The sequence below is a fragment of the Staurois parvus genome, unplaced genomic scaffold, assembly GCF_062004578.1.
Source record: "Staurois parvus isolate SC_StPar_1 unplaced genomic scaffold, SC_StPar_1.0 ptg001481l, whole genome shotgun sequence".
In the NCBI taxonomy this organism is placed as follows: Eukaryota; Metazoa; Chordata; class Amphibia; order Anura; family Ranidae; genus Staurois; species Staurois parvus.
In genome coordinates this window covers 189,996-766,711 of record NW_028319277.1, presented here as the reverse complement: position 1 = coordinate 766,711, position 576,716 = coordinate 189,996, and the positions used below count along the sequence as shown (strand labels likewise).

At 44.9% G+C, this 576,716-nt stretch overlaps 2 protein-coding genes and 3 long non-coding RNA genes across 6 annotated transcripts; 4 read left to right on the top strand and 1 right to left on the bottom strand.

Moving 5' to 3' along the window:
- Nucleotides 1–32,384: 32,384 nt before the first annotated feature.
- LOC149435694 (uncharacterized) lies at nucleotides 32,385–52,088 on the top strand. Its single transcript, XR_016308375.1, has 2 exons — nucleotides 32,385–32,770; nucleotides 51,989–52,088. It is a non-coding gene; the product is annotated as an uncharacterized LOC149435694 (long non-coding RNA).
- Nucleotides 52,089–108,255: 56,167 nt separating this feature from the next.
- LOC149435693 (transient receptor potential cation channel subfamily M member 2-like) lies at nucleotides 108,256–430,571 on the top strand. 2 transcript variants are annotated; one of them, XM_089662482.1, is made up of 34 exons: nucleotides 108,256–108,475; nucleotides 145,611–145,777; nucleotides 162,198–162,280; nucleotides 165,662–165,827; nucleotides 165,964–166,144; nucleotides 167,572–167,729; nucleotides 189,357–189,534; nucleotides 190,771–190,826; nucleotides 193,356–193,556; nucleotides 198,257–198,359; nucleotides 198,767–198,888; nucleotides 199,304–199,615; nucleotides 201,130–201,249; nucleotides 237,818–237,947; nucleotides 246,613–246,758; nucleotides 281,107–281,219; nucleotides 282,285–282,380; nucleotides 285,452–285,641; nucleotides 293,916–294,034; nucleotides 296,632–296,767; nucleotides 299,137–299,308; nucleotides 299,399–299,576; nucleotides 305,565–305,746; nucleotides 313,149–313,248; nucleotides 328,347–328,401; nucleotides 357,637–357,700; nucleotides 357,774–357,931; nucleotides 373,223–373,299; nucleotides 393,448–393,543; nucleotides 395,541–395,627; nucleotides 404,452–404,557; nucleotides 417,535–417,636; nucleotides 417,722–417,832; nucleotides 428,873–430,571. In XM_089662482.1, the coding sequence occupies exons 2-34, from the start codon at nucleotides 145,649–145,651 to the stop codon at nucleotides 428,996–428,998; spliced, it is 4,353 nt and encodes a 1,450-aa protein (XP_089518608.1). In that variant the 5' UTR covers nucleotides 108,256–108,475; nucleotides 145,611–145,648; the 3' UTR covers nucleotides 428,999–430,571. The 2 variants fall into 2 exon arrangements, with proteins under 2 accessions (XP_089518608.1, XP_089518609.1); XM_089662483.1 differs by lacking the exons at nucleotides 108,256–108,475; nucleotides 145,611–145,777 and adding an exon at nucleotides 161,890–161,978.
- LOC149435690 (uncharacterized) lies at nucleotides 295,543–558,322 on the bottom strand. The gene is made up of 3 exons (XR_016308374.1): nucleotides 558,224–558,322; nucleotides 295,730–295,838; nucleotides 295,543–295,628 (listed from the first exon to the last, which is right to left on the bottom strand). It is a non-coding gene; the product is annotated as an uncharacterized LOC149435690 (long non-coding RNA).
- Nucleotides 455,168–517,565, top strand: LOC149435692 (transient receptor potential cation channel subfamily M member 2-like). Its single transcript, XM_089662484.1, has 11 exons — nucleotides 455,168–455,461; nucleotides 474,805–474,893; nucleotides 475,113–475,195; nucleotides 478,504–478,669; nucleotides 478,806–478,986; nucleotides 481,532–481,689; nucleotides 486,030–486,210; nucleotides 487,435–487,490; nucleotides 489,304–489,504; nucleotides 494,769–494,871; nucleotides 515,959–517,565. Exons 2-11 carry the CDS (start codon nucleotides 474,864–474,866, stop codon nucleotides 515,976–515,978), a joined length of 1,179 nt encoding a protein of 392 aa, XP_089518610.1. The 5' UTR covers nucleotides 455,168–455,461; nucleotides 474,805–474,863; the 3' UTR covers nucleotides 515,979–517,565.
- On the top strand, nucleotides 455,462–537,572 carry LOC149435691 (uncharacterized). The gene is made up of 2 exons (XR_016308376.1): nucleotides 455,462–455,558; nucleotides 537,400–537,572. It is a non-coding gene; the product is annotated as an uncharacterized LOC149435691 (long non-coding RNA).
- Nucleotides 558,323–576,716: the final 18,394 nt, after the last annotated feature.

Below are 576,716 nucleotides of genomic sequence, written 5' to 3'. Positions count from 1 at the left end.
TTCAGAATGGGCTAAGGGCTGTGATAGTGTAAAATAGGGATCAACGCTCAGTCCATTCCTTATGAATCTATTTATTAATAATCTGGTACAGATATCGCCAGTTTTATCAGATGACACAAGTTGTGTTGAGTCATTAACCAGTTCAGCTCTCACCCCTGTACATCACTATGGAACTGAACAATTTTGACATTTCTACTACAGGCCTGTTTGTTTGGCGATACGTTTTTCATTACTTAAGATAACAATGTAATACATATATTGATTTTTTTCTAGGCTTTCTAGGCTAGGTGGATTATACTGCATTTTTTCAGGACAAATTGGGCTTTCTTTTGGTGGTAAATGGTAATGGATATTTCCTGATTGTTATTATTATCAAAGGGAAACTGTCCAAAAATAGTAAAAAAAATATATTTTTTAAGTTTAGCTGTATATTTGTTGTATATTGCCATAACTTTTTACTAAAGAACAACCCAAAATAAATTTTCCTGCTCCTGCCAATCACAGCAATGCCACATGCACTATATTGGCAAAAGTATTGGTCGGCCTGCCTTTACACACACATGAACTTTAATGGCCCCCAGCCTTAGTCCGTAGGGTTCAATATTGAGTTGGCCCCGCCCTTTGCAGCTATAACAGCTTCAACTCTTCTGGGAAGGCCACCCACAAGGTTTAGGAGGGTGTCTATGGGAAGGTTGGACCATTCTTCCAGAAGCACATTTGTCAGATCAGGCACTGATGTCGGGGGAGGAGGCCTGGCTCGCAGTCTCCGCTCTAATTCATCCCAAAGGTGTTCTATGGGGTTGAGGTCAGGTCTCTGTGCAGGCCAGTCAAGTTCCTCCACCCCAAACTTGTTCATCCATGTCTTTATGGACCTTGCTTTGTGCACTGGTGCTCAGTCATGGTGGAACAGGAAGGGGCCATCCCCAAACTCTTCCCACAAAGTTGGGAGCATGAAATTGTCCAAAATGTCTTGGTATGCTGACGCCTTAAGAATTCCCTTCACTGAAAGTAAGGGGCCAAGCCCAACCTCTGAAAAACAACCCCACACCATAATCCCCCCTCCACCAAACTTTACACTTGGCACAATGCAGTCAGGCAAGTACCGTTCTCCTAGCAACCACCAAACCCAGACACGTCCATCGGATTGCCAAACAGAGAAGCGCGATTGGTCACTCCAGAGAACACGTTTCCACTGCTCTAGAGTCCAGCGGCGGCGTGCTTTACACCATTGCATCTGCCGCTTTGCATTGCACTTGGTGATGTAAGGCTTGGATGCAGCTGCTTGCCCATGGAAACCCATTCCATGAAGCTCTCTACACACTGTTGTTGGGCTCTGAAGGCCACACCAAGTTTGGAGGTCTCTAGCTATTGACTCTGCAGACAGTTGGCGACTTCTGCGCACTGTGCCCTTCAGCATGCGCTGACCCAGCTCTGTCATGTGCCGTGGCCTACCACTTGGTGGCTGAGTTGCTGTTGTTCCCAGTTGCTTCCACTTTGTTATAATCCCACTAACAGTTGACCGTGGAATATTTAGTAGCCAGGAAATGTCACAGATGGACTTATTGCACAGGTGGCAACCTATCACGGGACCACGCTTGGAGTCACTGAGCTCCTGAGAGCGACCCATTCTTTCACAAATTTGTAGAAGCAGTCTGCATGCCTAGGGGCTTGACTGTATACACCTGTGGCCATGGAGGGGATTGGAACACCTGAATCCAATGATTTGGTGGGCTAGCCCTATACGTTTGGCAATGTAGTGTATGTGTATGCTATGTGTAATTTGCACCCATAGTAGGACCCAGAAACAATGATGTGCATTTTGCTTTTTTTTTCAATCCTACATAATACCCACTGACACTAACTGATGCTGACTCTAACGTAAAAATATTTGTTTTTTTTTTAAATCCTATCCAAAATATAATGACCCTGACCTTTGACCCTTACTTTGACCCTAACACTAACCCTGGCTCTGACCTAGATCAAACCTTCATCACCCTATTTTTTTCTTAATTTAAAATTTTTTTACACACTTTTGTTTATTGACATTTTTCTCCCCTGTGAGGAGAGAAAGATACAATGTATTATATAATGTCACCTGTATGTATACAATGTTGTATGTGAACACACTGCAAATTATATTCCCACAGACAACAAGTTTAAAAGTCTAAAAACCAAACCTATGTGGCCAGAGTTAAAAAAAGCTATAAATAATAAGAAAAGAGCTTTTACTAAATATAAAAATGAAGGAACGCGATCATCGTTTACACATTACAAAGAATATGACAGAATATTTAATAAGGAAATAAAGGCCGCAGAAATTGAAAACGAATGACAGATTGCAATAAGATAGCAGGACCAACCCCAAAAATTCTTCAAATATATTAAGAGTAGAAAGGACCGGTCCGAGCATGTAGGTGCTTTACAAAATAATCTAAAGTGGGTGACTGGGGACAAAGAGAAGGCACATTTATTTAATCCCTTCTTCAGCTCTGTGTATACAAAGTGGCATGGGGGGCTCTTGTCCATAATAGGCATGGTACTGACACAGCTCCAGATGATCCACATTGGCTCACAATTAATATGATCCAAAAATATTTAGACAGAATAAAGGTGAATAAAGCACCCCGACCGGATGGCACACACCCACGGGGCCTTATAGAATTAAGCTCTGTCATTTCAAAGCCATTGTTTCTAATTTTTAGGGACTCTTTAATGACTGGAATAGTACCACTGGATTGGTGTAAGGCCAATGTGGTGCCAATATTTAAAAAGGGGTCAAAATATTTACCAAGTAATTACAGACCTGTTAGTTTAACTTCTATAGTTGGGAAGATACTGGAGAGTTTAATAAAAGACCACATAGATGAGTTCTTGCTGGAAAAAAACATTTTAAGCAACAGACAGCATGGATTCATGAAAGACAGAAGTTGTCAAACAAATCTGATTTCTGTTTATGAGGAGGTGAGCAAAACCTTGGACAGAGGGGTGTTGGTGGACGTGGTATACTTGGACAGAGGGGTGGTGGTGGACATGGTATACTTGGACAGAGGGGTGGTGGTGGATGTGGTATACTTGGACAGAGGGGTGTTGGTGGACGTGGTATACTTGGACAGAGGGGTGGTGGTGGACGTGGTATACTTGGACAGAGGGATGGAGGTGGATGTGGTATACATGGATAGAGGGGTGGTGGTGGACGTGGTATACTTGGACAGAGGGGTGGTGGTGGACGTGGTATACTTGGACAGAGGGGTGGTGGTGGATGTGGTATACTTGGACAGAGGGGTGTTGGTGGATGAGGTATACTTGGACAGAGGGGTGGTGGTAGACGTGGTATACTTGGACAGAGGGATGGAGGTGGATGTGGTATACTTGGATAGAGGGGTGGTGGTGGACGTGGTATACTTGGACAGAGGGGTGGTGGTGGACGTGGTATACTTGGACAGAGGGGTGGTGGTGGATGTGGTATACTTGGACAGAGGGGTGTTGGTGGACGTGGTATACTTGGAAAGAGGGGTGGTGGTGGACGTGGTATACTTGAACAGAGGGATGGAGGTGGATGTGGTATATTTGGATAGAGGGGTGGTGGTGGATGTGGTATACTTGGACAGAGGGGTGGTGATGGACGTGGTATACTTGGACAGAGGAATGGAGGTGGATGTGGTATACTTGGACAGAGGGGTGTTGGTGGACATGGTATACTTGGAAAGAGGGGTGGTGGTGGACGTGGTATACTTGGACAGAGGGATGGAGGTGGATGTGGTATATTTGGATAGAGGGGTGGTGGTGGATGTGGTATACTTGGACAGAGGGGTGGTGGTGGACGTGGTATACTTGGAAAGAGGGATGGAGGTGGATGTGGTATACTTGGACAGAGGGGTGGTGATGGACGTGGTATACTTGGAAAGAGGGATGGAGGTGGATGTGGTATACTTGGACAGAGGGGTGGTGGTGGACGTGGTATACTTGGACAGAGGGATGGAGGTGGATGTAATATACTTGGACAGAGGGGTGGTGGTGGACGTGGTATACTTGGACAGAGGGGTGGTGGTGGACATGGTATACTTGGACAGAGGGGTAGCGGTGGACGTGGTATACTTGGATAGAGGGGTGGCAGTGGACGTGGTATACTTGGACAGAGGGGTGGTGGTGGATGTGTTATACTTGGATTTTGCAAAAGTGTTTGACACAGTTCCCCACACACGGCTAATGTGTAAGGTAAAGTCTACAGGCTTGGAAAAATCCGTATGTAAATGGATAGAAAACTGGATAAAAGATCGTATTCAGAGAGTAGTGGTTAATGATTAATACTCTGAATGGTCTAGGGTTGTCAGTGGTACCCCAGGGTTCAGTGTTGGGACCCTTACTTTTTAATATATTTATAAACAATATCGGGACTGGGATTAAATATACCATTTCAGTCTTTGCAGATGACACCAAGCTGTGCCGTGGAATAACGTCCTTACAGGATGTCTTCAACTTACAAGCCGACCTCAATGATCTGTGTAATTGGGCAACTATGTGGCAAATGAGGTTTAATGTTGATAAATGTAAGGTTATGCACTTGGGGGCTAAGAATATGCATCATACATACTAGGGGGGGTACAACTGGGGGAATCAATGCTGGAGAAGGATCTGGGAGTTATGGTAGATCACAAAATTAATAATGGCAGCAATGCCAAGCTGCGGCAGTTCAATTTTGGGCACCAATTCACAAAAAGAACATTGGGGAACTGAAGAAAGTACAGAGAAGGGCAACCAAACTGATAGGAGGCATGGAGGAGATCAGCTATGAGGAAAGATTAGAGGAACTGAATTTATTCTCTCTTGAGAAGAGGAGATTAAGGGGGGATATGATCTCCATGTATTATACATAAAGGGGGATATGATCTCCATGTATAATATATAAGGGGGATATGATCTCCATGTTTAATACATAAGGGGGGATCTGATCAACATGTATAATACATAAGGGGGGGATATGATCTCCATGTATAATACATAAGGGGGATATGATCTCCATGTATAATACATAAGGGGGGATCTGATCAACATGTATAAAACATAAGGGGGGATATGATCAACATGTATAATACATAAGGGGGGATCTGATCAACATGTATAATACATAAGGGGGGATATAATCAAAATGTATAATACATAAGGGGGGATATGATCTCCATGTATAATACATAAGAGGGGATATGATCTCCATGTATAATACATAAGGGGGGATATGATCTCCAAGTATAATACATAATGGAGATATGATCGCCATGTATAATACATAAGGGGGGGATATGATCTCCATGTATAATACATAAGGGGGGATATGATCTCCATGTATAATACATAAGGGGGGATATGATCTCCATGTATAATACATAAGGGAGGATATGATCTCCATGTGTAATACATAAGGGGGGATATGATCTCCATGTATAATACATAAGGGGGGATATGATCTCCATGTATAATACATAAGGGGGGATATGATCTCCATGTATAATACATAAGGGGGGATATGATCTCCATGTATAATACATAAGGGAGGATATGATCTCCATGTGTAATACATAAGGGGGGATATGATCTCCATGTATAATACATAAGGGGGGATATGATCTCCATGTATAATACATAAGGGGGGATATGATCTCCATGTATAATACATAAGGGAGGATATGATCTCCATGTGTAATACATAAGAGGGGATATGATCTCCATGTATAATACATAAGGGGGGATATGATCTCCATGTATAATACATAAGAGGGGATATGATCTCCATGTATAATACGTAAGGGGGATATGATCTCCATTTATAATACGTAAGGGGGATATGATCTCCATTTATAATACGTAAGGGGGGATATGATCACCATGTATAATACATAAGGGAGGATATGATCTCCATGTGTAATACATAAGGGGGGATATGATCTCCATGTATAATACATAAGGGGGATATGATCTCCATGTATAATACATAAGGGGGGATATGATCACCATGTATAATACATAAGGGGGGTATGATCTCCATGTATAATACATAAGGGGGGGATATGATCTCCATGTATAATACATAAGGGGGGATATGATCTCCATGTATAATACATAAGGGGGATATGATCTCTATGTATAAAACATAAGGGGGTATGATCTCCTTGTTTGATACATAAGGGGGGATATTATCTCCATGTATAATATATAAGAGGGGATATTATCTCCATGTATAATATATAAGGGGGGATATAATATCCATGTATAATACATAAGGGGTGATATGATCGCAATGTATAATACATAAGTGGGGATATGATCTCCATGTATAATACATAAGGGGGGATATGATCTCCATGTATAATACATAAGGGGGGATAAGATCTCCATGTATAATACATAAGGGAGATATGATCGCCACGTATAATACATAAGGGGGGATATGATCACCATGTACAATACATAAGGGGGGATATGATCTCCATGTATAATACATAAGGGGGGATATGATCACCATGTACAATACATAAGGGGGGATATGATCTCCACGTATAATACACAAGGGGATATGACCTCCATGCATTAAACATAAGGGGGGATATGATCAACATGTATAATGCATAAAGGGGATATGATCTCCATGTATAATATTAAGAGGGATATGATCTCCATGTATAATACATAAGGGGGATATGACCTCCATGTATAATACATACGGGGGGATATGATCTCCATGTATAATACATAAGGGGGGATATGATCTCCATGTATAATAAATAAGGGGGGGGGATATGATCAACATGTATAAATACATAAGGGGGGATATGATCTCCATGTATAATACTTAAGAGGGATATGATAACCGTGTATAATAAATAAGGGGGGGGGATATGATCAACATGTATAAATACATAAGGGGGGATATGATCTCCATGTATAATACTTAAGGGGGGATATGATCTCCATGTATAATACTTAAGGGGGGATATGATCTCCATGTATAATACATAAGGGGGATGTGACCTCCATGTATAATACATAAGGGGGGATATGATCTCCATGTATAATACATAAGGGGAATATGATCTCCATTTATAATACATAAGGGGGGATATGATCTCCATGTATAATACATAAGGGGGGGGGGGTGTATGATCACCATGTATAATACATAAGGGGGGATATGATCAACATGTATAAATACATAAGGGGGGATATGATCTCCATGTATAATTCATTAGGGGGGATAAGATCACCATGTATAATACATAGGGGGAATATGATCTCCATGTATAATACATAAGGGGGGGATATGATCTTCATGTATAATACATAAAGGGGGATATGATCACCATGTATAAATACATAAGGGGGGATATGATCTCCATGTATAATACATAAGGGAGGATATGATCACCATGTATAATACATAAGGGGGGATATGATCACCATATATAATACATAAGGGGCGATATGATCTCCATGTATAATACATAAGGGGGGATATGATCACCATGTATAATACATAAGGGGGATATGATCATCATGTATAATACATAAGGGGGATATGATCACCACGTATACTACATAAGGGGGGATATGATCTCTATGTATAACACATAAGGGGGGTATGATCTCCTTGTATAATACATAAGGGGGGATATTATCTCCATGTATAATACATAAGGGGTGATATGATCTCCAAGTATACTACTTAAGGTGGGATAAAATCTCCACGTAAAATACACAAGGGGGATATGACCTCCATGCATAATACATAAGGGGGGATATGATCTCCATGTATAATACATAAGGGGAATATGATCTCCATTTATAATACATAAGGGGGGATATGATCTCCATGTATAATACATAAGGGGGGGGGGGGGTATGATCACCATGTATAATACATAAGGGGGGATATGATCAACATGTATAAATACATAAGGGGGGATATGATCTCCATGTATAATTCATTAGGGGGGATAAGATCACCATGTATAATACATAGGGGGAATATGATCTCCATGTATAATACATAAGGGGGGGATATGATCTTCATGTATAATACATAAAGGGGGATATGATCACCATGTATAAATACATAAGGGGGGATATGATCTCCATGTATAATACATAAGGGAGGATATGATCACCATGTATAATACATAAGGGGGGATATGATCACCATATATAATACATAAGGGGCGATATGATCTCCATGTATAATACATAAGGGGGGATATGATCACCATGTATAATACATAAGGGGGATATGATCATCATGTATAATACATAAGGGGGATATGATCACCACGTATACTACATAAGGGGGGATATGATCTCTATGTATAACACATAAGGGGGGTATGATCTCCTTGTATAATACATAAGGGGGGATATTATCTCCATGTATAATACATAAGGGGTGATATGATCTCCAAGTATACTACTTAAGGTGGGATAAAATCTCCACGTAAAATACACAAGGGGGATATGACCTCCATGCATAATACATAAGGGGGGATATGATCACCATGTATAATGCATAAGGGGGGATATGATCTCCATGTATAATACATAAGGGGGGATATGATCTCCATGTATAATACTTAGAGGGGATATGACCTCCATGTATAATACATAAGGGGGATATGATCACCGTGTATAATATTAAGGGGGATATGATCTCCATGTATAATACATAAGGGGGATATGATCTTCATGTATGATACATAAGAGGGGACATGATCAACATGTATAAAGACATAACGGGGTTTATGATCACCATGTATAATACCTAAGGGGGGGATATCATCACCACGTATAATACATAAGGGAGGATATGATCTCCATGTATAATACATAAGGGGGATATGATCTCCATGTATGATACATAAGGGGGATATGATCTCCATTTATAATACATAAGGAGGGATATGATCACCATGTATAATACATAAGGGGGGATAAGATCTACATGTATAATACATAAGGGGGATATGATCAACATGTATAAATACATAAGGGGGGATATGATCTCCATGTATAATACATAAGGGGGGATATGATCTCCATGTATAATACATGAGGGGGGATATGATCTCTATGTATAATACATAAGGGGGATATGATCACCATGTATAATACATAAGGGGGATATGATCTCCATGTATAACACATAAGGGGGGATATGATCTCCATGTATAATACATAAGGGGGGATATGATCTCCATGTATAATACATGAGGGGGGATATGATCTCTATGTATAATACATAAGGGGGATATGATCACCATGTATAATACATAAGGGGGATATGATCACCATGTATAATACATAAGGGGGGATATGATCTCCATGTATAATATATAAGGCGGATGTGATCTCCATGTATAATACATAAGGGGGGATATGATCTCCATGTATAATACATAAGGGGGATATGATCTCCATGTATAACACATAAGGGGGGATATGATCACCATGTATATTACATAAGGGTGATGTGATCTCCATGTATAATACATAAGGGGGATATGATCAACATGTATAAATACATAAGGGGGGATATGATCTCCATGTATAATACATAAGGGGGGATATGATCTCCATGTATAATACATAAGGGGGATATGATCACCATGTATAATACATAAGGGGGATATGATCTCCATGTATAACACATAAGGGGGGATATGATCTCCATGTATAATATATAAGGGGGATGTGATCTCCATGTATAATACATAAGGGGGGATATGATCTCCATGTATAATACATAAGGGGGATATGATCTCCATGTATAACACATAAGGGGGGATATGATCTCCATGTATAATACATAAGGGTGATGTGATCTCCATGTATAATACATAAGGGGGATATGATCTCCATGTATAATACATGAGGGGGGATATGATCTCTATGTATAATACATAAGGGGGATATGATCACCATGTATAATACATAAGGGGGATATGATCTCCATGTATAACACATAAGGGGGGATATGATCTCCATGTATAATATATAAGGGGGATGTGATCTCCATGTATTATACATAAGGGGGGATATGATCTCCATGTATAATACATAAGGGGGGATGTGATCTCCATGTATAATACATAAGGGGCGATATGATCTCCATGTATAATACATAAGGGGGATATGATCTCCATATATAATACATAAGGAGGGATATGATCACCATTTATAATACATAAGGGGGATATGATCTACATGTATAATACATAAGGGGGATATGCTCAACATGTATAAATACATAAGGAGTGATATGATCTACATGTATAATACATAAGGGGGGATATGATCACCATGTATAATACATAAGGGGGGATATGATCATCATGTATAATACATAAGGGGGATATGATCACCAAGTATACTACATAAGGGGGGATATGATCTCTATGTATAATACATAAGGGGGGTATGATCTCCTTGTATAATACATAAGGGGGAATATTATCTCCATGTATAATACATAAGGGGTGATATGATCGCCATGTATACTACTTAAGGTGGGATATGATCTCCACGTATAATACACAAGGGGGATATGACCTCCATGCATAATAAATAAAGGGGATATGATCTCCATGTATAATACATAAAACGGGATATGATCTCCATGTATAATACATAAGGGAGGATATGATCTCCATGTATAATACATAGAGGGGATATGACCTCCATGTATAATACATAAGGGGGATATGATCACCATGTATAATAAATAAGGGGGATATGATCTCCATGTATAAGACATAAGGGGGGGATATGATCTCTATGAATAATACATAAGTGGGATATGATTTCCATGTATAATGCATAAGGCGGGGGTATGATCACCATTTATAGTACATAAGGGGGGATATGGCCTCCATGTATAATACATAAGGGGGATATGATCTTCATGTATAATACATGAAGGGGGGATATGATCTTCATGTATGATACATAAGAGGGGATATGATCAACATGTATAAATATATAAGGGGGATATCATCACCATGTATAATCCATTAGGGGGGATATGATCTCCATGTATAATACAGAAGGGGGATATGATCTCCATGTATAATACATAAGGGGGGATATGATCTCCATGTATAATACATAAGGGCGGATATGATCTCCATGTATAATACATAAGGGGGATTTGGTCTCCATGTATAATACATAAGGGGGGATGTGATCACTATGTATAATACATAAGGGGGGGATATGACCTCCATGTATAGTACATAAGGGGGGATATGATCACCATGTATAATACATAAGGGGGGATATGATCTCCATGTATAATACATAAGGGCGGATATGATCTCCATGTATAATACATAAGGGGGATTTGGTCTCCATGTATAATACATAAGGGGGGATATGATCACTATGTATAATACATAAGGGGGGATATGATCTCCATGTATAATACATAAGGGGGGATATGATCACCATGTATAATACATAAGGGGGGATATGATCTCCATTTATAATACATAAGGAGGGATATGATCACCATGTATAATAAATAAGAGGGGAAATGATCTATATGTATAATACATAAGGGGGATATGATCAACATGTATAAATACATAAGGGGTGATATGATCTCCATGTATAATACATAAGGGGGGATATGATATCCATGTATAATACGTAGGGGGGATATGATCTCTATGTATAATACATAAGGGGGATATGATCACCATGTATAATACATACGGGGGGATATGATCTCCATGTATAATACATAAAGTGGGATATGATCTCCATGTATAACACAAAAGTGGAGATATGATCTCCATGTATAATACATAAGGGGGATGTGAGCTCCATGTATAATACATAAGGGGGTATATGATCTCTATGTATAACAGATAAGGGTGGATATGATCTCCATGTATATTACATAGGGGGTGTGTGATCTCCATGTATAATACATAAGGGGGGATATGATGTCCATGTATAACACATAAGGGGGATGTGATCTCCATGTATAATACATAAGGGGGGATATGATCTCTATGTATAACAGATAAGGGGGGATATGATCTCCATGTATAATACACACGGGGGATATGATCTCCATTTATAATATATAAGGGGGCTATGATCACCATGAATAATACATAAGGGGGGTATGATCACCATGTATAATACATAAAGATGGATATGATCTCCATGTATAATACATAAGGGGGATATGATCTCCATGTATAATATATAAGGGGGGATATGATCTCCATGTATAATACATAAAGGGGATATGATCTCCATGTATAATATATAAGGGTGGATATGATCTCTTGTATAATACATAAGGGGGGATATGGCCTCCATGTATAATACATAAGGGCAATATGATCTCCATGTATAATACATAAGGGGGGATATGATCAACATGTATAAATACATAAGGGGGAATATGATCAACATGCACAAACACTTAAGGGGGGATATGATCACCATGTATAATACATAAGGGGGATATGATCAACATGTATAATACATGAGGGGGGATGTGATCAACATGTATAAATACATAAGGGGCGAAATGATCTCCTTGTATAATACTTAAGAGGGATATGATATCCATGTTTAATACATAAGGGGTATATGACCTCCATGTATAATACATAAGGGGTTATATGACCTCCATGTATAATACATACGGGGGGAAATGATCTCCATGTATATTACATAAGGGGGATATGATATCCATGTATAATACATAAGGGGGATATGATCTCCATGTATAATACATAAGGGGGGGATATGATCTCCTTGTATAATACATAAGGGGGGCTATGATCTCCATGTATAATACATAAGGGGGATATGATCTCCATGCATAATACATAAGGGGGGATATGATCTCCATGTATAATACATAAGGGGGATATGATCTCCATGTGTAATACATAAGGGGGATATGATCTCCATGTATAATACATAAGGGGGATATGATCTCCATGTATAATACATAAGGGGGGGATATGATCTCCATGTATAATACATAAGGGGGATATGATCTCCATGTGTAATACATAAGGGGGATATGATCTCCATGTATAATACATAAGGGGGATATGATCTCCATGTATAATACATAAGGGGGGGATATGATCAATGTGTATAATACATAAGGGGGGATATGATCTCCATGTATAATACATAAGGGGGATAGGATCACCTTGTATAATACATAAGGGGGGATATGATCTCCATTTATAATACATAAGGGGGATATGATCTCCATGTGTAATACATAAGGGGGGATAAGATCAACATGTATAAATACATAAGGGGGGATATGATCACCATGTATAATACATAAGGGGGATATGATCACCATGTATAATACATAAGGAGGGATATGATCTCCATGTATAATACATAAGGGGGGGATATGACCTCCATGTATAGTACATAAGGGGGGATATGATCTCCATTTATAATACATAAGGGGGGATATGATCTCCATGTTTATTACATAAGAGGATATGACCTCTATGTTTAATACATAAGGGGGGATATGATCAACATGTATAAATACATAAGGGGGGATATGATCACTATGTGTAATACAAAAGGGTGGATATGATCACCATGTATAATACATAAGGGGGAATATGATCTCCATGTATAATACATAAGGGGGGATATGATCTCCATGTATTATACATAAGGGGGAATATGATCACGATGTATAATACATAAGGGGGGGGGTATGATCACCATGTATAATACATAAGGGGGGATATGGAATCCATGTATATTACATAAGGGGGGTATGATCTCCATGTATAATATATAAGGGGGGATATGAACTCCATGTATAATACACATGGGGGATATGATCCCCATGTATAATACACAAGGGGGATATGATCTCCATTCATAAAATATAAGGGGGGTATGATCACCATGAATAATACATAAGGGCGGGTATGATCACCATGTATAATACATAAGGATGGATATGATCTCCATGTATAATACATAAGGGGGATATGATCTCCATGTATATTATATAAGGGGGGATATGATCTCCTTGTAAAATACATAAGGGGGGATATGATCACCATGTATAATACATAAGGGGGGGTATGATCACCATGTATAATACATAAGAGGGATATGATCACCATGTAAAATACATAAGGGGGGATATGATCACCATGTATAATGCATAAGGGGGGATATGATCTCCATGTATAATACATAAAGTGGGATATGATCTCCATGTATAACACAAAAGTGGAGATATGATCTCCATGTTTAATACATAAGGGGGATGTGATCTCCATGTATAATACATAAGGGGGTATATGATCTCTATGTATAACAGATAAGGGGGGATATGATCTCCATATATATTACATAGGGGGTGTGTGATCTCCATGTATAATACATAAGGGGGGATATGATGTCCATGTATAATACGTAAGGGGGATGTGATCTCCATGTATAATACATAAGGGGGGATATGATCTCTATGTATAACAGATAAGGGGGGATATGATCTCTATGTATAATACACATGGGGGATATGATCTCCATGTATAATACATAAGGGGGGATGTGATCACCATGTATAATACATAAGGGGGGATATGATCTCCATTTATAATACATAAGGAGGGATATGATCACCATGTATAATAAATATGAGGGGAAATGATCTATATGTATAATACATAAGGGGGATATGATCAACATGTATAAATACATAAGGGGTGATATGATCTCCATGTATAATACATAAGGGGGGATATGATATCCATGTATAATACGTAGGGGGGATATGATCTCTATGTATAATACATAAGGGGGATATGATCACCATGTATAATACATAAGGGGGGATATGATCTCCATGTATAATACATAAAGTGGGATATGATCTCCATGTATAACACAAAAGTGGAGATATGATCTCCATGTATAATACATAAGGGGGATGTGAGCTCCATGTATAATACATAAGGGGGTATATGATCTCTATGTATAACAGATAAGGGGGGATATGATCTCCATGTATATTACTTAGGGGGTGTGTGATCTCCATGTATAATACATAAGGGGGGATATGATGTCCATGTATAACACATAAGGGGGATGTGATCTCCATGTATAATACATAAGGGGGGATATGATCTCTATGTATAACAGATAAGGGGGGATATGATCTCTATGTATAATACACATGGGGGATATGATCTCCATTTATAATATATAAGGGGGCTATGATCACCATGAATAATACATAAGGGGGGTATGATCACCATGTATAATACATAAAGATGGATATGATCTCCATGTATAATACATAAGGGGGATATGATCTCCATGTATAATATATAAGGGGGGATATGATCTCCATGTATAATATAAGGGGGATATGATCTCCATGTATAATATATAAGGGTGGATATGATCTCTTGTATAATACATAAGGGGGGATATGGCCTCCATGTATAATACATAAGGGCAATATGATCTCCATGTATAATACATAAGGGGGGATATGATCAACATGTATAAATACATAAGGGGGAATATGATCAACATGCACAAACACTTAAGGGGGGATATGATCACCATGTATAATACATAAGGGGGATATGATCAACATGTATAATACATGAGGGGGGATGTGATCAACATGTATAAATACATAAGGGGCGAAATGATCTCCTTGTATAATACTTAAGAGGGATATGATATCCATGTTTAATACATAAGGGGTATATGACCTCCATGTATAATACATAAGGGGTTATATGACCTCCATGTATAATACATACGGGGGGAAATGATCTCCATGTATATTACATAAGGGGGATATTATATCCATGTATAATAATTAAGGGGGATATGATCTCCATGTATAATACATAAGGGGGGGATATGATCTCCTTGTATAATACATAAGGGGGGCTATGATCTCCATGTATAATACATAAGGGGGATATGATCTCCATGTATAATACATATGGGGGTATATGATCTCTATGTATAACAGATAAGGGGGGATATGATCTCCATGTATATTACATAGGGGGTGTGTGATCTCCATGTATAATACATAAGGGGGGATATGATGTCCATGTATAACACATAAGGGGGATGTGATCTCCATGTATAATACATAAGGGGGGATATGATCTCTATGTATAACAGATAAGGGGGGATATGATCTCTATGTATAATACACATGGGGGATATGATCTCCATGTATAATACACACGGGGGATATGATCTCCATTTATAATATATAAGGGGGCTATGATCACCATGAATAATACATAAGGGGGGTATGATCACCATGTATAATACATAAAGATGGATATGATCTCCATGTATAATACATAAGGGGGATATGATCTCCATGTATAATATATAAGGGGGGATATGATCTCCATGTATAATACATAAGGGGGATATGATCTCCATGTATAATATATAAGGGTGGATATGATCTCTTGTATAATACATAAGGGGGGATATGGCCTCCATGTATAATACATAAGGGCAATATGATCTCCATGTATAATACATAAGGGGGGATATGATCAACATGTATAAATACATAAGGGGGAATATGATCAACATGCACAAACACTTAAGGGGGGATATGATCACCATGTATAATACATAAGGGGGATATGATCAACATGTATAATACATGAGGGGGGATGTGATCAACATGTATAAATACATAAGGGGCGAAATGATCTCCTTGTATAATACTTAAGAGGGATATGATATCCATGTTTAATACATTAGGGGTATATGACCTCCATGTATAATACATAAGGGGTTATATGACCTCCATGTATAATACATACGGGGGGAAATGATCTCCATGTTTATTACATAAGGGGGATATGATATCCATGTATAATACATAAGGGGGATATGATCTCCATGTATAATACATAAGGGGGGGATATGATCTCCTTGTATAAAACATAAGGGGGGCTATGATCTCCATGTATAATACATAAGGGGGATATGATCTCCATGTATAATACATAAGGGGGGATATGATCTCCATGTATAATACATAAGGGGGATATGATCTCCATGTGTAATACATAAGGGGGATATGATCTCCATGTATAATACATAAGGGGGATATGATCTCCATGTATAATACATAAGGGGGGGATATGATCTCCATGTATAATACATAAGGGGGATATGATCTCCATGTGTAATACATAAGGGGGATATGATCTCCATGTATAATACATAAGGGGGATATGATCTCCATGTATAATACATAAGGGGGGGATATGATCAATGTGTATAATACATAAGGGGGGATATGATCTCCATGTATAATACATAAGGGGGATAGGATCACCTTGTATAATACATAAGGGGGGATATGATCTCCATTTATAATACATAAGGGGGATATGATCTCCATGTGTAATACATAAGGGGGGATAAGATCAACATGTATAAATACATAAGGGGGGATATGATCACCATGTATAATACATAAGGGGGATATGATCACCATGTATAATACATAAGGAGGGATATGATCTCCATGTATAATACATAAGGGGGGGATATGACCTCCATGTATAGTACATAAGGGGGGATATGATCTCCATTTATAATACATAAGGGGGGATATGATCTCCATGTTTATTACATAAGAGGATATGACCTCTATGTTTAATACATAAGGGGGGATATGATCAACATGTATAAATACATAAGGGGGGATATGATCACTATGTGTAATACAAAAGGGTGGATATGATCACCATGTATAATACATAAGGGGGAATATGATCTCCATGTATAATACATAAGGGGGGATATGATCTCCATGTATTATACATAAGGGGGAATATGATCACGATGTATAATACATAAGGGGGGGGTATGATCAGCATGTATAATACATAAGGGGGGATATGGCATCCATGTATATTACATAAGGGGGGTATGATCTCCATGTATAATATATAAGGGGGGATATGAACTCCATGTATAATACACATGGGGGATATGATCCCCATGTATAATACACAAGGGGGATATGATCTCCATTCATAAAATATAAGGGGTGTATGATCACCATGAATAATACATAAGGGCGGGTATGATCACCATGTATAATACATAAGGATGGATATGATCTCCATGTATAATACATAAGGGGGATATGATCTCTATGTATAACAGATAAGGGGGGATATGATCTCCATGTATATTACATAGGGGGTGTGTGATCTCCATGTATAATACATAAGGGGGGATATGATGTCCATGTATAATACATAAGGGGGATGTGATCTCCATGTAAAATACATAAGGGGGGATATGATCTCTATGTATAACAGATAAGGGGGGATATGATCTCTATGTATAATACACATGGGGGATATGATCTCCATGTATAATACACACGGGGGATATGATCTCCATTTATAATATATAAGGGGGCTATGATCACCATGAATAATACATAAGGGGGGTATGATCACCATGTATAATACATAAAGATGGATATGATCTCCATGTATAATACATAAGGGGGATATGATCTCCATGTATAATATATAAGGGGGGATATGATCTCCATGTATAATACATAAGGGGAATATGATCTCCATGTATAATATATAAGGGTGGATATGATCTCTTGTATAATACATAAGGGGGGATATGGCCTCCATGTATAATACATAAGGGCAATATGATCTCCATGTATAATACATAAGGGGGGATATGATCAACATGTATAAATACATAAGGGGGAATATGATCAACATGCACAAACACTTAAGGGGGGATATTATCACCATGTATAATACATAAGGGGGATATGATCAACATGTATAAATACATAGGGGGGGAAATGATCTCCTTGTATAATACTTAAGAGGGTTATGATATCCATGTTTAATACATAAGGGGTATATGACCTCCATGTATAATACATAAGGGGTTATATAACCTCCATGTATAATACATACGGGGGGAAATGATCTCCATGTATATTACATAAGGGGGATATGATATCCATGTATAATACATAAGGGGGATATGATCTCCATGTATAATACATAAGGGGGGATATAATCTCCTTGGATAATACATAAGGGGGGCTATGATCTCCATGTATAATACATAAGGGGGATATGATCTCCATGTATAATACATAAGGGGGGATATGATCTCCATGTATAATACATAAGGGGGATATGATCTCCATGTGTAATACATAAGGGGGATATGATCTCCATGTATAATACATAAGGGGGATATGATCTCCATGTATAATACATAAGGGGGGATATGATCTCCATGTATAATACATAAGGGGGATAGGATCACCTTGTATAATACATAGGGGGGGATATGATCTCCATTTATAATATATAAGGGGGATATGATCTCCATGTGTAATACATAAGGGGGATATGATCTCCATATATAATACATAAGGGGGATATGATCTCCATGTGTAATACATAAGGGGGGATAAGATCAACATGTATAAATACATAAGGGGGGATATGATCACCATGTATAATACATAAGGGGGATATGATCACCATGTATAATACATAAGGAGGGATATGATCTCCATGTATAATACATAAGGGGGGGATATGACCTCCATGTATAGTACATAAGGGGGGATATGATCTCCATTTATAATACATAAGGGGGGATATGATCTCCATGTTTATTACATAAGAGGATATGATCTCTATGTTTAATACATAAGGGGGGATATGATCAACATGTATAAATACATAAGGGGGGATATGATCACTATGTATAATACAAAAGGGTGGATATGATCACCATGTATAATACATAAGGGGGAATATGATCTCCATGTATAATACATAAGGGGGGATATGATCTCCATGTATTATACATAAGGGGGATATGATCTCCATGTATAATATATAAGGGGGGATATGAACTCCATGTATAATACACATGGGGGATATGATCTCCATGTATAATACACAGGGGGATATGATCTCCATTTATAAAATATAAGGGGGGTATGATCACCATGAATAATACATAAGGGCGGGTATGATCACCATGTATAATACATAAGGATGGATATGATCTCCATGTATAATACATAAGGGGGATATGATCTCCATGTATATTATATAAGGGGGGATATGATCTCCTTGTAAAATACATAAGGGGGGATATGATCACCATGTATAATACATAAGGGGGGATATGATCACCATGTATAATACATAAGAGGGATATGATCACCATGTAAAATACATAAGGGGGGATATGATCTCCATGTATAATACATAAGGGGGGATATGATCTCCATGTATAATACATAAGGGGGATATGACCTCCATGTATAATACATAAGGGGGATATGATCACCATGTATAATACATAAGGGGGATATGATCACCATGTATAATACATAAAGGGGGGATATGATCACCATGTATGAAACTTAAGGGGGGATATGATCTCAATGTATAATACATAAGGGCAATATGATCTCCATGTATAATACATAAGGGGGGATATGGCCTCCATGTATAATACATAAGGACAATATGATCTCCATGTATAAAACATAAGGGGGGAAATGATCAACATGTATAAATACATAAGGGGGGATATGATCACCATGTATAATACATAAGAGGGATATGATCAAGATGTATAATGCATAAGGGGGGATATGATCAACATGTATAATGCATAAGGGCGATATGATCTCCATGTATAATACATGAGGGGGGATATGATCAACATGTATATATACATAAGGGGGGAAATGATCTCCTTGTATAATACTTAAGAGGGATATCATATCCATGTATAATACATAAGGGGGATATGACCTCCATGTATAATACATAAGGGGGTATATGACCTCCATGTATAATACATACGCGGGGAAATGATCTCCATGTATAATACATAGGGTGGGAAATGATCTCCATGTATAATACATAAGGGGGATATGATCTCCATGTATAATACATAAGGGGGGGATATGATCAATGTGAATAATACATAAGGGGGGATATGATCTCCATGTATAATACATAAGGGGGATATGATCACCATGTATAATACATAAGTGGGGATATGATCTCCATGTATAATACATAAGGGGGATATGACCTCCATGTGTAATACATAACGGGGGAAATGATCTCAATATATAATACATAAGGGGGATATGATCTCCATGTGTAATACATAAGGGGGGATAAAATCAACATGTATAAATACATAAGGGGGGATATGATCACCATGTATAATACATAAGGGGGATATGATCACCATATATAATACATAAGGGGGGATATGATCTCCATGTATAATACATTAGGGGGGGATATGACCTCCATGTATAATACATAAGGGGGGATATGATCTCCATGTATAATACATAAGGGGAGATATGATCTCCATGTGTATTACATAAGAGGATATGACCTCTATGTATAATACATAAGGGGGGATATGATTCACATGTATAAATACATAAGGGGGATATGATCACCATGTATAATACATAAGGGTGGATATGATCACCATGCATAATACATAAGGGGGAATATGATCTCCATGTATAATACATAAGGGGGGTATGATCTCCATGTATTATACATAAGGGGGAATATGATCACGATGTATAATACATAAAGGGGGGTATGATCACCATGTATAATACATAAGGGGGGATATGGCCTCCATGTATAATACATAAGGGGGATATGATTTCCATGTATAATACATAAGGGGATATGATCAACATGCATAAATACATAAGGGGGGATATAATCACCATGTATAATACATAAGGGGGGATATTATCAACATGTATAATGCATAAGGGAGATATGATCTCCATGTATAATACATAAGGGGGATATGACCTCCATGTATAATACATAAGGGGGGTATGATCTCCATGTATTATACATAAGGGGGAATATGATCACGATGTATAATACATAAAGGGGGGTATGATCACCATGTATAATACATAAGGGGGGATATGGCCTCCATGTATAATACATAAGGGGGATATGATTTCCATGTATAATACATAAGGGGGATATGATCAACATGCATAAATACATAAGGGGGGATATAATCACCATGTATAATACATAAGGGGGGATATTATCAACATGTATAATGCATAAGGGAGATATGATCTCCATGTATAATACATAAGGGGGATATGACCTCCATGTATAATACATATGGGGGGATATATATCCATGTATAATACATACGGGGGGGATATGATCTTCATGTATAATACGTAAGGGGGGATATGATCAACATGTACAAATACATAAGGGGGATATGATCTCCATGTATAATACATAAGGGGGGATATGATCACCTTGCATAATACATAAGGGGGATATCATCTCCATGTATAATACATAAGGGGGGATATGATCAACATGTATAAATACAAAAGGGGGGATATGATCTCCATGTATAATACATAAAGGGGGATATGATCATCATGTATAATACATAAGGGGGGATATGATCACCATGTATAATACATAAGGGGGGATATGATCACCATGTATGATACATAAGGGGCGATATGATCTCCATGTATAATACATAAGGGGGGATATGATCTCCATGTATAATACATAAGGGGGGATATGATCATCATGTATAATACATAAGGGGGATATGATCACCACGTATAATACATAAGGGGGGATATGATATCTATGTATAAAACATAAGGGGGTATGATCTCCTTGTGTGATACATAAGGGGGGATATTATCTCCATGTATAATTTCTAAGAGGGGATATTATCTCCATGTATAATACATAAGGGGGGATATGATCTCCATGTATAATACATAAGGGGGGATATGATCTACATGTATAAATACATAAGGGGGATATGATCAACATGTATAAATACATAAGGGGGGATATAATCTCCATGTATAATACATAAGGGGGGATATGATCTCTACGTATAATACATAAGGGGGGATATGATCTCCATGTATAATACATAAGGGAGATATGATCACCATGTATAATACATAAGGGGGGATATGATCACCATGTATAATACTTAATGGGTGGGCTATGATCTCCATGCATAATACATAAGGGGGGATATGATCTCCATGTATAATGCATAAGGGGGATATGATCTCCATGTATAATATTAAGAGGGATATGATCTCCATGTATAATACATAAGGGTAATATGACCTCCATGTATAATACATACGGGGGGGATATGATCTCCATGTATAATACTTAAGGGGGGATATGATCTCCATGTATAATACATAAGGGCGGGATATGATCAACATGTATAAATACATAAGGGGGGATATGATCTCCTTGTATAATACTTAAGAGGGATATGATCTTCATGTATAATACATAAGGGGGATATGACCTCCATGTATAATACATACGGGGGGATATGATCTCCATTTATAATACATAAGGGGGGATATGATCTCCATGTATAATTCATATGGGGTGGTATGATCTCCATGTATAATACATAAGGGGGGGTATGATCACCATGTATAATACATAAGGGGGATATTATCTCCATGTATAATACATTAGGGGGGGATATGATCTTCATGTATAATACATAAGGGGGGATATGATCAACATGTATAAATACATAAGGGGGGATATGATCTTCATGTATAATACATTAGGGGGGATATGATCACCATGTATAATACATAAGGGGGGATATCATCTCCATGTATAATACATAAGGGGGATATGATCTTAATGTATAATACATAAAGGGGGGATATGATCAACATGTATAAATACATAAGGGGGGATATGATCTCCATGTATAATACATAAGGGGGGATATGATCTCCATGTATAATACATAAGATGGGATATGATCTCCATGTATAATACATAAGGGAGATATGATCACCATGTATAATACATAAGGGGGGATATGATCTCCATGTATAATACATAAGGAAGGATATGATCACCATGTATAATACTTAAGGTGGGCTATGATCTCCATGCATAATACATAAGGGGGGATATCATCTCCATGTATAATACATTAGGGGGGATATGATCACCATGTATAATACATAAGGGGGGATATCATCTCCATGTATAATACATAAGGGGGGGATATGATCTTCATGTATAATACATACGGGGGGATATGATCTCCATGTATAATACATAAGGGGAGATATGATCTCCATGTATAATACAAAAGGGGGGGATATGATCAACATGTATAAATACATAAGGGGGATATGATCTCCATGTATAATATTAAGAGGGATATGATCTCCATGTATAATACATAAGGGGGATATGGCCTCCATGTATAATACATACGGGGGGATATGATCTCCATGTATAATACATAAGGGGGGATATGATCAACATGTATAAATACATAAGGGGGGATATGATCTCCTTGTATAATACTTAAGAGGGATATGATCTTCATGTATAATACATAAGGGGGATATGGCCTCCATGTATAATACATACGGGGGGATATGATCTCCATTTATAATACATACGGGGGGATATGATCTCCATTTATAATACATACGGGGGGATATGATCTCCATGTATAATACATAAGGGGGGATATGATCTCCATGTATAATACATAAGGGGGGCTATGATCACCATGTATAATACATAAGGGGGATATTATCTCCATGTATAATACATGAGGGGGGGATATGATCTTCATGTATAATACATAAGGGGGGATATTTTCAACATGTATAAATACATAAGGGGGGATATGATCTCCATGTATAACACATTAGGGGGGATATGATCACCATGTATAATACATAAGGGGGGATATGATCTCCATGTATAATACATAAGGGTGGATATGATCTTCATGTATAATACATAAGGGGGATATGATCAACATGTATAAATACATAAGGGGGGATATGATCTCCATGTATAATACATAAGGGGGGGATATGATCACCTTGTATAATACATAAGGGGGGATATGATCTCCATGTATAATACATAAGGGGGGATATGATCTCCATGTATAATACATAAGGGGGGATATGATCACCTTGTATAATACATAAGGGAGATATGATCACCATGTATAATACATAAGGGGGGATATGATCACCATGTATAATACTTAAGGTGGGCTATGATCTCCATGCATAATACATAAGGGGGGATATGATCTCCATGTATAATACATTAGGGGGGATATGATCACCATGTATAATACATAAGGGGGGATATCATCTCCATGTATAATACATAAGGGGGGGATATGATCTTCATGTATAATACATACGGGGGGATATGATCTCCATGTATAATACATAAGGGGGGATATGATCTCCATGTATAATACATAAGGGGGGCATATGTTCAACATGTATAAATACATAAGGGGGATATGATCTCCATGTATAATATTAAGAGGGATTTGATCTCCATGTATAATACATAAGGGGATATGACCTCCATGTATAATACATATGGGGGGATATGATCTCCATGTATAATACATAAGGGGAGATATGATCTCCATGTATAATACATAAGGGGGGGATATGATCAACATGTATAAATACATAAGGGGGGATATGATCTCCTTGTATAATACATTAGGGGGGATATGATCACCATGTATAATACATAAGGGGGGATATCATCTCCATGAATAATTCATAAGGGGGGGATATGATCTTCATGTATAATACATACGGGGGGATATGATCTCCATGTATAATACATAAGGGGGGATATGATCTCCATGTATAATACATAAGGGGGGGATATGATCAACATGTATAAATACATAAGGGGGGATATGATCTCCTTGTATAATACTTAAGAGGGATATGATCTTCATGTATAATACATAAGGGGGATATGGCCTCCATGTATAATACATACGGGGGGATATGATCTCCATTTATAATACATACGGGGGGATATAATCTCCATGTATAATACATAAGGGGGGATATGATCTCCATGTATAATACATAAGGGGGGGGGGGTATGATCACCATGTATAATACATAAGGGGGATATTATCTCCATGTATAATACTTGAGGGGGGGATATGATCTTCATGTATAATACATAAGGGCGGGATATGATCAACATGTATAAATACATAAGGGGGGATATGATCTCCTTGTATAATACTTAAGAGGGATATGATCTTCATGTATAATACATAAGGGGGATATGACCTCCATGTATAATACATACGGGGGGATATGATCTCAATTTATAATACATACGGGGGGATATGATCTCCATGTATAATTCATAAGGGGTGGTATGATCTCCATGTATAATACATAAGGGGGGGTATGATCACCATGTATAATACATAAGGGGGATATTATCTCCATGTATAATACATTAGGGGGGGATATGATCTTCATGTATAATACATAAGGGGGGATATGATCAACATGTATAAATACATAAGGGGGGATATGATCTCCATGTATAATACATTAGGGGGGATATGATCACCATGTATAATACATAAGGGGGGATATCATCTCCATGTATAATACATAAGGGGGGATATGATCTTCATGTATAATACATAAAGTGGGGATATGATCAACATGTATAAATACATAAGGGGGGATATGATCTCCATGTATAATACATAAGGGGGGGATATGATCACCATGTATAATACATAAGGGGGGATATGATCTCCATGTATAATACATAAGATGGGATATGATCTCCATGTATAATACATAAGGGAGATATGATCACCATGTATAATACATAAGGAAGGATATTATCACCATGTATAATACTTAAGGTGGGCTATGATCTCCATGCATAATACATAAGGGGGGATATCATCTACATGTATAATACATTAGGGGGATATGATCACCATGTATAATACATAAGGGGGGATATCATCTCCATGTATAATACATAAGGGGGGGATATGATCTTCATGTATAATACATACGGGGGGATATGATCTCCATGTATAATACATAAGGGGAGATATGATCTCCATGTATAATACAAAAGGGGGGGATATGATCAACATGTATAAATACATAAGGGGGATATGATCTCCATGTATAATATTAAGAGGGATATGATCTCCATGTATAATACATAAGGGGGATATGGCCTCCATGTATAATACATACGGGGGGATATGATCTCCATGTATAATACATAAGGGGGGATATGATCTCCATGTATAATACATAAAGGGGGGATATGATCAACATGTATAAATACATAAGGGGGGATATGATCTCCTTGTATAATACTTAAGAGGGATATGATCTTCATGTATAATACATAAGGGGGATATGGCCTCCATGTATAATACATACGGGGGGATATGATCTCCATTTATAATACATACGGGAGGATATGATCTCCATGTATAATACATAAGGGGGATATGATCTCCATGTATAATACATAAGGGGGGCTATGATCACCATGTATAATACATAAGGGGGATATTATCTCCATGTATAATACATGAGGGGGGGATATGATCTTCATGTATAATACATAAGGGGGGATATTTTCAACATGTATAAATACATAAGGGGGGATATGATCTCCATGTATAACACATTAGGGGGGATATGATCACCATGTATAATACATAAGGGGGGATATGATCTCCATGTATAATACATAAGGGTGGATATGATCTTCATGTATAATACATAAGGGGGATATGATCAACATGTATAAATACATAAGGCGGGATATGATCTCCATGTATAATACATAAGGGGGGGATATGATCACCTTGTATAATACATAAGGGGGATATGACCTCCATGTATAATACATACGGGGGGATATGATCTCAATTTATAATTCATAAGGGGGGGATATGATCTTCATGTATAATACATACGGGGGGATATGATCTCCATGTATAATACATAAGGGGGGATATGATCTCCATGTATAATACATAAGGGGGGGATATGATCAACATGTATAATACATAAGGGGGGATATGATCTCCTTGTATAATACTTAAGAGGGATATGATCTTCATGTATAATACATAAGGGGGATATGGCCTCCATGTATAATACATACGGGGGGATATGATCTCCATTTATAATACATACGGGGGGATATAATCTCCATGTATAATACATAAGGGGGGATATGATCTCCATGTATAATACATAAGGGGGGGGGGGTATGATCACCATGTATAATACATAAGGGGGATATTATCTCCATGTATAATACTTGAGGGGGGGATATGATCTTCATGTATAATACATAAGGGCGGGATATGATCAACATGTATAAATACATATGGGGGGATATGATCTCCTTGTATAATACTTAAGAGGGATATGATCTTCATGTATAATACATAAGGGGGATATGACCTCCATGTATAATACATACGGGGGGATATGATCTCAATTTATAATACATACGGGGGGATATGATCTCCATGTATAATTCATAAGGGGTGGTATTTTCTCCATGTATAATACATAAGGGGGGGTATGATCACCATGTATAATACATAAGGGGGATATTATCTCCATGTATAATACATTAGGGGGGATATGATCTTCATGTATAATACATAAGGGGGGATATGATCAACATGTATAAATACATAAGGGGGGATATGATCTCCATGTATAATACATTAGGGGGGATATGATCACCATGTATAATACATAAGGGGGGATATCATCTCCATGTATAATACATAAGGGGGGATATGATCTTCATGTATAATACATAAAGTGGGGATATGATCAACATGTATAAATACATAAGGGGGGATATGATCTCCATGTATAATACATAAGGGGGGGATATGATCACCATGTATAATACATAAGGGGGGATATGATCTCCATGTATAATACATAAGATGGGATATGATCTCCATGTATAATACATAAGGGAGATATGATCACCATGTATAATACATAAGGAAGGATATGATCACCATGTATAATACTTAAGGTGGGCTATGATCTCCATGCATAATACATAAGGGGGGATATCATCTACATGTATAATACATTAGGGGGGATATGATCACCATGTATAATACATAAGGGGGGATATCATCTCCATGTATAATACATAAGGGGGGGATATGATCTTCATGTATAATACATACGGGGGGATATGATCTCCATGTATAATACATAAGGGGATATATGATCTCCATGTATAATACAAAAGGGGGGGATATGATCAACATGTATAAATACATAAGGGGGATATGATCTCCAGGTATAATCTTAAGAGGGATATGATCTCCATGTATAATACATAAGGGGGATATGGCCTCCATGTATAATACATACGGGGGGATATGATCTCCATGTATAATACATAAGGGGGGATATGATCTCCATGTATAATACATAAAGGGGGGATATGATCAACATGTATAAATACATAAGGGGGGATATGATCTCCTTGTATAATACTTAAGAGGGATATGATCTTCATGTATAATACATAAGGGGGATATGGCCTCCATGTATAATACATACGGGGGGATATGATCTCCATTTATAATACATACGGGGGGATATGATCTCCATGTATAATACATAAGGGGGATATGATCTCCATGTATAATACATAAGGGGGGCTATGATCACCATGTATAATACATAAGGGGGATATTATCTCCATGTTTAATACATGAGGGGGGGATATGATCTTCATGTATAATACATAAGGGGGGATATTTTCAACATGTATAAATACATAAGGGGGGATATGATCTCCATGTATAACACATTAGGGGGGATATGATCACCATGTATAATACATAAGGGGGGATATGATCTTCATGTATAATACATAAGGGGGATATGATCAACATGTATAAATACATAAGGGGGGATATGATCTCCATGTATAATACATAAGGGGGGGATATGATCACCTTGTATAATACATAAGGGGGGATATGATCTCCATGTATAATACATAAGGGGGGATATGATCTCCATGTATAATACATAAGGGAGATATAATCACCATGTATAATACATAAGGGGGGATATGATCACCATGTATAATACTTAAGGTGGGCTATGATCTCCATGCATAATACATAAGGGGGGATATGATCTCCATGTATAATACATTAGGGGGGATATGATCACCATGTATAATTCATAAGGGGGGATATCATCTCCATGAATAATTCATAAGGGGGGCATATGATCTTCATGTATAATACATACGGGGGGATATGATCTCCATGTATAATACATAAGGGGGGATATGATCTCCATGTATAATACATAAGGGGGGGATATGATCAACATGTATAAATACATAAGGGGGGATATGATCTCCTTGTATATTACTTAAGAGGGATATGATCTTCATGTATAATACATAAGGGGGATATGGCCTCCATGTATAATACATACGGGGGGATATTATCTCCATTTATAATACATACGGGGGGATATAATGTCCATGTATAATACATAAGGGGGGATATGATCTCCATGTATAATACATAAGGGGGGGGGGGGGTATGATCACCATGTATAATACATAAGGGGGATATTATCTCCATGTATAATACTTGAGGGGGGGATATGATCTTCATGTATAATACATAAGGGGGGATATGATCAACATGTATAAATACATAAGGGGGGATATGATCTCAATTTATAATACATTAGGGGGGATATGATCACCATGTATAATACATAAGGGGGATATGATCTCCATGTATAATACATAAGGGGGGATATGATCTTCATGTATAATACATAAGGGGGGATATGATCACCATGTATAATACATAAGGGGGGATATGATCTCCATGTATAATACATAAGGGGAGATATGATCTCCATGTATAATACATAAGGGGGATATGATCTCCATGTATAATACATAACGGGGGATATGATCTTCATGTATAACACATAAGGGGGGATATGATCTCCATGTATAATACATAAGGGGGGATTTGATCTCCATGTATAATACATAAGGGGGGATATGATCTCCATGTATAATACATAAGGGGGGATATGATCTCCATGTATAATACATAAGGGGGGGATATATTCTCCATGTATAATACATAAGGGGGATCTGATCTCCATGTATAATACATAAGGTGGATATGATCTCCATGTATAAATACATCAGTGGTTCATATATTGAACTCGGTGTAGAGTTATTCACCCTGAGGTCATCACAGAGGATAAGGGGGCGCTCATTACGTCTGGAGGAAAAGAAATTAAATCTCCAAACACGGAAAGGTTTCTTCACAGTGAGAGCTGTGAAAATGTGGAATAGTCTTCCTCAAGAGTTGTTTGTGTCCAGCTCAGTGAATTGCTTCATAAGTCCTTGATTCTTTCTTGGATACACAGAATATAACTGGATATAACATTTATAGGTAATGTTGATTCAGGGAATATCCGATTGCCTGTCGGGGGATCAGGAAGGAATTTTTTTCCCTGCAGGAGCAAATTGGATCATGCTTTGCTGTTTTTTTTGCCTTCCACTAGATCAACTGTGGGTGTAGATTCTATGCAATAGTGGTGTTAACCTCCTGTGCTATAAATCTCAGAAAATGTAACCTACCAAGAGAAGCTGTTAACATTAAATCATATATCTATGAGCTGTATATATAAATACATAAATCACAATGTAGCGCTACTCACAAAAATTAATGAATAAATATAAACATCCACAAATACATAGTGACACACTGTAAAAAATCCATGAAATAAACCAATAATGCTCACTTGGTGCCACAATATAAATATAACATCAGTGAAAATGATAATCATGCATATGATATTTCATATAATACCACAATATAATCTGATTTAAAACCCCCAAAAATGTGATGGTGAATGATAGTAGTAACATATGTTTCTATTACTACAAATACATAAAAACATGCAAAAAACTATTGCATATACATGCAGTAGATACCTAAAATACCACACAACATATACCAAGGAACATATACCTCTTGCAAGGTAAAAAAATAAAAAATCCCAATCAGTGAGACATAAAATATATAAAATCAGTGTACAATATTTGTGAAAAAATCTGTGCAACAACATAAATATATAAATAGGATCAAACTGCAACGTCTGATCTGTGCTCCTAAAGTCCAATATGATGTGGATAATATCACTTTATCCAATTAGAGATGTCCCTCGTGCGGATAGTGTGTGATGAGTGCACAGAGTCCCCTTCCCCAGAAATAGCACAGCATTGCAGTCAGGGTGGGGTGAGGTATACAGTCTTGCGGAGTCTCCCCACCCTGACTGCAATGCTGTGCTTTTCCTGGGGAAGGGGACTCTGTGCACTCATCTAATTGGACCCTGCACGCTGACAGACGTGTTTTGTGTTTTAAGTGAGATATTGGCGTTGTATCTTACCCTATCTGCAGAGCAGCCATTATCAGATTGCTGACCTTGTAGATGGAGATTTTTGTGTGGTGGGAGCAGATCAGTGGAGTGGCTGCATACTTGAAGGATCTGAGAGTGGGATCTTACAAAACGCTTTGACCCGTACGTTTCAAAGTTTTAAGGTGAGAGGCTTACCTAGCCGGTGGTCGGGTTGTCTTGTGTCAGCAGTTACCCACTGTCACACCCTATCAGCACGAGTGTCATCTCTAATTGGATAAGGTGATATTATCCACATCTTATTGGACTTTATGAGCACAGATCAGATGTTGCAGTTTGATCCTATTTATAAATCTGTGTTGTTGCCAGGAGCGAACTGACAACTCATGGGGCCCCCGGGCAATAGGGGATCATGGGGCCCCTGTGTCCTTGCCCAAACTCAAAAAAACCTATGAAAAAGGTACCAGGGGCATCTCATGGGGCCCCCTACTGACCCCGGGACCTCAGGCACTGCCCGAGTTTCCAAATGGTCAGTCCGCCCCTGATTGTTGCACAGATTTTTTCACAAATATTGTGCACTGATTTTATATATTTTTTGTCTCACTGATTGGGATTTTTATTTTTTACCTTGCAAGAGGTATATGTTCCTTGGTATATGTTGTGTGGTATTTTAGGTATCTACTGCATGTATATGTAATAGTTTTTTGCATGTTTTTATGTATTTGTAGTAGTAGAAACATATGTTTCTACTATCATTCACCATCACATTTTTGGGGTTTTTAAATCAGATTATATTGTGGTATTATATGAAGTATCATATGCATGATTATCATTTCACTGATGTTTATATTTATATTGTGGCACCAATTGAGCATTATTGGTTTATTTCATGAATTTTGTACAGTGTGTCACTATGTATTTGTGGATGTTTATATTTTTTCATTTATTTTTGTGAGTAGTGCTACATTGTGATGTATTTATTTAACTGTGGGTATAGGATTATAACTTTTTTTTTTTTCTATGGTTGAACTGGATGGACTTTTGTCTTTTTTCATCCAGACTAACTATGTAACTATGTGAAAAAGGAAGCTGTGGATACATGGTTCATAAAAATTCTGTTGTTGTTACATTTATAACAACACTTATAAATGACTGCATTTATAGAATGTTGGAATGCTGGAGGTGTTTATACAATTATTATGTTGTACAATGTGCCGAGACCAGATTGAGAACCCAGATCTCCAGCAAACCTTCACATATGCAGTTACTAGGGTTGCCACCTCATCCCTTTAAAACCGAACACATATTAATTATACAGGTGCGGAGGCTAATTTATTTTAATGCAGATATGGCACTAAGTGAGTTTAATTACCAACTTAATCAGCCACAGAAGCTGTGTAATTAATATGTGTTCGGGTGAGGTGGCAACCCTAGCAGTGACACAGGTAATGGTTCTTCTCTTTGTTATTCCTATCTATATTTAGAGTCATATTTATATATCTATATCAGTATATCTTCCTATATGAAGAGAAAAAATACCAGGCTTGAACCTGCCACCCAGTTCTGTATATCTGTCATCAGGTCCTGATGGAGACAGTATGATTTTGCCTATAGCCAGCAGAGGAGAATAGTTGGCATTTCCTTGTATGGCCACACTATTAATAAGTAGTAATACAAACATCTAAGTATATATACATTGTCACTAAATTCTTTGGTTTAGGACCTGTAAGGCAAGATTTACACTGCTGGATTGTGGTTATGGGCAGCAAAAAGCGTGTTGTTGTCCAATACACCCATTTTGAGCCTCCAACGCACATCTCCAATTAATATTTCCAATGCACATCACCAACAAACCACAATAGTCCTGCGTTTTAGAGCACCATCTCTCTTTAGAACCATCTTGGCCATGTGGAGTGTCCAGCAAAAGGATTTGTTTTGGTGTGTTGGCTCTCCCATTCAATATGATTGGGCTTCCTTAATGTAAGGGTTGGTTGGTTTGACTGGCAGGGGTGTTAGATGGATCTGAAGTCTCGCTGATCATTGAATATGTATTTAATTTTTTTTTAAATCTCTTTGCCTGAAATTCTGCTTTAAATATTTTCTAATAATGGGAAGTGTTTCAGAGTTAGCTATTTATGCTGAGTATAATTTTTATCCTGCGGTCAGACAGTGCCACTCCTCCCAATATGAATAAAACCCTCCTGAGGGACCTGAAGGCCACCCACAAAGTTCATCTGACTGGAGTGGGAGACTCGCTGGTTCACTTCCTGGCTATTGTAGATGGAATCCCCCCCCCCAAAAAAAATGAGGTCTTGTCAACCCCTGAGTGGATAGGTGGAGGAAGGGAGTTCTTAGTTTTTATATTACAAAACGGTAATCCTGGTAGACTATGGAAGATAGGTGTCAAGCACCATTCCAAAACATTGAGCTCCTAGATGTCTCTCTCACTCTCCCCTCTATCTCCCACCTATGTATATCTGCAAATACAATGTTCCTGACCACCACACTGGCCAAACACTCCTTAGAGAAACTTGCATGGCAGAAGCAGTGTTTATAGAGCTTTAAAATATCTAAATATCTGAAGGCTCCTTAGTATTATGCCACAATATATGAATCCTCCAACCATGCTAAGTGTTCTGAGGTGACAGTTCTGCTTTTTTACCTAAATTCACCAAAACAGTGTAGGTTGTCAGTCAATAATAGTTTACAGTTAGAGCAAACACAAGTATCTTTACCTATTTAAATGAATAGGGTATTGCTTGGAGAACACTTATATGTAGATACACAGTAACTATACAAATATATATATATAAAAACTAAGAACAACATATAATAAAGTAACCTATGTTAGAATATAGCTGTTAAATTCTTTTTTCTGTAAAAGAGTAGATGATAAACATAGTGTTAATAGAAGTGTGGGAAGATGAGATGGTGAGTTGGTGTGATGATGAGTCATTGCAGCAATGGGTTGGCGTGATAATGTCTCAGTCGAATGGATGGTTGGTGGTGTAACAAGCATGCACACAGTGAAGGACGCAGCCTCCATTTTGTTAAGAATCTCCATTTTCTCCCCTTATTCTTTCTCCTTCTCTCTCTGAGAGGCACAGTGACGTATGGCAGTGTGTGTTAAAAGTGTCACAGGCCAGAGCCCAGCAGGGGGGCCATGAGCTGTAGGACCCCCAAGGGAGCTGGGGCCTCACTGTCCAAAGAACCTGTAAAATGTAGCACCTCGTAAAAGCTACAGCAAGCCTTCCCAGGAGTTCAAAGACATTTCAAGGAAGGCGGGACCAGCTAACACTTTTAAAAATCCATTTTTCCCCTATGTCTCATATCTTGGAATATGAGAGACTTACATAAAAAACAGACATATCACCAGATTGGCCAAGAGGAGACGAACATTTTGGTAGGTCACTCTTCTTGTCTCGAATACATACTAAAGCTGAAACGTTGATCTCGTGAACCGTTCAGTGTATAATTTCCTATTTCATATCGAATCAATCCTCAGACGTGTCTGCATTATAATCTACCCGCGGGTGGAGTGTCACTTGTGCACAGGAAAAGTTATGAGCCAAAATATGAACTACACAAGATTTTGGCTCTAGTTTAGGTCTGCACCCAGACCTCCACGCCCTAAACGGGGTATTGGTCCTTGACTTCAGAGACACCCCCTGCTGGGAAACTACAAATTGGGCTGTCAGGCGTAAGAGAGTTAAGTTGAAGAATTCTCCCATTTTAACATCAGTACCACCTGGGGAGATCCGTGCCCTTTCGCTCTGAAACTTGATCTGCAAACCCAAGGCTGTTTGGCAAGTACTTTAATCCTTTAACCTCCTTTCTGTTACCTCTTAGCTGTGCTGTTGTTCTCTGTATATTTATATATATATTGGTTACATCTGTAAGAGAGTTTCTGCAAGAAGAATCACGATCGGGAACGCGCATGCGCGAAAGAGATCCCACAGAAGAATTGCCAGTTGTACGCAGGCGCGCAGGAACGCGCGATAGCGCACATGCACGCACACGCACGGTGAAGATTGGCGCCAGACGGGCTATTTAAGGTGTGCCTCTGCCCAGATTCAGTGCTGACTGGTCTTCAGCTCCCCCCGTGTCCTGGTTGCTCCTGTTCATTTCCTTTTTGCTGACCCGGCTTGTTTCTGACCCGACTCTGAGTACTCTTCTGCCCCCGGTTCCTGATTCGGCTCTGATCCTGACTTTGGCTTTTCCTCCTCCAGTCCTGTGTCCTGGCTACAAACCTAGCTCTGCTGTGCATCTGGCAATCCACTATACCTGCCTGGTCTATTGCTACAGTACCCAAATCAGAGGATATCCTGCCTACCAAGGTCATCATCCGCTAGAGCTGCAAGCAAACCTCTGGTGCTCTTGTCCCCCTGGTCCCTAGATTCCCTCTTTTCCAACTTCAGCGGGGTCAGGGCTAGTGACACAAGTGAGGCTGACCTTGTCAATTTAGTCTCCCATCAGGTACGTGACAACAACATTATTCTGTAAATATTTTTATTGCACCCCTTTTTGACTTTTCAGTAATAAATCTTTCCTTCTGAAAGTGTTGAACTGTTTGTATAGCTCTTAATTGCAATTTACAAATTCCTGCCTCTAAAAAGAACGCTTCTGTGTTTGTTTAACCCTCTGAATAACCGGCCTGCGGTGACCGTGTTATACAGATGATTACATCAACCATTATAGTGTTATTGCGGATATCGCCGAGTTTCCCCTTTCTCTGTACAAAAAGGAGGTGGTGGCAGTGTGAAGGGTTAATTGCGTAGTTAACCTGACCCAGTAACAATCGCTCAGGCTGCCGCTACATTGAATGTGGTCCATTAGCTGGAAGATCATTTTGCAGGGTGCGGCTAGGTGTGGCATTGTTACACACATGACATCGCGGCTTCAGATCAGCTAGTCCTTCGGTCACAAGTCAGGGGTCTGACGCCGTGTCCATCACATATTGGTGACAGCGATCGTGGTATCGTCACATATTGGTGGCAACGATCCCGCGTTCGTCACAGGTGGTATATTGGGTCAGTAGAATAGTGGTTCAGTAAGATGGTGGGTTGGTTGGATGTTGGGTTGGTTGGATGTTGGGTTGGTGGGATAGTGGATTGGTTGGATGTTGGGTTAGTGGTTTGGAAAACTGGTGAGTTAGGAGATTGTTGTGTCTCTTGCTTAATGATATAAAGGTTTGGTCAAAAAAAATTTTGAGTGATTGGTTGGGGGTCATACAGTAAGATGGTGGGTTGGTTGGATGCTGGGTCAGTGAGTTAATGTCAAGGTCCTACCTTTCCTCAGAGCTTGTGCTGCTCCATGTGCTGGCATCCATCTTAGGTGTCTGCAAAGCATTGTGGGATCCTTTATGCTTTCAGCCCTCTGTGTCTCCTCCTCCAGGAGGTGGCTGCTTATCACATATAAGTCTGCTGTTTGTAGCTGTCCATTGCATTTGTGTCCTGTCTGTTGCACAGCAGCAAGTTCCTGTTTAGTTTCTCATTGCTCTCCTGGATACCGACTCGGCTTTGGCAAGACTCCTTCCTGGCTTCTGACCCGGGCTCTGGCGACCATCCTTCCTGGCTTCTGACCCCGGCTCTGTCAACCATCCTTCCTGGTTTCTGACCCGGCTCTGGCAACCATCCTTCCTGGCTTCTGACCCCGTCTCTGGTGATCATCCTTTCTGGCTTCTGACCCCGGCTCTGGCGACCATCCTTCCTGGCTACTGTCCTATCAAGTCATCTGCTGTTGCTGTTTGACTTGCATAGACGCTGTCTTATTTTTTATAATAAACCTACCTTTAATTGCACCTCCTTGTGTGTCTGGCTCCTCGCTCCCTGACAGTTAAGCTGGCAACACAGTCTAAGATATCTCTGTGGTTGGGGGAGATGGAGAATCAATGGGATAGTGGGTTGTTGGGTTGGTGGGATGATGATTTGGTGGGCTGGAGAAATAGAGGATTGGTAGGTTGATAAGTTGGCGAATTGGCATAGGCAGCGGGTTGGTGTTATAAGTATGTGGATGCTGTGTACTACCCTTTGGTCAGCAGGTTGATGTTAGAGATGTGCAGGCACTGCATACTCTCTGGCCAGCAGGAGGCAACAGGCTTCTTTTGGAGGTATGAAAAAGTGGTAAGAAATTCCTCTGTGGTAATGCTGGTGTTACTCTGTGGTAATGCTGGTGTTTCTCTGTGGTGATGCTGTTTTAAAGCAGCTGAGTGAAGACTTTATGAATCAAGCTGTAATCCTGTAGTAAACCTGTTACACAGTCTTATAGAGATATGATATCCAGCACAGGGTGATTGCTGTGAGGGTATGTATGACACTCCCAAGTGCCACATCCTATTCAAACTATTGGAGAAGAAAAGGGGCCATTTGGTGGACTTTATAGGCATGGCCCCTTTTCTTCTCTGTTGTGACCGACGCTTGAGTTCGATTTTGTGCGCAAGCACAGGGGCACTTTTTTTTTTTATAAATGATTTTTTTAATCACTTTTATTGTGATTGTGCTTGAATGCTTTTATTTTTCTTAAATGATGCCATGTATTTCTGAGTAAACCGGAAGTGATGTCAGGTCGTTGCTTCCGGTTTACTATATAACGGAGTCAAACAAAACCGAGATGTTCTCAGTTGGTCCCTGTGACCAGCCGGCGGCAGTGCTGGCTGGTTAGGACTCCCGGTGGGATGGGAGATCCCATGAAAGAGGCAGCTGCAGGCATTACCCCGGTACAACCACTTGAAGTCCAGGGACCTACCACATATAGCACCAACAGTTTGCGCAGCACTTTACAATATAAAGGGAGACCATTACAATCACAATACATTTCCATATAGAAGGAATAGGAGGGCCCTGCTCATGGAGCTTACAATCTAAAGGGAGGGGGAGGTGGTAAAAACGGTAATAGCTGCAGGGAATGATCTGATGGAGGTGGCCCAAGTACAGTTCTTAGGTGAAGGGACAGGCTTTCCTGAATGAGTTTTCAAGGATCTCCTAAAGGCGGACAGGGTAGGACCTGACTAGACATACTTGGGTAGGGAGTTCAAGAGGATGGGAGAGGTTCTGCAAAAAGTCCTGGAGGCCAGTGTGGGAGGTGATAGTAAGGGAGCTAGAGAGCAAGATGTCTTGGAAGGAGTGGAGAGGACAATTTGGGCAGTATCTACCAGGGGCGGACTGACAACACGTGGGGCCCCCGGGCAATAGGGGATCATGGGGCCCCTGTGTCCTTGTCCAAACTCAAAAAAGCCTATGAAAAAGGTACTGGGGCATCTCATGGGGCCCTTACTGACCCCGGGTCCTCGGGCAGTGCATGAGTTTCCAAATGGTCAGTCCGCCCCTGTTATCTACAGATACCTATGGCCAGCTATGAGCTAATCAGTGATCACATGCAGAGTAGTAAGCAAGATGTCACTTGTGACATCATTGCTTACTACTAGTGAAATCTGTGAATGATCACAGAGATCACATGGTACAGGGCTATTCACAAAAGCCTTGTACCATGTGACAAGCTATGACCAATCACAGCTCACACAGTATTTCTCAATGGCTGCAAGAATGCAGCCAGAGGGAAGGAGAGGTGAATGCTTTTACAGCGTTAATGGGTGTAAAAGCAATCAGTGTACCAAAAAAAAAAAGTTCAATACCCCCCACAAGTAGTACAGTGTCACCATGGTGACACTGTACTGCTCGGGTGACAGTATGTAAACAAAAAAACATAAATAATAATATTAAAAAATAAAATAAAAATGTAAAAAAAAATTTGAAATTATAATCTTTGGTTATAAACTAATTTGGGTTATTGTTTTTTTACTAAAAAGATAACTGAATACATTTTGGCCAAGATTTATGAAGAAAGATTATTTATTTGCAACATTCTTTAAGAAAAACACATTTTTTCAACATTTTTGTACATTTTCATTTATATAGCAAAAAAAATAATAATCCCAGTGGTGAAAAAATACCAACAAAATAAAGCTTTATCTGTCTCAAAAAAATGCTGAAAAATTAATATGGGTACAGTGTTGCATGACCGCGCAATTGTCATTCAAAGTGTGATAGCACTGAAAGCTGAAAATTGGCCTGGACTGGAAGGGGGTAAAAGTGTCCGGACTGGAAGTGGTTAAAAGAGGTATAGACTCCAGAGAGAGATATCATTTCCCCCAGTACAAATCATTAGTAAGACCTCATCTGGAATATGCAGTTCAGTTTTGGGCACCAATTCACAAAAAGAACATTGGGGAACTGGAGAAAGTACAGAGAAGGGTAACCAAACTGATAAGAGGCATGGAGGAGCTCAGCTATGAGGAAAGATCAGAGGAACTGAATTTATTCTCTCTTGGGAAGAGGAGATTAGGGGGATATGATCAACATGTATAATACATAAGGGGGGATATGATCACCATGTATAATACATAAGGGGGATATGATCTCCATGTATAATACATAAGGGGGAATATGATCTCCATGTATAATACATAAGGGGGATATGATCTCCATGTATAATACATAAGGGGGGATATGATCTCCATGTATAATACATAAGGGGGATATGATCTCCATGTATAATACATAAGGGGGGATATGATCTTCATGTATAATACATAAGGGTGGATATGATCTACATGTATAAATACATAAGGGGGGATATGATCTCCATGTATAATACATAAGGGGGGATATGATCTCCATGTATAATATATAAGGGGGGATATGATCAACATGTATAATATATAAGGGGGGATATTATCAACATGTATAATACATAAGGGGGGATATGATCAACATGTATAAATACATAAGGGGAGATATGATCACCATGTATAATACATAACGGGGGATATGATCTCCATGCATAATACATAAGGGGGGATATGATCTCTATGTATAATACATAAGGAGGGGGATGTGATCTCCATGTATAATACATAAGGGGGAATATGATCACCATGTATAATACATAAGGAGGGGGATTTGATCTCCATGTATAATACATAAGGGGGGATATGATCTCCATGTATAATACATAAGGAGGGGGATGTGATCTCCATGTATAATACATAAAGGGGGATATGATCTCCATGTATAATACATAAGGGGGGATATGATCTCCATGTATAATACATAAGGGGGATATGATCTCCATGTAAAATACATAAGGGGAATATAATCAACATGTATAAATACATAAGGGGGATATGATTTCCATGTATAATACATAAGGGGGGGTATGATCTCCATATATAATACATAAGGGGGGATATGATCAACATGTATAAACACATAAGGGGGATATGATTGAAAGGAATGATTTTCCTTTCCCCTCAGAGACCCCCGGTCTGTGGAGAGATTCCTGGTTTATCAGCAGAATTCTGGGAACACCCCTTGAACACGGAAATAACGGCAGCTTATGTTCAGAGATGTTCAAAGTTTATTAGGCATTAAAAAGATTATATAGACTACAGATACAATAAGGGAGGGGGGAGCGAGTTTCAAAACTGTAACTTGTAAATTTCCATCATGAGCTGACTACATGAAACATGACATATACATTTCTTGGTACAAATTGTTTTGGCTAACTTTCTGAGAAACAACCAGACAAAGACATTGTCAGGGTCATGTTAGCTTCTGTTGATACATCCTTGAACAACTAAAACAGTTTCATTAAACTTCTAATATATCTGCAAAAAGCTAACTTAATACTTAAAATGGCGTACATTAAAAATGGAGGTTCTCTAGATCCTTTCAATCCCCTCTGAGATCATGAACATGATCTCAATTCTTTACCTCATTCATCTTTTTGTACATAGCCAGATAACCTTCATTTGTATTTTGCGGCTTGGTAGCTCTAGCAATGCAATATAATGAGCATTTAAAACATAGATATAAAGATAAAACAAAAAACAATATCATGACTATGCTTACAGCGATACCTTTCATCCATGAAAAGACGGAACCAAATCCTGATCCTAGCCAATCAAAAGGACTCCATCCATCTTTTCCTATAGCTCTAGCTTCTTCCATCAAACCATCTACCTGTTCCCTGTGTTGCTTTATTATTTCATAATAATCTTGGTATTATATATCCAAGTACAACATTCAGAATCCTCTGTCATCTCACACAGACCTGTCAGAGCAGCACTCATGCTTTCAATAGCTAATTCTTGCATCTCCAGCTGTTTTCTAATAGCTCTGGTCTCAGTATTTAGCAACCCTATGTCCTTAGAGTTCCTCTCCAGTATATCATCAATAATGTTTGTGTAATTATTTATTTTGTTCATGAGTGTTATTCCCCATCCCGTGTAGGTAGGGAACCATGACCAAACCTTATCGCCTGCAGAGAATAGATCTACCTTTTCTTGTTTGGTTTCCCTTCTCTGTCTCAGAGTTAGTTGGTATTTTGGGTATGTACTGGCTTTTACCTGGTGTTCCTTTTGGTCTATAGCTGCCATGATTGGCACTAATTGGGCTACATAGCACCAGCCCTGGACATTACTCGGTATCCAAGGGTAACAGATCTTACCACAACAGATATAGGTATTGTTTCCCAAGGAAATTGGCAATTTTTGTATTGCAGAATGGAATTCAGGGGTGACAACAAGAGTAAAATAAAAAAGAAGTTTTCCAAACATAGTTTTCCCCACATTATCTTGTATCCCTTCTAAACTTTCATTCAGGGTTTTACCATTTACTTGCCAGAGTTTCACAGAAGAAGTTCCATCCTTCCTTCCAGGATCAGATATGTTTAATATGGACTGAGAGCACATTCCCTTTCCCTTGTGGGAAGTATTCCCCAATCTAAAACACCAATCGGGGAGTTGAGTGACTCCCAGAGTTGGAAAAGATATGGTGGCATTAGAAGTAATATTGGTCAAACCAATACTTACATTCCCTTTTATTAACAAAAATATTTTGACTGGAGCGGCCAGAAGAGGAATTTCATATGTGCTAGGATGTAACTTACTACATATCCAACATTTATCAGAACCTGACTTTTGAGCATAAGCATATTTAAACTGCATCATCAACATTTTTCCTGAAAAAGGATTGTTCTCTTCAAAACTGCTTTTTGACTTTCTTTCACTTTTGGTTATCTGGGTCTCATTTAAAACTAGTCCTTGACCACAGATACCTTTTATTAGACCCAAGTCCTCAGGGTGATAAATACAGTTAGTTAGGATCCATACTGGCAGGAAAAAGAGCAGTCGGTGTGCCTAATAGGACCCAGAGCTTCAAAGCACCATGAGGGGCAGTAAGGAATGTCATCTTCAGGGTCTTTCTCACCAACTTCACCTGCTCTTCGAGGATTTTCTACTTGTCCTTCACCTCCTTTTTCCGTTTCATGTTTCTCAGGTGTTTGGTTCACCTTCTTCACTCGACTAGCATGGATCCAGGACTTGGCATTCTCCACCAGAACAGCCGTTCTGGTAAACGCTATCACCGTAGTAGGTGGTCCAAAGGGGTAGCCTTGCTTCTTGTCTTAGCGAGTTGGCAGACCACTACGACATCTCCCACTTGGAAAAGGTGTGTTGGTTCCTGAAAAGATAAAGGAGAGGTGCGAGCAACATTTCTTTCAACCTTATCTAAAGTCTGAATCAATTTTCTCACATATTCTTGTTGTACCAGGTCAAGGTCCCTCTTTCTAACATAAGTGGCTGTCTAGCCCAAGGAGTGGGGAACGGTCTTCCCATTAATAATTCAAAAGGAGATAACCCTGTAGTCTTATTAGGTGTCATTCTTACCTCTGCTAGAATTGCAGGTAACATCTTCTTCCAGTGGGTATAGGTTCCTCCAGTGGCCTTCCTCAGCTTATCCTTAATTGTCCTGTTCATCCTTTCTACTATACCCGAACTTTGAGGATGATAGGGAATATGAAATTTCCAATCTATCTTAAGTACTTTTACCAAGTCTTGGCATACCTTGGCCACAAAGGCTGGTCCGTTATCAGAATTTATCTGCAGCGGACATCCCCATCTGGGTATTATCTCCTGTGTAAGAATTCTGACTCCAGTCTGCGCGTCTTCTTTATTAGTGACAAATGCTTCCACCCATCTGCTGAACATATCCACCATTACCAACAAAAACTCTTGCCTCTGTCCTGTTTTTGGCATGTGGGTAAAATCTATTTGTAAATGGGTGAAAGGTGTAGTTGGGTACACTAGATGCTGGTGTTGTGATTTCTTTGGGTTCTGTGGATTGTTCCTTATACATGTAATGCACCTAGAAACATATTCTTTCACCAACCTAGATAAGCCTGTAATGTAAAAATCCTGCAATAATGTTTCACATGTCGTTTTCCATCCTCTATGTCCTAGACCGTGGTACTGTGCAATGAACAATGGGGCACTTGACATGGGAATGCATGGTTTCCCCTCTAAGCACACTAGACCAGAAGCTGGATCTAGTTGTGCTCCAGGACCATTCCAGTCTGCTAAATCGATTTTGTAGCAAATTTTTGTAAATCTGCATACATCTGGTCATGTGGGGTAGCTGTGATGCCTGAAGTGAGCAAAGGCATCTGCTCACTGGCCACCTGTTGTAATGCAGCTTCCTTTGCTACCTTATCTGCTAATGCATTTCCTTTGGCAATATGATCTCTGCGATTTGTATGTGCCCTGCAATGAAGAATGGCTAATGTTTTTGGTAACTGTATGGCTTTGAGTAGATCAGATATCAAGGAAGAGTGAGATATGGTTTTGCCATCAGCAGCAATGAATCCTCTTCTCTCCCAAATGACCCCAAAATCGTGTACAGCACCATGGGCGTACTTGGAGTCTGTAAATGTTGACATCCTGTCCTGCAAATAATTGACATGCTCTTGTAAGGGCAATCAGTTCGGCTGCTTGGGCTGACTGATATGGGATTGGCTTTGCCTCGAGCATTTTGTCAGGAAGTTGCACAATGGCATATCCTGCATGGTAAGTGCTGAGGGGGTGGTAAGTATTATCAATTGGCCCAGAGCATGAGCCATCTACAAACACATCTGGGGCCCCATCAAGAGCCACAGCTGACATGTCGGACCTAGGGGAAGTGTCTTGCTGTATGTGGGCTATACAATTATGTTCTGGTGCCACTTCATCCTGTTCCCCCTTTAGCCCCAATAGGGCATTCAAAATTGGAGCAGGACCTGAATTTGCTGAAGAATATTTAATAATCAAGTTGGGATCAGATAGAAGAATCACTTCATATCCGCTCAACCTTTGTGTAGACATGTGTTGAGTGTGTATGTTTTTCAGTAGTAAGGACACTTGATGTGTGGTGTGTAGGGTAGTTTCATGTCCCAATGTGAAAGAAATAGCCATCTCCACCAGAATCACGCAGGATGCAACAGCTCTCAGACAAGCAGGCATGCCCTGAACCTGAGTTGGCACTACTTTGGAAAAAAAAAGCTACAGGGCGGAGCTTGCCTCCATGTTCCTGAGCCAGGACCCCCGCCATGGTTGTACAATTTTCCCTAGCATACAGATGAAACATTTTCTTATAGTCAGGTAGTCCAAGACCAGGGGCCGTTACCATAGCATTCTTCAGGTACACAAAGGCATCAACCATTTTATTTGACCATGTGAGAATGTCAGGTGATTCTGAAAGTGTGGCAGACCTCAGAGTGTGATCATAGAATGAACAATCAGGTATCCATTGGCGGCAGTAACCAATCATACCAAGGAAAGTTAGCATGTCCTTTTTTGTTTGTTGGCGGGGCAGACCCACGAGAGCCGCAGCTCTTTTGTGACTGACATTCCTCTCACCATGACTTAGAATAAAACCAAGGTATTCAACCTGTTTTTGGCACCATTGCAATTTCTTTTTAGATGCTTTGTGACCATTCCCTGACAACCATTCTAACAGAGACCTACTATCCTCCTGACTGGCCGCCTGACTTGAACTACAAATCAATAGGTCATCCACATATATAATGAGGACCGAACCATTGGGAGAGGTCCAGGACCTCAGTGTGGTCTGGAGGGCAAGTGAGTAGACTGCAGGCAAATCTTCATAGCCCTGGGGCATTCTACACCAGGTCATCTGGCGATTACGGAACGTAAATGCAAATAGCGTCCTCATCTGGTGGTTCACAGGAACTGAAAAAAATGCATTTGTTAAATCAATCACTGTAAAATATTCTGCATCGGACGGAATGGAGGTGAGGAGTGATGGCACATCAGGCACTATTGGGGCTAATGGAACCACCAAATTATTTATGGCCCTCAGATCTTGTACAAACCTGTAAGAGCCATCCGGCTTCTTAACAGGATTGATAGGTGTGTTGTAAGGAGAAACAATTTCTTCTAAAATACCTGTTTCTAAAAATCTTTCCACTAGAGGAGCAATCCCTTCCTCCTTCTCTGGTGACAATTTGTATTGCCTCTGTTTGTAGGGCAATGGCCCTTCCTTGAGTGTGACTGTGTATGGTGTACATGAAATTAATCCTACATCCATAGAATTTGTGGCCCAAACTGGATGTGTATCAGGAGGGGGTGTAATGTGTGAGGGATGACTCTCATCATTGAAATAGGTGGGTATAATGGGTACTTTGGAGGATCTGGCAACAATACCTCCTTCTGATGTTACTCTCAGAGAAATCCCTAAAATTCCCATAAGATCTCTTCCCAACAAATTTACAGGGCAATTTGGAATGATTCTGAAACTGTGACAAGTGATGGCCTCATCCCATGTGAGGGCTGAAACGGGCAAGGGGGGAGTTTTGAGGGTTTTTGTTAGTATCCCATTTATTCCTATAGAAGGTTCAGCATTTGTAGTTTCTCCATGATACATTTCCTCACTCAGACTGCTGCATGTCGCTGAGTCAATTAAAAATGGAACTTCAGCTCCCCCTACTTGTAAAGAAATGAGGGGCTGCTGCCTGTATGATGAAGAAACCAAGGGAAATGCCGGGACACCACCTTCCGGGCATCCCTATTGTCTCTGGTTCTGCTGTGGCCCCCACTGAATTGGATATTTAATATCTTGGGGTTGTGCTTGTGCCTGTGGTGTTTGGGGGGTGGTGGTGGCATTAGGTGGTTGGTGTCTCTGTTTGCGCTGTTGTGGCTGTCCCTGGGAGGAGGAAGGTTCATATGGACAGTTATATCTCCAGTGATCCTGTCCTCCACAGTTAAAACATCCAGTTCTTCCAGGGATTTGGCGGGGTTCAGAGTTACTTCTTCCCCTGCCAAATCCTCCCTTACCTCTGCCTCTATACCACCCTCTTCCTCTTTGTCCTTGCCCTTGATTTCCCTGTTGTGAGTCACTTTGGAAATTACTACTATTAACTTTCTCTTTTCTTACAATATCTAAACATCCCGCTGCCTCCTTCTCGTGAAGAGAGGTCTGAAACTCAACAACAGTTTTAGTTGCCCAGTCAGAGACCTGCTGCTTCACGGCTAATCCTGCTTCTGGCTTAAGACCTGTTATGAATGTCTGAATCATCAATGGACTTAACTCTCCATTTAGAGCCAGTCCTGCTTCTTGTGTCCAGACATCCTTGAACCTTTTCCAAAATTCTAATACAGTTTCTCCTGCCTTCTGTTTACATGCTGTAGCAATAGGGAGGGAAGCCTTATTCTTGAAAACCCTTTTTAATTCTGTGTCAAGCTCCTCCCACATAGTTTCTCTCCCTTCTATAGTATTTAGTTTATAGGCAGTAGCCTGTGTATTACTTGGTTCTATGTGACTAATTCTTTTTACATTTATCCAATCCCAAGCTGGATTATTTCCCAGAATACCATCAATGATTAATCTCATATCTTCCTGCGTGTAATTTCTTCCCAAACATGCCTTTTTTAAATAAGCAAGTGTACCTCCAGGAGATACTGTAGGCTTGGGACAATGTTTAACAATCTTATTAATATCTTCTAATTCTATGGTTTTTTTTTAGAATTAGTTCTCCTGCTGTGAGAAAAGGTAGTGTCAATATAGCCAACTCCTTTCCTCCTATGGCCCCCTCATCTTTTCTTTTTCCCTCTTGTTTCTTATCCATGGATCTAAGCTGCATTCTAAATTCCTCCACATCTCTGCCCTTTCTATGACTGGTGTCACTTCTTCTCCATTGACCATCCTTTTTCTGTAATTTTATTATATTTACCTGTCCCTGTTCTTCGTATTCCAACTCTCCTTCGTTGTCATTATTTTCCGTAAGGATGCCTTGAACCTGGCTACCCTCTTTGTCTGGTGATTTTATACTAATAATCTGTTTGGGTCTAGTGGAGGGGCCTGGCTGTATTGGTTGTAGATCCGGGATGGGAAGTGGCGCAGGGGCAGGGGCAGGGACAGGGGCAGGGGCAGGAGCAGGGGCTGGAGGGGCATTAGGCTGGGGAGTAGTCATCCCCAAACTGATCAAAAAATCATCATTAGCAGCATTTTTAAAACCACTTAATGAAGGATATATATTATACGGAGGGGGTGGGATTGGTGTCTGAACTGTTTTCAGTCCAATCTTGGGTCTGCATGTCTTTTCAGATTGATGCTTTTCCTGGCATATTTTTAATGTATCCAATTTCAACTTCCTCTTTTGTTTTAAAGAGAAAATCAAATTGAACTTTCCCTTGCTATTATCAACCCAATACGGTGACCATTTCAACCAGTTTTCTCCCCCTTTCTTCATATATACTTGGTCCCATTGTGGGTCCCCCTCATACCAAGGAAAGGCTTGTTTGTCCCCCAAACATAATCCCTTAACCATGTCTGTATGAAAAGGATCATTTGCCCCCTTTCTTGGGAATGGTTCTGTACTCCCCATAGCTTCTGTCCAGCCTGCCATACAATCCACCCAGGGATTTATTAAATAATAGTCCGTTCCACAAACTCTAGCAACATAATCCTTACAATTTTCTCTCTTTTCTGGGGGACCTGGTGGGTAACTACCTCCTTGACCCATATTTAGACAGTGGATAAGACAATTTTACCTTCAAATCTTATTTTGTTCCACACAACAAATTATCTTATACTTCTACGCAACAGAAAGAAAAAGCAAAAGACAGATAAACCAGAATCTGCTCCACAGACTTATTAACCTTTTGATAACTTCCCAAAAGTTATCTCTTCACTGTTTTACCAAAAAACAGTGTGTTCTACCAGAGAACAATCTGTGTTTACCAAAAACACTCCTTTTTTTTTTATAGTGCACCATTTTATAACTCTACCAAAGAGTTAAGTCTGCTTACCAAAAGCAGCTACAGGTTATCACGGGTCTATATAGACAATACAGAATGATTCAAGACCTTCCCTCAACACAGGGCAAGAAAGAGCTTTTAGCCATAAAAAAACAAAAGATTTACTTACCAAGTGAGGTGGGTGGTCATCCCGGACGAGCCCCCAGCTGAAAGGAATGATTTTCTTTTCCCCTCAGAGACCCCCGGTCTGTGGAGAGATTCCTGGTTTATCAGCAGAATTCTGGGAACACCCCTTGAACATGGAAATAACGGCAGCTTATGTTCAGAGATGTTCAAAGTTTATTAGGCATTAAAAAGATTATATAGACTACAGATACAATAAGGGAGGGGGGAGCGAGTTTCAAAACTGTAACTTGTAAATTTCCATCATGAGCTAACTACATGAAACATAACATATATTTCTTGGTACAAATTGTTTTGGCTAACTTTCTGAGAAACAACCAGACAAAGACATTGTCAGGGTCATGTTAGCTTCTGTTGATACATCCTTGAACAACTAAAACAGTTTCATTAAACTTCTAATATATCTGCAAAAAGCTAACTTAATACTTAAAATGGCGTACATTAAAAATGGAGGTTATCTAGATCCTTTCAATGATCTCCATGTATATACATAAGGGGGAATATGATCACCATGTATAATACATAAGGGGGGATATGATCAACATGTATAAATACATAAGGGGGGATATGATCACCATGTATAATACATAAAGGGGGATATGATCTCCATGTATAATACATAAGGGGGGATGTGATCTCCATGTGTAATACATACGGGGGGATAAGATCTCCATGTATAATACATAAGGGGGATATGATCTCCATGTATAATACATAAGGGGGATATGATCTCCATTTATAATACATAAGGGGGGATATGATCTCCATGTATAATACATAAAGGGGGATATGATCTCTATGTATAAATACATAAGGGGAGATATGATCTCCATGTATAACACATAAGAGGGGATATGATCTCCATGTATAATAAATAAGGGGAGATATGACCTCCATGTATAATACATAAAGGGGATATGATCTCCATGTATAATACATAAGGGGGATATGATCTCCATGTATAATACATAAGGGGGGAAATGATCTCCATGTATAATAGATAAGGAGGGGGATGTGATCTCCATGTATAATACATAAGTGGGGATATGATCACCATGTATAATACATAAGGGGGATGTGATCTCCATATATAATACATAAGGGGGGATGTGATCACCGTTTATAATACATAAGGGGGGATATGATCAACATGTATAAATGCATAAGGGGGGAAATGATCTCCATGTATAATACATAAGGGGGATATGATCAACGTGTATAATACATAAGAGGGGATATGATCTACATTTATAATACATAAGGGGGATATGACCTCCATGTATAATACATAAGGCGGATATGATCTCCATGTATAATACATAAGGGGGGGGATATGATCAACATGTATAAATACATAAGGGGGGATATGATCACCATGTATAATACATAAGGTGGATATGACCTCCATGTATAATACATAAGGGGGGTTATGCTCTCCATGTATAATACATAAGGGGGGATATGACCTCCATGTAAAATATATAAGGGGGTATATGATCTCCATGTATAATACATAAGGGGGGGATATGATCACCATATATAATACATAAGGGGGGTATATGATCAACATGTATAATACATAAGGGGGGATATGATCTCCATGTATAATACATAAGGGGGGATATGACCTCCATGTAAAATACACAAGGGGGGGATATGATCAACATGCATAAATACATAAGGGGGGATATGTTCTCCATGTATAATACATAAGGGGGGATATGATCTCCATGTATAATACATAAGGGGGGATATGTTCTCCATGTATAATACATAAGGGGGATATGATCTCCATGTATAATACATAAGGGGGATATGATCACCATGTATAATACATAAGGGGGGATATGATCTCCATGTATAATACATAAGGGGGGATATGATCACCATGTATAATACATAAGGGGGATATGATCACCATGTATAATACATAAGGGGGGATATGAGTGTGATGGATATGGTAAAATGCCTACTTGGTTTCCTATTGAATATGTATATATATACGTTTTTCTACACATTTTTATACATATTTACTTTTATACTTTAATACTATTTCTTTCTTCATATTTATAAATGTTTAGTATGAATACATATGTTGTGTCAATATATTCTGCCTGCTGGGCTTTGTGGTACTTTAAGAATTTCTTGCTTAAGAAATGTTTGCTCACACGCACCGACCCCCTCCCATCATGCCAACTTGAGACAAAGGAATGTTTTTCTTTCTATAGATAAGACCTGGAAGAAGATCACACCTATACCATGACGGAGATTGTTTTCGTGTGGAAATGACCAATCAAAGACTAATAAAATGCTTATGCAGTTCTCACATGACTCTTGCATCATTTTGCATATATAAGCTCACTTTCTCATTATAATAAACTAGAAGTGTTCATAGACTGAACTTGTGTGTCAGCGTGAGTCTCTTCCAGTGTGTGCACATTCCAAAGCTGGAATGATTAATTTGGACAGGAGCAGATAAGCAATGGACAATTTAGTCCTCAACTAAATCAGCTGGTGCCGAAACCCAGGAACTCTGGGTCGTGAACCTGCGGACAGCCGACCTGAAAGGGTGTTAGGTGTCAATCAATACAGACGGGAAAATTCTGATCAACTCTCATAGCATGGTAAGATATATTTTTCTATCTTACCAGTGCTTATCCTGTCTTTGTTGTTGATTCATTCCTGTGCCTGGTGTGGCTGCTAAAAGGTCACTAAAAGGAAGGTAACATTGCTTGCCCAGAGTTTATTTGAACCTACCTGCATGTGCTTATCTGTTACCTGGTTTTATGATTTTTTTGTGTTTGTTTTTATGTATCTGTCTTGAGGTGGAAGAGGAGTGGACCTACTGAGGGTTTTGACACATAATTTCTCTTGGGTGTGGTAACGTTATGATCAACATGTATAAATACATAAGGGGGGAATATGATCAACATGTATAAATACATAAGGGGGGATATGATCCCCATGTATAATACATAAGGGGGAATATGATCTCCATGTGTAATACATAAGGGGGGATATGATCTCCATGTATAATACATAAGGGGGAATATGATCAACATGTATAAATACATAAGGGGGGATATGATCCCCATGTATAATACATAAGGGGGGATATGATCTCCATGTATAATACATAAGGGGGATATGATCTCCATGTATAATACATAAGGGGGGATATGATCACCATGTATAATACATAAGGGGGGATATGATCTCCATGTATAATACATAAGAGGGGATATGATCTCCATGTATAATACATAAGGGGGGATATGATCACCATGTATAATACATAAGGGGGGATATGATCTCCATGTATATTACATAAGGGGGATATGATCTCCATGTATAATACATAAGGGGGATATGATCTCCATGTATAACACATAAGGGGGGATATGATCTCCATGTATAATACATAAGGGGGGATATGATCTCCATGTATAATACATAAGGGGGGATATGATCACCATGTATAATACATAAGGGGGGAATATGATCAACATGTATAAATACATAAGGGGGGAATATAATCAACATGTATAAATACATAAGGGGGATATGATCTCCATGTATAATACATAAAAGGGGGATATGATCACCATGTATAATACATAAGGGGTGATATGATCACCATGTATAATACATAAGGGGGGATATGGCCTCCATGTATAATACATAAGGGGGATATGATCTCCATGTAAAATACATAAGGGGGGACATGATCAACATGTATAAATACATAAGGGGGGATATGATCACCATGTATAATACATAAGGGGGGATATGATCAACATGTATAATGCATAAGGGGGGATATGATCTCCATGTATAATACATAAGGGGGGATATGATCTCCATATATAATACATAAGGGGGGATATGATCTCCATGTATAATACGTAAGGGTGGGATATGATCAATGTTGGATTTTTGACACATATAATACTTCTTCTAGTGTCTTGAGGCGATTATGAATGAAAGAGCCATTGAAATAAAAAATGAAGTGTGATTTTATTCTATCACACACTGGTGTCAAATAACAATGTAAAGCGTATTATGAACAGTTCCATGTAGATAAAATTACTGTAAAAATAACAACAAGCAAAAGTTTAACGATAAGTCAACATTATTCGTCATGGCTGTCCAGGTCATGTGCGAACATATCCTTATTGCTGTCCTTCTAGACTTTGTAAAGAAGCCAGACGTAGACGGAAATGATGATCTAGCAGCTAGCACCTGTTGCAGCTTCTCAGTCCTGTATGTATGGGTGTGTTATGTATGAAAGAGTGTCAGTATTTAGCGTGTGAGTGAGAGTCTCCTTGTCCGATGTCTCATGGTCTTTTATGAGGCAAATGTACGTCATAGTTAGTGATCTTATTACCTTCTATGGAAATTATTACTGCTTAGCAAAGCCATTTCATGTAAGGAAAGGATGCTATACATATGATGTTTGATGGACAGGAACATATGTATGCTGATGAACCCTCAGCTATATATTGAAAGAATAGTATAGCTTAAGAACATATCAATGTATAATCACTAAACTATATATGTATCAATGTTAGAGACGTATACTAAATACACACAGATACTATTAAAATACATAATGTAATAATAAGTCACTTCTAATAACCTTGACATAACTACCAGATACTTAATGCCTAAATATAATATACTCAGCCTTATTTTACTGTCTCAGCTTAACTCATTCATATCTTTTTCAGTCTCAGTTTAATTGAAGAATACTAATACTACCATTTGTCAATAGATCACTTACACATATTAATATTAATTATGACTAATCATAAAAACCAAATATTTTGCAAGCTTGCCATCAATATAAGTGCCGAATTATAATTTAGATTTATTACAATCAACATGTATAAATACATAAGAGGGATATGATCTCCTTGTATAATACTTAAGGGGGGATATGATCACCATGTATAATACATAAGGGGGGATATGATCTCCATGTATAATACATAAGGGGGGATATGATCTCCATGTATAATACATAAGGGGGAATATGATCTCCATGTATAATACATAAGGGAGGATATGATCTCCATGTATAATACATAAGGGGGATATGATCACCATGTATAATACATAAGGGGGGATATGATCACCATGTATAATACATAAGGGGGATATGATCTCCATGTATAATACATAAGGGGGGATATGATCACCATGTATAATACTTAAGGGGGGATATGATCACCATGTATAATACATAAGGGGGGATATGATCACCATGTATAATACATAAGGGGGGATATGATCTCCATGTATAATACATAAGGGGGGATATGATCACCATGTATAATACATAAGGGGGATATGATCTCCATGTATAATACATAAGGATAATATGACCTCCATGTATAATACATAAAGGGGTATATGACCTCCATGTATAATACATAAGGGGGGATATGATCTCCATGTACAACACATAAGGGGGATATGATCTCCATGTATAATACATAAGGGGGGATATGATCTCCATGTATAATACATTCGGGGGATATGATCTCCATGTATAATATATAAAGGGGTATATGACCTCCATGTATAATACATTCGGGGGATATGATCTCCATGTATAATACATAAGGGGGGATATGATCTCTATGTATAATACATAAGGGGGGATATGATCTCCATGTATAATACATAAGGGGGGATATGATCTCCATGTATAATACATAAGGGGGATATGATCGCTATGTATAATACATAAGGGGGATATGATCTCCATGTATAATACATAAGGGGGGGATATGATCACCGTGTATAATACATAAGGTGAATATGACCTCCATGTATAATACATAAGGGGGGGATATGATCTCCATGTATAATACATAAGGGGGGATATGATCTCCATGTATAATACATAAGGGGGATATGATCTCCATGTGTAATACTTAAGGGCGGATATGATTTCCATGTATAATACATAAGGGGGATATGATTTCCATGTGTAATACATAAGGGGGGGGGGATATGTTCAACATGTATAAATACATAAGGGGGGATATGATCACCATGTATAATATATAAGGGGTATATGATCACCATGTATTATACATAAGGGGGATATGATCACAATGTATAATACATAAGGGGGGATATGAACCCCATGTATAATACATAAGGGGGGATATGATCTCCATGTATATTACATAAGGGGATATGACCTCTATGTATAATACATAAGGGGGGATATGATGAACATGTATAAATACATAAGGGGGGGATATGATCACCATGTATAATACATAAGGGGGGATATGATCACTATGTATAATACATAAGGATGGATATGACCTCCATGTATAATACATAAGGGGGGGATATGATCTCCATGTATAATACATAAGGGGGGATATGATCAACATGTTTAAATGCATAAGGGGGGATATGTTCAACATGTATAAATACATAAGGGGGGATATGTTCAACATGTATAAATACATAAGGGGGGATATGATCACCATGTATAATATATAAGGGGTATATGATCACCATGTATTATACATAAGGGGGATATGATCACAATGTATAATACATAAGGGGGGATATGATCCCCATGTATAATACATAAGGGGGGATATGATCTCCATGTATATTACATAAGGGGAAATGACCTCTATGTATAATACATAAGGGGGGATATGATGAACATGTATAAATACATAAGGGGGGGATATGATCACCATGTATAATACATAAGGGGGGATATGATCACTATGTATAATACATAAGGGTGGATATGACCTCCATGTATAATACATAAGGGGGGGATATGATCTCCATGTATAAATACATAAGGGGGGGGGATATGATCACCATGTATAATACATAAGGGTGGATATGACCTCCATGTATAATACATAAGGGGGGGGATATGATCTCCATGTATAATACATAAGGGGGGATATGATCAACATGTTTAAATGCATAAGGGGGGATATGATCAACATGTTTAAATGCATAAGGGGGGATATGATCAACATGTTTAAATGCATAAGGGGGATAGGATCTCCATGTATAATACATAAGGGGGGATATGATCTCCATGTATAACACATAAGGGAGGATATGATCACCATGTATAATATATAAGGGGGATATGATCACTATGTATAATACATAAGGGTGGATATGACCTCCATGTATAATACATAAGGGGGGATATGATATCCATGTATAATACATAAGGGGGGGATATGATCTCCATGTATAATACATAAGGGGGGATATGATCTCCATGTATAATACATAAGGGGGGATATGATCATTGTGTATAATACATAAGGGGGGATATGATCTCCATGTATAACACATAAGGGGGGATATGATTTCCATGTGTAATACATAAGGGGGGGATATGTTCAACATGTATAAATACATAAGGGGGGATATGATCACCATGTATAATATATAGGGGTTTATGATCACCATGTATTATACATAAGGGGGGATATGATCACAATGTATAATACATAAGGGGGGATATGATCCCCTTGTATAATACATAAGGGGGGATATGACCTCCATGTATATTACATAAGGGGATATGACCTCTATGTATAATACATAAGGGGGGATATGATGAACATGTATAAATACATAAGGGGGGGATATGATAACCATGTATAATACATAAGGGGGGATATGATCACTATGTATAATACATAAGGGTGGATATGACCTCCATGTATAATACATAAGGGGGGATATGATCTCCATGTGTAATACATAAGGGGGATATGATCAACATGTTTAAATGCATAAGGGGGGATATGATCTCCATGTATAACACATAAGGGGGATATGATCTCCATGTATAATACATAAGGGGGATATGATCTCCATGTGTAATACATAAGGGCGGATATGATCTCCATGTATAATACATAAGGGGGATATGTTCAACATGTATAAATACATAAGGGGGGATATGATCACCATGTATAATATATAAGGGGTATTTGATCACCATGTATTAAACATAAGGGGGGATATGATCACAATGTATAATACATAAGGGGGGATATGATCCCCATGTATAACACATAAGGGGGATATGATCTCCATGTATATTACATAATGGGATATGATCTCCATGTATAATACATAAGGAGGGATATGATGTACATGTATAAATACATAAGGGGGGATATGATCACCATGTATAATACATAAGGGGGGATATGATCACTATGTATAATACATAAGGGGGTATATGACCTCCTTGTATAAAACATACGGGGGGATATGATCTCCATGTATAAAACATACGGGGGGGTATGATCTCCATGTATAATACATAAGGGGGGATATGATCTCCATGTGTAATACATAAGGGGGGATATGATCTCCATGTATAATACATAAGGGGGGGGATATGATCACCATGAATAATACATAAGGGGGGGATATGATCTCCATGTATATTACATAAGGGGGGATATGCTCTCCATGAATAATACATAAGGGGGGATATGATATCCATGTATAATACATAAGGGGGGATATGATCTCCATGTATAATACATAAGGGGGATATGATCTCCATGTGTAATACATAAGGGAGGATATGATCTCCATGTATAATACATAAGGGGGATTTGATCTTCATGTGTAATTCATAAGGGGGGATATGATCTCCATGTATAATACATAAGGGGGGGATATGATCACCATGTATAATACATAAAGTGGATATGACCTCCATGTATAATACATAAGGGGGGGGGGGGTATGATCAACATGTAAAAATGCATAAGGGGGGATATGATCTCCATGTATAATACATAAGAGGGGGATATGGTCTCCATGTATAATACATAAGGGGGGATATGATCTCCATGTATAATACATAAGAGGGGATATGATCAACGTGTATAATACTTAAGGGGGAATATGAGCTCCATGTATAATACATAAGGGTGATATGATCTCCATGTGTAATACATAAGGGGGGATATGATCTCCATGTATAATACATAACCGGGATATGATCATAATGTATAATACATAAGGGAGGATATGATCACCATGTATAATACATAAGGGGGGATATGATCTCCATGTATAATACATAAGGGGCGATATGATCTCCATGTATAATACATAAGGGGGATATGATCACCATGTATAATACATAAGGGGGGATATGATCTCCATGTATAATACATAAGGGGGATATGATCACCATGTATAAAATATAAGGGGGGATATGATCACTATGTATAATACATAAGGGTGGATATGACCTCCATGTATAATACATAAGGGGGGGATATGATCTCCATGTATAATACATAAGGGGGGATATGATCAACATGTTTAAATGCATAAGGGGGGATATGTTCAACATGTATAAATACATAAGGGGGGATATGTTCAACATGTATAAATACATAAGGGGGGATATGATCACCATGTATAATATATAAGGGGTATATGATCACCATGTATTATACATAAGGGGGATATGATCACAATGTATAATACATAAGGGGGGATATGATCCCCATGTATAATACATAAGGGGGGATATGATCTCCATGTATATTACATAAGGGGATATGACCTCTATGTATAATACATAAGGGGGGATATGATGAACATGTATAAATACATAAGGGGGGGATATGATCACCATGTATAATACATAAGGGGGGATATGATCACTATGTATAATACATAAGGGTCGATATGACCTCCATGTATCATACATAAGGGGGGGATATGATCTCCATATATAAATACATAAGGGGGGGATATGATCTCCATGTATAATACATAAGGGGGGATATGATCAACATGTTTAAATGCATAAGGGGGGATATGATCAACATGTTTAAATGCATAAGGGGGGATATGATCAACATGTTTAAATGCATAAGGGGGATATGATCTCCATGTATATTACATAAGGGGGGATATGCTCTCCATGAATAATACATAAGGGGGGATATGATATCCATGTATAATACATAAGGGGGGATATGATCTCCATGTATAATACATAAGGGGGATATGATCTCCATGTGTAATACATAAGGGAGGATATGATCTCCATGTATAATACATAAGGGGGATTTGATCTTCATGTGTAATTCATAAGGGGGGATATGATCTCCATGTATAATACATAAGGGGGGGATATGATCACCATGTATAATACATAAAGTGGATATGACCTCCATGTATAATACATAAGGGGGGGGGGGTATGATCAACATGTAAAAATGCATAAGGGGGGATATGATCTCCATGTATAATACATAAGAGGGGGATATGGTCTCCATGTATAATACATAAGGGGGGATATGATCTCCATGTATAATACATAAGAGGGGATATGATCAACGTGTATAATACTTAAGGGGGAATATGAGCTCCATGTATAATACATAAGGGGGATATGATCTCCATGTGTAATACATAAGGGGGGATATGATCTCCATGTATAATACATAACCGGGATATGATCATAATGTATAATACATAAGGGAGGATATGATCACCATGTATAATACATAAGGGGGGATATGATCTCAATGTATAATACATAAGGGGCGATATGATCTCCATGTATAATACATAAGGGGGATATGATCACCATGTATAATACATAAGGGGGGATATGATCTCCATGTATAATACATAAGGGGGATATGATCACCATGTATAAAATATAAGGGGGGATATGATCACTATGTATAATACATAAGGGTGGATATGACCTCCATGTATAATACATAAGGGGGGGATATGATCTCCATGTATAATACATAAGGGGGGATATGATCAACATGTTTAAATGCATAAGGGGGGATATGTTCAACATGTATAAATACATAAGGGGGGATATGTTCAACATGTATAAATACATAAGGGGGGATATGATCACCATGTATAATATATAAGGGGTATATGATCACCATGTATTATACATAAGGGGGATATGATCACAATGTATAATACATAAGGGGGGATATGATCCCCATGTATAATACATAAGGGGGGATATGATCTCCATGTATATTACATAAGGGGATATGACCTCTATGTATAATACATAAGGGGGGATATGATGAACATGTATAAATACATAAGGGGGGGATATGATCACCATGTATAATACATAAGGGGGGATATGATCACTATGTATAATACATAAGGGTCGATATGACCTCCATGTATAATACATAAGGGGGGGATATGATCTCCATATATAAATACATAAGGGGGGGATATGATCTCCATGTATAATACATAAGGGGGGATATGATCAACATGTTTAAATGCATAAGGGGGGATATGATCAACATGTTTAAATGCATAAGGGGGGATATGATCAACATGTTTAAATGCATAAGGGGGATATGATCTCCATGTATAATACATAAGGGGGGATATGATCTCCATGTATAACACATAAGGGAGGATATGATCACCATGTATAATATATAAGGGGGATATGATCACTATGTATAATACATAAGGGTGGATATGACCTCCATGTATAATACATAAGGGGGGATATGATCTCCATGTATAATACATAAGGGGGGATATGATCTCCATGTATAATACATAAGGGGGGATATGATCATTGTGTATAATACATAAGGGGGGATATGATCTCCATGTATAACACATAAGGGGGATATGATTTCCATGTGTAATACATAAGGGGGGGGGGATATGTTCAACATGTATAAATACATAAGGGGGGATATGATCACCATGTATAATATATAGGGGTTTATGATCACCATGTATTATACATAAGGGGGGATATGATCACAATGTATAATACATAAGGGGGGATATGATCCCCTTGTATAATACATAAGGGGGGATATGATCCCCATGTATAATACATAAGGGGGGATATGACCTCCATGTATATTACATAAGGGGATATGACCTCTATGTATAATACATAAGGGGGGATATGATGAACATGTATAAATACATAAGGGGGGAATATGATAACCATGTATAATAAATAAGGGGGGATATGATCACTATGTATAATACATAAGGGTGGATATGACCTCCATGTATAATACATAAGGGGGGATATGATCTCCATGTGTAATACATAAGGGGGATATGATCAACATGTTTAATTGCATAAGGGGGGATACGATCTCCATGTATAATACATAAGGGGGATATGATCAACGTGTATAATACATAAGGGGGGATATGATCTCCATGTATAACACATAAGGGGGATATGATCTCCATGTATAATACATAAGGTGGATATGATCTCCATGTGTAATACATAAGGGCGGATATGATCTCCATGTATAATACATAAGGGGGATATGTTCAACATGTATAAATACATAAGGGGGGATATGATCACCATGTATAATATATAAGGGGTATTTGATCACCATATATTAAACATAAGGGGGGATATGATCACAATGTATAATACATAAGGGGGGATATGATCCCCATGTATAATACATAAGGGGGATATGATCTCCATGTATATTACATAATGGGATATGATCTCCATGTATAATACATAAGGAGGGATATGATGAACATGTATAAATACATAAGGGGGGATATGATCACCATGTATAATACTTAAGGGGGGATATGATCACTATGTATAATACATAAGGGGGTATATGACCTCCATGTATAAAACATACGGGGGGATATGATCTCCATGTATAAAACATACGGGGGGGTATGATCTCCATGTATAATACATAAGGGGGGATATGATCTCCATGTGTAATACATAAGGGGGATATGATCTCCATGTGTAATACATAAGGGGGGATATGATCTCCATGTATAATAAATAAGGGGGGGGGATATGATCACCATGAATAATACATAAGGGGGGGATATGGTCTCCATGTATATTACATAAGGGGGGATATGCTCTCCATGAATAATACATAAGGGGGGATATGATGAACGTGTATAATACATAAGGGGGGATATGATATCCATGTATAATACATAAGGGGGGATATGATATCCATGTATAATACATAAGGGGGGATATGATCTCCATGTATAATACATAAGGGGGATATGATCTCCATGTGTAATACATAAGGGAGGATATGATCTCCATGTATAATACATAAGGGGGATATGATCTCCATGTGTAATACATAAGGGGGGATATGATGAACATGTATAAATACATAAGGCGGGATATGATCACCATATATAATACATAAGGGGGATATAATCACCATGTATTATACATAAGGGGGGATATGATCACCATGTATAATGCATAAGGGGGATATGATCTCCATGTATAATACATAAGGGGGGGATATGATCAACATGTATAAATACATAAGGAGGGATATGATCTCCTTGTATAATACTTAAGAGGGATATGATCTCCATGTATAATACATAAGGGGGTATATGATCTCCAGGTATAATACATAAGTGGGGGGGTATGATGATCATGTATAATACATTAGTGGGGATATGGCCTCAATTTATAATACATAAAGGGGATACGATCTCTATGTATAATACATAAGGGGGGATATGATGAACATGTATAATACATAAGATGGGTATGATGTCCATGTATAATACATAAGGGGGGATATGACCTCCATGTATAATACATACAGGGGGAAATGATATCCATGTATAATACATAAGGGGGATATGATCTTCATGTGTAATTCATAAGGGGGGATATGATCTCCATGTATAATACATAAGGGGGGGATATGATCACCATGTATAATACATAAAGTGGATATGATCTCCATGTATAATACATAAGGGGGATATGATTTCCATGTGTAATACATAAGGGGGGGGGATATGTTCAACATGTATAAATACATAAGGGGGGATATGATCACCATGTATAATATATAAGGGGTATATGATCACCATGTATTATACATAAGGGGGATATGATCACAATGTATAATACATAAGAGGGGATATGATCCCCATGTATAATACATAAGGGGGGATATGATCTCCATGTATATTACATAAGGGGATATGACCTCTATGTATAATACATAATGGGGGATATGATGAACATGTATAAATACATAAGGGGGGGATATGATCACCATGTATAATACATAAGGGGGGATATGATCACTATGTATAATACATAAGGGTGGATATGACCTCCATGTATAATACATAAGGGGGGGATATGATCTCCATGTATAAATACATAAGGGGGGGGGATATGATCACCATGTATAATACATAAGGGTGGATATGACCTCCATGTATAATACATAAGGGGGGTATATGATCTCCATGTATAATACATAAGGGGGGATATGATCAACATGTTTAAATGCATAAGGGGGGATATGATCAACATGTTTAAATGCATAAGGGGGGATATGATCAACATGTTTAAATGCATAAGGGGGATATGATCTCCATGTATAATACATAAGGGGGGATATGATCTCCATGTATAACACATAAGGGAGGATATGATCACCATGTATAATATATAAGGGGGATATGATCACTATGTATAATACATAAGGGTGGATATGACCTCCATGTATAATACATAAGGGGGGATATGATATCCATGTATAATACATAAGGGGGGATATGATCTCCATATATAATACATAAGGGGGGATATGATCTCCATGTATAATACGTAAGGGTGGGATATGATCAATGTTGGATTTTTGACACATATAATACTTCTTCTAGTGTCTTGAGGCGATTATGAATGAAAGAGCCATTGAAATAAAAAATGAAGTGTGATTTTATTCTATCACACACTGGTGTCAAATAACAATGTAAAGCGTATTATGAACAGTTCCATGTAGATAAAATTACTGTAAAAATAACAACAAGCAAAAGTTTAACGATAAGTCAACATTATTCGTCATGGCTGTCCAGGTCATGTGCGAACATATCCTTATTGCTGTCCTTCTAGACTTTGTAAAGAAGCCAGACGTAGACGGAAATGATGATCTAGCAGCTAGCACCTGTTGCAGCTTCTCAGTCCTGTATGTATGGGTGTGTTATGTATGAAAGAATGTCAGTATTTAGCGTGTGAGTGAGAGTCTCCTTGTCCGATGTCTCATGGTCTTTTATGAGGCAAATGTACGTCATAGTTAGTGATCTTATTACCTTCTATGGAAATTATTACTGCTTAGCAAAGCCATTTCATGTAAGGAAAGGATGCTATACATATGATGTTTGATGGACAGGAACATATGTATGCTGATGAACCCTCAGCTATATATTGAAAGAATAGTATAGCTTAAGAACATATCAATGTATAATCACTAAACTATATATGTATCAATGTTAGAGACGTATACTAAATACACACAGATACTATTAAAATACATAATGTAATAATAAGTCACTTCTAATAACCTTGACATAACTACCAGATACTTAATGCCTAAATATAATATACTCAGCCTTATTTTACTGTCTCAGCTTAACTCATTCATATCTTTTTCAGTCTCAGTTTAATTGAAGAATACTAATACTACCATTTGTCAATAGATCACTTACACATATTAATATTAATTATGACTAATCATAAAAACCAAATATTTTGCAAGCTTGCCATCAATATAAGTGCCGAATTATAATTTAGATTTATTACAATCAACATGTATAAATACATAAGAGGGATATGATCTCCTTGTATAATACTTAAGGGGGGATATGATCACCATGTATAATACATAAGGGGGGATATGATCTCCATGTATAATACATAAGGGGGGATATGATCTCCATGTATAATACATAAGGGGGAATATGATCTCCATGTATAATACATAAGGGAGGATATGATCTCCATGTATAATACATAAGGGGGATATGATCACCATGTATAATACATAAGGGGGGATATGATCACCATGTATAATACATAAGGGGGGATATGATCACCATGTATAATACATAAGGGGGGATATGATCACCATGTATAATACATAAGGGGGGATATGATCTCCATGTATAATACATAAGGGGGGATATGATCACCATGTATAATACATAAGGGGGATATGATCTCCATGTATAATACATAAGGATAATATGACCTCCATGTATAATACATAAAGGGGTATATGACCTCCATGTATAATACATAAGGGGGGATATGATCTCCATGTACAACACATAAGGGGGATATGATCTCCATGTATAATACATAAGGGGGGATATGATCTCCATGTATAATACATTCGGGGGATATGATCTCCATGTATAATATATAAAGGGGTATATGACCACCATGTATAATACATTCGGGGGATATGATCTCCATGTATAATACATAAGGGGGGATATGATCTCTATGTATAATACATAAGGGGGATATGATCTCCATGTATAATACATAAGGGGGGGATATGATCACCGTGTATAATACATAAGGTGAATATGACCTCCATGTATAATACATAAGGGGGGGATATGATCTCCATGTATAATACATAAGGGGGGATATGATCTCCATGTATAATACATAAGGGGGATATGATCTCCATGTGTAATACTTAAGGGCGGATATGATTTCCATGTATAATACATAAGGGGGATATGATTTCCATGTGTAATACATAAGGGGGGGGGGATATGTTCAACATGTATAAATACATAAGGGGGGATATGATCACCATGTATAATATATAAGGGGTATATGATCACCATGTATTATACATAAGGGGGATATGATCACAATGTATAATACATAAGGGGGGATATGAACCCCATGTATAATACATAAGGGGGGATATGATCTCCATGTATATTACATAAGGGGATATGACCTCTATGTATAATACATAAGGGGGGATATGATGAACATGTATAAATACATAAGGGGGGGATATGATCACCATGTATAATACATAAGGGGGAATATGATCACTATGTATAATACATAAGGATGGATATGACCTCCATGTATAATACATAAGGGGGGGATATGATCTCCATGTATAATACATAAGGGGGAATATGATCAACATGTTTAAATGCATAAGGGGGGATATGTTCAACATGTATAAATACATAAGGGGGGATATGATCACCATGTATAATATATAAGGGGTATATGATCACCATGTATTATACATAAGGGGGATATGATCACAATGTATAATACATAAGGGGGGATATGATCCCCATGTATAATACATAAGGGGGGATATGATCTCCATGTATATTACATAAGGGGAAATGACCTCTATGTATAATACATAAGGGGGGATATGATGAACATGTATAAATACATAAGGGGGGGATATGATCACCATGTATAATACATAAGGGGGGATATGATCACTATGTATAATACATAAGGGTGGATATGACCTCCATGTATAATACATAAGGGGGGGATATGATCTCCATGTATAAATACATAAGGGGGGGGGGATATGATCACCATGTATAATACATAAGGGTGGATATGACCTCCATGTATAATACATAAGGGGGGGATATGATCTCCATGTATAATACATAAGGGGGGATATGATCAACATGTTTAAATGCATAAGGGGGGATATGATCAACATGTTTAAATGCATAAGGGGGGATATGATCAACATGTTTAAATGCATAAGGGGGATATGATCTCCATGTATAATACATAAGGGGGGATATGATCTCCATGTATAACACATAAGGGAGGATATGATCACCATGTATAATATATAAGGGGGATATGATCACTATGTATAATACATAAGGGTGGATATGACCTCCATGTATAATACATAAGGGGGGATATGATATCCATGTATAATACATAAGGGGGGGATATGATCTCCATGTATAATACATAAGGGGGGATATGATCTCCATGTATAATACATAAGGGGGGATTTGATCATTGTGTATAATACATAAGGGGGGATATGATCTCCATGTATAACACATAAGGGGGGATATGATTTCCATGTGTAATACATAAGGGGGGGATATGTTCAACATGTATAAATACATAAGGGGGGATATGATCACCATGTATAATATATAGGGGTTTATGATCACCATGTATTATACATAAGGGGGGATATGATCACAATGTATAATACATAAGGGGGGATATGATCCCCTTGTATAATACATAAGGGGGGATATGACCTCCATGTATATTACATAAGGGGATATGACCTCTAATACATAAGGGGGGATATGATGAACATGTATAAATACATAAGGGGGGGATATGATAACCATGTATAATACATAAGGGGGGATATGATCACTATGTATAATACATAAGGGTGGATATGACCTCCATGTATAATACATAAGGGGAGATATGATCTCCATGTGTAATACATAAGGGGGATATGATCAACATGTTTAAATGCATAAGGGGGGATATGATCTCCATGTATAACACATAAGGGGGATATGATCTCCATGTATAATACATAAGGGGGATATGATCTCCATGTGTAATACATAAGGGCGGATATGATCTCCATGTATAATACATAAGGGGGATATGTTCAACATGTATAAATACATAAGGGGGGATATGATCACCATGTATAATATATAAGGGGTATTTGATCACCATGTATTAAACATAAGGGGGGATATGATCACAATGTATAATACATAAGGGGGGATATGATCCCCATGTATAACACATAAGGGGGATATGATCTCCATGTATATTACATAATGGGATATGATCTCCATGTATAATACATAAGGAGGGATATGATGTACATGTATAAATACATAAGGGGGGATATGATCACCATGTATAATACATAAGGGGGGATATGATCACTATGTATAATACATAAGGGGGTATATGACGTCCTTGTATAAAACATACGGGGGGATATGATCTCCATGTATAAAACATACGGGGTGGTATGATCTCCATGTATAATACATAAGGGGGGATATGATCTCCATGTGTAATACATAAGGGGGATATGATCAATGTTGGATTTTTGACACATATAATACTTCTTCTAGTGTCTTGAGGCGATTATGAATGAAAGAGCCATTGAAATAAAAAATGAAGTGTGATTTTATTCTATCACACACTGGTGTCAAATAACAATGTAAAGCGTATTATGAACAGTTCCATGTAGATAAAATTACTGTAAAAATAACAACAAGCAAAAGTTTAACGATAAGTCAACATTATTCGTCATGGCTGTCCAGGTCATGTGCGAACATATCCTTATTGCTGTCCTTCTAGACTTTGTAAAGAAGCCAGACGTAGACGGAAATGATGATCTAGCAGCTAGCACCTGTTGCAGCTTCTCAGTCCTGTATGTATGGGTGTGTTATGTATGAAAGAATGTCAGTATTTAGCGTGTGAGTGAGAGTCTCCTTGTCCGATGTCTCATGGTCTTTTATGAGGCAAATGTACGTCATAGTTAGTGATCTTATTACCTTCTATGGAAATTATTACTGCTTAGCAAAGCCATTTCATGTAAGGAAAGGATGCTATACATATGATGTTTGATGGACAGGAACATATGTATGCTGATGAACCCTCAGCTATATATTGAAAGAATAGTATAGCTTAAGAACATATCAATGTATAATCACTAAACTATATATGTATCAATGTTAGAGACGTATACTAAATACACACAGATACTATTAAAATACATAATGTAATAATAAGTCACTTCTAATAACCTTGACATAACTACCAGATACTTAATGCCTAAATATAATATACTCAGCCTTATTTTACTGTCTCAGCTTAACTCATTCATATCTTTTTCAGTCTCAGTTTAATTGAAGAATACTAATACTACCATTTGTCAATAGATCACTTACACATATTAATATTAATTATGACTAATCATAAAAACCAAATATTTTGCAAGCTTGCCATCAATATAAGTGCCGAATTATAATTTAGATTTATTACAATCAACATGTATAAATACATAAGAGGGATATGATCTCCTTGTATAATACTTAAGGGGGGATATGATCACCATGTATAATACATAAGGGGGGATATGATCTCCATGTATAATACATAAGGGGGGATATGATCTCCATGTATAATACATAAGGGGGAATATGATCTCCATGTATAATACATAAGGGAGGATATGATCTCCATGTATAATACATAAGGGGGATATGATCACCATGTATAATACATAAGGGGGGATATGATCACCATGTATAATACATAAGGGGGATATGATCTCCATGTATAATACATAAGGGGGGATATGATCACCATGTATAATACTTAAGGGGGGATATGATCACCATGTATAATACATAAGGGGGGATATGATCACCATGTATAATACATAAGGGGGGATATGATCTCCATGTATAATACATAAGGGGGGATATGATCACCATGTATAATACATAAGGGGGATATGATCTCCATGTATAATACATAAGGATAATATGACCTCCATGTATAATACATAAAGGGGTATATGACCTCCATGTATAATACATAAGGGGGGATATGATCTCCATGTACAACACATAAGGGGGATATGATCTCCATGTATAATACATAAGGGGGGATATGATCTCCATGTATAATACATTCGGGGGATATGATCTCCATGTATAATATATAAAGGGGTATATGACCACCATGTATAATACATTCGGGGGATATGATCTCCATGTATAATACATAAGGGGGGATATGATCTCTATGTATAATACATAAGGGGATATGATCTCCATGTATAATACATAAGGGGGGGATATGATCACCGTGTATAATACATAAGGTGAATATGACCTCCATGTATAATACATAAGGGGGGGATATGATCTCCATGTATAATACATAAGGGGGATATGATCTCCATGTATAATACATAAGGGGGATATGATCTCCATGTGTAATACTTAAGGGCGGATATGATTTCCATGTATAATACATAAGGGGGATATGATTTCCATGTGTAATACATAAGGGGGGGGGATATGTTCAACATGTATAAATACATAAGGGGGGATATGATCACCATGTATAATATATAAGGGGTATATGATCACCATGTATTATACATAAGGGGGATATGATCACAATGTATAATACATAAGGGGGGATATGAACCCCATGTATAATACATAAGGGGGGATATGATCTCCATGTATATTACATAAGGGGATATGACCTCTATGTATAATACATAAGGGGGGATATGATGAACATGTATAAATACATAAGGGGGGGATATGATCACCATGTATAATACATAAGGGGGAATATGATCACTATGTATAATACATAAGGATGGATATGACCTCCATGTATAATACATAAGGGGGGGATATGATCTCCATGTATAATACATAAGGGGGAATATGATCAACATGTTTAATGCATAAGGGGGGATATGTTCAACATGTATAAATACATAAGGGGGGATATGATCACCATGTATAATATATAAGGGGTATATGATCACCATGTATTATACATAAGGGGGATATGATCACAATGTATAATACATAAGGGGGGATATGATCCCCATGTATAATACATAAGGGGGGATATGATCTCCATGTATATTACATAAGGGGAAATGACCTCTATGTATAATACATAAGGGGGGATATGATGAACATGTATAAATACATAAGGGGGGGATATGATCACCATGTATAATACATAAGGGGGATATGATCACTATGTATAATACATAAGGGTGGATATGACCTCCATGTATAATACATAAGGGGGGGATATGATCTCCATGTATAAATACATAAGGGGGGGGGGATATGATCACCATGTATAATACATAAGGGTGGATATGACCTCCATGTATAATACATAAGGGGGGGGATATGATCTCCATGTATAATACATAAGGGGGGATATGATCAACATGTTTAAATGCATAAGGGGGGATATGATCAACATGTTTAAATGCATAAGGGGGGATATGATCAACATGTTTAAATGCATAAGGGGGATATGATCTCCATGTATAATACATAAGGGGGGATATGATCTCCATGTATAACACATAAGGAGGATATGATCACCATGTATAATATATAAGGGGGATATGATCACTATGTATAATACATAAGGGTGGATATGACCTCCATGTATAATACATAAGGGGGGATATGATATCCATGTATAATACATAAGGGGGGGATATGATCTCCATGTATAATACATAAGGGGGGATATGATCTCCATGTATAATACATAAGGGGGGATTTTGATCATTGTGTATAATACATAAGGGGGGATATGATCTCCATGTATAACACATAAGGGGGGATATGATTTCCATGTGTAATACATAAGGGGGGGATATGTTCAACATGTATAAATACATAAGGGGGGATATGATCACCATGTATAATATATAGGGGTTTATGATCACCATGTATTATACATAAGGGGGGATATGATCACAATGTATAATACATAAGGGGGGATATGATCCCCTTGTATAATACATAAGGGGGGATATGACCTCCATGTATATTACATAAGGGGATATGACCTCTAATACATAAGGGGGGATATGATGAACATGTATAAATACATAAGGGGGGGATATGATAACCATGTATAATACATAAGGGGGGATATGATCACTATGTATAATACATAAGGGTGGATATGACCTCCATGTATAATACATAAGGGGAGATATGATCTCCATGTGTAATACATAAGGGGGATATGATCAACATGTTTAAATGCATAAGGGGGGATATGATCTCCATGTATAACACATAAGGGGGATATGATCTCCATGTATAATACATAAGGGGGATATGATCTCCATGTGTAATACATAAGGGCGGATATGATCTCCATGTATAATACATAAGGGGGATATGTTCAACATGTATAAATACATAAGGGGGGATATGATCACCATGTATAATATATAAGGGGTATTTGATCACCATGTATTAAACATAAGGGGGGATATGATCACAATGTATAATACATAAGGGGGGATATGATCCCCATGTATAACACATAAGGGGGATATGATCTCCATGTATATTACATAATGGGATATGATCTCCATGTATAATACATAAGGAGGGATATGATGTACATGTATAAATACATAAGGGGGGATATGATCACCATGTATAATACATAAGGGGGGATATGATCACTATGTATAATACATAAGGGGGTATATGACGTCCTTGTATAAAACATACGGGGGGATATGATCTCCATGTATAAAACATACGGGGTGGTATGATCTCCATGTATAATACATAAGGGGGGATATGATCTCCATGTGTAATACATAAGGGGGATATGATCTCCATGTGTAATACATAAGGGGGGATATGATCTCCATGTATAATACATAAGGGGGGGGGGGGGATATGATCACCATGAATAATACATAAGGGGGGGATATGATCTCCATGTATATTACATAAGGGGGGATATGCTCTCCATGAATAATACATAAGGGGGGATATGATATCCATGTATAATACATAAGGGGGGATATGATCTCCATGTATAATACATAAGGGGGATATGATCTCCATGTGTAATACATAAGGGAGGATATGATCTCCATGTATAATACATAAGGGGGATATGATCTCCATGTGTAATACATAAGGGGGGATATGATGAACATGTATAAATACATAAGGCGGGATATGATCACCATATAAAATACATAAGGGGGATATAATCACCATGTATTATACATAAGGGGGGATATGATCTCCATGTGTAATACATAAGGGGGATATGATCTCCATGTGTAATACATAAGGGGGGATATGATCTCCATGTATAATACATAAGGGGGGGGGGATATGATCACCATGAATAATACATAAGGGGGGGATATGGTCACCATGTATATTACATAAGGGGGGATATGCTCTCCATGAATAATACATAAGGGGGGATATGATATCCATGTATAATACATAAGGGGGGATATGATCTCCATTTATAATACATAAGGGGGATATGATCTCCATGTGTAATACATAAGGGAGGATATGATCTCCATGTATAATACATAAGGGGGACATGATCTCCATGTGTAATACATAAGGGGGGATATGATCACCATGTATAATGCATAAGGGGGATATGATCTCCATGTATAATACATAAGGGGGGGATATGATCAACATGTAAAAATACATAAGGAGGGATATGATCTCCTTGTATAATACTTAAGAGGGATATGATCTCCATGTATAATACATAAGGGGGATATGACTCCCATGTATAATACATACGGGGGGATATGATCTCCATGTATAATACATAAGGGGGTATATGATCTCCATGTATAATACATAAGTGGGGGGGTATGATCATCATGTATAATACATAAGTGGGGATATGGCCTCAATTTATAATACATAAAGGGGATACGATCTCTATGTATAATACATAAGGGGGGATATGATGAACATGTATAATACATAAGATGGGTATGATGTCCATGTATAATACATAAGGGGGGATATGTCCTCCATGTATAATACATACAGGGGGAAATGATCTCCATGTATAATACATAAGGGGGATTTGATCTTCATGTGTAATTCATAAGGGGGGATATGATCTCCATGTATAATACATAAGGGGGGGATATGATCACCATGTATAATACATAAAGTGGATATGACCTCCATGTATAATACATAAGGGGGGGGGTATGATCAACATGTAAAAATGCATAAGGGGGGATATGATCTCCATGTATAATACATAAGAGGGGTATATGGTCTCCATGTATAATACATAAGGGGGGATATGATCTCCATGTATAATACATAAGAGGGGATATGATCAACGTGTATAATACATAAGGGGGAATATGAGCTCCATGTATAATACATAAGGGGGATATGAACTCCATGTGTAATACATAAGGGGGGATATGATCTCCATGTATAATACATAACCGGGATATGATCATAATGTATAATACATAAGGGAGGATATGATCACCATGTATAATACATAAGGGGGGATATGATCTCCATGTATAATACATAAGGGGCGATATGATCTCCATGTATAATACATAAGGGGGATATGATCACCATGTATAATACATAAGGGGGGATATGATCTCCATGTATAATACATAAGGGGGATATGATCACCATGTATAAAATATAAGGGGGGATATGATCACTATGTATAATACATAAGGGTGGATATGACCTCCATGTATAATACATAAGGGGGGGATATGATCTCCATGTATAATACATAAGGGGGGATATGATCAACATGTTTAAATGCATAAGGGGGGATATGTTCAACATGTATAAATACATAAGGGGGGATATGTTCAACATGTATAAATACATAAGGGGGGATATGATCACCATGTATAATATATAAGGGGTATATGATCACCATGTATTATACATAAGGGGGATATGATCACAATGTATAATACATAAGGGGGATATGATCCCCATGTATAATACATAAGGGGGGATATGATCTCCATGTATATTACATAAGGGGATATGACCTCTATGTATAATACATAAGGGGGGATATGATGAACATGTATAAATACATAAGGGGGGGATATGATCACCATGTATAATACATAAGGGGGGATATGATCACTATGTATAATACATAAGGGTCGATATGACCTCCATGTATAATACATAAGGGGGGGATATGATCTCCATATATAAATACATAAGGGGGGGATATGATCTCCATGTATAATACATAAGGGGGGATATGATCAACATGTTTAAATGCATAAGGGGGGATATGATCAACATGTTTAAATGCATAAGGGGGGATATGATCAACATGTTTAAATGCATAAGGGGGATATGATCTCCATGTATAATACATAAGGGGGGATATGATCTCCATGTATAACACATAAGGGAGGATATGATCACCATGTATAATATATAAAGGGGATATGATCACTATGTATAATACATAAGGGTGGATATGACCTCCATGTATAATACATAAGGGGGGATATGATATCCATGTATAATACATAAGGGGGGGATATGATCTCCATGTATAATACATAAGGGGGGATATGATCTCCATGTATAATACATAAGGGGGGATATGATCATTGTGTATAATACATAAGGGGGGATATGATCTCCATGTATAACACATAAGGGGGATATGATTTCCATGTGTAATACATAAGGGGGGGGGATATGTTCAACATGTATAAATACATAAGGGGGATATGATCACCATGTATAATATATAGGGGTTTATGATCACCATGTATTATACATAAGGGGGGATATGATCACAATGTATAATACATAAGGGGGGATATGATCCCCTTGTATAATACATAAGGGGGGATATGATCCCCATGTATAATACATAAGGGGGGATATGACCTCCATGTATATTACATAAGGGGATATGACCTCTATGTATAATACATAAGGGGGGATATGATGAACATGTATAAATACATAAGGGGGGAATATGATAACCATGTATAATAAATAAGGGGGGATATGATCACTATGTATAATACATAAGGGTGGATATGACCTCCATGTATAATACATAAGGGGGGATATGATCTCCATGTGTAATACATAAGGGGGATATGATCAACATGTTTAATTGCATAAGGGGGGATACGATCTCCATGTATAATACATAAGGGGGATATGATCAACGTGTATAATACATAAGGGGGGATATGATCTCCATGTATAACACATAAGGGGGATATGATCTCCATGTATAATACATAAGGGGGATATGATCTCCATGTGTAATACATAAGGGCGGATATGATCTCCATGTATAATACATAAGGGGGATATGTTCAACATGTATAAATACATAAGGGGGGATATGATCACCATGTATAATATAAAAGGGGTATTTGATCACCATATATTAAACATAAGGGGGGATATGATCACAATGTATAATACATAAGGGGGGATATGATCCCCATGTATAATACATAAGGGGGATATGATCTCCATGTATATTACATAATGGGATATGATCTCCATGTATAATACATAAGGAGGGATATGATGAACATGTATAAATACATAAGGGGGGATATGATCACCATGTATAATACTTAAGGGGGGATATGATCACTATGTATAATACATAAGGGGGTATATGACCTCCATGTATAAATCATATGGGGGGATATGATCTCCATGTATAAAACATACGGGGGGGTATGATCTCCATGTATAATACATAAGGGGGGATATGATCTCCATGTGTAATACATAAGGGGGATATGATCTCCATGTGTAATACATAAGGGGGGATATGATCTCCATGTATAATAAATAAGGGGGGGGGATATGATCACCATGAATAATACATAAGGGGGGGATATGGTCTCCATGTATATTACATAAGGGGGGATATGCTCTCCATGAATAATACATAAGGGGGGATATGATGAACGTGTATAATACATAAGGGGGGATATGATATCCATGTATAATACATAAGGGGGGATATGATATCCATGTATAATACATAAGGGGGGATATGATCTCCATGTATAATACATAAGGGGGATATGATCTCCATGTGTAATACATAAGGGAGGATATGATCTCCATGTATAATACATAAGGGGGATATGATCTCCATGTGTAATACATAAGGGGGGATATGATGAACATGTATAAATACATAAGGCGGGATATGATCACCATATATAATACATAAGGGGGATATAAACACCATGTATTATACATAAGGGGGGATATGATCACCATGTATAATGCATAAGGGGGATATGATCTCCATGTATAATACATAAGGGGGGGATATGATCAACATGTATAAATACATAAGGAGGGATATGATCTCCTTGTATAATACTTAAGAGGGATATGATCTCCATGTATAATACATAAGGGGGTATATGATCTCCATGTATAATACATAAGTGGGGGGGTATGATGATCATGTATAATACATTAGTGGGGATATGGCCTCAATTTATAATACATAAAGGGTATACGATCTCTATGTATAATACATAAGGGGGGATATGATGAACATGTATAATACATAAGATGGGTATGATGTCCATGTATAATACATAAGGGGGGATATGACCTCCATGTATAATACATACAGGGGGAAATGATCTCCATGTATAATACATAAGGGGGATATGATCTTCATGTGTAATTCATAAGGGGGGATATGATCTCCATGTATAATACATAAGGGGGGGATATGATCACCATGTATAATACATAAAGTGGATATGATCTCCATGTATAATACATAAGGGGGATATGATTTCCATGTGTAATACATAAGGGGGGGGGATATGTTCAACATGTATAAATACATAAGGGGGGATATGATCACCATGTATAATATATAAGGGGTATATGATCACCATGTATTATACATAAGGGGGATATGATCACAATGTATAATACATAAGGGGGGATATGATGAACATGTATAAATACATAAGGGGGGATATGATCACTATGTATAATACATAAGGGTGGATATGACCTCCATGTATAATACATAAGGGGGGGATATGATCTCCATGTATAATACATAAGGGGGGATATGATCAACATGTTTAAATGCATAAGGGGGGATATGTTCAACATGTATAAATACATAAGGGGGGATATGTTCAACATGTATAAATACATAAGGGGGGATATGATCACCATGTATAATATATAAGGGGTATATGATCACCATGTATTATACATAAGGGGGATATGATCACAATGTATAATACATAAGAGGGGATATGATCCCCATGTATAATACATAAGGGGAGATATGATCTCCATGTATATTACATAAGGGGATATGACCTCTATGTATAATACATAATGGGGGATATGATGAACATGTATAAATACATAAGGGGGGGATATGATCACCATGTATAATACATAAGGGGGGATATGATCACTATGTATAATACATAAGGGTGGATATGACCTCCATGTATAATACATAAGGGGGGGATATGATCTCCATGTATAAATACATAAGGGGGTGGGGGATATGATCACCATGTATAATACATAAGGGTGGATATGACCTCCATGTATAATACATAAGGGGGGGATATGATCTCCATGTATAATACATAAGGGGGGATATGATCAACATGTTTAAATGCATAAGGGGGGATATGATCAACATGTTTAAATGCATAAGGGGGGATATGATCAACATGTTTAAATGCATAAGGGGGATATGATCTCCATGTATAATACATAAGGGGGGATATGATCTCCATGTATAACACATAAGGGAGGATATGATCACCATGTATAATATATAAGGGGGATATGATCACTATGTATAATACATAAGGGTGGATATGACCTCCATGTATAATACATAAGGGGGGATATGATATCCATGTATAATACATAAGGGGGGATATGATCTCCATGTATAATACATAAGGGGGGATATGATCTCCATGTATAATACATAAGGGGGGATATGATCTCCATGTATAACACATAAGGGGGGATATGATTTCCATGTGTAATACATAAGGGGGGGGATATGTTCAACATGTATAAATACATAAGGGGGGATATGATCACCATGTATAAAATATAGGGGTTTATGATCACCATGTATTATACATAAGGGGGGATATGATCACAATGTACAATACATAAGGGGGGATATGATCCCCTTGTATAATACATAAGGGGGGATATGACCTCCATGTATATTACATAAGGGGATATGACCTCTATGTATAATACATAAGGGGGGATATGATGAACATGTATAAATACATAAGGGGGGGATATGATAACCATGTATAATACATAAGGGGGGATATGATCACTATGTATAATACATAAGGGTGGATATGACCTCCATGTATAATACATAAGGGGGGATATGATCTCCATGTGTAATACATAAGGGGGATATGATCAACATGTTTAAATGCATAAGGGGGGATACAATCTCCATGTATAATACATAAGGGGGATATGATCAACGTGTATAATACATAAGGGGGGATATGATCTCCATGTATAACACATAAGGGGGATATGATCTCCATGTATAATACATAAGGGGGATATGATCTCCATGTGTAATACATAAGGGCGGATATGATCTCCATGTATAATACATAAGGGGGATATGTTCAACATGTATAAATACATAAGGGGGGATATGATCACCATGTATAATATATAAGGGGTATTTGATCACCATGTATTAAACATAAGGGGGGATATGATCACAATGTATAATACATAAGGGGGGATATGATCCCCATGTATAACACATAAGGGGGATATGATCTCCATGTATATTACATAATGGGATATGATCTCCATGTATAATACATAAGGAGGGATATGATGTACATGTATAAATACATAAGGGGGGATATGATCACCATGTATAATACATAAGGGGGGATATGATCACTATGTATAATACATAAGGGGGTATATGACCTCCTTGTATAAAACATACGGGGGGATATGATCTCCATGTATAAAACATACGGGGGGGTATGATCTCCATGTATAATACATAAGGGGGGATATGATCTCCATGTGTAATACATAAGGGGGATATGATCTCCATGTGTAATACATAAGGGGGGATATGATCTCCATGTATAATACATAAGAGGGGGGGGATATGATCACCATGAATAATACATAAGGGGGGGATATGGTCTCCATGTATATTACATAAGGGGGGATATGCTCTCCATGAATAATACATAAGGGGGGATATGATCTCCATGTATAATACATAAGGGGGGGGGATATGATCACCATGAATAATACATAAGGGGAGGATATGGTCTCCATGTATATTACATAAGGGGGGATATGCTCTCCATGAATAATACATAAGGGGGGATATGATATCCATGTATAATACATAAGGGGGGATATGATCTCCATGTATAATACATAAGGGGGATATGATCTCCATGTGTAATACATAAGGGAGGATATGATCTCCATGTATAATACATAAGGGGGATATGATCTCCATGTGTAATACATAAGGGGGGATATGATGAACATGTATAAATACATAAGGCGGGATATGATCACCATATATAATACATAAGGGGGATATAATCACCATGTATTATACATAAGGGGGGATATGATCACCATGTATAATGCATAAGGGGGATATGATCTCCATGTATAATACATAAGGGGGGGATATGATCAACATGTATAAATACATAAGGAGGGATATGATCTCCTTGTATAATACTTAAGAGGGATATGATCTCCATGTATAATACATAAGGGGGATATGACTCCCATGTATAATACATAAGTGGGGGGATATGATCTCCATGTATAATACATAAGGGGGTATATGATCTCCATGTATAATACATAAGTGGGGGGGTATGATCATCATGTATAATACATAAGTGGGGATATGGCCTCAATTTATAATACATAAAGGGGATACGATCTCTATGTATAATACATAAGGGGGGATATGATGAACATGTATAATACATAAGATGGGTATGATGTCCATGTATAATACATAAGGGGGGATATGACCTCAATGTATAATACATACAGGGGGAAATGATCTCCATGTATAATACATAAGGGGGATATGATCTTCATGTGTAATTCATAAGGGGGGATATGATCTCCATGTATAATACATAAGGGGGGGATATGATCACCATGTATAATACATAAAGTGGATATGACCTCCATGTATAATACATAAGGGGGGGGGTATGATCAACATGTAAAAATGCATAAGGGGGGATATGATCTCCATGTATAATACATAAGAGGGGGATATGGTCTCCATGTATAATACATAAGGGGGGATATGATCTCCATGTATAATACATAAGAGGGGATATGATCAACGTGTATAATACATAAGGGGGAATATGAGCTCCATGTATAATACATAAGGGGGGATATGATCTCCATGTATAATACATAAGCGGGGATATGATCATAATGTATAATACATAAGGGAGGATATGATCACCATGTATAATACATAAGGGGGGATATGATCTCCATGTATAATACATAAGGGGCGATATGATCTCCATGTATAATACATAAGGGGGATATGATCACCATGTATAATACATAAGGGGGGATATGATCTCCATGTATAATACATAAGGGGGATATGATCACCATGTATAATACATAAGGGGGGGATATGATCACTATGTATAATACATAAGGGGGGATATGATCACTATGTATAATCCATAAGGGTGGATATGACCTCCATGTATAATACATAAGGGGGGGATATGATCTCCATGTATAATACAAAAGGGGGGATATGATCAACATGTTTAAATGCATAAGGGGGGATATGTTCAACATGTATAAATACATAAGGGGGGATATGTTCAACATTTATAAATACATAAGGGGGGATATGATCACCATGTTTAATATATAAGGGGTATATGATCACCATGTATTATACATAAGGGGGATATGATCACAATGTATAATACATAAGGGGGGATATGATCCCCATGTATAATACATAAGGGGGGATATGATCTCCATGTATATTACATAAGGGGATATGACCTCTATGTATAATACATAAGGGGGGATATGATGAACATGTATAAATACATAAGGGGGGGATATGATCACCATGTATAATACATAAGGGGGGATATGATCACTATGTATAATACATAAGGGTGGATATGACCTCCATGTATAATACATAAGGGGGGGATATGATCTCCATGTATAAATACATAAGGGGGGGGGATATGATCACCATGTATAATACATAAGGGTGGATATGACCTCCATGTATAATACATAAGGGGGGGATATGATCTCCATGTATAATACATAAGGGGGGATATGATCAACATGTTTAAATGCATAAGGGGGGATATGATCAACATGTTTAAATGCATAAGGGGGATATGATCTCCATGTATAATACATAAGGGGGGATATGATCTCCATGTATAACACATAAGGGAGGATATGATCACCATGTATAATATATAAGGGGGATATGATCACTATGTATAATACATAAGGGTGGATATGACCTCCATGTATAATACATAAGGGGGGATATGATATCCATGTATAATACATAAGGGGGGGATATGATCTCCATGTATAATACATAAGGGGGGATATGATCTCCATGTATAATACATAAGGGGGGATAAGATCATTGTGTATAATACATAAGGGGGGATATGATCTCCATGTATAACACATAAGGGGGATATGATTTATATGTGTAATACAGAAGGGGGGGGGATATGTTCAACATGTATAAATACATAAGGGGGGATATGATCACCATGTATAATATATAGGGGTTTATGATCACCATGTATTATACATAAGGGGGGATATGATCACAATGTATAATACATAAGGGGGGATATGATCCCCTTGTATAATACATAAGGGGGGATATGACCTCCATGTATATTACATAAGGGGATATGACCTCTATGTATAATACATAAGGGGGGATATGATGAACATGTATAAATACATAAGGTGGGAATATGATAACCATGTATAATACATAAAGGGGGATATGATCACTATGTATAATACATAAGGGTGGATATGACCTCCATGTATAATACATAAGGGGGGATATGATCTCCATGTGTAATACATAAGGGGGATATGATCAACATGTTTAATTGCATAAGGGGGGATACGATCTCCATGTATAATACATAAGGGGGATATGATCAACGTGTATAATACATAAGGGGGGATATGATCTCCGTGTATAACACATAAGGGGGATATGATCTCCATGTATAATACATAAGGGGGATATGATCTCCATGTGTAATACATAAGGGCGGATATGATCTCCATGTATAATACATAAGGGGGGGATATGATCACCATGTATAATACATAAAGTGGATATGATCTCCATGTATAATACATAAGGGGGGATATGATCTCCATGAGTAATACTTAAGGGCGGATATGATTTCCATGTATAATACATAAGGGGGATATGATTTCCATGTGTAATACATAAGGGGGGGGGATATGTTCAACATGTATAAATACATAAGGGGGGATATGATCACCATGTATAATATATAAGGGGTATATGATCACCATGTATTATACATAAGGGGGATATGATCACAATGTATAATACATAAGGGGGGATATGAACCCCATGTATAATACATAAGGGGGGATATGATCTCCATGTATATTACATAAGGGGATATGACCTCTATGTATAATACATAAGGGGGGATATGATGAACATGTATAAATACATAAGGGGGGATATGATCACCATGTATAATACATAAGGGGGGATATGATCACTATGTATAATACATAAGGGTGGATATGACCTCCATGTATAATACATAAGGGGGGGATATGATCTCCATGTATAATACATAAGGGGGGATATGATCAACATGTTTAAATGCATAAGGGGGGATATGTTCAACATGTATAAATACATAAGGGGGGATATGTTCAACATGTATAAATACATAAGGGGGGATATGTTCAACATGTATAAATACATAAGGAGGGATATGATCTCCTTGTATAATACTTAAGAGGGATATGATCTCCATGTATAATACATAAGGGGGATATGACTCCCATGTATAATACATACGGGGGGATATGATCTCCATGTAAAATACATAAGGGGGTATATGATCTCCATGTATAATACATAAGTGGGGGGGTATGATCATCATGTATAATACATAAGTGGGGATATGGCCTCAATTTATAATACATAAAGGGGATACGATCTCTATGTATAATACATAAGGGGGGATATGATGAACATGTATAATACATAAGATGGGTATGATGTCCATGTATAATACATAAGGGGGGATATGACCTCCATGTATAATACATACAGGGGGAAATGATCTCCATGTATAATACATAAGGGGGATATGATCTTCATGTGTAATTCATAAGGGGGGATATGATCTCCATGTATAATACATAAGGGGGGGTTATGATCACCATGTATAATACATAAAGTGGATATGATCTCCATGTATAATACATAAGGGGGATATGATCTCCATGAGTAATACTTAAGGGCGGATATGATTTCCATGTATAATACATAAGGGGGATATGATTTCCATGTGTAATACATAAGGGGGGGGGATATGTTCAACATGTATAAATACATAAGGGGGGATATGATCACCATGTATAATATATAAGGGGTATATGATCATCATGTATTATACATAAGGGGGATATGATCACAATGTATAATACATAAGGGGGGATATGAACCCCATGTATAATACATAAGGGGGGATATGATCTCCATGTATATTACATAAGGGGATATGACCTCTATGTATAATACATAAGGGGGGATATGATGAACATGTATAAATACATAAGGGGGGATATGATCACCATGTATAATACATAAGGGGGGATATGATCACTATGTATAATACATAAGGGTGGATATGACCTCCATGTATAATACATAAGGGGGGGATATGATCTCCATGTATAATACATAAGGGGGGATATGATCAACATGTTTAAATGCATAAGGGGGGATATGTTCAACATGTATAAATACATAAGGGGGGATATGATCACCATGTATAATATATAAGGGGGATATGATCACAATGTATAATACATAAGGGGGGATATGATCCCCATGTATAATACATAAGGGGGGATATGATCTCCATGTATATTACATAAGGGGATATGACCTCTATGTATAATACATAAGGGGGGATATGATGAACATGTATAAATACATAAGGGGGGGATATGATCACCATGTATAATACATAAGGGGGGATATGATCACTATGTATAATACATAAGGGTGGATATGACCTCCATGTATAATACATAAGGAGGGGATATGATCTCCATGTATAATACATAAGGGGGGATATGATCAACATGTTTAAATGCATAAGGGGGGATATGATCAACATGTTTAAATGCATAAGGGGGGATATGATCAACATGTTTAAATGCATAAGGGGGATATGATCTCCATGTATAATACATAAGGGGGGATATGATCTCCATGTATAACACATAAGGGAGGATATGATCACCATGTATAATATATAAGGGGGATATGATCACTATGTATAATACATAAGGGTGGATATGACCTCCATGTATAATACATAAGGGGGGATATGATATCCATGTATAATACATAAGGGGGGGATATGATCTCCATGTATAATACATAAGGGGGGATATGATCTCCATGTATAATACATAAGGGGGATATGATCATTGTGTATAATACATAAGGGGGGATATGATCTCCATGTATAACACATAAGGGGGGATATGATTTCCATGTGTAATACATAAGGGGGGGATATGTTCAACATGTATAAATACATAAGGGGGGATATGATCACCATGTATAATATATAGGGGTTTATGATCACCATGTATTATACATAAGGGGGGATATGATCACAATGTATAATACATAAGGGGGGATATGATCCCCTTGTATAATACATAAGGGGGGATATGACCTCCATGTATATTACATAAGGGGATATGACCTCTATGTATAATACATAAGGGGGGATATGATGAACATGTATAAATACATAAGGGGTGGATATGATAACCATGTATAATACATAAGGGGGGATATGATCACTATGTATAATACATAAGGGTGGATATGACCTCCATGTATAATACATAAGGGGGGATATGATCTCCATGTGTAATACAAAAGGGGGATATGATCAACATGTTTAAATGCATAAGGGGGGATACGATCTCCATGTATAATACATAAGGGGGGATATGAACTCCATGTATAACACATAAGGGGGATATGATCTCCATGTATAATACATAAGGGGGATATGATCTCCATGTGTAATACATAAGGGCGGATATGATCTCCATGTATAATACATAAGGGGGATATGTTCAACATGTATAAATACATAAGGGGGGATATGATCACCATGTATAATATATAAGGGGTATTTGATCACCATGTATTAAACATAAGGGGGGATATGATCACAATGTATAATACATAAGGGGGGATATGATCCCCATGTATAATACATAAGGGGGATATGATCTCCATGTATATTACATAATGGGATATGATCTCCATGTATAATACATAAGGAGGGATATGATGAACATGTATAAATACATAAGGGGGGATATGATCACCATGTATAATACATAAGGGGGGATATGATCACTATGTATAATACATAAGGGGGTATATGACCTCCATGTATAAAACATACGGGGGGATATGATCTCCATGTATAAAACATACGGGGGGGTATGATCTCCATGTATAATACATAAGGGGGGATATGATCTCCATGTGTAATACATAAGGGGGATATGATCTCCATGTGTAATACATAAGGGGGGATATGATCTCCATGTATAATACATAAGGGGGGGGGATATGATCACCATGAATAATACATAAGGGGGGGATATGGTCTCCATGTATATTACATAAGGGGGGATATGCTCTCCATGAATAATACATAAGGGGGGATATGATGAACGTGTATAATACATAAGGGGGGATATGATATCCATGTATAATACATAAGGGGGGATATGATATCCATGTATAATACATAAGGGGGGATATGATCTCCATGTATAATACATAAGGGGGATATGATCTCCATGTGTAATACATAAGGGAGGATATGATCTCCATGTATAATACATAAGGGGGATATGATCTTCATGTGTAATACATAAGGGAGGATATGATGAACATGTATAAATACATAAGGCGGGATATAATCACCATATATAATACATAAGGGGGATATAATCACCATGTATTATACATAAGGGGGGATATGATCACCATGTATAATGCATAAGGGGGATATGATCTCCATGTGTAATACAAAAGGGGGATATGATCAACATGTTTAAATGCATAAGGGGGGATACGATCTCCATGTATAATACATAAGGGGGGATATGAACTCCATGTATAACACATAAGGGGGATATGATCTCCATGTATAATACATAAGGGGGATATGATCTCCATGTGTAATACATAAGGGCGGATATGATCTCCATGTATAATACATAAGGGGGATATGTTCAACATGTATAAATACATAAGGGGGGATATGATCACCATGTATAATATATAAGGGGTATTTGATCACCATGTATTAAACATAAGGGGGGATATGATCACAATGTATAATACATAAGGGGGGATATGATCCCCATGTATAATACATAAGGGGGATATGATCTCCAAGTATATTACATAATGGGATATGATCTCCATGCATAATACATAAGGAGGGATATGATGAACATGTATAAATACATAAGGGGGGATATGATCACCATGTATAATACATAAGGGGGGATATGATCACTATGTATAATACATAAGGGGGTATATGACCTCCATGTATAAAACATACGGGGGGATATGATCTCCATGTATAAAACATACGGGGGGGTATGATCTCCATGTATAATACATAAGGGGGGATATGATCTCCATGTGTAATACATAAGGGGGATATGATCTCCATGTGTAATACATAAGGGGGGATATGATCTCCATGTATAATACATAAGGGGGGGGGATATGATCACCATGAATAATACATAAGGGGGGGATATGGTCTCCATGTATATTACATAAGGGGGGATATGCTCTCCATGAATAATACATAAGGGGGGATATGATGAACGTGTATAATACATAAGGGGGGATATGATATCCATGTATAATACATAAGGGGGGATATGATATCCATGTATAATACATAAGGGGGGATATGATCTCCATGTATAATACATAAGGGGGATATGATCTCCATGTGTAATACATAAGGGAGGATATGATCTCCATGTATAATACATAAGGGGGATATGATCTTCATGTGTAATACATAAGGGGGGATATGATGAACATGTATAAATACATAAGGCGGGATATAATCACCATATATAATACATAAGGGGGATATAATCACCATGTATTATACATAAGGGGGGATATGATCACCATGTATAATGCATAAGGGGTATATGATCTCCATGCATAATACATAAGTGGGGGGGGTATGATCATCATGTATAATACATAAGTGGGGATATGGCCTCAATTTATAATACATAAAGGGGATACGATCTCTATGTATAATACATAAGGGGGGATATGATGAACATGTATAATACATAAGATGGGTATGATGTCCATGTATAATACATAAGGGGGGATATGACCTCCATGTATAATACATACAGGGGGAAATGATCTCCATGTATAATACATAAGGGGGATATGATCTTCATGTGTAATTCATAAGGGGGGATAGGATCTCCATGTATAATACATAAGGGGGGGATATGATCACCATGTATAATACATAAAGTGGATATGATCTCCATGTATAATACATAAGGGGGATATGATCTCCATGTGTAATACTTAAGGGCGGATATGATTTCCATGTATAATACATAAGGGGGATATGATTTCCATGTGTAATACATAAGGGGGGGGGGGATATGTTCAACATGTATAAATAAATAAGGGGGGATATGATAACCATGTATAATATATAAGGGGTATATGATCACCATGTATTATACATAAGGGGGATATGATCACAATGTATAATACATAAGGGGGGATATGAACCCCATGTATAATACATGAGGGGGGATATGATCTCCATGTATATTACATAAGGGGATATGACCTCTATGTATAATACATAAGGGGGGATATGATGAACATGTATAAATAAATAAGGGGGGATATGATCACCATGTATAATACATAAGGGGGGATATGATCACTATGTATAATACATAAGGGTGGATATGACCTCCATGTATAATACATAAGGGGGGATATGATCTCCATGTATAAATACATAAGGGGGGGGGATATGATCACCATGTTTAATACATAAGGGTGGATATGACCTCCATGTATAATACATAAGGAGGGGATATGATCTCCATGTATAATACATAAGGGGGGATATGATCAACATGTTTAAATGCATAAGGGGGGATATGATCAACATGTTTAAATGCATAAGGGGGGATATGATCAACATGTTTAAATGCATAAGGGGGATATGATCTCCATGTATAATACATAAGGGGGGATATGATCTCCATGTATAACACATAAGGGAGGATAAGATCACCATGTATAATATATAAGGGGGATATGATCACTATGTATAATACATAAGGGTGGATATGACCTCCATGTATAATACATAAGGGGGGATATGATATCCATGTATAATACATAAGGGGGGGATATGATCTCCATGTATAATACATAAGGGGGGATATGATCTCCATGTATAATACATAAGGGGGGATATGATCATTGTGTATAATACATTACATTACATTACATTGAGTTTATATAGCGCCAAAGGGTTTGCTCAGCGCTGTACAATAGAGGGGGGGACAATACATGAAACATTACAGCAACAACAAACAGCACACGAGGGGTTATAGGGCCCTACTCTTTCGAGCTTACAATCTAGGAGGGAGGGGGACAATCTAGGAGGGAGGGGGGATATGAGGGGGGATACATAATACATAAGGGGGGATATGATCACTATGTATAATACATAAGGGTGGATATGACCTCCATGTATAATACATAAGGGGGGATATGATCACTATGTATAATACATAAGGGGGTATATGACCTCCATGTATAAAACATACGGGGGGATATGATCTCCATGTATAAAACATACGGGGGGGGGGGGTATGATCTCCATGTATAATACATAAGGGGGGATATGATCTCCATGTGTAATACATAAGGGGGGATATGATCTCCATGTATAATACATAAGGGGGGGGGATATGATCACCATGAATAATACATAAGGGGGGGATATGGTCTCCATGTATATTACATAAGGGGGGATATGCTCTCCATGAATAATACATTAGGGGGGATATGATGAACGTGTATAATACATAAGGGGGGATATGATATCCATGTATAATACATAAGGGGGGATATGATATCCATGTATAATACATAAGGGGGGATATGATCTCCATGTATAATACATAAGGGGGATATGATCTCCATGTGTAATACATAAGGGAGGATATGATCTCCATGTATAATACATAAGGGGGATATGATCTCCATGTGTAATACATAAGGGGGGATATGATGAACATGTATAAATACATAAGGCGGGATATGATCACCATATATAATACATAAGGGGGATATAATCACCATGTATTATACATAAGGGGGGATATGATCACCATGTATAATGCATAAGGGGGGATATGATCACCATGTATAATACATAAGGGGGGATATGATCTCCATGTATAATACATAAGGGGGGGATATGATCAACATGTATAAATACATAAGGAGGGATATGATCTCCTTGTATAAAACTTAAGAGGGATATGATCTCCATGTATAATACATACGGGGGGATATGATCTCCATGTATAATACATAAGGGGGTATATGATCTCCATGTATAATACATAAGTGGGGGGGTATGATCATCATGTATAATACATAAGTGGGGATATGGCCTCAATTTATAATACATAAAGGGGATACGATCTCTATGTATAATACATAAGGGGGGATATGATGAACATGTATAATACATAAGATGGGTATGATGTCCATGTATAATACATAAGGGGGATATGACCTCCATGTATAATACATACAGGGGGAAATGATCTCCATGTATAATACATAAGGGGGATATGATCTTCATGTGTAATTCATAAGGGGGGATATGATCTCCATGTATAATACATAAGGGGGGGATATGATCACCATGTATAATACATAAAGTGGATATGACCTCCATGTATAATACATAAGGGGGGGGTATGATCAACATGTATAAATGCATAAGGGGGGATATGATCTCCATGTATAATACATAAGAGGGGGATATGGTCTCCATGTATAATACATAAGGGGGGATATGATCTCCATGTATAATACATAAGAGGGGATATGATCAACGTGTATAATACATAAGGAGGAATATGAGCTCCATGTATAATACATAAGGGGGATATGATCTCCATGTGTAATACATAAGGGGAGATATGATCTCCATGTATAATACATAAGCGGGGATATGATCATAATGTATAATACATAAGGGAGGATATGATCACCATGTATAATACATAAGGGGCGATATGATCTCCATGTTTAATACATAAGGGGGATATGATCACCATGTATAATACATAAGGGGGGATATGATCTCCATGTATAATACATAAGGGGGATATGATCACCATGTATAATACATAAGGGGAGATATGATCTCCATGTATAATACATAAGGGGGGATATGATCTCCATGTATATTACATAAGGGGGGATATGATCTCCATGTATAATACATATGGGGGGATATGATCAACATGTATAATGCATAAGGGGGATATGATCTCCATCTATAATACATAAGGCGGGGATATGATCAACATGTATAATACATAAGGAGGGTATGTTGTCCATGTATAATACATAAGGGAGGATATGACCTCCATGTATAATACATACGGGGGGAAATGATCTCCATGTATAATACATAAGGGAGGATATGATCTCCAGGTATAATACATAAGGGGGATATGATCTCCTTGTGTAATACATAAGGGGGGGATATGATCACCATGTATAATACATAAAGTGGATATGACCTCCATGTATAATACATTAGGGGGGGATATGATCTCCATGTATAATACATAAAGGGGGATATGATCAACATGTATAAATGCATAAGGGGGGATATGATCTCCATGTATAATACATGAGGGGGGATATGGTCTCCATGTATGATACATAAGGGGGGATATGATCTCCATGTATAATACATAAGGGGGGATATGATCAACGTTTATAATACATAAGGGGGGGATATGATCTCCATGTGTAATACATAAGGGGGAATATGATCTCCATGTATAATACATAAGGGGGATATGATCTCCATGTATAATACATAAGGGGGGGATATGATCAACATGTATAAATACATAAGGGGGGATATGATCATCATGTATAATACATAAGGGGGGATATTATCACCATGTATAATACATAAGGGGGGATATGATCACAATGTATAATACATAAGGAAGGATATTATCTCCATGTATATTACATAAGGGGGATATGATCAACATGTATAAATACATAAGAGGGATATGATCTCCATGTATAATACATAAGGGGGGATATGATCTCCATGTATTATACATAAGGGGGAATATTATCACCATGTATAATACATAAGAGGGGATATGATCTCTATGTATAATACACAAGGGGGATATGACCTCCATGCATAATACATAAGGGGGGATATGATCTCCATGTATAATACATAGGGGGGATATGATCACCATGTATAATACATAAAGTGGATATGACCTCCATGTATAATACATAAGGGGGGGATATGATATCAATGTATAATACATAAGGGGGGATATGATCAACATGTATAAATGCATAAGGGGGGATATGAGCTCTATGTATAATACATAAGGGGGAATATGAGCTCCATGTATAATACATAAGGGGGATATGATCTCCATGTGTAATACATAAGGGAGGATATGATCTCCATGTATAATACATAAGGGGGATGAGCTGCCTTGTATTACACAAGGCATTCTTTAGCATTCAGCAGTGTCTGTCCCCTTTAAGGCCAGGGACTTCCTGTTTGCTAACTTGGGAGGATGTGACCTCATCTCTTCAGACTGAAGAAATTCTACTATGAGAGTAGATGTGGGATGCTGTTCCCTCTTCATATATGGGCTTGATTAGACCGCCAAAGTCTGTAAGTACCCTTCCTATGTACTGTGGAATGTTATGCACATAGCTAGGAAGTTAGATATGTACTCATGTCTTTTTATTCTGTTTGTATTTCAGTTTTACCATTCATTCATTCTCGTATCCACATTCATATTCACACTTCATGTACTATGGTCACATGTTATCAGTAAAAGATCATCGGTTATCAATCATCAACTTGTTACTGTGTGGTTATCAAAGGTTATACTGCCTGTTACCCTCTGTAACCCTTTCATAACTGCAGAGAAGGCAGGACAGTAAAAAGACTTACAGGGTTACTTCAGAGCACATTGTGTGGAAACACTACAGCAAGCCCCACAACACAGAAAAGACTCTTAACTGTTAATACAGCAGCACGTGTGTGTGAAATCCCCACAGCACAGCCAGTCTAGGCATAGCAAAGTGAAACTAACTCAGCTTCGTGTACACGCTGTGTACTCCACTCAAGCAAAATGCAGCACGCAGACACAGAGAAAGATATGAAAGATATCACTAAATTAACCCTTCCTAAAATCTTGTGCGAACAGGAAGAAAATATGCACAGTACGCTGGAAACTAGGTCACAATGCAGCACACCGAGAACTTATAATAAATCGGATCTGTCGACATCCAAAGCAGAAACCGCCAGATCTAAGCGTTCAAGTTCCAGGCATTCAAACGTCACAGACCTGTCATCAGTAAGTGCTGGGGCAGCCAGGAGTAAGCATACAAGTTCCAGACATTCTAGTGTCACAAACTTGTCTTCAGTCAGCGCTATCGCCGCCAGGGCACAAGCCAAGGCCGAGGCCGCATGCGCCATGGCCTCCTATGCCATATAGGAAACAGAGCTTATGAAAGAGCAAGGCTACCTAGATGAAGAGCAGCAGAAGAGTCAAGCTGAAATAAAAAGGAGAGAAGCAGAAACGCTTAGGAGAAAAGCAGAAACGCTTAGGAGAAAGGCAGAAGTACAAGCCTCTTTACACATACTTCAGCAACAGAAAATAGCTGCAGCAGCCATAGCTGAAGCCGAAGTTCTCGCGAGAGCTGCAGATATTCAGTTTGTAGAGAGCGATGTACTGGAAACCCCGATAACACCTTTCAGTACATTCCAACGCATCCGTGAGTTCGAGCAATCACAAGCAACCCTGTACCCTGATAAACAGCCTAGTGACGCACCGAAACCATCAAGGACCCAGTTGGGAGCAGATAGCTTTGACGTTACGCATCACTACAAGACTGAACCTGAACCGCCACGTGATAAGTCAACCAATCACGGGCTCAGATACCAAACCGCCCACACACGCTAAAAAACCAAGTAGATGGCGATATAACCTCTCCTCGTGCAAGACCAGATCTAGACTACAATAGAGGAGAGCAACCATCTGACCAAAATAGACTTAGTCAAATACCTCAACGAACCCATCAGTCACTATCAGCCAGTAGTCCCGCGTTTGTACCCAGAACAAACGCACCTGACACAGCAAGGGTTACAGACGTGTCGAAATACCTGATGCGCCGTGAGATGGTGAGCACTGGTCTCTTGAAGTTTGATGATCATCCTGAAAACTACTGGGCCTGGAGGTCATCCTTCCTAAGCAGCACCCAAAGCTTAGAGCTGACAGACAGAGAGAAGCTCGACCTACTCGCCAAATACCTAGGACCAGAGTCCTCAGAGCAGGCCAAAAGAATCAGGTCAGTGCATGTCCATGATGCAACAGCAGGACTTGTGATGGTCTGGCAGAGAATGGAAGACTGCTATGGGTCACCTGAAGTAATTGAAGAAGCACTTTTAAAGAAAATTGAAACTTGCCCGAAAATGACAAACAAAGACAATCAGAAGCTGAGAGAGCTCGGAGACCTACTCCTAGAGATAGAAGCAGCAAAGTCTAGTGGAACTCTGCCAGGTCTCTTATACTTAGACACAGCACGTGGAGTAGAGCCCATAATCGAGAAGCTCCCTTTCAACCTGCAAGAAAGGTGGGTCTCTCAAGCATCCAGATACAAGAAAGACTATCGAGTTGCATTTCCACCGTTTGTCTTCCTCGCTGAATTCGTTTTAGACCAAGCTAAGACACGCAATGACCCAAGCTTCGCCTTCCTGAACAAGAGAGTTGCAAGCTCCCCAAGGACAGAGAAGCAGCCGTCAGTACACTACAAAGAACGCAGAGCAACAGTTTCTGTGCGGAAGACAGAAGTCCCGCCTGAGGCTGTAGCCAATCAGGAAGACAACACAAGCAAGGAAGTTGAGGATCCAGACAAACAGTGCCCAATACACAACAAGCCTCATCCACTAAGAAAATATTGCAGTTTCAGAAGTAAGACATTAGAGGAGCGCAAGGCTTTTGTTTCAGATGCTGCGCCTCAATGCAACATCTTGCAAAAGACTGTAAGAGAGAAATACGGTGCACAGAATGCAACAATGACCGACATCTGTCAGCACTGCACCCAGGACCACCACCATGGAGATCAGAAGTTCCAGCGGCTCAAGAAGATCATGGTGGGGTGCAAAAAGAAAGTACAACACCAGCGATAACTTCAAAGTGCACTGAGATCTGTACAGAACCAGGACTCTCTAGATCATGCTCTAAGATATGCTTAGTCAAAGTGTATCCCAATGGTCTCAGAGAAAAGGCAGTGAAGATGTATACAGTCCTAGACGAACAAAGCAACAGGTCTCTAGCAAAGACAGAGTTCTTTGACCTCTTGGGTGACAAAGGAAGTTCAACTCCATACACCTTGAAGGCATGTTCTGGAGTTATAGAGACATCAGGGAGAAGAGCAAACAACTACACTATCGAGTCATTAGATGGAAAGACGCAGCTGACTCTTCCTACCCTCATAGAATGTGACATGATACCAGATGACAGGTCAGAGATTCCCACACCTGAAGTGGCACGTCACTACCCTCATCTCATGCGAATAGCAGACAAGATCCCAACACTCAACCCAGATGCTGCAATCGTCCTTCTACTAGGAAGAGACATACTGAGTGTGAGGGACCGCCGAGCGGCACCACTAGCACTCCACTGGTCAGGCGTGCCCAGAGCGCGGAGTCTAAGCCCCGGGGTACTTGTTCACCAGGGCCCCTGATGGTGGGGATGGACTTGTAGTACCCCGAGACCAGGTCGCCTCTACTGAGCACACCTGTCAGTGGTAGGGGTGTTCGCCAGGGGTTCCAACCAGGGAGAGCCAGATGTGAGGAGGTCGGGTGAGCCCGATGGGATGGATGGATGGCTGAGCAGGTGCGTAGTCAGACAGGCCGAGTCGGTAATGTAGAGGACGGTAAGGTACAAGGGAGCAGGCAGAGAATCGTCGGGTCACACGCCAGGTCAGTAACAGGAGGTCAGATCTAATAAGGGGCATCCAGGGAGAGAGGTCAGGCAAGCAGGGGTCTGGGCAGGAGAAATCAGCAAGGTCAAAGGCAATCCGGGTCAATAACTTACTAGGCACAGGTACAGGATCACAGGAAGCAGGTAAGACCAGAAGGCAACGAAATGACAGCTCAGGGACCTTTAAATATCCCGCCCTGCGCTGCCATTGGTGCCCAGCGGGCGGCTGCGGCTTCTACTGCGCATGCGCGAACTCGAACGCCGCGGCCGGCCCGGACCCAGTGCCTGTGCACTGGGTGGAGCAGTGCGCCTGCGCCGGGACCATCGCGGCAGGGATCGCGGAGATCCCTGACATTGCCCCCCCCCTACGAGCAACCTCCGGATGCCCACCCGATCTCTCCACCACGGGTGATCACAAAGAAACCTCCGGACCAGCCTAGGTGCATGGACATTATGGGCTGGTTCCCACGAATTGTCCTCAGGGCCGTAGCCCTTCCACTTGATGAGAAATTGGGTCTGGCCCCCCCTTCGTCGGCACTTCAAGATTGCCTCCACCTCGAATTCTTCTTCCTCTTCGACCGTTATGGCCTCCGGGGGCCTGGATTCCCGTTCCGGGAAGGCATCAGGGACTACTGGTTTCAACAGGGACACGTGGAAGACAGGGTGGATCTTGAGTGTCTCAGGGAGAACAAGTTCATAGGCCACTTCATTGACCATCCGTTTGATGCAGAAAGGGCCTATAAATTTAGGTCCCAACTTTTTTGACGGGCAGAGCATCCTCAAGTTAGACGTAGCCAGCCAAACCTTCTCTCCGGGCTGCAACACCAGATCCCCTCTTCGCTTCCTATTAAAAGCCCTCTTGTAGTCTTCTTGGGCTTGACGGATGGCTTCCTGTAGTTTCTTATTGTTGGAGGTGAAGAAGGTCAGTGCGTCCTGTGTCGCTGGAATCGGGCATTCCGGGACCAAGTCCGGGAGGAAGACCGGATGAAACCCATAGTTGGCGAAGAACGGGGACTGCCCAGTTGCTGAATGGCAAGCGTTGTTGTACGCAAATTCTGCCAAAGGGAGGAGTGGCACCCAGTCGTCCTGAGAGAATGATGTGTAGCATCGCAGGTACTGCTCCAGGGTCTGATTGGTCCTTTCGGTCTGGCCATTGGTCTGAGGGTGAAATGCCGAGGAAAGGGACAGCTTGATATCCAGGGCTTTGCACAACGCCCTCCAAAATCGCGAGGTAAACTGCACCCCTCGGTCCGAGACGATGTCTTCGGGAACCCCATGCAGTCTAACGATCTCTCGAATAAAGACTTGCGCCGTCTCAGCTGCTGATGGAGTCTTCCGTAATGGGATGAAATGGGCCATCTTGGATAAGCGGTCCACGACCACGAGAATTGCTGTGTGGTCCAGTGAAGGTGGAAGCTTGACTATGAAGTCCATAGAGGTTTTCTGCCAGGGCCGTTCAGGGATGGGCAATGGACGTAGCAAGCCCCACGCCTTATTTCTTGAAGGCTTGCTCCGCTGGCAGATGGCACAGGAGCCCACGTAGTTCTTACAATCCTGGGCCATGTCCGGCCACCAGAAGGAACGTCGGAGAAGTTCCAGGGTCTTGACCGGCCCAAAATGTAATGCCAGTGGATGGTCATGGCAGTGTCCCAAGACTAAGGTTCGGGCATCCTCCGGCACCACAATCCGGTCCTCCCTCCATAGGAGTCCCTCCTTGTTCTGGAGGGGGGCCCCATCGGAGGTAGACATCGTTGTGGACGCTCTCAGGATCTCGGAGCGAAGGTTTGTCTGAAGGGCCAAGAAATTTCCTGCAGGCAGAATAGTGTCTGGTACTGGGGTCTCCTTGGTGTCCTCGTACATGCGCGACAACGCGTCAGGCTTCGTGTTTTTCGAGCCGGGCCTGTATGTGATGTGGAACTGGAACCTCGAGAAAAACAATGCCCATCTTGCTTGTCGTGGGCGTAGACGCTTGGCCGTCCTCAGATATTCCAGGTTCTTGTGGTCCGTGAATATCAGGATGGGATGGGAGGCACCTTCCAGCAGGTACCTCCATTCTTCTAAAGCGGTCTTGATAGCCAGTAGCTCGCGATCCCCAATGTCGTAATTCCTCTCCGCAGGGGTAAGTTTCCGTGAGAAAAATGCTACTGGGTGAAGTAATTCCTTGGCGCCCTTCCGCTGGGAAAGGATGGAGCCAACCGCGTTTTCTGATGCATCTACTTCTAAGATGTAGGGCAGGGAGGCGTCGGGATGACCCAGAATGGGTGCCGTGGTAAATAACCTTTTTAGTGCTTCAAAAGCTTCCTGTGCCTCGGGCGTCCATCTGAACCGCGTCCCAAGCTTAGTTAACTGAGTGATGGGGGAGACCAGACCCGAGAAGTTCTTGATGAACTTCCGGTAGAAATTTGTGAACCCAATGAAACATTGGACACTTTTCCTGTCCGTGGGTTCAGGCCAATCTAGGATCGCTGAGACCTTCTGAGGGTCCATTGCGACTCCCGTGGTGGAGATAATCACACCCAGAAATGTAACGCTAGCCTGTTCAAAGCAGCATTTCTCTGCCTTAGCGTACAACCCGTGCTGCCGCAACCGCCCCAACACCTTTGTTACATGTACCCTGTGCTCCCCCAGGGAGGATGAGAAAATCAAAATGTCGTCTAAGTAGACGATGACAAAGATGTCCAGGAAGTCCCTAAAGATATCATTTACAAAGTGCTGGAAGGTGGCTGGCGCATTGCACAACCCGAACGGCATGACCAGGTATTCAAAATGGCCGAAACGGGTGCGGAAGGCCGTCTTCCACTCATCCCCCTCCCTTATGCGAACCAAATTGTAGGCTCCCCTTAAGTCCAGCTTGGTAAATACTACTGCAGCTTTTAAGCTCTGGAATAATTCAGGTACCAGAGGTAATGGGTAACGATTTTTAATGGTGACCCTATTCAATTCCCGATAGTCAATGCATGGCCTCAAAGTCTTGTCCTTCTTTTCTACAAAGAAGATCCCTGCACCTGCTGGGGAAGTGGAGGGACGGATGAATCCCTTTCGGAGGCTGTCCTCAATATAGTCCTTCAGGGCCCCTAATTCTAGCTCAGAAAGGGGGAAAATTCGCCCGAACGGAATTTCAGAACCGGGCAACAGATCGATAGGACAGTCATATGGGCGGTGGGGGGGTAGAGCATCTGCTCCCCGTTCACTGAACACATCAAGAAACTTGTGATAGGCTGCAGGAATCACTTGTTTTAGGCTGTCATCCCCTTCAGAGCACAGGAGGACCTGGGGGACCTCCGGGCCCGAAGTTCGACACAGTTCCCGACAATATGGGGAAGGGAACGAGACAACCCCAGTCTCCCAGTCAATTTGGGGGTTATGGGCCCGCAACCAAGGGAGCCCCAGAATGACTGGGAAAAGGGGTGATGCAATAGCATCCAGTCGGAGGAGTTCCTGGTGCTGACCGGCAATGGAAGTCATAATGGAAAGGGTCTCCTGGTTAACTACTCCTGACTTTATCCGGGAACCATCAGCCAAAAAGATGTGAAACCCCTTCTCCTTTGGGCGGAGGGGGATACCCTGCTGGTGAGCAAAATTGATATCCACAAAACAGCTGCATGCCCCCGAATCAACTATGGCCGTCACCTCCACGGTCCTTTCTGAAAGCTGAAAGGAGAGGGGAACAACTAAGTACTGGGACGGATTCGTATTGCCAACAGATAAAGAAGATGAGGTGAACTTACTCAGTTTCTGCGGGCAGGAACGCACCATGTGACCAGCTTCGCCGCAATACAGGCACAGATTCTGGGAGCGTCTGCGCTGGCGTTCCTCTGGCGATAGTTTAGGCCGAGCCAGGCCTAGCTGCATGGGTTCGGGAGCATCTTCAAACGGCAGGTTCTGGATGCTTGGCCTAGCATGTTGACTGGATCCCTGAAATGACCCCCAGGGATTTCCGCGACCCTGACCAGACCTCTCCAATCTGCGCTCCCGTAGCCTACGGTCAATTTTAATGGTGAGTGCAATCAAGTCCTCTAATGTCTCGGGCACCTCCACCCGGGCGAGCTCGTCTTTCAGAGCCTCAGAAAGGCCCATACGGAACTGGTGCAAAAGTGCGAATTCGTTCCAACGGGTGTCACCCATCCAGCGCCTAAAGTCAGAGGCGTATTCCTCAGCCGCACGCCGACCTTGTCGGAGTGCGTATAGTGTGGCCTCGGCCGCTCGTTGTGGGTCATCATATAAGATGGCCATGGCATTAAAGAAGCTGTCGACCGTAACCAGGTGAGGGTCATTGTTTCCCCTTAGTCGGTGGGCCCAGTCTTGGGGTTCACCCTGCAACAGGGAGACAACAAACCCCACTTTCACCGATTCTGTCAAAAAGGTCCGTGGCTGCAGTTAAAAATAGAGCAGACAGGAGTCACGGAATGACCGAAAGCGTGTGCGATCCCCATGGAAGCGTTCGGGTAAGGGTACTCGGGGTTCCGCCATAGGGAGTGATGTGGGAGGCCCAGGAGCCGGCTCGTGGGCTGCTGCGACCGGTGGTGCAGGAACCGGGGCCTGTGAAACAGGAACAGATATGGTGCAGGCCTGAAACCGATTCTCAATCTGCAGACATCTGTCCTGTAATGTGTTTACTGCTTGTGTCAGGGTGGCCAGGTGCCTGCAAACCTCGTCCAACGGGGAGAGTCCTCCTCGAGGCTCAGTCATGGCCTTCTGGTACTGTGAGGGACCGCCGAGCGGCACCACTAGCACTCCACTGGTCAGGCGTGCCCAGAGCGCGGAGTCTAAGCCCCGGGGTACTTGTTCACCAGGGCCCCTGATGGTGGGGATGGACTTGTAGTACCCCGAGACCAGGTCGCCTCTACTGAGCACACCTGTCAGTGGTAGGGGTGTTCGCCAGGGGTTCCAACCAGGGAGAGCCAGATGTGAGGAGGTCGGGTGAGCCCGATGGGATAGATGGATGGATGGCTGAGCAGGTGCGTAGTCAGACAGGCCGAGTCGGTAATGTAGAGGACGGTAAGGTACAAGGGAGCAGGCAGAGAATCGTCGGGTCACACGCCAGGTCAGTAACAGGAGGTCAGATCTAATAAGGGGCATCCAGGGAGAGAGGTCAGGCAAGCAGGGGTCTGGGCAGGAGAAATCAGCAAGGTCAAAGGCAATCCGGGTCAATAACTTACTAGGCACAGGTACAGGATCACAGGAAGCAGGTAAGACCAGAAGGCAACGAAATGACAGCTCAGGGACCTTTAAATATCCCGCCCTGCGCTGCCATTGGTGCCCAGCGGGCGGCCGCGGCTTCTACTGCGCATGCGCGAACTCGAACGCCGCGGCCGGCCCGGACCCAGTGCCCGTGCACTGGGTGGAGCAGTGCTCCTGCGCCGGGACCATCGCGGCAGGGATCGCGGAGATCCCTGACACTGAGAGTGCACAAGGTCAGAGAACAATACAATGGGCCGCACAATGCACCATTTGCTCAACGTCTTGATCTTGGATGGGTTATCGTTGGAGATGTATGTCTGGACGGACTTCACAAACCCGCAAAGGTGAATGTCTACAGAACAAATCTGCTGCAGAACGGTCGCACATCATGTCTTTGCCCATGTAACAACAGCATGCAGATTAAAGAGAAACTATTTAACCCAACACATCCCCAGAACACCCAGAGGTTCCTGGAAGATACAGCCTCAGCTGAAGATTCAGATCAGCTAGTCCACAAAGTGTTTGAGAGAACTCAAGATGATGACAAACTAACACCATCTGTTGAAGATAACCTTTTCCTTGAGATCATGGACAGAGAAGTCTTCAAAGACAAAGTAGGCAGTTGGGTAGCCCCACTACCATTCCGTACACCATGGCATCATCTTCCCAACAACAGAGTGCAAGCAGAGAAACGCCTTGCGCTATTGCAGCGCACTCTTGAAAGAAAGCCATACATGAAAGAACACTTCCAAGAATTCATGCGGAAAATCTTTGACAAAGATCAAGCTGAAAAAGCACCAGCACTGCATGAAACACAAGAACGCTGGTACTTGCCAATATTCGGAGTGTACTATCCTCAAAAACCAGGTCAGATACATGTAGTATTTGATTCCAGTGCAAAGCATGAAGGTATTTCCCTTAATGATGTACTTCTCAGCGGACCAGACCTGAACAACACACTTCTTGGAGTCCATATCAGATTCCGAAGAGAACTTGTTGCAGTAACAGCAGATGTACAGCAGATGTTCTACTGCTTCCTTGTCCGTGAAGACCACAGAGACTACCTGAGGTTCCTATGGTATGAAGACAACGACCTCAACAAAGGTATCATAGAGTATAGAATGAAAGTACATGTGTTTGGGAACAGTCCCTCACCAGCTGTCGCTATCTACAGCTTGAGACGAGCAGCGCAGCAAGGTGACAGACACAACCCTGAAGCCAAACAATTTGTTATGAAAAACTTTTATGTAGACGATGGACTTGCTTCCTTCTCCAGTAGTGGAGAAGCCATTGACATTTTGAAAAGCACTAGAGACTTGCTAGCAGAATCTAACATAAGACTGCACAAAGTGGCTTCCAACAACAGCAAAGTCATGGAAGCATTCCCAGCAGAAGACCGTGCAAAAGACCTCAAAGACTTAGATCTAGGTACAGATTCACTACCCCTTCAAAGAAGCTTAGGGCTTAGCTGGGACTTGAAGACTGACAGCTTCACCTTCCGAGTATCCAGGGAAGAGAAGCCTTTCACAAAGCGAGGTGTCTTGTCTACGGTCAACAGTCTTTACGATCCCTTGGGGTTCGCAGCACCCATCACCATGCAAGGCAAAGCTCTTTTGAGAGAGATTACAACTGAGCTAGAACAAAGTGATTGGGACACACCTCTACCTTAAAAGAAAGAAATGCAGTGGAAGTTGTGGAAAGACTCTTTGCTGGAGCTTGAGCGATTTAGCATCCAAAGACCATACGTCTCTGTTTCTTTGTCTGTTACAAAACGAAGAGAGATACACGTGTTTTCAGATGCATCCACCGTGGCTATAGCAGCTGTAGCCTACCTTAGAGTCATAGACACTCAGGGACAAAGCCATGCAGGATTCATCTTGGGAAAGTCCAAACTGGCTCCAAGACCTGCTCACACAGTCCCACGCTTAGAACTTTGTGCTGCTGTCCTAGCTGTGGAGATAGCAGACTTACTCATTGCAGAACTGGACATTGAGATCCATGCAGTGAACTTCTACACAGACAGCAAGATTGTTTTAGGTTATATCCACAACGCTTCAAGAAGATTCTACACATACGTGTCAAACAGAGTAACACGTATCAGAAGGTGTACAAGTCCAGAACAGTGGCATCACATCAGTACAGACAAGAACCCTGCTTACCATGGGACTAGACTGGTACCAGCTGCTATCCTCAAACAGACTAACTGGTTCACAGGTCCATCCTTCTTGACTGGATCAGAAACTGAAGAGACTAATCAGAAAAGAACTTTTCAGCTTGTAGAACCAGACCAAGACAAAGAGATAAGACCTCTAGTTGCAGTTTACAAGACTCTAACCAACAGAGAAGGTCTTGGCTCATGTAAGTTCGAAAGGTTTTCCAGCTGGAGGTCACTCATCCGTGCCATAGGGAAACTCATCTGCTTGGCCAGATCCTTCAGCAAAACAGCCAGTGTTGACCAGGGTAACAATGACTATCTTGAGCGAGCCAATGTCACCATTATCAGATGTGTTCAGCAGGAAGCCTTCAAGGAAGAAATTCAATGTCTTCTCAAGAAAGAAGACCTTTCTAAACACAGACCGCTCAAAAAGTTGAACCCTGTCCTTGATGAAGATGGAGTGATGAGACTTGGAGGTCGTCTACCCACAGCTGATACGACTATTCTAGAAAAACATCCCATTGTCATACCCAAGAATCATCACGTTGCCGTTCTTCTGACAAGACACCACCACGAGCAAGTTGCACATCAAGGTCGCCACCTCACTGAAGGAGCAGTCCGCTCAGCTGGATTGTGGATCCTAGGAGGTAAAAGACTAGTCTCTAGTGTGATTAACAAATGTGTAACTTGCAAGAAAATCAGAGGAAAACTTGAAGTCCAGAAGATGTCATATTTACCTCCAGACAGGCTGGCTTCAGATCCTCCATTCACAAATGTGGGCCTAGACGTTTTTGGTCCTTGGAACATATCTTCTCGCAAGACCAGAGGAGGCAGTGCAGAGAACAAACACTGGGCTGTTATTTTCTCGTGTATGAGTACCAGAGCAGTTCACATTGAGGTAATTGAGTCTCTATCTACCTCAAGCTTCATCAATGCCTTGAGAAGATTTTTCTCCATTCGAGGACCAGCAAAACAGATTTGTTCTGACTGTGGCACAAACTTTATTGGAGCCTGCAAGGAATTGAAGATCGTTGCAACAGACTCAGAGACAAGTAACTATCTTCAAAACCAAAGATGCACTTGGAACTTCAATCCTCCTCATGCCTCACATATGGGAGGAGCTTGGGAGAGGATGATTGGAGTAGCTCGTTGCATTCTAGATGCAATGCTTCTAAAGATTGGATCTACTCGTCTCACACACGAAGTCTTAACCACGCTGATGGCTGAAGTCATGGCTATCATGAACGCCAGACCTTTGGTCCCAGTGTCTACTGACCCAGAGATGCCAACCGTCTTGACACCGGCAACGTTGCTGACCCAGAAGATGGAGATGGTGACAGCTCCCAACGGGGACTTTGATCTTAAAGACTTGTACACCAAGCAATGGAAACAAGTTCAAAGCCTTGCCGATATCTTCTGGAAGAGATGGAGGCAGGAGTACTTGATGACCCTCCAGCCACGCAACAAATGGCAAGCCGACAAGCCTAACTTACAAGTTGGAGATGTTATTCTACTAAAAGACTCTCAGGCCCACAGGAACGAGTGGCCAATTGGACTCATTGTGGGGATTGATGCTAGTAGTGATAGCAGAGTCAGGAAAATAGAGGTCAGAGTAGTAAAACGGGGCACCCCTAAGGTGTACCTTAGACCCATCACGGAAGTCGTTTTACTCCTTCCAAGAGTTTAATAGTGGCATATCATTATTATGCCAAGTGAGGAGTGTGCTGCCTTGTATTACACAAGGCATTCTTTAGCATTCAGCAGTGTCTGTCCCCTTTAAGGCCAGGGACTTCCTGTTTGCTAACTTGGGAGGAAGTGACCTCATCTCTTCAGACTGAAGAAATTCTACTATGAGAGTAGATGTGGGATGCTGTTCCCTCTTCATATATGGGCTTGATTAGACCCCCAAAGTCTGTAAGTACCCTTCCTATGTACTGTGGAATGTTATGCACATAGCTAGGAAGTTAGATATGTACTCATGTCTGTTTATTCTGTTTGTATTTCAGTTTTACCATTCATTCATTCTCGTATCCACATTCATATTCACACTTCATGTACTATGGTCACATGTTATCAGTAAAAGATCATCGGTTATCAATCATCGACTCGTTACTGTGTGGATATCAAAGGTTATACTGCCTGTTACCCTCTGAAACCCTTTCATAACTGCAGAGAAGGCAGGACAGGGGATATGATCTCCATGTGTAATACATAAGGGGGGATATGATCAACATGTATAAATACATAAGGGGGGAAATGATCACCGTGTATAATACATAAGGGGGGATATGATCACCATGTATAATACATAAGGGGGGATATGATCACCATGTATAATACATAAGGGGGATATGATCTCCATGTATATTACATAAGGGGGATATGATCTTCATGTATAATACATAAGGGGGGATATGATCTCCATGTATAATACATAAGGGGGTATGATCTCCATGTATAATACATAAGGGGGGATATGATCTCCATGTACAATACATAAGGGGGATATGATCTCCAGGTCTAATACATAAGGGGGGGTATGATCTTCATGTATAATACATAAGGGGGGATATGATCACCATGTATAATACATAAGGGGGAATATGATCTCCATGTATAATACATAAGGGGGATGTGATCTCCATGTATAAATACATCAGTGGTTCATATAGTGAACTCGGTGTAGAGCTATTCACCCTGAGGTCTTCACAGAGGACAAGGAGGCGCTCATTACGTCTGGAGGAAAATAAATTTTATCTCCAAACACGGAAAGATTTCTTCACAGTGAGAGCTGTGAGAATGTGGAATAGACTCCCTCAAGAGATGGTTCTGGCCAGCTCAGTGGATTGCTGTAGGAAAGTCCTGGCTTCTTTCTTGGATACACAGAATATAACTGGATATAACATTTATAGGTAAAGTTGATCCAGGGAAAATCCGATTGCCTCTCGGGGGATCAGGAAGGAATTTGTTTCTCTGCAGGAGCAAATTGGATCATGCTTTGCTGGTGTTTTTGCCTTCCACTAGATCAACTGTGGGTATAGATTCTATGCAATAGTGGTGTTAACCTCCTGTGCTATAAATCTCAGAAAATGTAACCTACCAAGAGAAGCTGTTAACATTAAATCATATATCTATGAGCTGTATATATAAATACATAAATCACAGTGTAGCGCTACTCTCAAAAATTAATGAATAAATATAAACATCCTCAAATACATAGTGACACACTGTAAAATATCCATGAAATAAACCAATAATGCTCACTTGGTGCCACAATATAAATATAACATCAGTGAAAATGATAATCATGCATATGATACTTCATATAATACCACAATATAATGTGATTTAAACCCCCCAAAAATGTGATGGTGAATGATAGTAGAAACATATGTTTCTATTACTACAAATACATAAAAACATGCAAAAAACTATTGCATATACATGCAGTAGATACCTAAAATGCCACACAACATATACCAAGGAACATATACCTCTTGCAAGGTAAAAAAATAAAAATCCCAATCAGTGAGACATAAAATATATAAAATCAGTGCACAATATTTGTGAAAAAATCTGTGCAACAACATAAATATATAAATAGGATCAAACTGCAACGTCTGATCTGTGCTCATAAAGTCCAATATGATGTGGATAATATCACTTTATCCAATTAGAGATGTCCCTCGTGCGGATAGTGTGTGATGAGTGCACAGAGTCCCCTTCCCCAGAAATAGCACAGCATTGCAGTCAGGGTGGGGTGAGGCATACAGGCTTGCGGAGTCTCCCCACCCTGACTGCAATGTTGTGCTTTTTCTGGGGAAGGGGACTCTGTGCACTCATCTAATTGGACCCTGCACGCTGACAGACGTGTTTTGTGTTTTAAGTGAGATATTGGCGTTGTATCTTACCCTATCTGCAGAGCAGCCATTATCAGATTGCTGACCTTGTAGATGGAGATTTGTGTGTGGTGGGAGCAGATCAGTGGAGTGGCTGCATACTTAAAGGATCTGAGAGTGGGATCTTACAAAACGCTTTGACCCGTACGTTTCAAAGTTTTAAGGTGAGAGGCTTACCTAGCCGGTGGTCGGATTGTCTTGTGTCAGCAGTTACCCACTGTCACACCCTATCAGCACGAGTGTCATCTCTAATTGGATAAGGTGATATTATCCACATCTTATTGGACTTTATGAGCACAGATCAGACGTTGCAGTTTGATCCTATTTATATATTTACTTGTTGTTGCCAGGAGCGTACTGACAACTCATGGGGCCCCCGGGCAATAGGGGATCATGGGGCCCCTGTGTCCTTGCCCAAACTCAAAAAAGCCTATGAAAAAGGTACCAGGGGCATCTCATGGGGCCCCCTACTGACCCCCGGACCTTGGGCACTGCCCGAGTTTCCAAATGGTCAGTCCGCCCCTGGTTGTTGCACAGATTTTTTCACAAATATTGTGCACTGATTTTATATATTTTATGTCTCACTGATTGGGATTTTTATTTTTTACCTTGCAAGAGGTATATGTTCCTTGGTATATGTTGTGTGGTATTTTAGGTATCTACTGCATGTATATGCAATAGGTTTTTGCATGTTTTTATGTATTTGTAGTAGTAGAAACATATGTTTCTACTATCATTCACCATCACATTTTTGGGGTTTTTAAATCAGATTATATTGTGGTAATATATGAAGTATCATATGCATGATTATCATTTTCACTGATGTTTATATTTATATTGTGGCACCGAGTGAGCATTATTGGTTTATTTCATGGATTTTGTACAGTGTGTCACTATGTATTTGTGGATGTTTATATTTATTCATTTATTTTTGTGAGTAGTGCTACATTGTGATGTATTTATTTAACTGTGGGTATAGGATTATAACTTTTTTTTTTCTATGGTTGAACTGGATGGACTTTTGTCTTTTTTCATCCAGACTAACTATGTAACTATGTGAAAAAGGAAGCTGTGGATACATGGTTCATAAAAATTCTGTTGTTGTTACATTTATAACAACACTTATAAATGACTGCATTTATAGAATGTTGGAATGCTGGAGGTGTTTATACAATTATTATGTGGTACAATGTGCCGAGACCAGATTGAGAACCCAGATCTCCAGCAAACCTTCACATATGCAGTTACTAGGGTTGCCACCTCATCCCTTTAAAACCGAACACATATTAATTATACAGGTGCGGAGGATAATTTAATTTAATGCAGATATGGCACTAAGTGAGTTTAATTACCAACTTAATCAGCCACAGGACCTGTGTAATTAATATGTGTTTGGGTGAGGTGGCAACCCTAGCAGTGACACAGGTAATGGTTCTTCTCTTTGTTATTCCTATCTATATTTAGAGCCATATTTATATATCTATATCAGTATATCTTCCTATATGAAGAGAAAAAATACCAGGCTTGAACCTGCCACCCAGCTCTGTATATCTGTCATCAGGTCCTGATGGAGACAGTATGATTTTGCCTATAGCCAGCAGAGGAGAATAGTTGGCATTTCCTTGTATGGCCACACTGTAAATAAGTAATAATACAAACATCTAAGTATATTTATACATTGTCACTAAATTCTTTGGTTTAGGACCTGTAAGGCAAGATTTACCCTGCTGAATTGTGGTTATGGGCAGCAAAAAGCTTGTTGTTGTCCAATACACCCATTTTGAGCCTCCAACGCACATCTCCAATGAATATTTCCAATGCACATCACCAACAAACCACAATAGTCCTGCGTTTTAGAGCACCATCTCTCTTTAGAACCATCTCGGCCTTGTGGAGTGTCCAGTAAACGATTTGTTTTGGTGTGTTGGCTCTCCCATTCAATATGATTGGGCTTCCTTAATGTTAGGGTTGGTTGGTTTGACTGGCAGGGGTGTTAGATGGATCTGAAGTCTCGCTGATCATTGAATATGTATTTCATTTTTTTTTAAATCTCTTTGCCTGAAATTCTGCTTTAAATTCCACTGTCAGGAACAATTGTACATTTCTAATAACGGGAAGTGTTTCGGCGTTAGCTATTTATGCTGAGTATAATTTTTATCCTGTGGTCAGACAGTGCCACTCCTCCCAATATGAATAAAACCATCCTGAGGGACCTGAAGGCCACCCACAAAGTTCATCTGACTGGGGTGGGAGACTCGCTGGTTCACTTCCTGGCTATTGTAGATGGAAACCCCCCCCCCAAAAAATGTAGTCTTGTCAACCCCTAAGTGGATAGGTGGAGGAAGGGAGTTCTTAGATTTTATATTACAAAATGGTAATCCTGGTAGACTATGGAAGATAGGTGTCAAGCACCATTCCAAAACATTGAGCTCCTAGATGTCTCTCTCACTCTCCCCTCTATCTCCCACCTATGTATATCTGCAAATACAATGTTCCTGACCACCACACTGGCCAAACACTCCTTAGAGAAACTTGCATGGCAGAAGCAGTGTTTATAGAGCTTTAAAATATCTAAATATCTGAAGGCTCTTTAGTAGTATGCAACAATACATGGATCCTCCAACCATGCTAAGTGTTCTGAGGTGACAGTTCTGCTTTTTTACCTAAATTCACCAAAACTGTGTAGGTTGTCAGTCAATAATACTTTACAGTTAGAACAAACACAAGTATCTTTACCTATTTAAATGAATAGGGTATTGCTTGGAGAATACGTATATGCAGATACACAGTAACTATAACAAATATATATATATATAAACTAAGAATAACATATAATAAAGTAACCTGTGTTAGAATATAGCTGTTAAATTATTTCTTCTGTAAAAGAGTAGATGATAAACATAATGTTAATAGAAGTGTGGGAAGATGAGATGGTGAGTTGGTGTGATGATGAGTCATTGCAGCAATGGGTTGGCGTGATAATGTCTCAGTCGAATGGATGGTTGGTGGTGTAACAAGCGTGCACACAGTGAAGGACGCAGCCTCCATTTTGTTAAGAATCTCCATTTTCTCCCCTTATTCTTTCCCCCTCCCTCTCTGAGAGGCACAGTGACATATGGCAGTGTGTGTGTGTGTGTTAAAAGTGTCACAGGCCAGAGCCCAGCAGGGGGGCCATGAGCTGTAGGACCCCCAAGGGAGCTGGGGCCTCACTGTCCAAAGAACCTGTAAAATGTAGCACCTCGTAAAAGCTACAGCAAGCCTTCCCAGGAGTTCAAAGACATTTCAAGGAAGGCGGGACCAGCTAACACTTTTAAAAATCCATTTTTCCCCTATGTCTCATATCTTGGAATATGAGAGACGTACATAAAAAACAGACATATCACCAGATTGGCCAAGAGGAGACGAACATTTTGGTAGGTCACTCTTCTTGTCTCGAATACATACTAAAGCCGAAACGTTGATCTTGTGAACCATTCAGTGTATAATTTCCTATTTCATATCGAATCAATCCTCAGATGTGTCTGCATAATAATCTACCTGCGGGTGGAGTGTCACTTGTGCACAGGAAAAGTTATGAGCCAAAACACGTGATTTTGGCTCTAGTTTAGGTCTGCACCCAGACCTCCACGCTCTAAATGGGGTATTGGTCCTTGACTTCAGAGACACCCCCTGCTGGGAAACTACAGATTGGGCTGTCAGGCCTAAGAGAGTTAAGTTAAAGAATTCTCCCATTTTAACATCAGTACCACCTGGGGAGATCCATGCCCTTTCGCTCTGAAACTTGATCTGCAAACCCAAGGCTGTTTGGCAAGTACTTTAACCCTTTAACCTCCTTTCTGTTACCTCTGAGCTGTGCTGTTGTTCTCTGTATATTTATATATATATATATATTGGTTACATCTGTAAGAGAGTTCCTGCAAGAAGAATCTCAATCGGGAACGTGCATGAGCGAAAGAGATCCCGCAGAAGAATTGCCTGTTGTGCGCAGGCGCGCAGGAATGCGCGATCGCGCACATGCACGCAGACGTGCACACGCACGGCAAAGATTGGCACCAGATGGGCTATTTAAGGTGCGCCTCTGCCCAGATTCAGTGCTGACTGGTCTTCAGCTATTCCCCGTGTCCTGCTTGCTCCTGTTCGTTTCCTTGTTGCTGACCCGGCTTGTTCCTGACCCGACTCTTTACAATTTACGAATTTACAAATTCCTGCCTCTAAAAAGAATGCTTCTGTGTTTGTTTAACCCTCTGAATAACTAGCCTGCGGTGACCGTGTTATACAGATGATTACCTCAACCATTATAGTGTTATTGCGGATATCGCTGCGTTTTCTCTTTCTCTGTACAAAGAGGAGGTGGTGGCAGTGTGAAGGGTTAATTGCGTAGTTAACCTGACCCAGTAACAATCGCTCAGGCTGCCGGTACATCGATTGTGGTCCATTAACTGGAAGATCGTTGTGCAGGGTGCTGCTGCGTGTGGCATTGTTACACACGTGACATCGCGGCTTCAGATCAGCCAGTCCTTTGGTCACGAGTTTGGTGAGAAGGTCAGGGGTCTGACACCACGTCCATCACATATTGGTGACAGCGATCATGGGATCGTCACATATTGGTGGCAGCGATCCCGCGTTCGTCACAGGTGGTATATTGGGTCAGTGGAATAGTGGTTCAGTGAGATGGTGGGTTGGTTGGATGTTGGGTTGGTGGGATAGTGGATTGGTTGGATGTTGGGTTAGTGGTTTGGAAAACTGGTGGGTTAGGAGATTGTTGTGTCTCTTGCTTAATGATATAAAGGTTTGGTCAAATAAAATTTTGAGTGATTGGATGGGTGTCATACAGTAAGATGGTGGGTTGGTTGGATGCTGGGTCGGTGAGTTAATGTCAAGGTCCTAACTTTCCTCAGAGCTTGTGCTGCTCCATGTGCTGGCATCCATCTTAGGTGTCTGCAAAGCATTGTGGGAACCTTTATGCTTTCAGCCCTCTGTGGCTCCTCCTCCAGGAGGTGGCGGCTTATCACATATAAGTCTGCTGTTTGTAACTATCCATTGCATTTGTGTCCTGTCTGTTGCACAGCAGCAAGCTCCTGTTTAGTTTCTCATTGCTCTCCTGGATACCGACTCGGCTTTGGCGACCATCCTTCCTGGCTTCTGACCCCGGCTCTGGCGACCATGCTTCCTGGCTTCTGACCCCGGCTCTGGCGATCATCCTTCCTGGCTTCTGACCCCGGCTCTGGCGACCATCCTTCCTGGCTACTGTCCTATCAAGTCATCCGCTGTTGCTGTCGGACTTGCACAGATGCTGTCTTGTTTTGTATAATAAACCTACCTTTAATTGCACCTCCTTGTGTGTCTGGCTCCTCACTCCCTGATAGTTAAGCTGGCCACACAGTCTACGATATCTCTGTGGTTGGGGGAGATGGAGAATCAATGGGATAGTGGGTTGTTGGGTTGGTGGGATGATGATTTGGTGGGCTGGAGAAATAGAGGATCGATAGGTTGATAAGTTGGCGAATTGGCATAGGCAGTGGGTTGGTGTTATAAGTATGTGGATGCTATGTACTACCCTTTGGTCAGCAGGTTGATGTTAGAGATGTGCAGACACTGCATACTCTCTGGCCAGCAGGAGGCAACAGGCTTCTTTTGGAGGTATGAAAAAGTGGTAATAAATTCCTCTGTGGTAATGCTGGTGTTACTCTGTGGTAATGCTGGTGTTACTCTGTGGTAATGCTGGTGTTACTCTGTGGTAATGCTGGTGTTTCTCTGTGGTGATGCTGTTTTAAAGCAGCTGAGTGAAGACTTTATGAATCAAGCTGTAATCCTGTAGTAAACCTGTTACACAGTCTTATAGAGATATGATATCCAGCACAGGGTGATTGCTGTGAGGGTATGTATGACACTCCCAAGTGCCACATCCTATTCAAACTATTGGAGAAGAAAAGGGGCCATTTGGTGGACTTTATAGGCATGGCCCCTTTTCTTCTCTGTTGCACAGTCTACCTGGTTAACATTGCCTTGCTGTGTGACAGATTTGATAAATTCAGGTGTGTGGGTGCTGTACACTCACTCTGGTCACCAACGGGAGACAACCTGGTATTAGCCCTGATTCACACAAGATCCGACTTTGAATTTGTGCGACTTGACTTGAAGTCGCACGATTTCAAAGCCACATATCAGTGCGACTTCAGGTGTGACTTGGCAGACATCTGTACACCTTCATGCACAGATATCTATGAAAGGCACACCTGAAATCACGAAGAATAGTGCAGAAACCTTTTTCTCAAATTGGTGCTGCACCATAAAATTGAAGTTGCACTGATTTAAACTGTTCCATTGCCAACAATAGGATGTGATTTTAAACTGTCAAATCACATGACAAGTCGCACCGGCGTGAATACGGTCACAGTGGTGGATAGATGTTATACTCTCCTCTGGCCAGCAGGTGGCAGCAACTAGTATTAACCTCCCTGGCGGTATTCCCGAGTGTAGCTCGGGGTAACATTTCAGTACCAAAAGCGGTAACCCCGAGCTACACTCGGGAATACCATGCGGCACTGCTCCGGCATGTGTTCTTCACTTACCTTACCCTGCACTCCCACGATGTGTCCCCTGCAGCGTCCCCGGCCATCTCCTCCGGCCGATGCCGGCATCCGGCTTCTGTGTCCTGTCCCTGCGACGTCGGGACGTACCGGCGCCGCCGCCGCCGGCGGCGGGAAATTTAAAAATTTTAAAAAATGTCATTTTTTTTTTTTTACATTTTACATAGTAAAACATTGCTGTCTCAACCAATTTCACATACATATTGTCCCTAGTGCTTTGTCCTGTGCCCTGCCTGCATTTTGTCTGTTCTTTCTGCCTGGAAACTGAGAAATGTCCATGGCGTCCAAAAAGTGTCCCTTTAGGTCAAAAGCGGTTTAGATCAGCTAGAGAACAGCGATAGTAAATCAGAACCACTTGCAGAATTGAGTGATAATGATTCGTGGGGAAATTCCTCATCAGACACTGAAAACGATTTTGCGACTGAGCTCAGCAATGTGCAAACTTGGCGCTCTATTTCACATTTCAGTGTTTTTGGTTTGATTATATTATTGAATTAAATTTTTTATTATTTTTATATTATTTTTATGATTATTTATTAAATTATAATTTATGATTTTGTGTTTCAAATTTTATCATACCCGGGATGTTTACTAGACTCTTGTTCGGACAGATTTCAGTGAGTTTTTCCTAAAAATTACAGCCTACAATAAAAAAAATACATATTTCCATGCAAAAAAATGGTACCGCTTTCAGCACCAAAAATATGAAATAATCATACCGCCAGGGAGGTTAAAGATGTGTGGGTGCTATATACTCTGCTCTGGCCACTGGTAGTAGGTGACATCATGCTGATGTTAGAGTCCATCAAGTGGCAGTAGACATATGTCATGTGTCTGTATATTCCTCTCTGGGCGGCAGGTGCTGGTAGGCTGGTGTTATGTGAGTGGGTACTGTGTATACTCTCCTATGGCTAGCTGTGAACTGTTGTAGGTGGGGTCCTGTAGGCTGCTGGATGTGAAGTCTCCCACACATAGACAGGCTGTAGATAAATGGTGGTCAGATTTCCTGATATAGGGGCCTAAAGTGTGACCTTCAGCATCATCAAAGGCCCACACATAAATTTCAGCAAATATTCAGTGTCAGAGATAGCAGACACATAACAGGATATAGTCAAATACTATGGGTATGACACAAGAGATGGTCAGAGGCAGCAGACATAATACAGGAGTTGGTCAGAGACTGCAGACGTGATACAAGAGATGGTCAGAGACTGCAGATATAATACAAGAAATGTTCATAGACTGCTCACATAGTACAGGAAATTTTTGGAGAATGTGGAAACAATACAGGAAATGGTAAGAGACTACAAACACAATATAAGAGATGATCATACACTGCAGACATACTACAAGAGATGGTCAGAGACTGTGGACATGATAAAAGAGATGGTCAGAGACCGCAGACATAATACAAGAGATGGTCAGAGACTGTGGACACGGTATAGGAGATGGTCAGAGACTGCAGATATGATAAAAGAGATGGTCAGAGACCACAGACATAATACACGGGATGGTCAGAGACTGCAGACATAATACACAAGATGATCAGAGACTGCAGACATGTTACAGGAGATGGTCAGAGATTGCAGACATGGTACACAAGATGGTCAGAGACTGCAGACATATTACAGGAGATGATCAGAGATTGTAGATATGAAACAAGAGATGCTCAGAGACTGCAGTCATAGTACAGGAGATGTTCAGATACTGCATATGTGATACAATAGATAGTGGACATGCAATAGGAGTTTTTGGAGACTAGGGACATGTTGCAGGAGACAGTCACAGACTAGAGACATATTACATGAGACTGTCTGGAGATTACTGCTCTGACAAGGCATTAGGTAAACACAGTTTAGTGCCTACAGGGACCGCAAGGGCTTCATAAAAAGCACCAAAAGGCAGCATGCAGCCCTTGGGCTGTAGATCCGAAATCATAAACGTTGTTTACTCTTCTCTGGCCAGCAGGTGACAGCAAGTTAGTGTTAGTGGTCTGTGGACACGCTATTCTCTCCTTTGGCCAGAAGGTTTTAGCAATCTGAATTTGCAGGTTTTGGCACCACTATATACTCCACTGTGGCCAGCAGGTGGCAGTATACTATTGTTAGTCGTGGGTGGTTTATTCTGTGTTCTGGCCAGTAGGTGGCAGGAGGCTGGTGTTGGAGGTGTGTGGATGCTGCATTCCTTTCTATGGTCAGCTGGTGGCAGCATAAAGCCTGAAGAAGGGTCTACCGAATCCTGAAAGCTTGCATCTTTCATAACTTATTTAACCATCACAGAGTATCACTTATACTCCTAACTTACTGTATGTAACGGAACCAGAACCCAACCACTCTTGGGTATCTTCCATTATACTGCAGCTTCCCCGTCCGAACACAAAATCCAAGGACCACACCCTGGAAATCCCTCAGGAAATAGACAGCACCCAGCTCTTCTTAAAACAGGAAGGGAACTCTTTTATTTTTTCACAAACACAGGATATATACAGAGGGTGGGGAAACACAACCAGGAACAGGAAACACATCATCAGCCCGCCCCATTGGTGGGAAGGGCTGCAGGGAATACATCATCAGCCAGCCCCATCAGTGGGAAGAGCTACAGGGAACCACCCCAACCAACCCAAGACACAGAACAATGGGATAGCACATGGCAAGAACAATAGACAGCCATGTGGCCGAGACAAAGGAATAGCCACATGGCAGTAGACAATAGGCAACCACATGGCCGAGAACAAAGGAACATACACTATACACAAGACTGGGACATTCACACCCTGTACCCCTTCACAGGCACAGGGTCACTTAAACATTATGGGGAGAACATGAGCTGACACAGAGGTCCCCCCACCCCCAAAAGTCACTCCAGTCACACTGTAGTGATCAATGACTAAGAAGAAGACCATAGAAATATATCGGTATAATGCTTCACAATATGTTGCCAATATATAAAAAGGGGGATAAACTATTATACGTTGCCCACTGTAACTGACATTATTAATGGATAATCTGTATTGCAAGTATGATGTTCTACCTATTTCTAGTATGTTTGGCAACCATTTATCTATTTTTCTCCACAATTCTGCCAATTCCAGTCACATGATTGTTATATCTGTGGACCCTATGGAGAGGTATTTTGGCTAATGGCTTACACAACCGCTGAGATCAAGCCAGGGTTGGCAGTCCCCACACTAACTACTGACTGAGTGGTGGGATCGTTCAACCTCCACCCTATATCTATGGCGGTCCAAAAACAATCGGTGGACCACTTTCTATGGACAAGCAGAGAAGACACCCTCCCCCCCATGTTCAGTATATGTGTCGTTGCATACATCTAGAGGAGATGAAAGAGGAAGCTGAGGACACATGGTTCTCAGAATGTCCATTCTGTTATAACAGTCTGTATTTATACAATGTTAGAATGCTGGAGATGTTTAAACAGTTATTGTGGTTGGATGATGAGCTGATCACAGGGTGAGAACGGATCCTAAACACATCCCATGTGCAATGACACAGGTAAGGTTTCTGCTCTGTGTTATTCCTGTCGATATGTAGATTTATATTTTTACTGTATATTAGCATATCTACCTATATAAAGGGAAAAATGCCAGGCTTAAACCTCCCACCCAGCTCCATCAATCTGCCATCAGGTTTTGACACACTGTTGGGCACAGCAGACGTTTGCCAATAGGCAAAGGAAAAGAGTCAACTTTTCTTTTTGTGTAGCCACTGACCACACTATTTTATTCATAAATAATAATACAAACATCTAACATAAGTATATTTATACATTTTCATTAGAGATGAGCGAATTATTCAAAAATTCGATTCGGCTGATTCGGCGAATTCGTGGAAAAAAATTGATTCGAGTCGAATATATTCGCTGCAAATTTAACTTATAAAAGGGTGTTTCTAGGCTTCAGAGAGCCTTTATATTAGTGCAGAACACTGTACCTTTAATTTAAATGCCCTTGGAGTCTGCTGGGGAAGAGAAATAATACTGTCAGTCAGTATGACATGCAGATGAGTGCCGTCCATCTTAGAATAACCGCACACTTCACTCATTTGGGCAGTCACGGGGCCAAAACCAGAGTGTGGAGCCACAGTGTGGCGGTGGAGGCAGCAGCAATGGGAGGCCATACAGCACCCTATGACAAATATGGAACCCACCAGCAGTGTGAGGAGACCTGAAAGTGGCACATGGCAGAGTGTGGCGATGGAGACAGCAGCAATGGGAGGCGGTACAAGGACCCATGACACACTGTGGACCTGGCAGCAGCATGAGGAGGCGGTACAGGGGCCCATGGCAGATTAGGGGCCTGGCAGCAGCAATGGGAGGCCCGTAATCTGCCAGCACCCTATCACAAAACGGAACCCAGCAGCAGTGTGAGGAGACCTGAAAGTGGCACATGGCAGAGTGTGGCGATGGAGACAGCAGCAATGGGAGGCCGTACAAGGACCCATGACACACTGTGGACCTGGCAGCAGCATGAGGAGGCGGTACAGGGGCCCATGGCAGATTAGGGGCCTGGCAGCAGCAATGGGAGGCCCGTAATCTGCCAGCACCCTATCACAAAATGGAACCCAGCAGCAGTGTGAGGAGACCTGAAAGTGGCACATGGCAGAGTGTGGCGATGGAGACAGCAGCAATGGGAGGCCGTACAGGGACCCATGAGACACTCTGTACCTGGCAGCAGCATGAGGAGGCGGTACAGGGGTCCATGGCAGATTAGAGGCCTGGCAACAGCAATGGGAGGCACGTAATCTGCCAGCACCCTATGACAAAATGGAACCCAGCAGCAGTGTGAGGAGACCTGAAAGTGGCACATGTTTGGGACATGATTCATGGCGGATTTAGTCAGTTGTGTCAGGAACTGGTGGTTTGAAATCCAGACTAATCCACGCCTGATTCATTTTCACAAACGTGAGTCTCTCCACACTTTGGGTGGACAGTCGTGTCCTCCGCGGAGTTACAATACCTCCTGCCGCACTAAACACGCGCTCTGATGCCACGCTACTGGCCGGGCATGACAGCCTTTCAAGGGCAAATTCAGCTAGTTGGGGCCAAAGGTCAAGTTTCGTTGACCAGTAGTCAAGGGGATTGTCTACCTCGGTTGGCAGGGTGCTGTCCAAGTAGGCCCAAGCCTGTTGTTTGAGGTCCTGCTCCAGGTCCACCTGATGCTGCTGCTGCTGCGGCTGGTTAGTAGTTTCCTCACTGCGCTGGTAAAGAAAGCTACTCATCATCGACTGCAGACTGAGGCAGCCGCTGCTGGTGGAGCTGCCACTGCTCCTACCACCCCACCCCTCCCCTGCTGCCATGGCAGCGGAACGCGAGCGCACAGGGCCCACAGTGTCTGAGGATGGACGTTGGCGCAGAAAGGCAGAGACCAACTGACTACATAGGTGGTTTTTATAGTACGTTATTTTGGCCTCCCTCTCAGCTGGTGTGAAAAAGGCCACCATTTTTGAACGGTAGCGAGGGTCCAACAAGGTGGACAGCCAAAAGTCATCCCTCTGTCTGATGGTTATTATTCGGTTGTCGCTACGCAAGCAACCGAGCATGCTATGGGCCATTTGTGCCAAGGAATGCGAGGGACTCCCTGCCTCCATCTCCACAGCATACTGCCACGGTGCGTCTGGGTCCTCTGTCTCCTCCTCCTCCTCTACCAGATGCTCCTGCTCCTCCACTCCTGTCCGCTGAGTGGAAAAACCACCCATTTCACTCAATAATTCCTGAGCACCAATGTCCTCCTCTACCTCCTCCTCTTCTTCCTGTCCTGCCCCCACAGGGGTCATGTGGCGTTGAGATCTGTGCGCCACGTCTACCGCACCCTGACCAGCCATTGTTAACAGCATTTGTTCCAGGACGTGCAACAGAGGAATGACGTCGTTCACCCCATAGTCCTGCCGACTCACGAATAGCGTGGCCTCCTCAAAGGGCCTGAGCAAGCGGCAGGTGTCACGCATGAGCTGCCAATGGCTGACATCGAAGTTACACAGGGGAGTACCTTTATCCGCTTGTAACATCAGGAAATTGGTGATGGCCTTTCGCTGTTCGTAAAGGCGGTCTAACATGTGTAGGGTTGAATTCCACCTTGTTGCAACGTCGCAGATCAGGCGATGCTGTGGAATTCCGTTTTGCCGCTGCAGCTCAAGGAGGGTGTGCTTTGCGGTGTAGGAATGGCTGAAATGCATGCAAAGTTTACGTGACATTTTAAGGATGTCTTGCAGTGGGATGGTGGATTTTAGGAACCGCTTGACAACCAGATTGAACACGTGAGCCATGCATGGCGCATGGCACAACCTTCCTTGACGCAGAGCAGACACCATGTTCTTTCCGTTGTCGGTCAACATGGTTCCGATTTTCAGTTTGCGCGGAGACAGCCATCTGTCGATTTCTCTGTTCATTACACTGAGAAGTTCCTCCCCTGTGTGACTACGTTCGCCAAGGCATACCAGGTGCAGCACAGCGTGACACCGTTGCGCCCTGCACATGTGATATGCCGGTCGGGTAATGGGACTTGGCACGGGGGTGGCGGCTGAGGACACGGCGGAAGAAGAGGTGGTAGAGGCGGACATCTTTGCTGGACCAAGGACGTGCAAACGTGGAGGCAAAATCGGCGTGACCTGTCCAAGTTGCTGGTGCGGCTGTGCCGGCACCACGTTCACCCAGTGGGCCGTAAATGGCATGTACTGTCCCTGACTGTAGTTACAGCTCCACACGTCGGCGCTGCCGTGCACTTTGGCAGAGACCGACATGCTCAAAGACTGGCCCACCATCTCTTCTACATGTGAATGCAGGGCTGGCACTGCCTTTTTGGCAAAGTAATGCCGGCTTGGCACTCTCCACCGCGGCGCGGCACAAGCCATCATTTCTCGGAAAGGTGCTGAGTCCACCACTTGGAAAGGGAGGGACTGCAGCATCAGCAACTTGGACAGGAGGACGTTCAGCTTCTGCACCGTCGGGTGCGTGCTCGCAAACTGTTGTCTCTTGGAAACGGATTCCAAGAAAGACTGCTGACGGAATCCGTGAAGAGGAGTAGCAGGAGAAGGAGCATCTGAACGAGCGGAAGATGCCAATAAGCGACAACTCCCCTCAGCAGAGGTGTTGGAGCCTTGACTGGCTGATAGAGGGCGATTGACGTCGGGTGACGGAGCAAGTAACGGAGCGGGTGATGGAGCGGGGGCTGGGGCAGGCAGAACCGCCGTATCTTTATCACGGTTTTCCCAGGCCACCAAATGGCGACGCTGCATATGCTGACGCAACACTGTAGTCCCAACATGGGCCCCCTGGCCACGCTTGACTTTCTGGCCACATAGTCGACATACGGCTACGTTTTCTTCCTCGGGCGGCTTGACGAAAAATTGCCACACCACCGAGTAGGAAACTTTGCCCCCGCTACTCCTCACTGGCTGACTGCTACTTCCTCCGTGCACACCGGCACCACTACTGGCCGTGGTGGTAGGCTGCAGTGGAGCTGGTGCTGTACTCCGTGGCCATTTGCCTCCACTGACACTGCTGCGACCCTGCTGCCTCCTGGGCAACCCACCGACTGTTTTGCTCGCTGCCAAGCTGGCACCCTCTTCTCCTGATGATGCGGAAGAAATAGCCTGATGACGACGAGGCTGCCAAGTGCGATCAGCCTCCTCATCATCAATTAGGGTCTCCGCCTCACTACTAGCCCCCTCGGCTGCGTGTGGGTCAGGAGACAGACCTGTCTCTAGACCGGCTACCGAGCCACTCTCCTCGCCAGTACTTCTTCGCCTGGCTGCTGAAGAGGCGGATGTCTCCCCCGTTCCTGACCGCCCTCTGTTAGCTCTTCCTCACTGTACAGTGGGGCTGAGCCCACAGCATGCGATACTTCACTTGGTGAGGGAACAGCAAAGGACAGGGGCAGGTAGAGGACACGTGATTTCAGTGGGCTTGCTCCCGGGCCATGCCAACTAACGGTTGTGTCTGACGTACACACCGACCGTTGGCTGTAGGTGTCAGAGGTGACCTGGGAAGAGGAAGACGACCGAGCCAACCAATCGATGACGGCAGGGTTGTCGGTGGAGACACGACCGCTGGATGACACCGGGAGCACTGGCCTCTGGCTGCGACTAGTGCTGCCTCAACCCCTTCCTCTGCTGCCACGTCTGCTCGCTCCTAAAACATTGCCTCCTCTGCCACTCCTCTGCGTGTTGTCTGACATACTCTTTAATTCAACGATTCTGTGTCCCTGAGTAACAATTCTGTGTCCCTCAGTAACAATTCTGTGTCTCTCAGTAACAATTCTGTGTCCCTCAGTAACAATTCTGTGTCTGTCCCTGAGTAACAATTCTGTGTCCCTGAGTAACAATTCTGTGTCCCTGAGTAACAATTCTGTGTCCCTCAGTAACAATTCTGTGTCCCTCAGTAACAATTCTGTGTCCCTCAGTAACAATTCTGTGTCTGTCCCTGAGTAACAATTCTGTGTCCCTCAGTAACAATTCTGTGTCCCTCAGTAACAGTTCTGTGTCTGTCCCTGAGTAACAATTCTGTGTCCCTGAGTAACAATTCTGTGTCCCTGAGTAACAATTCTGTGTCCCTCAGTAACAATTCTGTGTCCCTTAGTAACAATTCTGTGTCTGTCCCTGTGTAACAATTCTGTGTCTGTCCCTGAGTAACAATTCTGTGTCCCTGAGTAACAATTCTGTGTCCCTGAGTAACAATTCTGTGTCTGTCCCTGAGTAACAATTCTGTGTCTGTCCCTGAGTAACAATTCTGTGTCTGTCCCTGAGGAACAATTCTGTGTCCCTCAGTAACAATTTTGTGTCCCTCAGTAACAATTCTGTGTCTGTCCCTGAGTAACAATTCTGTGTCCCTCAGTAACAATTCTGTGTCCCTCAGTAACAATTCTGTGTCCCTCAGTAACAATTGTGTGTCCCTGAGTAACAATTCTGTGTCTGTCCCTGAGTAACAATTCTGTGTCCCTGAGTAACAATTCTGTGTCCCTGAGTAACAATTCTGTGTCCCTGAGTAACAATTCTGTGTCCCTGAGTAACAATTCTGTGTCCCTCAGTAACAATTCTGTGTCTGTCCTTGAGTAACAATTATGTGTCTGTCCCTGAGTAACAATTCTGTGTCTGTCCCCGAGTAACAATTCTGTGTCCCTGAGTAACAATTCTGTGTCCCTGAGTAACAATTCTGTGTCCCTCAGTAACAATTCTGTGTCTGTCCCTGAGTAACAATTCTGTGTCCCTCAGTAACAATTCTGTGTCCCTCAGTAACAATTCTGTGTCCCTCAGTAACAATTTTGTGTCCCTGAGTAACAATTCTGTGTCTGTCCCTGAGTAACAATTCTGTGTCCCTGAGTAACAATTCTGTGTCCCTGAGTAACAATTCTGTGTCCCTGAGTAACAATTCTGTGTCCCTCAGTAACAATTTTGTGTCCCTCAGTAACAATTATGTGTCCCTCAGTAACAATTCTGTGTCTGTCCCTGAGTAACAATTCTGTGTCTGTCCCTGAGTAACAATTCTGTGTCTGTCCCTGAGTAACAATTCTGTGTCCCTCAGTAACAATTCTGTGTCCCTCAGTAACAATTCTGTGTCCCTCAGTAACAATTCTGTGTCCCTGAGTAACAATTCTGTGTCTGTCCCTGAGTAACAATTCTGTGTCTGTCCCTGAGTAACAATTCTGTGTCCCTAAGTAACGGTTCTGTGTCCCTAAGTAACGGTTCTGTGTCCCTAAGTAACGGTTCTGTGTCCCTAAGTAACGATTGTGTGTCCCTAAGTAACGGTTCTGTGTCCCTAAGTAACGGTTCTGTGGCCCTAAGTAACGGTTCTGTGTCCCTAAGTAACGGTTCTGTGTCCCTAAGTAACGATTCTGTGGCCCTAAGTAACGGTTCTGTGTTCCTAAGTAACAGTTCTGTGTCCCTACGTAACGGTTCTGTGTCCCTAAGTAACGGTTCTGTGTCCCTAAGTAACGATTCTGTGGCCCTAACTTTGTCCCTCAATACAGACAGGTCTGCCTCTCTTGAATGACTGGAGGCTAATGGAGAATTCTAAAATGGCCGCAATTTTTAGCTCGACCATTACACAGTGCTGGCTGGCTGGCTGCTGATTGGCTAATGCGATCACATGTCATGAATGAATGCATTATGGGTCAGCGCGCCTTGTCTGCGCGCCTTCCCAGAGATCCCTTCTCCGTCGCCACACATGTCGCCGCCATTTTAGGAAAAATTTTGATTCGCATCCGAAGTCTGCTAATTTTCGGATTTGGCGCGAATCGAAATTTTCCTAATATTCGAAAATAATTCCACTTCGCCAAGTTCGATTCGCTCATCTCTAATTGTCATCAAATTCTTAGTCGTGTTAGGACCAGTAAGGCCAGATTTACACCATTGAATTGTGGTAATGGCAGTAAAAAGCATGTTGCTGTCCATTGGATTAATTTCGAACCCCCAACACACACCTCCAAGGCATATATCCAATTCACATCTCCAACTCACCACAGTGGACCTGCATTTTAGACCACAATCTTTCTTTATAACCATCTCTGCCTTGTGTAAGGTTTAATGAAAGGCTTGTTTTGGTGCCTTGGCACCCCCTTCAGTATTCATGGGCTTTCTTCATGTCGAGGTTGGTTTGACTGACAGGAGTATTTGGATCTGATGACTTGCTGATGATGGAATATGTATTACATCTTTTTAAATCTCAGTCTCAATTGTACACTTCTGATCATTGGAACTGTTTAGGTGTCAGCTATGTATGCTGAGTCTAATTTTTATCCTGTGTTCCTACAGTTTCACTTTGTTCCATGTGAATAAAACCCTAGTAAGGGACATACTTTTCCCTTGAACGCTACCCACAAAGTTCTTCCAGCTGGGGCAGGAGGTTCTCCGTTCACTGCCTGGTCATAGATCAGAGAGAGAGGCAGAGTGACGATAGATGAGGAACCTAGAGCACCATAATCTTAAATCAACAAATGACTACAAAAAATGGTCAAAGCCAGGGACTTTCTGAGGTGGCACCCAGGAATATAGATTCAAAACATAGGTATATATTTCAAAACATTTCCATCACATCATGCAAAAGCTTATGAGAATCACATATGGTGCTTAGTACGGTGTTTCTTCTTTTTTGACCAATTACAAAGACCATGTAGTACGTTTGCTCTATATTGAGTGTCACATTTCACAGATACAGGTTGCGGTCAATGCGGTTCATAGATACCTTTGTGGGCTTATTCCTTCACTGTGGATCGGTAAGTGAGGAGGCCTCCTCCAATATTACCACCTTGTGACAGGACAACATTGAGCCATGGACCTCTCTGTCTTTTATTCCCATACACAGTAGGTGTACTTACTAGCTGCCCTTGTGGAGATGAGTGTAGCTTTAGATTGATGCAACCATATTATTATTATTATTATTTATTATACAGGATTTATATAGTGCCAACAGTTTATGCAACACTTTACAATATAAAGGGGGACAGTACAATTACAATACAGTTCAATACAGAAGGAATAGGAGGTCCCTGCTCATGGAGCTTACACCAATTGTGACCTGTCACAAATCCACACCACACGCACACCCCCATCGACTAGCTAACCGAGGCGTGCACGTCCGGCCGTGACTTGGGGTAAGAGGGAATGAGGGGGACTTAATCTGAATATATATAAGACCAGCCGTGATATACTTTCACAGCCTGTGCTACCTCTGGCCACCACTAGAGGGAGACTCCAATCCAGCTGGCTGACCACACACACAGGCATATACAAATCTTTTATACAATCTGGTGCACACTAAGGGTTGAGGAGCAGCCTAGCAATTGGCACACCCTTCTAGGATCCCTCCAGCTATCCTACAGCTGGGCCTCGTTAGGAGGAAGTAGGTGTGGCTGCTACACAGACTGCTGGAGGAGCAGCGTTTGTGTCTCTGCAGGCAATTTAGGCCAAACTTGAAGCCTGGGCCTTTATTTTACTGCTAGGCCCAAGGCTGGATGGCCGAGCCCGGCCGTGACCCCCCCCCCAGGGTGAGCCTAGTACCGGTCCCATGGAAGTGAAGGACCTGGGAAGTGCCCCTAAAGAGGGGGAAAGCTACGCTACATATCGTGGGCGAGTGACTGCTCATGTGGCCAGAATCAAGAAGGAAGAGGAGAAGCTGAATAAGATGCGGCTGGATCTGAAACAGAAAAGATCTGGGTATGAGCGGGTGTGGAGCACCAAGAGGCAGCTGTTGAGGCCCGAGATGGACGCCATGGAGCAGGCTGTCCGTCGGCAGGCCAGCCTCGTGTCATCCCTGAAGCAAGCCAGCGGGGTCCTGAGGGAGAAATTCTCCAATGAGGAGCGCTTCAGACAAGCCAGGGAACGATCGATGGCAGCGGTGAGAAGTCGACCTATGGAGGAAGTCTCATCTGGGGACCTATCAGAGCCAACCAGAGCGCCAGTGTCGTCGGATGGGCTTTCCCCAACCGGAGGGAGCGCACCAATGGTGGTGGAGGTGGTTCTGGAGGCCGGAGCGGAGCAGACACCAGGAACTATCCCTGCCCAACAGCAGCCGCAACTGGAGTGGGGGTCACAGGAGACTCCCGGTGACGGTGCAGCGGGGCTACGCTTCATAACGGAGTTGGAGTCTCTGCTACATGGCCGGCACTTTGCCTTCACGTCTGAGGAGTCTTGTGATGAGGGGTGTAGACGGCAGAAGCCGGTGAAGCAGCGGGGGAGGGAGAAGGCTGTGTATGTGCAGCTGGAACTAATCCCCAGTGAGCTGCTGCCAAAGGAGCAGAGCGGGAGGGTGAGTAATGCTGCAGGGGAGCAGGTTGCTGTGCAGAACATTGCTCCAGTGGGGGAGGTGTCAGCTGCTGTGCAGAGTATTGCTCCCACGGGTAATGTGTCAGCTGCTGTGCAGAGTATTGCTCCAGTGGGGGAGGTGTCAGCTGCTGTGCAGAGTATTGCTCCAGTGGGGGTGCTGTCAGCTGCTGTGCAGAGTATTGCTCCAGTGGGGGTAGTGTCAGCTGCTGTGCAGAGTATTGCTCCAGTGGGGGTGGTGTCAGCTGCTGTGCAGAGTATTGCTCCAGTGGGGGTGGTGTCAGCTGCTGTGCAGAGTATTGCTCCAGTGGGGGAGGTGTCAGCTGCTGTGCAGAGTATTGCTCCCGTGGGGGAGGTGTCAGCTGCTGTGCAGAGTATTGCTCCCGTGGGGGAGGTGTCAGCTGCTGTGCAGAGTATTGCTCCCACGGGTAATGTGTCATCTTATGTGCAGAGTATTGCTCCCACGGGTAATGTGTCATCTTATGTGCAGAGTATTGCTCCCACGGGTAATGTGTCATCTTATGTGCAGAGTATTGCTCCCACGGGTAATGTATCAGCTGCTGTGCAGAGTATTGCTCCCACGGGTAATGTGTCATCTTATGTGCAGAGTATTGCTCCCACGGGTAATGTATCAGCTGCTGTGCAGAGTATTGCTCCCACGGGTAATGTGTCATCTTATGTGCAGAGTATTGCTCCCACGGGTAATGTGTCAAGTGCTGTGCAGAGTATTGCTCCCATGGGTAATGCTCCTTCTATGTCAAGTGTTGTGAAGGGGGTGTCTGCCTCCTCTCCCCCCCCTGTACTGGATTATTCTGCTGCCCTAAGAAGGGGGCAGGCTGGGGTGCATCCGCCTGTAGTAAGCATGGGGGGGCGTGCAGCACAAAGAAGGAACGTTGTGCAGATACGATGGGAAGGGAAAGCCTCGCCCCCAATCAGAAGGGAAGTGGTGGATCGCATCATTGAGATGGGCTTTAGGGCTCATGACATATTTGCCTTCATAGCCCCATTGGGGTCTGGCGAATATGACATTTCTTTTCAGAGTCCGGAAGGTCTAGAAACATTCTGGATAAAGTTTGAGAACCAGTGTAAAGGGACCCCAAGGTGGGAGGGCCTAAAGTGGTGTCGCGTCAATCGCTAACCAAGAATATAACCATCTTGGTGAGGAATGAAACCATCCCGGCAGCTGACATTACTATCTGGTTGGGGAAATATGGGGATGTCTTGGCCCCCATAAGGAAGATTACAGATGATAGGGGGATATGGACAGGTGGGTGGACAGCAACAGTCAGACTACATACGGAGGATAATAAGATCAAGCATGTGCCCACTTCAGCATTCCTAGGGAGAGACAGGCTGACCATTTTTTACGCTGGCCAGCCTAAAGTCTGCCACCGGTGTGGAAACAAGGGGCACTTTGCAGCAAAATGTGAAATCTTGAAATGTTCTCTGTGTCAGGGGATGGGGCATACAGCCAGAGAGTGTAATTTAATAAGGTGTAATCTTTGCCAACAGCTGGGGCACTCATACAGTAAGTGCCCAGAGGCACTCCACAATTTATCCGGGCTCATGGAGGAGCTGGACCGGATGGATGCTGAGGAGAGGGGTGAGGAGCCATCCCCCCCCTGCCCCCTTCCTCGGACAGATCTGACACCGAGGGTTCTTTGGCGCTGTCGGTGCCTGTTGTGACACCTAATGTGTCTGTACCCTCTCCCTCTGGAGAGTCTCCCACTGTCTCTGTGTCCCCCCAAATATCTTTCCCAGTGTTGTCTACCCCTTCCCCCAGTGTTCCTATCCCCCCTGTTAGGAAAAACCGAGGCGTTGGAGCCAAGAAGGCATCTGGAGCACCTTCGGTGATGCCTCCCCCCGTACTTCTCCCACGGCGCCGCCGAAAATCTGGTGGTGATGTGGTGGCGTCTGAGGTGGTTGGGAAGGAGGCAGGATTGGTATCTGTCCCTAAGGAAGGTGGGTTAAGTAAAGTGACCAAGGGGGAGCGGTGGTCTGTGGTTGGGAAGGAAGGGAGCAGGGTAGGGTTGTCCCCTGCATCGTCTGTTTCCTCTTTGGAAGTAGAGATTATATCTGGCAACAAGTTTGAGGTCCTCTCCGGGGAGGAAGGGGATTCTGGAGGTACCCTCTCCCCTATGGATGATGGGGTTGGAAAGGGAACCCAAAAGAAACTCAGGTCCTCTGCAAAGCAGAGGAAGACAAAGGCTAAGAAACGACCATCTCAATTACCTTGATGGCAGTTCCCACTCCGATAAATGTGGCAACCATTAATGTTGCCAGCATAAAATCTGTAGGTGCTAGAAGTGTGGCCTTATTTTTGCTCAGCAGTATTTGTGCTGATGTTTTGTTTTTGCAAGAGACCAGGCTCAGCAGTCTGGCTGATGTCCATCTGGCAAAGAGGGAGTGGGGGTGTGGTCCCTCCTTCTGGTCTCTTGCGGCCGAGCCTTACAGCGGAGTTGCGGTACTTTTTTCCGGCATGGTAACGTGTCGGCGGGTCATTGAGGTGGAGATTGGAAGATGTATGGTCCTGGACGTCCTTGTGCAGGGGCAAGAGCTAAGGCTCATTAATATCTATGGTCCCCAGTCTACGTGGGGTAGGAAATGCCTCTTTACAAAGATTAAGCCTTTCCTTTTTACATCCCGGCAAGTTGTCTTTGGAGGAGACTTTAATACTGTCACTAGGCTTAAGAACAAAAAGGGCTCCAATGACAGGCTGGAGTATGATAGCGTTTTTTTAAATGCGATAGTTAGGGAACCAGGTCTGGAGGATGCCTTAATTAAGCGCAGCCCAGACAGCACAGGATTCACTTTTAGGCGAGGTAGAAGTGAGAGTAGAATAGATAGGTTTTTTTTAAAGGGGGACTCCGCCTTCTCGGCACCTGTGTGTCAGGCGGTGGAGTTTTCTGACCACCTTTTGCTGACTGTGTCTTTGAATGTTTCAGATACGCCACCTAAGGGGAAGGGTGTCTGGAGATTGAATTCAACTCTGCTGGACGATGAGGAGGTGAGACGATCCTTTGAGGATTTTTTTTCAAGCTCAGGAGACCATCCTGGATTTCTGCAGCAGTAAGTCGGAGTGGTGGGAGCTTATCAAAGTGCGGATTGGCAGGTTTTTCAAGGCCCTAGGTAAGAAAAAACAATTTGATAAGTATGTTGCCTACCAACAGCTGCGGAGGAAGCTTGATCGCCTTGTCTCTGAGGGTGGAGATTCTGGGGCAATCTCAGAGGTTAAGCTTCTCCTGAAGAAGTATCAGTATGACCGGCATACCTCTTTGGTATGGGAAATACCATTCGCCTGACCCTTACCAGAACTGCAAGCAAGGTATAGCGATTAAAACGGTCACCGGTCTGAGAGATAGTACGGGATCTCTGACGAAATCCAGGTCAGGGATCTTGGAGGTCTCAAGGGCATTCTTTGAAGATCTCTTGGGGGAGAAGCACCTTGACCAGGCAAGGATGTCGAGCTTTTTGGAGTCTTCGCCAGGTCTGGAAAACAACATTCCACCCACAAGTTTGACAGGTGAGATCACAGTTGAAGAGGTAGTCAAAGCCATAGATAATCTGGCCATCAGGAAGACGCCTGGGCCAGATGGCTTGACAGCAGAATTCTTTAAGATTTTTAAGTCCAGCTTGGCACCTCGCCTTGCGGAAGTCTTTAATAGCTGTCTGGATGAGGGTTCGCTCCCTCCCTCCATGAGGAAATCGGCTGTGATCTTGCTGTCAAAAGGTAAGGACCCTTCGATGATTGAGAATTGGCGCCCCATCAGCCTTCTCAATGTCGATAGGAAGATTCTGGCCAAGATCCTTTTCTGGCGCTTGTCGTCAGTGGCAGACGGGTTACTTTCGCAGCATCAGCACTGCTCGGTCCAGGGCAGAAGTACGTTTACAGCGGTGTTAGCTGTCCGGGAGGTTCTGGAGCGATGCAGGGCTGATGGCAGTGGGAAGTATTTGCTGGCGCTGGATCAGGCCAAGGCCTTTGATCGGGTAGATCATAAGTACCTCTGGCATCTCCTTGACCGGTATGGCCTGGAAGGGAGGTTTATTGGCTGGATGAAAACATTGTACAGAAGGGCAGAGAGCTTCATGTTGATCAATGGTTGGGTTGGGCGACCCTTTGAGGTTGGCTCTGGGGTGCGCCAGGGGTGTCCGCTGAGTCCCTTGCTCTATGCCTTTGCCATTGACCCCTTCATCAGGAGGCTAGATGGCGGGGCTTTGGGTGGGGTGCCGGTGGGTGCTACTGGTGAGCCGCCTTTGAGAGTCGTGGCCTATGCCGATGACGTGTCTGTTTTCATCTCTGGGACTGAAGAGGCGCAGGAGGTGGTCTCAGAGATGGAACAGTATGCGGAGGCATCAGGCTCCAAGATCAATCGTGAGAAAAGTGAAGTTTTCTGGATGGGTAGGGAAGGTGAGAACTTCTCGCTTCCGGATACCTTCCTGGAGCCCCAGCCGAAGATCAAAGTGTTAGGCATCACATTTGGCCCTGATGATTATGGTAAATCGAATTGGGAATCCAGGTTGTCTGATGCCGAGGTTAAAGTGAGATGCTGGAAGGGGTGGCGACTCTCCTTAAGGGAAAGGGTCGATCTAATCAAGACCTACCTGATACCAGTCTTTTTGTACGTCAGTTACGTTTGTCTCTTGCCAGAGTCTCTCTATACGAGGGTCTACAGCTGTTTCTTCCAGCTATTATGGGGAAACAGACTGAACCTAGTGAAGCGGAATGTGACCTACCGGTGCAGGCAGGAGGGTGGCCTAGGGATGGTAAACCCAATTGTTTTCTTCTCTGTTATGTTTGTAAAACATAATTTTGGTAATATGCTGAAAGAGAAGCCGCCTGCATGGGTGGGTTTATTTCGGGCTTGGTTTAAACCCTTTCTGAGCTGTTGGGAGAGTGGCGGGCCAGTGAGAAGCCTGAGAGTCAAGCACATTAAGCTCCCGGCTTATGTTGCCCTTAGCTTGAAAATACTTAGGCGGTGGTGTGTGACGGCAGAGGAGGTCAGATCTGTTCCTGGGAAATTCCTCAGGGAGAGGGTCGTGGCCACTGCTTTTCATGCACCGCTGGCCTTGAAGGATTGCCCAGGCCATAGTCTGCGGGAGAGCTTAAGATTGATAAATATGGAAAGGATTCCCTTGAAGTTTAGGGACCAGGCCTGGCTCGCGTTCCATGGCAGGCTATATGTGAGAGGGAACTTGAAGTGCCGTTCTCAGGACAACCGTGGTTGTCCTAGGACGGAGTGTGGGGGTGAAGTGGAGACTGGACCACTTCTTGCTTCAGTGCCCTTTCAATATAGAGGTATACAAAGAGGTGGGGAGGGCTCTAGACATCCCCTTCCTGCACTGCATGTCTTATGCAGAGTGGGTATATGGGGCATTTGAAAGACATGTGGATTTTGATTTTGACACTCTTTTTCTAGTTTGTCTAGTGGTCCGATATTTCACTTGGAATGCACGGTGTCAGGTTTCCATTCGGCAGAAAATCCTTCCTGTCTCGGTGGTGGTATATGACATTCTTGGTGAGGTTGGGAAAATTCGGGGTCTTGAGAAAGACAGACTGCGGCGAAGGGCCTGGATAGAGGCGTGGAGGAATATCAGGTCTGTAGCCGCTGTCTGTTGATCTCTGGGTGAGGATGCTGTTCTTTTTTTTTTTTCTTTCTCTGAGTGTTCCACTCCCTTAGATTTTGGATGAAGAATTTTTGAAGAGAGGCTACGTACATTTGAAGACCTGCGTTTCTCAGCCTTTGTTCTGCATTTTTTGTTGTTTTGTGTGTTAAATATATTTATGATTATGATATGGCCAAAAGGGCCTAAGTATGTGTATAGGTGGATGAGGCATAAAAGCCTCTTTTTTGTCTGACAGGCCGAAAGGGCTTTTGTCAAAGCCTGATAGACTGAATAAGCTGCTGTTAAGATTTTTCCTCCCCGAATCTTAGACAGGCCAAATGCCTCGTCATGAGTGATATGGGCCATAATGGCACCGCCCCTACCTTATTGGCCGAAAGGACCTTTGTGTGAAAACTTATCCGCATAGCGGAAGACTCCCATACAGGCCAGTGCTGTGATATAGGCCATAAAGGCCCTGACATTTTTATATTATGCTTTCCTATTTTTTGCTATAAAGGCGTATATCGGTGTGTTATAATTTTGATTATGCTTTGTGAATTATTACTGTATTTAGTTGATCTTTGTTTAGACCAGTCGTATGGTATTTTGTATTTATTTATTTATTTGTATATATCAACTTTATATTTTTGTAAGAAAATGTTTTTTGTTGCTGGTGGCAAGACCTTTTAATAAAAAAATTTCCAGCTATCCTACAAGCTAGAACCCCAGTGTTAATCTCTCTTCCACTGACACACCACAAACAGTAGCTTGCCACCACCCAACAGTTTGTCCGCAGACTGGTCTTCTCGGCCACCACACACACACAGATCTCCGTCTGGCAGATCTGTTACCTTTACAATCTGCATGCAATCGGCCAACACACACGAGCTTAAGTACCCAGATGTCACTTATTAATTTTATGATTTAATATCCCGAAAGTGGGCAGTGCATAAAATATGTACAAAGTATAAAGAGTTACAAATAATACAGAAAATACAAAAAGACACACAATTGGCTATTGACTATAAAATAAAAGGAAATAAAACAGAAATAAAACTTTTACCAAGAGTTATCCTGCGACTGGAGCAAGTCAGGGAAAGTCCGCGATCCGCCAGTCAATAGAACTGGCTCCGTACAAATCACACTGTCCATATCTCAGGTCCTCAATTTATGGGAATATGGATGTAGGCTGGACATTAGCCCTTGGCCAATCAACTCTGGGGGGTGTTCCTGAACCAGCCCCCAGGACATTCTGGGCACTGAAATGCCCAAAGTCGATTGGACCAAGAATGGTTTGAATCACCAAGTCAGGGATTGAATTTCTGACACCAGTGCATCAGTCCAATCACGACAGTACCAATCACTGTTCAGCTGTCGCAATCAGGCGTCATATAACCGCTTTCTGTGTTTCTCTGGGATACTACATAGGCTACAAATACAGTTTTACATGCAGATGTAGCCTACAGTGTTTCCAATCAGAAGGAAGTATTTTCATCTCTCTGAAACTAATATGTTAGCTTTTATGAGAGATGAAATATATTCCTTTGATCTGCTGATATACCCTACATCAGAGCTCCCAGACACACCGGAGCCCTCTCTTGGTCTCCTGCTGCCTCAAAAGCCGAAATGTCTAGAGTTCTTCTTCTTAGATTTTTAGAAGGCGACAAAGTCTGACTATGTAGGTGACAAGTCTTATTGGCATCTAGGTGTCATCTCCAGCCTAGAGGATGCTCTGTCCTTTCACATGCTAATTGGTGACCATATGTCTCTGACTGAATCCTGAACCATCTTATTATTAACATGGAATGAAGCTAAATCTACAATGTCATATTTCTACAGATCACATCTCAGCTACTCAAATCTTACGTTTATGTCACATGACCACTGCACTGTAATTAATGGAATTGCATGGATGTCCTGTAATCCTTTCAACGGTCATGATGAAGTGGAGCCATCTGCAAAATGCATTGACCGCAGCCTGCTACCTGTGAAATGGGGCACTCGGTATAGTGCAAATATATAACTGGTCTTTGTAAAAGTGTAGGGTCTAGGAGAAGGGAGGGGGTAAGCAGGCCAAGAAACATGTGCCTAAAGCATCCTGATGGCAGTTAAATGTCTAAACATTTCTTAGCCTGGATTGTGTTTCAGTTGAGGGTTTTGTAGTCTTTTATATTAGTATTTTGTTTGGTAATAAAACTGTTTCTTTCTAGGTTATTTTGGCAAAAACTGTTCTCTTTACCTGTTGAAGTAAGCTTGCTTATTTTCCTTTATTTATATATATATTTATTTTGCTTATTTTATCTATATGTAAACATATTTTATTAATCTCACTGCCCTTGAGATTGCCAATCACTTCAAAAACAAAATTGACACAATTCGCAAGGACATTGCCGCAACTCACACGCCCTCTCAACCTGTCCCCTCTCACACAGCTACCCCCTTATCCCCACTCCCCCTCGACTTAACCCGCAGGGATTTCGTCGCTGCTCAAACTCTCTCCAACCCCCTTCACCCTCACTCAGCTACCCCCTCATCACCCCTCTCCCACGGCCCCACCACTGCTCTGACCTCCTCTTCCACCCCACCCTACATTCCTCATACTGAAGCTCCCCCAACACTCCGCACCTTTGACCTTACTACCATCGAGGAAGTCTCCAAGATCCTCTCTGATGCCCGCCTCACCACCTGCCCCTTCGACCCTATCCCCTCACAACTCCTACGACCTTCCTCCTCCTCCATCCTACGCTCCCTCACCCACATCTTCAATCTCTCCCTCTCCTCAGGCACTTTCCCCTCCCCTCTGAAACATGCACACATCACCCCCATACTTAAAAAGCCCTCCCTGGACCCCAATGACCCGAACAACCTCAGACCCATCTCCCTGCTCCCATTTACATCTAAACTCCTCGAGCGCCTAGTCTACACCCGCCTATGCTCTCACCTCAACGACAACAACCTCCTCGATCCCCTACAGTCCGGCTTCCGTCCCCTACACTCCACCGAAACTGCCTTACTCAAAATCTCCAACGACCTGCTAACCGCCAAAGCTAATGGCCACTATTCAGTGCTCCTACTCCTTGACCTCTCTGCGGCCTTCGACACAGTCGACCACCCCCTCCTCCTCAAAAAACTACACTCCCTCGGCCTCAGAGATTCTGCTCTCTCCTGGCTCTCATCCTATCTGTCACAACGCTCCTTCAGCGTTACCTATAATGCTACCACCTCCCCCTCACTCCCCCTCTCTGTTGGGGTCCCTCAAGGCTCTGTCCTCGGGCCCCTTCTCTTCTCCATCTATACCTCCTCCCTTGGCCAACTCATACACTCTCACGGCTTCAACTACCACCTCTATGCCGACGACACACAAATCTATCTCTCAACCCCCCACCTCACCCCCTTGGTCTCAGCCCGAATCACACACCTACTGAGCGACATATCAGACTGGATGTCGCTCCACTTCCTTAAATTGAACCTCTCCAAAACCGAGTTTCTTGTCTTCCCCCCAGCCCGGACACCACCCCCCATTGATTTCTCCATCACATCCAACAACGCTACCATCAAACCCGCCCCGCAGGCCAGAGTACTGGGTGTCATTCTGGACTCCAACCTATCCTTCCAGCCCCAAGTCCAATCTTTAACAAACTCGTGCAGACTCCACCTCCGCAACATCGCCAAAATCCGCACGTTCCTAACCCCAGAAACCACTAAACAGCTCATCCACTCCCTCATCATATCACGACTCGACTACTGCAACTCCCTCCTCACTGGCCTGCCTCGCCGCTGGCTATCCCCTCTTCAGTCCATCCTGAACACGGCTGCCAGACTCATTCACCTTTCCAACCGCTCTGTCTCCGCCACCCCCCTCTGCCAATCCCTCCACTGGCTTCCGATTGCGCAACGGATCAAATTCAAAATCCTAACGCTGACGTACAAAGCTGTCCACCATACTGCCCCGTACTACATCTCTGACCTAATATCCAAGTACCGCCCAACACGCACACTCCGCTCCTCACAAGACCTCCTTTTCTCTAGTTCCCTGGTCTCCTCCTCCCATGCCCGCCTCCAGGACTTCTCCAGGGTGTCACCCATCCTCTGGAACTCCCTGCCCCAACCCATCAGATTATCACCTACTCTTCTCTCCTTTAGGCGCACCCTGAAAACCCATCTCTTCAGGGAAGCCTACCCCACCCCCTGCTAACTTGCCGACCTCCTCCACTCTTCCTACCACTCCATCCCCCACAGCTATCTCCTCCTGTGCCACCACCCCCTCCCTCCTAGATTGTAAGCTCGAAAGAGCAGGGCCCTCGATCCCCTCATGTTTTGCATTGTATTGGTATTGTTCTGTCACATGTTCTGTCTCCCTTTGTAATGTACAGCGCTGAGCGAACTATTGGCGCTTTATAAATACTGTATAATAATAATAATAATAATAATAATATTTTAATAAAACATTTAGACTCAATAGTATAATACTATTATTATACATATACAGTCAGGTCCATAAATATTGGGACATTGACACAATTCTAACATTTTTGGCTCTATACACCACCACAATGGATTTGAAATGAAACAAACAAGATGTGCTTTAACTGCAGACTGTCAACTTTAATTTGAGGGTATTTACATCCAAATCAGGTGAACGGTGTAGGAATTACAACAGTTTGCATATGTGCCTCCCACTTGTTAAGGGACCAAAAGTAGTGGGACAATTGGCTTCTCAGCTGTTACATGGCCAGGTGTGTGTTATTCCCTCATTATCCCAATTACAATGAGAAGATAAAAGGTCCAGAGTTCATTTCAAGTGTGCTATTTGCATTTGGAATCTGTTGCTGTCAACTCTCAAGATGAGATCCAAAGAGCTGTCACTATCAGTGAAGCAAGCCATCATTAGGCTGAAAAAACAAAACAAACCCATCAGAGAGATAGCAAAATCATTAGGCGTGGCCAAAACAACTGTTTGGAACATTCTTAAAAAGAAGGAACACACCGGTGAGCTCAGCAACACCAAAAGACCCAGAAGACCACGGAAAACAACTGTGGTGGATGACCGAAGAATTATTTCCCTGGTGAAGAAAACACCCTTCACAACAGTTGGCCAGATCAAGAACACTCTCCAGGAGATAGGTGTATGTGTGTCAAAGTCAACAATCAAGAGAAGACTTCACCGGAGTGAATACAGAGGGTTCACCACAAGATGTAAACCATCGGTGAGCCTCAAAAACAGGAAGGCCAGATTAGAGTTTGCCAAACAACATCTAAAAAAGCCTTCACAGTTCTGGAACAACATTCTATGTACAGATGAGACCAAGATCAACTTGTACCAGAGTGATGGGAAGAGAAGAGTATGGAGAAGGAAAGGAATTGCTCATGATCCTAAGCATACCACCTCATCAGTGAAGCATGGTGGTGGTAGTGTCATGGCGTGGGCATGTATGGCTGCCAATGGAACTGGTTCTCTTGTATTTATTGATAATGTGACTGCTGACAAAAGCAGCAGGATGAATTCTGAAGTGTTTGGGGCAATATTATCTGCTCATATTCAGCCAAATGCTTCAGAACTCATTGGACGCCGCTTCACAGTGCAGATGGACAATGACCCAAAGCATACTGCAAAAGCAACCAAAGAGTTTTTTAAGGGAAAGAAGTGGAATGTTATGCAATGGCCAAGTCAATCACCTGACCTGAATCCGACTGAGCATGCATTTCACTTGCTGAAGACAAAACTGAAGGGAAAATGCCCCAAGAACAAGCAGGAACTGAAGACACTTGCAGTAGAGGCCTGGCAGAGCATCACCAGGGATGAAACCCAGAGTCTGGTGATGTCTATGCGTTCCACACTTCAGGCTGTAATTGACTGCAAAGGATTTGCAACCAAATATTAAAAAGTGAAAGTTTGATTTATGATTATTATTCTGTCCCATTACTTTTGGTCCCTTAAAAAGTGGGAGGCACATATGTAAACTGTTGTAATTCCTACACCGTTCACCTAAATTTGGATGTAAATACCCTCAAATTAAAGCTGACAGTCTGCAGTTAAAGCGCATCTTGTTTGTTTCATTTCAAATCCATTGTGGTGGTGTATAGAGCCCAAAATGTTAGAATTGTGTCGATGTCCCAATATTTATGGACCTGACTGTATATACAGTATCTCACAGAAGTGGGTCCACCCCTCACATTTGTGTCAATATTTGATTTTATATTTTCATGTGACAACACTGAAGAAATGACACTTTGCTACAATGTGACGTAGTCAGTGTTCAGCTTGTATAACATGGAAATTTTCTGTCCCCTCAAAATAACTCAACACACCGCCATTAATGTCTAAACCACTGGCAACAAAAGTGAGTCCACACCTAAGTGACAATGTCCAAATTGGGCCCAATTAGCCATTTCCTCTCCCTGATGTCATGTGACTTGTTAGTGTTACAAGGTCTCAGGTGTGAATGGGGAGCAGGTGTGTTAAATTTGGTGTTATCGCTCTCACTCTCTCATACTGGTCACTGGAAGTCCAACATGGCACCTCATGGCAAAGAACTCTCTGAGGATCTGAAAAAAAGAATTGTTGCTCTACATAAAGAAGGCCTAGGCCAGGGGTGGGACACTGTGGCCCTCCAGCTGTTGGTAAACTACAAGTCCCATCATGCCTCTGCCATTGGAAGTCATGCTTGTAACTGTCAGTTTTGTAATACCTCATGGGACTTGTAGTTCTACAACAGCTGGAAGGCCACAGTTGCCCACTCCTGTCCTAGGCTATTAGAAGATTGCCAAGACCCTGTGCTGCAGCACAGTGGCCAAGACCATACAGCGGTTTAACAGGACAGGTTCCACTCAGAACAGGCCTCGCCATGGTCCACCAAAGAAGTTAAGTGCACGTGCTCAGCGTCATATCCAGAGGTTGTCTTTGGGAAATAGACATATGAGTGCTGCCAGCATTGCCTGGGGACTGATCATCAGTGCCCTGATGATCAGTGTAGCCCCATCAGTGCCACCTGTCAGTGCCCATAATTGCCACCTGTCAGTGCCCATCAATGCCAGATGCCAGTGCCTATCAGTGCACATCAATGCCACATATCAGTGCACATCAATGCCTAATATCAGTGCCAATCAAAGCTGCTTTTCAGTGCCAACTATCAGTACCAGTCAGTGCCCATCATTGCTGCCCATCAGTGCCAGTCAGTCCCACTTGGCAGTGCTTCTCTGTGCCACCTAACAGTTCCAATCAGTGTTGCCTATTAGTGCCCATCAGTGCAGCCTATCAGTGCCCATCACTGCAGCCTCATTAGCATCAGTGAAGGAGAAAAATTACTTATTTACAAAATTTTATAACAAAATCTAAGAAAAACCTTTTTTTTGGTAAAAATTTTCAGTATTTTTTAGTTTGTTTAGCAAAAAAAAAAAACAGTGGTGATTAAATACCACCAAAATAAAGCTCTCTTTGTCTAAAAAAAAGTATAAAAATCCCAACCACAGTACCACCTGCCTGGTGTTTGCATGTTCTCCCTGTGCCTGCGTGGGTTTCCGCCAGGTATTCCGGTTTCCTCCTACACTCCAAAGACATGCTGGTAGGTTAATTGGCTCCTGTCTAAAGTGGCCCTAGTATGTGTATGTATGAATGCAAGTTAGGGACCTTAGATTGTACACCCCTTGAGGGTTAGGGACTGATGTGAATATATAATATATGTGTAAAGCGCTGCATAAATTGACTGCGCTATATAAGTATCTGTAATAAATGATAAATAATAAATAAAAATGTAGTTTGTGTACAGTGTTGCATGGCCACGCAATTGTCATTCAAAGTGCGACAGCGCTGAAAGCTGAAAATTGCCCTGGGCAGGAAGGGGGTAAAAGTGCCCTGTAGACAAGGGGTTAAATTATAGCAAATGTTAAAAGATTGTAATTTTTTTCTATGATGATCAGTGTGAGTTTTTTTTTAATTGTACAGTAGTTTTGGATGAAATGTATGCATTCTATTCTATAACTTGTCCTGCTAAAAATGATACTAAAATTCTGATTCTTGTAAAAGCAGGACGGGTTTACTTTAGGATCCATCTGCTCATGAATTGATTAAACTGACCTCTCGTATTTAACCATTTCCAGGACTTTACCCACAATAGTTTCTTTTTATTCCTGATAACATTGTAGCTGTTGGTTGCTGTTTACATTGTATTACTATTTACTGGAAAGCAGCGCAATGTCTATTCTTCTACAGGTAAGCCCAGAGGAATGTTGGTAGGTGGGTGTAGAATGTTCTTCTGTTGTCTTGTAGCCTAGGAGTAACTGTTGACAAGACATCCAAGCTGAGTTGACAAGGCAGCCGGATCATTTCTGTACTCTGCTGGACGGGTTGCTGAGACATCACACAGAGAGAGAAAATCTGAGATGTGCTCCTGCTAAATCCAATCAGTCCAGAGTTTATTTAAAGAGTACATCTCCTGTGGGACGCATGTTCTGCCCCTGATGACTTTCACCCGTCATTGTGCTTAGTTGTGTAGAAGAACTACTACTAAGCCCAATTAGAGGTGAAATGCACTGCGGAGGATGCCTGCATCTGGCAGGTGATGTACTCATTCTCCGAACTAACGATGGATCAAGCTGAATTTCGTCTCTGTTCTTCTCTATTCTTGCTATGTTAGAAAATGAAAGTGTCTTAGCAACGTCCTAGCAACAAGGCAGGATGGTATGATGACATTTTTTTCGGCCAGGCTTTGGGAGGTTCGTATATGGTCTACACCTACAGCACAGGCATTATCAAACTTTAGTCAAAGTCAGGACTGGGACAAGGGGTGGGCAGGAGGGACAGCTGCCCAGGGCGCCACTTCTCCACTCACAATTCCTAAATCAGTGGCTAGCATCCAGTAGGGTGCACATTTTTCTACTCTGACAGATTTAGCTACTGATGCCACACATGCTCCAACCACCTGTTCTCATCCCCATTCTATTTTCTACAAAGCAAGCAATTGTGGGCTAAATGGTTAGCACTTCCACCTGGCAGTACTAGGGTCATTGGTTCAAATCCCATCCACGGCACCACCTGCATGTTCTCCCTGTGCCTGTGTGGGTTTCCTCTGGGTACCTTGGTTTCCTCCCACACTCCAAAGACATGCTGGTAGGTGAATTGGCTCCTGTCTAAATTGTCCCTAGTATATGAATGTGAGTTAGGGACCATAGATTGTACACTCCTTGAGTGTTAGTATTATTATTAATATACAGGATTTATATAGCACCAACAGTTTACTCAGCGCTTTACAATATAAAGGGAGACAATGCAGCAACAATACAGTTCAATACAAGAGGGATAGGAGGCCCTGCTCCTTGGAGCTTACAATCTAACAGGGAGGGGGAGGTGGTAAAAAAGGTAATAGCTGCATGGGATGATCTGATGGAGGTGGCCCAAGTAAGTCCTTAGGTGGAAGAGGGACAGATTTCCCTGAATAAATGAGTTTTCAAGAATCTCCTAAAGATGGGGGATGAACTGATAGTAGCTGAAGGCGGGATAGGCTTCCCTGAAGAGATAGGTTTTCAGAGATCACCTAAAAGTGGGCAGAGTAGGTGATGGTTGGATTGATTGGGGTAGAGAGTTCCAGAGGATGGGGGAGGCTCTGGAGAAGTCCTGGAGATGAGCATGGGAGGAGGAGACAAGGGAGCTAGAGAGCAGGAGGTCGTAGGAGGAGCAGAGAGGACAGTTTGGGTGATATTTGGAGACAAGATCGGTGATGTAATTTGGGGCAGAGTTATAAATGGCTTTATATGTTATTGTTAATGTTTTGAATTATATTCATTGGGCAATGGGAAGCCAGTGGAGGGATTGGTGGAGAGGGGTGGAGGACACTAAATGGGGGCCAGTGGAGGGATTGGCGGAGAGGGGTGGCAGATACAGGACGGTTAGTAAGGTGGATGAGTCTGGCAACAGCATTCATGATAGACTGAAGAGGGGATAGCCTGCGATGAGGTAGGCCAATGAGGAGGGAGTTACAATAGTCGAGGCGTGATATGACAAGGGAGTGAATAAGTTGCTTAACGGTGTCCGGGGTTAGGAACGGGCGTATCTTGGAGATGTTGCGGAGGTGAAGTCTACAAGATTTGGACAGTGATTGGATTTGGGGCTGAAAGGAAAGATGGGAGTCTAGGATTAAACCTAGTACCCTGGCATGAGGGGATGGACTGATGGTTGTGTTATTGATCTTGATGGAGAAGTCGTCGGAGGGGGCACGGGCTGGAGGGAATAGGGTTAGGGACTGATGTGAATGTACAATATATATATGTAAAGCGCTGCGTAAATTGATGGCGCTATACAAGTACCTGTAATATTAAATAGATTGGCCAAAACGTGTAGTGAACACTCCAGGGCAACCATGGACATCTGGCACAAAGGGAGCGCAGAATGGGCACAGTATGGTACACCCAATCTATGTATTAAGAGTATGGGAGGAGGTGCAGTTCTGCATCCTTGCCCCGGGGACGTTGAACAAATCTGTCCCGGTACTGGTCAAAATTGCATAGTTTGTGTTTAATTTACAGGTGCCCCTTGCTGACATAGACAGTTTTTTGGTTAAGTTGATCTCAGGGGTGGACTGACAACTCATGGGGCCCCCGGGGCAATAGGGGATCATGGGGCCCCTGTGTCCTTGCCCACACTCAAAGCACACCCAAAAAAGCCTATAAAAAGGTACCAGGGGCATTTCATGGGGCCCCCTACTGACCTGGGCTCCAATGGTCAGTCCGCCCCTGGTTGATCTAACCCTTTAATCATGCAACACAGGCTCAAAAAAAAAAAAAATCAACAAAATAAATGAAATAAAACAAAAAAGTTTATAAAAAATATAAATACAAAAACATAATAGGAGAAATCAGGAAAACAATAACTGAGGTAAGAAGAGAAAGAAGCAGTTAATTAAGGATGATTAGGGTAAACTAAGGGTTATTAAGGGGTAAATGTTTTTTTTTTAATTTTTGTAATTTTGGGCTCTGTTCACACTGCTGCAATTCCATTCTCGTGTGATTTTCAGTGCAACTTTGCAGTGCAACATTCATGCGAATTTGAGGCAACATTAGAGTCCATGGGATTCTAAGTTGCACTGAAGTCACGTCAAACAAGTGCAGGAACCTTTTTGTCAAACTAGTGCAGGAACCTTTTTGTCAAACTAATGCAGTCGCTGTGACTTGAGTCGCATTGATTGGAATGGCTACAATTGAAATAAATGTGCTTTGACTTCTCATGGGACTTTATGTGTTTCAAGTCACATGACAAGTCATAGCAGTGTGAACCAGGGCTGAGCTCGGGTTCACACTGGAATTCGCACCAGTCTCTGTGCGATTTGCACACTGCATCATGATTTCATGTGAACCTCTACGGGTGCATATGTTAACAATGCCCCAAAATTAATTTGCAAAACACGGTGCAATGTGCAGAATTGGACAGCAAGGGTGTGAAGACCCATGCATTCTGATTCTGGTGTGGACAAATAAGGATCCTGCACTCTTTTGGTGCAGATGCAGTGCAATCTAAGCCATACGAAATGTACGGCTCTAATTGCAGCGCACAGAAATCGCATGTGATTTGCACAGGAATGCGGTGTGGTTCCTGTGAGAATCACATGCAATGTGCCGAACCGCATCAGTATGAACCCGGGCTGAAGGTTGTTTTAACTGGCATCCTATGCATATGAAAGTATACTCCTTTATCTGCAGATGATTAGAACAGAGTAAATAAAATGAAACCAAAATGTTACTTTCTATCCCTCTGTCTCACTTCTGAGCACTGTTTATAAAGGTAGTTTGGAAGGTCTGTTTTTTGATAGAAGTGACTGTAAAGTTGGTGATAGACTGTGAAGTAGACGGATAAAAATGTCATTTTTGGAAATTCGGATGTATCTTTTTGCATCTTTTTCTGTGATCCAAGTTGTCTGAGTGTGGCATGAAACAGATTTCAGGCTAGCAGCTCCAGAATCCTAGTTCAAGCTCAACACTGCATCCAGACCGTGGAGCCAGCTCCCAGCTCCAGAGTGTTGCCAGCCCTGTTACTCATCAATGTTGCTGTAACTTATGTACAAAGGAGCTTAATGGAATTATGAATGGCTTTAGGAATGAATTTAATTCCATGGTATGGGGTCTTTGTTTAGACTCCATTGATGTTTTGCCCGTCTGGTGCCTCTAAAGCCAAGCACACATGTGCCGAACCAGCATCAGCCGATTCAATATAAACTGGCCAAATTTGGCCCATGTGTATGACACCAACACTGAAGAAGCGGGCTGATTGGCCGCCTTCTGTCTAAGGTCATGACCGAAAAACCTGGTAGTGTGTACCAGGCTTAACTCTCTTATCTTTTTCCTTTCAGGATAACATGTCTAGGTGAGATTCACAGAAACACATATAATGGAAAATACAAAACGTAAATCCAAAAGTCAGGTTCAAGTGGATGGCATAGAGCTTCAACCCACCATTGCTAATTCCAAGAAGAAAAAGAAGAAGAAGACTACTTCACCTATCCAGTATGGAGCCAAGGTTTGAAATACCATGATAAAAATACTCAAAAACTATAACTCTCACCTAAAGAATATATATACAGTTATGTTCAAAATAATAGCAGTGTGTTGAAAAAAAGTGAATAAAGCTGAAAATCCTTCTAATAGCTTTTATTTCCATCCACACAAATGCATTGGGAACACGACACATTCTATTCCAAATCAAAACACGAAGAAAAATACATCAAATTTGTGTTGTTCCTCCAAAAAAATTGAAGAAAAGTGAATATTAGACGGTTCAAAAAAATAGCAGTGTTTGTATTCTTCTTTACAAACTCAAACATTCACTATATAAACTGAAAAATATTTTGAAGATTTTGCTTTCCTTTGAATGACTTCATGAATATTTGGTTGTAGTCGCACTGTTTCTGAGAACTGCTGTACATCTGTGTTGCATGGAGTCACCCAACTTCTGGCCCCTGTGATCAGGTATTCCAGCCCAGGATGATTGGACCACATTCCACAGTTCTTCTCTATTTCTTGGTTTTGCCTCAGAAACGGTATTTTTGATGTCACCCCACACGTTTTCTATTGGATGAAGATCCGGGGATTGGGCGGGCCACTCCATAACGTCCATCTTGTTGGTCTGGAACCAAGATGTTGCACGTTTACTGGTGTGTTTGGGGTCGTTGTCTTGTTGGAACACCCATCTCAAGGGCATTTCCTCTTCAGCATAAGGCAGCATGACCTCTTCAGGTATTCTGATGTATTCAAACTGATCCATGATCCCTGGTATGCCATAAATAGGCCCAACACCGTAGTATGAGAAACATCCCCATATCATGATGCTTGCACCACCATGCTTCACTGTCTTCACAGTGTACTGTGGCTTGAATTCAGTGTTTGGGGGTCGTCTGACAAACTGTCTCTGCCCACTAGACTTAAAAAGAACAATCTTACTTTCATCAGTCCACAAAATGTTGCGCCATTTCTCTTTAGGCCAGTCAATGTGCTCTTTGGCAAATTGTAACCTCTTCAGCACATCTTTTTTTCAACAGTGGGACTTTGCGGGGGCTTCTTGCAGATAGCTTGGCTTCACATACACGTCTTCTCGTTGTAACAGTACTCACAGGGAACGTCACACCTTCTTTCATCTTCCTGGAGCTGATTGTTAGCTGAGTCCACACCATTTTGGCTATTCTTCTATCCATTAGAATGGTAGTTTTTCTTTTCTTCCACGTCTTTCAGGTTTTGGTTGCAATTTTAAAGCATTTGCGATCATTTTAGCTGAGCAGCTATTATCACACTGCTATTATTTTGAACATGCCCCTTTCAATGAGTGATTCAATTACACAGAATCAGCAGCATGCATGTCATAACTGTTGGGTCTGTTGGATTTCTATTACTCTACTACACCTGCTAGTAAATTATTTGCCATGTAGAAGTATCATTTCTACCAAAAACAGTGATTGATCCGGTTAGTGATGTCTGACTGCTATTATTTTGAACACAACTGTATATATATGTATACCCCTCCAAATGTCACACTACTACCAGCCGTAACCTCCGCAACCTTAACCCTGCCCCCCTCCACTCTGCAGCTGATCAACTCCATGACCGCATCCTCCCCCTGTCCTGCCCCGACTTGGCTATGACCGCCTACAACAACGCGCTCTCAACAGCCCTTGACTCACTAGCTCCTTTAACTACACGCAACATCAGACCCCGACCGCTCCAGCCCTGGCAGACTGATCACACCAAAACCCTCAAACGACACAGTCGTGCCCTGGAGTGACTATGGCGCAAAACAAAATCCCAACAAGCCTTCACCCGCTACAAATCTGCCTTCCACACCTACACCTCCTCCCTCCACGCAGCCAAACAAGCCAACTTCCTGACCCTCATCAAGGCCCTCTCCTCCAATCCTCGCCGACTCTTCTCCACCTTCAACTCTCTACTCTCTCCACCCCCACCTCCACCCAGCACCTCACTCACCGCCCTTGAGATTGCCAATCACTTCAAAAACAAGATTGACACAATTCGCAAGGACATTGCCGCAACTCACACGCCCTCTCAACCCGTCCCCTCTCACACAGCTACCCCCTCATCCCCCCTCCCCCTCGACATAACCCGCAGGGACTTTGTCGCTGCTCAAACTCCCTCCAACCCCGTTCCTCCTCACTCAGCTACCCCCTCATCACCCCTCTCCCATGGCCCCACCACTGCTCTGACCTCCACTTCCACCCCACCCTACATTCCTCATACTGAAGCTCCCCCAACACTCCGCACCTTTGACCTTACTACAATCGAGGAAGTCTCCAAGATCCTCTCTGATGCCCGCCTCACCACCTGCCCCTTCGACCCTATCCCCTCACAACTCCTACGACCTCCCTCCCCCTCCATCCTACGCTCCCTCACCCACATCTTCAATCTCTCCCTCTCCTCCGGCACTTTCCCCTCCCCTCTGAAACATGCATACATCACCCCCATACTTAAAAAGCCCTCCCTGGACCCCAATGACCCGAACAATCTCAGACCCATCTCCCTGCTCCCATTTACATCTAAACTCCTCGAGCGCCTAGTCTACACCCGCCTATGCTCTCACCTCAACGACAACAACCTCCTCGATCCCCTACAGTCCGGCTTCCGTCCCCTACACTTCACCGAAACTGCCTTACTCAAACTCTCCAATGACCTGCTAACCGCCAAAGCTAATGGGCACTATTCAGTGCTCCTACTCCTTGACCTCTCTGCGGCCTTCAGCACAGTCGACCACCCCCTCCTCCTCAAAAAACTGCACTCCCTCGGCCTCAGAGATTCCGCTCTCTCCTGGCTCTCATCCTACCTGTCACAACGCTCTTTCAGCGTTACCTATAATGCTACCACCTGTCCTCGGGCCCCTTCTCTTCTCCATCTACACCTCCTCCCTTGGCCAACTCATACACTCTCACGGCTTCAACTACCACCTCTATGCCGACGACACACAAATCTATCTCTCAACCCCCCACCTCACCCCCTCGGTCTCCTCCCGAATCACACACCTGCTGAGCGACATATCAGACTGGATGTCGCTCCACTTCCTTAAACTGAACCTCTCCAAAACTGAGTTTCTTGTCTTCCCCCCAGCCCGGACACCACCCCCCATTGACTTCTCTATCACATCCAACAACGCTACCATCAAACCCGCCCCACATGCCAGAGTACTTGGTGTCATTCTGGACTCCAACCTATCCTTCCAGCCCCAAGTCCAATCTTTAACAAACTCGTGCAGACTCCACCTCCGCAACATTGCCAAAATCCGCACGTTCCTAACCCCAGAAACCACTAAACAGCTCATCCACTCCCTCATCATATCACGACTCGACTACTGCAACTCCCTCCTCACTGGCCTGCCTCGCCGCTGGCTATCCCCGCTTCAGTCGATCCTGAATACGGCTGCCAGACTCATTCACCTTTCCAACTGCTCCGTCTCCGCCACCCCCCTCTGCCAATCCCTCCACTGGCTTCCGATTGCGCAACGGATCAAATTCAAAATCCTAACGCTGACATACAAAGCTGTCCACCATACTTCCCTATACTACATCACTGACCTAATATCCAAGTACCGCCCAGCACGCACACTCCACTCCTCACAAGACCTCCTCTCTAGTTCCCTAGTCTTCTCCTCCCATGCCAGCCTCCTGGACTTCTCCAGGGTGTCACCCATCCTCTGGAACTCCCTGCCCCAACCCATCAGATTATCACCTACTCTCCTCTCCTTTAGGCGCACCCTGAAAACCCATCTCTTCAGGGAAGCCTACCCCACCCCCTGCTAACTTGACCGACCTCCTCCACTCTTCCTACCACTCCATCCCCCACAGCTATCTCCTCCTGTGCCACCATCCCCTCCCTCTTAGATTGTAAGCTCGAAAGAGCAGGGCCCTCAATCCCCTCATGTTTTGCATTGTATTGGTATTGTTCTGTCACATGTTCTGTCCCCCTCTGTAATGTACAGCGCTGAGCGAACCATTGGCGCTTTATAAATACTGTATAATTATAATAATAATATATATTGCTCAGCATAAATTAGTACACCCCAATAGAAGAGAAGAGGCTACCATCACTCCAAGCCCTTGGTTGTCATGTACTTTTCCAGCATGACAATGATCCAAAACACAAATCTAAGGCCAATGTTGCATTTCTGAAGAAGAACCGAGTGAAAGTGTTTCAGTGGTATAGTATATCTCCTGATCTGAACCCAATCTATGGGGAATTCTGAAGAGGCAAGTTGAACATCACTCTCCATCCAGCATCCAGGCTCTAAAAGAGGTCATGCTTAAAGAATGGAAAAAGATTGATGTTGCAATATGTCACCAACTTGTTCATTCCATGCCTAGAAGACTCGGTGCTGTCCTTACAAATCATGGAGGTCATACAAATACTAGATATAGTAGATTTTGTTGTGGGGTGTATTCATTTTTTTCTTCAACTAATTTGAGTAAAACTGAAGATTTTGTAATCTAAATTACATTATTAACCTATAAAACTCAGTTTTGTCGAAATTTTGGAAATAGTTTTTGTGTTCAGTGAGATATTGATTAAAATCTTACATTTCAAAAGGGGTGTACTCATTTATGCTGAGCAGTGTATATATGTACTGTATACACACACTATATTGTATCATATTTATATCCCAACTCTAGGCTAATTTATATTACGTTTTGCAAGCAGCAGGGAAAGATTAGCATCTCCACCAAATTTTTGCCCTCTGATTATAACTAGAGATGAGCGAATCGAAGTAGGCGAAGTGGAATTCGAGTCGAATATTGGAAAATTTCGAAATTTTTCCTAAAATGGCGGCGGACATGTGCGGCGACGGAGCGGGGATGTCTGGGAAGGCGCGCAGACAAGGCGCGCTGACCCATAATGCATTCCTTAATGACATGTGATCGCATTAGCCAATCAGCAGCCAGGCAGCCAGCACTGTGTAATGGTCGAGCTATAAATAGCGGCCATTTTAGAATTCTTCATTTGCCTCCAGTCATTCAAGAGAGGCAGACCGCTCAGTATTAGGGACAGAGTTAGGGCCACAGAAACGTTACTTGGGGACAGAGAAACGTTACTTAGGGACAGAGAAGCATTACTCAGGGACACAGAATTGTTAATGAGGGCCACAGAATCGTTACTTAGGGCCAAAGAAACGCTAGTTAGGGCCACAGAAATGTTACTCAGGGACAGACAGAATTGTTACTGAGTGCCAGAAAATTGTTACTTAGGGCCACAGAAACGTTAGTTAGGGCCACAGAATTGTTACTCAGGGACAGACACAGAATTGTTACTGAGGGCCACAGAACTGTTACTTAGGGCCACAGAAACGTTATTAGGGCCACAGAATTGTTACTCAGGGACAGACAGAATTGTTACTGAGTGCCAGAGAATTGTTACTTAGGGCCACAGAAACGTTAGTTAGGGCCACAGAATTGTTACTCAGGGACAGACACAGAATTGTTACTGAGGGCCACAGAACTGTTACTTAGGGCCACAGAAACGTTAGTTAGGGCCACAGAATTGTTACTCAGGGACAGACAGAATTGTTACTGAGTGCCAGAGAATTGTTACTTAGGGCCACAGAAACGTTAGTTAGGGCAACAGAATTGTTACTCAGGGACAGACAGAATTGTTACTGAGGGCCACAGAACTGTTACTTAGGGCCACAGAAACGTTAGTTAGGGCCACAGAATTGTTACTCAGGGACAGACACAGAATTGTTACTGAGGGCCACAGAATTGTTACTTAGGGCCACAGAAACGTTACTCAGGGACACAGAATTGTTACTGAGGGCCACAGAACTGTTACTTAGGGCCACAGAAACGTTAGTTAGGGCCACAGAATTGTTACTCGGACAGACACAGAATTGTTACTGAGGGCCACAGAATTGTTACTGAGGGCCACAGAACCGTTACTTAGGGCCACAGAATTGTTACTCAGGGACAGACAGAATTGTTACTGGGGGCCACAGAACCGTTACTTAGGGCCACAGAATTGTTACTCAGGGACAGACACAGAATTGTTACTCAGGGACAAAGAATTGTTACTGAGGGCCACAGAACCGTTACATAGGGCCACAGAATTGTTACTCAGGGACACAGAATTGTTACTGAGGGCCACAGAACCGTTACTTAGGGCCACAGAATTGTTACTCAGGGACACAGAATTGTTACTTAGGGCCACAGAAACGTTAGTTAGGGCCACAGAATTGTTACTCAGGGACAGACACAGAATTGTTACTGAGGGCCACAGAACTGTTACTTAGGGCCACAGAAACGTTAGTTAGGGCCACAGAATTGTTACTCAGGGACAGACAGAATTGTTACTGAGTGCCAGAGAATTGTTACTTAGGGCCACAGAAACGTTAGTTAGGGCCACAGAATTGTTACTCAGGGACAGACACAGAATTGTTACTGAGGGCCACAGAACTGTTACTTAGGGCCACAGAAACGTTAGTTAGGGCCACAGAATTGTTACTCAGGGACAGACACAGAATTGTTACTGAGGGCCACAGAATTGTTACTTAGGGCCACAGAAACGTTACTCAGGGACACAGAATTGTTACTGAGGGCCACAGAACTGTTATTTAGGGCCACAGAAACGTTAGTTAGGGCCACAGAATTGTTACTCGGACAAACACAGAATTGTTACTGAGGGCCACAGAATTGTTACTGAGGGCCACAGAACCGTTACTTAGGGCCACAGAATTGTTACTCAGGGACACAGAATTGTTACTGAGGGCCACAGAACCATTACTTAGGGCCACAGAATTGTTACTCAGGGACAGACACAGAATTGTTACTCAGGGACACAGAATTGTTACTGAGGGCCACAGAACCGTTACTTAGGGCCACAGAATTGTTACTCAGGGACACAGAATTGTTACTGAGGGCCACAGAACCGTTACTTAGGGCCACAGAATTGTTACTCAGGGACACAGAATTGTTACTTAGGGCCACAGAAACGTTAGTTAGGGCCACAGAATTGTTACTCAGGGACAGACACAGAATTGTTACTGAGGGCCACAGAATTGTTACTTAGGGCCACAGAAACGTTACTCAGGGACACAGAATTGTTACTGAGGGCCACAGAACTGTTACTTAGGGCCACAGAAACGTTAGTTAGGGCCACAGAATTGTTACTCGGACAGACACAGAATTGTTACTGAGGGCCACAGAATTGTTACTGAGGGCCACAGAACCGTTACTTAGGGCCACAGAATTGTTACTCAGGGACACAGAATTGTTACTGAGGGCCACAGAACCGTTACTTAGGGCCGCAGAATTGTTACTCAGGGACAGACACAGAATTGTTACTGAGGGCCACAGAATTGTTACTGAGGGCCACAGAACCGTTACTTAGGGCCACAGAATTGTTACTCAGGGACACAGAATTGTTACTGAGGGCCACAGAACCGTTACTTAGGGCCACAGAATTGTTACTCAGGGACACAGAATTGTTACTTAGGGCCACAGAAACGTTACTCAGGGACACAGAATTGTTACTGAGGGACACAGAACTGTTACTTAGGGCCACAGAAACGTTAGTTAGGGACACAGAATTGTTACTCAGGGACAGACACAGAATTGTTACTGAGGGCCACAGAATTGTTACTTAGGGCCACAGAAACGTTACTGAGGGCCACAGAATTGTTACTGAGGGCCACAGAACCGTTACTTAGGGCCACAGAATTGTTACTCAGGGACAGACACAGAATTGTTACTCAGGAACACAGAATTGTTACTGAGGGCTACAGAACCGTTACTTAGGGCCACAGAAAGTTACTCAGGGACACAGAATTGTTACTGAGGGCCACAGAACTGTTACTTAGGGCCACAGAATTGTTACTCAGGGACAGACACAGAATTGTTACTGAGGGACACAGAATTGTTACTGAGGGCCACAGAACCGTTACTTAGGGCCACAGAAACGTTAATCAGGGACACAGAATTGTTACTGAGGGCCACAGAACCGTTACTTAGGTCCACATAAACGTTATTCAGGGACACAGAATTGTTACTGAGGGCCCCAGAACTGTTACTTAGGGCCACAGAAACGTTAGTTAGGGCCACAGAATTGTTACTCAGGGACAGACACAGAATTGTTACTGAGGGACACAGAATTGTTACTGAGGGACACAGAACTGTTACTTAGGGCCACATAATTGTTACTCAGGGACACAGAATTGTTACTGAGGGCCACAGAACCGTTACTTAGGGCCACAGAATTGTTACTCAGGGACACAGAATTGTTACTGAGGGCCACAGAACCGTTACTTAGGGCCACAGAATTGTTACTCAGGGACAGACACAGAATTGTTACTGAGGGCCACAGAATTGTTACTGAGGGACACAGAATTGTTACTGAGGGCCACAGAACCGTTACTTAGGGCCACAGAATTGTTACTCAGGGACAGACACAGAATTGTTACTGAGGGCCACAGAATTGTTACTTAGGGCCACATAAACGTTACTCAGGGACACAGAATTGTTACTCAGGGACAGACACAGAATTGTTACTCAGGGACAGACACAGAATTGTTACTGAGGGCCACAGAATTGTTACTTAGGGCCACAGAAACGTTACTCAGGGACACAGAATTGTTACTCAGGGACAGACACAGAATTGTTACTCAGGGACAGACACATAATTGTTACTGAGGGCCACAGAATTGTTACTTAGGGCCACATAAACGTTACTCAGGGACACAGAATTGTTACTCAGGGACAGACACAGAATTGTTACTCAGGGACAGACACAGAATTGTTACTGAGGGCCACAGAATTGTTACTTAGGGCCACAGAAACGTTACTCAGGGACACATAATTGTTACTCAGGGACAGACACAGAATTGTTACTCAGGGACAGACACAGAATTGTTACTGAGGGACACAGAATTGTTACTGAGGGCCACAGAACCGTTACTTAGGGCCACAGAAACGTTACTCAGGGACAGACACAGGATTGTTACTCAGGGACAGACACAGAATTGTTACTGAGGATCACAGAATTGTTACTGAGGGACACAGAATTGTTACTGAGGGACACAGAATTGTTACTCAGGGACACAGAATTGTTACTGAGGGCCACAGAACCGTTACTTAGGGCCACAGAATTGTTACTCAGGGACAGACACAGAATTGTTACTCAGGGACACAGAATTGTTACTGAGGGCCACAGAACCTTTACTTAGGGCCACAGAAAGTTACTCAGGGACAGACACAGAATTCTTACTCAGGACAGACACAGAATTGTTACTCAGGGACACAGAATTGTTACTGAGGGACACAGAATTGTTACTGAGGGCCACAGAATTGTTACTCAGGGACACAGAATTGGGACTGAGGGACACAGAATTGTTACTGAGGGACACAGAATTGTTACTCAGGGACAGACACAGAATTGTTACTGAGGGCCACAGAACTGTTACTTAGGGCCACAGAACTGTTACTTAGGGCCACAGAAATGTTACTCAGGGACACAGAATTGTTACTCAGGGACACAGAATCGTTTAATTAAAGAGTATGTCAGACAACATGCAGAGGAGTGGCAGAGGAGGCAATGTTTTAGGAGCGAGCAGACGTGGCAGCAGAGGAAGGGGTCGAGGCAGCACTATTCGCAGCCAGAGGCTAGTGCTCCCGGTGTCATCCAGTACAGTGAGGAAGAGCTAACAGAGGGCGGTCAGGAACGGGGGGAGACATCCGCCTCTTCAGCAGCCAGGCGAAGAAGTAGTGGCGAGGAGAGTGGCTCGGTAGCCGGTCTAGAGACAGGTCTGTCTCCTGACCCACACGCAGCCGAGGGGGCTAGTAGTGAGGCGGAGACCCTAATTGATGATGATGAGGCTGATCGCACTTGGCAGCCTCGTCGTCATCAGGCTATTGCTTCCGCATCATCAGGAGAAGAGGGTGGCAGCTTGGCAGCGAGCAAAACAGTCGGTGGGTTGTCTCCATCGCCACACTCTGCCATGTGCCACTTTCAGGTCTCCTCACACACTGCTGGTGTGTTGAATTTTTTGACATAGGGTGCTGGCAGATTACGGGCCTCCCATAGCTGCTGCCAGGCCCCTAATCTGCCATGGGCCCCTATATACCGCCTCCTCATGCTGCTGCCAAGTCCAGAGTCTCTCATGGGTCCCTGTACGGCCTCCCATTGCTGCTGTCTCCATCGCCACACTCTGCCATGTGCCACTTTCAGGTCTCCTCACACACTGCTGGTGTGTTCAATTTTTTGACATAGGGTGCTGGCAGATTACGGGCCTCCCATAGCTGCTGCCAGGCCCCTAATCTGCCATGGGCCCCTATACCACCTCCTCATGCTGCTGCCAGGTCCAGAGTCTCTCATGGGTCCCTGTACGGCCTCCCATTGCTGCTGTCTCCATCGCCACACTCTGCCATGTGCCACTTTCAGGTCTCCTCACACACTGCTGGTGTGTTCAATTTTTTGACATAGGGTGCTGGCAGATTACGGGCCTCCCATAGCTGCTGCCAGGCCCCTAATCTGCCATAGGCCCCTATATACCGCCTCCTCATGCTGCTGCCAAGTCCAGAGTCTGTCATGGGTCCCTGTACGGCCTCCCATTGCTGCTGTCTCCATCGCCACACTCTGCCATGTGCGACTTTCAGGTCTCCTCACACTGCTGGTGTGTTGAATTTTTTGACATAGGGTGCTGGCAGATTACGGGCCTCCCATAGCTGCTGCCAGGCCCCTAATCTGCCATAGGCCCCTATATACCGCCTCCTCATGCTGCTGCCAAGTCCAGAGTCTGTCATGGGTCCCTGTACGGCCTCCCATTGCTGCTGTCTCCATCGCCACACTCTGCCATGTGCCACTTTCAGGTCTCTTCACACTGCTGGTGTGTTGAATTTTTTGACATAGGGTGCTGGCAGATTACGGGCCTCCTATAGCTGCTGCCAGGCCCCTAATCTGCCATAGGCCCCTATATACCGCCTCCTCATGCTGCTGCCAGGTCCAGAGTCTCTCATGGGTCCTTGTACGGCCTCCCATTGCTGCTGTCTCCATCGCCACACTCTGCCATGTGCCACTTTCAGGTCTCCTCACACACTGCTGGTGTGTTGAATTTTTTGACATAGGGTGCTGGCAGATTACGTGCCTCCCATTGCTGCTGCCAGGCCCGTAATCTGCCATGGGCCCCCGTACCGACTCCTCATGCTGTGACGTTGCAACAAGGTGGAATTCAACCCTACATATGTTAGACCGCCTTTACGAACAGCAAAAGGCCATCACAGATTTCCTGATGTTAAAAGCGGATAAAGGTACTCCCTGTGTAACTTAGATGTCAGCCATTGGCAGCTCATGCGTGACACCTGCGCTTGCTCAGGCCCTTTGAGGAGGCCACGCTATTCGTGAGTCGGCAGGACTATGGGATGAACGACGTCATTCCTCTGTTGCACGTCCTGGAACAAATGCTGTTAACAATGGCTGGTCAGGGTGCGGTAGACGTGGCGCACAGATCTCAACGCCACATGACCCCTGTGGGGGCAGGACAGGAAGAAGAGGAGGAGGTAGAGGAGGACATTGGTGCTCAGGAATTATTGAGTGAAATGGGTGGTTTTTCCACTCAGCGGACAGGAGTGGAGGAGCAGGAGCATCTGGTAGAGGAGGAGGAGGAGGAGACAGAGGACCCAGACGCACCGTGGCAGTATGCTGTGGAGATGGAGGCAGGAAGTCCCTCGCATTCCTTGGCACAAATGGCCCATAGCATGCTCGCTTGCTTGCGTACCGACAGCCGAATAATAACCATCAGACAGAGGGATGACTTTTGGCTGTCCACCTTGTTGGACCCTCGCTACCGTTCAAAAATGGTGGCCTTTTTCACACCTGCTGAGAGGGAGGCCAAAATAACGTACTATAAAAACCACCTATGTAGTCAGCTGGTCTCTGCCTGTCTGCGCCAACGTCCATCCTCAGACACTGTGGGCCCTGTGCGCTCGCGTTCCGCTGCCATGGCAGCAGGGGAGGGGTGGGGTGGTAGGAGCAGTGGCAGCTCCACCAGCAGCAGCTGCCTCAGTCTGCAGTCGATGATGAGTAGCTTTCTTCACCAGCGCAGTGAGGAAACTACTAACCAGCCGCAGCAGCAGCAGCAGCAGCAGCAGCATCAGGTGGACCTGGAGCAGGACCTCAAACAACAGGCTTAGGCCTACTTGGACAGCACCCTGCCAACCGAGGTAGACAATCCCCTTGACTACTGGGCAACGAAACTTGACCTTTGGCCCCAACTAGCTGAATTTGCCCTTGAAAGGCTGTCATGCCCGGCCAGTAGCGTGGCATCGGAGCGCGTGTTTAGTGCGGCAGGAGGTATTGCAACTCCGCGGAGGACACGACTGTCCACCCAAAGTGTGGAGAGACTGACGTTTGTGAAAATGAATCAGGCGTGGATTAGTCTGGATTTCAAACCACCAGTTCCTGACACAACTGACTAAATCCGCCATGAATCATGCCCCAAACATGTGCCACTTTCAGGTCTCCTCACACTGCTGGTGTGTTCCATTTTTTGTCATAGGGTGCTGGCAGATTACGGGCCTCCCATAGCTGCTGCCAGGCCCCTAATCTGCCATGGGCCCCTATACCGCCTCCTCATGCTGCTGCCAAGTCCAGAGTCTCTCATGGGTCCCTTTACGGCCTCCCATTGCTGCTGTCTCCATCGCCACACTCTGCCATGTGCCACTTTCAGGTCTCCTCACACTGCTGGTGTGTTCCATTTTTTGTCATAGGGTGCTGGCAGATTACGGGCCTCCCATAGCTGCTGCCAGGCCCCTAATCTGCCATGGGCCCCTATACCGCCTCCTCATGCTGCTGCCAGGTCCAGAGTCTCTCATGGGTCCCTGTACGGCCTCCCATTGCTGCTGTCTCCATCGCCACACTCTGCCATGTGCCACTTTCAGGTCTCCTCACACTGCTGGTGGGTTCCATTTTTTGTCATAGGGTGCTGGCAGATTACGGGCCTCCCATAGCTGCTGCCAGGCCCCTAATCTGCCATGGGCCCCCGTACCGACTCCTCATGCTGCTGCCAGGCCCGTAATCTGTCATGGGCCCCTGTTGTCGCTTGTTGGCATATTCCGCTTGTTCAGTTGCTCCTTCTCCTGCTACTCCTCTTCACGGATTCTGTCAGCAGTCTTTCTTGGAATCCGTTTCCAAGAGACAACAGTTTGCGAGCACGCACCCGACGGTGCAGAAGCTGAACGTCCTCCTGTCCAAGTTGCTGCTACCAGGCTCGTAATCTGTCATGCTCCCCTGTACCGCCTCCTCATGCTGCTGCCAGGTCCAGAGTGTGTCATGGGCCCCCGTACCGACTCCTCATGCTGCTGCCAGGCCCGTAATCTGTCATGGGCCCCTGTACCGCCTCCCCATGCTGCTGCCAGGTCCAGAGTGTGTCATGGGTCCCTGTACGGCCTCCCATTGCTGCTGCCAGGCCCGTAATCTGCCATGGGCCCCCGTACCGACTCCTCATGCTGCTGCCAGGCCCGTAATCTGTCATGGGCCCCTGTACCGCCTCCTCATGCTGCTGCCAGGTCCAGAGTGTGTCATGGGTCCCTGTACGGCCTCCCATTGCTGCTGTCTCTATCGCCACACTCTGCCATGTGCCACTTTCAGGTCTCCTCACACTGCTGGTGGTTTCCATTTTTGTCATAGGGTGCTGTATGGCCTCCCATTGCTGCTGCCTCCACCGCCACACTGTGGCTCCACACTCTGGTTTTGGCCCCGTGACTGCCCAAATGAGTGAAGTGTGCGGTGATTCTAAGATCGACGGCACTCATCTGCATGTCATACTGACTGACAGTATTATTTCTCTTCCCCAGCAGACTCCAAGGGCATTTAAATTAAAGGTACAGTGTTCTGCACTAATATTAAGTCTCTCTGAAGCCTAGAAACACCCTTTTTTAAGTTAAATTCACAGCGAATATATTCGACTCAAATCGAAATTTTTCCACGAATTCGCCGAATCAGTCGAATCGAATTTTTGAATACTTCGCTCATCTCTAATTATAACTTCCTACAATACTTTCATTGCCAACTGAGAATGCCTTCCCCACAGCTGCATTTCTTCTACTGGTGTCATAGGAAATTATATTCTTTTTTGGATAAGCATGATAGAAGTTCCCACTACAGTGCAGCTAATCTTCTGTCATCTGGTCTTGAAGGCCAAACTTTAGAATGAAGTGTAATGGACATTGATTCATGGGTTTCCAGAGGGAAGGAGCTCACATCTTAATAGATAATAGTATAATCTAGTGAAAAGATTTACTCAGTGACATTAATTCCAAAATTTCCAAAATTAGCAATATCAATTGTTCTAGATTTCTTCTTCCAAGTCCCCATGTCTCTGTTCCTCCTTGAGGTTATGCGTCTCCTCACCCCTAGCCCTCTTTGAGGTGATGTATCATCTCTCTGGCCCTCTTTAAGATAGTGTCCCCTTACTCTCTTTGGTCCCCTTTGAGCTGGGGTGTCTTCTCTTCCCTGGCCCTCTTCAAGCTGAAGTACGTATTAGCTCCGTTCCCTCCCTTGATTTGTGCGCTGTCTCCACCTCTTGTCCTCCTTTGAGCTTCATTGTCTCCTCCATTTATAGGACTATTTCAATTGTTGTTTAATTTTCCATCTACCCGCCACCCAAACTATTGTTTACCTTTCTGTCTGACTGTCCTTCAGATAGTGTGTCTTATTCTCTCTGTCTCTTCTTGAGATGTTGTGCCTCCTCTCTTTGCCCTCCCCAAATAGGTGTTTTTCTCCTCTCAGGTCCCCCTTTGAATTTGAACTTGTCTGTTTTTTCCTCACTAGCCCTCCCTCCTGTCTTTGGCCCTCCTTGAGATGCTGTGTTCTCTTCTCTCTGTCCCTTCTTGAGATAGTGTGCCTCTTCTCGTTTGCCCCTTCAAAATGATGTTTTTCTTCCTCTCAGGGCCTCTTTTGTAATTAATGTTTTTGTCAGGAGTGTGCAAATTGTCTTGTTCTTTGACAGCTGTTGGTCTTATTGCAGAATCCTGGTTTTGGCTATGATGCATCCCTGTTTGTCTGTCCACCTGCAAGGTGATTGATATGGCCAGCCTCTGGGTGGAGACCAAAGTTGATTTAAGCCAGCCAAGCCTGCAGTCTCATGCTTGTGATGGCGTGTGTAATACGTGTTCCAAACTCCCTGTTTTTCTGCCCTGCTCTGCCATTTGGATTCAATTGTTGATGACCTCAGACTGGATATTGCACTATTCTCTGAACTCTGCCTGCCTTTTGACCTGGACTGTTATTGAATCACTCTGTTTGTCTGACAACAACTAGTACCTGTTTTCTTTGCTATGTTTGCCCCTGCCCTGGTGTGGTGGCCAGGCACTATAGCATTGTGTATAAGTCCTGGGGGCAACCGAGTACTGCTAGGTCTGTTTGCCTTATGGGAAAGGCGGATGTTATAGGTGAAGAACACAGAAGCTAGCAATGGTGCCTGACCACCTGTGTGACAGGTTTTCCCTCATCTCTATCCCTCATTGAAAGCCCGTCCTCCTTCATGTCTTAAACCTGTACGTTGTCTCCTCTCTTTATCTTTGACACATTTTAGTCTTCTGTGTCTTTTCCTTTTTGTCCTCTTTGAATTGTTGTTTCCTTTCTTCTCCTTTAGCTGGTGATTCTCCCTCTCTCTTACTCCTCTTGTAGTGATTTCCTCTCTTTGGCCCTCTTTGAGCTGGTGTGTCTTCCCCTCTCTGGCCCTCTGTGATTTGATGTGTTACCTCTTTACTGTCCCTTCTTAAAGCGGAGCTCCACCCAAAAGGGGAAATTCCACTTTAAGCCTTTGTCCCTCACTCCCCATTAAGGATTGGCACCTTTGGGTAGCGGGTACCCAAATTTGATAGGTTGTCCTCTCCCCTCCCTCCCCATAGTCTTCTGGAACACATGACAAGTCCCAGAAGACTATGGAGCCATTCACAAAGTGTAGCACTTCTCGCGCATGCGCAGTGGGCACCCAGCTGTGAAGCCCACATTGAAGATGCCGGCGCCAGGGAGAGAAGATGGATGGTGAAACCAGTGGTGGTGAGGACACTGCTGGACCATGGGACAGGTAAGTGCCTGTATTGTAAAAGTCAGCAGCTACAGTTTTTGTAGCTGCTGACGTTTATTTTCTCTTTTTAGGTGGAACTCCGCTTTAAGCTGATGTTTCTCCTCCCCTCTGGCCTCTATTGAATTGATAAATGTCTTTCTCTCTGGCCCCTCTTGAACCGGTGAGTCTCCTACTGTGTCATCACTTTAAAACTGTTTTAAGTTCTTTATTCTGGCCCTGGTTTATCTGCTCTCTGCTCCTTCTCCATTAAATGTCTTCTTTGGCTCTCCCTCGATCTTGTGTGCCTCCTCTGCTTTATCCATTCTGAGTTTGTCTTTTTTCTATTTTCTTTTCTTTCAATCAGAATGTCGCTTTCAAATTTACTATCATTCATTTACAGATTGCTGACCTTAATTCTTGGGTTTCAACGCATATTAAGAAAAAAGAATGCGTTGCTTTCATCCCACAAAAGTCTAGTGATGGGTAAGTACGTCATCTGCAACAGAGTTCTGTGGAATATTTTGGCCCACAATGATAAAAGATATTAATCAATGTGTTTAATTGCAAGCAACAGGAGGCCCGTTTTTAGAAGCTTCATTGCTGCAGATTAACTGATCTACTATGATCTATTACCTGATCTACTATGATCTATTACCTGATCTACTATGATCTATTACCTGATCTACTATGATCTATTACCTGATCTACTATGATCTATTACCTGATCTACTATGATCTATTACCTGATCTACTATGCTATGTCACTGATGTTCTGTCCCTTTAAGGCACAGTTCAGATCTGGGCACCCATTCATTTCAATAGCCTGCCTCACCCAGAGAAATGAAGGAAAAAAAAATCCCCAACCCTTTTTTTTTTAAATTGTGCGGCACCAAACTGCATGGTGCTGTGGTAACATGCGGTTTTGCATGTGTGAAAATGCACCACAAGTGCAGATGTGTGGGAGTGCCATTAACAATGGCACCCCCATATGTATGCTAAATTGCAGTGCGTTTACTTTGTGGTTTGGGAATGTGCGTGATTTTACACGTGGTCCCCGATTTTACATTTCGCATTCCCCAGCTGCAGAGATGTGAAGATTAACTGGAACATCAAAATCCTTCCAGTCTCCACAACAATAATGCATTTCTTCTGCTGTGGCCTACACATCATGCCATAAATGTGTCTATAGGATCCTATACGTTCATTGTTTGTTGTGTATGGTGGAATAGGTCATCAGTGCTGGCAGAGGCGTAGCTAGGGGGGGGCAGGGGGTACATATGTACCCGGGCGCCAAGGTACAGGGGCGCCAAAATGAGGCTTACAACCAAGGGCGTATTTGCCGTGAGGCAAACAAGGCTTTTGCATAGGGCGGCACATTTTAGGGGGGCAGCGCGGTGCCACCGCCTCCCTTTCAATGGAAGGGACACTTAGTACAGGGGCGGGCAGCGGGCTGCTGTGTCTTACCTGGCTACGTGTCCCAGTCCCACAACGATCCAGTCCAGGAGGCGCTGCTGGAGGAGGGGTTGAGAGGTCTGCAGGTCCGGTGTCTTCTTTTCCCTGAATGCGATGTGTGGGCAGGATGGCATGCCGCCCCTGTCATTTGGCCACACCCTCGGGAAAACTGGACAGCCTATGGCAGCTTGTACTTCCCTCTACAAGCTCCGCCAGAACTGTAGCTCAGGAAAGGCACACAGGCAGCCAATCACCTGCGAGAAGGCGGAGCTTGGAAAGGAGGAGCCGAGCGGCAGCGCGAAGATCGAGTGAGGGAGCGGCCGGAGCAAGTGAAGAAGACAGCTGACCGGTAAGTGTGCCGTGCGGATGGTGCTGCTGCAACCAGGTATGCTGGCTGTGGATGGGAGAGGGAAGGAGCCTAGGCTGGAGCAGGGATCAGCAAGGTAAGTGTCATTGGTGTCAGTGGGAGGAATAGTGCCCCATAATTGGTGTCAGTGGGAGGAATAGTGTCCCATCATTGGTATCAGTGGGCGGAATAGTGCCCCATCATTGGTATCAGTGGGAGGAATAGTGCCCCATCACTGGTGTCAGTGGGAGGAATAGTGCCCCATCACTGGTGTCAGTGGGAGGAATAGTGCCCCATCACTGGTGTCAGTGGGAGGAATAGTGCCCCATAATTGGTATCAGTGGGAGGAATAGTGCCCCATCACTGGTGTCAGTGGGAGGAATAGTGCCCCATCATTGGTGTCAGTGGGAGGAATAGTGCTCCATCACTGGTGTCAGTGGGAGGAATAGTGCCCCATCATTGGTGTCAGTGGGAGGAATAGTGCTCCATCATTGGTGGCAGTGGGAGGAATAGTGCCCCATCATTGGTGTCAGTGAGAGGAATAGTGCCCCATCACTGGCGTCAGTGGGAGGAATAGTGCCCCATCATTGGTGTCAGTGGGAGGAATAGTGCCCCATCATTGGTGTCAGTGGGAGGAATAGTGCCCCATCATTGGTGTCAGTGGGAGGAATAGTGCCCCATCATTGGTGTCAGTGGGGGGAATAGTGCTCCATCATTGGTATCAGGGGGAGGAATAGTGCCCCATCATTGGTATCATTGGGAGGAATAGTGCCCCATCATTGGTATCAGTGGGAGGAATAGTGCCCCATCATTGGTGTCAGTGGGAGGAATAGTGCCCCATCATTGGTATCAGTGGGAGGAATAGTGTCCCATCATTGGTATCAGTGGGAGGAATAGTGCCCCATCATTGGTATCAGTGGGAGGAATAGTGCCCCATCATTAGTATCAGTGGGAGGAATAGTGCCCCATCATTGGTGTCAGTGGGAGGAACAGTGCCCCATCATTGGTGTCACTGATGTGATTAAATGGGGAGGGGGGCTTGGGCGCCAATTTTATAGATCGTCCCCGGGTGCAAAATATCCTAGCTACGCCTCTGAGTGTTGGGTTCAATTTATCAGACTATGCTGCAAATATTTTATAGATGCTAAAAAAGTGCAGAGTGAAAAAATTTGTTTTGTTTTTGGATCAATTTGTTAAGTTACTAATTTTGTTTCCTTACATTCTTTTAGTTTAGTTTCATTTATTCGTCTTCGACTGGATTAGAATTTTTACAATGGATTTGAAGTATTCAAATCGAATTCAAATTGAAAATATCAAATCGATGCAAATTCATTGTGAAGAATAGCCGGTTCTTTTCGAAATTCAAATTTTGGAAGATGGTTACGTACTTTCTATTTTATTCTATTCTATTTTTTCAATTCTATTCTATTTTATTCTATTTTCTATTCTGTTTTACTGTATTCTTTTCTATTCGGTTCTATTCTATTCATTTTGAAATTCAAGTTTCGGAATATGGCTATATTCTTTCTATTTTACTCTATTTTATGCTATTCTACTTTTTTCTATTATTTTCCTTTATTTTCTATTGTTTTCTTTTCCATTTTATTCCATTCTTTTTGAAATTCAAATTTCGGAATATGGCTATATTTTTTTCTATTCTATTCTATTTAAATCTATGCTACTTTCTTCTATTTTATTCTTTTCTTTTATTTTCTATTCTTTTCTATTCTGTTTTATTCTATTTTATGCTTTTTGAAATTCAAATTTCTGAAGTCAGCTATATTCTAACACCAGTACACATAGTCTTTGAAGGAAATCCGCAATAGTCATCAATATGATTTCATTCAAATATGTTTTCAAATTTGATTTCATTTTCAAATTTAATTCAGATTCAATTAGAATTTGGACAAAAATTTGTATCGGTAATTCAAAATCGTTTAAATTCATTGCTATTGTAATTTGGAAATTTAGATACGTCCGAATCTCCAAATGAGTAAAATTTTGGCCAAATTTCAATTGGAATGAAATGAATCGCATGTCTAATAGATGCTCTATTGCTCTCTTAGGGAGACCTGTGGATGTGGTTACACCAAAAAATCCCATTTTCATGACACCTCACATCCCAATAGGCCACCTGAAATCAATTGGGATCCTCAGAAGCATGTCAAAGAAGACCCCAGTGATGCATATGGGGACATGACATTTACAGGAACCACCAGGATCTGGGCCAAGGTATGGTTGTTGGGTGTTGAAGGACATTACTGTATGCTGTGGAAGCCTAGACTGCTGTTGGCCACATTTTATCATTTTAATAGTTGGGGTTAAACATCTTGCTGTATAAGTTACTTTAGGCTCTGTTTCTCAACAGTATGTGCGAGCATCCTCCGACACTCCTCCCAGCATATTATATGAACTGATGACAGAGCAGTGGGGGCTTCGTGTACCAAGTCTCCTCATATCTGTGACAGGAGGTGCCAAAAATTTCAACATCAGTCCAAGGCTGAAGACCCAGTTCAGCAGGGGCCTTGTGAAGGCTGCACGAAGCACAGGTAATGGGGCTTCTACAATGAGCACATCATCCTTGTGCTTCACTGTCACTGCTGTCCTCACTTGTAATGCTTGGCCGAAACACTTTAATGATCATGATTTTCAGTGGCTATTGAGGAAAGTAGGTAATGTTTATTTTTGTTAGATAAAATGGCCACTAGCAGAGCTAAAACTTGACGCTTAAAGTCAGCCATAGACAGTTTGAGTTTTGGCTGGTTCAGCAGAAACCGGCTGAGGTTCGAAGCATGTATGGGAAGGCTGAATGCACCCAAGTTGATTGATTGATGACATTGGGTACAACCAGTCTGCCGAATTTTACATGCAATTATTGCTAGCGGCTGGTATATTCACTAGTAATCAGGGGTGGACTGACCATTCGGGAACTTGGGCACTGCCCGAGGGCCCAGGGTCAGTAGGGGGCCCCATGAGATGCCCCTGGTACCTTTCATAGGCTTTTTTGGGTGTGGTTTGAGTGTGGACGTGGACACAGGGGCCCCATGATCCTCTATTGCCCAGGGGCCTCATGAGTTGTCAGTCCACCCCTGCTAGTAATAGTCACTGTCTTCTCCCAGCAGGGGCTGACAGCACAATGACTCGGCTGGAGGGATCCCTCGGTCAACACTGTCTGCCTTAAGTAGACCCCCTCTAAGTACCTTTCAAGTCTAAAAGAATAAATTCCTGCCGTTTCACAATAAACAGCAATAGTTTCCTCTTATTAGAAACACTCCATTTATATTATTAAAATACCATTTTGCCAACTTACTTCAGTCGTTCATTCATCCAGGAATTTTTCTCTTTTGTTGTTTGACATGCGTTGCCCCTCCATGTGCGCCTTGCTGTGAAGCCCAGTTATAGACTGGGGCAGTGGCCATTTTTGTACTGTTGAGTTGTTGGTGAGGAGGCGTACTGGACACCTTAGCTGCCATTGTGCTACATGCTGGGTGTCCAGTGCTCTCCGGTACCTTTAAGGAGGGGTGGGCTCCCTCAGGTCCACCTGCCCTTGGTCTATCCATTAAATACATGTGCCTCTACTATGGGGGCTCTCAAAATTTGTATAGTTAGGACTATAGAATATTGGGGTGCCCTGAAGAGGCTCTGTAGCTTACGCATATGTTAGCAAAATTGTAATAAATAAACCCCTGTTTTTAATGCATTCTGTTAGGTTAATTTGGCTTATTTGCAGGCTGGTTGGCAAGCTGAGCCAAGAATTTGTCTCTTTTGTTGTTTGACATGCGTTGTCCTTCCATGTGCTCCTTGCTGTGAAGGCCAGTTATAGACTGGGGCAGGGGCCATTTTTTGTACTTTTCATATACTGTTTGTACTTTAAGTAAGGAGGAGGATGTTGAAATGGCTAACCAGAGAGGGTTACAGTACAGACAGTGCAGCCATATTTTGTATAGCCAATCTCTCCTCCCTTTCTTACATACAGGGGCCTGGATCATCACTGGAGGTTCTCATGCTGGGGTCATGAAGCACGTAGGTGAAGCCATACGGAATTTCAGTGCAGGCAAAGGCTCTGAGATTGTCCTGATAGGCATTGCTACCTGGGGCATCGTCCACAACCGAAAATTACTGATCAGTAAGGCGGTAAGAAGTAGACATAGTCTACATCATATAGAACATAACTTTCATAGAAATATCTTGTACTAAATGCCAGCATTTTTTGTTACCTTTCTTTTAAGGAACACAAGGCACAAGACTTAGGAATTAGGAGAAAGCTATGGATCTGTTATTCAGCCTAGAAGATCATTTTCCATTAAAGTCTGGCTTTTAAGAGAGAGTTAATCTTGTGACAATGCTGCTCGTGTATGGCAGCTACTAGCCTTTACACACAGTGCAGTATATATATGAATAAGCTCCGGAAGGAATGAATGGCGTTGGGGATTGCAGCAAAGGGTGGAACAGTGTGTGCATCAGGCTTGTAATCTAGTATACAAGGGACTTCAAATGGAGTGTGGCTTCCTTCTTTTTCTTTATTTAACGGTTTATTTATTACAGATACTTATTGTCACGGAGCTGGTCCTTCCTTCCCCATCCTCCAGGTTTGCTGGCTGCCACCCTTCTGTCCCATCCATGCTGGGACTTCTAGTCCTCTTTGTCCCTGACACAGGCAGACCTCAGCAGCCCCTCACCCCCCTGGCTTGCAGCCTGGCCTCCTGCTGGAGGAATCCACAAACAGGCCGTCTCCTCCCTTCCCCCTCATGCATGAATTCCTGGGCAGGTCTGGAGACCTGAGAGACAGGGCCCGTCGCCATGGTAACCCGATAGGAAGTATCCGGTTACCAGCTCTATTCTTAAGGGTGAGCAGGAAAACCCCCATTGTGTTCTTCTGGCTGCGTGTGTGAAGGAAGGCTGGCTGAGGGCCAGCTCCTCTCATCCCCCGTCCTCCTCCTCAGCTCCTGGACTGTCTGTGCTGCCTCGAATCCCTGCACTGTGGAGGGATCTTCTGCTGTCCCCGTGAACCTGCCTGGATCTATCACCTACCTGGACTTAACCCCTCGTCCTCCGTGAACCTACCTGGACTTAACCCCTTTGTTCTCCGTGAACCTGCCTGGACGTAACCCATCCCTGCCTGGAGCCTCCTGTGTGGACTAACCCTGTGGATTACAATACCCCTGTTGTTCCATATTGCCTTCCAGAGAACTGTACTGTGTTGCTGTGTCTGGTGTGGATCTGTGGACTAAAGGAACTGTTGTCTGTGCCCCAAAAACCTCCCCAATAAAAGCACGTTGGGTTCTGTGCAATCTGTCTCTGTGTGCTCTCTGGTTCTCTTGACACCTATAAAGCACTAGCAACTTATGCAGTGCTTTCCATATACTGTATATTACATAGTTAGCCTGGCTGAAAAAAGACAAAAGTCCATCTAGGTCATCCCCTAAGAGGCAATCGGATATTCACTGGATCAACTTTACTTATAAATGTTATATCCAGTTATATTCTGTGTATCCAAGAAAGAATCCAGGACTTTTTTAAAGCAATCCAATGAGCTGGTCAGAATCAACTCTTGAGGGAGTCTATTCCACATTTTCACAGCTCTCACTGTGGAGAAACCTTTCCGTGTTTGGATATTAAAATTCTTTTCCTCCACACGTAATGAGCACCCCCTTGTCCTCTGTGATGACCTTAGGGTGAATAATTCTACACCGAGTTCACTATATGAACTGATATATTTATACATGGAGATCATATCCCCCCTTATGTATTATACATGGAGATCATATCCCTCTTATGTATTATACATGGAGATCATATCCCCCGTTCTGTATTATACATGGAGATCATATCCCCCCTTCTGTATTATACATGGACATCATATCCCCCCTTATGTATTATACATGGAGATCATATCCCCCCTTATGTATTATACATGGTGATCATATCCCCCCTTATGAATTATACATGGAGATCATAATCCCCCTTATGAATTATACATGAAGGTCATATCCAACCTTATGTATTATACATGGAGATCATATCCCCCCTTATGTATTATACATGGAGATCATATCCACCCTTATGTATTATACATGGAGATCATATCCCCCCTTATGTATTGTACATGGTGATCATATCCCCCCTTATGTATTATACATGATGATCATATCCCCCCTTATGTATTATACACGGAGATCATATCCCCCCTTATGTATTAAACATGGAGATCATATCCCCCTTATGTATTATACATGGTGATCATATCTCCCTTATGTATTATAAATGGAGATCATATCCCCCCTTATTTATTATACATGGTGATCATATCCCCCTTATGTATTATACATGGAGATCATATCCCCCTTATGTATTATACATGGTGATTATATCCCCCCTTTTGTATTATACATGGAGATCATATCCCCCCTTATGTATTATACATGGAGATCATAATCCCCCTTATGAATTATACATGAAGGTCATATCCCCCCTTATGTATTATACATGGAGATCATATCCCCCCTTATGTATTATACATGGCGATCATATCCCCCCTTATGTATTATACATGGAGATCATATCCCCCTTATGTATTATACATGGTGATCATATCCCCCTTTTGTATTATACATGATGATCATATCCCCCTTATGTATTATACACGGAGATCATATCCCCCCATATGTATTATACATGGAGATCATATCCCCCCTTATGTATTATACATGGAGATCATATCCCCCCTTATGTATTATACATGGAGATCATATCCCCCCTTATGTATTATACATGGAGATTATATCCCCCCTTATGTATTATACATGGATATCATATCCCCCCTTATGTATTATACATGGAGATCATATCCCCCCTTATGTATTATACGCGGAGATCATATCCCAATTATGTATTATACACGGAGATCATATCCCTCCTTATGTATTATACATGGAGATCATATCCCCCCTTATGTATTATACATGGTGATCATATCTCCATTATGTATTATACATGGAGATCATATCCATCCTTATGTATTATACATGGAGATCATATCCCCCCTTATATATTATACATTGTGATTAGAGATGAGCGAAGTATTCAAAAATTCGATTCGACTGATTCGGCGAATTCGTGGAAAAATTTCGATTCGAGTCGAATATATTCGCTGCGAATTTAACTTATAAAAGGGTGTTTCTAGGCTTCAGAGAGACTTTATATTAGTGCAGAACACTGTACCTTTAATTTAAATTCCATTGGAGTCTGCTGGGGAAGAGAAATAATACTGACAGTCAGTATGACATGCAGATGAGTGCCGTCGATCTTAGAATCACCGCACACTTCACTCATTTGGGCAGTCACGGGGCCAAAACCAGAGTGTGGAGCCACAGTGTGGCGGTGGAGGCAGCAGCAATGGGAGGCCATACAGCACCCTATGACAAAAATGGAAACCACCAGCAGTGTGAGGAGACCTGAAAGTGGCACATGGCAGAGTGTGGCGATGGAGACAGCAGCAATGGGAGGCCGTACAGGGACCCATGACACACTCTGGACCTGGCAGCAGCATGAGGAGGCGGTACAGGGGCCCATGACAGATTACGGGCCTGGCAGCAGCATGAGGAGTTGTTACGGGGGCCCATGGCAGATTACGGGCCTGGCAGCAGCATGAGGAGTTGGTACGGGGGCCCATGACACACTCTGGACCTGGCAGCAGCATGACAGATTACGAGCCTGGCAGCAGAAACTTGGACAGGAGGACGTTCCGCTTCTGCACCGTCGGGTGCGTGCTCGCAAACTGTTGTCTCTTGGAAACGGATTCCAAGAAAGACTGCTGACGGAATCCGTGAAGAGGAGTAGCAGGAGAAGGAGCATCTGAACGAGCGGAATATGCCAACAAGCGACAACAGGGGCCCATGACAGATTACGGGCCTGGCAACAGCATGAGGAGTCGGTACGGGGGCCCATGGCAGATTAGGGGCCTGGCAGCAGCTATGGGAGGCCCGTAATCTGCCAGCACCCTATGACAAAAAATGGAACCCACCAGCAGTGTGAGGAGACCTGAAAGTGGCACATGGCAGAGTGTGGCGATGGAGACAGCAGCAATGGGAGGCCGTACAGGGACCCATGAGAGACTCTGGACCTGGCAGCAGCATGAGGAGGCGGTATAGGGGCCCATGGCAGATTAGGGGCCTGGCAGCAGCTATGGGAGGCCCGTAATCTGCCAGCACCCTATGACAAAAAATGGAACCCACCAGCAGTGTGAGGAGACCTGAAAGTGGCACATGGCAGAGTGTGGCGATGGAGACAGCAGCAATGGGAGGCCGTACAGGGACCCATGAGAGACTCTGGACTTGGCAGCAGCATGAGGAGGCGGTATAGGGGCCCATGGCAGATTAGGGGCCTGGCAGCAGCTATGGGAGGCCCGTAATCTGCCAGCACCCTATGACAAAAAATGGAACACACCAGCAGTGTGAGGAGACCTGAAAGTGGCACATGTTTGGGGCATGATTCATGGCGGATTTAGTCAGTTGTGTCAGGAACTGGTGGTTTGAAATCCAGACTAATCCACGCCTGATTCATTTTCACAAACGTGAGTCTCTCCACACTTTGGGTGGACAGTCGTGTCCTCCGCGGAGTTGCAATACTTCCTGCCGCACTAAACACGCGCTCCGATGCCACGCTACTGGCCGGGCATGACAGCCTTTCAAGGGCAAATTCAGCTAGTTGGGGCCAAAGGTCAAGTTTCGTTGCCCAGTAGTCAAGGGGATTGTCTACCTCGGTTGGCAGGGTGCTGTCCAAGTAGGCCTAAGCCTGTTGTTTGAGGTCCTGCTCCAGGTCCACCTGATGCTGCTGCTGCTGCTGTGGCTGGTTAGTAGTTTCCTCACTGCGCTGGTGAAGAAAGTTACTCATCATCGACTGCAGACTGAGGCAGCTGCTGCTGGTGGAGCTGCCACTGCTCCTACCACCCCACCCCTCCCCTGCTGCCATGGCAGCGGAACGCGAGCGCACAGGGCCCACAGTGTCTGAGGATGGACGTTGGCGCAGACAGGCAGAGACCAGCTGACTACATAGGTGGTTTTTATAGTACGTTATTTTGGCCTCCCTCTCAGCAGGTGTGAAAAAGGCCACCATTTTTGAACGGTAGCGAGGGTCCAACAAGGTGGACAGCCAAAAGTCATCCCTCTGTCTGATGGTTATTATTCGGCTGTCGGTACGCAAGCAAGCGAGCATGCTATGGGCCATTTGTGCCAAGGAATGCGAGGGACTCCCTGCCTCCATCTCCACAGCATACTGCCACGGTGCGTCTGGGTCCTCTGTCTCCTCCTCCTCCTCCTCTACCAGATGCTCCTGCTCCTCCACTCCTGTCCGCTGAGTGGAAAAACCACCCATTTCACTCAATAATTCCTGAGCACCAATGTCCTCCTCTACCTCCTCCTCTTCTTCCTGTCCTGCCCCCACAGGGGTCATGTGGCGTTGAGATCTGTGCGCCACGTCTACCGCACCCTGACCAGCCATTGTTAACAGCATTTGTTCCAGGACGTGCAACAGAGGAATGACGTCGTTCATCCCATAGTCCTGCCGACTCACGAATAGCGTGGCCTCCTCAAAGGGCCTGAGCAAGCGCAGGTGTCACGCATGAGCTGCCAATGGCTGACATCTAAGTTACACAGGGAATACCTTTATCCGCTTTTAACATCAGGAAATCTGTGATGGCCTTTTGCTGTTCGTAAAGGCGGTCTAACATATGTAGGGTTGAATTCCACCTTGTTGCAACGTCACAGCATGAGGAGTCGGTATAGGGGCCCATGGCAGATTAGGGGCCTGGCAGCAGCTATGGGAGGCCCGTAATCTGCCAGCACCCTATGTCAAAAAATTATACACACCAGCAGTGTGTGAGGAGACCTGAAAGTGGCACATGGCAGAGTGTGGCGATGGAGACAGCAGCAATGGGAGGCCGTACAGGGACCCATGACAGACTCTGGACCTGGCAGCAGCATGAGGAGGCGGTATATAGGGGCCTATGGCAGATTAGGGGCCTGGCAGCAGCTATAGGAGGCCCATAATCTGCCAGCACCCTATGTCAAAAAAATTCTACACACCAGCAGTGTGAGGAGACCTGAAAGTGGCACATGGCATGAGAGACTCTGGACCTGGCAGCAGCATGAGGAAGCGGTATATAGGGGCCTATGGCAGATTAGGGGCCTGGCAGCAGCTATAGGAGGCCCATAATCTGCCAGCACCCTATGTCAAAAAATTCAACACACCAGCAGTGTGAGGAGACCTGAAAGTGGCACATGGCATGAGAGACTCTGGACCTGGCAGCAGCATGAGGAAGCGGTATATAGGGGCCTATGGCAGATTAGGGGCCTGGCAGCAGCTATAGGAGGCCCATAATCTGCCAGCACCCTATGTCAAAAAATTCAACACACCAGCAGTGTGAGGAGACCTGAAAGTGGCACATGGCAGAGTGTGGCGATGGAGACAGCAGCAATGGGAGGCCGTACAGGGACCCATGAGAGACTCTGGACCTGGCAGCAGCATGAGGAGGCGGTATAGGGGCCCATGGCAGATTAGGGGCCTGGCAGCAGCTATGGGAGGCCCGTAATCTGCCAGCACCCTATGACAAAAAATGGAACCCACCAGCAGTGTGAGGAGACCTGAAAGTGGCACATGGCAGAGTGTGGCGATGGAGACAGCAGCAATGGGAGGCCGTACAGGGACCCATGAGAGACTCTGGACTTGGCAGCAGCATGAGGAGGCGGTATAGGGGCCCATGGCAGATTAGGGGCCTGGCAGCAGCTATGGGAGGCCCGTAATCTGCCAGCACCCTATGACAAAAAATGGAACACACCAGCAGTGTGAGGAGACCTGAAAGTGGCACATGTTTGGGGCATGATTCATGGCGGATTTAGTCAGTTGTGTCAGGAACTGGTGGTTTGAAATCCAGACTAATCCACGCCTGATTCATTTTCACAAACGTGAGTCTCTCCACACTTTGGGTGGACAGTCGTGTCCTCCGCGGAGTTGCAATACTTCCTGCCGCACTAAACACGCGCTCCGATGCCACGCTACTGGCCGGGCATGACAGCCTTTCAAGGGCAAATTCAGCTAGTTGGGGCCAAAGGTCAAGTTTCGTTGCCCAGTAGTCAAGGGGATTGTCTACCTCGGTTGGCAGGGTGCTGTCCAAGTAGGCCTAAGCCTGTTGTTTGAGGTCCTGCTCCAGGTCCACCTGATGCTGCTGCTGCTGCTGCGGCTGGTTAGTAGTTTCCTCACTGCGCTGGTGAAGAAAGCTACTCATCATCGACTGCAGACTGAGGCAGCTGCTGCTGGTGGAGCTGCCACTGCTCCTACCACCCCACCCCTCCCCTGCTGCCATGGCAGCGGAACGCGAGCGCACAGGGCCCACAGTGTCTGAGGATGGACGTTGGCGCAGACAGGCAGAGACCAGCTGACTACATAGGTGGTTTTTATAGTACGTTATTTTGGCCTCCCTCTCAGCAGGTGTGAAAAAGGCCACCATTTTTGAACGGTAGCGAGGGTCCAACAAGGTGGACAGCCAAAAGTCATCCCTCTGTCTGATGGTTATTATTCGGCTGTCGGTACGCAAGCAAGCGAGCATGCTATGGGCCATTTGTGCCAAGGAATGCGAGGGACTCCCTGCCTCCATCTCCACAGCATACTGCCACGGTGCGTCTGGGTCCTCTGTCTCCTCTTCCTCCTCCTCTACCAGATGCTCCTGCTCCTCCACTCCTGTCCGCTGAGTGGAAAAACCACCCATTTCACTCAATAATTCCTGAGCACCAATGTCCTCCTCTACCTCCTCCTCTTCTTCCTGTCCTGCCCCCACAGGGGTCATGTGGCGTTGAGATCTGTGCGCCACGTCTACCGCACCCTGACCAGCCATTGTTAACAGCATTTGTTCCAGGACGTGCAACAGAGGAATGACGTCGTTCATCCCATAGTCCTGCCGACTCACGAATAGCGTGGCCTCCTCAAAGGGCCTGAGCAAGTGCAGGTGTCACGCATGAGCTGCCAATGGCTGACATCTAAGTTACACAGGGAGTACCTTTATCCGCTTTTAACATCAGGAAATCTGTGATGGCCTTTTGCTGTTCGTAAAGGCGGTCTAACATATGTAGGGTTGAATTCCACCATGTTGCAACGTCACAGCATGAGGAGTCAGTACGGGGGCCCATGGCAGATTACGGGCCTGGCAGCAGCAATGGGAGGCCCGTAATCTGCCAGCACCCTATGTCAAAAAATTGAACACACCAGCAGTGTGTGAGGAGACCTGAAAGTGGCACATGGCAGAGTGTGGCGATGGAGACAGCAGCAATGGGAGGCCGTACAGGGACCCATGAGAGACTCTGGACCTGGCAGCAGCATGAGGAGGCGGTATAGGGGCCCATGGCAGAATAGAGGCCTGGCAGCAGCTATAGGAGGCCCGTAATCTGCCAGCACCCTATGTCAAAAAATTGAACACACCAGCAGTGTGAGGAGACCTGAAAGTGGCACATGGCATGAGACACTGTGGACCTGGCAGCAGCATGAGGAGGCGGTACAGGGGCCCATGGCAGATTAGGGGCCTGGCAGCAGCTATGGGAGGCCCGTAATCTGCCAGCACCCTATGTCAAAAAATTCAACACACCAGCAGTGTGAGGAGACCTGAAAGTGGCACATGGCAGAGTGTGGCGATGGAGACAGCAGCAATGGGAGGCCGTACAGGGACCCATGACAGACTCTGGACTTGGCAGCAGCATGAGGAGGGGGTATAGGGGCCCATGGCAGATTAGGGGCCTGGCAGCAGCTATGGGAGGCCCGTAATCTGCCAGCACCCTATGTCAAAAAATTCAACACACCAGCAGTGTGAGGAGACCTGAAAGTGGCACACGGCATGAGACACTGTGGACCTGGCAGCAGCATGAGGAGGCGGTACAGGGGCCCATGGCAGATTAGGGGCCAGGCAGCAGCTATAGGAGGCCCGTAATCTGCCAGCACCCTATGACAAAAAATGGAACACACCAGCAGTGTGAAGAGACCTGAAAGTGGCACATGGCAGAGTGTGGCGATGGAGACAGCAGCAATGGGAGGCCGTACAGGGACCCATGAGAGACTCTGGACCTCGCAGCAGCATGAGGAGGCTGTATAGGGGCCCATGGCAGATTAGGGGCCTGGCAGCAGCTATGGGAGGCCCCTAATCTGCCAGCACCCTATGTCAAAAAATTCAACACACCAGCAGTGTGAGGAGACCTGAAAGTGGCACATGGCATGAGACACTGTGGACCTGGCAGCAGCATGAGGAGGCGGTACAGGGGCCCATGGCAGATTAGGGGCCTGGCAGCAGCTATGGGAGGCCCGTAATCTGCCAGCACCCTATGACAAAAAATGGAACACACCAGCAGTGTGAGGAGACCTGAAAGTGGCACATGGCAGAGTGTGGCGATGGAGACAGCAGCAATGGGAGGCCGTACAGGGACCCATGAGAGACTCTGGACCTGGCAGCAGCATGAGGAGGCGGTATAGGGGCCCATGGCAGATTAGGGGCCTGGCAGCAGCTATGGGAGGCCCGTAATCTGCCAGCACCCTATGACAAAAAATGGAACACACCAGCAGTGTGAGGAGACCTGAAAGTGGCACATGGCATGAGACACTGTGGACCTGGCAGCAGCATGAGGAGGTGGTACAGGGGCCCATGGCAGATTAGAGGCCTGGCAGCAGCTATGGGAGGCCCGTAATCTGCCAGCACTCTATGACAAAAAATGGAACACACCAGCAGTGTGTGAGGAGACCTGAAAGTGGCACATGGCAGAGTGTGGCCATGGAGACAACCCACCGACTGTGAGGCGGTCTCCGCCTCACTACTAGCCCCCTCGGCTGCGTGTGGGTCAGGAGACAGACCTGTCTCTAGACCGGCTACCGAGCCACTCTCCTCGCCACTACTTCTTCGCCTGGCTGCTGAAGAGGCGGATGTCTCCCCCCGTTCCTGACCGCCCTCTGTTAGCTCTTCCTCACTGTACTGGATGACACCGGGAGCACTGGCCTCTGGCTGCGAATAGTGCTGCCTCGACCCCTTCCTCTGCTGCCACGTCTGCTCGCTCCTAAAACATTGCCTCCTCTGCCACTCCTCTGCATGTTGTCTGACAAACTCTTTAATTCAACGATTCTGTGTCCCTGAGTAACAATTCTGTGTCTGTCCCTGAGAAACAATTCTGTGTCCCTGAGTAACGTTTCTGTGGCCCTAAGTAACAGTTCTGTGGCCCTCAGTAACAATTCTGTGTCCCTCAGTAACAATTCTGTGTCCCTCAGTAATAATTCTGTGTCCCTCAGTAACAATTCTGTGTCTGTCCCTGAGTAACAATTCTGTGTCCCTGAGTAACAATTCTGTGTCCCTGAGTAACAATTCTGTGTCCCTCAGTAACAATTCTGTGTCCCTCAGTAACAATTCTGTGTCCCTGAGTAACAATTCTGTGTCCCTGAGTAACAATTCTGTGTCTGTCCCTGAGTAAGAATTCTGTGTCTGTCCCTGAGTAACAATTCTGTGTCCCTAAGTAACGTTTCTGTTGCCCTAAGTAACGTTTCTGTGGCCCTAAGTAACGATTCTGTGGCCCTCAGTAACAATTCTGTGTCCCTCAGTAACAATTCTGTGTCCCTGAGTAACAATTCTGTGTCTGTCCCTGAGTAAGAATTCTGTGTATTTCCCTGATTAACAATTCTGTGTCCCTGAGTAACGTTTCTGTGGCCCTAAGTAACAGTTCTGTGTCCCTCAGTAACAATTCTGTGTCCCTCAGTAACAATTCTGTGTCCCTCAGTAACAATTCTTTGTCTGTCCCTGAGTAACAATTCAGTGTCTGTCCCTGAGTAACAATTCTGTGTCCCTGAGTAACGTTTCTGTGGCCCTAAGTAACAGTTCTGTGGCCCTCAGTAACAATTCTGTGTCCCTCAGTAACAATTCTGTGTCTGTCCCTGAGTAACAATTCTGTGTCTGTCCCTGAGTAACAATTCTGTGTCCCTCAGTAACAATTCTGTGTCCCTCAGTAACAATTCTGTGTCCCTGAGTAACAATTCTGTGTCTGTCCCTGAGTAAGAATTCTGTGTATGTCCCTGATTAACAATTCTGTGTCCCTGAGTAACGTTTCTGTGGCCCTAAGTAACAGTTCTGTGTCCCTCAGTAACAATTCTGTGTCCCTCAGTAACAATTCTGTGTCCCTCAGTAACAATTCTGTGTCTGTCCCTGAGTAACAATTCTGTGTCTGTCCCTGAGTAACAATTCTGTGTCCCTGAGTAACGTTTCTGTGGCCCTAAGTAACAGTTCTGTGGCCCTCAGTAACAATTCTGTGTCCCTCAGTAACAATTCTGTGTCTGTCCCTGAGTAACAATTCTGTGTCCCTAAGTAACGTTTCTGTTGCCCTAAGTAACGGTTCTGTGGCCCTAAGTAACGATTCTGTGGCCCTCAGTAACAATTCTGTGTCCCTCAGTAACAAGTCTGTGTCCCTGAGTAACAATTCTGTGTCTGTCCCTGAGTAAGAATTCTGTGTCTGTCCCTGATTAACAATTCTGTGTCCCTGAGTAACGTTTCTGTGGCCCTAAGTAACAGTTCTGTGGCCCTCAGTAACAATTCTGTGTCCCTCAGTAAAAATTCTGTGTCCCTCAGTAACAATTCTGTGTCCCTCAGTAACAATTCTGTGTCTGTCCCTGAGTAACAATTCTGTGTCTGTCCCTGAGTAACAATTCTGTGTCCCTGAGTAACATTTCTGTGGCCCTAAGTAACAGTTCTGTGGCCCTCAGTAACAATTCTGTGTCCCTCAGTAACAATTCTGTGTCTGTTCCTGAGTAACAATTCTGTGTCTGTCCCTGAGTAACAATTCTGTGTCCCTCAGTAACAATTCTGTGTCCCTGAGTAACAATTCTGTGTCCCTGAGTAACAATTCTGTGTCTGTCCCTGAGTAACAATTCTGTGTCTGTCCCTGAGTAACAATTCTGTGGCCCTAAGTAACGTTTCTGTGGCCCTAAGTAACGTTTCTGTGGCCCTAAGTAACGATTCTGTGGCCCTAAGTAATGTTTCTGTGGCCCTAAGTAACGTTTCTGTGGCCCTCAGTAACAATTCTGTGGCCCTTAGTAACAATTCTGTGTCTGTCCCTAAGTAACAATTCTGTGGCCCTAAGTAAAGTTTCTGTGGCCCTAAGTAACGTTTCTGTGTCCCTAAGTAACGATTCTGTGTCCCTAAGTAACGATTCTGTGGCCCTAAGTAACATTTCTGTAGCCCTAAGTAACGTTTCTGTGGCCCTAAGTAACGTTTCTGTGGCCCTCAGTAACAATTCTATGGCCCTCAGTAACAATTCTGTGTCTGTCCCTAAGTAACAATTCTGTGGCCCTAAGTAACGTTTCTGTGGCCCTAAGTAACGATTCTGTGGCCCTAAGTAACGTTTCTGTGGCCCTCAGTAACAAATCTGTGTCCCTCAGTAACAATTCTGTGTCTGTCCCTAAGTAACGTTTCTGTGGCCCTAAGTAACAGTTCTGTGGCCCTCAGTAACAATTCTGTGTCCCTCAGTAACAATTCTGTGTCTGTCCCTAAGTAACAATTCTGTGGCCCTAAGTAATGTTTCTGTGGCCCTAAGTAACGATTCTGTGGCCCTAAGTAACGTTTCTGTGGCCCTCAGTAACATATCTGTGTCCCTCAGTAACAATTCTGTGTCTGTCCTTAAGTAACGTTTCTGTGGCCCTAAGTAACGGTTCTGTGGCCCTAAGTAATGGTTCTGTGGCCCTCAGTAACAATTCTGTGTCCCTCAATAACAATTCTGTGTCTGTCCCTAAGTAACAATTCTGTGGCCCTAAGTAACGTTTCTCTGGCCCTAAGTAACGATTCTGTGGCCCTAAGTAACGTTTCTGTGGCCCTAAGTAACGTTTCTGTGGCCCTCAGTAACAATTCTGTGTCCCTCAATAACAATTCTGTGTCTGTCCCTAAGTAACAATTCTGTGGCCCTAAGTAACGTTTCTGTGTCCCTAAGTAACGATTCTGTGGCCCTCAGTAACAAATCTGTGTCCCTCAGTAACAATTCTGTGTCTGTCCCTAAGTAACAATTCTGTGGCCCTAAGTAACGTTTCTGTGGCCCTAAGTAACGATTCTGTGGCCCTCAGTAACAATTCTGTATCCCTCAGTAACAATTCTGTATGTCCCTGAGTAACAATTCTGTGTCCCTAAGTAACGTTTCTGTGGCCCTAAGTAACGATTCTGTGGCCCTAAGTAACGTTTCTGTGGCCCTAAGTAACGTTTCTGTGGCCCTTAGTAACAATTCTGTGTCCCTCAATAACAATTCTGTGTCTGTCCCTAAGTAACAATTCTGTGGCCCTAAGTAACGTTTCTGTGGCCCTAAGTAACGATTCTGTGGCCCTAAGTAACGTTTCTGTGGCCCTAAGTAACGTTTCTGTGGCCCTCAGTAACAAATCTGTGTCCCTCAGTAACAATTCTGTGTCTGTCCCTAAGTAACGTTTCTGTGGCCCTAAGTAACGGTTCTGTGGCCCTAAGTAACGGTTCTGTGGCCCTCAGTAACAATTCTGTGTCCCTCAATAACAATTCTGTGTCTGTCCCTAAGTAACAATTCTGTGGCCCTAAGTAACGTTTCTGTGGCCCTAAGTAACGATTCTGTGGCCCTAAGTAACGTTTCTGTGGCCCTAAGTAACGTTTCTGTGGCCCTCAGTAACAATTCTGTGTCCCTCAATAACAATTCTGTGTCTGTCCCTAAGTAACAATTCTGTGGCCCTAAGTAACGTTTCTGTGGCCCTAAGTAACAATTCTGTGGCCCTCAGTAACAAATCTGTGTCCCTCAGTAACAATTCTGTGTCTGTCCCTAAGTAACAATTCTGTGGCCCTAAGTAACGATTCTGTGGCCCTCAGTAACAAATCTGTGTCCCTCAGTAACAATTCTGTGTCTGTCCCTAAGTAACAATTCTGTGGCCCTAAGTAACGTTTCTGTGGCCCTAAGTAACGATTCTGTGGCCCTCAGTAACAATTCTGTATCCCTCAGTAACAATTCTGTCTGTCCCTGAGTAACAATTCTGTGTCCCTAAGTAACGATTCTGTGGCCCTAACTAACGATTCTGTGGCCCTAAGTAAACGTTTCTATGGCCCTAAGTAACGATTCTGTGGCCCTAACTAACGTTTCTCTGTCCCTAACTCTCTCCCTGCATACAGTCAGGTCTGCCTCTGTTGAATGACTGGAGGCAAATGGAAAATTTTAAAATGGCCGCCATTTATAGCTCGACCATTACACTGTGCTGGCTGGCTGGCTGCTGATTGGCTAATGCGATTACATGTCATAAATGAATGCATTATGGGTCAGCGCGCCTTGTCTGCGCGCCTTCCCAGACATCCCCGCTCCGACGCCGCACATGTCGCCGCCATTTTAGGAAAAATTTTGATTCGCGCATCCGAAGTCTGCTTATTTTCGGATTCGACGCGAATCGAAATTTTCCTAATATTCGAAACGAATTCCACTTCGCCTACTACGATTCGCTCATCTCTAATTGTGATCATATCTCCCCTTTTGTATTATACATGGTGATCATATCCCCCCTTATGTATTATACATGGAGATCATATCCCCCCTTATGTATTATACATGGAGATCATATCCCCCCTTATGTATTATACATGGAGATCATATCCCCCCTTATGTATTATACATGGAGATCATATCCCCCATATGTATTTATACATGGAGATCATATCCCCCCTTATGTATTATACGTGGAGATCATATCCCCCTTATGTATTATACATGGAGATCATATCACCCCTTATGTATTATACATGGAGGTCATATCCCCCCTTATGTATTATACATGGAGGTCATATCCCCCCTTATGTATTATACATAGAGATCATATCCCCCTTATGTATTATACATGGAGATCATATCCCCCTTATGTATTATACATGGAGGTCATATCCCACTTATGTATTATACATGGAGATCATATCCCCCCTTATGTATTATACATGGAGATCATATCCCCCTTATATATTATACATGGCGATCATATCCCCCTTATGTATTATACATGGAGATCATATCCCCCCTTATGTATTATACATGGAGATCATATCCCTCCTTATGTATTATACATGGAGATCATATCCCCCCTTATGTATTATACATGGAGATTGTATCCCCTCTTATGTATTATACATGGAGATTGTATTCCCCCTTATGTATTATACATGGTGATCATATCCCCCCTTATGTATTGTACATGGTGATCATATCCCCCCTTATGTATTATACATGATGATCATATCCCCCCCTATATATTATACACGGAGATCATATCCCCCTTATGTATTATATATGGAGATCATTTCCCCCCTTATGTATTATACATGGTGATCATATCCCCCTTATGTATTATACATGGAGATCATATCCCTCCTTATGTATTATACATGGAGATCATATCTCCCCCTTATGTATTATACATGGAGATCATATCCCTCCTTATGTATTATACATGGTGATCATATCCCCCCTTATATATTATACATTGTGGTCATATCCCCCCTTTTGTATTATACATGGTGATCAAATCTCCCTTATGTATTATACATGGAGATCATATCCCCCCCTTATGTATTATACATGGTGATCATATCTCCCTTATGTATTATACATGGAGATCATATCCCCCCTTATGTATTTATACATGGAGATCATATCCCCCCTTATGTATTATACATGGAGATCATATCCCCCCTTATGTATTATACATGGAGATCATATCCCCCCTTATGTATTATACATGGAGATCATATCCCCCCTTATGTATTATACATGGAGATCATATCCCCCCTTATGTATTATACACGGAGATCATATCCCAATTATGTATTATACATGGAGATCATATCCCCCATATGTATTATACATGGAGATCATATCCCCCTTATGTATTATACATGGAGATCATATTCCCCTTATGTATTATACATGGTGATCATATACCCCTTATGTTTTATACATGGAGATCATATCCCTCCTTATGTATTATACATGGAGATCATATCCCCCCTTATGTATTATACATGGAGATCATATCCCCCTTATGTATTATACATGGTGATCATATCCCCCTTATGTATTATACATGGAGATCATATCCCCCCTTATGTATTATACATGGAGATCATATCCCCCCTTATGTAATATACATGGAGATCATATCCCCCCTTATGTATTATACATGGAGATCATATCCCCCCTTATGTATTATACATGGAGATCATATCCCCTCTTATGTATTATACATGGAGATTGTATTCCCCCTTATGTATTATACATGGTGATCATATCCCCCCTTATGTGTTGTACATGGTGATCATATCCCCCCTTATGTATTATACATGATGATCATATCCCCCCTTATGTATTATACACGGAGATCATATCCCCCTTATGTATTATACATGGAGATCATATCCCCCCTTATGTATTATACATGGAGATTATATCCCCCCTTATGTTTTATACATGGTGATCATATCTCCCTTATGTTTTATACATGGAGATCATATCCCCCCCTTATGTATTATACATGGAGATCATATCTCCCTTATGTATTATACATGGAGATCATATCCCCCCCTTATGTATTATACATGGTGATCATATCCCTCCTTATGTATTATACATGGTGATCATATCCCCCTTATATATTATACATTGTGGTCATATCCCCCCTTTTGTATTATACATGGTGATCAAATCTCCCTTATGTATTATACATGGAGATCATATCCCCCCCTTATGTATTATACATGGTGATCATATCTCCCTTATGTATTATACATGGAGATCATATCCCCCCTTATGTATTTATACATGGAGATCATATCCCCCCTTATGTATTATACATGGAGATCATATCCCCCCTTATGTATTATACATGGAGATCATATCCCCCCTTATGTATTATACACGGAGATCATATCCCAATTATGTATTATACATGGAGATCATATCCCCCATATGTATTATACATGGAGATCATATCCCCCTTATGTATTATACATGGTGATCATATACCCCTTATGTATTATACATAGAGATCATATTCCCCTTATGTATTATACATGGAGATCCTATCCTCCCTTATGTTTTATACATGGAGATCATATCCCTCCTTATGTATTATACATGGAGATCATATCCCCCCTTATGTATTATACATGGAGATCATATCCCCCTTATGTATTATACATGGTGATCATATCCCCCTTATGTATTATACATGGAGATCATATCCCCCCTTATGTATTATACATGGAGATCATATCCCCCCTTATGTAATATACATGGAGATAATATCCCCCCTTATGTATTATACATGGAGATCATATCCCCTCTTATGTATTATACATGGAGATTGTATTCCCCCTTATGTATTATACATGGTGATCATATCCCCCCTTATGTGTTGTACATGGTGATCATATCCCCCCTTATGTATTATACATGATGATCATATCCCCCCTTATGTATTATACACGGAGATCATATCCCCCTTATGTATTATACATGGAGATCATATCCCCCCTTATGTATTATACATGGAGATTATATCCCCCCTTATGTTTTATACATGGTGATCATATCTCCCTTATGTATTATACATGGAGATCATATCCCCCCCTTATGTATTATACATGGAGATCATATCTCCCTTATGTATTATACATGGAGATCATATCCCCCTTATGTATTATACATGGGAATCATATCTCTACTTATGTATTATACATGGAGATTATATCCCTCCTTATGTATTATACATGGAGATCATATCCCCCCCTTATGTATTATACATGGAGATCATATCCCCCCCTTTTGTATTATACATGGAGATCATATCCCTCCTTATGTATTATACATGGAGATCATATCCCCCCCTTATGTATTATACATGGAGATCATATCTCCCTTATGTATTATACATGGAGATCATATCCCCCTTATGTATTATTCATGGGAATCATATCTCTACTTATGTATTATACATGGAGATTATATCCCTCCTTATGTATTATACATGGAGATCATATCCCCCCCTTATGTATTATACATGGAGATCATATCCCCCCCTTTTGTATTATACATGGAGATCATATCCCTCCTTATGTATTATACATGGAGATCATATCCCCCCCTTATGTATTATACATGGTGATCATATCTCCCTTATGTATTATACATGGAGATCATATCCCCCCTTATGTATTTATACATGAAGATCATATCCCCCCTTATGTATTATACATGGAGATCATATCCCCCCTTATGTATTATACATGGAGATCATATCCCCCCTTATGTATTATACATGGAGATCATATCCCCCCTTATGTATTATACACGGAGATCATATCCCAATTATGTATTATACATGGAGATCATATCCCCCTTATGTATTTATACATGGTGATCATATCCCCCTTATGTATTATATATTGAGATCATATCCCCCTTATGTATTATACATGGAGATCATATTCCCCTTATGTATTATACATGGAGATCATATCCCCCCTTATGTTTTATACATGGAGATCATATCCCCCCTTATGTATTATACATGGTGATCATATCCCCCCTTATATATTATACATGAAGGTCATATCCCCCCTTATGTATTATACATGGAGATCATATCCCCCCTTTTGTATTATACATGGAGATCATATCCCCCCTTATGTATTATACATGGAGATCATATCCCCCCTTATGTATTATACATGGAGATCATATCCCCCCTTATGTATTATACATGGAGATCATATCCCCCCTTATGTATTATACATGGAGATCATATCCCCCCTTATGTATTATACATGGAGATCATATCCCAATTATGTATTATACATGGAGATCATATACCCTTATGTATTTATACATGGTGATCATATCCCCCTTATGTATTATACATGGAGATCATATCCCCCTTATGTATTATACATGGAAATCATATCCCCTTATGTATTATACATGGTGATCATATCCCCCTTATGTACTATACATGGTGATCATATCCCCCTTATGTATTATACATGGAGATCATATCCCCCCCTTATGTATTATACGTGGTGATCATACCCCCCTTATGTATTATACATGGTGATCATATCCCCCTTATGTATTATACATGGTGATCATATCCCCCTTATGTATTATACATGGTGATCATATCCCTCCTTATGTATTATACATGGAGATCATATCCCCCCTTATGTATTATACATGGAGATCATATCCCCCCCTTATGTATTATACATGTAGATCATATCCCCCCTTATGTATTATACATGGAGATCATATCCCCCCCTTATGTATTATACATGTAGATCATATCCCCCCTTATTTATTATACATGGAGATCATATCCCCCCTTATGTATTATACATGGTGATCATATCCCCCCCTTATGTATTATACATGGAGATCATATCCCCCCTTATGTACTATACATGGAGATCATATCCCCCTTTAATATCTTCTTCTCAGGAGAGTATAAATTCAGTTCCTCTAATCTTTCCTCATAGCTGATCTCCTCCATGTCTCTTATCAGTTTGGTTGCCCTTCTCTGTACTTTCTCCAGTTCCCCAATGTTCTTTTTGTGAATTGGTGCCCAAAACTGAACTGCATATTCCAGATGAGGTATTACTAATGATTTATACCGGGGGAAATGATATCTCTCTCTGGAGTCTATACCTCTTATAATACAAGAGAGGATTTTGCTCGCTTTAGAACCTGCAGCTTGGCATTGCATGCCATTATTAAGCTTGTGATCTACCAGAACCCCCAGATCCTTCTCCACCATTGATTCCCCCAGGTTTACCCCCCTAGTATGTATGATGCATATTCTTAGCCCCCAAGTGCAGAACCTTACATTTATCAACATTAAACCTCATTTGCCACATAGTTGCCCAATTAAACAGTGCATTGAGGTCGGCTTGTAAGTTGAAGACATCCTGTAAGGACATTCACATCAGTCCCTGCCCACAAGGAACTTAAAATCTAAGGTCTCTAACTCACATTCATACACATAGGACCAATTTAGATTGGAGACAACCTACCATTATGTCTTTGGTGGTGGGAGGAAACCCACGCAGACACAGGGAGAGCATGCAAACTCCAGGAAGGTAGCACCATGGTTGGCACCATGGCACCAAACTGACAACCCTAATACTGCTAGACAGAAGTGCTAATCACTTAGCCACTGTGCTGCCCCCAGTTCTCCAGTTACCCCAGCACCAGCTACTGCTAACAAACAAAATCCTGAAAGGAGTTCACTTTTAACTGTTCTAAAGCTGGAGTGCAGTAACCCTTGCCACATGATATTTGTGTCCGGAACCCCAACAAATCCTATGCTCTGCACAGTCCTGTTTCACATTGCACATTGAACCATCATTTGGCAGCCAGCAGATTCTGCACATTGTACTACCCTAAGCCAGTGGACGTTTAATATATTTATACTTAGTGGGCTGCTATGCCCTCCCCTGAAATCCCTAATAAGCTGCTCAGCTATGAATTTTGCTGTCTGACCTGTTCTGCAATGCACAACCTCTTCTTGAAAATCCTTGTGCCAGCTCTGGCTCCTCTCAGGATTTTTGCTTTCTATCAGGGCCATCTTAATGCATGGGCACCCCCAGATGCATGGGGGCCCATAATAATCGTGCATTGAATCATACTTGCCAGTTGTTCCAGATTTGCCAGGACAGTCACGATTTTTACTAAGCTATCCCAGAATGACTGTGTTCCAGGCAGCATCCCAGTACCTGTACTTTGCCCTCCTGATCCCAGTATTGTGCCCTCCTGATCACCCCTGTAATGTGCCCGTCATGTTGATCAGTCTTTGATTTGTGTCACGTTTCTTATTATTTAAAATTGATTTTATTGAAAGTACTAATAAATATATGTTTATTCTATCAACTAGTTTTACTGTAATTCTTGAGAGTAGGTGCACAAATTTGGGCTGGCTGGTAGGGGCCCCAGTGCATAACTTTGCCCACGGGCACATGATGCTATTAAGACGGCCCTGCTTTCTATTCAATCCAATGAAAATTTCATAGTTCATTTGTTCCAGCAGAGCACTGGGGTCCACCAGGAGTAAGTGAACTTTGAGTTAAGATCCTTATAGCTATAGCCCCCAGACCTGCACTAACACCAAATCCAGCCATAGCTGCCAATAATTCCTACCAGTCCTTAGATATGGTGGCTGCATTAGTTTTATTTTTTCAGGCTAAGAACTTTTTCAGCATGTACAGAAAACATTCAGACTGCAGCATGGTATGTCTTCCACAATGTCCTCACCACATATACTTCAAACTTGGGATCAGACCTTCCTTTTCTTTCCTGTAGTCACAGAGCCAATCTGTAAAACAGGCTCAGTATTTCCTCGAAATACATTCCTCACAAGTCTCAGTTCCTCCAAGCAAGCCCTTGTTATTCCAAAATGCAAAACACTCCATATCCCCTTCATCTGTGCCCTCTATCCGCCAATCACCATCTGGCCAGCATACATAATATACTCAAAATGGCAGCCCCCAATGTGGAGAGGAAACTCTATAGATGAACATTGTTTATAGCCTTCCCTAAACGTATCACTGCTGCTCAGCATTGCAGGCAATTCATTAACCCTCCTTGTGTCACATGTAAGGAACAAAGCTTCTAAACAGAAAAAAATATGTGTAACCGCATTAATATACTTCTTTTTATGTTAATTTGTCTGTAGGGGGGAGCTCCTGCCTTGTACCCCATGGATGTAGGATCGCAGGGGGCACTGTGTTGTTTGGACAACAACCACACACACTTCATACTGGTGGATGATGGGACACATGGACGCTATGGGGTGGAAATCCCACTGAGAACTCGTCTTGAGAAATTTATCTCTGAAAAGAAATTGCTCGATGGTGAGGGGAAGATGGCATGCAAGTTTAGCTGGCAAAACAGGAAGATGTAGTGACACAAGAATGAGAAATGGAAGAGATTGGATGGATTGGTGCCTTGAAGACAGGGGCGGACTGACCATTTGGAAACTCGGGCACTGCCCGAGGGCCCGGGGTCAGTAGGGGGCCCCATGAGATGCCCCTGGTACCTTTTTCATAGGCTTTTATGAGTTTGGGCAAGGACACAGGGGCCCCATGATCCCCTAATGCCCGGGGGCCCCATGAGTTGTCAGTCCGCCCCTGCTTGAAGGTCAGCTAGTCAGAATTATCCAGTCTTACCATTGTATTGTAGAGGGACATATCATGAGGGCCTTCCAGAAGAGACCTTACTCCCAGTATTAAAGTGTTAGTCTACTAGCAAAACTAAACTAAATTTTATTGATAGGTAGAATCTAATGACCCCATGGCTTCTTTTCTACTGAACGGTCACAGAGTGAGGCCTTCCTCAAAGTTCCTTGTTCTGTTCCTACCTTCCTGATTGTGTTTTTTATCCTGTTGAAATCTCCAGGCAGAAAGGAGAGGGCTGCCATTCATGATAGCACACCTTGGCAAGTCTGCAGATTCCTCTCTCAGCCACATAAATCTCAGCTATATTGCCCCTGATGGATATAAGAAGCCATTAGTTGGCTTAAAGTGTATCCAAAGCCCAACTGTTTTTTTTAGTAGGGGCTGGTTAGGTCCTTTTTTTGCACTCTGTGTCCTTGCTGGGGAGATTCACCACCTTTGTTGTTATACTGATCATTGTCTCAGAACAGAAAGTGATAGGAAATTAAGAATTTTACAGCCGTAAATAGGGGTTGGACAGGCAGAACAGGGATTGAGAGGAAATTTTGAATGGAGACACTGGTATTATTGCCAGCTAAATGGGCAATCCCCCTCCCTGGCAAACACAAGACAGTGGTCATCTATACCTGTTGTGTCTCTGGTACAGGAATTGAAGGAAAATGAGACACAGAAAAAAAAATAAGTTTAATTTCAAACATTCCCTATCCACTAAAAAAGAAAGAAAGAAAGAAACGTTTTGGCATTAGATATATTTTAACTCTCTAGCATCCACCAGATATTGAAATGTTGAAAGCTCAGAACACATTTATATACAATGTGCTCACAGACTATCTAATTGTGAAAGCAGCAGTAGGATGTATCCATCCCACAATCAACTGAGATGTATTTGTATCTTATTTTCTTTCTTTATCTCAGAAACAGCCATTAAAACAGTGTGTGTGGTGCTGGAAGGAGGTCCCGGAACATTGGATGTGAGTTCACGAATGCCCAGTCAGGTCTATAATTGCCATATAGTAGATATAAATGCACTTTGTGAGCACCGTGTGCCTTTATTTATTTCCCTGTAAAAAGAGCATCAAGGTTCAAGTAGGAATATACTGTACATACCTCTTGTAGATAGACAACAACTGCTTATTGGGGGGATAAGAATAGAAAACTAGTCTTATGGTTCCTAGCTGGAGAATACGTTTCTAGTATCAGATTGGTGTCGGGAATTGTCTTGAGGTTTGCATGCATGCATTGGAAGCATCTGTAATACAGGCCATACTATTGATATTGTTTCTCTGAACACATAAGTGTTTATACTACATAGTTCTAAAAATGATATCGTTACATAGTTGGTAAAGTTGAATAAAGACACCAGCCTATCCAGTTCAACTTATGTCTGTGTTGTATGTGTTTATGTCACTGCCATTTCCCATATCATTGTGTATTGCATTTGTTAGGATACCTACACCACACTGACACCACCAACTGTGGAAGGGTAATTCAGGAAAAAGTAGGAATTATATTTTATAAAATTTATCATTAACTTTACTTACTAATTGTAGTTGATTCTGAACACAATTGTTTCCTAAATCTGGCCATAGACTGTTCAAAATGAAACATGTATGGCTAGGCTGAATGTACCCAAGTTGATCGATCAATCAACTTAGGTACAAGCAGTCTGTTGGATTTATTTATTATTGATTATTGTAAGTGGCTATTATAGGTGCTAGCAGTAGTCACTGTGCTCTCCCAGCATGGATGGCTCCCTTTGTTCCCCCATCGGGAGGACACAATGGCTCAACGGGCGAAATTCCCCCATCAACACTGACTGTGTTGATGGGGGAATTGAAAATTGCTCAGTCTGTGGCTTGCTGTACTGTTTTGGAGCTCACTGATCACACCGCCACCGGCATCCTCTCTTCCTGCTCCGACTCACTGATCACATAGCCTCCAGCATCCTCTCCTCCTGCTCCCGCTCACTGATCACATAGCCTCCAGCATCATCTCTTCCTGCTCCCGCTCACTGATCACATAGCCTCCAGCATCCTCTCTTCCTACACCCGCTCACTGATCACATAGCCTCCAGCATCCTCTCCTCCCGCTCACTGATCACATAGCCTCCAGCATCCTCTCCTCCTGCTCCCGCTCACTGATCACATAGCCTCCAGCATCCTCTCCTCCTGCTCCCGCTCACTGATCACATAGCCTCCAGCATCCTCTCTTCCTGCTCCCGCTCACTGATCACATAGCCTCCAGCATCCTCTCTTCCTCCACCCGCTCACTGATCACATAGCCTCCAGCATCCTCTCCTATTGTTCCCGCTCACTGATCACATAGCCTACAGCATCCACTCCTCCTGCTCCCGCTCACTGATCACATAGCCTCCAGCATCCTCTCCTCCTGCTCCCGCTCACTGATCACATAGCCTCCAGCATCCTCTCCTCCTGCTCCCCCTCACTGATCACATAGCCTCCAGCATCCTCTCCTCCTGCTCCCGCTCACTGATCACTTAGCCTCCAGCATCCTCTTCACCTGCTCCCGCTCACTGATCACATAGCCTCCAGCATCCTCTCCTCCTGCTCCCGCTCACTGATCACATAGCCTACAGCATCCTCTCCTCCTGCTCCTGCTCACTGATCACATAGCCTCCAGCATCCTCTGCTCCTGCTCCCCCTCACTGATCACATAGCCTCCAGCATCCTCTTCACCTGCTCCCCCTCACTGATCACATAGCCTCCAGCATCCTCTTCACCTGCTCCCCCTCACTGATCACATAGCCTCTAGCATCCTCTCCTCCTGCTCCCTCTCACTGATCACATAGCCTCCAGCATCCTCTCCTCCTGCTCCCGCTCATTGATCACATAGCCTCCAGCATCCTCTCCTCCTGCTCCCGCTCTCTGATCACATAGCCTCCAGCATTCTCTTCACCTGCTCCCGCTCACTGATCACATATCCTCCAGCATCCTCTCCTCCTGCTCCCTCTCACTGATCACATAGCCTTCAGCATCCTCTCCTCCTGCTCCTGCTCACTGATCACATAGCCTCCAGCATTCTCTTCACCTGCTCCCGCTCACTGATCACATATCCTCCAACATCCTCTCCTCCTGCTCCCTCTCACTGATCACATAGCCTCCAGCATCCACTCCTCCTGCTCCCTCTCACTGATCACATAGCCTTCAGCATCCTCTCCTCCTGCTCCTGCTCACTGATCACATAGCCTCCAGCATTCTCTTCACCTGCTCCCGCTCACTGATCACATATCCTCCAGCATCCTCTCCTCCTGCTCCCGCTCACTGATCACACAACCCTCAGCATCCTCTCCTCCTACTCCCGCTCACTGATCACATAGCCTCCAGCATCCACTCCTCCTGCTCCCGCTCTGATGACTTGGCCCCCAGCATCCTCTCCTCTTTCTATTTGAGACAGCCATTTAGCATGAGTGTTCCAAAACCTATTTCCACTGTAGAGTGTATGTAACCTTCTCTCCAGTGTTCTAACCATCCCTCTTACAGACCATCTACAATTCAATATGTAACAACACCCCTTGTGTCATCGTGGAGGGTTCTGGGCGAGTTGCTGACATCATAGCACAGGTAGCGAATATTAATTCCTCCAGGATTACTGTCAGCCTCATTAAGGAGAAACTGAAAAATCTTTTCTCGGAGTCGTATGACAATTTCACAGAAGTTCAAATCATCATGTGGACCAAAAAAGTGAGTGATTAGTCACACAACTGAACATAAATAATCCAGTGGCGCTGTGACCAACTAATGAGCAAAACACATTCTCTAGTGATAAAATATAATAAAATGAAATAAAATAAAACAATCATGTGATATAAATCAATCAACTAATGTGAAAATAAAGTCCATCATAACATGTAGATGTCTCTTTCAGTGTTGGAATCTTATTCCCAAACCAAAATCACCACGTGCTCATGAAACCGCCTTCCCTTTTGGGTATGTACTCACCAGACCCACATGCCTTCCACTCTCATGGTCGGCATGTATTGCTTGTAAAATCTCCAATTGTGGTATCACCATGTAAATTTCACAAATAAATAAATAAATAAATGTATCGGTGTGCTACTAAGTGCTAACACAATAAATAATAAACCCCAGACGCCAAATTATACTTTTTCCCCCAAAAGTCCAAAACACATAGTCCAACTCTTAGTCAGCGTCTCCGTGTCAAGAAAACACAATAGTGCTGATGTCTTCTATTAGATAGATATAAAATAATACAGCAAACTTGATTTAAATGAATAAACACATCAATAATATCAATACAACCCAAAGTCCAAATAAAGTCCAAAATAAAGTCCAAAAAACACACTTGCAGGTGATTTCACAATAATTCAGATCCTAGGGCAACTTTGATGATGAACTCCAGAAAATCTTCTTATACCTCAAAGATAAAATCTAAACATAGTGTATTATCCTAGGTCTTTATAATAGTGCCACACGTGTCACATGCAAAAACTGAAGTGCCACAGCAATCGTGAAATGTTCAAACTCCAACAATTTAATGAATAAACCCACTGCACACAATATAGTAAAAGTGCATAATTACCCTAAGATAGATAAAACCAGCATAGGATCCATAGTAAGGATGGGATTGCCTCCAAACAGTATATAAATCATCTTCTCCAGACACCTCCCATAGACCTCATAAACAGACCAGGGGTCAGTGTTTGTATTTAATAACAGACAGATTTTATTGTAGCAACTTACATTAAAAAACGATGAGATCAGCTTCCATATGGTGAAACAATCAAGACAACATCACTCCTCAGCGGTAGCTTCAAACTAATGGCCATACAACTCTGAAGGAGATCCAGATGGTAGATGGAAGTCCCAAGGGTATGCACAGCCTCGTGTTCCAGAACCCAAGATGGCCACCACGGCACTTCCGGAAACGTCAATACGTCACTACATCACGTGCCACGGGCGCGTTTCGTCACATCTGGACTTTTTCAACAGGGATCACCTACCACCTGGCTCTCCTTCAGAGTTGTATGGCCATTAGTTTGAAGCTACCGCTGAGGAGTGATGTTGCCTTGATTGTTTCACCACATGGAAGCTGATCTCATCGTTTTTTAATGTAAGTTGCTACAATAAAATCTGTGTGTTATTAAATACAAACACTGACCCCTGGTCTGTTTATGAGGTCTATGGGAGGTGTCTGGAGAAGATGATTTATATACTGTTTGGAGGCAATTCCATCCTTACTATGGATCCTATGCTGGTTTTATCTATCTTAGGGTAATTATGCACTTTTACTATATTGTGTGCAGTGGGTCTATTCATTAAATTGTTGGAGTTTGAACATTTCACGATTGCTGTGACACTTCAGTTTTTGCATGTGACACGTGTGGCACTATTATAAAGACCTAGGATAATACAATATGTTTAGATTTTATCTTTGAGGTATATGAAGATTTTCTGGAGTTCATCATCAAAGTTGCCCTAGGATCTGAATTATTGTGAAATCACCTGCAAGTGTGTTTTTTGGACTTTATTTGGACTTTGGGTTGTATTGATATTATTGATGTGTTTATTCATTTAAATCAAGTTTTCTGTATTATTTTATATCTATTTTTATGTACTTCAGGGGAAGGATTGCTAAGTGACTTGATTGGGTTTTTGGTTTGGGGTTTGGTGGGTGTGTGCTCTCTTTTTGTCATATCTTCTATTAGATCATTCTTCTTTCTTTCACAAGTGATAAACTCCTATTCCTCCACTTAATACCCTCAAAGAAATATAAATGGCATATAGTGCATTATCCAAAACACATGATATCCAACACAAAAAAAACGCACTTACAAAATTAGTGCCAATAAGTGAAAAATCACTCCACTCCACCTTGTGTCCACTTCTAACCTTCTGTCATCCTTAGTCTTACCCTCTTAAAAATTTAGAAAAGCGACCACAAAATCCACCTTCCTTCATGGTTGAGCTCTTAAATCCATCCACGTTCGTATGAAAAATGTACCTCCGAAGGAATTACATATAGTGTCATATCTTCAAAACAGTATACATGCTCCCCTCACATCAAACAATGTTTTCCCAGTGCTGGTGAACACACTGACCTCCACCTCATATCTCATGCACCTTATCAAATGATAAAGTCCGTTTGCATAAAATGGGGGGCTCCTCTCACTCCACAATGTATCCGATTCATAACATCATAACATGTAACAAAGTATACCCAAAATAGTGTAGTAGGCAATAATTGGGATATCTCTCTTTAATGATAAATTGTTCTTACAAGCAAATAAGGTGTCTCAGCATAAATTCCAATGGTAAACATTTTCCAAAATGGCCGCTCCGTAACTTCTGGTTTACGTCTGATGTCACATCCTGACGCATTTTGTCACCTCCAATTTCTTTTGAGGCTGTGCACGTCGGAATCGCGCCCACTTAAATAGCCCTGTATCCTATCTTCAAACTGCGACCCTCAAGGGGTCACAAAGTGTAAATGCAAGGAGATAATCACTGATTGCTGTGGATGCCATGGAGAGGAGCTTTCGTGTGTTTCATCACTGAGATCCATCTGGCTGAGGATTATCTACTTGCATTAAGCTTTGTGACCCCTTGAGGGGATATCATGCATTTTGGATAATGCACTATATGTGATTTATATTTCTTTGAGGGTATTAAGTGGAGGAAGAGGAGGAAAGAAAGAAAGAAAGAAAGAAAGAAAGAAAGGACATTTCTAATAGAAGACATCAGCACTATTGGGTTTTCTTGACAAGGAGACGCTAAGAGTTGGACTATATGTTAACTTTATAGACTTCATAAATCTCCTTACTCTACACGAGATATCATGGTCATGTATATTTTATTTTATTATATTTTATTTTATCACTGGAGAATGTGTTTCACGCATTAGTTGGCCACAGCACCACTGGATTATTTATGTTCACTTAAGTATAGTTATTTCATTTAAGGTGGCAGCAGTGGTCATTATTTGTTTATTATCACTTTAATGAGATTATTTAGACCTTTTATTTGAGTACGCATTCAGCGCAAGGGTTTTTGGTTGTGTTAGATGGTCGCTCAATACCTAGATATCTCCAGTTTTTTTTACATCTTCTATATATACTGTCTAACACCTTTTACAAAGGTCAGCCATGTGCAATACCATGGTCACCTCTAGTCTAGTGTGTACTTCAAAATAAATATTAAGCTACATTTTCTAGGGAGGAGATTATAGGAAAATGGTTTAAGAAGGAGGATGTCCAGTTGAGAGATATAATGGTGGGTGGGGGGGATTGAGATCACTTAAGGATTTCGAAAAGGAAAAAGGAGACATTTTCACTAAGATAGATGAGTGGAGGTATCACCAATTAAAACATTTTGTTGGTAATCTTCCGAAACCTTTGAGATCTAGGAAGGATTGGAATTTGTTTGAGAGGTTGTTGGAGTCATGGGGAGATGAGAAACACGTCACTGCTAAAATATATAGATTCTCACTGAACTAGACACAAAGCCAATGTATATAGCAAAATGGGAAAGAGATTTGGGGGTTGTGATAGGAGAGGATAAACAGAAGGAAATATATAGATTAATTCACGAGAATATAAGTATGCGAGAGGTGGAAATAAATTACAAGTGTTTGATAAGATGGCACATTACACCGATTGTTGAACATAAGATGAGTGGGGAGAACTCACCGGGGTGTTGGTGGAGATGTGGAGAAATAAGCACATCATATCACATATGGTGGGAGTGTCCAAAAATTCAAGTATTTTGGAAGACAATAGTTAATTTAATTGGGATGATTACTGAGATGAATATGGGATTGGATCCAGAGATTTGTCTGTTACATAGCACAGCGTTATCAGTAAACAAATCCAAGGAATCGGGTATATGGTATTATCTAAACCCAGCAAAAGGTTTGATACCCAAGTTTTGCCGTAAGACAGAGGTGCCGAAGGAAGAGGATTGGGTAGATAGAGTGAACCAGATTTGTAGGATGGAGAAAGTGTATCATATGCAGGAAGACAAGATGGGGTTATACTATGTGAAATGGAAAAAAATGGGAAAAATTTGTACTGAAGGAGAAATATATGAAGCTTTAGGGTGTGAGGGTATGATATGTGAAAGTGCCTCTTACTTTTGTAGGGTAGACGTGGAGAAATGCAGGGTGGGTAGTATGGGGGGGGGGGAATAGTTATAGAAAGGGATATAAATAATGGTTTTGTATGTCTTATGAGAAAACGATGGAATATGTATTTTATCTGAAAACGTAGTAAATATTTAAATTTAAAAAAAAAAGCTACATTTCCTACAGGTTCTAGTTTTATGCCTTTAGTAGTTCTCAGTGACTAAAAGAGTGACAGTCTTTGCTAAAACATATGCTTAATCCCACTGCAGATATTCATAGGTGTCTCCAAATTTCTCCATAGATTCAAGATATTGTCCGCATGGAGTCTCTGCTCACCATCCTCCGGGAGGAGAAGGTTGGAGATCAAGGGATGGATGTGGCAATCCTGCAAGCTTTGCTGAAAGGTCAGAGATTGACACCAGCAGGCAAAACATTTCTCTGAGGCTTGGTTACAGAGAGAATTTCCTCTTTACATTAGATATTTTGCAGACACCGGACTTGCACATTAAAGTGTATCTTTTCCCAGTTTTTTTTTCATTTTAGTTATTTATTTATTTATTTCAGGTACTTATATAGCGCCATCAATTTTACGTAAAGTACCCCTAGGGGGACAACAAACTGACTGGAAACCTTTGCCAGGGAGGTCATGAGATACTGATTCATTCCCTACCCAACCAGTGTTACTAGTTAAGGTGTAGAGAAGCTGGAAAATAAACAAAGTGACACAGAAATATTATGATAATCCGATAAATAAAGTCTTCATAGAAGTAAGAAAACAACATAATAATGACCACTGATATCTGTCTTTCAGCCTCTCACAATGCTGATCCCAATAGCCAGGAGAACTGGAACCATCAGCTGAAGCTTGCCGTGTCCTGGAACCGGCCAGAGATTGCTGAGACTCAGATCTTCACTGAAGGCTGGACCTGGAAGGTCGTTTATTCTTTGTTGTCACTTAATCCCTGTTCATTGCCCTCTTTCCCTCATTTTGAATATGGTGACATATTATGTTGTAGTTTGTCAGCTCTGCATTATATTCTGATATGAGAGGTGTGAACCTATATTTTAACTTGGTTAGGTTTTACATTTAGTATGCTGCAACAGAATCTGTGAAGCAGGGGCAGACTGACCGAGGGCCCAGAGTCAGTAGGGGGTCCCATGAGATGCCCCTAGAACCTTTAATAGGCTTTTTTGGGTGTGGTTTGAATGTGGGTGAGGGCTCAGGGGCCCCATGATCCCCTATTGCCTGGGGGCCCCATGAGTTGTCAGTACGCCCCTGCTGTGAAGTATTGCTGTCTTATTTGCTGGTGTTAATTTTTCAATTTAAAGCTTCTTTCTTGTCTTCTAGCCATCTGATCTGTATCCCAGCTTGACACTGTCACTTACTAAAGACAAACCGTCATTTGTTCGCCTGTTCCTGGAGCGTGGAGTCAGTCTGGCGGAGTACCTCACCAGGGACACTCTCACCTACTTGTACAACAATACAGAACCATCCAGTTTGATTCACAGCAAACTTAAGAGGGAAGCCACATCAAAGGATGCATCTGATATAGAACTTCATCATGTCTCCCATGTCCTACAGGATCTTCTGGGAGACCTAACAGAACCCTTGTACCCAGAAGCCAAGCATAAACAGAGTCTGCGAGAAGTCAACATCGAGGTGAGCAATGTGGCCTTTCCCACATGGAAGAAAAATATATTTGAAATATATGTTAACCGTCTCCCGCCCACCATATAAGGAAATGACGGGCGCAAGGTGGTTCTCTCGTTCTGGGAGGACGTCATGACGTCCTCCCATTCTAAACGCACATGCGTGGCTCCAGGGGTGCACAGCGCGGCGATTGGTGGTGCGCTGTGTCCCTCAGACACAACGGATCACCAATCAATGGAAAGAGCCAAAGATGTTGCCGCGGTCATGTGATCAGCTGTGTCCAATCACAGCTGATCGCATGTAAATAGGGAAATGCCAGTTATCGGCATTTCTCTGCTCACGTGCTGTCACTCTGACAGAGAAGAGGAGAGCCGGTAATTGGATTTACTCAGAGGGAACATGTACACTGATCATCAGGGCACTGATGATCGGTGTGCACTGATGATCAGTGTAACCCCAGCAGTGCCACCTGTCAGTGTCCATCAATGCCAGCTGTCAGTGCTCATCATTGCCACTTGCCAGTGCCTACCAGTGCACATTAATGCCACATATCAGTGCCCATCTGAGCTGCCTTTCAGTGTCACCCATCAGTGCCAGTCAGTGCCACCTATCAGGAATGGCAGATATGGAACAGTTAGTAAGGTGGATGAGTCTGGCAGCAGCATTCATGATAGACTGAAGAGGGGATAGCCTGAGATGAGGTCGGCCAATTAGGAGGGAGTTACAATAGTCAAGGCGAGATATAACAAGGGAGTGAATAAGTTGCTTAGTGGTTTCCGAGGTTAGGAATGGGGCGTATCTTGGAGATGTTGAGGAGGTGAAGTCACAAGATTTGGACAGTGATTGGATTTGGGACTGAAAGGACAGATGGAAGTCTAGGATTACACCTAGTATCCTGGCGTGGGGGAAGGGACTGATGATTTTATTATTGATCTTGATGGAGAAGTCAGGGGAGGGGGCACGGGCTGGGGGGAATACTAAGAGCTCAGTTTTGGAAAGATTGAGTTTGAGGAAGTGGAGAGACATCCATGCCAATATGTCACTTAGTAGGTTAGTAATGCGAGAGGAGACTGAAGGGGTGAGGTGAGGGGTAGAAAGATAGATTTGTGTGTCATCAGCATAGAGATGGTACTTAAAGCCATGAAAACTCTCCATTTCTTGTATCCATTTGTTGTATTCCTCTCAAACTTGTCTAACTTTTGTTTCTTTGTAGCTTTAAGTTCTAAAACAGGCCATCCGTCATGAAGGGGGTACAAACAGCCAACTGGCAGAATTAGAATCTTTAATTTGTGTATTATCTTTTGCCATTTTCTCTGTTTCATCTCCTCCTAATATTCTTACTTCTTGAGATTGGTTGGAGTTGATTGGATGAAAGTAAATAGAACAGGAAGGTGACATGATATTGACCACTTTTGTTGAGTGCTAGAAGTAACTTATGACAATCTTTACTCTTGATGACCTGCAATGGTGTAAAAAAGGAAAAGAGCAACAATACAAGTCTGATATGAATTTTGTATCCTCAGGTGACTGCGAAAATTATGAAATCCAAAAATGAGCAGCAGTTGGACCACCTTGTGAGTGATCTTCTCATCTGGTGCATCGTGCAGAACCGAGCAGAGATGGCAGACATTTTCTGGAATCTGGTAGAGAAATGCTGTTCCCTCTTAGCCAATCATTGCCTTCTTTTCCCGAATTGCTGTTGTTTTGTACCTATCCTCAGTTATCAGAAAATTACAAAGAGCCTAAAAGTTGAACTAGGATTACTGAGGGCTTTGACACTCAAGAAAAATATAAATGTGCATCAACAAAAATGATTTTGTTGTGTCCCTAAACTGTTGTCCTGTCCATAATTCCTATAGCACTGATGTGGGTGATGTGACTGTAGGCCAGGGTTTTTGTATTCTATACAGAGAGCCAAATTCTAAATATAAACATAATACTGAATATTGCTGACTTCCTTTGTGTATTAGTGTTAGAATATAGCCTTCTTCTAAAATCGAATTTCGAAAAGAATAGACTAGAACAAAACAGAGTAGAAAATAAAGGAATAGAATAGAAAAGAACAGAAAAAATAGAATAGATTGGAATAGAATAGAAAAGAAAGGAGCATTATGACATAGAAAAGAATAGACTAGAACAGAATAGAAAATAAAATAATAATAGTAAGGAATACAGTAAAACAGAACAGAATAGAATACAAAAAGTCATAGCAAACAAACAAACAACAGAATAAAAGAGAATAGAGTAGAAAATAAAGGAATATGATAGAAAATAACAGAAAAAATTGAATAGATTGGAATAGAAATGAATAGAAAATAAAGGAACATTATGGAATATAAAAGAATAGAAAATCAAATAATAATAGAAAAGAATACAGTAAAACAGAACAGAATACAATAGAAAATACAAGAATAGAATAAAATAGAATATAAAATAAAGGAATAGAATAGTAAAGAATAGAATAGCATCTAAAAATAAAATAAAATAATGGAAAAAATTTAAATAGAATAAAACAGAATATAGTCATCTTCTGAAATTCAAATCTGGAAAAGAATAGAAAAAGATAAAATAGAATTGAAAATAATAGAGTAAAACAGAACAGAATAGAATATAAAAGAATAGAATAGAAAAAGAAAAGAGAAGAATGGAAAAAAAATAAAATAGAAAGAATATAGCTATCTTCTGAAATTCAAATTTCAAAAAGAATAGAACAGAATAAAACAGAATAGAATAGAAAAGGATAGAGTAAAATAGAACAGAATAGAAAATAAAAGAATAGAATAGTAAATAATAGAATATACAAATAAAATAAAAGAATGGAAAAATATAAAATAGAATAAAACATAATATAGTCGTGTTCTGAAATTGAAATCTGAATGAATAGAATATAAAATAATAAAATAGAAAAAGAAAAGAGAAGAATGGAAAAAAAATAAAATAGAAAGAATATAGCCATCTTCTGAAATTAAAATTTCAAAAAGAATGGAATACAATAAAACAGAATAGAATAGAATAGAAAATAATAGAGTAAAACAGAACAGAATAGAAAATAAAAGAATAGACTAAAATAGAATAGAAAATGAGGGAATGGAACAGTAAAGAATAGAATAGAAAGAAAAGAATATAGAAAAAAATAAAATAAAAAGAATATAGCCATCTTCTAAAATTCAATTTAAAAAAGAATAGAATAGAATGAAACAGAACAGAATAGAAAAGAATAGAGTAAAACAGAATAGAATATAAAATAAAAGAATAGAATATAAAATAAAGGAATAGAATAGTAAAAAATAGAACAGAATATAAAAAAATAGATTATAAAAATAAAATAAAAGAATGGAAAAAAATTAAATGGAATAAAAAAGAAATAATAGTCATGTTCTGAAATTCAAATCTGGAAAAGAATATAACAAAACAGAACAGAATAGAATAGAAAATAAAAGAATAGAATAAGATAGAAAATAAAGGAATGGAATAGTGAAGAATGGAATAGAAGAGAAAAAGAAATGAATGGAAAAAATAGAATGGAAAAAAATAGAATAGAAAGAATATAGCCATCTTCTGAAATTCAAATTTCAAAAAGAATAGAATAAAATAAAACAGAACAGAATAGAATATACAATAAAAGAATAGAAAAAAATAGAATAGAAAATAAAGGAAAGGAATATAAAATAATAGAATAGAATAAAATAGAATAGAAAATAAAGGAATGGAATAGTAAAGAATATAATAGAAATAATAGAAAATAATATAAAAGAATAGACTTGAAAAAGAAAAGAATGGAAAAAAAATTAAATATAAAGAATATAGCCATCTTCTGAAATTCAAATTTCAAAAAGAATAGAATGAAACAGAACAGAATAGAAAAGAACAGAGTAAAACAGAACATAATAGAAGAGAAAAAAATAGCAGAGAAAATAAAGGAACGGAATAGAAAATAATAGAATAGCTGCTAAATCTTTGATTCCCAAATCTTGGAAGTCCTCCAATACCCCTTCGATTAAGTACTGGATTTGAACTATAGACAATATTTATGAGATGGAAGAGACAGCAGCCATAGCACAGGAACGAACAAAGAAATTCCATAAAACTGGACTGCCTGGTCCTTATTCCAACTCTCAGGATGACTTGACATCTAATTGAATACGTATCAATAATGGAACATTCTAAACAACTGTCTTACTTATGTCCCTATTTACCTTAATTGTAATTTTGCGCTTTATTTGTATTGATTCCCCGCTTCCTGGTCTCTTTATTTGTATTGATTCCCCCCTTCCTGGTCTCTTTATTTGTATTGATTCCCCGCTTCCTATTCTCTCTTTATTTGTATTAATTCCCCCCTTCCTGGTCTCTTTATTTGTATTGATTCCCCGCTTCCTGGTCTCTTTATTTACAACCTATGACCCTCTATGTTCTATGAAGATCTCTAACCACCTTAGACCTTTATTATTTGCTTCATTGGCACACATACCTTGAAGTTTTTTTTTTCGTTTTGATACCTTGCTCTATAACCAGTTGGGGACCGGCCTATGGAAGATGGACTGCTACAGGTCGGCCGCTCTGTGCAAAATCACATATATGTGATTTTGCAATTCCTGGTTGAGGGGGTGCGTGCGCTCCCAGCGCACCGCTTCTGCTGTGATAAGTCAGAGCAGAAGCTGATCAGTGTTGGCCAATGGATGACCGGCGGTACGTGCTGATCGGCGAGGAGAGAGGCAGGACACAGCTCTGCCTATGTAATAAAGGCAGAGCTGTGTCCTATCAGCAGCGATGTGCTGGATTTTGTTTCCCTGCAAAGCAGGAAATAAAATCCAGCACATTACCTAGTAAAAGCATCATATAGTAATCACAAACATTTTGTTTTCCTGCAAAGCAGGAAATAAAATCCAGCACATTACCTAGTAAAAGCACCATATAGTAAACACAAACATTTTGTTTCTCTGCAAAGCAGGAAATAAAATCCAGCACATTACTTAAAAAAACACCATATAGTAATCACAAACATTTTGTTTCCCTGCAAAGCAGGAAATAAAATCCAGCACATTACCTAGTAAAAGCACCATATAGTAAACACAAACATTTTGTTTCCCTGCAAAGCAGGAAATAAAATCCAGCACATTACCAAGTAAAAGCACCATATAGTAAACACAAACACACGGGTTAGGCACACAGTTAACCCCCATCCCAGCCAGTGTCATTAGTATAGTGATAGTGTATATTATTAGCCCTGATTACTGTATTGGTGTCACTGGTTCCCACAAAGTGTCATTTAGTGTTAGTGTCAGATTGTCAATGCAATATCGCAGTCCCACTATAAGTCGCTGATCGCAGTCATTACTAATATTAAAAAAAAACAATTAAATTCCAGTATATATCCCATAGTTTGTAGACTCTATGAAAAAAAACAAATAACCTGCGCTTGGGTAAATACACTAATCATGTGACTACAAAACATGAAAAAAAAATCGGAGAAAAAATTCCAGGGTAGAGCTGCAGCGTGTGACGTCATCATGTTTTTTGGAGGGACGGTGGCCATTTTCCTGGTTGGAAACTTGATTCAAATGCTGGTAACCATCCAATACAATGTACGAGTAACTTGTAATAGACAGGGTGACTTTATTGTCTAACTACTACACTGTGAGTGGTCTTCTTTTTTTATTCCTTATCTAAATATTGGATGGGAGTCTACTTTTAGGACCATTTGAGATCCTTGAGAGGAGGATTGAAATCTATCTGGATGAGGATTGCTGGTTCCATGATCTGCACATACAGTGAGGAACAGAAGTATTTGAACCCCCTGCGATTTTGCAAGTTCTCCCACTTAGAAATCATGGAGGGGTCTGAAATTCACATTGTAGGTGCATTCCCACTCTGAGAGACAGAATTAAAAAAAATTTGGGAAATCACATTGTATGATTTGTAAAGAATGTATTTGTCTTGCACTGCTGAACATAAGTATTTGAACACCTAAGAAACAGCAAGAATTCTGGCTCTCAAAGACCTGTTACTGTGTCTTAAAAAGTCCACCTCTACTCCACTCATTAATCTAACTTAGTAGCACCTGTCTGAGCTCTTTAAAGACACCTGTCCACCCCACAGTCAGTCAGACACCAACTACTACCATGGGCAAGACTAAAGAGCTGTCAAAAGACACCAGAGACAAAATTGTGGACCTCCACAAGGCTGGAAAGGGCTACGGGGCAATTGCCAAGCAGCTTGGTGAAAATAGATCAACTGTTGGAGCAATTGTTAGAAAATGGAAGAGGCTAAAGACGGCTGTCAGTCTCCCTCGGACTGGGGCTCCATGCAAGATCTCACCTTGTGGGGTATCACTGATGATAAGAAAGGTGAGGAATCAGCCCAGAACTACAAGGGAGGAGCTGGTCAATGACATGAAGACAGCTGGGACCACAGTTTCAAAGGTCACTGTCGGTAGAACACTACGCCGTCATGGTTTCAAATCATGCAATGCACGGAAGGTTCCCCTGCTCAAGTCATCACATGTCCAGGCCTGTCTGAAGTTTGCCAATGACCATCTGGATGATCCAGAGGAGGCATGGGAGAAAGTCATGTGGTCAGAGGAGACCAAAGTAGAACTTTTTGGTCTAAACTTCACTCGTCGTGTTTGGAGGAAAAAGAAAGATGAGTTGCATCCCAAGAACACCATCCCTACTGTGAAGCATGGGGGTGGTAACAACATGCTTTGGGGGTGCTTTTCTGTGAAGGGGAGAGGACGACTGCACTGTATTAAGGAGAGGGTGAATGGGGCCATTTATTGTGAGATTTTGAGCAACAACCTCCTTCCCTCAGTCAGAGCATTGAAGATGGGTCGTGGCTGGGTCTTCCAACATGACAACGACCCGAAGCACACAGCCAGGATAACCAAGGAGTGGCTCCGTAAGAAGCATATCAAGGTTCTGGAGTGGCCTAGCCAGTCTCCAGACCTAAATCCAATAGAACATCTTTGGAGGGAGCTGAAACTCCGTGTTGCTCAGCGACAGCCCCGAAACCTGATAGATCTAGAGGAGATCTGTGTGGAGGAGTGGGCCACAATCCCTGTTGCAGTGCAAACCTGGTCAGGAACTACAGGAAACGTCTGACCTCTGTAATTGCAAACAAAGGCTTCTGTACCAAATATTAACACTGATTTTCTCAGGTGTTCAAATACTTATGTTCAGCAGTGCAAGACAAATACATTCTTTACAAATCATACAATGTGATTTCCTGAATTTTTTTTTTAATTCTGTCTCTCAGAGTGGGAATGCACCTACAATGTGAATGTCAGACCCCTCCATGATTTCTAAGTGGGAGAACTTACAAAATTGCAGGGGGTTCAAATACTTCTGTTCCTCACTGTATTCATCTCCCATTTGAGTTGCCTATATTGACCGGTGTGTTTCGGTCAGAATTTCTGGCATGAGGCTGAACGAACCATTTGGGTGTCCTGGTGATGGTGGATCGTGGGAACTGCATTTGGGACTTTTTAAACTGGATTTTTTTTTTATTAATTGGACTTTATGTTTGTGATTAGCACTGCAATTCTGATTTATTTTCTATTATGTAGACTCTATAACTTTTGCACAAAAAAAATCAATATAGACTTATTTGAATGTTTTTTTTTTTAACAAAAAATATGTAGTCAGAGCCGTAGCTAGGGGGGGCAGGGGGTACATAGGGTACCGGGGCGCCAAAATGAGGCTTACAACGTTACATTATAATAAGTGAACAAGGGTAATAAATCGGTCAGAAGATCACTGCAGCGGCTGCAGCAGACGTGTCATCTGATACGTCTGCCATTCACAGTGATGATGCTGCCTTCCAGCCACTGCAGCCAGCCGAGACATGGATTTTGCGTACAGCCAGTTCCGTCTGCACGTCTTCAATGACACATGACAATCGTCTCAGCGATCTTGCTCTTCTTAGCGTTGAAAGAGAAACATTGGAAAAAACAATCGCTAAGGCCCAGAGGAGAGTGATTTAATTGCTGCCCCCTACCACAGCCCACAACTTGGAAACACCTTTAGAGGCATCAGTCTACTGCCCATTTGTAACTGAAAGTCCACCCACTGCGAACTGCACCTTTCCAGGACAGAGGGGACCTCTGGTTTTTGTTACTGTGCTTATTAATTGTGCATCTGGTGAATGCGCAATTTTATCATTTCCTGCACAACACCATTTTTGTGCCTTATTGGGAATATTAGAGTCACCTTCTTCATTACAATTTCGTAAAGAGCACTATAGAACTTTTATTTACAATTTCATACTGCTACTGGACTTTATAATTTATACAGGAGATGACCAGAGACTGCGGACATACTACAGGAGATAAGCAGAGACTGCGGACACAGTACAGGAGATGACCAGAGACTGCAGACATAGTACAGGAGATGACCAGAGACTGCGGACATAGTACAGGAGATGACCAGAGACTGCGGACATAGTACAGGAGATGACCAGAGACTGCGGACATAGTACAGGAGATGACCAGAGACTGCGGACATAGTACAGGAGATGACCAGAGACTGCAGACATAGTACAGGAGATGACCAGAGACTGCAAACATAGTACAGGAGATGACCAGAGACTGCGGACAGTACAGGGATGACCAGAGACTGCAGACAGTACAGGAGATGAGCAGAGACTGCGGACATACTACAGGAGATGAGCAGAGACTGCGGACACAGTACAGGAGATGACCAGAGACTGCGGACACAGTACAGGAGATGACCATGGACTGCGGACACAGTACAGGAGATGACCAGAGACTGCGGACACAGTACAGGAGATGACCAGAGACTGCGGACACAGTACAGGAGATGACCAGAGACTGCGGACACAGTACAGGAGATGACCAGATACTGCGGACATAGTACAGGAGATGACCAGAGACTGTGGACATAGTACAGGAGATGACCAGAGACTGCGGACAGTACAGGGATGACCAGAGACTGCGGACAGTACAGGGATGACCAGAGACTGCGGACAGTACAGGAGATGACCAGAGACTGTGGACATAGTACAGGAGATGACCAGAGACTGCGGACATAGTACAGGAGATGACCAGAGACTGTGGACATAGTACAGGAGATGACCAGAGACTGTGGACAGTACAGGGATGACCAGAGACTGCGGACAGTACAGGGATGACCAGAGACTGCGGACAGTACAGGAGATGACCAGAGACTGCGGACACAGTACAGGGATGACCAGAGACTGCGGACATAGTACAGGAGATGACCAGAGACTGCGGACACAGTACAGGAGATGACCGGAGACTGCGGACACAGTACAGGAGATGACCGGAGACTGCGGACACAGTACAGGAGATGACCAGAGACTGTGGACACAGTACAGGAGATGACCAGAGACTGTGGACATAGTACAGGAGATGACCAGAGACTGCGGACACAGTACAGGAGATGACCAGAGACTGTGGACACAGTACAGGAGATGACCAGAGACTGTGGACAGTACAGAGATGACTGCTGACCTTTGGGGAGGGGGGGGACAGGTACCTGAATCTGACAGGTACCCGCTCTTACTTCTGCGGAGTTGTTCTTTGATCTTACCTGTTCCTCGATCCAGCCGCGCGCTGTCTTCCCGGCTTCTGTAATGGCGCTCGGCATGACAGCCGGGTGCCCAGTGCACATGAGCGAGAAGCACTTGCGCTTTGTGATTGGTCCGGCGGCTTCTGGGATCTGTCATGTGTCCCAGGTACCGCTTTACCATTCACAAAGCGCACCGTTTCTCATGCATGTGCACTTGGCACCCGGCTGTCAAGTCCAGCGCCCACACTACAGAAGCCGGGAAGACAGCGCGCCGCTGGATAGAGGAACAGGTAAGGTCCCGCTGCAGAGCTGAGCGGCCGGCCCGGTATTCTGACACGGCGGCGGTGGAAATACCTGACCGGCCGCTGCATATTCGCTCCATAAGACGCACTGACATTTCCCCCCCTTTTTTTGGGGGAAAAAAGAGCGTCTTATGGAGCGAAAAATACGGTAAATTGTAATAGAAAAATGTGATTAAACGGGGAGGGGGCTGGGGTGCCAATTTTATAGTTCGTCCCCGGGAGCAAAATACCCTAGCTACGCCTCTGTATGTAGTAGAATACATATTGCCCTAAATTTATGAAGAAATTAGATTTTTTTTTTTAATTGGGATCAACTGTGGGTATAGGATTATAACTTTTTTTTTTTCTATGGTTGAACTGGATGGACTTTTGTCTTTTTTCAGCCAGACTAACTGTAACTGTGATATCTTTTGTAGCAGAAAGCAAAAAATGACAATTTTTTTTGTTTATAGCGCAAAAGCAAAGAAAGCTCTATTTGTGGGGAAAAAAATATTTAATTTATGTACAGAGTTACATGACCACGCAATTGTCAGTTAAAGTAACGTAGTGCGGTATAGCAAAAAATGGCCTGGTCAAGAAGGAGGTAAATCTTCCAGAGGTCAAGTGGATAAATACCTATTGTGTATGACTTCAGGCTACCGTGCCTATCTTTTTCAAGCCATATCATTGACATAGAATGCAAAAGAAAAACAAAAAGAGGGTGCACCGGCCTTGTGCATTATCGTTTAACCCCTTGGCGCCTCCTGGCCCTTTAAGGGTTTTAGAAGCCGGGAGGCGGGGCGGGGTTTTAGGGTCATGTGACCGATGTGAATCGCCGTCACGGCGGTCACATGATCAGGAAAGGTCCCGATCGAAAGAGGAGATCAAGGCCTTTCCGTGAGTACCGGACGTGTGCTGGGAGCGTGCGCTCTCAGCACATATGTTTTTCTTAATTGCACACAAATGTGCAGCCGCTCGGCGTCTAGGCCCAGACACCGGGAGGCCGCACATTTGTGTGCTTCCGGCATGAAGAGGTTAAAATATTTATTGAAAGAACAAAAAAGTAGGTATCATACTCACAATAGACATATAAAACACAGGCACATCACAATGAACAAAGCTGGCTGACGCGTATCGAGGACTCAGCCTCTTCCTCTGGTGGTTCGAAACGCGTCAGTCAGCTGGTCATCCAGGGTTCCATCGTTGTGGACTCAGATGCTATATGGATTGAACACCTTTGCTCATTGTGATGTGCCTGTGTTTTATATGTCCATTGTGAGTATGATACCTACTTTTTTATTCTTTCAATAAATATTTTAAACGATAATGCACTAGGTCAGTGCTCCCTCTTTTCAGTGACTTTGTTCTACCCCGGTCCATTGAGGGCAGCAATCAGTGCATATTCCAGAACATTTACATTGTCATCCTAGTCTCTGCTGAGTCCATCCCCAGTGCAGGAGCAAAGTATTTGCTGTCATATACTACTGAACCAACGCCACATAGAACATGCATTTAGGATACTTGTTATATTTTACCCTTCTTTGATTTCTTCTGTATCCATAATTTGTCTTCGTCTGCTTGTGAGATGCTTATTTTTCAATAAAAATTTATTGAAAAAAACAATAATAGAATAGAATAGAAAAGGGACAGAAAAGGATAGAATAGAAAAGAAAAGAACAAATAACAGAAGAAAATAGAAAGAATATAACTGTCTTCCAAAATTGTAATTTTGAATAGAATAGAACCACCTATTCTTTTCAATATTTTCACATTCGATACAAACAGGGGCGGACTGACCATTTGGGAGCTCGGGCACTGCCCGAGGGCCCGGGGTCAGTAGGGGGCCCCATGAGATGCCCCTGGTACCTTTCATAGGCTTTTTTGGGTGTGATTTGAGTGTGGGCGAGGACACAGGGGCCCCATGATCCCCTATTGCTCGGGGGCCCCATGAATTGTCAGTCCGCCCCTGGATACAAATATTTCTAATCCATTAGAAAAATTAGAATCTGGACAAAAACATAAAAAGGAAACAAAATGAAATGAAACTAAACAAATTTCTTTACGAATGCAACAAAACTAAATGAATCGGTCCGAAACAAAATAATTTTTTTTTAGTTCTGCTCATGTCTAATCAATATTATTTCTTATTGTGACATCAGCTTTCCTTCCCAATACACATCACCTGTCATTCTGTGCCAACTTCACTAGAAGTCCAAAGTAATACATTTAACCACTTCCTGTGCGGCACATGTACATAAACGGCCAGACGGGAGCAGTGCAGGAGCTGGTAGCCATTCATAAACGTTGCCCACATTTTCAAGCTGTGTACGCTCCCTGGGAGCGCACAGCACCGCGATCTGGTGCTCATTGTGACTGATCGCTGTACGGGACCTCTGTGTGAGGTCCCGATCATGTGATCACTGATTGGCCAATCAGTGATCACATGAATAGTAGTAAGCAAAATGTCACTTCTGACATCATTGCTTACTACTAGTGAAATCTGTGAATGATCACAGAGGTCACATGGTACAAGGCTATTCACAACAGCCTTGTACCATGTGACAAGCTGTGACCAATCACAGCTCACACAGTATTTCTCAATGGCTGCACGAATGGAGCCAGAGAGAAGGAGAAATGATTGCTTTTACAGCCATTATGGGTGTAAAAGTAATCAGTGTAAAAAAAAAAATCTTCATCACCCCCCACAAGTAGTACAGTGTTACTATGGTGACACTGTACTGCTAGGGTGACAGTATGTTATCCATTTCCATACCAGGCATTTTTACCCCTTCCTGCCCAGGCCATTTTTCAGGTTTCAGCTCTCTCACACTTTGAATGACAATTGCGCGGTCATACAACATTGTACCCAAACTAAAATTTTACCATTTTCTTCACACAACTAGAGCTTTCTTTTGGTGGTATTTAATCACCACTGGGGTTTTTATTTTTTGCTAAATTAACAAAAAAGACCAAAAAGTTTGAAAAAAAAACACGTTTTTCTTTGTTTCTGTTATAAAAGTTTGCAAATAAATAATTGCTCTTCATAAATTTAGGCCGAGATGTATTCTGCTACATGTCTTTGGTGAAAATAACCCAAATTAGGATGTATTTTTTAGTCTGTAGGAAAGTTATAGAGTTCACAAACTATGGGATATATCTGAATATTGATCAATCCTGAAGTACGGACAGCCAATCTAATTTCTTGAGGTCCAAGAATGTCAGAACAGTGCAGATATCCCCCAAATGTCAGGACAGTACAGATATCCCCCAAATGTCAGGACAGTGCAGATATCCCCCAAATGTCAGAACAGTACAGATATCCCCCAAATGTCAGGATGGTACAGATATCCCCCAAATGTCAGGACAGTACAGATACCCCCCAAATGTCAGAAAGGTACAGATATCCCCCAAATGTCAGAACGGTACAGATATCCCGCAAATGTCAGGACAGTACAGATATCCCCCAAATGTCAGGACGGTACAGATATCCCCCAAATGTCAGGACAGTACAGATATCCCCCAAATGTCAGGACGGTACAGATATCCCCCAAATGTCAGGACAGTACAGATATCCCCCAAATGTCAGAACGGTACAGATATCCCCCAAATGTCAGAACGGTACAGATATCCCCCAAATGTCAGAACAGTACAGATATCTCCCAAATGTCAGAACAGTACAGATATCCCCCAAACGACCCCTTATTGCAAAGTAGACAGTCCGCTGTACTTCATAAGAGGAATGGCAAGTTTTTTGAAGTTGTATTTTTTTTGTCAGAATTTTTCGAAAAATGAAAAACATAATTTTCACTATTTGTTTTACATACTGTCACCAGTGCAGTACAGCGTCATCATACAATTGGCATGGCAGTGATCAGGGACACTGACTGGTGACAGTATGAAAAAACAAAAAAAATATTTTTTTATTTTATTTTTTTTATTAATTTTAATTTTTTATTACATTTTCTCTCTTTTTTAAGACTTTTTTTCATATTTCACTATGACCAAAGTAGTACAATGTTACCATAGTAACATTGTACTACTTTGGGGAAGTGATCAGTATTTTTTTTTTTTTTTTTACACAATTTGCTTATAGCAAAGAATTACTTTGCTATAAGCAAGCATTTACCTGAATGACATCGATTAATTCAGGGCTTTTTTTTTTTTTGTGTGTGCTTAGTTGTGATTTGGCCACGGATAATCACATGACACAGCTGGGCTGTGATTGGCCCAGCTTGTGCATGTGATCGCTGTGACCATTCACAGCTAGGCACACTAGTATACAATGGATGGCATGAATGAAGCCATCCATTGTATACAACTGTCATGTGACCTGCTGTGATTGGTCTCAGCAGGTCACATGGTACCGGCAACGGGGCCGGCACTCAGATCTGTCATCAGCCGTGTACGAGGTACACGGCCGGTGACAGATCGCGCTCCTGCGCGGCTCTGCAGGCGCGCAAACTGCTGAAGGATTTTGCCGGCCGCCATCTGGCCATAGGCCGGGAGGGAACTGGTTAAAAAAACCCCAAATAATAATATAAAAAAAATTTAAACAAAATGTACATTTTTTTTTGAAACATTAGAATTTTTGGTTATAAACTAATTTGGGTTTTTTTTTTCTTGTTCAAACATTTTTATTAACAAAAGAGAAAACTTTAACAACACAATCAAGGAGACAATGTAGATATACAGTGGACATTGAAGAGGCAGTAGGACATTGAAGAAAAATGAATGAGGATCACATTACAAATGTCTATACAATTCAAGCAAAAGCAAGAACATAAGAGTCGGCAATAGATGACATTATCGTCCCAGCCAATCCAAGTAACGTCTCCTAAGTGCATTTAAGAAGTAGGGGGAAGTTTGGAGGGGGATCAGACGGGGGAGGAAGGGAGGGTATGGGAAAAAGAACAATAACGATGACTCCATGAACAATCAACTAGTTTACAGCAGACTCCACGAGTTGCCCACGAAGGACTATTGACAGTATCCTGGGCGCACAGTATAGAAATCAAGGGAGAAGGAGTGATTCAGTTAGGCGGGAGGAAGCGCTCTACCCAGGGGTTCCATATGTGCAAAAATTTAGGGATCGTGTCAAGAATTGTGGCTTCTACCTTTGCATGTATCATGGCTTGTGTTATTCTGGTTTTGAGGGCAGCAACACTAAGGGTGGGGGATTCCCAGGATTTCGCTATAACCTGCTTAGCCGCTGTTGTAACTTGCATAAGGAGCTTGAATTGCGAGTTGGAGACGCCAGGGGGGCATTGATTGAATAGGTCTGTTGTTGGATCAGGTCGTAGGGTGATAGCGCTAAGTGTAGATAGCATGGTGAAAATTTCATCCCAAAAGACCCGGGCCACTGGGCAATCCCACCACATATGGTAGTGCGTCCCTAATTCTGTACAGCCTCTAAAACAGTTGGGCGAGTAATTAGGGGTAAATTTTGCGATTCTCGCTGGGACCAAGTACCAGCGGGTTAAAACTTTACAATTCGTTTCCAATGCTACAATGTTCTGCGAAGATGATTTTGTGTTAGCCCAAATGTGATCCCAGTCAGATGGGTCGAGTTTCCTGCCCAAATCCACTTTCCACTTATGGGTATACAAAGGGAGGGACGTGGTAATCGAAGTAGTGAAGAGTGAATATAAGCAAGAAATAAGCCCACGTCTATGGGGGTCTTTGTAGCACGCTCGTTCGAAGAAAGACATAGCATCTGGCCGATTTGTTGTTGTAGCGTATGGAGCATAAAAGTGTTGTAGCTGTAAGTATCGGAATATCTCGGAAGCTGGGAGGCCATGTGTTTCCCGCAGCGAGGCAAAGGATTTAAACTTATTCCTCTGCAAGAAATGATGCGTGTGGAGCAAATTAGAAGAGGACCAGGCTTTGAATAAAAGGGGCGTCTGCCAGGCCGGGGGAAAAGCTGGGTTTCGTAAAAACGAGAGCAGAGGATTATGTAGTGATTGGAGGGGATATCGGGTTTTCAGTTTATCCCTAAGGGATAAAAAGTGAGAAGTGATGGGGTTGGTTATAGAACAGCGGTCTATAGGCCTCAACCAGAGTAAGTTAGCTGTAGGTAAGGGGTCACATTCTATCGATTCAAGTGCAACCCATTGAGGGATTTCAAAGGTTGCATGGTACTTAGGTAATTGGGCTAAATGCGCTGCTTGATAGTATTTGCTGACGTCAGGTAGGCCTAGACCACCTTTGAGCTTAGGACGGTATAGGGTGGAGCGAGGTATACGAGGACGAGTATTACCCCATACATAGGAAAAAATGCGACGCTGTAGTGTGCGGAGGTAGTGAGGGGGGACTGGGACTGGAAGGACTCTAAATAGATATAGAATTTTTGGGAGGATTGACATCTTGATAACTGCTATTCTGCCTAGCCATGCGAGGGGTAAGGAAGACCATTTGGTCAAAAGGGTAGAAAGATGGTTTAGCATCGGAAGATAGTTAGCTGCGTAAAGGTCTGATAACTTAGGGGTCAGTTTAATACCCAAGAACGGGATATGACAGAGCGACCAAGGGAATGGTAGAATCTGCTTTAGGTGCGTCAACTCTAAAGGGGGGAGAGAGATGTTGAGTGCTGTTGATTTATTAGGGTTTATTAGTAAACCAGAGAGCGAGCCAAACGCCTCGAGAAGCCGGAGTAGAGAAGGAGTGGAAGTCAATGGGGATGAGAGAGAGCAAGACGTCATCCGCGAAGAGACATAACTTATGATGCGTGCCTCCTATCTCAAGTCCCCTGATATCCAGGTTAGCTCTAATTAAGAGGGCCAGAGGCTCTATAGCCAGGGCAAAGAGCAAAGGGGATAGAGGGCAGCCTTGTCTCGTACCTCTGGAGATCGGGAACTGAGACGACCTGTGTCCCAGATACCTAATTCTGGCTGAGGGCTCTCGATATAACGAGAAGATCCAGGTTAAGAAATGTGGGCCAAAACCCCAACGACGCAATATATAGCTGAGATATAGCCATGAGACTGTATCAAATGCTTTCCGGATATCTAGGGACAGGAAACAGGCAGGAATATTGTGAGTTAAATCAAGGAATGTGCTAAAACCACAAACTATTCCTAATTTAGTGTAGAAACATTAGTGCAAAAGATATATATATCTATTATCAATTAATATCAAAAAATATCAAAATTATGTGCAAAACATAAGTAATTTAAATAATTAAATTTGTGAATATAAAAAAAACAAAAATGTCCAATTCTGAATTTCTTCAAATGTCCAAATAAATCCTTTCCAAATTCAGGTGCTCTCAAAGAAATTGTGCCAAAATCCACCACCAAAAGTAAAGTTGGGTAACTCACCAGAGCTCCATGCTGATCAATCTCTAGATCAGCAAAAAACGCTTTTTGCTCTGGGAGCAGATGCAATGAATCAACTTCTCAGGTGTGATGATCAATAGCTACACATTCATCCATAAGGTAGGTATCCACCACTCAATATAATGGTTCCAGGAGCATTATATCACTCTCTCTTTTTATATCTCTCCACCGAGGTCATGTTTGGGAATGAAAGAGAAAAATCATGGTGCAGCCAGTTTTTTTATAAAAGTATCCAACAATTTAATAAAGATTTACACTCACAAAAAGGGTGTCTTCACCGACACCAGTATAACAGCATAAAACAGCAAATGGTATAACAGTCTCCTGTTCCCCGTACACTCACTACAGCGCTCGTGACTTAATTTTCTCCACAAACGTCAGCATCCAGTAAGCCCTACTAGTTTCGTCATGAATGACGTCTTCAAGGGGCGGTCTGGATGCAGACGTCGGCTCCTCTCTAATATACCACCCGCACTCTGCATTGCTGAGCAGCTTAACCAATCACATTAACAACTCCATGAATATGCATCTCCAATTACAGAATGTTAAGGCGAAGCAGCACAATCTCCAAACAAGCTTCCAACCTCGTCTTACACCCTGCAATTTCTTTTTTACAAAACATCCACAAATATCACAGGCCATATAACAGCATCAAAATACTAAAAAAGCAGCATAAAATGTTAACATCGTCCATTTAAAGGGCCATACCCACATTAAAGAAGAACTCTACAATCAAAATTTATATATATAAAAAAATACATATATAAATGTGTAAAAAAATACATAAAATATCTCTAAAAAATACAAACCAAAAACTATACATAAAATGAAACAAGTAATCCTCCTTTATATATCAAAAAATTCCTTCACAATCCCCATATATCACAAATTCCGTTTTTTTTCTTTTTTCTTAACCCAAAGCATGTAGAATATCCAAGAAGTATTCTTTCAAAAGTTTGTCAAAAAACAGTTAAGATCAATATCTATATTCATACCTTTTGGTTTTAAACAGTCCAATTCATATATCCAATATGTTTCCTTCTTTGATATTTCTTTAATCATATCAGACCCCTTCCAATGCTCATTATTTTTTCAATGCCATAAAAAATTGCTAAACTTGGGTCACTATTATGCTTTAATTTAAAATGCTTCGACACACTATGTTTTTCAAAACCTTTTTTTATATTATTTAAATGTTCTGCAATCCTCGTCTTCAAATGTCTCCCTGTTCTTCCTACGTATTGGAGGCGACACGGGCACTCCAAAACATAGATCACATGTGTTGAATTACATGAGATAAACGAGTCGATATTATATTCTTTGTTAGTTGTACTTGAGCAGAACTTTTTCTTACTTTTACTCAAAGCCTTATTCGCTTTTTTGCTGATCTAGAGATTGATCAGCATGGAGCTCTGGTGAGTTACCCAACTTTACTTTTGGTGGTGGATTTTGGCACAATTTCTTTGAGAGCACCTGAATTTGGAAAGGATTTATTTGGACATTTGAAGAAATTCAGAATTGGACATTTTTGTTTTTTTTATATTCACAAATTTAATTATTTAAATTACTTATGTTTTGCACATAATTTTGATATTTTTTGATATTAATTGATAATAGATATATATATCTTTTGCACTAATGTTTCTACACTAAATTAGGAATAGTTTGTGGTTTTAGCGCATTCCTTGATTTAAGTTATAGCACTAAGAAATTTATTTGGTTTCTTTGAGGTGGAATTGCTGCTTTAAAGTATTAAGGGTGTGGCGCTTTTATTACACTTGTGATATTGTTAGGAATATTGTGATACCTAGCTAAGTTGGCCAAAAGAGATGCACGTCTGATGTTATCTCCCGCTTGCCTAGTTGGGATAAAGCCCACTTGGTCGTTAAGAATTAGAGAGCCAATACATAGGTTAAGACGTGAAGAGAGGATTTTAGCTAACAGTTTAACGTCAATGTTGAGGAGAGAGATTGGCCTATAATTGGACCACTGCGTATCGTCAGAATTCGGCTTTGGGATCATTGAAATGTTCGCTTGTACTGTATCATGGTTAAAAATGTGGCCAGACAGTAGAGCGTTAAAGGCATTAGTGAGGATAGGTGTAAGGAGGTGAGCAAATTTTTTGTAATACGTGGCTGAGAAGCCATCTGGTCCTGGGCGCTTACGTAGTTTTAAATTTTTAATAGCATCTAAGGTTTCGGCTAGGCAGATGGGTCGCTCAAGTGCCTCCAACTGGCACTCTGAAAGTTTCGGGAAGGAAATGGGGGTTAGAAGGGCATCTGCTTGCGTGGGGTCAAAAGGTGTAGAAGAGGAATAAAGCTGTGACAGGTGTTTATGGAAAATCTGTAGAATGTGTTCTGGGTTACTAGTGAGGTTGCCAGAAGAGGTGCGTATCCGGATAGGTCTAGTGAGTTGGTCAAGCCTACGAAGTGAGAGGGCCAGGAATGTATTGGGTTTATTCGCCTTGGTGTAATATTTGTGTCTAGATCTACGGAGCGAGAGTTCAGCTTGATCTGTGAGAAAAAGATCTAGAGCCAATCTAGAACGCTCCAGGGTCTCACGATTGGCAGGCGGAGGAGCCGCCTGGAAGGCTTGATGGGAACGATCATAGGTTTTCTCTAGTGTGAGACGTTGCTGCCTTTTGCTTTTATTTAAGAAGGATGCTTTGCTAATGCAAAACCCTCGCAGAACCGGTTTATGCGCTTCCCATAACAGGAGAGGAGAAATATCAGGTGATTGGTTAAGAGAAAAGTAGTCTTTAAGGGCTGCTTCGATTTCTAGACAGTGAGCTGGGTTTGCAAGCAGGTTATCGTTAATAATCCAAGAGGGTTCAGCGGGGGATGGGGCCAAGGAGGTCATAGCCGTGAATACAGCACAATGATCAGACCAAGGTATTGGAATTATTTCAGAAGTCAGGAGCCGGGGGGTAGAGGCGGTGGTAAGGAAAATATGATCTATCCTGGAGAATGACTGGTGGGGGTGAGAATAAAAGGTGTATTGGCGTTTAGCCGGGTTGAGTTCTCGCCATGTATCTATCAAGGAGTAACGGTGTAGAATGGCTTGGAAAGTTTGTTTATAGGCAGGGGTAGGAGATGGTTGAGGGGATTTATCGAGGAAGGGATATACTACACTATTAGAGTCTCCGCTAACAATTAAAGTTCCGTGCTTATGGTGGTCTATAATCGAGAGTATGTGGGAAAGGAATGGTAAAGGGTCTTGGTTTGGGGCATAGTATGCAGCAATGGTGACATCTATGTCCAAAAGTTGCTCAACTAACAGGAGGTAACGACCCTCCGGGTCTTTAATTTCGGTGCCTAGCGTGAAGGGTGTTGTGCGATGAAAGGCTATCAGTACCCCCCTGCGTTTGGTGGCGGCAGAGGCTGTATAGACCTGAGGATATCGGGGGCCAAAAAACTTAGGAGTGGAGTTGGGAGTGAAGTGTGTTTCCTGTAGACAAACCACGTGAGCTTTAAGCGTAGCAAATGTTCGGAAGGCCTTAGTACGTTTCTGCGGAATATTGAGGCCCTGCACGTTCAGGGTAAGGATATTTAATGAACCCATGAGGAAAGCGCATAATGGTTAGGATAGCCTGTCACTACTTCCCAAGTTGGAGCCTGACGGGGGATGAGGGCATTGTGGAGTGCGTTGTGCAGAGTCTTGAAGTCATGTTGGAGGGAGGGAGGAGGGGTACGATACGGGAGAGGAAACAGGAAAGAAGGGGTGTAAGAGGCCATTTAAGGCCTAAAAGATGGGTTCCCAAGGACACCCTGAGTCAGGGTGGGCTAGGGAACAAAGAACCAGCAAACACAAATGCTCCTGCGCTTGGGGATGGACTCGATGCAGGCTACAACCACATTAAGAATGTCCTGGAACATGCACACCTTGCTGCCCTCAAATGGACCGGGGAAATCCAAATATACTGAATGGGGAAAGAACAAAAAGAGGGCGCACAGGCCTAGTGCATTACCATAAAAAATGTTTAATAAAAAATAAAGTAGGTGTTGTACTCACAAACGACAATATAGTCAAGGCACATCATAAAAGAACAGCTGGATCAACACCGCGCTGAGTAACAGTCCGCAATAAGGAGTTTAGACATCCAAAAGGCTGACGCGTTTCGAGGACTTGCCTCTTCCTCAGAGCCAACTGACCAAATGTCTGCTCCCTCTTTTATATGCTCACTACTAGTTAAACCAAAGGTCACATGGGCCGTCCTGGACACTCCCCTGTGCAGATGGAGGAGTCACAGGGGCAATCGAAATAGTGTAAGTAAACACGAAAGGTCTATAAAAATATATATATATATATATATATGTATATATATATGTATAAATAAAACCATTGAAACTAGTGACAATCATAAAATCATATGAACCATAAGAAGTGTGCACAGTGAAAAATAAATAAATAAATGGAAAGTTACACATATATAAAAAATAATAAAAATCCTTCCCTGGTGATGCACTGCACTGCTCGCCTTTAAATAAATGGATGGATGGATGAGCAACGCTACAAAGCTGCCTACTGCTCTGCTTGCCATGACAACCATGGGACATGGATTTAATATAGAGAGTAGATCTGAAACCCAGCAGAGACACTTATTAATTCATAGAGATGCAGCCTACAGGGTGTGTGCCTCTCATTCTAGTATAGTCATATGATGAGACGTAGGCATGTGTGGCAATGTAGTGCACCATGGATGGATATGCATATGCAATACTATATACAAGAACAAAGGAGATAAATCACTAGTAAAACATAAATGTTGATATAAAACGTTACAAAAAACTTCTTAATATGGCTCACAAAGTTTAAATAAAATAAAATTAAATTAAATAAGTATTGTTACAATATAGTATAATATCTGGTAAAATTGGTATAGTGTATGGTATATGTGTGTATGCATAGACATGGAAGCATAAGAAATATAAATATATAGGAAAAGAACAAAACAAAAAAACAAAAAAAAATAATAATTAATAATTATATAAAAATGTACAAAAGATGTATATATGTGTTTTATATAAGAACTATATAAAAATGTCAAAGGCGCTATGGAACAAGCACTTGCAGGATGAGAAAGCAGTGCTCGAAGAGAGCTCACTGGACAACATGCGTGCGCACATGTGTGTGTAACACATCCACATGAGCAACTGCTTTTTAGTAAAAAAACATGTCTATACATACATACATAAACCCACACACACATATGGAAACTGAATGAAAAAATATGTGACCAATGAATGACCCATAGACACAAGCGCATGAGAATGCGGTCATACGCAAGCGCCTAAGGGTGACACAATAAATATGAAGTGAGCAACCTAATGTGTAGGGATGCAGGGTAATGGTAGCTATACTGATGATACTATAGTAATCATAGCTGATGAAAATGAATATATCTAAAGCATACATCTGTAGTGGATGGTGTACCCACTATAGGTCACAAGGGAAATGATGGAACTAGCACTAAAGAGGGGGGGGGGGGGGGAGAGAGAAAAAAAAAAAAAGAGGGGGGGTGGGAGAGAGACAAAAAGGATGAGAGTAGGACTCTAGGGAACATGTGCAGCTCAGCAGAAGGTACCTATGCATAACGGGGAGTCAGTGGATGACCCCACGTATCTCAAGATCTTCATTAAGCCCAGTGGGTGAGAGGGAAACCAAAGTGAAGATCCAATAGGTCTCCCTCTTACATAGTCTTTGGAATTTTCTTCCACCATCTGAATCTCCTGTGATGGATTCAATCCCAAATACTTTCATGCCTGATGGATCACCACTGTGTGCCTCCTGAAAATGCCGTGGTACGGAATATTTGTTTTTGCCTTTATTGCTCTCCTTGTAATTAATGATGTTACATTTGTGTTCGCCAAACCTGACCCTCAAGGGGCGCATGGTTCGGCCAACATATAGGAGGCCACAGGGACAGATGAGCCCATAGATCACAAAAGAAGTACCACAGTTGATGAACTGCTTAATCTTATATGTACGGCCATTGGTGCCAGCCACCTCTTTCTTTCTGTGGCACATGTATTTGCAGGTTCCACAATTGCTCACACCGCATTTGAAACTGCCGCTTTGATCAAACAGGGCAGACCAAGGATTGACCGTATTACTGGCACCAGTAAGAGGCTTCTTAATTCTACTGGGTGCTATGTGACTCCTGAGATCCCTAGGTTTCCTGAACACAATTTTGGGTCTGGGGGCAAGGCTCTGACCAAGAACTGGGTCCTGCTTAAGAATTTTCCAATGCTTTTGGATGCTTCGCTGTATGTCGAAGGCTTTAGTATTGAACCTGGTGCAAAACCTGACCTGGTTATTAAATCTATTGTTGGGGTCTTTAGTGGCTTTTTTGGCAGCTGTGTGTGGTATATGCAGTGGACTCTCTTCATATTGGCCCCAATACTTCTGGTATGCTTCCTCGATGTGGATCTCACTGTAGCCTTTTTCAAGGAACTTGGTCCTCAAGATGGCGCTCTGTTCCTCATAATCACCTCTGGTGGTGCATGTTCTCCTTAACCTGCAGTACTGACCAAAAGGGACATTACGGATCCATTTGGGGTGGTGATGGCTACTAGCGTGCAAGTAGGAATTGCCTGCGCTAGGCTTAAAATGCATTTTAGAGCAGATGTTGCCATCAGAGTCTGTCCGTAGTTCAAGATCTAGGAATACCAGACTGTTGGCATCCACCACATGTGTGAAGCCGATTCCAAAGGGGTTATTTTGGCAGTGTGCAAGAAACCCATCCAGATCCTCGTCTGACCCTTGCCAGATGATTAAGATGTCGTCTATATATCTGGCGTACAGGGCCAGATTACCCCGATATGGGTTGTTGTTCCATATTGATTCCTCCTCCCAATACCCCATGAAGAGGTTTGCATAGCTAGGGGCAAATCTGGCTCCCATAGCCCTGCCTCTAATTTGTCTGTAGAAGTTCCCTTGAAAGGAGAAGTAATTATGTGTGAGGGTATAATGGATGGCTTTTTGTAGGAAAGCTACTTGAATGGGAGGTATGTCACTATTGTCCAAAAAGTGTTTGATGGCAAACATGCCATATTGCTGTTCGATGGATGTGTAAAGCGAAGTGACATCCAAGGATAACCATTTATATTCTGGACACCACTTCGAGGAAGATAGGATCTCCAACATATGCCAAGAGTCTCGGACGTAGGATGGTAGACTCACGACTAGTTTCTGGAGGAAATAATCAATGTAGCATCCCAAATTGCTGGAGATGCTATCAATGCCAGCTGATAGCCAGCGGTCCATTTGAGGGCAGCAAGGTGTGCATGTTCCAGGACATTCTTAATGTGGTTGTAGCCTGCATCGAGTCCATCCCCAAGCACAGGAGCATTTGTGTTTGCTGGTTCTTTGTTCTCTCAAGGGGACTCCAGCTGCTCGGGATCCAGAGACTCAATCATTACAATCATCATCTGCACAGCAGTATGGTATTATCCATTGAAGAAAGAGAATTAAGACGCCTGTCCTTAGCAAAGGGCTTTACGAACAGCATCAACTCCTGTGAATTACCCAAAGGGAACCATGACATTCCAACTACCAGTTTTGACTCTCCTAGCAGAGAGGAGACTATGATTTTGTTATTTCATAAACTGAAGCATACATTGGAAAAAGAGATGTCACAATGGTGGGACATTCTCGTGCTGGAAAAATATTTAGAAATCAATAGAATCCCAAGGGGACTCAGACTCACTAAGATGTGTACCTGGCTAGAGGATGATTTGAAAACTGAATGGATTGATAAACTTAGAGAATGTAATAAAATACTCCTCAGGTCCATCATAGCACAGAGGGAAAGGAATCTTTGCAAAATCAGAGCAGATCTTAAAGATCTGCAAGATGATCTGGCCACTTATTCAGACCATGATTCCTTCAACACTTGGGATAATAATATTAATGATGACATAGTTCACTTTGAAACAGATCTAATCAGTAAAAAATCTGGGAAATTTGAGAGAGACAGACTGGACTACCAACTAGGGCGGGAGTTCAACTGGAGCAGGGTTTTTCCCACACATCATTCAGAAATGGATAAAGGGGTCAGAGCTGCAGCTCCTAAGCACCATTTTGGAAGCAATAGTACCCATGGTAAAGGGAAACGGGGTGGCAATCAGAAATGTACAGAGTCCAACAACAACAACATCCACAAACACCACCACAACAACTTTCATAATAAGCCACAAACCTCTTCCACTCTATATTACCACAGGAACTCCTCCCACCTTACATCTAGAGACCCCCATAGGGGTCCCCCCCCTCAGGAGCACCCATCTGCACGTGCACCAAAGGGCAGCACCCCTCCCCGAGACCACCCCCATCCTGGCACATCAGCTTCCCTCTCATCCTACCATCATACCAACTAGAGATGAGCGAATTATTCAAAAATTTGATTCGGCTGATTCGCCGAATTTCAGGAAGAAATTCGATTTGATGCGAATTTATTCGCTACGAAGTTAACTTATAAAAAGGGTTTCTAGGCTTCAGAGAGCCTTTAAATTAGTGCAGAACACTGTACCTTTAATTTAAATGCCCTTGGAGATGAGGAAGGAGAAGGAGAAGGAGAAGGATGAGAAGAAGGAGAAGGATGAGAAGAAGGAGAAGGATGAGAAGAAGGAGAAGGAGAAGGAAGAGAAGAAGGAGAAGGATGAGAAGAAGGAGAAGGATGAGAAGAAGGAGAAGGAGAAGGAGAAGGAGAAGGATGAGAAGAAGGAGAAGGAGAAGGATGAGAAGAAGGAGAAGGAGAAGGATGCGAAGATGGAGAAGGAGAAGGATGAGAAGAAGGAGAAGGAGAAGGATGAGAAGAAGGAGAAGGAGAAGGATGAGAAGAAGGAGAAGGATGAGAAGAAGGAGAAGGAGAAGGATGAGAAGAAGGAGAAGGATGAGAAGAAGGAGAAGGATGAGAAGAAGGATGAGAAGAAGGATGAGAAGAAGGAGAAGGATGAGAAGAAGGAGAAGGATGAGAAGAAGGAGAAGGATGAGAAGAAGGATGAGAAGAAGGAGAAGGATGAGAAGAAGGATGAGAAGAAGGAGAAGGATGAGAAGAAGGAGAAGGAGAAGGATGAGAAGAAGGAGAAGGATGAGAAGAAGGAGAAGGAGAAGGATGAGAAGAAGGAGAAGGATGAGAAGAAGGAGAAGGAGAAGGATGAGAAGAAGGAGAAGGAGAAGGATGAGAAGAAGGAGAAGGATGAGAAGAAGGATGAGAAGAAGGAGAAGGATGAGAAGAAGGATGAGAAGAAGGAGAAGGAGAAGGATGAGAAGAAGGAGAAGGATGAGAAGAAGGATGAGAAGAAGGATGAGAAGAAGGAGAAGGATGAGAAGAAGGATGAGAAGAAGGAGAAGGATGAGAAGAAGGATGAGAAGAAGGAGAAGGATGAGAAGAAGGATGAGAAGAAGGAGAAGGATGAGAAGAAGGAGAAGGATGAGAAGAAGGATGAGAAGAAGGAGAAGGATGAGAAGAAGGATGAGAAGAAGGAGAAGGATGAGAAGAAGGAGAAGGAGAAGGATGAGAAGAAGGAGAAGGATGAGAAGAAGGAGAAGGATGAGAAGAAGGAGAAGGAGAAGGATTCGATGGAACCATTTATGGAAACAAATAGATACAATGTTTCAACCGCTGTATGGAGTGAATGTCACAGAACTGTCAGAAATAGCGGAGCTCTGCAGATACACTTAGCGGAGCTCTGCAGATACACTTTTTGCCGGCTTGGAATTATTCTTATTTTCATCCTACTTCTTCTTCTTCTTCTTCATCCTCATCCTCAGAAGAAGAAGAAGAGGATGAGGATGAGGATGAAGAGGAAGAAGAAGAAGTAGGATGAAAATAAGAAGAATTCCAAGCCGGCAAAAAGTGTATCTGCAGAGCTCCTCTATTCTGCAGATACACTTAGAGGAGCTCTGCAGATACACTTTTTGCCGGCTTGGAATTATTCTTATTTTCATCCTACTTCTTCTTCTTCTTCTTCTTCTTCTTCTTCATCCTCATCCTCATCCTCTTCTTCTTCTTCTGAGGATGAGGATGAGGATGAAGAAGAAGAAGAAGTAGGATGAAAATAAGAATAATTCCAAGCCGGCAAAAAGTGTATCTGCAGAGCTCCTCTAAGTGTATCTGCAGAATAGAGGAGCTCTGCAGATACACTTTTTGCCGGCTTGGAATTATTCTTATTTTCATCCTACTTCTTCTTCTTCTTCATCCTCATCCTCAGAAGAAGAAGAAGAGGATGAGGATGAGGATGAAGAGGAAGAAGAAGAAGAAGAAGAAGTAGGATGAAAATAAGAATAATTCCAAGCCGGCAAAAAGTGTATCTGCAGAGCTCCTCTATTCTGCAGATACACTTAGAGGAGCTCTGCAGATACACTTTTTGCCGGCTTGGAATTCTTCTTATTTTCATCCTACTTCTTCTTCTTCTTCTTCATCCTCATCCTCTTCTTCTTCTTCTGAGGATGAGGATGAAGAAGAAGAAGAAGAAGAAGAAGTAGGATGAAAATAAGATTAATTCCAAGCCGGCAAAAAGTGTATCTGCAGAGCTCCTCTAAGTGTATCTGCAGAATAGAGGAGCTCTGCAGATACACTTTTTGCCGGCTTGGAATTATTCTTATTTTCATCCTACTTCTTCTTCTTCTTCTTCTTCATCCTCATCCTCAGAAGAAGAAGAAGAGGATGAGGATGAGGATGAAGAGGAAGAAGAAGAAGAAGTAGGATGAAAATAAGAAGAATTCCAAGCCGGCAAAAAGTGTATCTGCAGAGCTCCTCTATTCTGCAGATACACTTAGAGGAGCTCTGCAGATACACTTTTTGCCGGCTTGGAATTATTCTTATTTTCATCCTACTGTCTTCTTCTTCTTCTTCTTCTTCTTCTTCTTCTTCATCCTCATCCTCATCCTCTTCTTCTTCTTCTGAGGATGAGGATGAGGATGAAGAAGAAGAAGAAGTAGGATGAAAATAAGAATAATTCCAAGCCGGCAAAAAGTGTATCTGCAGAGCTCCTCTAAGTGTATCTGCAGAATAGAGGAGCTCTGCAGATACACTTTTTGCCGGCTTGGAATTATTCTTATTTTCATCCTACTTCTTCTTCTTCTTCATCCTCATCCTCAGAAGAAGAAGAAGAGGATGAGGATGAGGATGAAGAGGAAGAAGAAGAAGAAGAAGAAGTAGGATGAAAATAAGAAGAATTCCAAGCCGGCAAAAAGTGTATCTGCAGAGCTCCTCTATTCTGCAGATACACTTAGAGGAGCTCTGCAGATACACTTTTTGCCGGCTTGGAATTCTTCTTATTTTCATCCTACTTCTTCTTCTTCTTCTTCTTCTTCATCCTCATCCTCTTCTTCTTCTTCTGAGGATGAGGATGAAGAAGAAGAAGAAGAAGTAGGATGAAAATAAGATTAATTCCAAGCCGGCAAAAAGTGTATCTGCAGAGCTCCTCTAAGTGTATCTGCAGAATAGAGGAGCTCTGCAGATACACTTTTTGCCGGCTTGGAATTATTCTTATTTTCATCCTACTTCTTCTTCTTCTTCTTCTTCATCCTCATCCTCAGAAGAAGAAGAAGAGGATGAGGATGAGGATGAAGAGGAAGAAGAAGAAGAAGAAGAAGTAGGATGAAAATAAGAAGAATTCCAAGCCGGCAAAAAGTGTATCTGCAGAGCTCCTCTATTCTGCAGATACACTTAGAGGAGCTCTGCATATACACTTTTTGCCGGCTTGGAATTATTCTTATTTTCATCCTACTTCTTCTTCTTCTTCATCCTCATCCTCATCCTCTTCTTCTTCTTCTGAGGATGAGGATGAAGAAGAAGAAGAAGAAGAAGTAGGATAAAAATAAGAAGAATTCCAAGCCGGCAAAAAGTGTATCTGCAGAGCTCCTCTATTCTGCAGATACACTTAGAGGAGCTCTGCATATACACTTTTTGCCGGCTTGGAATTATTCTTATTTTCATCCTACTTCTTCTTCTTCTTCTTCTTCTTCATCCTCATCCTCTTCTTCTTCTTCTGAGGATGAGGATGAAGAAGAAGAAGAAGAAGAAGAAGAAGTAGGATGAAAATAAGATTAATTCCAAGCCGGCAAAAAGTGTATCTGCAGAGCTCCTCTAAGTGTATCTGCAGAATAGAGGAGCTCTGCAGATACACTTTTTGCCGGCTTCGAATTATTCTTATTTTCATCCTACTTCTTCTTCTTCTTCTTCTTCTTCTTCATCCTCATCCTCAGAAGAAGAAGAAGAGGATGAGGATGAAGAGGAAGAAGAAGAAGAAGTAGGATGAAAATAAGAATAATTCCAAACCAGCAAAAAGTGTATCTGCAGAGTTCCTCTATTTCTGCCAGTTCTCTGACAGTTCCTTCACATGTACAGCGGTTGAAACATCTGTTTCCGAATAAAAACATCTGTATCCTAAATGGAAACAAATAGATACAATGTTTCAACCGCTGTACATGTGAAGGAACTGTCAGAGAACTGTCAGAAATAGCGGAGCTCTCTGCAGGGACACTTTTGCCGGCTGATCGGGAAAAATCCGATTCGCGCACCCGAAGTAGGCAAATATTCGGATTCGACGCGAATCGAATTTTTCCTGAAATTCGTATCGAATTCCACTTCGCCTGGTTCGATTCACTCATCTCTAATACCAACATCAAAGAGGGTACCCATGCCAACATCAGAAACATTTCGCCCTGCAATTCACCTAGCATCAACCACCCACCCAGTTCCCCCTCTTTTTTAGAGAGAGGTATTGCGGGGAATTCCACCCCCGCACCTGTCCATCAGCAGAGTCCTGTCATATCCAAATGTTTGGGGAGAAAGAGAGAAGGAGGACTAGGAGGGGAAAGAGAGGAGGAAAGAATAACAAAAAGAGGAAGGAGGTAACCACTACACACTCCACCATTAAAATCTATAATCTATCCAGTGCGGTGTTTACAGACACAGAACTGAATTTATTACGGAAAGGCCTCAATTTTGCTCCTAAAAATCCTCCTAATCTATTTGAAATATTTATAGATCTCAACAAATATGTCAGAAACCTCACTGTCAAGAGGTATTTTACCCTCAAAAAAGAACCTCTAATGACTGCAGTTCCTCAGGTAGAGCAGTTACCTAATACCAGCTCCATTAGCAATGATCCTGCACTTCCCTTACTGGAAAGTTTACTACAGGAAGGTGAATGTGATGGGTTTGCGCTGGCCCTTGATGATCACGTTTCAACAGGTAAAGACAGCATCATTCACACAACCTTCAAACCTGCTTCCACCTTTTATCCACATTGGGTTAAAGGGAATTTCATCCCAACTTTTTATGACATGGTGTTTGAGGATATCAAGAGGATCTGCAAACATAACAAACATCAAAGCATTACAAAAAACATCTCACACCGTTTTGGGGGTGAGAACCTTGACATCAATATGACTCGCATACAAAACAGAGATGATATTATCATAAGACAAGCTGCCAAAGGGGGTGGTCTGGTCATCCAGGACAAAGATGTATATCTTTTGGAAGCCTTTAGACTGATAGGAGATTGTAACACCTACGAACAGCTCCGTAGAGACCCCCTACCGGAATACAAAGATGCTTTAAAAGGGTTGCTGGATGAGGCTCTGACCAATAAAATACTATCAAACAATGAATATCAATTCCTGCTCAAACAACACCCACTAACCCCTTATTTTTACCATATACCAAAAATTCACAAAGACCTGACTAATCCCCCTGGTAGACCCATCATAGCTGGCATTGATAGCATCTCCAGCAATTTGGGATGCTACATTGATTATTTCCTCCAGGAACTAGTCGTGAGTCTACCATCCTACGTCCGAGACTCTGGGCATATGTTGGAGATCCTATCTTCCTCGAAGTGGTGTCCAGAATATAAATGGTTATCCTTGGATGTCACTTCGCTTTACACATCCATCGAACATCAATATGGCATGTTTGCCATCAAACACTTTTTGGACAATAGTGACATACCTCCCATTCAAGTAGCTTTCCTACAAAAAGCCATCCATTATACCCTCACACATAATTACTTCTCCTTTCAAGGGAACTTCTACAGACAAATTAGAGGCACGGCTATGGGAGCCAGATTTGCCCCTAGCTACGCAAACCTCTTCATGGGGTATTGGGAGGAGGAATCAATATGGAACAACAACCCATATCGGGGTAATCTGGCCCTGTACGCCAGATATATAGACGACATCTTAATCATCTGGCAAGGGTCAGACAAGGATCTGGATGAGTTTCTAGCACACTGCCAAAATAACCCCTTTGGAATCGGCTTCACACATGTGGTGGATGCCAACAGTCTGGTATTCCTAGATCTTGAACTACGGACAGACTCTGATGGCAACATCTGCTCTAAAACGCATTTTAAGCCTAGCGCAGGCAATTCCTACTTGCACGCTAGTAGCCATCACCACCCCAAATGGATCCGTAATGTCCCTTTTGGTCAGTACTGCAGGTTAAGGAGAACATGCACCACCAGAGGTGATTATGAGGAACAGAGCGCCATCTTGAGGACCAAGTTCCTTGAAAAAGGCTACAGTGAGGTCCACATCGAGGAAGCATACCAGAAGTATTGGGGCCAATATGAAGAGAGTCCACTGCATATACCACACACAGCTGCCAAAAAAGCCACTAAAGACCCCAACAATAGATTTAATAACCAGGTCAGGTTTTGCACCAGGTTCAATACTAAAGCCTTCGACATACAGCGAAGCATCCAAAAGCATTGGAAAATTCTTAAGCAGGACCCAGTTCTTGGTCAGAGCCTTGCCCCCAGACCCAAAATTGTGTTCAGGAAACCTAGGGATCTCAGGAGTCACATAGCACCCAGTAGAATTAAGAAGCCTCTTACTGGTGCCAGTAATACGGTCAATCCTTGGTCTGCCCTGTTTGATCAAAGCGGCAGTTTCAAATGCGGTGTGAGCAATTGTGGAACCTGCAAATACATGTGCCACAGAAAGAAAGAGGTGGCTGGCACCAATGGCCGTACATATAAGATTAAGCAGTTCATCAACTGTGGTACTTCTTTTGTGATCTATGGGCTCATCTGTCCCTGTGGCCTCCTATATGTTGGCCGAACCATGCGCCCCTTGAGGGTCAGGTTTGGCGAACACAAATGTAACATCATTAATTACAAGGAGAGCAATAAAGGCAAAAACAAATATTCCGTACCACGGCATTTTCAGGAGGCACACAGTGGTGACCCATCAGGCATGAAAGTATTTGGGATTGAATCCATCACAGGAGATTCAGATGGTGGAAGAAAATTCCAAAGACTATGTAAGAGGGAGACCTATTGGATCTTCAGTTTGGGTTCCCTCTCACCCACTGGGCTTAATGAAGATCTTGAGATACGTGGGGTCATCCACTGACTCCCCGTTATGCATTGGTACCTTCTGCTGAGCTGCACATGTTCCCTAGAGTCCTACTCTCATCCTTTTTGTCTCTCTCCCACCCCCCCTCTTTTTTTTTTTTTTTCTCTCTCCCCCCCCCCCTCTTTAGTGCTAGTTCCATCATTTCCCTTGTGACCTATAGTGGGTACACCATCCACTACAGATGTATGCTTTAGATATATTCATTTTCATCAGCTATGATTACTATAGTATCATCAGTATAGCTACCATTACCCTGCATCCTTACACATTAGGTTGCTCACTTCATATTTATTGTGTCACCCTTAGGCGCTTGCGTATGACCGCATTCTCATGCGCTTGTGTCTATGGGTCATTCATTGGTCACCCATTTTTTCATTCAGTTTCCATATGTGTGTGTGGGTTTATGTATGTATGTATAGACATGTTTTTTTACTAAAAAGCAGTTGCTCATGTGGATGTGTTACACACACATGTGCGCACGCATGTTGTCCAGTGAGCTCTCTTCGAGCACTGCTTTCTCATCCTGCAAGTGCTTGTTCCATAGCGCCTTTGACATTTTTATATAGTTCTTATATAAAACACATATATACATCTTTTGTACATTTTTATATAATTATTAATTATTTTTTTTTGTTTTTTTGTTTTGTTCTTTTCCTATATATTTATATTTCTTATGCTTCCATGTCTATGCATACACACATATACCATACACTATACCAATTTTACCAGATATTATACTATATTGTAACAATACTTATTTAATTTAATTTTATTTTATTTAAACTTTGTGAGCCATATTAAGAAGTTTTTTGTAACGTTTTATATCAACATTTATGTTTTACTAGTGATTTATCTCCTTTGTTCTTGTATATAGTATTGCATATGCATATCCATCCATGGTGCACTACATTGCCACACATGCCTACGTCTCATCATATGACTATACTAGAATGAGAGGCACACACCCTGTAGGCTGCATCTCTATGAATTAATAAGTGTCTCTGCTGGGTTTCAGATCTACTCTCTATATTAAATCCATGTCCCATGGTTGTCATGGCAAGCAGAGCAGTAGGCAGCTTCGTAGCGTTGCTCATCCATCCATCCATTTATTTAAAGGCGAGCAGTGCAGTGCATCACCAGGGAAGGATTTTTATTATTTTTTATATATGTGTAACTTTCCATTTATTTATTTATTTTTCACTGTGCACACTTCTTATGGTTCATATGATTTTATGATTGTCACTAGTTTCAATGGTTTTATTTATACATATATATATATATATATATATATATATATTTTTTTTTTTATAGACCTTTCGTGTTTACTTACACTATGTCGATTGCCCCTGTGACTCCTCCATCTGCACAGGGGAGTGTCCAGGACGGCCCATGTGACCTTTGGTTTAACTAGTAGTGAGCATATAAAAGAGGGAGCAGACATTTGGTCAGTTGGCTCTGAGGAAGAGGCAAGTCCTCGAAACGCGTCAGCCTTTTGGATGTCTAAACTCCCTATTGCGGACTGTTACTCAGCGCGGTGTTGATCCAGCTGTTCTTTTATGATGTGCCTTGACTATATTGTCGTTTGTGAGTACAACACCTACTTTATTTTTTATTAAACATTTTTTATGATAATGCACTAGGCCTGTGCGCCCTCTTTTTGTTCTTTCCCCATTGGGCTAGGGAACAATAGTAGCCCAAGCGTTATTAAATAACCAATAACACAAGGGCTAGGTTGGAGTGCGCAGGTACACGGTCCGTGAGGATGACAGCAACTTGATTGATAAAAGGTGGCGAGGTCCCGGTAGAAAAAAACAGGTACATAAAGAAAATACATTCATGAAGATCACACTATCCCAAACTCAGACGGCATAAGCAGTATCAGTGAGACATCCTAGGGAAAGAGGTGTGGCGTCGCATGCCGTCAGAGCCTAGGCTCTCAAACAAACTAACCTAAAGTGGGGCCCCATGGGGGGGGGGAGCCGAACAATTCCCAGGTAATGGGGCAACCAAAATTTAACAGGTAGAGGGAGAGAGGATATCAATGGTATTAACCTCAATGACAGTAATGACAGTCAAAGGAGTACATCGTTTGGTGTATGTGGCCAAAATAATGTGGAGAGAAGAAGGATAAACATGAGACACAGTTCAGTCCATGGTATCTTGTGTAGACATACCCGGAGATGAAAAGCGGCCCAGTTTGTGGAGGTTGAGTGGGCCTTCAGTGGCCCGTGTGGGGAGGGAGCAGGATGTGGACCTCCGCTTGGCGCTTTCTGAAGGTGTCGCTGAGGAATGCAGTTGTAAGATCCGCAGGGTGTCTAGTAGGTCTTCTGGAGTCTTACAGGTGTAATCCCGGGATTGGTATCGGAATCGCACTGCAAAGGGGAAGCTCCACCTATACGGTATAGCGTGTTGTTGAAGTACTTGTAGGTGGGGTTTCATAGCCCTGCGCTTGGTGATTGTTGTGGGGCTCAGATCCTGGAATAGCTGGTATGAATGACCTTGGAACTGTAGAGATTCTGCGTTACGGGCGGCTTGTAGGAGTTGCTCCTTGGTGCGGAAAAAGTGTAGCTTGGCTATAATGTCACGTGGTGGACCATCCGTGCGTCGTTGTGCTAACGCCCTGTGTACTCTATCCAATTGTAATCTTTCGATTGGGATAGCTGGGGCAAGCTCTTGGAACAGAGCTGTTACTGTTGATTGGAGATCGACGATCGTTTCCGGGAGGCCACGAATACACAGATTGGAGCGTCGTGCCCTGTTTTCAAAGTCCTCCAGTCGTGTCAATAGTGTTGCGTTTTTGTCGCACAGAAGGTCAAGGTCATCCGTATGTGTCTGAAGTGTAGCATCAAGACCATCTACCCTCTGCTCTAGGTCCGCAGTGCGTTGCCCTAGTTCACGGATTTCCCTAGATAGCGTGGCAGTGATGCGGTCTGAGGTTTGCTTCAAAGCTTTGTGTAGCATTATTTCAAAGCGGGTCAACAGGTCAGGGGTTGTTAGGTCAGGCGTCAGGGCTTGTGCAGGGACATCAGTTTCAGCGTCAGACTCACCCTCGGACGTGCAGGGATGGCTGGGCTGCGGATCCTGTAGGGCTGCATATGCACTTGTTACCTTCTTGCTTCCATGTGCTGCGGCAGTGGCCATCTTTGTGGAGGCCTTTGCCAGGGCCTCCTTGATTGACTTGGTAGAAGGGGGGACCTGGTGCCGGGGTGCCCCCTTAACCATTCTGCTGCTCGTCAGTCGGGGGGGGCTGTTATGATGTTATCAGCCCCCCTTTTCTCTCTCTCTTCTGCCCAGGTTCAGTGTGGTGGGCGGGCCTGTGCGGAACTCGCCGCAGGGACACGTGTCCCGTTGGATATCTCCGACCCGCTGCAGGGGATCTGCCGCAGACCAGGGCGGATCGGACCCTGGGATGGTTGTCGCTGTGCTCGGGTCCCCCTGGGGTATGTTGCGGGCCGGGACCCGCTGCTTGGCGGCGCTGTCACCCGACGGGGAGACGGAGCCTCAACGGGACATGTCCGTCCCACCGGCCGCGCATGCGCACTCTCTGGGTTTTTTTTTTAACTAAAAACATAACTGAATACATTTTGGCCAAGATTTATGATGAAATACTATTTATTTGCAAAATGTTATAAGAAAAACACTTTTTTTCAACATTTTTGGACTTCTTCATTTATATAGCAAAATAAAAATAAAAATCCTAGTGGCAAATAAATATCACCAAAATAAAGCTTTATCTGTAAAAAAAAATGCTAAAAAATTCATATGGGTACAGTGTTGCATGACCGCACAATTGTCATTTAAAGTGTGATAGCGCTGAAAGCTGAAAATTGGCCTGGAATGGAAGGGGGGGAAAGTGTCCGGACTAGAAGGGGGGGAAAGTGTCCGGACTGGAAGGGGGGGAAAGTGTCCGGACTGGAAGAGTGTGAAAGTGTCCGGACTGGAAGTGATTAATATAATTTTATGTGGCAGATACAGTTGCAAGAAAAAGTTGGTGAACCCCTTGGGATTACGTGGAGTTTTGCATGAATTGGGCATACAATGTGCTCTGAAGGTCATCTAAGTCACAACAATAGAAGAACACAGTCTGCTGAACATAATACTACACAAACATTAGATGTTGCCATGGTTTAATTGCACATAAAATATAAACATTCACAGTGCAGGGAGGAAAACGTATGTGAACCTTTGGACTTAACTGGTTGACCCTCCTTTGGCAGCAATAACCTCAACCAAACGTTTCCTGTAGTTGCAGATCAGACCTGCACAACGATCTGGAGTCATTTTGGACCACTCCTCTTCACAAAACTGTTTCAGTGTAGCAATATTCTTGGGATGTCTGGTGTGAATCGCTCTATTAAGGTCATGCCACAGCATTTCAATCGGGTTGAGGTCAGGACTCTGACTGGGCCACTCCAGAAGGCGTATTCTGTGCTGTTGCAGCCATTGTTTTGTTGAATTACTTGTATGTTTTGGGTCATTGTCCTGTTGCATCACCCATCCTCTGCGGAGCTTCAGTTGGCGGACAGATGGTCGTAGGTTTTCCTGCAAAATGTCTTGATAAACTCTGGAATTCATTTTCCCATCAATAACAACAATCCATCCAGGCCCTGAGGCAGCAAAGCAGCCCCAAACCATGATGCTCCCTCCGCCATGTTTTACAGTGGGGATGAGGTTTTGATGTTGGTGTGCTGTGCCTTTTTTTTCTCCACACATAGTGTTGTGTGTTCTTCACAAACAACTCAATCTTGGTTTCATCTGTCCACAGTATATTTTGCCAGTAGTGCTGTGGAACATCCAGGTGCTCTTTTGCAAATTTCAAACGTGCTGCAATATTCTTTATGGACAGCAATGGCTTCCTCCGTGGTGTCCTCCCATGTACTCCATTCTTGTTTAATGTTTTCTGTATTGTAGATGTGTCAACAAAAATGTTAGCATGTGCCAGAGGTTTCTGTAGGTCTTTAGCTGACACTCTGGGATTCTTCTTTACCTCATGCAGCATTCTGCGCTGTGCTCTTGCAGTAATTTTTACAGGACGACCACGCCTAGGGAGAGTAGCAACAGTGCTAAACTTTCTCCATTTGTAGACAGTCTGTCTTACCGTGGACACATGAACATCAAGGCTTTTGGAGATACTTTTGTAACCCTTTCCAGCTTCATGCAAGTCAACAATTCTTGATCGTAGGTCTTCTGAGAGCTCTTTTCTGCGAGGCATGGTTCACATCAGACAGTGCTTCTTGAAACCAGTAAACTCAAAACAGGTGTGTGTTTTTTAAGGGCAGGACAGCTGTCAGCAACACATCCAATGTCATCACACTGATTGGAGTCAAGGTTGGCTCATTCCTGGCTCCAATTAGCTCTGGGAGAAGTCATTAAGCTAGGGCCTCACATACTTTTTCCTCCCTGCACTGTGAATGTTTACATGTTATGTGCAATTAAACCATGGCAACATCTAATGTTTGTGTAGTATTATGTTCAGCAGCCTGTGTTCTTTTTTTGTGACTTAGATGACGTTCAGAGCACATTTTATGCCCAATTCATGCAAAACTCCACGTAATCCCAAGGGGTTCACATACTTTTTTTCGCAACTGTATTATCCAGAAGGTGTAACAACCATTACTTGTAGATGTGGTGTCATGGGTGTTATGCAGTGGTTTGATTGTTTTTTTCTCTTCCCGACAGATTGAGGATAGTGTAGCTGGAGCCTTGGCCTGCACCAAGATCCTGAAGGCTCTCTCCAAGGAGGAGGAAGATACCAAAGAAATAGAGGACATGACAGCACTGGCAGACCTTTATGAGGAGCGAGCTGCAGGTAACATAAATGTATTAAGATCACAGCTTACCATCTAATAGAGAACAGGAGATATGAGGGTCTTACTCATTACAACTTGCTGTCTATAAAGAAACAGGAGCTATGAGGGTCCTACTCATTACAACTTACTGTCTATTAGGAAACAGGAGCTATGAGGGTCCTACTCATTACAACTTACTGTCTATAAGGAAACATTAGCTATGAGGGTCCTGATTATTACAACTTACTGTCTATAAGGAAACAGGAGCTATGAGGATCCTACTCATTACAACTTACTGTCTATAAGGAAACAGGAGGTATGAGGGACCTACTCATTACAACTTACTGTCTATAAGGAAACAGGAGGTATGAGGGTCCTACTCATTACAACTTACTGTCTATTAGGAAACAGGATATATGAGGGTCCTACTCATTACAACTTACTGTCTGTTAGGAAACAGGACCTATGAGGGTCCTACTCATTACAACTTACTGTCTGTTAGGAAACAGGAGCTATGAGGGTCATACTCATTACAACTTACTGTCTGTTAGGAAACAGGAGATATGAGGGTCCTACTGATTACAACTTACTGTCTGTTAGGAAACAGGAGATATGAGGGTCCTTCTCATAACAATTTACTGTCTGTTAGGAAACAGGAGGTATGAGTATCCTACTCATTACAACTTACTGTCTACTATGAAACAGGAGGTATGAGGATCCTACTCATTACAACTTACTGTCTATTAGGAAACAGGAGCTATGAGGGTCCTACTCATTACAACTTATTGTCTATAAGGAAACAGGAGCTATGAGGGTCCTACTCATTACAACTTACTGTCTATTAGGAAACAGGAGGTATGAGGGTCCTACTCATTACAACTTACTGTCTATTAGGAAACAGGAGATATGAGGATCCTACTCATTACAACTTACTGTCTATAAGGAAACAGGAGCTATGAGGGTCCTACTCATTACAACTTACTGTCTGTTAGGAAACAGGAGATACGAGGGTCCTGATTCTTACAGCTTACATCTAATAGAGCAGAAGAGAAATGATGGTCCTGTGTTTTACATCTTACAGTCTAATAGAGAACAGAAGGAATGTCATGGAGACAGGGGCGGACTGACCATTTGGAAACTCGGGCACTCCCCGAGGGCTCGGGGTCAGTAGGGGGCCCCATGAGATGCCCCTGGTACCTTTTTCATAGGCTTTTTTGAGTTTGGGCAAAGACACAGGGGCCCTATGATCCCCTATTGCCCGCGGGCCCCATGAGTTTTCACTCCACCCCTGCATGGAGGCCTAAAAAGAATTAAATAGACCCCAAACAGAACATTTAAATGAAATGTATATTTGTAAATCTTTTCTTTATTTCTTTATTATGTTAATCATTTTCTCAATCTAACTTAAGCCAACGTTTTTCGTAATGCTGAAAGGGTGACTGTATAGCTGCTTTATCAACCTCTTAATACAGAGGAACACTTGAAATAATTTTCATGTCTCGGGAACCCCTGCTAAAGTAATACAGTACATCTCTAGCTCACGGTACATTTGCATGATCAGTGTGTTGTAAACATAATACTAAAAAGAATACCTAGCGAATTCGACATCCATAGCAGACCCCTACACTATAAAAATAAAATGTTTTAGCGACAGTCATGAAATGGAACAGATAATTATAATGGTTAGAAAAAAAACACCAGCAGTAAAACTCAAAGTGCCCCTTACATTTTTGGTCAGTGGAAAAGTGGCTACTTACAGGCAGGTCTATAAATATTGGGACATCGACACAATTCTAACATTTTTGGCTCTATACACCACCACATTTGAAATGAAACAAACAAGATGTGCTTTAACTGCAGACTGTCAGCTTTAATTTGAGGGTAATTACATCCAAACCAGGTGAACGGTGTAGGAATTACAACAGTTTGCATATGTACCTCCAACTTGTTAAGGGACCAAAAGTAATGGGACAATTGGCTTCTCAGCTGTTCCATGGCCAGGTGTGTGTTATTCCCTCATTATCCCAATTACAATGAGCAGATAAAAGGTCCAGAGTTCATTTCAAGTGTGCTATTTGCATTTGGAATCTGTTGCTGTCAACTCTCAAGATGAGATCAGAATAATAATCATAAATCAAACTTTCACTTTTTAATACTTGGTTACAAATCCTTTGCAGTCAATTACAGCCTGAAGTCTGGAACGCATAGACATCACCAGACGCTGGGTTTCATCCCTGGTGATGCTCTGCCATGCCTCTACTGTAACTGTCTTCAGTTCCTGCTTGTTCTTGGGGCATTTTCCCTTCAGTTTTGTCTTCAGCAAGTGAAATGCATGCTCAATCGGATTCAGGTCAGGTGATTGACTTGGCCATTGCACAGCATTCCACTTCTTTCCCTTAAAAAACTCTTTGGTTGCTTTTGCAGTATGCTTTGGGTCATTGTCCATCTGCACTGTGAAGCGGCGTCCAATGAGTTATGAAGCATTTGGCTGAATATGAGCAGATAATATTGCCCGAAACACTTCAGAATTCATCCTGCTGCTTTTGTCAGCAGTCACATCATCAATAAATACAAGAGAACCAGTTCCATTGGCAGCCATATATGCCCACGCCATGACACTACCACCACCATGCTTCACTGATGAGGTGGTATGCTTAGGATCATGAGCAGTTCCTTTCCTTCTCCATACTCTTCTCTTCCCATCACTCTGGTGCAAGTTGATCTTGGTCTCATCTGTCCATAGGATGTTGTTCCAGAACTGTGAAGGCTTTTTTAGATGTCGTTTGGCAAACTCTAATCTGGCCTTCCTGTTTTTGAGGCTCACCAATGGTTTACATCTTGTGGTGAACCCTCTGTATTCACTCTGGTGAAGTCTTCTCTTGATTGTTGACTTTGACACACATACACCTACCTCCTGGAGAGTGTTCTTGATCTGGCCAACTGTTGTGAAGGGTGTTTTCTTCATCAGGGAAAGAATTCTTCGGTCATCCACCACAGTTGTTTTCCGTGGTCTTCTGGGTCTTTTGGTGTTGCTGAGCTCACCGGTTGCGTTCCTTCTTTTTAAGAATGTTCCAAACAGTTGTTTTGGCCACGCCTAATGTTTTTGCTATCTCTCTGATGGGTTTGTTTTGTTTTTTCAGCCTAATGATGGCTTGCTTCACTGATAGTGACAGCTCTTTGGATCTCATCTTGAGAGTTGACAGCAACAGATTCCAAATGCAAATAGCACACTTGAAATGAACTCTGGACCTTTTATCTGCTCATTGTATTTGGGATAATGAGGGAATAACACACACCTGGCCATGGAACAGCTGAGAAGCCAATTGTCCCATTACTTTTGGTCCCTTAACAAGTGGGAGGCACATATGCAAACTGTTGTAATTCCTACACTGTTCACCTGATTTGGATGTAAATACCCTCAAATTAAAGCTGACAGTCTGTAGTTAAAGAACATCTTGTTTGTTTCATTTCAAATGCATTATGGTGATGTATTGAGCCAAAAATGTTAGAATTGTGTCGATGTCCCAACATTTATAGACCTGACTGTATATTGTTAGTTGGTTTAGTGGTCCCATACATTGGTGGCCAATGGGAGATGGGCACTGTTACACTGTTGACCAGTGGGAAAATTGCCTCCTTCCAGAGAGCTAGATAGAAACTCTTTATTATTATTATTATTATACAGGATTTATATAGCACAACGGTTTGCGCAGAAAACAAAATGAAGGCAGACATTCCAGTTACAATACAATTTGGTACAAAAGGAAACAGAGGGCCCGGCTTATTAGAGCTTACAATCTAAGAGGAAGGATTGAGTGATACAAAAGGTAATAGCTGTGGGGGGATGAGCTGATGGAGGAAATAAATGGCGGTTTACTAGATAGAAGCAGGATAGACTTCTTTAAAGAGAAAGGTTTTCGGGGATTGTCTAAAGGTGGATAGATTAGGAGACAGCCGGACAGATTGGGGTAGCGAGTGCCATAGGATGGAAGAAGCTCGGAAGAAGTCCTGGAGGTGAGCATGGGAGGAGGTGACACTAGAGAACCAGGGGCGGACTGACAACTCATGGGGCCCCCAGGCAATAAGGGATCATGGGGCCCCTGTGTCCTTGCCCAAACTCAAAAAAGCCCATAAAAAAGGTACCAGGGGCATCTCATGGGGCCCCCTAGTGACCCCAGGCCCTCAGGCAGCGCCCGAGTTTCCAAATGGTCAGTCCGCCCCTGTAGAGAGCAGAAGGTCTTGGGAGGATCGAAGAGAGCAGTTTGGTTGATATTTTGAGACTAGGTTGGTGATGTAGCCGGGGGCAGAGTTGTGGATGGCTTTGTAAGTTGTTAGTATTTAGAATTTTATTCGTTGGGTGAGTGGAAGTCAGTGGAGGGATTGGCAGAGAGGGGTGGAGGACACTGAGTGGAAGCCAGTGGAGGGATTGTCAGAGAGGGGTAGAGGGCACTGATTGGGAGCCAGTGGAAGGATTGGCAGAAAGGGGTAGCAGACACGGAATGGTTGGTAAGGTAGATGAGCCTGGCATCAGTATTCATGATGGACTGGAGGGGGGATAACCTATGTAAAGGTAAGCCAATGAGGAGGGAGTTGCAGTAGTCGAGGCGAGAGATTATCAGGGAGTGAATTAGGAGCTTTGTGGTATCATTGGTTAAAAAGGGGCATATTCTGGAGATGTTGCGGAGGTTGAGGCGGCATGGTTTGGACAGGGACTGGATGTGGGCCTAAAAGGATAGTTCAGAATCCAGGGTTACACCTAGCACCCTGTCATGCAGGGATGGGCTGATAGTGGTGCTATTGATCCTGACTGAGAAATCAGGGGAAGATCTCCCAGCAACCTCTGGAGGAACCCCAGGGTTCCATGTAACCCAGGTTGAGAAACCCTGCTCTATAGTTCTTTTTTTGTGTTTATCATTTCCAGCCTACAGGTGGAGCGCTCAGCTCATTTTTTTACCACTTGAAGACCAGCATTAAAACCCCCTTCCTGTTCAGGCCATTTTTTCAGTTTTCAAGGCTGTCACATTTTAATGACAATTACTTAGTCACGCAACACTGTACCCACATGAATTTTACAGCATTTGTTTTGAGACAGATAGAACTTTCTTGTGCTGGTATTTAATCACTGCAAAGTTGTTTTTATTTTCTTGCTATATAGTAAAGAAAAAACATTTTTCCTATTTTCTGTTATAAAACGTTACAAATAAATAATCTTATCTTTAAGCCAAAATGTGTTCTGCTATATCACCCTGGTGAAAAAAAAACAAATAGGTGTATATTTAGTCTGTGTGAAAGTTATATAGTCTACAAACTATGGTATATGGCATACAGTATATTTGGAAATTGATCAGTCCTGATGTATTGACGGCCTATCGCATTTCTTGGGACTCTAAAATGCCAGGACAGTACAAATACCCCAAAAATGACCCCCTTTTTTAAAATAAATAAACAGTCCAAGGTATTTAGTAAGAGGCATGGAGAGTTTTTAAAGTTCATCTTTTGCCACTTCTTTGGAAAATTAAGAAAATAAAATGTTTTTTTTTCCCTCAAAGTTGTCATTTTAATAAATTATTTCTCACACACAGCATAGGCATAGTTACAGTTCCACCCCAAAACACATTCTGCTACTCCTCCCAAGTATGGGGATGCTACATATGTGAGATTTTTTTCACAGCCTAGATGCATAGAGGAGCCCAAAATCCAAGTAACACCTTTGGGCTTTCAAGGAGCATAAATTTTTCCTCTAATTTCCTGCCTACCTATCATTTCTTGAGTCCCTGAAGTGCCAGGACAAAAAAAAAAACATTCACAAAATGACCACATTTGGAAAGCAAGCATCCCAAGGTTTTTTCTGAACAGCATAGTGAGTCTTGTGAGAATGTAATTTCTTGCCATAAGCTTTTGGAAATTGTGGGGAAAAGCCGAGGCACATAGCTAGACCCAAAATCCAAGGAGCATCTTCAAGTGTTTTTTGGGGCATAAATTACATATCACGTTTTGGGGGCCCTAGAGCACCAAGACAGTGTAAACACCCACAATATAACCACATTTTGGAAAGCAAAAAGCTCAAGGTATCTTCTAAGAGGCATTGCAACTCTTTTGAAGACGTAATTTTTTGCCAAAAGTTTTTGGAAAAGGAGGAATGAAAATGTATTTTTTACACAACATTGTAAATTATTAATATATTTTTAACACATCATGGCATATTTTGAATTACACCCCAAAACATATTATGCTACTCCTCCTGACTATTGTGATATCATGTATGAAAATTTTTCACAGCCTATCCTCATAGAAGGGCCTAAAATTCAAGGGCACTTTCAGGCTTGCTAGGGGCATAAATTATGCATCTAATTTCCTGGTTACCTTTCACATTTTTGGAGTCCCTGGAGCACGAAGACAGTAGAAACACCAACAAAATGACCAATTTTTGGAGAGTAAAAACACCAAAGTGGCATGTTTAGTCTTTTGAAGAAATTATTTTTGCCTCATGTTTTTGGAAAATGTGGAAAGAAAATGAAGATTACATTTTTAGACAAAGTTGTCAATTTTATAAGAGTTTTTTCATACACAGCATTGCCAAACTTCGAATTTCACCCAAAACCACATTCTACTATTCCTTCTGAGTATGGGGTTACCATATGTGTCAAATCTTTTCAATTTTTGGATTGATCACCATTGATCAGACACTATAATTTGTGTATCACAAAATTCAAACGATTGTATTAGAAACAGTGTACTGCAATGATCACCTCTGTATGAGTGGATAGGGAATATAGTTTAGTGTGGTATCACCTGTAACCCCCTTTCCTATAAGCCAAGAAAGCCCAGCCTACTGCAATGTGAGGTCCCCAGGTAGTACAGGAGACTAAAGAAAGGAAGAACAAAAGAGTTCTTGTTGTTCTAGGAGTGCAGTTGTCTGCAAGAGATCGGTGGGACTGGTGCTTTGCTGGAACGTAGTCAGTGGGACGTCCAGATGGGTCTGTTGAGGCTACACTGTACTGGTGTGGCTCTGACCAGGAACACTGTTGCTGGCTGCACATGACTCTGGTGATGCTGTACTGACGTGGCTAGTGATCAGGAACATTGTTGCTGGTTGAACTGGTCTGATAACATTGCCACTGGTGTGGCAGCAATCAGAAACACTGTTGATGGCTGCACTGGTCTAGAAACACTAGGACTGGTGTGGCTAGCAATTAAGCACACTGTTGCTGACTTAGAGTGCTCTCGTAAAACTGAGGCTGGTGTGGCAGCAATCAGGAACACTGGGACTGGTATGGTGGCAATCAGGAACACTGTTGCTGGCTGCACTGGTCTGGTGACACTGTGGCGGCAATCAGGAACACTGTTGCTGGCTGCACTGGTCTGGTGACACTGTGGCGGCAATCAGGAACACTGTTGCTGGCTTAAATCAGTGTCCTTAGAGCTTCCCTTTACATCAGAGTCTGCAGGATTCCTCCTTACAGTGCAGGGGGGAACTCTGAGGACCCAGATGTAAAGGGAAACTCTAGACACTGGGACTGGTGTAGTAATAAGGAACACTGTTGCTGGGCTACACTGTTCTGGTTACACTGACACTGGTGTGGTGGTGATAAGGAACACTGTTGCTGGCCTACACTGGGACTGGTGTGGTGGTGATAAGGAACACTGTTGCTGGCCTACACTGGGACTGGTGTGGTGGTAATAAGGAACACTGTTGCTGGCACACACTGGTTTGGTGACACTGGGACTGGTAAGGTGGTGATCAGGAAAGCTGTTGCTGACTGCATTGGTATGGTGTAGTAGTGATTTGAGACCCTGTGCCTGGCTGCACTATTAGGGCTTGTTCACATGTAAGGTTGAGGAGTGATAAAACCTTGAGGTTGAGCTGCGGTTTTACTGCCCTCCCAACTGCTACCCCTTTCAGCTGCAGAAGCAGCAGCCCGGGGTGGTAATGCTATTGCTGGGATGCTTTGCTTCACAGCCATGGCAGGAAGTATACCCTTTGTTGCTTTCAGTGACAGGTGAATAGGCCTTCTTGTGCAGGGTCCAAGGGGTTTAATCAGGCAGTGAGAAGGTGATACAGTGCCTCCCCACGATCTGTCAAATGCTCTCTGAAGAGTGCTTCAAACACAGTAGCTGGGTGGGAGGTGTTTAAAGCTGATGTTTAGCTATGTCATTTTACACAGGAGCGTCCCTAGGGTTGGTGTCACCCAGTGCGATAACACTTGGTGACACCCCCTCTGACGATCCCCGCAGAATGGATCGGATCTGCGGATTGAGCATAATGGATTGGACTCTGATCCATTATGCTCAATCCACAGATCTGATCTATCCTGCGGGGATCGTCGGCTTGCTTTACAACTTACCTTTTCGTGGAGCGGGTCCGGTGTCACCCCGTGCGGTAGGTGTCACCCGATGGGGCATGCACCCCCCTCACCTGCCTTGGGACGCCACTGATTTTACATATTTGCATTGGTTCAGCTTGAACCAATGTAAATATACCAGTGCATACGTGTGGGATCCCCGTGGAATGTGAAAATCACTGTACTAGGCATCTCTACTACAATGGGCCAAGCTGGATCTAAAATGCCATACCTACACTTCAGATTTAAACTTTTTTTTCCACTTTATTCTAACAACATTTTTAAAAAAAAGCTTGGCAATCCTTCCATGTATCCATTTCCATCCCTTTGTCTCTCTGAACAGGAGTTTTTTCTGAATGTTATCGAAGTGATGAGGAATGGGCAGAACTTCTTTTGATCCATGTGAACCCCAAATGGGGAAGGGCCACAGCCCTGGAACTGGCTCAGCGGTCTCAAGCTCTGTCCTTTATGTCACAAGGAGGTGTCCAGGTTTGTCATAAATGCCTTTATATCAACAAAAAAACAGCGCAAAATCTACAAACAAAATTACACAAGAGAACAAATTAAAAATAAAGAAATATAAAAAAAATATAAAAAATCAAGTGTCCATGTGAAAATAAGTCCTTATTCCCATTGAAACCAATAATAAATTATTCAAAATGTGCTTCCACCTATCCAGCACATGAGAAATAATATTAGCCGCACTCACCAGATAGAGGTGAGTAATGAGCCTTATAGGATATAAGGGATTCTATGTCCCCTCCAAAAGAGATCAAATCTTTTTCACCCTGATTGGGTATATTAATCGCCTGCACTTTATTCCTCCATGAATTCCTCAATGATGTATGGAAAAAGAAACTACATAGTGTAATACTGCCACTTCATATAGAATAGAAAGATAGAATAAGGCCACTCACATGTTTAGATATAATTAAAAGCCTTGTTTAATAGCCTAGATGGCTTCAAAATACCCACTTTCCATAGTTGCAAAATATAGGGATCTCACGCTTCTGTAGTGTCTGCAGAGGATGAACAGCCTTCCACCTCTAAGATGGCCACTTGAACATGCAAAAGGATGCCAAAGGTCCCCACTTGCATACTAAGTTAAGGAATAAATCAGTCTTTAACCCTAAAATAGCAAATAATTGCTGTGTGGAAACTTTTAAAAAAATGGTAGAGCATGATTTGGAGCATTTGTCTGTCCCTAAGCTAAGAACTAAACAGGATTTAATCCAAGGAATTTGGAAGTTAGAAAATAATAGAAATATTCTAATTAGACCAGCAGATAAGGGGGGTGGTGTAGTGGTGTTAAATAAATCGGATTACTATACAGAGTTGAATAGATTGGTGGATGATGGTAACACATATGAAGTATTGAAAAGTAATCCTACTAGAAAATTCAGATTGAAATTAATTAACTTGTGAAAGAAGGAGAAAAACTGGGAATATTGAATAGCAAGGAGACAAAATATTTGGTGCCTAAGGCTCCTAAAGTACCAGTGATTTACCAATTACCTAAAATCCATAAAAATTTGGCAAAACCACTGGGAAGACCCATTATAAATGGGATTGACTCGTTGTTCTCCAGACTGGGAGAGTATGTTGACAAGTTCCTGCAACCCTTGGTTTCCGCCTTCCCTGCATACCTCTATCTGGTGAGTGCGGTTAATATCATTTGTCATGTGGTGGATAGATGGAAGCACATTTTGAATAATTTATTATTGGTTTCAATGGGAATAAGGACTTATTTTCACATGGACACTTGATTTTTTATATTTTTTTTTATATTTCTTTATCTTTAATTTGTTCTCTTGTGTAATTTTGTGTTTTTTGTTGTTATTCATTGGTGTTTTTTCACTGTTGTACAGCTGCATAATCACTTAGGATTTGTTTTTTGGCGCTGGGATATATATTTTTTGATAAATGCCTTTATACCTGATCTGATATTATTATGCCCAGGTAGCCTTTGTTATGAAGAGACAGACACCCAGTATAAAAAAACACTACAGAAATGTGCAATAAGTCTCCAAAGGAGTGATTGTGAAGCTCAAAGTTGGCAATGTATATCTGACCATGTAACACAGGCCACAATGGCTTTTTATGCATAAAATCTATGCCAACACCAAATCTTCATGGAAGTTCTTAATTTATCTGTTACAGTTGTAACATGAGGGAAGGTAATCCCAGTGGGTGTTATAAAATAAATAAAACTCCAATCTGACTATCACTAATCCCCACCAGTCAACTCCAGTATCCACAAGTCAACTCTGTTTCTACTTGCCACCTGCAGTCTCCTCCTATTTTTACTCAGTGCTATTGAGACCCCACCAGCCTTCTGCAGCCTCCTCCCCCAGTTCTGCTGTGCCCCACCAGTCTCCTGCAGTCTCCTACAATTCCATACAGTACTCTTGAATCCTCACCAATCACCTGTAGTCTCTTCCCATTCCATCCAGTCCTTCTAAGTCCCGATTCAGTCTCCCACTTTCTTCGAGTCTCCTGTCCCTTCCAGTCATTTCCAGTTTCTATTGTCCCCCATAAATCAGTGTCCTTAGAGTTTCGCTTTACATCTTGGTCTGCAGAGTTCCCCCTTACGCTGTAAGGGGGAATCCTTCAGACTCTGATGTAAAGGGAAATGCTAAGGACACTAATTTCAGGGGGAACGCCAAGAACTCTGCTATGGGGGGGGGGACTCTGGTGACCACAGACCACCTTCCGTAGAGTGTATATACTAAGGTAAGGGGGGTTATTGATGTAAGGGGGAATCTTTATATCAGTGCCCCCCTTACTGTATTCACTTCTCCCTTACATCAATGACCCTCCCTCAGACTGGCCTGGCAGCGCTGTCACTGACCTCCTCTCAGGTGCACCATGCAGGGCTCAGTCAGACGGTCCTCTTCAGGCTCCAGCTTGGTGGCTCTGGTTTCATCCTACTGTATATTCTCTTCTGCACAGTTCACAAACGTCTGACTCCTCCCGTGACCCCTGTCCTGGCAGTGTTCCTGTTCTTGACTCCTCTCCAGGCTCCCCCTCAGAGACTGCAGACATGATACAAGAGAAGGTCAGAGACTATAGACATGATACAAGAGATGGTCAGAGATTGCAAACATGATACAAGAGATAGTCAAAGATTGTGAAATGATAAAAGAGATGGTCAGAGGCTGCGGACATAATACAAGAGATGGCGAGAAGTGGAGATCTATCCCATCTCCACTTCTGGTTCCATCAGTAGAGCGTGACCGGCCTTTAATTGCCGTATATTGTTGGTGAGTGAACATTTTTACTGCACGTGGTGGAGCACATTGCTGGAATTAAGAATTACTTCACACTAGCAGCTAATGACATGATACAAGAGATGGTCAGAGACTGCGGACACAATACCAGAAATGGTCAGAGATTGCCGACACAATACAAAAGATTGGTGTTATTGTGCTCATGACAAGCTCTCACCTGGCTAACATGGTACCACCACCATGGCTTGCTGATTGGTTGCTAGAGGTTACTGCACATCATTACTGCTCGCTGATTGGTTGCTAGAAGTTTCTGCACATCCTTACCACTCACTGATTGGTTGCTATAGGTTTCTGCACATACTTACCGCTCACTGATTGGTTGCTAGAAGTTACTGCACTGGTCACTGGAGGTTACTGCTCATCATTACTGCTCACTGATTGGTTGTTAGAGGTTAGTGCACATCAATACTGCTCACCCATTGGTTTCTATAGGTTACTGCACATCCTTACCACTCACTGATTGGTTGCTAAAGGTTACTGTATTTCATTACTGGTCACTGGTTGGTTGCTAGAGGTCACTGCACATTATTACTACTCACTGATTGGTTGTTAGAGGTTAGTGCACATCAATACTGCTCACCCATTGGTTTCTATAGGTTACTGCACATCCTTACTACTCACTGACTTGTTGCTAGAGGTTACAGCACTTAATTACATCTCACTGATTGGTTGCTGAAGGTTACAGCACATCATCTCACTGCCTTCACAGCATGGACTGAGAAGGTTAGGGGACCCACCAATAGACAGAAAATTCATAGGACTCCTGGGATCAATAGCAGTGTTGGACAGGAGGGTGTGATCAGTGGCAGTGGTGGAGGGAGGGTTGATGGGATCAGTGGCAGTGGTGGGAAGGATAGGACAAGTGGCAGTGCACAGGGGATGGGATGAGTGACAGTGCTGATGGAAGGATGGGATCAATGGCAGTGCTTGGGGTGTAGCAACAAGGTGGGTATATCCACCTTGTTGCTACACCGGTGTGAGGAGGTGGCCCTTCACTCTCTCAATCAACACTTTTTAATCCTTATGCGGCTAACATTAGTAAATAGATAGCAAGAGATAACTGAGCAGTGCTGAAAAGTGATCTTCCTATTGCAACAGCCAACCTGTAAGGGACCGCCCGGCGGTACCACTAGCACTTCACTGATCAGGCGTCCCCAGAGCATGGAATCTAAGCCCCAGGGTACTTGTTCACCAGGGCCCCTGATGGTGGGGATGGACTTGGAGTACCCTGAGACCAGGTTGTGGCTACTGAGTATACCTGTCAGTGGTAGGGGTAGTCGCCAGGGGCTCCCACGGGGAAGAGCCTGGTATGAGGAGGTCGGGTGACCCCGTTGGGATGGATGGATGGCTGAGCAGATGCAAGGTCAGACAAGTCGGGTTGGTAACAGTGGGGACAGTGTGGTACAAAGCAGCGGGCAGAGATTAGTCGGGTCACACGCCAGGTCAGCAACAGAAGGTCAGATCTAATAAGGGGCATCCAGGAGAGAGGTCAATCAAGCCAAGGGTCAGGGTAGGAGAATACAACAAGGTCAGGTACAATCCGGGTCAGTAACTTACAGGGCACAGGTTCGCAGGTTCAGGGATACAGGAGAGACCAGAAGGCACTGAATGACAGCTCAGGGCCATTTAAATATCCCGCCCTGCGCTGTCATTGGTGCCAGGCGCGCGCCCGCGGCTCCTACTGTGCATGCGCGAACCCGGACGCCGCGGCCGGCCAGGACCTAATGCCCATGTCACTGCACAGGGCGGCGCACTGCTCCTGCGCCGGGACCGGCACCGCGGGGATCCCTGACATTGCCCCCCCCCCCCACAGGCAACCTCCGGGTGCCCACCAGATCTCTCCACCACGGGTGATCATGAAGAAACCCTCGGATAAGTCTAGGTGCATGGACGTTTTGGGCAGGTTCCCAGGGATTGTCCTACGGGCCATAACCCTTCCATTTAATTAGGAAGTGGGTCTGACCCCCCTCCTTCGGCACTTCAGGATTGCTTCCACCTCAAATTCTTCTTGTTCTTCAAAAGTTATGGCCTCCGGAGGTCTGGACTCTCGATCTGGAAAGGAATCTGGGACCACTGGTTTTAGCAAGGACACGTGGAATACTGGATGAATCTTGAACGTTTCAGGGAGGATGAGCTCATATGCCACCTCGTTGATCATTCGCTTCACACAAAAAGACCCTACAAACTTTGGTCCTAATTTCTTTGACGGACATAACATTTTCAAATTTGTTGTTGCCAACCAAACCTTATCCCCAGGCTGCAGCACCAGGTCCCCCCTTCGTTTCTGATCAAACTCCTTCTTGTTATTCTCCTGGGCCCGAGCGATGGCCTCCTGCAGTAATTTGTTGTTGGAGGAGAAAAAAGCAAGTGCGTCTTGTGTTGCCGGAACTGGGCATTCAGGGACCAGATCAGAGAGAAAGACGGTGAAATCCATAGTTTGAAAAAAAACGGGGATTGCACCATTGCTGAATGGTTTTGCAAATTCTGCCAGGGGTAAAAGTGGTAGCCAATTATCCTGTAGGAAGGATGTGAAGCAACGCAGGTATTGCTCCAGGGTCTGGTTCATCCTCTCTGTTTGTCCATTGGTCTGTGGGTGGAATGCAGAGGAGAGGGATAGTTTGATATCCAATGCCTTGCATAGAGCCCTCCAAAATTTTGACGTGAATTGGACCCCTTGATCAGAAACAATGTCTTCTGGGACTCCATGTAATCTTACAATTTCCTGAATGAAAATTTGTGCCGTCTCAGATGCTGACGGAGTATTTTTCAATGGTAAGCAGTGGGCCATCTTAGACAGTCGATCGACGACCACAGGGATCGCGGTGTGGCCTTGGGACGGCGGGAGCTCGACTATAAAGTCCATTGCGATCCTTTGCCATGGTCGTTCGGGGATCGGCAAAGGCCGCAGCAGTCCCCAAGCTTTGTTCCTTGACGGTTTGTTCCTTTGATAGATGGTGCAGGATTTTATGTAGAGTTTGCAGTCCTTGGCCATGTTCGGCCACCAAAAAGAACGTTGGAGAAGCTCCAAGGTCTTTGCTGGGCCGAAGTGTCCTGCCATCGGGTGGTCATGACAATGTCCCAGGACAAGGGTTCGGACCTCTTCTGGCACCACGATCAACCCTTCTTTCCATAGGAGTCCCCCCTTGTTCTGAAGGGACACCCCAGATGGGGTTGACATAGCTGTGGATGTCTCCATTAGTTTTGACCAAAGGTCTGTCTGGAGGGCCAAAAAGTTCCCTGAGGACAGAATAGTGTTGGGTACTGGTTCTTCTTTGGGGTCCTCAAACATGCGTGACAGTGCGTCGAGTTTCGTATTCTTGGATCCAGGTCTGTAAGTGATATGAAATGTGAACCTGCAGAAAAATAGTGTCCATCTCGCCAGCCGCAGCCGTAATCGTTTGGCAGTCCTCAGGCACTCGAGGTTTATATGATCAGTAAAGATCAAGATTGGGTGTGCGGCTCCTTCCAGCAAGTACCTCTATTCTTCTAGTGCTGTTTTGATGGCCAACAACTCCCGATCGCCGATATCGTAATTCCTTTCAGCTGGAGTAAGCTTCCTCGAGAAGAACGCTACGGGGTGGAGGAGTTCTTTGGTGCCTTTTCGCTGGGACAGGATGGAGCCCACTGCCTTCTCTGACGCATCCACTTCCAGAACGTACGGCAGGAAAGCGTCTGGGTGGCCTAGAATGGGTGCCGTGGTAAATAATTTTTTCAGGGCCTCAAAGGCTTCCTGGGCCTCCAACGTCCATCTGAAACGGGTTCCAAGTTTGGTTAGCTGAGTTATGGGGGAGACCAGACCCAAGAAGTTCCTAATGAATTTTCGGTAAAAGTTTGCGAAACCAATAAAACGCTGGATGCCCTTTTTATCCGTGGGCACAGGCCAATCCAAAATTGCAGAGACCTTCTGAGGGTCCATTGCGACCCCCGTGGTGGAAATAATCAGACCCAGAAACGTAATGCTAGACTGCTCAAAGCTGCACTTGTCAGCTTTGGCGTATAACCCATGCTGGCGCAACCGCCCCAACACTTTTGCCATATGTATCCTGTGATCCTGCAGAGAGGGAGAAAAGATCAGTATGTCGTCCAGGTAAACGATAACAAAAATGTCAAGGTAATTCCTGAAGATGTCATTTACGAAATGCTGGAATGTGGCTGGGGCATTGCACAGTCCAAATGGCATGACCATTCAAAATGCCCAAACCGGGTACGGAAGGCCGTCTTCCACTCATCCCCCTCCCTTATGCGGACTAAGTTGTAGGCCCCCCTTAGATCTAGTTTGGTAAATATGGCTGCAGATTTCAGGCTCTGAAATAGTTTGGGGACCAGGGGCAACGGGTAACGATTTTTAATCGTGACTCGGTTTAGTTCACGATAATCGATGCAAGGTCTTAGTGATTTGTCTTTTTTCTCCACAAAGAAGATCCCCGCCCCTGCTGGTGAAGTGGAGGGATGAATGAACCCCTTCTGAAGACTGTCCTCAATATATTTCTTAAGAGCCCCCAATTCACGTTCTGACAGGGGGAAAATCCACCCAAGAGGAATCTCAGAGCCAGGCAACAGGTCAATGGGACAGTCATACGGGCGGTGGGGGGGGCAAGGTATCTGCCAATCGCTTACTGAACACGTCCAAGAAATCATGATAGGCTGCGGGAATAACCTGTTTCAGGTTGGAGTCCCCCTTGGAGCACAGGAGGACCTGGGAAGCTGCCGGGCCCGAAGTGCGACACTGTTCCTGACAGTATGGGGAAGGGAACAGGATAGACCCGGTCTCCCAGTCAATTTGGGGGTTATGGGCCCGCAACCAAGGGAGCCCCAGAATGACTGGGAAAAGGGGTGACGCAATGGCGTCTAGGCGGAGGAATTCCTGATGTTGATTGGCTATCGTAGTGGCGATGAGGGGGGTCTCCTGATTAACAATTCCTGATTTGATCTGGGAGCCATCTGCCAAAAATATGTTAAAACCCCTTTTTCTGGGCTGGAGGGGAATTCTCTGCTGGTGAGCGAAGTCTAAAGTCCAGAAAACAACTGCACGCCCCCAAGTCAACTATGGCTGTCACCTCCACGGTCCTTTCTGGAAGCTGGAAGGAGAGGGGCACAACTAAGTACTGAGAAGGACTGACATTGCCAATAGACAAGGAAGAAAAAGAGGTTGACTTACTCATTTTCAGAGGGCAGGATCGTACCATATGACCGGCTTCACCACAGTAGAGGCATAGGTTCTGGGAGCGTCTCCGCTGGCGTTCTTCTGGCGATAATTTAGGCCGGGCCAGGCCTTGTTGCATCTGTTCCTGAGTATCTCCTGGAGTTGGGTTCTGGGTATTCAGTCTGGCTTGTTGACCGGGGCCTTGGATTTTAACCTATGTATTTCCGTGACCCTGGCCGGACCTCTCAAATCTGCGTTCCCGCAGTCTCCGGTCTATTTGGATTGTCAGGGCTATCAGGTTGTCAGGGCTCCGGGTATGACCAGAAGGTATGTGAACTGACGCAGGGAAACGCAGGCTTCAGATATGTTATAAACAATATAATTTATTAATACTAATACATAAACGCAGTGCAATACTAAAACATAACACAGTGCAAACGAACCAAACCAAACCACCCACAGATAACAATACATACAATGCAAGCGTAGTCAGGCAGGCCGGGTCAATAACAATCGGGCAGGTAGGAACAGGAGGAGCAGGCAGAGAGTAGTCAGGTCACGAGCTGGGTACAGCAACTAACGGGCAGGTAGGTACAGGGGGTCAGGAAGAGAATGGTCGGGGTCACAAGCCAGGGATCAAACAGGAGAAGTCAGCAGAGGTCTGGATCAGGCAGGGTCGGCAACAAATCAGTCAGACAGGAACAGGAACAGGAACGCAGGTAACAAGATACAGGGGCCCATGGAAAAACACACACCAAGGCACAGACTGCAGGTCTGGCCATCCCTAAATACACCTGCAATCAGTCTCAGGTGTTTGGCTGACTGCAGGGTTGAGTCTCTGATTGCTGAGAGCACCTGCTGGCCAGCCCTGATACTGCAGCCCACAAGGCAGGTGAGTCCCACCATTATTGGCAAGTCCATTCCTGACAGTACCCCCCCCTCAAGGAGCGGCCTCAGGACGCTCCAAACAGTCCTAGCTGGGCAAAATGTTCCACCGCCCGGGTCTGGTAACTGGCGGGATATCAAAGACTGGCACATCGGGCTGGACTCTGGGCAGAGGCACATCGGGCTGGACTCCAGGCAGAGGCATATCGGGCTGGACTCCAGGCAGAGGCACAGGAGGAGCGGCGGGCACCGGGCCCCCAGGAGGAGCGGTGGGCGCTGGGCCCTCAGGCGGAGCGGCGGGCCCCCAGGTGGAGCGGCGGGCGCCGGGCCCCCAGGAGGTGCGGCGGGCACCGGGCCCCCAAGAGGAGCGGAGGGCACCGGGTCATCAGGCACGACAGTGGGCATCGGGTCACCAGGCATCAGGTCATTTGGCTCGCCAGTGGGCACCGCGTCATCTGGCAAGGCAGTGGGCACCGAGTCACCAGGCACGACAGTGGGTTCCGAGTCAACTGGCATGACCGCGGGCACTGGGTCAGACATTGGATTGTCTGGCTCGACAGCGGGCATCGGGTCACCAGGCATCAGGTCATTTGGCTCGACAGCGGGAACCGTGTCATCTGGCAAGGCAGTGGGCACAGAGTCACCAGGTACGACAGTGGGCTCTGAGTCAATTGGCACGACAGCGGGCACCAGGTCATCAAGTACCGGATCGTCTGGTTCGACAGCAGGCACCGGGTCATCTGGCGCTGGACCGTCTGGCTCGACAGCGGGCATAGGGTCACCAGGCATGACAGCGGGCACTGGGTCATCAGGCATTGGATTGTCTGGCTCGACAGCGGGCATCGGGTCACCAGGTATGACAGTGGACACTGGGTCACCAGGCTACAGGTCATTTGGCTCGCCAGCGGGCACCGCGTCATCTGGCAAGGCAGTGGGCACCGAGTCACCAGGCACGACAGTGGGTTCTGAGTCAACTGGCAAGACCGCGGGCACTGGGTCAGACATTGGATCGTCTGGCTCAACAGCAGGCATCGGGTCACCAGGCATCAGGTCATTTGGCTCGACAGCGGGAACCGCGTCATCTGGCAAGGCAGTGGGCACAGAGTCACCAGGTACGACAGTAGGCTCTGAGTCAATTGGCACGACAGCGGGCACCGGGTCGTCAGGTACCGGATCGTCTGGCTCGACAGCAGGCACCGGGTCATCTGGCGCTGGACCGTCTGGCTCGACAGCGGGCATCGGGTCACCAGGCATGACAGCGGGCACTGGGTCATCAGGCATTGGATTGTCTGGCTCGACAGCGGGCATCGGGTCACCAGGTATGACAGCGGGCACTGGGTCACCAGGCATCAGGTCATTTGGCTCGCCAGCGGGCACCGCGTCATCTGGCAAGGCAGTGGGCACCGAGTCACCAGGCACGACAGTGGGCTCCGAGTCAACTGACATGACCGCGTGCACTGGGTCAGACATTGGATCGTCTGGCTCGACAGCGGGCATCGGGTCACCAGGCATCAGGTCATTTGGCTCGACAGCGGGCATTGGGTCTCCAGGCATGACAGCAGGCACTGGGTCATCAGGCACCGGATTGTCTGGATCGACAGCGGGCACCGGGTAATCAGGAATTTGGATCGTCTGGCTTGACAGCGGGCATCGGGTCACCAGGCATGACAGCAGGCACCAGGTCATCAGGTACCGGATCGTCTGGATCGACAGCGGGCACCGGGTCATCTGGCGTTGGATCGTCTGGCTCGACAGCGGGCACCGGGTCACCAGGCATGACCGCGGGCACTGGGTCATCAGGCATTGGATCGTCTGGCTCGACAGCGGGCATCGGGTCACCAGGCATCAGGTCATTTGGCTCGACAGCGGGCACCGCGTCATCTGGCACGGCAGTGGGCACCGAGTCACCAGGCACGACAGTGGGCTCTGAGTCAATTGGCACGACAGCAGGCACCGGGTCATCAGGTACCGGATTGTCTGGCTCGACAGCAGGCACCGGGTCATCTGGCTCTGGATTGTCTGGCTCGACAGCGGGCATCGGGTCACCAGGCATGACAGCGGTCACTGGGTCATCAGGCATTGGATCGTCTGGCTCGACAGCGGGCATCGGTTCACCCGGTATGACAGCGGGCACTGGGTCATCAGGCGTGATAGGATCATCAGGCTGGATCAGTTCATCAGGCTGGGTACAGACATCAGGCTGGGTAGAGACATCAGGCTGAAGTGCGGGTGCCGATGCAACAGGCTGAACCACGGAAGGCAGGTTCTCAGACGGCAGGCTCACCGGTTTGGATACTGGCAGGATGGTACTGGTTGGAAAGAATTTTCGCTTTTTTCTGGTTTTAACTACTGGAGCACTGCAAGTAAACGCAGGTCTGCAAACGAATGGAGCAGCTGAGGACAGAGAAGAGCTGGAAGATGGAACAGAGGAGGGAGCAGCCTCCACAGAGGACCTCTCCACAGGGCCAAAGAAAGGATAGGTGCAGCAAGTGGGAGCAGGGGACTTGTATGTGGTAGTTAGCAGAGTATACTGGGCCGTCACTGGGGGTGCTGTCGGGGATGCAGGAAGAGTGCCTTGAGCAGAGGAATGACGTTGCAAGCTGACTGAGGCTGGGTGCAACAAGTCTGACCATGTCTGCAGTATGGGTTGAACAAAGCTGAGCTTACACAAAGCCTGTCTGGTCAAAGACTGCACTGCGTTTATACAATCCCTTAATACCTGTGGTGAACATGCAGCATAATGCTCCAAGAAGCAATCCACATCATCCTCTAATAACCATACCAGGGACTCTACCTGGTCTGCACTAAATGGTGGCAAAAAGTCATTCCTGCTTTCAGGGGTACCAGATGAAGCCAACTCTACACAAACCTGAATCAAAGGTTGCACCTCAGAGAACTCCGTGCCCTGATCTACTAGAACATGAGCGATCCATATACATTCTAGCAGTTGATCCCGGGTATACTCCCTCAGAGTCTGATAAGCATATTCTCTGTCATCAAAAACCAGCAGCGACAAATACACAACCTCATCAAGATCCATCCTTCCCAGGAACAAGCCAAGATGGCTTCCCTGTGCAGCCACTTCTGGTCAGGATTGGCCTTGGTGTAATGTCAGGGCTCCGGGTATGACCAGAGGTATGTGAACTGACGCAGGGAAATGCAGGCTTCAGATATGTTATAAACAATATAATTTATTAATACTAACAATACATAAACGCAGTGCAATACTAAAACATAACACAGTGCAAACGAACCAAACCAACCACCCACAGATAACAATACATACAATGCAGGAGCAGGCAGAGAGTAGTCAGGTCACGAGCCGGGTGCAGCAACTAACGGGCAGGTAGGTACAGGGGGTCAGGCAGAGAATGGTCGGGGTCACAAGCCAGGGATCAAACAGGAGAAGTCAGCAGAGGTCCGGATCAGGCAGGGTCAGCAACAAATCAGTCAGACAGGAACAGGAACGCAGGTAACAAGATACAGGGGCCCATAGAAAACACACACCAAGGCACAGACTGCAGGTCTGGCCATCCCTTAAATACACCTGCAATCAGCCTCAGGTGTTTGGCTGACTGCAGGGTTGAGTCTCTGATTGCTGAGAGCACCCGCTGGCCAGCCCTGGTACTGCAGCCCACAAGGCAGGTGAGTCCCACCATTATTGGCAAGTCCATTCCTGACACAGGTCTTCTAATGACTCGGGAACCCCCACTCAGGCCAGCTCATCCTTCAGAGCTTCTGAAAGGCCCATACGGAACTGATGTCGCAAAGTGAACTCGTTCCAGCATGTGTCTCCCATCCAACGCCTAAATTCTGAGGCGTACTCCTCTGCCGCCCGGCGGCCCTGTTGGAGCGTGTATAACGTTGCTTCAGCAGAGGCTGCCCGCTGCGGGTCATCGTAAAGGATGGCCATAGCCTCAAAAAAATCATTCACAGTCCCCAGGTGGGGGTCATGGTTTACTCTTAGCCGATGGGCCCAGTCTTGGGGTTCGTCCTGTAACAGTGAGATTATAAATCCCACTTTAACTGACTCAGTTACAAAGGTGCGGGGTTGAAGTTCAAAGAACAGGAGGCAGGAATCTCGAAAAGACCTGAAGCGTGTGCGGTTTCCGCAAAAAACGTTCTGGTAAGGGTACTTGGGGTTCTGCCATAGGGGGCGGAGCCGAAGCCCCCATGGCCGGCTCAGCAGCCTCTCCAGCCAGAGGCGCAGAAACAGGGGCCTGTGGGGTAGGGTCTGATACAGAGAGGGTCTGGAAATAGTTTTCCAGGTGCATGCACTTGTCCTGTAAGGCCGCCACGGCCTGTTTCAAGGCCGACAGGTGCTCCTACTGCGCATGCGCGAACCCGGACGCCGCGGCCGGCCAGGACCTAGTGCCCGCGTCCCTGCACAGGGCAACGCACTGCGCCTGCGCCGGGACCAGCGCCGCGGGGATCCCTGACACAACCATTCACCCAATAAAGTCCAACCATGCATTATCATTAGAGGAAATTGGGTCTTATTTGACTGAGCCTTCAGAGAAGCACAGATCAATGTATACATTAGGCCATCTAGCACCGAGCAATTAAATCCACCCAGGACCCCAGGTGATCCATCCGGACCAGAGGAGGGAGCCTGTGACCAGACCCTATTGCAGTATACCCGTTAAAGGGGCCCTCTGGCTGACATCTCTAACATCCAGATCCATAGAGGAGGGGATCTCGTACCAGGCTGTACCTCAAAGGGGACCTACGTTTCTGGCTTATTTGATCAATGCGCATTAAGATTGCACTTCCGGTGAGTGGGCAATCTTTCCATTTGTCACATGTCACCGGAGTACTACTGGTTCACACCGGGATATAGAAGTTTTTCATCCATTAATAACCATTGGGGACTGTCACTGTCACCTGATATACATACTACCACCTTTGGCACTTTAATTTAGCTAAATATTTAATTGCACTTTATCTGGACGATCCTATCACTTATACCAGAGTTTGTTTGAACTTATGGAAACACCTCATGTCATGTTGTTCTTATAGATTTTATTACTATTATTTGGATTTTTACTGTTTTAGCGCTGCACTTTTTCATTTACATTATTCCTTTTTTCCCCTGCTGTCCCTTCCATTGTCCTCCAATCACCCTAGTCTCCTCCTTCCAATCTATTCCAGTCTCAACCTGTTCCCCCTAGTCTCTTCTAGTCAACTTCAGTCTCTTCCAGTGAGCTCCTGTCACCCTCAGTCTTTTCCAGTCAACCTCAGTCCCCTCCAGTTCCACTCAGTCTCTTATAGTCTCTCCCAGGTTCCTCTTGTCCCCTCTTGTCTGCTCCACTCTCATCCTGCCCCCTCCCATCAACTCCAGTCACATCTCTAGTCTCCCCGCCCCCCCTTTAGTCTTCTCCAGTCATCTCCAGTCTTGTTCAGTGACACCCAGCTTTCTCCAATCTCTTCCATTCTACTTTTTTCTTCCCTGGTCTCCTGTCTCTTCAAATCTGTTTACCTCTCATCCTGTCCCCTCCCATATCCCCCAGTTACCTCCAGTCCTTCTAGTCTTCTCCTGTCTCCCCCCCTAGTCTCTTGCAGTCTTCTCCAGTTACTCTCAATCTTCTCCAGTCTCCTTCTGACCACTCCAGTCTCTCCCAGTCTCCTCCAGTATGCTTCAGGCTTTTTCCTTAACCTTACATCTTCTCAAGTCTCCTTCAATCTACTTCTACTCCTAGTATCCTCCAGTCTCCTAGAGTTACCTACTCCAAACACCTGTAGTCTTCTCCAGAAACATTCTTCAACATCCAGACACCTCCAATCTTCTCCAGTCCCCACCGATCTATTCCATTCTCCTATAGTCTCTTTCAGTCTCTTTTTTCCTCTGCTGCCTTCTCCATTGTCCTACAGTAACCCCAGTCTCCTATAGTTTCCTCCTGTCTCTTCTAATCTTTCCCAATTCTACGCTGTCCCCTCTAGTCTCTTCTAGTCACCTCCAGTCTCCTGCAATCGTCACCTAACCCTTCCAGTCTTTTCCAGTCCTCTCCAGTCTCCTCCTGACCCCCCAGTTTCTTCCAGTCACCTCCGGTCTCTTCCTGTTTCCTGTCCTCTACAATCCATTATCCCCTTCAGTCGGTTACACACTCCTCCAGTTCCCTTCCACAATCTCCTTTCTTTTCCAGTTTCTTCCTGTCTCCTCAGGTCTCCTATTCTTCCCTCCAGTCTTCTCTGGTCCTATCCATTCTCTGCCAGTCTGTCTCCTCCAATTTCCTCCTGTTTCACCAAGTCTCCTTTAGTCTCTTTCAGTCTCCCTCTGTCCCCTCCAGTCATCCATTCTCTTTGAGTCAGCTCCTGTCATCTCCAGTTACCTCCGGTCTTCTCCAGTGTCATCCTGTTTCCTCCTGTCTCCTCCAATCTCTTCCACTCCCCTCATGTCAGCTCCAGTCTACTTCTGTCCACTTTAGATTCATCCAGTCTCTTCAGTCACCTCCAATCACCTCAAGTCACTTCCAGTCTACTCCTGCCCCACCCGGTCATTTCCAGTCTACTTTAATAACTTTCAGTCAGTTCCAGTCCCCTCCAGTCACAATCAGACAAGTCCAGTGTCCTCCAGTCATCTTCAGACACTTTCAGGCACATAAAGTCCCCTCCAGTCACCTGCATTCATTTCTATACCCCTCCAGACACCTACAGTTCTTCCTAATTTTTTTTCTTACTTAGCAGTTTTTGTGCTCTGGGGAAGACAATATAGGTGCCATCACTTGATGAGACATTCTAAAAATTTAAATAATTTGCACTTGTTTTGTACTAACACCTAAAGCCTCCTTTATACCATATATGATTTTCCCATTTTCATGTGATGGTGGATGACAGTTTTTTTAAAGGGTTCAAAGGTCTGAAGGTTTTTTTGCCTAATGCATCCTTCAGTATGCAGCTCCCCCCCCCCAGCCCCCCAAATACTTACCTGAGCCTGATCTCGATCCAGCAATGTGCATAAGAGCAGAAACTCTCTCAGCTCTCTCCATCCTATTGGCCCAGTCATTGGTCCCTGCTGCTGTCAATCACAGCCAGTGAGAAGGGAGTGGGGCCGAGTTGTGCTCTGTGTGTCTTATGGACTAACAGAGCCAGCTCAGGAGTGAGCACGCATGAGTGCCCCCAAGCAACTTGCTATGCGGGCAGTTGGCGGGTTGGAGGTGCCAGGAGTGCTGGTGGTAAACCCATGAAGAGGAGGCTGCTCTGTGCAAAACCATTGCACAGAGCAGGTAAGTATGACATGTTTGTTATTTTAATATAAAAAGGACCTTTACAACCACATTAAGGACATTCTACAGTCACAGCATACACTTTCATTTAAAATATTAGCATTGCAAAAACAATACAGTAACAATGACAATCCAATATGAACTCACTTGAACAATGCCCTTTCATGTTACTAGTGATGGCTGTCTGCTTGCCATTTCTTTCACCAACTTCCCTAATTCCATGTATGCTTTGCAGCTTCTCCTCTGCTGTTCACCTTTGATTTCTAAGGACTGTGTATTCAATAATACCTTGATTAGAGATGAGCGAAGTATTCAAAAATTCGATTCGACTGATTTGGCGAATTCGTGGAAAATATTTGATTCCAGTCGAATATATTCGCTGTGAATTTAACTTAAAAAAGGGTGTTTCTAGGCTTCAGAGAGACTTAATATTAGTGCAGAACACTGTACCTTTAATTTAAATGCCCTTGGAGTCTGCTGGGGAAGAGAAATAATACTGTCAGTCAGTATGACATGCAGATGAGTGCCGTCGATCTTAGAATCACCGCACACTTCACACATTTGGGCAGTCACGGGGCCAAAACCAGTGTTTGGAGCCACAGTGTGGCGGTGGAGGCAGAAGCAATGGGAGGCCATACAGCAACCTATGACAAAATGGAAAACAGCAGGAGTGTGAGGAGACCTCAAAGTGGCACATGGCAGAGTGGGAGCAATGGGAGGCGGTACAGGGACCCATGTTACACTGTGGACCCAGCAGCAGCGTGACCAGGCGGTACGGAGGCCCATGGCAGATTACAGGCCTGGCAGCAGCAATGGGAGGCCCGTAATCTGTCAGCACCCTATGACAAAATGGAACCCACCAGCAGTGTGAGGAGACCTGAAAGTGGCACATGGCAGAGTGTGGCGATGGAGACAGCAGCAATGGGAGGCCGTACAGGGACCCATGAGAGACTCTGGACCTGGCAGCAGCATGAGGAGGCGGTATAGGGGCCCATGGCAGATTAGGGGCCTGGCAGCAGCTATAGGAGGCCCGTAATCTGCCAGCACCCTATGTCAAAAAATTCAACACACCAGCAGTGTGAGGAGACCTGAAAGTGGCACATGGCAGAGTGTGGCGATGGAGACAGCAGCAATGGGAGGCTGTACAGGGACCCATGACAGACTCTGGACTTGGCAGCAGCATGAGGAGGCGGTATATAGGGGCCCATGGCAGATTAGGGGCCTGGCAGCAGCTATGGGAGGCCCGTAATCTGCCAGCACCCTATGTCAAAAAATTAAACACACCAGCAGTGTGTGAGGAGACCTGAAAATGGCACATGGCAGAGTGTGGCGATGGAGACAGCAGCAATGGGAGGCCGTACAGGGACCCATGAGAGACTCTGGACCTGGCAGCAGCATGAGGAGGTGGTATATAGGGGCCTATGGCAGATTACAGGCCTGGCAGCAGCAATGGGAGGCCCGTAATCTGTCAGCACCCTATGACAAAATGGAACCCACCAGCAGTGTGAGGAGACCTGAAAGTGGCACATGTTTGGGGCATGATTCATGGCGGATTTAGTCAGTTGTGTCAGGAACTGGTGGTTTGAAATCCAGACTAATCCACGCCTGATTCATTTTCACAAACGTGAGTCTCTCCACACTTTGGGTGGACAGTCGTGTCCTCCGCGGAGTTGCAATACTTCCTGCCGCACTAAACACGCGCTCCGATGCCACGCTACTGGCCGGGCATGACAGCCTTTCAAGGGCAAATTCAGCTAGTTGGGGCCAAAGGTCAAGTTTCGTTGCCCAGTAGTCAAGGGGATTGTCTACCTCGGTTGGCAGGGTGCTGTCCAAGTAGGCCTAAGCCTGTTGTTTGAGGTCCTGCTCCAGGTCCACCTGATGCTGCTGCTGCTGCTGCTGCGGCTGGTTATTAGTTTCCTCACTGCGCTGGTGAAGAAAGCTACTCATCATCGACTGCAGACTGAGGCAGCTGCTGCTGGTGGAGCTGCCACTGCTCCTACCACCCCACCCCTCCCCTGCTGCCATGGCAGCGTAACGCGAGCGCACAGGGCCCACAGTGTCTGAGGATGGACGTTGGCGCAGACAGGCAGAGACCAGCTGACTACATAGGTGGTTTTTATAGGACGTTATTTTGGCCTCCCTCTCAGCAGGTGTGAAAAAGGCCACCATTTTGGAACGGTAGCGAGGGTCCAACAAGGTGGACAGCCAAAAGTCATCCCTCTGTCTGATGGTTATTATTCGGCTGTCGCTACGCAAGGAAGCGAGCATGCTATGGGCCATTTGTGCCAAGGAATGCGAGGGACTCCCTGCCTCCATCTCCACAGCATACTGCCACGGTGCGTCTGGGTCCTCTGTCTCCTCTTCCTCCTCCTCTACCAGATGCTCCTGCTCCTCCACTCCTGTCCGCTGAGTGGAAAAACCACCCATTTCACTCAATAATTCCTGAGCACCAATGTCCTCCTCTACCTCCTCCTCTTCTTCCTGTCCTGCCCCCACAGGGGTCATGTGGCGTTGAGATCTGTGCGCCACGTCTACCGCACCCTGACCAGCCATTATTAACAGCATTTGTTCCAGGACGTGCAACAGAGGAATGACGTCGTTCATCCCATAGTCCTGCCGACTCACGAATAGCGTGGCCTCCTCAAAGGGCCTGAGCAAGTGCATGTGTCACGCATGAGCTGCCAATGGCTGACATCTAAGTTACACAGGGAGTACCTTTATCCGCTTTTAACATCAGGAAATCTGTGATTGGCCTTTTCCTGTTCGTAAAGGCAGTCTAACATATGTAGGGTTGAATTCCACCTTGTTGCAACGTCACAGCATGAGGAGTCGGTACGGGGGCCCATGGCAGATTAGGGGCCTGGCAGCAGCAATGGGAGGCCCGTAATCTGCCAGCACCCTATGTCAAAAAATTGAACACACCAGCAGTGTGTGAGGAGACCTGAAAGTGGCACATGGCAGAGTGTGGCGATGGAGACAGCAGCAATGGGAGGCCGTACAGGGACCCATGACAGACTCTGGACCTGGCAGCAGCATGAGGAGGCGGTATATAGGGGCCTATGGTAGATTAGGGGCCTGGCAGCAGCTATGGGAGGCCCGTAATCTGCCAGCACCCTATGTCAAAAAATTCAACACACCAGCAGTGTGTGAGGAGACCTGAAAGTGGCACATGGCAGAGTGTGGCGATGGAGACAGCAGCAATGGGAGGCCGTACAGGGACCCATGACAGACTCTGGACCTGGCAGCAGCATGAGGAGGCGGTATATAGGGGCCTATGGCAGATTAGGGGCCTGGCAGCAGCTATGGGAGGCCCGTAATCTGCCAGCACCCTATGTCAAAAAATTCAACACACCAGCAGTGTGTGAGGAGACCTGAAAGTGGCACATGGCAGAGTGTGGCGATGGAGACAGCAGCAATGGGAGGCCGTACAGGGACCCATGACAGACTCTGGACTTGGCAGCAGCATGAGGAGGCGGTATATAGGGGCCCATGGCAGATTAGGGGCCTGGCAGCAGCTATGGGAGGCCCGTAATCTGCCAGCACCCTATGTCAAAAAATTCAACACACCAGCAGTGTGTGAGGAGACCTGAAAGTGGCACATGGCAGAGTGTGGCGATGGAGACAGCAGCAATGGGAGGCCGTACAGGGACCCATGAGAGACTCTGGACCTGGCAGCAGCATGAGGAGGTGGTATATAGGGGCCTATGGCAGATTACAGGCCTGGCAGCAGCAATGGGAGGCCCGTAATCTGTCAGCACCCTATGACAAAATGGAACCCACCAGCAGTGTGAGGAGACCTGAAAGTGGCACATGGCAGAGTGTGGCGATGGAGACAGCAGCAATGGGAGGCCGTACAGGGACCCATGAGAGACTCTGGACCTGGCAGCAGCATGAGGAGGCGGTATAGGGGCCCATGGCAGATTAGGGGCCTGGCAGCAGCTATAGGAGGCCCGTAATCTGCCAGCACCCTATGTCAAAAAATTCAACACACCAGCAGTGTGAGGAGACCTGAAAGTGGCACATGGCAGAGTGTGGCGATGGAGACAGCAGCAATGGGAGGCCGTACAGGGACCCATGACAGACTCTGGACTTGGCAGCAGCATGAGGAGGCGGTATATAGGGACCCATGGCAGATTAGGGGCCTGGCAGCAGCTATGGGAGGCCCGTAATCTGCCAGCACCCTATGTCAAAAAATTCAACACACCAGCAGTGTGTGAGGAGACCTGAAAGTGGCACATGGCAGAGTGTGGCGATGGAGACAGCAGCAATGGGAGGCCGTACAGGGACCCATGAGAGACTCTGGACCTGGCAGCAGCATGAGGAGGTGGTATATAGGGGCCTATGGCAGATTAGGGGCCTGGCAGCAGCTATGGGAGGCCCGTAATCTGCCAGCACCCTATGTCAAAAAATTCAACACACCAGCAGTGTGAGGAGACCTGAAAGTGGCACATGGCAGAGTGTGGCGATGGAGACAGCAGCAATGGGAGGCCATACAGGGACCCATGACAGACTCTGGACTTGGCAGCAGCATGAGGAGGCGGTATAGGGGCCCATGGCAGATTAGGGGCCTGGCAGCAGCTATGGGAGGCCCGTAATCTGCCAGCACCCTATGACAAAAAATGGAACACACCAGCAGTGTGAGGAGACCTGAAAGTGGCACATGTTTGGGGCATGATTCATGGCGGATTTAGTCAGTTGTGTCAGGAACTGGTGGTTTGAAATCCAGACTAATCCACGCCTGATTCATTTTCACAAACGTGAGTCTCTCCACACTTTGGGTGGACAGTCGTGTCCTCCGCGGAGTTGCAATACCTCCTGCCACACTAAACACGCGCTCCGATGCCACGCTACTGTCCGGGCATGACAGCCTTTCAAGGGCAAATTCAGCTAGTTGGGGCCAAAGGTCAAGTTTCGTTGCCCAGTAGTCAAGGGGATTGTCTACCTCGGTTGGCAGGGTGCTGTCCAAGTAGGCCTAAGCCTGTTGTTTGAGGTCCTGCTCCAGGTCCACCTGATGCTGCTGCTGCTGCTGCTGCGGCTGGTTATTAGTTTCCTCACTGCGCTGGTGAAGAAAGCTACTCATCATCGACTGCAGACTGAGGCAGCTGCTGCTGGTGGAACTGCCACTGCTCCTACCACCCCACCCCTCCCCTGCTGCCATGGCAGCGTAACGCGAGAGCACAGGGCCCACAGTGTCTGAGGATGGACGTTGGCGCAGACAGGCAGAGACCAGCTGACTACATAGGTGGTTTTTATAGGACGTTATTTTGGCCTCCCTCTCAGCAGGTGTGAAAAAGGCCACCATTTTGGAACGGTAGCGAGGGTCCAACAAGGTGGACAGCCAAAAGTCATCCCTCTGTCTGATGGTTATTATTCGGCTGTCGCTACGCAAGCAAGCGAGCATGCTATGGGCCATTTGTGCCAAGGAATGCGAGGGACTCCCTGCCTCCATCTCCACAGCATACTGCCACGGTGCGTCTGGGTCCTCTGTCTCCTCTTCCTCCTCCTCTACCAGATGCTCCTGCTCCTCCACTCCTGTCCGCTGAGTGGAAAAACCACCCATTTCACTCAATAATTCCTGAGCACCAATGTCCTCCTCTACCTCCTCCTCTTCTTCCTGTCCTGCCCCCACAGGGGTCATGTGGCGTTGAGATCTGTGCGCCACGTCTACCGCACCCTGACCAGCCATTATTAACAGCATTTGTTCCAGGACGTGCAACAGAGGAATGACGTCGTTCATCCCATAGTCCTGCCGACTCACAAATAGCGTGGCCTCCTCAAAGGGCCTGAGCAAGTGCATGTGTCACGCATGAGCTGCCAATGGCTGACATCTAAGTTACACAGGGAGTACCTTTATCCGCTTTTAACATCAGGAAATCTGTGATTGGCCTTTTGCTGTTCGTAAAGGCGGTCTAACATATGTAGGGTTGAATTCCACCTTGTTGCAACGTCACAGCATGAGGAGTCGGTACGGGGGCCCATGGCAGATTAGGGGCCTGGCAGCAGCAATGGGAGGCCCGTAATCTGCCAGCACCCTATGTCAAAAAATTCAACACACCAGCAGTGTGTGAGGAGACCTGAAAGTGGCACATGGCAGAGTGTGGCGATGGAGACAGCAGCAATGGGAGGCCGTACAGGGACCCATGACAGACTCTGGACCTGGCAGCAGCATGAGGAGGCGGTATATAGGGGCCTATGGTAGATTAGGGGCCTGGCAGCAGCTATGGGAGGCCCGTAATCTGCCAGCACCCTATGTCAAAAAATTCAACACACCAGCAGTGTGTGAGGAGACCTGAAAGTGGCACATGGCAGAGTGTGGCGATGGAGACAGCAGCAATGGGAGGCCGTACAGGGACCCATGACAGACTCTGGACCTGGCAGCAGCATGAGGAGGCGGTATATAGGGGCCTATGGCAGATTAGGGGCCTGGCAGCAGCTATGGGAGGCCCGTGATCTGCCAGCACCCTATGTCAAAAAATTCAACACACCAGCAGTGTGTGAGGAGACCTGAAAGTGGCACATGGCAGAGTGTGGCGATGGAGACAGCAGCAATGGGAGGCCGTACAGGGACCCATGAGAGACTCTGGACTTGGCAGCAGCATGAGGAGGCGGTATATAGAGGCCTATGGCAGATTAGGGGCCTGGCAGCAGCTATAGGAGGCCCGTAATCTGCCAGCACCCTATGTCAAAAAATTCAACACACCAGCAGTGTGAGGAGACCTGAAAGTGGCACATGGCAGAGTGTGGCGATGGAGACAGCAGCAATGGGAGGCCGTACAGGGACCCATGACAGACTCTGGACCTGGCAGCAGCATGAGGAGGCGGTATATAGGGGCCTATGGCAGATTAGGGGCCTGGCAGCAGCTATAGGAGGCCCGTAATCTGCCAGCACCCTATGTCAAAAAATTCAACACACCAGCAGTGTGAGGAGACCTGAAAGTGGCACATGGCAGAGTGTGGCGATGGAGACAGCAGCAATGGGAGGCCGTACAGGGACCCATGAGAGACTCTGGACTTGGCAGCAGCATGAGGAGGCGGTATATAGGGGCCTATGGCAGATTAGGGGCCTGGCAGCAGCTATGGGAGGCCCGTAATCTGCCAGCACCCTATGTCAAAAAATTCAACACACCAGCAGTGTGTGAGGAGACCTGAAAGTGGCACATGGCAGAGTGTGGCGATGGAGACAGCAGCAATGGGAGGCCGTACAGGGACCCATGAGAGACTCTGGACTTGGCAGCAGCATGAGGAGGCGGTATATAGGGGCCTATGGCAGATTAGGGGCCTGGCAGCAGCTATGGGAGGCCCGTAATCTGCCAGCAACCTATGTCAAAAAATTCAACACACCAGCAGTGTGTGAGGAGACCTGAAAGTGGCACATGGCAGAGTGTGGCGATGGAGACAGCAGCAATGGGAGGCCGTACAGGGACCCATGACAGACTCTGGACTTGGCAGCAGCATGAGGAGGCGGTATATAGGGGCCTATGGCAGATTAGGGGCCTGGCAGCAGCTATAGGAGGCCCGTAATCTGCCAGCACCCTATGTCAAAAAATTCAACACACCAGCAGTGTGAGGAGACCTGAAAGTGGCACATGGCAGAGTGTGGCGATGGAGACAGCAGCAATGGGAGGCCGTACAGGGACCCATGAGAGACTCTGGACTTGGCAGCAGCATGAGGAGGCGGTATATAGGGGCCTATGGCAGATTAGGGGCCTGGCAGCAGCTATGGGAGGCCCGTAATCTGCCAGCACCCTATGTCAAAAAATTCAACACACCAGCAGTGTGAGGAGACCTGAAAGTGGCACATGGCAGAGTGTGGCGATGGAGACAGCAGCAATGGGAGGCCGTACAGGGACCCATGACAGACTCTGGACTTGGCAGCAGCATGAGGAGGCGGTATATAGGGGCCTATGGCAGATTAGTGGCCTGGCAGCAGCTATAGGAGGCCCGTAATCTGCCAGCACCCTATGTCAAAAAATTCAACACACCAGCAGTGTGAGGAGACCTGAAAGTGGCACATGGCAGAGTGTGGCGATGGAGACAGCAGCAATGGGAGGCCGTACAGGGACCCATGAGAGACTCTGGACTTGGCAGCAGCATGAGGAGGCGGTATATAGGGGCCTATGGCAGATTAGGGGCCTGGCAGCAGCTATAGGAGGCCCGTAATCTGCCAGCACCCTATGTCAAAAAATTCAACACACCAGCAGTGTGAAGAGACCTGAATGTGGCACATGGCAGAGTGTGGCGATGGAGACAGCAGCAATGGGAGGCCGTACAGGGACCCATGACAGACTCTGGACTTGGCAGCAGCATGAGGAGGCGGTATATAGGGGCCTATGGCAGATTAGGGGCCTGGCAGCAGCTATGGGAGGCCCGTAATCTGCCAGCACCCAATGTCAAAAAATTCAACACACCAGCAGTGTGAGGAGACCTGAAAGTGGCACATGGCAGAGTGTGGCGATGGAGACAGCAGCAATGGGAGGCCGTACAGGGACCCATGACAGACTCTGGACTTGGCAGCAGCATGAGGAGGCGGTATATAGGGGCCCATGGCAGATTAGGGGCCTGGCAGCAGCTATGGGAGGCCCGTAATCTGCCAGCACCCTATGTCAAAAAATTCAACACACCAGCAGTGTGAGGAGACCTGAAAGTGGCACATGGTAGAGTGTGGCGATGGAGACAGCAGCAATGGGAGGCCGTACAGGGACCCATGACAGACTCTGGACCTGGCAGCAGCATGAGGAGGCGGTATATAGGGGCCTATGGCAGATTAGGGGCCTGGCAGCAGCTATAGGAGGCCCGTAATCTGCCAGCACCCTATGTCAAAAAATTCAACACACCAGCAGTGTGAAGAGACCTGAATGTGGCACATGGCAGAGTGTGGCGATGGAGACAGCAGCAATGGGAGGCCGTACAGGGACCCATGACAGACTCTGGACTTGGCAGCAGCATGAGGAGGCGGTATATAGGGGCCCATGGCAGATTAGGGGCCTGGCAGCAGCTATGGGAGGCCCGTAATCTGCCAGCACCCTATGTCAAAAAATTCAACACACCAGCAGTGTGTGAGGAGACCTGAAAGTGGCACATGGCAGAGTGTGGCGATGGAGACAGCAGCAATGGGAGGCCGTACAGGGACCCATGAGAGACTCTGGACCTGGCAGCAGCATGAGGAGGCGGTATATAGGGGCCTATGGCAGATTAGGGGCCTGGCAGCAGCTATGGGAGGCCCGTAATCTGCCAGCACCCTATGACAAAAAATGGAACACACCAGCAGTGTGTGAGGAGACCTGAAAGTGGCACATGTTTGAGGCATGATTCATGGCGGATTTAGTCAGTTGTGTCAGGAACTGGTGGTTTGAAATCCAGACTAATCCACGCCTGATTCATTTTCACAAACGTGAGTCTTTCCACACTTTGGGTGGACAGTCGTGTCCTCCGCGGAGTTACAATACCTCCTGCCGCACTAAACACGCGCTCCGATGCCACGCTACTGGCCGGGCATGACAGCCTTTCAAGGGCAAATTCAGCTAGTTGGGGCCAAAGGTCAAGTTTCGTTGCCCAGTAGTCAAGGGGATTGTCTACCTCGGTTGGCAGGGTGCTGTCGAAGTAGGCCCAAGCCTGTTGTTTGAGGTCCTGCTCCAGGTCCACCTGATGCTGCTGCTGCTGCTTTTGCGGCTGGTTAGTAGTTTCCTCACTGCGCTGGTGAAGAAAGCTACTCATCATCGACTGCAGACTGAGGCAGCCGCTGCTGGTGGAGCTGCCAGTGCTCCTACCACCCCACCCCTCCCCTGCTGCCATGGCAGCGGAACGCGAGCGCACAGGGCCCACAGTGTCTGAGGATGGACGTTGGCGCACAAAGGCAGAGACCAACTGACTACATAGGTTGTTTTTTATAGTACGTTATTTTGGCCTCCCTCTCAGCAGGTGTGAAAAAGGCCACCATTTTTGAACAGTAGCGAGGGTCCAACAAGGTGGACAGCCAAAAGTCATCCCTCTGTCTGATGGTTATTATTCGGCTGTCGCTACGCAAGCAACCGAGCATGCTATGGGCCATTTGTGCCAAGGAATGCGAGGGACTCCCTGCCTCCATCTCCACAGCATACTGCCACGGTGCGTCTGGGTCCTCTGTCTCCTCCTCCTCCTCCTCTACCAGATGCTCCTGCTCCTCCACTCCTGTCCGCTGAGTGGAAAAACCACCCATTTCACTCAATAATTCCTGAGCACAAATGTCCTCCTCTACCTCCTCCTCTTCTTCCTGTCCTGCCCCCACAGGGGTCATGTGGCATTGAGATCTGTGCGCCACGTCTACCGCACCCTGACCAGCCATTGTTAACAGCATTTGTTCAAGGACGTGCAACAGAGGAATGACATCGTTCATCCCATAGTCCTGCCGACTCACGAATAGCGTGGCCTCCTCAAAGGGCCTGAGCAAGCGGCAGGTGTCACGCATGAGCTGCCAATGGCTGACATCGAAGTTACACAGGGGAGTACCTTTATCCGCTTGTAACATCAGGAAATCGGTGATGGCCTTTCGCTGCTCGTAAAGGCAGGCTAACATGTGTAGGGTTGAATTCCACCTTGTTGCAACGTCGCAGATCAGGCGATGATGTGGAATTCCGTTCTGCCGCTGCAGCTCAATGAGGGTGTGTTTTGCGGTGTAGGAATGGCTGAAATGCATGCAAAGTTTATGTGACATTTTAAGGATGTCTTGCAGTGGGATGGTGGATTTTAGGAACCGCTTGACAACCAGATTGAACACGTGAGCCATGCATGGCGCATGGCACAACCTTCCTTGACGCAGAGCAGACACCATGTTCTTTCCGTTGTCGGTCAACATGGTTCCGATTTTCAGTTTGCGCGGAGACAGCCATCTGTCGATTTCTCTGTTCATTACACTGAGAAGTTCCTCCCCTGTGTGACTACGTTCGCCAAGGCATACCAGGTGCAGCACAGCGTGACACCGTTGCGCCCTGCACATGTGATATGCCGGTCGGGTAATGGGACTTGGCACGGGGGTGGCGGCTGAGGACACGGCGGAAGAAGAGGTGGTAGAGGCGGACATCTTTTGTGGACCAAGGACGTGCAAACGTGGAGGCAAAAGCGGCGTGACCTGTCCAAGTTGCTGGTGCGGCTGTGACGGCACCACGTTCACCCAGTGGGCCGTAAATGACATGTACTGTCCCTGACCGTAGTTACAGCTCCACACGTCGGCGCTGCCGTGCACTTTGGCAGAGACCGACATGCTCAAAGACTGGCCCACCATGTCTTCTATATGTGAATGCAGGGCTGGCACTGCCTTTTTGGCGAAGAAATGACGGCTTGGCACTCTCCACCGCGGCGCGGCACAAGCCATCATTTCTCGGAAAGGTGCTGAGTCCACCACTTGGAAAGGGAGGGACTGCAGCACCAGCAACTTGGACAGGAGGACGTTCAGCTTTTGCACCGTCGGGTGCGTGCTCGCAAACTGTTGTCTCTTGGAAACGGATTCCAAGAAAGACTGCTGACGGAATCCGTGAAGAGGAGTAGCAGAAGAAGGAGCATCTGAACAAGCGGAAGATGCCAACGAGCAACAACTCCCCTCAGCAGAGGTGTTGGAGCCTTGACTGGCTGATGGAGGGCGATTGACGTCGGGTGACGGAGCAAGTAACGGAGCGGGTGATGGAGCGGGGGCTGGGGCGGGCAGAACCGCCGTATCTTTATCACGGTTTTCCCAGGCCACCAAATGGCGACGCTGCATATGCTGCCGCAACGCTGTAGTCCCAACATGGGCCTCCTGGCCATGCTTGACTTTCTGGCCACATAGTCGACATACGGCTACGTTTACTTCTTCGGGCGGCTTGACGAAAAATTGCCACACCGCCGAGTAGGAAACTTTGCCCCCGATACTCCTCACTGGCTGACTGCTGCTTCCTCCGTGCACACCGGCACCACTACTGGCCGTGGTGGTAGGCTGCAGTGGAGCTGGTGCTCTACTCCGTGGCCGTTTGGCTCCACTGACACTGCTGCGACCCTGCTGCCTCCTGGGCAACCCACCGACTGTTTCGCTCGCTGCCAAGCTGCCACCCTCTTCTCCTGATGATGCGGAAGAAATTGCCTGATGACGACGAGGCTGCCAAGTGCGATCAACCTCCTCATCATCAAGTAGGGTCTCCGCCTCACTACTAGCCCCCTCGGCTGCGTCTGGGTCAGGAGACAGACCTGTCTCTAGACCGGCTACCGAGCCACTCTCCTCGCCACTACTTCTTCGCCTGGCTGCTGAAAAGGCGGATGTCTCCCCCCGTTCCTGACCGCCCTCTGTTAGCTCTTCCTCACTGTACAGTGGGGCTGAGCCCACAGCATGCGATACTTCGCTTGGTGAGGGAACACCAAAGGACAGGGGCAGGTAGAGGACACGTGATTTCAGTGGGCTTGGTCCCGGGCCATGCCAACTAACGGTTGTGTCTGACGTACCCACCGACCGTTGGCTGTAGGTGTCAGAGGTGACCTGGGAAGAGGAAGACGACCGAGCCAACCAATCGACGACGGCAGGGTTGTCGGTGGAGACACGACCGCTGGATGACACCGGGAGCACTGGCCTCTGGCTGCGAATAGTGCTGCCTCGACCCCTTCCTCTGCTGCCACGTCTGCTCGCTCCTAAAACATTGCCTCCTCTGCCACTCCTCTGCATGTTGTCTGACATACTCTTTAATTCAACGATTCTGTGTCCCTGAGTAACAATTCTGTGTCCTTGAGTAACAATTCTGTGTCTGTCCCTGAGTAACAATTCTGTGGCCCTAAGTAACGGTTCTGTGGCCCTCAGTAACAATTCTGTGTCCTTCAGTAACAATTCTGTGTCTGTCCCTGAGTAACAATTATGTGGCCCTAAGAAACGGTTCTGTGGCCCTCAGTAACAATTCTGTGTCCCTGATTAATGTTTATGTGGCCCTAAGTAACGGTTCTGTGGCCCTCAGTAACAATTCTGTGTCCCTGAGTAACAATTCTGTGTCTGTCCGAGTAACAATTCTGTGGCCCTAAGTAACAGTTCTGTGGCCCTCAGTAACAATTCTGTTTCCCTGAGTAACAATTCTGTGGCCCTAAGTAACGGTTCTGTGGCCCTCAGTAACAATTCTGTGTCCCTGAGTAAGAATTCTGTGTCTGTCCGAGTAACAATTCTGTGGCCCTAAGTAACAGTTCTGTGGCCCTCAGTAACAATTCTGTGTCCCTGAGTAACAATTCTGTCTCCCTAAGTAACAGTTCTGTGGCCCTCAGTAACAATTCTGTGTCCCTGAGTAACAATTCTGTGGCCCTAAGTAACAGTTCTGTGGCCCTCAGTAACAATTCTGTGTCCCTGAGTAACAATTCTGTGGCCCTAAGTAACAGTTCTGTGGCCTTCAGTAACAATTCTGTGTCCCTGAGTAACAATTCTGTGTCTGTCCGAGTAACAATTCTGTGGCCCTAAGTAACAGTTCTGTGGCCCTCAGTAACAATTCTGTGTCCCTAAGTAACAATTCTGTGGCCCTAAGTAACGGTTCTGTGGCCCTCAGTAACAATTCTGTGTCCCTGAGTAACAATTCTGTGGCCCTAAGTAACGGTTCTGTGGCCTTCAGTAACAATTCTGTGTCCCTGAGTAACAATTCTGTGTCTGTCCGAGTAACAATTCTGTGGCCCTAAGTAACAGTTCTGTGGCCCTCAGTAACAATTCTGTGTCCCTGAGTAACAATTCTGTGGCCCTAAGTAACGGTTCTGTGGCCCTCAGTAACAATTCTGTGTCCCTGAGTAACAATTCTGTGGCCCTAAGTAACGGTTCTGTGGCCCTCAGTAACAATTCTGTGTCCCTGAGTAACAATTCTGTGTCTGTCCGAGTAACAATTCTGTGGCCCTAAGTAACAGTTCTGTGGCCCTCAGTAACAATTCTGTGTCCCTAAGTAACAATTCTGTGGCCCTAAGTAACGGTTCTGTGGCCCTCAGTAACAATTCTGTGTCCCTCAGTAACAATTCTGTGTCCCTCAGTAACAATTCTGTGTCTGTCCCTGATTAACGTTTACGTGGCCCTAAGTAACGGTTCTGTGGCCCTCAGTAACAATTCTGTGTCCCTGATTAACGTTTCTGTGGCCCTAAGTAACGGTTCTGTGGCCCTCAGTAACAATTCTGTGTCCCTCAAGAAACAATTCTGTGTCTGTCCGTGAGTAACAATTCTGTGGCCCTAAGTAACGGTTCTGTGGCCCTCAGTAACAATTCTGTGTCCCTGATTAACGTTTATGTAGCCCTAAGTAACGGTTCTGTGGCCCTCAGTAACAATTCTGTGTCCCTGATTAACGTTTCTGTGGCCCTAAGTAACGGTTCTGTGGCCCTCAGTAACAATTCTGTGTCCCTCAGTAACAATTCTGTGTCTGTCCCTGAGTAACAATTCTGTGGCCCTAAGTAACGGTTCTGTGGCCCTCAGTAACAATTCTGTGTCCTTGATTAACTTTTATGTGGCCCTAAGTAACGGTTCTGTGGCCCTCAGTAACAATTCTGTGTCCCTGATTAACGTTTCTGTGTCCCTCAGTAACAATTATGTGTCTGTCCCTGAGTAACAATTCTGTGGCCCTAAGTAATGGTTCTGTGGCCCTCAGTAACAATTCTGTGTCCCTGAGTAACAATTCTGTGGCCCTCAGTAACAATTCTGTGTCCCTGAGTAACAATTCTGTGGCCCTAAGTAACGGTTGTGGCCCTCAGTAACAATTCTGTGGCCCTCAGTAACAATTCTGTGTCTGTCCCTGAGTAACAATTATGTGGCCCTAAGTAACGGTTATGTGGCCCTCAGTAACAATTCTGTGTCCCTGAGTAACGTTTCTGTGGCCCTAAGTAACGGTTCTGTGGCCCTCAGTAACAATTCTGTGTCCCTGAGTAACAATTCTGTGTCTGTCCCTGAGTAACAATTCTGTGGCCCTAAGTAACGGTTCTGTGGCCCTCAGTAACAATTCTGTGTCCCTGAGTAACGTTGCTGTGGCCCTAAGTAACAATTCTGAGGCCCTCAGTAACAATTCTGTGTCTGTCCCTGAGTAACAATTCTGTGGCCCTAACTAACGTTTCTGTGGCCCTAAGTAACAGTTCTGTGGCCCTCAGTAACAATTCTGTGTCCCTGAGTAACGTTTCTGTGGCCCTAAGTAACAATTCTGTGGCCCTCAGTAACAATTCCTTGTCTGTCCCTGAGTAACAATTCTGTGGCCCTAACTAACGTTTCTGTGGCCCTAAGTAACAATTCTCTGGCACTCAGTAACAATTCTGTCTGTCCCTGAGTAACAATTCTGTGGCCCTAACTAACGTTTCTGTGGCCCTAAGTAACAATTCTCTGGCACTCAGTAACAATTCTGTGTCCCTGAGTAACAATTCTGTGTCCCTGAGTAACAATTCTGTGGCCCTAAGTAACAATTCTGTGGCCCTCAGTAACAATTCTGTGTCTGTCCCTGAGTAACAATTCTGTGGCCCTAACTAACGTTTCTGTGGCCCTAAGTAACAGTTCTGTGGCACTCAGTAACAATTCTGTGTCTGTCCCTGATTAACAATTCTGTGGCCCTAACTAACGTTTCTGTGGCCCTAAGTAACAGTTCTGTGGCCCTCAGTAACAATTCTGTGTCTGTCCCTGAGTAACAATTCTGTGGCCCTAACTAACGTTTCTGTGGCCCTAAGTAACAATTCTCTGGCACTCAGTAACAATTCTGTCTGTCCCTGAGTAACAATTCTGTGGCCCTAATAACGTTTCTGTGGCCCTAAGTAACAGTTCTGTGGCCCTCAGTAACAATTCTTTGTCTGTCCCTGAGTAACAATTCTGTGGCCCTAACTAACGTTTCTGTGGCCCTAAGTAACAATTCTCTGGCACTCAGTAACAATTCTGTCTGTCCCTGAGTAACAATTCTGTGGCCCTAACTAGCGTTTCTTTGGCCCTAAGTAACGATTCTGTGGCCCTCATTAACAATTCTGTGTCCCTGAGTAATGCTTCTCTGTCCCTAAGTAACGTTTCTCTGTCCCCAAGTAACGTTTCTGTGGCCCTAACTCTGTCCCTAATACAGAGCGGTCTGCCTCTCTTGAATGACTGGAGGCAAATGAAGAATTCTAAAATGGCCGCTATTTATAGCTCGACCATTACACAGTGCTGGCTGGCTGGCTGCTGATTGGCTAATGCGATCACATGTCATTAAGGAATGCATTATGGGTCAGCGCGCCTTGTCTGCGCGCCTTCCCAGACATCCCCGCTCCGTCGCCGCACATGTCCGCCGCCATTTTAGGAAAAATTTTGATTTGCGCGTCCGAAGTAGGCTATTTTTCGGATTCGGCGCGAATCGAAAATTTTCCAATATTCGACTCGAATTCCACTTTGCCTACTTCGATTCACTCATCTCTAACCTTGATGTCTGGTGGGTTGGACAAGCGTCTGAAACTATTGTATCAGTTAGATTTGATAATATATCAAATACATAGCAATCTTCTGGAAAAACTGCTATTTTGTTCAAAGCCACCCAGACCAACGAATTTACAAAACAAATGCCGAAGATACTGAACAAATTCTGAAAACAAATTGAGATAACATAACAAATATAACGAAAATAAATTTCTTCAATGAATGAATCCGAAATGAAACAAAACTTTCTGGTGTGCACATGTCTACATCCTGCACCACATTAGATTATACACTGCTCAAAGGAATTAAAGGAACACTTTGAAAACACATCAGATCTCAATGGGGAAAAATATCATGCTGGATATCTATACTGATATGGACTGCTTAATGTGTTAGGAACATCAGGATGCCCCATTGTTTGATGGAAATGAAAATGATCAAACTACAAAGGACTGAATTCAAAGACAGCTCGAAAATCAAAGTGAAGAAATGACGTAGCAGGCGAGTCCATTTTGCTGAAATGTCATTGCAGCAACTCAGAATGGTCCTCAGTAGTTTGTATGGCTCCCACATGCTTGTACTGTATGCATGCCTGACAAGACCGGGGCATGCTCCTAATGAGATGACGGATGGTGTCCTGGGGTATTTCCTCCCAGATCTGGAGCAGGGCTTCACTGAGCTCCTGGATTGGATAGTCTGAGGTGCAACCTGGTGTCGTCAGATGCACCGAAACATGATATCCCAGAGGTGTTCTATTGGATTTAGGTCAAGCGAGCGTGGAGGCCATTTAATGGTATCAATTTCTTCATCCTCCAGGAACTGCATACTCTCACCACATGAGGCTGGGCATTGTCGTGCACCAGAAAGAATCCAGGACCCTCTTCACCAGGAAGAACCCAGGGCCCACTGCACCAGCATAAGGTCTGACAATGGGTCCAAGGATTTCATCCTGATACCTAATAGCAGTCAGGGAGTCATTGTCTAGCTTGTTGAGGTCAGTGCGTCCCTCCATGGATATACCTCCCCAGACCATCATTGATCCACCACCAAAACAGGCATGCTGAATGATATTACAGGCAGCATAATGTTCTCCACGGCTTCCCCAGAGCCTTCCATGTCTGTCACATGTGGTCAGGGTGAACCTGCACTCATCTGTGAAAAGCACAGGGCGCCAGTGGTGGACCTGCCAATTCTGGTGTTCAATGGCAAACACCAATCGAGCTCTATGCTGCCAAGCAGTGAGCACAGGGCCCTCTAGAGGAGGTCAGGCCCTCAGGCCACTGTCATGAAGTCTGTTTCTGATTGTTTGGTCAGAGACATTCACACCAGTGGCCTGCTGGAGGTCATTTTGTAGGGCTCTGGCAGTGCTCATCCTGTTCCTCCTTGCACAAAGGAGCAGATACTGGTCCTGCTGATGGGTTAAGGACCTTCTATGGCCCTGTCCAGCTCTCCTAGAGTTACTGCCTGTCTCCTGGAATCTCCTCCATGCTCTTGAGACTGTGCTGGGAGACACAAACCTTCTGGCAATGGCACGTATTGATGTGCCATCCTGGAGGAGTTGAACTGCCTGTGCAATCTCTGTAGGGTCCAGGTATCGCCTCATGCTACCAGTAGTGACATTGACCCTAGCCAAATGCAAAACTAGTGAAAAACAGTCAGAAAAGATTGCAAAAAAGCGTAGGGAACAAAATGTCAGTGGCCTCCACCTGTAAAACCATTCCTGTTTTGGGGGTCATCTTATTGTTGCCCATCTAGTGCACCTGTTATTAATTTAATTAATGCCATAGCAGCTGAAACTGATTAACAACACCCTCTGTTACTTAACTGACCAGATCAATATCCCAGGAGTTTCATTGACTTGATGCTAGACTCTGATTAAAAAGTGTTCTTTTAATTTTTTTGAGCAGTGTATAATCATAACATGTCTATTGTATTTCCACAGGCATTCCTCACAAAGACCTGGTGGGGGGAACTGTCAGTGGACAATGGCTTCATCCAGCTTTTGCTGTGTATGTTGTTTTTCCCTCTCATCTACAGCAACCTCATCATCTACAGGTCCGTATGCTATCATTTCTCGCAATACAGTGATTTGTGGATTCTGGAGTATTCTGTTGTCCAGAAAGGTCTGGCAGGATTTGGGCATGTAAAAGAGATTGCCGGAAAATAAGTTTTTTGATCTTGCCAGGCTTTTTCTCTGATGTAGAACAGCTTTAGTGTTATCTCATAGAGAAATACTTCTTCAGCTTGTGGTATAATCCAGTTTTTTCGGAAGTTAGTAGACATAGTCCTTTCAGCTTCGGTTCTACTTCAGTTTTCATGAGTAAAATATCTCTTTTTGCAAACGCAGGATGGAAGGACAGTACCATAACTGCCATAGGCAAACTATGCCATAAGGTCAAACTACTGCTGATTCTTACTGATGCAGTTACTTTAAAACTTGAATACATTGTTTGACCAAGAGGTCCTCTAAACAATGTGAACTGTATAGCCATTTGCAGTTTAGCAGACCATGGAAGCTCACTTGTCTTCTTAGACATGCCAAGCCTCCTAGATATCACCAGATTGTAGCTCGGGCCTGATATCTAAACTCACCAACCACTTTAATAGGTACAACTTGCTAGTATCGGGTTCAAGAAACCTCTTACATCAACAAGGCATTTTTGTCCACACAACTGCTGCTTACTGGATATTTTCCCTTTTTTGGACTATTCTCTGTAAATCCGAGAGATGTTTATGCATGTAAATCCCAGTAGATCAACAGTTTTTGAAATAATCAGACCAGCCCGTCTGGCACCAACAACCATACCATGTTTAAAGGCACTTAAATCCCCTTTCTTCCCAACTCTGATACTCGGTTTGAACTTCAGCAAGTTGTCTTCACCACATCTAGATGTCTAAATGCATTGAGCTGCTGCCATGTGGTTGGCTGATTAGCAATTTGTGTTACAAACCAATTGAACAGGTGTAGCTAACAAAGAGGCTGGTGAGTGTACATTAGAGAAGATGTTACAGATGAAAAATAATTCCGAATGGTTATTAAAATTTCTTGTTATGCTGAGGTGTCATGCGCTTAGTTCCAGTTGCACTATTTCAGCTAATTCGAGATGTGCTTTTTTGTAGGAAAGACCTTACAAATTCCCCATCTTCTCGCGATGGAAATCCAAATGAGGAGAGAAAACAGAGTATCGGTCAAGTTTCCAGAAGCGATTCAAAGGGGTAAGGCAGAGCAGAGAGCTTCATTCATTCTTTTACAGATTCTTAATTAAAGATTATAAGCGCTGACACCGACGGCTTTCATATGGTTGGCCATAGATTATTTGTTCTTTTTTAATCAGCCACAGGACTGATCGATAACAAAAAAAATGAACTGATTCCCTCATCCACACAAGTTGCTACAGTGCTGATTGGCGTAGCCTGACAGTGGAGGAATCCTTGCTGTCAGAATAGCACAGGGGGATTCCTCCACTGTTAGAATACACCAATCAGTGCTGCAGGCACTGATCAAATTAACATTTTCCAACATTCTACAAAAGTCAGTTGTCAGATCAACTTCTGTCAAGCTGATACGGGAATGAATGGATCAAAATTCAGCTGGTCCCTGCTGAGCCATGGTGTGTATGGTCAGCTTAAGCAGTATAAATTCCATCGTTCTTATAGATGAGACACCCCAATAAAGCTTTATAAACACAGGGGGAATGACTGACTCCTTGGCCTGTAGCTACGTTGTCATCATTCTTACATCTCTCAACTGGGGACAGACCCATACATATCAGCCTTCTGCACCTGTCAATATCTGCCACCTAGATATGAGCCATCCGTGTCCCTTACCATCATCTCAGCACAAACAACAGAACAACATAATCCAGGTTTTTTTTAATGTCCATTCAAAAACTTCTTAATCACTGATTTACAGTGTTTAAAACTTGCTGGCCATTGGTCATGGACTACTAGTGGGAATAGCAATCTGTTCTTCTTTTGCTTGTATTGTGCTTATCAAGTAAGAACTCTGATTGAATAACTGAAACATTGAAATTGCATTCTTTCCTGAAAATATAACCAACAACTACATTCTATACCTGCCTTACAGATAACTCTGCATTGACCTGCCTTCATCACTAAAATCTGCATATTGGTCTCTATCAAAAACATCTCCACCCTAACTTCAGTCATAAACACAGCCATACTGGTCTCCATTCTAAAAACCTTTACACCAGTCTCCATCATTATACACCTGATGAAAACAGAGAAAAAATATCCACGCTGTGTCTTTAACAATGTGGCAGCTAACACAAATAGGTAGTATAACAAACAAACAAATGTGTAAACAATGATCTATTATATCAAAATGTGCCCAGTATGATCCATAAAAGATCAAAACCAGTAAATATCTTGAGAGAAACAGTCCACCACCTTTGACAGAAGTGAAAATTCTTCATAAAATGTGTTCAGAGGTCCACCACCGTCTCTTTGTGAATTTCAAACTCACTAGAAACATTGGCTGCCATTACAACAGCAAGAACTCCCATATCCACAAACAGCCAATGAAAATGAGATGCTGACAATTTATGCGTCAACATCTGCCTTGTGGTAGAACCAGGGCTACAATAAATAAAGCTCCCCAGGAGCCAAACAAATCTCCAATAGTGTAGTATTATTTCTTAAAAGCAGATAGAGTATAAATATTCCAAGCAAGAAAAACAATGTATATAGCTTACATATATAGCCGCTGCCGACCTGGGATTGCGCAGCGGCATGGCGTCAGCACTAGACACTCCTCCCCATGGGAGTGTAAGCTATATACATTGTTTTTCTTGCTTGGAATTTGTATATCTGCTTTTAATAAATACTACACTATTGGAGATTTGTTTGGCTCCTGGGGAGCTTTATTTCTCGTAGCCCTGGTTCTACCACAAGGCGGATGTTGACGCAACAATCGTCAGCATCTCATTCACATTGGTTGTTTGTGAATATGACACATGGGCATTCTTGCTGTTGTAATGGCTACCAACGTTTCTGTTGAGTGGTGGACCTCTGAACATATTTTATGAAGAGTTTTCACTTCTGTTAGAGGTGGTGGACTGTTTCTCTCAAGATTTTCACCGATTTTGATCATAAACACCTGCACATTGGTCCCATCATAAACATGTCCCCACCAGCCCTATTTCAAGCACTTCCACACCAGCCTTTAACATAAACTTCTCCTTGTACCTGCCATTATCATAAACATCAACACAGCGATCTTCACAAACAACCTCTATTATGAACATCTCCAATCTGACTTCCATCATAAACACCTCTAAAAAAGCTCCTATTATTAGCACCCAAATTACATCACCGATCTTGTCTCTAAATACCACCTAAACTGGACTCTCCGCTCCTCGTAAGACCTCCTACTCTCTAGCTCCCTTGTCTCCTCCTCCCATGCTCCTCTCCAGGATTTCTCCAGGGCTTCTCCCATCCTCTGGAACTCCCTACCCCAATCTATCAGACTATCGCCTTCTTTGCTCACTTTTAGGCACACTCTGAAAACCCATCTCTTCAGGGAAGCTTACCCCGACCCCAGCTAATACTGGAATCCTCTACTCTTCCAATCACTCCATCCCCCACAGCTAATTACCTTTTGTACCACTATCCCCTCCCTCCTAGATTTTAAGCTCCAAGAAGCAGGGCCCTCTAATCCCTCTTGTAATGAACTGTATTGTTACTGTGCTGTCTACCTCCATAATGTAAAGTGCTGAGCAAACTGTCGGCGCTATATAAGTCCTGTATAATAATAATAATAACACCCCTACATCGGCCTGCATTATAAACACCTCCCTGCCGACCTTAATTGTAACAACCTCTATGCCAGTCTCCTTCATAAACATGTTCACACTAACCTGTATCATAAAAAAAATCAGCCTTTAATAAGCACCGTCACACCCACCTCCATTATAAACACCTCCACACCAGCCTCCATTATCAACACTTCCACCCAGGTCTCCATTATTAACACCCCCACCCAGGTCTTCATCATAAAAGCCATTGCACTCTTTATATCTTATACCAACTTTGTCAGTCCACTTTCTGATTTTCTTACTTGGTGGATCATAGTTTCTTTTAATTTCTGTTTACAAATATCTCCACATTCATCAAATTAATTCACATCCTTGGACTTATCACCTCATGATGGAAACATCAGTTCTTTGTGTTCTGTTTAGGTCCCTCCAGTACTGAAGATTATTGTTTCTATATATTGAGTAATGTTTGAACACTTCTGGCTGACTATGTCATAATTTCTCCTACAGCTGTCTCTGGAAGCTTCAGGCTTTCTTCAGTGCTCCAATAGTGAAATTCTATTATAACGTTGTGTCATATGTTGGATTTTTGTGGCTTTTTGCATATGTTCTGATTGTTGATTTCCAAACCCATCCATCCTGGAGAGAATATCTATTGTACATTTGGGTCTTCTCCATCTTTACCGAGGAGCTACGTCAGGTATTGTTAGTTTATTATATTGGATTTAGATCCAACAGTTTACTAAGCACTTTACAAAATATAATAATACATTACACTTACAATACAATTTAAGACATGAGGTTTTAGAGGGCACTACTCTAGTGAGCTTACAATTTTAAAAAGGAAGGGGTTAGTTATATAAAAGAAAATAACTATCAGGGGAAAAGGTAAAGGAGAAAGTAAAGTTCAGCTTTTAGGTTGAGGTGGGATAGGCTTCCCTGAAGAGTTGAGTTTTCAGGGATTATCTAAAGGGGGATAGATAGCTCAAGAGATTGGAATAGGAAGTTCCAAAACCTGCAGGAGGCTCTGAATAGGTCTTGGAGGCAAGCATGAGTGAAGGTGATAGGAGAGTTAAAGAGTAGGAATGAGATGAATGCACCCGGGTTTGGTTTGCGGGAGTTTGTCAAACAACTCACAAGTTCCAGCATTAATCCCAAAACTGTTGAAATCAATGGGAGCCAAATCTTTAAAATCAGTTCTGGCTATTTTAAATACTAATAGGGAAGGGATTGTTGAACAAATGGCACAAGGGGCTAAAAAAATAAAAACAATTCAGTTTTGCAGCCAACAGTAGGTAGCAGTACTTTTAATAAGGCATAAACCTAAGGTGAAACACTAAAATGCACAAATCCTTTAAAAACCTAAAAAATTTGCCTGGTTGTTAGGATGCAGCTGCTGGCTTCCTAATACACAGGAGCCCTGCATGGGAAGCTGCCACATTTAGCAATGGTAGTAATACCACCCTAAATGTGGCTTCCTGCTGCAGCTGAAGTTTGGTTTAGAGGGCGGATGGGCAAAGCAAATTCAAACCAAATCCTACTTTAGTCCAAACCTGATGCTCATCCCTACTAAAAAGCAAGAAGTCTTTGGAAGAACGCAGAGAACAATTGCTTGATATTTTGAGATAAGTTTGATTATGTAGCCCTTGCCCTTCTCTCCTCGCGGGACCTCCTACTCTCTAGCTCCCTGGTCTCCTCCTCCCACGCCTGATTGCAGGACTTCTTCAGGACTTCCCCCATCCTCTGGAGCTCCCTACCCCAGTCCATCGGACTGTCGCCTACCCTCCTCACCTTCAGACGCACCCTGGAAACCCTCCTCTTCAGGGATGCCTACCCCAACCTCACCTAACACCCGACCTCACCTAACAACTAACCTCCTCCACTCCTCCCACCACTCCATCCCCCACAGCTATCTCCTCCTGTGCCACCTTCCCCTCCCTCCTAGATTGTAAGCTCGAAAGAGCAGGGCCCTCGAACCCCTCGTGTATTGTATTGTTACTGTCTTGTCTCATGTTCTGTCCCCCACTATATTGTACAGCGCTGAGCATACCCTTTGGCGCTATATAAATACTGTATAATAATATTAATGTAGTTTGCGGCAGAGTTGTGGATGGCTTTGTAGGTTGTTGTTAGCATTTTCAGTTTTATTTGCTGAGTAAGTGGAAGCCAGTGAAGGAATTGGCAGAGAGATATGGTACGGTGGATGAGCCTGGCAGCAGTATACATGATGGATTGAAGGGGGCTAGCCTGTAAAAGCAGGCCAATTCCATTAGTCTAGGGAAGAGATAAGGGAGTAAAAGGATATCAAAGGCAACAAAGATTTGGACAATGATTGGATGTGGGGCACAAAGGGGAGGTCATAGTCCAGGATTGCACCTAGCACCCTGGCATGGGGGGGGGACATATGATTGTGCTATTGATCTTGAGGGAAAAGGCAGGAGAGGGGGAGAATATTATGAGCTTAGTTTAAAAAAAATTGAGTTTGAGGATGTGGTGTGTCCTCACACTAAAATGTCAGTTAGTAAATTAGTAATGCCCAAGGAGACTGAAGGAGTGAGTTGAGAGATAGATTTGGGTGTTGTAAGAGTAGAAATTCGCAATATTCCCATCGCTCACTTTCCTGAAATGGGCTGGAAGCTAAACAGGTGCTGCGGCAACAACCAGCTGGGAACTGGTAACATCACAGGTCAATATGTATATTCACGGGAACACCAAGGATAGTACACTTTAGTAATGTCCAAACACTTTTATTCAAAGAGATCGCATCACAGCAAGAAAGTGCAAAGCATTAGGGGCCATGCTGGACCTCTTTGTCAGGCATGTGATATCTTTGAGTAAAAGCTTCATCCAATGAAGGGAGGAGGAGTAGATAGAGAATAGAAGGGGTTGGAGGACTCCTTGGTGAACCTGTATGGAAAGTGGAAAAGGAGAGGAAGAGATGAAATTGTTGGTGATTTTGAGCACTTAGATAGGTAGGAGGAAACCCAAGAGAGAGCAGAATATTGGAGACAGAGGGAGTAGAGTTTTTTGAGGAGAAACAGATGGTTAAATGTATCAAAGGCAGCAGAAAGGTCTAATGACATGATTATGGAGCAGTGGTTATTGGTTGTAGCAGTTAGTAAGTTAAGAAGGTTGTTATCAGTGAGGCAGCATTTCCGATTAGGCATTTTAGAAGTTTGGAAAAAGGAGTTGAGTCTTAAGGTGTTTAGACTATTAAGGTCGAGCAAGGGCTATTTATGTATGGGGTAAACAGTGCATGTTTAAAAGAGGAAGTAGAAGATGTCCAAAGTGAGGGAGAGACTGAAGAGAGCCTAGAATAAAGAAAGAAGGTCACCAGAGAAGTTCTGAGGGGAGACAATTCAGGGGGCAGGTGGCTAGGTAAACATCAGTGAAAGGTTTAGCAACCTCAGCTGTAGTAACATGGTCAAAAGGGCAAAATGGTAAATTTGGTGGTAGACATAGTATGTTAAGTGGGGGAGAAATCTGTACATACAGTGTATACCCCATTAAACACAGTCATTGTTTACTGTGGGTGCAGATGTGTCTGTGAAAGGTCTGTTGTGTCCATCAGCACAATTCATGACTGGGTGCTTCTCAGTACAGAAAGGTTTATGAGTTGAGTATAGATATTTCTCTCTTCCCATCATTTTAACTCCTCACCCCTTACCGAGTAAGAAATACTACAGTCATCTCTATCCATGTGTAGTCTAGTCCAGCGACGTCCAATTTAACAGGGTCCAAGGGCCACATTTATATCCACAAGTGTAGTGGGATTTTATTTTCTATGCAATCTATAGTAAAATAAGTAAAAAAAAAACCCTTGAGGACCAGCGACATACCCGTACATTGCTTGACTTCAAACAGTTTTACCGGGATGATGCCTTCAATCATTTTTCCCACTGGAGGACTCAAATGAACAGCCAAACAAAGCTTGGATTGGCTTTGTTCCGCTCCCAGTTATAATAATCCGGAAGTGATATCAAGTTACTCGGCAGTAAAAAAAAACTCAAGCATTCAAAAACACAGATCTTGCTGTTTTGATAGCTTTTAAGTGGAGAGGAGGGGGACCCTAGATCACTCTATATAGAATACCTGTCATGTGCCTATTGCTGTCAAAAGATGTTTACATGCGTCAGTCCCGCACACACACAAACAGTGATCATCCCACATGTGATAAATGCTGGTGTGGTGTTGGACAGTGCCATCATCCTTCAAATAGGTAGAAAACAGGAAAGCCCTCCTCTTAGATTGGGACATTTGAGTACATAAAGTACCAAAACAAGAATGGCAATGTCACATGAATGGATAACAAGGGATTTATAATACTCTGTACAATAACGTTTGTTTTACTATTTTACAAGTTTTGTGTAACGTGCCTCAAAAGTCCCAATCTAAGAGGGAGGATTTCCTGAGTTCCACACATGTGAGGTATCTCTGCGAATGTCAAATCATGGCCAATAATTCGAATATCAGATCTCCTCTGTAAATCTAAAGCGGTAACCTGTAAATGCTTTTAAAACGTCAACATTGGATAGTAAAATTTACATTGTTTGTTGCCATTGCACGGGCGTGTGACATGTTTGGTATCTATTTACTTGGTGTAATATCATCTTACATATTTCCCAAAAACATTGGGTTATCTATTATGTTTTTTTTGCATTAAAATTGAAAAAAGTATATTTTTGCCCAAAAAATAGAGCTTGAAAAACCGCTGCACAAATACCATGTGACATGAGAAGTGAAAAAGACACCATTTTATTCTCTAGGACCTCTGCTTTAAAAATATATATATATGATGTCTGGGGGTTCTAAGTAGTTTTTTTTACAAAATATATTGATTTTTTTATGTGAACAAAGTGCCCCCCCCAAAAAAATAGTGGCCTGGATGTCAAATGGTGAATCAGTGTAAGTTTTAAAACAACCATTGTCACAGTGCATGAAAAGTATACATTTTATTCTATCATTGTACCTTTTATAATGACACTAAAAGTATAATTATTGTGCAATGCAGATAATTATTGACAAATTAAATAAAGTTTTTTTTTTTCATTTTGCACATTTTAAAAATGACCCTTAAAAATAAACAAACAATATGTGTGAAAATAAAAAAAAGGTTGAAATTTTATGAAAAATATAACAATGAAGAAAAATATAATAACAGCTAACAGCACTACTCCCTTAGGAGTTGCAGAAGTTTGGGGCCCCCTATAGTCCTGTACAGCAAACCAACATTTCCACAACGACTTTCATCCAGGAGTCAGAAATCAGTCCTTGAGCTTGTTATTCATATTTTATTAAGGGGATATCAACTTGGATGGGGAAAGGGGTATATGGGATGCCCAACTGAACTGATGAACTGAGGACACCTTCCTGGAACTATTTACAAGTCTACTGCAACACAATCTCTGTTGAAGAGCTAGCCAGCACTTCTCCAGACTCCAAATATTCCTCGATCTGACTGCCTGAAAGAAATCCCTGGACATGGGATCCAGTCCTGCCACTTTAAAAGAAAGTCAGCCCCAGCAGGTTGCTAATCTGGTTTAGAACCAGAGTGCTCCTTACCCTGTCTGGCCCAGAGGGGTGTAGATTTACTCACTTCTCCCTCTCCTGTGCTGCTATTAATTCGTTGGTTGCTACCAGGCCTTCTAGCTGGGCTGCTGCTTCTCTGCTGCTCAGGTGGTCCTCTCTCAGGGAGCCGGTGAGGGTGCAAGTTTTCTTCCTGTCCAGCTCCTCCACCTGTAGGTGAGCCCCTCTCCCATCTGACCGCCCTCTCAGGCTCCTACACTTCAACCTACTTCTCCATTTCCATCCGAACTCTCCTCCAACTCTCCCTTGCTACTGGGCAGGCTCTCTCATATTCAAGGGCTTCTCTGACCCCTTGAAAAGTCTCCTGTTGGGGATTGGTCAGAGTCCATTGTATATGCAGATCAGCCACTCCTTACATCTGCCCACTGCTTCTAGAACTCTCTCCAGAGTCCCAGGGCACAGGGAAGACTCAGAGAGCTGATTCTGTAGAGCCTTCCAGCTGTGACCAAAATTTGACCCCTCTGACTATTGCATCTGGGCTGCTATCCAGCCCCTAACTGAAAATTAGATTCTAGTTCCCCCTAGCTACCTAGAAGGGTGGTACACAGCTAAAGGGATAACGGAGATAATTAGGGTTATGTGACAGAAAATATATGTAAATTAAATGTAAATATATCTCAGTGCAATCAATATAATAACAAACAAAAAAGTCCTTCCAATATGAATCTGTGTATCAGTGGTGTGATAATAGCAATCACAGCAAATCGTGTTTAGTCCCACAAAGTGCTGTGGAATCCGGTGTGCAATCCATCACCACTATACACTCACCAGAGGGCTACTTGTTAGGTAGCAAATATAACAAGGGGTCTGTGTTATACACTCTCCAACAACTCTAATGGTCCAGTTTTATCCTGAAAGAAGATGCTCACCAAACAGAGCCTGGAGAACGATATATAGTGCAGTATACATAAAAGCATTCCACATGGAGAACAATCAAACCATTAGATATGCCACATACCAATATGGCCACTGTTCTGAAGCACAGAGTCAGAGGTGTGACGTCAGCACATAGGCTCCACCCAACGCGTTTCATGCACATGCATGTCCTCAGGGGTACGCCCATGAACGTCTGCACGATACTTTTAAATAAAATACTACACTCTATAACGTTCTCCTTACAAAATAAGGGGGATTCCTCTCTCAGACAGTCATCATCAGAACTAGTATAGGATTTTCCCTCCATTTCAGTGGTAACGCACAATTTTGTATAAGCTCTCATCCTCAGTCCTGGCGAAAATTTTCACCAGAATAAATAGAGGGAATTATATTCGCATCAATACTTCACATCATGCATGCACAACTTATACATGTGTTTGCTTCTGCAAGTGAGCACAGAGGGATAGATGGCTTTAATTTTTTTTTCTTATTTTTTTATTTTCACACTTTTCCTTTAATTTTTTTTTTCACTTTTTATTTCTATTAAAAGGAATGCAAACATCCCTTGTAGTAGAAATAAGGGATGACAGGTCCTCTTTATAGAGAGATCTGGGATCTATAAGACCCAAAATCTCTCTTCTAACTTTGAAAGCAAAAGATCAAAAGAAAATAAGATCTTTTGCTTAAAATAAATACATAAATAAATTGTTTATTTCCGCCCTGGACTGGAAGTGATGTCATGACGTCGCTCCAATCCTCCAAGAGGTGGTCAGAGATGATCTGGTCTCTGTTCACCTCTATGGCCAGCTGCGCAAACTGTTGGATCTTTTCCTGGGCTCTCCGATAAAAGCGGGAAGCTGATGAAACACCGGCGAGCAGAGGGGAGGGACTTCTAAAAGCGGTTTAGACCCAAGCTGGCTACTACAACACTTCCCAGGTATTATATTGTCAGTAACAAGGCTTTTCAATGGCATTTATATTATGCTGTGCAATATTTAAAGCAGCTCACAAATATTTGATTGCATGGTATCCATTGCAGTCCCAATAATATGGCATAACATCCTGAGGCTGGTCCTTAATAAGGCCACATGATGTTTCTCCTAGATTGGGGGGGGGGTGCCAACACTTTCCATCTACATGGCTGTTCTCTGCACATGGACTGCTCCATCAACAGGCCCCCTTATATAAAATAGGGGCAGGGCTACAATGGAACCCACTCCCTGAGTGGCAGGAATTTGAAATTAAAGGGAAAACCCCTTGCAATTATTATTATTATTATACAGGATTTATATAGTGCCAATGGTTTGTTCAGTGCTGTACATTATAGTGGGAGACAGTACACGAGACAGTACAGTAACAATACAATGCGATACATGAGGGGTTTGAGGGCCCTGCTCCTTGGAGTTTACAATCTAGGAGGGAGGGGAGAGTGGTACAGGAAGAAATAGCTGTGGGGGATGGAGTGGTAGGAGGAGTTGAGGAGATCTGCAATTAGGTGAGGCCTGGGTAGGCTTCTCTGAAGAGATGGGTTTTCAGGGTGTGCCTAAAGGTGAGGAGGGTAGGTGACAGGATGGGGGAGGCCCTGGAGAAGTCCTGGAGACAGGCATGGGAGGAGGAGACCAGGGAACTGGAGAGTAGGAGGTCTTGTGAGTAGCGGAGAGTGCGTTTTGGGTGGTAGATGGATATCAGGTCGGTGATGTAGTTTGGGGCAGTGTTATGAACAGCTTTGTACGTCAATGTTAATATTTTGAATTTGATCCGTTGGGCAATTGGAAGCCAGTGGAGGGATTGGCAGAGGGGGGTGGCGGATACGGAGCGGTTGGTGAGGTGGATGAGTCTGGCCGCAGAATTTAGGATAGACTGAAGCGTGGATAGCCTGTGTTGGGGTAGGCCGGCGAGGAGGGAGTTGCAGTATTGAAGTTGTGATATGATAAGGGAGTGAATGAGTTGCTTTGTGGTTTCCGAGGTTAGGAACGGGCGTATTTTGGAGATGTTGCAGAGGTGGAGTCTACATGAGTTTGTCAGCGATTGGACCTGGGGCTGGAAGGACAGATTGGAGTCTAGGATGACACCTAGTACTTTGGCTTGCGGGGTGGGGCTGATGGTGGCGTTGTTTGTCATGATGGAGAGGTCGGGGGGGGGGGCGCAGGTTGGGGGGAAAACTAGGAGCTCGGTTTTAGCAAGGTTTAGTTTGAGGAAGTGGAGTGACATCCAGCCTGATCATCCACAATAGTGGATGGAGCCAAACATTTACTGTAATTACATGCGATGAAAATACAAATTCAGTTATTTTTGCTTGCACATGATTGGATGGAGGAAGCTAAAGAAAAAAATTTCCTTACAAAGTAAAAATTCCTTTACAAAGTGAACAGCGCTTTTTGAATTTAATAAATCAACCCCATGGTATATCTAGAAATGGTGTTTTTTTTATCTTCTCGTCAATCGTTTGCTGATCTGTATATATCTTAGAACACATTCTAATTCTTTGACTGCCCTGTCTTCTTCCTTCCAGCTGTTTTATGACCCAGAATATCGTGGTTATGTGAAGAGTGCTGTTAAGTATATTACAGAGTTTTGGAACAAGTTGGATTCCATGGCTTTGGCCTTATTCACTGTTGGGCTGATATGCAGGTGAGGCATCTAGCAATAGCCCTCACTGTGTGATTTTAGAAAAGCAAACTTCTATTTAAGCAGTGTCTAAATAAAAAGGATGCACCAACTTTTGAAATGAGTGCATTTTGTATCACATTCCTCATCTGACAGGAGAAGACAGAGCAAGGTCAGGTAGCCTTAAGGTTCTATTCACAGATATGCAGTTTGCTTTTTGTCTGTTTTGCAGTGCTTTTTCACAGGTCATTTTGCATTCTTCTACATGTTTTTGATGTGTTTTTACCGTGTTTTATTCTGCTTTTTTTTTTGTTAAATTGGAATTTTTTTGTTGCTTGTCGGTATAAAAATGCACAATGTGGCAAAAACGCGGCAAAAACTCACTACTATGCATTTTCGCAGACTCTCCATTGAACTCTATTGTAGCAAAAACGCTATTTTTTGCTTTTAAAAAAAAGTCTCTGACCCTTTCCAAAAACACAGGAGCTCAAAAAAGCAGAGATGTGAACATGTTCCATAGAAAACCATGTAGTCTAGGTTCACACCTATGCAGTGTACAAATAAAAAGTGCGCTAATTATTCACAAAAAATGCAAGGATAAATAATAAAAATATAAATAAATTCATAAATATAAACATAAGTCCAGCCACCATAATAGTGATAATCCAATATCAACTTAATGTCAATCTTGAAAACAAACACCCATGTGCAAATCCGACACCAGATGAAATGAATACACTCACCAGAGCTATATGCTGATTATATTATAAACCAGCATGATAGCATTTTGCTGTGGGAGCAATGATCTGCAGGATATCCCAGGAGAGGAACAACAACCAATAGTGATCCAATCAGCACATATGGAACAGCTAAGCAGCAAATGATCTTCCAATAACATGGGCAAAGCTCGAGGAATCAGAAGAGATATGATGGTGCAGTATGTTTAAAACCAGTAGAATTTTATTAGTAAAGTATTGCTCTCACAAAGAAGGTGTCTAACCGATACCAGCAATGACAGCCTCTATAATGCCACATCCACAAGGGTAAAACCAAAGGACGAACCTCTTGCACCGCGATCAACACAGTCGACAGCTGGGAGGAACGTTCCAATGTCACGTCCACTAGGCCAGGCCCAACGTGTTTCGTCACTTGACGTCTTCAAGGGGCGGAGTGGACCAAAAAACACCTATGCAGGTTGCGTTTGAGGTGTTTCTGAGTTGCATTTTGCGTTTTTGGTGCGTTTTGCCTTTTGTTTCTTTTTTTCATTTTTAAACAAAATTCTTGTTGCTAGGCAGATTTTAAAAGCCAAATGCATCAAAAACGTGGCAAAAACGCAATACACGCTTTTCTGCAGCGTTCCCATTGAAGTCTATAAAACCAAATATTCAGTAGAGAAGATGGGACTTTCAAGGTGCATGAACATGAATACCAAACATTAAAAAGTTATATAGGTAATTTTTATTTTGTATTTAAAAACAAAAAAAAGGAAAAAATACAGAAACATAAAAACAATTTCAGTACTAAGAGTGGAACTGAGATTCAAACTAGATTATATAATTGTAGTTACTCCCTACATGTTTCGCCCTCACGGGCTTCTTCAGGGGAGATCCGAAGCAGTCTAAAGGTATATGAAAAGAAAATTATACAATTATCAAACAATTTTAGTATATCAAATACAAAGTATTTAATCAAATATATATATGGGACTCAATGGCTCACCTTGGATGTGAAAGCTCACAGAGCTAAGAGGAAATAACCTAACAAAGATCTTAATTGGCCTACACGTCCAAAACAGTTGTAGAGGATATAATGGGCATCAAATATCCATCTAGGATAGACATAAAAAAAGAAGTTAATTAAATTTAACAGAAGATATGAGGAAGAGATCATAATTCATTAGGTTGAGGTTGACTTTGGGCAATTTTACCTGTTAAATGTTTTAGAAGGATATATAGGTATGACCTAACATTAGGTTGAGGTTGATTTTGGGCAATATTACCTGTTAAATGTTTTAGAAGGATATATAGGTATAACTTGACCTATACGTCCACAACCTTCTAATTGACCAAAAACGCAACGTTTTGCGTTCAAAGAAGTCCCTGACCCTTTCCAAAATATGGGTGAAAACACGGAGATGTGAACCTGTCCCATAGGAAATCATGTTAAATGGACTGTACTGCACTTCTGCAAAATGCTGCAGAAAATGCTTAGGTGTGAACTTAGGGAAAAATGGACTGTAACGCATTTCTGCAAAAAGCACTAAAAACGCATTGGTGTGAACGGAGCTTAGAAATGGAATGGACTCCCATGAAAAAAGTTAATTACCAGATGTCATTCTTCATGAATCTGATTTGTCGAAACAGGTGCCAGCCAATCTTTTACCTTTTTTTTTTTCTTCACAATAAATCCTGATTGGATGGTTTGAACTGAAAGCTTCATGCTTTTATTCAGTTCTCAAAGAACACTCCAAATGAAACCTGGATTGCTTGCTATAAGCAAGACGGGAACATGTTGATTTTTCTGTTTCAAATAAATGAAGTCCTGGGAGCACAGCCGTAAATTTGATCAAATAAAGATGGTACAATATTTCAGACTTCTAATGGCCCTCTCTTTGTGTCTAGATTGGTACGGACAGACACAGTCTATCTGGGTCGGGTGTTCCTGTCTCTAGACTACATGATATTCTGCATCCGCCTCATGTATATGTTCACTGTCAGCAGAGTTCTGGGTCCTAAGATCATCATCCTCAGCAGAATGGTAAGACCGTGATCTAGAACAGGTTGTAAACAGCTACCAATTATTTTTTGAAGGATAATTTATAAACCTACAGTTACCCCAGGTTCACATATATGCGGCCATGCGGGACGCGTTTTGCGTGGGCACGAGAACCCATTCATTTGAATGGACTCCCGTGGCAAGCAGAGAAGAAGTCACTGAACTTCTTCCGAAAACGCAACCCACACGGGAACCTCGGTTCCCAGTACGATTGCGTTTTCCAGTGCGGGCGGCGTGCCATTAGAACTAATGGCACCTGCCTGCGGGTCCGCACTTCTCTGTGAGGGTGGTACGACTGTGCGGATTTTCCTACGGATTCGCCGCAGCACATATGTGAACCTAGCCTTATGGTATATGTTAAATCTTTGTGGACACCTGACCATTACACCTATATGAGCTTGTTGGACAGCCTGTTCCAAAGTCATGAGCATTAAATTGGGTTCCTCCTCATTCGTCTTTGCAGTTATAACAGCCTCCACTTTTCTGGAAGGCTTTTCAAAAGATTTGAGTTGTGTTAGCCAAAAAATATTTTGTGAGGTCAGGTACTGATGTTGGGTCAGACTACCTGGCTCCCAGTCAGTATTCCAACCTACCCCAAAATGTGTTCTGTAGGGCTGAAGTCAGAGTTCTATTCAGGCCTCTTTAATTCTTCCCCATCACACTCATCAAGTCATGGGAATAATTTACTAAAACTGGAGAGTGGAAAATCTGGTGCAGTTGTCCATGGTAGCCAATCAATTTCTAACTTCAGCTTGTTCAATTAAGCTTTGACCAAAAAAAACAAAACAAATCTGGAATCTGATTGGTTTCTATGCAGAGCTGCACCAAATTTTGCACTCTCCATTTTTAGTAAATCAACCCCCATGTCTTTTTATAAAGCTGGCTGTGTGCACAGGGGTACAGTCATTGGCGTCCCGAGGCAGGTGCAGGGGGTACGCGCTGCATGGGGTGACACCTACTGCATGGGGTGACACTGGACCCGCTCCACAAAAAGGTAAGTTGTAAAGCAAGCACACGATCATCAGCTTTCTTTACAACGTACCTTTTCGTGGAGCGGGTTCGGTGTCACCCCGTATAGGTTGCATGCCGCAATCCCCGCAGGATGGTTCGGATCTGCGGATTGGGGAGCATAATGGATCGGACTCCGATCCATTATGCTCAATCTGCAGATCTGATCCATTCTGCGGGGATCGTCGGAGGGGGTGTCACCAAGTGTTTTCGCGCCGGGTAACACCAACCCGAGGGACGCCTCTGGGTACAGTCATGATGGAAAGTAAATAGAACTTCTCCAAATTCCTGCAACAACATTGGAAGTGAAGCATTGTCTAAAAAGTGTGCATGTTGTATCATTATTATTATACAGTATTTATAAAGCACCAATGGTTCGCTCAGCGTTGTACATTACAAAGGGGGACAGAACATGTGACAGAACAATACCAATACAATGCAAAACATGAGGGGATCGAGGGCCCTGCTCTTTCGAGCTTACAATCTAGGAGGGAGGGGATGGTGGCACAGGAGGAGATAGCTGTGGGGGATGGAGTGGTAGGAAGAGTGGAGGAGGTTGGCAAGTTAGCAGGGGGTGGGCTAGGCTTCCCTGAAGAGTTGGGTTTTCAGGGTGCGCCTAAAGGAGAGGAGAGTAGGTGATAATCTGATGGGTTGGGGCAGGGAGTTCCAGAGGATGGGTGACACCCTGGAAAAGTCCTGGAGGCGGGCATGGGAGGAGGAGACCAGGGAACTAGAGAGAAGGAGGTCTTGTGAGGAGCGGAGTGTGCATGCTGGGTGGTACTTGGATATTAGGTCAGTGATGTAGTTCGGGGCAGTATGGTGGATGGCTTTGTACGTCAGTGTTAGGATTTTGAATTTGATCCGTTGCGCAATCGGAAGCCAGTGGAGGGATTGGCAGAGGGGGGTGGCGGAGATGGAGCGGTTGGAAAGGTGAATGAGTCTGGCAGCCGTATTCAGGATCGACTGAAGCGGGGATAGCCAGCGGCGAGGCAGGCCAGTGAGGAGGGAGTTGCAGCAGTCGAGTCGTGATATGATGAGGGAGTGGATGAGCTGTTTAGTGGTTTCTGGGGTTAGGAACGTGCGGATTTTGGCGATGTTGCGGAGGTGGAGTCTGCATGAGTTTGTGAAAGATTGGAGATCATTAACAGCATCTTTCACTGGAAATCCATAAACTCAGTGATTGAGAGGTAATTATGGTTATGTAGTAGGTATGATGGTCAGGTGTTCACAAATCTTTGGCCATACAGTATATTAAACAATCACTTAATGTAATACAATCGAGTACTAAGTCAAAATAAACATCAGCTATCATTTTAAGATCTTTAATCTTTCACCTCATCCAGGTTAAAGACATCTTCTTCTTCCTCTTCCTCCTGGCTATTTGGATTGTTTCGTATGGCGTGGCAAAGCAGGCAATTCTTACTACCAATGAAGATAGGTTGGGCTGGATTTTACGGAACGTGATCTATGATCCCTACATCACCCTCTTTGGTGAAATCCCATCTGATATAGACAGTAAGTTAGCTGGTGCTTCTTGTGGTGAGTTGATGGCAAGATGATTGAAGGTCTATATGATGGGGTATATATAACCACCTTGTTTTTCAGGTTTAAATTTTAAACCAACACAATGTTCACAAAATGGCACTAACCCAAGCATGCCTAAATGTGTTGTCAACGATGGAACCAATGCTCTCTTCCCAGAGTGGCTGACCATAATTCTCATGTGCCTATATCTCCTCATGGCCAACATCCTTCTGCTCAATCTACTTGTTGCCATATTCAGGTAAGAAGAGGAATGACAGCTCACTTATAACAATTGCTGAAGTACACTGTATAGTTCAGCCACATTCTCCAGGTGGAACCACGACTTGCCAGCCGCCCTATAGTAGAAGTACTGCTACAGGCTGTCAGGGCTGCACAAAACCATGTATGTATACGTGATTTTGCATATCCATGTAAGGAGCACGAATGCATGCAAGCGTCGCTCTACCCACACTGCTATTGGCAGCTACAGATGTCAATCACCGGGTCCCGGCCGGTGATTCCTGACAAGCACTTGGTGATCGTAGGGGAGAGACACAACACAAGTCTCTCTCCTGTCATCAAGGGCATGCTGCTTTGTATTTCTCTGAACAGCAGAGTCCGGTGACCTTTGACACTCCGAATCAGACTATGCTACATTGAATTGGACTCTGGAACTACAGACCAAGCAAAACCTTTACCACATGACCTCCGGAAGATTTACCTCACTTCCTGACCAGGCTAGTTTTTGCTATACCGCACTGCGTTATTTAACTGACAATTGTGCGGTCATGCAATGCTGTACATAAATGGAATTTATGTAATTTATTCCCCCACAAATAGAGCTTTCTTTTGGTGGTATTTGATCACCTTTGGGTTTTTATTTTTTGTGCTATAAAAAAAAAAAAAGACCGTAAATTTAAAAAAAAAAAACAACATATTTTCTGCTATAAATCATATCCAATAACAAATTTAAAAAGTCAAATTGCTTCTTAAATTTAGGCCAATATGTATTCTGCTACATACTTTTGGTATAAAAAAAATCCAAATACCCATATATTGATTGGTTTTCGCAAAAGCTATAGCGTCTACAAACTATGAAATATATACTGGAATTTTTATTTTATTTTTAATACTAGTAATGGCAGCGATCAGCGACTTATGACGACAACGATATTGTGGCGGACAATCGGACACTAACTGACACTTTGTGGGAATCAGCGTTGCTAATACAGTGATCAGTACTAAAGACACTGTACTAAAGACACTGGCTGGGAAGGGGTTAACATCTAGGGGAATCAAGGGATTAACTGTGTGCCTAGCTAAGTGTAATGGGTACTGTCTGTGCTGTTTTTACAATTGTAGGTAATGTGTTGGATTTTATTCCCTGCTCTGCAGGGAAAGGGAATCCAGCACATTGCCACTAACAGGACACAGCTCTGTTTGTTTGTTTGTTTACATAGGCATAGCTGTGTTCTGTCAGCCTCCTAGATGAACAGCGAGTGCCGGCGCTCATCCATTGGCTGGCACCTGCTGATCAGCTTCTGCTGTGAACACAGCAGAAGTGACGGATGTGCGCGCCCATGGCCAGGAAGTGCAGAATCACGTTTATATACGTGATTCTGCACAGCATGTCCACCCTTTAGCAGTATATCTCCTATGGGGTGGTCGGGAAATGGTTAAACTGATACTAAAGGTTCTGATGTTTTTTGTTTAACCTTCTTGGCGTTAATCCCGAGTGTGGCTCGGGGTTCATTTACAGTACAAAAGTGGTAACCTCGAGCCACACTCGGGATTATACTGTAGTGCTTGTCCTTCGATCCCGCAATGTTCTCCCGCTGTGTCTTCCGGCCGATGCCAGCATCCGTCTTCTGGGTTCCCTTCCCTGAGAGCGTCGGGACGGAACCGGCGGGAGATTCAAAAAAGTAAAAATATGACATACACACAATACAAAGTTTCATAGTTACATAGTTAGTCTGGCTGAAAAAAGACAAAAGTCCATCCATTGTAACCTATTAGTATTAGATTACTGAATCAAACCATTTCACATACATTTTGTCCCGAGTGCTTTGTCCTGTGCCCTGCCTGCATTTTTACTGTTCTTTCTGCCTGTAAACTGAGAAATGTCCATGGCGTCCAAAAAGCGTCTCTTTAGGTCAAAAGCGGTTTTAGACCGGCTAGAGAACAGCGATACTAAATTAGAACCACTTGCAGAACGAAAATATGAATACATGTGAGCTACTATGGTGAATCGTGATAATAAAAATCAATTAAATAAATCAATATATATATAAATGAATAAAACCACCTGTGGTTCGCTGACACTCACACTAACTCATAAAAAATAATGCTATGTACCTCAAACTAATATATAAAAAAGTGCCACGCTCCTACTCCAACAAAAAAGGGAGTATCCCCCTGATGAAGTCATGTGTCCTGGTGACGTAACGTGTAGGGGAGGGGCTCTGACGTCACAACGTTGTCTCGGATCAGTACGGCGAGTATAGCAGATACTGAAGGTTATGATTACACTGGCTCATGCAAAAGTGTTATCTTGTGAGTGGCAAATTGACCATTAATAAAATACCATTTAGAAAGGATAAGGCACCATGGTTTTTGTTTTTATTCTATGATACCCATCTGAGATGCATCGGAGAGAGGAGTTTTAGAGGAGGAGAGAGACCCCTGGAGGGGAAAAGGGAGAGATCCATCCATCCATCCATCCATTTCCTTTGGACAGCAGTAAATTGGAATCACTTGCAGAATTGAGCAATAGTGATTCATGGGGGAAATTCATCATCAGACACTGAAAACAATTCTGGGACTGAGATCAGCGATGTGCGAACTTGGCGCTCTATTTCAAATTTCAGTGTTTTTGGTTTGATTATATTATTGAATTACATTTATTATTATTATTATTTGTATAATTATTTATTATATTATAATTTATATAATTTATTTTTATATTTATTTATATTATTATTATATTTATTTATATAATTTATTTATATTATAATTTATGATTTCGTGTTTCAAATTTTGATACCCGGGATGTTTACTAGACTCTTGTTTTTTAAGATTTAAGTGAGATATTCCTAAGAATTACAGACCTACAATATAAAACAACAGATTTCCATGCAAAACAACCACTTTGACATTCAAAAATATAGATTAATTAGACTATCAGGGATGTTAAAATAACAAAGTTCTCATACTTAACAATGGTTTTGCACAGAGCATCTCTGATCCTTCTCTTCTCGTGTCCCCCGCTGGTGCTTTCTGCTCCTCCCCCTTGCTGAGCACCCCCAGAGCAAGTTGCTTTCTCTGGGGGCACTCACGCATGCTCACTCCCAAGCCACCTCTGTGTCTCTGTAAGACACACAGAGCACGGCTTGGCCCCGCCACCCTGCTCCCTCCTCCCTGGCTGTGATTGAAAGCAGCCAATGGCTTCCCCTGTTGTGTCTGTGCCAATAAGAAGGGAGAGACCCGGGAGAGCTGCTCTCGCCCACATCGCTGGATCGAGATTTGGCTCAGGTAAATATTGGGGGGGGGGGGGGACCTTTTTACCTTTTATGCATATATTACATGAAGATAAAAAAACCTTCACCCTTTAGAACCACTTTAAGAACTTTATTTTTATTCACATTTATTGTACTGTGGCATTGTTGAAGACTTTATTTTGTAATCTAATTTTCTGTACATTTCTTGCAGCACATTTTATAAACTGTTGTGTCAATCATTAGGCCTTATTTCTAAATGCTCTAAATGATCCATTCTTAACCAGGGTTCCTCCAGAGGTTGCTGGGGGTTCCTTGAACTGTAGCTGATTGACCTCCCATGTGCTGGTGCCTGCATGATTCTGGGGCCAAAGCCACTTGGCAGATAATTTAGCTGGAATTTCACCACTGCAGGGGGTCCATTTTTTCCACTGACCATCAATGTAAAAGGCATTTTTCCCACAAACCAACAATGAATTTATATTAGTAGAGCTTCCCCAAGACCTGGAAATAATTTCACAGGTTCTTTTGGGTTAAAAATATTGAGAAAGGCTGCTCACAATAATATTTAGAGGAATCCCTGCTCTTTGAACAAGTGCTACTATATTGTAAATCCCTTGCATACCCCTGTGTGGTATGGCAGCATGTATTAGAGACATTTCTTAAAGTCAGAATTGGCACACCACTACCGTAAATGCAGTTTACTGCTTACTGTAAATGCAGCATCAGGGGCAGACTGACCATTTGGAAACTCGGGCACTGCCCGAGGGCCCGGGGTCAGTAGGGGGCCCCATGAGATGCCCCTGGTACCTTTTTCATAGGCTTTTTTGAGTTTGGGCAAGGACACAGGGGCCCCATGATCCCCTATTGCCCGGGGGCCCCATGAGTTGTCAGTCCGCCCTTGTGCAGCATGTTTCTGTTAAAACACATGGTGGCAGATACTGATTGTGTAGGGGTTAGTCGACGTCTGTAACCATCACTCTCAGTCTATTGGCACTTAAATCATAGTCCCATGGGTCGGAACAGAGTGAGGTTGAGAGTGCCATCATCACACACTGGTGACAGCAGCAGGTTAGTGACTATGGTCACATATCTGTGGCAGTGGCTGAGATCTCAAAACTGACTTCCATCACATCACATCCACTGTGCAAAAGATGGAAAAATGAAGGGCCTCATACTCTACCTAAAATGTACCACTTTATTTTTGTTTTCCACAAAAAGTCACTAAAAATATCTAAGCCTGAACTCTGCACTCTGTACACAGCACATCCCTAAACTCTGCACTCTGTACACAGCGCACTCCTGAACTCTGCACTCTGTACACAGCGCACTCCTGAACTCTGCACTCTGTACACAGCGCACTCCTGAACTCTGCACTCTGTACACAGCGCACTCCTGAACTCTGCACTCTGTACACAACACACTCCTGAACTCTGCACTCTGTACACAGCGCACTCCTGAACTCTGCACTCTGTACACAGCGCACTCCTGAACTCTGCACTCTGTACACAGCACATTCCTGATCTCTGCACTCTGTACACAGCGCACTCTTGAACTCTGCACTCTGTACACAGCGCACTCCTGAACTCTGCACTCTGTACACAGCGCACTCCTGAACTCTGCACTCTGTACACAGCGCACTCCTGATCTCTGCACTCTGTACACAGCACACTCCTGATCTCTGCACTCTGTACACAGCACATTCCTGATCTCTGCACTCTGTACACAGCACACTCCTGAACTCTGCACTCTGTACACAGCGCACTCCTGATCTCTGCACTCTGTACACAGCGCACTCCTAAACTCTGCACTCTGTACACAGCACACTCCTGATCTCTGCACTCTGTACACAGCGCACTCCTGATCTCTGCACTCTGTACACAGCACACTCCTGATCTCTGCACTCTGTACACAGCGCACTCCTGATCTCTGCACTCTGTACACAGCACACTCCTGATCTCTGCACTCTGTACACAGCACACTCCTGATCTCTGCACTCTGTACACAGCACACTCCTGAACTCTGCACTCTGTACACAGCGCACTCCTGATCTCTGCACTCTGTACACAGCGCACTCCTGATCTCTGCACTCTGTACACAGCGCACTCCTGATCTCTGCACTCTGTACACAGCGCACTCCTGATCTCTGCACTCTGTACACAGCGCACTCCTAAACTCTGCACTCTGTACACAGCACACTCCTGATCTCTGCACTCTGTACACAGCACACTCCTGAACTCTGCACTCTGTACACAGCGCACTCCTGAACTCTGCACTCTGTACACAGCACACTCCTGAACTCTGCACTCTGTACACAGCGCACTCCTGAACTCTGCACTCTGTACACAGCGCACTCCTGAACTCTGCACTCTGTACACAGCGCACTCCTGAAATCTGCACTCTGTACACAGCACACTCCTGAACTCTGTACGTAGCAAAATCCCAAACCCTGCACTCTATACAAAATACATTCCTGAACCCTGCACTTTGTACATAGAGAACCCTAGATACAACCAGCCCTTTCTGGGCAACCATACTGCTGATGCAGCCAGCAATGAAATTGAGTATGACACTCCTGCTTAAAAGAAATAAATGCAAGCTCAAAAGCCATGATCTTCTTCATAACTCAGAGTTGCATTCTTAAATAATTCAGCATGTTTCAGTAGCGGAATCTGTGAGAATATTATAAAAAAGGATATTTTAAAATGCCGATAGCATTGGAGGGTAACCACATTTTCTTTCCTGTCTGACAGTTACACATTCGCAGATGTCGAAAAAAACACGGATCAGGTCTGGAAATTCTACCGATTTGGTCTCATTAAGGAATATAATGAGAGTCCCGCTGCTCCTCCTCCATTCATCCTACTCACTCACTTATATATTCTCCTGAAACACGGCATTTGTAGATATCAAGCCAGGGGCCACAAAGTTCTAAGTAAGTGTGCTAATAAAGCTAAACCCAGACCTAACCACCGAGGCCTCTGCCATTGTGCTCCTTCCATGTGGGAGCTGGTTTGGGATGACCAGATGTTTGGGATAAACCAAACATCAAACTTGGGATAAGAAGCTACAGTTGCATGATGGGGCATAAATGCTATTCTGGACTCCTGAAGCTTTCAGTCATCAATGTTCGCATTCAAATTTCTCCCAACACATTTGTGTTCCTTCTTGATTGTACAGAACACATGGACATCTGTACACAGGGCCGCTAATAAGGGGGTACCTCTGGGCCTCCTGTAGGGGGCCCTGGCCCTGTCACTTTGATAGAAGGGCCCAGCAAGCTGGCAGATCCAGGTTTCTGCATGCTTACTTTAGCAGCCAATAGTACTGCTTATCTAAGTATGGGGGTGGGACAAGACAAATGCACTGCACTGGCTGCAGCAACAGTTGCTCCTCCTCCCACCCATCCTTAGCCAATCCGCAACCCCCTCCCACCTTCTCCAGCTTGCCACATTTGACTGTATATGGAAGATGCTGTTGGCTGGAGCAGGGCTGAATGGGGGTGCTGGGAGGGGAGACACAAACCTGAAGCCCAGGACCTACAAGAAGAAGGCACAATCAGAAACAATGGTGTCACTGATCACTTGTAATGCTGGCCGATCTTATCCATGTGTGCAGGCAGCGTGCAGCTTATGCAGGCCACAGACGGGTCGTTTATCGGACAAATTTTTGTCCGCACGAAAAATCGGCCGATATTCACGCCGTTAGTGGGGCCAGTTCATATGCCGTTTTTTAATGGATTTTCTCGTTTATTTTTATCGGTTATGCTGGAAAATCCACGAAAACCGGGCAATGGGCTGGTCCCGCTAACGATGTGAATATCGGTCGATTTTTCGTGGACAATGGTGGCAGCATTGGCAACGGCACGGACCAATTTTTCATTTATCGTCTGACAATTCGGCCGATAAACGACCCATCTATGGCCAGCCTAATGCAGGCCATAGATGGGGAGAAAGACGGCCGATCTTTCTTTAAAAAACGAAAAATCGGTCGTTCAATTGGCTGACGTTACCAGGAATGGTAAAAAAAAAAAAAATCGGCCGATTTTCATCCCGTCTACAGCCGGCAAAAAGTGTCCCTGCAGAGAGCTCCGCTATTTAATTGACAGTTCTTTGACATTTATAGAGGCTGCAACATTGTATCTATTTGTATCCATTTCGGATACAGATGTTTTTATTCGGAAACAAATAGATACATTGTTGCAACTGATATAAATGACAAAGAACTGTCAAAGAAATAGCGGAGCTCTCTGCAGGGACACTTTTTGCCGGACTGGAATTCTTCTTCTTCCTCTTCCTTTTTCTTCCTCTTCTTCTTCTTGCTTCTTTCTTCTTCTTCTTCTTCTTCTTCTTCTTCTTCTTCTTCTTCTTCTACTTCCTCTTCTTTCTCATCTTCTTTTTCTTCCTCTTCTTTTTCTTCTTCTTCATCATCCTCTTCTTCTTCTTCCTCTTCTTCATCATCCTCTTCTTCTTCATCCTCTTCTTCTTCTTCTACTTCTTCATCCTCTTCTTCATCTTCTTCATCCTCTTCTTCTTCTTCATCTTTTTGTCTTCCTCTTGCAGGTCTGTGCTCATGCGCAGATTTTTTATCGGTAAAAAGATTGGCCGATTTGCCTATCATCGCCGCAAAAATTGGCAGATCGGCAAAATCGGCCGATTTTTTTCAAGCTTTACCGATAAAAAAAATCTGCCAAAATACCGAAAAACGGCCGACCTATTAACCCACTAACGATCCGAAAATTGGCCGATTTTGACCCATCTATGGCCAGCATTACACAAGATACATACAAGCCTCCCCTCTTTCTTATCTCACTCCTTATTCTTTTTTCATAACTGCCTAATCTAACCTGCACCTGAACACACACAGAAGATCTGCGGCATTACAAGTGATCAGTGGCACATGGTTGGACACATTGTTTGATATTGGTTTTTGAGGATTTACTGCTGGTTATGGCTAGTAGCTTCACAGATTCATGAACTGTTTACTGTCCTGCACGGCTCCCGACCAGTTGTCTGTTTCTTAAGGCTGCAAGATTGGAAGTGCTGCTACCTTCTGTCACTTGTACTTTGTAAAGAGGATTTATGACTTGATCTTGCAGAGCTGGTTTAAGAAGAGTGGAGCAGCCCTGCAATATTATACACTTTTACACTGGGTTCAGGCATCATTGCACAAATTCAGTCTTTGACAGTCTCCTGTACTATATCTGCAGTCTCTGACAGTCTCCTGTACTCTTAGATTGTAAGCTCCAAGGAACAGGGCCCTCCTAACCCTCTTGTATTGATCTGCATTGTCTCCCTTTATATTGTAAAGCGCTGAGCCAACTGTTGGCGCTATATAAATCCTGTATAATAATAATAATAATATCTGCAGTCTCTGATCATATCCTGTAGTATGTCTTCAGTCTCTGACCATCTCCTGTAGTGTGTTTGCAGTCTCTGACCATCTCCTTTAGTGTGCCTGTAGTCTCTGACAATCTCCTGTAGTATGTCTGCAGTCTCTGACCATCTCTTGTACTATGCCTGCAGTCTCTGCCTGTATCCTACATCTGCATTCTCTGACCATCTCTTGTACTATGTATGTAGTTGCTGACTGTCTCCTGTAGTATGTCTGCAGTCTCTGACCATCTCCTGTACTATGTCTGCAGTCTCTGACCATCTCCTGTAGTATATCTGCAGTCTCTGACCATCTCCTGTAGTGTGTCTGCAGTCTCTGACCATCTCCTGTAGTATGTCTGCAGTCTCTGACCATCTCCTGTAGTGTCTGCAGTCTCTGACCATCTCCTGTAGTGTGTCTGCAGTCTCTGACCATCTCCTGTAGTGTGTCTGCAGTCTCTGACCATCTCCTGTAGTGTGTCTGCAGTCTCTGACCATCTCCTGTAGTGAGTCTGCAATCTCTGACCATCTCCTGTAGTGAGTCTGCAATCTCTGACCTTCTCCTGTAGTGTGTCTGCAGTCTCTGACCATCTCCTGTACTGTGTCTGCAGTCTCTGACCGTCTCCTGTAGTATATATGCAGTCTCTGACCATCTCCTGTAGTGTGTCTGCAGTCTCTGACAATCTCCTATAGTATGTCTGCAGTCTCTGACCATCCCATGTAGTGTGTCTGCAGTCTCTGACCATCTCCTGTAGTGTCTGCAGTCTCTGACCATCTCCTGTAGTGAGTCTGCAGTCTCTGACCATCTCCTGTAGTGTCTGCAGTCTCTGACCATCTCCTGTAGTGAGTCTGCAGTCTTTGACCTTCTCCTGTAGTGTGTCTGCAGTCTCTGACCATCTCCTGTACTATGTCTGCAGTCTCTGACCGTCTCCTGTAGTATATATGCAGTCTCTGACCATCTCCTGTAGTGTGTCTGCAGTCTCTGACCATCTCCTGTACTATGTCTGCAGTCTCTGACCATCCCATGTAGTGTGTCTGCAGTCTCTGACCATCTCCTGTAGTGTGTCTGCAGTCTCTGACCATCTCCTGTAATATGTCTGCAGTCTCTGACCATCTCCTGTAATATGTCTGCAGTCTCTGACCATCTCCTGTAGTGTGTCTGCAGTCTCTGACCATCTCCTGTAGTGTGTCTGTAGTCTCTGACCGTCTCCTGTAGTGTGTCTGCAGTCTCTGATCGTCTCCTGTAGTGTCTGCAGTCTGACCTTCTCCTGTAGTGTGTCTGTAGTCTCTGACAATATCCTATAGTATGTCTGCAGTCTCTGACCAGCCCCTGTAGTGTGTCTGCAGTCTCTGACAATCTCTTGTACTATGTGTGCAGTCTCTGCCTGTATCCTACATCTGCAGTCTCTGACCATCTCTTGTACTATGTATGTAGTTGCTGACTGTCTCCTGTAGTATGTCTGCAGTCTCTGACCATCTCCTGTAGTATGTCTGCAGTCTCTGACCATCTCCTGTAGTGTCTGCAGTCTCTGACCATCTCCTGTAGTATGTCTGCACTCTCTGACCATCTCCTGTAGTGTGTCTGCAGTCTCTGACCATCTCCTGTAGTGTGTCTGCAGTCTCTGACCATCTCCTGTAGTGAGTCTGCAGTCTCTGACCATCTCCTGTAGTGAGTCTGCAGTCTCTGACCTTCTCCTGTAGTATGTCTACAGTCTCTGACCTTCTCCTGTAGCGTGTCTGCAGTCTCGGACCGTCTCCTGTACTGTGTCTGCAGTCTCTGACCGTCTCCTGTAGTATATATGCAGTCTCTGACCATCTCCTGTAGTGTGTCTGCAGTCTCTGACAATCTCCTGTAGTATGTCTGCAGTCTCTGACCATCCCATGTAGTGTGTCTGCAGTCTCTGACCATCTCCTGTAGTGTGTCTGTAGTCTCTGACCGTCTCCTGTAGTGTGTCTGCAGTCTCTGATCGTCTCCTGTAGTGTCTGCAGTCTGACCTTCTCCTGTAGTGTGTCTGTAGTCTCTGACAATATCCTATAGTATGTCTGCAGTCTCTGACCAGCCCCTGTAGTGTGTCTGCAGTCTCTGACAATCTCTTGTACTATGTGTGCAGTCTCTGCCTGTATCCTACATCTGCAGTCTCTGACCATCTCTTGTACTATGTATGTAGTTGCTGACTGTCTCCTGTAGTATGTCTGCAGTCTCTGACCATCTCCTGTAGTATGTCTGCAGTCTCTGACCATCTCCTGTAGTGTCTGCAGTCTCTGACCATCTCCTGTAGTATGTCTGCACTCTCTGACCATCTCCTGTAGTGTGTCTGCAGTCTCTGACCATCTCCTGTAGTGTGTCTGCAGTCTCTGACCATCTCCTGTAGTGAGTCTGCAGTCTCTGACCATCTCCTGTAGTGAGTCTGCAGTCTCTGACCTTCTCCTGTAGTATGTCTGCAGTCTCTGACCTTCTCCTGTAGCGTGTCTGCAGTCTCGGACCGTCTCCTGTACTGTGTCTGCAGTCTCTGACCGTCTCCTGTAGTATATATGCAGTCTCTGACCATCTCCTGTAGTGTGTCTGCAGTCTCTGACAATCTCCTGTAGTATGTCTGCAGTCTCTGACCATCCCATGTAGTGTGTCTGCAGTCTCTGACCATCTCCTGTAGTGTCTGCAGTCTCTGACCATCTCCTGTAGTGAGTCTGCAGTCTCTGACCATCTCCTGTAGTGAGTCTGCAGTCTCTGACCATCTCCTGTAGTGTCTGCAGTCTCTGACCATCTCCTGTAGCGAGTCTGCAGTCTCTGACCTTCTCCTGTAGTGTGTCTGCAGTCTCTGACCTTCTCCTGTAGTGTGTCTGCAGTCTCTGACCATCTCCTGTACTATGTCTGCAGTCTCTGACAGTCTCCTGTAGTATATATGCAGTCTCTGACAATCTCCTGTAGTGTGTCTGCAGTCTCTGACCATCCCCTGTAGTGTGTCTGCAGTCTCTGACCATCCCCTGTAGTGTCTGCAGTCTCTGACCATCTCCTGTAGTGTCTGCAATCTCTGACCATCTCCTGTACTATGTCTGCAGTCTCTGACCATCTCCTGTAGTATATCTGCAGTCTCTGACCTTCTCCTGTAGTGTGTCTGCAGTCTCTGACCGTCTCCTGTACTATGTCTGCAGTCTCTGACCGTCTCCTGTTATATATATGCAGTCTCTGACCATCTCCAGTAGTGTGTCTGCAGTCTCTGACAATCTCCTGTAGTATGTCTGCAGTCTCTGACCATCCCATGTAGTATGTCTGCAGTCTCTGACCATCCCATGTAGTGTGTCTGCAGTCTCTGACCATCTCCTGTAGTGTGTCTGCAGTCTCTGACCATCTCCTGTAGTGTCTGCAGTCTCTGACCATCTCCTGTAGTGTCTGCAGTCTTTGACCATCTCCTGTAGTGTCTGCAGTCTCTGGCCATCTCCTGTAGTATGTCTGCAGTCTCTGACCGTCTCCGGTAGTGTGTCTGCAGTCTCTGACCATCTCCTGTAGTGTGTCTGCAGTCTCTGACCATCTCCTGTAGTGTGTCTGCAGTCTCTGACCGTCTCCTGTAGTGTCTGCAGTCTGACCTTCTCCTGTAGTGTGTCTGTAGTCTCTGACAATATCCTATAGTATGTCTGCAGTCTCTGACCAGCCCCTGTAGTGTGTCTGCAGTCTCTGACCATCTCCTGTAGTGTGTCTGCAGTCTCTGACAATATCCTATAGTATGTCTGCAGTCTCTGACCATCCCATGTAGTGTGTCTGCAGTCTCTGACCATCTCCTGTAGTGTCTGCAGTCTCTGACCATCTCCTGTAGTGTCTGCAGTCTCTGACCATCTCCTGTAGTGTCTGCAGTCTCTGGCCATCTCCTGTAGTGTCTGCAGTCTCTGGCCATCTCCTGTAGTGTCTGCAGTCTCTGGCCATCTCCTGTAGTGTCTGCAGTCTCTGACCATCTCCTGTAGTGTGTCTGCAGTCTTTGACCATCTCCTGTAGTGTGTCTGCAGTCTCTGACCGTCTCCTGTACTGTGTCTGCAGTCTTTGACCATCTCCTGTAGTGTGTCTGCAGTCTCTGACCATCTCCTGTAGTGTGTCTGCAGTCTCTGACCATCTCCTGTAGTATGTCTGCAGTCTCTGACCATCTCCTGTAGTATGTCTGCAGTCTCTGACCTTCTCCTGTAGTGTGTCTGCAGTCTCTGACCGTCTCCTGTAGTGTGTCTGCAGTCTCTGACCTTCTCCTGTAGTGTGTCTGCAGTCTCTGTCTCCTGTAGTATGTCTGCATTCTCTGACCATCTCTTGTACTTTTTTTCTTATCTGGCGCACAGGCTGATTTGCACCACATGCTGGAGTCGCATATGTCAATGGTAAAATTAAGGACCTTCCTCCTTTAGAAAGTAAGTGCTGAGGATAGGGCAGCTCAGTCTTAGGGAAATAGCAGCAAAACAGTGGCAGGCTCAGGCTGGCAGCTACCATCATTATCATCAGTGCAGCAGGCAGTGGCAGAGCAGTGGCAGAGCAGAGGCAGAGCAGTGGCAGAGCAGTAGCAGAGCAGAGGCAGAGCAGTGGCAGAGCAGAGGCAGAGCAGTAGCAGAGCAGAGGCAGAGCAGTGGCAGAGCAGAGGCAGAGCAGAGGCAGTGGTCAATCTCCAGGAGTCAGCACACAGAGGGATCATCTGCAGAAAATTCTCACAAAAGGTACAGTGAGATCAAAGTGTGCACTTACCTTTCCCCCATACCCTGCTGTTGCACATGATGAATTGTACAGTCAGCAGCCAAATGTTATTATCATCATCATCATCACACAGTACAGGAGGGGCCATGCGTGGGGTCAAGGGCAGGGTTGAAAGGGGCCCCATCAGGTAGGCTATCCAGTGCCACATTATTTCTAAAAGCGGCCCTGTCCATACACTATTGACATTATTGTAATAAAAGCTTTGGATAACGACACTGATGATGCCACTTTCTACCTCCTGCTAGAGTTGGAGCTGGAAGAAGAAAAAGAAATCTCGTTGCTCTCATGGGAGATCATCATGAAGGACGACTACGAACAGATGAAGAAACAACAAGAAGCTGAAAGGTAAGATATGTCATCTCTGCTGCCCTGCTTGCTGCAAAATTCATGGGTAACTACAGAGAGTGCTTTCATTTAAGACACTGGTGGGCCCAGGGCTGACTTATTCCCCTGTCAATATTAACATATTAGCTGCCAGGACATGTGCTGTGAATTGTTTATGGACTTTTAATGAACTACCCCTTCCCTATGTACATTTTTGCTAACTATACAGTAAGTCAGCCTTTTTCAACCAGGATGCCTTGAGGTTTCCTCAGGGGTACCTTGGACAAATGTGTAAGAACTGGCCAAACCTTGTATACTAGCCAGCGGGTGGATCAAGCCTGCCTTTTATTTACACAAAGCCGCAGGTTTTCATTGTACATCATTACGACCTTCTAGCCGCCAGCATCCTGACAACCAATGGCATCATCAGTTGATAAGGAGGATGTTGTTTTCCTCCACAGCATCCTTGTTTTTCCCTCCCCTTCCCCTCTCCATCAGTGCTGGGGTCACATTAGCTCAGTGAAGGAGAAAAAACCGAGGGAGAAGAGAAACATTGGAATAATAGTCAGTACCAGTGTGCAAAAGTGTATTTGTAAGAATAAATCACCTCAAATGTAGGGTGTTCTACATGTGTGGATGTTACTGCGTTACACAGAACTAATAAAATAGTTTATAAAATTTTAGAATGGGGTGCCTCAGGACTGTCCATAATTTTAAAGGGTGCCTGAAGACTGTCCATAATTTTAAAGGGTGCCTGAGGACTGTCCATAATTTTAAAGGGTGCCTCAGGACTGTCCATAATTTTAAAGGGTGCCTCAGGACTGTCCATAATTTTAAAGGGTGCCTCGGGGCTGTCCATAATTTTAAAGGGTGCCTTGACTGGAAAAAAAATTTGAGAAACACTACAGTAAGTTATTACCATTTACTATTCTGGGTTAGGCATGCTCTTGGCAGAGTATGGTCTGGGTATAGTTATAGTCTTTTTATATGTAAAATGTCATGGAAAAGTACAGGGATGAGGGAGGCTGGCTAATATGCAGGGTAACGTGTCTGTCTCACGTCTTTGGGAATCAATCGGCATGCTAGCCAGTTGTCACAAGAACCCCACCTTCCCCAGTCTGAAGACAGGTAACAACCATAAAACAGCATGCACATTCTGATAGCCCACAGCAGAAAGTTACTAGCGACTAGCTAGCCAGAGACAGGACCTTGTTTGGTGGCGGAGAAATGAAGGTAGACCTTTTTAGAGGAGGCAAAAGCAAACATCAAAGCTCACAATACCTCTGGCCACCACAGGAGGAGACTTCCAAATCCTGCTGGCTGACCACACATGATCAAATATATACCTATGCAAAAGTTTTAGGCAGGTGCTCAAACGCTATAAATTAAGAATGTTTTTAGAAATAGAAGTATTAGTAGTTTTTGATTATCAATTAACAAAATGGAAAGTACACGAACAGAAGAGAAATTCAAATCAAATCAATATTTGGTGTGACCACCTTTGCCTTCAAACCAGCATCAATTCTTCTAGGTACACTTGCACACAGACTTTGAAGGATCTTGGCAGGTAGGTTGTTCCAAACATCTTGGAGAACTAAGTACAGATATTTTGAGGATGTAGGCTGCCTCATATCCTTCTGTCTCTTCATATAATCCCAGACAGACTCCATTATGTTGAAATCAGAGCTCTGTGGGGGGCAAACCATCACGTCCAGGTCTGCCTATTCTTTACACTGAAGATAGTTTTTAATGACATTGGCTATATGTTTGGGGTCATTGTCCTGCTGAAGAATACATTTGTGGCCAATCACACGCCTCCCTGATGGTATGGCATGATGGATATGTATTTGCCTGGATTTCTCAGCATTGAGGACACCATTGATCCTGACCAAGTCTCCAACTCCATTTGCAGAAATGCAGCCCCAAACTTGCCAGGAACCTCCACCATGCTTCATTGTTGTTTGCAGACACCTATTATTGTATTGCTCTCCAACCCTTCGGTGAACAAACTGCCTTCTGCTACAGCCAAATATTTTAAAATTTGACTCATCAGTCCAGAGCACCTGCTGATGTTTTTTCTGCACCCCAAATCCTATGTTTTCATGCATTGTTGAGTTACTTAGCCTTGTTTCCACATTGGAGATATGGCTTTTTGGCCGCAATTCTTTAGTGAAGACCACTTCTGGTCAGTTGAACAATAAATGGGTGTACCTGGTTCCCACTGGTTTCCACCAGGTCTGTGCTGTTGCCACTGTTGGACATCTTCTGATATCGAAGGAAAGTAAGCATGATTTGTCTTTCATCTGCTGCATTAAGTTTCTTTGGCCAACCACTACGTCTACAGTCCTTATCATTGCCCGTATTTTTGTGCTTCTTCAAAAGAACTTGAACAGCACGTCTTCAAACCCCAGTCTGCTTTGAAATCTTTGCCTGGGAGAGACCTTGCTGATGCAGTATATCTACCTTGTTGTGCTCAGTCTTGCCATGGTGTGTGACCTGTGACTACTGATGGACTGAATACCCCTCTGTTTGGTTCACGGTCGCACATTCAAACCTACAGAATGTTCGAATGTGAACTTCAAACACGAACAAATTACTGAGCGGTATCTTACTACATCTGAGATATGAGGTGGAAAGATACGCTCAATTACTAAAATACATGAGTTATATTATTAAGTCATATTAGTAGTGAAACATTCATTATTGTTTCAGCTGTCTGTGGGGTTCCCCGCTGACAGCTGAATGTAAAATTAATTGTCGGCATTGCCTGACAATTTAATAAAAAAAAAAACAACGTGGGGTCCCCCCCCCCTCCCGTCCATACAAAGCCCTTTGGGTCTGGTATGGATTTTGAGGGGAACCCCCCACGCCAAAATTTTAAAAAGAAATAGCATGGGGGTCCCCCCCCAAAATCCATACCAGACACTTATCCGAGAATGCAGCCCAGCAGATCAAGAAAGGGGGGAGGACGAGCGAACGCCCCCCTCCTGAACCGTTCCAGGCAACATGCCTTCGACATGGGGGGCTGCTTTGGGGCAGAGGGTGCTCCTCCTCCCTAAGGCACCTTGTCCCCATGTTGATGGATACAAGGGTCTCTTTCCCACAAACCTGGGCTGTGGTTGTGGGGGTCTGTGGGCGGGGGGCTTATTGGCATCTGGTAGCCCCCTTTAACAAGGGGGTCTGCAGATCCCGCCCCCCACGTGAATGAGTATGCAGTACTACCTATTCACATGCTTGCACGCAAAGGCGAAAGCACGTGTCGGCCCAACACGCACACAAACTGTGATCGTCCCACACATGTGAGTTATCACCACAAAGGTCAGGCCATGGGCACTAATTCTAGTAATATACCTCCTCTGTAAATCTAAAGTGGTAACCTGTAAAGGCTTTTAAAGCGTTGCCTATGGATAGTAAAATGTACATCGTTTATTGCCGTTGCACAGGCGTGCATAGTTTTAAAGAGTGACATGCTTGGTATCTATTTACTCAGTGTAACGTCACCTTTTATATTTAAGAAAAAACTAGATTATGTTTTGTAGGGTTTTTTTGCATTAAAATTCAAAAAAGATATTTTTTCCCCAAAAAAATTGCATTTAAAAAACTATTGCGCAAATACCGTGTGACATAAAAAAATTGCAAAACCCACCAATTTATTCTCTAGGGCCTCTGCTTTAAATAATATATAATATATAATGTTTGAGGGTTCTACGTAATTTTCTAGCAAAAAAAACAGTTGTCCATCATTATTCGCACACAATACTGTCTGTCGGGGGATCGCCGCGGCGCTGGTCTCGGCACAGGCACAGTGCACCGCCCTGTGCAGGGACATAGGCACTAGGGCTTGGCCGACTGCGGCGATCAAGCTCGCGCATGCGCAGTAGAGGCCGCGGGCGTGCGCTTGGCACCAATGACAGCGCAGGGCGCAATATTTAAACAGCCCTGAGCTGTCATTCAGTGCCTTCTGGTCTATCCTGTATCCTGTATTTGCGAACCTGTTTTTTGTAAGTTGCTGACCCGGATTGTACCTGACCCTGCTGTATTCTCCTGCTCAGACCCTTGCTTTGCCTGACCTCTCTCCTGGATGCCCCCTATTGGACCTGACCTTCTGTTGCTGACCTGGCGTGTGACCTGACTATTCTCTGCCCGCTGCTTTGTACCGCACCATCCCCATAGTTACCGACCCGGCCTGCCTGACCTTGTACATGCTCAGCCATCCATCCCAACGGGGTCTCCCGACCTCCTCATATCAGGCTCTTCCCCGTGGGAGCCCCTGGCGAATACCCCTACCACTGACGGGTGTCCTCAGTAGTCACGACCTGGTCTCAAGGTACTCCAAGTCCATCCCCACCATCAGGGGCCCTGGTGAACAAGTACTCTGGGGCTTAGATTCCATGCGCTGGGGACGCCTGATCAGTGGAGTGCTAGTGGTACCGCCCTTACAGTACCAGAAGGCCATGACTGAGCCTAGAGGAGGGCCCTCCCCGCTGGAGGATATTTGCAGGCATCTATCTACCTTCACGCAGGCCATAGCGGCCCTGCAGGACAAATGTATGCAGCTGGAAAATCGTTTCCAGACCTGCTCCATATCTGACCCTGCTCCACAGGCCCCGGTTTCCGCACCCCCCAGCCTCGGTGGCTCTTGGACCACCTTCTGGGGCTTCCGCCCCGCTGCCTATGGCAAAACCCCGAGTACCTTTACCGGAGCGTTTCCATGGGGACCGCACACGCTTCGTGAGTCCCACGGGGACCGCAGGTCTTTTCGTGAGTCCTGCCTCCTGTTTTTTGAACTACAACCCCGCACCTTTCTAACTGAATCTGTGAAAGTGGGATTTATAATCTCACTGTTGCAGGGTGAACCCCAAGACTGGGCCCATCGGTTAAGGGGAAACAATCACCCTCACCTGGGAATGGTCAATTACTTTTTTGAAGCGATGGCCATCCTGTATGATGACCCACAGCGGGCAGCCTCTGCCGAAGCAACCCTATACACGCTCTGACAGGGCCGTCGGGTGGCAGAGGAATACGCCTCTAAATTTAGGCATTGGATGGGGGACACACGCTGGAACGAGTTCGCTTTGCTGCACCAGTTCCGCATGGGTCTGTCAGAACCCCTAAAGGATGAGCTGGCCCGGGTGGAGGTTCCCGAGTCATTAGAGGACCTAATTGCCCTGACGATAAAAATAGACCGAAGACTGCGGGAACGCAGGTTTGAGACGTCCGGCCAGGGTCGCGGAAATACCTGGGGTCCATTCCAAGGCCCCAGCCAACCAACCAGACCAAGTGTCCAGAACCCACCTCCAGGAGATGTTCAAGAACCCATGCAACAAGGCCTGGCTCGGGGGGCGCATGCGCGGCCAGGATCGATGGCGGCCGCACTTTAAGTGAGCTCCGCTCATCCCCGGCCAGTAAAGACTCACCCGACAGCCGCTTCCACTCCTCTTCAGCTGTGGGTGAGTCCTACGTACCCCGCACCCGGCCCGGCACTTGAGGAGACTTGATGGGGAAGATAGGGCGCTGGAGGCCCCCCTCCCCGCAGTCACGTGACCCGCGGCCGTCGCCGCTCCGGCGGTTCCTCTCCAGGCCGCAATCCCCGGCCTCTAGTTTGGCTGGGAGCCCAGGAAGGGATCGCGGCCCCCCGGTGGTCGCAGAGGGTACTGCACCCACGGATGTTCCAGCCTCTGCCCTGACACAATCACTGCTGGAGGACTATGAGCCCCAGCATGCTACTGGGGGGGTTGCGGAGCAGTCTGCATCAGGGAAGCATCCTCCCTCCATCCAGGCACCTCAGCAGGCCACCTCATCAGCTTCCCTCACATTGTCGGCGTTGGATGATAAGTTACAAAATTTTTTGCGCAACATTACTGCGTCCATATCCACGGAGGTGGGAAAGCTGGCCTTGGAGCTTAGAGGGGAAATTGCCCAGATTGGAGACCGCACGGACAGATTGGAAAACGAGTTTGATAATTTGGTACAATACGTCCACGTACTGGAAGAAGATAACGCTTACCTGAAGCACTCCTTGTCCCAACTGCAGCTCCAGCAAGAGGACCTGGAAAACAGGGAACAGCGCCAAAATATCCGTATTCGCGGTATGTCCGAGTCTATTGCAGATGCACAGCTGCACCGTCATCTTCTGTCCTTCTTTACTGCCACTGCCCCCTTAGTTCCAGTAGCAGATTGGCGTATGGATAGGGCTCACCGCTCCTTGGGCCCAAAACCTGCTGAAGGCACCAGACCACGCGACGTTATTGTTCGCTTTCATTTTTTTCAAAGCAAAGAAGTTCTACTTTCTGCTGTTCGTCATAAATCATCGCTGGATTTTGAAGGTGACAGACTCCAACTCTTCTGCGACCTGTCCCCGATTACGCTGGCTAAGCGACGAGACCTGAAGCCGATTACCATGCACCTTCAACAACACCATGTCCCTTACCGTTGGGGGTTTCCCTTTCGGTTGGTCGTAAATAGGGACAATACCCAAGTTGTGCTCCGTGATCTTCATGAGGCGGACTCCTTCCTAAAACGCCTGGGACTTCCGCCTCTGTCAGAGGATGGGTCCTCTCTGCCACCAACTCCGTCTCGTCCGTCCGCCACCCCCAGCGGGATTTGGACCCCGGTTCGCAGAGGTCGGAAGAGACCTTCACGTACCCCACAACGTCCGCGCCATCCTCGGTCAACTGATCCACCTGCTTGACGAATCTCTGGGGCTACCTTCTGGATCTGGTGATGAACCTTTTCCTCCTGGGTTTTTGGTTCTCTCTTGCACTTTTTTTTTTTTTCTTCTCTACATAATTTTCCCACGGGTTTCCTTTATCTGTCCGGCCAAATTGTGTTGGGTGCTTTTTTCATTTTTGATTACTTTTTCTTTGCTGGCCGGGTTTGACGTCCTCTCCGATGTTCTGGTTGTCGTGCTGCTCCCGATTTTGTCTAGCCATAGGCCTAGACGACTTGGGTCACATTGTTGCTCCTGAGTTTATATCCTTGCGGATACTTATTTCTCTGTTTTTTGTTCTTTACACTATTGCCTTGCAAAGTATTGTGTTCAACTGTTTGATGTTTTTTGTTTTTTACTGTATTACATCGATGGTATTCCATTCATTTTTCATGCTATTACATGTAAAACCGTTGTCGTTATTTTATAATGGCTTTGCGGTTTCTGTCATATAACGTCAAGGGCCTCAACTCCATTCAAAAACGGTGGATGGCTTTGAAGGAATTCTGATCCTCAGGAGCAGACATTATTTTTGTCCAAGAGACCCATTTCAAATCGACTGGCTCTTTCCGTTTTGCCTCGAGATTTTTTTCCCAAGCGTACTCGGCCTTTGACCCCTCTGGGAAGGCCGGGGTGGCAATCCTTATTGGGTCACACTGCTCCCTTCGGGTTGTTTCCTCCAAAGTTGACCGTCAGGGTCGTTATATTATTTTAGAGTGTATGCTTGGCGAGACTCCCCTTGTTCTGTTGAATTTATATGCTCCCAATACAGGTCAACTGCAATTCCTGTCCCAAACGCTTGCTAATCTGGATTCCATTACTACCTCACAGGTGATTGTAGGGGGAGATTTCAATCTGATTGTTTCCCCTCATAAAGATAGGAAGGTGCTTTTTGAGTCCACCCCCTCGAAGCGGCAATGCTCCTCTTCAAAATCGTTTCGTAAATTGATTAGGGAGCATCGTCTCTTTGACGCTTGGCGGATTAAACACCCTCTTCATAAACAATTTACATTTTACTCCAACCCTCACCGTAGCTATTCGCGCCTAGATCATTTTTTCATCTCTGCCTCTTTGCTCCCACTTCTGGTTTCCTCTGAAATCAATCCCATCACTTGGTCTGACCATGCCTCTTTGACCTTAAATCTTTTTTTTCCCCCTGCTGTGTCCAAACCGTGTCACTGGCGCCTTAATGAGACATTTCTTTCCACAGATCATCTTAGGGATGAATTGTCACGGGGACTCGATTCATATTTCACTCTTAATGTCGGTTCCGTAGCTTCTTCTTCATCTCTGTGGGAGGCCCACAAGGCGGTTTTTCGTGGACTTTGTATTTCCATGGGTTCTCGTTTAAAAAAGTCCTCGGCGAGTGCTAGGGCCTCTCTCATGCAACAGCTCTTGGTGGCGGAACGTCGGTTACTGAATAGGCCATCTATTTCGGGGCTTCAGAGGGTGGCATCTCTACGTGCCCAAATTAAAGCTTTTGACTCCAGTAAGACTGCACAGTCTCTCCTTTGGGTTAAACAGAAATTTTACGAATTTTCTAACAAGCCACACCGTATGTTAGTCAACCGTCTCAAAACTCAGTCCCCTTCTACGTTGCCCGATCTTCTAATACAGCCAGATGGAAGCCCTACTTATGACCCTCGGGCCATGGCAACACTTTTTGGCTCATTTTATGGGAAATTATATAATTGTCTGACCCCGGACCTTCACCCGTCTCTCACACAGTCATCATTTGACAATTTTTTTGACCCCTTGTCACTTCCGAGAGTAACATCCTCAGACATGGACGCCCTTAATGCAGACATTACACTAGAGGAATTATTGGACACAATCAAACACCTCCCTTCTCGTAAAGCCCCGGGACCGGACGGATTGCCTTACTCCTACTATAAATCTTTTATTGGTATTTTGGCCCCGCATCTTCTCTCCCTTTACCGAGATCTTTTTAAGGGAATCATACCCCAGACTGACTTCTCCCGTGCATATATCTCGGTTATCCCTAAGCCTGATAAGGATCACTCTATCGTAGATAACTATCGCCCTATTGCCCTACTTAATTCCGATTATAAGATTTTTACTAAAATCTTGGCCAATCGACTCTCCGGTATTATCTCCAAGCTCATACACAGGGATCAGGTGGGCTTTGTACCTGCCAGACAGGCTGCAGATAACACCAGGAGATCTATTGATCTGGTTGATTTGGTCAATCGTTCCTCTACCCCTGCTGTGTTATTGAGTCTGGATGCTCAAAAAGCCTTTGACCGTTTAAGCTGGCCCTATATGTTCATGGTTTTGGAGAGATTTGGTTTTAGGGGTTCATTTGTAGCAGCTTTGAAGGCCCTTTATTCATCCCCTTTTTCACAGGTCAGATTAGCCTCCTTTCTCTCACCACCCTTTCAGATGTCAAATGGCACTCGTCAGGGCTGTCCATTCTCTCCCCTGCTGTTCATTCTCTGCCTGGAGCCATTGGCTATCGCCATCAGGTCGGATCCGGATATTCGGGGAATACAATCCCATTCTCGTGAGTACAAATTATCGTTATTTGCAGATGACATTCTCCTTACACTTACGAGTCCCCACACCTCTTTACCGATTTTGCACAAAACTTTGAAACAATTTGGGGCTTTATCAGGCTATAAGGTCAACACGTCCAAAACTGAAGCACTTCCAATACATGTTTCTCCTGACGTTCTTTCCTCCCTTCAGGCAGCCTTTTCCTACCGATGGTGCACCCACTCTTTAAAGTATTTAGGTACCAACCTCACCTCCTCTTACCAATCCATATATGAGGCCAATTTTCCCCCACTGTTTGTAGCAAATCTCGCTCTCTGAAACACTGGGATGCCTTGCCCATTTCCTTCCTCGGTCGTATTAATGTCCTAAAAATGACCATGCTACCCAAACTTTTATATCTGTTTGCAACTCTGCCCGTACCCGTTCCTATGTCCAAGCTCCACTCCCTTCAGAAATCTTTCTTACACTTTATTTGGCACAACAGGCGGCACAGGATTGCTCGTTCGGTTCTGCTTTCCCCACGTTCTAGCGGAGGCTTGGGAGCGCCGGATATAATAACATACTACTTTGCAACCCACCTTCGCTTTCTCATGTCATGGTCCACCCACTACCCTCCCAATACATGGACTGAGATTGAGTCTTTGCAATTGTCCCCTGTTCATCCGTGTTCCCTTCTCTGGTCGACCTCAGCAGTGGAAGTCCTTTCTTTTCGACACTTATTCCTAGGTCCCATGCTTTTCTCATTGAATGTTTGGCAGAAATGTAAGGCTAAATTCACATTGGCCTCTGATTGCTCCCCACTGACAAATATCCTTTATAACCCTAATCTTCCAGACAATATGGCCAAGTCCCGGATGTCTCTCTGGGTAGGATCTAACCTTTTTCAACTACGTCACTTGGTACACCCGGTGACTCGTAAGTTGCATTCATTCTCGGATCTCCAGAGGAAAGCCTCTCTACCCTCTCGCCATCTGTATATATACCTTCAAATACGCCACTTTTTCTCTACTCTATCTCCCTCATTGAGCTTAGGGAAACCTACCCCCTTTGAACGTCTATGTATGGAAGGTCCCCACCAAAGGGGTATTGTCTCTAGCACCTATAAAGTTCTTATGGAGGCCCCCCCTTTGTCCAATGACGCTCACCTCTATATGCGTAGATGGTCTCAATTTATACAACGTGATATTGACTTATTGTCATGGAAGAAAATATGGGACAATGCATCTAAATCCTCTATTTGTGTGGTTTTTAAGGAAAATATATACAAGATTATGATGTTGTGGTACAAAACACCAGAAGTTCTTCATGTTTATAATCCGAGTGCTTCTCCTGCTTGCTGGCGCTGTAGTAGAGCTTCTGGCTCTCTTTATCATATTTTTTGGACCTGCAGCTCCATTGCTCCTTTTTGGGAAGAGGTTCGCTCCTTGTTGCAATCGTTGTTGCATGTTTCTCTCCCATTTGACCCATTGCATTTTTTGCTGGGCTTGCCATTCCCGGGTCTACCTAAACTAGCCAGAAAACTTGCTGCACATGTGCTAACAGCGGCCAGGAGAAGTATTTCTATGTGTTGGTTATCCTCTACTCCACCTTCATTGCAAACTTTGTATAAACTTATTGCCGATGTAAGACAGATGGAGTGTTTGACTGCTTCACATAGTGGTTTGTTTGCTGTATTTGAGATGATCTGGCTCCCGTGGGATAATTTCTCTTCCTCTATGCTGGCCTGAAATGTAAGACCCTGATTATTAACGCACTGTTAATATATGACTCTATTGGTCTTGACTAAATGTAATCCTTGACATCGATGTACTTCTCTGTTTTGCTTGTCTTTTTTGTTTTTCTCTCCTTGTTTTCTGTAACATATGATTTCTTTGAAAACCAATAAAAATTGTTAATATAAAAAAAAAGGCCTGGCTCGGCCTAAATTATCACCAGAAGAACGCCAGCGGAGACGCTCTCAGAACCTCTGCCTCTACTGTGGTGAAGCCGGTCATATGGTACGATCCTGCGCTCAGAAAATGAGTAAGTGTACCTCTTTTTCTTCTTTGTCTATTGGCAATGTCAGTCCTTCCCAATACTTAGTCGTGCCCCTCTCCTTTCAGCTTCCAGAAAGGACCGTGGAGGTGAAAGCCATAATTGATTCGGGGGCATGCAGTTGTTTCCTGGATCTAGACTTTGCTCGCCAGCAGAGAATTCCCCTCCAACCCAGAAAGTGGGGCTTTAACATATTCTTGGCCGATGGCTCCCAGATAAAATCAGGAGTGGTTAATCAGGAAACTTCCCCCATCGCCACTACCATTGCCAACCAGTACCAGGAATTCCTCTGTCTGGATGCCATTGCGTCACCTCTTTTCCCAGTCATTTTGGGGCTCCCTTGGTTGCGGGCCCATAACCCCCAAATTGACTGGGAAACCGGGTCAATCTTGTTCCCTTCCCCATACTGTCAGGAACACTGTCGCACTTGGGGCCCAGCAGCCCCCCGGGTCCTCCTATGCTCCGAAGGGGACTCTGATCTGAAGCAGGTTATTCCCGCAGCATATCATGAGTTCTTGGATGTATTCAGTAAGCAAGGAGCAGATACCCTGCCCCCCCCACAGCCTGTCCCATTGATTTGTTGCCCGGCTCCGAGATTCCTTTTGGGCAAATTTTTCCCCTATCTGAACTTGAATTGGGGGCCCTGAAGGAATATATAGAGGACAGTCTCCAGAAGGGGTTCATCCGTCCCTCCACTTCACCAGCAGGGGCGGGGATCTTCTTCGTGGAAACAAAAGACAAGTCTCTGAGACCGTGTATTGACTATCGGGAGCTGAACAGAGTCACGATTTAAAATCGTTACCCGTTGCCAATGGTACCAGAGTTATTTCAGAGCCTGAAGGCTGCGGTCATATTTACTAAACTCGACCTAAGGGGGGCCTACAACCTGGTTCGCATAAGGGAGGGGGACGAGTGGAAGACGGCATTCCGTACCCGGTTTGGGCATTTCGAATATCTGGTCATGCCATTTGGGCTGTGCAATGCTCTGGCCACATTCCAACATTTTGTAAACGATATTTTCAGGGATTTCCTTGACATTTTTGTTATCGTTTACCTGGACGATATACTGATCTTCTCATCCTACCTGAAGGATCACAGGATACATGTGCAAGGGTGTTGGGGCGGCTGCGTCAGCATGGGTTATACGCCAAGGCAGATAAGTGTTGTTTCGAGCAATCTAGCATTACGTTTCTGGGTCTGATTATCTCCACCGCGGGGGTCGCGATGCACCCTCAAAAAGTCTCTGCGATTTTGGATTGGCCTGTACCCACGGACAAAAAGGGCGTCCAGCGGTTTATCGGTTTTGCAAACTTTTATCAGAAGTTCATTAAGAACTTCTCGGGTCTGGTCTCCCCCATAACTCAGCTAACCAAACTTGGAACCCGGTTCAGATGGACGCCGGAGGCTCAGGAAGCCTTTGAGGCCTTGAAGAAGCTATTTACCTCGGCACCCATTCTGGGCCATCCGGACGCTGCCCTGCCCTACATTTTGGAAGTAAATGCATCGGAGAATGCGGTGGGGTCCATCCTGTCCCAGCGAAAAGGCACCAAAGAATTACTCCATCCCGTAGCGTTCTTCTCGAGGAAACTTACCCCAGCCGAGAAGAACTACGATATCGGCGATCGAGAGTTGTTAACCATCAAAACAGCACTCGAAGAATGGAGGTACTTGCTGGAAGGTGCCTCACACCCCATCTTGATCTTCACGGATCATAAGAATCTTGAGTACCTGAGGACCGCCAAACGTTTACGCCCACGGCAGGCGAGATGGGCACTGTTCTTCTCCAGGTTCATTTTTCATATCACGTACAGGCCTGGATCTAAAAATATGAAACCTGATGCATTATCACGCATGTTTGAGGACTCCAAAGAAGAACCGGTACCTGATACTATTCTGTCTTCAGGAAATTTCTTGGCGCTCCAGACAGACCTTCGGTCCAAGCTAATGGATGCATCCACGGCCACGTCAACCCCAGTTGGGGTGTCCCTCCAGAGCAAGGGGGGACTCCTATGGAAGGAAGGATTAGTCATGGTACCTGAAGAAGTCCGAACCCTTGTCTTGGGACATTGCCATGACCACCCGATGGCAGGACACTTTGGCCCAGCCAAGACCCTGGAGCTTCTCCAACGCTCTTCTTGGTGGCCAAACATGGCCAAGGATTGCAAGCTCTATGAAAGATCCTGTACCATTTGGCAGAAAAACAAGCCATCGAGGAACAAGGCTTGGGGACTGCTGCGGCATTTGCCGATTCCCGAACGACCTTGGCAAAGGATCGAGATGGACTTTATAGTCGAGCTCCCACCGTCCCAAGACCACAACGCGATCCTTGTGGTTGTTGATCGACTGTCAAAGATGGCCCACTTCGTACCATTGAAGAAATTGGGACCTAAATTTGTGGGGCCTTTTTGTGTGAAGCGAATGATCAACGAGGTGGCATATGAGCTTATCCTTCCTGAAACGTTCAAGATTCATCCAGTATTCCATGTGTCCTTGCTTAAACCAGTGATTCCAGATGCCTTCCCAGAACGAGAATCCAGGCCTCCGGAGGCCATAACTGTTGAAGGACAAGAAGAATTTGAGGTGGAAACGATCCTGAAGTGCCGAAGGAGGGGGTACCAGACCCAATTCCTAATTAAATGGAAAGGCTATGGTCCTGAGGACAATTCCTGGGAACCAGCCCAGAATGTTCATGCACCTAGACTTGTCCGGGAGTTTCTTCGTGATCACCTGTGGTGGAGAGATTGGGTGGGCATCTTGAGGTTGCCCGTAGATGGGGGGCAATGTCGGGGATCACCGCGGCGCTGGTCTCGGCACAGGCGCAGTGCACCGCCCTGTGCAGGGACACGGGCACTAGGGCCTGGCCGACCGCGGCGATCGAGCTCGTGCAAGCGCAGTAGAGGCCGCCGGCGCGCGCTTGGCAGCAATGACAGCGCAGGGCGCGATATTTAAATGGCCCTGAGCTGTCATTCAGTGCCTTCTGGTCTATCCTGTATCCTGTATTTGCGAACCTGTATTTTGTAAGTTGCTGACCCGGATTGTACCTGACCCTGCTGTATTCTCCTGCCCAGACCCTTGCTTTGCCTGACCTCTCTCCTGGATGCCCCCTATTGGACCTGACCTTCTGTTGCTGACCTGGCGTGTGACCCGACTATTCTCTGCCTGCTGCTTTGTACCGCGCCATCCCCATCGTTACCGACCCGGCCTGACTGACCTTGTACGTGCTCAGCCATCCATCCATCCCAATGGGGTCTCCCGACCTCCTCATATCAGGCTCTTCCCCGTGGGAGCCCCTGGCGAATACCCCTACCACTGACGGGTGTCCTCAGTAGTCACGACCTGGTCTCAGGGTACTCCAAGTCCATCCCCACCATCAGGGGCCCTCGTGAACAAGTACCCTGGGGCTTAGATTCCGTACGCTGGGGACGCCTGATCAGTGGAGTGCTAGTGGTACCGCCGGGCGGACCCTTACACTGTCAGAAGCTACTTGACATCTAGACAGGGGCAGACTGGCAATTCATGGGGCCCCTGGGCAATAGGGGATCATAGGGCCCCTGTGTCCTTGCCCACACTGAAATCACACCCAAATAAGCCTATGAAAGGTACCTGGGGCATCTCATGGGGCCCCCTACTGACCCCAAACCCACGGGAAGTGCCAGAATGGTCAGTCTGCCCCTGCATCTAGGTGTTAATTACTTCGATCTCCAGGCTCAGGAGCAGTTTATTGAGATTCTAATATCTGATTATTGTCTGCTACCCTGACTGCTGAACTAAGAAAAGTGCTGTGTCTGTAATATCATACCGCTTTTACATTTATGTTATATAACGTATTCCTGACGTGCCATATTTGTGTCTGGTGCAGTGTCTCCGCCATGCTGTGTCTGCTGGAGAAAAGGCTGACTGTTCTGGAAGAGCAGGTATATTTCTTAACCACTTTAATACCGGCTACTTTCAGCCCCTTCCCGCCCACAAACAATTTTCAGCTTTCAGCACTGTCGCACTTTGAATGACAATAGTGTCCTCTGTCCCCCTTCACAATATCTCCCACAGCAAAGTCCTCTGTCCTCCTTCACATCACTCCCCACAGTAGTGTCCTCTGTCCCTCTTCACATCACTCCCCACAATAGTGTCCTCTGTCCACCTTCACAATGTCTCCCACAGCAAAGTCCTCTGTCCCCCTTCACATCACTGCCCACAGAAGTGTCATCTGTCCACCTTCACAATATCTACCACAGCAAAGTCCTCTGTCCCCCTTCACATCAACCTCCCACAGCAAAGTCCTCTGTCCCCCTTCACATCAACCTCCCACAGCAATGTCCTCTGTCCACCTTCACATCACTTCCCACAGTAATGTCCCCTGTCCACTTTCACATCACAGCTCACAGTAATGTCCCCTGTCCACCTTCACATCACCTCCCACAGTAATGTCCCCTGTCCACCTTCACATCACCCCCCACAGTAATGTCCCCTGTCCACCTTCACATCACCCCCCACAGTAATGTCCCCTGTCCACCTTCACATCACCTCCCACAGTAAAGTCCCCTGTCTACCTTCACATCCCCCCCCACAGTAATGTCCCCTGTCCACCTTCACATCACCCCCCACAGTAATGTCCCCTGTCCACCTTCACATCACCTCCCACAGTAAAGTCCCCTGTCTACCTTCACATCCCCCCCCAAAGTAATGTCCCCTGTCCACCTTCACATCACCTCCCACACCAATGTCCCCTGTCCACTTTCACATCACCTCCCACAGTAATGTCCCCTGTCCCCCTTCACATCACTCCCCACAGTAGTGTCCCCTGTCCCCCTTCACATCACTCCCAACAGTAATGTCCCCTGTCCACCTTCACATCACCTCCCACAGTAATGTCCCCTGTCCACCTTCACATCACTCCCCACAGTAGTGTCCTCTGTCCCTCTTCACATCACTCCCCACAATAGTGTCCTCTGTACACCTTCACAATGTCTCCCACAGCAAAGTCCTCTGTCCCCCTTCACATCACTCCCCACAGAAGTGTCCTCTGTCCACCTTCACAAAATCTACCACAGCAAAGTCCTCTGTCCCCCTTCACATCAACCTCCCACAGCAAAGTACTTTGTCCCCCTTCACATCAACCTCCCACAGCAATGTCCCCTATCCACTTTCACATAACCTCCCACAGTAATGTCCCCTGTCCCCCTTCACATCACTCCCCACAGTAGTGTCCCCTGTCCCCCTTCACATCACTCCCCACAGTAGTGTCCCCTGTCCCCCTTCACATCACTCCCCACAGTAATGTCCCCTGTCCACCTTCACATCACCTCCCACAGCAATGTCCCCTGTCCACCTTCACATCACCCCCCACAGTAAAGTCCCCTGTCCACCTTCACATCACCCCCCACAGTAATGTCCCCTGTCCAACTTCACATCACCCCCCACAGTAATGTCCCCTGTCCACCTTCACATCACCCCCCACAGTAATGTCCCCTGTCCACCTTCACATCAAACCCCACAGTAATGTCCCCTGTCTACCTTCACATCACCTCCCACAGTAATGTCCCCTGTCCACCTTCACATCACCCCCCACAGTAATGTCCCCTGTCCACCTTCACATCACCTCCCACAGCAATGTCCCCTGCCCACCTTCACATCACCTCCCACAGCAATGTCCCCTGTCCACTTTCACATCACCTCCCACAGTAATGTCCCCTGTCCCCCTTCACATCACTCCCCACAGTAGTGTCCCCTGTCCCCCTTCACATCACTCCCAACAGTAATGTCCCCTGTCCACCTTCACATAACCTCCCACAGTAATGTCCCCTGTCCCCCTTCACATCACTCCCCACAGTAGTGTCCCCTGTCCCCCTTCACATCACTCCCCACAGTAATGTCCCCTGTCCACCTTCACATCACCTCCCACAGCAATGTCCCCTGTCCACCTTCACATCACCCCCCACAGTAAAGTCCCCTGTCCACCTTCACATCACCCCCCACAGTAATGTCCCCTGTCCAACTTCACATCACCCCCCACAGTAATGTCCCCTGTCCACCTTCACATCACCCCCCACAGTAATGTCCCCTGTCCACCTTCACATCAAACCCCACAGTAATGTCCCCTGTCTACCTTCACATCACCTCCCACAGTAATGTCCCCTGTCCACCTTCACATCACCCCCCACAGTAATGTCCCCTGTCCACCTTCACATCACCTCCCACAGCAATGTCCCCTGCCCACCTTCACATCACCTCCCACAGCAATGTCCCATGTCCACTTTCACATCACCTCCCACAGTAATGTCCCCTGTCCCCCTTCACATCACTCCCCACAGTAGTGTCCTCTGTCCCCCTTGACATCACTCCCCACAGTAATGTCCTCTATCCCCCTTGACATCACTCCCCAAAGTAGTGTCCTCTGTCCCCCTTCACATCACTCCCCAAAGTAGTGTCCTCTGTACCCCTTCACATCACTCCCCAAAGTAGTGTCCTCTGTCCCGCTTCACATCACTCCCCAAAGTAGTGTCCTCTGTCCCCCTTCACATCATTCCCCACAATAGTGTCCTCTGCTGTGGGAGATATTGTGAAGGTGGACAGAGGACACTATTGTGGGGAGTGATGTGAAGGGGGACAGAGGACACTACTTTGGGGAGTGATGTGAAAGGGGACATAGGACTTTGCTGTGGGAGATATTGTGAAGGTGGACAAAGTCCTATGTCCCCTTCACATCACTCCCCACAATAGTGTCCTCTGTCCACCTTCACAATATCTCCCACAGCAAAGTCCTATGTCCCCCTTCACATCACTCCCCAAAGTAGTGTCCTCTGTCCCCCTTCACATCATTCCCCACAATAGTGTCCTCTGTCCACCTTCACAATATTTACCACAGCAAAGTCCTCTGTCCCCCTTCACATCAACCTCCCACAGCAATGTCCTCTGTCCACCTTCACTTCACCCCCCACAGTAATGTCCCCTGTCCACCTTCACATCACCTCCCACAGCAATGTCCCTTGCCCGCCTTCACATCACCCCCCACAGTAATGTCCCCTCTTCGCCTTCACACCACCCCCCACAGTAGTGTCATCTGTCCACCTTCACATCACCCCCCACAGTAATATCCCCTGTCCACCTTCACATCACCCCCCACAGTAATGTCCCTTGTCCGCCTTCACATCACCCCCCACAGTAGTGTCATATGTCCACCTTCACATCACCCCCTACAGTAATGTCATATGTCCACCTTCACATCACCCCCCACAGTAGTGTCATATGTCCACCTTCACATCACCCCCACAGTAGTGTCATATGTCCACCTTCACATCACCCCCCACAGCAATGTCCCTTGCCCACCTCCACATCACCCCCCACAGTAGTGTCACCTATCCACCTTCACATCACCCCCCACAGCAATGTCCCCTGTCCACCTTCACATCACCTCACACAGTAATGTCCCCTGTCCACCTTCACATCACCCCCCACAGTAATGTCCCCTGTCCACCTTCACATCACCCCCCACAGTAGTGTCATATGTCCACCTTCACATCACCCCCCACAGCAATGTCCCTTGTCCGCCTCCACATCACCCCCCACAGTAGTGTCATCTATCCACCTTCACATCACCCCCCACAGCAATGTGCCCTGTCCACCTTCACATCACCCCCCACAGTAATGTCCCCTGTCCACCTTCACAACACCTCCCACAGTAATGTCCCCTGTCCACCTTCACATCACCCCCCACAATAATGTCCCCTGTCCACCTTCACATCACCCCCCACAGTAATGTCCCCTGTCCACCTTCACATAACCCCACAGAGCAATGTCCCTTGCCCGCCTCCACATCACCCCCCACAGTAGTGTCATCTGTCCACCTTCACATCACCCCCCACAGTAATGTCCTCTGTCCACCTTCACATCACCCCCCACAGTAGTGTCATATGTCCACCTTCATATCACCCCCCACAGCAATGTCCCTTGTCCGCCTCCACATCACCCCCCACAGTAGTGTCATATGTCCACCTTCACATCACCCCCCAGAGCAATGTCCCTTGCCCGCCTCCACATCACCCCCCACAGTAATATCCCCTGTCCACCTTCACATCACCCCCCACAGTAATGTCCCTTGTCCGCCTTCACATCACCCCCCACAGTAGTGTCATATGTCCACCTTCACATCACCCCCACAGTAATGTCATATGTCCACCTTCACATCACCCCCCAACAGTAGTGTCATATGTCCACCTTCACATCACCCCCACAGTATTGTCATATGTCCACCTTCACATCACCCCCCACAGCAATGTCCCTTGCCCACCTCCACATCACCCCCCACAGTAGTGTCACCTATCCACCTTCACATCACCCCCCACAGCAATGTCCCCTGTCCACCTTCACATCACCTCACACAGTAATGTCCCCTGTCCACCTTCACATCACCCCCCACAGTAATGTCCCCTGTCCACCTTCACATCACCCCCCACAGTAGTGTCATATGTCCACCTTCACATCACCCCCCACAGCAATGTCCCTTGTCCGCCTCCACATCACCCCCCACAGTAGTGTCATCTATCCACCTTCACATCACCCCCCACAGCAATGTGCCCTGTCCACCTTCACATCACCCCCCACAGTAATGTCCCCTGTCCACCTTCACAACACCTCCCACAGTAATGTTCCCTGTCCACCTTCACATCACCCCCCACAGTAATGTCCCCTGTCCATCTTCACATCACCCCCCACAGTAATGTCCCCTGTGCACCTTCACATCACCCCACAGAGCAATGTCCCTTGCCCGCCTCCACATCACCCCCCACAGTAGTGTCAGCTGTCCACCTTCACATCACCCCCCACAGTAATTTCCTCTGTCCACCTTCACATCACCCCCCACAGTAGTGTCATATGTCCACCTTCACATCACCCCCCACAGCAATGTCCCTTGTCCGCCTCCACATCACCACCCACAGTAGTGTCATATGTCCACCTTCACATCACCCCCCAGAGCAATGTCCCTTGCCCGCCTCCACATCACCCCCCACAGCAATGTCCCCTGTCCACCTTCACATCACCTCACACACTAATGTCCCCTGTCCACCTTCACATCACCCCCCACAGTAATGTCCCCTGTCCACCTTCACATCACCCCCCACAGTAGTGTCATATGTCCACCTTCACATCACCCCCCACAGCAATGTCCCTTGTCCGCCTCCACATCACCCCCCACAGTAGTGTCATCTATCCACCTTCACATCACCCCCCACAGCAATGTGCCCTGTCCACCTTCACATCACCCCCCACAGTAATGTCCCCTGACCACCTTCATATCACCCCCCACAGTAATGTCCCCTGTCCACCTTCACATCACCTCCCACAGTAATGTCCCCTGTCCACCTTCACATCACCCCCCACAATAATGTCCCCTGTCCACCTTCACATCACCCCCCACAGTAATGTCCCCTGTCCACCTTCACATCACCCCACAGAGCAATGTCCCTTGCCCGCCTCCACATAACCCCTCACAGTAGTGTCATCTGTCCACCTTCACATCACCCCCCACAGCAATGTCCCCTGTCCACCTTCACATCACCCCCCACAGTAGTGTCATATGTCCACCTTCACATCACCCCCCAGAGCAATGTCCCTTGCCCGCCTCCACATCACCCCCCACAGCAATGTCCCCTGTCCACCTTCACATCACCTCCCACAGTAATGTCCCCTGTCCACCTTCACATCACCCCCCACAGTAATGTCCCCTGTCCACCTTCACATCACCCCTCACAGTAGTGTCATATGTCCACCTTCACATCACCCCCCACAGCAATGTCCCTTGCCCGCCTCCACATCACCCCCCACAGTAGTGTCATCTATCCACCTTCACATCACCCCCCACAGCAATGTGCCCTGTCCACCTTCACATCACCCCCCACAGTAATGTCCCCTGTCCACCTTCACATCACCTCCCACAGTAATGTCCCCTGTCCATCTTCACATCAACCCCACAGTAATGTCCCCTGTCCACCTTCACATCACCCCCCACAATAATGTCCCCTGTCCACCTTCACATCACCCCCCACAGTAATGTCCCCTGTCCACCTTCACATCACCCCACAGAGCAATGTCCCTTGCCCGCCTCCACATCACCCCCCACAGTAGTGTCATCTGTCCACCTTCACATCACCCCCCACAGCAATGTCCCCTGTCCACCTTCACATCACCCCCCACAGTAGTGTCATATGTCCACCTTCACTTCACCCCCCAGAGCAATGTCCCTTGCCCGCCTCCACATCACACCCCACAGTAGTGTCATCTGTCCCCCTTCACATCACTCCCCAAAGTAGTGTCCTCTGTCCCCTTTCACATCACTCCCCACAATAGTGTCCTCTCCTGTGAGAGATATTGTGAAGGTGGACAGAGGACACTACTGTGGGGAGTGATGTGAAGGGGGACATAGGACTTTGCTGTGGGAGATATTGTGAAGGTGGACAAAGTCCTATGTCCCCCTTCACATCACTCCCCACAGTAGTGTCCTCTGTCCACCTTCACAATATCTACCACAGCAAAGTCCTCTGTCCCCCTTCACATCAACCTCCCACAGCAATGTCCTCTGTCCACCTTCACTTCACCCCCCAAAGTAATGTCCCCTGTCCACCTTCACATCACCCCCCACAGCAATGTCCCCTGTCCACCTTCACATCACTCCCCACAGCAATGTCCCCTGTCCACCTTCACATCACCTCCCACAGCAATGTTCCCTGTCCACCTTCACATCACCCCGCACAGTAATGTCCCCTGTCCACCTTCACATCACCCCCCACAGTAATGTCCATTGCCCGCCTCCACATCACCCCCCACAGTAATGTCCCCTGTCCACCTTCACATCACCCCCCACAGTAATGTCCCTTGTCCGCCTTCACATCACCCCCCACAGTAGTGTCATATGTCCACCTTCACATCACCCCCCAGAGCAATGTCCCTTGCCCGCCTCCACCTCACCCCCCACAGCAATGTCCCTTGCCCGCCTCCACATCACCCCCCACAGTAGTGTCATCTGTCCACCTTCACATCACCCCCCACAGTAATGTCCTCTGTCCACCTTCTCATCACCCCCTACAGTAATGTCCCCTTTCCACCTTCACATCACCTCCCACAGTAATGTCTCCTCTCCACCTTCACATCACCTCCCACAGTAATGTCCCCTGTCCACCTTCACATCACCTCCCACAGTAATGTCCCCTGTCCACCTTCACATCACCTCCCACAGTAATATCCCCTGTCCAACTTCACATCACCCCCCACAGCAATGTCCCTTGCCCGCCTCCACATCACCCCCCACAGTAGTGTCATCTGTCCACCTTCACATCACCCCCCACAGCAAAGTGCCCTGTCCACCTTCACATCACCCCCCACAGTAATGTCCCCTGTCCACCGTCACATCACCTCCCACAGTAATGTTCCCTGTCCACCTTCACATCACCCCCCACAGTAATGTCCCCTGTCCACCGTCACATCACCCCCACAGTAGTGTCATATGTCCACCTTCACATCACCCCCCGCAGCAATGTCACTTGCCCGCCTCCACATCACCCCCCACAGTAGTGTCATCTATCCACCTTCACATCACCCCCCACAGCAATGTGCCCTGTCCACCTTCACATCACCCCCCACAGTAATGTCCCCTGTCCACCTTCACATCACCTCCCACATTAATATCCCCTGTCCACCTTCACATCACCTCCCACAGTAATATCCCCTGTCCAACTTCACATCACCCTCCACAGCAATGTCCCTTGCCCGCCTCCACATCACCCCCCACAGTAGTGTCATCTGTCCACCTTCACATCACCCCCCACAGCAATGTGCCCTGTCCACCTTCACATCACCCCCCACAGTAATGTCCCCTGTCCACCGTCACATCACCTCCCACAGTAATGTTCCCTGTCCACCTTCACATCACCCCCCACAGTAATGTCCCCTGTCCACCGTCACATCACCCCCACAGTAGTGTCATATGTCCACCTTCACATCACCCCCCACAGCAATGTCCCTTACCCGCCTCCACATCACCCCCCACAGTAGTGTCATCTATCCACCTTCACATCAACCCCCACAGCAATGTGCCCTGTCCACCTTCACATCACCCCCCACAGTAATGTCCCCTGTCCACCTTCACATCACCTCCCACATTAATATCCCCTGTCCACCTTCATATCACCCCCCACAGTAATGTCCCCTGTCCATCTTCACATCACCCCCCACAGTAATGTCCCCTGTCCACCTTCACATCACCCCCCAGAGCAATGTCCCCTGTCCACCTTCACATCACCTCACACAGTAATGTCCCCTGTCCACCTTCACATCACCCCCCACAGTAATGTCCCCTGTCCACCTTCACATCACCCCCCACAGTAGTGTCATCTATCCACCTTCACATCACCCCAGACAGCAATGTGCCCTGTCCACCTTCACATCACCCCCCACAGTAATTTCCCCTGACCACCTTCACATCACCCCCCACAGTAATGTCCTCTGTCCACCTTCACATCACCTCCCACAGTAATGTCCCCTGTCCACCTTCACATCACCCCCCACAATAATGTCCCCTGTCCACCTTCACATCACCCCCCACAGTAATGTCCCCTGTCCACCTTCACATCACCCCACAGAGCAATGTCCCTTGCCCGCCTCCACATAACCCCCCACAGTAATGTCATCTGTCCACCTTCACATCACCCCCCACAGCAATGTCCCCTGTCCACCTTCACATCACCCCCCACAGTAGTGTCATATGTCCACCTTCACATCACCCCCCAGAGCAATGCCCCTTGCCCGCCTCCACATCACCCCCCACAGCAATGTCCCCTGTCCACCTTCACATCACCTCCCACAGTAATGTCCCCTGTCCACCTTCACATCACCCCCCACAGAAATGTCCCCTGTCCACCTTCACATCACCCCCCACAGTAGTGTCATATGTCCACCTTCACATCACCCCCCACAGCAATGTCCCTTGTCCGCCTCCACATCACCCCCCACAGTAGTGTCATCTATCCACCTTCACATCACCCCCCACAGCAATGTGCCCTGTCCACCTTCAAATCACCCCCCACAGTAATGTCCCCTGACCACCTTCACATCACCCCCCACAGTAATGTCCCCTGTCCACCTTCACATCACCTCCCACAGTAATGTCCCCTGTCCACCTTCACATCACCCCCCACAATATTGTCCCCTGTCCACCTTCACATCACCCCCCACAGTAATGTCCCCTGTCCACCTTCACATCACCCCCCACAGTAATGTCCCCTGTCCACCTTCACATCACCCCACAGAGCAATGTCCCTTCCCCACCTCCACATAACCCCCCACAGTAGTGCCATCTGTCCACCTTCACATCACCCCCCACAGCAATGTCCCCTGTCCACCTTCACATCACCCCCCACAGTAGTGTCATATGTCCACCTTCACATCACCCCCCAGAGCAATGTCCCTTGCCCGCCTCCACATCACCCCCCACAGCAATGTCCCCTGTCCACCTTCACATCACCTCCCACAGTAATGTCCCCTGTCCACCTTCACATCACCCCCCACAGAAATGTCCCCTGTCCACCTTCACATCACCCCCCACAGTAGTGTCATATGTCCACCTTCACATCACCCCCCACAGCAATGTCCCTTGCCCGCCTCCACATCACTCCCCATAGAAGTGTCATCTATCCACCTTCACATCACCCCCCACAGCAATATGCCCTGTCCACCTTCACATCACCCCCCACAGTAATGTCCCCTGTCCACCTTCACATCACCCCCCACAGTAATGTCCCCTGTCCACCTTCAAATCGCCTCCCACAGTAATGTCCCCTGTCCACCTTCACATCACCCCCCACAATAATGTCCCCTGTCCACCTTCACATCACCCCCCACAGTAATGTCCCCTGTCCACCTTCACATCACCCCACAGAGCAATGTCCCTTGCCCGCCTCCACATCACCCCCCACAGTAGTGTCATCTGTCCACCTTCACATCACCCCCCACAGCAATGTCCCCTGTCCACCTTCACATCACCCCCCACAGTAGTGTCATATGTCCACCTTCACATCACCCCCCAGAGCAATGTCCCTTGCCCGCCTCCACATCACACCCCACAGATGTGTCATCTGTCCCCCTTCACATCACTCCCCAAAGTAGTGTCCTCTGTCCCCTTTCACATCACTCCCCACAATAGTGTCCTCTCCTGTGAGAGATATTGTGAAGGTGGACAGAGGACACTACTGTGGGGAGTGATGTGAAGGGGGACATAGTACTTTGCTGTGGGAGATATTGTGAAGGTGGACAAAGTCCTATGTCCCCCTTCACATCACTCATCACAGTAGTGTCCTCTGTCCACCTTCACAATATCTACCACAGCAAAGTCCTCTGTCCCCCTTCACATCAACCTCCCACAGCAATGTCCTCTGTCCACCTTCACTTCACCCCCCACAGTAATGTCCCCTGTCCACCTTCACATCACCCCCCACAGCAATGTCCCCTGTCCACCTTCACATCACCCCCCACAGCAATGTCCCCTGTCCACCTTCACATCACCTCCCACAGCAATGTTCCCTGTCCACCTTCACATCACCCCGCACAGTAATGTCCCCTGTCCACCTTCACATCACCCCCCATAGTAATGTCCATTGCCCGCCTCCACATCACCCCCCACAGTAATGTCCCCTGTCCACCTTCACATCACCCCCCACAGTAGTGTCATCTGTCCACCTTCACATCACCCCCCACAGTAATGTCCCCTGTCCACCTTCACATCACCCCCCACAGTAATGTCCCTTGCCTGCCTTCACATCACCCCCCACAGTTGTGTCATATGTCCACCTTCACATCTCCCCCCACAGCAATGTCCCTTGCCCGCCTCCACATCACCCCCCACAGCAATGTCCCTTGCCCGCCTCCACATTACCCCCCACAGTAGTGTCATCTGTCCACCTTCACATCACCCCCCACAGTAATGTCCTCTGTCCACCTTCTCATCACCCCCTACAGTAATGTCCCCTTTCCACCTTCACATCACCTCCCACAGTAATGTCTCCTCTCCACCTTCACATCACCTCCCACAGTTATGTCCCCTGTCCACCTTCACATCACCTCCCACAGTAATGTCCCCTGTCCACCTTCACATCACCTCCCACAGTAATATCCCCTGTCCAATTTCACATCACCCCCCACAGCAATGTCCCTTGCCCGCCTCCACATCACCCCCCACAGTAGTGTCATCTGTCCACCTTCACATCACCCCCCACAGCAATGTGCCCTGTCCACCTTCACATCACCCCCCACAGTAATGTCCCCTGTCCACCTTCACATCACCTCCCACAGTAATGTTCCCTGTCCACCTTCACATCACCCCCCACAGTAATGTCCCCTGTCCACCTTCACATCACCCCCACAGTAGTGTCATATGTCCACCTTCACATCACCCCCCACAGCAATGTCCCTTGCCCGCCTCCACATCACCCCCCACAGTAGTGTCATCTATCCACCTTCACATCACCCCCCACAGCAATGTGCCCTGTCCACCTTCACATCACCCCCCACAGTAATGTCCCCTGTCCACCTTCACATCACCTCCCACAGTAATGTCCCCTGTCCACCTTCACATCACCCCCCACAGTAATGTCCCCTGTCCATCTTCACATCACCCCCCACAGTAATGTCCCCTGTCCACCTTCACATCACCCCCCAGAGCAATGTCCCTTGCCCGCCTCCACATCACCCCCCACAGTAGTGTCATCTGTCCACCTTCACATCAACCCCCACAGCAATGTGCCCTGTTCACCTTCACATCACCCCCCACAGTAATGTCCCCTGTCCACCTTCACATCACCCCCCACAGTAGTGTCATATGTCCACCTTCACATCACCCCCCAGAGCAATGTCCCTTACCCGCCTCCACATCACCCCCCACAGTAGTGTCATCTGTCCCCCTTCACAGCACTCCCCAAAGTAGTGTCCTCTGTCCCCCTTCACATCACTCCCCACAATAGTGTCCTCTGTCCAACTTCACAATATCTCCCACAGCAAAGTCCTTTGTCCCCCTTCACATCACTCCCCACAGTAGTGTCCTCTGTGCACCTTCACAATATCTACCACAGCAAAGTCCTCTGTCCCCCTTCACATCAACCTCCCACAGCAATGTCCTCTGTCCACCTTCACTTCACCCCCCCACAGTAATGTCCCCTGTCCACCTTCACATCACCTCCCACAGCAAAGTCCCCTGTCCACCTTCACATCACCTCCCACAGCAATGTCCCCTGTCCACCTTCACATCACCTCCCACAGCAATGTCCCCTGTCCACCTTCACATCACCCCCCACAGCAATGTCCCCTGTCCACCTTCACATCACCCCCACAGCAATGTTCCCAGTCCACCTTCACATCACCTCCCACAGCAATGTTCCCTGTCCACCTTCACATCACCCCCCACAGTAATGTCCCCTGTCCACCTTCACATCACCCCCCACAGTAATGTCCCTTGCCCGCCTCCACATCACCCCCACAGTAATATCCCTTGCCCGCCTCCACATCACCCCCCACAGTAATGTCCCCTGTCCACCTTCACATCACCCCCCACAGTAGTGTCATCTGTCCACCTTCACATCACCCCCCACAGTAATGTCCCCTGTCCACCTTCACATCACCCCCCACAGTAATGTCCCTTATCTGCCTTCACATCACCCCCCACAGTAGTGTCATATGTCCACCTTCACATCACCCCCCACAGCAATGTCCCTTGCCCGCCTCCACATCACCCCCCACAGTAATGTCCTCTGTCCACCTTCTCATCACCCCCTACAGTAATGTCCCCTTTCCAACTTCACATTACCTCCCACAGTAATGTCTCCTCTCCACCTTCACATCACCTCCCACAGTAATGTCCCCTGTCCACCTTCACATCACCTCCCACAGTAATGTCCCCTGTCCACCTTCACATCACCTCCCACAGTAATGTCCCCTGTCCAACTTCACATCACCCCCCACAGCAATGTCCCTTGCCCGCCTCCACATCACCCCCCACAGTAGTGTCATCTGTCCACCTTCACATCACCCCCCACAGCAATGTGCCCTGTCCACCTTCACATCACCCCCCACAGTAATGTCCCCTGTCCACCTTCACATCACCTCCCACAGTAATGTCCCCTATCCACCTTCACATCACCCCCCACAGTAATGTCCCCTGTCCACCTTCACATCACCTCCCACAGTAATGTCCCCTGTCCACCTTCACATCACCCCCCACAGTGATGTCCCCTGTCCACCTTCACATTACCCCCCACAGTAATGTCATATGTCTACCTTCACATCACCCCCCAGAGCAATGTCCCCTGCCCGCCTCCACATCACCCCCCACAGTAGTGTCATCTGTCCACGTTCACATCACCCCCCACAGCAATATGCCCTGTCCACCTTCAAATCACCTCCCACAGTAATGTCTCCTCTCCACCTTCACATCACCTCCCACAGTAATGTCCCCTGTCCACCTTCACATCACCTCCCACAGTAATGTCCCCTTTCCACCTTCACATCACCTCCCACAGTAATGTCCCCTGTCCAACTTCACATCACCCCCCACAGCAATGTCCCTTGCCCGCCTCCACATCACCCCCCACAGTAGTGTCATCTGTCCACCTTCACATCACCCCCCACAGCAATGTGCCCTGTCCACTTTGACATCACCCCCCACAGTAATGTCCCCTGTCCACCTTCACATCACCTCCCACAGTAATGTCCCCTGTCCACCTTCACATCACCCCCCACAGTAATGTCCCCTGTCCACCTTCACATTACCTCCCACAGTAATGTCCCCTATCCACCTTCACATCACCCCCCACAGTGATGTCCCCTGTCCACCTTCACATTACCCCCCACAGTAATGTCATATGTCCACCTTCACATCACCCCCCAGAGCAATGTCCCTTGCCCGCCTCCACATCACCCCCCACAGTAGTGTCATCTGTCCACCTTCACATCACCCCCCACAGCAATGTGCCCTGTCCACCTTCACATCACCCCCCACAGTAATGTCCCCTGTCCACTTTCACATCACCCCCCACAGTGATGTCCCCTGTCTACCTTCACATCACCCCCCACAATAGTGTCATATGTCCACCTTCACATCACCCCACAGAGCAATGTCCCTTGCCCGCCTCCACATCACCCCCCACAGTACTGTCATCTGTCCACCTTCACATCACCCCCCACAGTAATGTCCCCTGTCCACTTTCACATCACCCCCCACAGTAATGTCCCTTGTCCGACTTCACATCACCCCCCACAGTAGTGTCATATGTCCACCTTCACATCACCCCCCACAGCAATGTCCCTTGCCCGCCTCCACATCACCCCCCACAGTAGTGTCATCTGTCCACCTTCACATCACCCCCCACAGTAATGTCCTCTGTCCACCTTCTCATCACTTCCTACAGTAATGTCCCCTTCCCACCTTCACATCACCTCCCACAGTAATGTCTCCTCTCCACCTTCACATCACCTCCCACAGTAATGTCCCCTGTCCACCTTCACATCACCTCCCACAGTAATGTCCCCTGTCCACCTTCACATCACCTCCCACAGTAATATCCCCTGTCCAACTTCACATCACCCCCCACAGCAATGACCCTTGCCCGCCTCCACATTACCCCCCACAGTACTGTCATATGTCCACCTTCACATCACCCCCCAGAGCAATGTCCCCTGCCCGCCTCCACATCACCCCCCACAGTAGTGTCATCTGTCCACCTTCACATCACCCCCCACAGCAATATGCCCTGTCCACCTTCAAATCACCTCCCACAGTAATGTCTCCTCTCCACCTTCACATCACCTCCCACAGTAATGTCCCCTGTCCACCTTCACATCACCTCCCACAGTAATGTCCCCTTTCCACCTTCACATCACCTCCCACAGTAATGTCCCCTGTCCAACTTCACATCACCCCCCACAGCAATGTCCCTTGCCCGCCTCCACATCACCCCCCACAGTAGTGTCATCTGTCTACCTTCACATCACCCCCCACAGCAATGTGCCCTGTCCACCTTCACATCACCCCCCACAGTAATATACCCCTGTCCACCTTCACATCACCTCCCACAGTAATGTCCCCTGTCCACCTTCACATCACCCCCCACAGTAATGTCCCCTGTCCACCTTCACATTACCTCCCACAGTAATGTCCCCTATCCACCTTCACATCACCCCCCACAGTGATGTCCCCTGTCCACCTTCACATTACCCCCCACAGTAATGTCATATGTCCACCTTCACATCACCCCCCAGAGCAATGTGCCCTGTCCACCTTCACATCACCCCCCACAGTAATGTCCCCTGTCCACTTTCACATCACCCCCCACAGTGATGTCCCCTGTCCACCTTCACATCACCCCCCACAATAGTGTCATATGTCCACCTTCACATCACCCCCCAGAGCAATGTCCCTTGCCCGCCTCCACATCACCCCCCACAGTACTGTCATCTGTCCACCTTCACATCACCCCCCACAGTAATGTCCCCTGTCCACTTTCACATCACCCCCCACAGTAATGTCCCTTGTCCGCCTTCACATCACCCCCCACAGTAGTGTCATATGTCCACCTTCACATCACCCCCCACAGCAATGTCCCTTGCCCGCCTCCACATCACCCCCCACAGTAGTGTCATCTGTCCACCTTCACATCACCCCCCACAGTAATGTCCTCTGTCCACCTTCTCATCACTTCCTACAGTAATGTCCCCTTTCCACCTTCACATCACCTCCCACAGTAATGTCTCCTCTCCACCTTCACATCACCTCCCACAGTAATGTCCCCTGTCCACCTTCACATCACCTCCCACAGTAATGTCCCCTGTCCACCTTCACATCACCTCCCACAGTAATATCCCCTGTCCAACTTCACATCACCCCCCACAGCAATGACCCTTGCCCGCCTCCACATCACCCCCCACAGTAGTGTCATCTGTCCACCTTCACATCACCCCCCACAGCAATGTGCCCTGTCCACCTTCACATCACCCCCCCACAGTAATGTCCCCTGTCCACCTTCACATCACCTCCCACAGTAATGTTCCCTGTCCACCTTCACATCACCCCCCACAGTAATGTCCCCTGTCCACCTTCACATCACCCCCACAGTAGTGTCATATGTCCACCTTCACATCACCCCCCACAGCAATGTCCCTTGCCCGCCTCCACATCACCCCCCACAGTAGTGTCATCTATCCACCTTCACATCACCCCCCACAGCAATGTGCCCTGTCCACCTTCACATCACCCCCCACAGTAATGTCCCCTGTCCACCTTCACATTACCTCCCACATTAATATCCCCTGTCCACCTTCACATCACCCCCCACAGTAATGTCCCCTGTCCATCTTCACATCACCCCCCACAGTAATGTCCCCTGTCCACCTTCACATCACCCCCCAGAGCAATGTCCCCTGTCCACCTTCACATCACCTCACACAGTAATGTCCCCTGTCCACCTTCACATCACCCCCCACAGTAATGTCCCCTGTCCACCTTCACATCACCCCCCACAGTAGTGTCATATGTCCACCTTCACATCACCCCCCACAGCAATGTCCCTTGTCCGCCTCCATATCACCCCCCACAGTAGTGTCATCTATCCACCTTCACATCATCCCCCACAGCAATGTGCCCTGTCCACCTTCACATCACCCCCCACAGTATGTCCCCTGACCACCTTCACATCACCCCCCACAGTAATGTCCCCTGTCCACCTTCACATCACCTCCCACAGTAATTTCCCCTGTCCACCTTCACATCACCCCCCACAATAATGTCCCCTGTCCACCTTCACATCACCCCCCACAGTAATGTCCCCTGTCCACCTTCACATCACCCCACAGAGCAATGTCCCTTGCCCGCCTCCACATAACCCCCCACAGTAGTGTCATCTGTCCACCTTCACATCACCCCCCACAGCAATGTCCCCTGTCCACCTTCACATCACCCCCCACAGTAGTGTCATATGTCCACCTTCACATCACCCCCCAGAGCAATGTCCCTTGCCCGCCTCCACATCACCCCCCACAGCAATGTCCCCTGTCCACCTTCACATCACCTCCCACAGTAATGTCCCCTGTCCACCTTCACATCACCCCCCACAGTAATGTCCCCTGTCCACCTTCACATCACCCCCCACAGTAGTGTCATATGTCCACCTTCACATCACCCCCCACAGCAATGTCCCTTGCCCGCCTCCACATCACCCCCCACAGTAGTGTCATCTATCCACCTTCACATCACCCCCCACAGCAATGTGCCCTGTCCACCTTCACATCACCCCCCACAGTAATGTCCCCTGTCCACCTTCACATCACCCCCCACAGTAATGTCCCTTGTCCACCTTCACATCACCCCCCACAATAATGTCCCCTGTCCACCTTCACATCACCCCCCACAGTAATGTCCCCTGTCCACCTTCACATCACCCCACAGAGCAATGTCCCTTGCCCGCCTCCACATCACCCCCCACAGTAGTGTCATCTGTCCACCTTCACATCACCCCCCACAGCAATGTCCCCTGTCCACCTTCACATCACCCCCCACAGTAGTGTCATATGTCCACCTTCACATCACCCCCCACAGCAATGTCCCTTGCCCGCCTCCACATCACCCCCCACAGTAGTGTCATCTGTCCACCTTCACATCACCCCCCACAGCAATGTGCCCTGTCCACCTTCACATCACCCCCCACAGTAATGTCCCCTGTCCACCTTCACATCACCTCCCACAGTAATGTCCCCTGTCCACCTTCACATTACCCCCCACAATAATGTCCCCTGTCCACCTTCACATCACCCCCCACAGTAATGTCCCCTGTCCACCTTCACATCACCCCACAGAGCAATGTCCCTTGCCCGCCTCCACATCACCCCCCACAGTAGTGTCATCTGTCCACCTTCACATCACCCCCCACAGCAATGTCCCCTGTCCACCTTCACATCACCCCCCACAGTAGTGTCATATGTCCACCTTCACATCACCCCCCAGAGCAATGTCCCTTGCCCGCCTCCACATCACCCCCCACAGCAATGTCCCCTGTCCACCTTCACATAACCTCACACAGTAATGTCCCCTGTCCACCTTCACATCACCCCCCACAGTAATGTCCCCTGTCCACCTTCACATCACCCCCCACAGTAGTGTCATATGTCCACCTTCACATCACCCCCCACAGCAATGTCCCTTGTCCGCCTCCACATCACCCCCCACAGTAGTGTCATCTATCCACCTTCACATCACCCCCCACAGCAATGTGCCCTGTCCACCTTCACATCACCCCCCACAGTAATGTCCCCTGACCACCTTCACATCACCCCCCACAGTAATGTCCCCTGTCCACCTTCACCTCACCTCCCACAGTAATGTCCCCTGTCCACCTTCACATCACCCCCCACAATATTGTCCCCTGTCCACCTTCACATCACCCACCACAGTAATGTCCCCTGTCCACCTTCACATCACCCCACAGAGCAATGTCCCTTCCCCGCCTCCAGATAACCCCCCACAGTAGTGTCATCTGTCCACCTTCACATCACCCCCCACAGCATTGTCCCCTGTCCACCTTCACATCACCCCCCACAGTAGTGTCATATGTCCACCTTCACATCACCCCCCAGAGCAATGTCCCTTGCCCGCCTCCACATCACCCCCCACAGCAATGTCCCCTGTCCACCTTCACATCACCTCCCACAGTAATGTCCCCTGTCCACCTTCACATCACCCCCCACAGTAATGTCCCTTGTCCGCCTTCACATCACCCCCCACAGTAGTGTCATATGTCCACCTTCACATCACCCCCCACAGCAATGTCCCTTGCCCGCCTCCACATCACCCCCCACAGTAGTGTCATCTGTCCACCTTCACATCACCCCCCACAGTAATGTCCTCTGTCCACCTTCTCATCACTTCCTACAGTAATGTCCCCTTTCCACCTTCACATCACCTCCCACAGTAATGTCTCCTCTCCACCTTCACATCACCTCCCACAGTAATGTCCCCTGTCCACCTTCACATCACCTCCCACAGTAATGTCCCCTGTCCACCTTCACATCACCTCCCACAGTAATATCCCCTGTCCAACTTCACATCACCCCCCACAGCAATGACCCTTGCCCGCCTCCACATCACCCCCCACAGTAGTGTCATCTGTCCACCTTCACATCACCCCCCACAGCAATGTGCCCTGTCCACCTTCACATCACCCCCCCACAGTAATGTCCCCTGTCCACCTTCACATCACCTCCCACAGTAATGTTCCCTGTCCACCTTCACATCACCCCCCACAGTAATGTCCCCTGTCCACCTTCACATCACCCCCACAGTAGTGTCATATGTCCACCTTCACATCACCCCCCACAGCAATGTCCCTTGCCCGCCTCCACATCACCCCCCACAGTAGTGTCATCTATCCACCTTCACATCACCCCCCACAGCAATGTGCCCTGTCCACCTTCACATCACCCCCCACAGTAATGTCCCCTGTCCACCTTCACATTACCTCCCACATTAATATCCCCTGTCCACCTTCACATCACCCCCCACAGTAATGTCCCCTGTCCATCTTCACATCACCCCCCACAGTAATGTCCCCTGTCCACCTTCACATCACCCCCCAGAGCAATGTCCCCTGTCCACCTTCACATCACCTCACACAGTAATGTCCCCTGTCCACCTTCACATCACCCCCCACAGTAATGTCCCCTGTCCACCTTCACATCACCCCCCACAGTAGTGTCATATGTCCACCTTCACATCACCCCCCACAGCAATGTCCCTTGTCCGCCTCCACATCACCCCCCACAGTAGTGTCATCTATCCACCTTCACATCATCCCCCACAGCAATGTGCCCTGTCCACCTTCACATCACCCCCCACAGTATGTCCCCTGACCACCTTCACATCACCCCCCACAGTAATGTCCCCTGTCCACCTTCACATCACCTCCCACAGTAATTTCCCCTGTCCACCTTCACATCACCCCCCACAATAATGTCCCCTGTCCACCTTCACATCACCCCCCACAGTAATGTCCCCTGTCCACCTTCACATCACCCCACAGAGCAATGTCCCTTGCCCGCCTCCACATAACCCCCCACAGTAGTGTCATCTGTCCACCTTCACATCACCCCCCACAGCAATGTCCCCTGTCCACCTTCACATCACCCCCCACAGTAGTGTCATATGTCCACCTTCACATCACCCCCCAGAGCAATGTCCCTTGCCCGCCTCCACATCACCCCCCACAGCAATGTCCCCTGTCCACCTTCACATCACCTCCCACAGTAATGTCCCCTGTCCACCTTCACATCACCCCCCACAGTAATGTCCCCTGTCCACCTTCACATCACCCCCCACAGTAGTGTCATATGTCCACCTTCACATCACCCCCCACAGCAATGTCCCTTGCCCGCCTCCACATCACCCCCCACAGTAGTGTCATCTATCCACCTTCACATCACCCCCCACAGCAATGTGCCCTGTCCACCTTCACATCACCCCCCACAGTAATGTCCCCTGTCCACCTTCACATCACCCCCCACAGTAATGTCCCTTGTCCACCTTCACATCACCCCCCACAATAATGTCCCCTGTCCACCTTCACATCACCCCCCACAGTAATGTCCCCTGTCCACCTTCACATCACCCCACAGAGCAATGTCCCTTGCCCGCCTCCACATCACCCCCCACAGTAGTGTCATCTGTCCACCTTCACATCACCCCCCACAGCAATGTCCCCTGTCCACCTTCACATCACCCCCCACAGTAGTGTCATATGTCCACCTTCACATCACCCCCCACAGCAATGTCCCTTGCCCGCCTCCACATCACCCCCCACAGTAGTGTCATCTGTCCACCTTCACATCACCCCCCACAGCAATGTGCCCTGTCCACCTTCACATCACCCCCCACAGTAATGTCCCCTGTCCACCTTCACATCACCTCCCACAGTAATGTCCCCTGTCCACCTTCACATTACCCCCCACAATAATGTCCCCTGTCCACCTTCACATCACCCCCCACAGTAATGTCCCCTGTCCACCTTCACATCACCCCACAGAGCAATGTCCCTTGCCCGCCTCCACATCACCCCCCACAGTAGTGTCATCTGTCCACCTTCACATCACCCCCCACAGCAATGTCCCCTGTCCACCTTCACATCACCCCCCACAGTAGTGTCATATGTCCACCTTCACATCACCCCCCAGAGCAATGTCCCTTGCCCGCCTCCACATCACCCCCCACAGCAATGTCCCCTGTCCACCTTCACATAACCTCACACAGTAATGTCCCCTGTCCACCTTCACATCACCCCCCACAGTAATGTCCCCTGTCCACCTTCACATCACCCCCCACAGTAGTGTCATATGTCCACCTTCACATCACCCCCCACAGCAATGTCCCTTGTCCGCCTCCACATCACCCCCCACAGTAGTGTCATCTATCCACCTTCACATCACCCCCCACAGCAATGTGCCCTGTCCACCTTCACATCACCCCCCACAGTAATGTCCCCTGACCACCTTCACATCACCCCCCACAGTAATGTCCCCTGTCCACCTTCACCTCACCTCCCACAGTAATGTCCCCTGTCCACCTTCACATCACCCCCCACAATATTGTCCCCTGTCCACCTTCACATCACCCACCACAGTAATGTCCCCTGTCCACCTTCACATCACCCCACAGAGCAATGTCCCTTCCCCGCCTCCACATAACCCCCCACAGTAGTGTCATCTGTCCACCTTCACATCACCCCCCACAGCATTGTCCCCTGTCCACCTTCACATCACCCCCCACAGTAGTGTCATATGTCCACCTTCACATCACCCCCCAGAGCAATGTCCCTTGCCCGCCTCCACATCACCCCCCACAGCAATGTCCCCTGTCCACCTTCACATCACCTCCCACAGTAATGTCCCCTGTCCACCTTCACATTCCCCCCCACAGTAATGTCCCCTGTCCAACTTCACATCACCCCCCACAGTAGTGTCATATGTCCACCTTCACATCACCCCCCACAGCAATGTCCCTTGCCCGCCTCCACATCACCCCCCATAGAAGTGTCATCTATCCACCTTCACATCACTCCCCACAGCAATATGCCCTGTCCACCTTCACATCACCCCCCACAGTAATGTCCCCTGTCCACCTTCACATCACCCCCCACAGTAATGTCCCCTGTCCACCTTCAAATCGCCTCCCACAGTAATGTCCCCTGTCCACCTTCACATCACCCCTCACAATAATGTCCCCTGTCCACCTTCACATCACCCCCCACAGTAATGTCCCCTGTCCACCTTCACATCACCCCACAGAGCAATGTCCCTTTCCCGCCTCCACATCACCCCCCACAGTAGTGTCATCTGTCCACCTTCACATCACCCCCCACAGCAATGTCCCCTGTCCACCTTCACATCACCCCCCACAGTAATGTCCCCTGTCCACCTTCACATCACCCCCCACAGTAGTGTCATATGTCCACCTTCACATCACCCCCCACAGCAATGTCCCTTGCCCGCCTCCACATCACCCCCCACAGTAGTGTCATCTATCCACCTTCACATCACCCCCCACAGCAATGTGCCCTGTCCACCTTCACATCACCCCCCACAGTAATGTCCCCTGTCCACCTTCACATCACCCCCCACAGTAATGTCCCTTGTCCACCTTCACATCACCCCCCACAATAATGTCCCCTGTCCACCTTCACATCACCCCCCACAGTAATGTCCCCTGTCCACCTTCACATCACCCCACAGAGCAATGTCCCTTGCCCGCCTCCACATCACCCCCCACAGTAGTGTCATCTGTCCACCTTCACATCACCCCCCACAGCAATGTCCCCTGTCCACCTTCACATCACCCCCCACAGTAGTGTCATATGTCCACCTTCACATCACCCCCCACAGCAATGTCCCTTGCCCGCCTCCACATCACCCCCCACAGTAGTGTCATCTGTCCACCTTCACATCACCCCCCACAGCAATGTGCCCTGTCCACCTTCACATCACCCCCCACAGTAATGTCCCCTGTCCACCTTCACATCACCTCCCACAGTAATGTCCCCTGTCCACCTTCACATTACCCCCCACAATAATGTCCCCTGTCCACCTTCACATCACCCCCCACAGTAATGTCCCCTGTCCACCTTCACATCACCCCACAGAGCAATGTCCCTTGCCCGCCTCCACATCACCCCCCACAGTAGTGTCATCTGTCCACCTTCACATCACCCCCCACAGCAATGTCCCCTGTCCACCTTCACATCACCCCCCACAGTAGTGTCATATGTCCACCTTCACATCACCCCCCAGAGCAATGTCCCTTGCCCGCCTCCACATCACCCCCCACAGCAATGTCCCCTGTCCACCTTCACATAACCTCACACAGTAATGTCCCCTGTCCACCTTCACATCACCCCCCACAGTAATGTCCCCTGTCCACCTTCACATCACCCCCCACAGTAGTGTCATATGTCCACCTTCACATCACCCCCCACAGCAATGTCCCTTGCCCGCCTCCACATCACCCCCCATAGAAGTGTCATCTATCCACCTTCACATCACTCCCCACAGCAATATGCCCTGTCCACCTTCACATCACCCCCCACAGTAATGTCCCCTGTCCACCTTCACATCACCCCCCAGAGCAATGTCCCTTGCCCGCCTCCACATCACCCCCCACAGCAATGTCCCCTGTCCACCTTCACATAACCTCACACAGTAATGTCCCCTGTCCACCTTCACATCACCCCCCACAGTAATGTCCCCTGTCCACCTTCACATCACCCCCCACAGTAGTGTCATATGTCCACCTTCACATCACCCCCCACAGCAATGTCCCTTGTCCGCCTCCACATCACCCCCCACAGTAGTGTCATCTATCCACCTTCACATCACCCCCCACAGCAATGTGCCCTGTCCACCTTCACATCACCCCCCACAGTAATGTCCCCTGACCACCTTCACATCACCCCCCACAGTAATGTCCCCTGTCCACCTTCACCTCACCTCCCACAGTAATGTCCCCTGTCCACCTTCACATCACCCCCCACAATATTGTCCCCTGTCCACCTTCACATCACCCACCACAGTAATGTCCCCTGTCCACCTTCACATCACCCCACAGAGCAATGTCCCTTCCCCGCCTCCACATAACCCCCCACAGTAGTGTCATCTGTCCACCTTCACATCACCCCCCACAGCATTGTCCCCTGTCCACCTTCACATCACCCCCCACAGTAGTGTCATATGTCCACCTTCACATCACCCCCCAGAGCAATGTCCCTTGCCCGCCTCCACATCACCCCCCACAGCAATGTCCCCTGTCCACCTTCACATCACCTCCCACAGTAATGTCCCCTGTCCACCTTCACATTCCCCCCCACAGTAATGTCCCCTGTCCACCTTCACATCACCCCCCACAGTAGTGTCATATGTCCACCTTCACATCACCCCCCACAGCAATGTTCCTTGCCCGCCTCCACATCACCCCCCATAGAAGTGTCATCTATCCACCTTCACATCACTCCCCACAGCAATATGCCCTGTCCACCTTCACATCACCCCCCACAGTAATGTCCCCTGTCCACCTTCACATCACCCCCCACAGTAATGTCCCCTGTCCACCTTCAAATCGCCTCCCACAGTAATGTCCCCTGTCCACCTTCACATCACCCCTCACAATAATGTCCCCTGTCCACCTTCACATCACCCCCCACAGTAATGTCCCCTGTCCACCTTCACATCACCCCACAGAGCAATGTCCCTTGCCCGCCTCCACATCACCCCCCACAGTAGTGTCATCTGTCCACCTTCACATCACCCCCCACAGCAATGTCCCCTGTCCACCTTCACATCACCCCCCACAGTAGTGTCATATGTCCACCTTCACATCACCCCCCAGAGCAATGTCCCTTGCCCGCCTCCACATCACACCCCACAGAAGTGTCATCTGTCCCCCTTCACATCACTCCCCAAAGTAGTGTCCTCTGTCCCCTTTCACATCACTCCCTACAATAGTGTCCTCTCCTGTGAGAGATATTGTGAAGGTGGACAGAGGACACTACTGTGGGAGTGATGTGAAGGGGGACATAGGACTTTGCTGTGGGAGATATTGTGAAGATGGACAAAGTCCTATGTCCCCCTTCACATCACTCCCCACAGTAGTGTCCTCTGTCCACCTTCACAATATCTACCACAGCAAAGTCCTCTGTCCCCCTTCACATCAACCTCCCACAGCAATGTCCTCTGTCCACCTTCACTTCACCCCCCACAGTAATGTCCCCTGTCCACCTTCACATCAACCCCCACAGCAATGTCCCCAGTCCACCTTCACATCACCTCCCACAGCAATGTTCCCTGTCCACCTTCACATCACCCCCCACAGTAATGTCCCCTGTCCACCTTCACATCACCCCCCACAGTAATGTTCCTTGCCCGCCTCCACATCACCCCCCACAGTAATGTCCCTTGCCCGCCTCCACATCACCCCCCACAGTAATGTCCCCTGTCCACCTTCACATCACCCCCCACAGTAGTGTCATCTGTCCACCTTCACATCACCCCCCACAGCAATGTGCCCTGTCCACCTTCACATCACCCCCCACAGTAATGTCCCCTGTCCACCTTCACATCACCTCCCACAGTAATGTCCCCTGTCCACCTTCACATCACCCCCCACAGTAATGTCCCCTGTCCACCTTCACATCACCCCCCACAATAGTGTCATATGTCCACCTTCACATCACCCCCCACAGTACTTTCATCTGTCCACCTTCACATCACCCCCCACAGTAATGTCCCCTGTCCACCTTCACATCACCCCCCACAGTAATGTCCCTTGTCCGCCTTCACATCACCCCCCACAGTAGTGTCATATGTCCACCTTCACATCTCCCCCCACAGCAATGTCCCTTGCCCGCCTCCACATCACCCCCCACAGTAGTGTCATCTGTCCACCTTCACATCACCCCCCACAGTAATGTCCTCTGTCCACCTTCTCATCACTTCCTACAGTAATGTCCCCTTTCCACCTTCACATCACCTCCCACAGTAATGTCTCCTCTCCACCTTCACATCACCTCCCACAGTAATGTCCCTTGTCCACCTTCACATCACCTCCCACAGTAATGTCCCCTGTCCACCTTCACATCACCTCCCACAGTAATGTCCCCTGTCCAACTTCACATCACCCCCCACAGCAATGTCCCTTGCCCGCCTCCACATCACCCCCCACAGTAGTGTCATCTGTCCATCTTCACATCACCCCCCACAGCAATGTGCCCTGTCCACCTTCACATCACCCCCCACATTAATGTCCCCTGTTTACCTTCACATCATCTCCCACAGCAATGTCCCCTGTCCACCTTCACATCACCCCCCACAGTACTGTCATCTGTCCACCTTCACATCACCCCCCACAGCAATGTGCCCTGTCCACCTTCACATCACCCCCCACAGCAATATCCCCTGTCCACCTTCACATCACCCCCCACAGCAATGTCCCCTGTCCACCTTCACATCACCTCCCACAGCAATGTTCCCTGTCCACCTTCACATCACCCCGCACAGTAATGTCCCCTGTCCATCTTCACATCACCCCCCACAGTAATGTCCCTTGCCCGCCTCCACATCACCCCCCACAGTAATGTCCCCTGTCCACCTTCACATCACCCCCCACAGTAGTGTCATCTGTCCATCTTCACATCACCCCCCACAGTAATGTCCCCTGTCCACCTTCACATCACCCCCCACAGTAATGTCCCTTGTCCGCCTTCACATCACCCCCCACAGTAGTGTCATATGTCCACCTTCACATCACCCCCCACAGTGATGTCCCCTGTCCAACTTCACATCACCCCCCACAGTAGTGTCATCTGTCCATCTTCACATCACCCCCCACAGTAATGTCCCCTGTCCACCTTCACATCACCCCCCACAGTAATGTCCCTTGTCCGCCTTCACATCACCCCCCACAGTAGTGTCATATGTCCACCTTCACATCACCCCCCAGAGCAATGTCCCTTGTCCGCCTCCACATCACCCCCCACAGTAGTGTCATCTGTCCACCTTCACATCACCCCCCACAGCAATGTGCCCTGTCCACCTTCACATCACCCCCCACAGTAATGTCCCCTGTCCACCTTCACATCACCCTCCACAATAGAGTCCTCTGCCCCCTCACAGTATAGTCCTCTGCCCCCCTCCCCCATAGTAGTTTTCTGTACCCCCCCCCCAATGCTTTGTCCTCTGCCCCCTCGTCCCACAGTAGTGTCCTGTACCCCCAAAACAATGCCTCTTGCTCCTTCCCCAAACAGTAGTATCCTGTAGCCCCAGTGCAGGGTCCTCTGCCCCCCTTCCCCCACAGTAGTGTCTTCTAACCCCCAATGCATTGTTTTCTGCCCCTCTCCCCCCACAGTAGTGTCCTTTTTATATCCCAATGCAGTGTCTTCTGCCCCTCTCCCCCCCCAGTAGTGTCCTTTATACCGTTCTCCCTGGACCCTGCATTCACTATATCCGTTCTCCCCGGACCCTGCATTCACTATATCCTCTCCCCCCGGACCCCGCATTCCCTATATCCGGTCTCCCCGTACCCCGCATTCACTATATCCGGTCTCCCCGTACCCGCATTCACTATATCCGGTCTCCCTGGATCCTGCATTCACTATATCCGGTCTCCCCGGACCCCGCATTCACTATATCCGGTCTCCCTGGATCCTGCATTCACTATATCCGGTCTCCCCGGACCCCGCATTCACTATATCCGGTCTCCCCGGACCCCGCATTCACTATATCTGGTCTCCCCGGACCCTGCATTCACTATATCCGCTCCCCCCGGACCCCGCATTCACTATATCCGCTCCCCCCGGACCCTGCATTCACTGTATCCGCTCTCCTCGGACCCTGCATTCACTATATTTGGTCTCCCACAGTGCGCACAACATGAAAATGTAATTATTTTAGTAAATATTAACAGCTAAATACCTTTTCTCATCAGCAGTTAGAGCAGTCTTGTGACTTCTATCAGTGTCCTGCCGAGCACTGGGTAAAGCTTGTAGGAAGAGTTTTCTTACTGCTCTAGGAGGATGCAGAACCCCTGATCTCTGTGTGGACAGTGCTGATAGGCCCTATGCTGATCACATGCACTCTCCCAAAAAAAAATCCCAAAAAAACTCTCAATCTTGTGACCAGTCAATCTTGTGACTTCTATCAGTGTCCAGCAGAGCACTGGTTAAAGCTTGCAGGAGGAGTTTTAAGTCTGCTCTGGGAGGATGCAGAACCCCTGATCTCTGTGTGGACAGTGCTGATTGGCCCTGTGCTGATCACATGCACTCTCTCAAAAAAAAATGAAAAAAACCTCTCAATCTTGGGACCAATGTTGTGACTTCTATTAGTGTCCAGCAGAGCACTGAGAACAGATTTCAGGAGGAGTTTTCAGTCTGCTCTGGGAGGATGCAGAACCCCTGATCTCTGTGTGGACAGTGCTGATTGGCCCTGTGCTGATCACATGCAGTCTACAAAAAAAGTTGGGAAAAAAAACCTCTTTAACAATACACACCAAACTGAGCATGTGCAGAGCATCTCCACATGATATGTCTTATCAGGAGATGGGGGGGGGGGGCACTGGAAGAAGGGGAGGATAAGAGAACTCAGGATCAAACAGCCTTTTTACACAATGCAGAGGATTAACCCCTTATGTTCCACAGTGAGTATAACAAGCATGGTTTACTGCATATACAGACTGATTGTTCTGTTGTGGGTTTAGCAACACTTTAATACAAATTATAGAAAAAGGGGCTTTGAGCCCACTCTGTAAATGTAATCACATAGGGCCGGGGTCAGTCTCCTTTAAGCAGAAGTAGTCTTGGGCCCCTGTAACACTAAAGCTGACCACACACAATACAATCTGAACTTACAATCTCCTTCAGATCTTCCATCAACTATTAAGAGAACGGGTCTGTATCACTTGATGCAAACTGAGTTGCTTGTTTTGGTTTCCCTTCATATTACATTGTTTTGGTCAATCTAAATGAGATAGTACAGAGATTGCGTCTAATTGTATGGTGTGTGCCCGTCCTAACTGGCTTCTTGTGTTGTATATGGACCAGTCTACACAAAAACTGAACTCGGCCCTGACGGAGAAAGATTCCAGGAGTAAGACGCGGACATTAGGTAAGATTGGTCTGTTATGGATATTATGATATGACGTGGCTTCTGGTATTATATCTCTCGTCTTCCCGGTCAGACGATTGCAGATCGCAGTACTCAGAGGAGACGGTTGCAACAAGCCCAGATGGAAGCGAGGAGAAGCTCTGCCAGTACCACGTCAACTCTCGGATCCTGCAGTACCCAGACTCTAAAATAACCCGCTACCCAGTGCCCGATGAGTTTGTGCCATGGGAGGTGAGTACCTGTCAGTGACCGCTGAAGATTTTGCCTTGGGATACAGGTTCTCTGTCTCCCAAGGCAAGGATGCCAAAGTGAACCCCCAAGATTTTTTATTTGGGATTAAAAAACAAACAAAGAATGTAAGAGTAGTTAAAATTACAAATTACTAAAATTACAATTTACTAAAATTACAACTTACTAAAATGACTAAAACAAACAAAACTCCTAGATTTAAGGTCACTAAAATGACTAAAATCTCAAATTTAGAAAATTTTACAAAGTACTAAAATGACAAGCTTTGCAAATTACTAAAATACTAAATGACTAAAATTACAGTTTACTAAAATGACAAAATTCATTCCTAAATTCTTAGTCACTAAAAGTGCTAAAATCACAAATTTTTCCAAAAGACTAAAATTACAATATTTACAAATTACTGTGGGTGTAGGATTATAGCTTTTTTTTAATGGTTGAACTGGATGGACTTTTTTTCAGCCAGACTAACTAACTATAATCGAGGCAGAAAAAGCAAAAAGCAGCTGATGCACCAAAAAGGTAACCAAAAACAACCTCTACTAGTAACAAAGTTACTAAAATTTTGCAAATTTTACAAATTATTAAAATGACAAGTTTTACAAATTATAAATTACTAAAATTACAACTTACTAAAATGACAAAATTCCTATATTACTAGTTACTAAAATTGCTAAAATCACACATTTTTACAAAAGACTACAATTATAATTTCTACAACTGACTAAAATTACAATTGACAAAAATTGTATTTTTTATAAATTACAAATTCTAAATGACTAAGATTACAAATTACTAAAATTACACATTTTACAAATTACTAAAATTACACATTTTACAAATTACTAAAATTACACATTTTACAAATTACTAAAATTACACATTCTACAAATTGCAAACTATTAAAATGACTATATTTCCAATTACTAAAATGACAAATTCTAGGTTTAAAACAACTAACTGGGGTTAACTACAAATGTTATTCTCTGATTTGTCTCTTTTATATGGCATCTTGCATACTGTACTGATGTTTGAGCATCAGCATTCTGGACGTAATTCCAGGTGTTTGTTTTGCCTGTATTGATTTGCACTATGCGCATTTCCATGCATAATACATTTCTAGGCAAAAACCACCGGCATTTGTGCTCATGCGTGCATTTGTGTGCAACGGCACAGAATACTGACCAGGAACACAAATATTATTATTATATTTTTTACTTAAGAATATGCAGCGCTTGTTTGTACGTGCTTGTGTATAGGCAAAGGGCTGCATTTTAGATCAGTAAAAATATACTCTACTGAGCTTTTTCAAGCTGCAGCGTGTAAGAGGCCTAAAGGTGCTAAAATCATGTTTCAGCAACAACGAAAAAAAGGGTTCGCTAAAAATGAAAGCAGTAACCGTAATTCATGAATGAAAGCTACAATAGGACCATTGATTTATAAATGAAAGCAAAGCAGGACCCGATCAGTCAAACTGATAGTTCAGTCAGATTGCAGAGGAAGATGGGGCCAATCCCTATATACAGTTGTGCTCAAAAGTTTCCCTCCCCTGGCAGAAATTGTGAAATTTTGGCATTGGTATTGAAAATATGAGTGATCATGCCAAAAAATGCTCTTTTATTGAAGGATGATGATCATATGAAGCCATTTATTATCAAATAGTTGTTTGGCTCCTTTTTAAATCCTGATAACAGAAATCACCCGAATGGCCCGGATCAGAAGTCTCCGCCCCCGGATCAGAAGTCTCCGCCCCCTGGAATGTTTGGCCTTGGTACAGACACACAAGGTGACACACACAGGTTACAATGCCAATTAGAGGTTAATGTCCCACATTTGTGGCATTTTAAATTGCAATTAGTGTCAGTGTATAAATAGTCAATGAGTTTGTTAGCTCTTACATGGAAGCACTGACTAGGCCAGATACTGAGCCACGGGGATCAGAAAAGAACTGTCAAAAGTCCTGCGTAACAAGGTAATGGAACTTTATAAAGATGGAAAAGGACATAAAAAGATGTCCAAAGCCTTGAATATGCCAATCAGTACTGTTAAATCACCTATTAAGAAGTGGAAAGTTCGGGGATCTCTTGATACCAAGCCAAGGTCAGGAAAGATTACAGCCACAACTGCCAGAAGAATTGTTTGGGATTCAAAGAAAAACCCCACAGGTAACCTCAAAAGAACAACAGGCTGCTCTGGATAAAGATGGTGTGGTTGTTTTTAAGGAGTACAATATGGTGATACTTGAACAAAAATTAGCTATTTGGTCGAGGTGCCAGAAAGAAGCTTTTACTGCACCAATGCCACAAAAAATCCCGGTTACAATATGCCTGACAACACCTTGACATGCCTAACAGGCCTCCTTGTGTCATTGGTGCAGTAAAGGCTTCTTTCTGGCACCGCCACCATGCAGCTCATTTTTGTTCAAGTGTCATCATATTGTGCTCCTTCAAAACAACCACACTGTCTGTTTCCAGAGCAGCCTGGATTTTTCTTGTGGTTACCTATTGGTTTCCCTTTGTATCCCGAACAATTCTTCTGGCAGTTGTGGCTGCAATCTTTCTTGGTCTACCTGACCTTGGCTTGGTATCAAGAGATCCCCGAACTTTCCACTTCTTAATAGGTGATCTAACAGTACTGATTGGCATATTCAAGGCTTTGGACATCTTTTTATGTCCTTTTCCATCTTTATAAAGTTCCACTACCTAGTTACGCAGGACTTTTGACAGTTCTTTTCTGATCCCCATGGCTCACTATCTAGCCGTGTCAGTGCTTCCACGTAAGATCTAAAAAACACATTGACTATTTATACACTGACAGTAATTTGCAATTTAAAAAGCCACAGATGTGGAACATTAACCTCTAATTGACACTTTAACCCGTGTGTGTCACCTTGTGTGTCTGTACCAAGGCCAAACATTCCAGAGGGAAACTTCTGATTCAGGCCATTTGGGTGATTTCTGTTATTATGATTTAAAAAGGAGCCTGTGAGGGATTAGCTCACTATCGGGTTGTGCTTGACCCCCTGGATGGATCAGAACACCATAAAAAGAGGCTCAGCACGACAGCAGGTACTTGGTGAATAAGTTTTGTGCTTTTATTTACAAAGTCCAGTGAACACACGGTGCGGTCTGTATGCAGCCTACCACTGCTCAGACCCAGGGTGTTCACACAGTTCCAAGATCACAGAGATTGTTTCTCACCGTAGGTTGGTTTGGTTGCTCCCCAGTCTGTCTTATACAGCCAACTGGTTCCAGGACGGAGCAATCTCCCTATGCAGCCTGGGAGTTTTATAGAGCCCAGAGCCCTTAATGCACTACACCTGAGCTAATTATCCACAGTGAGCCACACAGGCACACCACACAGCACAACAGGAGAAACAGTCAGTGTAGAGCATAAACCTAGGACAAATATATCTCCCATCCTGGACACATCCGCTAGTTCTTCCTGACCTCCTCTCACAAAGCCGAACAACTATTTGATAATAAATGGCTTCATATGATCATCATCCTTCAATAAAAGCAGACTGAAAACTCCTCCTGCAAGCTTTAACCAGTGCTCTGCTGGACACTGATAGAAGTCACAAGACTGCTCTAACAGCTGATGAGAAAATGTATTTAGCAGTTTATATTTACTACAATAATTGCATTTCCATGTTGTGTGTACTGTGGGAGACCGGGTATAGTGAATGCAGGATCCGGGTAGAGCACATATAGTGAATGCAGGATCCGGGGAGACCGGATATAGTGAATGTAGGATCCGGGTAGAGCACATATAGTGAATGCAGGATCCGGGGAGACCGGATATAGTGAATGCAGAGTCCGGGGAGAGCGGATATAGTGAATGCAGGGTCCAGGGAGACTGGATATAGTGAATGCAGGGTCCAGGGAGAGCGGATATAGTGAATGCAGGGTCCTGGGAGACCAGATATAGTGAATGCAGGGTCCTGGAAGATCAGATATAGTGAATGCAAAGTCCGGGGAGAGCGGATATAGTGAATGCAGGGTCCGGGGAGACCAGATATAGTGAATGCGGGGCCTGGGGAGAGCAGATATAGTGAATGCAGGGTCCTGGAAGATCAGATATAGTGAATGCAAAGTCCGGGGAGAGCGGATATAGTGAATGCAGGGTCCGGGGAGACCAGATATAGTGAATGCGGGGCCTGGGGAGAGCAGATATAGTGAATGCGGGGTCCGCGGAGAGCGGATATAGTGAATGCAGGGTCCAGGGAGACTGGATATAGTGAATGCAGGGTCCGGGGAGAGCGGATATATTGAATGCGGGGGCCGGGGAGACCAGATATAGTGAATGCAGGGTCCGAGGAGAGCGGATATAGTGAATGCGGGGTCTGCGGAGAGCGGATATAGTGAATGCAGGGTCCAGGGAGACTGGATATAGTGAATGCAGGGTCCGAGGAGAGCGGATATAGTGAATGCAGGGTCCTGGGAGACCAGATATAGTGAATGCAGGGTCCTGGAAGATCAGATATAGTGAATGCAGAGTCCGGGGAGAGCAGATATAGTGAATGCAGGGTCCAGGGAGACCGGATATAGTGAATGCAGGGTCCGGGGAGACCGGGTATAGTGAATGCAGGATCCGCGAAGACCAGATATAGTGAATGCAGGGTCCGGGGAGAGCGGATATAGTGAATGCTGGGTCCGGGGAGAGCGGATATAGTGAATGCAAAGTCCGAGGAGAGCGGATATAGTGAATGAAGGGTGCGGGGAAACTAGAAATAGTGAATGCAGCGTCCTGAGAGACCAGATATAGTGAATGCAGGGTTCTGGGAGACCAGATATAGTAAATGCAGAGTCCTGGGAGACCAGATATAGTGAATGCAGGGTTCTGGGAGACCAGATATAGTGAATGCAGGGTCCGGGGAGACCAGATATAGTGAATGCAGGGTCCGGGGAGACCGGATATAGTGAATGTGGGGTCCGGGGAGACCGGATATAGTGAATGCGGGGTCCAGGAAGACCAGATATAGTGAATGCGTGGTCCGGGGAGACCAGATATAGTGAATGCGTGGTCCGGGGAGAGCGGATATAGTGAATGCAGGGTCCGGGGAGAGCGGATATAGTGAATGCAGGGTCCAGGGAGACCGGATATAGTGAATGCAGGGTCCAGGGAGACCAGATATAGTGAATGCAGGGTCCGGGGAGACCGGATATAGTGAATGCAGGGTCCGGGAGACCAGATATAGTGAATGCAGGGTCCAGGGAGACCAGATATAGTGAATGCAGGGTCCGGGGAGACCAGATATAGTGAATGCAGGGTCCTGGGTTTAGTAACACTTTAAGGACCAGGCTTTTTTGACACTTTTTGTTCACATGTAATGATTATTACTTTTTTTTTTTGCTAGAAAATTACTTAGAACCCCAAACTTTATATATTTTTCAAGAGAATAACTTGGTGGGTTTTGCAATTTTATATGTCACACAGTATCTGTGTAGCATTATTTAAAACCAAATTTTGGGGGGCGTGGTCTGCCGCGGCTGGGAGATGGCCGCATAGAGAGAGAGCTCCCGCCGGCCGGATCCCTCTGTGCTGCTACACTACGGAACGGGGTGAGAGGGAGCTGTCACATCATGGGGAAGACTGACCGGACTTCATCCGGTACCCGATCGCGCTCCCCACGGGGCCAGGGTGTGCAGGGGAGACACATAACGGAGCTCTTCCGCTCCCAACAGCAAAGGGAGGGGCCGCAGCCATCTTCATCTCCTTCTCCTGCTGCGTCCCCCTCCGCCCCCCTCCTCCTCTCCACGGCTGCTAATGTGGTTAACCCTTCCTGCTCTGAAATGCAGGCAGCTACAGACACAGTACCTCAACATGATGTCCCCTCTGCCTCACAATCTCTGTCCCTGAGGGATCTTCAGGCTGTGGCTGCTGACATTAAGGCCACCCTGACAGCCACACTCACTGCAGCATTAGGGGACCTGCATAATGATCTCAGGGCCATGGGTTCACGTTTGGATCACGTGGAATCCGCGTCCAGGCAAAATGGTTCCGCAATTCTTGATTTACATCATCGGTCATCGATACACGCGTCAACTATCAGAGAACTCCACAGGCATATTGAGGATTTAGATAACCGTGGCCGCAGGCGTAACATCAGGATCCGCGGTCTCCCAGAATCAGTAGAAAATACCGATATTCCCAAGGCAGCAATAGCCATATTTAATAACCTCCTTGGTCGCCCGCAAGCTACCCCAATTGACATCGAACGTGTGCACAGAGCGATCCGCCCCAGGAGGGGAGATGCAGACCCACCCAGGGATGTCGTTTGCTGCCTAGTCAGCTACCCGCTCAAAGAAGATATCCTCCGCTGTGCTAGAGACAGAGGGCGCCTTTTGTATGAGGGTACAGAAATACAATTGTTTCAGGATGTATCCAGTACCACCCTACGCCAGCGGCGCGCTTTACGCCCTCTTCTGGATACGCTCCGATCACGTAACATCCCGTACAGATGGAGGTTCCCCTTCTGTCTCTCTGTACAAGTTAGTGGTCGTTCCTACAACTTGCGCACCCCTGAAGAACTGCCCTCTTTTTGTGCCTCCATAGACATCCCGCTGATTGACCTGCCTGATTGGTTTAGCTCCATGAGATTGCCGCTATCCCAGGATTTGGCGGCCGAGGATAATGCTATGGATTGGCGCGGTCAGTCCTCTCGTAGAGGGCGGATGGCCCCATCGACCCCTCCGAGACCCCTAATGGGGGACGCCACGACTACCTTTAGTCCTACGGCCTCGCCAGCACACAGGAGGCCAAGACGCGAAACCTAATGGTCCCTGTTCTTCCCTTAACATTGCTACTTTGATGCATACCCTGCTGAGTACGTTCTACTGTTACTGCACACCTTTTTTCGTCCACCCGCCTCATATGTTCTAATTGCGCACTTGCGCTCTCTGATCAATGCTCGTCGGACTCCTACTTTACCACCTTTGCCACCTTTACTGTTTATCCGTCAAGCTTGCGGCCTGTGTTTCACGGAACTCCGTCTCTGCCCTATGCGCAAATAGTGGGCCTCCACAGCTCCTTCATGCCCTACAGGGGGTTGGGAGTCGGCACCGTTCTAGCTGTCTCGTCCTCATACATGGGAGAACAGTTTCTGGGATCTGCCTTACTAATTGTCACCTAGTCCTCCGCACTCCACAGCGAGTCCTCCGCCTCCAGCTGGTTATCGATTGGTGCCTTCTCCTAGCCTTTTATTTCCTATTACCATCTGGAGGCATCCTGGGCGATGAACATCCTCCGACATCGTCTTGCTGGTATGCTCTGAACTTCGCCCTCACATCCTTGCGGACGTCCTGCTGCTCGCCTGGGGCTGTTCGGTGATGGATTGTTCGCCCCCCTCATCCTCTCCGTGGACATTGGAACGTTTGGCCTTCCCGATCCTATGGCAATGCTCCCTGCTCAATTTGTAATGTATAATTTCTGCGTACCTATGTTAGTGTCTCTAAATTTTGACCGGGAGGTGGTTTTGGGGGAGATGGTTATTGTTTGCGGGGATGGATCACTGTTTTTTTTTTTTTTTTTTTTTTTTTTTTTTTTTTATCTCTCGGGGAGTGTATATGTTCTTTTAGTCAGTGAATTTGACTGTGTGGACAAGCATCACCTCTTCCCGCTACTGGCTAGATATTTCAGAATGGTACCATGTCATTCTCTTCCACCCGGCTTTTACTTGGCCGAAATGGCATACCTGTGAGCCTGCGTGCCTTTGATCACTCCCATGCTCACTTCCCTCCTCCTCCTCCTCCCCACTCTTACGCCATTCCGAGAGCGGTGATGCTCGTACCCTTTGTTTCCCTGGGGACGCTAGCTACTATCTTGGTGTGGGGGGGGTAGGGGGAGGAAGGGTTTTCTATGTCTTATCTAGTCCCCTTGATACTCATATATTTGTGGGATGATGACGGGCCTTGGTCTTAGGGGGCTTCATTAGTAACAGCTGAACAGGGGCTTATTGATGTTTTATCTGATTTTGTCATGCTCATTCATGTTTTGATATTGTTGACTTGTTATGTTTGTGCCTTGTGCTGTGGTTTGCCTGTAATATATGCAGGGGTCTTCCAATATTCTCCGTTCAGTGAGGTGCCCCTTTACTATCTCACGCCCACCTTGGAGTGGGCTGCTCTTCCCAATGCGGTCACTCTGTACGTGCCTTACGCTTCTTTCCTACTAAGCGTAGCTAGACCCCTCGCTCGGCGACATTCCACGTGTGATACATCTACTAAAGTTGCCCAGGTCTTCTTCCTTTGCATGTCACATGTCACTTCATCTCCCATGGAAGACCGGTACCCAAACCTTTATGTGCTCCACCCCTGCGGACTTCTGACATCACTTGCATCTCTCGAACCCCGCTCCCTTGTTCTTGCCTTTTGTTTTATGATTTCTCATAGGGGGCTACCGGCCGGCGGATGCACACTTCCTGGTTTCACGCCGACCTCGTTCCCCACACAGTGAGCTCAGCGAGCTTCCACTGATACTTTTTCATTCGGCTTCTATCCGTATCTTTTTTCTGAGCTTCTTTTCTTTTTTCTGCTCCTCTTCCCTTTCCCCGACCCTTTCCCCTTTTCCTGTTTTCTTTCTCTCACGTGGAACAGCGGGACTGTTCCTATAGCCGTATACTTTCTATACCCCCCCCCCTTTTTTTTATTTTTTTATTTTTTTATTTTTTTATTTATTTATTTATTTATTTTTTTTTTCTCTCTCCTTCCCCCCTCCTTTTTCCCATCCCCGGATCCTCGGCATACCGAAGCCCCGGACTCAAGCTCCACCTTCCTACAGCCATGCTTTCTTCCGCTTCACAGACGGGACAACTGTCTCTGAAACTTCTTTCACTTAATGTCAAAGGTTTGAACGTACCCGAAAAGCGTTCCATGCTCCTCTCTTACTTACACAAACAGAAAGCGGATGTGGTCTTTTTACAAGAAACGCATTTTCGCCAAGACTCCATTCCAAAGCTTTACAATTTCTACTTCCCCACGGTCCTCCACGCCGCCAACCCCCTGGCTAAGTCTAAGGGGGTTGCAATATTGTTCGACAGACACCTCCAGTTTAATATAAAGGATTCTATGGTGGACCCTGAGGGTAGATACCTGTTTATAAAGGGAGTATTCGCTAACAGACCTATCACATTCGCCAATGTCTATGCCCCCAATGTTCAACAGGTCTCCTTCATGCGCTCAATTGTCTCTGCCCTAGCTGCTTTCCAGGAAGGGTTACTGATACTTGGAGGCGATCTGAATGTCCCCTTAAGCCCTCTGCTAGACTCCTCCTCGGGTAGTTCTTTTCTGCCCTACAAGGCTCTCAGGCAAATACATATACAATTACAGCTTCTACAATTACATGACACCTGGCATACACTTTATCCCACTGTTAAAGATTATACTTTTTTTTCCCCACCTCACAATAAGTATTCTAGGATAGATTACTTTTTTTTGTCGCAACCAGATCTCCCTCTCCTATATGCGGCTACTGTTGAACCGATGGTCCTTTCCGATCATCATCCTATCACCATGACGCTTCGGTTTCCCATCTCGCACCCGCGCTCCAAATACTGGCGTTTGGATGCTTCCCTTCTTACGGATGCCGCTATTGTTCAGGAGCTCCGCTCTAATATGGCTGAATATTTTTCCTTGAACAGCTCGTCAGACACCTCACCCATCACACAATGGGAGGCCCACAAGTGTGTCATACGGGGTAGCCTCATAGCCCTTGCGACAAGACGTAAGAAAGCCAAGCAGGAGCGTCTGAAGCTCCTCTCAGATAGGATCCGCTCTTTGGAGAGAGTTCATAAACGGACGCTGGCTGCGTCGACCCTTTCGGAACTCACGCATGCACGCACACAGCTTCTCACGGAACTGGGTAAAGCGGTTAGAAAAAGATACATTCTTACACATAAGCTCTATTATGAGTTCGCAAATAAGAGCGGGAAATTTCTAGCTAGAGCTCTTCGGGAGAAACGGGCTAGTATGACGGTTCATAAAATCAGAGGCTCTGATGGCATTGAGGCTACATCTAACCCCGATATTGCCGCCCATTTTGAACGCTACTATAAATCCTTGTACAACCTCCCTACGGAACGCCCCCCCATACATTCGGACAAATCTAGAACTACCTTGATCTCTGAATTTCTCCATCTCTACGGTTCACCCGCCCTCTCCGAGGATCTGGTGCACGCTATGGAAAATGATCTCACCCTACTTGAACTGCAATCTGCAGTAAAACAGATGAAACCGGGGAAGAGCCCGGGCCCTGATGGTTTTTCAGTAGCCTATTATAAATCCTTTTTAGATATACTGGGTACTCCATTTCTTGCTGCTTTTAACACTCTCGCTCAACCTTCAGGGCCGCCTAACCACCTGTTGGAGGCTCACATTACAGTTATCCCCAAAGACGGGAAGGATAACACCCAGGTTTCCAATTATAGACCCATTTCCTTGCTGAACGTGGACGTCAAACTATTCGCGAAGATCATTGCTAATCGTCTTCTTCCCTCGCTTCCCTCCCTGGTCAATTTGGACCAAGCAGGATTTATCCCTGGTAGAGAAGCAAGGGACAACACTATCAAGGCCCTTAATCTCCATCACTGACTTCGCAGGTCTAACACGCCGGGTTTTTTCCTCTCCTTGGATGCAGAAAAGGCCTTTGACAGGATTGCCTGGGATTACTTGAACGCGTCTTTGGTGGCACTGGGTTTGGGTGAGAAGATGCTCAACTTTATCATGGCCCTCTATTCTGCCCCTACTGCCCGGGTCCGGGTGAACGGCCATCTGTCCAACTCCTTTCATTTACGGAACGGTACACGTCAGGGATGCCCCCTCTCCCCGCTTTTGTTTGTCCTATCCCTTGAGCCCCTGTTGCGGAAAATTCGTTTAAACCCTGATGTTAAAGGAATCACGGTGACAGATAAGGAATATAAACTTGCAGCTTATGCGGATGATATTCTTTTGTTCTTGGCGGACCCTCACATCACTCTTCCAAACCTACTGAAAGACTTTGCCCTTTTCAGATATTTGTCGAATTTTAAAATCAATTTTTCCAAATCTGCCGCCCTTAACATTACTTTGTCTGCGGAGCTAGTCTCTGCTTGTGAGGCCCAATTCCCATTTCACTGGGAAAGGGATTCCCTAACTTATCTTGGTATCCAGCTCACCAGCAACCTTGATGACCTTTACATGAAAAACTTTCTTCCCGCTCTTCGCTCTATGCAAGATGACCTCAATAAATGGCACCGTCCTTGTTTCTCGTGGTTTGGAAGGGCAGCGATCATTAAAATGAATGTACTTCCCCGTCTCCTGTATCTCTTCCAAACATTACCAATTCACTTACCTCCTGCTTTCTTTGCTTCTTGCAAAAGACTGTGTTCACTGTTCCTTTGGAGCCACAAACGTCCGCGTATTGCCTACTCCCAATTAACCCTTTCTAAACTTAAAGGGGGTATAGGATTCCCTGATCTTTACCGCTACTATTGGGCGTGTCATCTTTCCCGGATAGTTGATTGGCACGTTCACACTGCCTCTAAAGACTGGATATCTATCGAGAATGCTTGCTCGCCCTTCCCCCTGGCATCGATTCCTTGGCTTTTGCCGAAACACACGCCACAAGTTCTTCTCACCCATCCTTTGGTGGGACCTACGTTAAAAATTTTCCGTTCGGCTTGTAGATCTGCAGCCATTTCTGACACACCCAACCCCCTGACCCCCATACGCCTCAACCCTGACTTCCCCCCTGGCATGCATAAAGACTTTTTATTGAAACATTGGCCACACAAACAGCTCTTAGTGAAACATTTTCTCCGCAAGGGCAAGGTGAAAACACTCCGAGAATTGCAAGAAAGTCTGGGTATTCGCGAATTCCCTTTCTGGGTATATTTCCAGATCAGACATTATCTGCTCTCTCATAAACCCCCTCATAACTGGCATCGCTCTCTTACCCCATTTGAATCTGCATGCGCAAAGGCTGAACCGCGGAAACATCTGATCTCGGAGATCTACCCACTTCTAGTGGAGAGCCGGTCTTATGACTCCCTCCCCGCATGTCGGGCTTGGAGGAGAGATCTTAATGCTGAGCTGTCGGACTCAGACTGGGACCTGGTCTTCCAATACTCTCATAAATGTTCCCTCAATGTCTCGACACAAGAAAACGGCTACAAAATAGCCTCTAGATGGTACCGAACTCCTTCAAGAATTCATCATTTTAACCCCGCCTTCCCCAACAGCTGCTGGAGATGCGGGACCCCGGATGGGTCCTTTCTTCACATTTGGTGGTCTTGCCCGATTCTTCAACCATTTTGGCTGGAGGTCCATAGGTTAGTAGTTTCTATAAGTTCCTTGCCCTTAGCTCTCTCTCCTGCTCAATTCCTCCTCCATCATTCTTCCCTTCCCAGGGCTCAGTACTTTAAATCATTAGCCATGCACATGATCAACGCAGCCAGACTCTGTATTCCGGTTCTGTGGGGCTCCACTCGCTCTCCCTCTATACGTGAATGGCTCACCCGAGTGGGTAAAACGGCGGACATGGAAGAACTGGTTGCGACTGCTCTCGACACTCCTACGAAATTCTCTCACGTATGGGCCTGTTGGACCCATTTTCTGACTACCCCGGAGTATCGATCCCTCATGGACCAGCCTGTCTGCACCTGATATGGACTTCCCGATAGTGTCATTTAGTAGTATTTGACCTGAGGGTGCTATCATACTCCCCCCTGTGTCACATGCGCATTCTTTCGACGCCGATGACAGCGTATGTTCCACCCACTCCCGTTCCTGTTTGTATTGAGGATAAGATATTTTTGACAGTTGTCCCCTCTCTTATTTTACCCTCCATATTTGCTTCCCTTCCTCCCTCCCCCCCTCCCCTCCTTCCCCTTTTTTTTTTTTTTTTTTTTTTTTTTTTCTTTTTCTCTCTTTCTTTCTTTCCCTTTTTTCTCGCCTTCTCCTTTCTTTTCTTTTCATATGCTTACACACGTCTCGGACAATTTTTCCAATAGCACATTGAGTAGGTGGTCAGCATCACCTCTCGCAATTATTCAGCGGTTCCCACGACAATTACTCCTACATTCGCACAATTCCACCATCATATTCTGTAGTATTGACTTCTACTTAGGTATTGTATTTGCTCGTCTCCCCCCCACAGATTTTTACCGCAAGACAATATGGTAGGAGGCCAAACGTCTCTTTCTTTTTAGCACTTGACAAGCATACCTAAATATTACAGGCACAACCCTGTCGTGGCCTAGTTCATCCACACTGTTTGGTTTTGCGTTGGACCTCATTTGCCTTTGTATGATACATGCTTTGCTGTATGTCCTATGTACACTTCATCTGTACATTTTCGTGTGATCACTTGTATCTTGTTTCAATAAACTTTGTTTTTTTTTGGAAAAAAAAAAAAAAAAAACCAAATTTTTTGAGAAAAATACACTTTTTTGAATGGTATTGCAAAAAAAACACAATACATAAAAGATGATGTTACGCTGAGTAAATAGACATCAAACATGTCATGCTTTGAAACTGTGCCCGCCCATAGAGGTAGCCTTTACAGGTGAGCACTTTAGATTTATAGAAGAGATCTGGTGCTAAAATTACTTCCAATGATATGACATTCGCAATGATACTTCACATGTGTGGGATGATCGTTGTTTGCGTGTTCGCGGGACTGGTGCATCCATTCTCCGTTGCACACAAGCACAGGAGCACTTTAATTTTTTTTTTATTCTGTCACTGTCACAAGACCGATCTATTGTTTGATTAGATCCGTGAGTAGCCTGTGGCAGTGCTGGCTAGTCTACTGGGACTGCCGGTGGGATGGGAGATCCCCTTAAAGCGTTGGACCCACAGGTCAGGTGCAATGCTTTGGCTGATCACAGCGCATGATGACGTCACAAGGGGGTGGGTGACCACGCCGCCTTGTGACATCATCACAGTATTTAAGAACTGTCACCGCAGCACATCTGTCAAATGACGGGAGCCAGTGTTGAGAGCGAAGAGGTTTTTTTTTCTTTTTTCAGGTCGGCAGTGGCAGTGAGCATGGTGATTGATGTTGGATCTACTTCGGGGGCATTTTTTTTAAATTTTTGTTTTTAATAAAGGACTTGCCAAGGACTGTCTTTTTTACACTACACTTCTTTTTGTGAATGAGTAGCGGTACCATGTACCCAGGGGCGGACTGACCATTTGGAAACTCGGGCACTGCCCGAGGGCCCGGGGTCAGTAGGGGGCCCCATGAGATGCCCCTGGTACCTTTTTTATAGGCTTTTTTGAGTTTGGGCAAGGACACAGGGGCCCCATGATCCCCTATTGCCCGAGGGCCCCATGAGTTGTCAGTCCGCCCCTGCATGTACCCCATACTCAGTCATATTAGGGGGGGAATCTGAGGGCCATGGTGGGCTTCCAGATTCTGATAAGCCCCCCCCAGCAGATCCCCACAACCACTGGCAATGGTTGTGAGGAAGAGGCCAATGTCCCCATTAAAATGGGGACAAGGTAATTTTGGTAGGGGGAGCTCCTCCTGCCCCAAAGCAGCCCCCCATGTTTAGGGCATGTGGCCTGTATTGTTCAGTAGGGGAGGGGGATTGCTTGCTCGTCCCCCCCTTTCCTGACCTGCCAGGTTGCATGTTCAGATAATGGTCTAGTATGGATTTTGGGCTTAGGGGTTCCCCTTAATATTCATACCAGACCTGAAGGGCTGGGGGGGGACACCATGCGTTTTTTAACAAATGTTTAAATTGCCGGACAATTCCTGCAATTGTTTTTACAATCAGCTGTCAGAAGCGAACCTGCTTAGCAAAGGCGTCCCTAGGGTTGGTGTCACCCGGTGTGGTAACACTTGGTGACACCCCCTCTGATGATCCCCGCAGAATGGATCGGATCTGCAGATTGAGCATAATAGATTGGACTCTGATCCATTATGCTCAATCCGCAGGTCTGATCCATCCTGCGGGGATCGTCGCCTTGCTTTACAACTTACCTTTTCGTGGAGCGGGACTGGTGTCACTCCGTGCGGTCGGTGTCACCCGGTGTGGTCCGCACTCCCTGCACCTGCCTTGGAACGCCAGTGCCGCTTAGTGAATTGTCCCTGTTCAAAGTTTGCGGTCGAACTTGTGTTAGGTTCGAATGTTCGACCACAAACCTAACAGGGGAGTGTTCGACCCATCACTATTAGGGTATGAAAGACTACCAGAGAAAGACAGCAACACAAAAGGGGACAAAGTAGTGATCATGAAAAAGGTTCTGGGTATGAAAGTGATTAGCTTACCCTGTATATCATCCACAGGTGGAATTCCCAGGATATAATCCTCCCCTATACCATGCAGAGAGGCTTGACCGTGGGGAGTATGACCCCATAACTGAGTAAGTCATTCATTTTTAGCATTTTATCTCTCCCATTTACACACATTTTGGTAAATTCAGAAGAAAATTAATTCTCTCTTTCTATTGAGATCAATAGGGACAGACAGAAATTTGACAGAATGAAAAGCATAAAGGTTTTAAATGAACATTATGTGTAGAGATGAGCGAATCGAAGTATCCGAAGTGGAATTCGAGTCGAATATCTGAAAAATTTCGATTCGTGCCGAATCCGAAAAATAGCCTAATTCGGACGCGCGAATCGAAATTTTTCAGAAAATGGCGGCTGACATGTGCGTTAGGGCCACAGAATTGTTACTCAGGGACAGACAGAATTGTTACTGAGTGCCAGAGAATTGTTACTCAGGGACAGACAGAATTGTTACTGAGTGCCAGAGAATTGTTACTTAGGGCCACAGAAACTTTAATTAGGGCCACAGAATTTTTACTCAGGGACAGACAGAATTGTTACTCAGTGCCAGAGAATTGTTACTCAGGGACAGACAGAATTGTTACTGAGTGCCAGAGAATTGTTACTCAAGGCCACAGAAACTTTACTTAGGGCCACAGAATTTTTACTCAGGGACAGACAGAATTGTTACTGAGTGCCAGAGAATTGTTACTCAGGGACAGACAGAATTGTTACTGAGTGCCAGAGAATTGTTACTTAGGGCCACAGAAACTTTACTTAGGGCCACAGAATTGTTACTCGCACAGACACAGAATTGTTACTGAAGGCCACAGAACTGTTACTTAGGGCCACAGAATTGTTACTCGCACAGACACAGAATTGTTACTCGCACAGACACAGAACTGTTACTGAGGGCCACAGAACTGTTACTTAGGGACAAAGAAACGCTAGTTAGGGCCACAGAATTGTTACTCAGGGACAGACAGAATTGTTACCGAGTGCCAGAGAATTGTTACTCAGGGACAGACAGAATTGTTAATGAGTGCCAGAGAATTGTTACTTAGGGCCACAGAAACTTTAATTAGGGCCACAGAATTTTTACTCAGGGACAGACAGAATTGTTACTGAGTGCCAGAGAATTGTTACTCAGGGACAGACAGAATTGTTACCGAGTGCCAGAGAATTGTTACTCAGGGACAGACAGAATTGTTACTGAGTGCCAGAGAATTGTTACTTAGGGCCACAGAAACTTTCATTAGGGCCACAGAATTTTTACTCAGGGACAGACAGAATTGTTACTGAGTGCCAGAGAATTGTTACTCAGGGACAGAGAGAATTGTTACTGAGTGCCAGAGAATTGTTACTTAGGGCCACAGAAACTTTAATTAGGCCCACAGAATTTTTACTCAGGGACAGACAGAATTGTTACTGAGTGCCAGAGAATTGTTACTCAGGGACAGACAGAATTGTTACCGAGTGCCAGAGAATTGTTACTCAGGGACAGACAGAATTGTTACTGAGTGCCAGAGAATTGTTACTTAGGGCCACAGAAACTTTAATTAGGGCCACAGAATTTTTACTCAGGGACAGACAGAATTGTTACGGAGTGCCAGAGAATTGTTACTCAGGGACAGACAGAATTGTTACGGAGTGCCAGAGAATTGTTACTCAGGGCCACAGAAACTTTACTTAGGGCCAGAGAATTTTTACTCAGGGACAGACAGAATTGTTACTGAGTGCCAGAGAATTGTTACTCAGGGACAGACAGAATTGTTACGGAGTGCCAGAGAATTGTTACTCAGGGACAGACAGAATTGTTACTGAGTGCCAGAGAATTGTTACTTAGGGCCACAGAAACTTTAATTAGGGCCACAGAATTTTTACTCAGGGACAGACAGAATTGTTACTGAGTGCCAGAGAATTGTTACTCAGGGACAGACAGAATTGTTACCGAGTGCCAGAGAATTGTTACTCAGGGACAGACAGAATTGTTACTGAGTGCCAGAGAATTGTTACTTAGGGCCACAGAAACTTTAATTAGGGCCACAGAATTTTTACTCAGGGACAGACAGAATTGTTACTGAGTGCCAGAGAATTGTTACTCAGGGACAGACAGAATTGTTACGGAGTGCCAGAGAATTGTTACTCAGGGCCCCAGAAACTTTACTTAGGGCCAGAGAATTTTTACTCAGGGACAGACAGAATTGTTACTGAGTGCCAGAGAATTGTTACTCAGGGACAGACAGAATTGTTACGGAGTGCCAGATAATTGTTACTCAGGGCCCCAGAAACTTTACTTAGGGCCACAGAATTTTTACTCAGGGACAGACAGAATTGTTACTGAGTGCCAGAGAATTGTTACTCAGGGACAGACAGAATTGTTACTGAGTGCCAGAGAATTGTTACTTAGGGCCACAGAAACTTGAATTAGGGCCACAGAATTTTTACTCAGGGACAGACAGAATTGTTACTGAGTGCCAGAGAATTGTTACTCAGGGACAGACAGAATTGTTACCGAGTGCCAGAGAATTGTTACTCAGGGACAGACAGAATTGTTACTGAGTGCCAGAGAATTGTTACTTAGGGCCACAGAAACTTTAATTAGGGCCACAGAATTTTTACTCAGGGACAGACAGAATTGTTACTGAGTGCCAGAGAATTGTTACTCAGGGACAGACAGAATTGTTACGGAGTGCCAGAGAATTGTTACTCAGGGCCCCAGAAACTTTACTTAGGGCCAGAGAATTTTTACTCAGGGACAGACAGAATTGTTACTGAGTGCCAGAGAATTGTAACTCAGGGACAGACAGAATTGTTACGGAGTGCCAGATAATTGTTACTCAGGGCCCCAGAAACTTTACTTAGGGCCACAGAATTTTTACTCAGGGACAGACAGAATTGTTACTGAGTGCCAGAGAATTGTTACTCAGGGACAGACAGAATTGTTACCGAGTGCCAGAGAATTGTTACTCAGGGACAGACAGAATTGTTACTGAGTGCCAGAGAATTGTTACTTAGGGCCACAGAAACTTTAATTAGGGCCACAGAATTTTTACTCAGGGACAGACAGAATTGTTACGGAGTGCCAGAGAATTGTTACTCAGGGACAGACAGAATTGTTACGGAGTGCCAGAGAATTGTTACTCAGGGCCACAGAAACTTTACTTAGGGCCAGAGAATTTTTACTCAGGGACAGACAGAATTGTTACTGAGTGCCAGAGAATTGTTACTCAGGGACAGACAGAATTGTTACGGAGTGCCAGATAATTGTTACTCAGGGCCCCAGAAACTTTACTTAGGGCCACAGAATTTTTACTCAGGGACAGACAGAATTGTTACTGAGTGCCAGAGAATTGTTACTCAGGGACAGACAGAATTGTTACTGAGTGCCAGAGAATTGTTACTTAGGGCCACAGAAACTTTACTTAGGGCCACAGAATTGTTTCTCGCACAGACACAGAATTGTTACTCGCACAGACACAGAATTGTTACTGAGGGCCACAGAACTGTTACTTGGGGCCACAGAAACGTTAATCAGGGACACAGAATTGTTACTGAGGGCCACAGAACTGTTACTTAGGGCCACAGAATTGTTACTCGCACAGACACAGAATTGTTACTCAGGGACACAGAATTGTTACTCAGGGACACATAATCGTTTAATTAAAGAGTATGTCAGACAACATGCAGAGGAGTGGCAGAGGAGGCAATGTTTTAGGAGCGAGCAGACGTGGCAGCAGAGGAAGGGGTCGAGGCAGCACTATTCGCAGCCAGAGGCCAGTGCTCCCGGTGTCATCCAGCGGTCGTGTCTCCACCGACAACCCTGCCGTCGTCGATTGGTTGGCTCGGTCGTCTTCCTCTTCCCAGATCACCTCTGACACCTACAGCCAACGGTCGGTGGGTACGTCAGACACAACCGTTAGTTGGCATGGCCCGGGACCAAGCCCACTGAAATCACGTGTCCTCTACCTGCCCCTGTCCTTTGGTGTTCCCTCACCAAGCGAAGTATCGCATGCTGTGGGCTCAGCCCCACTGTACAGTGAGGAAGAGCTAACAGAGGGCGGTCAGGAACGGGGGGAGACATCCGCCTTTTCAGCAGCCAGGCGAAGAAGTAGTGGCGAGGAGAGTGGCTCGGTAGCCGGTCTAGAGACAGGTCTGTCTCCTGACCCAGACGCAGCCGAGGGGGCTAGTAGTGAGGCGGAGACCCTACTTGATGATGAGGAGGTTGATCGCACTTGGCAGCCTCGTCGTCATCAGGCAATTTCTTCCGCATCATCAGGAGAAGAGGGTGGCAGCTTGGCAGCGAGCAAAACAGTCGGTGGGTTGCCCAGGAGACAGCAGCAGGGTCGCAGCAGTGTCAGTGGAGCCAAACGGCCACGGAGTAGAGCACCAGCTCCACTGCAGCCTACCACCACGGCCAGTAGTGGTGCCGGTGTGCACGGAGGAAGCAGCAGTCAGCCAGTGAGGAGTATCGGGGGCAAAGTTTCCTACTCGGCGGTGTGGCAATTTTTCGTCAAGCCGCCCGAGGAAGTAAACGTAGCCGTATGTCGACTATGTGGCCAGAAAGTCAAGCGTGGCCAGGGGGCCCATGTTGGGACTACAGCGTTGCGGCAGCATATGCAGCGTCGCCATTTGGTGGCCTGGGAAAACCGTGATAAAGATACGGCGGTTCTGCCCGCCCCAGCCCCCGCTCCATCACCCGCTCCGTTACTTGCTCCGTCACCCGACGTCATTCGCCCTCCATCAGCCAGTCAAGGCTCCAACACCTCTGCTGAGGGGAGTTGTCGCTCGTTGGCATCTTCCGCTCGTTCAGATGCTCCTTCTCCTGCTACTCCTCTTCACGGATTCCGTCAGCAGTCTTTCTTGGAATCCGTTTCCAAGAGACAACAGTTTGCGAGCACGCACCCGACGGTGAAAAAGCTGAACGTCCTCCTGTCCAAGTTGCTGGTGCTGCAGTCCCTCCCTTTCCAAGTGGTGGACTCAGCACCTTTCAGAGAAATGATGGCTTGTGCCGCGCCGCGGTGGAGAGTGCCAAGCCGTCATTTCTTCGCCAAAAAGGCAGTGCCAGCCCTGCATTCACATGTAGAAGACATGGTGGGCCAGTCTTTGAGCATGTCGGTCTCTGCCAAAGTGCACGGCAGCGCCGACGTGTGGAGCTGTAACTACGGTCAGGGACAGTACATGTCATTTACGGCCCACTGGGTGAACGTGGTGCCGTCACAGCCGCACCAGCAACTTGGACAGGTCACGCCGCTTTTGCCTCCACGTTTGCACGTCCTTGGTCCGGCAAAGATGTCCGCCTCTACCACCTCTTCTTCCGCCGTGTCCTCAGCCGCCACCCCCGTGCCAAGTCCCATTACCCGACCGGCATATCACATGTGCAGGGCGCAACGGTGTCACGCTGTTCTGCACCTGGTATGCCTTGGCGAACGTAGTCACACAGGGGAGGAACTTCTGAGTGTAATGAACAGAGAAATCGACAGATGGCTGTCTCCGCGCAAACTGAAAATCGGAACCATGTTGACCGACAACGGAAAGAACATGGTGTCTGCTCTGCGTCAAGGAAGGTTGTGCCATGCGCCATGCATGGCTCACGTGTTCAATCTGGTTGTCAAGCGGTTCTTAAAATCCACCATCCCACTGCAAGACATCCTTAAAATGTCACGTAAACTGTGCATGCATTTCAGCCATTCCTACACCGCAAAGAACACCCTCATTGAGCTGCAGCGGCAGAACGGAATTCCACAGCATCGCCTGATCTGCGACGTTGCAACAAGGTGGAATTCAACACTACACATGTTAGACCGCCTTTACGAACAGCGAAAGGCCATCACCGATTTCCTGATGTTACAAGCGGATAAAGGTACTCCCCTGTGTAACTTAGATGTCAGCCATTGGCAGCTCATGCGTGACACCTGCCGCTTGCTCAGGCCCTTTGAGGAGGCCACGCTATTCGTGAGTCGGCAGGACTATGGGATGAACGACGTCATTCCTCTGTTGCACGTCCTTGAACAAATGCTGTTAACAATGGCTGGTCAGGGTGCGGTAGACGTGGCGCACAGATCTCAACGCCACATGACCCCTGTGGGGGCAGGACAGGAAGAAGAGGAGGAGGTAGAGGAGGACATTTGTGCTCAGGAATTATTGAGTGAAATGGGTGGTTTTTCCACTCAGCGGACAGGAGTGGAGGAGCAGGAGCATCTGGTAGAGGAGGAGGAGGAGGAGACAGAGGACCCAGACGCACCGTGGCAGTATGCTGTGGAGATGGAGGCAGGGAGTCCCTCGCATTCCTTGGCACAAATGGCCCATAGCATGCTCGGTTGCTTGCGTAGCGACAGCCGAATAATAACCATCAGACAGAGGGATGACTTTTGGCTGTCCACCTTGTTGGACCCTCGCTACCGTTCCAAAATGGTGGCCTTTTTCACACCTGCTGAGAGGGAGGCCAAAATAACGTACTATAAAAACCACCTATGTAGTCAGTTGGTCTCTGCCTTTGTGCGCCAACGTCCATCCTCAGACACTGTGGGCCCTGTGCGCTCGCGTTCCGCTGCCATGGCAGCAGGGGAGGGGTGGGGTGGTAGGAGCAGTGGCAGCTCCACCAGCAGCAGCTGCCTCAGTCTGCAGTCGATGATGAGTAGCTTTCTTCACCAGCGCAGTGAGGAAACTACTAACCAGCCGCAGCAGCAGCAGCAGCATCAGGTGGACCTGGAGCAGGACCTCAAACAACAGGCTTGGGCCTACTTGGACAGCACCCTGCCAACCGAGGTAGACAATCCCCTTGACTACTGGGCAACGAAACTTGACCTTTGGCCCCAACTAGCTGAATTTGCCCTTGAAAGGCTGTCATGCCCAGCCAGTAGCGTGGCATCGGAGCGCGTGTTTAGTGCGGCAGGAGGTATTGTAACTCCGCGGAGGACACGACTGTCCACCCAAAGTGTGGAGAGACTCACGTTTGTGAAAATGAATCAGGCGTGGATTAGTCTGGATTTCAAACCACCAGTTCCTGACACAACTGACTAAATCCGCCATGAATCATGCCTCAAACATGTGCCACTTTGAGGTCTCCTCACACACTGCTGGTGTGTAGATTTTTTTGACATAGGGTGCTGGCAGATTATGGGCCTCCTATAGCTGCTGCCAGGCCCCTAATCTGCCATAGGCCCCTATATACCGCTTCCTCATGCTGCTGCCAGGTCCAGAGTCTCTCATGGGTCCCTGTACGGCCTCCCATTGCTGCTGTCTCCTCGCCACACTCTGCCATGTGCCACTTTCAGGTCTCCTCACACACTGCTGGTGTGTAGAATTTTTTGACATAGGGTGCTGGCAGATTATGGGCCTCCCATTGCTGCTGCCAGGCCCCTAATCTGCCATAGGCCCCTATATACCGCTTCCTCATGCTGCTGCCAGGTCCAGAGTCTCTCATGGGTCCCTGTACGGCCTCCCATTGCTGCTGTCTCCATCGCCACACTCTGCCATGTGCCACTTTCAGGTCTCCTCACACTGCTGGTGTGTTGAATTTTTTGACATAGGGTGCTGGCAGATTAAGGGCCTCCCATAGCTGCTGCCAGGCCCCTAATCTGCCATAGGCCCCTATATACCGCCTCCTCATGCTGCTGCCAGGTCCAGAGTCTGTCATGGGTCCCTGTACGGCCTCCCATTGCTGCTGTCTCCATCGCCACACTCTGCCATGTGCCACTTTCAGGTCTCCTCACACACTGCTGGTGTGTAGAATTTTTTGACATAGGGTTCTGGCAGATTATGGGCCTCCCATTGCTGCTGCCAGGCCCCTAATCTGCCATAGGCCCCTATATACCGCTTCCTCATGCTGCTGCCAGGTCCAGAGTCTCTCATGCCATGTGCCACTTTCAGGTCTCCTCACACACTGCTGGTGTGTAGAATTTTTTGACATAGGGTGCTGGCAGATTAAGGGCCTCCCATAGCTGCTGCCAGGCCCCTAATCTGCCATAGGCCCCTATATACCGCTTCCTCATGCTGCTGCCAGGTCCAGAGTCTGTCATGGGTCCCTGTACGGCCTCCCATTGCTGCTGTCTCCATCGCCACACTCTGCCATGTGCCACTTTCAGGTCTCCTCACACTGCTGGTGTGTTGAATTTTTTGACATAGGGTGCTGGCAGATTATGGGCCTCCTATAGCTGCTGCCAGGCCCCTAATCTGCCATGGGCCCCTATATACCGCCTCCTCATGCTGCTGCCAGGTCCAGAGTCTGTCATGGGTCCCTGTACGGCCTCCCATTGCTGCTGTCTCCATCGCCACACTCTGCCATGTGCCACTTTCAGGTCTCCTCACACACTGCTGGTGTGTAGAATTTTTTGACATAGGGTGCTGGCAGATTAAGGGCCTCCCATAGCTGCTGCCAGGCCCCTAATCTGCCATAGGCCCCTATATACCGCCTCCTCATGTTGCTGCCAGGTCCAGAGTCTGTCATGGGTCCCTGTACGGCCTCCCATTGCTGCTGTCTCCATCGCCACACTCTGCCATGTGCCACTTTCAGGTCTCCTCACACACTGCTGGTGTGTAGAATTTTTTGACATAGGGTGCTGGCAGATTATGGGCCTCCCATTGCTGCTGCCAGGCCCCTAATCTGCCATAGGCCCCTATATACCGCTTCCTCATGCTGCTGCCAGGTCCAGAGTCTCTCATGGGTCCCTGTACGGCCTCCCATTGCTGCTGTCTCCATCGCCACACTCTGCCATGTGCCACTTTCAGGTCTCCTCACACACTGCTGGTGTGTAGAATTTTTTGACATAGGGTGCTGGCAGATTATGGGCCTCCCATAGCTGCTGCCAGGCCCCTAATCTGCCATAGGCCCCTATATACCGCTTCCTCATGCTGCTGCCAGGTCCAGAGTCTGTCATGGGTCCCTGTACGGCCTCCCATTGCTGCTGTCTCCATCGCCACACTCTGCCATGTGCCACTTTCAGGTCTCCTCACACTGCTGGTGTGTTGAATTTTTTGACATAGGGTGCTGGCAGATTATGGGCCTCCTATAGCTGCTGCCAGGCCCCTAATCTGCCATAGGCCCCTATATACCGCCTCCTCATGCTGCTGCCAGGTCCAGAGTCTGTCATGGGTCCCTGTACGGCCTCCCATTGCTGCTGTCTCCATCGCCACACTCTGCCATGTGCCACTTTCAGGTCTCCTCACACACTGCTGGTGTGTAGAATTTTTTGACATAGGGTGCTGGCAGATTATGGGCCTCCCATTGCTGCTGCCAGGCCCCTAATCTGCCATAGGCCCCTATATACCACTTCCTCATGCTGCTGCCAGGTCCAGAGTCTCTCATGGGTCCCTGTACGGCCTCCCATTGCTGCTGTCTCCATCGCCACACTCTGCCATGTGCCACTTTCAGGTCTCCTCACACACTGCTGGTGTGTAGAATTTTTTGACATAGGGTGCTGGCAGATTATGGGCCTCCCATTGCTGCTGCCAGGCCCCTAATCTGCCATAGGCCCCTATATACCGCTTCCTCATGCTGCTGCCAGGTCCAGAGTCTCTCATGGGTCCCTGTACGGCCTCCCATTGCTGCTGTCTCCATCGCCACACTCTGCCATGTGCCACTTTCAGGTCTCCTCACACTGCTGGTGTGTTGAATTTTTTGACATAGGGTGCTGGCAGATTAAGGGCCTCCCATAGCTGCTGCCAGGCCCCTAATCTGCCATAGGCCCCTATATACCGCCTCCTCATGCTGCTGCCAGGTCCAGAGTCTGTCATGGGTCCCTGTACGGCCTCCCATTGCTGCTGTCTCCATCGCCACACTCTGCCATGTGCCACTTTCAGGTCTCCTCACACACTGCTGGTGTGTAGAATTTTTTGACATAGGGTGCTGGCAGATTATGGGCCTCCCATTGCTGCTGCCAGGCCCCTAATCTGCCATAGGCCCCTATATACCGCTTCCTCATGCTGCTGCCAGGTCCAGAGTCTCTCATGCCATGTGCCACTTTCAGGTCTCCTCACACACTGCTGGTGTGTAGAATTTTTTGACATAGGGTGCTGGCAGATTAAGGGCCTCCCATAGCTGCTGCCAGGCCCCTAATCTGCCATAGGCCCCTATATACCGCTTCCTCATGCTGCTGCCAGGTCCAGAGTCTGTCATGGGTCCCTGTACGGCCTCCCATTGCTGCTGTCTCCATCGCCACACTCTGCCATGTGCCACTTTCAGGTCTCCTCACACTGCTGGTGTGTTGAATTTTTTGACATAGGGTGCTGGCAGATTATGGGCCTCCTATAGCTGCTGCCAGGCCCCTAATCTGCCATGGGCCCCTATATACCGCCTCCTCATGCTGCTGCCAGGTCCAGAGTCTGTCATGGGTCCCTGTACGGCCTCCCATTGCTGCTGTCTCCATCGCCACACTCTGCCATGTGCCACTTTCAGGTCTCCTCACACACTGCTGGTGTGTAGAATTTTTTGACATAGGGTGCTGGCAGATTAAGGGCCTCCCATAGCTGCTGCCAGGCCCCTAATCTGCCATAGGCCCCTATATACCGCCTCCTCATGTTGCTGCCAGGTCCAGAGTCTGTCATGGGTCCCTGTACGGCCTCCCATTGCTGCTGTCTCCATCGCCACACTCTGCCATGTGCCACTTTCAGGTCTCCTCACACACTGCTGGTGTGTAGAATTTTTTGACATAGGGTGCTGGCAGATTATGGGCCTCCCATTGCTGCTGCCAGGCCCCTAATCTGCCATAGGCCCCTATATACCGCTTCCTCATGCTGCTGCCAGGTCCAGAGTCTCTCATGGGTCCCTGTACGGCCTCCCATTGCTGCTGTCTCCATCGCCACACTCTGCCATGTGCCACTTTCAGGTCTCCTCACACACTGCTGGTGTGTAGAATTTTTTGACATAGGGTGCTGGCAGATTATGGGCCTCCCATAGCTGCTGCCAGGCCCCTAATCTGCCATAGGCCCCTATATACCGCTTCCTCATGCTGCTGCCAGGTCCAGAGTCTGTCATGGGTCCCTGTACGGCCTCCCATTGCTGCTGTCTCCATCGCCACACTCTGCCATGTGCCACTTTCAGGTCTCCTCACACACTGCTGGTGTGTAGAATTTTTTGACATAGGGTGCTGGCAGATTATGGGCCTCCCATTGCTGCTGCCAGGCCCCTAATCTGCCATAGGCCCCTATATACCGCTTCCTCATGCTGCTGCCAGGTCCAGAGTCTCTCATGGGTCCCTGTACGGCCTCCCATTGCTGCTGTCTCCATCGCCACACTCTGCCATGTGCCACTTTCAGGTCTCCTCACACACTGCTGGTGTGTTGAATTTTTTGACATAGGGTGCTGGCAGATTAAGGGCCTCCCATAGCTGCTGCCAGGCCCCTAATCTGCCATAGGCCCCTATATACCGCCTCCTCATGCTGCTGCCAGGTCCAGAGTCTGTCATGGGTCCCTGTACGGCCTCCTATTGCTGCTGTCTCCATCGCCACACTCTGCCATGTGCCACTTTCAGGTCTCCTCACACACTGCTGGTGTGTAGAATTTTTTGACATAGGGTGCTGGCAGATTATGGGCCTCCCATTGCTGCTGCCAGGCCCCTAATCTGCCATAGGCCCCTATATACCGCTTCCTCATGCTGCTGCCAGGTCCAGAGTCTCTCATGGGTCCCTGTACGGCCTCCCATTGCTGCTGTCTCCATCGCCACACTCTGCCATGTGCCACTTTCAGGTCTCCTCACACACTGCTGGTGTGTAGAATTTTTTGACATAGGGTGCTGGCAGATTATGGGCCTCCCATAGCTGCTGCCAGGCCCCTAATCTGCCATGGGCCCCTATATACCGCCTCCTCATGCTGCTGCCAGGTCCAGAGTCTGTCATGGGTCCCTGTACGGCCTCCCATTGCTGCTGTCTCCATCGCCACACTCTGCCATGTGCCACTTTCAGGTCTCCTCACACACTGCTGGTGTGTAGAATTTTTTGACATAGGGTGCTGGCAGATTAAGGGCCTCCCATTGCTGCTGCCAGGCCCCTAATCTGCCATAGGCCCCTATATACCGCTTCCTCATGCTGCTGCCAGGTCCAGAGTCTCTCATGCCATGTGCCACTTTCAGGTCTCCTCACACACTGCTGGTGTGTAGAATTTTTTGACATAGGGTGCTGGCAGATTAAGTGCCTCCCATAGCTGCTGCCAGGCCCCTAATCTGCCATAGGCCCCTATATACCGCCTCCTCATGCTGCTGCCAGGTCCAGAGTCTGTCATGGGTCCCTGTACGGCCTCCCATTGCTGCTGTCTCCATCGCCACACTCTGCCATGTGCCACTTTCAGGTCTCCTCACACACTGCTGGTGTGTAGAATTTTTTGACATAGGGTGCTGGCAGATTATGGGCCTCCCATTGCTGCTGCCAGGCCCCTAATCTGCCATAGGCCCCTATATACCGCTTCCTCATGCTGCTGCCAGGTCCAGAGTCTCTCATGGGTCCCTGTACGGCCTCCCATTGCTGCTGTCTCCATCGCCACACTCTGCCATGTGCCACTTTCAGGTCTCCTCACACACTGCTGGTGTGTAGAATTTTTTGACATAGGGTGCTGGCAGATTATGGGCCTCCCATAGCTGCTGCCAGGCCCCTAATCTGCCATGGGCCCCTATATACCGCCTCCTCATGCTGCTGCCAGGTCCAGAGTCTGTCATGGGTCCCTGTACGGCCTCCCATTGCTGCTGTCTCCATCGCCACACTCTGCCATGTGCCACTTTCAGGTCTCCTCACACACTGCTGGTGTGTAGAATTTTTTGACATAGGGTGCTGGCAGATTATGGGCCTCCCATTGCTGCTGCCAGGCCCCTAATCTGCCATAGGCCCCTATATACCGCTTCCTCATGCTGCTGCCAGGTCCAGAGTCTCTCATGCCATGTGCCACTTTCAGGTCTCCTCACACACTGCTGGTGTGTAGAATTTTTTGACATAGGGTGCTGGCAGATTAAGGGCCTCCCATAGCTGCTGCCAGGCCCCTAATCTGCCATAGGCCCCTATATACCGCTTCCTCATGCTGCTGCCAGGTCCAGAGTCTGTCATGGGTCCCTGTACGGCCTCCCATTGCTGCTGTCTCCATCGCCACACTCTGCCATGTGCCACTTTCAGGTCTCCTCACACTGCTGGTGTGTTGAATTTTTTGACATAGGGTGCTGGCAGATTATGGGCCTCCTATAGCTGCTGCCAGGCCCCTAATCTGCCATGGGCCCCTATATACCGCCTCCTCATGCTGCTGCCAGGTCCAGAGTCTGTCATGGGTCCCTGTACGGCCTCCCATTGCTGCTGTCTCCATCGCCACACTCTGCCATGTGCCACTTTCAGGTCTCCTCACACACTGCTGGTGTGTAGAATTTTTTGACATAGGGTGCTGGCAGATTATGGGCCTCCCATTGCTGCTGCCAGGCCCCTAATCTGCCATAGGCCCCTATATACCGCTTCCTCATGCTGCTGCCAGGTCCAGAGTCTCTCATGGGTCCCTGTACGGCCTCCCATTGCTGCTGTCTCCATCGCCACACTCTGCCATGTGCCACTTTCAGGTCTCCTCACACACTGCTGGTGTGTAGAATTTTTTGACATAGGGTGCTGGCAGATTATGGGCCTCCCATTGCTGCTGCCAGGCCCCTAATCTGCCATAGGCCCCTATATACCGCTTCCTCATGCTGCTGCCAGGTCCAGAGTCTCTCATGCCATGTGCCACTTTCAGGTCTCCTCACACACTGCTGGTGTGTAGAATTTTTTGACATAGGGTGCTGGCAGATTAAGGGCCTCCCATAGCTGCTGCCAGGCCCCTAATCTGCCATAGGCCCCTATATACCGCTTCCTCATGCTGCTGCCAGGTCCAGAGTCTGTCATGGGTCCCTGTACGGCCTCCCATTGCTGCTGTCTCCATCGCCACACTCTGCCATGTGCCACTTTCAGGTCTCCTCACACTGCTGGTGGGTTCCATTTTTTGACATAGGGTGCTGGCAGATTATGGGCCTCCTATAGCTGCTGCCAGGCCCCTAATCTGCCATAGGCCCCTATATACCGCTTCCTCATGCTGCTGCCAGGTCCAGAGTCTCTCATGGGTCCCTGTACGGCCTCCCATTGCTGCTGTCTCCATCGCCACACTCTGCCATGTGCCACTTTCAGGTCTCCTCACACACTGCTGGTGTGTAGAATTTTTTGACATAGGGTGCTGGCAGATTATGGGCCTCCCATAGCTGCTGCCAGGCCCCTAATCTGCCATAGGCCCCTATATACCGCTTCCTCATGCTGCTGCCAGGTCCAGAGTCTGTCATGGGTCCCTGTACGGCCTCCCATTGCTGCTGTCTCCATCGCCACACTCTGCCATGTGCCACTTTCAGGTCTCCTCACACTGCTGGTGTGTTGAATTTTTTGACATAGGGTGCTGGCAGATTATGGGCCTCCTATAGCTGCTGCCAGGCCCCTAATCTGCCATAGGCCCCTATATACTGCCTCCTCATGCTGCTGCCAGGTCCAGAGTCTGTCATGGGTCCCTGTACGGCCTCCCATTGCTGCTGTCTCCATCGCCACACTCTGCCATGTGCCACTTTCAGGTCTCCTCACACACTGCTGGTGTGTAGAATTTTTTGACATAGGGTGCTGGCAGATTATGGGCCTCCCATTGCTGCTGCCAGGCCCCTAATCTGCCATAGGCCCCTATATACCGCTTCCTCATGCTGCTGCCAGGTCCAGAGTCTCTCATGCCATGTGCCACTTTCAGGTCTCCTCACACACTGCTGGTGTGTAGAATTTTTTGACATAGGGTGCTGGCAGATTAAGGGCCTCCCATAGCTGCTGCCAGGCCCCTAATCTGCCATAGGCCCCTATATACCGCTTCCTCATGCTGCTGCCAGGTCCAGAGTCTGTCATGGGTCCCTGTACGGCCTCCCATTGCTGCTGTCTCCATCGCCACACTCTGCCATGTGCCACTTTCAGGTCTCCTCACACTGCTGGTGTGTTGAATTTTTTGACATAGGGTGCTGGCAGATTATGGGCCTCCTATAGCTGCTGCCAGGCCCCTAATCTGCCATGGGCCCCTATATACCGCCTCCTCATGCTGCTGCCAGGTCCAGAGTCTGTCATGGGTCCCTGTACGGCCTCCCATTGCTGCTGTATCCATCGCCACACTCTGCCATGTGCCACTTTCAGGTCTCCTCACACACTGCTGGTGTGTAGAATTTTTTGACATAGGGTGCTGGCAGATTAAGGGCCTCCCATAGCTGCTGCCAGGCCCCTAATCTGCCATAGGCCCCTATATACCGCCTCCTCATGTTGCTGCCAGGTCCAGAGTCTGTCATGGGTCCCTGTACGGCCTCCCATTGCTGCTGTCTCCATCGCCACACTCTGCCATGTGCCACTTTCAGGTCTCCTCACACACTGCTGGTGTGTAGAATTTTTTGACATAGGGTGCTGGCAGATTAAGGGCCTCCCATAGCTGCTGCCAGGCCCCTAATCTGCCATAGGCCCCTATATACCGCCTCCTCATGCTGCTGCCAGGTCCAGAGTCTGTCATGGGTCCCTGTACGGCCTCCCATTGCTGCTGTCTCCATCGCCACACTCTGCCATGTGCCACTTTCAGGTCTCCTCACACACTGCTGGTGTGTTGAATTTTTTGACATAGGGTGCTGGCAGATTATGGGCCTCCTATAGCTGCTGCCAGGCCCCTAATCTGCCATAGGCCCCTATATACCGCTTCCTCATGCTGCTGCCAGGTCCAGAGTCTCTCATGCCATGTGCCACTTTCAGGTCTCCTCACACTGCTGGTGTGTAGAATTTTTTTGACATAGGGTGCTGGCAGATTATGGGCCTCCTATAGCTGCTGCCAGGCCCCTAATCTGCCATAGGCCCCTATATACCGCCTCCTCATGCTGCTGCCAGGTCCAGAGTCTGTCATGGGTCCCTGTACGGCCTCCCATTGCTGCTGTCTCCATCGCCACACTCTGCCATGTGCCACTTTCAGGTCTCCTCACACACTGCTGGTGTGTAGAATTTTTTGACATAGGGTGCTGGCAGATTACGGGCCTCCCATAGCTGCTGCCAGGCCCCTAATCTGCCATGGGCCCCTATACCGACTCCTCATGCTGTGACGTTGCAACAAGGTGGAATTCAACCCTACATATGTTAGACCGCCTTTACGAACAGCAAAAGGCCATCACAGATTTCCTGATGTTAAAAGCGGATAAAGGTATTCCCTGTGTAACTTAGATGTCAGCCATTGGCAGCTCATGCGTGACACCTGCGCTTGCTCAGGCCCTTTTGAGGAGGCCACGCTATTCGTGAGTCGACCTTTGGCCCCAACTAGCTGAATTTGCCCTTGAAAGGCTGTCATGCCCGGCCAGTAGCGTGGCATCGGAGCGCGTGTTTAGTGCGGCAGGAGGTATTGCAACTCCGCGGAGGACACGACTGTCCACCCAAAGTGTGGAGAGACTGACGTTTGTGAAAATGAATCAGGCGTGGATTAGTCTGGATTTCAAACCACCAGTTCCTGACACAACTGACTAAATCCGCCATGAATCATGCCCCAAACATGTGCCACTTTCAGGTCTCCTCACACTGCTGGTGTGTTCCATTTTTTGTCATAGGGTGCTGGCAGATTACGGGCCTCCCATAGCTGCTGCCAGGCCCCTAATCTGCCATGGGCCCCTATACCGCCTCCTCATGCTGCTGCCAAGTCCAGAGTCTCTCATGGGTCCCTGTACGGCCTCCCATTGCTGCTGTCTCCATCGCCACACTCTGCCATGTGCCACTTTCAGGTCTCCTCACACTGCTGGTGTATTCCATTTTTTGTCATAGGGTGCTGGCAGATTACGGGCTTCCCATAGCTGCTGCCAGGCCCCTAATCTGCCATGGGCCCCTATACCGCCTCCTCATGCTGCTGCCAGGTCCAGAGTGTGTCATGGGTCCCTGTACGGCCTCCCATTGCTGCTGTCTCCATCGCCACACTCTGCCATGTGCCACTTTCAGGTCTCCTCACACTGCTGGTGGGTTCCATTTTTTGTCATAGGGTGCTGGCAGATTACGGGCCTCCCATAGCTGCTGCCAGGCCCCTAATCTGCCATGGGCCCCCGTACCGACTCCTCATGCTGCTGCCAGGCCCGTAATCTGTCATGGGCCCCTGTTGTCGCTTGTTGGCATATTCCGCTCGTTCAGATGCTCCTTCTCCTGCTACTCCTCTTCACGGATTCCGTCAGCAGTCTTTCTTGGAATCCGTTTCCAAGAGACAACAGTTTGCGAGCACGCACCAGACGGTGCAGAAACTGAACGTCCTCCTGTCCAAGTTGCTGCTGCCAGGCTTGTAATCTGTCATGCGCCCCTGTACCGCCTCCTCATGCTGCTGCCAGGTCCAGAGTGTGTCATGGGCCCCCGTACCGACTCCAAATGCTGCTGCCAGGCCCGTAATCTGTCATGGGCCCCTGTACCGCCTCCCCATGCTGCTGCCAGGTCCAGATTATGTCATGGGTCCCTGTACGGCCTCCCATTGCTGCTGCCAGGCCTGTAATCTGCCATGGGCCCCCCTACCGACTCCTCATGCTGCTGCCAGGCCCGTAATCTGCCATGGGCCCCTGTACCGCCTCCTCATGCTGCTGCCAGGTCCAGAGTGTGTCATGGGTCCCTGTACGGCCTCCCATTGCTGCTGTCTCTATCGCCACACTCTGCCATGTGCCACTTTCAGGTCTCCTCACACTGCTGGTGGTTTCCATTTTTGTCATAGGGTGCTGCATGGCCTCCCATTGCTGCTGCCTCCACCGCCACACTGTGGCTCCACACTCTGGTTTTGGCCCCGTGACTGGCCAAATGAGTGAAGTGTGCGGTGATTCTAAGATCGACGGCACTCATCTGCATGTCATACTGCCTGACAGTATTATTTCTCTTCCCCAGCAGACTCCAAGGGCATTTAAATTAAAGGTACAGTGTTCAGCACTAATATTAAGTCTCTCTGAAGCCTAGAAACACCCTTTTTTAAGTTAAATTCACAGCGAATATATTCGACTCGAATCGAATTTTTTCTACGAATTCGCCGAATCAGTCAAATCGAATTTTTGAATACTTCGCTCATCTCTAATTATGTGATAAGAGACACAAAGTAAATTGCTGAAAAGAATACAATAATCTAAATATCCAAAGCATACACTAATATTAAGAATATATAGCAGGAGAAAAATATAGAGAATTTAGCCAGCGTACAAGACTTCATGAAATATGAATAATATGACACAAGGCACACTGAAATATTAGTATCCATAAACACTATACAGCAGGGGTGCTCAAACCGTGGCCCACGGGCCACATGAGACCCTCGGAGTCCTCTGACCTCAAACTAGGGAAGCGCACGGCTGGGATAGGCAACCCATTGACCGTGATCTGGGCTTGCCGACTCACCATTCTAGAGGGCATCGAGCCGGCAGTGGAGGAAGCAGGTGGCCATGGAGGGAGCAGTAATGCCAGCTCCTGTTCCAGGCGGAGGGAGACCAAGTGCACTTTGGGACCTTTCTAGCATCCTGTAGATGAGAGGAATGCCAGCAGAAGCTGGAAGAGGGAAAGAAGGTCCGTATATTTAATACCACATTAATTACGCTTTTGCTATGGGCATATCAGCACTTATCAAAGGGTTAACAACTATTAGGCTGCTTTCACACTGATCTGTGGGTGCAGCGCAGTGCACCTTCGGCTTTCCTGCAGGTTAGCTGAGCTGAGCCATAGACTTCTATTATTACCTGCAGGTGTCATGCTATGGCAAAGTGCTGCTAACCTACAGGAAAGCTGAAGGTGCACTACCAGGGGCGGACGGAAAAATCATGGGGCCCCCGGGCAATAGGGGATCATGGGGCCCCTGTGTCCTTGCCCAAACTCAAAAAGCCTATGAAAAAGGTACCAAAGGCATCTCATGGGGCCTCCTACTGACCCCGGACCCTCAGGCAGTGCCCGAGTTTCCAAATGGTCAGTCCGCCACTGTGCACTACAGTAAACCACAGCACATCAGTGTGAAAGCAGACTTTTAGGGGGCTCAGGACAGTAAGGGCTTGTTTAAATTTGCAATTTGGGGGTTTTAAAACCCCACAGATTAAATGCCCCCCCCCAACCACTGGTGTAGTGTCTGGGGTCACATTGGCGACCCCGTCCCATGCTCCAAGGGGCCCATGCGGTCTCCCTGTCACATTCTGTTTTATACTTGGTCAGGAGGGATGGCAGGGGTGGTATACACAGGAACCAATCCTTTCCATTTTCCTCCTGCAACCGCCGATAACCATCATCTCCTTCTCTTCCTCCCTCCCTCTGGCATTCAGCGGCTGCAGGAGAAAAATGTTCATCATGCTATTCAAAATAAAAAATGTAAATTCTGAATCAGTGGCCCTTGTTTTTCAAAAGTTTGAGCACCCTTGCTATACAGTATATACACTATATGGCCTAACATTGTTGACCATCACACCCAATCATGGCCAATGGTATGCTGACTTCCCCCTCTAAGTTATCCAGGTGTTTCCAGTGAAGGGTACTGGTAATACAACAGCATACAAGGACATTGTAGACAATTGTGTTCTTCTACTCTTGTGGTAACAGTTCAGTGAAGGCCTTTTCCTGTTCCAGCATGACTGTGCCCCTGTGTGCACACCCAGCTCCTTAAAGACATGGCTTGACCAGTTTGTTGTGGAGGAACTCTCGTGGCCTGACTTCAACCCTACTGAACACCATTGGAATGAACTGAAAAACCAATTGTGGGTCAAGTCTTCTCATACAACATCAGTAAATGACCAAAAAATGCTCTTTTGGTTGCATTAGTACAAATTCCCACAGACACACTCCAAAGTCTTATAGAAATCTTCCCGGAAAATGAAAGCTGTTGGTGCAAAGGAGGACCGACTCCATAAAAATGCCTATGGTTTCAGAATGGGGTTTCCAACAAGCCAATACAGGTCTGGAGTTCATATGTCTGCACACTTTTGGGCATAGAGCTTATTTCACAGGTAGTTTTACCATGACCCGAATGATGATAAAATATACAAAATAAATGCTGTACTCACAAATCCATACAGCACTAAATACAATATGGATATCTGCTGTGTTGTCTGCATTCATATATTGAGGAATGGTGAATTTATTTCTCCATATAATTAATACAGGGCATCACACAGCAAATTATTAGTTAGAATGTCTCAGAATAATTATATAGATGAAGATTCAAGAGTTCTTTTCCTGTGTACAGCCTCTGCACTTAACCTGTGTTCTCTTTTTATCCCTCCTGAATCCAGGATGGAGCAGAAGAGCCGTAAGTACAATGTTATAGATGGCCTCTATGACTTCCGCAGCTGCTGTGGCATCTATACAGTCAAGGATGGTTTGCCCCTGTAAGTACAATATGTTTTATGCTGCCTTCTGTCATTTAGGGCAGATCTGTATCTGCCCCATTCACTGACCTCCCTGAGGAGTGTCTGGTGGACCCCCTGACCTCATATACTGTACAGCAGGGGCGTACTGACCATTCGGAAACTCGGTCACTAAGGGGCCCCATGAGATGCCCCTGGTACCTTTCATAGGCTTTTTTGGATGTGGTTTGAGTGTGGGCGAGGGCACAAGGGCCCCATGATCCCCTATTGCCCAGGGCCCCCATATGTTGTCAGTCCGCCACTGCTGTACAGTATGTAAAAATGATAAATGCAAAAAAAGATGAAAGTGACATTTGTTGATGTGGATTGTACAGAGCCCAAGAGACGGCAGGCACTAGTCAGAGCAAAGCAGAGATGGCAGGCACTAGTCAGAGCAAACCACTCACCCACTTGTGACTAGTACTCAAGATGCCTCCAAACCAGGGGTGGACTGACAACTCATGGGGCCCCCAGGCAATAGGGGATCATGGGGCCCCTATGTTCTTGCCCAAACTCAAAAAGCCTATGAAAAAGGTACCAGGGGCATCTCATGGGGCCCCCTACTAACCCCGGGCCCTCGGGCAGTGCCTGAGTTTCCAAATGGTCAGTCCGCCCCTGCTCCAAACTAAAGACAAGTTCTTCAGAGAAGAAGATTACTTTCGGGTTTGCTACTTACAATCATTGTAATAGTGGCTTCACCCTTAATCAACAGTGTACCAGGGTTTTTATTACTGACCACTGACCACCAACGTCTTAGGGACTTTGGCACTGTCAATGTCAAACAATATACCAGGGCTTAGTCAATGACCACCAATGTGATGGAGCCATCATCACTATCCACTCATTACTAATCTAATTGTGATGTCTCCACTGACCACCAATAAGACTTTGCCACTGACCATCAAGGTAATGGGGGGCATAGTTACTGACCACTAATGTAATGGAGGCTTCACCACTTACCTCCAATGTAACAAGGGCTTCACTACTGACAATCAATGTAATGGGTGTTTTGTTACTGATCATCAATAAAAAGAGAGGACTTCAATGCTGATCAGCAATATTATCGGCTTTGCCATGGACTACCAATATGAAAAGGGTTTTGCCACTGTTCACCAACATTATCAGGGCTTTGTGACAAACCACCAATATGTAGGAGGCTTCACCAATGACCACCAATATAACAAGGGCTACCAAAATGACAACTAACTTAAAGGGACTTCCCCTTTACAATGATGGTTCATGTGGAAGCCATCAACAAAAAGGGGGCTTCGCCATTGATCATGTAAAGGAGGCTTTGCTGCTGACAAGGAACTATGTCATTACCACAAACCTAAATGAACCTTCACCATTTACCATCAAAGTAACATGGGTTTTGCCACCTACTACCATTGTAATGGGGATCTTTATTCTGACACCAGTATAATGGGCCACTTTGCAATGTTTGTGTCTCACGTTAACATTCTGTTATGGGGCCCTATGATTTGTAGATATGCTTGTGATCAGAACTGATATTTCAATATTGTTTTTTCTCTATGTATAAATAGCCTTCCTCAGCATGTCACACGGTTCCACTGATGGCTGAGCCTCTTCAGAGAGTTTTTGAAATTCTTTCTGTCCTTATTACAGAGAATTAGTGGCAGATAATTCCTTCACTTGCAGTAGACCAGAGTCCAGGGAGCAGAAGTAGCAGCCATGATGGTTTATATGCATTATCTTCCTGAAGAATAGTCCTGGATATGAGTTTTCCTCTAGCTTCCTCAGAGTATAAATGTTGGCTTATATGGCCCAGTGATATGAATTAAAAAGTCTCTGTTGCTCAAAAGAAGCCCACAAACTTCCCTAATGCTGGAATTCATATGTAGAGTTCTCTCTGGTGTAGTAACTGGATAAGGATTTTCCTCTGCCCTCATCACTAGAATGATAACAACGGGACCAAGTACAGTCTGTGCTTAAAAAGGAAATCTTGTCACATTATGCAGAAACCCAATGGGACGAACTGGACTGAGAGGAATCGGGAATATGCGTCGGTTTGGGCCAAACCATTCTTTGCATCCTGTACTTACACGGTGAGCAGCAATAATGTCTATTTCTTATACCCTTTTCTGTACAGTTGATGACTAGATGTGCATCTCAGAACTGAGAAATGAGCAGGACAGTACAGAGGATTGAATAGGAAAACACAGAGAGGATTGAGTAGGGTGCAATAGTACAACACAGAGGGCTGAGCAGGAGCTCACAGGTGGTAGAGCAGACCAGCACATAGGGCAGAGCAGCACAGTACAGAAGGCAGAGCAGCACAGTACAGAAGACACAGCAGGACAGTACAATCGATAGAGCAGACAGTATAGGGGACACAGCAGGACAGCACAAAGGCAGAGTAGACAGTACAGAGGACACTACATAACAGTACAGTAGGTGGAGCAGAAAGTACAGGGGACACAGTAGGACAGTACAATTGATGGAGCAGACAGTACAAGGGACACAGCAGGACGGCACAGAGGGCAGAGCAAACAGTACAAGGGGCACAATAGTAAGCAGGAGTAAAAGTGATAGCTAAAAATGAGCTGCTGTACACCAAAAGGCACCAATAATCTCCTCCAATAACCTCAATTTTGTGCTGTGCTACTCAGCCCTCAGTGCTGTTCTGCTTTGTCCTCAATACTGTCTACTTTGCCTTCTGTGCTTTCCTGCTCTGCTACCTGTGCTAACCTGCTGTGCCCCTTGTACTGATAATAATAACAAAGGTGCAGAGCTAAAACCTCAATAAATAATGTATGATAATATAAAGTGCAAATGCTTATAACCTGGGAAATTGCTCTGTCATACAAGGTATGTCAAAAAAATATATAACAGTAATGCACATATACAGTATTCCTGATTGCAGGAGAAATGCATAAATAAATAAATGAAGTGACATTAGTGCAAACGTACATCCACAATAGTGACTGTTGGTGCTAAAGTGACAAAGTCTATATAGAAAATTCATAGGATGTGAAGCTTCAAATCAAGTGATCCACTGTGCATCTTCTGTTGATGAAATAATATAATTGCACACTAACCAGATACATAATTCCATCATGCATTTGAGATAATACAACATCTCATTGGTTCAGTAGGATCCTCTTATGGGCACATCTATCCCTTCTGGGCTTCCATCTGGATCATCAGATTGGATACAGCACCTCTCAACTCTGGGATACAGCACTTTCCCTGTGGGCTCTGTGGGTGGTGGACTCAACAAGAGTCCCAAGAAAGGATGCCAAAATGGTGTGATATCGTTTCAAAAGGGGTCCTGCATGTGTCTCGGCGGTGTGATGTCTGGACGCTGCAGCTCTTCCCTTACGTGTTTCGTGCTAAAGCATGTATTCATAGGGAGTGTGCGTGCGAGTGTCAGACGTCTGGTGTGTTCAATTTACAGCCTGCAAATGGCGCGCGTGTTATCGCATCCGCCATCTTGCCGGCTAATTTGCGCATGCGCGGTATGACCTGCGCCATAATGTCCGCTGTCTCGCGCGTGCGCCGTTAATCGGCGCCATTTTGTTGTAGTCACAGCCATCTCATGTAGCGATCCCAGATGCGCACGCATATGGGAGTTCTGGCTATGGATGACACTATATGCATTAGCCTATGATCATCAGGGAATTATGAATCAAATTTATTATTGTATATAGATATTTCTATGTATGAGCAACCTGAATTGCCAAACAAAAAGGGGGTGATACTATATACCAGTGATGGCGAACCTTTTTGAGCCCGAGTGCCCAAACTGCAACCCAAAACCAACTTATTTCTTTCAAAGTGCCAACACTGCAATGAAACCTGAATATCGAGCTTTTGGTTTAGAAAAAACAACTCGTACAGTAGTGCAAACTAATTAACAGTACAGGGATGACCAGAGACTGCGGACACAGTACAGGGATGACCAGAGACTGCGGACACAGTACAGGGATGACCAGAGACTGCGGACACAGTACAGGGATGACCAGAGACTGCGGACACAGTACAGGGATGACCAGAGACTGCGGACACAGTACAGGAGATGACCAGAGACTGCGGACACAGTACAGGGATGACCAGAGACTGCGGACACAGTACAGGGATGACCAGAGACTGCGGACACAGTACAGGGATGACCAGAGACTGCGGACATAGTACAGGAGATGACCAGAGACTGCGGACACAGTACAGGGATGACCAGAGACTGCGGACACAGTACAGGGATGACCAGAGACTGCGGACACAGTACAGGGATGACCAGAGACTGCGGACACAGTACAGGGATGACCAGAGACTGCGGACACAGTACAGGGATGACCAGAGACTGCGGACAGTACAGGGATGACCAGAGACTGCGGACAGTACAGGGATGACCAGAGACTGCGGACACAGTACAGGGATGACCAGAGACTGCGGACACAGTACAAGGATGACCAGAGACTGCGGACACAGTACAGGAGATGACCAGAGACTGCGGACACAGTACAGGAGATGACCGGAGACTGCGGACACAGTACAGGAGATGACCGGAGACTGCGGACAGTACAGGGATGACCAGAGACTGCGGACAGTACAGGGATGACCAGAGACTGCGGACACAGTACAGGAGATGACCAGAGACTGCGGACACAGTACAGGGATGACCAGAGACTGCGGACACAGTACAAGGATGACCAGAGACTGCGGACACAGTACAGGGGATGACCAGAGACTGCGGACACAGTACAAGGATGACCAGAGACTGCAGACACAGTACAGGAGATGACCAGAGACTGCGGACACAGTACAGGAGATGACCGGAGACTGCGGACACAGTACAGGAGATGACCGGAGACTGCGGACAGTACAGGGATGACCAGAGACTGCGGACAGTACAGGGATGACCAGAGACTGCGGACACAGTACAGGAGATGACCAGAGACTGCGGACACAGTACAGGGATGACCAGAGACTGCGGACACAGTACAAGGATGACCGGAGACTGCGGACACAGTACAGGAGATGACCGGAGACTGCGGACAGTACAGGGATGACCAGAGACTGCGGACAGTACAGGGATGACCAGAGACTGCGGACACAGTACAGGGATGACCAGAGACTGCAGACACAGTACAGGGATGACCAGAGACTGCGGACAGTACAGGGATGACCAGAGACTGCGGACACAGTACAGGGATGACCAGAGACTGCGGACACAGTACAGGAGATGACCAGAGACTGCGGACAGTACAGGGATGACCAGAGACTGCGGACACAGTACAGGAGATGACCAGAGACTGCGGACACAGTACAGGGATGACCAGAGACTGCGGACAGTACAGGGATGACCAGAGACTGCGGACAGTACAGGGATGACCAGAGACTGCGGACACAGTACAGGAGATGACCAGAGACTGCGGACACAGTACAGGAGATGACCAGAGACTGCGGACACAGTACAGGAGATGACCAGAAACTGCGAACAGTACAGGAGATGACCAGAGACTGCGGACAGTACAGGGATGACCAGAGACTGCGGACACAGTACAGGGATGACCAGAGACTGCGGACACAGTACAAGGATGACCAGAGACTGCGGACACAGTACAGGGGATGACCAGAGACTGCGGACACAGTACAAGGATGACCAGAGACTGCGGACACAGTACAGGAGATGACCAGAGACTGCGGACACAGTACAGGAGATGACCGGAGACTGCGGACACAGTACAGGAGATGACCGGAGACTGCGGACAGTACAGGGATGACCAGAGACTGCGGACAGTACAGGGATGACCAGAGACTGCGGACACAGTACAGGAGATGACCAGAGACTGCGGACACAGTACAGGGATGACCAGAGACTGCGGACACAGTACAAGGATGACCGGAGACTGCGGACACAGTACAGGAGATGACCGGAGACTGCGGACAGTACAGGGATGACCAGAGACTGCGGACCGTACAGGGATGACCAGAGACTGCGGACACAGTACAGGGATGACCAGAGACTGCAGACACAGTACAGGGATGACCAGAGACTGCGGACAGTACAGGGATGACCAGAGACTGCGGACACAGTACAGGGATGACCAGAGACTGCGGACACAGTACAGGAGATGACCAGAGACTGCGGACAGTACAGGGATGACCAGAGACTGCGGACACAGTACAGGAGATGACCAGAGACTGCGGACACAGTACAGGGATGACCAGAGACTGCGGACAGTACAGGGATGACCAGAGACTGCGGACAGTACAGGGATGACCAGAGACTGCGGACACAGTACAGGAGATGACCAGAGACTGCGGACACAGTACAGGAGATGACCAGAGACTGCGGACACAGTACAGGAGATGACCAGAAACTGCGAACAGTACAGGAGATGACCAGAGACTGCGGACAGTACAGGGATGACCAGAGACTGCGGACACAGTACAGGGATGACCAGAGACTGCAGACACAGTACAGGGATGACCAGAGACTGCAGACACAGTACAGGGATGACCAGAGACTGCAGACACAGTACAGGGATGACCAGAGACTGCGGACAGTACAGGGATGACCAGAGACTGCGGACAGTACAGGGATGACCAGAGACTGCGGACAGTACAGGAGATGACCAGAGACTGTGGACACAGTACAGGAGATGACCAGAGACTGCGGACACAGTACAGGAGATGACCAGAGACTGCGGACACAGTACAGGAGATGACCAGAAACAGCGAACAGTACAGGAGATGACCAGAGACTGCGGACAGTACAGGGATGACCAGAGACTGCGGACAGTACAGGGATGACCAGAGACTGCGGACACAGTACAGGGATGACCAGAGACTGCAGACACAGTACAGGGATGACCAGAGACTGCAGACACAGTACAGGGATGATCAGAGACTGCAGACACAGTACAGGGATGACCAGAGACTGCGGACAGTACAGGGATGACCAGAGACTACGGACACAGTACAGGGATGACCAGAGACTGCGGACACAGTACAGGGATGACCAGAGACTGCGGACACAGTACAGGAGATGACCAGAGACTGCGGACACAGTACAGGGATGACCAGAGACTGCGGACACAGTACAGGGATGACCAGAGACTGCGGACAGTACAGGAGATGACCAGAGACTGCGGACAGTACAGGAGATGACCAGAGACTGCGGACACAGTACAGGAGATGACCAGAGACTGCGGACACAGTACAGGAGATGACCAGAGACTGCGAACAGTACAGGAGATGACCAGAGACTGCGGACAGTACAGGAGATGACCAGAGACTGCGGACAGTACAGGGATGACCAGAGACTGCGGACACAGTACAGGGATGACCAGAGACTGCGGACACAGTACAGGAGATGACCAGAGACTGCGGACACAGTACAGGGATGACCAGTGACTGCGGACAGTACAGGGATGACCAGAGACTGCGGAAAGTACAGGAGATGACCAGAGACTGCGGACAGTACAGGGATGACCAGAGACTGCGGACATAGTACAGGGATGACCAGTGACTGCGGACAGTACAGGGATGACCAGAGACTGCAGACAGTACAGGGATGACCAGAAACTGCGGACACAGTACAGGGATGACCAGAGACTGCGGACAGTACAGGGATGACCAGAGACTGCGGACACAGTACAGGGATGACCAGAGACTGCGGACACAGTACAGGGATGACCAGAGACTGCGGACACAGTACAGGAGATGACCAGGGACTGCGGACACAGTACAGGGATGACCAGAGACTGCGGACACTGTACAGGAGATGACCAGAGACTGCGGACACAGTACAGGGATGACCAGTGACTGCGGACAGTACAGGGATGACCAGAGACTGCGGAAAGTACAGGAGATGACCAGAGACTGCGGACAGTACAGGGATGACCAGAGACTGCGGACATAGTACAGGGATGACCAGTGACTGCGGACAGTACAGGGATGACCAGAGACTGCGGACAGTACAGGGATGACCAGAGACTACGGACACAGTACAGGGATGACCAGAGACTGCGGACAGTACAGGGATGACCAGAGACTGCGGACACAGTACAGGGATGACCAGAGACTGCGGACACAGTACAGGGATGACCAGAGACTGCGGACACAGTACAGGGATGACCAGAGACTGCGGACACAGTACAGGAGATGACCAGAGACTGCAGACACAGTACAGGGATGACCAGAGACTGCGGACACAGTACAGGAGATGACCAGAGACTGCGGACAGCACAGGGATGACCAGAGACTGCGGACACAGTACAGGGATGACCAGAGACTGCGGACAGCACAGGGATGACCAGAGACTGCGGACAGTACAGGAGATGACCAGAGACTGCGGACAGTACAGGGGATGACCAGAGACTGCGGACAGCACAGGGATGACCAGAGACTGCGGACAGCACAGGGATGACCAGAGACTGCGGACAGTACAGAGATGACTGCTGACCTTTGGGGAGGGAGGGGGAGCGGGTACCTGAATTTGACAGGTACCCGCTCTTACTTCCGCAGAGTTTTTTTTTTATCTTACCTGTCCTTTATCCAGCCGCGCGCTGTCTTCCCGGCTTCTGTAGTGTGGGCGCTCGTCGGAGAGCCGGATGCCCAGTGCGCATGCGCGAGAAGCGCTGCGCTTTGTGATTGGTCTGGCGGCTTCTGGGATCTGTCATGTGTCCCAGGTACCGCCTTACCATTCACAAAGAGCACTGCTTCTTGTGCATGCGCACTTGGGACCGGGCTGTCACGCACACTACAGCCGGGAAGACAGCGCGCCGCTGGATTCTCCTGGCGTGCCCACAGATAAGGCTCGGCGTGCCGGCTGTGGCACGCGTGCCACGGGTTCGCCATCACTGCTATATACCTTATAAATCCATTAGTAATATGCTATATTTCCTCCCATATAGGCGAAAACTCCTGCGCATGCGCAGTACCCTGCACCTCGTATACATACTCAATCAAAACACTATTATTATGAGTATGTATTTGAATCACAGGAAATTGTAAATTATATCCCCAGAGTTGTGTAACTCCGAACAGAGATCAAGGGGAGGGGGAAATAACATGATGATCAGCAGTAATGTCCAAATATAGGTAATAATCATGATAATACATATAAAACTATAAAATATAAAATCATGGCCAGTAAAAATAGACATAATAATGATAAGATAAAAAAAAAAATATTGTGATAAAGTACATATGTGAATAATAGTCATAAAAATCAAATAACATCAATAAAAATGAAAAGAATAAATAAGCAACATTACAGGAATTAGACAGAGCTCATATGATGAACTAATAGGATTGCGATGACCAAGTAAAAAAATCTCAATAAAAGTAAGTGTATATAGAGAGCCAGATAAACAAAATCCGAAGGTACATACATTTATAAATAAGTGACTAAAATGAATAGACTAGTCATAAATCTAAAATTGACGCAGAATATAAAATGGTTAAAATAATTTTAACTATTGTCAATAAAACAGTTGATGTCGAACTCGACATTGAGTCCTCTTGGGTATAAGGTATCAAGTTCAAATATCCATTTTGATTCTTGTTGCAAAACCGTTCTCTTTTTATTCATACCTCTCCAGTGTGCTTTAATGATATCGATGCCTGCAAACTTTAGTGAGGAGGGGTCCTTGTTATGACAGAGACGGTAGTACTTAGATAGGGAATGTTCTTTATAGCCCTTTTTGATATTATTCACATGTTCCCTTAAGCGGTCCCTTAACTTTCTTGTGGTTCGACCCACATACTGTTTTTTGCAGGGACATTGGAGTAGGTACACTACGTGGTTACTATTGCATGTGATGAAGTTGTCAATGGTATATGTTCTACCTGTTGACGTGGAACTGAAAGTCTCTGTTCTCCTTTTTCTAGTTTTATTAGAGACAAATCACACATTTATTACAGGGAAAGACACACAGTGGATCACTTGCTTTGAAGCTTCACTTCCTATGAATTTGCTATATAGACTTTGTCACTTTAGCACCAACAGTCACTATTGTGGATGTACGTTTGCACTAATGTCACTTCATTTATTTATTTATGTATTTCTCCTGAAATTGGGAATATATGTGCATTACTGTTATATATTTTTTTGACATACCTCGTACGACAGAGCAATTTCCCAGGTTATAAGCATTTGCACTTTATATTATCATACATTATTTATTGAGGTTTTAGCGCTGCACCTTTGTTATTATTATCAGTACAAGGGGCACAGCAGGTTAGCACAGGTAGCAGAGCAGGAAAGCACAGAAGGCAAAGTAGACAGTATTGAGGACAAAGCAGAACAGCACTGAGGGCTGAGTAGTACAGCACAAAAGGAAGAGTAGACAGTAAAGAGGACACAGCAGAAGAGCATAGAAGACAGAGGAGACAGTACAGAGGACACAGCAGCACAGTACAGAGGACACAGTAGGGCAACACAGAGAACACAGCAGGGCAACACAGAGGACACTACAGGACAGCACAGAAGACAGAGTAGACAGTACAGAGGACACAGCAGAACAGCACAGAGGGCTGGGTAGACAGTACAGAGGACACAGCAGGATAGCACAGCAGGACAGTACAAAGGACACAGCAGGACCGAGGACACAGCAGGATAGCACACAGGACATAACAGGACAGCACAGAAGACAGAGTAGACAGTACAGAGGACACAGCAGGACAGCACAGAGGGCTGGGTAGACAGTACAGAGGACACAGCAGGATAGCAAGACAGGACAGCACAAAGGACACAGCAGGACAGGACAGAGGACACAGCAGGACAGGACAGAGGACACAGCAGGATAGCACAGAGGACATAACAGGACAGCACATAGGGCTGGGTAGACAGTACAGAGGACAGAACAGCGCAATGTGACAGCATTTACTGACTGATTCATCTTTTGACTTAATTACTAGGTGTAGCACCGGCTCAGCCAGCGGCCCCAACCAGAAAGCATCCAAGAATATCCTGGAAGTTCTGGTAGTGAGGTGGAGAGGAAACGAGCTTTGGTCATTACCGGGGGTAAGGGAAAAAATAACAGTAATGATGGAGGGAAAATGTATACCAATGGGCTGTTTGGTCTTAGGTTGGTGTTTGAGCACTCGCGTTTACACAGAGTATTACATGTCATTCTGGGGAATTATGGCTGAACCTCCTGGATGACTGATGTTGGAGGGCATGTACTCTGCATTATGTACAGTTTTCTGGAATTTTTGCACCTGTCACGGAAACCACCGTGAATTGGGCTTCTGAAGTGGCCTGGGGGCCAGCCTCCTTCCCACCCACTATGAACCCAGGACTAGGGAGACCCCCTTCTTGGAGTTACAAAGAACCTTTTCCCCAAGAGAGTTATATCACTTCTCTGGGTACCTGGCTGGCCATGAATTATACCAGCTACACTTTCAATGCAATTAGGGCTGTAGGGACAGATTCTGTGAGCTGCTAGTGGAACTATTATTCTTCAGCAATGTCTTGTCTGGGCAGGGGGTGAATTCCATCACATGTAGGGTTAAGAAACTTGATTTTCTGCTAAAGGTTTCCTGGCATCAACTATTGTTTGCTGTAAGTAGGTTTTGGTGATAAACTCTTATTTTGTTTAATCACCTCCAGAGTCCAAACTACTAGGTGCCAGGAAGGAATCCATTGTTTTCTTGTGTTTGATTGTTTATTTGTTTATGTAATGCAATTCTCTCCTGGGATTTGTAATGTGTGCCATACCTGTCTAGGGGGAAGGTTTTGTGTATAAATGCTGTGCTGTTTGTTAATAAAGTCAATCCTGTTTTACTCCAACATTGGTTCTGTCTGATGCTTGGGGTAAAATTTCTATATTTGAGTTCCAGAGTGGATGAAGCTGTAGTTTGGTGGAGATACCCAGTCAGGGTGTCAGGCAGTCCATCACAGCATCCAAATGCTTTCCGGGTAAAACAAACTACCACATAAATTCTATGCTGCAGATGAAACAGATAGAATTGTAAAACTTTCTCATTCAATAAATCAGAAGCTCATGTCACTTCGGAAAGCAATAGGGTTGTAGAACCTCTTTGAATATGTGGCATACTCAGTGGTGTATTTAGATTTTGTGCTGCCCTAGACAACAAAAAAATGGGACCCCCCCTTCCTGCGAAGATAGCCTGACATTGACCAACAACACCCCTGTCCCCCCACACCCAAGGGAGCCTTCCACTAACACACATCTCTGCCCCCGGCAAGAGAGAGATTCACCTTCACAGCTCTGGACATCCCTGGGAATGAGATTCAGGCTCTGCATTCACCATCAAGCAGCCCACAGCCTCTCTCAGATCCCACCTGGTCTCTATGCCGCATATGTCCCTTCTTCTGTCCCTTTATCAGAAGAATGCCGCCCTAGGCAAATGCCTTGTTTGCCTTGTGATAAATACACCCCTGGACATACCCCCACATCATAGGTCATATACAGGGGCGGACTGACACCTCATGGGGCCCCCGGGCAATAGGGGATCAAGGGGCCCCTGTGTCCTCGCCCACACTTAAACCACACCCAAAAAAGCCTATGAAAGGTACCAGGGGCATCTCGTGGGGCCCCCAGTGCCCGAGTTCCCAAATGGTCAGTCCGCCCCTGGTCATATATCACAAGATGATCAAACGGTGATAGCTGTCACTCTGTGTGTATGTGTAAGACTGCCACAGCACTTCATTGCCAGCAAAAATACTCTGACCTATGAAGGCTGCCAGAGGACAAGCATGAGGAGAATACAAACACCCTTGGAATTAATTTTTGAAAAAAATGTTTTTGTTTTAAATATATTCAAATTAATTAGACTGTATAGCCAAAAGTTTGTGAACACCTGGCCATCACACCTACTGTACAGTTGTGTCCAAAATTATTCAACCCCCACTGAAATTGAGTGTTTTGGCCAGTTTGACATTGCTTTTGATCATTCAGTCATCTTGCTTACATTTACATTAAAGAGGCACTTGTAGGTCAGACAAATATAACATAACAGTTATAATGAAATAACCACAAATGTCTTTTCTGTGCTCACAGCATTATCAGTTTTATTCAACCCCCAAGTGACATTCAATCTTAGTACTTAGTACAGCATCCTTTTACAGTTATAACAGCTTTTAAACGTGAAGCATAGCTTGACACAAGTGTCTTGCAGCGATCTACGGGTATCTTCGCCCATTCTTCATGGGCAAAGGCCTCCAGTTCAGTCACATTCTTAGGCTTGCGCACTGCAACTGCTTTCTTTAAGTCCCACCAGAGGTTCTCAATCGGATTTAAGTCTGGTGACTGCGATGGCCACTCCAAAATGTTCCAGCCTTTCCTCTGCAACCATGCTCTAGTGGACTTGGAGGTATGCTTGGGATCATTGTCCTGTTGAAAGGTCCAACGTCTCCCAAGCCTCAGGTGTGTGACGGACTGCATCACGTTTCCATCCAATATCTCCTGGTACTGAAGAGAATTCATGGTACCTTGCACACGCTGAAGCTTCCCTGTACCTGCAGAAGCAAAACAGCCCCAAAGCATGATTGACCCTCCACCATGCTTCACAGTAGGCAAGGTGTTCTTTTCATCATAGGCCTTGTTCTTCCTCCTCCAAACATAGCGTTGATCCATGGGCCCAAACAGTTCTAATTTTGTTTCATCAGTCCACAGAACACTATCCCACAACTTTTGTGGTTTGTCCACATGGCTTTTGGCATACTGCAGTCGACTCTTCTTATTCTTTGGAGACAGCAAGGGGGTACGCCTGGGAGTTCTGGCACGGAGGCCTTCATTACGCAGTGTGCGTCTTATTGTCTGGGCTGAAACTTCTGTACCCACATCTGACAAATCTTTTCTCAGTTCCTCAGCAGTCACACGGGGACTTCTCTCCACTCTACGCTTCAGGTAGCGCACAGCAGTCGAAGTCAGCATCTTCTTTCTGCCACGACCAGGTAGCGTTTCAACAGTGCCCTTTGCCTTGAATTTGCGAATGATGCTTCCTAAGGTGTCTCTTGGTATGTTTAACATCTTTGCAATCTTCTTATAGCCATTGCCCTTCCTGTGAAGAGAAATCACCTCTTCTCTTGTCTTCCTGGACCATTCTCTTGCCTTCACCATGTTTGTAACCACACCAGTAAATGTCTAGAAGGAGCTGAGTATCACAGTCATTTTAAAGCTGCCTAATTGGTGCTTATTATGCTTGATTGCTGCTCGGTGACATCCACAGGTGTTTTCAATACCTGATGGAAAGCACCTGTATGAACCTCTGTTCTTCAGAGTGGTAGTCTTTAAGGGGTTGAATAATTGTGGCAATGAAGAAACCACATAAGAACCATTTACTACTGTATTACATAAACAATTGATGTCATTTTAGTTGCATTTGGGTAGTTACAACGTCCTTGTAGGATTTGATTCTGAATACAATTCCAAATGTACACTATAGTCCCTAAACCCCTTTACAGCATTGGGGGTTGAATAATTTTGGACACAACTGTATATTAGCTTGTGGGAAATTCTCTTCTAAAAACATGGGCATAAATACTGGATTGCCCAATCCCCCTGCATTTGTGGTTATAATAGCTTCCATTCTTTGTGGCAGAATTTCCACAAGATTTTGAATTGTGTCTCTGGGAATTTATGTCCATTCAGCCAAAAGAGGAGGATGAGAAGACCCATTCCATTCTAGTTCGGGTCAGAGCTCTGTTGAGGCCATTTGAGTTCTTCCTTGCCACGCTGGTCAAATCATGTTTTTATGGAACTCACTTTATGCAAAGGGGCCAAGTCATGATATCACAGTCAGAAAAGTGCCTTCTGTGGCAGGCGCAGCACCCTTTGGTGCCTTGTGCGCTGTGGCATTAGAACAATTATGCAATTGCTGTTTCTTTGTTTGATTAGACTGACTTTACTCTAATTCCTCCAATGCCGCTCTATGGATGCAGTAGGTTTAAAGAGCACACCGAATACTTTAGTTAACTTCTTTAATAACTTCAATCTTCTTCATATAACACTTCTTACAATGGCTTGTATTGTTTATCTTACAGTGACTTATTTCTTTCGTATTACAATGGTTTAATTCGTATTACATTGGGTTGATTCGATAACTTATCTCGATAAATTCGATAGGTTCGATAGATTCGATTGGATTCGTTAGCTTATGTTGTTAGATTAATTCGTTAAATTCGGTGGAACTACAAGTAAACACACACACAACAGTTTTTACATACAGATCTACCTGCATTGCTAAACAACAGAGGAACACACAAGTGCATTAAATATCTATTTGGCCTTCTCTGTTTCCATAAAGCTTCTCTGACTGGAACTTTGTCTGTTTCCTCTTCTGTCTGGTGAGCAAGTGTCTCTAGAACAATCTAGCAGGGAGTTTTACACAGGCATAAATGTGAAACTGACTGGGATTGGTTAAGGCTCTGTACAGTGTGAGGCTGGCTGTGATTGGCTCAGCTCTATACTAACTCTTAAAGGCATATTTTCCTTTTCTGCTTCTGCTAACACAATAAATATATAAATGTCATATAACATTCAAAGACATAAATCACAGCAATGATTCTGCTTTTGGCTTTAACATATACACATATACACTGTACTGAGGTTATTGGCAGGTTTGGTATACACATATATGTGAACCATATTAGCAACCTAGGACTGGTCTTAGCTGGCCAGCTACACTCCCACCAAAATTACCTATAATTCTATGTTCTCAGTAATAGGAATCAAACATGAATTTGAGGAATTTTTCATCAGTTTCTCAACTCTCAAGTGTCTTTGTTACTCTCGAGCAGAACAACTAACTTTTGTACTGGACGTTCCAACTTGAGTGGAGTTGTGAGACGTTTTCCCTTTTTGTCCAGTTTTGAGTCTCCCATTTGTAATAATACTCTTCTTACTAGTCCTTCTTCGTCCTTTCGAGCTTCTAGGACTTTGACCAATTTCCATTGACTTCTAGGTAAGTCGTCTTCCTTTACTAACACTATGTCATCAACATAAACATTTCTTCTAGGCGTTTGCCATTTACTTCTTAGTATGAGATGAGCTAAGTACTCCTTGCTCCATCTATTCCAAAACTGCTCTGATAGATATTGAACTCTTCACCATCTTTTCCTTGCGTATAAATCCTCTTTTGTGAAGTTGCCAAGCGGTGGCTGTATATAATCAGCTTTAAGGTGAAGTAGATGGTTGGGAGTTAGAGGTTCCAAGCTTGTTGGGTCGTTGATGTTGTTGACTGTAAGTGGACGACTGTTAACAATAGACATTACTACATAGAATAGTGTCCTAAGTGAAGCATCATCTAATCTTCCGGCGTTCTTTTTCAAAACTGAACTTAGTACGTTTCTTACAGTTCTGATTTGCCTCTCCCAGACTCTGCCTGTATGGCTTGCATTTGGAGCATTCATGTGAAAATCACACTGTTTCTCTAACAAGTACTCAGTTACTTTTTCTTTATCAATTTCTTTTAGAGCCTTGTTCAATTCATTCTTTGCTCCAACAAAATTAGATCCTTGGTCAGATCTAAGTTCTCTGACAGTACCTCTAATGGCTATGAAACATCTTAAGGCGTTGATAAAGGCGTCGGTTTACATATCTTCCAACATTTCCAGGTGAATTGCTCTGGAGCTTAGACACGTAAATATCAGTCCATATCTCTTGTACTCCTTGTGGTTTTGTTTGGTGATAAGTGGGCCGAAGCAATCCATTCCGCTATAAAGAAATGGTGGTGATGGGTTTACACGATCAGCTGGTAGATCAGCCATTCTTTGTTCTTCTGTAGGTCTACGTGTCTTCCTACAGATTACACATTTACTTATGTACTTCGCTATAACTTTGCTTCCTTTCACTATCCAGTAACCACCTTCTCTCAAACAGCTTTGAGTAAAGCTTCTTCCTTGATGCAAGGATTTGTTGTGGTAGTGATTGATAATCAATCTTGTGAAGGTAGAATTTTTGGGTAGAATTGCTGGATACTTAACTCTGTTAGGTAGCGATGCATTTTCCAGCTTCCCTCCCACCTTCAGTATACCATCCTGCAGAATAAGATTAAGCTTGTACGATGGGTGGTTGTTTGGAAGTCTCTTAGGTTCTTGACTAAATCTCTTCAACTCTTCACTGTAGAATCTTTGATGAATGAGTCTTACAACCGTTTCTTCAGCTTTCACTCTTTCCTCTACATTCAACGATTCTTTCTTTCTGATTCCTTTTGCTAAGCGTTGAATTGAGCTACTATGTTTATGACTGTATTCCACTTTGAACATCTGGCTAGTCGTTCAAGTATGTCATCTTGACACTTGGCGGCAGTGCTCAATGTTTGAACTACCTTTACTTCTGGATCACCCATAGACAGTTCTGTATAACCTTCACTGGTTATGATTTCCTTTTCCCAAAGGAACTCTGGACCGGTGAACCAGTTTGAATTCTTCAGTTCTGTTACATTTAGGCCTCTTGAAGCATGATCTGCCGGGTTGTACTTTGTGTCAACATAGTGCCAATGTTCTGGATTCGTTGTTTTTCAAATGTTTTTAACTCTGTTAGCGACAAAGGTGTGGAATCTTCGAGCTTCATTGTTTATGTAACCTAGGACAACTTGTGAGTCTGTCCAAAAATGCTCTTCATCTATTTTCAATCCCAATTCTTCTTTCAAAAACTGACCTACTGATGCTGAAACGACGGCTGCCATTAGTTCGAGTCTTGGTATTGTCTGAATATTGTTTGGTGCGACTCTGGCCTTTCCCATAACTAGGGCACAGTGTATCTTTCCTTCTCCTATTGCTCTGATGTAGGAGCACTGACCATAACCATGACTACTGGCATCTGAAAAGTGATGAAGTTCTATTTTTTTGTACTTTCCGAAATCAGGAGGTACAAAACATCTGGGTATCCGAATTTCTTTCAAATTTTGCAAGTCTCTTATCCAACTCTCCCACCTTGGCCTCAAGCCTGCAGGTATGGGTTTGTCCCATCCCAACTTCTGTCTGCATAATTCTTGCAATATTTCTTTTGCTCTGAGGATTACTGGTGCCAAGAATCCCAACGGATCATATATTGAGGCTACTGCGGAAAGAATGATACGTCTAGTTGGAACTTTCTCTTCCATGGATATTTCAAAGAAAAAATTGTTGTTTTCTACATTCCATCCCAATCCGAGTACATTCTGAACTGGAAGAGGATCATAGTTAAGATTCACATTCTTCATTGTTGATGCACGTTCGGAGTCACTGATGGATTCTAGTACCTCTCTGTAATTTGAAATGAATTTGTGGAGATGCAGGTTTCCCTTTGCGCATAACTCTTGGCTCTCTCTCACCAATTGAATTGCCGATTTTGAGGATTCTAGGCTTATAAGACCATCATCTACATAAAAATTTTTCTTCAAAAAATTTGCTACTGATGGACAATCCTTTTCATTCTGATTGGCCAGATACTTCATACCATAATTGGCACAACCTGGTGATGATGCTGCTCCAAACAAGTGTACTTTCATCCTGTATTCTGCTGGCTCTGTATCTGTATCTCCGTCTTCCCACCATAGGAACCTCAGGAAGTCTCTATCTTCTTTCTTCACATGAAATTGGTGCAACATCTTTTCAACGTCGCACATGACTGCTATGAGATACTTTCTGAATCTACAGAGTACTCCAGGTAAAGTGTTTGTAAGATCTGGTCCCTTTAGTAGATGATCGTTCAATGCAACATCATTGTACCTTGCTGAGCAATCAAAAACTACTCTGATCTTATCCGGTTTCTTTGGGTGATAGACACCTTGATGTGGGATGTACCACATTTCTCCTTTTTTAGGTTGACCATCAACTTTCTCTGCATGCCCTTCTTTGAGGATTTCTTTCATGAATTTCAAATAATCGTCTTTGAGTTTGGGATCTCTTCCCATCCTTTTCTTTAAGCTTTTCAATCTTGCCAGGGCAAGATCTCTGTTATTTGGCAGATGAGGTCGTTCTCTAAAAGGTAGGGGCATTTCAAGATAACCGTGTTGATTTTGCTGAATATTATCTTTTAGAACTTGTACAAACTTTATGTCCTCTTGGGATACACTCTTTTCATTAGAACTTACGTCTGCAAAGTCAGATTCTAGGATTTTGAGTACTTTCGCTGGACTTATAGCTGGTAACTCTTGGACAGATATTCTATGACACAATCCTGTCACTTGTCCTGAATCTGCAATCTGTTGTTTTCCTCCAACAACACCCAATCCTAGATCAGTCTGGACTGCGTAGGGTTCACCCTTTCCTCCTGCGATTATCTTTTGTGGCACCAATGCCTCGGGACAGTCATAGCCTATCAACAGTCCAACACCAAATTCCTTCAGTGGGGACATTTCGTGAGATATGACAGATAGTTGTTCCCATTTGTTGGCTGTTTCACAGGTAGGTATGCAATCTCGATCCAGAGGTATGTCGTCTTTTGTATAAGCTGGAGGTAGATCTAATATGCAGTTTGAGTGGAGTCCTCTAACTCTCAGTCCTTTGACTCTTTGACTGTTCATTAATGTGTCTCTTCCCGTCATTGTGGTGAGTTTGAGTTTCACTGGTTCTGTGGCCATTTGTAATTTCTTTCAGATTTCTTGATCAATGAAGGTGACGTCACTCTGGGCATCCAGTAGTGCATAGGCGTATACCTTCTTGTTCTTCCTTTTAGGATTTGAAATACACACTGGTACAACCATTGACGTGCCATTGATTTCTCTTTCTCTCACTCTGCAAGAGAATACTGTCGCTTTATTTTCTTCCTCAGTGTTCTTGGGCATTAAGGATTTCTCTTTCTTTGGACGTTCTTCATGTAGTGGTGTAGGATGGCATCCTTTACAAACGCTGCAAGTGGCCTTTTTCTTGCATTCTTTAGTAATATGGCCTTTTCTTAAACATCCAAAACACAGCTGATTATCAAACACAAACGTCTTCTTTTCATCTGGAGACCTTCCCTTCAGTTGTTGGCACTTATGTATGGAGTGATTCTCTTCACAGAACATACACTTGAAGGTAGTCTGAAGACTTGTCGGTTCAAACTCTTTACTGATCCCAGTAGTGATGTTGAACTTGCTCTCCTGGGCATCTGGACCTTTAGTAGCTGTGTTGGTTGCAAAGCTAGTTGCTCTTGCACGTCTTATCTCTCTTGTAGGCCTTTCTTCTAAGGGTTTTAAGACGTAAGATGCTGTTACTGGATTTACGCTATTCGTGCTTCCTCATTGACAAATTCAGAGAACGCTTTGAAACTTGGGAAGTTTTTGCCTTGATCTAACTGTTTAGTCACATAGTGATTCCATCTAGAAGCCACTTGTTCTGGTAGCTTGGCTAGCATCCTGTGGTTTTCTAGATAGTCGTTCAATACTTCTAGTCCTTGAACATGCGGGATAGCATTGCTGCATGCTTGCAGGAAGTCGCCATACTCTTGAAGCTTGAAGTGTTCTTTAGGACCTATTTTAGGCCAGTTTATCAACTTCTCTCTGAAAGCTCTTTGTACTAAGAAGGGATGACCATATCTTGCATTTAATTTTTCCCAAGCTTGCTTGTAGGCTTCTTCATCTTTCCTATAGAAGTTACCTTCAAGAACCTTTTTTGCTTCTCCGCCAGTATACCGCTGGAGGTAAAATAACTTGTCCACTGGACGGGAGCAATGATGTTCAATGATCATTTCAAAACTTGCCTTCCACTCTATAAACTTCAGTACGTCTCCGGAGAATACAGTAGGTTCCGGAACAGAAAGTCTAGTGAGAAATATTCTCTGAGGTTTCGTCGGGTCAACAGTTGTAACATCCTCGTGACCACTTCCGTGACATATGGGAGTTGAATTATCTGGTTCTCTTTTTCCACTTTGTTCTGAATCAGGTGAGTCTCTCTTCTTTTCTCTATGAGCAAGGATGGAAGGACTATGACTTATTTCTTCACTACATGCTGGAGATTTCCTTCCATTTTCCTGGGCATAAGGAAGAACGTAGGAGTCAGCTTCTCCACTTAGTACTGATTTGGATCTATGACTGCCCTGATTCGTATCCTCTTCGTGCACTCTGAGTCTGGCTTCTATAATCTTAACTTCCTTCTGCCTTTCCAGACTTTTCATTTCAGCTTCCATTTTATGGCTCTGAGCCTCCATTTCAGCTTCCATTTTATGGCGTTGAGCCTCCATTTTATGGTGCTGAGCTTCCATTTCGGCTTCCATTTTATGGCGCTGAGCCTCCATTTTATGGTGCTGAGCTTCCATTTCATGGTGCTGAGCTTCCATTTCGGCTTCCATTTTATGGTGCTGAGCTTCCATTTCCTGGCGCTGAGCCTCAATGGCAGATTCCATCTCAACTTCTGCTCTTTTGGCAGCGAGTTGTTCAGCTAATTCCTTTATTTTGGCTGACGTACTTGAGAACTCTGTTATGTGGCTTGCACTTCTGCTAGTGATGGAAGTCACACTTGAGATTGTGGTTCCTCCTAAGGACCTAGCATAGTCTTTCATGAAGAGCTCATTCATTCCCTTTCGTGCCTTGACTTCATCATAATTTGCTGCAGATGATAGTTCTCTCATAAGCTTCACTAAATCCCTAGTGACTGCGGTACATGTATCCATGTTCCTTACAATATCCTGGGAGGGTGTCAAAAACGACCGCAAGTTGACATATGGGGGTTTATTTACTAAAGCTGGAGAGTCCAAAATCAGACTCCCTTCTGCATAGAAACCAATCAGCTTCTAACCTCAGCTTGTTCAATGAAGCTTTGGCAATGAAACCTGGAAGCTGCTTGGTTTCTATGCAGAAGTGAGTCTGATTTTGCACTCTCCAGCTTTAGTAAATAAACCCCATGCTGTCATAAGCTCTGACTCAGAATCTTCTACTGTCTCTATCATTTCACTCAAATTCTCCTTTATGCTTTCTTGTTTTAGCTTTCTGCGAATGTTTTTGATGTATGCTTTCCACCTCTCATACATTCGGGCGAACTTTTTTCCTTTCAGTGCTGCCTCTTGCTCCAAATTTTCTAGCACCTTTTGGGTCAGTTTTAGTTCACCTGTTTCAGCTATATTTGTTTGGGGCGAGACTACCGTTTCATTGCACCTTTCAGATTCAGACGGGTTCTCTTGCTCTTCACCTTCTACCATATCTATCATTGCATCCGCTAACAGTGGGGTCGCAATGCTAGGCTCAGCCATTTCTGAATGCTATAACAATTAATATGAAAAATAAGGACCTGTCACTTTAAATGCAATACTAACAAACGCAAGAATAAATGACTTTCACTTTACATGTAATAGCATCAAAACACAGGCAATACATGACTTTCACTTTAAATACTTCAGAGTCATATACTATAACTGTCTCTCTTTTATTAAAAGTCTGTATTCTCGAGCACAAAAATGTCTCTTGCAGAAACCTATGTGCATAAGTGAGTAATAAAGGAAAGCTCTGAACTTAATTGAAAAGCAGGATACTGTGATCTGAAGGTTGTAGAAACAAACGTCAGTCTTAAAGGAGACTTTTCTTTTCTTGATGCGGTGACTTGCGATGCTCTGCGGTGACTTGCGATACTCTGCGGTGACTTTGCGATGCTCTGCGGTGACTTTGCGATGCTCTGCGGTAACTTGCGATGCTCTGCGGTGACTTTGCGATGCTCTGCGGTGACTTGCGATGCTCTGCGGTGACTTTCGACTAGTATCGTGAACTCTCTGGATGCAACACGTGGTCTCTTGATGGATAGCAGTGCGGGCACTCTAGCTCTGGACTCTGGACCTCCCCCCATGCATCTCTTTCTCTCTCTAGGGGTGCAGGTGGTTTGGCGCTCTTTCTCTGACTGTCTTGCCCTTGCCGTTATGCCACTTTAAGAGTCGTCTGCAGTCTGACTAATGTGCACGTGCTATGGCCTGTACTGTTGTTCCGCTGAGGTGTCTCCGCGTGGCGGTATATGCTGGCGCTCTATTTCTCTAGTGTACTCTTTACTGTGCAAGTTGAGGAGCGCTGCTGCTTGACCTCTGAGGGTAATAGTTCCACTGTGGCAGGCGCAGCACCCTTTGGTGCCTAGTGCGCTGTGGCATTAGAACAATTCTGCAATTGCTGTTTCTTTGTTTGATTAGACTGACTTTACTCTGTAATTCCTCCAATGCCGCTCTATGGATGCAGTAGGTTTAAAGAGCACACCGAATACTTTAGTTAACTTCTTTAATAACTTCAATCTTCTTCATATAACACTGCTTACAATGGCTTGTTTCGTTTATCTTACAGTGACTTATTTCTTTCGTATTACAATGGATTAATTCGTATTACATTGGGTTGATTCGATAGTTTATCTCGATAAATTCGATAGGTTCGATAGATTCAATTGGATTCGTTAGCTTATGTTGTTAGATTAATTTGTTAAATTCGGTGGAACTACAAGTAAACACACACACAACAGTTTTTACATACAGATCTACCTGCATTGCTAAAAAACAGAGGAACACACAAGTGCATTAAATACCTATTTGGCCTTCTCTGTTTCCATAAAGCTTCTCTGACTGGAACTTTGTTTCCTCCTCTGTCTGGTGAGCATGTGTCTCTAGAACAATCTAGCAGGGAGTTTTACACAGGCATAAATGTGAAACTGGCTGGGATTGGTTAAGGCTCTGTACAGTGTGAGGCTGTCTGTGATTGGCTCATCTTTAACTAACTCTTAAAGGCATATTTTCCTTTTCTGCTTCTGCTAACACAATGAATATATAAATGTCATATAACATTCAAAGACATAAATTACAGCAATGATTCTGCTTTTGGCTTTAACATATACACATATATACTGTACTGAGGTTATTGGCAGGTTTGGTATACACATATATGTGAACCATATTAGCAACCTAGGACTGGTCTTAGCTGGCCAGCTACATCTTCTGCAAACTATTGCAAGCACACAATTGTCTAAAATGTCTTTGTATGGTGTAAATGGTAGGTCTGCTTAAGTGTATGTACTATGCTGCAGTCCACCTTTCCTGTAAATGCTAACCATTCCACTGCGGAGCATTCAGGGTAATATCTTTCTTCTGCTTTCTGGGAATATTTTTTCAGGGCATGCTGGATCCTGGACAGCAGATTCCCATTAGGTTCAAGGCACTGCTAGAGCATACAGACCTGAGTGAATTTCTGGCATTGCTGGGCTCTGGGACAGAGGTTGGTAGTTTGCTGATTACATTTTGGTGCACCAAATCAGGTTAACAGCATTAGGACCCAACAACATATCTATCTTCTCTGATAGGTCTTCCACGGGTACCTGGATGATCCTCGAAATACAGACAATGCCTGGATAGAGACTCTTGCTGTCAACATCCACCTGGACAAAAAGAAGAATTTGGACAAACTCTTGCAGGTTCAAGAAAGTTTTGTTTTATTATTTCCACATTTCTTCTGACCAGTGGCGTAACTAGAACCTTCAGGGCCCAGGTGCAATAAACCATGAAGGGCCCCCCTGACCAGGCCCTACTTTCCAAGCCCAGTGGCAGAACACCAGGGCCCGGTCGCAAGTGCAACTTTGTGACCCTGGAAATTCAGCCACTGGTGTCAGTAGTTTTTTTTTCTTTGTTATTTTATTTATATATTTTTTGACACTTTTTTTTAAATTTTTTAAAAAATATTTTTACAATTTTTTTTAAGAGCCCCATTGGGGGGCTGTGTTCAGATATCAGGGGCTTACGCAGACCTCTGACGTTCCACCTTTGAAACAGAGAAAGGTTTGAGACAAAAATTAAGGACACAGCACTCAATATCTATCTCTGCAGCCTCAGCCTAGGAATAGCTGGGTACAGAGCTTCCTGTTTATTCACAAACTGAAACATAGTAAACACAGTTTACTATGTTTCAGTTAGGAATGGGCAGGGTCAGTGACTGGCATCGATCACTGACTCTGTCCATTCAGAAAAGGAAGGGGTTGGTAAATGACACATTTACTGGCCTCTTTCCCGCTCTCCATCCTGACAGATCCCCCACAGCATCGAGGGGATGAGGGGGGCCGGGAAAGAGCTCAGGGGGCTGGAGAGCACATGGGGGCAGCAGAAAAAATCTAGATAGGAGGAGCAGCAGGGATGGCTGCCTATAGAGGAACTGATCTCTTCATGTTTCTCCTGCAGCCGCTGAATGGCGGCTTCTCTTCCTCTCTCAGCTGCAGGAGGAACATGGAGAGATCAGTTCCTGTGTAAGCGGATGTACAGAGGAGCCACATGGGCCCCCTGGAGCATGGGGCTGGGTCGCAATTTTGACCCCTGTAGCTACACCCCTGCTTCTGACTGCTGTTGTGTACAGGCGTACTTATGAGCTGTGGGAGCTCTGGCTGTATTCAAGGCAAAGTATTGAAACACAAAGGGCATAGGGAGTTGGACACTGCCAGGGGGGACATAAACCAATGCAAAAAAACTTTCTAAAAACACTATTTTGCAGACAACATTGAAAATCAATATATACTTTAAAAAACGTGCTCTACAGATGCATTTGAGTGATACGTGATGTTAGAGAACATTACAATTTTCTGGGACAGCACCTGTGTCACTGTATTGTGCCATCACATAAATTGAATGTGTAATTGTTATAATCACTTTTACAGTATGCCTTTTCTTACAACTGACAAAATCTCTGCCCCAATGTGGCTTTTGGTCCCCCAGGCATAACAGCCACAAAACAGTGTGGCAGTGTTTTGTCCAAGCCATTGCATAGCCTCTTGGTCACTTAAGGAGTTTGGTGGTTAAGACAACAACTCACCAGAGGTGGAGGTGACTACTAAACTGTCATTGTCGTCAAATTTCAGGTATGGGGTTGAACCAATAAGCTTCAGTGGTGTGCCCCGGTTGGCATCCTTCCTGGTCACCAGCACAGTGAGCTGTGAAGGAGATAAAATGTTCCTGTCCATGTTTGCTGGACCTGTGTCTGTGGTCATGTGGACCTTGCCATTACTGCGTGGTCTACCATCATGGAGACATTGGGGTTGGTTTACTAAAACTGGAGAGTGCAAAATCTGATGAAGCTGTGCATGATAGCCAATCAGCTTCTAACTTCAGCTTGTTCAATTAAGTTTTGACAAAAAAAAAAGGAAGCTAATTGGTTTCAATGCAGAGCTGCATCAGATTTTGTACTCTCTGGTTTTAGTACCCCATTATGTTCCACATGAAAATGGAGGGCAGGGAGGCCTTCCCTGTGGATTTTTGTTTTGTTCCAGCAGCTGGGGAAGAGATGCCTGCCTGATTAAGGATATAACTGGTGATGGCAGATTGGGGTTTGGAGAGTCGGAGTGAGGTTGAAGCCTACATTTGTTCCTTCTCTGTGTGGCCCCATGCTGACCCTCTTCCCTACTGGATATGCTGGAAGGTAAGCCTCTCAGCTCCTTCTAAGAATTCCATCCCTAATGCTTGAGTCTGCAAATGGAGATCCTTTTGTAGTGGGGGGAAGAGGTGGAAAGAGAGGAGCGAGAAGGAGGAAGAGTTTGCACAGAGCAGTTTTGCACAGAGCAGCCCTGATCCTCCTCTTTTCAGGGCCCCCACCAGCACTCTTGGCCCCTCCACCTTGACACTTGGTATAGGGGACAGGGGCGGACTGACCATTTGGAAACTCGGGGCCAGTAGGGGGCCCCATAAGATGTCTCTGGTACCTTTTTCATAGGCTTTTTTGAGTTTGGGCAAGGACACAGGGGCCCCATAATCCCCTATTGCCTGGGGGCCCCTTGAGTTGTCAGTCCGCCCCTGATAGGGGCACTCATGCGTACTCAATCCTGAGTCGACTCTGTGTGTCCATAAGACACACATAGCGCAGCTCGGCCCTGCCACCATCCCTCCTCTCTGGCTGTGATTGACAACAGCATGAGCCAATGGCCCCCATTGCTGTTTCTGTGTCCATGAGGAGAGAGAGAGAGCCGAGACAGCCTCTGCTTTTCTGCACATCACTAGATCGAGATCAGGCTCAGGTAAGTAGAAGGGGGTGCTGGGAGCAGCTTGCAAAAGGTTTTTTTATCTTAATTCATAGAACGCATTAAGATAAAAAACCTTCTGGCTTTAGAACCACTTTAAAAAAAATTATAAATGTGAAAGAAAGCAAAACAGAAAAAACAACAACAAAAAAAATGGAAACAGCAAAAGAAAGTATTTCTGCCACACAGAAAAAAAATCCTAAAATGAATTGGTGGGTCTATTCACAGTGAATAGGGGGGTAGGGGGTACACTTCACTTGCTGTAGCCCCCCACTCTGAATTTCAGTGTAATGTAGCAGTGGCACTCTGCGGCAATGTATCCAGCACAATGTTTAGCACTGTATATAGTCCTGAATATGTCTGTGGTAGAACACTGGTACAGTAGCACTAACTGTTTCTTCCTGCAAGAACTGTCAGCTGTCCCTCAGGAATTCTAATACAGACTGACAAAGGGTTGCTGGCAGAGATGACTTTTATAGGGAGGTGGCCGGCACATGTGGCTACCACAAACCATTATTGTCCACAGAATTGCACCTGACCACACTTCACACTGCACTACAAGTCATTATGGACAATTTGTTTGTGACACTGTACTGTTCTTGTGACAGAATGTAAAAACATGTAAATATATAAAAAATATAAAAGGAATTGTAAATTTGTATTTTTTTTTTTTTTTAACATGCTGTCACCAGTCAGTGTCCCTAATCACTGTCACCCACACACAGTGCTCTAATCACCAACACTCCACTCACAGTGTCCCTGATCACTGCCACACCAGTTACAGTGTCCCTGATCACTGCCACACCAGTTAGTGTCCCTGATCACTGCCACACCAGTTAGTGTCCCTGACCGTTGCCACACCAGTTAGTGTCCCTGACCGTTGCCACACCAGTTAGTGTCCCTGATCACTGCCACACCAGTTAGTGTCCCTGATCACTGCCACACCAGTTAGTGTCCCTGATCACTGATCACTGCCACACCAGTTAGTGTCCCTGCTCACTGCCACACCAGTCACAGTGTCCCTGATCATTGCCACACCAATTAGTGTCCCTGACCGTTGCCACACCAGTTAGTGTCCCTGACTGTTGCCACACCAGTTAGTGTCCCTGATCACTGCCACACCAGTTAGTGTCCCTGATCACTGCCACACCAGTTAGTGTCCCTGATCATTGCCACACCAGTTAGTGTCCCTGATCACTGCCACACAGGGGCGGACTGACCATTTGGAAACTTGGGCACTGCCTGAGGGCCCAAGATCAGTAGGGGGCCCCATGAGATGCCCCTGGTACCTTTTTCATAGGCTTTTTTGAGTTTGGGCAAGGACACAGGGGCCCCATGATCCCCTATTGCCGGGGGACCCCATGAGTTGTCAGTCCGCCCCTGCTGCCACACCAGTTAGTGTCCCTGATCACTGCCACACTAGTTAGTGTCCCTGATCACTGCCATACCAGTTAGTGTCCCCGATCATTGCCACACCAGTCACAGTGTCCTTGATCACTGCAACATGCACAGGGATGGTGGGATCCCCTCATAATGGGCACAGCAGATGTACAGACCCAGGTTAGCATCCCTGATCATTTCCACATCAGTCCCTGTGTCCAGGACCACTGCCATACCAGTTACAGTGTCTGTGACTACCGTCTCACAGGCCATAGTATCACCATAAGGACTTGTTCATATGTGCAATGCTTTCTGAATAGAGATCCGTATTAAAAATTTTTTTTTTTTAACATACTTCAGGATACAACTCTACTTGGTCCATTTAAAGGGACACAAACATTATATGACCAAACATTGCATATGTGAGGTCAAAAGCTCCAGGTGAAAGCACATCGGGTGTATTGGTATATTTTGGGAGAAAATTTGAAAGCATATATGGAATATTCACTGACGTGTCACAAGATTTATTATAGATGGGACACTTGTTGAAAGCATTATTGTTTATGTATATTTAACCACTTCCAGTCCGGAAACTTTCACCCCCTTCCTGTCCAGGCCAATTTTCAGCTTTCAGAGCTATCACACTTTGAATGACAATTGAGCGGTCATGCAACACTGTATCCATATGAATTTTTTAGCATTTTTTTGAGTCAAATAAAACTTCATTTTGGTGGTATTTATTCACCACTGAGATTTGTGTTTTTTTGCTATATAAATGAAAGTCCAAACATTTTTTAAAAAACGTGTTTTTCTTATAAACTTTTGCAAATAAATAATCTTTCTGTATAAATCTTGGCCAAAATGTATTCATCTATCTTTTTAGTAAAAAAAAAAAAACAAATTAGTTTATAATCAAAAATTATATTTTTTTAATTTTTTACATTTTCATTTTTTATATATTATTATTTATGTTTTTTTTTTTAACATACTATCACCCTAGCAGTGCAGTGTCACCATAGTAACACTGCACTACTTGCATGGGGTTGATGAAGATTTGTTTTTTTTACACTGATTGCTTTTACACCCATAAAAGCTGTAAAAGCAATAATTTCTCCTTCTCTCTGGCTGTATAAAACCGCTTTTGACCTAAAGGGACACTTTTTGGACGCCATGGACGTTTCTCAGCTTCCAGGCAGAAAGAACAGTAAAAATGCAGGCAGGGCGCCGGACAAAGCACTCGGGACAAAATGTATGTGAAATGGTTTGATACAGGAATGTTTTACTATGTGACATTCGTTTATTTGAAAATGACAGTTATTAAATTTTTCAAATTTGCCGCCGGTTCCGGCCCCCGTACATCCCGATGCTCGCAGGGACCGAAACACTGATGCCGGCAACGGCCGGAGGAGATGGCCGGGGATGCTGCAGGGGACGCATCGCGGGAGCGAAGGACAAGGTAAGCTCTGCAGGGAATCCCTGAGCAACGCCACATGGTAAGCCCGAGTGTAGCTCGGGGTTACCACTTTTGGTACTGAAACTTTACCCCGAGCTACACTCGGGAATACCGCCAGGGAGGTTAAACAAGTCAATTGCTGCTTTCAGGGGGATTGCTGTTCTACCTTTTCTTTATTGCATTGTTCTTTAGAGAACCATCATTCACACTTCCGCTCATCGTGCACCAACTGGGCCCCATCACACGCGCAGAAGACTCTTCACTGCATTTAAGAGAACATTAGCTGTTTGGGATAAAAAGCTCTTTTCTTATTTCAGGCTACCTCCCTGTCCTGAGGGTCTGAAGTGAGCTTGTCTACCTGTTTGATAGTCCTCGCTGCTCACTAGGAACTGTAAAGCCACCTCAGGTTGAAGGCATTGGGTTAGTTTCTGAAAAGCAAGCCTTCTAACACTAGTGGAGACATTGTGATAAGTGTTGTCTTTTTCTTATTTAAAGCATACACAAGTAACAATGGACTCTGCACATTCCAATTCTGTTTATGCTGTGTAACCAATCTACATTGAAGTTTGCTATAAACCTCTTACCAGTTTACTCCAATCAGTGTGTGAGTTTACTTCTGGTGGTGATTTATTCCAGCTAAGGGCTCATGTACACGGGGCGCTTGTAAAACTCTTCTGAACGATAGAAACTGACTGCTGGAAAACGTAGGTTAAAAAACGTCAGTTTAGCTGCGTTTGCATACTGCGTTTATGTGCGTTTGCGTTTAGAAGCATTTATAAAAGATAACCTCAGGAGACCTTCCCAAATGCCCAGAACGCACTGAAAAGCAGTAAATAATTAACTATTTAGGACATATTGAGATGAATAGAGAGAGAAGAAGCAGAGAGAGCAGTATGTGTTGAGATGAGCTGTCTTTTCTGGTTGTATTCACTATGGATCCCATCATGAGCATAATGCGGCACGTTCTACCACTTTATCCTTCATGCAAAACCTGGAAATGCCTGCGTGGTGTACCGGGTCCATTTAAATACATGGAAAACGCTTTGCATGCATTGCTGCTGATGAAAAAAGGCTCTGGACAGTATCTGGACATGGATAAATTAAAAAACTATTTTAAACGCAAATGCTTATAAACGCGGTTAACCGCATTTACACACTTTTACAAGTGTTTGGTGTTTGAAACGCTGGTAAAATCTACTCCTGAATGCAAGCTTTGTGCATGCAAAAAAACCACTGTAAACTCAACTGCCTGTAAATGACGATGTGTACATGGAAATATAGGAAAACATTAGGGAGAGTTCAGGGGCTGCTGAAAAAAATGCTGAACAGCTCCTGAACGGCAGTTTAGGAGCTGCAGTGTACATGAGCCCTAAGAGTGTACTGTGGTGTCAGAAGAGGTTGGGCTTTCAGACATGGTTCCAGAGCAAAAGGGAGCACAACAATTATCCAGCAACTCTTAAGAGGGTAGTGCTACATCCGTAACCATGTGCTACCTGGTGCTGGCTGCTGGGAGGGTACTTAGGTCCTCCTCTGCTATTACACTTCGTGTCAGTTTTTTGCATTGACTGTCAGCCAGATACATGCCTGCTGTTTAATCCTGAGTCCAATTCTTTTTTGATCCTGTCTTTTACCTGTACCCTGCTGTGTCTTATCCTGATCTTGCTCCTGCCCGAGGGCCCAGGGTCAGTAGAGGGCCCCATGAAATGCCCCTGGTACCTTTTTTATAGACTTTTTTTGAGTGTGGGCAAGGACACGGGCCCCACGATCCCCTATTGCCCGGGGGCCCCATGAGTTGTCAGTCCGCCCCTGGCTCCTGCCCTGTATCCTAGGCCTTGCTGCTCTCTGTGTTCCTGATCCCAATCTTGGTTCCCCCTTCCCATCTGTTCCCTGCCTCTCCAGTTTACTCTGGTTACCAGTGCTCCTCGTTTTGTACATATTGTATGTAGGTAGTTTGTTAGGCTTTAGTTACTCTGTTAGGTTGCTAGTTAAGCATTTTGTCACTTGCTTTATGGTTCACTTATATCTTGATGTTTGCTGTTTTGTTGGTGTTTGCATGTGTTTTGTTTTGCTATTAATACATTTACTTTTCTGTATATAGTTTGGTCCTAGTTTCCTGAGTGTAGCTACAGATTTGGCCATCCTTGCTGCTGACATAACACAGGCGCCCACTAACAACCAGATCAACTTGGGAACTGGAAAGTATTTGCTCTGAGTATTTGCTGTCCTTTATGTTGATATGCTCCTAGGGAAGGCTATCGGTTGTGTGGAATTGGCATTAGAGAATAAAGACCTTTGCTGCCTGATTTTGCTGGATTGCATTTTGGTAGCACATATCTTAGTTGATCAGGGCAGATGTTCATTTGGAGTAAAGCCTTTGGTTCAGATTTGTTCTGAATTAGCTTTGTATGTTAACATCTAATGGCCATGATCAAGGGCGGACCAGGGGTGGACTGACCATTTGGAAACTCGGGCACTGCCCGAGGGCCCGGGGTCAGTAGGGGGCCCCATGAGATGCCCCTTGTACCTTTTTCATAGGCTTTTTTGAGTTTGGGCAAGGACACAGGGGCCCCATGATCCCCTATTGCCCGGGGGCCCCATGAGTTGTCAGTCCGCCCCTGGGGCGGACTGACCATTTGGGAACTCGGGCACTGCCTGAGGGCCCGGGGTCAGTAGGGGACCCCATGAGATGCCCCTGGTACCTTTCATAGGCTTTTTTGGGTGTTGTTTGAGTGCGGGCAAGGACATAGGGGCCCCACGATCCCCTATTGCCCGGGGGCACCATGATTTGTCAGTCCACCCCTGGCCATGATGTTTTCACTCCTTCCTTTAGTGTGCCAGAGGTTGAGTCTTTGGTGTGGTTGTTGGAAGATGACACAACTTACTTCTTTGAATAGTACTCAGCTTGTTCCCAGCAGGTGATGTTAGATTGTATTACTGATGTGCTCTTTCTACTCAGACAAGGGAGATATGAACCAAACTTTATTCAGCCTCTGCTCCAAGTCTGGTCAGAGATCTTATTCCCAGTTTCAGTTTATTCACACCAAATTCAGATCTGCCTCTATACACCAAGAATCCCTTCCTCCTTCCTCAACTATAGCTGCTAGTGAGTGTTCCTTCCCTCCTGTATACCAGTACCCTGCATCATTACCACACTAACCCTGATTTTAAGGATCCCCCTACAGTTCTGTTACCCATGGCAACCATCTTCCTCTGCTTCTGCTAACTTTCCCTCTATGTTCCCTAGTTAGGGTTGTCACCTCATCCCTTTAAAACCGAACATATATAATTACACAGGTTCTGAGACTAATTTAACCCCCCTGGCGGTATTTCTGAGTGTAGCTCGGGGTTAACATTCAGTACCAAAAGCGGTAACCCCGAGCTACACTCGGGAATACACTGCAGCATTGCTCTGGGATCCCTCCAGCACTTACCTTGTCCTTCGCTCCCGCGATGTCCCCCCTGCAGTGTCCCCGGCCTTCTTCTCCGGCCAATGCCGGCATCCGTCTTCCGAGTTCCATTCCCTGCGACGTTGGGACATACGGAGGATGGAACCGGCGGAAAATTCGGAAAAATGTTAAAAGTGACATTCACTAAATACACTAAAATCACATAGTATAACATTCCTGTATCAAACCATTTCACATACATTTTGTCCCGAGTGCTTTGTCCTGCGCCCTGTCTGCATTTTTACTGTTCTTTCTGCCTGGAAACTGAGAAATGTCCATGGCGTCCAAAAAGCGTCCCTTTAGGTCAAAAGCGGTTTTAGACCGGCTAGAGAACAGCGATAGTAAATCAGAACCACTTGCAGAATTGAGTGATAATGATTGGTGGGAAAATTTGTCATCAGACACTGAAAACGATTCTGCGACTTTGATCAGTGACGTGCGAACTTGGCGCTATATTTCAAATTTCAGTGTTTTTGGTTTGATTATATTATTGAATTAAAGTTATTATTATTATATTATTATTTTTTATGATTATTTATTATATTGTACTTTATGATTTTGTGTTTCAAATTTTATCATACCCGGGATGGTTACTAGACTCTTGTTCGGACAGATTTCAGTGAGTTATTCCTAAGAATTACAGGCCTACAATAAACAAAAACAACATATTTCCATGCAAAAAAAATGTACCGCTTTGAGCACAGAAATACTGACATAATCAGACTGCTAGGGAGGTTAATGCAGATAAGGCACCAAGTAAGTTTAATTACCACCTCAATCAGCCACAGAGCCTGTGTAGTTATTATGTGTTCAGTTTTAATGTCTCCTACTAAATACCTTGTACTTTCCAAAAAAGGGGTCATTTTGGGTTATTTGTGCTGTCCTGACATTTTAGGGCTGTGAGACAGGCCGTTGGTACATCAGGATTGATCCACTTTCAAATATACTACTTTGTAGACTCTATAACGTTCACACCGACTAAATAATATACACTGATTTGGGTTATTTTTTATCAAAGAAGTGTAGCAGAATACATTTTGGCCAAAATTTATGAAGACAAATTATTCATTTGCAATACTTTATATCTGAAACTAAGAAAAACTGTTTTCAAAATGTTTCTCTTTTTTTTATTTTTTTTATATAAACCAAAAAATAAAAATCCAATGGTGATCAAATACCATGAAAGTAAATTAAGCTCTGTCTGATTCAAAACAATGACAAAAATGTAATTTGTGAAGAGTGCATGAGTACTGAGCACTAGGGCACTTGAGTCATTCAAAGCATAGCAGCAGTGAAATCTGAAAAATGACCTGGGCAGGAAGGGAGAGAAAATTTACAGTCTTTAGGTGATTGACTACTGGCCTGTGGGTTAGGGGGGACTGTACCTTTGACAGGTCCCTGTGTTTCTTCCAGTAGTTGGGGCACTTTCTTAGGACAAAGATCTAGAGGCCTGATCTCTAATCCATGTTGTCGGGTGTGCTTTGTTCCTAAATCTGTTGCTATATTCAGGGGCGTTTTTACCACAAGGCAAACAAGGCACTTGCCTAGGGTAGCATTTTTCAGGGGGGCAGCACATCCCCCCAGAAGAAGGGATGGAAGAAGGGTCACGTGCATCATGGGAACCAGGTGGGATCTGAGAGAGGCTGCGGGCTGCTTGATGGTGTATGTAGAGCCTGACTCTCGTTCCCGGTGATGTCCAGAGCTGTGAAGGTGGGTGTCTTTCTATTGCCAGGTGGGGTTAGTGGAAGGTACTCCCAGTCAGTGTCAGGCTCTCTCCGTGGGAGGGGAAGGGGGGGATAATAGTTGTGTCTGTGGGGCAGATGATTTTTGTGTTGCCTAGGTCAGCAGAAAACCTAAATACACCACTGGCTATATTGCTTGCACACTGTTACTGGTACAAATTGTTGTTTATTGATACTGCTGTTGTTTTACCCTGCTGGTTGGTGTAGTCCCCCAAAAATAACTCTTTTCTTAGCCTCAAGGTGAGTTGGAAAGTATGGTATTATTTAGAGAGTCGCCAGCACCAGGAACAGAAGGACCCAAACATCTAACGGCTCCTTCGGGGGTGGTGTCACACTCATTTTTATCTCTATAGGCTGCACATCTCCAACAGGACTCTGAACAGGTGGAAGTGTAATGCCTCTGATCCAGTCTTTATATTTCAGTCTTTTGTCCTTTCAGAACCTGAAGGAATCAGATGATGACATAACACTGCGGTGGCAACTCCTGGAGCAAAAGATTCCTCTTTACGCCAACGAGAAGGAGATTCTCCAGAGGACAGCCGAGCACCTCCATGCTCATTATTAATTTATGGTTTAAAGCTGAAGCTTTTATGGTTGTATCTTCCATCTCTGCTTTCTCATTACTCCCCCCGCATGTCATCAACATGGTAATTATATTTTAAAATAAAAACTGTTTTCATGAAATACCATATTTTGTGTCCAATGGCATCATCACTGGGTTTCTGTTCCTCTTTGTGCAACGCAGGCAGATCATGGCTGGTGGGAGGGGCTGGCAGAGTGACTTCCCCCATTGGAATACACTATTTTGTGGACATTTTCCAACAGGTCCCCACTGAACCTGCTGAATTTTGATCCAGGTATGGCCTGTTATGAGCATCCCCAAACCCAATTATGCAAAGGCACCAGAAATTTACACCAAATTGGTTGACTGCAAGTAGAGTGTATTGCTACGGGTTAAGGGTGAGGATCTGTGCAAAGATGAATCAACCAGTCAAAAAACTAGTACTCTAAGCTGATTAAGGCTAGGTTCACACGAATGTGGTGCAGTACATCGCATGTTATTCGCACAGGAACCGCACTGCATTCGATTCGATCACATGTGATTTGTGTGCAGTGCGATTGGAGCCATACATTTTGTATGGCTCAAATCGCACCGCACCCACACCAAAAAGGTGCAGGACTCTTTTTTGGGTCCGCACTAGAATCGGATCGCATGGGTATTCACACCTACGCAATCCGATTCTGCACATCGCACCGTGTTTTGCGCAGGGGCTCACTGACCATTTGGAAACTCGGGCACTGCCCGAGGGCCCGGGGTCAGTAGGGGGCCCCATGAGATGCCCCTTGTCACGATATGGGTCTCTGCCAGTCCCAGGTATTAATTCCTTGTTCCTAATCCCTCCTGCCCATAGGTAGAGCTTCCTCCAATTAGTATTCACTCCTGTGTGCCAAAGACCCCTAGCTGTAATTAACTCGCCACTCCACAAAAGGTCCCAAATTTAGGAAGAGCTTCCTCCAATTAGTATTCACTCCTGTGTGCCAAAGGCCCCTAGCTGTAATTAACTCGCCCCTAAACCAAAAAGGTCCAAAATTCAATTAGTGTATACATCCCTAATTAGTGCCTTACATTTGTATTAATGTATTTCCCCCACTAATTATCCTGCCCAACCAGTTCTTTCTGTGTACAGCCACAAATTAAATTACTGTAGTTCCATTCTCTTCATTGTCACCTGCTAATGACCCCCCCTCTGCCTCTCTTCCTGCTCAGGGGGTTTAAGAGGTCAGTGCTGGTCTCTCTTGTTGTGCCATTCTGCTGGGGAACCACTGAGGGGTCCAGCTGGACTCTAGTGGCCCCCCAGCTCTGCCTGAGCCCCATTGGAGGAAGGGGGATCCTAGAAGCTACATCAGCCCTGCCTGGAATGCTGTCAACTCTGCCTGAGACTATCGCATTAGCTTTGCATGAGTGCATGCTTCCCTTGTGCTATCTGACTGCTTATGAACTACCTCTTGGATTACAAATTGCTGTAGAGCCTTTAACTTTTCCCACCGGGGCTGGATTACAAGTATTTTGGACTCTCTCTCCCTGCACTACTCCCCATTGATTGACTGTTGTCTGTTTTAATAAAGCTTTAAGTGTTTGCTGTCTGCCTTGTGTGTTCTGTCCCGCTTACCCTCCGTTACACCCCTGGTACCTTTTTCATAGGCTTTTTTGAGTTTGGGCAAGGACACAGGGGCCCCATGATCCCCTATTGCCCGGGGGCCCCATGAGTTCTCAGTCCGCCCCTGGTTTTGTGCACCGATTTAGGGGTGTTGTTAACACACACACCTGCATCAGTTCGCGTGAACGGGGTGCGATTCTGATGCGGTACGGAATTCACACAGTAAACGCTGTGAATTCCGCACCACATCAGTGTGAACCCAGCCTAACAGTTAGAAAGCATCAGCCTGTAGTACCTGTTATACCACAGAAATACATCAGATAAAGAATAACCGCAATAAACAGTATCCAATGCTGATAGGAGAATGGCTGACCAATTGACTTGTGTAGCAGCGATCAGGCCCTGTTCACATTAGGAGATTTGGAATCCTGTTCAGAATTGCTGCGATTCTGCCCAAATTCCAAATTGTGACAAAATGTATGCATATTGTGGCAATTGCAGCAAAACGTGTGCTTAAAAATTGCACTAAGCCTGTCAATCCAAAAAGGAGGAGGAGCTTCTTTTGGGTGACAAACGCGCATAGGGCAGCCCGTTCAAGTGAATGAGCTGCCCTATGTGCAACATGTGATTTCCCACAATCCATCAGGTTATACATCAGAATCTCTCTAGCACTGGTGGATAGAAGTGGAACAGCATTGCCCAGAATAGCATAGGACAGGGGTGTCCAATCTGCGGCCCACTGCTGTGCAACCTAACTATGTGATTATGAAGAGAAGCACCTCGGAGGCAGAATGGTTTTTATTGTTGGTTTGACTGGTAGAGTTTGGTGTTTGAATCTAAACATTTGGTATATGAAAAATATCTTTTTTTAGCTTTTTGCCTGGAATTCTTTAACCACTTGCCCTCCAGAGGATTTACCCCCCTTCCTGACCAGGCCATTCTTTGCAATACAGCGCTGCGTTACTTTAACTGACAATTGCACAGTCATGCAACACTGTACAGGTGAAACTCGAAAAATTAGAATATCGTGCAAAAGTTCATTTATTTCAGTAATGCAACTTAAAAGGTGAAACTAATATATGAGATAGACTCATTACATGCAAATCAAGATAGTTCAAGCTGTGATTTGTCATAATTGTGATGATTATGGCTTACAGCTCATGAAAACCCCAAATCCACAATCTCAGAAAATGAGAATATTGTGAAAAGGTGCAATATTCTCGGCTCAACGTGTCCCACTCTAATCAGCTAATTAAGCCATAACACCTGCAAAGGGTTCCTGAGCCTTTAAATGGTCTCTCAGTCTGGTTCAGTAGGAATCACAATCATGGGAAAGACTGCTGACCTGACAGTTGTGCAGAAAACCATCACTGACACCCTCCATAAGGAGGGAAAGCCTCAAAGGGGAATTGCAAAAGAAGTTGGATGTTCCCAAAGTGCTGTATCAAAGCATATTAATATAAAGTTATGTAGAAGGGAAACGTGTGGAAGAAAAAGGTGCACAAGCAGCAGGGATGACCGCAGCCTGGAAAGGATTGTCAGGAAAAGGCCATTCAAAAGTGTTGGACTTTCACAAGCAGTGGACTGAGGCTTGAGTCAGTGCATCAAGAGCCACCACACACAGACGGATCCTGGACATGGGCTTCAAATGTCGTATTCCTCTTGTCAAGCCGCTCCTGAACAACAAACAACATCAGAAGTGGCTTATCTGGGCTAAAGAAAAACAGACCTGGTCTGTTGCTCAGTGGTCCAAAGTTCTTTTTTCTGATGAGAGCAACTTTTGCATCTCATTTGGAAACCAAGGACCCCGAGTATGGAGGAAGAATGGAGAGGCCCAAGGACCCCTAGTATGGAGGAAGAATGGAGAGGCACAAGGACCCCGAGTATGGAGGAAGAATGGAGAGGCCCAAGGAACCAGAGTATGGAGGAAGAATGGAGAGGCACACACTGCAAGATGCTTGAAGTCCAGTGTGAAGTTTCCACAGTCTGTGTTGATTTGGGGAGCCATGTCATCTGCTGGTGTTGGTCCACTGTGCTTCATTAAGTCCAGGGTCAACACAGCCATCTACCAGGAGATTTTGGAGCACCTAATGCTTCCTTCCACAGATGAGCTTTATGGGGATGCTGACTTCATTTTCCAGCAGAACTTGGCACCTGCCCACACTGCCAAAAGCACCAAAACCTGGTTCAATGACTGTGGGATTACTGTGCTTGATTGGCCAGCAAACTCGCCTGACCTGAACCCCATAGAGAATCTATGGGGCATTGCCAAGAGAAAGGTGAGAGACATGAGACCGAACAATGCAGAAGAGCTGAAGGCTGCTATTGAAGCATCCTGGTCTTCCATAACACCTCAGCAGTGCCACAGGCTGATAGCTTCCATGCCACGCCGCATTGAGGCAGTAATTGCTGCAAAAGGGGCCCAAACCAAGTACTGAGTACATATACATGCTTATACTTTTCAGAGGTCCGATATTGTTCTATGTACAATCCGTGTTTTATTGATTGCATGTAATATTCTCATTTTCTGAGATTGTGGATTTGGGGTTTTCATGAGCTGTAAGCCATAATCATCACAATGATGACAAATCAGCTATCTTGATTTGCATGTAATGAGTCTATCTCAGAGATTAGTTTCACCTTTTAAGTTGCTGCACTGAAATAAATAAACTTCATTTATGTACAGGTGAAACTCGAAAAATTAAAATACCATGCAAAAGTTCATGTCCTTTTTTCCCCACATATAGAGTTTTTTTCGGTGGTATTTAATCACCTGTGTGATTTTTTTTTTATTTTTTGCGCTATAAACGAAAAAAGGCCAACAATTTAATTGTAATCTAAATCGTAATTGGTTTACGTGAAAGTTATAGCGTCTACAAATGGAGGTATATACTGTATACTAGAAATTTTAATTTAATTTATTTTTTACTAGTAATGACAGTTATCAGTGACTTATTGCAAAACTGCGACACTGGCTGGCATTCTGACACTGGGGGGGGGGGGACGGACGGACTGACTAACTGCCACTGACATCCCAGTGACACTAATACAGTGATCAGTGCTAATAAAAAGCACTGACACTGTACTAATGACACTGGGCGATAAGGGGTTAACATCTGGGGCAATCAAAGGGTTAACCGTGTGCTGTGTGTGTTTTAGTATGTACACAAGCTGCTTTGTATTGCTCTCTCGTGCAGAGCAATACAAAGCAGCCTATTCGTGCTGACAGGGGAGAGATCTGTATTGTTTTAATCACCCGGCGGCCGCCGGGACCCAGTGATTGATATGCCCGGGAGCCAATAGTGGCAGAGGTAGAGACCACGCACGCCCAGAAATACAGAATTACATATATATATACGTGATTTTGCACATCCCTGTAGCAGTACTTCTGCTATAGGGCAGTCAGGAAGCGGTTAACTTCCACTGTCAGTAATAATTGTAAAACTCTTCTAATAGGAGGTGTTTGGGTATTAGATATTTAGGATGAGTCTAATTTTTATCCTGTGCTCACCCAGTGCTATTTCTCCCACTGTGAATAAAACCCTTCTAAGGGACTAAGTCCCTGTCCAGCTTCTTCTTGGATAAGACAGTTACCCACCTTTGGTAGGTGAAACCCTTCACCATATTGTGCCAAACTCCTGGCCTTAGGCTTGCTCATGACATCCCTAGTCATAGGCCTTAGTATTGAAGAATAAAGGAATGTCCACACATGAAATCCATTTTCTGCACTTTACTGTAACTTTTCAAAAATGTCTGTGCCATCTAACATCACATAGACTTACTGACAGAATTGTTTGGTGCGGAGTGCCATACAGAGGTCAGACATTCTGTAGATGTCATTTAGGCACAGAATTCCAGTATATGATTTTTAAGTCACCTTCCCTTATACTTCTTCTCCTTGGGAGCACCACAGCATTGGGGCCACTTCCCCCATGTATACTAAGTCCGCAGCATGCAGCTTCCATCACCAAGTAAAATCAAAGCATCCTCATTAGTATGCCAGTCACACTCAATGTCCCCTCCTTTGCTCTTCCCAGCTGGACATGCTCCCAGGTGGCACACTCACTCCCATATGTAGTCAGAGGACTCTAAAAGGCCGTTTGCATCCTGCTCAGGGTCTGCAGACAACTGTAAAAGAGTCAGGACAACTACAGCTGGTCCTTCTGGGTGCTGAAATACCTCACCTGGGGTGGCAGCCCTGGTAAGGGCCCATGGACAGTGGACTACTGCACCCGGTCTGATAGGTGTTTGGCTCCCATGCCCCAACTCACAAGGCCCCACTAATCCTGGAACGTATATGGACACTAACTCCACCGATGTGCTGCTATCTGTGGGGACACACAATATATTAAAAAAAATTATATATTATATATATATATATATATAAATTATTTATACAGAGGCTGAATGGCAGCCTGGGATGAGTCTGCCTGAGATGAGTCAGCAAGGTTACTCTGGGTAAGGGCTGATGGCTCTGCAGGGCAGTTTTCTGATACCTCCCCCTGCTCTGGAAGCTTCAGAAGTTTCTAGAAGGCAGTGGGTGGGAATGAGGAGGGGCTGATCTGCATACTTAAGAGATCCTGGCCAATCCCCAAGCAGGAGGCTTGGCATGGGGCCAGAACAGCTCTTGAAGTATGAGAGATCCTGATCAGCAGGAGGAGTAGTGTAGGGTGGAAGATGGAGTGAAGGCTGGAGTGTGGAACCTAGGATGGGCCTACCTACGGGCCGGTGCTGGACAAGGAAGTCTCCACTGTGCCATCGTCTTCTAGGAAGGACAACCTGATCAGCAGGGAAGAAGCCAGCCCAGTGAAAGGCCCGAAGGCAGCCACCTGCCCATTGAGCTATCAGGAAGGACAGGGTGAGTAACCTTCCACCCCCTGGGCCTGATAAGGTGAGAAGGCAGTTAAATCGGAGCTCCACCCAAAAGGGGAAGTTCCGCTTTAATGCTTTGCCTCCCACTCCCCAATAAGGATTGGCACATTCCCCCCCCTCCCTTCCCGTAGTCTTCTGGGACATGTGACAGGTACCTGAAGACTACAGGGCCATTCACAAAGCGCAGTGCTTCTTGCGAATGCACAGTGGGCACCTGGCTGCGAAGCCACATGCTTTCACAGCCGTTTGCCCACACTGAAGATGCAGGCACCAGGGAGAGAAGATGACCGGTGAAACCAGCGGTGTTGAGGACACCGCTGGACCGAGGGACACTTTAAATGGAGAACCCAGCTAGCCCCTCATCTAGGACTGTTTCATAAGTTGGCAGTTTCTGTGTCCCCTTGCCTAGGGATACCCTCAGGCAGCTGGGTGAAGAGGAGGATTCATCTGGAGTCTGAGGAGGTACACCCGAGAGTTGGAGAGCTCTTTAAAGCAGAGAATGTTTGTCCACAGACCTGTATATAGTGGCTAAGGAGTTTGTCCTCACAGTTCACAATTTCCTTGGGCATCCTATACACCCCTCAACTCCATCCAAGTTCTAAACCTCCTCAATAAAATCACAAAACCAAGCTCTAGGACTGCTTACTGTGTGCAGGTGTGGAAGAAAATGCATGCTGCCTGGCTGTGGAGAGCTGTAGGGGGACCCAAAACTCAGCGACTCCTAAGGGGGTAGTGCTACAGTACATTAGTATTACCTAACCCTTTCCTGACCAGAGCCACTACCAAGGCTACTATTATCCAGAATAATGAACCGTCATAGACTAAAGACAGAATAGGAACTATTGTTATCTTTTGTTCCCTAGCACTACCATTGACTGACTTAATCCTAAATAATAGCTTTTTTACTTGCATTTCCTGACCAAAGCCATAATGGTAGCTATTATTATCCATCAATATTAACCATTTACTGACACCAGAAGAGGACCTAATATAGACTGCCACTGTTAACCTATACTGCATTATTAACCCCTTACAGCTTAGAGACAATGATTTTTTGGGGGGGAAGGGGACTGTCTAGTGCAGCAGCTCATGTGATACTTTTAGCCATATTCCAGTGATGGGAAGCTGCTGTATAATATAGGTGCAATTATATTTGGGCAGCACAGTGGCTAAATGGTTAGCATTAGGGTTGTTGATTTGAATCCCAACCACGGCACCACTTGCCTGGAGTTTGCATGTTCTCCCTGTGACTGCGTGGGTTTCATCTCTTCAGATCTTCTTAATAACCATTTAATGGCTTGGTTTTAAAACTTTATGCTATACCCCCTATCACTGGCTCCAGTCAATAGAGGTTAAGAGTCTTGGATATTAATAATAATGGTATGGTCCTTTACTAACCCCACCAATCACTGACTTCTGTCAGCAAAAGGTTAATAGTGCTGGGTAATGAAAGACGTTATACTACACCCTACAACACTGACGTTTGTCAGTAAAGGGTTAATAGTGCATGGTAATTATAAAAACTACGCTACACCCTCCAACACTGGCTTTAGTCATTAAAGGGTTAATGGTGCCATGTAATTATTTATTTATTTCAGGTACTTATATAGAGCCATCAATTTACGCCGCACTTTACATATACAGTGAGCAACAGAAGTATTTGAACACCCTGCGATTTTGCAAGTTCTCCCACTTACAATGTGATTTCCTGAATTTTTTTTTTAAATTCTGTCTCTCAGAGTGGGAATGCACCTACAATGTGAATTTCAGACCCCTCCATGATTTCTAAGTGGGAGAACTTGCAAAATCGCAGGATGTTCAAATACTTCTGTTCCTCACTGTATATTGTACATTCACATCAGTCCCTAACCCTCAAGGGGCGTACAATCTAAAGTCCCTAACTCACATTCATACATACACATACTAGGGACAATTTAGACAGGATCCAATTAACCTACCAGCATGTCTTTGGAGTGTGGGAGGAAACCCACGCAGGCACAGGGAGAACATGCAAGCTCCAGGCAGGTGGTGCCGTGGTTAGGATTTGAACCAACGACCCTAGTACTGCCAGGTAGAGGTGCTAACCATTTAGCCACTGTGTTGCCCCCCCCCCCCAATCTCCCCTCCTAGCTCAAATCCTCTCCTACCGAAAATTCCCCCCTCCTAGGACAAATCCCCTACTCCTCAAATTTTCCCTCTGAGCAAAAATCCCCCTCATTCACCCCTGCTAGCATAAATCCACCCCCCTAAATCCCCCTTAATAACACAAATTCCCCTCCTAGAAAAAACCTTACCCCCCTCCACCCCCAGAATTTCCCTCTCAGCACCAATCCCCCCTCATATTAGCTTCCTAGCACAGACCCCCCCCCCCCATTATCCCTACTAGCACAAATCCTTCCCCTCAAATCACCCTTCCTAACACAAATCCCACCCCAAATATTTCCTTTCTAGCACAAATGCTCCCCTTCCAAATCACCCCTTCTAGCACCCCCCAAAAAACACCTCCCAGCACAAATCTCTCCTCTTAGCTCTGTCCCCCAAATCTCCCCACAACACAGATCCTCTCCTTGCCTCACCTATATTTTTAAATTTTTTTCTTCTAGAACAAATCTTACACCCCTCCATACTTCTCGGTGACTGCCCTTGAATTCCTCCTCCCTGCATAATCCTCTTCACCAATCCTCCTCTCCCAGCACAAGTTTTTCCCTCTACCCCTCCTCCAGCACAAATCCCCCCAGTCCCTCCTCTTACCACATCTCACCATCCCAAACCCATCCTCCTACCACTAATCCACTTCTCCCTCCCCCTCCTAGCACAAATACTGTATATGCTGCTCTGCCCCCTCCAGTTGTATACCCAGTTCAATTCCTCCTCCTTCACACAGACCTCCAATACAATGCTGTTACAGATGTGGGATGTTCTCCCTTCCAGGTTCCTCCTCTTCTTGACACCTCACAGTCCAGGAGGAGCCTGGGGAGCTTTTGACAGTCAGGGAGAGGTGTGGGAGTATAGGATAAAAGTCATGAAGACTCACAACAGAGCAGAGTTTCTCAACTAGGGTTCCTCCAGAGGTTGCCAGGGGTTCCTTGAGCAATGAGCAATTTCTACCTCTCTGTGTCAGGAATGGACTTGCCAATAGTGGTGGGACTCACCTGCCTTGTGGGCTGCAGTACCAGGGCTGGCCAGCGGGTGCTCTCAACAACCAGAGCTTCACTTCGGCAATTAGCCATCACCTGGGGCTGATTGCAGGTGGTGTATTTAAGGGATGGCCAGACCCGCAGTCTGTGCCTTGGTGTGTGTTTTTCCATGGGCCCCTGTACCTTGTAACCTGCATTCCTGTTCCTGTTCCTGCCTGACTTGTTGCCGACCCTGCCTGATCCTGACCTCTGCTGACTTCTCCTGTTTGATCCCTGGCTTGTGACCCTGACCATTCTCTCCGCCTGCTCCTCCTGTACCTACCTGCCCGATAGTTATCGACCCGGCCTGCCTGACTACGTTGTGCTCTATATGTGTATGTACCTGTGTATCTTTATCAGTTTAGGTTTGGGTTTGTTTCACCTTGTTGTATGTATTTGTGTTAGCTTGGGGTTTGGAGCACTGCGTTTATGTTTGTATTGTTAGTCTTAATAAATTGTCTTATTTATACCATATCTGAAGCTTGCGTTTCCCTGTGTCAGTCCACACACTTCTGGTCACACCTGCATCCCTGACACTCTGATAAGTTCCCACTGACACCATTGATCTTTTTAGCAATCTGTAAGGGGGTAATTCTTCCCAATGGCCACAAGTGTAAGGACCATTCTTCCCACTGACCATCACACTAATGTATCATTAGTTGTAGATGTAATAATATCTAACAGCGGTTCCCTGAGACCGGGAAGTTATTTCAAGGCTTCCTCTGTGTTGAAAAGGTTGGGAAAAGCTGCAATAGAGATTGCAGTAGCTGTCAGATCATGCCACGCTTCTCGAACTGGACTGTCACATCGGAATGAGCAGGGTTTGCTTACCTGCCCTCATCTCCTCCCAGAAAAGAATGTGGGTAGGGGGAGGGTAAGCAAACCCTGCTCAGTCCGATGTGACAGTCCAGATTGAGAAGCACGGCACTAACAGGAGGAAGAACCTGGAAGGGAGAGAGAGCACAGTGTGGACCTGTGAGATTGTAGCAGTAGCAACTCTTTACGGGGCGCACCCCTCACATGGTACCACCACACCCAGGGAAGTCGCCCCTTCTACCCATCCCTAATCCCAGCCCTGCATATAAGTACATGATAGAAAATTGATCCATGAGAAAAACATACAGCCACCATGAGGCATATGAGCATAATAGTACATGTGTCAAACTGACGCGTTTCAATCCTTGATACAAATCTTCATCAGGGAGTAATATCAGGGTGGTTACATTGGACCAAAACTACAGAACTGTAATTATTCCCAAGCGGTGAAGATTCATCCACATGTTAACAGGGTTCCAAGTATTGGAGCACAAAGTACACCAATGAGTTTCTCACTCTGGGGCTTTAATGGAACCGGACCCTCAGACCACACTTGGGTATTTTCCATTATACTGCAGCTTCCCTGTCCGAACACCATCCATGGACCACACCCACTGATCATGCAGGAACGTAAGACAGCACCAGACTCTTCTTAAAACAGGAAGTCAACTCCTTTATTTTTACACAAAACACAAGATATATACACAGGGTGGGGAAACACAACCAGGAACAGGAAACACATCATCAGCCCGCCCCATCAGTGGGGAGGGCTACAGGAAACACATCATCAGCCTGCCCCACCCAACCAAGACACAGAACAATGGGATGTAGCACATGGCAGATAACAATGGACAACCACATGGCAGGGAACAAAGGACAACACACCAATACACAATAGACATTCCCACACCATATTAGAACATTTCACCCTGTCCCCTAACAGGCACATGGTGCCTTAAACATAATGAGGAGAACATGAGCTTACACAGGGGTCCCCCCACCCCCAAAAGTCACTCCCATCACAGGGGCTCTCTATAAAGAGAAAGAGACTTCAAAAACTTCTCAAAATGGATACCCAACTAGGTTCATCCACAAGCCATTGAACCATGAAGGAATCAGGGAAGTAGAAAATTCTCAAAATGTAGATGAATTGAAGATAATTTATATCCCCACCTACAAGCCAAGTGAGAAAGTAGCAATCCCGCAGCTAGCAAGTCCATAAAGTTGTTAAAATAGCCGGAGCCCTGTTAACATGGGGATAAAAATCAAAAAGTATAAAAAAGTAGTCATATCTTCTAGCAAGTTCAGAGACACATTACAAATGAATAAAAATCACCTATGAAAAAGGAAAACACTACAAGTAAACTGTGCTATTACCTGCAACTCTTAAGGTTGGTGATAGGGTCTCTTTAAGGAGATTATAGTCATATAGTGCACTTGCAACAATATAATTGAGTACCCCCTGTGATACTTATATCAGTATTGCTTGGACCAGAGACACCTACTGTACTCTAGACTGCCCCTTCCCAAATCATTAGCTCTGGTCAGTGAAGGGTTAATAACTCTTGAGTAACAACAGTTCCCAAACCCATCTCAGGTTGCAGTCACTAAAAGGTTATTAGTGCTGAATAATCAGAGCTCCCACTCTAGACCTTCCCCCCAAATCTCTAGCTGCTGACAGTAAAGGGGTAATGGCACCAGGTAATAACAGCTCCTATACTAGACTCCATTAGTGGCACCAATCAATGAAGGGTCAGTATCTCTGGATGATTATGGCAGCTGTTATAATGGAATAATACAGTAATGGGATTTAGATTGTCCACTCAGCAGAACCCTTTGTGCCTCCATGTCATGTGTTAATTGTATGATGATCAGTGTAAGGACTGTCCGTGTTCATTCATCTGAGATGCTGGTGTTGGGTAATGGGATTTAGATTGTCCACTCAGCAGAACCCTTTGTGCCTCCATGTCATGTGTTAATTGTATGATGATCAGTGTAAGGACTGTCCGTGTTCATTCATCTGAGATGCTGGTGTTGGGTGAGTGTGTGGGGTCTTCCCTTCTATAGGTGTGTGGTGTAGGATAATAGGGAGTTGGTGTCACTGATACTGAAATTAGGAATGCCTATGTGCCAACCCCCTACATTGTGACATCTTTCAACTCCCCAACACAGCAGTTTATATTCTTCTATTCTTCTAACCTTCCACCCTACAATAAATGCCTTTCCATCCCCTACCCTCAGTCCTTCTACTCTTCAACCCCCCCCCCAATCTGGAGACCCCTTTTAACAATAAAGCAGATCCTAGATACCAGCCTTTCTTTATGTGAATTAATAAAGAAAACATAGTACCCCTACTAATTTAGAAAAAAAGAAAATGGTAAAAAAAAACAGTTTTTGACAAATCCTTTAATAAAAAATATCCAAAAAAGTCCCACAGTGTACATTCACCATCGATCACACCATCCAGCAATGCAGATTCATGTCAATCACTATGCCAGATGCCCACCAACCCACCAAAAGAAAAAACCTGCTGACACAATCCCATTCCAATAACTGCTTGCACATGACTGATAGCTCTGGCCAGGCCAAGACTGGGACAAAAAATAGGTTTGGGCATTTTGGACTGAGCAGTCCCAAGCCCAGAGACCCTTTCAAGAGTGACCTTTGCGACCCTGGTACATAAGGGGGGTATATGATCACCATGTATAATACATAAGATGGATATGATCTCCATGTATAATACATAAGGGGGGGATATGACCTCCATGTATAATACATAAGGGGGGGATATGATCAACATGCATAAATACATAAGGGGGGATATGATCTCCATGTATAATACATAAGGGGGGGATATGATCAACATGTATAAATACATAAGGGGGGATATGATCACCATGTATAATACATAAGGGGGATATGATCACCATGTATAATACATAAGGGGGATATGATCTCCATGTATAATACATAAGGGGGGGGATATGATCTCCATGTATAATACATAAGGGGGGGATATGATCAACATGTATAAATACATAAGGGGGGATATGATCTCCATGTATAATACATAAGGGGGGATATGATCACCATGTATAATACATAAGGGGGATATGATCACCATGTATAATACATAAGGGGGGATATGAGTGTGATGGATATGGTAAAATGCCTACTTGGTTTCCTGTTGAATATGTATATATATATGTTTTTCTACACATTTTTCTACATATTTACTTTTATACTTTAATACTATTTCTTTCTTCATATTTATAAATGTTTAGTATGAATACATTTGTTGTGTGAATATTTTCTACCTGCTGGGCTTTGTGGTACTTTAAGAAATCCTTGCTTAAGAAATGTTTGCTCACACACACCGACCCCCTCCCATCGTGCCAACTTGAGACAAAGGAATGTTTTTCTTTCTATAGATAAGACCTGGAAGAAGATCACACCTATACCATGACGGAGATTGTTTTCGTGTGGAAATGACCAATCAAAGACAAATATAATGCTTATGCTGTTCGCACATGACTCTTGCATCATTTTGCATATATAATCTCACTTTCTCATTATAATAAACTAGAAGTGTTCATAGACTGAACTTGTGTGTCAGCGTGAGTCTCTTCCAGTGTGTGCCCATTCCAAAGCTAGAATGATTAATTTGGACAGGAGCAGATAAGCACTGGACAATTTAGTCCTCAACTAAATCAGCTGGTGCCGAAACCCGGGAACTCTGGGTTGTGAACCCGCGGACAGCCGACCTGAAAGGGTGTTAGGTGTCAATCAATACAGACGGGAAGATTCTGATCAACTCTCATAGCATGGTAAGATATATTTTGCTATCTTACCAGTGCTTATCCTGTCTTTGTTGTTGATTCATTTCTGTGCCTGGTGCGGCTGCTAAAAGGTCACTAAAAGGCAGGTAACATTGCTTGCCCAGAGTTTATTTGAACCTACTTGCATGTGCTTATCTGTTACCTGGTTTTATGATTTTTTTGTGTTTGTTTTTATGTATCAGTCTTGAGGTGGAAGAAGAGTGGGCCTACTGAGGGTTTTGACACATAATTTCTCTTGGGTGTGGTAACGTTGTGTTGACAAACAAGAGGAGGTGTCGGGTACGCATCACGGTAGTGTGACAGTGGGTGCTGTAACCGTGTGTGTGTGTGGGTTATGAAGAGTTACTCAGTGATCTGTACTCCAGATAGACTGATATGTCATGTCCTAAATGTGTGTTTGGTTTAATGTTTGCCATTCATGAAGATGGTTGGGGTTTGTTAAGGGTTAAAGAGATATGATATAGTCAGGAATTGTTAGGACGTCGTCCTCTGTTTTCTAATTTGCCTGAAGTGTTAGTTTTCCGTCTTACTGTGCATTACCCTGTAAGGGGGGGTATTGGGAAAGCAATTCAGCAGATAGAAGCAGAGGCGAGAGAGGGGGGGCACAGTACAGACAGATGCCCCTGCCAACTAGAACAGCTGGCAGATTGTGAACACAGTGAACAGCAGCGCGTGAAGAGTCTTGGGTTTCTTTTAGGAAGACCAGAGACAGGAGGAGATGGGTCAGACGCTGATAAGATCGGAGAAAGGAATGTTAGCACGTGACATGGTTGCACAGAGGGAGGGGGAACAGTATGTGAAGGGATTAGTTAAGTTAGTGAAAGTATGTGGAATTAAAGATAAGGAGGTTAGGCTCCAGTCATTTTGATAGCAGAAATGAACAAAAGAAAAGAAAGATGTCTTAGCTGACATCAATTTGCTGAAGACAGCAAGAAGCTTGGTATAATGTAGCTGTCAGGGCTCCCGGGTATGACCAGAGGTATGTGACTGACGCAGGGAAACGCAGACTTCAGATATGTTATAAACAATATAATTTATTAACACTAACAATACAAACATAAACGCAGTGCAATACTAAAACATAATACAGTGCAAACAAACCAAACCAACTACCCACAGATAACAGTACATACAATGCAAGCGTCGTCAGGCAGGCCGGGTCAATATCAATCGGGCAGGTAGGTACAGGGGGAGCAAGCAGAGAATGGTCGGGGTCACAAGCCAGGTTCAGCAGGTAGCGGGCAGCGTGGTGCAGAGGGTCAGGCAGAGGGATGGTCAGGAACGAGCCGGGGTCAGAGCAGGAGAAGTCAGCAGCGGTTCAGATCAGGCAGGGTCAGCAAAGGAACAGAAACAGAAACAGGATACAGGGCCCAGGACAAACACACACCAAGGCAGAGTCTGCAGGTCTGGCCATCCCTTAAATACACCAGTATAAGCAGTTTCAGGTGTTTGGCTGGCTGCAAGATTGAGTCTCTGATTGCTGGGAGCACCCGCTGGCCAGCCCTGGTACTGCAGTCCATAAGGCAGGTGAGTCCCACCATTGCTGGCCAGTCCATTCCTGACAGTAGCCAAGGTTGTCCACAGCAGTGGACAGAACAGGTACTGCAACAGGAAAAAAAAAATGTTTATGTGTACCATTAATTTGTTAAATATTGAAAAGGAACACCCACCGCCCTTTTCCCTGCCCTTCCAGTTCCTGCCCAGCCCAGTGCACTTCGTGACGGCAGCCATTTTGCTGCACCTGCATTGTCACTTCCTGTCCATCCCAGTACACTTCCTGGAGGCGGCCATTTTGGTACACCAAATTAGACAACTGGAAAGCCAACGCCTCGAGTGAGCCGCCTCTACCCAGTGTGTCTGGTCTTACAAGCCAATGGTACATTCTACGTACCGCCAGATGTGCCACGTGTCCCCACCATGCCAATTCGTGAACCTGACATGACCGCTGGTCCCGCGAGAGACAATTTTATCCCCAATAGACCAAAAGGGAGCAAACATTTGCATTTAGGCTCAACCTGGTCAGACATATCTTCTTTGGACAAGGAGGCCGCAGGTCCGGAACTTCCTACGCTATTTGCATACGCTTCTCCAGATGTTCCTCTTAGGCCATAGGTGACAGGGAGGACTCCTCAGGCAGGATGACTCCACACCCGGCAGATGTGCCGGTGCTGTATGTCATCTTTATTCTGTCCCCGGCTTTTTCCCTAGTGACCACATTCCTAGACTTGCTGGCCTGGTTCGTCGTGTTTTCAACGTGTCCCCTGAATCTCCTGGGAGCTGATGTGCTATCTAGGCTCCAGGCCTCTATCATATTCACTCCTGATGGCAAGGTGGTCATCTCATTACCACTAGAAGACGAGGACACGTCTTGCATCCTTCCTGCAGATACTTCTTCACTTTTACCCATGAGGGGCAGCAATACACCTGGGCAGTTATGCCACAAGGGGCGCAAAATTTTCCAAGCCAGTTCGCCAAAGCCATGACCACCATACTGGACACGTGGCAAAAGCAACATTCGGCAGTGGTCCTATTTCAATATGTGGATGACCTTCTCCTCTGTGCTGATGACCTGCCCACGGCTGAAGAAGCCTCGGAGAGTGTACTATGTTACTTGGCACACAAAGGCTGTAAGGCCTCTAAACCGAAGTTCCAATGGTGCTCTACAACAGTTGTGTTCTTGGGCCACTGCCTCTCACATGGAACAAGGCATCTTACGGAGGAAAGAGTTAAGACCATCCAGAACCTGCCACTGCCGCTAGGCCAGAAGCCACTCCACACCTTTCTTGGCCTCATATCCTACTGCAGGTCATGGATTCCTGATGCTTCTTGGTTTATGCAACCACTCTACGATGCTCTCAAGTCGCCAGCAATATCTGCACAAAGAGCAGAACTTCTAGCACTCACAACAGCATGCCAGATGGTGGAAGGAAAAAGGGCCAATATCTACACAGACACCAGATACGCCTTTAGGGTGGCCCATGATTTCGGACCCATATGGAAGGCAAGAGGATTTATGACTGCGGCAGGTACGTCCAAAAGACATGGAACAGCCATTGGACGATTGCTGGAAGCACTTCTTCTACCCACTTAAGTGGCTATTCTGAAGGTAAAAGCTCATGGGAAATTAAACTCCCCAGAAGCCAAAGACAATAATCTGGCAGATTTGGCAGCAAAACGAGCGGCCATGAAACCACCAGAAATGGAAGGAGAGGTGACAGGGGAGTGGGAACAAATATTCATCCTACAGACCTTATCTGTGGATAGAAGCTACCTCAAGGAACTCCAAGAAGCAGCAAGTCCAGAAGAAAAAGAGAGACGGAGAGGAGCTATTCTCAAAGACGGTCTGTTTGAGTGCAACAAGAGGCTTTGTTTACCCAAGAATATGTTTCCAGCTGTAGTCCAGTGGGCACACGGAGCAGCCCATCTGTCAAAGAGCCTCATGAACTCTCTCATCAACAAGTACTATATAGCGCCTGGAATCACCACATTGACAAATAATTTTTGCAAAATGTGCCATCTGTGCAAAATACAATCCGGTACGCACAGAGAAGACACCACAGAAACACTTGGCCAAACCCCTATACCCTTTTCAAAGGATACAAATTGACCATATCCAGATGCCAAAGAGTGGGCGGTTTGAGAACGCCCTAGTGGTGGTGGACATGTTTTCCAGTTGGCCAGAGGCTTTTGCTGTAACTAACATGACTGCTAAAACAACTGTGAAGAAGCTCCTCACTGAGGTTGTATGCAGATATGGGCTTCCAGAGGTGATAGAGAGTGACCAGGGCCCCGCCTTCACAGCTTCAGTAACCAAAGAAATATGGGCGGCATCAGGAGTCACTCTGGTGTTCCATACCCCCCATCACCCCCAAAGTAGTGGGAAAGTAGAAAGAATGCTAAAAATAGCCCAAGAGACTGGCATGAGTTGGCCAGACAGTCTGCCTATTGCCCTATTTAGTGTCAGATACACACCAAGGGGAGAACACTCCCTATCCCCTTATGAGATTTTGTTTAGCTCAGCACCCAGACTTGGTTGCTATTTTCAACAACAATTGCAATTACAATCTGATGTGTTAACTGATGATATGACTGTATTATCACGTGAATTAACCCGTATCTATGTCCAAGTGTTTTCTCCATTCCAAGTTCTGCTGACCACAGCCACTTCTGTCAAGGTGGCCGGGAAGAACACTTGGATACACGCCTCCCAATGCAAGAAAGTCCCAAACCCTGAGGAAAAGGTGTCATCTACACCATGACAACTATATTGTATATCCTTTTTCTAATGAGTCTGACAGAGGCTCAACAGGTGGCTATCACCAAAATAGGCGACACCACTATATTTTGGTACAACTCATCCAACACTCATGTAGCTATTTTCACCTTTGATTTCTGTAGTATAGATCCCATGTGGTGCTATGACCATGATCCATATGATCTTGACACAACAAGCATGTTCCGATAGTAGTGACCAGGTATACATATGTGTCATGGATGATTACTGGGGACCAAAAGATTAAAATCAGATTGGAAGGGATTTGGACTGGTGAGTATGCTCTTGCAAAGGCCATTAAGCCTCTCCATATCCTAGCAGAAAATACCCACGACCCAATACCTGGCCGTAGGAGGAAGCGAAAAGCTCCTTCTGGCAGTTTTGACCCACATGTGTATATAGATGCCATTGGAGTCCCACGGGGGTGCCTAATGAATTTAAAGTCAGAGATCAAGTAAAAGCAGGCTTTGAATCCCTTATTTCCATGATAACTGTTAATAAAAATGTAGATTGGATAAATTACATATACTACAACCAACAGAGGTTTGTGAATTACACCAGAGATGCCCTTCAAGGAATCGTTGACCAGTTAGCCCCTACATCCTAGATGATATTCCAGAATAGGATGGCTCTGGACATGATTTTAGCAGAAAAAGAAGGTGTCTGTAAAATGATAGAAGGAACAGGAACATGTTGTACATATATTCCTGACAATACTGGCCCGAATGGTAAGGTTACTCAGGCTATAAAGAAATTGGAAGACCTGTCAGTTGAGTTGAAAAAGAATTCAGGGATCACAGACCCGTGGGATCAATATTTCAGTTGGATGAGTGGGTGGCAACAGATACTTGCCCAAATAGGGGTAACTGTACAAAATATTCTGATTCTCCTGGTCCTGGTTGTATGCTGTGTTATACCATGTGTGAGGAAATTGATGAGCAAAGCAGTAGACAACAGAACACCTACCTTCCTGAACCAGGAGCAAGAGGATCTCGATATGATAGATGAAGAAAAACCTTATACCCCATTACGGTCCCTCCCCACCAATAGTAATCTCACAATTGTGTAGGGATAGCATCTGACTTCCTTATGTACAAAGTCTGTGGCAAGGGGGGTGATGAAATAGTCATCACCTGTCTAACGTACAGCATAAAAGAGTTCCAAGGTACATAAGGACAGATGAGCGAGGTCTTATAGGGACAGAGTAAAATAGTCATTTTAAGGGGGGACTGTGATGGATATGGTAAAATGCCTACTTGGTTTCCTATTGAATATGTATATATATACGTTTTTCTACACATTTTTCTAAATATTTACTTTTATACTTTAATACTATTTCTTTCTTCATATTTATAAATGTTTAGTATGAATACATATGTTGTGTGAATATTTTCTGCCTGCTGGGCTTTGTGGTACTTTAAGAAATCCTTGCTTAAGAAATGTTTGCTCACACGCACCGACCACCTCCCATAGTGCCAACTTGAGACAAAGGAATGTTTTTCTTTCTATAGATAAGACCTGGAAGAAGATCACACCTATACCATGACGGAGATTGTTTTCGTGTGGAAATGACCAATCAAAGACTAATATAATCCTTATGCTGTTCTCACATGACTCTTGCATCATTTTGCATATATAAGCTCACTTTCTCATTATAATAAACTAGAAGTGTTCATAGACTGATCTTGTGGGTCAGCGTGAGTCTCTTTCAGTGTGCGCACATTCCAAAGCTAGAATGATTAATTTGGACAGGAGCAGATACGCACTGGACAATTTAGTCCTCAACTAAATCAGCAGCTCCATGTAAAATACATAAAGGGGGATATGATCAATATGTATAATACATAAGGGGGGATATGATCAACATGTATAATACATAAGGGGGGATATGATCTCCATCTATAATACATACGGGGGGATATGATCTCCATGTATAATACATAAGGGGGATATGATCTCCATGTATAATACATAAGGGGGATATGATCACCATGTATAATACATAAGGGGGGATATGATCTCCATGTATAATACATAAGGGTGGATATGATCTCCATGTATAATACATAAGGGGGATATGATCTCCATGTATAATACATAAGGGGGGATATGATCTCCATGTATAATACATATTAGGGATATGATCTCCATGTATAATACATATTGGGGATATGATCACCATGTATAATACATAAGGGGGGAATATGATCAACATGTATAAATACATAAGGGGGGATATGATCTCCATGTATAATACATAAGGGAGGATATGATCTCCATGTATAATACATAAGGGGGGATATGATCAACATGTATAAATACATAAGGGGGGAATATGATCAACATGTATAAATACATAAGGGGGGAATATGATCAACATGTATAAATACATAAGGGGGGATATGATCAACATGTATAATGCATAAGTGGGGATATGATCAACATGTATAATGCATAAGGGGGATATAATCTCCATGTATAAATATATAAGGGGGGATATGATCTCCTTGTATAATACTTAAGAGGGATATGATCTCCATGTATAATACATAAGGAGGGATATGATCTCCATTTATAATACATAAGGGGGATATGATCTCCATGTATAATACATAAGGGGGATATGATCTCCATGTATAATACATAAGGGGGGATATGATCTCCATGTATAATACATGAGGGGGGATATGATCTCCATGTATAATACATAAGGGGGGGATATGATCAACATGTATAATTACATAAGGGGGGATATGATCTCCATGTATAATACATAAGAGGGAAATGACCTCCATGTATAATACATAAGGGGGGATATGACCTCCCTGTATAATACATAAGGGAGGATATGATCTCCATGTATAATACATAAGGGGGATAAGATCTCCATGTATAATACATAAGGGGGGTATGATAACCATGTATAATACATAAGGGGGGATATGGCCTCCATGTATAATTCATAAGGGGGATATGATCTCCATGTATAATACATAAGGGGGGGATATGATCTTCATGTATAATACATAAGGGGGGATATGATCACCATGTATAATACATAAAGGTGATATGATCTCCATGTATAATACATACGGGGGGATATGACCTCCATGTATAATACATAAGGGGGATATGATCTCCATGTATAATACATAAGGGGGATATGATCTCCATGTATAATACATAAGGGGGGGGGTTATGATCACCATGTATAAAACATAAGGGGGGATATGGCCTCCATGTATAATACATAAGGGGGATATGATCCCCATGAATAATACATAAGGGGGGGGATATGATCTTCATGTATAATACATAAGGGGGGATATGATCTCCATGTATAATACATAAGGGGGGATATGATCACCATGTATAATACATAAGGGGGATATGATCTCCATGTATAATACATAAGGGGGGGATATGAACACCATGTATAATACATAAGGGGGGATATGATCTCCATGTATAAATACAAAAGGGGGGATATGATCTCCATTTTATAATACATAAGGGGGGACATGATCTCCATGTATAATACATAAGGGGGATATGATCTCCATGTATAATACATAAGGGGCAATATGATCTCCATGTATAATACAAAAAGGGGGATATGATCTCCAGGTATAATACATAAGGGTGGATATGATCATAATGTATAATACATAAGGGGGATATGATCTCCATGTATAATACATAAGGGGGGATATCATCTCCATGTATAATACATAAGGGGGGATATGATGTCTATGTATAATACATAAGGGGGAATATGATCATCATATATAATACATAAGGGGGATATGATCACCACGTATAATACATAAGGGGGGATATGATCTCTATGTATAATACATAAGGGGGGTATGATCTCCTTGTATAATACATAAGGGGGGATATGATCTCCACGTATAATACACAAGGGGGATATGACCTCCATGCATAATAAATAAGGGGGGATATGATCTCCATGTTTAATACATAGAGTGGATATGACCTCCATGTATAATACATAAGGGGGATATGATCTCCATGTATAAGACATAAGGGGGGGATATGATCTCTATGAATAATACATAAGGGGGATATGGCCTCCATGTATAATACATAAGGGGGAAATGATCTCCATGTATAATACATAAGGGGGGGATATGATCTTCATGTATAATACATAAGGGGGATATGATCACCATGTATAATACATAAGGGGGATATGATCTCCATGTATAATACATAAGGGGGAAATGTCCTCCGTGTATAATACATACGGGGGGATATGACCTCCATGTATAATACATAAGGGGGGATATGATCTCCATGTATAATACATAAGGGGGGATATGATCTCCATGTATAATACATAAGGGGGATATGATCACCATGTATAATACATAAGGGGGATATGATCTCCATGTATAATACATAAGGGGGAAATGTCCTCCATGTATAATACATACGGGGGGATATGACCTCCATGTATAATACATAAGGGGGGATATGATCTCCATGTATAATACATAAGGGGGGATATGATCTCCATGTATAATACATAAGGGGGATATGATCTCCATGTATAATACATAAGGGGGAGGGGGTATGATCACCATGTATAATACATAAGGGGGGATATGGCCTCCATGTATAATACATAAGGGGGGATATGATCAACATGTATAATACATAAGGGGGGATATGATCTCCATGTATAATACATAAGAGGGATATGATCAACATGTATAAATACATAAGGGGGATATGATCTCCATGTATAATACATAAGGGGGGGGGGGTATGATCACCATGTATAATACATAAGGGGGGATATGGCCTCCATGTATAATACATAAGGGGGATATGATCTCCATGTATAATACATAAGGGGGGATATGATCTTCATGTATAATACATAAGAGAGATATGATCAACATGTATAATACATAAGGGGGGATATGATCTCCATGTATAATACATAAGGGGGGATATGATCTCCATGTATAATACATAAGGGGGGATATGATCACCATGTATAATACATAAGGGGGGATATGATCTCCATGTATAATACATAAGGGGGGGTATGATCACCATGTATAATACATAAGGGGGGGATATGATTTTCATGTATAATACATAAGGGGGGATATGATCAACATGTATAAAAACATAAGGGGGGATATGATCACCATGTATAATACATAAGGGGGTGATATGATCTTCATGTATAATACATAAGGGGGGATATGATCAACATGTATAAATACATAAGGGGAGATATGATCTCCATGTATAATACATAAGGGGGGATATGATCACCATGTATAATACATAAGGGGGGGTATGATCACCATGTATAATACATAAGGGGGGATATGATCTCCATGTATAATACATAAGAGGGGATATGATCACCATGTATAATACATAAGGGGGATATGATCACCATGTATAATGCATAAGGGGAATATGATCTCCATGTATATTACATAAGGGGGGATATGATCTCCATGTATAATACATAAGGGGGAATATGATCTCCATGTATAATACATAAGGGGGGATATGATCCCCATGTATAATACATAAGGGGGATATGATCCCCTTGTATAATACATAAGGGGGGGATATGATCTCCATGTATAATACATAAGGGGGGATATGATCTCCATGTATAAATACATCAGTGGTTCATATATTGAACTCGGTGTAGAGCTATTCACCCTGAGGTCATCACAGAGGAAAAGGTGGCGCTCATTACGTCTGGAGGAAAAGAAATTTAATCTCCAAACACTGAAAGGTTTCTTCACAGTGAGAGCTGTGAGAATGTGGAATAGACTCCCTCAAGAGTTGGTTCTGGCCAGCTCAGTGGATTGCTGTAGGAAAGTCCTGGATTCTTTCTTGGATACACAGAATATAACTGGATACTAACATTTATAGGTAAAGTTGATCCAGGGAATATCCGATTGCCTGTCGGGTGATCAGGAAGGAATTTTTTTCCCTTCAGGAGCAAATTGGATCATGCTTTGCTGGTTTTTTTGCCTTCCACTGGATCAACTGTGGGTATAGATCAGGGGTGGGCAAACTTTTTGACTTGAGGGCCGCAATGGGTTCATATATTGGACCCGGGGGCCGGACCAAGAGTAGATGAATGATGTGTATGTGTCATCCATAGTAAGTATAGTAATATTCCCCCATAGTAAGCATAGTAATTCATCCCCCATATAGTAATTCATCCCCCATAGTAATTCATCCCCCATTTAGTAATTTATCCCCCATATAGTAATTCATCCCCCATAGTAATTCATCCCCCATATAGTAATTCATCCCCCATAGTAATTCATCCCCCAAATAGTAATTCATCCCCCCTATAGTAATTCATCCCCCATAGTAATTCATCCCCCATAGTAATTCATCCCTCATATAGTAATTCATCCCCCATATAGTAATTCATCCCCCATAGTAATTCATCCCCCATAGTAATTCATCCCCCCTATAGTAATTCATCCCCCATATAGTAATTCATCCCCCATAGTAATTCATCCCCCATATAGTAATTCATCCCCCATAGTAATTCATTCCCCATATTAATTCACCCCCATATTAAGCCCCCAAGTCCCCCCTGTGTCAATTTACTTACCTTTGCTCCGCGCGTTCCTCTCGCCGTCTTCCCGCGCCGTTCCGGTGTAGCATGAAAATCTGTCTCCTATGAGGATCTGTCCCCCTCGACGTATCTGCGCATGTGCCAGTTTCAGGCATTAGCAGCCGATCGGCGATCTCCGGCACATGCGCAGATACGTCGAGGGGGACAGATCCTCATAGGAGACAGATTTTCATGCTACACGGCGGACTGTGAGAGGAGCCTAGCGGGAGCCTAGCTCCGCGGGCCGGATTAAAAGGTCCGCCGGGCCGAATACGGCCCGCGGGCCGTAGTTTGCCCATTGCTGGTATAGATTCTATGCAATAGTGGTGTGAACCTCCTGTGCTATAAATCTCAGAAATGTAACATACCAAGAGAAGCTGTTAAAATTAAATCATATATCTATGAGCTGTATATATAAATACATAAATCACAATGTAGCGCTACTCACAAAAATTAATAAATAAATATAAACATCCACAAATACATAGTGACACACTGTAAAATATCCATGAAATAAACCAATAATGCTCACTTGGTGCCACAATATAAATATAACATCAGTGAAAATGATAATCATGCATATGATACTTCATATAATACCACAATATAATCTGATTTAAAACCCCCCAAATATTGATGGTGACAAATACATAAAAACATGCAAAAAACTATTGCATATACATGCAGTAGATACCTAAAATACCACACAACATATACCAAGGAACATATACCTTTTGCAAGGTAAAAAAATAAAAATCCCAATCAGTGAGACATAAAATATATAAAATCAGTACACAATATTTGTGAAAACATCTGTGCAACAACATAAAGTCCAATATGATGTGGATAATATCACTTTATCCAATTAGAGATGTCCCTCGTGCGGATAGTGTGTGATGAGTGCACAGAGTCCCCTTCCCCAGAAATAGCACAGCATTGCAGTCAGGGTGGGGTGAGGCATACAGTCTTGCGGAGTCTCCCCACCCTGACTGCAATGTTGTGCTTTTTCTGGGGAAGGGGAAACTGCACTCATCTAATTGGACCCTGCACGCTGACAGACGTGTTTTATGTTTTAAGTGAGATATTGGCGTTGTATCTTACCCTATCTGCAGAGCAGCCATTAACAGATTGCTGACCTTGTAGATGGAGATTTGTGTGTGGTGGGAGCAGATCAGTGGAGTGGCTGCATACTTGAAGGATCTGAGAGTGGGATCTTACAAAACGCTTTGACCCGTACGTTTCAAAGTTTTAAGGTGAGAGGCTTACCTAGCCGGTGGTCGGGTTGTCTTGTGTCAGCAGTTACCCACTGTCACACCCTATCAGCACGAGTGTCATCTCTAATTGGATAAGGTGATATTATCCACATCTTATTGGACTTTATGAACACAGATCAGACGTTGCAGTTTGATCCTATTTATATATTTGTGTTGTTGCCAGGAGCGGACTGACAACTCATGGGGCCCCCGGGCAATAGGGGATCATGGGGCCCCTGTGTCCTTGCCCAAACTCAAAAAAGCCTATGAAAAAGGTACCAGGGGCATCTCATGGGGCCCCCTACTGACCCCCGGACCTCGGGCACTGCCCGAGTTTCCAAATGGTCAGTCCGCCCCTGGTTGTTGCACAGATTTTTTCACAAATATTGTGCACTGATTTTATATATTTTATGTCTCACTGATTGGGATTTTTATTTTTTACCTTGCAAGAGGTATATGTTCCTTGGTATATGTTGTGTGGTATTTTAGGTATCTACTGCATGTATATGTAATAGTTTTTTGCATGTTTTTATGCATTTGTAGTAGTAGAAATATATGTTTCTACTATCATTCACCATCACATTTTTTGGGTTTTTAAATCAGATTATATTGTGGTATTATATGAAGTATCATATGCATGATTATCATTTTCACTGATGTTTATATTTATATTGTGGCACCGAGTGAGCATTATTGGTTTATTTCACAGATTTTGTACAGTGTGTCACTATGTATTTGTGGATGTTTATATTTATTCATTTATTTTTGTGAGTAGTGCTGCATTGTGATGTATTTATTTAACTGTGGGTATAGGATTATAACTTTTTTTTTTTTTCTATGGTTGAACTGGATGGACTTTTGTCTTTTTTCATCCAGACTAACTATGTAACTATGTGAAAAAGGAAGCTGTGGATACATGGTTCATAAAAATTCTGTTTTTGTTACATTTATAACAACACTTATAAATGACTGCATTTATAGAATGTTGGAATGCTGGAGGTGTTTATACAATTATTATGTGGTACAATGAGCCGAGACCAGATTGAGAACCCAGATCTCAAGCAAACCTTCACATATGCAGTTACTAGGGTTGCCACCTCATCCCTTTAAAACCGAACACATATTAATTATACAGGTGCGGAGGCTAATTTAATTTAATGCAGATACGGCACTAAGTGAGTTTAATTACCAACTTAATCAGCCACAGAACCTGTGTAATAATATGTGTTTGGGTGAGGTGGCAACCCTAGCAGTGACACAGGTAATGGTTCTTCTCTTTGTTATTCCTATCTATATTTAGAGTCATATTTATATATCTATATCAGTATATCTTCCTATATGAAGAGAAAAAATACCAGGCTTGAACCTGCCACCCAGCTCTGTATATCTGTCATCAGGTCCTGATGGAGACAGTATGATTTTGCCTATAGCCAGCAGAGGAGAATAGTTGGCATTTCCTTGTATAGCCACTGGCCACACTATTAATAAGTAATAATACAAACATCTAAGTATATTTATACATTGTCACTAAATTCTTTGGTTTAGGACCTGTAAGGCAAGATTTACACTGCTGGATTGTGGTTATGGGCAGCAAAAAGTGTGTTGTTGTCCAATATACCCATTTTGAGCCTCCAACGCACATCTCCAATGAATATTTCCAATGCACATCACCAACAAACCACAATAGTCCTGCGTTTTAGAGCACCATCTCTCTTTAGAACCATCTCGGCCTTGTGGAGTGTCCAATAAAGGATTTGTTTTGGTGTGTTGGCTCTCCCATTCAATATGATTGGGCTTCCTTAATGTTAGGGTTGGTTGGTTTGACTGGCAGGGGTGTTAGATGGATCTGAAGTCTCGCTGATCATTGAATATGTATTTCATTTTTTTTTAAATCTCTTTGCCTGAAATTCTTCTTTAAATTCCACTGTCAGGAACAATTGTACATTTCTAATAATGGGAAGTGTTTCGGTGTTAGCTATTTATGTTGAGTATCATTTTTATCCTGCGGTCAGACAGTGCCACTCCTCCCAATATGAATAAAACCATCCTGAGGGACCTGAAGGCCACCCACAAAGTTCATCTGACTGGGGTGGGAGACTCGCTGGTTCACTTCCTGGCTATTGTAGATGGAACCCCCCAAAAATGTAGTCTTGTCAACCCCTAAGTGGATAGGTGGAGGAAGGGAGTTCTTAGATTTTATATTACAAAATGGTAATCCTGGTAGACTATGGAAGATAGGTGTCAAGCACCATTCCAAAACATTGAGCTCCTAGATGTCTCTCTCACTCTCCCCTCTATCTCCCACCTATGTATATCTGCAAATACAATGTTCCTGACCACCACACTGGCCAAACACTCCTTAGAGAAACTTGCATGGCAGAAGCAGTGTTTATAGAGCTTTAAAATATCTAAATATCTGAAGGCTCCTTAGTAGTATGCCACAATATATGAATCCTCCAACCATGCTAAGTGTTCTGAGGTGACAGATCTGCTTTTTTTACCTGAATTCACCAAAACAGTGTAGGTTGTCAGTCAATAATACTTTACAGTTAGAACAAACACAAGTATCTTTACCTATTTAAATGAATAGGGTATTGCTTGGAGAACACGTATATGCAGATACACAGTAACTATAACAAATATATATATATAAAAACTAAGAACAACATATAATAAAGTAACCTACGTTAGAATATAGCTGTTAAATTCTTTCTTCTGTAAAAGAGTAGATGATCAACATAGTTTTAATAGAAGCGTGGGAAGATGAGATGGTGAGTTGGTGTGATGATGAGTCATTGCAGCAATGGGTTGGCGTGATAATGTCTCAGTCGAATGGTTGTTTGGTGGTGTAACAAGCATGCACACAGTGAAGGACGCAGCCTCCATTTTGTTAAGAATCTCCATTTTCTCCCCTTATTCTTTCCCCCTCCCTCTCTGAGAGGCACAGTGACATATGGCAGTGTGTGTGTGTGTTAAAAGTGTCACAGGCCAGAGCCCAGCAGGGGGGCTATGAGCTGTAAGACCACCAAGGGAGCTGGGGCCTCACTGTCCAAAGAACCTGTAAAATGTAGCACCTCCTAAAAGCTACAGCAAGCCTTCCCAGGAGTTCAAAGACATTTCAAGGAAGGCGGGACCAGCTAACACTTTTAAAAATCCATTTTTCCCCTATGTCTCATATCTTGGAATATGAGAGACTTACATAAAAACCAGACATCACCAGATTGGCCAAGAGGAGACAAACATTTTGGTAGGTCACTCTTGTCTCGAATACATACTAAAGCCGAAACGTTGATCTCGTGAACCGTTCAGTGTATAATTTCCTATTTTATATCGAATCAATACTCAGATGTGTCTGCATAATAATCTACCCGCGGGTGGAGTGTCACTTGTGCACAGGAAAAGTTATGAGCCAAAATATGAACTACACGAGATTTTGGCTCTAGTTTAGGTCTGCACCCAGACCTCCATGCCCTAAACGGGGTATTGGTCCTTGAAGAATCACGATCGGGAACGCGCATGCACGAAAGAGATCCCACAGAAGAATTGCCGGTTGTGCGCAGGCGCGCAGGAACGTGCGATAGCGCACATGCACGCACACGTGCACAGGCACGGCGAAGATTGGTGCCAGACAGGCTATTTAAGGTGTGCCTCTGCCCAGATTCAGTGCTGACTGGTCTTCAGCTCCCCCTCCATGTCCTGTTTGCTCCTGTTTGTTTCCTTGTTGCTGACCCGGCTTGTTCCTGACCCGACTCTGAGTACTTTCCTGTCCTAAGTTCCTGACTTTGGCTCTGATCCTGACTTTGGCTTTTCCTCCTGATCCTGTACCACGCTGCCCGACTGTTATGACCCTGGCTATCCTACGACTCCGCTCCAGTCCTGTGTTCTGGCTACAAACCTGGCTCTGCTGTGCATCTGGCAATCCACTATACCTGCCTGGTCTATTGCTACAGTACCCAAATCAGAGGATATCCTGCCTACCAAGGTCATCATCTGCAAGAGCCGCAAGCAAACCTCTGGCGCTCTTGTCCCCCTGGTCCCTAGATTCCCTCTGTTCCAACTTCAGCGGGGTCAGGGCTAGTGACACAAGTGAGGCCGACCTCGTCAATTCAGTCTCCCATCAGGTACGTGACAACAACATTGTTTTGTAAATATTTTTATTGCACCCCTTTTTGACTTTTCAGTAATAAATCTTTCCTTTTAAAAGTGTTGAACTGTTTGTATAGCTCTTAATTGCAATTTATGAATTCCTGCCTTTAAAAAGAACGCTGCTGTGTTTGTTTAACCCTCTGAATAACCGGCCTGCGGTGACCGTGTTATACAGACGATTACCTCAACCATTATAGTGTTATTGCGGATATCGCCCAGTTTCCTCTTTCTCTGTACAAAACGGAGGTGGTGGCAGTGTGAAGGGTTAATTGTGTAGTTAACCTGACCCAGTAACAATCGCTCAGGCTGCCGGTACATCAATTGTGGTCCATTAGCTGGAAGATCGTTGTGCAGGGTGCGGCTGGGTGTGGCATTGTTACGCACATGACATCGCGGCTTCAGATCAGCTAGTCCTTCGGTCACAAGTTTGGTGAGAAGGTCAGGGGTCTGACGCCTCGTCCGTCACATATTGGTGACAGCGATCGTGGGATTGTCACATATTGGTGGCAGCGATCCCGCGTTCGTCACAGGTGGTATATTGGGTCAGTGGAATAGTGGTTCAGTAAGATGGTGGATTGGTTGGATGTTGGGTTGGTTGGATGTTGGGTTGGTGGGATAGTGGATTGGTTGGATGTTGGGTTAGTGGTTTGGAAAACTGGTGGGTTAGGAGATTGTTGTGTCTCTTGCTTAATGATATAAAGGTTTGGTCAAATAAAATTTTGAGTGATTGGTTGGGTGTTATACAGTAAGATGGTGGGTTGGTTGGATGCTGGGTTGGTGAGTTAATGTCAAGGTCCTACCTTTCCTCAGGGCTTGTGCTGCTCCATGTGCTGGCATCCATCTTAGGTGTCTGCAAAGCATTGTGGGAACCTTTATGCTTTCAGCCCTCTGTGGCTCCTCCTCCAGGAGGTGGCGGCTTATCACATATAAGTCTGCTGTTTGTAGCTGTCCATTGCATTTGTGTCCTGTCTGTTGCACAGCAGCAAGCTCCTGTTTAGTTTCTCATTGCTCTCCTGGATACCGACTCGGCTTTGGCAAGACTCCTTCCTGGCTTCTGACCCCGGCTCTGGCGACCATCCTTCCTGGCTTCTGACCCCGGCTCTGGCGACCATCCTTCCTGGCTTCTGACCCCGGCTCTGGCGACCATCCTTCCTGGCTACTGACCCCGGCTCTGGCGATCATCCTTCCTGGCTTCTGACCCCGGCTCTGGCGATCATCCTTCCTGGCTTCTGACCCCGGCTCTGGCGATCATCCTTCCTGGCTTCTGACCCCGGCTCTGGCGATCATCCTTCCTGGCTTCTGACCCCGGCTCTGGCGATCATCCTTCCTGGCTTCTGACCCCGGCTCTGGCGATCATCCTTCCTGGCTTCTGACCCCGGCTCTGGCGACCATCCTTCCTGGCTACTGTCCTATCAAGTCATCCGCTGTTGCTGTCGGACTTGCATAGACGCTGTCTTGTTTTGTATAATAAACCTACCTTTAATTGCACCTCCTTGTGTGTCTGGCTCCTCACTCCCTGACAGTTAAGCTGGCCACACAGTCTAAGATATCTCAGTGGTTGGGAGAGATGGAGAATCAATGGGATAGTGGGTTGTTGGGTTGGTGGGATGATGATTTGGTGGGCTGGAGAAATAGAGGATTGGTAGGTTGATAAGTTGGCAAATTGGCATAGGCAGCGGGTTGGTGTTATAAGTATGTGGATGCTGTGTACTACCCTTTGGTCAGCAGGTTGATGTTAGAGATGTGCAGCACAGGGTGATTGCTGTGAGGGTATGTATGACACTCCCAAGTGCCACATCCTATTCAAACTATTGGAGAAGAAAAGGGGCCATTTGGTGGACTTTATAGGCATGGCCCCTTTTCTTCTCTGTTGCACAGTCTACCTGGTTAACATTGCCTTGCTGTGTGACAGATTTGATAAATTCAGGTGTGTGGGTGCTGTACACTCACTCTGGTCACCAACGGGAGACAACCTGGTATTAGCCCTGATTCACACAAGATCTGACTTTGAATTTGTGCGACTTGACTTGAAGTCACACGATTTCAAAGCCAGATATCAGTGCGACTTCAGGCTGACATCTGTACACCTTCATGCACAGATATCTATGCAACACACACCTGAAATCATGAAGAATAGTGCAGAAACCTTTTTATCAAATTGGTGCTGCACCATAAAATTGGAGTTGCACTGATTTGAACTGTTCCATTGCCAACAATAGGATGTGATTTTAAACTGTCAAATCACATGACAAGTCGCACCGGCGTGAATACGGTCACAGTGGTGGATAGATGTTATACTCTCCTCTGGCCAGCAGGTGGCAGCAACTAGTATTAAAGATGTGTGGGTGCTATATACTCTGCTCTGGCCACTGGTAGTAGGTGACAGCATGCTGATGTTAGAGTCCATCAAGTGGCAGTAGACATATGTCATGTGTCTGTATATTCCTCTCTGGGCGGCAGGTGCTGGTAGGCTGGTGTTATGTGAGTGGGTACTATGGCTAGCTGTGAACTGTTGTAGGTGGGGTCCTGTAGGCTGCTGGATGTGAAGTCTCCCACACATAGACAAGCTGTAGATAAATGGTGGTCAGATTTCCTGATATAGGGGCCTAAAGTGTGACCTTCAGCATCATCAAAGACCCACACATAAATTTCAGTAAATATTCAGTGTCAGAGATAGCAGACACATAACAGGATATAGTCAAATACTATGGGTATGACACAAGAGATGGTCAGAGACAACAGACATAATACAGGAGTTGGTCAGAGACTGCAGACGTGATACAAGAGATGGTCAGAGACTGCAGATATAATACAAGAAATGTTCATAGACTGCTCACATAGTACAGGAAATTTTTGGAGAATGTGGAAACAATACAGGAAATGGTAAGAGACTACGAACACAATATAAGAGATGATCATACACTGCAGACATACTACAAGAGATGGTCAGAGACTGTGGACATGATAAAAGAGATGGTCAGAGACCGCAGACATAATACAAGAGATGGTCAGAGACTGTGGACACGGTATAGGAGATGGTCAGAGACTGCAGATATGATAAAAGAGATGGTCAGAGACCACAGACATAATACACGGGATGGTCAGAGACTGCAGACATAATACACAAGATGATCAGAGACTGCAGACATGTTACAGGAGATGGTCAGAGATTGCAGACATGGTACACAAGATGGTCAGAGACTGCAGACATATTACAGGAGATGATCAGAGATTGTAGATATGAAACAAGAGATGCTCAGAGACTGCAGTCATAGTACAGGAGATGTTCAGATACTGCAGATGTGATACAATAGATAGTGGACATGCAATAGGAGTTTTTGGAGACTAGGGACATGTTGCAGGAGACAATCACAGACTAGAGACATATTACATGAGACTGTCTGGAGATTACTGCTCTGACAAGGCATTAGGTAAACACAGTTTAGTGCCTGCTGGGACCGCAAGGGCTTCATAAAAAGCACCAAAAGGCAGCATGCAGCCCTTGGGCTGTAGATCCGAAATCATAAACGCTGTTTACTCTTCTCTGGCCAGCAGGTGGCAGCAAGCTAGTGTTAGAGGTCTGTGGACACGCTATTCTCTCCTTTGGCCAGAAGGTTTTAGCAATCTGAATTTGCAGGTTTTGGCACCACTATATACTCCTCTGTGGCCAGCAGGTGGCAGTATACTATTGTTAGTCCTGGGTGGTTTATTTTGTGTTCTGGCCAGTAGGTGGCAGGAGGCTGGTGTTGGAGGTGTGTGGATGCTGCATTCCTTTCTACGGTCAGTTAGTGGCAGCATAAAGCCTGAAGAAGGGGTTTACCGAATCCTGAAAGCTTGCATCTTTCATAACTTATTTAACCATCACAGAGTATCACTTATACTCCTAACTTACTGTATGTAACGGAACCAGAACCCAACCACTCTTGGGTATCTTCCATTATACTGCAGCTTCCCCGTCCGAACACAAAATCCAAGGACCACACCCTGGAAATCCCTCAGGAAATAGACAGCACCCAGCTCTTCTTAAAACAGGAAGGGAACTCTTTTATTTTTTCACAAACACAGGATATATACAGAGGGTGGGGAAACACAACCAGGAACAGGAAACACATCATCAGCCCGCCCCATCGGTGGGAAGGGCTGCAGGGAATACATCATCAGCCAGGCCCATCAGTGGGAAGAGCTACAGGGAACCACCCCAACCAACCCAAGACTCAGAACAATGGGATAGCACATTGCAAGAACAATAGACAGCCATGTGGCCGAGACAAACGAATAGCCACATGGCAGTAGACAATAGGCAACCACATGGCCGAGAACAAAGGAACATACACTATACACAAGACTGGGACATTCACACCCTGTACCCCTTCACAGGCACAGGGTCACTTAAACATAATGGGGAGAACATGAGCTGACACAGAGGTCCCCCCACCCCCAAAAGTCACTCCAGTCACACTGTAGTGATCAATGACTAAGAAGAAGACCATAGAAATATATCGGTATAATGCTTCACAATATGTTGCCAATATATAAAAAGGGGGATAAACTATTATATGTTGCCCACTGTAACTGACATTATTAATGGATAATCTGTATTGCAAGTATGATGTTCTACCTATTTCTAGTATGTTTGGCAACCATTTTTCTATTTTTCTCCACAATTCTGCCAATTTCAGTCACATGATTGTTATATCTGTGGACCCTATGGAGAGGTATTTTGGCTAATGGCTTACACAACCATTGAGATCAAGCCAGGGTTGGCAGTCCCCACACTAACTACTGACTGAGTGGTGGGATCGTTCAACCTCCACCCTATATCTATGGCGATCCAAAAACAATCGGTGGACCACTTTCTATGGACAAGCAGAGAAGACACCCTCCCCCCATGTTCAGTATATGTGTCATTGCACACATCTAGAGGAGATGAAAGAGGAAGCTGCGGACACATGGTTCTCAGAATGTCCATTCTGTTGTAACAGTCTGTATTTATAGAATGTTAGAATGCTGGAGATGTTTAAACAGTTGGATGATGAGCTGATCACAGGGTGAGAACGGATCCTAAACACATCCCATGTGCAATGACACAGGTAAGGGTTCTGCTCTGTGTTATTCCTGTCTATATGTAGATTTATATTTTTACTGTATATTAGTATATCTACCTATATAAAGGAAAAAATGGCAGGCTTAAACCTCCCACCCAGCTTCATCAATCTGCCATCAGGTTTTGACACACTGTTGGGCACAGCAGACGTTTGCCTATAGGCAAAGGAAAAGAGTCAACTTTTCTTTTTTTGTAGCCACTGACCACACTATTTTATTCATAAATAATAATACAAACATCTAACATAAGTATATTTATACATTGTCATCAAATTCTTAGTCGTGTTAGGACCAGTAAGGCCAGATTTACACCATTGAATTGTGGTAATGGCAGTAAAAAGCATGTTGCTGTCCATTGGATTAATTTCGAACCCTCAACACACACCTCCAAGGCATATATCCAATTCACATCTCCAACTCACCACAGTGGACCTGCATTTTAGACCACAATCTTTCTTTATAACCATCTCTGCCTTGTGGAAGGTTTAATGAAAGGCTTGTTTTGGTGCCTTGGCACCCCCTTCAGTATTCATGGGCTTTCTTCATGTCGAGGTTAGTTTGACTGACAGGAGTATTTGGATCTGATGACTTGCTGATGATGGAATATGTATTACATCTTTTTAAATCTCAGTCTCAATTGTACACTTCTGATCATTGGAACTGTTTAGGTGTCAGCTATGTATGCTGAGTCTAATTTTTATCCTGTGGTCATACAGTTTCACTTTGTTCCATGTGAATAAAACCCTAGTAAGGGACACACTTTTCCCTTGAACGCTACCCACAAAGTTCTTCCAGCTGGGGCAGGAGGTTCTCCGTTCACTGCCTGGTCATAGATCAGAGAGAGAGGCAGAGTGACGATAGATGAGGAACCTAGAGTACCATAATCTCAAATCAACAAATGACTACAAAAAAAGGTCAAAACCAGGGACTTTCTGAGGTGGCACCCAGGAATATAGATTCAAAACATAGGTATATATTTCAAAACTTTTCCATCACATCATGCAAAAGCTTATGAGAATCACATATGGTGCTTAGTACGGTGTTTCTTCTTTTTTGACCAATTACAAAGACCATGTAGTATGTTTGCTCTATATTGAGTGTCACATTTCACAGATACAGGTTGCGGTCAATGCGGTTCATAGATACCTCTATGGGCTTATTCCTTCACTGTGGATCGGTAAGTGAGGAGGTCTCCTCCAATATTACCACCTTGTGACAGGACAACATTGAGCCCAGGACCTCTCTGTCTTTTATTCCCATACACAGTAGGTGTACTTACTAGCTGCCCTTGTGGAGATGAGTGTAGCTTTAGATTGATGCAACCATATTATTATTATTATTATTTATTATACAGGATTTATATAGTGCCAACAGTTTATGCAACTCTTTACAATATAAAGGGGGACAGTACAATTACAATACAGTTCAATACAGAAGGAATAGGAGGTCCCTGCTCATGGAGCTTACACCAATTGTGACCTGTCACAAATCCACACCACACGCACACCCCCATCGACTAGCTAACCGAGGCATGCACGTCCGGCCGTGACTTGGGGTAAGAGGGAATGAGGGGGACTTAATCTGAATATATATAAGACCAGCCGTGATATACTTTCACAGCCCGTGCTACCTCTGGCCACCACTAGAGGGAGACTCCAATCCAGCTGGCTGACCACACACACAGGCATATACGAATCTTTTATACAATATGGTGCACACTAAGGGTTGAGGAGCAGCCTAGCAATTGGCACACCCTTCTAGGATTCCTCCAGCTATCCTACAAGCTAGAACCCCAGTGTTAATCTCTCTTCCACTGACACACCACAAACAGTAGCTTGCCACCACCCAACAGTTTGTCCGCAGACTGGTCTTCCGGGCCACCACACACACACAGATCTCCGTCTGGCAGATCTGTTACCTTTACAATCTGCATGCAATCGGCCAACACACACGAACTTAAGTACCCAGATGTCACTTATTAATTTTATGATTTAATATCCCGAAAGTGGGCAGTGCATAAAATATGTACAAAGTATAAAGAGTTACAAATAATACAGAAAATACAAAAAGACACACAATTGGCTATTGACTATAAAATAAAAGGAAATAAAACAGAAATAAAACTTTTACCAAGAGTTATCCTGCGACTGGAGCAAGTCAGGGAAAGTCCGCGATCCGCCAGTCAATAGAACTGGCTCCGTACAAATCACACTGTCCATATCTCAGGTCCTCAATTTATGGGAATATGGATGTAGGCTGGACATTAGCCCTTGGCCAATAAACTCTGGGGGGTGTTCCTGAACCAGCCCCCAGGACATTCTGGGCACTGAAATGCCCAAAGTCGATTGGACCAAGAATGGTTTGAATCACCAAGTCAGGGATTGAATTTCTGACACCAGTGCATCAGTCCGATCACGACAGTACCAATCACTGTTCAGCTGTCGCAATCAGGCGTCATATAACCATTTTCTGTGTTTCTCTGGGATACTACATAGGCTACAAATACAGTTTTACATGCGGATGTAGCCTACAGTGTTTCCAATCAGAAGGAAGTATTTTCATCTCTCTGAAACTAATATGTTAGCTTTTATGAGAGATGAAATATATTCCTTTGATCTGCTGATATACCCTACATCAGAGATCCCAGACACACCGGAGCCCTCTCTTGGTCTCCTGCTGCCTCTGAAGCCGAAATGTCTAGAGTTCTTCTTCTTAACTTTCTAGAAGGCGACAAAGTCTGACTATGTAGGTGACAAGTCTTATTGGCATCTAGGTGTCATCTCCAGCCTAGAGGATGCTCTGTCCTTTCACATGCTAATTGGTGACCATATGTCTCTGACTGAATCCTGAACCCATCTTATTATTAACATGGAATGAAGCTAAATCTACAATGTCATATTTCTACAGATCACATCTCAGCTACTCAAATCTTACGTTTATGTCACATGACCACTGCACTGTAATTAATGGAATTGCATGGATGTCCTGTAATCCTTTCAATGGTCATGATGAAGTGGAGCCATCTGCAAAATGCATTGACCGCAGCCTGCTACCTGTGAAATGGGGCACTCGGTATAGTGCAAATATATAACTGGTCTTTGTAAAAGTGTAGGGTCTAGGAGAAGGGAGAGGGTAAGCAGGCCAAGAAACATGTGCCTAAATCATCCTGATGGCAGTTAAATGTCTAAACATTTCTTAGCCTGGATTGTGTTTCAGTTGAGGGTTTTGTAGTCTTTTATATTAGTATTTTGTTTGGTAATAAAACTGTTTCTTTCTAGGTTATTTTGGCAAAAACTGTTCTCTTTACCTGTTGAAGTAAGCTTGCTTATTTTTCTTTATTTATATATATATTTATTTTGCTTATTTTATCTATATGTAAACATATTTTTATTAATAAGTTGTATGTTTGTTAGATATTTTAATAAAACATTTAGACTCCATTGTCCCTCCACAGGCATACTCTACTATTATTATACATATATATATACAGTATCTCACAGAAGTGGGTCCACCCCTCACATTTGTGTCAATATTTGATTTTATATTTTCATGTGACAACACTGAAGAAATGACACTTTGCTACAATGTGACGTAGTCAGTGTTCAGCTTGTATAACATGGAAATTTGCTGTCCCCTCAAAATAACTCAACACACCGCCATTAATGTCTAAACCACTGGCAACAAAAGTGAGTCCACACCTAAGTGACAATGTCCAAATTGGATCCAAGTAGCCATTTCCCCTCCCTGATGTCATGTGACTTGTTAGTGTTACAAGATCTCAGGTGTGAATGGGGAGCCGGTGTGTTAAATTTGGTGTTATCGCTCTCACTCTCTCATACTGGTCACTGGAAGTCCAACATGGCACCTCATGGCAAAGAACTCTCTGAGGATCTGAAAAAAAGAATTGTTGCTCTACATAAAGAAGGCCTAGGCCAGGGGTGGGACACTGTGGCCCTCCAGCTGTTGGTAAACTACAAGTCCCATCATGCCTCTGCCGTTGGAAGTCATGCTTGTAACTGTCAGTTTTGTAATACCTCATGGGACTTGTAGTTCTACAACAGCTGGAAGGCCACAGTTGCCCACTCCTGTCCTAGGCTATTAGAAGATTGCCAAGACCCATCAATGCCACATATCAGTGCACATCAATGCCAAATATCAGTGCCAATCAAAGCTGCCTTTTAGTGCCAACTATCAGTACCAGTCAGTGCCCATCAGTGCTGCCCATCAGTGCCAGTCAGTCCGACTTAGCAGTGCTTCTCTGTGCCACCTAACAGTTCCAATCAGTGTTGCCTATTAGTGCCCATCAGTGCAGCCTATCAGTGCCCATCACTGCAGCCTCATTAGCATCAGTGAAGGAGAAAAATTACCTATTTACAAAATTTTATAACAAAATCTAAGAAAAACCTTTTTTTTGGTAAAAATTTTCAGTATTTTTTAGCTTGTTTAGCAAAAAAAAAAAAAAAACAGTGGTGATTAAATACCACCAAAATAAAGCTCTCTTTGTCTAAAAAAAGTATAAAAATCCCAACCACAGCACCACCTGCCTGGTGTTTGCATGTTCTCCCTGTGCCTGCGTGGGTTTCCGCCAGGTATTCCGGTTTCCTCCTACACTCCAAAGACATGCTGGTAGGTTAATTGGCTCCTGTCTAAAGTGGCCCTAGTATGTGTATGTATGAATGCAAGTTAGGGACCTTAGATTGTACACCCCTTGAGGGTTAGGGACTGATGTGAATATATAATATATGTGTAAAGCGCTGCGTAAATTGACTGCGCTATATAAGTATCTGTAATAAATGATAAATAATAAATAAAAATGTTGTTTGTGTACAGTGTTGCATGGCCACGCAATTGTCATTCAAAGTGCGACAGTGCTGAAAGCTGAAAATTGGCCTGGGCAGGAAGGGGGTAAAAGTGCCCTGTAGACAAGGGGTTAAATTATAGCAAATGTTAAAAGAAGGTAATTTTTTCTATGATGATCAGTGTGAGTTTTTTTTTAATTGTACAGTAGTTTTGGATGAAATGTATGCATTCTATTCTATAACTTGTCCTGCTAAAAATGATACTAAAATTCTGATTCTGTAAAAGCAGGACGGGTTTACTTTAGGATCCATCTGCTCATGAATTGATTAAACTGACCTCTCGTATTTAACCATTTCCAGGACTTTACCCACAATAGTTTCTTTTTATTCCTGATAACATTGTAGCTGTTGGTTGCTGTTTACATTGTATTAATATATGCTGGAAAGCAGCGCAATGTCTATTCTTCTACAGGTAAGCCCAGAGGAATGTTGGTAGGTGGGTGTAGAATGTTCTTCTGTTGCCTTGTAGCCTAGGAGTAGCTGTTGACAAGACATCCAAGCTGAGTTGACAAGGCAGCCGGATCATTTCTGTACTCTGCTGGACGGGTTGCTGAGACATCACACAGAGATAGAAAATCTGAGATGTGCTCCTGCTAAATCCAATCAGTCCAGAGTTTATTTAAAGAGTACATCTCCTGTGGGACGCATGTTCTGCCCCTGATGACTTTCACCCGTCATTGTGCTTAGTTGTGTAGAAGAACTACTACTAAGCCCAATTAGAGGTGGAATGCACTGCGGAGGATGCCTGCATCTGGCAGGTGATGTACTCATTCTCTGAACTAACGATGGATCAAGCTGAATTTCGTCTCTGTTCTTCTCTATTCTTGCTATGTTAGAAAATAAAAGTGTCTTAGCAACGTCCTAGCAACAAGGCAGGATGGGATGATGACATTTTTTTCGGCCAGACTTTGGGAGGTTCGTATATGGTCTACACCTACAGCACAGGCATTATCAAACTTTAGTCAAAGTCAGGACTGGGACAAGGGGTGGGCAGGAGGGACAGCTGCCCAGGGCGCCACTTCTCCACTCGCAATTCCTAAATCAGTGGCTAGCATCCAGTAGGGTGCACATTTTTCTACTCTGACAGATTTAGCTATTGATGCCACACATGCTCCAACCACCTGTTCTCATCCCCATTCTATTTTCTACAAAGCAAGCAATTGTGGGCTAAATGGTTAGCACTTCCACCTGGCAGTACTAGGGTCATTGGTTCAAATCCCAACCACGGCACCACCTGCATGTTCTCCCTGTGCCTGTGTAGGTTTCCTCTGGGTACCCCGGTTTCCTCCCGCACTCCAAAGACATGCTGGTAGGTGAATTGGCTCCTGTCTAAATTGTCCCTAGTATATGAATGTGAGTTAGGGACCATAGATTGTACACTCCTTGAGTGTTAGTATTATTATTAATATACAGGATTTATATAGCGCCAACAGTTTGCTCAGTGCTTTACAATATAAAGGGAGACAATACAGTAACAATACAGATCAATACAAGAGGGTTAGGAGGCCCTGCTCCTTGGAGCTTACAATCTAACAGGGAGGGGGGGGGTGGTAAAAAAGGTAATAGCTGCATAGGATGATCTGATGGAGGTGGCCCAAGTAAGTCCTTAGGTGGAAGAGGGACAGATTTCCCTGAATAAATGAGTTTTCAACCTAAAGATGGGGGGGTGAACTGACAGTAGGAGGAATAGAAGATTTTGTTATTAGCTGAAGGCGGGATAGGCTTCCCTGAAGAGATAGGTTTTCAGAGATCACCTAAAAGTGGGCAGAGTAGGTGATGGCTGGATTGATTGGGGTAGAGAGTTCCAGAGGATGGGGGAGGCTCTGGAGAAGTCCTGGAGATGAGCATGGAAGGAGGAGACAAGGGAGCTAGAGAGCAGGAGGTCGTAAGAGGAGCAGAGAGGACAGTTTGGGTGATATTTGGAGACAAGATCGGTGATGTAATTTGGGGCAGAGTTATAAATGGCTTTATATGTGATTGTTAATGTTTTGAATTTTATTCATTGGGCAATGGGAAGCCAGTGGAGGGATTGGCAGAGAGGGATGGAGGACACTGAGTGGAGGTCAATGGAGGGATTGGCAGAGAGGGGTGGAGGACACTGAATGGGGGCCAGTGGAGGTATTGGCGGAGAGGGATGGCAGATACAGGACGGTTAGTAAGGTGGATGAGTCTGGCAGCAGCATTCATGATAGACTGAAGAGGGGATAGCCTGCGATGAGGTCGGCCAATGAGGAGGGATTTACAGTATTCAAGGCGAGATATAACAAGGGAGTGAATAAGTTGCTTAGTGGTTTCCGAGGTTAGGAACGGCTGTATCTTGGAGATGTTGCGGAGGTGAAGTCTACAAGATTTGGACAGCGATTGGATTTGGGGCTGAATGGACAGATGGGAGTCTAGGATTACACCTAGTACCCTGGCATGAGGAGAGGGACTGATGGTTGTGTTATTGATCTTGATGGAGAAGTCAGGGGAGGGGGCATGGGCTGGGGGGAATAGGGTTAAGGACTGATGTGAATGTACAATATACAGTATATATGTAAAGCGCTGCGTAAATTGATGGCGCTATACAAGTAGATTTTGTTGTGGGGTGTATTCATTTTTTTCTTCAACTAATTTGAGTAAAACTGAAGATTTTGTAATCTAAGTTACATTATTAACCTATAAAACTCAGTTTTGTCGAAATTTTGGAAATTGTTTTTGTGTTCAGTGAGATATTGATTAAAATCTTACATTTCAAAAGGGGTGTACTCATTTATGCTGAGCAGTGTATATATGTACTGTATACACACACTATATTGTATCATATTTATATCCCAACTCTAGGCTAATTTATATTACGTTTTGCATGCAGCAGGGAAGATTAGCACCTCCTCCAAATTTTTGCTCTCTGATTATAACTTCTTACAATGCTTTCATTGCCAACTGAGAATGCCTGCCCCACAGCTGCATTTCTTCTACTGGTGTCACGGGAAATTATATTCTTTTTTGGATAAGCATGATAGAAGTTCCCACTGCAGTGCAGCTAATCTTCTGCCATCTGGTCTTGAAGGCCAAACTCGTTAGTATGACGAGTCCCCATGTCTCTGTTCCTCCTTGAAGTTATGCGTCTCCTCACCCCTAGCCCTCTTTGAGGTGATGTATCATCTCTCTGGCCCTCTTTAAGATAGTGTCCCCTTACTCTCTTTGGTCTCCTTTGAGCTGGGGTGCCTTCTCTTCCCTGGCCCTCCTCAAGCTGAAGTGCGTACTTGCTCCGTTCCCTCCCTTGATTTGTGCGCTGTCTCCACCTCTTGTCCCCATTTGAGCTTCATTGTCTCCTCCATTTATAGGACTATTTCAATTGTTGTTTAATTTTCCATCTACCCCCCACCCAAACTATTGTTTACCTTTCTGTCTGACTCTCCTTCAGATAGTGTGTCTTATTCTCTCTGTCTCTTCTTGAGATGTTGTGCCTCCTCTCTTTGCCCCCCCCCAAATAGGTGTTTTTCTCCTCTCAGGTCCCCCTTTGAATTTGAACTTGTCTGTTTTTTCCTCACTAGCCCTCCCTCCTGTCTTTGGCCCTCCTTGAGATGCTGTGTTCTCTTCTCTCTGTCCCTTCTTGAGATAGTGTGCCTCTTCTCGTTTGCCCCCTCAAAATGCTGTTTTTCCTCCTCTCAGGGCCTCTTTTGTACTTGATGTTTTTGTCGGGAGTGTGCAAATTGTCTTGTTCTTTGACAGCTGTTGGTCTTATTGCAGAATCCTGGTTTTAGCTATGATGCATCCCTGTTTGTCTGTCCACCTGCAAGGTGATTGATATGGCCAGCCTCTGGGTGGAGACCAAAGTTGATTTAAGCCAGCCAAGCCTGCAGTCTCATGCTTGTGATGGCGTGTGTATATGTGTTCCAAACTCCCTGTTTGTCTGCCCTGCTCTGCCATTTGGATTCAATTGTTGATGACCTCAGACTGGATATTGCACTATTCTCTGAACTCTGCCTGCCTTTTGACCTGGACTGTTATTGAACCACTCTGTTTTTCTGACAACAACTAGTACCTGTTTGCTTTGCTAAATTTGCCCCTGCCCTGGTGTGGTGGCCAGGCACTATAGCATTGTGTATAAGTCCTGGGGGCAACCGAGTACTGGTAGGTCTGTTTGCCTTATGGGAAAGGCAGATGTTATAGGTGAAGAACACAGAAGCTAGCAATGGTGCCTGACCACCTGTATGACAGGTTTTCCCTCACCTCGAAATCCATGGGGGATTACATCAAGAGGCGTAAACTGAAGGTTTTGCCATGGCCTTCACAATCTCCTGACCTCAACATAATTGAAAATCTATGGATAGACCTTAAAAGAGCAGTGCGTGACAGACAGCCCAGAAATCTCAAAGAACTGGAAGACTTTTGTAAGGAAGAATGGGCAAAGATACCTCAAAAAAGAATTGAAAGACTCTTGGCTGGCTACAAAAAGCGTTTACAAGCTGTGATACTTGCCAAAGGGGGCAGTACAAGATGTTAACTCTGCAGGGTGCCCAAACTTTTGCAGACGCCATTTTTTTGTTTTCTGTTATTTTGAAAGTGTAAATGATGGAAATTATTATTATTATTATACAGTATTTATAAAGCGCCAATAGTTCACTCAGCGCTGTACATTACAAAGGGGGACAGAACATGTGACAGAACAATACCAATACAATGCAAAACATGAGGGGATCGAGGGCCCTGCTCTTTCGAGCTTACAATCTAGAAGGGACGGGATAGTGGTACAGGAGGAGATAGCTGTGGGGGATGGAGTGGTAGGAAGAGTGGAGGAGGTCGGTCAAGTTAGCAGGGGGTAGGCTTCCCTGAAGAGATGGGTTTTCAGGGTGTGCCTAAAGGAGAGGAGAGTAGGTGATAATCTGATGGGTTGGGTAAGGGAGTTCCAGAGGATGGGTGACACCCTAGAGAAGTCCTGGAGGCGGGCATGGGAGGAGGAGACCAGGGAACTAGAGAGAAGGATGTCTTGTGAGGAGCGGAGTGTGCGTGCTGGGCGGTACTTGGATATTAGGTCGGTAATGTAGTTCGGGGCAGTATGGTGAAATAAAATCTAACTTTTGTTGACATATTATAAGAATGTCTAATCTGTAATTTGATGCCTTTTGGAGATTTTTCCATCTTTCCTTGGCTTCTTTATGCACATTAATACAAATTTTTAGCTGGGGTGCCCAAACTTTTGATCCCCACTGTACAGTTTTGTAGCTGCTGACGTTTATTTTTTCTTTTTAGGTGGAACTCTGCTTTAAGCTGATGTTTCTCCTCCCCTCTGGCCTCCATTGAATTGATAAATGTCTTTCTCTCAGGGCCCTCTTGAACCGGTGAGTCTCCTACTGTGTCATCACTTTAAAACTGTTTTACGTTCTTTATTTTGGCCCTGGTTTATCTGCTCTCTGCTCCTTCTCCATTAAATGTCTTCTTTGGCTCTCCCTCGATCTTGTGTGCCTCCTCTGCTTTATCCATGCTGAGTTTGTCTTTTTTCTATTTTCTTTTCTTTCAATCAGAATGTCGCTTTCAAATTTACTATCATTCATTTACAGATTGCTGACCTTAATTCTTGGGTTTCAACGAATATTAAGAAAAAAGAATGCGTTGCTTTCATCCCACAAAAGTCTAGTGATGGGTAAGTACGTCATCTACAACAGAGTTCTGTGCAATATTTTGGCCGACATAAAAGATATTGATCAATGTGTATAATTGCAAGCAACAGGAGGCCCGTTTTTAGAAGCTTCATTGCTGCAGATTAACTGATCTACTATGATCTATTACCTGATCTACTATGATCTATTACCTGATCTACTATGATCTATTACCTGATCTACTATGATCTATTAACTGATCTACTATGATCTATTACCTGATCTACTATGATCTATTACCTGATCTACTATGCTATGTCACTGATGTTCTGTCCCTTCAAGGCACAGTTCAGATCTGGGCACCCATTCATTTCAATAGCCTGCCTCACCCAGAGAAATGAAGGAAAAAAAAATCCCCAACCCTTTTTTTTTTAAATTGTGCGGCACCAAACTGCATGGTGCTGTGGTAACATGAGGCTTTGTGTGAAAACGCACCACAAGTGCAGATGTGTGGGAGTGCCATTAACAATGGCACCCCCACGTGTATGCTAAATTTCAGTGCGTTTACTTTGTGGTTTGGGAATGTGCGTGATTTTACACGTGGTCCCCGATTTTACATTTCACATTCCCCAGCTGCAGAGATGTGAAGACTAACTGGAACATCAAAGTCCTTCCAGTCTCCACAACAATAATGTATTTCTTCTGCTGTGGCCTACACATCATGCCATAAATGTGTCTATAGGATCCTATACGTTCATTGTTTGTTGTGTATGGTGGAATAGGTCATCAGTGCTGGCAGAGGCGTAGCTATGGGGGGCAGGGGGGTACATATGTTCCCGGGCGCCAAGGTATAGGGGCGCCAAAATGAGGCTTACAACCAAGGGCGTATTTGCCATGAGGCAAACAAGGAGTTTGCATAGGGCGGCACATTTTAGGGGGGCAGCGTGGTGCCACCGCCCCCCTTCCAATGGAAGGGACACTTAGTACAGGGGCGGGCAGCGGGCTGCTGTGTCTTTCCTGGCTCCGTGTCCCAGTCCCACAACGATCCAGTCCAGGAGGCGCTGCTGGAGGAGGGGTTGAGAGGTCTGCAGGTCCGGTGTCTTCTTTTCCCTGAACGCGATGTGTGGGCAGGATGGCATGCCGCCCCTGTCATTTGGCCACACCCTCGGGATCACTGGAAAGTCTATGGCAGCTTGTACTTCCCTCTACAAGCTCCACCAGAACTGTAGCTCAGGAAAGGCACACAGGCAGCCAATCACCTGCGAGGAGGCGGAGCTTGGAAAGGAGGAGCCGAGCGGCAGCGCGAAGATCGAGTGAGGGAGCGGCCGGAGCAAGTGAAGAAGACAGCTGACCGGTAAGTGTGCCGTGCGGAGGGTGCTGCTGCAACCAGGTATGCTGGCTGTGGATGGGAGAGGGAAGGAGCCTAGGCTGGAGCAGGGGTCAGCAAGGTCAGTGTCATTGGTGTCAGTGGGAGGAATAGTGCCCCATCATTGGTGTCAGTGGGAGGAATAGTGTCCCATCATTGGTATCAGTGGGCGGAATAGTGCCCCATCATTGGTATCAGTGGGAGGAATAGTGCCCCATCACTGGTGTCAGTGGGAGGAATAGTGCCCCATCACTGGTGTCAGTGGGAGGAATAGTGCCCCATCATTGGTGTCAGTGGGAGGAATAGTGCTCCATCATTGGTGTCAGTGGGAGGAATAGTGCCCCATCATTGGTGTCAGTGGGAGGAATAGTGCCCCATCATTGGTGTCAGTGGGAGGAATAGTGCCCCATCATTGGTGTCAGTGGGAGGAATAGTGCCCCATCATTGGTATCAGTGGGAGGAATAGTGCCCCATCATTGGTATCAGTGGGGGGAATAGTGCCCCATCATTGGTATCAGTGGGAGGAATAGTGCCCCATCATTGGTATCAGTGGGAGGAATAGTGCCCCATCAATGGTGTCAGTGGGAGGAATAGTGCCCCATCATTGGTATCAGTGGGAGGAATAGTGCCCCGTCATTGGTATCAGTGGGAGGAATAGTGCCCCATCATTGGTATCAGTGGGAGGAATAGTGCCCCATCAATGGTGTCAGTGGGAGGAATAGTGCCCCATCATTGGTATCAGTGGGAGGAATAGTGCCCCATCATTGGTGTCAGTGGGAGGAATAGTGCCCCATCATTGTCAGTTGGAGGAATAGTGCCCCATCATTGGTATCAGTGGGAGGAATAGTGCCCCATCATTGGTATCAGTGGAGGAATAGTGCCCCATCATTGTCAGTTGGAGGAATAGTGCCCCATCATTTCTGTCACTGATGTGATTAAACGGGGAGGGGGGCTGGGGCGCCAATTTTGTAGTTCGTCCCCAGGTGCAAAATATCCTAGCTACGCCTCTGAGTGTTGGGTTCAATTTATCAGACTATGCTGCAAATATTTTATAGATGCTAAACAAGTGCAGAGTGAAAAAATTTGTTTTGTTTTTGGATCAATTTGTTAAGTTACTAATTTTGTTTTGTTGCATTCTTTTAGTTTAGTTTAATTTATTTGTCTTCGACTGGATTAGAATTTTTACAATGGATTTGAAGTATTCAAATCGAATTCAAATTGAAAATATCAAATCGATGCAAATTCATTGTGAAGAATAGCTGGTTCTTTTCGAAATTCAAATTTTGGAAGATGGTTACGTACTTTCTATTTTATTCTATTCTATTTTTTCAATTCTATTCTATTTTATTCTATTTTCTATTCTGTTTTACTGTATTCGTTTCTATCCTGTTTTATTCTATTCTATTCTTTTTGAAATTCAAATTTCGGAATATGGCTATATTCTTTCTATTTTACTCTATTTTATTCTATTCTAATTTTTTCTATTATTTTCCTTTATTTTCTATTGTTTTCTTTTCCATTTTATTCCATTCTTTTTGAAATTCAAATTTCGGAATATGGCTATATTTTTTTCTATTCTATTCTATTTAAATCTATGCTACTTTCTTCTATTTTATTCTTTTCCTTTCTTTTCTATTCTTTTCTATTCTGTTTTATTCTATTCTATGCTTTTTGAAATTCAAATTTCTGAAGTCAGCTATATTCTAACACCAGTACACATAGTCTTTGAAGGAAATCCACAATAGTCAGCAATATGATTTCATTCAAATATGTTTTCACATTTGATTTCATTTTCGAATTTAATTCAGATTCAATAAGAATTTGGACAAATATTTGTATCGTTAATTCAAAATCGTTTAAATTCATTGCTATTGTAATTTGGAAATTTAGATACGTCCGAATCTCCGAATGAGTAAAATTTTGGCCGAATTTCAATTCGGAATGAAACAAATCGCATGTCTAATAGATGCTCTATTGCTCTCTTAGGGAGACCTGTGGATGTGGTTACACCAGAGAATCCCATTTTCATGACACCTCACATCCCAATAGCCCACCTGAAATCAATTGGGACCCTCAGAAACATGTCGAAGAATTCCCCACTGATGCATATGGGGACATGACATTTACAGGAACCACCAGGACCTGGGCCAAGGTATGCTTGTTGGGTGTTGAAGGACATTACTGTATGCTGTGGAAGCCTAGACTGCTGTTGGACACATTTTATCATTTTAATAGTTGGGGTTAAACATCTTGCTGTATAAGTTACTTTAGGCTCTGTTTCTCAACAGTACGTGCGAGCATCCTCCGACACTCAGCCCAGCATATTGTTTGAACTGATGACAGAGCAGTGGGGGCTTCGTGTACCAAGTCTCCTCATATCTGTGACAGGAGGAGCCAAAGATTTCAACATCAGTCCAAGGCTGAAGACCCAGTTCAGCCGGGGCCTTGTGAAGGCTGCACGAAGCACAGGTAATGGGGCTTCTACAATGAGCACATCATCCTTGTGCTTCACTGTCACTTCTGTCCTCACTTGTAATGCTTGGCTGAAACACTTTAATGATCATGATTTTCAGTGGCTATTGAGGAAAGTAGGTAATGTTTATTTTTGTTAGATAAAATGGCCTCTAGCAGAGCTAAAACTTGACGCTTAAAGTCAGCCATAGACAGTTTGAGCCTCGGCTGGTTCAGCAGAAACCGGCTGAGGTTCGAACCATGTATGGGAAGGCGGAATGCACCCAAGTTGATTGATTGATGACATTGGGTACAACCAGTCTGCCGAATTTTACATGCAATTATTGCTAGCTGCTGGTATATTCACTAGTAATCAGGGGCGGACTGACCATTCGGGAACTTGGGCACTGCCCGAGGGCCCAGGGTCAGTAGGGGGCCCCATGAGATGCCCCTGGTACCTTTCATAGGCTTTTTTGGGTGTGGTTTGAGTGTGGACGTGGAAACAGGGGCCCCATGATCCCCTATTGCCCAGGGGCCCCATGAGTTGTCAGTCCTCCCCTGCTAGTAATAGTTACTGTCTTCTCCCAGCAGGGGCTGACGGCACAATGACTCGGCTGGAGGAATTCCTCGGTCAACACTGTCTGCCTTCAGTAGACCCCCTCTAAGTACCTTTCAAGTCTAAAAGAATAAATTCCTGCCGTTTCACAATAAACAGCAATAGTTTCCTCTTATAAGAAACACTCCATTTATATTATTAAAATACCATCTTGCCAACTTACTTCAGTCGTTCAGTCATCCAGGAATTTTTATCTTTTGTTGTTTGATATGTGTTGCCCTTTCATGTGCTCCTTGCTGTGAAGGCCAGTTATAGACTGGAGCAGTGGCCATTTTTTGTACTGTTGAGTTGTTAGTGAGGAGGCGTACTGGACACCTTAGCTGCCATTGTGCTACATGCTGGGTGTCCAGTGCTCTCCGGTACCTTTAAGGAGGGGTGGGCTCCCTTAGGTCCACCTGCCCTTGGTCTATCCATTAACTGCTCCCGCCCGCCATATAGTAATATGATGGACGCAAGGTGGTTCTCTCGTTCTGGGAGGACATCATATGACGTCCTCCCATTCTCACCACGCATGCACGGCGATTGGTGGTGCGCCGTGTCCCTCGGACACAGCGGATCACCGATCTACGGAAAGAGCTGAAGATGTCGGCTCGGTCATGTGATTTGCTGTGTCCAATCACAGCTGATCACATGTAAACAGGGCAATGCTGGTTATCGGCATTTCTCTCCTCTTGAGCTATCACGCTGACAGAGGAGAGGAGAGCCGGTAATTGGCATTCCTCAGAGGGGACATCTACACAGATCATCAGAGCACTGATGATCAGTGTGCCCTGATGATCTATGTAGCCCCAGCAGCGCCACCTGTCAGTGTTCAACAGTGCCAGCTCTGTGCTCATCCATACCAGCTGCTAGTGCCCATCAGTGCCACATCAATGCCACATATCAGTGCCCATCTGAGCTGCCTTTCAGTGTCACCCATCAGTGCCAGTCAGTGCCACCTATCAGTGCCAGTCAGTGCCGCCTATCAGTGCCAGTCAGTGCCGCCTATCAGTGTGCATCAGTGCTGCCTATCAGTGCCCGTCAGTGCTGCCTATCAGTGCCGCCTAACAGTGCCAGTCAGTGCCGCCTATCAGTGCCAGTCAGTGCCGCCTATCAGTGCCGTCTATCAGTGCCATATATGAGTGTCGCATTTCAGTGCCCATCAGTGATGCCTGTCAATGCCCATCAGTGCCACCTACCAGTGCCCATCAGTGCCACCTATCAGTGTCCATCAGTGCAGCCTATCAGTGCCCATCACTGCAGCCTCATTAGAGCACATCAATGAAGGAGAAAAATCACTTATTTACAAAATTTTATAACAAAAACTAAGAAAAACATGTTTTTTTTCAAAAGTTTCAGTGGTTTTTGGTTTGTTCAAGAAAAAATAAAAACCCTGAGGTGATTAAATACCACCAAAATAAATCTCTATCTGTCACAAAAAAATGCTAAAAATGTCATATGGGTACAGTGTTGCATGACCGCTCAATTGTCATTCAAAGTGCAACAGCGCTGAAAGCTGGAAATTGGCCTGGGCAGGAAGGGGGTATACGTTCCCTGTAGGCGAGGGGTTAAAGACATGTGCCTCTACTATGAGGGCTCTCAAAATTTGTATAGTCACGACTACGGAATATCAGGGTGCCCTGAAGAGGCTCTGTAGCTTACGCATGTGTTTGCAAAATGTGTCATAACTAAACCCCTGTTTTTAAGTCTGCTTGTTTGCAGGCTGGTTGGCAAGCTGAGCCAGGAATTTGTCTCTTTTGTTGTTTGACATGCGTTGTCCTTCCATGTGCTCCTTGCTGTGAAGGCCAGTTATAGACTGGGGCAGGGGCCATTTTTTGTACTTTTCATATGCTGTTTGTAGTGTAAGTAAGGAAGTGGATGATGAAATGGCTAACCAGAGAGGGTTACAGTACAGACAGTGCAGCCATATTTTGTATAGCCAATCTCTCCTCCCTTTCTTACATACAGGGGCCTGGATCATCACTGGAGGTTCTCATGCTGGGGTCATGAAGCTTGTAGGTGAAGCCATACGGAATTTCAGTGGAGGCAAAGGCTCTGAGATTGTCCTGATAGGCATTGCTACCTGGGGCATCGTCCACAACCGAAAATTACTGATCAGTGAGGCGGTAAGAAGTAGACATATTCTACATCATATAGAACATAACTTTCATAGAAATATCTTGTACTAAATGCCAGAATTTTTTGTGATCTTTCTTTTAAGGAACACAAGGCACAAGATTTAGGAATTAGGAGAAAGCTATGGATCTCTTATTCAGCCTAGAAGATCATTTTCCATTAAAGTCTGGAGTTTAAGAGAGTTAATCTTGTGACACAATGCTGCTCGTGTATGGCAGCTACTAGCCTTTACACACAGTGCAGTATATATATGAATAAGCTCTGGAAGGAATGAATGGTGTTGGCGATTGCATCAAAGGGTGGAACAGTGTGTGCATCAGGCTTGTAATCTAGTATACAAGGGACTTCAAATGGAGTGTGGCTTCCTTCTTTTTCTTTATTTAACGGTTTATTTATTACAGATACTTATAAAGCACTGGCAACTTATGCAGTGCTTTGCATATACTGTATACTGCATAGTTAGCCTGGCTGAAAAAAGACGAAAGTCCATCGAGGTCACCCCCAAGAGGCAATCGGATATTCCCTGGATCAACTTTACCTATAAATGTTATATTAAGTTATATTCTGTGTATCCAAGAAAGAATCCAGGACTTTCCTACAGCAATCCACTGAGCTGAACACAACCAACTCTTGAGGGAGTCTATTCCACATTCTCACAGCTCTCACTGTGAAGAAACCATTCCGTGTTTGTAGATTAAAATTCTTTTCCTCCAGACATAAAGAGTGCCCCCTTGTCCTCTGTGATGACCTCAGGGTGAATAGCTCTACACCGAGTTCACTATATGAACCACTGATGTATTTATACATGGAGATCATATCCCCCCTTATGTATTATACATGGTGATCATATCCCTCCTTATGTATTATACATGGAGATCAAATCCCCCCTTATGTATTATACATGGAGATCATATCCCCCTTATGTATTATACATGGTGATCATATCGCCCCTTATGTATTATACATGGTGATAATATCCCCCCTTATGTATTATACATGGAGATCATATCCCCCTTATGTATTATACATGGAGATCATATCCCCCTTATGTATTACACATGGAGATCATATCTCCCCTTATGTATTATACATGGAGATCATATCCCCCCTTATGTATTATACATGGAGATCATATCCCCCTTATGTATTATACATGGGGATCATATCCCCCCTTATGTATTATACATGGAGATCATATCCCCCCTTATGTATTATACATGGAGATCATATCCCCCTTATGTATTATACATGGAGATCATATCCCCCTTATGTATTATACATGGTGATCATATCCCCCCTTATGTATTATACATGGAGATCATATCCCCCTTATGTATTATATATGGAGATCATATCCCCCCTTATGTATTATATATGGAGATCATATCCCCCTTATGTATTATACATGGAGATCATATCCCCCCTTATGTATTATACATGGAGATCATATCCCCCTTATGTATTGTACATGGAGATCATATCCCCCCTTATGTATTATACATGGAGATCATATCCCCCCTTATGTATTATACATGGAGATCATATCCCCCTTATGTATTGTACATGGAGATCATACCCCCCCCTTATGTATTATACATGGAGATCATATCCCCCCTTAATCTCCTCTTCTCAAGAGAGAATACGTTCAGTTCCCCTAATCTTTTCTCATAGCTGAGCTCCTCCATGCCTCTTATCAGTTTGGATGCCCTTCTCTTTTCTTTCTCCAGTTCCCCAACGTTCTTTTTGTGAATTGGTGCCCAAAACTGAACTGCATATTCCAGATGAGGTCTTACTAATGATTAATACCGGGGTAATATGATATCTCTCTCTGGAGTCTATACCTCTTTTAATACAAGAGAGGATGTTAATCGCTTTAGAACCAGCAGCTTGGCATTGCATGCCATTATTAAGCTTGTGATCTACCAGAACTCCCAGATCCTTCTCCACCATTGATTCCCCCAGGTGTACCCCCCCTAGTATGTATGAATCATATTCTTAGCCCACAAGTGCAGAACCTTACATTTATCAACATTAAACCTCATTTGCCACATAGTTGCCCAATTAAACAGTGCATTGAGGTCGGCTTGTAAGTTGAAGACATCCTGTAAGGACATTCAGATCAGACCCTGCCCACAAGGAACTTAAAATCTAAGGTCTCTAACTCACATTCATACACATAGGACCAATTTAGATAGGAGACAACCTATCATTATGTCTTTAAGCTGCTCAGCTATGAATTTTGCTGTGTGACCTGTTCTGCAATGCACAACCTCTTCTTGAAAATCCTCATGCCAGCTCCGGCTCCTCTCAGGATTTGTGCTTTCTATCAGGGCCATCTTAATGCATGGGCACCCCCAGATGCATGGGGGCCCATAATAATCGTGCATTGAATCATACTTGCCAGTTGTCCCAGATTTGCCAGGACAGTCACGATTTTTACTAAACTATCCCAGAATGACTGTGTTCCAGGCAGCATCCCAGTACCTATACTTTGCCCTCCTGATCCCAGTATTGTGCCCTCCTGATCACCCCTGTAATGTGACCGTCATGTTGATCAGTCTTTGATTTATGGCACGTTTTTTATTATTTAAAATTGATTTTATTTAAAGTACTAATAAATATATGTTTAATTCTATCAACTAGTTTTACTTTAATACTTGAGAGTAGGTGCACAAATTTGGGCAGGCTGGTAGGGGCCCCAGTGCATAACTTTGCCCATGGCTCATGATGCTATTAAGACAGCCCTGCTTTCTATTCAATCCAATGAAAATTTCATAGTTCATTTGTTCCAGCAGAGCACTGGGGTCCACCAAGAGTAAGTGAGCTTTGAGTTAAGAACCTTATAGCTATAGCCCCCAGACCTGCACTAACACCAAATCCAGCCATAGCTGCCAATAATTCCTACCAGTCCTTAGATATGGTGGCTGCATTAGTTTTATTTTTCAGGCTAAGAACTTTTTCAATAATATACAGCAGTGTGTGGCGCTAAAATAACCAGTTCAAAGAATATTATGAAATCAGTTGAACTTGAAGACATCAAAATCCAATATATAAATAGCTTAAATAGCATAAATAGCATAAGACACGTGTTGTCATAAAAACCACCTCAAATGAATCAGTTAAAAGATGGATAAAACATAATAAAGCACATTAACATATAAAGTGATAAAACAGTGTTCTGACATGTCACTATGCAGTGACTATTGATATGTAAAGTGCAAATTGAAAGTCCAACATTAAGGTGCATAGGAGATCATAACGATCTTCAGGATCCAGTAGTATGATCCAAATAGGGTAGTGATAAATCCCGGGGTATAAAGATTGCGCACTCACCAGATACGCAATCAATCTGCGCATTTAGAGATATCAATCTCAGAAAACTGGGGGTCCCTTCAAGGTCTGGTCAGGCCTGGTATCCTCACCTTCCGACATCCGCTACCAATGTTGGTATTCCCACTCTGTGGATAGTTAAAGCTCCCAGGGAGCCCCAAAATGAGGAGGCCAATAGCGTGATATCCTTTATAAAGGGGGTCATTTATTGCAACCAAGCCAAAGAGCAATGTTTTATCACTTTATATGTTACTGTGCTTTATTATGTTTTATCCATCTTTTAACTGATTCATTTGAGGTATTTTTTATGACAACACGTGTCTTATGCTATTTATGCTATTTATATATTGGATTTTGATGTCTTCAAGTTCCACTGATGTCATAATATTCTTTGATCTGGTTATTTTAGCGCTACACACTGCTGTATATTATTGATTTCTAGAGGTTTTGGTACCTTTGGTGTTTAGCAGCTGACAGACTTTTAGCGCTCGCTTATCCTTTTTCTTTATAAGAACGTTTTCAGCATGTACAGAAAACATTCAGCCTGCAGCATGGTATGTCTTCCACAATGTCCTCACCACATATACTCAAACTTGGGATCGGACCTTCCTTTTCTTTCCTGTAGTCAGAGAGACAATCTGTAAAACAGGCTCAGTATTTCCTGGAACTACATTCCTCACAAGTCTCAGTTCCTCCAAGCAAGCCCTTGTTATTCCAAAATGCAAAACACTCCATATCCCCTTCATCTGTGCCTTCTATCCGCCAATCACCATCTGGCCAGCATACATAATATACCCAAAATGGCAGCCCCCAATGTGGAGAGGAAACTCTATAGATGAACATTGTTTATAGCCTTCCCTAAACGTATCACTGCTGCTCAGCATTGCAGGCAATTCATTAACCCTCCTTGTGTCACATGTAAGGAACAAAGCTTCTAAACAGAGAAAAAAATATGTGTAACCGCATTAATATACTTCTTTTTATGTTAATTTGTCTGTAGGGGGGAGCTCCTGCCTTGTACCCCATGGATGTAGGATCGCAGGGGGCACTGTGTTGTTTGGACAACAACCACACACACTTCATACTGGTGGATGATGGGACACATGGACGCTATGGGGTGGAAATTCCACTGAGAACTCGTCTTGAGAAATTTATCTCTGAACAGACAATGCACAGAGGAGGTGAGGGGGAGATGGCATGCAAGTTTAGCTGGCAAAACAGGAAGATGTAGTGACACAAGAATGAGAAATGGAAGAGATTGGATGGATTGGTGCCTTGAAGGCAGGGGCGGACTGACCATTTGGAAACTCGGGCACTGCTCAAGGGCCCGGCGTCAGTAGGGGGTCCCATGAGATGCCCCTGGTACCTTTTTCATAGGCTTTTTTGAGTTTGGGCAAGGACACAGGGGCCCCATGATCCCTTATTGCCCGGGGGTCCCATCAGTTGTCAGTCCGCCCCTGCTTGAAGGTCAACTAGTCAGAATTATCCAGTCTTACCATTGTATTGTAGAGGGGCATATCATGAGAGCCTTCCAGAAGAGACCTTACTCCCAGTATTAAAGTGTTAGTCTACTATCAAAACTAAACTAAATTTTATTGATAGGTAGAGTCTAATGACCCCATGGCTTCTTTTCTACTGAACGGTCCCGGAGTGAGGCCTCCCTCAAAGTTCCTTGTTCTGTTCCTACCTTCCTTATTGTGTTTTTTATCCTGTTGAAATCTCCAGGCAGAAAGGAGAGGGGTGCCATTCATGATAGCACACCTTGGCAAGTCTGCAGATTCCTCTCTCAGCCACATAAATCTCAACTATATTGCCCCTGATGGATATAAGAAGCCATTAGTTGGCTTAAAGTGTATCCAAAGCCCAACTGTTTTTTTTAGTAGGGGCTGGTTAGGTCCTTTTTTGCACTCTGTGTCCTTGCTGGGGAGATTCACCACCTTTGTTGTTATACTGATCATTGTCTCAGAACAGAAAGTGATAGGAAATTAAGAATTTTACAGCCGTAAATAGGGGTTGGACAGGCAGAACAGGGATTGAGAGGAAATTTTGAATGGAGACACTGGTATTCGTGCCAGCTAAATGGGCAATCCCCCTCCCTGGCAAACACAAGACAGTGGTCATCTATACCTGTTGTGTCTCTGGTACAGGAATTGAAGGAAAATGAGACACAGAAAAAAAAACAAGTATAATTTCAAACATTCCCTATCCACTAAAAAAAAAAATGTTTTGGCATTAGATATATTTTAACTCTCTAGCATCCACCAGATATTGAAATGTTGAAAGCTCAGAACACATTTATATACAATGTGCTCACAGACTGTCTAATTGTGAAAGCAGCAGTAGGATGTATCCATCCCACAATCAACTGAGCTGTATTTGTATCTTATTTTCTTTCTTTATCTCAGAAACAGCCATTAAAGCAGTGTGTGTGGTGCTGGAAGGAGGTCCCGGAACGTTGGATGTGAGTTCACAAATGCCTAGTCAGGTCTATAATTGCTATAAATTATTGATATAAATGCACTTTGTGAGCACCGTATGCCTTTGCAATCTTATTGATTTCCCTGTGAAAATAGCATCAAGGTTCAAGTAGGAATATCCTGTACATACCTCTTGTAGATAGACAACAACTGCTTATTGGGTGGATAAGAATAGAAAACTAGTCGTATGGTTCCTAGCTGGAGAATACAATGTTTCTAGTATCAGATTGGTGTCGGGAATTGTCTTGAGGTTTGCATGCATGCATTGGAAGCATCTGTAATACAGCCCATACTATTGATATTGTTTCTCTGAACACATAAGTGTTTGTACTACATAGTTCTAAAAATGATATTGTTACATAGTTGGTAAAGTTGAATAAAGACACCAGTCTATCCAGTTCAACTTATGTCTGTGTTGTATGTGTTTATGTCACTGCCATTTCCCATATCATTGTATATTGCATTTGTTAGGATAACTATTTACGTTTTTTAAAATGTAAACACTCCACACTGACACCACCAACTGTGGAAGGGTAATTCAGGAAAAACTAGGAATTATATTTTATAAAACTTATCATTAACTTTACTTACTAATTGTATTTGATTCTGAACACAATTGTTTCCTAAATCTGGCCATAGACTGTTCAAAATGAAACATGTATGGCTAGGCTGAATGTACACAAGTTGATTGATCGATCAACTAAGGTACAAGCAGTCTGTTGGATTTATTTATTATTGATTATTGTTAGTGGCTATTATATGTGCTAGCAGTAGTCACTGTGCTCTCCCAGCATGGATGATTCCCTCTGTTCCCCCACAGGGAGGACACAATGGCTCAGCGGGCAAAATTCCCCCATCAACACTGCCTGTTTGATGGGGGAATCGAAAATTGCTCAGTCTGTGGCTTGCTCTACTGTTTGGGAGCTCACTGATCACACCGCCCCTGGCATCCTCTCCTCTTTGCTTCCACCCACTAATCACATGGCCCCAGCATCCTCTCCTCTTGCTCCTGCTCAATGATTACATAGTCACCAGTATCCTCTACTCTCACTGATCACACAACCCTCAGCATCCTCTCCTCCTGCTCCCGCTCACTGATCACATAGCCTCCAGCATCCTCTCCTCCTGCTCCCGCTCACTGATCACATAGCCTCCAGCATCCTCTCCTCCTGCTCCCTCTCACTGATCACATATCCTCCAGCATCCTCTCCTCCTGCTCCCGCTCACTGATCACATAGCCTCCAGCATCCTCTCCTCCTGCTCCCGCTCACTGATCACATATCCTCCAGCATCCTCTCCTCCTGCTCCCGCTCACTGATCACGTATCCTCTAGCATCCTCTCCACCTGCTCCCCCTCACTGATCACATAGCCTCCAGCATCCTCTCCTCCTGCTCCCCCTCACTGATCACATAGCCTCCAGCATCCTCTCCTCCTGCTCCCGCTCACTGATCACATAGCCTCCAGCATCCTCTCCACCTGCTCCCGCTCACTGATCACGTAGCCTCCAGCATCCTCTCCTCCTGCTCCCGCTCACTGATCACGTAGCCTCCAGCATCCTCTCCTCCTGCTCCCGCTCACTGATCACATAGCCTCCAGCATCCTCTCCTCTTGCTCCCGCTCACTGATCACATAGCCTCCAGCATCCACTCCTCTTGCTCCTTCTCTGATGACTTGGCCCCCAGCATCCTCTCCTCTTTCTATTTGAGACAGCCATTTACCATGAGTGTGCCAAAACCTATTTCCACTGTAGAGTGTATGTAACCTTCTCTCCAGTGTTCTAACCGTCCCTCTTACAGACCATCTACAATTCAATGTGTAACAACACCCCTTGTGTCATCGTGGAGGGTTCTGGGCGAGTTGCTGACATCATAGCACAAGTAGTGAATATTAATTCCTCCAGCATTACCGTCAGCCTCATTAAGGAGAAACTGAAAAATCTTTTCTCGGAGTCGTATGACAATTTCACAGAAGATCAAATCATCATGTGGACCAAAAAAGTGAGTGATTAGTCACACAACTGAACATAAATAATCCAGTGGCGCTGTGACCAACTAATGAGTGAAAAACATTCTCTAGTGATAAAAAATGAAATAAAATAAAACAATCATGTGATATAAATCAATCAGCTATTATTATTATTATTCTTATACAGGACTTATACAGTGCCGACAGTTTGCTCAGCGCTTTACATTATGGAGGGAGACAGTACAGTAACAATACAGTTCAATACAAGAGGGATTAGAGGGCCCTGCTCCTTGGAGCTTACAATCTCGGAGGGAGGGGATAGTGCTACAAGAGGTAATTAGCTGTGGGGGATGGAGTGGTAGGAAGAGTAGAGGATTCCAGTATTTACCTGGGGTCGGGGTAGGCTTCCCTGAAGAGATGGGTTTTCAGAGTGCGCCTAAAGGTGAGCAGAGTAGGTGATAGCCTGATAGATTGGGGTAGGGAGTTCCAGAGGATGGGTGAAGCCCTTGAGAAAACCAGGAGACGAGCATGGGATGAGGAGACAAGGGAGCTAGAGAGTAGGAGGTCTTACGAGGAGCGGAGAGTACGGTTTAGGTGGTATTTAGAGACAAGATCGATGATGTAATTTGGGGCAGTGATATGAATGGCTTTATACGTCAGTGTTAGTGTTTTGAATTTTATCCGTTGGGCAATTGGAAGCCAGTGGATTGGTAGAGAGGGGTGGCAGATACAGAGTGGTTAGTAAGGTGGATGAGTCTGGCAGCAGCATTCATGATGGACTGGAGTGGGGATAGCCTGCGATGAGGTAGGCCAATGAGGAGGGAGTTACAATAGTCAAGGTGTGATATAATAAGGGAGTGAATGAGTTGCTTAGTGGTTTCCGGGGTTAGTTACGGTCGTATCTTGGAGATGTTGCGGAGGTGAAGTCTACATGAGTTTGTCAGTGATTGGATCTGGGGCTGAAAGGACAGATTGGAGTCTAGGATTACACCTAGTACCCTGGCATGAGGGTATGGACTAGACTGTTGTTGATCTTGATGGAGAAGTTGGGGGGGCACGGGCTGGGGGGAATACTAGGAGCTCAGTTTTGGAAAGATTGACTAATGTGAAAATAAAGTCCATCATAACATGTAGACCTCTATTTCAGTGTTGTGATCTTATTACCGAACCAAAATCACCACGTGCTCAGGAAACCACCTTCCCTTTTGGGTATGTACTCACCAGACCCACATGCCTTCCACTCTCATGGTCGGCATGTATTGCTTGTAAAGTCTCCAATTGCGGTATCACCATGTAAACTTCATAAATAAATAAATGTATTGGTGTGCTACTAAGTGCTAACACAATAAATAATAAACCCCAGACACCAAATTATACGTTTTCCCCCGAGAGCCAAAACACATAGTCCAACTCTTAGTCAGCGTCTCCGTGTCAAGAAAACACTATAGTGCTGCTGTCTTCTATTAGATAATTCTTCTTTCTTTCACAAGTGATAAACTCCTATTCCTCCACTTAATACCCTCAAAGAAATATAAATGGCACATAGTACATTATCCAAAACGCATGATATCCAACACAAAAAAACGCACTTACAAAACTAGTGCCAATAAGTGAAAATCACTCCACTCCACCTTGTGTCCACTTCTAACCTTCTGTCATCCTTACTCTTACCCTCTTAAAAATGTAGAAAAGCAACAACAAAATCCACCATTCTTCATGGTTGAGCTCCTAAATCCGTCCACGTTCGTATGAAAAATGTACCTCCGAAGGAATTACATATAGTGTCATATCTTCAAAACAGTATACATGCTCCCCTCACATGAAAAAATGTTTTCCCAGTGCTGGTGAACACACTGACCGCCACCTCATATCTCATGCACCTTATCAAATGATAAAGTCCACTTGCATAAAAAGGGGGGCTCCTCTCACTCCATGTTGGATTTTAGACACATATAATACTTCTTTTAGTGTCTTGAGGCGATTATGAATGAAAGAGCCAATGAAATAAAAAATGAAGTGTGATTTTATTCTATCACACAATGGTGTAAAATAACAATGTAAAGCGTATTATGAACAGTTCCATGTAGATAAAACTACTGTAGAAATAACAAGCAAACGTTTAAAGATAAGTCACCATTATTTGACATAGAAGTCCGGCCATGTGCTAACATGTCCTTCATGCTCTACTTGTCCTTCGAGACTTTATTGAAGAAGCCAGAAATAGATGGAAGTGACAAACTTTGCCTTGCTGCATGCACCTGTTGGATTTCTCATACGTGTGTGTGCGTGTATGTGTGTCAGAGTGTCAGTCTTAGCGTGTGTCCTCCTCCCTGTCCCTTATGGACCCTTTTATGCAGAATGAGTGTGTCATAACGAGAGATTCTTAATACCTTGTATGGCATAGAAGGGAGGGGATGACACTCACATAATGTTTTTGATGGACAGGAACATATGTATGCTGATGTACATAATATTATAAGCTAATGATGTAACGTCAGCTATATATTTAAAGAATAATATAGCTTAAGAACATATCTTTTCAACATATCAATGTATAATCACTAAACTATATATGTATCAATGTTAGAAACGTATACTAAATACACACAGATACTATTAAAATACATAATGTAATAGTAAATCTATAATGAGTCCTCCTAATAACCTTGACATATACTACCAGAGACGTTTAACCAGCTATGCCTAAATATAGTATACTCAGCCTTCAGCTGGTTTAGCTAGTTCAGCTTAACTCCTGTCTTATTTTACTGTCTCAGCTTAACTTATTCATATTTTTCAGTCTCAGTTATAATTGAAGAATTGTAATACTACCATTTGTCAAAAGACCATTCACACATATTAATATAAATTATGATTAATCATAAAAACCAAATATTTTGCAAGCTTGCCATCAATATAAGTGCCGAATCATAATTTTGATTTCTTAATACTCCACAACGTATCCAATTCACAACATCATAACATGTGACAAAGTATACCCAAAATAGTGTAGTAGGCAATAATAGGGATATCTCTCTTTACCGATAAAATTGTGTTTACAAACAAGCAAGGTGTCTCAGCATAAATTCCAATGGCAAAACATTTTCCAAAATGGCCGCTCTGTAACTTCTGTTTTACGTCCAACGTCACGTCCTGACGCGTTTTGTCACTTCCGACTTCTTCTGAGGCTGTGCACGTCGCGCCCACTTAAATACCCCTGTATCCTATCTTCAAACTGCGACCCTCAAGAGGTCACAAAGTGTAAATGCAAGGAGATAATCACTGATTGCTGTGGATGCCATGTAGAGGAGCTTTCGTGTGTTTCATCACTGAGATCCATCTGGTTGAGGATTATCTACTTGCATTAAGCTTTGTGACCCCTTGAGGGGATATCATGCATTTTGGATAATGCACTATATGTGATTTTTATTTCGTTGAGGGTATTAAGTGGAGGAAGAGGAGTTTATCAAGAAAAAGAAAGAAAGAAAGAAAGAAAGAAAGAGAAAGAAAGAAAGAAAGAAAGAAAGAAAGAAAATAAGAAAGAAAGAAAGAGGACATTTCTAATAGAAGACATCAGCACTATTGGGTTTTCTTGACACGGAGACGCTGACTAAGAGTTGGACTATATGTAAACTTCATAGACTTCATAGACTTCATAAATCTCCTTACTCCTCTCCAGCAGATACCATGGTCATGTATATTTTATTTTATTTAATTTTATTTTCTTATATTTTATCACTGGAGAATGTGTTTCACTCATTAGTTGGCCACAGCACCACTAGATTATTTATGTTCACTTATGTATAGTTATTTCATTTAAGGTGGCAGCAGTAGTCATTATTTGTTTATTATCACTTTAATGAGATTATTTAGACATTTTATTTGAGTACGCATTCAGCGCAAAGATTTTTGGTTGTGTTTGATGGTCACTCAATACCTAGATATCTCCAGGTTTTTACATCTTCTATATATACTGTCTAACACCTTTTACAAAGGTCAGCCATGTGCAATACCATGGTCACCTCTAGTCTAGTGTGTACTTCAAAATAAATATTAAGCTACATTTTTTAGGGAGGAGATTATAGGAAAATTGTTTAAGAAGGAGGATATCCAGTTGAGAGATATAATGGTGGGGGGGGGGGGGGGGGGGGGGAATTGAGATCACTTAAGGATTTGGAAGAGGAAAAAGGAGAAATTTTCACTAAGACAGATGAGTGGAGGTATCACCAATTAAAACATTTTGTTGGGAATTTTCCGAAACCTTTGAGATCTAGAAAGGATTGGAATCTGTTTGAGACATGGGGAGATGGGAAACACGGCACTGCTAAAATATATAGATTCTCACTGAACTAGACACAAAGCCAATGTATATAGTGAAATGGGAAAGAGATTTGGGGGTTGTGATAGAAGAGGATAAACAGAAGGAAATATATAGATTAATTCACGAGAATATAAGTATGCGAGAGGTGGAAATAAATTACAAGTGTTTGATAAGATGGCACATTACACCGATTGTTGAACATAAGATGAGTGGGGAGAACTCACCGGAGTGATGGCGGGGATGTGGAGAAATAGACACGTCATATCACATATGGTGGGAGTGTCCAAAAATTCAAGTGTTTTGGAAGACAATAGTTCATTTAATTGGGATGATTACTGAGATGAATATGGGATTGGATCCAGAGATTTGTCTATTACATAGCACAGCGTTATCAGTAAACAACTACAAGGAATCGGGTATATGGTATTATCTAAACCCACCAAAAGGTTTGATACCCAAGTTTTGGCATAAGACAGAGGTGCCGAAGGAAGAGGATTGGGTAGATAGAGTGAACCAGATTTGTAGGATGGAGAAAGTGTATCATATGCAGGAAGACAAGATGGGGTTATACTATGTGAAATGGAAAAAATTTGTACTGAAGGCGAAATGTATGAAGCTTTAGGGTGTGATATGTGAAAGTGCCTCTTACTTTTGTAGGGTAGACGTGGAGAAATACAGGGTGGGTAGTATGGGGGGGGGGGGGGAAGGGAAGTTAGTTGGGGGGGGGAATATTATAGAATGGGATATAAATAATGGTTTTGTATGTCTTTGAGAAAACGATGGAATATGTATTTTATCTGGAAACGTAATAAATATTTACATTTAAAAAAAAAAAAAAAAAAAGCTACATTTCCTACAGGTTCTAGTTTTATGCCTTTAGTAGTTCTCAGTGACTAAAAGAGTGACAGTCTTTGGCTAAAACATATGCTTAATCCCACTGCAGATATTCATAGGTGTCTCCAAATTTCTCCATAGATTCAAGATATTGTCTGCATGGAGTCTCTGCTCACCATCCTCCGGGAGGAGAAGGTTGGAGATCAAGGGATGGATGTGGCAATCCTGCAAGCTTTGCTGAAAGGTCAGAGATTGACACCAGCAGACAAAATATTTCTCTGAGGCTTGGTTACAGAGAAAATTTCCTCTTTCCATTAGATATTTTGCGGACACCGGACTTGCACATGTATCTTTTCCCAGTTTTTTTTCCTTTCAGTTATTTATTTATTTCAGTTACTTACAGTTGTGTTCAAAATAATAGCAGTCAGACATCACTAACCGGATCAATCACTGTTTTTGGTAGAAATGATATTTCTACATGACAAATAATTTACTAGCAGGTGTAGTAGAGTAATAGAAATCCAACAGACCCAACAGTCATGACATGCATGCTGCTGATTCTGTGTCATTGAATCACTCATTGAAAGGGACATGTTCAAAATAATAGCAGTGTGAAGTTCTATTAGTGAGGTCATTCATTCTTTGAAAAACAGATGGCAATTTTTGCCCTTATTTTAGGAAGGAAGGCAGCAAATGTTGTACATGTTGGTTACAGTGCATTTCTCTCTGAAATTCTGAGGAAAATGGGTCGTTCCAGACATTGTTCAGAAGAACAGCGTACCTTGATTAAAAAGTTGATTGGAGAGGGGAAAACATATAAAGAAGTGCAGAAAATGATCGGCTGCTCAGCTAAAATGATCGCAAATGCTTTAAAATGGCAACCAAAACCTGAAAGACGTGGAAGCAAGCGAAAAAGTATATAGATAAAGTAAGTATAGTACAGTATAAAGTATATAAAAGTATAAAGTGGATAGAAGAATAGCCAAAATGGCAAGGACTCCGCCAATAATCAGCTCCAGGAAGATAAAAGAAGGTGTAAAGTTCCCTGTGAGCACTGTTACAATTAGAAGACGCCTATGTGAAGCCAAGCTATCTGCAAGAAGCCCCCGCAAAGTCCCACTGTTGGAAAAAAGACATGTGCTGAAGAGGTTACAATTTGCCAAAGAGCAATGGCGCAACATTTTGTGGACTGATGAAAGTAAGATTGTTCTTTTTGGGTCTAGTGGCCAGAGACAGTTTTTCAGACGACCCCCAAACACTGAATTCAAGCCACAGTACACTGTGAAGACAGTGAAGCATGGTGGTGCAAGCATCATGATATTGGGATGTTTCTCATACTACGGTGTTGGGCCTATTTATCGCATACCAGGGATCATGGATCAGTTTGAATACATCAGAATACTTGAAGAGGTCATGCTGCCTTATGCTGAAGAGGAAATGCCCTTGAAATGGGTGTTCCAACAAGACAACGACCCCAAACACACCAGTAAACATGTAACATCTTGGTTCCAGACCAACAAGATGGACGTTATGGAGTAGCCAGCCCAATCCCCGGATCTTAATCCAATAGAAAACTTGTGGGGTGACATCAAAAATACCATTTCTGAGGCAAAACCAAGAAATAGAGGAGAACTGTGGAATGTAGTCCAATCATCCTGGGCTGGAATACCTGATCACAGGGGCCAGAAGTTGGTTGACTCCATGCAACACAGATGTACAGCAGTTCTCAGAAACAGTGCTTATACAACCAAATATTCATTAAGTCATTATTATTATTATTATTATTATACAGTATTTATAAAGCGCCAATAGTTCGCTCAGTGCTGTACATTACAAAGGGAGACAGAACATGTGACAGAACAATACCAATACAATGCAAAACATGAGGGGATCGAGGGCCCTGCTCTTTCGAGCTTACAATCTAGGAGGGAGGGGGTGGTGGCACAGGAGGAGATAGCTGTGGGGGATGGAGTGGTAGGAAGAGTGGAGGAGGTCGGCAAGTTAGCAGGGGGTGGGGTAGGCTTCCCTGAAGAGATGGGTTTTCAGGGTGCGCCTAAAGGAGAGGAGAGTAGGTGATAATCTGATGGGTTGGGGCAGGGAGTTCCAGAGGATGGGTGACACCCTGGAGAAGTCCTGGAGGCGGGCATGGGAGGAGGAGACCAGGGAACTAGAGAGAAGGAGGTCTTGTGAGGAGCGGAGTGTGCGTGCTGGGCGGTACTTGGATATTAGGTCAGAGATGTAGTACGGGGCAGTATGGTGGACAGCTTTGTACGTCAGCGTTAGGATTTTGAATTTGATCCGTTGCGCAATCGGAAGCCAGTGGAGGGATTGGCAGAGGGGGGTGGCGGAGACAGAGTGGTTGGAAAGGTGAATGAGTCTGGCAGCCGTGTTCAGGATGGACTGAAGAGGGGATAGCCAGCGGCGAGGCAGGCCAGTGAGGAGGGAGTTGCAGTAGTCGAGTCGTGATATGATGAGGGAGTGGATGAGCTGTTTAGTGGTTTCTGGGGTTAGGAACGTGCGGATTTTGGCGATGTTGCGGAGGTGGAGTCTGCACGAGTTTGTTAAAGATTGGACTTGGGGCTGGAAGGATAGGTTGGAGTCCAGAATGACACCCAGTACTCTGGCCTGCGGGGCGGGTTTGATGGTAGCGTTGTTGGATGTGACGGAGAAATCAATGGGGGGTGGTGTCCGGGCTGGGGGGAAGACAAGAAACTCGGTTTTGGAGAGGTTCAATTTAAGGAAGTGGAGCGACATCCAGTCTGATATGTCGCTCAGTAGGTGTGTGATTCGGGCTGAAACCAAGGGGGTGAGGTGGGGGGTTGAGAGATAGATTTGTGTGTCGTCGGCATAGAGGTGGTAGTTGAAGCCGTGAGAGTGTATGAGTTGGCCAAGGGAGGAGGTATAGATGGAGAAGAGAAGGGGCCCGAGGACAGAGCCTTGAGGGACCCCAACAGAGAGGGGGAGTGAGGGGGAGGTGGTAGCATTATAGGTAACGCTGAAGGAGCGTTGTGACAGGTAGGATGAGAGCCAGGAGAGAGCAGAATCTCTGAGGCCGAGGGAGTGTAGTTTTTTGAGGAGGAGGGGGTGGTCGACTGTGTCGAAGGCCGCAGAGAGGTCAAGGAGTAGGAGCACTGAATAGTGTCCATTAGCTTTGGCGGTTAGCAGGTCGTTGGAGAGTTTGAGTAAGGCAGTTTCGGTGGAGTGTAGGGGACGGAAGCCGGACTGTAGGGGATCGAGGAGGTTGTTGTCGTTGAGGTGAGAGCATAGGCGGGTGTAGACTAGGCGCTCGAGGAGTTTAGATGTAAATGGGAGCAGGGAGATGGGTCTGAGGTTGTTTGGGTCATTGGGGTCCAGGGAGGGCTTTTTAAGTATGGGGGTGATGTGTGCATGTTTCAGAGGGGAGGGGAAAGTGCCTGAGGAGAGGGAGAGATTGAAGATGTGGGTGAGGGAGCGTAGGATGGAGGAGGAGGAAGGTCGTAGGAGTTGTGAGGGGATAGGGTCGAGGGGGCAGGTGGTGAGGCGGGCATCAGAGAGGATCTTGGAGACTTCCTCGATGGTAGTAAGGTCAAAGGTGTGGAGTGTTGGGGGAGCTTCAGTATGAGGAATGTAGGGTGGGGTGGAAGAGGAGGTCAGAGCAGTGGTGGGGCCGTGGGAGAGGGGTGATGAGGGGGTAGCTGAGTGAGGGTGAAGGGGGTTGGAGAGAGTTTGAGCAGCGACGAAGTCCCTGCGGGTTATGTCGAGGGGGAGGGGGGATAAGGGGGTAGCTGTGTGAGAGGGGACAGGTTGAGAGGGCGTGTGAGTTGCGGCAATGTCCTTGCGAATTGTGTCAATTTTGTTTTTGAAGTGATTGGCAATCTCAAGGGCAGTGAGTGAGGTGCTGGGTGGAGGTGGGGGTGGAGAGAGTAGAGAGTTGAAGGCAGAGAAGAGTCGGCGAGGATTGGAGGAGAGGGCCTTGATGAGGGTCAAGAAGTAGGCCTGTTTGGCAGCATGGAGGGAGGAGGTGTAGGTGCGGAAGGCAGATTTGTAGCGGGTGAAGGCTTGTTTGGATTTGGTTTTGCGCCATAGTCGCTCTAGGGCACGACTTTGTCGTTTGAGGGTTTTGGTGTGATCAGTCTGCCAGGGCTGGAGCGGTCGGGGTCTGATGTTGCGTGTGGTTAAAGGCGCTAGTGAGTCAAGGGCTGTTGAGAGCGCATTGTTGTAGGCGGTCAAAGCCAAGTCGGGGCAGGACAGGGGGAGGATGCGGTCGTGGAGTTGATCAGCTGCAGAGTGGAGGGAGGCAGGGTTAAGGTTGCGGAGGTTACGGCTGGTAGTAGTGTGACATTTGGAGGGGTAGGCGTTGGAGGACGAGGAGATAGAGAAGGTGATCAGGTTGTGGTCAGAGAGAGGGAAGGGGGTGTTAGTGAGGTTGTGGGGAGCGCATCGGTTGGAGAAGACAAGATCAAGGATATTTCCGTCGGAGTGGGTGGTGGATTGTATGCACTGTGCAAGTGCAAAGGAGGAGGTTAGGTGGAGGAGACGGGCTGTGTCTGGGTTGTCGAGGTTGACAGGGATGTTGAAATCCCCAAGAATTATGGTGGGTAGCTCAGAGGAGAGGAAGAAGGGTAGCCAGGAGGAGAAGTCATCCAGGAAGCGGGGTATGGATCCAGGAGGCCGGTATATCACAGCAATCTTCAGGGGGGTTGGGGAGAATAGTCGGAGGCAGTGGGCCTCAAAGGAGGAGAAGGATAGGGAGGGGGGGTTTGGGAGGACTCGGAAGGTGCTCTGCGGTGACAGGAGCAGACCAACCCCACCACCTTTACGACCGTTAGGCCTGGGTGAGTGGGTCCAGGTGAGACCTCCGTAGGAGAGTGCAGCAGGGGAGGTAGAATCAGTGGGCTGGATCCAGGTTTCCGTAATCGCTAAGAGGTTGAGGGAGCGGGAAACAAAGAGGTCGTGGATGGCGGTAAGCTTGTTGCACACCGAACGGGCGTTCAGGAGTGCACATGAAAACGGGGGGGAGATTTTAGGGAGCAGGGGGACAGATACTAAGTTGCGGGGGTTGCAGTAGGACGTGGAGGTGGGAGGGTGTTGAGCGGGTGAGGGAGGTGGAGGGCCAGGATTCGGGGAGATGTCCCCCGCGGCTAGGAGGAGGAGAAGGGTGAGAAAGGTGGCATGGGAGCGGGATGTGCAGGAGCGTGAGAAACTCCTAGTGGAGGTGTTGGGGTCAGTGGGAGAGAGGAGTAATAGGAGGAGGTGGTGGGTGCCATAGAGGGGTGAGGGAAGAAGTGAGGACACGATATACAAATGTTTGGGAGGGGCAGAGGGATATAGTGAATGGATTTTGGGAACGGAGGAGAGGAAAATGAGAAGGAGGAGTGGAAGAGACATTTTGGGGAGGTGAAGAGAGCAGTAGTAGGGAGATGATAGCAGTGAGGGGGAGATGTACAGGTTGTGGGGTGGAGCAGAGGGGTAGAGAAATGAGATTTGGGAACAGAGGGTAGTAATATGATGAGAAGAGGGGTGTATTATATAAAGGCACACAGAGTGGGTCTCAGGCATGTAAGAGGTTTCCCAGGGTGTTTGCTTACAGTCTTCCAGCATGCAGTAGAGCTTCTTGCTGTTGTTGTGTCTTCCTGCTGCTTGGGTTCTCCTGCTTTAGTTCAACTGCTGCGTTTAACTGCTTCTTCTATGCACTCGTTCGAAGCTGCACTCAATCTGAAGCAGCACCCCATCAGAGACTGTGCCCCCCATCAGAGATCTCCCCCATGAGCTGATCTAAATTTATAGGGAGATGCTCAAATGAGCATTCAACTCCACCCCAATTAGAAGCTGATAAAGATCACATGAGGAGTGGGGGATGATTCTCTCAGGAAACAGACACCAGTCGTAAAACGGGTGCAGCTGAAGGTGAGAGCTGATCAACATATACAAAAATATAAATACACCATTTGTTCTGAATATAGCAGGAGTCAATGCGTTTTGGAGTTAAGAGTGGAGGTAGGAGAAAGGAGCATTTACCCAGGAGGAAGGCAGCAGGAGTCAATGCGTTTTGGAGTTAAGAGTGGATTCAAAGGAAAGCAAAATCTTCAACCTTTTTTCAGTTTATATAGTGAATGTTTGAGTTTGTAAAGAAGAATACAAACACTGCTATTTTTTGATCCGTCTAATATTCATTTTATTCAATTTTTTTAGAGGAACAACATAAATTTGATCTATTTTTCTTCATGTTTTGATTTGGAATAGAATGTGTCGTGTTCCCAATGCATTTGTGTGGATGGAAATAAAAGCTATTAGAAGGATTTTCAGCTTTATTCACTTTTTCCAACACACTGCTATTATTTTGAACACAACTGTATATAGCGCCATCAATTTTACGCAAAGTACCCCTAGGGGGACAACCAACTGGATGGAAGCCTTTGCCAGGGAGGTCATGAGATACTGATTCATTCCCTACCCAACCAGTGTTACTAGTTAAGGTATAGAGAAGCTGGAAAATAAACAAAGTGACACAGACATATTATGATAATCTGATAAATAAAGTCTTCATAGAAGTAAGAAAACAACATAATAATGACTAGAGATGAGCGAATTATTCAAAAATTCGATTCGGCTGATTCGCCGAATTCGCGAAATAAATTTGATTCGAGGCGAATATATTCGCTGCAAATTTAACTTATAAATAGGGTGTTTCTAGGCTTCAGAGAGCCTTTATATTAGTGCAGAACACTGTACCTTTAATTTAAATGCCCTTGGAGTCTGCTGGGGAAGAGAAATAATACTGTCAGTCAGTATGACATGCAGATGAGTGCCGTCGATCTTAGAATCACCGCACACTTCACTCATTTGGCCAGTCACGGGGCCAAAACCAGAGTGTGGAGCCACAGTGCGGCGGTGGAGGCAGCAGCAATGGGAGGCCATACAGCACCCTATGACAAAATGGAACCCACCAGCAGTGTGAGGAGACCTGAAAGTGGCACATGGCAGAGTGTGGCGATGGAGACAGCAGCAATGGGAGGCCGTACAGGGACCCATGACACACTCTGGACCTGGCAGCAGCATGAGGAGGCGGTACAGGGGCCCATGACAGATTACAGGCCTGGCAGCAGCATGAGGAGTTGGTACGGGGGCCCATGGCAGATTACGGGCCTGACAGCAGCATGAGGAGGCGGTACAGGGGCCCATGGCAGAGTGGCGGAGCGTAAGCAGCTAAAATTGAAGGCCATACAGAGGCCTATGTTAAAAAGTCCCCCCAGCAGCAGCGTGGGGAGACGACTATCAAGAGTCCAATGGCAGAGTGGCGGAGCAGAAGCAGCTTCAATTGAAGGCCATACACAGGCCTAGGTTAAAAAGCGGAAGCCGTCAGCAGCGTGAGCAGACGACAGAGACACATGGCGCAGGGTGGCGCCGGATGCAGCAGTATTCGGAAGCCATACACAGGCCTAGGTTAAAAAGCGGAAGCCGTCAGCAGCGTGAGCAGACGAAAGAGACACATGGCGCAGGGTGGCGGTGGATGCAGCAGTATTCGGAAGCCAAACACAGGCCTCGGTTAAAAAGCGGAAGCCGTCAGCAGCGTGAGCAGACGACAGAGGCACATGGCGCAGGGTGGCGGTGGAGGCAGCAGCAATGGAAGGCCATACAGCACCCTATCACAAAATGGAACCCACCAACAGTGTAAGGAGACCTGAAAGTGGCACATGGCGCAGGGTGGCGGTGGAGGCAGCAGTATTCGGAAGACATACACAGGACTAGTTTAAAAAGCGGAAGCCGTCAGCAGCGTGATCAGACGACAGAGGCACATGGCGCAGGGTGGCGGTGGAGGCAGCAGTATTCGGAAGCCATACACAGGCCTAGGTTAAAAAGCGGAAGCCGTCAGCAGCGTGAGCAGACGACAGAGACACATGGCGCAGGGTGGCGGTGGATGCAGCAGTATTCGGAAGCCAAACACAGGCCTCGGTTAAAAAGCGGAAGCCGTCAGCAGTGTGTGCAGACGACAGAGGCACATGGCGCAGGGTGGCGGTGGAGGCAGCAGCAATGGAAGGCCATACAGCACCCTATCACAAAATGGAACCCATCAACAGTGTAAGGAGACCTGAAAGTGGCACATGGCGCAGGGTGGCGGTGGAGGCAGCAGTATTCGGAAGCCAAACACAGGCCTCGGTTAAAAAGCGGAAGCAGTCAGCAGCGTGATCAGACGACAGAGGCACATGGCGCAGGGTGGCGGTGGATGCAGCAGTATTCGGAAGCCAAACACAGGCCTCGGTTAAAAAGCGGAAGCCGTCAGCAGCGTGAGCAGACGACAGAGGCACATGGCGCAGGGTGGCGGTGGAGGCAGCAGCAATGGAAGGCCATACAGCACCCTATCACAAAATGGAACCCACCAACAGTGTAAGGAGACCTGAAAGTGGCACAAGGCGCAGGGTGGCGGTAGAGGCAGCAGTATTCGGAAGACATACACAGGACTAGTTTAAAAAGCGGAAGCCGTCAGCAGCGTGAGCAGACGACAGAGGCACATGGCGCAGGGTGGCGGTGGAGGCAGCAGTATTCGGAAGCCATACACAGGCCTAGGTTTAAAACTGGAACCCAGCAGCGTGAGCAGACGACAAAGACGCACATGGCAGAGGATGGATCTGGCAGCAGTATGAGAAGGCGGTACAGGGGCCCGTGGCACGGTGTGGTGATGGGGGCTACAGCAACTGGATGCCAGAAAGTGGCCGATAGGGCTATATACTGCATGGAATTATAAAGTTGTAAAGACAGCGGCCTATTTGTCCCTAATAACATGTTTGGGGTATGATTCATGGCGGATTTAGTCAGTTGTGTCAGGAACTGGTGGTTTGAAATCCAGACTAATCCACGCCTGATTCATTTTCACAAACGTGAGTCTCTCCACACTTTGGGTGGACAGTCGTGTCCTCCGCGGAGTTACAATACCTCCTGCCGCACTAAACACGCGCTCCGATGCCACGCTACTGGCCGGGCATGACAGCCTTTCAAGGGCAAATTCAGCTAGTTGGGGCCAAAGGTCAAGTTTCGTTGCCCAGTAGTCAAGGGGATTGTCTACCTCGGTTGGCAGGGTGCTGTCCAAGTAGGCCCAAGCCTGTTGTTTGAGGTCCTGCTCCAGGTCCACCTGATGCTGCTGCGGCTGGTTAGTAGTTTCCTCACTGCGCTGGTGAAGAAAGCTACTCATCATCGACTGCAGACTGAGGCAGCCACTGCTGGTGGAGCTGCCACTGCTCCTACCACCCCACCCCTCCCCTGCTGCCATGGCAGCGGAACGCGAGCGCACAGGGCCCACAGTGTCTGAGGATGGACGTTGGCGCAGAAAGGCAGAGACCAACTGACTACATAGGTGGTTTTTATAGTACGTTATTTTGGCCTCCCTCTCAGCAGGTGTGAAAAAGGCCACCATTTTTGAACGGTAGCGAGGGTCCAACAAGGTGGACAGCCAAAAGTCATCCCTCTGTCTGATGGTTATTATTCGGCTGTCGCTACGCAAGCAAGCGAGCATGCTATGGGCCATTTGTGCCAAGGAATGCGAGGGACTCCCTGCCTCCATCTCCACAGCATACTGCCACGGTGCGTCTGGGTCCTCTGTCTCCTCCTCCTCCTCTACCAGATGCTCCTGCTCCTCCACTCCTGTCCGCTGAGTGGAAAAACCACCCATTTCACTCAATAATTCCTGAGCACCAATGTCCTCCTCTACCTCCTCCTCTTCTTCCTGTCCTGCCCCCACAGGGGTCATGTGGCGTTGAGATCTGTGCGCCACGTCTACCGCACCCTGACCAGCCATTGTTAACAGCATTTGTTCCAGGACGTGCAACAGAGGAATGACGTCGTTCATCCCATAGTCCTGCCGAATAGCGTGGCCTCCTCAAAGGGCCTGAGCAAGCGGCAGGTGTCACGCATGAGCTGCCAATGGCTGACATCGAAGTTACACAGGGGAGTACCTTTATCCGCTTGTAACATCAGGAAATCGGTGATGGCCTTTTGCTGTTCGGAAAGGCGGTCTAACATGTGTAGTGTTGAATTCCACCTTGTTGCAACGTCGCAGATCAGGCGATGCTGTGGAATTCCGTTCTGCCGCTGCAGCTCAAGGAGGGTGTGCTTTGCGGTGTAGGAATGGCTGAAATGCATGCAAAGTTTACGTGACATTTTAAGGATGTCTTGCAGTGGGATGGTGGATTTTAGGAACCGCTTGACAACCAGATTGAACACGTGAGCCATGCATGGTGCATGGCACAACCTTCCTTGACGCAGAGCAGACACCATGTTCTTTCCGTTGTCGGTCAACATGGTTCCGATTTTCAGTTTGCGCGGAGACAGCCATCTGTCGATTTCTCTGTTCATTACACTCAGAAGTTCCTCCCCTGTGTGACTACGTTCGCCAAGGCATACCAGGTGCAGCACAGCGTGACACCGTTGCGCCCTGCACATGTGATATGCCGGTCGGGTAATGGGACTTGGCACGGGGGTGGCGGCTGAGGACACGAAGGAAGAAGAGGTGGTAGAGGCGGACATGTTTGCTGGACCAAGGACGTGCAAACGTGGAGGCAAAAGCGTCGTGACCTGTCCAAGTTGCTGGTGCGGCTGTGCCGGCACCACGTTCGTCCAGTGGGCCGTAAATGACATGTACTGTCCCTGACCGTAGTTACAGCTCCACACGTCGGCGCTGCCGTGCACTTTGGCAGAGACCGACATGCTCAAAGACTGGCCCACCATCTCTTCTACATGTGAATGCAGGGCTGGCACTGCCTTTTTGGCGAAGAAATGACGGCTTGGCACTCTCCACCGCGGCGCGGCACAAGCCATCATTTCTCGGAAAGGTGCTGAGTCCACCACTTGGAAAGGGAGGGACTGCAGCACCAGCAACTTGGACAGGAGGACGTTCGGCTTCTGCACCGTCGGGTGCGTGCTCGCAAACTGTTGTCTCTTGGAAACGGATTCCAAGAAAGACTGCTGACGGAATCCGTGAAGAGGAGTAGCAGGAGAAGGAGCATCTGAACAAGCGGAAGATGCCAACGAGCGACAACTCCCCTCAGCAGAGGTGTTGGAGCCTTGACTGGCTGATAGAGGGCGATTGACGTCGGGTGACGGAGCAAGTAACGGAGCGGGTGATGGAGCGGGGGCTGGGGCAGGCAGAACCGCCGTATCTTTATCACGGTTTTCCCAGGCCACCAAATGGCGACGCTGCATATGCTGACGCAACGCTGTAGTCCCAACATGGGCCCCCTGGCCACGCTTGACTTTCTGGCCACATAGTCGACATACGGCTACGTTTACTTCCTCGGGCGGCTTGACGAAAAATTGCCACACCGCCGAGTAGGAAACTTTGCCCCCGCTACTCCTCACTGGCTGACTGCTACTTCCTCCGTGCACACCGGCACCACTACTGGCCGTGGTGGTAGGCTGCAGTGGAGCTGGTGCTCTACTCCGTGGCCGTTTGCCTCCACTGACACTGCTGCGACCCTGCTGCCTCCTGGGCAACCCACCGACTCTTTTGCTCGCTGCCAAGCTGGCACCCTCTTCTCCTGATGATGCGGAAGAAATTGCCTGATGACGACGAGGCTGCCAAGTGCGATCAGCCTCCTCATCATCAACTAGGGTCTCCGCCTCACTACTAGCCCCCTCGGCTGCGTGTGGGTCAGGAGACAGACCTGTCTCTAGACCGGCTACCGAGCCACTCTCCTCGCCAGTACTTCTTCGCCTGGCTGCTGAAGAGGCGGATGTCTCCCCCCGTTCCTGACCGCCCTCTGTTAGCTCTTCCTCACTGTACAGTGGGGCTGAGCCCACAGCATGCGATACTTCGCTTGGTGAGGGAACAGCAAAGGACAGGGGCAGGTAGAGGACACGTGATTTCAGTGGGCTTGCTCCCGGGCCATGCCAACTAACGGTTGTGTCTGACGTACACACCGACCGTTGGCTGTAGGTGTCAGAGGTGACCTGGGAAGAGGAAGACGACCGAGCCAACCAATCGATGACGGTAGGGTTGTCGGTGGAGACACGACCGCTGGATGACACCGGGAGCACTGGCCTCTGGCTGCGACTAGTGCTGCCTCGACCCCTTCCTCTGCTGCCACGTCTGCTCGCTCCTAAAACATTGCCTCCTCTGCCACTCCTCTGCGTGTTGTCTGACATACTCTTTAATTCAACGATTCTGTGTCCCTGAGTAACGATTCTGTGTCCCTCAGTAACAATTCTGTGTCCCTGAGTAACAATTCTGTGTCTGTCCCTGAGTAACAATTCTGTGTCCCTGAGTAACAATTCTGTGTCTGTCCCTGAGTAACAATTCTGTGTCCCTGAGTAACGATTCTGTGTCCCTGAGTAACAATTCTGTGTCCCTGAGTAACAGTTCTGTGTCCCTCAGTAACAATTCTGTGTCCCTCAGTAACAATTCTGTGTCCCTGAGTAACAATTCTGTGTCCCTCAGTAACAATTCTGTGTCCCTGAGTAACAATTCTGTGTCTGTCCCTGAGTAACAGTTCTGTGTCCCTGAGTAACAGTTCTGTGTCCCTGAGTAACAGTTCTGTGTCCCTGAGTAACAATTCTGTGTCCCTGAGTAACAGTTCTGTGTCCCTCAGTAACAATTCTGTGTCTGTCCCTGAGTAACAATTCTGTGTCCCTCAGTAACAATTCTGTGTCCCTCAGTAACAATTCTGTGTCTGTCCCTGAGTAACAGTTCTGTGTCCCTGAGTAACAGTTCTGTGTCCCTGAGTAACAATTCTGTGTCCCTCATTAACAATTCTGTGTCCCTCAGTAACAATTCTGTGTCTGTCCCTGAGTAACAGTTCTGTGTCCCTGTGTAACAGTTCTGTGTCCCTGAGTAACAATTCTGTGTCCCTCAGTAACAATTCTGTGTCCCTCAGTAACAGTTCTGTGTCTGTCCCTGAGTAACAGTTCTGTGTCCCTGAGTAACAGTTCTGTGTCCCTGAGTAACAGTTCTGTGTCCCTCAGTAACAATTCTGGGTCTGTCCCTGAGTAACAATTCTGTGTCCCTCAGTAACAATTCTGTGTCCCTCAGTAACAATTCTGTGTCCCTCAGTAACAATTCTGTGTCTGTCCCTGAGTAACAGTTCTGTGTCCCTGAGTAACAATTCTGTGTCCCTCAGTAACAATTCTGTGTCCCTCAGTAACAATTCTGTGTCTGTCCCTGAGTAACAATTCTGTGTCCCTGAGTAACAGTTCTGTGTCCCTGAGTAACAGTTCTGTTTCCCTGAGTAACAATTCTGTGTCTGTCCCTGAGTAACAATTCTGTGTCCCTCAGTAACAATTCTGTGTCCCTCAGTAACAATTCTGTGTCTGTCCCTGAGTAACAGTTCTGTGTCCCTGAGTAACAGTTCTGTGTCCCTGAGTAACAGTTCTGTGTCCCTCAGTAACAATTCTGTGTCTGTCCCTGATTAACAATTCTGTGTCCCTCAGTAACAGTTCTGTGTCCCTCAGTAACAATTCTGTGTCCCTCAGTAACAATTCTATGTCTGTCCCTGAGTAACAGTTCTGTGTCCCTGAGTAACAGTTCTGTGTCCCTGAGTAACAGTTCTGTGTCCTTCAGTAACAATTCTGTGTCTGTCCCTGAGTAACAATTCTGTGTCCCTCAGTAACAATTCTGTGTCCCTCAGTAACAATTCTGTGTCTGTCCCTGAGTAACAGTTCTGTGTCCCTGAGTAACAATTCTGTGTCCCTGAGTAACAATTCTGTGTCCCTGAGTAACAATTCTGTGTCCCTCAGTAACAATTCTGTGTCCCTGAGTAACAGTTCTGTGTCCCTGAGTTACAGTTCTTTGTCCCTGAGTAACAGTTCTGTGTCCCTGAGTTACAGTTCTGTGTCCCTGAGTAACAGTTCTGTGTCCCTGAGTAACAGTTCTGTGTCCCTCAGTAACAATTCTGTGTCTGTCCCTGAGTAACAATTCTGTGTCCCTCAGTAACAATTCTGTGTCCGTCAGTAACAATTCTGTGTCTGTCCCTGAGTAACAGTTCTGTGTCCCTGAGTAACAGTTCTGTGTCCCTGAGTAACAATTCTGTGTCCCTCAGTAATAATTATGTGTCTGTCCCTGAGTAACAATTCTGTGTCCCTGAGTAACGATTCTGTGTCCCTGAGTAACAGTTCTGTGTCCCTCAGTAACAATTCTGTGTCTGTCCCTCAGTAAAAATTCTGTGTCCCTCAGTAACAATTCTGTGTCCCTCAGTAACAATTCTGTGTCCCTCAGTAACAATTCTGTGTCTGTCCCTGAGTAACAGTTCTGTGTCCCTGAGTAACAGTTCTGTGTCCCTGAGTAACAGTTCTGTGTCCCTGAGTAACAGTTCTGTGTCCCTCAGTAACAATTCTGTGTCTGTCCCTGAGTAACAATTCTGTGTCCCTCAGTAACAATTCTGTGTCCCTCAGTAACAATTCTGTGTCTGTCCCTGAGTAACAGTTCTGTGTCCCTGAGTAACAGTTCGGTGTCCCTGAGTAACAGTTCTGTGGCCCTCAGTAACAATTCTGTGTCCCTCAGTAACAATTCTGTGTCTGTCCCTGAGTAACAATTCTGTGTCCCTGAGTAACGATTCTGTGTCCCTGAGTAACAGTTCTGTGCCCTGAGTAACAGTTCTGTGTCCCTGAGTAACAGTTCTGTGTCCCTCAGTAACAATTATGTGTCTGTCCCTGAGTAACAATTCTGTGTCCCTCAGTAACAATTCTGTGTCCCTCAGTAACAATTCTGTGTCTGTCCCTGAGTAACAGTTCTGTGTCCCTGAGTAACAGTTCTGTGTCCCTTAGTAACAATTCTGTGTCTGTCCCTGAGTAACAATTCTGTGTCCCTCAGTAACAATTCTGTGTCCCTCAGTAACAATTCTGTGTCCCTCAGTAACAATTCTGTGTCTGTCCCTGAGTAACAGTTCTGTGTCCCTGAGTAACAGTTCTGTGTGCCTGAGTAACAATTCTGTGTCCCTCAGTAACAATTCTGTGTCTGTCCCTGAGTAACAATTCTGTGTCCCTCAGTAACAATTCTGTGTCTGTCCCTGAGTAACAGTTCTGTGTCCCTGAGTAACAGTTCTGTGTCCCTGAGTTACAGTTCTGTGTCCCTGAGTAACAGTTTTGTGTCCCTGAGTTACAGTTCTGTGTCCCTGAGTAACAGTTCTGTGTCCCTGAGTTACAGTTCTGTGTCCCTGAGTAACAGTTCTGTGTCCCTGAGTTACAGTTCTGTGTCCCTGAGTAACAGTTCTGTGTCCCTGAGTTACAGTTCTGTGTCCCTGAGTTACAGTTCTGTGCCTCTGAGGTACAATTCTGTGTCCCTGAGTTACAGTTCTGTGTCCCTGAGTAACAGTTCTGTGTCCCTGAGTTACAGTTCTGTGTCCCTGAGTTACAGTTTTGTGTCCCTGAGTAACAGTTCTGTGTCCCTGAGTTACAGTTCTGTGTCCCTGAGTTACATTTCTGTGTCCCTGAGTTACAATTCTGTGTCCCTGAGTTACAGTTCTGTGTCCCTGAGTTACAGTTCTGTGTCCCTGAGTTACAATTCTGTGTCCCTAAGTAACGATTCTGTGTCCCTAAAGTATCTGTGGCCCTAACTCTGTCCCTAATACAGAGAGGTCTGTCTCTCTTGAATGACCGGATGCAAATGGAGAATTGTAAGATGGCCGCAATTTATAGCTCCACCATTACACAGTGCTGGCTGGCTGGCTGGCTGCTGATTGGCTAATGCGATCACATGTCATGAATGAATGCATTATGGGTCAGCGCGCCTTGTCTGCGCGCCTTCCCAGAGATCCCCGCTCCGTCGCCACACATGTCGCCGCCATTTTAGGATAAATGTTTCCTAATATTCGAAACGAATTCCACTTCGCCAAGTTCGATTCGCTCATCTCTAGTCCCGATCATTACAGATTACATCTAATAGGGAACAGGAGGTATGAGGGTCCCGATCATTACAGGTTACATCTAATAGAGAACAGGAGGTATGAGGGTCCCGATCATTACAGATTACATCTAATAGAGAACAGGAGGTATGAGGGTCCCGATCATTACAGGTTACATCTAATAGGGAACAGGAGGTATGAGGGTCCCGATCATCACAGGTTACATCTAATAGAGAACAGGAGGTATGAGGGTCCCGATCAATACAGGTTACATCTAATAGGGAACAGGAGGTATGAGGGTCCCGATCACTACAGCTTACATCTAATAGAGAACAGGAGGTATGAGGGTCCCGATCATTACAGGTTACATCTAATAGGGAACAGGAGCTATGAGGGTCCCGACCATTACAGGTTACATCTAGTAGAGAACAGGAGGTATGAGGGTCCCGACCATTACAGATTACATCTAATGAAGAACTGTAGGTATAAGGTTCATTCTCATTACAGCATGCAGTCTAATGCAAAACAGGAGCTATGAGGGTCCTACTCACTACAACTTACTGTCTATTAGGAAACAGGAGCTATGAGGGTCCTATTCATTACAACTTACTGTCTATAAGGAAACAGGATCGAGTGAGGGAGCGGCCGGTAAGTGAGCATTGCAGAGGTGGTGCTGCAACCACATATGCTGGCTGCAGCAGCACCATACTGGAACAGGGGTCAGCAAGTGTAATTGGTGTCAGTGGGAGGAATAGTGCCCCATCATTGGTGTCACTGATATTAATAATGGGGCACTATTCCTCCCACTGACACCAACGATGGGGCATTATTCCTCCCACTGACACCAACGATGGGGCACTATTCCTCCCACTGATACCAATGATGGGGCACTATTCCTCCTACTGATACCAATGATGGGGCACTATTCCTCCCACTGATACCAATGATGGGGCACTATTCCTCCCACTGACACCAATGATGGGGCACTATTCCTCTCACTGATACCAATGATGGGGCACTATTCCTCCCACTGACACCAATGATGGGGCACTATTCCTCTCACTGATACCAATGATGGGGCACTATTCCTCCCACTGACACCAATGATGGGGCACTATTCCTCTCACTGATACCAATGATGGGGCACTATTCCTCCCACTGACACCAATGATGGGGCACTATTCCTCCCACTGACACCAATGATGGGGCACTATTCCTCCCACTGACACCAATGATGGGGCACTATTCCTCCCCACCCCCACTGACACCAACAATGGGGCACTATTTCCCCCCACCCCACTGATACCAACGATGGGGCATGAGTTGTCAGTCCGCCCCTGGCTCCTGCCTTGTATCCTAGGCCTTGCTGCTCTCTGTGTTCCTGATCCCAATCTTGGTTCCCCCTTCCCATCTGTTCCCTGCCTCTCCAGTTTACTCTGGTTACCAGTGCTCCTCGTTTTGTACATATTGTATATAGGTAGTTTGTTAGGCTTTAGTTACTCTGTTAGGTTGCTAGTTAAGCATTTTGTCACTTGCTTTATGGTTCACTTATATCTTGATGTTTGCTGTTTTGTTGGTGTTTGCATGTGTTTTGTTTTGCTATTAATACCTTTACTTTTCTGTATATAGTTTGGTCCTAGTTTCCTGAGTGTAGCTACAGATTTGGCCATCCTTGCTGCTGACATAACACAGGCGCCCACTAACGACCAGATCAACTTGGGAACTGGAAAGAATTTGCTCTGAGTATTTGCTGTCCTTTATGTTGAGATGCTTCTAGGGAAGGCTATCGGTTGTGTGGAATTGGCATTAGGGAATAAAGACCTTTGCTGCCTGAATTTGCTGGATTGCATTTTGGTAGCACATATCTTAGTTGATCAGGGCAGATGTTCATTTAGAGAAGTAAAGCCTTTGGTTCAGATTTGTTCTGAATTAGCTTTGTATGTTAACATCTAATGGCCATGATCAAGGGCAGACTGACCATTTGGGAACTCGGGCACTGCCTGAGGGCCCGGGGTCAGTAGGGGACCCCATGAGATGCCCCTGGTACCTTTCATAGGCTTTTTTGGGTGTGGTTTGAGTGTGGGCGAGGACACAGGGGCCCCATGATTCCCTATTGCCCGGGGGCCCCATGAGTTGTCAGTCCATCCCTGGCCATGATGTTTTCACTCCTTAGTGTGCCAGAGGTTGAGTCTTTGGTGTGGTTGTTGGAAGATGACACAACTTACTTCTTTGTACTCAGCTTGTTCCCAGCAGGTGATGTTAGATTGTATTACTGATGTGCTCTTTCTACTCAGACAAGGGAGATATGAACCAAACTTTGTTCAGCCTCTGCTCCAAGTCTGGTCAGAGATAATATTCCCAGTTTCAGTTTATTCACACCAAATTCAGATCTGCCTCTATACACCAAGAATCCCTTCCTCCTTCCTCAACTATAGCTGCTAGTGAGTGTTCCTTCCCTCCTGTATACCAGTACCCTGCATCATTACCACACTAACCCTGATTTTAAGGATCCCCCTACAGTTCTGTTACCCATGGCAACCATCTTCCTCTGCTTCTGCTACTTTCCCTCTATGTTCCCTAGTTAGGGTTGCCTCCTCATCCCTTTAAAACCGAACATATATAATTACACAGGTTCTGAGACTAATTTAACCCCCCTGGCGGTATTTCTGAGTGTAGCTCGGGGTTAACATTCAGTACCAAAAGCGGTAACCCCCCCCCCAAGTTACACTCGGGAATACACTACAGCATTGCTCTGGGATCCCTCCAGTACTTACCTTGTCCTTCGCTCCCGCGATGTCCCCCCTGCAGTGTCCCCGGCCATCTCCTCCGGCCAATGCCGGCATCCGTCTTCCGGGTTCCGTTCCGTGCGACATCGGGACATACGGAGGATGGAACTGGCGGAAAATTCGGAAAAATGTTAAAAGTGACATTCACTAAATACACTAAAATCACATAGTATAACATTCCTGTATCAAACCATTTCACATACATTTTGTCCCGAGTGCTTTGTCCGGCGCCCTGCCTGCATTTTTACTGTTCTTTCTGCCTGGAAACTGAGAAACGTCCATGGCGTCCAAAAAGCGTCCCTTTAGGTCAAAAGCGGTTTTAGACCGGCTAGAGAACAGCGATAGTAAATCAGAACCACTTGCAGAATTGAGTGATAATGATTCGTGGGGGAAATTCATCATCAGACACTGAAAACGATTCTGTGACTTTGCTCAGTGATGTGCGAACTTGGCGCTATATTTCACATTTCAGTGTTTTTGGTTTGATTATATTATTGAATTAAATTTATTATTATTATATTATTATTTTTTATGATTATTTATTATATTATAATTTATGATTTTTTGTTTCAAATTTTATCATACCCGGGATGTTTACTAGACTCTTGTTCGGACAGATTTCAGTGAGTTATTCCTAAAAATTACAGGCCGACAATAAACAAAAACAACATATTTCCATGCAAAAAAATGTACCGCTTTGAGCACAGAAATATGGACATAATCAGACTGCTAGGGAGGTTAATGCAGATAAGGCACCAAGTAAGTTTAATTACCACCTCAATCAGCCACAGAGCCTGTGTAGTTATTATGTGCGCAGTTTTAACCACTTGACCTCCAGAGGATTTACCCCCCTTAATGACCACGCCTCTTTTTGCTACTCGGTGCTGCACTAATTCAACTGATAATTGCGCGGTCATGCAACGCTGCACCCAAACAAAATTTACATCCTTTTTTTCACACAAATAGAGCTTTCTTTCGGTGGTATTTGATCACCTGTGCGTTTTTTTTTTTCACGCTATAAACAAAAAAAGGCCAAAAACTTTGAAGAAAAACAATATTTTTTACTTTCAGCTATAAAAAATATATAGTAAACTCAAAGTTAGTTATAAATTTAGGCCAAAATGTATTCTGCTACATGTTTTTGGTAAAAAAATCCCAATAAGTCGATATTGATTGCTTTGTGTGAAAGTTATAGCGTCTACAAACTATGGTATAAACACTGCAATTTACGCCATTTTTTTCCTATACAGCGCTGCGCTAGTTTAACTAACAATTGCGCGGTCATGCAATGCTGTACATAAATGAAATTTACATCCTTTTTTTCCCCAGAAATTGAGCTTTCTTTTGGTGGTATTTGATTGCCTGTGCAGTTTTTGTTTTTTGCGCTATAAAAAAAAAGGCTGACAATTTTGAGGAAAAAAAAACAATATTTTGGACTTTTTGCTATAAAACATGTCCAGTAAAAAAAAAATTAAAAATCAAATTTAGTCATAAATTTCTGCCAAAATGCATTCTGCGACATGTCTTTGCTACAAAAAAAAAAAAATAAGTGTAAATTAATTGGTTTACGTGAAAGTTATAGCGTTTACAAATGGCGGGAAAGATACTGGGATTTTTAGTTTTTTTTATACTAATAATGGCGTTGATCAGCGACTTATGGCGGCAATTAGGGACTTATGGCAGCGACCAGCGATTTATGGCGGGACTGCGGGACTGCAGGCGGACATTATGACATTGGGGGGTACTGACTTGGGGTCACTGACATCCCCAGTGACACCAATACAGTGATCAGTGCAAAAAAAAAAACACTGACACTGTACTAATGACACTGGGGAGGAAGGGGTTAAGTTTATTTTTCAGGGAAGGGTTATCTGTGTGAGGGGAGTGTTTTACTAGGGGGCGGGGGGTGTGTACTGCAGGGAACACCACTGATCGGGAGAGAGAAACTCTTCTGTCCCGATCATCGTGTCTTGGAGCTGTCAGGGAACTGACAGAAAGCACAGCTACTGCAGCTGTGCTCTCTGCCAGCTATTGACGCCGATTGCCGGGACATAGCCGGTAACGGTCGGCTGTGACCCGGCGACTGACATCCGTGGCTGTGATCGGTGGGACAGGTAGGGCGGCGGCACATCCCCCCAGAAGAAGGGATGGAAGAAGGGTCACGTGCATCATGGGAACCAGGTGGGATCTGAGAGAGGCTGCGGGCCGCTTGATGGTGTATGTAGAGCCTGACTCTCGTTCCCGGTGATGTCCAGAGCTGTGAAGGTGGGTGTCTTTCTCTCTATTGCCGGGGGGGGGGGGTAGTGGAAAGTACTCCCAGTCAGTGTCAGGCTCTCTCCGTGGGAAGGGGGGGATAATGGTTGTGTCTGTGGGGCAGATGATTTTTGTGTTGCCTAGGTCAGCAGAAAACCTAAATACACCACTGGCTATATTGCTTGCACACTGTTACTGGTACAGGTTGTTGTTTATTGATACTGCTGTTGTTTTACCCTGCTGGTTGGTGTAACCCCCAAAAATAACTCTTTTCTTAGCCTCAAGGTAAGGTGAGTTGGAAAGTATGGTATTATTTAGAGAGTCACCAGCACCAGGAACAGAAGGACCCAAACATCTAACGGCTCCTTCGGGGGTGGTGTCACACTCATTTTTATCTCTATAGGCTGCACATCTCCAACAGGACTCTGGATCAGAGGCATTACACTTCCACCTGTTCAGTCTTTATATTTCAGTCTTTTGTCCTTTCAGAACCTGAAGGAATCAGATGATGACATAACACTGCGGTGGCAACTCCTGGAGCAAAAGATTCCTCTTTATGCCAATGAGAAGGAGATTCTCCAGAGGACAGCCGAGCACCTCCATGCTCATTATTAATTTATAGTTTAAAGCTGAAGCTTTTATGGTTGTATCTTCCATCTCTGCTTTCTCATTACTCCCCCCGCATGTCATCAACATGGTAATTAGATTTTAAATTAAAAACTGTTTTCATGAAATACCATATTTTGTGTCCAATTACATCATCACTGGGTTTCTGTTCCTCTTTGTGCAAGTCAGGCAGATCATGGCTGGTGGGAGGGGCTGGCAGAGTGACTTCCCCCATTGGAATACACTATTTTGTGGACATTTTTCAACAGGTCCCCACTGAACCTGCTGAATTTCCATCCAGGTATGGCCTGTTATGAGCATCCCTAAACCCAATTATGCAAAGGCCCCAGAAATTTACACCAAATTGGTTGACTGCAAGTAGAGTGTATTGCTATGGGTTAAGGGTGAGGATCTGTGCAAAGATGAATCAACCAGTCGAAAAACTAGTACTCTAAGCTGATTAAGGCTAGGTTCACACGAATGCGGTGCAGTACATCGCATGTTATTTGCACAGGAACCGCACTGCATTCGATTCGATCACATGCGATTTGTGTGCAGTGCGATTGGAGCCATACATTTTGTATGGCTCAAATCGCACCGCTCTTGCACCAAAAAGGTGCAGGACTCTTTTTTGGGTCCGCACCAGAATGGGATCGCATGGGTATTCACACCTACGCAATCCGATTCTGCACATCGCACCGTGTTTTGCGCAGGGGCTGACTGACCATTTGGAAACTCGGGCACTGCCTGAGGGCCCGGGGTCAGTAGGGGGCCCCATGAGATGCCCCTTGTCACGATATGGGTCTCTGCCAGTCCCAGGTATTAATTTCTTGTTCCTAATCCCTCCTGGCCATAGGAAGAGCTTCCTCCAATTAGTATTCACTCCTGTGTGCCAAAGACCCCTAGCTGTAATTAACTCGCCCCTAAACCAAAAGGTCCAAAATTCAATTAGTGTATACATCCCTAATTAGTGCCTTACATTTGTATTAATGTATTTCCCCCACTAATTATCCTGCCCAACCAGTCCTTTCTGTGTACAGCCACAAATTAAATTACTGTAGTTCCATTCTCTTCATTGTCACCTGCTAATGACCCCCCCCCCCGCCTCTCTTCCTGCTCAGGGGGTTTAAGAGGTCATTGCTGGTCTCTCTTGTTGTGCCATTCTGCTTTGCAACCACTGAGGGGTCCAGCTAGACTCTAGTGGCCCCCCAGCTCTGCCTGAGCCCCATTGGAGGAAGGGGATCCCAGGAGCTACATCAGCCCTGCCTGGAATGCTGTCAGCTCTGCCTGAGACTATCGCATCAGCTTTGCATGAGTGCATGCTTCCCTTGTGCTATCTGACTGCTTATGAACTACCTCTTGGATTGCAAATTGCTGTAGAGCCTTTAACTTTGCCCCCCGGGGCTGGATTACAAGTATTTTGGATTCTCTCTCCCTGCACTACTCCCCATTGATTGACTGTTGTCTGTTTTAATAAAGCTTTAAGTGTTTGCCGTCTGCCTTGTGTGTTTTGTCCCACTTACCCTCCGTTACACCCCTGGTACCTTTTTCATAGGCTTTTTTAAATTTGGGCAAGGACACAGGGGCCCTATGATCCCCTATTGCCCGGGGGCCCCATGAGTTCTCAGTCCGCCCCTGGTTTTGTGCACCGATTTAGGGGTGTTGTTAACACACACACCTGCATCAGTTCACGTGAACGGGGTGCGATTCTGATGCGGTACGGAATTCACACAGAAAACGCTGCGAATTCCGCACCACATCAGTGTGAACCCAGCCTAACAGTTAGAAAGCATCAGCCTGTAGTACCTGTTATACCACAGAAATACATCAGATAAAGAATAACCGCAATAAACAGTATCCAATGCTGACAGGAGAATGGCTGACCAATTGACTTGTGTAGCAGCGATCAGGCCCTGTTCACATTAGGAGATATGGAATCCTGTTCAGAATTGCTGCGATTCTGCCCAACATTCCAAATTGTGACAAAATGTATGCATATTGTGGCAATTGCAGCAAAATGTGCGTTTAAAAATTGCACTAAGCCTGTCAATCCAAAAAGGAGGAGGAGCTTCTTTTGGGTGACAAATGCGCATAGGGCAGCCCGTTCAAGTGAATGAGCTGCCCTATGTGCAACATGTGATTGTGCATTCTTTGCAATACAGCGCTGCATTACTTTAACTGACAATTGCACAGTCATGCAACACTGTACAGGTGAAACTCGAAAAATTAGAATATCGAGCAAAAGTTCATTTATTTCAGTGCAGCAACTTAAAAGGTGAAACTAATATACGAGATAGACTCATTACATGCAAAGCAAGATAGTTCAAGCCGTGATTTGTCATCATTGTGATGATTATGGCTTACAGCTCATGAAAACCCCAAATCCACAATCTCAGAAAATGAGAATATTGTGAAAAGGTGCAATATTCTCGGCTCAAAGTGTCCCACTCTAATCAGCTAATTAAGCCATAACACCTGCAAAGGGTTCCTGAGCCTTTAAATGGTATCTCAGTCTGGTTCAGTAGGAATCACAATCATGGGAAAGACTGCTGACCTGACAGTTGTGCAGAAAACCATCATTGACACCCTCCATAAGGAGGGAAAGCCTCAAAAGGGAATTGCAAAAGAAGTTGGATGTTCCTAAAGTGCTGTATCAAAACACATTAATAGAAAGTTATGTGGAAGGGAAAAGTGTGGAAGAAAAAGGTGCACAAGCAGCAGGGATGACCGCAGCCTGGAGAGGATTGTCAGGAAAAGGCCATTCAAAAGTGTTGGGGACTTTCACAAGGAGTGGACTGAGGCTGGAGTCAGTGCATCAAGAGCCACCACACACAGATGGATCCTGGACATGGGCTTCAAATGTCATATTCCTCTTGTCAAGCTGCTCCTGAACAACAAACTACGTCAGAAGCGTCTTCCCTGGGCTAAAGAAAAACAGACCTGGTCTGTTGCTCGGTGGTCCAAAGTTCTTTTTTCTGATGAGAGCAACTTATGCATCTCATTTGGAAACCAAGGACCCCGAGTATGGAGGAAGAATGGAGAGGCACACACTACAAGATGCTTGAAGTCCAGTGTGAAGTTTCAACAGTCTGTGTTGATTTGGGGAGCCATGTCATCTGCTGGTGTTGGTCCACTGTGCTTCATTAAGTCCAGGGTCAACACAGCCGTCTACCAGGAGATTTTGGAGCACTTCATGCTTCCTTCCGCAGACGAGCTTTATGGGGATGCGGACTTCATTTTCCAGCAGGACTTGGCACCTGCCCACACTGCCAAAAGCACCAAAACCTGGTTCAATGACCGTGGGATTACTGTGCTTGATGGGCCAGCAAACTCGCCTGACCTGAACCCCATAGAGAATCTATGGGGCATTGCCAAGAGAAAAGTGAGAGACATGAGACCGAACAATGCAGAAGAGCTGAAGGCCGCTATTGAAGCCTCCTGGTCTTCCATAACACCTCAGCAGTGCCACAGGCTGATAGCTTCCATGCCACGCCACATTGAGGCAGTAATTGCTGCAAAAGGGGCCCAAACCAAGTACTGAGTACATATGCATGCTTCTACTTTTCAGAGGTCCGATATTGTTCTATGTACAATCCTTGTTTTATTGATTGCATGTAATATTCTCATTTTCTGAGATTGTGGATTTGGGGTTTTCATGAGCTGTAAGCCATAATCATCACAATGATGACAAATCACAGCTTGAACTATCTTGCTTTGCATGTAATGAGTCTATCTCATATATTAGTTTCACCTTTTAAGCTGCTGCACTGAAATAAATGAACTTTTGCATGATATTTTAATTTTTTGAGTTTCACCTGTACATAAATTAAGTTTTTGTCCTTTCTTCCCTACATATAGAGTTTTTTTCAGTGGTATTTAATCACCTGTGTGATTTTTTTTTAATTTTTTGCGCTATAAACGAAAAAAGGCCGACAATTTAATTGTAATCTAAATCGTAATTGGTTTACATGAAAGTTATAGCTTCTACAAATGGAGGTATATATACTGGAAATTTAAATTTAATTTATTTTTTACTAGTAATGACAGCGATCAGTGACTTATTGCGGAACTGCAACACTGGCTGGCATTCTGACACTGGGGGGGGGGGGGGACTGACTAACTGCCACTGACATCCCAGTGACACTAATACAGTGATCAGTGCTAATAAAAAGCACTGACACTGTACTAATGACACTGGGCGATAAGGGGTTAACATCTGGGGCAATCAAAGGGTTAACCGTGTGCTGTGTGTGTTTTACTGTGTACACAAGCTGCTTTGTATTGCTCTCTCGTGCAGAGCAATACAAAGCAGCCTATTCGTGCTGACAGGGGAGAGATCTGTATTGTTTTAATCAACTGGCGGCGGCCGGGGACCCAGTGATTGATATGTCCAGGAGCCAATAGTGGCAGAGGTAGAGACCACGCACGCCCAGAAATACAAAATTACATATATATACGTGATTTTGCACATCCCTGACGCCCTGTAGCTGTAGCAGTACTTCTGCTATTGGGCAGTCAGGAAGCGGTTAACTTCCACTGTCAGTAATAAATGTAAAGCTCTTCTAATAGGAGGTGTTTGGGTATTAGCTATTTATGATGAGTCTAATTTTTATCCTGTGGTCACCCAGTGCTATTTCTCCCACTGTGAATAAAACCCTTCTAAGGGACTAAGTCCCTGTCCAGCTTCTTCTTGGATAAGACAGTTACCCACCTCCTGGTAGGTGAAACCCTTCACCATATTATGCCAAACTCCTGGCCATAGGCTTGCTCATGACATCCCTAGTCATAGGCCTTAGTATTGAAGAATAAAGGAATGTCCACACATGAAATCCATTTTCTGCACTTTACTGTAACTTTTCAGAAATGTCTGTGCCATCTAACATCACATAGACTTACTGAAAGAATTATTTGGTGAGGAGTGCCATACAGAGGTCAGACATTCTGTAGTTGTCATTTAGGCACAGAATTCCAGTTCATGATTTGTAAGTCACCTTCCCTTATACTTCTTCCCCTTGGGAGCACCACAGCATTGGGGCCACTTCCCCCACGTATACTAAGTCCGCAGCATGCAGCTTCACTCACCAAGTAAAATCAAAGCGTCCTCATTAGTATGCCAGTCACACTCAATGTCCACTCCATAGCTCTTCCCAGCTGGACATGCTCCCAGGTGGCACACTCACTCCCATATGTAGTAGTACTCACTTCAGAGGACTCTAAAAGGCCGCTTGCATCCTGCTCAGGGTCTGCAGACAACTTTAAAAGAGTCAGGACAACTACAGCTGGTCCTTCTGGGTGCTGAAATACCTCAACTGGGGTGGCAGCCCTGTTAAGGGCCCATGGACAGTGGACTACTGCATCTGAAACTGATAGGTGTTTGGCTCCCATGCCCCAACTTACAAGGCCCCACTAATCCTGGAACTTATATGGGCACTAACTCCACCGATGTGCTGCTATCTGTGGGGACACACAATATATTAAAAAATATATATATAATATATATATATATATATTATATATACAGAGGCTGAATGGCAGCCTGGGATGAGTCTGCCTGAGATGAGTCAGCAAGGTTACTCTGGGTAAGGGCTGAGGGCTCTGCAGGGCAGTTTTCTGATACCTCCCCCTGCTCTGGAAGCTTCAGAAGTTTCTAGAAGGCAGTGGGTGGGAATGAGGAGGGGCTGATCTGCATACTTAAGAGATCCTGGCCAATCCCCAAGCAGGAGGCTTGGCATGGGGCCAGCACAGCTGTTGAAGTATGAGAGATCCTGATCAGCAGGAGGAGTAGTGTAGGGTGGAAGATGGAGTGAAGGCTGGAGTGTGGAACCTAGGATGGGCCTACCTACGGGCTGGTGCTGGACAAGGAAGTCTACACTGTGCCATCGTCTTCTAGGAAGGACAACCTGATCAGCAGGGAAGAAGTCAGCTCAGGAAGGACAGGGTGAGTAACCTTCCACCCCCTGGCCCTGATAAGGTGAGAATTCAGTTAAATTGGAGCTCCACCCAAAAGGGGAAGTTCCGCTTTAATGCTTTGCCTCCCACTCCCCATTAAGGATTGGCACCTTTGCGGAGCAGGTACCCAAATTTGACGGGTACCTGCTCCCACTTACACTGCGATCGCCTAGGTAATCAGAAGTGGAAGTTGCCCCCCCCCCTTCCCGTAGTCTTCTGGGACATGTGACAGGTACCTGAAGACTACAGGGCCATTCACAAAGCGCAGTGCTTCTTGCGCATGCACAGTGGGCACCTGGCTGCAAAGCCACATGCTTTCACAGCCGTTTGCCCACACTGAAGATGCAGGCACCAGGGAGAGAAGATGACCGGAGAAACTAGCGGTGTTGAGGACACCGCTGGACCAAGGGACACTTTAAATGGAGAACCCAGCTAGCCCCTCATCTGGGACTGTTTCATAAGTTGGCAGTTTCTGTGTCCCCTTGCCTAGGGATACCCTCAGACAGCTGGGTGAAGAGGAGGATTCATCTGGAGTCTGAGGAGGTACATCCGAGAGTTGGAGAGCTCTTTAAAGCAGAGAATGTTTGTCCACAGACCTGTATATAGTGGCTAAGGAGTTTGTCCTCACAGTTAACAATTTCCTTGGGCATCCTATACACCCCTCAACTCCATCCAAGTTCTAAACCTCCTCAATAAAATGACAAAACCAAGCTCTAGGACTGCTTACTGTGTGCAGGTGTGGAAGAAAATGCATGCTGCCTGGCTGTGGAGAGCTGTAGGGGGACCCAAAACTCAGCGACTCCTAAGGGGGTAGTGCTACAGTACATTAGTATTACCTAACCCTTTCCTGACCAGAGCCACTACCAAGGCTACTATTATCCAGAATAATGAACCGTCATAGACTAAAGCCAGAATAGGAACTATTGTTATCTTTTGTTCCCTAGCACTACCATTGACTGACTTAATCCTAAATAATAGCTTTTTTACTTGCATTTCCTGACCAAAATCCTAATTAAAAGGTATGCGCTAATAACAAACTTATACAAAGGTGTATATCATCATCCAAAAAAACATTTAGTGTTTTAAATAAATAATTATAGTGTCCAAAAAAAAAAAAATATATATATATATGTGTCCAAAAAAAAAAAATAATATATATATCTTCAGTGACTTGAACCAATTGTGAAAAATCCACCACCAAAGGAGATTAAATGAACTCACCAGAGCTAATGGCTGGTCAGATTATAAACCAGCAACAGCGCTTGTGCTCTGGGAGCAATGAACCCGATGTCCAAATAGATATGGTGATGTTTCAGATACTTCCAGATAATAATCACAGCCAAACAACTTTGCAGCCCAAGCTCTTATGATGAACTTCTCCACTCTTTCTCATACCTCCATGAGAGCATGCAGTACACTCAGGGACAAAAAAGAGAACATAATGGTGCAATATGTTTTTTTCATTTTATCTCTTTAATAAAAAAGGTATAAGGAAACTCACAAACAAGGTGTCCAACAGACACCAGCTTCAATCGCAAAAAAGGGTTGAGATACAGTTAACGCTCACCGCGGATCTCTCCCGTACAGCACAGAACAGCAAGGCTCTCTAACGTCCACATCAAGTAGTCCACGCCCAATCGGTTTCATCACACCGACGTCATCAAGGGGCGGTACAAATGGGAAAGTCAGGCAGCTCTCATAAATACCACCCTTCATCTACCGTATATACTCGAGTATAAGCTGAGTTTTTCAGCACATTTTTTGTGCTGAAAAATGGCCCCCTCGGCTTATACTCAAGTCAACGTCTGCAGATGACATGCCGTCCCTGTCATCTGGACACACCCCCGGGATCAATCCTCACTGGTGATTGGCCGCCGGAACTGTAGCTCAGGAGAGGCACACAGGCGCCCAATCACCGGTGAGGAGGTGGAGCTTGGAGAGGAGGAGCCGATCGAGCGAATGAAGAAGAGGAGAGCGGCCGGAGAAGGAAGACATCTGACGGGTAAGTGTGTACCATGGGAGAGGGAGGGAGCGAGCGAGCCCAGGCTGGAGCAGGGGTCACCAACGATGGGGCACTATTCCTCCCCCCACTGACACCAACGATGGGGCACTATTCCTCCCCCCACTGACACCAACGATGGGGCACTATTCCTCCCCCCACTGACACCAACGATGGGGCACTATTCCTCCCCCCACTGACACCAACGATGGGGCACTATTCCTCCCCCCACTGACACCAACGATGGGGCACTATTCCTCCCCCCTCGGCTTATACTCGAGTCAATAGTTTTTCCCAGTTTTTTGTGGTAAAATTAGGTACCTCGGCTTATATTCAGGTCAGCTTATACTCGAGTATATACGGTACATAATTTTAACACCCAGCCAATCACTGCGTTCCTAGTCTCCTTAATCACGCAGGATTGAACAGGTGTTTCCCAATTTAATTATACATATACACTCTACTACATAAAAAAAGCTAAATATATATATATATATGGGTTTCATCTCTTCAGATCTTCTTAATAACCATTTAATGGCTTGGTTTTAAAACTTTATGCTATACCCCCTATCACTGGCTCCAGTCAATAGAGGTTAAGAGTCTTGGATATTAATAATAATGGTATGGTCCTTTACTAACCCCACCAATCACTGACTTCTGTCAGCAAAAGGTTAATAGTGCTGGGTAATGAAAGACGTTATACTACACCCTACAACACTGACGTTTGTCAGTAAAGGGTTAATAGTGCAGGGTAATTATAAAAACGACGCTACACCCTCCAACACTGGCTTTAGTCATTAAAGGGTTAATGGTGCCATGTAATTATTTATTTATTTCAGGTACTTATATAGCTCTGTCAATTTACGCCGCACTTTACATATACAGTGAGCAACAGAAGTATTTGAACACCCTGCAATTTTGTAAGTTCTCCCACTTACAATGTGATCTCCTGAATTTTTTTTTTTAAATTCTGTCTTTCAGAGTGGGAATGCACCTACAATGTGAATTTCAGACCCCTCCATGATTTCTAAGTGGGAGAACTTGCAAAATCGCAGGGTGTTCAAATACTTCTGTTCCTCACTGTATATTGTACATTCACATCAGTCCCTAACCCTCAAGGGGCGTACAATCTAAAGTCCCTAACTCACATTCATACATACACATACTAGGGACAATTTAGACAGGATCCAATTAACCTACCAGCATGTCTTTGGAGTGTGGGAGGAAACCAGAGTACCCGGAGTAAAGCCACGCAGGCACAGGGAGAACATGCAAGCTCCAGGCAGGTGGTACCGTGGTTAGGATTTGAACCAACGACCCTAGTACTGCCAGGTGGAGGTGCTAACCATTTAACCACTTTGCTGACCCCCCCCATCTCCCCTCCTAGCTCAAATCCTCTCCTACCAAAAATTCCCCCCTCCTAGGACAAATCCCCTACTCCTCAAATTTTCCCTCTGAGCAAAAATCCCCCTAATTCACCCCTACTAGCATAAATCCACCCCCCTAAATCCCCCTTAATAACACAAATCCCCCTCCTAGAAAAAACCTTACCCCCCTCCACCCCCAGAATTTCCCTCTCAGCACCAATCACCCCTCATATTAACTTCCTAGCACATACCACCCCCCCCCCCCCCCATTATCCCTACTAGCACAAATCCTTCCCCTCAAATCACCCTTCCTAACACAAATCCCACCCCAAATATTTCCTTTCTAGCACAAATGCTCCCCTTCCAAATCACCCCTTCTAGCACCCCCCAAAAAACACCTCCCAGCACAAATCTCTCCTCTTAGCTCTGTCCCCCAAATCTCCCCACAACACAGATTCTCTCCTTGCCTCACCTATATTTTTCATTTTTTTTCTTCTAGAACAAATCTTACACCCCTCCATACTTCTCGGTGACTGCCCCTGAATTCCTCCTCCCTGCATAATCCTCTTCACCGATCCTCCTCTCCCAGCACAAGTTTTTCCCTCTACCCCTCCTCCAGCACAAATCGCCCCAGTCCCTCCTCTTACCACATCTCACCATCCCAAACCCATCCTCCTACCACTAATCCACTTCTCCCTCCCCCTCCTAGCACAAATACTGTATATGCTGCTCTGCCCCCTCCAGTTGTATACCCAGTTCAATTCCTCCTCCTTCACACAGACCTCCAATACAATGCTGTTACAGATGTGGGATGTTCTCCCTTCCAGGTTCCTCCTCTTCTTGACACCTCACAGTCCAGGAGGAGCCTGGGGAGCTTTTGACAGTCAGGGAGAGGTGTGGGAGTATAGGATAACAGCCATGAAGACTCACAATAGAGCAGAGGTTCTCAACTAGGGTTCCTCCAGAGGTTGCCAGGGGTTCCATGAGCAATGAGCAATTTCTACCTCTCTGTGTCAGGAATGGACTTGCCAATAGTGGTGGGACTCACCTGCCTTGTGGGCTGCAGTACCAGGGCTGGCCAGTGGGTGCTCTCAACAACCAGAGCTTCACTTCGGCAATTAGCCATCACCTGGGGCTGATTGCAGGTGGTGTATTTAAGGGATGGCCAGACCCGCAGTCTGTGCCTTGGTGTGTGTTTTTCCATGGGCCCCTGTACCTTATAACCTGCATTCCTGTTCCTGCCTGACTTGTTGCCAACCCTGCCTGATCCTGACCTCTGCTGACTTCTCCTTTTTGATCCCTGGCTTGTGACCCTTACCATTCTCTCGGCCTGCTCCTCCTGTACCTACCTGCCCGATAGTTATCGACCCGGCCTGCCTGACTACGTTGTGCTCTATATGTGTATGTACCTGTGTATCTTTATCAGTTTAGGTTTGGGTTTGTTTCACCTTGTTGTATGTATTTGTGTTAGCTTGGGGTTTGGTGCACTGCGTTTATGTTTGTATTGTTAGTCTTTAATAAATTGTCTTATTTATACCATATCTGAAGCTTGTGTTTCCCTGTGTCAGTCCACACACTTCTGGTCACACCTGCATCCCTGACACTCTGATAAGTTCCCACTGACACCATTGATCTTTTTAGCAATCTGTAAGGGGGTAATTCTTCCCAATGGCCACAAGTGTAAGGGCCATTCTTCCCACTGACCATCACACTAATGTATCATGAGTTGTAGATGTAATAATATCTAACAGAGGTTCCCTGAGACCGGGAAGTTATTTCAAGGGTTCCTCTGTGTTGAAAAGGTTGGGAAAAGCTGCAATAGAGATTGCAGTAGCTGTCAGATCATGCCGCGCTTCTCGAACTGGACTGTCAAATCGGAATGAGCAGGGTTTGCTTACCTGCCCTCATCTCCTCCCAGAAAAGAATGTGGGTAGGGGGAGGGTAAGCAAACCCTGCTCAGTCCGATGTGACAGTCCAGATTGAGAAGCACGGCACTAACAGGAGGAAGAACCTGGAAGGGAGAGAGAGCACAGTGTGGACCTGTCAGATTGTAGCAGTAGCAACTCTTTACGGGGCGCCCCCCTCACATGGTACCACCACACCCAGGGAAGTCGCCCCTTCTACCCATCCCTAATCCCAGCCCTGCATATAAGTACATGATAGAAAATTGATCCATGAGAAAAACATACAGCCACCATGAGGCATATGAGCATAATAGTGCATGTGTCAAACTGACGCGTTTCAATCCTTGATACAAATCTTCATCAGGGAGTAATATCAGGGTGGTTACATTGGACCAAAACTACAGAACTGTAATTATTCCCAAGCGGTGAAGATTCATCCACATGTTAACAGGGTTCCAAGTATTGGAGCACAAAGTACACCAATGAGTTTCTCACTCTGGGGCTTTAACGGAACCGGACCCTCAGACCACACTTGGGTATTTTCCATTATACTGCAGCTTCCCTGTCCGAACACCATCCACGGACCACACCCACTGATCATGCAGGAACGTAAGACAGCACCAGACTCTTCTTAAAACAGGAAGTCAACTCCTTTATTTTTACACAAAACACAAGATATATACACAGGGTGGGGAAACACAACCAGGAACAGGAAACACATCATCAACCCGCTCCATCAGTGGGGAGGGCTACAGGAAACACATCATCAGCCTGCCCCACCCAACCAAGACACAGAACAATGGGATGTAGCACATGGCAGATAACAATGGACAACCAGATGGCAGGGAACAAAGGACAACACACCAATACACAATAGACATTCCCACACCATATTAGAACATTTCACCCTGTCCCCTAACAGGCACATGGTGCCTTAAACATAATGAGGAGAACATGAGCTGACACAGGGGTCCCCCCACCCCCAAAAGTCACTCCCATCACAGGGGCTCTCTATAAAGAGAAAGACACTTCAAAAACTTCTCAAAATGGATACCCAACTAGGTTCATCCACAAGCCATTGAACCATGAAGGAATCAGGGAAGTAGAAAATTCTCAAAATGTAGATGAATTGAAGATAATTTATATCCCCACCTACAAGCCAAGTGAGAAAGTAGCAGTCCCGCAGCTAGCAAGTCCATAAAGTTGTTAAAATAGCCGGAGCCCTGTTAACATGGGGATAAAAATCAAAAAGTATAAAAAAGTAGTCATATCTTCTAGCAAGTTCAGAGACACATTACAAATGAATAAAAATCACCTGTGAAAAAGGAAAACACTACAAGTAAACTGTGCTATTACCTGCAACTTTTAAGGTTGGTGATATGGTCTCTTTAAGGAGAATATAGTCATATAGTGCACTTGCAACAATATACTGTAATTGAGTACCCCCTGTGATACTTATATCAGTATTGCTTGGACCAGAGACACCTACTGTACTTTAGACTGCCCCTTCCCAAATCATTAGCTCTGGTCAGTGAAGGGTTAATAACTCTTGAGTAACAACAGTTCCCAAACCCATCTCAGGCTGCAGTAACTAAAAGGTTATTAGTGCTGAATAATCAGAGCTCCCACTCTAGACCTTCCCCCCAAATCTCTAGCTGCTGACAGTAAAGAGGTAATGGCACCAGGTAATAACAGCTCCTATACTAGACTCCATTAGTGGCACCAATCAATGAAGGGTCAGTATCTCTGGATGATTATGGCAGCTATTATAATGGAATAATACAGTAATGGGATTTAGATTGTCCACTCAGCAGAACCCTTTGTGCCTCCATGTCATGTGTTAATTGTACGATGATCAATGTAAGGACTGTCCGTGTTCATTCATCTGAGATTCTGGTGTTGGGTGAGTGTGTGGGGTCTTCCCTTCTATAGGTGTGTGGTGTAGGATAATAGGGAGTTGGTGTCACTGATACTGAAATTAGGAATGCCTATGTGCCAACCCCCTACATTGTGACATCTTTCAACTCCCCAACACAGCAGTTTATCTTCTTCTAACCTTCCACCCTACAATAAATGCCTTTCCATCCCCCTACCCTCAGTCCTTCTACTCTTCAACCCCCCCCCCTGAATCTGAAGACCCCTTTTAACAATAAAGCAGATCCTAGATACCAGCCTTTCTTTATGTGAATTAATAAGAAAACATAGTACCCCTACTAATTTAGAAAAAAAGAAAATGGTAAAAAAAAACAGTTTTTGACAAATCCTTTAATAAAAAATATCCAAAAAAGTCCCACAGTGTACATTCACCATCGATCACACCATCCAGCAATGCAGATTCATGTCAATCACTATGCCAGATGCCCACCAACCCACCAAAAGAAAAAACCTGCTGACACAATCCCATTCCAATAACTGCTTGCACATGACTGATAGCTCTGGCCAGGCCAAGACTGGGACAAAAAATAGGTTTGGGCATTTTGGACTGAGCAGTCCCAAGCCCAGAGACCCTTTCAAGAGTGACCTTTGCGACCCTGGTACATAAGGGGGGTATATGATCACCATGTATAATACATAAGGTGGATATGATCTCCATGTATAATACATAAGGGGGGATATGACCTCCATGTATAATACATAAGGGGGGGATATGATCAACATGCATAAATACATAAGGGGGGATATGATCTCCATGTATAATACATAAGGGGGGATATGATCTCCATGTATAATACATAAGGGGGGGATATGATCAACATGTATAAATACATAAGGTGGGATATGATCACCATGTATAATACATAAGGGGGATATGATCACCATGTATAATACATAAGGGGGATATGATCTCCATGTATAATACATAAGGGGGATATGATCACCATGTATAATACATAAGGGGGGATATGATCTCCATGTATAATACATAAGGGGGGATATGATCACCATGTATAATACATAAGGGGGGATATGATCTCCATGTATAATACATAAGGGGGGATATGATCACCATGTATAATACATAAGGGGGGATATGATCTCCATGTATAATACATAAGGGGGGATATGTTCTCCATGTATAATACATAAGGGTTTCTCCGTCACATCCAACAACGCTACCATCAAACCCGCCCTGCAGGCCAGAGTACTGGGTGTCATTCTGGACTCCAACCTATCCTTCCAGCCCCAAGTCCAATCTTTAACAAACTCATGCAGACTCCACCTCCGCAACATCGCCAAAATCCGCACGTTCCTAACCCCAGAAACCACTAAACAGCTCATCCACTCCCTCATCATATCACGACTCGACTACTGCAACTCCCTCCTCACTGGCCTGCCTCGCCGCTGGCTATCCCCTCTTCAGTCCATCCTGAACACGGCTGCCAGACTCATTCACCTTTCCAACCGCTCTGTCTCCGCCACCCCCCTCTGCCAATCACTCCACTGGCTTCCGATTGCGCAACGGATCAAATTCAAAATCCTAACGCTGACGTACAAAGCTGTCCACCATACTGCCCGTACTACATCTCTGACCTAATATCCAAGTACCGCCCAGCACGCACACTCCGCTCCTCACAAGACCTCCTTCTCTCTAGTTCCCTGGTCTCCTCCTCCCATGCCCGCCTCCAGGACTTCTCCAGGGTGTCACCCATCCTCTGGAACTCCCTGCCCCAACCCATCAGATTATCACTGTCAGGGATCTCCTCGATCCCTGCCGCGATGGTCCCGGCGCAGGCGCAGTGCACCGCCCTGTGCAGGGACACGGGCTCTAGGTCCGGGCCGGCCGCGGCGTTCGAGTTTGCGCATGCGCAGTAGAAGCCGCGGCCGCCCGCTGGGCACCAATGGCAGTGCAGGGCGGGATATTTAAATGGCCCTGAGCTGTCATTCAGTGCCTTCTGGTCTTCCCTGCATCCTGTGAACCTGTGATCCTGTACCCCTTGTAAGTTTTGACCCGGATTGTACCTGACCTTGCTGCTTTCTCCTGCTCTGACCCTTGCTTTGCCTGACCTCTCTCCTGAATGCCCCCTATTGGATTTGACCTGCTGTTGCTGACCTGGCGTGTGACCCGACCATTCTATGCCCGCTGCCTTGTACCTTGCCGTCCTCTCTGCTACCGACCCGGCCCGTCTGACCTTGCTCATCCATCCATCCATCCCTTGCAGTGGGGTCTTCTGACCTCCTCACATCAGACTCTTCCCCGTGGGAGCCCCTTGCGCATACTACTACCACTGACGGACGCACCCAGTAGTCACGACCTGGTCTCAGGGAGCTCCAAGTCCATCCCCACCATCAGGGGCCCTGGTGAACAAGCACCCTGGGACTTAGATTCCGTGCGCTGGGGACGCCTATTCAGTTGAGTGCTAGTAGTACCGCCGGGCGGTCCCTTACAGTACCAGAAGGCCATGACTGAGTCTAGAGGAGGTCCCTCGCCGCTTGAGGAGATCTGCAGGCACCTGTCTAATTTGACACAGGCCGTATCGGCCCTGCAGGATAGATGTCAGCAGATTGAAACCCAATTTCAGACCTGCACTATATCCGTTCCAGCCCCACAGGCCGCGGCTTCTCGCACCTCCAGCCGTAGCAGCCCCTGTGCTGGTGTCTGGGGCATCCGCACCACTCCCGGCGGCCGACCCCCGAGTACCCTTACCGGAACGTTTCCACGGGGACCGCACACGCTTCAGATCATTCCGCGAATCCTGCCTCCTCTATTTTGAGCTACAAGCCCGAACCTTCGTGACTGAATCCGTGAAGGTGGGGTTCGTCATCTCCCTCCTGCAGGGTGAACCCCAAGACTGGGCCCATCGATTACGGGGAAAAAATGACCCTCACCTCAGTTCGGTTGACAGTTTTTTTGATGCAATGGCCATCCTTTATGATGACCCGCAGCGGGCAGCTTCTGCTGAAGCTACTCTGTACACGCTCCGGCAAGGCCGCCGAGCGGCGGAGGAGTACGCATCTGAGTTTCGGCGGTGGATGGGGGATACTCGCTGGAACGAGTTCGCACTCCTGCATCAGTTCCGTATAGGCCTATCAGAAGGCCTGAAAGATGAGCTCGCCCGGGTGGAGGTACCTGAGACTTTAGAGGACTTAATAGCACTGACCATTAAAATTGACCGTAGACTGCGGGAACGCAGGTTTGAGAGGTCCGGCCAGGGTCATGGAAATCCCTGGGGATCATTTCAAGGTCCCAGTCAAACACCTAGGCCAATCATCCAAAACCGGCCACCTGGAGATAACCCCGAACCCATGCAACTCGGCCTGGCACGGCCTAAACTATCCCCAGAGGAACATCTGCGCAGACGATCCCAGAACCTGTGCCTCTATTGTGGCGAAGCTGGTCATATGGCACGTTCCTGCCCGCAGAAACTGAGTAAGTGCACCTCTTCTTCCTTATCCATTGGCAATGTTGGTCCATCCCAATACTTAGTGGTACCCCTTTCCTTTCAGCTTCCAGAAAGGACCGTGGAAGTATCGGCCATAATTGACTCTGGGGCATGCAGCTGCTTCTTGGATATTAATTTTGCTCACCAGCAGGGTATTCCTCTCCAATCGAAACAGAAGGGGTTCAATATTTATTTGGCCGACGGTTCCCGAATAAAATCGGGGGTAGTGAACCAGGAAACCCCCCCCATCACCACTGTCATTGCCGGCCAGCACCAGGAACTCCTCCGCCTGGATGCTATAGCTTCACCCCTCTTCCCAGTCATTCTGGGGCTCCCATGGTTACGGGCCCATAACCCCCAGATTGACTGGGAGACCGGAGTAATCACGTTCCCTTCCCCATACTGTCGGGTATACTGCCGCACTTCGGGCCCGGGGGCCCCCCAAATCCTTCTGTGCTCTGAGGGGGAAGCTGAATTAAAACAAGTAATCCCTGCAGTCTACCATGGGTTTCTAGATGTGTTCAGCAAACGGGGAGCCGATACTCTACCCCCCCACCGCCCTTATGACTGTCCCATCGACCTGTTACCCGGCTCAGAAATTCCTTTTGGGCGAATCTTCCCCCTTTCAGAGCCCGAATTGGGGGCCCTAAAGGAATATATCGAGGACAGCCTCCAGAAGGGGTTCATCCGCCACTCCACTTCACCGGCAGGGGCGGGAATCTTCTTTGTTGAAAAGAAAGACAAAACCTTAAGGCCGTGTATCGATTACAGGGAATTGAACAGGGTCACGATAAAAAACCGTTACCCACTACCGTTAGTACCAGAGCTGTTCCAAAGTTTAAAGTCAGCAGTGGTTTTTACCAAGCTGGATCTGAAGGGGGCGTACAACTTGATTCGCATAAGGGAGGGGGACGAGTGGAAGACGGCCTTCCGCACCCGCTTCGGTCATTTTGAATATCTGGTCATGCCGTTCGGGTTGTGCAATGCTCCGGCCACTTTTCAACACTTTGTGAATGATATTTTTAGGGACTTTCTGGATGTCTTTGTGATCGTTTATTTAGACGACATTCTGATTTTCTCCCCGTCTTTGGGGGAACACAGAATACATGTAGCAAAAGTATTGGGGCGGTTGCGGCAGCATGGGTTGTACGCCAAGGCAGAGAAATGTTGTTTTGAACAATCCAGCATTGCCTTCTTGGGCCTGATTATCTCCACCGCGGGGGTCGCGATGGATCCCCAGAAGGTCGCTGCAATACTGGATTGGCCTGAACCCACAGACAGGAAAGGCGTCCAACGATTCATCGGCTTTGCAAATTTTTACCGGAAGTTCATCAAGAACTTCTCGGGTCTGGTCTCCCCCATTACTCAGCTAACCAAGCTGGGAACCCGATTCAGATGGACACCAGAAGCGCAGGGAGCTTTCGAAGCCTTGAAGAAGCTGTTCACTTCGGCACCCATTTTGGGTCACCCAGACGCCGCCCTGCCCTATATCTTGGAGGTAGATGCATCGGAGAATGCGGTAGGCTCCATCCTCTCCCAACGAAAAGGCACCAAGGAACTGCTCCACCCTGTAGCGTTCTTCTCACGGAAGCTTACCCCAGCGGAGAGGAACTATGATATCGGTGATCGAGAGCTACTAGCGATCAAAACGGCGTTAGAGGAATGGAGGTACCTGCTGGAAGGTGCGGTGCACCCCATCTTAATATTTACTGACCACAAGAACTTAGAGTATCTGAGAACCGCCAAGCGTCTACGCCCGCGACAGGCGAGATGGGCACTATTCTTTTCAAGATTCAACTTCCACATTACGTACCGGCCTGGATCAAAGAACACTAAGCCGGATGCGTTATCACGGATGTACGAAGACGCCAAGGAGATCCCAGTACCCGACACCATCCTGTCCTCGGGTAACTTCTTGGTCCTTCAGTCGGACCTTCGTTCCAGGCTAATGGAGGCGTCCACAAACTTCTCTACCCCAGGCGGAGGGCCGCTCCAGAACAAGGGGGGACTCCTATGGAGGGAAGATCGAATTGTGGTGCCGGAAGAAGCCCGAACCCTGGTCTTGGGGCATTGCCACGACCACCCGATGGCGGGGCACTTTGGCCCAGAAAAGACCCTGGAACTTCTCCGACGCTCATTCTGGTGGCCAGACATGGCTAAGGATTGTAAGGGCTATGTAAGGTCCTGTGTCACCTGCCAGAAGAACAAGCCATCAAGAAACAAGGTTTGGGGTCTGCTGCGACCCTTACCTATTCCTGAACGGCCTTGGCAAAAGATCTCATTAGACTTTATAGTCGAGCTTCCGCCATCCCTAGACCACACGGCAATCCTGGTGGTCGTGGACCGCTTGTCCCAGATGGCCCACTTCATCCCGTTGAAGAAAACCCCCTCGGCGGCCGAGACCGCGCGAGTCTTCATTCGTGAGGTAGTCAGGTTGCATGGGGTCCCCGAAGACATTGTCTCGGACCGAGGGGTCCAGTTCACGTCCAGATTCTGGAGAGCACTGTGCAAAGCCCTGGACATCAAATTATCCCTCTCCTCTGCATTCCACCCTCAAACTAACGGTCAAACCGAAAGGACCAATCAGACCTTAGAGCAATACTTAAGATGCTATACTTCGTTTACTCAAGATGACTGGCTGCCACTTCTACCTCTAGCGGAATTTGCGTACAACAACGCCCGCCACTCAGCAACAGGGCAGTCCCCGTTCTTTGCCAACTATGGCTTTCACCCAGTCTTCCTCCCGGATTTGGTTTCAGAATGCCCAGTACCAGCAACACAAGATGTGGTAACGTTCTTCGCTGCGAACAATAAGAAGCTTCAAGAGGCCATCAGTCGGGCCCAGGAAGACTACAGGAAAGCATTCAACAGGAAACGGAGAGGAGATCTGGTATTGCGGCCTGGGGAGAAGGTTTGGCTGGCGACGTCCAATTTAAAGATGCTTTGCCCGTCCAAAAAAAACGGATGGTTAACGAAGTAGCCTATGAACTCGTCCTCCCTGACACGCTCAAGATCCACCCAGTCTTCCATGTGTCCCTGCTGAAGCCAGTGGTCCCAGATGCTTTCCCTGACCAGGAATCTAGACCCCCGGAAGCGGTAACGGTCGAGGGAGAAGAAGAGTTTGAGGTTGAAACAATCCTGAAGTGTCGAAGCAGGGGAGGCCAGACCCAATTCCTTATCAAATGGAAGGGCTATGGCCCTGAGGACAATTCTTGGGAACCAGCCCATAATGTCCATGCACCCAGACTTGTCCGGAGGTTTTTTCGCGATCACCCGTGGTGGAGAGATCGGGTGGGCATCCGGAGGCTGCCCGTAGGGGGGGGGCAATGTCAGGGATCTCCTCGATCCCTGCCGCGATGGTCCCGGCGCAGGCGCAGTGCACCGCCCTGTGCAGGGACACGGGCTCTAGGTCCGGGCCGGCCGCGGCGTTCGAGTTCGCGAATGCGCAGTAGAAGCCGCGGCCGCCCGCTGGGCACCAATGGCAGCGCAGGGCGGGATATTTAAATGGCCCTGAGCTGTCATTCAGTGCCTTCTGGTCTTCCCTGCATCCTGTGAACCTGTGATCCTGTACCCCTTGTAAGTTTTGACCCGGATTGTACCTGACCTTGCTGCTTTCTCCTGCTCTGACCCTTGCTTTGCCTGACCTCTCTCCTGAATGCCCCCTATTGGATTTGACCTGCTGTTGCTGACCTGGCGTGTGACCCGACCATTCTATGCCCGCTGCCTTGTACCTTGCCGTCCTCTCTGCTATCGACCCGGCCCGTCTGACCTTGCTCATCCATCCATCCATCCCTTGCAGTGGGGTCTTCTGACCTCCTCACATCAGACTCTTCCCCGTGGGAGCCCCTTGCGCATACTACTACCACTGACGGACGCACCCAGTAGTCACGACCTGGTCTCAGGGAGCTCCAAGTCCATCCCCACCATCAGGGGCCCTGGTGAACAAGCACCCTGGGACTTAGATTCCGTGCACTGGGGACGACTATTCAGTGGAGTGCTAGTAGTACCGCCGGGCGGTCCCTTAAATCACCTACTCTCCTCTCCTTTAGGCGCACCCTGAAAACCCATCTCTTCAGGGAAGCCTACCCCACCCCCTGCTAACTTGCCGACCTCCTCCACTCTTCCTACCACTCCATCCCCCACAGCTATCTCCTCCTGTGCCACCACCCCCTCCCTCCTAGATTGTAAGCTCGAAAGAGCAGGGCCCTTGATCCCCTCATGTTTTGCATTGTATTGGTATTGTTCTGTCACATGTTCTGTCTCTCTTTGTAATGTACAGCGCTGAGCGAACTATTGGCGCTTTATAAATACTGTATAATAATAATAATAATAAGGGGGGGATATGATCAACATGTATAACTACATAAGGTGGGATATGATCACCATGTATAATACATAAGGGGGATATGATCACCATGTATAATACATAAGGGGGGATATGAGTGTGATGGATATGGTAAAATGCCTACTTGGTTTCCTATTGAATATGTATATATATATGTTTTTCTACACATTTTTATACATATTTACTTTTATACTTTAATACTATTTCTTTCTTCATATTTATAAATGTTTAGTATGAATACATATGTTGTGTGAATATTTTCTACCTGCTGGGCTTTGTGGTACTTTAAGAAATCCTTGCTTAAGAAATGTTTGCTCACACACACCGACCCGCTCCCATCGTGCCAACTTGAGACAAAGGAATGTTTTTCTTTCTATAGATAAGACCTGGAAGAAGATCACACCTATACCATGACGGAGATTGTTTTCGTGTGGAAATGACCAATCAAAGACAAATATAATGCTTATGCTGTTCTCACATGACTCTTGCATCATTTTGCATATATAAGCTCACTTTCTCATTATAATAAACTAGAAGTGTTCATAGACTGAACTTGTGTGTCAGCGTGAGTCTCTTCCAGTGTGTGCACATTCCAAAGCTAGAATGATTAATTTGGACAGGAGCAGATAAGCACTGGACAATTTAGTCCTCAACTAAATCAGCTGGTGCCGAAACCCGGGAACTCTGGGTCGTGAACCCGCGGACAGCCGACCTGAAAGGGTGTTAGGTGTCAATCAATACAGACGGGAAGATTCTGATCAACTCTCATAGCATGGTAAGATATATTTTGCTATCTTACCAGTGCTTATCCTGTCTTTGTTGTTGATTCATTCCTGTGCCTGGTGCGGCTGCTAAAAGGTCACTAAAAGGCAGGTAACATTGCTTGCCCAGAGTTTATTTGAACCTACCTGCATGTGCTTATCTGTTACCTGGTTTTATGATTTTTTTGTGTTTGTTTTTATGTATCAGTCTTGAGGTGGAAGAGGAGTGGACCTACTGAGGGTTTTGACACATAATTTCTCTTGGGTGTGGTAATGTTGTGTTGACAAACAAGAGGAGGTGTCGGGTACGCATCACGGTAGTGTGACAGCGGGTGCTGTAACCGTGTGTATGTGTGGGTTACGAAGAGTTACTCAGTGATCTGTACTCTAGCCCACCCAGAGAGACTGATATGCCATGTCCTAAATGTGTGTTTGGTTTAATGTTTGCCATTCATGAAGACGGTTGGGGTTTGTTAAGGGTTAAAGAGATATGATATAGTCAGGAATTGTTAGGACGTCGTCCTCTGTTTTCTGATTTGCCTGAAGTGTTAGTTTTCCGCCTTAATGTGCATTACCCTGTAAGGGGGGGTATTGGGAAATCAATTCAGCAGATAGAAGCAGAGGCGAGAGAGGGGGGGGCACAGTACAGAAAGGTGCCCCTGCCAACTAGAACAGCTGGCAGATTGTGAACACAGTGAACAGCAGCGCGTGAAGAGTCTTGGGTTTCTTTTAGGAAGACCAGAGACAGGAGGAGATGGGTCAGACGCTGATAAGATCGGAGAAAGGAATGTTAGCATGTGACATGGTTGCACAGAGGGAGGGGGAACAGTATGTGAAGGGATTAGTTAAGTTAGTGAAAGTATGTGGAATTAAAGATAAGGAGGTTAGGCTCCAGTCATTTTGATGGCAGAAATGAATAAAAGAAAAGAAAGATGTCTTAGTTGACATCAATTTGCTGAAGACAGCAAAAAGCTTGGTATAATGTAGCCAAGGTTGTCCACAGCAGTGGACAGAACAGGTACTGCAACAGGAAAAAAAAAACTGTTTATGTGTACCATTAATTTGTTAAATATTGAAAAGGAACACCCACTGCCCTTTTCCCTGCCCTTCCAGTTCCTGCCCAGCCCAGTGCACTTCCTGACGGCAGCCATCTTGCTGCACCTGCATTGTCACTTCCTGTCCAGCCCAGTACACTTCCTGGAGGTGGCCATTTTGGTACACCAAATTAGACAACTGGATGGTCAACGCCTCGAGTGAGCCGCCTCTACCCAGTGTGTCCAGTCTTACAAGCCAATGGCACATTATACGTACCGCCAGATGTGCCACGTGTCCCCACCATGCCAGTTCGTGAACCTGACACGACCGCTGGTCCTGCGAGAGAAAATTTTATCCCCAATAGACCAAAAGGGAGCAAACATTTGCATTTAGGCTCAACCTGGTCAGACATATCTTCTTTGGACGAGGAGGCCGCAGGTCCGGAACTTCCTACGCTATCTGCATACGCTTCTCCAGATGTTCCTCTTAGGCCATAGGTGACAGGGAGGACTCCTCAGGCAGGAAGACTCCACACCCGGCAGATGTGCCGGAGCTGTATGTCATTGTAAGGGACCACCAGGCGGTACCACTAGCACTCCACTGGCCAGACGTCCCCAGCGCACGGTATCTAAGCCCCAGGGTACGTGTTCACCAGAGCCCCTGATGGTGGGGATGGACTTGAAGTACCCCGAGACCAGGTTGTGGCTACTGAGCACGCCTGTCAGTGGTAGCGGTATTCGCCAGGGGCTCCCGCAGGGAAGAGCCTGATGTGAGGAGGTCGGGTGATCCCGTCGGGATGGATGGATGGCTGAGCAAGTGCGGGGTCAAACTGGCCGGGTCGGTAACAGTGGGGACGCAGCAGTACAAGGCAGCGGGCAGAGATTAGTCGGGTCACACGCCAGGTCAGCAACGGAAGGTCAGATCCAAACGGGGGCATTCAGGAGAGGGGTCAGGCAAAGCAAGGGTCTGGGCAGGAGAAGACAACAAGGTCAGGTACAATCCGGGTCAGTAACTTACTTAGAACAGGTTCGCAGATACAGGATACAAGGAAAGACCAGAAGGCACTGAATGACAGCTCAGGGCCATTTAAATATCCCGCCCTGCGCTGCCATTGGTGCCACGCGCGTGCCCGCGGTCCCTACTGCGCATGCGCGAACTCCCTCGCTGCGGACGGCCAGGTCGCATTCTGACACAGGGCGGTGCACTGCGCCTGCGCCGAGCCCATCGCGGCGGGGATTCCTGACAGTCATCTTTACTCTGTCCCAGGTTTCTTCCCTAGTGACCACATTCCCAGACTTGCTGGCCTTGTTCGTCATGTTTTCAACATGTCCCCTGAATCTCCTGGGAGCTGATGTGCTATCTAGGCTCCAGGACTCTATCATATTCACTCCTCCTGGTCATCTCATTACCACTAGAAGACGAGGACACGTCTGCACTGTGCTCCATTCCCCTTCTGATGGCACTGCAAGAGACCCCTACCACCACCATCCCGCCGGATGTGCTGAGCAGAATCCCAAGTTGCCTATGGTCCACAGGACCCGAAGATATTGGACATTTAAAGGTACCCCCAATTATGGTGGAACTGAAGCCTGAAGCTCCCCTACCCAGGAAACCACAGTACCCACTAAAACCAGCGCAATCCGAGGCCATTTCAAAGCAGGTCAAGTCCCTTGTGGCAAATGGTGCACTCATACCTTATACCTCTCCATGCAACACACCTTTGTTCCTGGTAAAAAAAAGAAGACACCCAAAGGAGAACCAGAGAAGTACAGGATGGTACAGGACCTCCGAGCAGTGAATGAAGCCACTGTCTTAGAGACACTTATCGCCCCAAATCCCCACACTTTATTCACAGGGGTACCTCCAACAGCAAAGTACTTCACCGTGGTGGACCTGGCAAATGCATGCTTCAGTGTTCCCTTGCATCCTTCCTGCAGATACTTCTTCGCTTTTACCAATGAGGGGCAGCAATACATCTGGGCAGTTATGCCACAAGGGTTGCAAAATTCTCCGAGCCAGTTCGCCAAAGCCATGACCACCATACTGGACACGTGGCAAAAGGAACATTCGGCAGTGGTCCTACTTCAATATGTGGATGACCTTCTCCTCTGTGCTGATGACCTGCCCACGGCTGAAGAAGCCTCGGAGAGTTTACTATGTTACTTGGCACACCAAGGCTGTAAGGCCTCTAAACCGAAGTTGCAATGGTGCTCTACAACAGTTGTGTTCTTGGGCCACTGCCTCTCACATGGAACAAGGCATCTTACGGAGGAAAGAGTTAAGGCCATCCAGAACCTGCCACTGCCGCTAGGCCAGAAGCCACTCCACGCCTTTCTTGGCCTCATATCCTACTGTAGGTCATGGATTCCTGATGCTTCTTGGTTTATGAAACCACTCTACGATGCTCTCAAGTCTGAGCCCTTCCATCTGTCCGAAGAGGCCGCCTCCAACGTTTTGGCTCTAAAATGCTTACTTTCTTCAGCCCCAGCCCTAGGTCTACCAGACTACGAGAAACCTTTCAAACTGTTTGTGTCTGAACTCCAAGGCCATGGCACAGGAGTATTGGCCCAGTCCCATGGCGACTGCCTATGACCCGTAGGCTACTACTCATGCCGTTTAGACCCAGTGGCTAGAGGAGCACCCTCGTGTCTGTGTGCAGTTTTTGCTGCTGAAGCTCTGCTGGATAAGACCTCTGATATCGTTCTGGGACATGAACTTATCCTCCTGGCGCCGCATGACATTGCTGCCATTTTAAACCAAGTCCAACCTAAACATTTGTCCACAGCAAGGCATCTTAGACTACAGTGCTCCCTCCAACTTCCTGATAACGTCCCTCTCCTACGTTGTCAAACCTTGAACCCGGCCACTCACCTCCCAATTGCTGAGTGGGGTAATGAAGGTAATGAAGGAAATGGAGAGGATAATGGAACCACTGAGCCTCATAACTGTCTTGAAGTGATGAAAATGGAAACTTTCCACCTCCCCACAGTGAGTGAAACACCTCTGCAGGATCCAGACTTCACTTTCTTTGTTGATGGTTCCAGATATGCAGATGATGGAGGCAAATATCATACAGGATTTGAGGTCACTACTGCAGATACAGTCCTACAAGCAAGAGCCCTATCGCCAGCAATATCTGCACAAAGAGCAGAACTTCAAGCACTCACAACAGCATGCCAGATGGTGGAATGAAAAAGGGCCAATATCTACACAGACTCCAGATACGCCTTTAGGGTGGCCGATGATTTCAGACCCATATGGAAGGCAAGAGGATTTATGACTGCGGCAGGTACGTCCAAAAGACATGGAACAGCCATTGGACGATTGCTGGAAGCACTCCTTCTACCCACTCAAGTGGCTATTCTGAAGGTAAAAGCTCATGGGAAATTAAACTCCCCAGAAGCCAAAGGCAATAATCTGGCAGATTTGGCGGCAAAATGAGCGGCCATGAAACCACCAGAAATGGAAGGAGAGGTGACCGGAGAGTGGGAACAAATATTCATCCTACAGACCTTATCTGTGGATAGAAGCTACCTCAAGGAACTCCAAGAAGCAGCAAGTCCAGAAGAAAAAGAAAGACAGAGAGGAGCTATTCTCAAAGACGGTCTGTTTGAGTGCAACAAGAGGCTTTGTTTACCCAAGAATATGTTTCCAGCTGTAGTCCAGTGGGCACACGGAGCAGCCCATCTGTCAAAGAGCCTCATGAAGTCTCTCATCAACAAATACTATATAGCGCCTGGAATCACCACATTGACAAATATTTTTTGCAAAACGTGCCATCCGTGCAAAATGCAATCCGGGAAGCACAGAGAAGACACCACAGAAACACTTGGCCAAACCCCTATACCCTTTTCAATGGATACAAATTGACCATATCCAGATGCCAAAGCGTGGGCGGTTTGCGTACGCCCTAGTGGTGGTGGACATGTTTTCCAGTTGGCCAGAGGCTTTTGCTGTAACTAACATGACTGCTAAAACAACTGCGAAGAAGCTCCTCACTGAGGTTGTATGCAGATATGGGCTTCCAGAGGTGATAGAGAGTGACCAGGGCCCCGCCTTCACAGCTTCAGTAACCAAAGAAATATGGGAGGCATTAGGAGTCACTCTGGTGTGCCATACCCCCCATCACCCCCAAAGTAGTGGGAAAGTAGAAAGAATGCTAAAAATAGCCCAAGAGACTGGCATGAGTTGGCCAGACAGTCTGCCTATTGCCCTATTTAGTGTCAGATACACACCAAGGGGAGAACACTCCCTATCCCCTTATGAGATTTTGTTTAGCTCAGCCCCCAGACTTGGTTGTTATTTTCCACAACAGTTGCAATTACAATCTGATGTGTTAACTGATTTTGTGACTGTATTATCACGTGAATTAACCCGTATCTATGTCCAAGTGTTTTCTCCATTCCAAGTTCTGCTGACCACAGCCACTTCTGTCAAGGTGGCCGGGAAGAACACTTGGATACACGCCTCCCAATGCAAGAAAGTCCCAAACCCTGAGGAAAAGGTGTCATCTACACCATGACAACTATGTTGTATATCCTTTTTCTAATGAGTCTAACAGAGGCTCAACAGGTGACTATCACCAAAATAGGCGACACCACTATATTTTGGTTCAACTCATCCAACACTCATGTAGCTATTTTCACCTTTGATTTCTGTAGTATAGATCCCATGTGGTGCTATGACCATGATCCATATGATCTTGACACAACAAGCATGTTCCGATAGTAGTGACCAGGTCTACATATGTGTCATGGATGATTGCTGGGGACCAAAAGATTAAAATCAGATTGGAAGGGATTTGGACTGGTGAGTATGCTCTTGCAAAGGCCATTAAGCCTCTCCATATCCTAGCAGAAAATACCCACGACCCAATACCTGGCCGTAGGAGGAAGCAAAAAGCTCCTTCTGGCAGTTTTGACCCACATGTGTATATAGATGCCATTGGAGTCCCACGGGGGGTGCCTAATGAATTTAAAGTCAGAGATCAAGTAAAAGCAGGCTTCGAATCCCTGATTCCCATGATAACTGTTAATAAAAATGTAGATTGGATAAATTACATATACTACAACCAACAGAGGTTTGTGAATTACACCAGAGATGCCCTTCAAGGAATCGTTGACCAGTTAGCCCCTACATCCTAGATGACATTCCAGAATAGGATGGCTCTGGACATGATTTTAGCAGAAAAAGGAGGTGTCTGTAAAATGATAGAAGGAACAAGAACATGTTGTACATATATTCCTGACAATACTGGCCCGAATGGTAAGGTTACTCTGGCTATAAAGAAATTGGAAGACCTGTCAGTTGAGTTGAAAAAGAATTCAGGGATCACAAACCCGTAGGATCAATATTTCAGTTGGATGAGTGGGTGGCAACAGATACTTGCCCAAATAGGGGTAACTGTACTAATAATTCTGATTATCCTGGTCCTGGTTGTATGCTGTGTTATACCATGTGTGAGGAAATTGATTAGCAAAGCAGTAGACAACAGAACACCTACTTCCTGAACCAGGAGCAAGAGGATCTCGATATGATAGATGAAGAAAAACCTTATACCCCATTACGGTCCCTCCCCACCAATAGTAATCTCACAATTTTGTAGGGATAGCATCTGACTTCCTTATGTACAAAGTCTGTGGCAAGGGAGGTGATGAAATAGTCATCACCTGTCTAACGTACAGCATAAAAGAGTTCCAAGGTACATAAGGACAGATGAGCGAGGTCTTATAGGGACAGAGGAAAATAGTCATTATAAGGGGGGACTGTGATGGATATGGTAAAATGCCTACTTGGTTTCCTATTGAATATGTATATATATACGTTTTTCTACACATTTTTATACATATTTACTTTTATACTTTAATACTATTTTTTTCTTCATATTTATAAATGTCTAGTATGAATACATATGTTGTGTGAATATTTTCTGCCTGCTGGGCTTTGTGGTACTTTAAGAAATCCTTGCTTAAGAAATGTTTGCTCACACATACCAACCCCCTCCCATCGTGCCAACTTGACACAAAGGAATATTTTTCTTTCTATAGATAAAACCTGGAAGAAGATCACACCTATACCATGACGGAGATTGTTTTCGTGTGGAAATGACCAATCAAAGACTAATATAATGCTTATGCTGTTCTCACATGACTCTTGCATCATTTTGCATATATAAGCTCACTTTCTCATCATAATAAACTAGAAGTGTTCATAGACTGAACTTGTGTGTCAGCGTGAGTCTCTTCCAGTGTGCGCACATTCCAAAGCTAGAATGATTAATTTGGACAGGAGCAGATAAGCACTGGACAATTTAGTCCTCAACTAAATCAGCAGCTCCATGTATAATACATAAGGGGGATATGATCACCATGTATAATACATAAGAGGGGATATGATCTCCATGTATAATACATAAGGGGGGATATTATCTCCATGTATAATACTGTAATATTAATTTTTAATATCCAAACTTTAATTCGGTCTTTAGTATATATGCCTGGCAGTGAATACCCTCTTAATTGGATGTGAATGTGAGGTTTTGCATTTGAGTGGTCACAGATGTGAATTATTTGTGTTTGAGCAAAGGTAATCAGTAAGAGGTTTAAATTCATGTTTTCTTTTAAGCTAGTCTATGTAACGTACACCTTATTTTGAATTCTTATAATGAGTCTGAGAGTTTAAATTGTACTCATAAATCATGTATTCAGACAGTTGTATGTAACATAAGAACTTCAGAGACCTCTTTCATAGTCTGCATGTCAATCATGATAATGACTTGGTGGTTTGAATAAGTGACAGATGTTTCAGTTAGGCTGGGAGTGACTAAGGGAGTGTTTAAGGAGCCCGCGAATTTCAAACAAAGGTTAAAGGGAGGACTTAATTTCTCATGCATTTTAAGTATGCAGCTTTTCAAGGAAGGAGAGGCAGTTGCTCTTTTCTTCACTTCACTCACACACACACACAGAGACATTCTTGCACACACTCTTACTCAAAGCATGGCATGCTTGAACAAAGAACAAAGGAAGCACATGTTTTTGAGCTAGGCCTGAAAATCTTCTATCTAAGCTATTCAAAGGAACTACATTTTCTTCTAATATCCAAGGAACAAGCAACTTATATTCTTTATTTTTATTTCATTTTTAAGCTACATATATCTGAATTTACTGTTTTTTATTGACTTTGTATTTTTAGTGTGTGATCAAATAAAGTCACACTGCTTATACTGAACTGGCTTCTATGAGGATTTCTTCCCACAACCATCTACAAGAACCTAGAAATACTAATAGAGTTTTTTCATAACTCTGGAAATCTAACAAATACGTACGGGGGGGATATTATCTCCATGTATAATACATATTGGGGATATGATCTCCATGCATAATACAAAAGGGGGGAAATGATCACCATGTATAATACATAAGGGGGGATATGATCACCATGTATAATACATAAGGGGGGATATGATCTCCATGTATAATACATAAGGGGGGATATGATCTCCATGTATAATACATAAGGGGGATATGATCTCCATGTATAATACATAAGGGGGGATATGATCTCCATGTATAATACATAAGGGGGGATATGATCTCCATGTATAATACATATTGGGGATATGATCTCCATGTATAATACATAAGGGGGGATATGATCACCATGTATAATACATAAGGGGGGATATGATCACCATGTATAATACATAAGGGGGATATGATCTCCATATATAATACATAAGAGGGGGGGGTTTGATCACCATGTATAATACATAAGGGGGGATATGGCCTCCATGTATAATACATAAGGGGGATATGATCACCATGTATAATACATAGGGGGGTTATGATCAACATGTATAAATACATAAGGGGGGAATATGATCAACATGTATAAATACATAAGGGGGGATATGATCACCATGTATAATACATAAGGGGGGATATGATCAACATGTATAATGCATAAGGGGGGATATGATCAACATGTATAAATACATAAGGGGGGAATATGATCAACATGTAAAAATACATAAGGGGGGATATGATCACCATGTATAATACATAAGGGGGGATATGATCTCCATGTATAATACATAAGGGGGGATATGATCTACATGTATAATACAAAAGGGGGATATGATCAACATGTATAATGCGTAAGGGGGATATGATCTCCATGTATAATACATACGGGGGGATATGATCAACATGTATAAATACATAAGGGGGATATGATCTCCATGTATAATACATATGGGGGATATGACCTCCATGTATAATACATAAGGGGGTGTATGACCTCCATGTATATTACATACGGGGGATATGATCTCCATGTATAAAACATAAGGGGGGATATGATCTCCATGTATAATACATAAGGGGGATATGATCTCCATATATAATACATAAGGGGGGGGGGGGGTTGATCACCATGTATAATACATAAGGGGGGATATGGCCTCCATGTATAATACATAAGGGGGATATGATCACCATGTATAATACATAGGGGGGTTATGATCAACATATATAAATACATAAGGGGGGAATATGATCAACATGTATAAATACATAAGGGGGGATATGATCACCATGTATAATACATAAGGGGGGATATGATCTCCATGTATAATACATACGGGGGGATATGATCTCCAAGTATAATACATATTGGGGATATGATCTCCATGTATAGTACATAGGGGGGGATATGATCACCATGTATAATACAGAAGGGGGGATATGATCACCATGTATAATACATAAGGGGGGATATGATCACCATGTATAATACATAAGGAGGGATATGATCTCCATGTAAAATACATAAGGGGAAGGGGGGGTTATGATCACCAAGTATAATACATAAGGGGGGATATGGCCTCCATGTATAATACATAAGGGGGATATGATCTCCATGTATAATACATAAGGGGGGATATGATCAACATGTATAATGCATAAGGGGGATATGATCAACATGTATAATGCATAAGGGGGATATGATCAACATGTATAAATACATAAGGGGGGAATATGATCAACATGTATAATACATAAGGGGGGATATGATCTCCATGTATAATACATAAGGGGGGATATGATCTCCATGTATAATACATAAGGGGGGATATGATCACCATGTATAATACATAAGAGGGGATATGATCTCAATGTATAATACATAAGGGGGGATATGATCACCATGTATAATACATAAGGGGGGATTTGATCTCCATGTATAATACATAAGGGGGGATATGATCTCCATGTATAATACATAAGGGGGATATGATCTCCATGTATAATACATAAGGGGGGATATGATCTCCATGTATAATACATAAGGGGGGATATGATCGCCATGTATAATACATATTGGGGATATGATCTCCATGTATAATACATAAGGGGGGATATGATCACCATGTATAATACATAAGGGGGGATATGATCACCATGTATAATACATAAGGGGGATATGATCTCCATATATAATACATAAGAGGGGGGGGGGGTTTGATCACCATGTATAATACATAAGGGGGGATATGGCCTCCATGTATAATACATAAGGGGGATATGATCACCATGTATAATACATAGGGGGTTATGATCAACATGTATAAATACATAAGGGGGGAATATGATCAACATGTATAAATACATAAGGGGGATATGATCACCATGTATAATACATAAGGGGGGATATGATCAACATGTATAATGCATAAGGGGGGATATGATCAACATGTATAAATACATAAGGGGGGAATATGATCAACATGTAAAAATACATAAGGGGGGATATGATCACCATGTATAATACATAAGGGGGGATATGATCTCCATGTATAATACATAAGGGGGGATATGATCTACATGTATAATACATAAGGGGGATATGATCAACATGTATAATGCGTAAGGGGGATATGATCTCCATGTATAATACATACGGGGGGATATGATCAACATGTATAAATACATAAGGGGGATATGATCTCCATGTATAATACATATGGGGGATATGACCTCCATGTATAATACATAAGGGGGTGTATGACCTCCATGTATATTACATACGGGGGATATGATCTCCATGTATAAAACATAAGGGGGGATATGATCTCCATGTATAATACATAAGGGGGATATGATCTCCATATATAATACATAAGGGGGGGGGGGTTGATCACCATGTATAATACATAAGGGGGGATATGGCCTCCATGTATAATACATAAGGGGGATATGATCACCATGTATAATACATAGGGGGGTTATGATCAACATATATAAATACATAAGGGGGGAATATGATCAACATGTATAAATACATAAGGGGGGATATGATCACCATGTATAATACATAAGGGGGGATATGATCTCCATGTATAATACATACAGGGGGATATGATCTCCAAGTATAATACATATTGGGGATATGATCTCCATGTATAGTACATAAGGGGGGATATGATCACCATGTATAATACAGAAGGGGGGATATGATCTCCATGTATAATACATAAGGGGGGATATGATCACCATGTATAATACAGAAGGGGGGATATGATCACCATGTATAATACATAAGGGGGGATATGATCACCATGTATAATACATAAGGAGGGATATGATCTCCATGTAAAATACATAAGGGGAAGGGGGGGTTATGATTACCAAGTATAATACATAAGGGGGGATATGGCCTCCATGTATAATACATAAGGGGGATATGATCTCCATGTATAATACATAAGGGGGGATATGATCAACATGTATAATGCATAAGGGGGATATGATCAACATGTATAATGCATAAGGGGGATATGATCAACATGTATAAATACATAAGGGGGGAATATGATCAACATGTATAATACATAAGGGGGGATATGATCTCCATGTATAATACATAAGGGGGGATATGATCTCCATGTATAATACATAAGGGGGGATATGATCACCATGTATAATACATAAGAGGGGATATGATCTCAATGTATAATACATAAGGGGGGATATGATCACCATGTATAATACATAAGGGGGGATTTGATCTCCATGTATAATACATAAGGGGGGATATGATCTCCATGTATAATACATAAGGGGGATATGATCAACATGTATAATGCGTAAGGGGGATATGATCTCCATGTATAATACATACGGGGGGAAATGATTAGAGATGAGCGAATTATTCAAAAATTCGATTAGACTGATTCGGCGTATTCGTGAAAAAATTTCGATTCGAGTCGAATATATTCGCTGCGAATTTAACTTATAAAAGGGTGTTTCTAGGCTTCAGAGAGCCTTTATATTAGTGCAGAACACTGTACCTTTAATTTAAATGCCCTTGGAGTCTGCTGGGGAAGAGAAATAATACTGTCAGTCAGTATGACATGCAGATGAGTGCCGTCGATCTTAGAATCACCGCACACTTCACTCATTTGGGCAGTCACGGGGCCAAAACCAGAGTGTGGAGCCACAGTGTGCCGGTGGAGGCAGCAGCAATGGGAGGCCATACAGCACCCTATGACAAAATGGAACCCACCAGCAGTGTGAGGAGACCTGAAAGTGGCACATGGCAGAGTGTGGCGATGGAGACAGCAGCAATGGGAGGCCGTACAGGGACCCATGACACACTCTGGACCTGGCAGCAGCATGAGGAGGCGGTACAGGGGCCCATGACAGATTACGGGCCTGGCAGCAGCATGAGGAGTCGGTACGGGGGTCCATGGCAGATTACGGGCCTGGCAGCAGCAATGGGAGGCCATACAGCACCCTATGACAAAATGGAACCCACCAGCAGTGTGAGGAGACCTGAAAGTGGCACATGGCAGAGTGTGGCGATGGAGACAGCAGCAATGGGAGGCCGTACAGGGACCCATGACACACTCTGGACCTGGCAGCAGCATGAGGAGGCGGTACAGGGGCCCATGACAGATTACGGGCCTGGCAGCAGCATGAGAAGTCGGTACGGGGGCCCATGGCAGATTACGGGCCTGGCAGCAGCAATGGGAGGCCATACAGCACCCTATGACAAAATGGAACCCACCAGCAGTGTGAGGAGACCTGAAAGTGGCACATGGCAGAGTGTGGCGATGGAGACAGCAGCAATGGGAGGCCGTACAGGGACCCATGACACACTCTGGACCTGGCAGCAGCATGAGGAGGCGGTACAGGGGTCCATGACAGATTACGGGCCTGGCAGCAGCATGAGGAGTCGGTACGGGGGCCCATGGCAGATTACGGGCCTGGCAGCAGCAATGGGAGGCCATACAGCACCCTATGACAAAATGGAACCCACCAGCAGTGTGAGGAGACCTGAAAGTGGCACATGGCAGAGTCTGGCGATGAAGTCAGCAGCAATGGGAGGCCGTACAGGGACCCATGACACACTCTGGACCTGGCAGCAGCAAGAGGAGGCGGTACAGGGGCCCATGGCAGAGTGGCGAAGCGTAAGCAGCTTAAATTGAAGGACATACAGAGGCCTATGTTAAAAATAATAACATGTTTGGGGCATGATTCATGGCGGATTTAGTCAGTTGTGTCAGGAACTGGTGGTTTGAAATCCAGACTAATCCACGCCTGATTCATTTTCACAAACGTGAGTCTCTCCACACTTTGGGTGGACAGTTGTGTCCTCCGCGGAGTTACAATACCTCCTGCCGCACTAAACACGCACTCCGATGCCACGCTACTGGCCGGGCATGACAGCCTTTCAAGGGCAAATTCAGCTATTTGGGGCCAAAGGTCAAGTTTCGTTGCCCAGTAGTCAAGGGGATTGTCTACCTCGGTTGGCAGGGTGCTGTCCAAGTAGGCCCAAGCCTGTTGTTTGAGGTCCTGCTCCAGGTCCACCTGATGCTGCTGCTGCTGCGGCTGGTTAGTTGTTTCCTCACTGCGCTGGTGAAGAAAGCTACTCATCATCGACTGCAGACTGAGGCAGCCGCTGCTGGTGGAGCTGCCACTGCTCCTACCACCCCACCCCTCCCCTGCTGCCATGGCAGCGGAACGCGAGCGCACAGGGCCCACAGTGTCTGAGGATGGACGTTGGCGCAGAAAGGCAGAGACCAACTGACTATATAGGTGGTTTTTATAGTAATTTATTTTGGCCTCCCTCTCAGCAGGTGTGAAAAAGGCCACCATTTTTGAACGGTAGCGAGGGTCCAACAAGGTGGACAGCCAAAAGTCATCCCTCTGTCTGATGGTTATTATTCGGCTGTCGCTACGCAAGCAACCGAGCATGCTGTGGGCCATTTGTGCCAAGGAATGCGAGGGACTCCCTGCCTCCATCTCCACAGCATACTGCCACGGTGCGTCTGGGTCCTCTGTCTCCTCCTCCTCCTCTACCAGATGCTCCTGCTCCTCCACTCCTGTCCGCTGAGTGGAAAAACCACCCATTTCACTCAATAATTCCTGAGCACAAATGTCCTCCTCTACCTCCTCCTCTTCTTCCTGTCCTGCCCCCACAGGGGTCATGTGGCGTTGAGATCTGTGCGCCACGTCTACCGCACCCTGACCAGCCATTGTTAACAGCATTTGTTCCAGGACGTGCAACAGAGGAATGATGTCGTTCATCCCATAGTCCTGCCGACTCACGAATAGCGTGGCCTCCTCAAAGGGCCTGAGCAAGCGGCAGGTGTCACGCATGAGCTGCCAATGGCTGACACTAAGTTACACAGGGGAGTACCTTTATCCGCTTGTAACATCAGGAAATCGGTGATGGCCTTTCGCTGTTCGTAAAGGCGGTCTAACATATGTAGGGTTGAATTCCACCTTGTTGCAACGTCGCAGATCAGGCGATGCTGTGGAATTCCGTTCTGCCGCTGCAGCTCAAGGAGGGTGTGCTTTGCGGTGTAGGAATGGCTGAAATGCATGCAAAGTTTACGTGACATTTTAAGGATGTCTTGCAGTGGGATGGTGGATTTTAGGAACCGCTTGACAACCAGATTGAACACGTGAGCCATGCATGGCTCATGGCACAACCTTCCTTGACGCAGAGCAGACACCATGTTCTTTCCGTTGTCGGTCAACATGGTTCCGATTTTCAGTTTGCGCGGAGACAGCCATCTGTCGATTTCTCTGTTCATTACACTCAGAAGTTCCTCCCCTGTGTGACTACGTTCGCCAAGGCATACCAGGTGCAGCACAGCGTGACACCGTTGCTCCCTGCACATGTGATATGCCGGTCGGGTAATGGGACTTGGCACGGGGGTGGCGGCTGAGGACACGGCGGAAGAAGAGGTGGTAGAGGCGGACATCTTTGCTGGACCAAGGACGTGCAAACGTGGAGGCAAAAGCGTCGTGACCTGTCCAAGTTGCTGGTGTGGCTGTGCCGGCACCACGTTCACCCAGTGGGCCGTAAATGACATGTACTGTCCCTGACCGTAGTTACAGCTCCACACGTCGGTGCTGCCGTGCACTTTGGCAGAGACCGACATGCTCAAAGACTGGCCCACCATCTCTTCTACATGTGAATGCAGGGCTGGCACTGCCTTTTTGGCGAAGAAATGACGGCTTGGCACTCTCCACCGCGGAGCGGCACAAGCCATCATTTCTCGGAAAGGTGCTGAGTCCACCACTTGGAAAGGGAGGGACTGCAGCACCAGCAACTTGGACAGGAGGACGTTCAGCTTCTGCACCGTCGGGTGCGTGCTCGCAAACTGTTGTCTCTTGGAAACGGATTCCAAGAAAGACTGCTGACGGAATCCGTGAAGAGGAGTAGCAGGAGAAGGAGCATCTGAACGAGCGGAAGATGCCAACGAGCGACAACTCCCCTCAGCAGAGGTGTTGGAGCCTTGACTGGCTGATAGAGGGCGATTGACGTCGGGTGACGGAGCAAGTAACGGAGCGGGTGATGGAGCGGGGGCTGGGGCAGGCAGAACCGCCGTATCTTTATCACGGTTTTCCCAGGCCACCGAATGACGACGCTGCATATGCTGACGCAACGCTGTAGTCCCAACATGGGCCCCCTGGCCACGCTTGACTTTCTGGCCACATAGTCGACATACGGCTACGTTTACTTCCTCGGGCGGCTTGACGAAAAATTGCCACACCACCGAGTAGGAAACTTTGCCCCCGCTACTCCTCACTGGCTGACTGCTACTTCCTCCGTGCACACCGGCACCACTACTGGCCGTGGTGGTAGGCTGCAGTGGAGCTGGTGCTCTACTCCGTGGCCGTTTGCCTCCACTGACACTGCTGCGACCCTGCTGCCTCCTGGGCAACCCACCGACTGTTTTGCTCGCTGCCAAGCTGGCACCCTCTTCTCCTGATGATGCGGAAGCAATAGCCTGATGACGACGAGGCTGCCAAGTGAGATCAGCCTCATCATCATCAATTAGGGTCTCCGCCTCACTACTAGCCCCCTCAGCTGCGTGTGGGTCAGGAGACAGACCTGTCTCTAGACCGGCTACCGAGCCACTCTCCTCGCCAGTACTTCTTCGCCTGGCTGCTGAAGAGGCGGATGTCTCCCCCCGTTCCTGACCGCCCTCTGTTAGCTCTTCCTCACTGTACAGTGGGGCTGAGCCCACAGCATGCGATACTTCGCTTGGTGAGGGAACACCAAAGGACAGGGGCAGGTAGAGGACACGTGATTTCAGTGGGCTTGCTCCCGGGCCATGCCAACTAACGGTTGTGTCTGACGTACCCACCGACCGTTGGCTGTAGGTGTCAGAGGTGACCTGGGAAGAGGAAGACGACCGAGCCAACCAATCGATGACGGCAGGGTTGTCGGTGGAGACACGACCGCTGGATGACACCGGGAGCACTGGCCTCTGGCTGCGACTAGTGCTGCCTCGACCCCTTCCTCTGCTGCCAAGTCTGCTCGCTCCTGAAACATTGCCTCCTCTGCCACTCCTCTGCGTGTTGTCTGACATACTCTTTAATTCAATAAGCACCCCAAAAATAAAACCGGATTTAACTCTTTGAACGTACAATAGTGGTTGTGAAGCAGAAAGTCAGTTTATTTAGCACAATCGGTCAATTGCAGCTTGCCGTTGGCTAGAAACTGTATGTTTATGTCACTGGAATGCACTAATCACCCAAAAAATATTACCGCCATCCGGCGTGTAAATGGATCTAACTCTTTGAACGTACAATAGTGGTTGTGAAGCAGAAAGTCAGTTTATTGTACACAATCGGTCAATTGCAGCTTGCCGTTGGCTGGAAACTGTACGTTTATGTCACTGGAATGCACTAATCACCCAAAAAATATTACCGCCAGCTGGCGTGTAAATGGATCTAACTCTTTGAACGTACAATAGTGGTTGTGAAGCAGAAAGTCAGTTTATTTAGCACAATCGGTCAATTGCAGCTTGCCGTTGGCTGTAAACTGTACGTTTATGTCACTGGAATGCACTAATCACCCAAAAAATATTACCGTCACCCGGCGTGTAAATGGATCTAACTCTTTGAACGTACAATAGTGGTTGTGAAGCAGAAAGTCAGTTTATTGTACACAATCGGTCAATTGCAGCTTGCCGTTGGCTGGAAACTGTACGTTTGTGTCACTGGAATGCACTAATCACCCAAAAAATATTACCGCCAGCCGGCGTGTAAATGGATTTAACTCTTTGAACGTACAATAGTGGTTGTGAAGCAGAAAGTAACGATTCTGTGTCCCTGAATAACGATTCTGTGTCCCTGAGTAACAATTCTGTGTCCCTGAGTAACGATTCTGTGTCCCTGAGTAACGATTCTGTGTCCCTGAGAAACAATTCTGTGTCTGTCCCTGAGTAACAATTATGTGTCCCTGAGTAACAATTCTGTGTCCCTGAGTAACAATTCTGTGTCCCTGAGTAACGATTCTGTGTTCCTGAGTAACAATTCGGTGTCCCTGAGTAACGATTCTGTGTCCCTGAGTAACAATTCTGTGTCCCTGAGTAACAATTCTGTGTCTGTCCCTGAGTAACGATTCTGTGTGCCTGAGTAACAATTCTGTGTCCCTGAGTAACGATTCTGTGTCCCTCAGTAACAATTCTGTGTCTGTCCCTGAGTAACAATTCTGTGTCCCTGAGTAACGATTCTGTGTCCCTGAGTAATGATTCTGTGTCCCTGAGTAACAATTCTGTGTCCCTGAGTAACAATTCTGTGTCCCTGAGTAACGATTATGTGTCCCTGAGTAACAATTTTGTCTGTCCCTGAGTAACAATTCTGTGTCTGTCCCAGAGTAACGATTCTGTGTCCCTGAGTAACAATTCTGTGTCCCTGAGTAACAATTATGTGTCCCTGAGTAACAATTCTGTGTCCCTGAGTAACGATTCTGTGTCCCTCAGTAACAATTCTGTGTCCCTCAGTAACAATTCTGTGTCCCTGAGTAACAATTCTGTGTCTGTCCCTGAGTAACAATTCTGTGTCCCTGAGTAACAATTATGTGTCCCTGAGTAACGATTCTGTGTCCCTCAGTAACGATTCTGTGTCCCTCAGTAACAATTCTGTGTCCCTGAGTAACAATTCTGTGTCCCTGAGTAACAATTCTGTGTCTGTCTCTGAGTAACAATTCTGTGTCCCTGAGTAACAATTCTGTGTCCCTGAGTAACGATTATGTGTCCCTGAGTAACAATTATGTGTCCCTGAGTAACGATTCTGATTCCCTGAGTAACAATTCTGTGTCCCTGAGTAACAATTCTGTGTCTGTCCCTGAGTAACGATTCTGTGTCCCTGAGTAACAATTCTGTGCCCCTGAGTAACAATTCTGTGTCCCTGAGTAACAATTCTGTGTCTGTCCCTGAGTAACGATTCTGTGTCCCTGAGTAACAATTCTGTGTCCCTGAATAACAATTCTGTGTCCCTGAGTAACAATTCTGTGTCCCTGAGTAACAATTCTGTGTCTGTCCCTGAGTAACAATTCTGTGTCCCTGAGTAACGATTCTGTGTCCCTGAGTAACAATTCTGTGTCCCTGAGTAACAATTCTGTGTCCCTGAGTAACAATTCTGTGTCCCTGAGTAACAATTCTGTGTCCCTGAGTAACGATTCTGTGTCCCTCAGTAACAATTCTGTGTCCCTGAGTAACAATTCTGTGTCCCTGAGTAACAATTCTGTGTCCCTGAGTAACGATTCTGTGTCCCTCAGTAACAATTTTGTGTCCCTGAGTAACAATTCTGTGTCTGTCCCTGAGTAACGATTCTGTGTCCCTGAGTAACAATTCTGTGTCCCTGAGTAACAATTCTGTGTCCCTGAGTAACGATTCTGTGGCCCTAAAGTCTCTGTGGCCCTAACTCTGTCCCTAATACACACAGGTCTGTCTCTCTTGAATGACCGGAGGCTAATGGAGAATTGTAAGATGGCCGCGATTTATAGCTCCACCATTACGCAGTGCTGGCTGGCTAGCTGCTGATTGGCTAATGCGATCACATGTCATGAATGAATGCATTATGGGTCAGTGCACTTTGTCTGCGCGCCTTCCCAGAGATCCCCGCTCCGTCGCCACACATGTCGCCGCCATTTTTGGGAAAATTCGATTCGTGCATCCGAAGTTTGCTAATTTTCGGATTCGGCGCGAATCAAATTTTTCCTAATCTTCGAAACGAATTCCACTTCGTCATGTTCGATTCGCTCATCTCTAGCCATGATCAAGGGCGGACTGACCATTTGGGAACTCGGGCACTGCCTGAGGGCCCGGGGTCAGTAGGGGACCCCATGAGATGCCCCTGGTACCTTTCATAGGCTTTTTTGGGTATGGTTTGAGTGTGGGCGAGGACACAGGGGCCCCATGATTCCCTATTGCCCGGGGGCCCCATGAGCTGTCAGTCCACCCCTGGCCATGATGTTTTCACTACTTAGTGTGCCAGAGGTTGAGTCTTTGGTGTGGTTGTTGGAAGATGACACAACTTACTTCTTTGAATAGTACTCAGCTTGTTCCCAGCAGCTGATGTTAGATTGTATTACTGATGTGCTCTTTCTACTCAGACAAGGGAGATATGAACCAAACTTTATTCAGCCTCTGCTCCAAGTCTGGTCAGAGATATTATTCCCAGTTTCAGTTTATTCACACCAAATTCAGATCTGCCTCTATACACCAAGAATCCCTTCCTCCTTCCTCAACTATAGCTGCTCGTGAGTGTTCCTTCCCTCCTGTATACCAGTACCCTGCATCATTACCACACTAACCCTGATTTTAAGGATCCCCCTACAGTTCTGTTACCCATGGCAACCATCTTCCTCTGCTTCTGCTAACTTTCCCTCTATGTTCCCTAGTTAGGGTTGTCACCTCATCCCTTTAAAACCGAACATATATAATTACACAGGTTCTGAGACTAATTTAACCCCCCTGGCGGTATTTCTGAGTGTAGCTCGGGGTTAACTTTTAGTACCAAATGCGGTAACCCCCCCCCCCCAAGTTACACTCGGGAATACACTGCAGCGTTGCTCTGGGATCCCTCCAGCACTTACCTTGTCCTGCAGTGTCCCCGGCCATCTCTGCCAATGCCGGCATCTGTCTTCCGGGTTCCGTTCCCTGCGACGTCGGGACATACGGAGGATGGAACTGGCGGAAAATTCGGAAAAATGTTAAAAGTGACATTCACTAAATACACTAAAATCACATAGTATAACATTCCTGTATCAAACCATTTCACATACATTTTGTCCCGAGTGCTTTGTCCGGCGCCCTGCCTGCATTTTTACTGTTCTTTCTGCCTGGAAACTGAGAAACGTCCATGGCATCCAAAAAGTGTCCCTTTAGGTCAAAAGCGGTTTTAGACCGGCTAGAGAACAGCGATAGTAAATCAGAACCACTTGCAGAATTGAGTGATAATGATTTGTGGGGGAAATTCCTCATCAGACACTGAAAACGATTCTGCGACTTTGCTCAGTGATGTGCGAACTTGGCGCTATATTTCACATTTCAGTGTTTTTGGTTTGATTATATTATTGAATTAAATTTATTATTATTATATTATTATTTTTTATGATTATTTATTACATTATAATTTATGATTTTGTGTTTCAAATTTTATCATACCCGGGATGGTTACTAGACTCTTGTTCGGACAGATTTCAGTGAATTATTCCTAAAAATTACAGGCCTACAATAAACAAAAACGACATATTTCTATGCAAAAAAATGTACCGCTTTGAGCACAGAAATATGGACATAATCAGACTGCTAGGGAGGTTAATGCAGATAAGGCACCAAGTAAGTTTAATTACCACCTCAATCAGCCACAGAGCCTGTGTAGTTATTATGTGTGCAGTTTTAACCACTTGACCTCCAGAGGATTTCCCCCCTTAATGACCAGGTCTCTTTTTGCTACTCGGTGCTGCACTAATTCAACTAATAATTGCGAGGTCATGCAATGCTGCACCCAAACAAAATTTACATCCTTTTTTTCACACAAATAGAGCTTTCTTTCGGTGGTATTTTATCACCTGTGCGTTTTTTTTTTTCACGCTATAAACAAAAAAAGGCCAAAACTTTTGAAGAAAAACAATATTTTTTACTTTCAGCTATAAAAAATATATAGTAAACTCAAAGTTAGTTATAAATTTAGGCCAAAATGTATTCTGCTACATGTTTTTGGTAAAAAAATCCCAATAAGTCGATATTGATTGCTTTGTGTGAAAGTTATAGCGTCTACAAACTATGGTATAAATACTGCAATTTACGCCATTTTTTTGCTATACAGCGCTGCGCTAGTTTAACTAACAATTGCGCGGTCATGCAATGCTGTACATAAATGAAATTTACATCCTTTTTTTCCCCAGAAATTGAGCTTTCTTTTGGTGGTATTTGATTGCCTGTGCAGTTTTTATTTTTTGCGCTATAAAAAAAAAGGCTGACAATTTTGAGGAAAAAAAAACAATATTTTGGACTTTTTGCTATAAAACATGTCCAGTAAAAAAAAAATTAAAAATCAAATTTAGTCATAAATTTCTGCCAAAATGCATTCTGCAACATGTCTCTGCTAAAAAAAAAAAAACAAATACGTGTAAATTAATTGGTTTACGTGAAAGTTATAGCGTTTACAAATGGCGGGAAGGATACTGGGATTTTTAGTTTTTTTTATACTAATAATGGCGTCGATCAGCGACTTATGGCGGCAATTAGGGACTTATGGCAGCGACCAGCGACTTATGGTGGACTGCGGGACTGCAGTCGGACATTATGACATTGGGGGGTACTGACTTGGGGTCACTGACATCCCCAGTGACACCAATACAGTGATCAGTGCAAAAAAAAAAAACACTGACACTGTACTAATGACACTGGGGAGGAAGGGGTTAAGTTTATTTTTCAGGGAAGGGTTATCTGTGTGAGGGGAGTGTTTTACTAGGGGGCGGGGGGTGTGTACTGCAGGGAACACCACTGATCGGGAGAGAGAAACTCTTCTGTCCCGATCAGCGTGTCCTCGAGCTGTCAGGGAACTGACAGAAAGCACAGCTACTGCAGCTGTGCTCTCTGTCAGCTATTGCCGCCGATCGCCGGGACATAGCCGGTAACGATCGGCTGTGACCTGGCGACTGACATCCGTGGCTGTGATCGGTGGGACAGGTAGGGCGGCGGCACATCCCCCCAGAAGAAGGGATGGAAGAAGGGTCACGTGCATCATGGGAACCAGGTGGGATCTGAGAGAGGCTGCAGGCTGCTTGATGGTGTATGTAGAGCCTGACTCTCGTTCCCGGTTATGTCCAGAGCTGTGAAGGTGGGTGTCTTTCTCTCTATTGCCAGGGGGGGTGTTAGTGGAAGGTACTCCCAGTCAGTGTCAGGCTCTCTCTGTGGGAGGGGAAGAGGGGGATAATGGTTGTGTCTGTGGGGGCAGATGATTTTTGTGTTGCCTAGGTCAGCAGAAAACCTAAATACACCACTGGCTATATTGCTTGCACACTGTTACTGGTACAGATTGTTGTTTATTGATACTGCTGTTGTTTTACCCTGCTGGTTGGTGTAATCCCCCCCCAAAAATAACTCTTTTCTTAGCCTCAAGGTGAGTTGGAAAGTATGGTATTATTTAGAGAGTTGCCAGCATCAGGAACAGAAGGACCCAAACATCTAACGGCTCCTTCGGGGGTGGTGTCACACTCATTTTTATCTCTATAGGCTGCACATCTCCAACAGGACTCTGGATCAGAGGCATTACACTTCCACCTGTTCAGTCTTTATATTTCAGTCTTTTGTCCTTTCAGAACCTGAAGGAATCAGATGATGACATAACACTGCGGTGGCAACTCCTGGAGCAAAAGATTCCTCTTTATGCCAATGAGAAGGAGATTCTCCAGAGGACAGCCGAGCACCTCCATGCTCATTATTAATTTATGGTTTAAAGCTGAAGCTTTTATGGTTGTATCTTCCATCCCTGCTTTCTCATTACTCCCCCCGCATGTCATCAACATGCTAATTATATTTTAAAATAAAAACTGTTTTCATGAAATACCATATTTTGTGTCCAATTACATCATCACTGGGTTTCTGTTCCTCTTTGTGCAAGTCAGGCAGATCATGGCTGGTGGGAGGGGCTGGCAGAGTGACTTCCCCCATTGGAATACACTATTTTGTGGACATTTTCCAACAGCTCCCCACTTAACCTGCTGAATTTCCATCCAGGTATGGCCGGTTTGAGCATCCCCAAACCCAATTATGCAAAGGCACCAGAAATTTACCCCAAATTGGTTGACTGCAAGTAGAGTGTATTGCTACGGGTTAAGGGTGAGGATCTGTGCAAAGATGAATCAACCAGTCGAAAATCTAGTACTCTAAGCTGATTAAGGCTAGGTTCACACGAATGCGGTGCAGTACATCGCATGTTATTTGCACAGGAACCGCACTGCATTCGATTCGATCACATGCGATGTGTGTGCAGTGCGATTGGAGCCATACATTTTGTATGGCTCAAATCGCACCACACCCGCACCAAAAAGGTGCAGGACTCTTTTTTTGGGTCCGCACTAGAATGGGATCGCATGGGTATTCACACCTACGCAATCCGATTCTGCACATCGCACCGTGTTTAGCGCAGGGGCTGACTGACCATTTGGAAACTCGGGCACCGCCCGAGGGCCGGGGTCAGTAGGGGGCCCCATGAGATGCCCCTTGTCACAATATGGGTCTCTGCCAGTCCCAGGTATTAATTTCTTGTTCCTAATCCCTCCTGGCCATAGGAAGAGCTTCCTCCAATTAGTATTCACTCCTGTGTGCCAAAGACCCCTAGCTGTAATTAACTCGCCACTCCACAAAAGGTCCCAAATTTAGGAAGAGCTTCCTCCAATTAGTATTCACTCCTGTGTGCCAAAGGCCCCTAGCTGTAATTAACTTGCCCCTAAACCAAAAAGGTCCAAAATTCAATTAGTGTATACATCCCTAATTCATGCCTTACTTTTGTATTAATGTATTTCCTCCACTAATTATCCTGCCCAACCAGTCCTTTCTGTGTACAGCCACAAATTAAATTACTGTAGTTCCATTCTCTTCATTGTCACCTGCTAATGACCCCCCCCCCCGCCTCTCTTCCTGCTCAGGGGGTTTAAGAGGTCAGTGCTGGTCTCTCTTGTTGTGCCATTCTGCTGGGCAACCACTGAGGGGTCCAGCTAGACTCTAGTGGCCCCCCAGCTCTGCCTGAGCCCCATTGGAGGAAGGGGATCCCAGGAGCTACATCAGCCCTGCCTGGAATGCTGTCAGCTCTGCCTGAGACTATCGCATCAGCTTTGCATTAGTGCATGCTTCCCTTGTGCTATCTGACTGCTTATGAACTACCTCTTGGATTACAAATTGCTGTAGAGCCTTTAACTTTGCCCACCGGGGCTGGATTACAAGTATTTTGGACTCTCTCTCCCTGCACTACTCCCCATTGATTGACTGTTGTCTGTTTTAATAAAGCTTTAAGTGTTTGCCGTCTGCCTTGTGTGTTCTGTCCCGCTTACTCTCCGTTACACCCCTGGTACCTTTTTCATAGGCTTTTTTGAGTTTGGGCAAGGACACAGGGGCCCCATGATCCCCTATTGCCCGGGGGCCCCATGAGTTCTCAGTCCGCCCCTGGTTTTGTGCACCGATTTAGGGGTGTTGCTAACACACACACCTGCATCAGTTCGCGTGAACAGGGTGCGATTCTGATGCGGTACGGAATTCACACAGAAAACGCTGCGAATTCCGCACCACATCAGTGTGAACCCAGCCTAACAGTTAGAAAGCATCAGCCTGTAGTACCTGTTATACCACAGAAATACATCAGATAAAGAATAACCGCAATAAACAGTATCCAATGCTGATAGGAGAATGGCTGACCAATTGACTTGTGTAGCAGCGATCAGGCCCTGTTCACATTAGGAGATTTGGAATCCTGTTCAGAATTGCTGCGATTCTGCCCAACATTCCAAATTGTGACAAAATGTACGCATATTGTGGCAATTGCAGCAAAATGTGCGTTTAAAAATTGCACTAAGCCTGTCAATCCAAAAAGGAGGAGGAGCTTCTTTTGGGTGACAAATGCGCATAGGGCAGCCCGTTCAAGTGAATGAGCTGCCCTATGTGCAACTTGTGATTTCCCACAATCCATCAGGTTATACATCAGAATCTCTCTAGCACTGGTGGATAGAAGTGGAACAGCACTGCCCAGAATAGCATAGGACAGGGGTGTCCAATCTGCGGCCCACTGCTGTGCAACCTGACTATGTGATTATGAAGAGAAGCACCTCGGAGGCAGAATGGTTTTTATTGTTGGTTTGACTGGTAGAGTTTGGTGTTTGAATCTAAACATTTGGTATATGAAAAATGTCTTTTTTTAGCTTTTTGCCTGGAATTCTTTAACCACTTGCCCTCCAGAGGATTTACCCCCCTTCCTGACCAGGCCATTCTTTACAATACAGCGCTGCATTACTTTAACTGACAATTGCACAGTCATGCAACACTGTACAGGTGAAACTCGAAAAATTAGAATATCGTGCAAAAGTTCATTTATTTCAGTGCAGCAACTTAAAAGGTGAAACTAATATACGAGATAGACTCATTACATGCAAAGCAAGATAGTTCAAGCCGTGATTTGTCATAATTGTGATGATTATGGCTTACAGCTCATGAAAACCCCAAATCCACAATCTCAGAAAATGAGAATATTGTGAAAAGGTGCAATATTCTCGGCTCAAAGTGTCCCACTCTAATCAGCTAATTAAGCCATAACACCTGCAAAGGGTTCCTGAGCCTTTAAATGGTATCTCAGTCTGGTTCAGTAGGAATCACAATCATGGGAAAGACTGCTGACCTGACAGTTGTGCAGAAAACCATCATTGACACCCTCCATAAGGAGGGAAAGCCTCAAAAGGGAATTGCAAAAGAAGTTGGATGTTCCTAAAGTGCTGTATCAAAACACATTAATAGAAAGTTATGTGGAAGGGAAAAGTGTGGAAGAAAAAGGTGCACAAGCAGCAGGGATGACCGCAGCCTGGAGAGGATTGTCAGGAAAAGGCCATTCAAAAGTGTTGGGGACTTTCACAAGGAGTGGACTGAGGCTGGAGTCAGTGCATCAACAGCCACCACACACAGATGGATCCTGGACATGGGCTTCAAATGTCGTATTCCTCTTGTCAAGCTGCTCCTGAACAACAAACTACAGTTGTGGCCAAAATTATTCAACCCCCAATGCTGTAAAGGGGTTTAGGGACTATAGTGTACATTTGGAATTGTATTCAGAATCAAATCCTACAAGGACGTTGTAACTACCCAAATGCAACTAAAATGACATCAATTGTTTATGTAATACAGTAGTAAATGGTTCTTATGTGGTTTCTTCATTGCCACAATTATTCAACCCCTTAAAGACTACCACTCTGAAGAACAGAGGTTCATACAGGTGCTTTCCATCAGGTATTGAAAACACCTGTGGATGTCACCGAGCAGCAATCAAGCATAATAAGCACCAATTAGGCAGCTTTAAAATGACTGTGATACTCAGCTCCTTCTAGACATTTACTGGTGTGGTTACAAACATGGTGAAGGCAAGAGAATGGTCCAGGAAGACAAGAGAAGAGGTGATTTCTCTTCACAGGAAGGGCAATGGCTATAAGAAGATTGCAAAGATGTTAAACATACCAAGAGACACCTTAGGAAGCATCATTCGCAAATTCAAGGCAAAGGGCACTGTTGAAACGCTACCTGGTCGTGGCAGAAAGAAGATGCTGACTTCGACTGCTGTGCGCTACCTGAAGCGTAGAGTGGAGAGAAGTCCCCGTGTGACTGCTGAGGAACTGAGAAAAGATTTGTCAGATGTGGGTACAGAAGTTTCAGCCCAGACAATAAGACGCACACTGCGTAATGAAGGCCTCCGTGCCAGAACTCCCAGGCGTACCCCCTTGCTGTCTCCAAAGAATAAGAAGAGTCGACTGCAGTATGCCAAAAGCCATGTGGACAAACCACAAAAGTTGTGGGATAGTGTTCTGTGGACTGATGAAACAAAATTAGAACTGTTTGGGCCCATGGATCAACGCTATGTTTGGAGGAGGAAGAACAAGGCCTATGATGAAAAGAACACCTTGCCTACTGTGAAGCATGGTGGAGGGTCAATCATGCTTTGGGGCTGTTTTGCTTCTGCAGGTACAGGGAAGCTTCAGCGTGTGCAAGGTACCATGAATTCTCTTCAGTACCAGGAGATATTGGATGGAAACGTGATGCAGTCCGTCACACACCTGAGGCTTGGGAGACGTTGGACCTTTCAACAGGACAATGATCCCAAGCATACCTCCAAGTCCACTAGAGCATGGTTGCAGAGGAAAGGCTGGAACATTTTGGAGTGGCCATCGCAGTCACCAGACTTAAATCCGATTGAGAACCTCTGGTGGGACTTAAAGAAAGCAGTTGCAGTGCGCAAGCCTAAGAATGTGACTGAACTGGAGGCCTTTGCCCATGAAGAATGGGCGAAGATACCCGTAGATCGCTGCAAGACACTTGTGTCAAGCTATGCTTCACGTTTAAAAGCTGTTATAACTGTAAAAGGATGCTGTACTAAGTACTAAGATTGAATGTCACTTGGGGGTTGAATAAAACTGATAATGCTGTGAGCACAGAAAAGACATTTGTGGTTATTTCATTATAACTGTTATGTTATATTTGTCTGACCTACAAGTGCCTCTTTAATGTAAATGTAAGCAAGATGACTGAATGATCAAAAGCAATGTCAAACTGGCCAAAACACTCAATTTCAGTGGGGGTTGAATAATTTTGGCCACAACTGTACATGGGAAAAAACCAATTTGGTCAAGGAACGTCCCTTTTTTCTTTTTATTAGGTGGATCTAACACACTCTTTATTAACTTCATCCTTAATGTTGGTGCCTTTCTATAAATAAATTTAGGACAATTGCCTAACACCGGATTTACCAGGGGATCTGATTTTAAGATTGGCCAATATTTATTAAATATTTTTTCCATTTTCTTATAATGGACATTAAAATCAAGAATTATGGCCATCTGTCCATTTTTCCGACCTCATTTATGCTTTTTTCTAGTACTTGTTTTGTATACCCTTTATTCAAAAATTTGTATTCCATCATTTCTGCTTGTTTCATATATTCTTCCTCATTCGAACAATTTCTCTTCAATCTAACCAGTTGACCTTTAGGTATGTTGTATAGCCATGGGGGAAAATGACAGCTATCAATTGGTATAAAACCATTCCTGTCTACCTCTTTAAAAAATGTCTTAGTAATAACTTTCCCCCCTTCATTTTTGATATTCAAATCTAGAAAATTAACTTCATGACTATCGTATGTCCAAGAAAAATGTATATTTCTATTGTTAATATTCATTCTGTTCAGAAAACCCAATAATGCCTCACTATTACCTTTCCATATGATGATCACATCATCAATATACCTGGAATATAACATAAGTTCCTCAGGAGTCTGTTTGTAAATAGCTTCTTCCTCCCAGTGGGCCATGTATAAATTGGCCACACTGGGAGCGAATTTGGCCCCCATTGCGACTCCCTTCACTTGTTGGAAGAAAGTCTTATCATGCCAAAAATAATTATGTTGGAGGCCAAATTCTAAACACTTCAATATGTACTTCCTTTGGGGCCACCCGATATTCGTATATTCTCTAAGCCCCCATGTGACTGCCTCCACTGCTCCATCATGGTCTATAATTGTGTACAAAGAGGTTACGTCAGCACTTGCTAAAATGATCTCTGAATTAAACTCCATTTTATTTAATAGTTGAATTAAGTGCTTCGTATCCCTTAGATAGGCTTTAGTTTTCTGAACTACTGGCTGTAGGTAAAAATCAACATATTGGCCTAATCTGGCCAAGACTGATTGTATCCCATTCACAATCGGTCTCCCTGGAGGTTCTTTTAGATTCTTATGTATTTTGGGAATTGTATAGATTATGGGTATTCTACAAACCTCTGGTATCAAATATTTTGCCTCCTTTTTATTCAAAAAATTATTTTTCTCTCCTTCCTGTACAAGCTTAACTAAATTTTTCTTATAGGAAATTGTCGGATCTTTTAAGATAACTTTATATGTGGTGGTGTCAGATAATTGCTTATTTAAATCCTGTAAATAATACTCCTTTGACAAAATGACAATGCCACCACCTTTGTCTGCTGGTCTTATTACAATGTTATCTCTTTTCGAGAGTCTATTAATTCCTGTTTGTATACCGATATTAGTTACCAATTTCGGAACATTCAATTTGTCCAGATCATAATTAACCATACGCTTAAAAACTTCTATGTGGTGATTACTAGATAGCTGGGGATTAAAAAGTGACTTATTTTTAAAATGACTGTGTAAAATATCACTACTTGAACCATTCCCTATATTACTTTTGGCCCCTGGTAGTCCTAAAAAATACTTTTTAATATTAAGCTTACGAATAAATTTTTGGGTATCCACATATATATCAAACTTATTAGCTGCTTTAGGTGGTGCGTACTTCAAACCTTTGTCTAACGCCATTATCTCTTCTTTAGTCAAATCACATCCACTTAAATTGAACACTCCCTCCCCTATTGTTCTCTTTTTCTTTTGCTGTTTGCGCCCTGCCCTGCACCCTCTCCTCTTGGGGGGCTTTTCCACCTTACTCCCTCCGGACTCCTGTCTCTGTCTAAAAAATCTCTCTGAGGGAATTCATTCCTAAGTACCTCATATCTATTATACGTATCTATCGGGCTTCTTCCCCCTCCATTAGGGGGATACCATCTTTCTTGTGGATAAAATCTCGGGCTCCTTTCAGAGTGGTAATTGTACATTTTATTTGGATAGTATTCAGGTCTAGGCGGACCATAATATTCAGGTCTTTGGTAATTATTTGGTTTATTCCACTGTGGATACGGTCTCCAACCATTACCTCCATTTTTTCCTTTGGGTTTCTTAAAAGAAGGCCCCCCATTTTTTGGTTGTTGCCTCCATCCATTATAGGGAGTGTGGTATGATGGACCATAATAGTTGGCCTTTTGCTCATTGTTATTCCTGAGCACTTTTGGTGGTATTGGAAGGGATCTATTTGTATCTGTCTTTTGTTCTTTAACCGGAGTGGTATTATTGGATACACTTTCTGTCTCTGCTGCGGAGCTCTGCCATTTAAAAACTTGTTCCTTTTTAAAATCATTAAAATCTCTCTGGTATTTCTTTGTTTTTCTGTATTTTATCTCCTGATCAAGTTTCTCTAAGTCTTTATTCAGCCTTTTGTTATATGGTTCTAAATCAACAGAATCCTTCATGGATTCCAACTTCTGTTTGATTTCTCCCATTTGGAATTCTAAATTCCTTAATTTCTTCTGTTTCCTTTTAAGTAAAAATTTCAAAAGCTCTAAACCCTTCTCATGAAAGAACTCAAACCATTCCTCGGTTGCTTCCGTATCATCTAACCCATCACAGATGGGAATATCCCACCTGAACCTCCTTGGCACTAACCTATCTTTGAGGTATTTATCAAAGGTGGTCATGTCCCACCATACAGACAACTTCTTTTCCATTAGGTGTCCTAATTTCCTATACATAGTGTCTAAATCATTATTAAGAGCATGTTCGGTATGGTTAAACAGTTCATAGGGATTCAATTTAGCGCTTCACTATTTTTGTGTTTGTTACTTTATTACCTAGTGGTTAAGGCAGAGTGATAGCAGCTGTTAGGATAGGGACTTATCCATATTAAGCGCAGGAGGATTTTGTATTATTTTTTCACGTGTTAGTTACTACTCCACCTTTTGCAGCTAGTATGGAGATTTTCCGGTTCATTGAAAATCGGACCATTAACGTAGATGAACTGTTTAACCATACCGAACATGCTCTTAATAATGATTTAGACACTATGTATAGGAAATTAGGACACCTAATGGAAAAGAAGTTGTCTGTATGGTGGGACATGACCACCTTTGATAAATACCTCAAAGATAGGTTAGTGCCAAGGAGGTTCAGGTGGGATATTCCCATCTGTGATGGGTTAGATGATACGGAAGCAACCGAGGAATGGTTTGAGTTCTTTCATGAGAAGGGTTTAGAGCTTTTGAAATTTTTACTTAAAAGGAAACAGAAGAAATTAAGGAATTTAGAATTCCAAATGGGAGAAATCAAACAGAAGTTGGAATCCATGAAGGATTCTGTTGATTTAGAACCATATAACAAAAGGCTGAATAAAGACTTAGAGAAACTTGATCAGGAGATAAAATACAGAAAAACAAAGAAATACCAGAGAGATTTTAATGATTTTAAAAAGGAACAAGTTTTTAAATGGCAGAGCTCCGCAGCAGAGACAGAAAGTGTATCCAATAATACCACTCCGGTTAAAGAACAAAAGACAGATACAAATAGATCCCTTCCAATACCACCAAAAGTGCTCAGGAATAACAATGAGCAAAAGGCCAACTATTATGGTCCATCATACCACACTCCCTATAATGGATGGAGGCAACAACCAAAAAATGGGGGGCCTTCTTTTAAGAAACCCAAAGGAAAAAATGGAGGTAATGGTTGGAGACCGTATCCACAGTGGAATAAACCAAATAATTACCAAAGACCTGAATATTATGGTCCGCCTAGACCTGAATACTATCCAAATAAAATGTACAATTACCACTCTGAAAGGAGCCCGAGATTTTATCCACAAGAAAGATGGTATCCCCCTAATGGAGGGGGAAGAAGCCCGATAGATACGTATAATAGATATGAGGTACTTAGGAATGAATTCCCTCAGAGAGATTTTTTAGACAGAGACAGGAGTCCGGAGGGAGTAAGGTGGAAAAGCCCCCCAAGAGGAGAGGGTGCAGGGCAGGGCGCAAACAGCAAAAGAAAAAGAGAACAATAGGGGAGGGAGTGTTCAATTTAAGTGGATGTGATTTGACTAAAGAAGAGATAATGGCGTTAGACAAAGGTTTGAAGTACGCACCACCTAAAGCAGCTAATAAGTTTGATATATATGTGGATACCCAAAAATTTATTCGTAAGCTTAATATTAAAAAGTATTTTTTAGGACTACCAGGGGCCAAAAGTAATATAGGGAATGGTTCAAGTAGTGATATTTTACACAGTCATTTTAAAAATAAGTCACTTTTTAATCCCCAGCTATCTAGTAATCACCACATAGAAGTTTTTAAGCGTATGGTTAATTATGATCTGGACAAATTGAATGTTCCGAAATTGGTAACTAATATCGGTATACAAACAGGAATTAATAGACTCTCGAAAAGAGATAACATTGTAATAAGACCAGCAGACAAAGGTGGTGGCATTGTCATTTTGTCAAAGGAGTATTATTTACAGGATTTAAATAAGCAATTATCTGACACCACCACATATAAAGTTATCTTAAAAGATCCGACAATTTCCTATAAGAAAAATTTAGTTAAGCTTGTACAGGAAGGAGAGAAAAAGAATTTTTTGAATAAAAAGGAGGCAAAATATTTGATACCAGAGGTTTGTAGAATACCCATAATCTATACAATTCCCAAAATACATAAGAATCTAAAAGAACCTCCAGGGAGACCGATTGTGAATGGGATACAATCAGTCTTGGCCAGATTAGGCCAATATGTTGATTTTTACCTACAGCCAGTAGTTCAGAAAACTAAAGCCTATCTAAGGGATACGAAGCACTTAATTCAACTATTAAATAAAATGGAGTTTAATTCAGAGATCATTTTAGCAAGTGCTGACGTAACCTCTTTGTACACAATTATAGACCATGATGGAGCAGTGGAGGCAGTCACATGGGGGCTTAGAGAATATACGAATATCGGGTGGCCCCAAAGGAAGTACATATTGAAGTGTTTAGAATTTGGCCTCCAACATAATTATTTTTGGCATGATAAGACTTTCTTCCAACAAGTGAAGGGAGTCGCAATGGGGGCCAAATTCGCTCCCAGTGTGGCCAATTTATACATGGCCCACTGGGAGGAAGAAGCTATTTACAAACAGACTCCTGAGGAACTTATGTTATATTCCAGGTATATTGATGATGTGATCATCATATGGAAAGGTAATAGTGAGGCATTATTGGGTTTTCTGAACAGAATGAATATTAACAATAGAAATATACATTTTTCTTGGACATACGATAGTCATGAAGTTAATTTTCTAGATTTGAATATCAAAAATGAAGGGGGGAAAGTTATTACTAAGACATTTTTTAAAGAGGTAGACAGGAATGGTTTTATACCAATTGATAGCTGTCATTTTCCCCCATGGCTATACAACATACCTAAAGGTCAACTGGTTAGATTGAAGAGAAATTGTTCGAATGAGGAAGAATATATGAAACAAGCAGAAATGATGGAATACAAATTTTTGAATAAAGGGTATACAAAACAAGTACTAGAAAAAAGCATAAATGAGGTCAGAAAAATGGAGAGAGAGTCACTGATAATAGATAAAAAGAAGAGAGATGAATTTGATGGACAGATGGCCATAATTCTTGATTTTAATGTCCATTATAAGAAAATGGAAAAAATATTTAATAAATATTGGCCAATCTTAAAATCAGATCCCCTGCTAAATCCGGTGTTAGGCAATTGTCCTAAATTTATTTATAGAAAGGCACCAACATTAAGGATGAAGTTAATAAAGAGTGTGTTAGATCCACCTAATAAAAAGAAAAAAGGGACGTTCCTTGACCAAATTGGTTTTTTCCCATGTAAACAATGTTATGCATGTAGGGAAACGAAAAGGAATAATATTAAACGGAAAACTTTCAAATGTAATATTGATGACACTGAATTTAAGATCAAAGATTTTATTTCATGCCGCACAGAGGGGGTCGTCTATGGTTTAGAATGTGACTGCGGCTTGCAGTATATAGGAAGGACAAAGAGACCAATCTGGAAACGTATTAGGGAACATGTACAGAATATAAAAAATGGTTTCCCGAAACATAGTGTGTCAAAACACTTCCTGAAACAACATAATAAGGAACCATCGGGTTTAAAATTTTGGGGGATCCAGAAATACACGAAACACTGGAGGGGAGGAAGTAAGATTAAATCCTTGAGTCAAGCAGAATCCCGATGGATCTATATTATGCATACGCAAGTACCTTATGGATTAAATGTGGACTTTGATCTAAATTGTTTTATTAGTGACTTTTAAATATACAAGTATTAATTATAATTATTAATTTATTAACTAGCCATGAAGTGAGAATTAGTGGCTATTTAGAGTAATTTTTGGATTATGACTGTGTTTAAATTTTTAGAACATTCCGGTATGTTAAAGAGATAGATTAAGGATTTTTGTATATATAATAAGATAAAAAAGTTTTTTGTGAACTCGGACCATGGGTATATTCACATGAGTATGAAGAATTAGATTTTATATGGGATTATTATCTCGTAATATAATATATATGCCTATATGGTAATTTCTGAAGTAATATAATTGATATGGGATCCCTAAGATTATGTCATCAGATCAATAATGTGTTCTCTTTTTTTGCTTTGATTTTTAGTGAGAAGATAGAGTAGATATAAGATGGCCAGTTTCAATATATATGATTTTAATATATATATTTTTTAATAAAATAAGTTTTTTATATATATATTTTTTTAATATTTTAATTAATATTTAGTTTAGTTTAGTTTTGTGATATTTATATAAATATGAGTGTAAGGTATGTATACATATATATACTCTTACTTGGGGTTTTTCTATATTAGGTCTTTGTAGTGTATTTATATATGGTAATTTTATCTCATTAAAATTTTTTCCTTTGCCCCTTTTGTTAGTAGTAATGAGATGGGTTTTTAATAAATGAAGTAATTCACTATGTAAGTTTTTAATGTAATCTCAATAAACTATTTAATGTATTTTTATTAAAGCATAGTAGTGTATATTACCATGAAGGCATATATACCCCAGTAAAGATAATATTACTGGATACTAAGGGAGAAGGTATGTTTAGGTTATCCCCCATGAATGGGGTTAGGTCTATGGACTCCGGTAAAATGGCCGCCGGGAGCCCGCCTTCAATTGGGAATGGTAATTTTAACCATTCCCTATATAAATACATAATGGCACTGGGGGGCGGTACCCTGATGAAGTCACGACGCACGTGACACAACGCGTCGGAACGCTATTCCCAGCCCAGAGACACATCACTTCCGGTCACGTGGGGACGGATGTCCGAGTACAGCGGCCATATTGGTTTCCCTATCTACATGTGAATGCACCCAGGAAAGAGGAGGATTGCATTTTTCATTGAGAAAACACGTGTGAGTGGAAACAATATATGATATGGAGTGTCTGAAATAAACGGTATTACACTATGGGAAGTTCTGTTTGTGTCCTATATGACGTTTGAGAGGAGGTGGAGTGGAGGTCCTGCGATTCCTTACGGAGCTGTTTTGGAAGCAAAAGATTATCTGGAGGAGAGCTATAGCCTTGTGGCCCTTTGTGGGTCAAGGTGGGGAGGTGAGCAGGCATTGCTGCCATTGGAGGATTTCTTCTTCTGTTTTGAGCACTAGAAGTGAAGATCACCGAGTGTCGTTTTCACTGTATTGCATGGACTGGTTTTCATTTATGGACACATTTTTTATATTTAACCATCACTAGATATATTGGATTATATATGAATAATAGTCCAATGTATGGTTTGTCACAATTAATTATTAATCACGTTAACTTGATTAAGAATCACAATTTATGGAATTTTTTTAGGTTGTCACTAGAGATGAGCGAATTATTCAAAAATTCGATTCGGCTGATTCGCCGAATTTGAGGAAGAAATTCGATTCAATGCGAATTTATTCGCTGCGAATTTAACTTATAAAAAGAGTTTCTAGGCTTCAGAGAGCCTTTATATCAGTGCAGAACACTGTACCTTTAATTTAAATGCCCTTGGAGATGAGGAAGGAGAAGGAGAAGGAGTAGGAGAAGGAGAAGAAGAAGGATGAGAAGAAGGAGAAGGATGAGAAGAAGGAGAAGGATGAGAAGAAGGAGAAGGAGAAGGAGAAGAAGAAGGAGAAGGAGAAGGAGAAGGAGAAGGATGAGAAGAAGGAGAAGGATGAGAAGAAGGAGAAGGAGAAGGATGAGAAGAAGGAGAAGGAGAAGGATGAGAAGAAGGAGAAGGATGAGAAGAAGGAGAAGGAGAAGGATGAGAAGAAGGAGAAGGATGAGAAGAAGGAGAAGGATGAGAAGAAGGATGAGAAGAAGGAGAAGGATGAGAAGAAGGATGAGAAGAAGGAGAAGGATGAGAAGAAGAAGGATGAGAAGAAGAAGAAGGATGAGAAGAAGGAGAAGGATGAGAAGAAGAAGAAGGATGAGAAGAAGAAGAAGGATGAGAAGAAGGATGAGAAGTAGGAGAAGGAGAAGGATGAGAAGAAGGAGAAGGATGAGAAGAAGGAGAAGGATGAGAAGAAGGAGAAGGATGAGAAGAAGGAGAAGGAGAAGGATGAGAAGAAGGAGAAGGATGAGAAGAAGGAGAAGGAGAAGGATGAGAAGAAGGAGAAGGATGAGAAGAAGGAGAAGGATGAGAAGAAGGATGAGAAGAAGGAGAAGGATGAGAAGAAGGATGAGAAGGAGGAGAAGGATGAGAAGAAGAAGGATGAGAAGAAGAAGAAGGATGAGAAGAAGGAGAAGGATGAGAAGAAGAAGAAGGATGAGAAGAAGAAGAAGGATGAGAAGAAGAAGAAGGATGAGAAGAAGGAGAAGGATGAGAAGAAGAAGAAGGATGAGAAGAAGAAGAAGGATGAGAAGAAGGAGAAGGATGAGAAGAAGAAGAAGGATGAGAAGAAGAAGAAGAAGGATGAGAAGAAGGAGAATTCCAAGCCGGCAAAAAGTGTATCTGCAGAGCTCCGCTATTTCTGACAGTTCTCTGACATTCACATTTACAGCGGTTGAAACATTGTATCTATTTGTTTCCATAAATGAAGAATAAAAACATCTGTATCCTAAATGGAAACAAATAGATACAATGTTTCAACCGCTGTAAATGTGAATGTCAGAGAACTGTCAGAAATAGCGGAGCTCTGCAGATACACTTTTTGCCGGCTGTAGAAGGGATGAAAATCGGACGATCGGGGAAAATTCGATTCGTGCATCCGAAGTTGGCTAATATTCGGATTCGGCACGAATCGAAATTTTCCTGAAATTCAAAACGAATTCCACTTCGCCTGGTTCGATTCGCTCATCTCTAGTTGTCACATAATTTATAGAAAAGCATCAACCATTTTTTTTTTTTTTTGATTATTATAATCACAGATTTTGTATCACTACATCAATTTTGATTTTTTATTCTATATCACTGATTGATCACTGATTGATTGATTTGAAGAATAATTAAGAGCATAGTGTTTTTTTTAGATTTATTTATTTACATTTTTCCTTGTATTTATTTAGTATATTTTGATCACAGATTTATTTATTTATTCGTATGAGGTATTTCAACTTTGGTGGGTATATATAGATATTCCACAGATGGTTATATAGTTTCATTGGAGTATACGGAACATATATTTATTATTTTTGGAAATATTATGTTCACTGGGAGTGTTTATAGGGATTCAATTTAGCGCTTCACTATTTTTGTGTTTGTTACTTTATTACCTAGTGGTTAAGGCAGAGTGATAGCAGCTGTTAGGATAGGGACTTATCCATATTAAGCGCAGGAGGATTTTGTATTATTTTTTCAAATAGATATGGTGATGTTTCAGACATTTCCAGATAATAATAATCACAGACAAACAACTTTGCAGCCCAAGCACTTATGATGAACTTCTCCACTCTTTCTCATACCTCCATGAGAGCATGCAGTACACTCAGGGACAAAAAAGAGAACATAATGGTGCAATACGTTTTTTTCATTTTATCTCTTTAATAAAAAAAGGTATAAGGAAACTCACAAACAAGGTGTCCAACAGACACCAGCTTCAATCGCAAAAAAAGGTTGAGATACAGTCAACGCTCACCGCGGATCTCTCCCATACAGCACAGAACAGCAAGGCTCTCTAACGTCCACATCAAGTAGGCCACGCCCAATCGGTTTCATCACACCGATGTCATCAAGGGGCGGTACAAATGGGAAAGTCAGGCAGCTCTCATAAATACCACCCTTCATCTACCGTATATACTCGAGTATAAGCTGAGTTTTTCAGCACATTTTTTGTGCTGAAAAATGGCCCCCTCGGCTTATACTCGAGTCAATGTCTGCAGATGACATGCCGTCCCTGTCATCTGGACACACCCCCGGGATCAATCCTCGCTGGTGATTGGCCGCCGGAACTGTAGCTCAGGAGAGGCACACAGGCGCCCAATCACCGGTGAGGAGGTGGAGCTTGGAGAGGAGGAGCCGATCGAGCGAATGAAGAGGAGGAGAGCGGCCGGAGAAGGAAGACATCTGACGGGTAAGTGTGTACCATGGGAGAGGGAGCGAGCGAGCCCAGGCTGGAGCAGGGGTCACCAACGATGGGGCACTATTCCTCCCCCCACTGACACCAACGATGGGGCACTATTCCTCCCCCCACTGACACCAA

Excerpts from the sequence above, each read along its gene's own strand:
- LOC149435692 (XM_089662484.1), top strand. The coding sequence starts at position 474,864 with ATGTCTTTCTCTCAGGGCCCTCTTGAACCG. Across the intron at positions 474,894-475,112 it reads CTCAGGGCCCTCTTGAACCG|ATTGCTGACCTTAATTCTTG; the intron begins GTGAGTCTCCTA and ends ATTCATTTACAG. Across the intron at positions 481,690-486,029 it reads AATTACTGATCAGTGAGGCG|GGGGGAGCTCCTGCCTTGTA; the intron begins GTAAGAAGTAGA and ends ATTTGTCTGTAG.
- LOC149435693 (XM_089662482.1), top strand. The coding sequence starts at position 145,649 with ATGGAAAATACAAAACGTAAATCCAAAAGTCAGGTTCAAGTGGATGGC. Across the intron at positions 294,035-296,631 it reads ACTGTTGGGCTGATATGCAG|ATTGGTACGGACAGACACAG; the intron begins GTGAGGCATCTA and ends CTTTGTGTCTAG. Across the intron at positions 395,628-404,451 it reads TTGCATCCTGTACTTACACG|GTGTAGCACCGGCTCAGCCA; the intron begins GTGAGCAGCAAT and ends CTTAATTACTAG.